At 40.3% G+C, this 576,716-nt stretch overlaps 9 protein-coding genes, 2 long non-coding RNA genes, 2 other non-coding genes and 1 pseudogene across 32 annotated transcripts; 5 read left to right on the top strand and 9 right to left on the bottom strand.

The window, feature by feature from the left end:
• Positions 1–34,372: 34,372 nt before the first annotated feature.
• On the bottom strand, positions 34,373–36,631 carry LOC130456915 (endogenous retrovirus group K member 6 Gag polyprotein-like). Its single transcript, XM_056814668.1, has one exon. It carries the CDS (start codon positions 36,629–36,631, stop codon positions 34,373–34,375), a length of 2,259 nt encoding a protein of 752 aa, XP_056670646.1.
• Positions 36,632–48,912: 12,281 nt separating this feature from the next.
• On the bottom strand, positions 48,913–155,685 carry PLXDC1 (plexin domain containing 1). The gene is made up of 14 exons (XM_056816796.1): positions 155,081–155,685; positions 138,690–138,877; positions 126,294–126,437; positions 124,869–124,938; positions 122,160–122,282; positions 121,379–121,497; positions 112,709–112,808; positions 92,992–93,087; positions 87,490–87,571; positions 70,802–70,862; positions 68,116–68,251; positions 64,223–64,258; positions 58,111–58,268; positions 48,913–55,514 (listed from the first exon to the last, which is right to left on the bottom strand). The coding sequence occupies exons 1-14, from the start codon at positions 155,154–155,156 to the stop codon at positions 55,395–55,397; spliced, it is 1,509 nt and encodes a 502-aa protein (XP_056672774.1). The 5' UTR covers positions 155,157–155,685; the 3' UTR covers positions 48,913–55,394.
• On the top strand, positions 94,505–94,627 carry LOC130457634 (U4 spliceosomal RNA; annotated as a pseudogene).
• Positions 155,686–158,523: 2,838 nt separating the features above from the next.
• TRNAC-GCA (transfer RNA cysteine (anticodon GCA)) lies at positions 158,524–158,595 on the bottom strand. Its single transcript has one exon. It is a non-coding gene; the product is annotated as a tRNA-Cys (tRNA).
• Positions 158,596–159,371: 776 nt separating this feature from the next.
• TRNAC-GCA (transfer RNA cysteine (anticodon GCA)) lies at positions 159,372–159,443 on the bottom strand. The gene has a single exon. It is a non-coding gene; the product is annotated as a tRNA-Cys (tRNA).
• Positions 159,444–186,188: 26,745 nt separating this feature from the next.
• Positions 186,189–210,639, bottom strand: CACNB1 (calcium voltage-gated channel auxiliary subunit beta 1). Of its 6 annotated transcripts, none has more exons than XM_056816793.1 (15): positions 210,446–210,586; positions 210,285–210,320; positions 206,334–206,423; positions 202,163–202,282; positions 201,835–201,957; positions 201,219–201,355; positions 198,836–198,912; positions 197,253–197,272; positions 196,890–196,970; positions 195,064–195,122; positions 194,590–194,699; positions 193,784–193,935; positions 192,393–192,488; positions 191,507–191,692; positions 186,189–188,655 (listed from the first exon to the last, which is right to left on the bottom strand). In XM_056816793.1, exons 2-15 carry the CDS (start codon positions 210,309–210,311, stop codon positions 188,191–188,193), a joined length of 1,743 nt encoding a protein of 580 aa, XP_056672771.1. In that variant the 5' UTR covers positions 210,312–210,320; positions 210,446–210,586; the 3' UTR covers positions 186,189–188,190. The 6 variants fall into 6 exon arrangements, with proteins under 6 accessions (XP_056672771.1, XP_007482386.3, XP_016285982.2 ...); XM_007482324.3 differs by lacking the exon at positions 197,253–197,272 and adding an exon at positions 198,124–198,278 and having other exon boundaries at positions 210,446–210,540; XM_016430496.2 differs by having other exon boundaries at positions 210,285–210,639.
• Positions 210,640–213,042: 2,403 nt separating this feature from the next.
• Positions 213,043–217,933, bottom strand: LOC103093594 (uncharacterized). Its single transcript, XR_462096.2, has 3 exons — positions 217,448–217,933; positions 215,970–216,056; positions 213,043–213,273 (listed from the first exon to the last, which is right to left on the bottom strand). It is a non-coding gene; the product is annotated as an uncharacterized LOC103093594 (long non-coding RNA).
• Positions 217,934–218,019: 86 nt separating this feature from the next.
• RPL19 (ribosomal protein L19) lies at positions 218,020–223,100 on the top strand. 2 transcript variants are annotated; one of them, XM_001371233.4, is made up of 6 exons: positions 218,020–218,383; positions 219,663–219,769; positions 221,341–221,463; positions 221,905–222,025; positions 222,339–222,449; positions 222,899–223,100. In XM_001371233.4, the coding sequence occupies exons 1-6, from the start codon at positions 218,379–218,381 to the stop codon at positions 223,020–223,022; spliced, it is 591 nt and encodes a 196-aa protein (XP_001371270.1). In that variant the 5' UTR covers positions 218,020–218,378; the 3' UTR covers positions 223,023–223,100. The 2 variants fall into 2 exon arrangements, with proteins under 2 accessions (XP_001371270.1, XP_056672773.1); XM_056816795.1 differs by having other exon boundaries at positions 218,118–218,186.
• A 23,488-nt stretch (positions 223,101–246,588) lies between these two features.
• On the bottom strand, positions 246,589–260,347 carry STAC2 (SH3 and cysteine rich domain 2). 2 transcript variants are annotated; one of them, XM_001366502.4, is made up of 11 exons: positions 258,655–260,347; positions 252,477–252,783; positions 252,033–252,130; positions 251,575–251,659; positions 251,203–251,315; positions 250,774–250,846; positions 250,618–250,682; positions 250,007–250,104; positions 249,736–249,787; positions 248,929–249,066; positions 246,589–248,253 (listed from the first exon to the last, which is right to left on the bottom strand). In XM_001366502.4, the coding sequence occupies exons 1-11, from the start codon at positions 258,742–258,744 to the stop codon at positions 248,149–248,151; spliced, it is 1,224 nt and encodes a 407-aa protein (XP_001366539.1). In that variant the 5' UTR covers positions 258,745–260,347; the 3' UTR covers positions 246,589–248,148. The 2 variants fall into 2 exon arrangements, with proteins under 2 accessions (XP_001366539.1, XP_007482384.1); XM_007482322.3 differs by lacking the exon at positions 258,655–260,347 and adding an exon at positions 258,097–258,260.
• A 59,494-nt stretch (positions 260,348–319,841) lies between these two features.
• Positions 319,842–343,094, top strand: LOC100017736 (transcription factor CP2-like protein 1). 8 transcript variants are annotated; one of them, XR_008916374.1, is made up of 18 exons: positions 319,851–321,164; positions 321,633–321,784; positions 322,685–322,758; positions 323,412–323,517; positions 323,662–323,768; positions 324,566–324,718; positions 324,911–325,021; positions 326,628–326,725; positions 327,005–327,059; positions 327,501–327,594; positions 328,958–329,048; positions 329,536–329,618; positions 330,331–330,476; positions 330,712–330,763; positions 331,669–331,887; positions 334,386–334,465; positions 335,639–340,667; positions 342,643–343,094. XR_008916374.1 is itself a non-coding variant. In XM_016430491.2 (15 exons), exons 1-15 carry the CDS (start codon positions 321,082–321,084, stop codon positions 331,710–331,712), a joined length of 1,449 nt encoding a protein of 482 aa, XP_016285977.1. In that variant the 5' UTR covers positions 319,851–321,081; the 3' UTR covers positions 331,713–332,831. The 8 variants fall into 8 exon arrangements, 2 of the variants coding, with proteins under 2 accessions (XP_016285977.1, XP_016285978.1); XR_008916373.1 differs by having other exon boundaries at positions 332,868–334,465; XR_008916372.1 differs by having other exon boundaries at positions 334,386–340,667.
• Positions 333,529–428,615, bottom strand: FBXL20 (F-box and leucine rich repeat protein 20). Of its 2 annotated transcripts, none has more exons than XM_007482320.3 (15): positions 428,175–428,615; positions 381,967–382,028; positions 364,610–364,664; positions 360,406–360,480; positions 358,876–358,970; positions 358,398–358,466; positions 356,125–356,220; positions 353,664–353,790; positions 352,283–352,357; positions 350,734–350,864; positions 348,876–348,936; positions 345,126–345,170; positions 342,989–343,045; positions 341,910–342,122; positions 333,529–340,700 (listed from the first exon to the last, which is right to left on the bottom strand). In XM_007482320.3, exons 1-15 carry the CDS (start codon positions 428,373–428,375, stop codon positions 340,593–340,595), a joined length of 1,470 nt encoding a protein of 489 aa, XP_007482382.2. In that variant the 5' UTR covers positions 428,376–428,615; the 3' UTR covers positions 333,529–340,592. The 2 variants fall into 2 exon arrangements, with proteins under 2 accessions (XP_007482382.2, XP_007482381.1); XM_007482319.3 differs by lacking the exon at positions 428,175–428,615 and adding an exon at positions 427,274–427,906.
• Positions 428,616–431,503: 2,888 nt separating this feature from the next.
• MED1 (mediator complex subunit 1) lies at positions 431,504–470,865 on the bottom strand. Its single transcript, XM_001366443.4, has 17 exons — positions 470,565–470,865; positions 461,576–461,682; positions 459,909–459,987; positions 458,561–458,615; positions 458,112–458,244; positions 457,377–457,405; positions 454,649–454,720; positions 451,944–452,018; positions 451,409–451,482; positions 450,942–451,031; positions 444,844–444,958; positions 443,739–443,863; positions 443,426–443,544; positions 442,514–442,715; positions 439,308–439,403; positions 439,087–439,192; positions 431,504–438,028 (listed from the first exon to the last, which is right to left on the bottom strand). The coding sequence occupies exons 1-17, from the start codon at positions 470,587–470,589 to the stop codon at positions 434,782–434,784; spliced, it is 4,749 nt and encodes a 1,582-aa protein (XP_001366480.1). The 5' UTR covers positions 470,590–470,865; the 3' UTR covers positions 431,504–434,781.
• A 7-nt stretch (positions 470,866–470,872) lies between these two features.
• LOC103106494 (uncharacterized) lies at positions 470,873–481,075 on the top strand. Its single transcript, XR_462092.3, has 3 exons — positions 470,873–471,221; positions 471,982–472,175; positions 472,680–481,075. It is a non-coding gene; the product is annotated as an uncharacterized LOC103106494 (long non-coding RNA).
• A 6,093-nt stretch (positions 481,076–487,168) lies between these two features.
• CDK12 (cyclin dependent kinase 12) lies at positions 487,169–558,601 on the top strand. 5 transcript variants are annotated; one of them, XR_001628065.2, is made up of 16 exons: positions 487,171–488,885; positions 493,367–494,254; positions 504,583–504,759; positions 507,193–507,332; positions 508,104–508,274; positions 509,826–510,015; positions 515,677–515,733; positions 516,146–516,247; positions 519,663–519,740; positions 521,225–521,341; positions 521,915–522,046; positions 523,940–524,151; positions 524,960–525,412; positions 544,122–544,246; positions 545,593–545,792; positions 558,351–558,601. XR_001628065.2 is itself a non-coding variant. In XM_007482314.3 (14 exons), exons 1-14 carry the CDS (start codon positions 487,816–487,818, stop codon positions 529,969–529,971), a joined length of 4,500 nt encoding a protein of 1,499 aa, XP_007482376.1. In that variant the 5' UTR covers positions 487,169–487,815; the 3' UTR covers positions 529,972–533,220. The 5 variants fall into 5 exon arrangements, 2 of the variants coding, with proteins under 2 accessions (XP_007482376.1, XP_007482377.1); XR_001628062.2 differs by having other exon boundaries at positions 547,149–558,601; XR_008916370.1 differs by having other exon boundaries at positions 487,173–488,885; positions 545,593–558,601.
• The last annotated feature ends 18,115 nt before the right edge of the window (positions 558,602–576,716 follow it).

The following is a 576,716-nucleotide window of genomic DNA, read 5'->3' as shown; positions in this document are numbered from 1 at the left end:
CATAGCCCCTAGGAGATGTCAACTCTCTATAAAACCTCTCTCTCAAACTAACATTACATAATCTGAGACATTGGGTATCTGTGTACTGTGAAGATGAAAATTAACTCTCCCCTGATTATGAAGATTAAAATTGTAACCCCTGCCTATTTTTAGATTTAATCGCCAAAAGTGTAAACACCCTACTTAAAAAGTTGAGTATGGAGATCTGCCCATTTTTAGATCTAGTCACCAAAAGTATAAACATTCCACTTAATCATTAAGTGGGAGATCTGTGACCCATATGTGCAATAGTGGGTGACGAATCAGAGTTAAACTAACTTCCCCTGGGCAGTCTTAAAGCAAAGCTTCAACTGTGATTGGTAGATGTAAAATTAGGGGAAGACACAGGAAGTGATGCAAAAGAACCGTCTTTAAAAGGAGCTATCACTTCCTGTGAGAAACAGTTCTTCATCCTTTGGAAGTAGAGACTAGAGAGAGTTTTTCATTCTTTGGAAGTGAAGACTAGAGACAATTCTTCATTCTTTGGAATGGAGGCTGGACCCAAGACCCTGTTCCTGGTGAGGCTATTCTAAAATCTCTTCCTTTGAACTGACATGTGGTGAGTGAAAAGCTAATTCTTTTTTTTTTTTTTTAATATATTTTATTTGATCATTTCCAAGCATTATTCGTTAAAGACATAGATCATTTTCTTTTCCTCCCCCCCACCCCCCATAGCCGACGCGTAAGTCCACTGGGCATTAGATGTTTTCTTGATTTGAACCCATTGCTTTGTTGATAGTATTTGCATTAGAGTGTTCATTTAAAGTCTATCCTCTGTCATGTCCCCTCAACCTCTGTATTCAGGCAGTTGCTTTTTCTCGGTGTTTCCACTCCCATAGTTTATCCTTTGCTTATGAATGGTGTTTTTTTTCTCCTGGATCCCTGAAAGTTGTTCAGGGACATTACACCGCCCCTAATGGAGAAGTCCATTACGTTCGATTATACCACAGTGTATTAGTCTCTGTGTACAATGTTCTCCTGGTTCTGCTCCTCTCGCTCTGCATCACTTCCTGGAGGTTGTTCCAGTCTCCATGGAACTTCTCCACTTTATTATTCCTTTGAGCACAATAGTATTCCATCACCAACATATACCACAGTTTGTTCAGCCATTCCCCAATTGATGGGCATCCCCTCGTTTTCCAGTTCTGGGCCACCACAAAGAGCGCAGCTATGAATATTTTTGTACAAGTCTTTGTGTCCATTATCTCTTTGGGGTACAGACCCAGCAGTGCTATGGCTGGGTCAAAGGGTAGATATTCTTTTGTCGCCCTTTGGGCATAGTTCCAAATTGCCCTCCAGAATGGTTGGATCAGTTCACAACTCCACCAGCAATGAATCAATGTCCCTACTTTGCCACATCCCCTCCAGCATTCACCACTTTCCCCTGCTGTTATGTTAGCCAATCTGCTAGGTGTGAGGTGACACCCCAGAGTTGTTCTGATTTGCATCTCTCTGATTATAAGAGATGTAGAACACTTCCTCATGTGCTCGTTAATAGCTTTGATTTCTTTATCTGAGAACTGCCTATCCATTTCCCTTGCCCATTTATCAATTGGAGAATGGCTTGATTTTTTGTACAATTGACCCAGCTCATTATAAATATGAGTAATTAAACCTTTGTCAGAGGTTTCTATGAAGATTTTTTTCCCAATTTGTTGTTTCCCTTCTGATTTTAGTTATATTGGTTTTGTTTGTACAAAAGCTTTTTAGTTTGATGTAGTCAAAATTATTTATTTTACATTTTGTGATTCTTTCTATATCTTGCTTGGTTTTAAAGCCTTTCCCCTCCCAAAGGTCTGACATGTATACTATTCTGTGTTTACCCAATTTACTTATGGTTTCCTTCTTTATGTTTAAGTCACTCACCCATTTTGAATTTATCTTGGTGTAGGGTGTGAGGTGTTGATCTATTCCTAGTCTCTCCCACACTGTCTTCCAATTTTCCCAGCAGTTTTTATCGAATAGTGGATTTTTGTCCCAAAAGCTGGGATCTTTGGGTTTATCGTATACTGTCTTGCTGAGGTCGTTTTCCCCCAGTCTATTCCACTGATCTTCCTTTCTGTTTCTTAGCCAGTACCAAATTGTTTTGATGACTGCTGCTTTGTAATATAGTTTGAGGTCTGGGACTGCAAGGCCCCCATCATATGTGTTTTTTTTCATTATTTCCCTGGATATCCTTGATCTTTTGTTCTTCCAAATGAACTTTGTTATGGTTTTTTCTAAATCAGTGAAGAAGTATTTTGGTAGTTCAATGGGTATGGCACTAAATAGATAAATAAGTTTGGGTAGGATGGTCATTTTTATTATATTGGCTCGTCCTATCCATGAGCAGTTAATGTTTTTCCAATTGTTCAAGTCTAGTTTTAGTTGTGTGGCGAGTGTTTTGTAGTTGTGTTCATATAGTTCCTGTGTTTGTCTTGGGAGATAGATTCCTAGGTATTTTATTTTGTCTAAGGTGATTTTGAATGGGATTTCTCTTTCTAGTTCTTGCTGCTGAGCTGTGTTGGAGATATATAGAAAAGCTGATGATTTATGTGGGTTTATTTTGTATCCTGCAACTTTGCTAAAGTTGTTGATTATTTCAATTCGCTTTTTGGTTGAATCTCTAGGATTCTTTAAGTAGACCATCATGTCATCCGCAAAGAGTGATAACTTGGTCTCCTCCTTGCCTATTCTGATGCCTTCAATTTCTTTATCTTCTCTAATTGCTACTGCTAGTGTTTCTAGTACAATGTCAAATAGTAGAGGTGATAATGGGCATCCTTGTTTCACTCCTGATCTTATTGGGAATGCATCTAGTTTATCCCCATTGCAGATGATATTAGCTGTTGGTTTTAGATATATACTGTTTATTATTTTTAGGAATGACCCTTCTATTCCTATGCTTTCTAGTGTTTTTAATAGGAATGGGTGTTGTATTTTATCAAAGGCTTTTTCTGCATCTATTGAGATAATCATGTGGTTCTTGCTAGTTTGCTTGTTGATGTGGTCAATTATGTGGATGGTTTTCCTAATGTTGAACCAGCCCTGCATCCCTGGTATGAATCCTACTTGATCATGGTGAATGATCCTTCTGATCACTTGCTGGAGTCTTTTTGCTAGTATCCTATTTAAAATTTTTGCATCTATATTCATTAGGGAGATTGGTCTATAGTTTTCTTTCTCTGTTTTTGACCTGCCTGGTTTTGGAATCAGTACTATGTTTGTGTCGTAAAAGGAGTTTGGTAGAACTCCCTCTTTGCTTATTATGTCAAATAGTTTGTATAGTATTGGGGTTAACTGTTCTCTGAATGTTTGATAGAATTCACAGGTGAATCCATCAGGCCCTGGGGATTTTTTCTTAGGAAGTTCTTTGATGGCTTGATGGATTTCAATTTCTGATATGGGATTATTTAAGAATTCTATTTCCTCTTCTGTTAGTCTAGGCAGTTTGTATTTTTGTATATATTCATCCATTTCTCCTAAATTGGTGTATTTATTGCCATATAATTGGGCAAAGTAATTTCTAATGATTGCCTTAATTTCCTCCTCATTGGAGGTGCTGTCCCCCTTTTCATCTTTAATGCTGTGAATTTGCTTTTCTTCCTTCCTTTTTTTAATTAGATTGACCAGTACTTTGTCTATTTTGTTTGTTTTTTCAAAGTACCAGCTTCTTGTCTTATTTATTAAATCAATAGTTCTATCACTTTCGATTTTATTAATTTCTCCCTTAATTTTTAGGATTTCTAATTTGGTTTTCTGCTGGGGGTTTTTAATTTGATCGCTTTCGAGTTTTTTCAATTGCATTTCCAATTGATTGATCTCTGTTCTCCCTTGTTTGTTAATATGAGCTTTCAGGGATATGAATTTGCCTCTGATTACCGCTTTGGCTGCATCCCAAAAGGTTTGAAAGGATGTTTCGCCATTGTCATTTTCCTTGATGAAATTATTAATTGTTTCTATGATTTCTTCTTTAGCTAAACGGTTTTGGAGTATCATATTGTTTAATTTCCAATTGGTTTTAGATTTGGTTTTCCTTGTACCATTACTAATCATTATTTTTATTGCCTTGTGATCTGAGAAGGCTGCATTCATTATTTCTGCTTTTTTGCATTTGTGTGCTATGTTTCTGTGACCTAATGTATGGTCAATTTTTGTGAATGTGCCATGTGGTGCTGAGAAGAAGGTGTATTCCTTTTTATCCCTATTTATTTTTCTCCATATGTCTATTAATTCTAATTTTTCTAAGATTTCATTCACTTCTTTTACCTCTTTCTTATTTATTTTTTGATTTGATTTATCTAAATTTGATAATGGTTGGTTTAAGTCTCCCACTAGTATGGTTTTATTGTCTATTTCTTCCTTCAATTCTCCTAGTTTCTCCATTAGAAATTTGGGTGCTATATTATTTGGTGCATACATGTTGATTAATGTTATTTCCTCATTGTCTAGAGTCCCTTTTAACAAAATATAATTACCTTCCCTATCCCTTTTGATCAGGTCTATTTTTGCATTGGCTTTATCAGATATCATGATTACCACTCCTGCCTTCTTTCTATCAGTTGAGGCCCAGAAGGTCTTACTCCATCCTTTAATTCTGACCTTGTGGGTGTCAACCCGCCTCATGTGTGTTTCTTGAAGACAACATATGGTAGGGTTTTGGATTCTAATCCATTCAGCTATTCGTCTACGTTTTATGGGTGAGTTCATCCCATTCACGTTCAAAGTTATGATTGTCATTTGTGGACTCCCTGGCATTTTGATTGCCTTCCCTAATTCTAACCTTTTCTTCTTCGGCTCTACCTTTTAGTCCAGTGATTTACTTTGAATCAGTCCCCCTTGTCCCCTCCCTTGATGTTTCCCTTTTTAGTCCCTCCCTTTTTGTTCCCTCCCCCTCCCCCCTCTCTTTCCCTCCCTTTTTGTTCTCCCTCTCCCCCTCCCCCCCTTGGTTTTCCCTTCTCCTTACCCTTGTTGGGTAAGATAGAATTCAAGATCCCAATGGATCTGGATGTTTTTCCCTCTCAGAGTTGATTTCCCTGAGATTGAGGTTTAAGTAAACCCCCCCCCCTCTCTTCCTCTCCTTCTTATAGGAGTTTTCTTCCCCTCCCCTTCCCCTGTGAATCTTTGTGTGAGAACCATTATTCTATTTGGTCTTTCTTTACCCCCTATTTATACATTACATTTTCCCCACATATTAGTATACATAGGTTGATATAAATGTAGTCCTTATAGAAGAGAGTTTGAGTAAAAGAAGATAACATTTTTCCCCTTTCCTTAATATTTACCTTTTCAGGTATTCCTTGCTCTTTGATTTTCGGTATCAAACTTTCCACAGAGCTCTGGTCTTTTCTTTGCAAAAAGTTGGAAGTCTTCTATTTTGTTGAATGCCCATACTTTCCCTTGGAAGTATATAGTCAGTTTTGCTGGGTAGCTGATTCTTGGTTGGAGACCCAGCTCTCTTGCCTTTCTGAAGATCATGTTCCATGCCTTACGATCATTCAGCGTAGAACTTGCAAGGTCTTGGGTGACCCTGATTGGCATTCCTTTATATCTAAATTGTCTTTTTCTGGCTTCCTGTAGGATTTTTTCTTTTGTTTGATAGCTTTGGAATTTGGCAATTACATTCCTGGGAGTTGTCTTTTGGGGGTTTAGTGTAGAAGGTGTTCTGTGAGCTCTCTCAGTGGCTGTATTGCCCCCTTGTTCTAGAATCTCTGGGCAATTTTCTTTGATTATATCTTGTATCACCGTGTCCAGTTTGGTGTTTATTTCTGGCTTTTCTGGGAGTCCAATTATTCTTAAATTTTCTCTTCTCCCCCTGTTTTCCAGATCTATCACCTTGTCGGTGAGATATTTTATGTTCTCTTCTAATTTCTTGGTGTTTTGGCTTTGCTTTATTAGTTCTTGCTTTAAAGCCTGGTTTTCTTTTACAGTTTGGTCAAACTGGTTTTGTAGATGCGTGAATTTCTTTTGCATCATTTCCCACTTTTCCTCCCAGAGGGCTTCCATCTTTTTGGTCCTTTCTGATTCAAATTCTTCATGGGTTTGTGGAGAGTTTCTGTTTCCTTTGGAAGATTTTGGAGAATTTTCTTGTATATCTTCTTCTATCTGCTCTGTATTTTGTATTTTGGCTCCATAGAATGTGTCCAGAGTCGCCCCTTTCTTCTTATTTTTCTTGGTATTTTGGGGCTTCTGTGCTTCTGTGGAGTTTGTCATCTCTGAACGTGGAGGATTGGCTTTTCTTGTCTTTGTCTGGTGATCAGAGGCTTTAGTCCTGGGCAGATGTTGGTTCTATGAGCGTTCCCTGGGTTAAACTGAATATGCCTCACTGGAACTGGAATGGAAGGGTCGGACCACGAGGCCACACTCTCCCCCTGGCTCGATTTCCGGAAGTTGCCTTCAGAATCCCTGGCCGTGAGGCTGTTTCGTCGGCCTGCGGAGGGATGGGCTGCCGCTTCCCCAAGCTCCGAGAGCACAGACTTTCACTGAGACTTGGATAGCAGGATCCAGCCCGTGAGGCTGTCTTGCCCGCCCTGAGGGTTGCTGTTGTTTTGACCAGCTCTCTGCAGCGGAGGCCCCAGGCAGTAACTTTCACCCGGACTGGGACTTGGGTAGAAGACCCTGAGGGTTGTTGTTCCTCAGACCCTGCTCTCTGAGCCCGGCGCGGCTGCCGCTTCCGGGAGCCTTGGACTCTGCGCTCCTACCCCTGAGGTCCGAGGGATCTCGGGTTCTGGCTTTTAAGGGGAGCCGTACCTTTTGAACCGGGTCCAGGTCCAGGAGGAGGGTTCCCAGGGTCTGTGCTGTTGATCGTTTTGAATTTCGGCGCCTTAGGAGCTTCTAGTTTGAGATTGGTCGGGAAGGGTTTTCCGGAGATCTGAACTTCAGCTTTCTCTAAGCCGCCATCTTAACCGGAAGTCGAAAAGCTAATTCTTAACTGCTGGATTTTCTGAAAAAAAAAAAAACTAACCTCAGGAGGGACTTACTTTATTTTCTCTCTGATTTTCTTATTTCACTCTTTCCACATTTTGCAAATAAATTGTAAATAAATATCTTTGGAATAAATTAAATTCCTGGCCACCAGTCCATCCAGTCCAAACCTTTTAAAATTAACCCCTTTAACCCCTTATAGTACCATGTGCTAAGATACTGTTATGTATCCACATTAGAGGTAAAAACCTTAATTTATAGAAAATACCAGGTCGTAGAAAAGTACGTAGAAAAGGTAGGTACTCCAAAGTTGTTTTTTTGTTTGTTTGTTTTTTAAACCCTTACCTTCTGTCTTGGAATCAATATTGTGTATTTGATCCAAGGCAGAAGAGTGGTAAGGGCTAGGCAATGGGGATTAAGTGACTTGCCTAGGGTCACACAGCTGGGAAGTGTCTGAGGTCAGATTTGAACCTAGGACCTCCCATCTCTAGGCCTGGCTCTCAATCCACTGAGCTACCCAGCTGCCCCCATCCAAAGTTGTTTTTAAAATGTTTTATTTATGCTTTTAAAAATCTATTATCACTTCCTAGTCTCTAACCTCCCTGCCATCACCATAGACTTCTCCCTTCTAACAAAGTGTTAAGTTGTGCTCAACTCTTCATAACCCTATTTGGGTCTGAGGCCAGTTTTGAATCAGGAAGGTGTCTTCCTGACTTCAGGCCTAGAATTCTACCTAATGTGCCATCTAGCTGCCCCATTTAAAAAAGTATGGGTGAGGGGGCAGTTGGGTAGCTCAGTGGATTGAGAGCCAGGCCTAGAGATGGGAGGTGCTGGGTTCAAATCCAGCCTCAGATGCTTCCCAGCTATGTGACCCTGGGCAAGTCACTTGACCCCCATTGCCTAGCCCTTACCACTCTTCTACCTTAGAACCAATACACAGAATTGATTCTAAGATGGAAGGGAAGAGCTTAAAAAAATAAATAAATTAAAAAGTATAGGTGAGCAAACAGGCCTACATATTGTCCATGTAAGGCAAAGTATGCATTCTATACCAATGGTCCATCATTTTTCTGTAAAGAGACAGGGGCCATGTTCTCCAGAGTCAAGACCTCTCACTGCACTGATCAGACCTTAGATAACTCCAAAGCCATCTCAGATTTCTGCAAATGGTTCCAGTTATAAAAGTTGTTTATGCCGAATGGCTTAGAAGGCACATTTGTTTAAACTATTGGTTTGTAAGAGACCTCTAGTGGCCAATCTGGTTTTTTGGTTTTGCTTTTTGATTTGGTTTGGTTTTTGCTGTACAAGTTCCATTGTCCTTTAACAAGGGAATAAATTTAAACTTTGGGGTTCTAAATGAAAACTTGCCCCAAAACCCTAATCCTTTGTCACTTGCAAAATGAGCATAATTCCAGTGGAAAGTTCTCTGCTTCATACAGAGGCCATTTGGGTGGTATCTTTACCTGTGTTCTTTAATTAGAGCTAAAGAATACTCTATTTAGTCTTGTTCTTGAGTAACACACTGAAGGAAGTTGCACAACTTCCTCTGGCAATGTGTTCTCTTTCATAGACTTGACAGTTTGGGATTTGTTTCCCCCAACTATTTAGCTTAATTTGTTCAGAATGTAGCTAAGACTGAATACTAGTCACATTCAAATTAGAAACCATTTATTATACTCCAGGTCATAATTAGCTATTCTGGAGCCTGAGACGAGCACCAAGAAAATGTACTAAAGGAAGCAGCAAACAGGACACACTCAGTTCAATTTTTAAAAATAAATTTAGAAAGGAAATTTGTTTTTTTTTGCTATTGTCTGCCCCAATATGCATGCCCAGGTCCTGCCCTAGGTCTAACTAGCCCTGCCTTCACATCCCTCCTAACTTCACATCCCTCCTAACTCCTATTCTAGTGGATGCTGTTGCAGCTTAGTAGGTCAGAGAGCCCAGTGGAATCTGGATGAGACCAAAAGTTCCATCTAGAACCTCTAACAGGAGACCCTGGAAAAGTCCCCTAAGGACTGCCTTCAGCCCACAGCTTCACATTCACCAGAGGGGCAGGCTTAAAGAGAGATGAGTAGTTGACTCCTTTGATTATCAGAGTCCTCTCTGCTGGAGAGCAGGGACGAAAAAACAGGTCATCTCAGGCTTGGAGCAGAGCCTGCTGAATACATGTGTGGGAGAGAAGTGAAGGACAATCTTCCTCCCTTAGCCTATGATTCTCTCTCCCCTGGCCCCCTCAGCCCACCCCTTCTATCTCAGGGGATGCAGGATTGCAGTTTGAGGTAGAATCGTGTTCATATAAGTCAGCTACTGGCAAAAAGCTGGTGAAAATTATCTTAAGGCCCTAGGCATGGTACCAGCCCTGAGGGGTCTCCTTAGTTACTAATGGTACAGCAAAGCTAAAACTCCCTCTTTCTAATAGCAAGCTCAGAGAAAAGAAAGAAAGAAAGAAAGAAAGAAAGAAAGAAAGAAAGAAAGAAAGGAAGAAAGGAAGAAAGAAAGAAAGAAAGAAAGAAAGAAAGAAAGAAAGAAAGAAAGAAAGAAAGAAAGAAAGAAAGAAAGAAAGAAAGAAAGAAAGAAAGAAAGAAAGAAAGAAAGAAAGAAAGAAAGAAAGAAAGAAAGAAAGAAAAGAAGAAAGGAAGGAAGGAAGGAAGGAAGGAAGGAAGGAAGGAAGGAAGGAAGGAAGGAAGGAAGGAAGGAAGGAAGGAAGGAAGGAAGGAAAAAAACAAAAAGAAAGAAAAAAGAAAGAAAGAAAGATTCTTTTATTGTTTAGCAAAAGACTGTGAATTAGCTCTCAGCCCTCAACACCCAAATAGATGACTCAGATGCCTCTAAATTGCAAGGAAAGAACACACAATGAAGTGGAAGCCAAGAGCCAGGGAACAGAGCTTTTAAAAAAGAAAGCTCTGAAGTCCGTTCTTCAGATTGTTTTTTATAACCGGGATTCCTCAGTTTGAGCATAACTCAATATTATTAAACAGGAATGTAAATGCAAACTGAAGAGTATGACCAGTGGGGGCAAAAATGTAATTAAGTATTAAAAAAAAGTTCAAAGAGTTTTTCTTTTCCTTTGTTAAGAAAGACTCTTTGAGTCTTCTTTTTAAACCTCTGCAAAACTGTGGAGTAAATTATAAGGCCTTCTCAAAAAACAAGATTTTCTTCCAATTCTACCATTGGTAGTCTTACTTTATAAAGTGTAACACTCCCTCTGAGCTATTTTATCCAGGGGACAGCTCCTACTTCTTTATTCTCAGAAATACTTTGGGTATGTACTCCCAAAATTGAAGCCCTCATTAGTGAACTTGCACTGGTAAATACAATTAGCTGAAGGCAACAGCCTTTACTAAATGTCAAAATAAAAGTAATAGCTACGAAACCTTCCCCCTATAAATCTGTAAATTATTTTCCCATAAGTTCATTGTGTTGGTGGGAAAACTGGTCACAAGCTTAGAGAATAATGGTAGGAAGACAAATATATAGGGAATGTTTATGGCCAAGAAAAATCTGTCTTCTCTCTTCTTGTGGAGTTCTCAGTATAGCTCAATTTTCAACCACCAGAACTATTTCTCCCTGAAAATGAAAACGTAGTGACTTTTTTTTTTTAACCCTTGCCTTCTGTCCTAGAATTAATACTCTGTATTGGATCCAGGGCAGAAGAGCGATAAGTGCTAAGCAATGGGTTTTAAGTGATTTGCTCCAGGTCACACAGCTAAGAAATATATGAGGCTTGATTTGAACCCAGGACCTCCCCTCTCTAGGTCTGGTTCTCTAGTCACTAAGCCACCTAAATGCCCCCAAGACTTTCTAATGGAGAACATTAAAAAAAATAAAAATAAAGGAGAACATTTAGAGGTGGTAGATATCCTCATCTACTCTTTTTGAGAGTCTGCAGACACCTAGCAAAAATTTACCAAGCACCTACTCTGTGTTCAGCATTGTATTAGATTGTTGTAGTTTGTCCTTCAGAGAGGGCCAATAACATCACAGGGTCATGTCTTGATTTGCACATGAATCGGATTTAAATAAGGCAGAGTTGCCCAAAGTCCTCAACTTCATCCTCTCTTCCAGACTCATTGGAGTCCAGTGGCAAGACAAAAGTCCAGTTAACTAGCAATAGCCTGGGATACAGGGGATGACCTTTGCCTCCTTGATGTCTGACCAAGCTCTAAACATTCCATAAGACCTGCTTCAGCTACCTTCAGGGTCTTTGGAACAAAATGTTCTCATCTGCCCTTTCCACCAGAAGAAGTTGTCACACCCCTAACTTACTGACGGGTCTGAGAGCTATCAATTACCCTACTAAGATGGTTTTATCAAGGTGTGGCCACTGCAAATGCTACATCTTCTTTGAGCTACAGGTGAGAGTTGGGAGCCAGGTGGACACCAAAGGTTGGATAACCAACTCTGAAAAGGGCTTGGCAAGCCCTCCAAGCAGAGGCACTAGACTTCCTTGGGCAGCTGTGTGGTACCATAGTGACCAGAATAGCCCTCACATCAGAGATGCTGGTCCTCTCTGATTGTACACCTGATGGTACCCCATTGTCCCTGATATTATAGCATGTTATTTTTAGGATTTATTTAGCTTTCATTGGGGACAGGTTTCAGATCAGAGGAAAGGTTTGTCAACTTTTACACTGTCCCCTTTAAGAAAAGAGACAGAAAAAGGTTACTGTGGGCTCTTTAAGAAACTAGGATAAAGAGAGTGACAGTTGGGAATTCTGGGCATGTCTCTTGGACTTGCTCTTGAGAGCAGGTGTCTGGATTTTTACTTTGAGAGAAAAAGAAGATTTGTTTGTTATTTTGAGAGAGTTTGATTTGAGATTTGAGATAAATACTGAACTGAGAAAAAGAATGAGTGTCCTGAGAGCTTTTCCCCTCTGAGCCACAGGGGGAGCTGAAGAGCAATCCTGTTTGACCAGTGGAGCTAAGACAAGAAGAAACTGAGAAGGCCTGCTTCTTCTCAGATTTCTGAAGAGAGAAAAACTGATTCAACTTCTTTCTCAAGATTTCACAATTACTATAAGTTGCTTTAGATTTGTTATATATTCGATTAAAATTCATCAATTTAGTGTAGCTTAATAAGATAAAAGTTAATATTTTAGACAGAGAGTATAGTTAGTTGTCAGGTCTGTTTTCAGACAAGAAGAAACTGTGAGGAGTAGTTGGTTTTAGGAGGATTAATTTAGAAATATTGGCATAGGGTTTAAACTTCAGACATAATATAATATTAATATATGCTCTCCTAGTTTTGAGTCTTATTCCTGCCTCCTGGTTTCCTTTTTATACTTCTCCTCTATAATAAATTTAGGTTGGATCAAACTGCTTCCTGAGGTCCATCAACCACCAGGAATTAGTTTACCTGTAACAGAATTCTGATCAATGAGATGACTAACCATGATTCCAGAAAAGTGATGATGAAGTATATCCTAACCATTTCCTGCCAGAAGCATGATAGACACAAGATGCAAAAAGAGACACACATATTTGAAATCAGCCAGTCTGGATTTGTTTTGCTTGACTTTGTGTATTTGTTATAAATTATTCTTTCCTTCTTTCCTCCTTTTTAATTTCCTGCTTTCATCCCTTCTCTCTTTTCTCTCAATTTTTTTCTTTTCTTTTCTTTTTTTTTTTAATTTGAGCATTTCCAAACATTATTCACTGGAGACAAAGATCATTTTCTTTTCCTCCCCCCCCCCCCCCAGCTGACAGGCGATTCCACTGGGTATCACATGTGTTCTTGATTCGAACCCATTTCCATGTTGTTTGTATTTGCATTAGAGTGTTCATTTAGAGTCTCTCCTCAGACATGTCCCCTCAACCCCTATAGTCAAACAGTTGCTTTTCCTCGGTGTTTTTCCCACAGTTTGTCCTCTGCTTGTGGATACTGTTTTTTTCCTAGAGCCCTGCAGATTGTTCAGGCACATTGCATTGCCACTAATGGAGAAGTCCATTACAATTGATTGTACCACAGTATATCAGTCTCTGTGTACAATGTTTTCCTGGTTCTGCTCCTCTTGCTCTGCATCACTTCCTAGAGGTTGTTCCAGTCTCCATGGAATTCCTCCACTTTATTATTCCTTTGAGCACAATAGTATTCCATCACCAACATATACCACAATTTGTTCAGCCATTCCCCAATTGATGGGCATCCCCTCATTTTCCAATTTTTGGCCACCACAAAGAGTGCAGCTTTGAATATTCTTGTACAAGTCTTTTTTCCTTATTATCTCTTTCGGGTACAAACCCAGCAGTGCTATGGCTGGATCAAAGGACAGACAGTCTTTTAGCGCCCTTTGGGCATAGTTCCAAATTGCCCTCCACAATGATTGGATCAATTCACAACTCCACCAGCAATGAATTAATGTCCCTACTTTGCCACATCCCCTCCAGCATTCACTACTTTCCTTTGCTGTCCTGTTAGCCAATCTGCTAGGTGTGAGGTGAAGCCTCAGAGTTGTTTTGATTTGCATCTCTCTGATCATAAGAGATTTAGAACACTTTTTCATGTGCTTATTAATAGTTTTGATTTCTTTATCTGAAAACTGCCTATTCATGTCCCTTGCCCATTTATCAATTGGAGAATGGCTTGATTTTTTGTATAATTGATTTAACTCTTTGTAAATTTGAGTAATTAAACCTTTGTCAGAGGTTTTTATGAAGATTGTTTCCCAATTTGTTGCTTCCCTTCTGATTTTAGTTACATTGGTTTTGTTGTACAAAACCTTTTTAATTTGATGTAATCAAAATTATTTATTTTACATTTTGTGACTCTTTCTATGTCTTGCTTGGTTTTAAAGTCTTTCCCTTCTTCCCTTCCCAAAGGTCTGACATGTATACTATTCTGTGTTTGCCTAATTTACTTATAGTTTCCTTCTTTATGTTCAAGTTATTCCCCCATTTTGAATTTATCTTGGTGTAGGATGTGAGGTGTTGATCCAAACCTAATCTCTCCCACACTGTCTTCCAATTTTCCCAGCAGTTTTTATCGAATAGTGGGTTTTTGTCCCAAAAGCTGGGATCTTTGGGTTTATCATATACTGTCTTGCTGAGGTCACTTGCCCCAAGTCTATTCTACTGACCCTCCTTTCTGTCTCTTAGCCAGTACCAAATTGTTTTGATGACTGCTGCTTTGTAATATAGTTTGAGATCTGGGACTGCAAGGCCCCCATCATTTGTGGGTTTTTTTCATTATTTCCCTGGATATCCTTGATCTTTTGTTATTCCAAATGAGCTTTGTTATGGTTTTTTCTAAATCAGTAAAGAAATTTTTTTGGGAGTTCAATGGGTATGGCACTAAATAGATAAATAAGTTTGGGTAGGATGGTCATTTTTATTATATTGGCTCGTCCTATTCATGAGCAGTTAATGTTTTTTCAATTGCTCAAGTCTAGTTTTAGTTGTGTGGAGAGTATTTTGTAGTTGTGTTCATATAGTTCCTGTGTTTGTCTCTGGAGATAGATTCCTAGGTATTTTATTTTGTCTAAGGTGATTTTGAATGGGATTTCTCTTTCTAGTTTTTGCTGCTGAGCTGTGTTGGAGATATATAGAAAAGCTGATGATTTATGTGGGTTTATTTTGTATCCTGCAACATTGCTAAAGTTGTTGATTATTTCAATTAGCTTTTTGGTTGAATCTCTAGGATTCTTTAAGTAGACCATCATGTCATACGCAAAGAGCGATAACTTGGTCTCCTCCTTGCCTATTTGATGCCTTCAATTCCTTTATCTTCTCTAATTGCTACTACTAGTGTTTCTAGTACAATGTCAAATAATAGAGGTGATAATGGGCATCCTTGTTTCACTCCTGATCTTATTGGGAATGCGTCTAGTTTATCCCCATTGCAGATGATATTAGCTGATGGTTTTAGATATATACTGTTTATTATTTTTAGGAATGACCCTTCTATTCCTTTGCTTTCTAGTGTTTTTAATAGGAATGGGTGTTGTATTTTATCAAAGGCTTTTTCTGCATCTATTGAAATAATCATGTGATTTTTGTTGGTTTGCTTGTTGATATGGTCAATTATGTGGATGGTTTTCCTAATATTGAACTCGCCTTGTATCCCTGGTATAAATCCTACTTGATCATGGTGGATGACCCTTCTGATCACTTGCTGGAGTCTTTTTGCTAGTATCCTATTTAAGATTTTTGCATCTATATTCATTAGGGAGATTGGTCTATAATTTTCTTTCTCTGTTTTTGGCCTGCCTGGTTTTGGAATCAGTACCATGTTTGTGTCATAAAAGGAGTTTGGTAGAACTCCCTCTTTGCTTATTATGTCAAATAATTTGTATAGTATTGGGATTAACTGTTCTTTGAATGTTTGATAGAATTCACTTGTGAATCCATCTGGCCCTGGGGATTTTTTCTTAGGGAGTTCTTTGATGGCCTGTTGGATTTCATTTTCTGATATGGGATTATTTAAGAATTCTATTTCTTCTTCTGTTAGTCTAGGCAGTTTGCATTTTTGTATATATTCGTCCATATCCCCTAGATTGGTATATTTATTTCCATATAATTGGGCAAAGTAATTTTTAATTATTGCCTTAATTTCCTCCTCTTTGGAGGTGAAGTCCCCCTTTTCATCTTTGATGCTGTTAATTTACTTTTTTTCTTTCCTTTTTTTAATTAGATTGACCAGTACTTTGTCTATTTTGTTTGTTTTTTCAAAGTACCAGCTTCTAGTCTTATTTATTAAATCAATAGTTCTATCACTTTTGATTTTATTAATTTCTCCCTTAATTTTTAGGATCTCTAGTTTGGTTTTCTTCTGGGGGGTTTTAATTTGTTCGCTTTCAAGTTTTTTTATTTGCATTTCCAATTCATTGATCTCTGCCCTCCCTAGTTTGTTCATATATGCACTCAGGGATGTGAATTTACCTCTGATTACTGCTTTGGCTGAATCCCAAAAGGTTTGAAAGGATGTCTCACCATTGTCATTTTCCTCGATGAAATTATTGTTTCTATGATTTCTTCTCTAACTAACCGATTTTGGAGTATCATATTATTTAATTTCCAATTTGGTTTTCCATATACCCTTACTGATCGTTATTTTTATTGCCTTGTGATCTGAAAAGGCTGCATTTATTATTTCTGCTTTTCTGCATTTGTATGCCATGTTTCTGTGACCTAGTGTATGGTCAATCTTTGTGAATGTGCCATGTGGTGCTGAGAAGAAAGTGTATTCTTTTTTGTCCCTATTTATTTTTCTCCATATGTCTATTAACTCTAAGTTTTCTAAGATTTCATTTACTTCTTTTACCTCTTTCTTATTTATTTTTTTATTTGATTTATCTAAATTTGATAGTGGTTGGCTCAGATCTCCCACTAATATGGTTTTACTGTCTATTTCTTCCTTCAATTCTCCTAGTTTCTCCATTAGAAATTTGGGTGCTATACTATTTGGTGCATACATGTTGATTAGTGATATTTCCTTGTTATCTAAAGTCCCTTTTAACAAAATATATTTACCTTCCCTATCCTTTTTAATCATGTCTATTTTTGCTTTGGCTTTGTCAGATATCATGATTGCAACTCCTGCCTTCTTTCTATTAGTTGAGGCCCAGAAGGTCTTACTCCATCCTTTAATTCTGACCTTGTGGGAGTCTACCCGCCTCATGTGTGTTTCTTGAAGACAACATATGGTAGGGTTTGGGATTCTAATCCACTCTGCTATTCGTTTATGTTTTATGGGTGAATTCATCCCATTCACGTTCAAAGTTATGATTGTCACTTGTGGACACCCTGGCATTTTGATATCCTCCCCTAATTCTGAACTTTCTTCTTTAGCTTTAACCTTTTAAGCCAGTGATTTACTTTAAATCAGTCCCCCTAGACCCCTCCCTTGATATGTTTCCCTTTCTAGCCCCTCCCTTTTTGTTCCCTCCCCCTCCTCCCTCTCCTTCCCTCCCTTTTTATGTTCCCTCCCCTGCTATTTTTGTGTTCCCTCCCCCCATCTCTCAATTTTTAATGGGGAGGGTACAGATGGAAGGGTCAGGTTAGTACAAGTCAGTATCTCAGTAATAAATTTCAGACAAGCACACCTTCTTTACCATCATTCATAACTTCCACAAAAACACAAAAACAAATGAATGAAACATTACAAGGGAAATTAATTCAGATAATTAGACCAGCATCATTTACAACAGAGCTTTGTAATGTTATTAGGTCTTTGATTAAAACATATTAAGGCAGGGGCAATGAGGTAGTATAGTGGATAGAGAACAAGGCCTGGAGTTTGGAGGAGACTGGGTTCAAATTTGATCTCATAAACTTCCTACCTTGCCTAGTTCTTGCTAGAATTGACACTAAGACAGAAGGTAAGGTTTTGTTTTTTTTTTTTAATAAAATCAAATGTATTAAGGCATGAGCAGAACTAGGAAAACATTTTTTATAAGGAAAACATTATAAAGAAAAACAACTTTGAAAAACTTAAGAATTCTGATCAGTCCAATGACTAACCATGATTCCAGAAAAGTAATGATGAAGTATATGCTAAGTATTTCCTGCCAGAAAAGTGATAGATACAGAAAGAGACATACATATTTGAATATAGTCATTCTGGATTTGTTTTGCTTCACTATGTGTATTTATTGTAAAATATTCCTTCCTTCCTTCCTTCCTTCCTTCCTTCCTTCCTTCCTTCCTTCCTTCCTTCCTTCCTTCCTTCCTTCCTTCCTTCCTTCCTTCCTTCCTTCCTTCCTTCCTTCCTTCCTTCCTTCCTTCCTTCCTTCCTTCCTTCCTTCCTTCCCTCCTTCCTTCCCTCCTTCCTTCCTTCCTTCCTTCCTTCCTTCCTTCCTTCCTTCCTTCCTTCCTTCCTTCCTTCCTTCCTTCCTTCCTTCCTTCCTTCCTTCCTTCCTTCCTTCCTTCCTTCCTTTCTTTCATTTTTAATGGGGAGAGTACAGATGGAAGGAGCAGGATTAGCAACAGAAATTCTGGAAAAGAAAAAGAGAACCATTAAAACATTGTTTTAAATGCACACAGAAGGAAGCCCAAACAAGCAGTACAGTGCTGAAATTAGTATGTAGAATTTATTATATACTTCTTTTAAAAAAATCAAACTGTATAAAATGGAGATTCACAGTTTCATATACAATCTTCCTTTTGTGTTCTGTTTAGTAAATGAAATATTCTTTTTTGGGTATTTAAATTCAGAATTTTTTTAGATAAGCATATTTATTATAATTTATTACATATTTTAATATATGTATTATGTATCACATGTTATGTCATATATAAAATTTTAAAATATTCTATTTAAAAATAAAATAAAATTATAAATTAAAGTTTTAAAAATAATAAAATGCATTAAGGCAATAAAATATAGTAGAAAGAGAGCTGACTTTGGATTCACAGGACCTGGATTTGAATGCCTGTGTGGCAATTCCCTTGCTCTCCCTGGGCCTTGGTTGACTCATTTCTAAAAAGAGATAGGTGACCAGATGAAGACCTTACCAACTCTAAATCTTAGGATCATCAGTAATTGCAGCCAAATTTTTGTATGAAGTCAGTCACCTTATATAATGTCTGAGCACTTTACAGAAGAGCCATAGATTTAGAGCTAAAATTTTTTTTGGAGATAATCAATGTTTATTTTCGACATGCAGAAACTTGAAGAACAGAGAGATGAAATGACTCATTGAACCAGGATTTGAAAGTGTCCTCTGATTCCTTATGCTGCACACTTCCCACCGACCTACTTTGTGGTGTGTAGCAGTAGTCTCTAAACTCTTTTAATTGTTCAGTCCATCAGTAAAAAAAAATTTGAGGACACAATTCAATAGTTGTACATTTATATATTATATATTCATATATATCTTTATTGTGTCCATTTGGCAAAACTAGATGAGCTAGGATGAGCTGTTATGATTAAAATTCTCTGGAGACCATATTTTAATATAAATTATTTATTAAATAATAAAAAGTGGACCTGAGAAAGTGATGACACCAGCCACATGTGACTGGCAGCTCCCTTAGCCACCATCTGGGAAGACACCTCCCATGAGCACGACAGCACACCTACTCAATCTGGGATTCTAAGGAAGGATCCCCAACTTCCTCCCTGTAATCCAATTTATGGTCTTCATGCTATTCCTTTCCTAAGCCTTTGATTAGAGCATTCTGACATCACTCTGGACAAGAGGTGGGTCTTCCCAAAACCAAGAGTCATGAGAGGAGATGTTTAGAATGGACAAACAGTACAGGTGTCCATTTTTCTCTGTCTCTCTTTGCCTAGCTTGTTTAGTTGTTACACAACCTGAAGAGGCTTCTTTACAGATAAACAAAAAATTTGTCACCACCCTTATGAATAAAAAGGGAGAAAAAGAACCCTGTAGCTTCCATCTTAAGCTTAATCTTTCCCCCTTTAAAATACTGTTATCTTGGGATGCCAAACAAAGGGGAGTATATATGTGGGCTAGTGTTAAATTTCCACAGAATTAAACATGAAATAATATTTGATCCTCGCAACAATAGGAAATCAATGGAGTTTATTGAATAGAAAAGTGATATTGTCAAAGCTAAACTTTAGGGAAATCACTTGGCAGCTATGTAGAAGATAGATGTTTGGTAAGGAGAGAGACTTGAGGCAGAGAGAGCAGTTAGAAGGCTATTATAGTCATCCAGGTGAAAAGTGATGAGGGCATGAAGTCAGGTGGTGGCTACATGATTAGAGAAGGGATGGGATGCAACCCATGCTGTGGATGGAGAAATGAGTGGTTGGATGTGGGGAGTAAGGGAGACAGTGAGAAGGCAAAGGTTAGCTGGAGACTATGAGCCTGAGTAAATGGAAGAATGGTACAAGGCTGGCCAGAAACAAGGAGTTCTGGAAGAGGGATGGGTTTGGGGAAGAAAAGGACATTAGGAGATCTGTATCAGTCCAGGTCTTTTCATCCTGTGCAACTCACTTTGTCTCACTCAAAATGAAAAGGAGGAAGGCAAGGCTTTTTCATATAGGTCACTTCCCTGGAAACAGAACCCATCTTCTGAAAGCCTTAGCTCTAAGGCAAGCTTGTGGGTGAGCAGTGGAAATGGTGAGAAGGGTAGAATATTTACAAGGACCTCAGAATAGCTAATACCATGGACTTGAGGTATTGATATTCAATTCACCACCCTTTTGGAGTCTTCTTGGCAAAGATACTGCAGTGGTTTGCCACTTCCTTCTCCAGCTCATTTGATAGGTGAGGAAACTGAGGCAAACAGGATTTAAAAACCTGCCCAAGCTCACACATCCAGTAAGTGTCCGAAGCCAGCTTTGAACTCAAGAAGATGAGTCTTTTTGATTCCAGCACTTAATTCTCTGTGCCATCTAGCTGCCCTATTTACCCTGGCTTGGGATAGAGGTTAAGTTATAACTGGCCTGATGGACAAAGATCTGTCCCAGAAGGGGTAAGTTTTATAGCTAGCACGGGAAAGGGAAGAGCAGAGCTGGAGGGGGATCTGGAAAGCTGCAGTGGTATTTGAGGCAAACCTTGCAATTGCCCATTGAGCAGAGAGTATAATCTGACTCATCTTCTAATTCTCTGACTGGCTGATCACACACTCTTTGGCCCCATTTTGGAGACCACTGGTTTAGAGGAGCAGAGTCTGTGAGTCTTGCAGGAGTTAGGGGCATGAGAAGGCAAAGCTTGAGCTAGGCCTTTGGAGAATGGGTAGGGTTTGGTAAGATGGAGAGAGAAGAGTATTCTAGGGGAGGGGGACAGCTTCATCCTTTTTCTGGGGGAAAGGAAGACTTTGATAAATTTCATGTCTAATTTGAAGGACATAAACTGGCAATCCCCAAACTGAACAGAGCTCCCAGGTCTAGCAAAGCCCAGAATCTTGTTTTCAAGAGGCTTAGGGCTGGATTGATTTCTTCTGTTCACGTACTGAGCCAGGTGAGTCTTGCATGCCTAGTGTGAGCTGACTAGATTACAAGTTTTTGCTGATGCAACTGCAGGAAAGTGCCTAAATTCCCATTCATCAAGAAGCCTCCTACCGTTTGAAAGGATAATTATCTCCTAGCTGCTCTGACAGGTTCCCATCTGTTTAAGGCTGAACACTGTCTTTAAAAGCCCCAGAAAAGGAAACTCACTAGTGATGCTTTGATGGGCTCACTCAGTTACAGAGGAGGGGGTGGAGATAAAAACAGATAGAGATGGGGACAGGAGAAAAGCAACAGACAGAGGGAGATATGGGAAAGGGAGACAGAAAAGAGGTGGAGAAATTGGGAGAGGGGAGAGAAACAAAGGGAGGGGAACAGATTGGTAAAAAGAAAGAAAAGGAGGGAAGAAGAGGGGAATAGAAAGGGAGAGTAAAGAGAGAAGGGGAAGGAAAGGAAAGAGGAGAAGAATGGAGAGAGAAAAGGAGAGAGATAGAGGGAGGAGAAGGAAAAAGGGGAGAGGAAGGCATGAAGCAGAAAGGAAAGAAAAAAGAAAAGGAGGGAGAAAGAGGAAGAAGAATTTGAAATGTTAATAAATTCTTTGTTATCTCACTCTTTTCCATTACAGCACATATTTCTCTGTGAAGTTGGTAGGTGTTACTTGCCAGCTAGGGGATGAAAATATGCCCAGGTATGGTACCCCTTGTCCTGGAACGTGCTACAAAATGCTATTGGTAAAAGGCTAGGGAAAGATAGGGGGAAAGTTCCTACTTGTACAAAAATATTTAGAGCAGCTCTTTTTGTAGTGGTAAAGAATTAAAAACTGAGGGGGTGTCCATCACTTGGGGAATGGCTGAAGAAATTGTGGTATATGGTTGTAATGGAATACTATTATTTCATAAGAAAAATGGCAAACAGGATGAGTTCAGAAAAATTTGGAAAGAATTATATGAACTGATGCAAAGTGAAGTGAGCAGAAATAGGAAAACACTATGTACAATAACGGAAATATACAATGATCAACTATGAAGGACTAAACTATTATCAGCAAAACAAGTTTCCAAGATAACCCCAAGGGACTCATGTCAAAAATGTTATTCCCAGTCAAAGAAAGAACTGTTGGAGTCTAATTGCAGATCAAAGCATACTGTTTTTTTCACTTTATTTCCATCATGAGGTTTTTTTCTGTATATGTGATATGTGTGATATGGGTCTTCATTCACAACATGAGGAATATGGAACTATTGCATGACAGCCTTAGTATAACATATATCAAACTTTTTACTGCCTTGGGGAAAGGAAGGGGAGAGAGGAAAGGAGAGAATCTGAATCATAAAATGTCAGATAACAGTTGTTAACAAATTGTTTCTAGGGACAGTGAGATGGCTCAATGGATAGAGAGCCAAGTCTGGAGAAGAGAACCTGGATTCAAATCTGGCCTCAGACACTTTCTAGCATTGTAACTCTGGGAAAGTCACTTAACCCCCATTCCCCAACCCTTACCACTCTTCTGCCTTGAAACAAATAGTTGGTATTGATTCTAAGACAGAAGGTAAGGATTTTTAAAAATTGTTTTTATATATAATTGAAAAAAATAGGTGGAATTATTAGAGAGGATGGTGAGAGAAGAGAATTGAAGAAATACACACCTCCTTTATTGTTTACATCAGTTGCTCAGCTCTGGGTCTGTCCCCTTCTGTCAGCCCAAAATGCAATGACAAAAGAACCTGGAACACAAAAATTTTGTCTGCTGACAAAGGTCCAAAAACAGCCCTTTTTAATCCTCTGCTTTCCACTCTTCCTTCTATCCCTACCTATTTTGCCATACTTTTTAAACCAAAGTGAAATATCCTTCAAAAATCCAAATAAATGCCTGTTGAAAGAAAAAAAATGAATGAATGAATGAAGTATTTGATAGTTATAGTTTGGAGCTCTAATTCAATTTCAACTATTGACATGCTTGCCAATACTATTAAATTATTTGATTCTCATGCCAGTTGTCTACCACCATGGTGTCTTAAGATCTTTTACAACGCTCTGAACTCTCTTTTGTACTTATTCTAACTTTGAATTACATGATAGAGAATCATAAAAGCATGCATTTAGAGCTGGAAGGGATCTTAGAGCCCAGTGTTTACATCCTTGTCTTATCTCCTCCACTGAGAGATCATAAGCTCATCCAGCATAGGGACCTTGTGAAAAGAATAATGGGTTTGGAGTCAGAAGACCTGGATTTCTACATCTTCACTATTTATTAGCTATGTAACCCTGGGCAACTAGATGGTGAAGTCGGTAGAGTGCTGGGCCTGAAATCAGAATGATTCATCTTCCTGAGTTCAAATCTGGCCTCAGAAACTTACCAGCTATGTGACCCTGAACAAAATCACTGAACCCTATTATCTCAGTTTCCTCGTCTGTCAAGTGAGCTAGAGAAAGAAATAAAACCACTTCAGTATCTTATAACTCAAAATGGGGTCACCAAGAGTCATATAACTGGGGGGGGGGGCAGATGGATGGCAGCTGGGTGGTTCAATGGTGGATCAAAAGCCAGACTCAGAGACTGGAGGTCCTGGGTCCAAATATGGCCTCAGACACTTCCTAGCTGTGTGACCTGGGCAAGTCACTTAACACCCATTGCCTAGCCCTGACTGCTCTTCTGCCTTGGAACCAATACAGAATATTGATTCTAAGACAGAAAATAAGGGTTTTTTAAAAAGTCAGATGACTGAAAACAATTAAACAACAAAAGAAAAGACTTCAAGGAGTTGGCCTTAAATTCATGCTTGGTCTTGATAGAAAGGAACGTTTTTAAGAGATAGAAATAAGAGGAAATTTATTCCAGGTGTGGAGATAAATATGAGCCAGGGCATGGAGGAAGAAGAGGGAAGTATAAAATCAAAATACTGAACAACGTAGTTGGGTTCAGATAGAAAATAGGTCATGCAAAGAGTCATAGAGACACTATATGATGAAGAGAGTCCTGGACTCATCTTCAAGAAAGACGTGGGTCCAAATCCCAGCTTGGTCTAGCAATGTGATCCCTGACCAAGTCACTTAATGTCTCGGGGCCTCAGCTTCCTTATCTGTAAAATGCAAAAAAATTTAAAAAAGGATTTTATGACCTCTAAAGTCTTTTCAAATGCTCAGTCTAGGGCTCTATGAGTAGAGTAAGATAAGATGGGAGAATAACGTTGAAGATGGAGGCTTTTGAATGCTCCAACTAGTGGCTTGAACTTAGACCAATCAGCAACAGTTAACTGTCATGTCCTACTCTTGGTGACTCCATCTGAGGTTTTCTTGGCCAAGGTACTGGAGCATTTTGTCATTTTCTCCTCCAAATCATGAGGAAACTGAGACAAACAGTGACTTGCCCACGATCACATAGGTAGGAAGTGTCTGAGGCCAGATTTCAACTCAGGACTTCATGACTCAAGGTCCAGCACTCTGTCCACTATACTACCCAGCAAAAATAGCAATTGTTATTTAGTCATTTTTTTCAGACACATCCAACTCTTCCTAACTCTTTTTGAGATTTTCTTACAAAAAGAAAACTCCAAGCCTGGGATTCTATATACTATATCCCCTAGCTTCCCCATGGGAACTGTTGAAGGTAATTCAACATATAATAGAAATCAATCAGCCTGCTTTGAGGCAATGATCCACCTTTCTAGGTTATCCATGCTAACAGCTAACAGCTCATGTAGGAAACCCAGGGAAAATGGCCTTGTCCTAATCATATGGATAGTCTCATCAGAGCCAGGAGACCACACCCTACCCTGTGTTTTTACTCGCTGCCATGGAAACCTACAACTTAGTTTTTGCAGTTTAGTTTCCATTCTACTGAGAAGCCCATTCTGTACTAAGGGCATAATGAGGAGGGACTATTTTCCAGGGTGTAGCACTCTGGCAGGCCTTTCTCCACTGGAAAGACTTCAAATCTGGATCAGTATGTTTACTGTCTTAGGACAAGCCTAGCTAATTTGAAGAGACCTATCACCAGACTGGCCACAGCATGGTAAATTTTTCAGTCACAGCAACTCCCTCCAAAAAATCATTGAAGGGCTATGAATGGAAATAGCCTCTACACTGAATAAATCACAAGATGTTGTTTACTTGTTTCCAACTCCTTGTGACCCTATTTTGAAGTTTTTGTGGCAAAGCTACTGCAGTGGTTTGCCATTTCCTTCCCCAGTTCATTTCACTGATGAGGAAACTGAGGCAAACAGGGTAAAGTGACTCGCCCAGGTTCACATAGCTAGAAAATATCAGAGGCCAGATTTGAACTCAAATCTTCTTGACTCCAGATCCCCTGCTTAACCACCTAGGGGCCCACAGAGCTTTGAAATATTAACTTTCATTACATCTCAAAATTTGAACTTCACGAACGACATCTCTCTTCTACTTCCCCTTCTCTCCATTAAAATCACCTTAGTGTGGGCTCTTGTTTCCTCTCTCCTGGACTATGACAGTAGATATCTGGTTCAAGTCTTTTCCCCACTCCAATTCATCCTTCAGGCAATGGCTAAAGTGATTTTCCTACACAAAAGATCTGAATAAAACATGTTTATTCTACTCAGTAAACTCCATTGGCTCCCTATTGCCTCCATGATCAAATATAAAATGTCTTGTTTGTCAAGCCAGGCTCCTTCCAATCTCTTTTCACTTTGGCACCTTCCATACACTCTGTGATGCAGTCATTGGCCTTCTTGCTATTGGTTAGGCACCATACTATATCTCCTGTTTTTCCACTGACTATTCCCCATCCCATGGCCAAAATACTTTCTTCTTGCCTCTGGCTCCTGGCTTCGCTAGTCTCCTTCAGGACACTGAAGACCATCACCAGTCTTCTTGACTTTTGTCTGGACTTGATGACTCTAGAAAAAAGAGTGAGCCTGATAGCTTTGTGCAACTCTGCTTCACTTAAATCCAATTCATGTTTAAGTCAAGGCATTGCCCCATGATGTCATTGATCCTCTTTGAAAATGGAGGAAAAATAAGACCTAGCTCAAATCTCACCTTCTGCAAGAAGTCTTTCTCAGACTTCTCCCCAAACCACACACACACACACACACACACACACACACACACACACAACTAGTGCCTTCTCTCTAAAATTGCCTTCCAGTAACACTATATCTATAGTTATTTGCATATTGTCCTCTCATTTAACTCTTAAAATCAAGAGACTGTATTTTGGGGGGCAGCTGGGTTGCTCAGTAGATTGAGAGTCATGCCTAGAGACGGGAAGTCCTGGGTTCAAATGTGGCCTCAGACACTTCCCAGCTGTGTGACCCTGGGCAAGTCACTTGACCCCCATTGCCTAGCCCTTACCACTCTTCTGCCTTGGAGCCAATACACAGTATTGACTCCGAGACGGAAGGTAAGGGTTTAAAAAAAAAAAAAGAGACCTTTTTTTTGGCCTATATTTGTCTACCCAGAACTTACTACAGTGTCTCATACACAAGAAAGGGATTAATATATGCTTTGTCAAATGACTGATTCTTACTATAAAGTGTACCACTGCCCAAAGCTTCAGGTTTAATCTTGTTCAGTTTTGAAAATATACGAATAAAAAAAATATGTATGTATATATGTATAATGTGACAGAGTATTATTGGAAGGCAATTCAAAGAGAAGGCACTAGTAGTGTGTGGGGTGGGGTTGAGGGGGTGTTTGTAGAGGGTTGGGTAGGAGACTTTCCCAGTCTTGGCTTCTTGTAGAAGGTGGAATTTGAACTGGATCTTGAAGAAAGCCAGAGAAACCAGGACCTTCAATCTTGTAGCCTAATCACATCTCTTTGCCTCCACCCAGAATTTCCTCTAGGAACCTCAAAATATAGAGTAGATCTCCACAGATGTGGGTAAAAGGGTCCCTGGTTTCTATGCAAACTTTCAAAATAACAACAGACATCAGATACAGGCCAGCCTTTATTTGATCACAAAGGAGATGGAAAGTAACAGAAAGGACCCACAGTAGCCCATAAACAGTTGATAGAATTCTCTTTTTCTTTCTGTTGAATCTCATTTTTCACCCCAGTGACCCAAATAGACCTTCAGCTTTATAACATTACCATAAGCAATTGGGCTCCCTCTGTAGGATTTGTTACTTGTTACAAGTTGATACTTGGAGTTGCTAGAGAGATGTCACCTCCAAAATCCAAATGAGCTCCATCTCCGGGCTAGGGACATCTACAAAAGAACTAAAGTATCAATCAAACAATCAATCACCATGCCTCATTGTAGTGTGAAGGCAATCTTAGGTTCTCAAAGATTGTATGCATTGAATCATAAGCTTTGAAAGATCCTAACTAGTCAGAAATGCTTTGAGTAAAGGCCTGGTGTTGGAATAAGAGTCTCTATTCTCCAAGGACTAGATGCCAGAGTGTAGAAACTTCACCCCAGAAGGTCAGTGGCTGGGTGATGGATGACTCATAAAAACCCATCTACTGGGGGCAGCTGGGTAGCTCAGTGGATTGAGAGCCAGGCTTAGAGACAGGAGGTCCTAGGTTCAAATCTGGCCTCCGACACTTCCCAGCTATGTGACCCTGGGCAAGTCACTTCACCCCCATTGCCTAGCCCTTACCACTCTTCTGCCTTGGAACCAATACACAGTATTGACTCCAAGACGGAAGGTAAGGTTTTAAAAACAAAAACAAAAAAAACAAAAAACCCATCTACTGAGGAATAGAGTTAGCAAGGTAGGTGAACACTATGGGAATTCTAGATCCTTGAAATAGCATTCAATCCAAAAACATTTGCTGAGGGTCTAGGTTGTGTGAGGCACTATGGCAGAAGCATTTAAGAAAGACAAAGAAGTATAAGACTCGTATTTGCCCTTTAGCATTTGATAGTTCTTCCTCTGTAAAATGAGACTAATATCATTTTACACCTACTTCCAGAAATCATTGCAAGGATCAAATGAGACGATATTTATAAAGTGCATTGTAAACCTTGAAGCAACAAATAAATGCTAGCTATAATAATTATTTAGCACACCTAGTTTTGAAATAAAATAAACACATTTAGACACCTGATTCTCCACCTTGAATTTCATTAAACACCATGATTTTCTTTGAATGTAATAGTTTATGTTGACTGGTTGTTGTCCTTCGTACTCGAAGAAGACTAAAATGACAGTACTATGTTAGAGTCAATGTACAGTATGTCTGATTCTGGTTGTTCAGACTGTGAAAGGAGATTTTGGGAAGGCAACATGATTACAAGCAGAATGTCATAGAATGCTGTGAAGCAAGACAGATAGGGGTTAACCCTGTTAGAATTTTGAGGAGAGGGATACCAATATCTTCCTTCCTTCCTTCCTTCCTTCCTTCCTTCCTTCCTTCCTTCCTTCCTTCCTTCCTTCCTTCCTTCCTTCCTTCCTTCCTTCCTTCCTTCCTTCCTTCCTTCCTTCCTTCCTTTCATCTGTGCTAGGGGAAAATCCTCTTGGGTTCACTGCTAGGGTGTGGGCCAGAGGATATGTCTATCTTTTTCTTTTCCTCAAGAAGGGAAGGCAGGATGGGAAATTCTGAATCTGGGTCATTTTATAATACCATAGGCAGCTAGGATTAGAAGTCTCTTGTCAGCTTTTCATGGTGTGACTGAAGTTACTTTCCATTGCCAAATGGGAGAAAGGAGCCAAGATATCTGCAGCCTTTCAGAATGCAGCAAGTCAGCATTAAAGTTTTGGTTTTCTTTGCATTCCATGCCTTTGGAAGGATATCAGTCAACCAACAGGCATTTAGTAAGTACTTAACTATGTGCCAAGTACTGTATTAAGCACTGGGGATACAAAGCCAAGAGTGAAACAATCTCTATCCTCAAGGTGCTTACATTCTAATGGGGGCAAGATCATAAACAGATTGTTCCAAAAGCTTAAAGCAGTCATAGGCTTCAGTAGCTTAAATTTATCAAGCTTACATAACTTAAAATGGAACTAGGACTTTTGGAATATTCTGTATATAAGTGTAGGGCAGCTAGGTAGTGCAGTGGGCCCTGGACAGGAAGATTCTTCTTCAAGAGTTCAAATCTAACTTCAGTTTCTTCCTAGCTGTGTGACTCTGGGCAAGACACTGAATCCTGTTTGCCTCAGTTCCTCATCTGTCAAATGAGCTAGAAAAAGAAATGGCAAACCATTCCAGTGTTTTTGCCAGGAAAATCTGAAATGGCATCATGAAGAAAGAGTCAGTTTAATGTTGTTAATGAACAACAACTCTATATAAGTATATTCACAACATATACAAAATAGCTTTGGCAAAGGGGTCAGAGACCAGGAAAAGCTTCATGAATAAGACAACTTTTCAGCTGAATCTTTCACAATTCAATCAAGGAAACCAGGGAGTCTAAGAGGCAGATGTGAGAAGGGTACTCATTATAGGAATAGGATATATGTGCAAAGGTACAAAGATGGAAGAAAGTACTATGTGGGGTACAATGAATAGGACAGCATGTCTGGATTTCTTTTTTCAAAGTAGGACATCAGGGGTGCACTGGTAAATGTTTAACAACTAGCTTTGTGGTAAAGGGAAGAGATGCACCTACAATATGCTTTTTTAAATTTAAATTTATTTATTTAATTAATTAATTTAGAATATTTTTACGTGGTTACATGATTCATGTTCTTTCTCTCACCTCCTCCCCTTACAAAATACTTTTTTTAAAAAACCATTTAACTTCTCTACTAGTAGCAATGCAATGATCCAGAACAATTTGGAGGGACTTATGAGAAAGAACGCTATCCACATTCAGAGAAAGAACTGTGGGAGTAGAAACATAGAAGAAAAACAACTGCTTGATCACATGGTTCGATGGGGATATGATTGGAGATGTAGACGCTAAATGATCACCCAAATGCAAATATCAATAATATGGAAATAGATCTTGATCAATGACACATGTAAAACCTAGTGGAATCACTCATTGGCTATGGGGGGAGGGAGTAGAGGGAAAGAACACAAATCTTATAACGATGGAAAAATATTCTAAGTTAACTAATTAAATAAAAATTAAAAAAACATTTACTTTTTGTCTTAGAATCAATATTAAGTATTGATTTAATCTTAAGTATTGATTCTAATATAGAAGGGTGGTAAGGATTAGGCAATTGGGGTTAAGTGACATGCCTACGGTCACACATTTAGACAATGTTTGAGGCCAGAATTGAACCCAGGTCATTCCTACTCCAGGCCTGGTACTCTATCCATTGTGCTACCTAGCTGCTCCCCTATAATACACTTTTACATTTAATCTGTATTAACATTTTCTCCATCACTTTCTTAAGTCTGGACAAGCAACAAAGCAATAAATCAAATCCTTATTTATAGCATTTGCTGATTTACAAGGTTTAATTGCTCACATTGAAAATTTAACAATCAGCTCTATATAGAGTTTGTTCAAACTGGCTCTGGCACACCTTTATGCAATGTGTAAGAAGACTGGGAAAGTAAGAAGGAACAGGCTATGAAGAAATTAAAATGTGAAATGAAGGAGTTTATATTTGATTGTAGAGACTAGTGGGAGCCCTTGGAGTTTATTGGAAGAGGGCGCCATGATCAAACCTATGCCAAAGTTGAATCACTTTGATGGCTATATGGAGTATGGTTTGGAGTGGAGAGACACAAGTTAGGAAGAACGACTAGGAGACTCAATAACTGAGGCAAGAGATGATTAGGGCTTGAACTAGAGGGTAGTTGTGGGAGCAAAGAGAAGGGTACCTGGATAGGAGAAAGATGAGGTGAGAGGGAGGAGTTGAGGATGTCACTAAGGTGACAAACTTGAGTAACTAGAAGATTGTTGGTCTTTTCTACAGGAATAAAGAATTTCAGGAAAGGGACGGACTTTGGGGAGAAGATAAGGAGCTTTTCACCCCTTTTTGGTATGTGCATAGTCTTTCATAAAAGCATCATTGAGATGAGTTTTTCAAGGCTTCCTTTGCTCTGATTTTCACAGACACCAAACCACCTGCTTTTTGTTATCCTTTGACATACTGTTTTACAAACAGCAAGAACAACAATTAATGTAATTTAGCTTAAGGAAAAGAGGAAAAAACCAGTGTCTGGTCTGACCTACTTATGAGACAATCAACATGTGATATTGAAACCCTCCTCTTTCAAAATGAGTCACTTTAGGAAATTCTCCACTGTTTGATCTCTGGAGAAGAAATTCTAAAAAATCTTTGCCTTGTTCCCTAAGTTCTGAGAAAGATAAGAATGTGTGTGTGTGTGTGTTTAAACAGATGAATTCAGAATGATAAAAGTGAATAAGGAGCTATTTTTAGTGTTCCTCTCCTGCAGAACAGTGAACTACAGCCCAGAATTTATAGCAAGGGCCCTGAATTTGAAGATAGAAAGCTCAGGATTTGAAGTTATGGGCAGTCAAGGTGGTACAATGAACAGAGTATTAACTTGCAGTCCTGAGTTCAAATTTGACCTCAGACTTATTGCCTGTGTGACCCTGGACAAGTCACTTAACCTCTGCTTCAATTTCCTCATCAGTAAAATGAAGAACATAGCACCATCTACCTCTCGGGGTTGTTGTGAGGATAAAATGAGATAATATTGGTAAATAAATGCTAGCTAGTATTATCAAAGCCTGAGTTTGAATACTGTTTCTACTGCTTGCTGGAGTAATTGTGTGGCTTTGGGTAGGTCTCTTCTCTTTGGGCTTAGTTTCCCCTATGGCACTATGGTAAAACTATTCTAGAGTAAAATTTCTAGCTCTGAAATCTATCTCCTAGGTATAGCCAGGTGCTTTCTGGAGTTCCCTTTGCTCCCATTTGACAGTCAGCCACCAAGCATTTATCAAGCATCTTCTAGGCTAAGAGCTGAGATACAAAGAAAGGCATGACAGTCCCTGCTCTCAGGAGAGGCAACATGCCAGCAATTATGAACAAAAAGGATATAGAGAGGGTCATTTGGAGATAATCTCAGAGGGAAGGCTCTATCATTCATGGAGAACAGGAAACATTTCATGTAGAAGGTGAGATTTTAGCTGAGACTTGAAGGAAGACAGGAGGCAGAGAGAGTTCCAGGTCTGGATGACAGCCAGGGTAATTAGGTTATGGTGCGCTTTAAAAGGAACTCGAGGATTGTCGGGGACCAGCCCCTTACGACCCCTGAGAGGGGAGGGGGAGAGAGAGAAGGAAAGGGGAAGAGACAAGTAAGGAACGGACAGCTCTCACATGGTATGCAAAGAGGAGTCGTTTATTGAGGTAAAGGCATGTTATTATATACTTGTGGCTAGGGGGAGAAAGTAAATATTAGGGGAGGGGTCTTGCATTCCTTACGGACATCTGGAGCTAGTTTGGGGAGGCATCCTGTGATAAGGGAGGAAGTGGGGAGGGGGCATGTCAGGTTTGCACTAATTTATATCTGTTGGAAAACATCTTGTGATAAGGGAGGAAGTGAGGCTTGTTAGGTTTGCACTATTTCTTGTCTGTTGTCAGGTTCTGTACAATTCCTCCCTTTTCTTTTCAAAAAGAGGGGGAGAGGTTTTGAGAGAAAATGGATTTGCAGAACTATCACAGCATGGTCTTAAGCCCGTCTTGAAGAGCCCTTTCGGAGGCGGCTCCTGTCTTAGGCTATGCGGGGTGTTTCCCTAATAGCCTCCACGCAAGGGCAAGGGACCCGCAATATTCCCGTCGTTGGATTACCGTCCCGAGAAATGGAGCTGGTTGTATTGCTCAGTGGAGGGGGAGGTGTGGCCAACCATCTCTAGGCGGTGGTACTGTACCATAGGGAAGGCCTTTATTGATGATTCAACGGAGCGAGTGACCAGCCGTGTGATAGTTTTGAAAATCCAAGGGCCAAAAGTCAAAGCAAGGATAAAAACTATGAGGGGGGTAAGGAGGGTAGAGAGGATTGCAGAGAACCATGGAGAACTAGGCAGAAACTGTGCATACCAAGGGCCGTTTGTTTCCCTATCTTTGCGCCTCTGTTCAAGCTCTTTCCTGAGTTGGGCTAGGGAGTCCCTAATGACGCCAGAGTGGTTAGCATAGAAGCAACATTCTTCTCCGAGGGCGGCACAGAGTCCCCCTAGAAGTTTTTGAAAATCGTTAAGTGTTTTTAGGGTGGAACGATTAAGCGTGACTTTGTGTGTAAAGAGATGATCAGTCTCGAGACGGAATCCGAGAAAAGAAAAGGGATATTGGACCTGTACCTTATCGGGGGCAATTTTAAAGCCTCTGTCCTGTAGGGCTGAAGTAATGGTTTGAGCGATGGTCTGGGTCAGTTGAGGGGAGGGAGCTGCTATGAGAAGATCATCCATATAATGGATAATATATGCGGAAGGGAATCAAAGCCTGATGGGATCTATCGTCTGAGCAACATACTTTTGACATAGGGTAGGAGAATTGGCCATTCCTTGAGGCAGGACTAACCATTGAAAACGGGGATTGGGGCCAATTTGATTGACTATGGGGATAGAGAAGGCGAATCGAGGGCAATCCTGAGGGTGAAGGGGAATGGAGAAAAAACAGTCCTTTATATCTATAACTATTTTGTGAAATCCCTTAGGGATAGCTGTAGGTGATGGGAGTCCGGGTTGTAAGGCGCCCATGGGAATCATGGTTTTATTAACTTCCCGTAGATCTTGTAGTAGTCTCCACCCTCCAGCCTTCTTTTTGATAACAAAAATAGGTGTGTTCCATGGTGAGGTGGAGGGCTCGAGGTGGCCCAAAGAGATTTGCTCCTGCACCAGCATGATGGCGGCCTGGACCTTTTCAGAGGTGAGGGGCCACTGGTCGACCCAGACAGGGGAATCAGACTTCCAAGTTATCTTATCTGCCTGGGGTGCAGGAGGACCAGTGGCCTTTATGAAAAATTTTGTGACCCAAAGCCTGCTTTATCTCTATTGGGTGTAAGGGAGATAGGTTGAGGATTGCCCTGTTCATTTTTGCCAAGCCCTTTTCCTGGGAGGAAGCCAAATTTAAGCATCATTTGTGTGACAGGGTCGCTGGGGCTCACCATGAGGAGTCGCATTTGAGCGAGAATATCTCTGCCCCAGAGGTTAACAGGGAGCCCTTTGACTACATAGGGTCGAGTCGTGCCGGTGTTACCCTCAGCATCTCTCCAAGTAAGGAACTTTGAACTCTGAAGTGTGTGATTGACTTGCCCTATGCCGGACAAATGAGTGGTAGAGGGCTGAAGGGGCCAGGCACAAGGCCAGTGTTTATGGGAAATGACCGTGGAATCAGCCCCGGTGTCAAGTAGTCCGATAAATTTTTTCCCGTCAAGAGACAACTGGAGGGTGGGACGGGACTCAGTGATTTGTTGTACCCAATAGATGTTTGACGATCCTGGGGACGAAGGGCCCCTTGTCTGTTCAATGGTAGGGAAGTCACCCACCATGGGAAGGGGGAGGGCTTGGGCTAGTCGGTGGCCAGCAGGGATAGTAACCGGGCCATGGGGAGACTCAACAATGAGCTTTATTTCTCCTGTATAGTCATTGTCCACTAATGTGGGGTGGACCACAACTCCCTGTAGAGTAGTGAGTGCCCTTCCGATGATTAAGAAGAACATACCAGGGGGTGGTGGACCAGTGACACCGGTGGAAATGACCTCAGGGCCATCCTCAGGGGTTAATATTCTGGTGGAGGAGGAACAGAGGTCCAAGCCTGCGCTGCCTGTTGTGGCTCGAGCAAGGGTGAGGGGAAGGGGCTCCCGAGGGAGCCCCGCATCCCGTTTCCCTGGACAGGTGGAATATTTTGTCCATTTGAGGTAGTTTTGGAGCGGCAGTCGCTGGCCCAGTGACGCCCTTTCCTACATTTCGGACAGACACTTGGGGGCAGTCTCGAAGGCACACCCGAGGGGCTGAAAGGTAAACTAGGGGCAGCCTGATTGGAGGGACATTCACGAGCAGTCTGATTGGAGGGACATTCACGAGCAGTCTGATTGGAGGGACATTCACGAGCAATCTGATTGGAGGGACATTCACGAGCAAAATGTCCGGGCATGCCGCACTTAAAGCAATTACGGGGAGCGTTCTGTCGGGTGGCTTGAATGGCCGCTCCAATAGCTAAGGAGATAGATTTGTTAATTCTGTGGTCATAAGAGTCAATATCATTACATAAGCGGATCATGCCGTTCAGATCAAGCTCTCTAGATTTTGCTCTAAGGGCGGCCTTACAGGCAGGGTTGGCGTTTTCAATGGCCAGGTGTCTAACCACTGGGTTATCGGTACCGTCCTGTCCCAAGACCCTTTCTGTTGTCTCTAAGAGTCTGGCTACAAATTGAGCATAGGGCTCGTTTGGTCCCTGGAGGATTTTAGAGATCGGGGCGGTGATGGCCCCGGAGGCAGGGACAGCGCGCCATGCAGTTAAGGCTGCGTGGGCAGTTTGCATGAGGAGGCCAGGAGGCAATCTCAATTGCACGGTGTCAGGGGCATAACGACCTCGACCGATGAGTTTGTCTACTGTCCAATTGGCTGTTTGGGGGTTTGTGAGATTTGATTTTGCTTGATTTTCTGCCCTTTCCTGAAACTCTGCCTTCCAGGTTAAAAACTGGCCTCTAGACAAGACAGATTGTGTAACCTTAGTCCATTCTGAGGGGAGTAAGTGCCCATCTCCCCCGAGACTTTCCAAGATAGAAAGGGTAAAGGGAGCATTAAGGCCATAGTTTTTTACTGCTGAATGGAGGTCCTTAATCTGTTTGAATTTAAGTCTTTTAAATGGGTGGGCATGGGGCCGGATTGTATCGGTGGTATGGACCCCTTGATTCGCTTCTTCATCCCCCTCCTCTCTGTCAGATTCAGAGGAAACGGGGGATGAATTTTGGTAGGGTTGGGACAGTTCGTCAGGGATCTCCTCTATGTCTACATCCTCCGGGGTGGTACCGGTGGTAGTCCTACGCCTGGTAACTACCGGGAGGGCCAGGAGGGGCTTTTGTAGTTTGGAGGGGTTGTTTTTAGGTTTTTTTGAATGTGAGATTGGTTTCAGGGTGGCGACCTGAAGGTCATGTAATTGGCTTGTTAAGTGGCCGATCTCATGTTGTAAGTCTATAAATTGTTTGAGATCAGTGATTTGCTTAGTTAATTGAGCAGTGGCTATCTTTAGGTCATTTGTATTGGGAAGAGTTGGTAAAATCGGGGAAGGGTAAAGCGGATTATAGGGAGGGGGCTTGTTTTTAAGGAAGTCTGGGGGGTAGTATCCGGCTGCCGCCTCATCCAGTTCAGTCTGGTATGCTGGATTGAGGGTCTCTGGTGTATTGCTATCGTAAAGGACAGGGTAGAGAGCGGGTCTGCGGGAGGGAGGGAGAAGAGCGGAGCCTCGGGAGGGGAGTGTTCCTAGGGGCGGGGACTGCTTCTCCTGAAGAGCGGAGGGGAGTGTGGGGGTGGGAGGAGGGAGTGGTTCTGGTAAGTGTGAGGGGATGTTAATACGTTCGTCTAAAAGAGACGGGGTTTTGTAATTTTTGCCCATGCTGTCTAATTCAGGGGTTTCTTGAGACGGGGTTTTGTAATTTTTGTCTATGTTGCCTAATTCAGGGGTTTCTTCAGTCTGTTTTTTACTTTCTTCAATAGCGTCCTCAGCAAGGCTGAGGAGGTGGGAGACCTGTGTACTGGAATCAGCCTCTTTAAGGATGTCCCGAATCAGGCCATAAAAAGTAAAGAAATCCTCAGGGATGGGCTGACCTGAGCGTGCAAAATCATTAAGGTCTCGGCCAACCTTATCCCAAGTTAGGGGGTGAATGCCAGGGCCATGGAGAATGAGCCACGGGCAGCGTTGTTCAATAAAGGAGAAGAAGCGCAACAGATCTCTTTTCTTAACTTCTACATTGCGCTCTTTAATTCTTTCTTTTAATTCTTTTATAAACAGAGCTTCCTTAGATAGTGTTTTCCCCATTTTCAGTCACACACAAGATTCACTTCCCCGGTTTCCTGGCCGCCCTGCTCGCGCAAGAACGGAACCGCAGTAATTCCAGGTCCACACTCAGAAACAGGTCAACGGCAGTCGAACCGCGAGATCAACTCTCCACGAATTGGCCTCTCCCCTTTGGTCAAAGAGGGGTCCCTTATATTTGAGCGTAGGCGTGCCGTATAAGCCCCGGCCAGGTTCCCCAAAGGGGCGCCCTATTACTCGTATATATAAGGGGACTGTTATTCCGTTGCCATCAAAATACACATACATTCAACCATTCACACAATGGGGTTTGAGAGGGGGATATGAATGGGACAACTTACCATTCCTCGGGATCGTCCGATCCTTACCCGTTACTGTAGCCTCGGTTTCGGCGCCGAACTTTTCCTCAGTTGTCCGGTGGTCGCTCGGGCCCCACGTTGGAGCGCCAGATCTGTCGGGGACCAGCCCCTTACGACCCCTGAGAGGGGAGGGGGAGAGAGAGAAGGAAAGGGGAAGAGACAAGTAAGGAACGGACAGCTCTCACATGGTATGCAAAGAGGAGTCGTTTATTGAGGTAAAGGCATGTTATTATATACTTGTGGCTAGGGGGAGAAAGTAAATATTAGGGGAGGGGTCTTGCATTCCTTACGGACATCTGGAGCTAGTTTGGGGAGGCATCCTGTGATAAGGGAGGAAGTGGGGAGGGGGCATGTCAGGTTTGCACTAATTTATATCTGTTGGAAAACATCTTGTGATAAGGGAGGAAGTGAGGCTTGTTAGGTTTGCACTATTTCTTGTCTGTTGTCAGGTTCTGTACAGAGGATTATATATTTGATTATGGAATTGACTGGGGATGGGTCAGTGTGACATGGTCAGACAGGTCTTTCTTGCCACAGACTCGATTAGAAAAGTATAAAAAGATTGTCATGCTGCAGAGAAGGCTCAGTTACCATTATAAAACACAAAACTGGAGAGGAACCAGTCAGCATAGTTTCATATTAATACTAATCTCTATTCCACTGATCTGAGCAGAGACAGCATGAGTGGGGCAGTGGTTAGAGTGTGGGGATCATAGAGCCCAGTTGGAGAAGACCTCAGCAATTTCCTGAGAGTCTGATATCTCTATTTTACAGATGAGAAAACTGAGGACCATGGAGGTTACATCAGTTGTCCAGGGTCACAGAGGCCATAAACATGAGAGGTTAGAGCTGAACTCAAGTCTTTTCACTACAGAGTCATTGAACTCTACCATGTTGGCTTGTAGGGTTAGAATCAGGAAACTATGGGTTGCAATCTCAACTTTGACACTAGCCTTGGGCATATCAATTCACCTTCTATGCTCCAAAGGCAGATAATTCCACAAGACTTATCCTTTAAGTCATAAATGAATGGTAATCTTTAGGTGAAAGGATCTCTGTCACTGGGAATTACTCATTCTGAGGAAAGTACAAATCCTTTGGGTATTGACCTATCAATCGTCTTATGGGACTTGCCTAGAGAAATTGATGTCAACTCTTTCATTCTGTCATACTCTTTAAAAATTACTATAAAAATAACACATTCCTTGTCTATGATTATACACACATGTGTATTATGACTAAAAGTATGCATATAAAAGAACTGTACTTTACTGTATATTATGTATATATGCTCCTTGAGGGCAGGACCTTTTTAATTTTATATCTTTTTGTCTCCATTACTTAGCATGGTCCCTGGCACACTGTAGAAACTTTAAAAATGTTTATTGAAATATTTGGCATGAAGGAATATAGCACACAAAGAGAGATTGGAAAGAGGAATAGAAGGGTTAATGGATGAGTTACTAATGTTGTAAGTTTGTTCCTGATATAAATCCCACCCCAGTCATAATGTATGATCTTTGTGATATATTGTTATAATCTCCTTGTTAGTATTTTATTTAAATGTTTTCACATCACAATTCATTAGGGAAATTGATTGATAATTTTCTTTCTCTGTTTTTGGTCTTTCTGATTTAAGTATCAGCACTATATTTGTATCACAAAAGGAATTTGGTAGGACTCTTCCTTTGCTTATTTTTCAAAAGAGTTGATATTGTATTGGCATTAATTGTTCTTTAAATGTTTGGTAGAATCCACTTATGAATCTATCTGGTCCTAGAGATTTTTTCTTAGGGAGCTCAGTGATGGCTTATTCAATTTATTTTTTTTAAAATAGGGTTACTGAAGTGCTGGGAGCCATCAAACCCATGCTGTCTGACATGGTCACAGTTGGAAACTGAGACTGCAAGGCGGTGCCCAGAAAAGATGAGACACCCACTCAAGCCCCCTCTATGTGACTTCTTCCACTAACTTCCCCTACTATAGGGTAGGATTGTTGTTCTCTCCCTAGATCCAGGAAAATAATATAAGAGCAAATACTTACAGGGTTAACACATATATATCCCACTTTTATCCCCCTAGAATAATACCCCAAAGATTACATTCACAGAATTGAAACCCAAAGATCATTACTCACTACCCCTCCCTTCTCTCTCAGCAGAGTTACATTCAGGTGCCCCACACCCGTTGCAAGCCAAACACACAGGCGCATCAATCACTCTTCTAAGCACGAGCTGCTGACACACTTCACTAAATGCATTTGTGTACAATAACCAGGCAACATTTCTAGTTACTTTAATGAAACACAAGAAAAATGCACATGAAAATCTGAGGGAATTCCTAATTCTGGTTTTTCTCAAATTCACCCCTTAACCCTGCACCCAGAAACAAATATTTTTGTTACCTATCTCCTAAGTAATTCTGATTGATTATGAAAGCTGATTATCTTAGCTGGTCATCCCACAGGTCAGGGGGAACTGACCCCTGATTACCCTGCCTGCTTCATTCATCTCCATCACTATCCCTTTGTTGTAGCAATGTGGTATGCAAGATGATTATAAAATGCTTATTAAACAATCTGTTAGAAATTGATGTGTGACACATCCAATTACCTGCTAGAAATCATGTATGTTGAAAAATGATTGTGTGCCATGAAGCATGTAACCACTGAAGCTATATAATAAACACAAACTCTCTACCTGGTGGAACAGCTTTGTGATGCCTAAGCATCAGGTTCTGAGCACTGGGTTGCCTCCCACTCCTCATTATTCACCTAAGCCATCACACCTAGGCAGAAAACAACCCTCGGCTTTGAGAGACTGCTGGCCGACTTTCAAAATTGAAGTATTCTATTTCCTCTTCTGTTAATCTGGGCAATTTATATATTTTTGTAAATAGTCATCCATTTCACTGAGATTGTTTGATTTATTAGCACATGATTGTGCAAAATAGCTCCTAATAATTACTTTAATTTTCTCTTCATTGGTGGTGTATTCACTCTTTTCATTTGTGATACTAGTAATTTAGTTTTCTTCTTTTTTTAAAATTCATATTAACCAATGATTTATCTATTTTATTGTTTCTCCCCTATAAAATCAACTCTTAGTTGTTTTTTTTTTTTATTACTTCAATGGTTTTCTTACTTTCAGTCTTATTAATCTCTACTTTGATTTTCAGGATTTCCCATTTAATATTTAATTGAGGATTTTTAATTTATTCTTTTTCTAGTTCTTTTTTTAAATTGCACACCCAATTTATTCATTGCTCAGAGCCATCAAAGACCACGCTGTTTGACACAGTCCACATGGAAACCGGGGACTGCAAAGCAGCCCCCAGGAAGGATGGAAACACCCACTGAGTGACTTTCATTATTAACATCCCCTTATTATTGGACTTGCCATGATTATTATTCTTACTTAGCCCTGGGAAAAATAGATGAGAGCAACATGCTTGCAGGGTTAATGTAGATGTCCTACTCTGTCCCCCCAGGATATTACCAGGAGAGCCCACTTACAAAATTAAACCTAACGATTCTTAAATACCCATTTAGACAGACCCTCTTTTCCAGGCATAAAAACTTCTGGCAAATCTCTGCTCTGAATTCCCTAACCTATATCTGGGTCATGTTGATTCTACCCACTAATCCTGCCCTTAGCAACAATGTTTCATTGACTATCTCTGTAGGCTTCCTGTCTGTTGTTAGGTTCCATGGAAACATGTATGTTGAGAATGAAACTGTGTGCCAAGTAGATGTGTGATCATGAGGGTATAAAATAAAGCTGCTCCTATGGCAGATTCAAACTTCCCCAAGCTGATTTGCTGGGAAGCAGCCTGTGTTGCCCTATGCTCTACTATCACCCCAGTGAGGGAAACATTTCCTGCCTACCTTCTAAAATGCCTTTGGAGAGAATTTGTTTTACCCCATCCTTTTGTTGGTTCTGCTAATCTAGAAATGGCCTCAAAGTGTTATTTTTATATTGTTTGGAGGGGAATTTGGGAGAGCTATGGCAAAAGTCCCTGCTTTAGTCCACCAATCTGGCTCTGCCCATGAAGAATTAGTTGATTTATTAAAGTACATTTTTAAAAATTATGAATAGTTTTGAATATATGTTTATATTGGATTTTTGTTATGCTAGTCTATTCTTCCCTATCCTCCTGACTCTAGGCCTGGAGTTCTAAGCATTGTACTACCTAGCTGCCTCTTGACTAAATGTATATTAATGTCTATTAATGTATATAATGTTAATACAAAAGAAATAATCACTCTCTCTATGGAATCACTTTGGATAATACCAATTGGGAATCAGCATAGAGGTAAAACCATTGATTTAAGGTGGTCAGAGGTCTATTCAAATAGGATAAGAGTCAATTAATTTCTCATACTTTACAAATGTAAACTCTTTTGATCCTAACAATGACCCTGAGAGGTAGGTACTGTTATTCTTATTTTATAGTTGAAGAAACTGAGGCAGATGGAGGTTAAGTGACATGCTTAGGGTCAAACACCTAGTAAGTATCTGTGTCCAAATTTGAACTCAGGTCTTCTTGATTCCTAGCTTAGTTCTCTATCCACTGTATCCCCAGCAACTTGTACTGACAAAGCAAACATCCCTCCCCCTGCTTTGTTATACATATTTATTAATTAAATGCTTATATATTTAGATATTGTCTCTCTTGATGGAATATAAGGTTCTTAAGAGTAAAGGTTTTACATTCTTGATATTTGTATCCTAGCTCCTTGCACTGTGCCTAGTAAATAGTAGGTACTTAATAAATACTTATTATTGATTATTTGCTAAGTTTATTTTTTAAAAGAAGATCTATTTTAAGCCAAAAAAAAAAGCCGAATAGTATTTCTCCTGGTAGTGAAAGCAACTGGCAGGGGTATGTTAAAGTCACTTGGACTTGCTCTTAAGAATTGATTATTAAGTTTTCAGGGTGAGCATTTACACTTTGGAAATTAGAGATTGGCAAACACTACAAATCAGGACTTGATTTATTGTTTCATTGATTGTCTAGACTTAAGGAAGTGTTGGAGAAAATAGAAATTATGCAGATTAAACTTGAAAACGTCTCCTGCATACATTAAAAAAAAAACACCTTACTTTCTGTCTTAGAATCAATTCTAAGTATTGGTTTCAGGGCAGAAATGTAGTAAAAGCTAGATAATTGGGGTTACGTGACTTGCTCTGGGTCACAAAATGCATCTTTTTTTTTTCAGAGCTATTTGTTAAATATTTACTAGCATATCACTAGAACTGCCTATGATTTAGATGTTGTATAGTCGTATTCAGTTCTTTACAACTCCATTTGGGGTTTTCTTGGCTAAGATACTGGAGTGGTTTACCATTTTTTCCTCTAAATCTTTTTTCAGATGAAGAAACTGAGGCAAACAGAGTTAAGTGACTTGCCTAGGATCACCTAGCTAGGAAGTCTCAGACCAGATTTGTCCAAGGCCAGATTTGAACTGATGATGATAAGTCTTCTTGACTACAGGCACAGACCTCCATCCACTACACCAAATAGTTGCCCAATGATTTAGATAGCATGAGAATTTTGAAAAAGCCTTGGCTGGATTAGTTGAGAGCCTGTAATGTGGCTGGGACAGAGAAGCTTTGAACTAGCAGGAGGGAGAAGTGCTAACCTCTCTGCCATGATTTGGTGTGACTTTAGGTAAATTACTTTGATTCTCTGAGCCTCAGGATATTCCTCTATGAGGGGACTCTAAAATCTACAAAATTATATCCAAGATCCCTTCTAGCTCTAAAGGCAGTGTGATTCAATGGGAGGGGTATGAGAGAATGTGACATATAGAGACATGAGCAAAAGTTTATTTATAGGAAAAGAAATTTCTCTAGTTGATTAAATTAAATTGGGTACCAACATCTGGAGAAGAAGGAGCTGGGTTCAAGTAACCTAATAAGCTTCCTGTGAAGTTTATTCAATGTGTGAACCTGAGGCAATTATAACTTCCCAATGTGTGAACCTGAGGCAATTATAACTTCCCCTGGCCTCAATTTCCCTATAAAATAGGGAAGTGGGACCAGACGGCCTCTGAGGTCATTTCCAACTCTAGATCTTTGCTCCTATGTAAGCTCTTAAGACCCTTTATAGGATCCGTAATTTCTTAGAATGGGAACTTTCCATTACATATAAGAGTATGAAATTTAGTGGGGGGAGGGGAAGGAAGGGAAAGTATATGATTCTTGTAACCAAAGAATAATGTTCTAAATTGACTAAAAAAAATAATAATAAAATAAAATATTAAAAAAGAGTATGAAATTTAATGGATAAGTCTTAAAGAGTTGCCTGTGCCTAGACCAGAGAAGTGGTACAGTGGATAGAGCTCAAATCTGGAGTCAGGAAGACTCCTCTTCCTCAGTTAAAATCTGACCTCACTTTCTAGCTGTGTGACCTGGGCAAGTCACTTAACTTGTTGGCCTCTGTTCCCTCATCTGTCTAATGAGCTAGAGAAGGAAATGGTAAACCACTCCAATATCTTTGCCAAGAAAACCCCAAATGGGGTCATGAAAAGTTGGAAATGACTGAACAACAAAGAATTTCCTAAATTTCAGAGAGGGCAAAGTGACCAGGGTCACCCAGCTAAGAAGTGTCTAAGGTCATATTTGAACCCAGGACCTCCTGACTGTAGATCTGGTTCTCTACCTACTTAACCACCCAGCTACCCTGAAATTGATCATCTTGCATTGGTAAGGGAAGTTCCATAAATCAATTAAATCACAAATCCAGTCTCTATCAACTTTATAGTTAACTTTTGTCAAATGCAGAATGCATTTATGAAAGGATCTGAGGAAAAAACAGGTATCTTCCTAGGTAATCCCAAAAGGTTATGATAAGACACACCAAAGAAACAAAAAAGTTGGGAAATGTGAGAAAAGATGCTCGAAGATTGCCTCTCTTCAATTCACATACTCTACAGTGTCCTTATTCTAGATCTCATTAGTAAATTCATACATAATAAAAAAAAGTGTTGAGGCACAGAATGCCAGGCTTAGAGTTGGCCAGACCTGGGTTCAGATCTGAACTCAGACACTTCCTATCTGTGTGATCTTGGGCAAATCACTTAATCTCATTTGCGTAAACCTGTATTAGAACTTATAAGACAGAAAATAAGTGTTAAAAAAAAAAAGAGGGCCAATCTCTTTTTTGCATATTAAAGCCTTAGATAAGTCATTTACTCAGACTGCATAGTTAAACCCAGGTCTTCCTGAAAGTCAACTCTTTTATCCACCATAATCCTTCTCCTTTTCCTTCTTCCTTCTCAAACCAGGTTAAGTGACATGCCCAGGGTCATATAGTTAGAAAGTATCTGAGGCCACATTTGAACCCAGTCCTCTTGATCCCAGGCCTGATGCTCTAACCACTGTGCTACCTAGTTGCTCTACATGCCAATTCCTAATAATGAAGTAAGAGGAATGCATAAAAATAAAGACTCTAGGAAGATGGGTCCATCACCAAGGCATTAGGATTCTAAGATGGAAACTCAAAATGGTCTGTTTCTCTAATGTGTTTCTGTCTCTTCAGTGCATTTAATTTTTTACCAAAATATAGAAATAAATCTGTTATTTCTTTGGACAAAATATAAAAATGTCTTATGAATACCAGTAAAACTGTCATACAGATACTTTGGGGGGGCTCTACCAGGTCAAATCTAGCTCCATATTTAGGATCCAACCATAGAAATTAAAGGTTGTCCCTTCCATCCTGACATCTTTGTGAATGAAGTCATTGTCTTTCATTCAAGAGGAATAATACACTGACATAATTTTTTTTTGTTCTATTTTGTGACTTTATAGAGAACATTTCTTAGTTTTTCTATGATGGCTGGGATGGAGAAATGAGATGATAAAGAGATGGTTGTTGGTACTAATAATAATCAAAGTTTCTTGCCCTTGAGTTAGAGATCAGAATTATACCTAGGGTGTGGTGACTTTGACTTTTCCCCAGGGCACTTGTATTTGGCATGAGGCATATTTTCTCCAGATGGCAGTCCCAAGACTGCCATTCTCATGCCCATGGCTCTCCACCAGCCTACATCAAGCAACAAGGCTACTGGTATCACTCATAGGATCTTATTGCTAAGTTGTTTCTCTCCCAAAGACCTCTTTCTCCCCGAGTCCCCTCAGGGGAACAAAAGAGACCATGAAATCTGGGGCAAACCCAGCATTACTCCATTTACACTTTGAATGTCATATGTTTTTGTCACTTCCCAACCCCCATTCATCCTTCTTTTCTGTCCAACTGTCATCTGCCTAACTATTGCTTTCTCTCCTACTATTGTTTTGTGCTATGAGGGGGGGGGGGGGGGGAATCTAGTTACAGCTCTCGTGGAGCTTTGTAGTAAGCTTAGAGTATGATTTAGCCAAGAGTGAGTGTCCTCAAAGGTTATATATATACACTATTTTGAGTGCCTCTGAGCTTAAGGGTCTCTTGATGGTAATCTCTAAGCCATTTCAATATTTAGTACAATTAATTATAGTTGTGTCTCTGCTACTATGCCTGAGGATGACACTCATTTTTTTTTAAACCCTCACCTTCCATCTTAGATTGAATAGTGTGTTGGTTCCAAGGCAGAAGAGCAGGACAGGCTAAGCAATGGGAATTAAGTAACTTGCCCAAGATCTAGGTCAGTGATGGTGAACCTTTTAGAGACCAAGTATCCAAACTACAACCCTCACACCACATGGGAGCCAGCCTCTTACCCCAGACAGAGGAGGGAGGAAGTGTTCCCATTCGACTGCTTGGCAGAGGGACAAGTGAAGTAAGAAATGTACTCAGGTGCACATGGAAGGGGGAGGGGATCAGTTCCCTCCAGTATGGTCCAGCATGTGTGCCAAAGGTTTGCCAGCACAAGTCTAAGAAATGTCTGAGTCCAAATTTGAACCCAAGACTTCCTGTCTCTAGTTCTGGCTCTCAGTCTTCCAAGATACTAACTGACTCTGATTGACATTTAATTCTTCAGTAAATTCCCATTTCTTTTTGTGGCAGGCAGCATATACATTTACAGAAGTTTCCAAGGTGGAAATTTGGCAACAGATAATTCTGGCTCTAGAGAGCTGAAACTTTTCTCTTTTTTTGGTTTGTTTAACTAGATTTTCTCGAACAAAGAAGAAGATTAACCCAAACACTGTTTTGTTGTGCCAGCCTATCTTTCCAGGCTGATTACACATTATTCTCTTACATAAACTCTAGGAACTCCATGTTCCAGCCAAATTGGCCCACTGAAAATCATTTATTTATTTATTTAAAATCTTTACTGTCTGTCTTGGAATAGATACTAAGTATCCATTCCAAGGTAGAAGAGCATTAAGAGATAGGTAAGTAGGGCTGGGTGACTTGTCCAGGGTCATACAACTAGATGTGTCTGAGGCCAGATTTGACCTATGATCTCCCATCTCCAGTCCTAGAGATTTGATATTCCCCATACACATTATACTATCTCCTGATTCCATGCTGTTGGCTCCATTGCCTGAGACTCTAGGGCTTAGCTCCAAGCCTGCTTCCTACAAGAGCCTTTTCTTGATTGCCCCAGTTGTTAATGAAACCTCACTCAAGATTGTTGTTCATTCATTTTTTTTTCAGTCATGACTTCATGACATCATTTGGGATTTTCTTGGCAAAGATGCTAGAGTGGTTTACTATTTCCTTCTCCAACTCATTTTACAGATGAGGAAACTGAGGTAAACAGGGTTAAGTGACTTGCCCAGGGTCATACAGATAGTAAATATCTGAGGTCAGATTTTAATTTGGGAAGATGAGTCTTCCTGACTCCAGGCCAGGCACTCTATCCATGGTGCAATACAAGATTACAGTGTATTTGTTTTGTATTCGCTATCAGTGGACAGGACGGCTTCCCCCAGTAGACAGTAAGCTCCTTGAGGGTGGGTAGGATATTTTTATCATCTTTGTATTTTCAATAGTTAGCCTAATGCCTAGTACCCAATCAATGCTTATTGAACTATTTCTCACTTTTCTTGCCAAAAGCCTTCCATCTTTTTGATAAGCTCCAATTTAAATTCTTCAAGAGCTTGTGGCCAATTTTCATTTTTTTGAAGGTTTGGGTGCATTTATTTGTATGTCCTCTTCTGCTATTTCCTCTGTAGTTTGGATTTTTCCTCCATAAAAATTATCCAGGGTCAATGCCTTCTTGTTTTTCTTGGTGTTGGGAAGTTATTTTTCCTGGGTGTTGTTTGTCATCACTATGGTGGGTTTTCCTTCCCTTTCCAATCAGAAGTCTGAGTGAGGAGGGCAGGCTCTCTGTGTATGGAGCTAAGGAGTGTGGTTTTTGCCTGAGGCCACCTCTCTAGTCTCTGCAGCTTCTACTGTTTACTGCCCTTCTCTGTGCTATCTCCCCACAGGTGCCCAAGGTCTGTGCTCTTCAGCCTGCTGGGGTCTCAGGGGTAGGTCTTTGGTAGTCTTAGTCAGCTGCCAAGGACCTAGAGGTGCCCCTTATTCACTCACTGATTCTAGTGCTCTAGTTCTGACTCTTGCTCTGTAGGTGGGGTGGGGGAGGGTTGATCAGCTCATGTTTTGGTGGGAACTATTTCACCCCCTTATAGTATGAAAATGCCCAAATTCCATGTACCTTCAATGCTGCACCCTACTGTAGTCCCTTTGTTATTATAAATTTGGTTTTTTTGCCTTTTGAGGTAGTCTATATTGGTAGGTTGTGAGGAGAGGAAGAGTCCTGGGTCTATACTACCGCCATGTTTACCCAGAAGTCCCCTTTTTCTCTTTTAAATTGTAAAACTTTAATTGAAAGAAAACAGGAGCTCCAGCAGCCTGAAACTCAATCAATGCTTATTGAACTAAACAGAAGTGAATTGTTTTTAAAATATAAATGTAGTGGGGTCAGTTGGCTTGGTGCACTTCCCATGGCTTAGGTTTAAGCTCAAGTTCCTTCTGGTGAGTTATGTGCTCTAGGCCCTTGCTAAGGGTTGAGAGAAGCCCCTGGATGATCTTTTGGTTCCCATGATGGAGAAAGGAATGGAAATCTTGCTGACTGACCCTGGAAGAACAGAGAAGGTTTCTCCCCTTTCCTACTTCCAGGATCAATGATGACTACATACACATGGCAGGAAGAACATATACTTGCCTAGGCCATCCTGGAACTGGACCTCAAGTCCTTGGCATGTTCTTCTATCATGAGTTTTTCTTTCCCTGAACCCAGGTCAGTGAATAGCAATCCTGAGAACTGGATATTTCTAGACCCAGCCCTCCAGGTTCACAAACTGACCTTGTGAGTTTAAGAGATTGGAAGATGGCTGCCCAATAGGTATTTATTGCAAGTATACCCTTTTCAGGAGAGATGACCACCATCTGGATGAGGCTATAGCTTAAAAGCATGCAGATATATCCAATATGTATAGCTAGATGCTTCTAGTGAGCTGACTGGATGAGATTAGATCAGTTTTGTGAGTTGCTTGAATAGTCTAGATCCATGATAAATGTGAAATATTTGTTCAGTGGTTCTACCAGTCTACCTTGGGGGAGAGTATAATAGAGGTGATGGTAATTATTTCTGGTTTTCAATATTTGTTAGTATCCATCTTTTGAGTCCTTTGTCTAATAATCCTTTCTTTTGTGATGGAGGAAAACATAGCTGTCCTATTCCTGATATGTACTGCTTTGTACAGGGAGTGCCTTTCCACAAGTTGCTTTGTTAAACTTATTTGGGGGAGATCCTGGATATGAGCCATTCTTAACCTTGTTTTAAGAGATGACCTCTAAGATTCTGGGATTGGAGCATAATGAGCCAGAGAGTCACAGAGAACAGCTTGACTTCTCTCTTTGGAGTTAGTCTTTCCTAGAACTTAACAGTTCATGTTAAGTTCAGAAGAGTAGTGCACCTTTTTTGAGAGGGGATCCCTTAGACTGAAGGTAACAGAAAACTGAAAAAAAAAGTAACAGCACAGACTTAATCAGATTTATTTTATCTCTTGATAATAGTGTAGGATCCATAAATTACTTCTAGGGATTTATAAGCCCCTACCCCCACCCCAAGTATATTGCTGCAATACATTTCCAGGCTGCTGACCTGGGAGGTTAGCATAAGCCATATGTAATCAATAGCCAGAAGATGATTTATATCTTTCCCAAAGCCTGATACTTAGTAATAGAAGGATATAAGAGACTAGAAATAATGACTAAGAGGACTGTACACAGAGTGAGTAGCAGAATGCCACCATAATCATTTACACTTTTTATTTATAAAGAAAAGAAGGCAGTCCAAGGGCAATGGTTTCTTTTAGTACTAACACTGGATTCTATCCACAAGGAATCCAGTACACATCATGTCAAAGGGACCTTCCATCCTCAGATCCCTCCAGTTCTGGGAGTTCAAGTATGTGGAAATTTGCCTCCATTAGGAAAAGAGTGAGCTGTTTTGTTTTGCTTTAAATCCTGAATTTTGACAAAGGTTCCCAAGCCTTGAACCACAGGCAGGCAGGCAGGCACTGGAGACATTGACACACTATTCTAAGACCATTTTTCCCATCCCCACCCCCAGCAACAACTCCATCAATAGTACCCTAAAAGTGGTGGAGACCTAGTCCTTACTGATGATTGGAGATGTCTCCATTGTCTTGATTTAAAGAAGCTGGTAATGCAAGGATCTGAGCACAGCAAACAGCCCTGGTCAGTTCCATGCTTGGAATTCTACAATATATACATGTATATTACATAGTCCCTATAAAACAAGACTTAGAAAAACACAAACAAGGCCAACTTTGGAAGATGTCTCCAAATGACCCTGGGAAAACACTCAACCTAAATTTCTAGATCAGGCTTTGAAGATAGCGGAACCAAGGACATCACAGCTGGCCCTCATGGAGAGGTAAGGAAATGTTAGTTGTGGTACAAATACTACAGTCACTCAATTCTACTAAGATTTGACCTCAGAAATTCAGGGTGTTTCTGACTATATCCTCTAGGTAAAGTGATTGATGATTGATTTTTAGGTAAAATGATTAAGTACTAAATTGTAGGAAAGTTTATTAATAGTTTGAATCTAGCCATGCATGGCTAGAAACCAGAACACGTATTGCTTAGAGAACAGACTAGTTTAATGCTTAACTTAGATCTCTGGGTCATACCAAACCCATAAAATTTCAGGGGACCCAAAGATTGATGTTTGGCAGTTTCAGTTAATTTCTGGTTTCCTGAGAAGAACGTTGTAATTAATCTATGTGAAGTTTGATTAATCTATCATGCCTTTGGGGGAAAACTTATTATGTATTAACTAATTAGCTACTGTTTTTTGCTCCTTTGTTAGAATCCTATATAATATGCCACTTTTAGAAACTGGGTGGTGGGGTGGTGGGAAGGAGTAGGCCACTTCTTTTGGCTCTCCTCTATGCTGAACAATTTAATAAACTCCCTAAATTACTTTTGTTCTCAGCTCTCAATTCACAATGGGAGGGCAAGCCTTCTGAATGGATTTCTTCTTTCCCTTTAAAAGGAGACTAGTATTGCTTATAGTCTGATTTTTGTCTCTATAATGACCTTCTTTTTCTAAGAGTTTCTGAGCATGGAGGGCCTTTTTCTTACGAGTTCAGTTTCTTTTAGAGGTTCCTCTGAGACTGCTTGGCCATAGTGGAGCAGATTATTGAATAATAGAGAGAAGTCTCAGACTTACGGCTTTGTTTCCTGTGATTGATCCTTATGTGTACTCCCTAGTCTGGGACCAGTATTAGAATACCCATCTGACAGCCTTCGGGAAAGTAACTCAACCAATATTCTTTTCTTTTTGGCTTTTACTTTTTGTCTTAGAATCAATATAAATATCAGTTCCAAAGCAGGAGTGGGAAGAACTAGGCAATTGGGGTTAAGTAACTTGCCCATGGTCACACGGCTAGTATCTGAGGCCACTTTTGAACTTCAGATTCCAAGTCTGGCTCTTTAACCACTGAACCACCTACCTGCCCCACAATAATCTTTAAAAACAAAAGAAACAAAACCAAACCTCTAACCTTCTGTTTGCAAATGACTTGCCCAGGGCCACACAGCTAGGAAGTATTTGAGGTGAGATTTGAACCCAAGTTCTCTTGATGCCAAGTCTGCTGCTCTCTATCCACTGAGCAGCCTAGCTGCCCCAAAATTCTTTATAAAGAGGAGAGTAAGTTCATTTGACTTCAGATAAAGAAGCTTCTACCCTTCTCTGACCAACTCTATTTAAATTCAACTATTCTCTGAAATTCTTGTCTTTCAGTTCAATTGTGGCTGTGCCAAATCTGATGGCCTTTTCTCCATTCTTATCCCTTTTAACTTCCACAACAAACACTCTTGATTCTCTTGATCACGCTCATCTCCTGGATTCTACTCTACTATTTCCTATCCATGCTTTCTTGAGCAAAGACTGTCTTTCTTTTTGTTTGTATTTTTATCTCTAGTACTTGTCCTCAGAGGGCACTTCCAATCTCCCCACCCCTCACCCCCACTTTACAGATGAGGGAACCAAGGCCTAAGAAAGATTAATAATTTGCCCAAGGTCACCTAGATAGTGTCAGAGGCAGGATTTGAATCTGGGTCCTCTGACTAGAACCAGAGTTCCATCCACTGTACAGTTGGCTTTCTATAGGTTGCTTTCCTCAGTGTGCTTTGCATTTCTGGCCAATTCTGATTCCCATGGATCAGAATTACAAGGTTAAGGATAAAGCCTATATTTCTCCCTTGTCGGTGGTTCTGAACCTGAATTATTCCCTGTACCTCCTGATTCATTTGGCTCACTATAAGCCAAAGTCTGAGAAGTGGTGGTTTGGAAAATGGAGAATGTTTAATCCTGTTAAAGATGCCACAGTTGTTGGGGTAAACATGCAGTTCACACAATTTCCTCCTGTGTGTGTAGCATATAGTTGACGGTTTCCATGAATGAATACGTCCTCTATCCTCTCTGTAATGAACACAGATGGGTAGGGCTGGCATGCTGCCTGATATCTCAACTTTCTCTGACCATAGACATAGCAGATGCTTTGCTTAACCTGGAGTGGATGACTTCAAGCACCTCCTCACTCACATTTGGCAGAGTGCCTCTAAGTCATTCATCCAAATCATGGGGCTCTTCCCTGTCCAGAATACGGGATAGTAGGGCTCAGATTGGGAAGAAGCATACTGAAGGATGGGTGGACCAAATGGTGGAACTCCTTGTACAGGGTCTCCCGCAGAAATTACACACCACTGTTCTGTCCCCTTGTCCGATCTCCACACTTCCCATAGTGGCCACAAATGTCTTGCTAATATGATATTAGGGGGAAAAATCAGGCAATAGTTAGAAAGTCTTGCCTTCCTACTAAATCACTTGAAATGCCTGTTGTTCCTTTCATAATGACATTAGAAATTTTTTTTTCTGTAGAAAATGTAGACATTTTTGAATTTCTTTAGAAGTTTGAAAATCATCCAGCTTTCTCTGTTGCCTTTGTTTTTCCTTTTTCGTTTTAGTAAGCCAGTTCTGCCCTCCCCACTGTTCTGTCTGTCTCATTAAGCAGTAGTACCAGAAGTCTGCTACATTTCCTCTTTAATTGTCATTAGCTTCCTCACTGAGGATAAACCATGTAGCTACTGGAAAAAATATCAATAAGGTTTTTGTTAGGGATGATTGTTTGGGTTTGTCTCCACCTCCCATGCATCTTAGAAGACTCTACAAATGGATAATGAGTTAGGATCAGAAATGAGAAGCAGGAGGAGACTGGGCAGGGTTGCCATTTGGAAACTGCAAAATTCTTTTGGTGACTTCAAACCTCACCCTAAAAAAGTGGTGGTTCATCTTCTTTTAAGCACCCATTTTCTTCCAATGAGATTCTATGGCTACTGGTCAAGGAGTACCACAGTCTCAGAAGAACTAAATTTGAGGGTTACCCAAAGGGCAGCAAACAGGCTTATGGTAGGTGGGAGACAGCTGCAGCACATCACAGATCAGGTATTAAGAGAAATTAAAAAAACAGATGTTCTTGCAGAAACATATAACTGAAAAAAGATGATGGCCAGTCGTGTTGAGAGGGAAACAGACCCAATAGTTAGCCTACAGGCTCCATAATATCATCCCAACCTCAACAAAGAATGAGGAAGACTGAAAGGACATTGGATATAGCCCCAGTGATGAATTAATGGGCAGATTCTAGGAAGAATCTAAAACAATGGGTAGACATGAATGGGAGTAGGTCTTCATTAGAGAGAATGGCTACATTGTTAAGATCACATATTCTTAGCTTAATGGAATTGTTTCTTTTGTGACAAAGCCATGGAATAAGACATAAGTACACTGAGACTGTGATATTATTTGGCACTAATTTTTCTTGTCTTAGAAAGGGTGAATGGTAAGTTTTTAATTCTATATTTTTCCAAGGAGGATATTACTACCTCGATTAGGCATATCTCTCAGATTTTTATTGGAGACTAAATTCTTGCTCCTAACAATCTTCTGTCAAAGTTAATTTACCTGGGGAAAGTCAAACCACTTTTTTAGGCCAAGTTATTTTTGAAAAAGTTCCTTAAAGAAACTTGGAGAGATTCAGATGAATTGATGCAGAACCAAATAAACATAAACAAGAGTGCAATGTACCAAAAGGTAAAGGAAAACAATACTGGGTCTAATAAAAAAGAATGACCAATCATTATTGCAGAGGACTGATGGTGAGACAGTATCCTTGCCTCTTAGCAGAGAGGTGGTAGAACACAGGTGTAGAATGAGGTATACATAAGTTGCCAGTCATGCCCAATATGTTTGTTTGTTTAAAGATCTTCATTACAAAGAGAATGCTAGGGTGGGGTTTCAGGGAGTATATAATCACTGGAAAATAAAAAGCATCCATAAAACATTCATAGAAAAGGTGGGGGAAGTCCTCATAAGTGAGACAGCAATTTAGCCTCTGATTGCCCATGAGGAGATTATGACCAAGCTACGATGCCGTTTTATCTCAACATAGCTTATTCTGCCTCCTTGGTCCCAGCTACTTTGGCATCCTGGTTTTTGAATAGAATTCAGCAGAGGTTCCCTGGTGAGTTTATTTCAAGAAGCAAGCAATAGGAGGGAAATAGGGCTAGGACTGACCATCTAGCCGCTCTATTTATGTCTAATGGCTCCATGAATCCAGCCTAGAAGAAGGAAAATATCAATTAGGCCCTGCCTTTGGACAGAATCACTGGCAATGATAGCCAAACAAGTCAGTGGATAAGATCTGGGCCAAAGGTGGCCTTGGCAGGAAAATATGGCCATGAGTTCCTACCTCTTAGCATGCCTCTTAGCATCCCTAACTTCTTCAAACTTGAGCTCATGTTCCACCTCCTATAGATCACTCGCTTCTTATTGCCCTCTCCCTTCTCCGATTGTCATGTATATCCTTATTTGCTGTATCAGAAGATCAGAGCTAGCAGAGACTATAGAGGTCATTGAGTCCATTCTTCATTTTACAATGAGGAAACTGAGTCCCAGAAAGTTTTTCCCAGGTTCACAAAACAAGTAAGGAGTTGAGGTGGTATTTGAAACCAGTACTGATGGGCTTCATTTCCAATCTTCTCTATCCACCACATCACACTCTCAAATGGAGTGGACTTTTCAGGGATTGTAAGAACAATGTTTCCTACCAGGTCATGGCATTATATTTGGGGTGGCATATTTCCCTTCCAATTTTTGTAAACTTATTTTCTGGAAAGGATAATTTAGTGGGCAGGTTGGGGATTCTACAAGAAGTCTTGTTCCTCCCTCCTCATTTTACCATAGTTTGATGGCATCCCACTGCATTTCCAGTGGTCTGGCAAGAGCTTTGAAGTACCGCAATGCTTGGGTTTAGCAGTTGGAGAGCATGTCAGTTTCTGGCAGGCTGATCCAAAGAAGCTGACCATGTGCTGGATCCATAGCTGTGAGGACCGGCTCTCAAGTCTATGGATTGTAGAGACCCAGCATCCTTTAGTCCTAGTAGTATTGTGACAAATGCATGGGCTAGGTGAGGTTCTGCAGGGTCTCCAAACCCTCTCCATCCCTATGCAGGAAGGGGCTGAAGGAATAGATGCACTGACATATCACAAGACTCAGATGGGGGAACAGCTATACATCATGGATGCCAAGGAAAAAATGAGGGCAGGCTATCACTATTTCCCACAAGATCCACTGGAGTGCATCGTTTCCTGCTTTAGCCTCTGCAACTTGGCTGTCATGCTGTAGTTTGGCAAATCCTTCATCACTCTGTCTCCATGCCCCAGGATATATTAAGAGGAGTTCAATAAAAGAGGAACAACATTGGCCTTGACTTTGGGGTCTCATTGGGTCTTCCTTCCCACCCTCAAGAGAATGGAGCTCATCATAAAAGAGAAAAGAATCCATAATCAAGGCCAATGGTTTGGGGGCTTGGTTTTTGGTAAGGAAGAAGAGGGAAGAAATGGAAGAAACCCTGCTTTCAGCATTGTTCCGCCTCCATAAAGCCCTCTTTCTCTTGTCCTGAAGGCTCAACTTCTGTGTAGGTCCCATGACTGGTGCGGTTTCGGAATTTCATAGCTGGCCAGTGATGAGGTCTCCGCTGCAGAGTCAAGCACACACACACATACACATATTCAAAGTCAGAGCAAAGATTCTGGAGATCCAATTGTAGTTGAAAAGGCAATGGACTACTCAGAGAAATGAGACAAGAATTGGAAGTATTTGGAAATACCAAGAGAATTACCCAGAGTTCTTAATCCCCAAGGCAGTCTCATGAAGTTTATGGAACCCTTTTCCAAATAATGTTTTTATTTATTTTTAATTCTTAGATATTTTGTTTTCCCAATTTCATGTCAAACAATATTCTTACATGCATAAAACATAGGTTTCCTCTATGTTGAAATATAGTTATCAAAACACATGTATAACCCAGTGGAATTGCTTGTCAGCTCCCAGAGGGGGGAGGGAAGAGGGGAGGGAGAGAAAATGAACATGTAACCATGGAAAAATATCTTTAAAGATTAAAAAAATACAGTTATCAAAAATATTAAAATGAAGAGTTCATAGAATCAGATTAAGCAACTCGTAAAGAACATGAGAAAATTTAACTCACATTTGACCCAGTGTTTAAAGGTTTGCAAAGCACTTTACATACTTTCTCCTATTTGGTCCTCATATAACTCTATTGGGAAAATGCTATTATTATTCCCAGGGGCAGCCAGGTGGCACAGTGAATAGAGCACTGTGCCTGCAGTTAGGAAGACTCTTTTTCTTGAGTTCAAATCTGGCCTCAGACACTTACTAGCTGTGTGACCCTGGGCAGGTTCTTTAACCCTGTTGACCTCAGTTTCCTCATCTGTCAAATGAACCAGAGAAGGAAATGGCAAACCGCTCCAATATCTTTACCAAGAAAACCCAAAATGGGGTAATAAAGAGTCAGACAAGACTGTTGTTCAGTCATCATTATTCTCACTTAACCAAAGAGGAAACTGAGGAAAGAGATTTTAAATGACTTGCCCATAGTCATACAGGAAAGATTTTAACTCAAATGTTACTGAATCCAGGTCTAGAACTCAATCCATTCTGTAATGCTTCTTCAAGATCTGAAATGCCAACTTACAAGAACTGGAAAGAGGTTCAAATGAAGGTGAGGGAAATAACCAGGTATTTATATAATGGGAAGAATTAGTTGATGACTCTTGTTTTGGGGTTTGTGGAGGGTTAAGACTGTCTACACATTTGCTGTTTGGGGCAAGAAGAAAATCTAGGTTGGATAAAGAAAGTTAAAGGGAGGGCAAGATAAAGAAAAAAGAATTTAGTTATGTAGCTCGAAATGAGGGAGAATGGAACATTACTTTTTAGAGCGATAATCAATACGAAACATGCCTTCTCATAGAAATTATAAAAGAGTAAAAATTTTTAGTATTAATATTGTTAATGCTATTAATTATTGTTATTATTATTTTACCTGTTTTAATGGATTAGTGTTGGGCTTGAAGGAAGGAAGATCTGGGTTCAAATCCCAGAGCAAATTAAGTCTTACTAGCTATGTAAGTAGCTACATTTTTTTTTTTGCTTTGAGCAGCCCCCTAGGATGTAAATACTAGTAGGCAGCTAGGGGGCATAGGGGATAGAGCACTGGGCCTGTAATAAGGAAAACAACAACCAGGGGGAAGGAAATACTATTATTAGCCCCATATTACAGATGAAGGAACTCAAGCTGAGATGCTAAGTGATTTGTCCAGGGTTCACACAGCTGGTAAGTGGCTCATTTAAGTGACATCTTCCTGACTCCACTCTGACACTCTCTCCAGCTGCTTACCCAACTGATGCCACCAAAATCAACCCAAACTTGTTTTTTAGTAAATGTGTACTTTAAGGGAGAGACAATTTCCTTCTTTCTACTTTCCCACTTCCTTCTGCTTCCTTCTTTTAGTTCCTAACCAGACAGCAAGAATTCATCAAGTTAATGATGTGGTATTTTTAGATGAACACTTAAGTGGCCCAACAGGCAGCTAGGTGGTGTCATTGGGCAGCTTAGTGGCACGGTGGATAGAGTGCTGGGCCTGAAGTCAGGAAGACTCCTCTTTCTGAGCTCAAATCTAGTCTTAAACATTAAACGTGTGACCCTGGGAAAATCACTTCAACTTGTTTGCCTCAGTCTCCTCATCTGTCAAATGAGCTGGAGAAGGAAATGGCAAACTACTCCAGAATCTCTGCCAAGAAAAAACCCAAATGGAGTCACAAAGAGCCAGATATGACTGAAATGACTAAAGAACATTATTTTTAGATGATAAACCCCAAGAGTATAAAAGATTATGTATTTGGGGCAGCTAAGAGGCTCAGTGAATTGACAGCCAGACCTAGAGATTCAAATCTGGCCTCAGACACTTCCTAGCTGTGTGACCCTGGGCAAGTCACTTCACCCCCATTGCCTAGCCCTTACTGCTCTTCTCTCTTGGAGTATTGATTCTAAGATGAACGGTAAGGGTTTAAAAAAGGGACAATATATTTTCAATTTGCTCAGTTAGGCAACAGAGCCAGCACTATGACAGATTTAATAAGGGTTTCTTGTTTTTATTTCAGCAGGAATAGGATGCTCTGGGTCTAGAAATCAGGAGAAGTGCAATGAAGAGGATTAAATGCTCTGGTCCCTATATGGAATATAGACACCTGCTGTTACATCCTCAACTTACCTCAATGAAGAATAAGGCAGCATTAGAAGTGGGATGAGTGTTGATGTAAATCCCAGCCAGGATGATGATTGCAACTAGGAGGACGGCCAGCACGATGCCCGCAATGGCCCCTGCATGCACCGGAGGACCCTTTATCTTGGGAGGTTTGTTCTGTAGATCTGCAAAGAAGGCAGAAGACAGAAGGCTTATGACATGGGGACATAGCAGGATCCTCCAATTCTTACCACATTTCTGAGGGAGGAGGGAGAAAGGGAGGGATCTGGATCTGTGAGATTTCACTCATATAAGGGATTCCGGTGTGAACTCTCTCTTTTTCATTTGGATCTATCTGCTAAACTACAACTCTTTTATAATGTAAGATCCTGAGGCTTACTTGGGGCACTTGGAATTTAAGTGCCTCGTCCAGGGTCATACAGGTAGCGTTTGCCAAATATGAGACCTAAATTCACATCTTCCTGATTCTGAGGTCAATCCAATGCCCACTCTACCTCATGGTTTCTCTCTGACATGACTAGAATAACTCCTTTGGGGCTACCTAAGAGATAAAGATGCTGGAGATGGAAGTCTTCTGGTCAGAGTGGAAACCTTTTACTGTAACCCTCCTTGGTGCTCAGGGGGTTAGTTTTTTTAATTAAATTAAATTAAAAAAATTTAAACCCTTACCTTCTGCTTTAGAACCAATACTATGTTCTAAGGCAGAAGAGTGATAAGGACTAAGCAATGGAGATTAAGTGACTTGCCCAGGGTCATACAGCTAGGAAGTATCTGAGGTTAGATTTGAACCCAGGACCTCCTGTCTCTAGGTCTGGCCCTCAGTCCACTGAGCTACCCAGTTGCCCCCAATTTAATTTTATTTTAAATTTTTTTCCATGGTTACATGATCAGGAGGTTAGCCGTGAATCTTTACTTACTTGGCCTGACTTTGATAAGTTTCCCCCTTTTATCAGAAGGGAGAAGTTACCTAAAGCTATGTGAAAAGAGGAGAATGATTAACCAGAGATAATAACATTATGGAAAAAAACAACAACTTTGGGAGACTTTAAAGCTCTGATCCATGCAATGACAAACCATAGGTACAAAAGGAAGAAAAGATGAAATCCGCCACTCCCCTCTAGACAGAGAGGTGATGAACTTAAAACCCAGGAATGTACGTTTTTGGATATGACTAACATGAGGGTTTGTTTTGTTGGACCACGTAGGTTTGTACTGAGAGATTTTTTTTAAATTGCTCAACTGGGAGGTAGTGGGAAGGACAGATTAATTTTTTTTTACCTTGAGTTACCATTTGTTTTTATTTTTTTATATATAACAATATAATGTGTAATGTAACACTAACATAATACTTGACTTATTATAAATATGCAATAAATTAGAATATACTTATCAAAGAGAAACAAATTCTTACATTAGCTATGTCCCGAAACACCTCATTCTTCCCCCCCCTTCCCAAAACTGAAAAGGACTAAAAATAAAAAACTGAAAAAGAAGAGGCTTCTAGGTAGTGCAATGGATAGAGTGCTGGGCCTGGAGTCAGGAAGACTCATTTTCCTGAGTTCAAATCTGGCCTCAGACACTTATTAGCTCTATGATGCTGAGCAAGTCACTTAACCCTGTTTGCTTCAGTTTTTTCATCTGTCAAATGAACTGGTGAAGGAAATGGTGCATCACTCCAATATCTTTGCCAAGAAGACCCTAAATGGAGTCATGAAGAGTAGGCAAGACTGAAAATGCCTGAACAATAGCAAAGAAGAAGAGAGCACCAGGGATCGTACAGACTCGTTTGAGAACATGGGCTATTACCATTGCTGCCAGCTGCACCTGGAACCAGGAGGAGCACCCCAGGGAATCATGAAAGGAGATCACCAGTCATGAAATGCTGCAGCACAGGAGCCATGCACCAGAAACATAGAACAGATCCTGGATCCACTGAAACTGTTCAGACTGCTGAGGTAAAGACTAGTGACTAGCTGTATGACCTTGGGGAAAGCATTTCACCTCCCTCAGCCTCAGTTTCCTTATTTGACAATAATAATAGCACCTACCCACTCTTATAGGATTGTTATGAGGATCAAATGAGATAACATGTACAATGCTTTGCAGACTTTAAAGTGCTATATAAATGCTAGCTGCTGCTACAACTCTCATTTTAACTCCTTCTCTTACCTTTGCCTTCCTTGGAAGAGAGAGACAGACAGAGATAGAGAGAGAAAGAGACAGAGGCAGAGAGACAGAGATAGCAACAGAAACTGAGAGACAGACAGACAGACACAGAGAGGGACAGAGGGACATAGACACAAACAGAAACAGAGAGAGAGAGAGAGAGAATATGAGAGAGACAGAGAAAGAGAGAGAAAGGGACAGAGGCAGAGAGACAGAGATGGCAACAGAACAGAAACTATGAGACAGACAGACACAGAGAGACAGAAATTGAGATTGAGAGAGATTGAGAGAGACAGAGAAAGAGAGACAGAGATAGAAACAGAAACTGAGAGACAGACACAGAGGGACAGAGACACAGACAAAAAGAGAGAGACAGACAGACAGAGACAGAGAGAGATAGAGACAGAGACAGAGACAGAGAGACAGACAGAGACTGAGATAGAGAAAGAGAGAAATTGAGACAGAAAGAGAAAGGGACAAAAGCAGAAAGAGAGATTGAGATAGAGAAAGGGAGAGATTGAGAGAGACAGCGAAAGAAACAGAAACTGAGAGACAGAAAGACAGAGAGACTGAGAGAGAAAAAGATGTTCTTGTCTGAGGGCTTGGACTATTGCTGTTGTTCGGTTGTTTTGACTCTTCTCTCATAGCTATACACAAGCTATTGATTCCATTTTACAACTCCCTAGAGCAAAGAGAGAAAACTTAGACCCAGGTGATTTTAGGTCAAATGAGCCAACATACTGATAATCTGGGGTCATGAAAGGTGGCCCCTGGGCTTTTCCCCCTTGTCTTCTACCACTGGTTTAAAGGAAAACTATCCCTCCAGAAGAATAGAGCTGAGGGAAGAGCGACCATTAAAACTACTTCTAAGAGGAGACAGTGGTTGGGAAGGAGTAGACTAGCACTAGCCTCCCCACACAAGAAGGTCAGGAAAAAAGGAGACCTTCCGTCTCCCCAGCCCACCTGCAGTAGGAACTTGGGCAGGCTAATTGCAGCTGTTATGACCAATGTTGGGTATTTTCTGTCCCGTGGCTCAGCAGTACCTTGTGCTCTACAAACCTGATAATTTGAATTGTTAAAAGTATTGGAAGTGGGACAAAGAAGTATTCTTCAGGGGCAGCCAGGTGGTTCAATGGTTAGAAAGCCAGACCTGGAGATGGGAGGTCCTGGGTTCAAATATGGCCTCAGACACTTCCTAGCTGTGTGACCCTGGGGAAGTCACTCTACCCCAATGGTCTTGCCTGAAACCCATTTCTGCCTTGGAATTGAAACTTAGTATCTATTCTAAGGCAGAAGATAAAGGTTTAAAGAAATATTCTCTAGGGCTCCTACTGCCTGTAGAATTCTTCTTTCAATTCCTGATTATGGAAAGGTTATATTTTATATTCTTTTCATGCTTGTATTACATGTTTTTAAATTTCAATTTTTAAAGTCATTTTAATTGGATTTTTGTGGTTTGCAAGTATATCCTGCATTTTAAACAAGAGAAAAAGCCTTGAATCAGAGACATTAGGCCAGATGTAGGCTTAGTGTACAATACCAACATCTACTTCTACCACCTGCATGCTAAGCAAGGATCGAAAAGATTAGAGCTTCTGGAATGATCCCTCAGGGGTTCCATATACCAAACAGAAGGGGAGATACTTACCCAGAGTACATACATACATAGCCCTAGGCTAGGGATTGAAATACATATATAGGAAGTGATATGGTTCCTACTTCCCAGAAAACGGTTTTTAAAAATTATTTTTGAGTCCTGAATCCCTTGTGTAGTTTGGTGAAACCTATGGGCCTCTTTGCAGAACACTGTTTTTAAATTTCTAGAATAAAATGCTTAGGATTTCAAATGAAATCAAAGGTTAGTGAAAGTAAAGATCTCAATTTTTTTTTTTCCATCCAGGTACATGAATTCCCCTGAAATCTATACACAGCTCCCAGGTTAGAAGCCTCTGTCCTAGAAGGACAGCAAATAATAGGGAAGTCAAGGTGAATTAAGGTATGATAAACCAACATACTTGATCTCCTCTCTAGAGATATTTAATGGGATGACAAAAGCCAAAAGCAACAGTTATATCAATGCTCGCTATTATTTTTATTAATTAGTGTATAATCTATTTTTATTAAATATATCACTTATTTTTATAAAATATATTATGTATTAAATATGTAATGTGTTGTTTATTAAACACACTTACTTATTAAATATATTATTAACTATATCATTTATTGTTTATGAAATATATTATTATTATTACCATATTGACAGGTAAAGATGAATTGTCCTCTTTAAAGAACAAAGGATCATAGATTTAGAGCTGGGAAGGAATTTAAAAACCATCTAGTCCAAACTCTTTATTTTACATTGAGCCCAAAGAGGCTAAATGACTTTTCCAAAATCACAAAGGCAATAGATTACAGTGAGATTCAGACTCAGCCTGTCTAATTTCAAATCTAGTATTCTTCTCTGATCCATGACTGCCTCCCTAATGACTCCTATCTGTGGGTCTCCTATCTGCTGCCAGGTATACCGAAAATGATGAGGAAACTCCATTACCCAGCTCTGCTCTGGTCCCCATGGTCTACACTTCCCAGCCCTCTAAAACTAGTTTCTGATTAGCAAGTGACAGGGATTATTGAGTCAAATCTCCTCACCGCTTTCCCTTGACTTGGCAGGAAATTGGACGCTGTCCACAGTGATTCGAATGATGTGTTCCAGCATCTGATGGCCACATCCTAACCAGAGTAACTGACTGAGGACAGGATCTTTGTCTTAATTGTCTTTGCTTTCCATTTGTTACATTGCTGGAGACCTGGTTAGATGGTGTCGCATTAACAGCTCCCTTCTCTATTTTGAGATTCCCAGATAGCCATCCATTTCTGGGGCTTGACTGGCTGTCTGTCAATCAGGCTCTTTGTTCACTGAGAGACGCCATTGGAGAATGGCAGACACCATTGGAGAATGGCAGACACCTGGGCTCTAGTCCTGTCACGCTCCGTGAGGCATGTCCCGCAGAGCATCTCTTATCTTCAAGATGTTGACTTTCCACATCACTCTTGGTGGATGTGTGAGGAGTGGTGGGGAGAGGGATGAGGGGTCTTTGGGTTCTGGACACTCACCCTTCAAGAACCCTTGCAGGCTGCAAGGTTTGGGGGTTTCCTGCCAACACAGATTGGGAGCCGAGGGAAGTCTCGCCTCCTCTAGAGAGCTAAATCTATATCCTTCATTGATTGGGATGTTGGTGCTGATGAAAACCCATTAGCCATCTGTGAGAGCTGCCACGAGGCAATCTCATCCCATCTTATTCAAGCTGCCTTCTTTTCATTCTGGAGCTATACATATTTAATCACACAGAGGGTCAAGAAAGAAGAATGATGAGTGAAATTTAGAGTAGAGAAATGAAACATGGCCCCAGTGGAACAATCTCCTCAAAGTCCCTGGGGCACAGCCTCAGATTGACAGCAAATATCTAAACGATTTGGTGTTTCCAAGACTTTGGGGAGGTGGCTCAGTGGATTAAGAGCAAGGCCTGGAGATGGGAGGTCCTGGGTTCAAATGTGGCCTCAGATACTTCCTACCTGTGTGACCCTGGGCAAGTCACTTAACCCCCATTGCCTAGCCCTTACCACTCTTCTGCCTTAGAACCAACATTGGTTCTAAGACAGAAGGTAAGGGTTTAAAAAAAAACTTGGGGGAAAAAGCAAAAGGTTAGGGTTACCCTGTCTCAAGGCCTTAGGCACAGGTCCCATTGTCCAAGTGTTAGCAGAATCAGGAAGAATCAACTAGTCCAACAATAAACATTAATTAAATGCCTATACAGTGTTAGATTCTGGGGATATAAAAACAAAACATTTTTAAATTTCAGATTTTACAGGGTTGACTTCAATTAAGAGAAAAAAATATGCACATGCTACAAAATGTATTTAAATTAAAAACAAACCAATCAACACTTACCATCTCTTCCCCCATATGGATTCAACTTCGTATCATCTTAAAGAAGGGAACAAGAAGAAATGATGAAACGATTATGTTCTATTCTATTGATCAAAACAAATTTTAATAAGTCAAATTATTGCTTCCCCCTCCCATAGAGATCAATTTTTAAAAATCATGTTGGATTTCGGTCTTGTTTTTTTCAGGAATGTAAGAGATTCACATAAGTGCATTTCCTAGATAACTGAAGTTTATTCCTCTAAATACAAAATTTTTAAAAAATGGACATTTTTAAAATGAATTCTCTCCTATATATGAGTGAGCATATTTACCTATATACATATAGATCTATAGATATTGCTATATATATGTGTGTGTGTATGTATATCTACAGACATATATATGTATAGATAGATATGTATCTGCCTCTTCCCTCTTCATTCTAGGATATAAGGCTGCAGGAAAAATACCTTGGGCATAGCCTCACAGGTGAGGGCTAGGCTAGAGATTGAAATAGATTAAATAGTAGAAAGCATGTCATCCTATTTCAACTAATTGTTCTGGCTAACAAAGTGCTAAACTCAGTTTGTTTTATAAAGATGGAGCAAGAAAACTGTGACATCCTCTAAATTTTGGTGGCCTGGGACAATTCCCCAGTCGCCTGCCCTAGTTCTGGTTCTGCCTGGATGTCTCTTCTGGGATGAGATGGTCAAGGAAGAGGGAAGATCTGCTTCTATCTATGCATAGAGAGAGAGAGAGAGAGAGAGAGAGAGAGAGAGAGATACACACAGAGAAATGTCTCCCTCTTGTTTTTAAAATAGAGAATAATGTGATGTTAATTAAATTGGAATGAATCTATTTTTTTCTGAAGGAGTCACCATCATGAACATTGTCATATAGAGCTGCACTATAATATGGTGATATCCTCGGGTTGTTCCCATAAGCAGGAGGGACTGGGCAGCTGAGTTGTGGGGCTGGAAGGCAGCAGCTGCTCTCCATAGTCTTATGAGGACAGCAGTTTCTCTTCCATTCAGAGTTTGCCTGTGGGCACAAGAGCAGAGAAGCCCAAACTTCTGGGATAGGCTTTTAGCTGGCCCATTAAATTGCAGCTGCAAGGCCTGGTTGAAAGAGAAGAGAACAAACGAGCCACCAGACAAGACCTTTGCAGGCCATGTGCATAGGCAGGCATATTTATATATGCATTTTTTACACATTTATAGATTTATCTATGCACATATACATGTTTGCATAGACATGCACCCATAGAGTTATGTCTAAATGTATATGCATACATTTATATATCAATGTATCTATGTATGCACATATTTTTATGCATCTCTCTCAATATATGGTAAAACAAACTAACAAAAAAAAGGAATCGATTATACACGAAACCGGGAATCTCTATTTTGCACTGGTGGTTCCTAGAAGCTTAGGTTTTTGAGCTGGAAGGAAACAGGTTAGCTTGTCTCTCATTTTACTTTTTTTTCTATTTTGTCCATTTTACAGTAGAGCAAACTGAGGCACAAAAAGAAGTGACTTGCTCAAGGTTATACAACTCATTGGTGGTAGAGCTAGAGAAAAGAACCCAGGCCCCTTTATTCTCAGGCCATACACTCTAAAGTTGGAGTCAGAGATTAAGGATTTCTCTCCATCTTCCCCTGCTACCTATTGAAATCCTACCCATCCTTCAGAGCTCAGCTCCTGTCCATGTCCTTCAAGAGTCAATATCTGAGGATATTGACTTCTTCTCTTCCCTCACTGAACTGCCACTGGGCCCATGGTCAATAGCACCCAAGTTGGCAAAGATTTGTATTCTGGTTGGCTCGGGTCTGTTCTTTGGGTCTCTAGCTAGTTTGTAAGCTATTTAAAGGGAATGAGCTGTGTCCTATACATTTTTTGCATCCCCTATAGTGCCTAGTACAGGGTTCTAGCCCTCCCCCCCAATAATTATCTGTTGCTTGACTGAATTCTTCACACAAGTGAAAACTCATCAACTATTTTGTTAGTTCTCTCAGGGTAAGGATTATTTCCAAAGAAAATAACCAGAAATTCTGGTGCCTGGGACAAATTGGGGGGGGGGGGGGAGAAAAAAAAGGTGAGAACAAGCTGCACAAAAGGCCCTCAAAACTTTTAAAGCCAATTTCAGTTGGGATAAGCTGTGAAAAAGCCTTGGATCTTAGGTTCTTCTCTTAGGGTGAGAGACCCCAAGACATAGTTATTGTTGGTTGAAGAGGACATCACTAGGGATCAGGGCTGGGCCAGGCCAAACAGGGCTTTCATGGGCTGCTGCTGCTGCTGCTTTGGGTAGAGGAGGAATCTAGCTAATTAGCTGCTAAATTGAGCTATTTCTATATACTATATTATATATAGATATGTTTATATCTGTGAAAGCAGAATATAAAAGTTGACATCTTTTTATATTTATCTTTGTATTCTATATTTTTATAACATAACATATATAATATACATTCTAATATTTAATATAATACTATAACATTTTGTTATAAATAATAAATAGTATTATATTTATAATCTAATAAAAATAGAAACATATAGAATAGAAATAGTTTCTATTCTATGTGTTTCTTTTTAAAGGAGTAAGTACTGTTCATGCTCTCTAATTTTCACTGGGATGAGAAGTCATGTTTACCCTGACCTAGTTATCCTTTGATATTTTCTTTTTCTTGCACATATCTCCATAGCACTTAGTACAATTTAAAATTTTATATTATTAATTATTATTGTTATTAATAATTATATTATTAATTAATATATGCTTGTTAAGCTCCCAGTTATTTCTGGGGAACTTTATCTCTTATACCTCCCCCTCCTCTCTCCTATTCTTTGGTTACTATTTTCCTCCACCTAAAAATCAATATTTTTCCTTATTTATTTTAAATATCAGTTATTCTAATTGATTGGTCATGAAAGAGTCCTTCAGATAGAGATTTTGTGTTTTATTTTTATTTATTTTATTGTTTAACATAATTTTATTTTTAAAATACTTTTCCATGGTTACATGATCCGTATTCTCTTCCCTCCCTTCCTCCCTCCCAGAGTGATGGTGGCTTGGTGGTTCCAGGAGGTGGGAAGGAGGAGGGGAGGGAAGAGAACACAGATCATGTAACCATGGAAAAGTATTCTAAATTAATTAATTAAATTTAAAATTACCATATTATTTCCATATTATTCATTTTTGTAATAGAGTAGAGATTTTGTTTTTTAAACCCTCATCTTCCAACTTTGAATCAATATTGTATATTAGTTCTAAGACAGAAGAATGGTAAGAGGTTGGCAGTTGAGGTTAAGTGACTTGCCCAGGGTCTTAGAGGTGGCAAGTGTTTGAGGCCAAATTTGAATCCAAGACCTCCCATCTCTAGACCTGGCTCTCAATCCACTGAGCTGCCTTGCTATCCCTTGGGACAGAGTTTGGAAGGAAAGTTTCTTGAGTATCTATTGCCCTGCTGTTTCTCAGACTCCAATGATGATTCAGATGTCAACTCCATGATTCTCTCCTGCTCTTGTCTTTTACAATTTTGGATTCAGGTGAATTTTGCTACCCAAGGGAAATTTTATAAAACTGTGCTTTGGGCCTTAAAAAAAAGAGCTCTCAAAACCACTTTCAGAGACAAATTAAGTTGGGGAGAGTGTTGGTAAAGGTTCTAGGATACAAGACCACATGGGGAGAGAGATCTTGGGCATGGACTCATAGGAGAGGGCTGGGGCTGGGAACTGAATTAGATTAAGGAGGAGAAAGCATTGTCATCTGGCAGCCTCCTGTTTCAGCTAACGAGGTGCTAAACTGATTTTTTACCAAAACAGAGTATGAAAATTGTGACATCCTCTACATTTTGGGGGCCTTGGACAACTCCCCAATCATCTGCTCTAGTTCTGGCTCTGCCTGGATGTACCTTCTGTGGTGAGATGGTCAATGAAGAGGGAAGAGGCAGAAGTGGTGAATTCTCCATCAAAGGGTGTGAAGAAAGTCTCTGGGGATGAGGCATAATGTTCTTCTTCCTGGAAATCCTCACATGTCCTGCCCTCTGCCTGAAAAAGAGAACCAGTCTGTGGTTTCTCCTTGACACAGTGGTCTCAGTTCTGTTTAGTATTGTCAGATTTTAGAGCTAGAAGGGACCTCAGAGATTGCAGGATCAGAGATCATAGAAAAGGCTCCAGAAGTCATCTGGCTTGACACCCTCATCTAGTTTTAAACAATCGAGAAGCCTATGGGGCAGCTAGGTGGTACAGTGAATAGAGTGCCAGGCCAGGAATCAGGAAGATTCGTCTTCCTGAGTTACTCTTTGACTTCAGATATTTTCTAGCTGTGTGATCTTGGGCAAGTCACTTAACTCTGTTTGTCTCAGTTTCCTTGTCTGTTAAATGAGCTGGAGAAGGAAATTGCAAACCACTCCAGTATCTTAGCCAAGAAGACCTCAAAGAGGGTGTGAAGAATCAGATATGACTGAAAAAAATTAATAACAACAAAGAATCTAATGCTTAGAAGGGAAAATTACTTGCCTGAGGTCACATAGGTAGTGAGTGACAGAGGCTGGGATTGAACCTTGTTTGAACACTCAACCAGTATGCTTTCTGATGTTAGGAAATGAACCCATGAAGCATGCACCTAGATAGCACAATGGATAGGGTACCAGGACTGGAGTCAGAAGGACCTGGGTTCAAATTTGATCTCAGATATTTACTAGCTCCAGTAACTCCAGGCAAGTTACTTAACTCCATTTGCTTAGCCCTTGCCCTTTTGTCTTAGAGAAGAAAGAAAGAGAGAGAGAAAGAGGGAGAGAGGAAGGAAGGAAGGAAGGAAGGAAGGAAGGAAGGAAGGAAGGAAGGAAGGAAGGAAGGAAGGAAGGAAGGAAGGAAGGAAGGAAGGAAGGAAGGAAAGAAAGAGAGAGAGAGAGAGAGAGGGAGGGAGAGAAGGCGAGAGGGAGGGAGGGAGGGAAGGAGGGAGGGAAAAAGAAGAAGAAAAAAAGAATGTATAACAGTATGTTTCTTTTTGTTTGGTCTGAGCTGTCAGAAAATCTAAAGACAAATGTAATGCCCAAGCGCTTGAATCTTGTGCTTGAAAGCATTGCTTCTTCCCCATTTCCTCAGGTACATTCTATAGTGTTTCATTTGGTACAATTTTAATCTGTTTCAAATCCTTTTAGAAATCGGTAAGGGTCAAAGTAATAGAACAAACATGAAATACTAACAGCTATAGTCTCTATTAGAAATCTCCTTGACCAGATGCCATAAGAACTGATATTTATATAGTACTTCACAATAACCCTATGAGGTAGATGACATAGGCATTATTATTCTCGTTTTACAGATAAGGAAACTGAGGCTCAGAAGTTAAGTGACTTGTCCTTGGTCACAAAGCTAGTAAGCAGCAGAATCAGAATTTGAACCCAAGCCATCATAGGATCATAGACATGGAAAGGACCTAATGGGACATCTAGTTCAGTCCCCATATTTCTGAGGTTCAGAAAGGTCACGTGATTTGTCCTTGGGGTCACACAGCTAGTTATTAATCCATCAATAAGCATTTATTAAGTACCTCCTGTGTGCTACTTCCTGTGACAGGCACTGGGGACACAAATACAGACAAAGAACTAATCCCTGCTCTCAAGAAATTTAATAAGTTAGAAATCAAAATTTGAACCCAGGTCTTCCTGATTCCAAGTTCAGAATGCTGTCCACTATTGCTACAATGTCTTTCAGTATATTCTAGTAGAAGAGAGAGGGTGAGATAGAGGAAGGTAAGGCCAAGCTCTGGACCTGGAGTAAGGAAGATCTGAATTCCAATTTTACTTCACATCCTTTTTTCCTTTGTGAACTTGGGCAAGTTACTTAACTATTCTGTCTCAGTTTCCTTATCTATAAAATGAGGGAGTTAGACTTGGTATATTCCAAGGTCCTTTCCAGCTCTAAGCTGATGATCCCATGATAACAGAGCCAGAGGACATTCCTAATTTGAGATGAGGACATGTGTTTTTAATCCTATAATACAAAACCAATGTGGATGGTTCTGCCCAACCCATGCCCAATAAATACTTGAATGATTGACTGTCTTTGATATGGCTGACTGAATCAGGAGTCCAACATGCATTCAATATGCATTCCCATTTTTTTTTCTCCTCTAAATCTGAGTGGCTCATATTGAAATTGAACCCATGACCTTTGACACCTGACTTTGGTTACCTTCTAACCAGCTGAATCTCCAGGCTACCAGAACACCAAGTCAATTTGACTCCAGGTCTAGCTCAGTCATGGTCTCTACCCAGCTCTGCTAAATATGATTCAGAGTTGTTATTTTCTCTCCTCCCAAGCTCTGAGTAAATTTCTAATATTGGAATGTGTCATTGAGTACTGACAATGGAACAATGGAATCATAGGCATTTCGGTCTCCAGATCTCTCTAGACCTAATCTGATTAGCTCCAGGACAGCGGGAGAAGCAAGTCACAGGTTGAGATGTTAACTTTGACAGCAGCCAAATGTTTGTTCTACTACAATGTGGCTAAGCCACCTGCCTATGGACCTCTGCCTTTCTTGTATTCCAATCCCGATGGCCAGAAGCAAATAATTTTTGTCTCTCTTACCTCTTGGGCACAGCCATATGCCAACCACTCCTCCCGATAGCGGTCAAAGCCACTGGAACACCTGCAGAGGAGAAGATGCCAGGGAGAGATTGTTGCTTATCTGATCATACAGTAAATGAATTCCTCATTCATTTCACTTGAGGCAGACATAGGTCAACCCTAGTGAATCATGTTTTCGACAGACTGAAGCTAGTGTGGGTTGACCTTCCCAAAGGAAGCTGGGACACATTCTTATGATGCCAGGCTACTGGCCATGTGCAGAGATTCAGGCCACTGATACATCCTTGACTTCTCTCCCCCAAGAAAAAGGGCAAAAAGGAGAAGTTATTATATCCCTTGCCCCTCTCCTTGTGAATTTCAAAACTACTCCACCCGATTCAGACCATTCTTTAGAAGATCAGATTTTGCTATTTCCTGATCAATAACAATAGAGATATTTGGAATAATAGAATCAGGTCTTGGAAACTACAATCTCCACCCTACTCAGAGTAACAAGATTAGGAAGGGCTGCAGCAAAACTCAAGATTTAATTATTTTGAGAATATGGCCTTCAACAGACATGTGCAAAAAAGGACAGACCTCTGGGCAGTCCTAGGTCAAGCTAGAGTCACCATTGGCACATGTGAGATGCAGGAATTGAGGTAGAGAACAGCCTTTGGAGCTCTTGTGACTTCCTGTGAGGAGAGCGAGAGGAATTTGGAGGCTGGTGCTTGGAGTTGGAGGAGCTCCTGGACTGTTTTTCTCCAGTTTGGTCACATGAGTGATAAGGACTGATCTCTTTCCTTGCCTTGGTTATCCAGGGTCTTAAGCCTGCTTTGGCTCAGCCTGAGCAGAGTGGGTATTTAAACCCTCTTTCCTTCTATTCCCTTTCCTTCTCTCTCTCTCTCTCTCTCTCTCTCTCTCTCTCTCTCTCTCTCTCTCTCTCTCTCTCTCTCTCTCTCTCTCTCTCTCTCTCTCTCTCTCTCTCTCCCCCCCCTCTCCCTCTAATACTTTCTTCCTCCTGTTTGTAATTAAAATACCATAAAAAAAAGTTGGCAGCTGACTTGAGTGTTTCATTTAGGAATTACATAGCTGAATTCCTTGGCTACCTTAAATTAATATATATCAGTCTTTTAAAGTGATTTCAATATCACAGCTCCCACCTAGAGAATTGTCTGTGAATTTCAATTCTCCATTTGCTAACTATGACTCTGGTTTCATATATACAAAAAAATTTTGTAGTAGCACTTTTGTGGCAAAAAAAAAAAGGACTGGAAACAAAGAAGTTGTGGGTGCTCCTACTTTGTGAAAGGGCTAAATAATTTGTGGTATATTTGGAACTCCTAGGTACAGAAATTCTCTCTGTATATGTTATGCTATTTATATTGTTGTGTCAGTCATGTCCAACTCTTTGTGACCCTATCTGGGGTTTTCTCAACAAAGATACTAGAGTGGTTTGTCTTTTCCTTCTTCAGCTCATCTGACAGATAAGGAAACTGAGGCAAACAGGGTGAAGTTACTTGCCCAGGATCCCAAAGGTAGTAAGTGTCTGAGGCCACATTTTTTTAAACCCTTACCTTCAGTCTTTGGATCAATGTGTATTGGTTCCAAGGCTGAAGAGTGGCAAGGTCTAGGCAATGGGGGTTAAGTGACTTGCCCAGGGTCACCCAGCTGGGAAGTGTCTGAGGCCAGATTTGAACCTGGGACCTCCCATCTCTAGGCCTGGCTCTCACTCCACTGAGCTACCCAGCTGCCTCATCTGAGGCCATATTTGAACTCACGAAGAAGAGTCTTCCTGACTCCAGGTCAAGCACTCTATCCCCTACATCTAAGGACATTGAAGTAATCACCAGACTGGGGCCTCAAGCTTATTTGAAGTTCATTGCCATAAGTATATGAGGGGTCTGAGCTGGATCCTTAGATAGGCAGGAGCAGGGTTCCTTGAGAGGCAGCATGATAATAAATTTCTCTGACAAAGGTCTCATTTATGAAACATATAGAGAACTAAGTCAAATTTGTAAGAATATAAGGCATTCCCCAATTGATAAATGGTCAAAGGAGATGAGCAAAGTTTTCAAATGAAGATATCAAAACTATCAATAATCATATGAAAAATGTTCTAAACCCCTCTTTATTAGAGAAATGAAAATTAAAACAACTCTGGAGAAAGAAGAAAAGCAAATTAACAGCATCAAAGATGAAAAGGGGGACTTCACCTCCAATGAAGAGGAAATTAAGGCAATCATTAAAAATTACTTTGCCCAATTATATGGCAATAAATGGCAATATACCAATCTAGGCGATATGGACGAATATATACAAAAATATAAACTACCTATACAACAGAAGAAGAAATAGAATTCTTAAATAATCCCATATCAGAAAATGAAATCCAACAGGCCATCAAAGAACTCCCTAAGAAAAAATCCCCAGGGCCAGATGGATTCACAAGTGAATTCTATCAAACATTCAAAGAACAGTTAATCCCAATACTATACAAACTATTTGACATAATAAGCAAAGAGGGAGTTCTACCAAACTCCTTTTATGACAAAAACATGGTACTGATTCCAAAACCAGGCAGGTCAAAAACAGAGAAAGAAAATTATAGACCAATCTCCCTAATGAATATAGATGCAAAAATCTTAAATAGGATACTAGCAAAAAGACTCCAGCAAGTGATCAGAAGGGTCATCCACCATGATCAAGTAGGATTTATACCAGGGATACAAGGCTAGTTCAATATTAGGAAAACCATCCACATAATTGACCATATCAACAAGGAAACCAACAAAAATCACATGATTATTTCAATAGACGCAGAAAAAGTCTTTGATAAAATAAAACACCCATTCCTATTAAAAACACTAGAAAGCATAGGAATAGAAGGGTCATTCCTAAAACTAATAAACAGTATATATCTAAAACCATCAGCTAATATCATCTGCAATGGGGATAAACTAGATGCATTCCCAATAAGATCAGGAGTGAAACAAGGATGCCCATTATCACCTCTATTATTTGACATTGTACTAGAAACACTAGTAGTAGCAATTAGAGAAGATAAAGGAATTGAAGGCATCAAATAGGCAAGGAGGAGGCCAAGTTATCGCTCTTTGCGTATGACATGATGGTCTACTTAAAGAATCCTAGAGATTCAACCAAAAAGCTAATCGAAATAATCAACAACTTTAGCAAAGTTGCAGGATACAAAATAAACCCGCATAAGTCATCAGCATTTCTATATATTTCCAACACAGCTCAGCAGCAAAAACTAGAAAGAGAAATCCCATTCAAAATCACCTTAGACAAAATAAAATACCTAGGAATCTATCTCCAGAGACAAACACAGGAACTATATGAACACAACTACAAAACACTCTCCACACAACTAAAACTAGACTTGAGCAATTGGAAAAACATTAACTGCTCATGGATAGGACGAGCCAATATAATAAAAATGACCATCCTACCCAAACTTATTTATCTATTTAGTGCCATACCCATTGAACTTCCAAAAACTCTCTTTACTGATTTAGAAAAAACCATAACAAAGTTCATCTGGAAGAAGAAAGGATCAAGGATATCCAGGGAAATAATGAAAAAAAAAATGCAAAGGAAGGGGGCCTTGCAGTCCCAGATCTCAAACTATATTACAAAGCAGCAGTCATCGAAACTTGGTACTGGCTAAGAGACAGAAAGGAGGATCAGTAGAATAGACTTGGGGCAAGTGACCTCAGCAAGACAGTATATGATAAACCCAAAGATCCCAACTTTTGGGACAAAAATTCACTATTTGATAAAAACTGCTGGGAAAATTGGAAGACAGTGTGGGAAAGATTAGGCTTAGATCAACACCTCACACCCTACACCAAGATAAATTCAAAATGGGTGAATGACTTGAACATAAAGAAAGAAACTATAAGTAAATTAGGCAAACACAGAATAGTATACATGTCAGACCTTTGGGAAGGGAAAGACTTTAAAACCAAGCAAGACATAGAAAGAGTCACAAAATGTAAAATAAATAATTTTGATTACATCAAATTAAAAAGTTTTTGTACAAACAAAACCAATGTAATTAAAATCAGAAGGGAAGCAACAAATTGGGAAACAATCTTCATAAAAACCTCTGGCAAAGGTTTAATTACTCAAATTTATAATGAGCTAAATCAATTGTACAAAAAATCAAGCCATTCTCCTCCAATTGGTAAATGGGCAAGGGACATGAATAGGCAGTTTTCAGATAAAGAAATCAAAACTATTAATAAGCACATGAAAAAGTGTTCTAAATCTCTTATGATCAGAGAGATGCAAATCAAAACAACTCCGAGGCATCACCTCACACCTAGCAGATTGGCTAACATGACAGCAAAGGAAAGTAGTGAATGCTGGAGGAGATGTGGAAAAGTAGGGACATTAATTCATTGCTGGTGGGGTTGTGAATTGATCCAATCATTGTGGAGGGCAATTTGGAACTATGCCCAAAGGGCGATAAAAGACTGTCTGCCCTTTGATCCAGCCATAACACTGCTGGGTTTGTACCCCAAAGAGATAATAAGGAAAAAGACACATACAAGAATATTCATAGCTGCGCTCTTTGTGGTGGCCAAAAATTGGAAAATGAGGGGATGCCCATCAATTGGGGAATGGCTGAACAAATTGTGGTATATGTTGGTGATGGAATACTACTGTGCTAAAAGGAATAATAAAGTGGAGGAATTCCATGGAGACTGGAACAACCTCCAGGAAGTGATGCAGAGCGAGAGGAGCAGAACCAGGAAAACATTGTACACAGAGACTGACACACTGTGATATAATCAAACGTAATGGACTTCTCCATTGGTGTCAATGCAATGTCCCTGAACAATCTGCAGGGATCTAAAAAACACTATCCACAAGCAGAGGATAAACTGTGGGAGTAAAAACACCAATGAAAAGCAACTGCTTGACTACAGGGGTTGAGGGAATATGACTGAGGAGAGACTCTAAATGAACACTCTAATGCAGATACCAACAACATGGAAATGGGTTCGAATCAAGAACACATGTGATACCCAGTGGAATTGCGCATCGGCTATGGGAGAGGTTGGGGGGGGGAAGAAAAGAAAATGATCTTTGTCTCCAATGAATAATGTTTTGAAATGACCAAATAAAATATTTTTTAAAAAAAAGAAAGAAAGAAAAATCAGCAAAACAGAACATATTGAAAAAAGGCGGAAAATATGTATGAATCAATGAATAAACATTTATTAAGTGCAAAAAAAAAAACCCAGCTCTGGAGTATCACCTCACACTTAGCAGACAGGACAATATGACAGTAAAGGAGAGTGTTGGAGGGGATGGGGCAAAATTCAGACACTAATGAATTACTGGTGGAGTTATGAACTAATCAACCATTCTGGAGGACAATTTAGAACTATGACCAAAGGACTACAGAACTCTGCATACCCTTTAATCCAGGAATACTACTACTTGGTCTGTGTCCCTGAGAGATTAAAAAGGGGAGTGGGAGGACCTATTTGTACAAAAATATTCATAACAGCTCTTTTTGTGATGGCAAAGAATTGGAAAATGAGGGGATGCCCTTCAATTGGGGAATGGCTGAACAAACTGTGGTATCTGATGATGATGGAATCCTATTGTGCTATAAGGAATGGTGAACAGAAAGAGCTGGAAAGACCTACACAAACTGACGCAGAGTGAAATAAGCAGAACCAGGAAAATATTGTATACAGTTACAGCAATACTGTGGGATGATCAACTGGGAAACATTTAACTACTCAGCAATTCAATGATCTAAGACAATTTTGAAGGACTTATGACAAAGAATGCTATCCATCACCAGAGAAAGAACTGCTGGAGCTGTAATGCAGTTCAAAGGATCCTATTTTTCATTTTAGTTTTAGTTTAGTTTAGTTTAGTTTTGGGTATTCTTTTATAACAATGACCAATATGGAAATATATTTTGTATGATAATACATGTATAACCCAGATCAAATTGCTTAGCATCTCTGGGAAGGAGGAGGGATGGGAGGAAGGGAGACAACTTAGATCTTATAACTTTGGAAAATTTATGTAGAAGATCGTTATTACATGTAATCAGTAAAATAACATATCTTTACTAAAAAAAAAAGGCAGCATGCTCTAATGGAGAGACTATTAAACTTGAAGTCAGGAACATTAAGTTCAAATCTCATATCAGATGTAAAAAATAGACTCGAATACAGGACTACAATCCCCATGAGCCTTTGCTCCACTTCCCCAAAATGCCTTGTAATCTCACCTGGGCTGAGATCGAGAAGGTATTTAAGCTGATTCAAAGGCTTTTGAGGGGGCTCTCTCTCTCTCTTGGACTTCCGTTTTGGGGCAGGCGTGGCTTTTTTCATAATGTAGGTGAGGTTGTGTCTAGGCCACTCTATGGCCTGGACACCTGTTTCTTATCCTGTATTTTCTTTAATCCTTAATCTTCAATAAACCTCTAAAAAATATAATACTCCTTGCAGAGAGAAACTAATTTCTACCTGCCTCAGTCTCCTCGTCTCCCCTAAATTTTAATCTTTACACAGATGAGACCTGTATGACACTAGGGAAGACACTTAATCTCTTTGATCCTCAGTTTCCTCATCTATAAAAGGAGGAGTTTGAATTTGATCCCTCCCAGCTTTACAACTCTGATCCTGAAATTCAGAATGAATGGTCTCTCCCTGCTCTGACTAACTGAAGCACCTAGTAGTTAAGTACAAAATATGAGATTGCTTCTATGAGGATATCTGTTACAATTTCCATTAAGAGCAGCTATTTATGGATAAATAATTCCAGAGCTGTAACTAGGCAGTTTTGCACTTAGGATAAGTATGACAAGCCATGGTCAGGGCAAACTGCATGAAGTGTGTATACTCAGGTACACAAGGGGGTGGGAGAGGGGAGGCAGCAGATGGGAGGGGAGATTTCAACCCAGGCAGATATCTGATAGCTTTCCATTTTAATTACTTGTTTTATTGTTAACAAAGTTGTTAAATTTGTTATATATTTTTGTGAAGTAGGCTCTACATTCAGCTGTTTCTTCACTACTAAAGTATCACATGTGCTGTCAATTCAGTACCCTGGGACAAAGTCCCAGTTGACCTGTCCTAGTTATAGTTCTGGGTAATTCAAGTTCACAAATGTGTCTCATGATCACAAATCTGAAGGAACAACCAGAAAATGAAATCACTGAAAGCTTATAAAAACAGCCACACACTTTGCTTTTCTTTGGGGGCAGAATCCCAAGAACATTGCAGGAACTTGGTGAGTTCTTCAAACCTTCCCCATATTAAGAACAATCTTGCCAAAAAAGAAATGTGCCATCCCTCATTAGCAACTCAGGGGGATTAGCTCACACTTCTCCCCAATTCTTTGACATTAATGACCAGAAATAAAAGTCCCACTGAGAAGGATGAAAAAGCTAGAAGTCAGAGGTCCCCACAGAGGCCATTCCTCAGCCCAGCTGTGTTGGAAGGCACCAAAGATTCCTGTGGGGAAGATGGAAACGGAAAGGATGAAGAGGAAGATGGGGCAAAATGAACAAAAACTCATTCTCAAAATCATGATGTTGAAATTTCCGCTCTTTAGTCTTTGATTCCTGAGAAATCCACAAAGTCTGTATATGGATCCAACAATATCTTTGCAGGAAAAAATAACATAAAAAAAGAGAACTAAGAAGTGATTATCAGCAAGAAAGCTCCATCCACATCCTGTGGTACAGAACTCCAAGATGTTCTTTCTCACGAGGTACATTCTGACATTGCTATCTAATGATGACTCAAGATGATTGTGACATTTGTTCTAAGTTGCTTTTTTCAGGATTATCAGTGGCTCTTGAGTCGTCCATAAGTCTGAAGTCTTAGAACTTCATCTATACTGTGTATCAGTTTCAAGGGAGAAGAGTTGTAAAGCTTAGGCAATTGGAGTTAATTGACTTGCCCAGGGTCACACAGCTAGGAAGTGTCTGATGTCATATTTGAACCCATGACCTCCCATATCCAGGCCTGGCTCTGTATCCATTTAGAACTATTTCTATCACAGCTGGAATGACCTTTAGAGATATTATCTAGTCTTTTCATTTGAAAGCAGAGCTGAAGTCACTTAACCCAAGGTCACATAGATAGAACTAAGGTTACAACCCAAGACCCCTGACCAGAGCTGAACTTGGGGAGCAGGACCTGCAGTTGAAGGAGATGGGGAAGAAAGTTCCCCCCAGCCCACCATCTTGGGTTTTCTCATTTTGACCAGTTATTCTAGTTGCTAAGCTATGTTGTTTCTATGGTGTTGAAGGACTGCAAACATTGCTTTCTAAATTTTCAGCCATGGGCCAAAGCCCTGGTCATCTTTCCCTAGTTCTGACTATACTCCTGATTCCTTGTCCAGTGTTCTCTCTACTGCAGATTTGGTCCCTCTTATGACTAATGATGCACATTCTTGAGACTATTAGTTGATTTTGGCCATTGTCAGTGTTTGAAGAGCTGGGATTTTCCCTCTGTGTAAGGCTATCTGCATTTGGCAAGGATCTAACATGCCAATTTGACCTCATTATAGAATAGAGCAGTTAAGTAGCACAGAGGATAGAAGGCTAGACCTGGAAGTCAAGAAGACTCCTCTCCTTGAATTCAACTCTGGCCTCAGACTCTTTTTGGTTTTGTGCCTGTGGAAAAGTCAATTAACCCTGTTTTTCTCAGTTTCCTCATCTGTAAAATGAGCTGGAGAAGAAAATGGTCAACCATGCCAGTATCTTTGCCAAGAAAAAACATCAAGTAGGGTCATAAAGAGTTTGATGTACCCAAAAAATGATTGAACAACAATAAAGCATTATAACACATTGACCCAAACTGGAAGAAGCACATCTCAATGAGGGGATGAAAGGAAGACAACTCACAAGTTGACTAACTTAGACTCTACCTCTGTTTGTCCCCACAATGTAGGAGAAAAAGTACTGCTTTTGGAGTCAAAGGTGCTGGGTTTGAATTTTACTTCTGTCACTTGGGAAAGACCAGCTCATTTTCCCCATCTGTAAAATGGAGAGGTTGCCAAAAAGATCAAAGATAAGGGGAAAGGGCCTGCCTGTACTAAAATATTTTTAGCAGTTCTTTTTGTAATGGAAAAGATTTGGAAAATGAAAGGTTGTCCCCTCAAGTGGGGAATAGATGAACAAGTTATGGCATATGGTTATAATGGAATACTATTGTGTCATAAAAAATTATGAATAGGATGAGTTTATAAAAACCTGGAAACACATGTGAAGTGAGTGGAACCAGGAAATCACTTATATAGTAACAGAAATATATCATGATCAATTGTGAAGGACTAAATTTATATCAGCAAAGCAAGGTTCCAAGATATTCCCAAGGGACTCATGATGAAAAATGTTATTTCCAGCCAAAGAAAGAACTGTTGGAGTCTAATTGCAGATCAAAGCATGCCATTTTTCATTTTATTTCTCGAAGCTACCTACAAGAGGATTCTGGAGCCAAGATAGTAGAGTAGAAGCAGGAAGCTCAAAACCAACATGAGAGTCCTCTCCAACCAATCTTAAAATAATGCCATGAAACAAATTCAGGAGTGAAAGAACCAACAAGGAAAAAGAGTGAAGCAACATTCAAGAAGAGAACAATCTGAAAGATAGGCAGGAAATATCTGTGGAACTAGAGTGAGAGGGGAGCACAGTCAGCAGGAGATTACAGCAAGGAGTAAGGAACAAGCCACCCCCCACCATCCCACGTCTACTGTGCTAGGTTTTGAACCTGGGTCCAAGGTGACATATGGACCCTGAGACCCTGCCTGGGCCAACAGTGGTTCAACCCAACACATACCCCCTTAAAGTTCCATGCAAACCTGCAGTGAGGTCAGGAATTCTATTCCAGGGTAGTCTGTGTGGGCCCAGAGCAAGGCCAGGAGTTCTAACCCAGGTTTATGGTGAGGACAGAGGTCCAAGTTTAAGACAGTCAGTAGACCTGGAGCGGGGGGGGGGGGGGGGGGCCTGATCCCTGGCAGGGGCAGTTCCCAGGGTACTGACTTGGTACTGGCTGATCCTTGCCAAAATCTCAAGGTGGAACCCTAGGGCAGGGCAGTCTGCTATGTGCTGTGTGCCTGACCTGATCAAGCCCAGAGTGAGACCAAAAACCTGAGGCTAGAATCTGAGCAATCAGCAGTAAGTAACTGAATCAGCAGTGGGAGGTGGCTCTCAGAGCAACCAGCCCATTGGCCAGCCATATTGGAAGAACTAAAATCCAGAAATTAGACTAAGGGTAGGATCAAGGAAAGACTGAAGTTTAAGAGGGTGCCCTATCCTCCTGAATAACAAAGCCTATCTTTAAAAAGGGTGGAGAAATGAGCAAACATTAAAAAAACAACAACAACACCCCCACCTAACTATAGGGAATTTTTATGATGACAAAGAGCAAGGCATAGACATAGAAAGGGACAGTGAAAGGAAATCAAACACATGTAAAGTCCAAAAGAAAAATATGAATTGGACTTAGATTCTGGAAGAGTTCAAAAAAGATTTCAAAAGTCAATTTATAGAGGCAAAAGAAAAATGGAAAAGAGAAATGAAAGCAATGAAAGAAGAAATGGGCCAAATGAAAAAGGAGGCTTATATATATAAAATTATAATTGGGCAACTAGAAGCTAATGACTCCCTGAGACATCAAAAAACAAACAAAAGAATGAACAAAATCAAAAGAATGAAAAAAAAAACAGAAGAAAACCATGAACTATCTCATTGAAAAAATGTAGAAAATAGATTTAGGAGAGAGAATTTAAGAATTATTGGACTACCTGAAAGGCATGACAAAAAAAAAAAGAAGAAGAAGAAGAAGAAGAAGAAGCCTGGACACCATAATACAAGAAATTGTCAAAGAAAACTGCCCAAATATTCTTGAACAAGAGAATAAGACAGAAATTGAAAGAATCCACAGATCACCTCCAGAAAGAAATCCTCAAAAGACAACTTCCAGGAATATAATAGCTAAATTCAAGAGTTCCCAAGTCAAGGAGAAAATACTGCAAGCAGACAGAAAGAAACAATTCAAATGCCATGGAGCTACAATCAGGGTCACATAGGACTTAGCATCTTCCACATTAAAGGATCAGAAGGCATGGAATATAATATTCCAGAAGGTAAAAGATCTAAGTTTACAATCCAGAGTCACCTATCCAACAAAACTGAGTATATTCTTTCAAGGGGAAAAATGGTCATTCAATAAAATAGAAGACTTCCAAATATTCATTCCTCAGGAAAAGATCAGACCTAAATAGAAAATTCCAAATGCAAGACCCAAGAGAAGCCTAAAAAGGTAAATAAGAAAGAGAAAATTTAAGGGACTCAATAAGGTCAAACAATATGAATTCCTACATGGAAAGAGGATATTTGTAATCCTTTAAAATTCTTAGTAGTAGTAGAGCAGGTAGAAGGAGTATAGTTAGTTAGAGATGGGGAAGTAAGCTGCTTATGATATGATATACAAAAAAAAATCAAGGGGTGAAAAAGAGGATTGCACTGAGAGAAGAAGGAAGGGAAAGATGGAATGGGGTAAATTATCTAGCCTAAAGAGGTGTGAAAAACTATTACAGTGGAGGGGAGGATGACGGTGATGATGGGCAATGCTTGAACTTTACTTCCTTGTAACTGGCTCAGAGAGGGAATAACAACCATATTCATTGGGGTATATAATCCTATCTTACCCTATAGAGAAGTAGGAGAGGAATAAGACAAGGGAAGGGGGAATGGTAATAGGAGGGAGGAAGTGAGGTATGTGTGATAAAAAGCAAAGTACTAGTGAAGAGGAAGTGAGTGAAAGGGAAAAGAACAGGATCATAACTATGAATGTGAATGGGATTAACTTTCCCATAAAATGGAAGCAGATAGCAGAATGGATTAAAAACCAAAATCCTACTATATATTGTTTACAAGAAACACATTTGAGACAGGTTGACACACATAGAGTAAAGGTAAGAGGCTGGAGCAGAACTTATTATGCATCATCTAAAGCAAAAAACCCCACAAAAAACAGGAGTAGCAATCATGATCTTAGACAAAGCTAAAGTAGAAATAATCCGATTAAAAGAGAAAAGGAAGGAAGTTACATCTTTCTAAAAGGTATTATAAACCATGAAGTAATATCAATACTAAACATATATGCACTAAATGGTATAACCTCTAAATTTTTAAAAAAGAAATCAAATGAACTTCAGGAAAAAATAGTAAAACTATATTAGTGGGGGATCTAAACTTCCCCCTTTCAGATCTAGATAAATCAAATAAAAAAAAACAAGAAGTAAAGGAAGTGAATGAAATCTTAGAAAAGTTAAAAGTAATAAATCTCTGAAAAGAATTGAATGGCAATAGAAAGAAATCCCTTGTAGTTCTCTTGACTCACCTTTTTTTAGCATTAGATTATTTAGTTTACAATTAATTTTTATGTATTTTTCCATGGAGCTTTATTGATTATAATTTTTATTGTGTTATGATCTGAAAAGGATATCTTTAGTATTTCTGCTTTTCTGCATTTGGTTGTGAAGTTTTTATGCCCTAATACATGGTCAATTTTTATGTAGGAGCCATTTTTCTTTTGCCTCTATAAATTGATTTTTGAAATCTTTTTTGAATTCTTCCAGAATCTAAGTCCAATTCATATTTTTCTTTTGGACTTTACATGTGTTTGATTTCCTTTCACTGTCCCTTTCTATGTCTATGCCTTGCTCTTTGTCATCATAAAAATTCCCTATAGTTAGGTGGGGGTGTTGTTGTTGTTTTTTTAATGTTTGCTCATTTCTCCACCCTTTTTAAAGATAGGCTTTGTTATTCAGAAGGATAGGGCACCCTCTTAAACTTCAGTCTTTCCTTGATCCTACCCTTAGTCTAATTTCTGGATTTTAGTTCTTCCAATATGGCTGGCCAATGGGCTGGTTGCTCTGAGAGCCACCTCCCACTGCTGATTCAATTACTTACTGCTGATTGCTCAGATTCTAGCCTCAGGTTTTTGGTCTCACTCTGGGCTTGATCAGGTCAGGCACACAGCACATAGCAGACTGCCCTGCCCTAGGGTTCCACCTTGAGATTTTGGCAAGGATCAGCCAGTACCAAGTCAGTACCCTGGGAACTGCCCCTGCCAGGGATCAGGCCCCCCGCTCCAGGTCTACTGACTGTCTTAAACTTGGACCTCTGTCCTCACTTCCTAGTTGTGTGATCCTGGGCAAGTCATTTAACCCCCACTTAGCCCTTAACACTCTTCTGCTTTGAAACCAATACACAATATTGATTCTAGGATGGAAGATAAGGTTGTTTGTTGTTGTTGTTTTCAGGGGAAAGGGGAGAAAGATCACAAAGGGATCTGTTCAATATATTTATGTCATTGAGGCAGCTATGTGGCTTAATGGTTTGAGAGCTAGAACTAGAGAATAGAGGTCCTATGTTCATAGCTCTGAAACCCTCTGTGACCTTTAATCCCCATTACCTAGCCACTACCGCACATCTGCCTTGGAACCAATACACAAAAGGTAAGGGTTATAAAACTAACTAAATTAATTAATTAAATATATTTATGGTACCATTATCTGTAATTAAAAAAAAAAAGCAAAACACTCTAAACTAGAAACAATTGTCTAAAAGTAGGAAGTGCCTTAACATGCCACTGTATGTCAATGGAATGGAATGTTATACTGCAATAAGGAAAAACAAATGTGGATATAAAAAAATACGGAAAAAACTCATATGAAATAATTTGAGGTGAAGAAAATAGATCCAGAAGACTAACTACTGTCACATAGAAGGAATATACAAAAAAATAAATGCTGAGGTAAATACTGATGGGGGAGCCATATCCTGCCTCCTGTTGTAGTGATCATTCCCACACTTGGACACATTTCCTCATCACCTTTCCACCTTCACCTCGGAGAATCACCAGCCCCTTTTATTGGGGGTGGGGGGAGATAGGGAGGAGACTAGATCCCCTTCCCACCAAATCTCATCCAGGCTGAAAGTATAATAGCCATGCCCTAATTCCAAGAGTGCTCAGCCCTGAAGCTCGAATATTTTTCTGACCAAGTCAGTTAGTTTGTCCTTCCCTCCACAGTCCTGCAGCCCTCTATTCCAGGGACCTTACCAGATTGGTGCCAGACTTGGTTTGGATACTTAATTGACTTTAGCCCCTCTGAGACTCAAAACTCCTGAACTCTAGAGATCCCCCAAGCTCAGGCTCCACAGAAGCAGGGAGATCAGGTAATTCTAGTCTCTTTCAAAGCACAGATCAGGTGTCACCTCCTTTGCCATGTCTTTTTCAATCCCTGTAGTTATTAATATACTCTCTTAAAATTACTTTGTATTATTTTGTATATATTTCCTATTTACTTTGTTGACATGCTATATTCCCCCAGGAAAATTTAAGGGTTGTTTTCTTTTTTGCTTTTGCATTCCAAGGTCTTAGCAGATTGCCTGCCCTAGTAAGTATTAATAAACAATAACAATAATGTTGATGGTAATGATAGCTACTGTTCAGTTATTTCAGTTATACTCTACTCTTTGTTATCCCATTTGGAGTTTTCTTGGCAAAGAACTGGAGTGATTTGCTATTCCTTCTCCAGCTCATTTTACAGATGAGAAAACAGAGGCAAACAAGATTAAGTGACTTGCCCAAGGTCACACAGTTAGTAGGTGCCTGAGGTCAAATTGGAACTCATGTCTTCCTGACTCCAGGCCTGGTGCTCTATCTACTGGGCCCCTAAGCTGTTGCTATTAATAATAGCTGGCATTTATAGAAAGTTGGCTAAGAGTTTTACAAATGTCTCATCTTATCTTCACAACATTCCTCAGAGGTAGGTGCTATTATCATCCCCATTTTACAGATAAGAAAATCAAGGCTGAGAGAAATTAAGTGACTTGTTCAAAGTTACAGTTAGTAATTGTCTGAGGCAGAATTTAAACTCAACTCTTCCAGATTCAAAGTCCTGTGCTCTATATACTGTGCTGCCTAATTATTATTACTGAATGAAATGGAAATGGACAGTGGACAGAAACACAGGAGTAATTGACAAGTTACTTTTTTTTTTTAAGTTGAAAGTATCATGGATGTAAGTTCAATTGGGTTTCTCACTTTTAAATATGCAAATGTCAAGTAGATTTACTTGGATACTTGGTTGGATTTGTGATCTCATCTGTGTGGGTGCTCCTTGTGGTTGCAGATAATAACCCATCCATGTTTTTTCCACATGTGGTACCATTCATTTATTTTTTTTTAAGTTACTGTAATCCTCTCCTCAAGCCACATAATCCCAGCCCATTTGGCAGGCAGGCAAACTGAGGTCTACCGAGGAAGAGTGAAAGCACTGGGAAAAGAAGATAGGAATCCTAACTTTTCACTCTTTCACTAAGAACAGTTAGTGTGCAAAGATGGCTGATTGCATGGAAGTCCATTTCTATTTTTGCACCAAGATTTTGGAAAGTAGCAAAGGAAATAGTGACTTAAGATATCACGGCTTCATGGGAACTCTGTGACACTGTAATTTTCAAGATTGCCTAAAGGATTTCTAAAAGTTTCTATTGTTTAAAAAAAAAAAACCAAACCCTAAACCAAAATAAAACAAAAAGTTCCTATTGTTTTCTAGGCATGCAAGAGTGAGTTATATTCGAAAATGATATTTTCTCCTGTTCCTTAATTATCAAAGTAAATTCCTGGTCAGAAGACCAGAATTTGGATTTTCCATCTGCTCCATGAAGAACTGGGCTCTGAATGGGAAAAAGTTTGAATTAAAGGTTTTTCATTCCCAAACTTGAATGTAATCCAGAACTTCCTGTGTTTTCCAAAACCAACCCACCAAACTTTCTGCACTTTTTCATTAACTCTTAGATGGCTAGTTAAATCATTCAATTGAACAGAAAAAGAAATAAAACAAACATTAGAAATATTCTCAGTAATGTACACCCCTCCCTTCTTTGCAAAAGTGGGAATTATGGAGGTGGAACACGGCATATATTGTTTGACTCAGTTGATGAATTGGTTAGTGCTGCTGAACTGCCTTTTCCTCCCTCTTTTTTATTTTATTGTAATGGGTAGCTCTCTGGATGAGGAAGAGGAAGAGAACAGAATGGGAAATAAAGGCAAGGTGAAAACAAAAGATATTGATAAAAAGGAAAAAAAAGAAACCTACTCAGTGACCATTACCCAAATACATGCATTCCTTGCTCTCTTCTTTCTTATTCTAGACCGGAAAAAAAAAGATCCATTCTGGGTTCTTCTCTGTAAACTGTTTCCTTTCCACTCATATTCTCTACTCCCTCCCCCACTCCCACCCCCATCCCCATACCCTAAGGATGCTGTTCCTTTTTTATCCTTTTCCTAGGGAAGAAATAGCAATGGCTAGAGTTCTTAGATCTTCTATCCAGTCACTTGTCAACTTATCCATCATCAGTTCTGCAGATCAGGTCTCTTGCCCTGTGAGGTCTCGAGGCTAATCTTTATAAACTCTGGAAATCTGATCATCTGGATTAGGATAATTCCTACTCCACCATACCCAGATGGCCATGTCCTCTTGATGTCTACATAAAGCTACAGGACCAGAGGAATGGGTATAGGAGTGCTAAGGTCATGGAGGAGGTGGTGGGCATACCATTATCCTCTCCCCTTACCCCTACTGCCTGCATAAGGAAGACATCAGGGTCAACCTGTCCACGCTACCTCTGGAGGACGTGACACCAGCTACAGTTGAAAGTCAAGTCTGAAGAGACACAAACTTCACAGCTCTGGTGTTGCAGACAAGCTGAAAGAGAGAAAGCAGAGGCATCAGTCTCTTTGGCATCAGGATTGCCTGGAGATATGAAGTCAGCAAATATTGGGGCTATTGATAAAAACATGACATTAACAATGAAGACTTTGTTTTTACTTTCAAAACTGTCTTATAAGTCTGTTCTTTCTTCTAACTGGCCTCCTATACTCCTCTATTCATTCTTGTTTAATATGTCTTTTTTTAAAAACCTTTACCTTCGGACTTAGAATCAATACTAATTTTAGGTTCCAAGTCAGAAGAGTGGTAAAGACTGGGCAATTGGGGTTAGGTGACTGGCTGAGGGTCACATAGCTAGAAAGTATCTGAGGTCAACTTTGAACCCAGGACTACTAGTCTCCAGGCCTGGCTCTCTATCCACTCAGCCACCTAGCTATTCTTCCTCTATACACTCATGTTTAACATATTTCTATAACAAACTCTGTGTGTATCTGTTCAACTCTCCTTTGTCTGATTCAGATATGAGTGAGGTTCATAAGATGCCCATTCTCCCCATACCTTTCTCCATATACATATACATTAATTATGTGAAATAGTAAGTTCTTCCCCCTTTCCCCCTATTTATTTCCTCCTGTATTCCAATTCCCTCTCTCTTTTCTTTCCTCTTTTAACAATGAAACAGAACAAAACAAACATCTTTTAGTTTCAGTGTTTATATGCAGCTTTACTCCTTCTTGACTCCTGAAGGGACCCTTACCTCCTCTACCCCTTTTATAAGCTAAGAATTTTCATCCTCATTTAATCCTTCTGATTGTTCAAATGTATTTATCTTTCCAGTTTTCTCTTTTCTATTAAAAGTACATTTGAAAATAAAATAAAAGATAAAATATCTTTTAAAAAGGTACATTTGCCCACTCCTATAGGATAATACTCAGTTTTGTAGGGTGAACTCTTTCTTTGTGACTGTTTTCAGTATTATTTTCTTTGGTTTGGAAACTCTGGATTTTGACTATGGTGTTACTGAGTGTTTTCAGTTTGGGGTTTCTTTCAGTGGATTCTCTCTATTTTTCACTTTGCCATCTTGTTCAAATAAATATGGGCAGTTATAAAAACAAGTTCTTGAGATATATTAGATTTTTAAAACTGATTTACAGAGTGGCTGATGATTCTTAAATTATTTTTTCTGAACCTATTTTCTAGGACAATTGTTTTTGATTATAAGTACCTTTCACTTTCTTCATTTTTTCCCAGTCTTTTGAATTTGTCTTCTTATTTTTTATTGTCTCATGGAGTCATTGAATTCTGAATGCTCCATTCCATTTTTCAGGGAGTCTGACATTTGGATACATTTCTGTATCATTTATTTACATTTTAAATTTCTTCATTTTTCTAGCTATTTCATAGTCTTTATGGTTGCCATTTTTTCCTCTGAAATTCTGCTTGTAATTGTAGAATCACTCTCCTCATCTATGATTGTCTCCTGCACTTCTCTTAACCCATTGTCTTAATTTTTTCCCTTTCATTTACTCTTAGAGGACATACGCAGATTTCCCTGATGCAACCTAGAAAGGTTATGCAGCCTCCACAGACTGCTGGTCACTTTTATGCCATTGTAGACCGAATTAGGAAGTTTTCTTTGTTCCTCTTTTATTTTTCTTATAATTGTTCTATTTGGAGTCCCTTTTGAATGTTTTCTGGGGTATGTGAGGGAGATCTTGGCTCCTCTAAAACCTTTCATACTGCTATCTTAACTGAAAGTGTGAAATAAATTGTATTGTTCACAGGGTGCATATTGTATTTCAGGACAAAGGCCAAAAGCTCTGGACCTTGATTATCTGCTGGTTCCTCTGAACTGAATGAGGGTGAGCCAAATGACATGTAGGATGAGGTTGCTGTTGTTGCTTGTCTTTTGTTTTCTAAGAGGACTAATGACATCACAAGAGGGATGTCTTGACTTGTGTGTGAATTGGATCTAAGTGAGGCAGAGTTGCACAAAGTCATCAGCCTCCCTTTCTCTTCCAAAGTCGTGTCAAAACAAAAGTCAGTATATCTGGCGATGGCCCAGGATACAATGGATGACCTTGGTGTCATTGATGTCTGACCAAACATGATACCTGCTTCAGCCATCTGCATGCCTGTTGAAACAAGTTGTTCTCAACTGCCCATTCTAACGTTTGCATTAAACAGTTCTTTTGCCAACGTCCTCTTCCTATTACAAAGGGAAGTCTTCACATGCTTGGGGGAAAGGTAAGCATCCTCCTAACTCATTAAAGGGTTTGAGCCTTGTGGGTTACCCTCAACCTGGGTTTATCTCATCTGTTGAAATAGTTTAATCTGGGGGTGGCCATGGCATATGGCACAGCTTCTTGGAGCCACAGGTGAGAGGTGGGTGGCAGGTGGACCCCAAAGGTAAATGAGCAGCCTTGAAGAGGGTTCAGCAACCCCTCACTTCAGAGATGTTAGTCCTTCCTGAACACCCCATTCATCCTATGTGTTGGGGCAAAACAGAACAGAAGGAGGGTCCTCTGGGCCTGGATCATCCTGTGGGATGGGTCAGGGACAGATAATGCCCCAGGAATCCTGGACTTTTGGTCAACCCCACCACTGGTTTCTTGCAGACTAAGGAGCAGAAGAGAACATCAGATCTTGGTTAGTTAATGCTGATACTTGCTCCTCTTAGCAAAGTGGAGGATAAGGAGCAGAAGAGAATGTTGGTCAGTTCTGCTCTTGACTCCTCCAGCCTGGATAGAAGGGTAGAGAGTGGAAGAAGGTGACACCAACATTAGATGCTGGTCCCAACTCTATGGCTAAATCCTATATAAGACAAAATAATACATAATGCTTTAAGGTTTGCAAAGTGCTTTGTATGTCATTAAAAAGATCACTGGATTTGGAGTCAGAGGACCAAGGTTCACATTCTTGATTCTGCTACTTACTCTCTGTTTGACCTTGGGCCAGCCCAGTCACCCCTATGGGCCTCAGTTTCCACATCAGTAAAATTAGGTGAGTTGGATTTTCTGACTTCTAAAGTCCCTTCCAGCTCTAAATTTATATTCCTATAATAATAAAAGCATCACATGGTTTCAATAAAATCAACTAAACTTTATTTCTGCTATGGATTTCAGGTACCTTGTTTGCTGTTTAAGGCTCACTTAATTCACTGGGGAAAAGGATGATTTAAATGTACAGGGAGAGTGTCCCAGAAATATATTCTCGGGAGATCTTGATTTATTTCTTAGAATTTATATATGGAAATTAGCCTTGCATATATATATGCCCTTGCTACCAAGAGCTGATTTTTTTTCTTTGAAAAAAAAATAGGGCTTATCACACACACAAAAAAAAAAATCTGAGGCAAAGGCTTTGTAGGAAGATGGCTCATTCCCTAGTTTTCCTTTCTACCTATGAACTCCAAAACTATATTTCCCCAAAGTAAAGGCATTCTATGTATTGATTCCCTTCCTGCATTCCCACTCCTGGGAGCTCAGGCTTATGTTTTCCAATGGTAGCATCTTCCCTGGGATCCTACGTTAGCACTAGGATGGGTCCCCTCCTCTTTTTTTGTGTTTTGATAATTTCTTAACATTTCCCTGGCTCTGAAATGCTTTTGGAGATCCTTTTGGACAGAAGCCTGAGGAAATCAGCACTTTCAGCCTGCAGGAATTTAAAGATAATGCAGCCTGATGGTGTTTCGAATCCTCCTAACTTTGCAAGAGAGAAGAATCCTCACAGGCTGGAGGGCACGTGTGCCTTGAGTCTGCTAGACTGCAACATATGCTTTCTGGAGGGTTTGGGATGGGAACCAGAGGGAAGCTCAAATCATTCTCTCTTCCTCTTCCTCCTCCTCCTCCTTTCTCCTTCTTCTCCTTCCCTAATCCCATCAACCCAGGCAGAGCCTAGTGCTTGGAATAAATGGCATGACAAGCACCCTCAAATGCAATTTAAAAGATAAACGCAGTTAGTGTATTGGAGAGACAGAGCTCCTGGGACTTAGTGAGACAGTGACACTGTGGGGAAAGGAGAGGAGATTACTTTGGGTGCAACATCCAGGGGGAGTAAGCAAGCTTACTCACCAGCTGGCAGATTCTTATATTAACTAATTATTCATTCTAGCTAAACTCTGCTGTTTCTATGCTACTGGAGTGATATAAGGGCTATTAGTGTTCTTTAAATTTTGGCACCTTGAGGCAAAGTCCTGATCACTTTATCTTAATTAGAACTCTCTTCCCCAGTTTTGTTCCCCTCCTGGAGAAGAGAGTAAGAGAAAAGGAGGGGGGAAAGTAGAAAAGGAAGAAGATAAATAAGAGAAGAGGCAAAACACCAAACAGACAAATAAAAATGAGGCAAGGCGGGAATAAAAATGATTAGGAGAAACCACTGTGGGGGTTCTCAAGTGGTTTCCACTCTGTCAGGAGGAGGATGAAATTAAAAACCATATCCAAATAGGAATGCTGCTTTTCCTTCCTTGCTCCAGCTTCCAGGCCTGACTTTGCCATGGACATTCATCAGTGATCAGAAGCTTGGTCTTATTTGAGATGGGGTCAGGCTACCATGGTTTGTAAATGTTCATGGCAGTATCATTTACTAGAAGTTCAAAGAAAACTGGGAAAGGAGGGTGGGGAGGAGAGAAATCTATATTTTGTAACCAAAGCTCAGTTTTTCTTTCTCACTCATGAACTCCCAAACCATATCTCCCAAAAGTTAAGGAATGCTATGCTCGATACCCATCCCTGGGTGCTCTGTCTCACGTTTTTTATTTTTATTTTTTATTAATAACCGTTAACCTTTGTCTTAGCATCAATTCTAAGACAGAAGAGCGGCAAGGGGCAGCTAGCTGGCTCAGTGGATAGACAGACAGTTCTGGAGTCAGGAGGTTCTGGATTCAAATCTGATCTCAGATACTTCCTAACTGTGTGACCCTAGGCAATTCACTTTATCCTAATTTCCTGGCCTTTACAGCTCTCCTGCAATTGGAACTAATTTTTTTTTTTTAAACCTTTACCTACCATCTTGGAATCAATACTGTGTATTGGTTCCAAGGCAGAAGAGTGGTAAGGGCTAGGCAATGGGGGTCAAGTGACTTGCCCAGGGTCACACAGCTGGGAAGTGTCTGAGGTCAGATTTGAACCCATTCAATCCACTGAGCCACCTAGCTGCCCCTGGAACCAATTCTTATAATGCATTGTAAAAGAGAAAGTAAGGGTTTAAAAAATAAAAAGAGAGAATTAAGGGATTGATTGGGGTTAAGTGACTTGTGCAACTAGGAAGTATCTGAGGGCACATTTGAGCCTAGGTTCTCCTAACTCCAGGCCTGGCTTCTATCCATTATGCTACCTAGCTGCCCCAGCCCCAGTTTGCTTTAAAAAATACCCTTAGGATTCCATATCACTCCAATGGGAGTGTTCTATGGTAGCTAACTCCAGGAAGGCACAACCCCTGGCAAAATTCCTACTCACTTGGCAACGGAGTAAACTCAACAGCTGATGTACTGGTGACCTTGCTGGTGTCCAACTCAACTCGATGATACTCATAAATTGTCCTTCGGCGAGATTCTGAAACGAACAGAAGGTTGAGCAATGAAGGATCAATCTAGAGAGAAAACCTTCCTAACAGTGTGCAAACTCACTTAATTCTAGGGCCTCCCCTCTTCCCAGGCACATTTCTGCCACTTACATGATTATAGGGCTTCTGGTACTTTATTTTTTGTGTCCTGGATTTCTTTGGCAATCTGGTAAAGTCTTCAACCCAGTGACTCTGACCTCCTTGACCATGAGCAAGACACCCTATCCCTTTGCCACAGAAATTTTCTCTAGTTGTTCCCTATGCCCAGAAAGCTTTACTTCCTTTTGCCTCCTCATTTCCCTGGTTCACTTTAAATGTCACTTAAAGTCTCATTTTCTTCAGCATGTCTTTTTCCAACTCCTTTTAATTCTAATGCCTACTGCCAAAGGTCTGTATAGTCAAAGCTTTGGTTTTATCAGTAATAATATATGGCTGTGAGAGTTGGACTATTAGGAAAGCTGAGTGCTGTAGAATCGATACTTTTGAAGGTCCCTTGGACAGCAAAGAGATCAAATTAGTTAATATTTAGAGAAATTAATCCAAGCTACTCACTGGAAGGTCAAATACTGAAGCTGAAGCTTCAATACTTTGGTCGTATAATGAGAAAACAGGATTCTTTTATAAAACTCTGATACTGGGAAAGATTGAAGGTAAAAGATAAAAGAGGTTGAGATAGATGGAGAGTGTCATGAAAACAACAGACATAAACTTGGACAGATTTAGAGAGAAAGTAGAGGATAGAAAGGCCTAGAACAATGATGGTGAACCTTTTAGAGACCAAGTGCCAAATTGCAACCCTCATGCAGCATGTGAGCTTCCCCCTTACCCCAGAGAGGGGAGGGAGGAAGTGCTCCCATTGGACTGCTGGACAGAGGGGCAGGTCATGTGAGGAATGTCCTCAGATGCAGGTGGAGAGGGGGGAGGGGAGTAGCTCCCTCCAGCATATGTGCCATAGGTTCGCCAATATGGGCCTAGAGTGTCAATGGCCCATGAGGTCACAAAGAGTTGGAAACTACTGAACAACAATTTCTCTTTTAATTATTTCCTATTATTCCTATTTATTGTTTGTGCATATTTGTTTGTTTGTCTCCTCCTTTAAATTGTGAGCTTCTTGAGGGCAGGGACTGTCTTTTACCTCTTTTTAAATATCCAGAACTTAGCACAATGCCTGGCACATAGTAGGCATTTAATAAGTGTTTATTGACTGAACTAAATGGATAGGCCTCTCATAAGACTATTTTAAAATTCATAAAACAAAATATATAAAATCACAAAAGAAAACAATTAGCCTGAAATATAGTTTTCAAAATATTTTTTCATGGACCCCTGGTTAAGAACCCTTGGTCTAGTAGAAGGATAAGATTGATACAGATAAATCCAATAAAACGTATTCCAAAAGTCAATACAAGCTTTAAGCAGTGGCAGTATCATAGCCAAAGAGGTTTAACTAAGGCACGATTATTGCTAATTACAAACCAAAAGTCAATGTAGTTTTACAACACTAAGGCTTTTGGGACCCTCTGTATGTGGTACAGACAGTAAAGAACTAGTTAGAACAGTTAGGTAGCACAATGGACAGAGAGCCAGATCTGGAGTAGGGAGGACCTATGTTAAAATCTGACCTCGAATACTTCCTAGCTGTGTGACGCTGGGCAAGTCAATTGCCTAGCCCTTGCCAACCTAGTATCACTACTTAGTACTGATTTCAGGACAGAAGTTAAAGGTTTAAAAAAAAAGAAAAAGAGGTACCTATTTATAGAACTCATATTCTAGGTCTGTGTTGGTGAATGCATGACTACTCCCCTCCCCCTTTCCACATATGCCCGAGGACATTCCTCACATGACCGGCCCCTCTTCCCAGCAGCCCAATGGAAGCACATACTCCCCTCCCCCTCTCCATTCTGCCTGAGGACATTCCTCACATGACCGGCCCCTCTTCCCAGCAGCCCAATGGGAGTGTTTCTTCTTTCCCTTATCTAGGGTAAACGGGTGGCTCACATGTGGTGTGAGGGTTGCCATTTGGGCACTCTGTCTCTAAAAGATTCACCATCACTATTCTGGGTGATAGACCATGGAGCTAACATGATGGTGTTAGTTATTCCTAGACTTTCACACTAAAATTAAATAGGAAGTATATGCACACAAACATTCACACCTATAAACATGCCTGCATTCTTACAAACATATCATCAGTAAGATACTGTTTTCATTTTCCCATCACAGGGTTAGATGTGTGATAATTATTGCAGCCAGCTTTGGGGACACTCCAACTTTGTGTACACCCTTCTCTGACTTCTTGAACTCTGCTAAAGATCTATGGCAGGAAATTATAGCCAGAAGAATATAGGATTAGTCAAGGACCATCAAGATATGGAAATCTTTCCATATGTAAAGGAATAAGAAGTACTCATCTGCCTGGGACAAATGAGCTAAGGAACACCTAGAATCAAGGGAATGGACAAGAGCATGCGGTAAGGATTTGTGGATTTTTCTTTTCTTTTTAAACCCTTACTTTCTATCTTAATAGCAATTCTTTTTAAAATTTAAAACCCTTACCTTTTTTCTGAGCATCGATTCTAAGTATTGGGTTCTAAGGCAGAAGAGCAATAAGAGCTAGGCAATGGGGATTAAGTGACTTGCCCAGGGTCACACAGCTGGGAAGTGTCTGAGGTCAGATTTGAACCCAGGACCTTTCATCTCTAGACTTGACCCTCTCTTCCCTGTGCTACCTAGATGCCCCACGATTTTTCTTGATACACAGGCTGGACAGTTGTACCAGCCATGATTGTACTTCAGCTCAGATGAGGAAGCTAAGGTTGTGGTATGATATCTTGTCCAAGCTCTGCCTTCCTGGCATTTCTGCGCTAAAAGGCAAAGTTGCTACGCTTAAGTCCTGTCCCAAACTCTTCATGTGTGTATATCACAGAACTCCAGATTTGAAAGAGATTTCAGAGGACATCCAGTCTAACTCCTACTTAATCTTCTCTAAGATTTCCCCCAACAAGGAATTATCTTGCCACCACTTGCTTCTATGAAAGAGGCACCTACCACTTTCCAAGGCAGCCTACAGTTCTAATTGTGAGAACAGAGCTGAAGTTGGTTCCTCCTTTGCCCTTGGTTCTACCCTCTTGGACCAAGAGGAATAAGTAGAAAACACACTGAATTTGGAGTCAGAAGTCTTGGCTACAAATCCTATCTCTACTGCTTACAATCTATGTGATCGTAGTCAATTAACTTCTCTAGAGTCCAGTTTCCATAGCTGTAAAACAAAGGGACTGAACTGACTTCTAAGATCCCTTCCAGTTCCATGTCTATGATTTGTGATAAGTCAAATGCCTTTTCCATAGGACAGTCCTTCAGACACCAACTGTCCCAAAACTCTTAGTGCAACTGAAATCTCCAATAGCTTGATGCAATCAGTCAATAAGCATTTATTAAATGCCTACTGTGTGCTTAGCACTATGCTAAAAGTCCCAGAGGAAGACAAAGGGGCAGCTGGAGGAATTGGGTTCAAATTTGACCTCAGACACTTCCTAGCTATGTGACCCTGGGCAAGTCACTTAACCCTCATTGCCTAGTCCTTACCACTCTTCTGCCTTGGAGCCAATACACAGTACTGATTCTAAAATGAAAAGTAAGTATTAAAAAAAAAAGTTAAGGATTTAAGAAGAAAAAAGAAACTACAGTTATGGGTTATAATCCAGCTGATAAACCAATTGCCCACTTACTGCAGCAGTATTTAATACAACAGAATGAAATTGGGACCATCCCATGGAGTATGTGTTAATGGGACTATTCTGATTCAATTGACCTACATCTAATGTGAGCACAAGGGAATGCTTTTATAATACTGGAAACCTATTATGAAACTGACCCATGGTATTAAGGCTAGTCATGTCAGACCAGCTTTGGTGCCCCAAGGAGACACATGAATTTCCATCTGACACGTCAAATCCCTGTCATTGTAAGGTAAGTTCAAATGAGGATCTACCAGGTTCCATAGTCAGTCAATGACTTTTATTAAGGGTCAGCCAGGTAGCACAGTGGATAGAGAGCCAGGTCTGGAGTCAGAAGTATCTGGATTCAAATCTATCCTCAGACACATCCTAGTTGTATGACCCTGGGCAAGTCACTTAGCCCCAATTGCCTAGCCCTTGTTGCTCTTCTGTCTTAGAATTAATACTAAGAGAAGGGAAGGTTGTTTTTTTTTTTATAAAAATGCATTAAGCATCCATGTGCTAAGTTCTAGTCCATTCATATCTTAGGTTATTGTTTCTCTTATATTTCAAACTAAGCCATTGATCCATTATGTGACCGTAAGCAAAGTTATTTTCCCCCTCTACGCCTCTATAAGGACTGACTTGTGATCCCTATGTATATTTTACCTGTGGGTAATAACCTGAGAAGGAGAAGGGAGACTGAAGGAAATAGGTGAATAATAAAGACAGAGACAAAACGTTAAAACACATGGGGAGAGGTGCGATCTCTGTTAATATTTCCCATGGACAAGTAATTAATGGGAAATATGAGGAACAAGAAAAGAGGTGGGGAGTCAGAACTCCTTAATGCCTCCTATGGACAAGAGTGCCAGAGGATTAATAGGAAGCATGGGGGCGACAGAGCAGTCAGAAGATCCAGGAAAGTAAGAGAGAGATTCGAGCTTGTTCCCCAGTATTTATTGGGGGTTTTAGGAATGTTGATTGGGAGGTGATCAATGAATACGTAACATGGCATAGGTCTTAACATTGGTTGAATTGACAATGGCAAGATCAAAGAGGTGGAGATTAACCTGACATGCACCTTTCAAAGGAATGTGGTCTGACAAGGTGTGAGCTAGGCTTCTGTGGTGGCTCAGGAATTCTCTTGCCCTTTGGACTGTAACTTCTATACAATGATCATTAACTGATCAGACCATGTATCTGGTAAATGAATATATATGATACAATATCAATACATCAACCACACTTCCCAGATGCTAACAAGCCTGGTATGCTACAGCCTCTTTGTAATAAATATTTTGTATTTTATTTATATATTTACAAATCTTACAAATTTATATACAATATTAAAATTTGTAAATAAAATACTTATAAAAATAATAATTTTATTTATTTTAAAATAAAATAATAATAAAATGTACTTTAATTTATTAAAAAATCTTTTCTATTCTATGAAATGGTGAGTTTGGACTGGATGACCTCTAAGGCCCATATCAACCCTGGTACTCTATGGATCCAAAATATCTTTGTCTGTCAAGATTTTTTTTTAAGCCTTAAATTCCACCTTAGAATCAATACTATGTATTAGTTCTAAGGCAGAAGAGCAATAAGGGCTAGGCAATGGGAGTCAAGTGACTTGCCCAGAGTCACCCAGCTAGGAAGTGTCTAAAGCTAGATTTGAACCCAGAATATCCTGTCTCTAGACCTGGTCCTCTATCCATTTAGCTACCTATGTGTCCCCAACTATCAAGATTTTTGAAGTCATTTATTATACACCTACTATGTGCCGAACACTGTGCTACGTGTTGTAGATATGAAGAAAAGCAAAACCTGTCCCTGTTCTCAAGAAATGTACAATCGAAGGAAGGCTACCACATGCAACAAGATACAGATTGGATACAGACTGGATAAATTGGGGTGATGATTTCAGAGGGAAGGCACTGACACTGAACAAGCTTGGGAAAGGCTTGCTTGCAGAAGATGTGATTTTAGCTACGTTTTGAAGGAAGTCAAGAGAAGTGAAGAGTGAAAATACATAAGGTCAATTAGCCACGGCATGTTTGGGGTGGGCCAATTAGAGTAAGTGATTGAATGAATGAGTGAGTGAATGACTACAGGCTTGATGCCTAAAGTGATGATGCAGTTTTCATGCTTCTCAAATGTCACTAGGGCAGAAAGAAGTACGAATCATTTCAGAAACAAAGGACAGATAGAAGGGTGGAGCTTTTTGGTTTTGTTTTAAGTTACTGCTGGAACAAGAATGAAGAAAAAATTTCTGAACCTTAAACAGAATCAGGGGAGTCCTAGTCGGATCCTAGGAATATATTCTACGTTAGAGCAAGTTGAAAAGGGACCGATAACAGTTAATATTAGTATTGGTTCTAAGGCAGAAGGTAAGGGTTTTAAAAATAATAATGAAAATAAATTAAAAATTAAATTAAAAGAAATTAAAAATAAAATAAAGGGAGCAGCTGTGTAGCTCCGTAGATTGAGAGCCAGGCCTAGAGATAGGAGATCCTGGGTTCGAATTTGGCCTCAGACCTCTGGCCCAGCTGTGTGACCCTGGGCAAGTCACTTAACCCCCATTGCCTAGTCCTTACTACTCTTCTGCCTTGGAACCAATACACAGTATTGATTCCAAGACAGAAGGTAAGGGCTTAAAAAAATAAAAATAAAATAAATAATATTAAAACAAATTTAAAATAAAAACTTATCTTTTGGCTTAGAATTGATACTAAGTCTTGTTTCTGAGGCAGAAGAGCCTTAAGGGCTAGGCAATGGGGATTAAGTGTCTTGTCTGAAGTCAAATTTGAGCCTAGGACCTCCTGTCTCCAGCCTGGCTCTCAATCCACCAAGCCACCCAGCTGCCCCAAGGGTTTTTGTTTGTTTGTTTGTTTGCTTGCTTTTAAATAAAGCAATATTAAAGGAGGTAAATAAGTGACTAAGTGGATTGAAAGTCAAGCTTAGAGACTAGAGGTCCTGTGTTCAAATCTGATCTCAGATACTTCGTAGCTACGTGATCTTGGACAAGTCACAACCACCATTACCTAGTTCTTATCAGTCTTCTGCCTTGGTACCAATACACAGTATGAATTATAAGATCAAAAGTAAGGTTTTTGGGGTTTTTTTTAAAGCAGTTTTAAAGAATAATATATTTATGGGGAAAATTGCCAATCAAGTGACAAGGAGAGGGCTTTTCCCTCTCCAATTCCAAATATCTTTGGAAAATATATTTGCAACTAAAAGATGAAGTTGGCCAGTGGAATTGCTCTGGGAGGGGGAAGGGAAGAGGGAAGGGAAAGAAAATAAATTATGTAAGCATTGAAAAATATTTTAAAATAAATAAAATCTAAAATTTTTTAAAATAAGATAAAATAAAAAATGAGGTTGGAAGATACATTGCAGTGAGGTTAGATACACTCTGCTATTCCTAGAGTATATTAACTCACTGATCCTCGGCTAGCTTTACAAGCATCACTATCTACCTGATGGCACCCATCCAACTCATTGTCAACAGGCAACTAACCAGGCTCTAGAAAATGTTCCTTTCAAAGGCAACTCTATTCAGTGAAGCAAACAAGCATCCTGATGCTCCAGGTGATGCTTCATGTGCAATAAGTGTGCCAGAAACCAGCTTTTCAGCACTGTGGATTTTAGCCTAACTGTTCGGATAACTTGAATCAGATCCTGAAACTTCTTTCTCAAAGCACAAGGCTTTGACTCCTACCAAACCTACTTTCCAAATGGTCATTCAATCAATAAGCATTTATTAAGTGCCTACAGTGTGCTGGGGATACAAAAACAAATAACCAAAAGAGAGTCCTTGCCCCAAAGGAGCTCGAAGTCTAATGGGGGAGACTATACAAGCAACTACTTATAAACAGACAGCATCAATTGGAGATATTCAACAGAGGGAAGGCACTAGTAGTAAAGGAGGTCAAGAAAGGCGTCTGGTAGAAGGTGGGACTTGAATGAAGCCAGGGGAAGCTGGGAGGCAGAGAAGAGGGAGAGCCTTCTAGGTACCAGAAACAATGAAGGAAAACTAAAATGGAATTGGGAGGCAACCACCTACCTCCCACCTTGGGGCCACGCTGGGTGAGAGCTCATCATCAGTACCTGATTGAAGCCACTCTACACCAGGTAGCCCACAAGTCCTGTTCTCATTTCCACTTCATCAGTGCTTCTGGAAAATGTACGTCATTTAATTAACCCACTTAGCACTGGGGCAGCTAGGTGGTGGTGCAGTGGATAGAGTGCTAGACCTGGAATCAGGAAGACTCATCTACCTGAGTTCAAATGCGACTTTAAGCAATTCCCTGGAGAAATCACTTAACCCTGTTTGCCTCAGTTTCCTCATCGATCAAATGAGTTGGAAAAGGAAATGGCAAACCACTCCAAGTATTCTTTGCCAAGAAAACTCCAAATAGGGTCACGAAGAGTGGGACACACCTGAAAACAATAAAACTAGGTGCCATCCCTGGTTGTCTCCCCTTATTAGACTGTAAGTTCTTGGATATCAGAGATGATCTTATTTTTATATTTATATCCATATATATATAGTCTGGCACAGTATAGGTGCTTAAAAATACTTTTCTCTCCCATTCGTTCATATACTCATAACATTGTTTTAAATAATATTATTGATTTTTAAAATTTTTACATTTATTTACTATATTTTGTAATGTGTCACTTTTCTCTTCTCCTCCCAGGGAGCCATCCCTTATAACAAAGAATAAAAAGATGGGGAAAAAATCAATTTGGAAAAACTAACCAACATATCAAAAGAATCTGCCATAATATGTAGTGTTCTATACCCATAATCCCTTACTTCTGTAAAGAAGCTAAGGAAGGTATCTCTTCTTTGAGATCAACTTTGGACATTAAAATTTCCCAATATTCAGTTTTGTTTGTTTTGTTGTTATCTAACATCTCTGAGCTTGCTTTTCAATCTGCAAAATGGGAGTTGTGAGACTGACATTATAGGGTTGTTGTGAGGAAAATCCCTTTGGACATCTCAGAGCCTGGTGTCTAGCCACTGAACCTGCCCTGATTATGGCTAGTTTTGTTGAACTACTTTTTCAAATCCTTGAAAATGCATTGTTAGGAGGGATGGCTCACTGAGTAGAGTAAGGAAAAGGAATATATTTGGAGACAAAGGTAAAAATGAAAACAAGAGAAAACATCATGATGGCAAATGCATTAAAAAAGTGATGGTTCATCCATTACTGTTTGTGCATCAGAGGTGAGCATATGATATTTTGGAGGAAAGCACAAAGACAAACATGGGGCAGCTAGATGGCTCAGTGGATAGAGAGTCAGGCCTGGAGATAGGAAGTCCTGGGTTCAAATTTGACCTCAGACACTTCTTAGCTATGTGACCTTGGGCAAGTCATTTAACCCCAATTACATAGCCTTTACAGCTCTTCTACCTTGAAACCAATACATAGTATCAACTCTAAAACAGAAGGTAAAGGTTTTAAAAAACCACAGGATATTTTGAAAACAAGTATAGAATATTTCAGAAGCAAGCATGTCAGATTGATCTCTCCTAACAACTCAAACTCTGCCCTGTCAAATGTGAATGCCAGGTCCAGAGATATATTTCTTCTTACTGAACCACTAAGTGGGTCTCTTAGTGGTCTTCCTAACTCCTGAGGGAGCTGTGGAAATGAAGAGAGACCCTTCACCAGAATCATTTGAACAGCCTTCAGCTGTGCTGGTTAATTGGCTTCCCTCTTTCCCTGTCATTCACAGGCTTAGCTTCTGGGGCTCCATGTCTCCACCTTAGGGGTTAGTATTCTAGTTCCTACTTCTCTATGGATCTCTAGGGTTTGTTTTTTTATTCATTTTCCCTTTCCCTGGCTCCTTTCTGGCTTTGGTGATTTCCTTCCTATGGAATAAGATTGCACACTTATGATTTTACCTCTGAGTGTAAATATTTCCCTGTAAAAGTTAAGTGGCCTATTAATGTCTAGATAGAACTGGGGTGCAGGGGATCCCCTATCATTGAGAGAACATCATTGGTGGGGGTTGGAGCCATTTGAAGAGAACCTAAACATCCTAACTCTCTTAAAGATACCAGATAATGCTAGGGAAGGAGTGAAATGTAAGGAACATGGACTTTCAGGCAGCAAGGCTATGGTAGCCAATGCCACAATAGAAAGATGGGGGTAGGACAGCTAGGTGGCTCAATGGATAGAGAGCCAGGCCTGGAGGCAGGAGGTCCTGGGTTCAAATGTGGTTTCAGACACTCCCCAGCTGTGTGACCCTGGGCAAGTCACCTAATCCTAATTGCCTCACCCTGACTACTCTTTTACCTTGGAACCAATATTTAGTGCTGATTCTAAGGCAGAAGGTAAAGGCTTTAAATTTTTTAAATTTGATTTTCCCCCCAATCACATGTAAAAACAGTTTCCAACATTTAAAAAAATTTTGAGACTTGAATTCTCTCCCTCCTTCTCCCTGTCTCTGTTGAGCTGGTAAACTATCTCATATAGATTTTACATGTGTAATCATGTAAAATATTTTCCATATCAATCCTTTTCATGGAAGGAAACTAATTTTAAAAAATTAAGAAAGTAAAAAAAATTGCTTTGGTCTGAATTCAGAATCAATCAATACTTTCTTTGGAAGTAAATGGCATTTTTTTTTCATAAGTTCTTTGGGATTATTTTGGATCATTGTATTGCTGAGAATAGCTAAGTCATGGGGGCCAGCTGGCTAGCTCAGTGGATAGAGAGCTAGACCTAAAGACTGGAGATCCTAGTTGAACCTAGGTTTGAACATCTGGCCTCAGCCACTTCCTAGCTGTGTGACCCTGGGCAAGTCACTTGACCCCCATTGCCTTGCCCTTACCACTCTTCTGCCTTGGAGCCAATACACAGTATCGACTCCAAGAAGGAAGGTAAGGGTTTTTCAAAAAACAAACAAATAAATAAATAATTAGAAGGCAAGGATTTAAAACAAACAAACAAAAAATAGCCAAGTCATTCACAGTTATTCATTGTACAGCATTTGGTCACCATGTACAGTGTTCTCTTGTTTCTGTTCATTTCACTACTTCAAATCATATAAGGTTTTTCTGAGCTCCTTCTGCTTGTCATTTCTTATAGCACAATGGTATTCTGTCACAATCATATATTATAATTTATTCAGCCATTCCCCAATTGATGGGTATCCCCTCACTTTCTAATTCTTTGCCTCCACAAAAAGAGCTGCTTTAAATATTTTTGAACATATAGTAAATACCTTCTTCTTTTTTCTTTTTTATCTCTTGGGGGCACAAACTTAGTAATGATATTACTGAGTCAAAAGGTATGTACTATTTCATAGTCTTTTGGGCATAGGTCCAAATTGCTCTTCAGAATGGTTAAATCAGTTCACAATTCCCCCAACAGTGCATTAGTGCCTCAATTTTCCCACATCCCCTTCATGTTTTGTCATTTTCCTTTTCTGTCATAATAGTCAATCTGGTAGGTGTGGGGTGGCACTTCTGAGTTATTTTAACTTTCATTTCTCTAATTAATAGATTTAGAGAACTTTTTTTTGCATGAATAAAGAGATTTTCATTACTTTGTCCAAGAACTTCCTATCTGTACCCTTTGACCATTTATCAATTGGGAAATCACTTGTATTTTTATAAATTCAACTCATTTCTCCATATATTTAAGAAATGAGGCATTTATTTATCAGAGAGGCTTGTAGAATTTTGCACCATTATCCTATTTCCCCCTGTTTTAGTTTCTGGCCACTACCTTCCCCAATTTGCCCTCTTTTCTACCAGCCCCATCCACCTGCTCTTATGGGCAAGGGCTTTTGAAAGAAAAAAAGAAAGGAAAGGAGAAAGAAAGGAAGGGAGGGAGGGAGAAAAGGAAGGAAGGAAGACCCAAAATGTAGAGTGTTGCTTGACATGCAACTATTGCACGCCAAATGTGATTGTTGCAGCCCATGTTTTTTTTACAACTTTTTTTTTGTTTCAAGAGAGGGTTCAAAGGGAGATGAGGTGTATCAGGAAATGATTGTACTGTTTTAAAAAAACCAATACAATTTTGAAGTTAATTTTAAAAAATTATTAGGATTAGAGAATATCTATATTCACTTTTTGTACATTTTCTCATTTGTATCTCACAACAACCTTATGGATTAGGTAATGAGGATAAGAACTGCACCTATAATTTTATTGCTACGGAAAACTCCCTGGTGAGGAATCTCCCTCTCCCCATACAGACTGTCATTCTCTTTGCAACTTATAGTGTTGCGCAATGATTTCTGGTGTTGTTTAGTCATTTTTGAGTCCTGGCTCCAGAAATTGTTGAGAGAGCCAGGCTTTGGACAGGAAAGAATGAGCACTTGAGATTGAGTCATAACTAGGAAGAAGACATATAATAGGTCTCTTTTAAGGATCTGATATTATTGACTCTTCTGGACACTTCTCTGTGGCATTTTATAATACTGCTCTCTTTTCTCTTTATACTTTCTCACTTAGCGATCCCTATCAGCTCCCATGAGTCCAATGACTGACTCTATGTAGATGATTCCCAGCTCTCTATATATCCAGCTCCTGAATTTCTCCTGAGCTCATCCCATGTCATCAACTTCCCATTAGATGCTGACACTTGGATATCCAAACTCAACATGTCCAGAATTAAATTTATTATCTTTTCCCCTAAACCTGCCATAAATGCAAATTTCCTATTACTGTTGAGATCACTACCATCCTTCTGATCATCCAGGTTGACTATCTGGGTGTCATTCTCATTTTCTATATCCCACCCATGCAACATATTCAATTGGTTGCCAAATCTGGTCATTTCTAGTTTTACAACAGCTCTTGTATCCTTCTTCTTGTCTCTACTTACTGAGTCACCATTGTAGTTCACGCTGTCCTCTCCTTTCCCCTGTACCATTACAAGAGCCTATTTGGTCTCCCTCATCAAGTCAAATCCATCCTTCATACAGCTGCCAAAGTGATATCTCTCCTTTCCTTCCTGTCTATTTTAGAAACAACTCTAAGACCAAAGGGAAGAGCTAAGCAACTGGGGTAAGTGACTTGCCCAAGGGCACAGAGCTAGGAAGTGTCTGAGATCACATTTTAACCCAGGTTCTCTGAACTCAAGGTCTTGCACTCTATACGTTGGGCTACTAACTACCCCCAAAGTGATTTTCTTAAAGCATAAATAGATCTAGCCATATTACTGCCCCCCTTACCCCCTTTAATAAACCTGGGTGGCTCCTATTGCCTCTGGGATCAGATAAAAACTTTTGCTTTGCACTTACAGTTCTTCACAACCTAACTCCTACTTATCTTTCTAGTCTCCTTACATGTATATTCTTTGTTTCAAAGAAGAGTAACAACATTATGGGGTGATGTCTTGATTTGCACATGAGGTAAAGTTGCACAAATTCATCATCCTCACTCTCTTTTCTAGAATTATCAAACTCCAGTGGCAAGACAGAATTCAAGGTAACTGGTGATGGCCCAGGATGCAGTGGATGACCTTGGCATCTTAGATGTCTGACCAAGCTCTAAGTGCTCCATAGTGACTATTTCAACCTCCTTTCATGGCCTTTGGAACAAATTGTTCTCATGTACCCGTTCCATCAGGGTAGGTCTTCACCTGCTCCAGATAACACCCCTTTATCTCACCAATGGTGACTGGTCTACTTTGAGTGTTCACAGAAGACATTCCATCTCCCATTTCAGTTTATTTGTGCTGACTGTCTCCCATGCCTGGAATACTTCCCTCCTTTACCTCACCTGCTGCAATCCCTGGTTTCTTTTGAGAAACTAAGCTCAAATGCCTTCTTTTGTGGGATGCCTTTCCTGATCACCCTAGTTGCTGCTGTCTCTTTTTCCCAGATTATCTGGTCATTGCTTTGAATGCTTCTTGTATGTATCTATATATGTACCATGTTGTCTCCCCTCTACACTCCCATTAGAATGTAAGCTCTATGAGGAAAGGGACTGCTTCACTTTTGTCTTTCCATCTCCAGAGTCTGGCATGGTGATTGGCACTTGTAGTGGTTGTTAAGTCATTTTTCAGTCATGTCTGACTCTTTGGGACCTTATCTGGGGTTTTCTTGGTAAAGATACTAGAGTGATTTGCCATTTCTTTTTCCAGCTCATTTTATAGATGAAGAAACTAAGGTAAAAAGGGATAAGTGATTGGCCCAGAGCTGCGAAACTAGTAAGTGTCTGATGACAGATGTGAACCGAAGAAGATAAGTCTTCCTGACTCCAGGCTTGGCACTCTATCTGCTTGGTGGCTACTAAATAAATATTTGTTGATTGTTTTCTAAATGGCTAATGGCAATCCCTTATCTGAGACAATCAGATGGCAAAGAGAAGTAATGGCTAAAGAAAACCAGTTCTAGATTAGTTGAACTCATATTTTGTCCTAGAGTGTGGCTTTAAGGCAACTCTGTCCCTGCTTTTAAGAACAACATCTGGGGAAGAAGGCAGTCCACTATTCATTCACTTTTGTCTTTGTTTTCCCCCTGATTATCCACCTGAGTTTTGGTCTAACTTTCTTAGTATTCTTATTCCAGGTGACTTGACTCATGTTGCTTTTCTACTCCTATCTGTTCCATTCAATTTGACATTTCAGCTTCTTTCCCTGGAGTCCCACTTGCTCAACTTGATTTTTCCTTTTGATTATTCCATCAGTGTCTTCCACAAACACTAGCTTCTCACAGGAACTTCTGTTATGTCTGTGGCTTAGATCACTATCTATTATTAACCCTTCACATTTCACTGGGACTCTGGGGAGTCAACCCATGACAGCTGAATATCCTATAGGATCAGATGGCCATTTACATTATTAATTATTATGAGATCTTTCATAATATTATGGGCATATAGTATATAGTATAATTGATTATTATGAGACCATAACACACTTTCACAATATTATAGGAGTATATCATAGAGTATAATTAATTTTTGTGAGAATGTAGTATCCTTTCATAATACTATGGGATTATAGTATGTAATATAATTAATTATTATGAGAGCTTTTCATCATATTATAGAAGTATAGTATATAATATAATTATTATGAGAGCATAGTATACTTTCAAATATTGTGGGAGTATCTGCAGCATTGGCAAAGTATTGGCAAGAGTGCTGGGCTAGCACAGGGGGAGCTGCTCTATTTCCCCTCTTTCCAGTGCCCAAGGACATTTTTGCATGCCCTACCCCTCTGTCCAAATGCCCAACTGTGAGCACTTCCTCCCTCTACTCTCTGGGGTAATTGGGGGGGGGGACAGCTCACAGGCAGCTTGAAGTTGCAGTTTGGGCATGAAAACTTGAAAATATTTGCCAACACTGGTTCATAGTATGGCTGGTACAGCCAATAAGCTATTATTGTATAGCAAGTAAGTTCTAGAAGTGAGTTTTTAATCCAGGTCTCTCCTGACTCCATACTGTGCTCTTTCCATAATAACATATGACCTCTCATAATAATTAGAAATTTAAAAGAATAATCATTACACAAACATAAAGAGAATTTATGATTTCCACAGTAGGGGAAATTCCTGATATAGGAACTCCCTTCACCTAAGTAGGTCCAAATTGCAACCCATTCCTGACTTAGATCTGAGTCCTAGAGAGTGGATGGCACAGTCAGTAACCTGGAGGTGAGATTTGAACTCAAGACTTCCTGGCTTTAAGTCCAGCACATTGTTACCCTATGATCCTTTTTGAGAAATCACTAATACTAGCTCTCATTTCTTAATACAAATACATTAATAATCATTATTAATACCTCACATTTCTATTGTACTTTCACATTTACAAAGCATTTCCCTCATGACAACCTCACATGATGGGAAAAGCAGATATGATTATCCCCATTTTACACATGTGAAAAGTCTCAGAAATGTTGACTGACTTACCCATTCATGATCCAGCAGCTGGTAAGTATCAAAGATGGGCACCATCTAATCCACTGGCTTTATTTTTAAGTGAAGGCTATGAAGTCCAGGGACCTCCCAGCTGGTATTGTCCTCCTCTTGCCCCCAACCACCAATTGTTTTATATATAGGTATAATTACTATATTTTATTGTTGTTCTTGTTTGGTCGTTCAGTCACAACCGACTCTGGGTGATTCCATGGACCATAGTATGCCATGCCCTTCTGTCCTCCATATCTCTCAAAGTTTGCCTAAGCTCATGTTTGCTGATTCCATGACACTATCTCTCTCTCTCTCATCCTTTGCTTTCTGCCATCTCCTTTTTCCTTCAACCTTTACCAGCCTCTGGGCTTTTCCCTATGAGTCCTGTCTTCTCATCACGTGGCCAGAGTATTTAAGCTTCAGCTTCAGTATTTGACCTTCCAGTGAAGTCTGAATTAATGTCTATAAATATTGATTGACTTGATCTCCTCGATGTCCAGGGAATCATCAAAAGTCTTTTCCAGCACCCCAGTTCAAAAGTATTGATTCTGCAGTGCTCAGCTTTCCTTATAGTCCAACTCTCACAGCCTTACAATGCTACTGGGAAAACCATCGTTTCCATTGTACAGACTTTGCCAACAAGGTGTTATCTTTGGGTTTTTTTTAGACTTGTCATACATTGTACAGAGTATCTCAAAAGTCTTAGTGCCATTTTATGCTTTAAACATTTATGGGGGGGGGGGGAGGCAGCTGGGTGGCTCAGTGGATTGAGAGTCAGGCCAAGAGATAGAAGGTTCTGAGGTTCAAATCTGGCCTCAGACGCTTCCTAGCTGTGTGACTCTGGGTAAGTCATTTAATACCTATTGCTTAGATAGTATAGATTCTAAGGCAGAAGGTAAGGTTTATTTAAAAAAAAATTATGTACTTTGTATTTATTTATCTAAATCTTTCCTGATCTTCCCAACTGCTAGTATCCTTCCTCTAAAACTTGTTGTTTATTGTTTATTCATTCTTCAGTTGTATCTGACTTTAAATAAAGCAAACAAACCCTTACTTTCTGTCTTAAAATCAATACTGTGTATTGGTTCCAAGGCAATGGGGGTCAAGTGACTTGCCAAGGATCACACAGCTAAAAAGTATCTGAGGCTAAATTTGAACTCAGGACCTCTTATCTCCAGGCCTAGCTCACTATCTGCTGAGCCACCTAGCTGCTGCTGTGTCTAATTCTTTGTGACCTCTTTTAGGAATTTTTGTGGCAAAGATACTAGAGTGGTTTGCCATTTCCTTCTCTAGCTCATTTTACAATGAGAAAACAGAGGCAAATGAGGGTAAGTGATTTGCCCAGGATCATACAGCTGGTAAGTGTCTGAGGCTGAATTTGAACTCAGAAAGTTGAGTCTTCCTGAGTCCAGGCCCAGGACTCCATCCATACTGCCTCCCAAACTACCTTGGGCTTAATTACTTTGTATATAAATGTAATATACATAAGTATATATTTATGCTTCAGATATTTATAAATATATAGCTGGGTTTCAATTAGTAGTAGATATGATAATTCCATAAAGTGGTTTTCACATTTTCACTATATATTTCCATTGGGCTGGAACCAATGACCATATTTTATATAATTATAATTTTAATATAAAATTATATAATTTTAACTATAACTATATTAACTAGAATAAAATATACACATCATGTTTATGCCTAATAAAATAAATAGGTGAAATATAAATTATAGAAAATATAAATAATAAATTTTATTATTGATGAATATATAATTCTTTAGAAAATACATAATACGTTTAAATAAGTATATAATACTTTATAAGTATGGGATACATTATTCACCCTAATCAGGACCTAGATCTACCTTGTTCTCTCCTCTCTTTAGAGGGTAAACTCCTGGAGACTAGAGATTGTTTCATTCTTTGTAAATGTGCCTGGCACACAGTAGGTGCTTAATGGACTTTTATCAACTGATTGCTCTTTGTGCATGTTTTGATATAGTTTATCTCTACTTATCTGTGTATACAAATAAGAAAAATAGTAAGTCTTTGGGGGCAAAAGCTGTTTTAGTTTTTGTCTTTGTTCTCCCACCACCTAGCACAGCATTTACTACATGGTAGATGCTTATCCAATACTTGTTGAATTTACCTGCCCAGGGAAGCCAGGTAGCCCAATGGATAAAGAGGCAGAGCTGGAGGGGGAAAGTCCTGGGTTCAAATTTCTTCCTAGCTTGGTGACCCTGGCAAGTCACTTAACTCCAATTGCCTAGCCCTTACCACTCTTCTACCTTGAAAATAATACTTGGCATGGATCCTAAGAAAGAAGTTAAGGGTTTAAAAAAAATTGTGTGCAAACAAATTTGACATACCTGAACTACATTTACCCAGCATCCTTTTAAGTTATGTGCTCACTTTATATCGGGATGTTTGGGAGATACATTTTGCTGAAACCCATGCAGCAAGGCTTTTGGGCTTTGGCTCTGTGCTCTGCTTACTTGGCTGAATTAGCCCCTTTCTCTCTCACTTTTTTATTATTAAAAATCTATAAATGTAAATACTTGGAGTATTAATTCATTTTTACTCTTACATTGTAAAAAAAAAAAAGAATTGACCAGCCCCAAGATCACAGGATAGTGGAAAAACTGGAACCAACTTCCAGTGAAGTCCTGTTGCCTTCCCCCTATTTCCTATCTTTCCAGTCTGATTGCGTATGCCTTGTCCTCACACTGTTAGACAAAATACTATCTTGCCATTTCCCTATCTCTCACCTCCATGCCTTTGCACAGGTTTGTCCCATGCTAGAAAGTTCTCACTCTTCACTTCTGCCCCTAGAAATCCCATGCTCCCTTCAAGGACCAAATCAAATGCCATTTTCCTCGAGAAGCTCTTTCCAATATTGCAAACTGTTATCATTGCCTTCTTATCACTTTGTACTTGTTTTGTATAAATTTTATATTTTATTTTCCTTGAATACATTGTATCTCTCTTGTTCTTTCCTCACTAGAATATAAACTCTTCTATTTATTTTTAAACCTTTATCTTATGTCCTAGAATCGATACTGAGTATCAGTTCCAAAGCAGAACAGTATTAGGCAATGCAGGTTAAGTAACTTGCCCAGGGTCATACAGCTAGGAAGTGTCTGAGTCCAAATTTGAACCCAGGACCTCCTATCTCTATTCACCTAGGTCCTCTAGAATATAAACTCCTTAAGGGCAAGGTATCTTTTCCACTTTATTCTCTGAGCCTATCATGGTATTGTTCAGTTATTTCAGTTGTCTGACTCTCTGTGACCCTTTTGGGGTTTTCTTCTCAAACTTCTCCAGCTCATTTAACATATGAGGAAACTGAGGCAAACAGGGTAAAGTGACTTGCCCAGGATCGCAGAGCTAGTAAGTATCTGAGGCTGAATTTGAATTCAGTTCTTCCTGACTCCAGACTTGGTACTATATCCACTTTGCTACCTATCTGCTCCATAACTGGCACATAATAAATGCTTAGTAAATATTTGATATAGATTGATTACACACACTGTATCTCATTAAAACCCTCCCCTATCCACAGAACCAGGAGTCTCTATTTTATATTATCTTAACATACTATGTTCTAACACAATAAAATAAGTTGGTATTTATTATACTTAAATTAAATTATTATACTCATTATATATTAGTATAATACTTATGTTCATCCAGAAAACTGAAGACTGTAAGGAACTCAAGTGGCCTAAGAAAGAGCTATCCATGGATCACTGAGGGAATGCAGTAGTTAAATTATCCTATCATCTTCTTTGGGAAACAGAAAACAATCTAATCATTGGATGTGACCATGGGGATCCCTATACCCAGGAAACATGGCGGGGTAGCCCCCAGTCCCATCCAGTCCTCACCACTTGAGTCAAGTGATTATCTACCCACCCTGGAAGTTAAGGGGACCAAACCAAGGCCAAGTCCATACTGGTTATACTTTTCTTTGGGCCCTGAAGACTCACCTGGCATGTCAGGGGCTGGACTGAGAATCATGAAGGCATCAGACAGGCCTGCTTTGACAGGGTGCTGGGTAGAATTGATGTCCAGGACAGACATTGGGATCTGAAAGGGGGAGAAGATCCTGAAGAGACCTGGTCTGGTTGGGCACATCATTTTGGGGGAGACAGTGACAGGGCAGAATGACCATGACCTCTACATTCCAGAAGGAATCCCTCACCCTCTGAAGAGCTAGTCTCCCCTCCATACACACAACTCCACTTAGGTGATTTTCTCTGGCCCTACAACCCATGAAGAGAAGGTTTCAGGCTCAGCCCCTAAGATGACCCCTTAGTACCCAATGGATCAAATCTAAACTCCTCAACTTGACCTTCAAGACCCCTGTAGTAAAGGCTCATTCTCTCAACCCTCATTTCATAATTCTTTTTCTTAAATCTGTTCACCATCCTCTTTATTGGACCAACCACTCTACCAGCCTTTGTTAAATTCATGAGTATGGATAATTGGGAGTTATGTATATCTTCTCCTCTATTTCCTACCCACCTTCACCTACCTATCCATACCTCAATTTGGTTGCTTCATTGCTGATATGAATGATAATAATAATTAAAGGGGACATTTTCATATAATACTTTGCCTACAAAGTCCTTTACTACATATACTAACCCTACCCAAATTCTAATTACTTTGTGCCTAATAACAACCCTATGAGGTAGGTGCTTCAGGAGATCTGTGATCTCATCCATGTTGGCATCTTCCATCCATCAATGCGGATCACTGCTTTTTCTGACCCTTCTCATCCTGTGTGACTCTAATTCAAGGGCTTCTGACTGTCTTTGTCTTTGTATTATTTGTTCTTGATTTCCTCAGGCAAATTCCATGAATATGTCCAAGACTCTTAACCTTGTGAATTCAAAAGGGTCACTAGAAACCTTGAAGGTGGCAACAGGTATGGTATTCCTGAGGTGGCAGTGAGAAAACAAATATGGTGACTTCACTGTCCTTGATGGTAAAAAGAACTTTTAATAAACATCTTTCCTAATATCCTGTATAAGAGAAATTAGCAGCAGGAAAGAGTCTGGTTCTGTGGTTGAACAGTGCCCAACCTAAATGAAATGCAAAATGGCCAATTAGCAGTTCTGTACACCGTTTTATGTCCTAAGAGGTTTAAATATTATCTTAGCAGACTATTGTTATCATGGTTATAGGTTAAGTTACTGAATGTGACTGAATGTGTAGGAATAAATTACCTGTTTTATACTTGATTGATATTGTTCTTTGAGTGCTTCTTTTACTTTCCACCTTTGGGGAATCCCTTAGATTTTCCAGCTATAACTTTTACTATACTTATCATTGTCCCCAAATGAGAAGTTTGGGGTTTGTTAATGGAAAAAAAATGAGTTCTAGAATAGAAAACCTAATCCCTCTAATTAGAATCAGGCTTCCCCACTACTGAACTCAGTCCAGGAAACAAATGTCTGGATATAGAATAGGTAAAGAATTGCAGACTTTGTGGTATCCTCAGTTGTGGTTCCTCAGTACTGGATAAGAATATATAAAATCAATGCAAAGTAATTTGGTAGGGAGGCACTAGCAGATAGAGGAGTTCAGGAAAAGCCTCATAATAGGAGGTGATATTTGAGATGAACTTTGAGGAAACCTAGGGCTTCTGAAAGGTAAAGGTGAAGAGGGAGGAAATTCCAGGCTTGAGGGGATACCTTGTTCAAAGTCAGGGTGGCAGAAGACAGAAGGCCCTAAATAAGTAGTATAGTATACAACTTTCATACACAAAAATAATAGAAATTTAAAAAGAATGAGAAAAATATAAAAACAAAACTTGATCCTAGTATTAACAGGGAGCCACTGAAGTTTATTGAATCATTTGGGAACTGAGCTTTAGGAATAGCAAAAAGGCTGGCCCACAGAGCATGTGAAGGGGAGTCAGTTTTTGTTTAAATTTTATGTACTTTTTTCCAATTATACTTCTCTTGGAAAGGCAGGTCAAAAATATGTTGGGAAAGTTTCAAAAGCCAAACAGAGGAATTGATTGTAGATTATGTATCACTAGAGTTTATCAAGTAGAGGATTAAGAGTTTGTCAACCAGTCATACCACTGCTGGGTTTGTACCCCAAAGAGATAATGAGAAAAAAAAGACATGTACAAAAATATTCATAGCTTTGCTATTTTTGGTGGCAAAAAATTGGAAAATGAGGGGATGCCCTTCAATTGGAGAATGGCTGAACAAATTGTGGTATCTGTTGGTGATGGAATACTATTGTGCTCAAAGGAATAATGAACTGGAGGAATTCCATGGGAACTGGAATGACCTCTAGGAAGTGATGGAGAGTGAAAGGAGCAGAACTAGGAGAACATTGTACAGAGAGGGATACACTGTGGTACAATAGAATGTAATGGACTTCTCTACTAGCTGCAATGCAATGATCTAGGACAGCTCTGAGGGATAAGAAAGAATGCTATCCACATCCAAAGAAAGAACAGCGGGAGTAGAAACACAGAAGAAAAACATTTATTTGATCACATGGTTCGATGGGGATATGATTGAGGATGTAGAATCTAAACAATCACTCTATTGCAAATATGAATAATATAGAAATAGGTTTTGAACAATGATACATGTAAAACCCAGTGGAATTGCTCGATAGCTCCGGGAGGGGAAAGGAAGGAGGGAATGGAAAGAACATGAATCATGTAACCATGGAAAAATATTCTTAATTAATTAAATAAAAAAATTTAAGAGTTTATCAAGTAGGGAATTAAATGATCAGCCCTGTGCCTTAGAAATATCACTCTGGCAGTTGTGTGGAGATGAAATAGCCTTTTACCATAAGAAATGATGAATAGTATGAGTTCAGAAAGACCTGGAAAGACTTATATGAACTGATGCAAAGTGAAGAGAGAAGAACCAGGGCAACAGTGTATACAGTAATAGAAATATTTAAAATGGTCAGCTATGAATGACAAAACTATTATCAGCAAAGCAAGTTCCAAGACAAACCTAAGAAACTCCTGATGAAAATATTCTCCATGGCCAAGGAAGGAAAAGTTGGAGTCTGGTTGCAGATCAAAGCAGATTATCTTCTACTATATTTTCTTCATGAGTTTTTCATTGATATGTATAATATATGTCTTCTTTCAGGACATGAATAATATGGAAATATGAATTGCATGATAGCACTGGTATAACCTATATAAGATTATTTGTAATCTGGTGGGGGGAAGAATCTAAATCACGAAATGTCATATAACAATTGTCAAAAATTGTTTCTAAATGTAATTGAAGAAAAATTTTAAAAGTTAAAAAATGAAAGTAACTTCCCTTTTTCCAAATGCCATGAGAATATGAGAATTCATCCTTTGGTGCTATCAAAATTGTGTCATCTCCAACACAAACTTCTTCTTTGTAGAATGAATAAATGAGTGAAGAGCATTCATTAAGCACTTATTATGAGCCAAGCACTCTACTAAATTCTGAGGTTACAAAAGAGATATTCCCTGCCTTCAAGGAACTTACATTCTAATAGATGGAAGTAATACATACAGAGAAATGTTTGGCAGGGAGGGATATTTCATTTGGGAGAAGTCTAAACTGTTCTTATCTTTCTTTCTTTCAATGCCATTTTCATTTCCTGTAGTTACATAATCAGAACCATGATGTGACAAAAGAAATGGGCTGGCTTCACTGTGCTTAAGGATAAAAAGAATTTGTTATAAAATCTTTACTGATCTTTTCCAGTTTTTGTAAGGCAAAGAGAGAGGCAGGCAATCATTGAGGAGATGGGGCAGACTTGAATGTGAGCTAATAGTAGAGCATGAAGAGTATGACTAGGTCTTCTTGCAACATGAATGTTCCAGCTAAGGATTCATCAGTCATTGAATCAAGGTAGAGTCATCTTATAGCATTAGGCAGCTGGTGTGTTGGGAGAACAGCCTGGAAGGTGAGCAATGTGTAGGCGGAGTATATCTGAAGCTAAGCACAAATAGTTCTTCTCTTTCTCTTTTTGTTGATTGCCCCTGGGCTTCTAGCTCTTGGCTCAGCTCTAGATGACCTTGTTCCTTCCTCTCTGCTTTCAGACTATTAGAAGTCTCTGTATGGTTCTGAAATTGCTTCCTCTTTTTATACAAATTTCTCAAGAATTTGTTACACACCTTACACATGAATTTGTTACAAATGTGTTACACAATACCTTTAATTTTTAAAGTTATACAGGCCCTGTTTCACACTAAGTTCTTACTGGCTCCATCAGGAATGGTTCTTACTTAACAAAGGTAATTACTTTTTTTTTTAATTCACTTTTTAAAAAAACTTTATTTAATTAATTTTGAATATTTTCCCATAGTTACATGATTCATGTTCTTTCCCTGCCCTCTTCCCAATCCCTCCTCCTGTAACCTACAAGCAATTCCACTGGGTTTTACATGTGTAAAAGACCTATCAAGACCTATTTCCCATATTATTAATGTTTGTAATAGGGTGATCATTTAGAGTCTCTGTCTCCAATCATATCCCCACAAACCATGTGACCAAGCAAATATTTTTCTTCTGTGTTTCTGCTCCTACAGTTCTTCCTCTGAATGTGGATAGTGTTCTTTCTCATAAGTTCCTCTGGATTGTCTTGGCTCATTGCATTGCTGCTAGTAGAGAAGTCCATTACATTTGGTTGTGCCACAGTGTATCAGTCTCTGTGTACAATGTTCTCCTGGTTCTGCTCCTCTCACTCTCCATCACTTCCTGGAGGTTGTTCCAGTCCCAATGGAATTCCTCCAGTTCATTATTCCTTTTAGCACAATAGTATTCCATCACCAACAGATATCACAATTTGTTCAGCCATTTCCCCAACTGATGGGCACCTAGTTTTTTGCCACCCCAAAGAGTGCAGCTATAAATATTTTTGTACAGATCTTTTCCTTATTATCTCTTTGGGATACAATGCTATGGCTGGTTCAAAGGGCAGATAATCTTTTAAAGCCATTTGGGCATAATTCCAAATTGCTCTCCACAATGGTTGAATCAATTCACAACTCCACCAGCAATATATTAGAGTCCTGATTTTGCCACATCCCCTCTGACATTTATTACTTTCCTTTGCTGTCATGTTAGCCAACTGCTAAGTGTGAGGTGGTACCTCAGAGTTGTTCTGATTTGCATTTCTCTAATTATGAGAGATTTAGAGCACTTTTTATGTGCTTATTGATAGTTTTGATTTTTTTTATCTGAAAATTGCCTACTTGTGTCCCTTGTCCATTTATCAATTGGGGAATGGCTTGATTTTTTGTACAATTGATTTAGTTCTTTATAAATTTGAGTAATTAGACCTTTGTCAGAGGTAAAGGTAATTACTTTTTAAGTGGAGTAGGATGACCAATGGAGTCCCATCGTTACATGTTTCAGATATTAAAAATAACACAACAATAAAAACAACAAAAACTGACACCTGGATCTAGAGGAAAGACACCAGACTTTCTGGTTTTTAGAGTCTAACGCATAATTAAGGGAGCAGAGACAATTGTAGATAGAGATACAGAAAAGCAGTTCTTCAAGGAAAGAAGCAACTTCAGGAATGGGACCTCTAGAGACAAAAAAGAGAACTCAAGAGAGTCCACCCTGACCACCAAGAATTGAACTATGAAAAGAATTAGACCCTAGAATCCCAGATGACTGCATAAGAACTTTATGCAAAAAAAAAGATTCCAGAGTTATGAGTTACCTTGATAACTTGTGTTCCCTACATGTATACTTACTATCATTATGCTGTAAGTTTGTGCCCACTAAAATAGTTGACATATATAGTTGTGGGAGAGTGAATCCTAGGTAAATTAGGGAGGGGAACATTATGTTACTATTTTTTTACTATGCTATTTTGGTAAATGCCTTATTTAAGAGTCAATTATATCTACAGGCTGATTTGTTCATGGGAAGTATACCTGTGGGGGCTCCTGGGCTATACTTTTAGAAGCAAACACCCACAAGGCACTCTTAGAACCTGGGTACCCAAGCTGCAAGTACATATTGGGAAAGTAGCCTAGAGGGGGTGCTGTGCAATATTATTCAACCTACTCCTTTTCCCTAGATTGTTTTTATTTTGTTGTGTTCTAAATAATGAATATTATTCCAGAGTCATATTCCAGAAATGGATCTCATCCCACCAGGTCTCAATGATACTTAGAAGATCAAATCTGTCACCTTATTTTATGTTCCCCAGGATCAACTTTTACTTTCTTTTCTAGGAGGGAGATCGGCTTTCACTTTGAGCATAAATAGCAGTTAATTGCCTATAGCAGAACTGGAATATCACACACTCTGTATGAGATTCTCTCTGCTATCCATACTTGCTGGAAGTGGGATCTTGTTTGCAACTCCCATATCAATCCTAGATACATAATATATATAGATGGACCTGCATCTAACCTATGTTTGGTCTATGGTATGTAGCTCTTACATATGATAGTATGTATTATGTGCTTGCCTCTATAATCTCTCTGTTTGGTCTATTTTTGTTCTTGAGACATTTTCAGTCATGTCTAACTGTGATTCCATTTGGGGTTCTCTTGGCAAAGATACTGGAGTAGTTTGCCATTTCCTTCTCCAGTTCATTTGATAAATGAGGAACCAAGGCAAACAGGGTTAAATGACTTGCCCAAGGTCACACAGTTAGTATCTGAGGGTAGTCTTGCACTTGTGGAGATGAGTCTTCCTATCTCCAGCCTCAATATTCTATCTACTGTGCCACCTAGGTGCCCCATTTAATCTATAATATGTAGTTTTTAGATGGATATCATTTCATGTCATGTCATGGAACTAGAGCCTGTATTCAGTATAATTTGCAGGAACTTCATTTTTTAAAGTAGGAAGAGGATATAATAGATATAACATATAATTATATAATATAATATATTAATAATAATATATTCCTCAGAATGCCTGGGCTCAGAGCACAATCACTCAATGAGAAATTTCCAGGATTTCATTTCTCATGAGACAATGTGTCAATGACACAGTTAGGAATCAGGGCAACAATGATAAAAACTATTTTTATGAAAAGATAGGATTTTTAAAAAATATAGTGAAATTGGAAAATGAGGGGATGTCCATCGATTGGGGAATGGCTGAACAAATTGTGGTCTATGTTGGTGATGGAATACTATTATGCTCAAAGGAATAATGAACTGGAGGAATTCCATGTGAGCTGGAACAACCTCCAGGAAGTGATGCAGAGCGAGAGGAGCAGAACCAGGAGAACATTGTACACAGAGACTGATACACTGTGGCACAACCAAATGTAATGGACTTCATAGTAACAGCAATGCGATGATCCAGGACAATCCAGAGGAACTTATGAGAAAGAATGCTATCCACATTCAGAGGAAGAACTGTGGGAACAGAAATCAGAAATGCAGAAGAAATACATGACTTATCACTGGTTTATATGGGTACATGATTTGGGGTTTTGGTTTCAAAAGATTGCTCTACTGCAAAAATGAATAACATGGAAATGGGTATCAAGTGATAGATAACATTTGTACAACCTAATGGAATTGCTTGTTGGCTGTCCAGTATGGGGGGCAGGGAAAAAAATGTATCATATAAACATGGAAAAATATTAAAACAATTAAAAATATAGTAAAATTTAAAATATTGATTGTCAATTAGCAAGAATTCACCTTCTATCCTTTTCCAAATGAGAAAGAAAACACACACACATATACATACACCAAAAAAAGCACTTCTGTTACAAGTATTTGTAGTCAAGCAGATCAAATTCTGCATTGAAGTCTCATTCAGCACTCTGCATCCTTCACCTCTGTGTCAGGAAGTATGCTTCATTCTTAATTCTCTGGAACCATAATTGGTCATTATTCCAATTAGAATTCCTGAGCCTTTGGCAAAGTTGTTTTGATACCACTGTTGTCTTTGGACAATTTTTTCTCCGGGTTCTGCTCGCTTCACTCTGCATCAGCTCCCAGGATTCTCTGAAACTATTCTTTACATAACTCCCTACAGCACAATCGCATTCCATTACATTTATGTACCATAATTGGTCTAGTCATTCCCCAACTGATGGGTATCTCCCTAGTTTCCAACTCTTTGCCACTGACAAAAAGAGCTGCTATAAATATTTCTGTACATCCGAGTTTATTTTGCTCAAAACTAACCTCTTAATTTACTCTCCCTCTAATTTCCCCTTCTCCCTTTTCCTCTTTCTCTTTTATTTCCCTGCTGAGTAAAATATATTTCTGTCTGCAGCTGTGCCTGCGTGTTTATTCTTTCCTGCTTTGACCACCTGAAATGAGAGTTAGGTTCAAGAATCAACCAGTCTTTCTGCCCTTTCCTCTTTTTTCACCTAGATTTCCACTTGTCCACCCTGATTATGTGAGAGAATTTTCCCTTGACTGAAGAGGATAGGATTTTTTTTAAACTATTACTTTCTTAGTAACAACTCTAAAACAGAAGGGCAAGAGCTAGGCAAATGGGATTTTAAGTGACTTTGCCCAGGATCACCAAGCTAGGGAGAATCTGAGGTTAGATTTGAACCCAGGACCTCCAGACCCCAGGCCTGGTGCTTTATCCAGTGAGCCATCCAGCTGCCCAGCAATGCTCTTTCCATTACACCATATTTCTTCTCAGATTGGGCAGCCCTGCCCTGCCTTTACTTACCTCCTTGTAACCAAAGACGATTCTGCCATCGATATGCAAAGCTGCTTGGAAGGTGAAGCTCCCTGTACTCTCATGGCCCTGGAGGTAGACATGGTCCCATTGGACCACAAAGACTGTCCCTGAGGGAGAGGAGCAGACATCCCAGCTGAAAAGGGAAGGAAACATGGGGGTGGGGAGGCTGAGAAAGGGATCCTGCTGAGGATTATAGATTTTTGAGCCAGAGGGAACCCTAAAAGTTCACCAGGTCTGGGGTCAGGAAGATCTGACTTCAAATCTGGTCTAAGATATTAAATTTTGTGATCCAGGGCAAGTCACTTAACCCCAATTGCCCAGCCCTTGATACTAGTTAGAATTACTACTTAGATATCACTTAGAAGTGATACTAGGACAGAAGGTAAGGGTTTAACAAAAAGGCATTTTACAAAAAGTTTGGGTTTTTTTAAAGGGTTTTTTAAAAATTCAAACATAAAATTGGTTGTTATTTACCAGCACATCCTGCCATAATTTTTTTTCAGACCTAGTCTCACCCACTGGCATGAAAAGAAAGAAAACTGTGATTCTCCTTGGAAAGACTCCCAGGAGATATTCTGGGGACAGAGAATACTCTGTGCTTGTGTGAATAGAGGCAGGGGAATGGATAAGATGGCTTCAAAAGGAGTAGGGAATAGGGATGGCTCCCACAGTGCTCTCCACCCTGAAATTCTTTCCAGTTTTGGGGGGAAATCTAGGAGGAGCATGTGGGGAGGTGGTGTGGGGGGAGTGGGGAGTTTGCATGTCTCACCATTGTCAAAGTATGTGACTGTGGAGTTTGGGGAGTATCCGGGGTTGAAGTTGGCCATCAGAGGTGCCACATACTGGGTGGCTGTGAGCATCCGATGGATGACATCCCCCATGAAGATGAAGCCTATGAAAGGGAGGACAGAGAGAGGCATCAGAAATAGATCAACCAGAGCCATCTAACATGAAGAATATAATTAGTTATTTATTTTGTAACTTTGGAATAACCCCCTAATTTGGGTTTTATTATAGAGTTAATCAAAAATTATTTGTTATCTCTATTATGGAGAATACACAGTGTACTTTTCAGACAATAAACATTTAATGAGCCTCTACCATGTGCTAAGCACTGGGAATACAAAGATTAATAGACAGACTCTGTCCTCAAGGACCTCACTGAATCGACAACGTGTAAACAAGCAACTATGTACAAACAAGCTATAATATAGGATAAATAAGAAATAATCATTAGAGGGAAGGCATTCAAATTAAGAGCCTGAGGGGGCAGATAGGTAGCACAGTAGATAGTCCCAGGCCTGGAGTTGGGAGTACCTGGGTTCAAATCTGACCTCAGATACTTCTTAGCTGTGTGCCCCTGGACAAGTCACTTAACTCTGCTCACCTAGCCCCTGCCCTTCTGTCTTAGAGTTGTTACAAAGACAAAAAGTAAAGGTTTTGTGTTTTTTTTAATTAAGAGATTTTTTTTTTTACATTCAATTTTTTTTAAAACCCTTACCTTCCGTCTTGGAATCAATACTGTGTATTGGTTTCAAGGCAGAAGAGTGGTCAGGGTTAGGCAATGGGGGTCAAGTGACTTGCCCAGGGTCATACAGCTGGGAAGTGTCTGAGGCCAGATTTGAACCTAGGACCTCCCCTCTGTAGGCCTGGCTCTCAATCTACTGAGCTACCCAGCTGTCCCCTTTACATTTACTTTTAAACATTATTTTTAAATTTCTTTCATGGTTACATGATTCTTGTCTCCCTTGCTTCTTCTCCCCCCCTCCCAGAGCTGACAAGCAATTCCACTGAGTTATACATGCATTACCACTCAAAACCTATTTCCATATTATTCATTTTTGTAATAGAGTAATCTTTTAAAACCAAAATCCCAAATCGAATACCCACATAAACAAATGATACATTATATGTTTTTGTCTGGATAATTAAGAAATTGAGAAAGGTTTCCTATAGAATATGGGGTTAAAACTGGGTCTTGAAGCCAAGAGACAGACGGCTCACTGCAATCCACCTGACCTTTTAGTGAGTACAACCCCCATTTTATTTTTCTTTATGTAATTACTCATTTGAGTTATAATAATTAGCTCTTCCCTCCTCCTAGATATGTGAGTCATATCATTAGTCTCATCTCTGTTGGTCCACAGCTTGGAATTGGATGGAGGGGGGCTTCTAGCATTGTCCTGCCTATAAAATAGAGTTGGAAAAATGGTCACTAGGTGGCCCCCTGCCCTGCCCCAAATCTGGATCTTACAGAAAAAGGGTATAGACTGAGACACTATTTTCTGGACATCGTCATTGTAGGAATTTGTTTTGTTTTGTATACGCTGTTGTTTCATGGGTTTTCTTTTTCTTTTTCAGTAGGAAGGAGGTAGGGAGGAAAGAAGGTGGATTTTCATACATTAAAAAAAAAGATTTACAAAAAAGAAAGAGAGATGGAGGGAGGAAGAGAGGGGAGGAAGGAAGGAAGGAAGGAAGGAAGGAAGGAAGGAAGGAAGGAAGGAAGGAAGGAAGGAAGGAAGGAAGGAAGGAAGGAAGGAAGGAAGGAAGGAAGGAAGGAAGGAAGGAAGGAAGGAAGGAAGGGAGGGAGGGAGGGAGGAAGGAAGGAAAGGAGGGAGGGGGGAGGGAGGAAGGAAGGAAGGAAGGAAGGAAAGGAGGGAGGGAGGAAGGAAGGAAGGAAGGAAAGAAGGAAGGGAGGGAGGGAGGGAGGGAGGGAGGGAGGGAGGAAGGAAGGAAGGAAGGAAAGGAGGGAGGGGGGAGGGAGGAAGGAAGGAAGGAAGGAAGGAAAGGAGGGAGGAAGGGAGGAAGGGAGGAAGGGAGGAAGGGAGGGAGGGAGGAATATCTCTAAGAGTCAACCTCTGAAGAGATCCCAACTTTGTCTACCTGCCACATCTGAAATGGAGCATGGGGCACAGGAAAGATTCTACTAGATTCTTAACCCTTCTATTCAAATGATGTATGGAAAAGCCTGGGGAAACAGGCTAAAATCAAATGTGCATTTCTCCCTCTTTCACCCCTCTCCAACACAATAGGAGGCAGAAGCTCAAGGATCAAAGTCCAAGGGAAATAGGCTGCTCTAAAGGTTATATATCCTCCCTCTCTCTCCCCTCCTTCCCGTCTTTCACCACTTCCCATCATATGCACTACCACAGATATAGGTTTGCCTAAATAGAGATACATTAACACTAAAATGCAAACCCCAGAAACATGCAAAAAGCAACTATTTCTCAGAACTCTGAGTACCAATCAGAATGCTGCCCTGAGAATCCACCTCCATCCCTCCATCCATCCAACCCTCTCTCCCTTTCTTCCTTCTTCTCTCCCTCATTCTCTGTGGAGAATCGGGGCACAGAGTAACCAAGCCTCCCCTCCCTTGCATACCTATTACAGTATCTCCCCAGGGGAAGTCCCTAGAGGCTGAGGACCCCTAGCCCCAACAACTTGCCTACCTCTTGGCTGCTCCCAGTCACAGTCTTACCTCCGGTTGCTATGGTGATTTGCCGCAGATGATGGCCATAGAATGGGAAATCAAAGGACAGGACCACTCTCTGTGGGGGATGGGAGAGAGAGAAAGAGATAGACAGAGAGTCAGCATGGATACTAGGGGTGAAGAAAAAGACCATGGCCCTCACCTGCCCCAAAACCCACATACATACCTGCAGAGGCATGGAGGGCAGCCTCTCTACAGTTGGCTAGGAACACCACTGTGATGCCATGCTACTGGGGGAGAGGGGAAGAATATTCGAACCACCATTGTGCCCTTATCTGGGTGAAAGAACAGGGTTTATCCTGGCCCCCTGGTTACACAACAGAATATGCTGATGAACCACTTTTCTCTGCACTACCCAGTGGCAGAGAGATTTACTTTAAAACAAGAATTATGTGAGGTGTCATGTGTAATCTTTTTTGTTTTTTGTCTGCTTGAATGTTTGTTTGTTGGTGCTAATATAAAGATGAAAATGGGAAGGAAAGAAAGAAGGAGGAGAGGGAAGAAGAGAGAAAGGAAGGAAGAAGAGGGAAGAAGGAATTGAAGAAAGGAAGAAAGAGAGGGAGGGAGGGATGAAGGAAGGAAGGAAAGGAGGAAAAAAGGAAGATAGGGAAGAAGGAAGGAAGGGAAGGAGGAAAAAAGGAAGATAGGGAAGAAGAAAGGAAGAAAAGAAAGGAGGGAGGGGAAAAAAGGTTTTGCTACTTTGCCCTCTCAGTGGAAGAACTTCACCCCTTTAGAGCCCTCAGAGATAAGGAAGGGAGGGTGTTGGGAATCAGCTGAGAACAAATCTAATTTTCTCCCCTGTGACAAGAAAAAAAAAGGTAGAAGAAAGGAAGGGAAGTCAGATGAATGAAGGACTCGGTCTATGGTTGTTATTGTTCAGTCATTTCAGTCATGTCTGGCTTTTCATGACCCCATCTGGGGTTTTCTTGGCAAAGATACTGGTATGGTTTGCCATTTCCTTCTCCAGTATATTTGACAGATGAGGAAACTGAGGCAAACAGAGTTAAGCAATTTACCCAAACCCACACAGGTAGTAAGTATTTGAGGACAGATTTGAACTCAAGAAGTCTTACTGACTTCAGGCCTAACAATTCAATGTACCCCTAGTTACCCCTAACTGTCCTTAGGTCTATTATACTGGGAGTCAAAAGAACTGATCTCAACCCCTGATTATGTCTCTAACTAATTATGTGGCCTTGGGCAAGTTATTCCTTTCCTTAGGTCTCTGCTGTAAAATGAGGGCGTTGGACTAGGTTGTCTCTAAGAACTCTTCCAATTCAACTCTCCTATGTTCTGTGGTTCTAAGCCCTGCGGCCTTGGAAGAATGGGAGGTGGGGGACAGGGTGAGCTATTCTAATATACCCTTAGTGAAAAGACAGAAATCAAGAGAAGAAACACTTCAGGGTTACTCACTGCAGCTTGCCGGTGGGTATTAGAAAGGATTCCATGGACTTTGACTTGACTTCTGTTGGCTTCTGCCACATCTACCCACAGCTCTCTGGTCCGGGTTTCACTAGGGCCATACATTCGAGACATGTAGTAGCTGTGGTTGTCTTCCTGTCAACAGTCCAAGAAATAGAAGGACAAAAGCATTCTGGATGTACTGTCAAAGAACCAAGGTTCCACTACTGGTTTTGCCACTTATCACCTGTGTGACCATAAGCAAGTCACTTAATGAACCCTTTTGAGCTTCATATGCTTTGGTTTCCTCATATGTAAACTGAGGAATTTGGAATAGATGACTAAGGTCCCTTCTGGCTCAAAATCTATGATTCTATGATCTTAAATGAAGGAACAGGAAGTGTAGCAGAAGTGTAGGTGTGGGTGAGGACAAATAACAGAGATGATTCTCAAGCAAGAGGGTAAAAGACAGGTTCCATTCAGGAACATATTTCTGAGATAGAGGTGAGACTGGATCCTTTAGTGGCTCCTTCTTAAATCTTTCTTTTTCTCCCTCTTCCCCTCCTTCTTCCCTCCCTCCTGCCCACCCACCCTCTCTCCTTTCCACCCTCTCTCATTCTCTCCCCCCTCTTTTCCACCCTCTCCATCTTTCCCTCCCTCCCTTCCTTCCTTTCTTCTTTCCTTCCCCATCTCTTTAATTTCTTCCTCCCTCTCTCCTTCCTTCCTCTTTCCCCTTCCCTTTTTCCTCTCTCCTTTCTCCTTCCTAGAATGTAGCATCCAAAATTAAACACAATACTCAAGAGAGGTCTCTGCAGGACAGAATATAAAGGGAGTCTTTTCTTAATAGACTCTTTATTCAACCAATCAAAAAGAATTTATCAAGTACCCACTGTATGTCAGGTACTACACTAAGGATATAAAGACAAAAGTAAAACAGACTGAACCCCCAAAAGTCTTAGAGAACATACCCAGACACAAGTTGTCCCAAAGTCTTAGGGCAGTTTTAAGCCTTCCCTAAAGCTTTTGGGACACTCTGAATAACCTAGTTCTTCAAATACAAGGTAATGAGGCTGTAGGGGTGGGGTTAGCTTCTGGGGGAAGGGGGAATCAGGAAAGACATCATGAAATAAGCATTTAATCTGAGCTTTGATAGAAACTAGGAATTCTAATGGAAGAGCTAAGGAGTTAAACAGCATCACTGAGACCAGAAGTCCATTGGAGAAGTTTGAGAGAGGCAGTTAGGTAGAGAGAGCACCAGGTCTGAGGGGGGAGGGCCTGGGTTCAAATTTGACCTCAGTTCTTTTCTAGCTGTGTGACCCTGGGCAAGTCACTTAACTGGATTGCCTAGCCATTATCATTCTTCTACAGAAGATAAGGGATAAAAAAATAAATTAAAAAAAAAAGAATACCTGGAACAGTTCTTGGCTTGACAATACTTAACAAATGAGGTGAAAATTCTAACTTCCCTCCACGGATCATTCCCTAAGGGCAGGGGGAACTTGCACTATGTCTAAGTTTTTCCTGGCCTCAGCACAGCTCTGCCATTCAGTGTTAGGTAAAAGGAAGTGTGGAAAGACTTTTGTAAAGACCCCTGAACTAGGATACAGGAGATCTGGGTTATTGCGTCAGTTCTGCTGCTAATTCACTATATGACCTTTTTTCAGAGACAGATTGGATCAGCTGATCACTAAATTTCTTTCTAGTTCTGGCATTTTAGGAAAGTACAGTTTAATACTTAAAAAAACAAAAACCTCTTACCTTCCATCTTGGAATCAATGCTGTGTTTTGGTTCTAAGGCAATAGAGCAATAAGGGACTTGCCCAGGGTCACACAGCTGGGAAGTGTCTGAGGCCAGATTTGAATTTAGGACCTCCCATCTGTAGGCCTGGCTTTCAATCCACTGAGCTATCCAGCTGCCCCCCAGACAAGAACTTCTTATCTATCCATCCCCCCCACTCCACTCCCATACTCTATCCTAAGTACCTTTTGAGGGAGCTAGAATTCCAAAGGAAGCAACATAATCATTGACTTCTGTGTTTTCTTGGTATAATGAGGGAGCTCATCAGTCTGACAGAGGAGATATAGCCACTCATCTAAGGGAACCCCCAACCCCAGTCTCTAAGAAAGACTCAGTATTTGTTTGCCTTCAGAGAGCTCCTTTTCTTTCTTTTTTTTTTAAACCCTTACCTTCCATCTTAGAATCAATACTGGATATTGATTCTAAGGCAGGAGAGTGGTAAGGGCTAGGTAATGGGGGTTAAGTGACTTGCCCAGGGTCACACAGCTCTGGTCTCTGGATCTGGCTCTCAATCTACTGAGCCACCCAGCTGCCCCCAGGGAGCTCCTTTTTTGAAGAAGAGATTGGACACATTCTTTGTCCAAAGATAAAATCATTTTGACAAAGGAACATTGAGTACAGATGGCAGGCACTAATGCCAAGGAATGAAGAGGACAAGAATAAGCAAAAAAGATTGGGGTTAATCCAAGAATTCTTCTGGGAAGAGTGGAATCTCAAACCCATATTTGAAGGTGAGTAGAAAATTGGACTGGAAGAAAGGAGTGGAGTCTACAGAGAGGGGGGGTATGAGGGGATTAGGATGGGCAATGACATGAGCTGCATTCAAAGGAGTGGGGATCAGATTCACATGAATCCAGGAAAAGAGAGTGGCCCCACGGATGCTGAAGGTGCTGGTGTGGGACAAGCTTTCCAAAATGGACCATTAATCAGGCTGCCATGAGGTGGCTACAGGGCCAGGATGGCAAGAGAGTCGAGACAGGGCAAGCTTTTCCCCAGAGAGACAATATTCTTACTGCCAGCCTTCCCCAGTGTGAACCCAACTTTGTCTAGAACCCTGTTGGAGGCTGGGCCTTCTCAAGCCAGGGTAGCAAGAATCAGCTCCTGGAAAAAGGAGAATTCCTTCTCAGCTCCTATACATCAGTCAGGAAGGGGCCAGGCCCTTGCTCTGGGGAAAGAAAGAAAGAGACAGAGACAGAAGGAGGTGGGGAGAGGGGGGATGAAGAGAAGGAGGGAAAGGAGGAAGGGAGGGAGGGAATGAAGGAGGGAGGGAGGGAAGGAAGGAAGGAAGGAAGGAAGGAAGGAAGGAAGGAAGGAAGGAAGGAAGGAAGGAAGGAAGGAAGGAAGGAAGGAAGAAGAAGGAAGGAAAGAAAGAAAGAAAGAAAGAAAGAAAGAAAGAAAGAAAGAAAGAAAGAAAGAAAGAAAGAAAGAAAGAAAGAAAGAAAGAAAGAAAGAAAGAAAGAAAGAAAGAAAGAAAGAAAGAAAGAAAGAAAGAAAGAAAGAAAGGCAGGAAGGAAGGAAGGAAGAAAGGCAGGAAGGAAGGAAGGAAGGAAGGAAGGAAGGAAGGAAGGAAGGAAGGAAGGAAGGAAGGAAGGAAGGAAGGAAGGAAAGAGAAGTCTTTATTAAACACTTACTATGTAGTAGGCAGGGAGACACTTTATCCTTTTTCTGGGGAGGGAACTAACAGTATTTACTCTCTTCTAAGGCAGGGAGAAACAATAGTGGTCTGAGCCCCAGGATACTCCTAAAAGCAATATTGGATCTAAACTTTCTTCCCTAAAAAATACTCTGATCTTTTTCTTGGTGTTTCTCAGAATCTTCAAATAGGATTCAAAATCAAGTCTTACTGATTCAATGTCCAGGATTCTATCTATTATACCAGGCTGCTGTCTGCTGCCTCTAACCCTAAACATTGCTCTCTGACTCTCCTACTAGGAATGGACTTCCTCTAGCTAATCAGTATTCATGGCCAGTCATAATAAGAGGAAGATGATTGGGGCTTTGTCCCAAGAAACCAAAATGTAGAAGGCACTAATGATACTTCTGCAGTATAGAAAGAAATGAGTTTAGGATCTAGTAAGGAAAAATAAGTAGTTCATTGGAGAAGCCATCAGATGGCTGTGAGTTCTTCTTCAACCTGCTCTCCTCTCCCCCTCCCAGTGGCCTCCCCAGCAGGACATTTGAGATCGTTGGAGTTTTATGCTCCCTTCTCTGGCCTAAAAATTGCTAGTCAGCTCTGCTTTGCTTTTTTACAAGCTTTCTGCTCCCTCCTTTGTCAATCCATGCCTCTCCTTCTTTCCCAAACTTAGCTCATAATTCCCCCTATTTTCTGCAGGAAGTCTTCCTAGAGTAATCTTATCTACTCTGATCACCACATTACTTCACTGTCTATTCACTGTCTCTTCCCTAGCTAAGCTACACTCTTTCTCTAGGTAATTTCACAAGATCCCACAGTTTCCATTTTCTCAAAGCAGATGGCTGCAAGGTCTCTGTATCCTAATCTTTCCGGAATTCCAGACCTACATCACCAACTGCCTATCCAACTGAGAGTCCTATAGATATACCAAACTCAGTACTTCCAAAACAGAACTCACGTTCTTTCCCCCAAAATCCATATCTCTTCCTCACTTTGCTATGTCTGTTGTAGACACTACTGAATAGTCATTCTAGACATCCAGAATCACAACCATGGAGTCACCTTCAACTGTTCCCTCTCTCTCATCCACATTTCCAGTCAGTAGCCAAATTCTTTGTGGTTGAATCTTTTCAGATGCTTCATGTCTCCATTTGGAGTTTTCTTGACAAAGATAATGGAGTGGTTTTCCATTTCCTTCTCTAATTCTTTGGTAGAGGAAACTGAGGCAAACAGGGTTATGACTTGCCCAGGGTCATACAGCTAGTAAGTGTCTGAGGCTGGATTTGAACTTGGGTCTTCCTGACTCCAGGCCAAGCACTCTATCTTCTGGGTCACCTAAATGCCTTTGGTGACCCTACCTCCACAACATATCCTGCCTCTCTTTCGTTCTCTCCTCTCATGCCCATCTTCCTTAGTCATAATAACCTCTTGCCTGGACTATTAGAATAATCTTGTAACGAGTCTCTCTGCCTTAAGTCTCCACTTTCTCCAATTCATCCTCAACACAGTTGCCAAATTGATATTCCTAAAGGACAAGTTTAACCATATCAACTCCTCTGTTCAAGAAACTTCCATGGTTCCATCTTGCCTCTAGGTAAAACTCAAATTCCTCATGCAACATTCAAAGCTTTTTGCAGTCTGGTCCAATCCACCATTCCAGACTCATTATATATTATTGCTTTTCTGATAGTCTCTGGTTCAGTCAAACTGGCCTTCTTCAAACTTCTATGTTTGTGCCTTTATACTAGCTGGCCCCCAATGGTATAATCCAGTGCCTTCATTTTATAGAGGAAGGTAAAATGAGTAGCCATGAGAAGAGGAGAAGGTGGGGGATAAGAGAGAAAGGGAGGGAGGGTAGGTGAGAGAGAGGAAGAAGGGAGAGAAGATGGATGGAAAAGAGAGGGAGAAAGAGAAAGAGAGAGAGAAGAGGGGGAGAAAGAGAGAGGGGGTGACAGGGGAAGTGGCAGAGGGAGAGGGATGGCAGAATCAAGATTCAAACCTAAGTCCCTAGTTCTGTCCTGAACTACAAATCCAAATTGTATTGAATTTGTCACAAAAATCACTCTGGACAGAAAAGCCTTGTGATTCTCAATTCTTTCTCCTTCTTCCTTCTACCCTTGCAAAGAGAGGCCACAGCCTATTTCAGGATCTCTCATCCCTTCCTGTCTGCAAAATGTTTCCTTAAATTTTTGTTTCTGTGTCTCCGGCACTCAACATAATGCTTTCTACATAATAAATGCTTAATAGGTCTTTTGAAAAGAAGTGATCTGGCATAAAGGCGACTCTCTTGGTAAGACACACACATACACTGTGTCTCTCAAGTCATCAGGATTAGTTTCAGCTGAAAAAAAGCTTGGAAAGCATGAGTCAAAGCAGGAGTTTCTGGTTTCCACCAGGGATGTTGTGGGGGGTAGGTGGGTGGGCAGGAGAAAACAAAATCCTGGGAAACAGACTCTATTCTGGGAATGACTCAAAACTGGTGGTTAATCATTAGGAAAGAAGGAACTGAGAATGTTGGGACTGGATGGGGTTCTCGGGGGTGGGGGAGAGTAGTATATAGGACACAAGGAGGCTTGAGGAAAAGAAGTAACCAGAGAGAGGAGGAGGAGGAGGGAGAAGGAAAGGGAAAGGGTGACCACTAGGTATCAAAATCCATTCACCCTCCCCACCAGACAGATTTGGAAGTCAGATGACAGAAGTTCAAATCCTAGATCTGGTACCTTCTCCCTGGGTGATCTTAGACAAGTCACCTAACTTCTTGGCCTTACTTTTCTGTAAAGTAAATAAATAAATGTAAATATTTAAAATATATATAAATTAATAAATGTAAAAATAAAATACTTTTCTGTAAAATAAATGTCTAGAAATAGATCAACTAAGGTCCCTTTTAACATAAAAATCTGTGTTGCTGTGTTAAAAAGATGACATATCATAGAAGGGAATTCTAAAAGTATTCTGCCTTTAGACAAGGGAGAGATTCTAATATCACAGGGAGTAGAATACAGAGTAGCTTCTCCCTGGAGGAGTGGGGAACAAGCTTGTCCCCTTCCCTACCCCTAGCAGAAATATCATGGCTCACCTACGTGAGTTTGAGGCTGGCTATCAATGCTCTAGTCGCTCCTTCTGCTTTGTATGTTTTCCCTGAGAATAAGCAACTAAGCAGTGATCTTGAGATGGACATTTCTAGCATCAGAGGCTAGTTTGAGAGCTCCTCACATCCTTGGTCAGTGATCTTCAATGGGACCCTGGACAACTATGGCTGTACTTTTAGAGAGGATAACAACAAGTAGGAAGAAGAATTCAGCACTTGGCCTGACTCACCAGAAGACCAGGACCTAAAGGAAATTATCAGCACGAAGCCTTTCTCAAAATGTTTCCTGTTTGCTTTTTTTTTTTTTAAACACTTACCTTCTGTCTTGGAATCAGCTGGTTCCAAAGCAGAAGAGTGGTAAGGGCTAGGCAATGGGGGTCAAGTGACTTGCCCAGGGTCACACAGCTAGGAAGTGGCTGAGGCCAGATCTGAACCTAAGACCTGCCATGTCTTAGCCTGGCTCTCAGTCCACTGAGCTACCCAGTTGCCCCCTGTTTGCTTCTTTTAAACCCTTACTCTCCATCTTAGAATCAATACCAGGTATTGGTTCCAAGGTAGAAGAATGGTAAAGGCTAGGCAATGAGGTTAAGTGACTTGTCCAGGGTCACACAACTAGGAAGTATCTGAGGCCAGATTGAACTGAAGACTTCCCATTTCTAGGTCTGGCTCTCAATCCACTGAGCCACCCAGCTGCCCCTTGTCAATGTATTCTTGTGAATCTTTTTTGTTTGGCACTTCTTTTGCATAGAGGAAATAAGTAGCTCTCCTATACTAGATTTACCTTGTATCTTTTTACTTTCTCCCTTTTGGGGAATACCATAGACCCAAGTCAAACCTAAAGTTTAAATGATTCTCTCTGAGACTCCAAGGAGTAGGGGCAGAGCGTAAAGAGCCAATAAGTTCAAACAAAAGAGTCTAACTCCCCCCAGACTGAATCTAGTCTACATGCTTAGGTCCAATGGTGAGAGAGGACCCTTGGTGGAAAGAAGAGCCTCTTGGGCTCAAAGGAAGTCCTGTGCATAGTTTACATCTATATCTACCCCTGAGTCTTTCTTATTGAATTTGTGAACTGAAGGCAGTACACTTCATATCTGGAACATGGTCTGTCCCTCTGCCTTTCCTTTTTCCCCTCCTCTCCCTCTGTCAAAGGAGCTACTGGGGGGAGCCGGTGTATACATATGGGGAGCAGGAAAGACAGAGCATTGGCTGGGGAAATGATTGATGTCTTGTCTGCATTTGTCCAGACAGGTCATCATCAGGACGGCCAGTCTTCAGGCAAAGTGCCTGGGTGTTCTAGCTCCTCCTGGCGGAAACTGGTGTAGAATTGGGTTATTTATTCACTGGGATACTAGGAAACTCTCCCAATAACCCTTCCCTCATCCCATGTAGTTGATCTCTTATATTCCATGGATCCCAGTTCTAGCCCTGCCCTCACAAACACAGCCCATGCTATTGTCCAGATTGGGTATTACAGGTCAAAAGAGATGCTAGATGGGAAATCTGACACTCACTGAGGGGCAGAGGGAGAGGGGGGAGAAAGACAAGGGGAAGAATCAGGGAGAGGAGAAGGCAAAAGCAGGGCTTGCAAGAGGTGTCTGGCAGTTCTGAAGGAATTATGACACTCTCCACCTCCAGAGAGAGAGAGCTGTTGGAGCTGGAATGCAGATCAAAGCATGTGATTTTTCGCTTTACTTTATTTGTGTTTTTTATTTGGGGGTTTAGGTATTGCGTGAGTATTCTTTTACAACAATGACTAATATGGAAGTATGTTCTCCATAATAATACACATATAACCCAGTAAAAAAAAGCAAACACAGAAGTGTCTGACCCAGATAAGGAGAGAGCTAGCAGAGTGAGCTGGTAAATGTTTAACAACCAACTCTGCAGGAAGGAGTGATAGAGGGAAGGACATTTCTTTTAAGTCTTATTTGCATTATTAGCATTTTCCCTATCACTTTCTAAAGTCTAGACAATCAACAAAACCATGAATCAAATCCTCATTTGTAGCATCAGCTGATTTCTAAGGTATAAATTCTCATGCTAAATCTTTCCTTTTCTCTTTTTCTTCCTCCCTTCCTCCTTCCTTCCTTCCTTCCTTCCTTCCTTCCTTCCTTCCTTCCTTCCTTTCTTTCTTTCTTTCTTTCTTTCTTTCTTTCTTTCTTTCTTTCTTTCTTTCTTTCTTTCTTTCTTTCTTTCTTTCTTTCTTTCTTTCTTTCTTTCTTTCTTTCTTTCTTTCTTTCTTTCTTTCTCTCCTACCTTCTGTCTTAGAATCCATACTAAGTATTGGTTCCAATACAGAAGAATGGTAAGTAAAAGAACAATAATAACTAGGCAACCCAGTTAAGTGACTTGCCCAGGGTCACACATCTAAGAAATGTCCGAGGCCAGATTTCAACTCCATATCCTCCCAACTCCAGACCTGGTGCTCTCTCCACTGTACTACCTAGTTACCTCATACTGAAAATTTAAAAACTGGTCTCTCCCCATTGGAGCCCAGCATAACCCTGGGTCACTTTGAGTGATTGAGAAACAGGAAGATTGGTGCCACAGAAAAGATTTCTGAAATCAGAGGACCTAGATTCAGATCCTACCACTGATGTTTGTTATCTGGGTGTCCTTAAGTAAGTCAATTAACTTTTCTAGGTCAGAGTTTCATCATCTGTAAAAATAATGGTCCCTTCCAACTCTAAATCTGTGATCCCAAGATCTGGTGTGAGAAGACCTGGGATGAAATCCCAGCTTCACTCTTTGCTAATCACGTGACCTTGGGTAAATAATTGAATCCTTCTGAATCTCAGCTTCCCTGGAATGAAGGAGTGAGATTAGGTGATTTTCAAGGTCCCTTTAGGCTCTAAAGCCTATGTAGGGTCTAGGATTTACTTGTACATGTGTGAGAATAGAGGAGGTGTAAGACACGGACTTTGCCTTCAAAATGCTTTCAGAAAATCTCTGTAAAGAAGCTTCTGTGAGCTGCTGGGAATTCAAAGCTGGATCTCCCATGAGAATCCTGTCAGGAAACCAACAAAACAGACAATATTCTTGCACATGCAAATATGAGCCAAGTGCACTCATGTGCCACAGGCTTGAATCATGGGTCTTAACGCAGATGTATTTGAGGAGAGTTTAAGAATTCAGAGCACTTGCCCACTTTGCTCACCACCATGAAATCCTACACACACACACACACACACACACACACACACACAGAAAAACCCAGACTTGGACACACACAGCTCTGTGCACTCACACACACACACATCACTCCATCAGCTACCCAACAGGAAGGCTGGCACAGGTGAGCAGGGCTAGAATTATCCTGCTGGTGAGGCAGCATGCCAGGACTGAGCCTGTGGCTGAGCTCAGCTGTACTGACTTCACTCCCTGCCTCTCTAATCCCCTCCAATCCTTCTACCCCCCATCCTCCCGCTCCAGAGCAGCACCTCAGAGGACTGGGCTTTTTTTCCTGCACATCAGAACTAATTAGGTTCTTTTCTTATCGAACATCCAACCTGCCTCTGAGTCTGTGTCCCCTATGGCCAAGGCAGCCTCTCTCTTTCCTCTCCTGCCAAGAGGCTGCTAGTTAAGTATATGGGAAAGACTGGCATCCTAGCCTTGTCTGGAGGATACCAGGTGCCCCCTGCTGCCCCACTACTATGGCAATGAGGAGAGAAAGACAGGGCTTTGAGGAGGCAGAGAATCAGAACTGGGAGAGAAACCTGGATAAGAGGGGACCTGTTCCTGCCTCTCAAAAAAGAGATCTCAGAGAGAGGGCTACCTATCCTCAAGGGCAGCCCCCCAAACCCTATCTACAATGGATATTTCCACTCTGGTCAGTATTCCAGTACTATCCCATGGAAATCCCCAGAGTTCTCTTCCTCTCCTTCCTCTCCTTCACACACACACACAAAGGCTCACCAATGTTCTCTAGCCCCTCCAAGTAAAAGAAGGGAGCTCTTTGTAAAGGGCATGATCCCAAGATCTTGGGAATAGAACAACCTCTTCAGAATTCCCAGAGACAGAACGTGCTCTTGTACTTGTTAAAGTAAGTCAGAGACTGGAAAAAAAGGAAATACACCAATTTTCTTTCTAGACCTGAAATGCCTTCAAAGGTTTAAAAGAAAAAAAAAAGTCTTGAGGCAATGAAATTACATGGCCTGAGACCTGGAATGTTGCCTGCTGTCTCCCTGGAACTGGGTGGATCAATCTCAATCCTGCTGACTACTAGGGACCCAGAACCACCGATTCAGGCAATCCTGAGCCAACAGGGAAGGACTCAGAAGGCACTGTCAAAGCCAGAGTTACCATGTCTCTTATGAAACAAAGTCACTTCTGTTGAGACAGTCCTGAGATCTCAGGCATTCTGCAGCATGGTCCAACACTTACCCTAGGAATACACACAACACAAAGTAATACAAAGCCAAATATCTGTCCTTCCTCCCCATCTTTACTTTAAATTGAAATACCACCTCCTCTGTGAAGCCTTCCTTAGTCCCCCTCTATTCATAACTTCCCTTTGTGGGGACACTTCTGAATTTGACATTCTGTTTTCATGCTCTTGTAGAATGTGAAATTAGAGTTACCTGTATTTGTATCTCATCCTCTGCTAAATTGGAAGTTTCATGACGAAAGGTTCAATGTCTTAGCTCAATTTGATATGTCTCTACAATACTCGAGGTACATTAAAATTTGTGAGACCTAGCTCAAAAAACATACAACTCAAGGACTCAAGTATAGACAATTAGCCTAACATCAAGCCAGAGGTTCAGGCTTGCCCTACTTTTATCTATTATAAAAAAGCATAAAGGAGTAAAGAGGGGACTGACTGCTAAGTAGCTTAGTAGATTAAGAGCAAGACCTAAAGATGGAAGGTGGTGGGTTCAAATCTGACCTTAGACTTTCCTGGCTATCCCCGCCTCCCATTGCCTAGCCATCATCACTCTTCTGTCTTAGAACCAAAACATGGTATTGATTCTACAATGGAAAGTAAGGGTGGGGTTTTTTAATGATAAAAAAAGTAAAAGAGTAAGTGAGAGTTATAGACTTTGCTACTAACAACAATATAGTGATCCAGGACAATTCTGAGGGATTTATGAAAAGGATGCTATCCACCTTCAGAGAAAGAACTGTGGGAGTAGACAGGCAGATGAAAACCTACAATTTGTCACTTGTTTATTTGGGGGTTTAGTTTTAAAAGATTATTACAAAAATGAATGATACAGAAATGGGTTTTGAGTGATAATATATGTAAAACCCAATGAAATTGCTCATCAACTCTGGGAGAGGGGAGGGAAGAGGGGAGGGAGAGAGCATCAATCATGTAACCTTGGAAAACTTACATGTAGAATTGTTACTGGAATAAAATAAAGAAAATTTAAAAATTAAATTAAATTTTAAAAAGAATGAGAAAATGTTGGTGCCTTCATTAGGAGTCTTCCTTCCCCAAAGTCGGACTGATCTGCCTTCCTGATTGTGCTAATGCTAGGTCACTAGGGTTAAAGCAAAGGAAAGATACCAACAAGCTTTGGGGCAGGATTTTTGTCTCCTTTGCCCACTGTGCACAGCTGAGCACTTTGCAAAGTAAGCAATAGGGGAGATACAAAGTTTAACTAAGCATGACATGGACCGTACCCTTATGGAATTTCCACAGGTGAAGGAGACAGAAATGCAGATAACTATATAACCTAGGTAGGGCATTCCATAAATGCCTTAGGCAAAAGGTTGGGAAGGACAGATCTGTAGCTTGTGTCTGCCAAATAACCCCAAGGTCTATGTATTTGTTTCTTCTTTTCTCGCACCCACATCTGTCAAGCAGCCTTGATGGTCTGAAAAGGGACCGATCCTCTTCTGGGAAGATCCTTCTGAAGCTTCATGATCCCACTCACTTACCACAATCTTCGTCTCATTCTCTGGGAATGTATTGATGGCCAGGGTGCCCCCACCCTGCTCTTGGCTCAGTTGTTTCCTTTCTGGTGAAGGTGCCCGGCCAGTGCTCTCTCGGGCCCTTCTCTTCCAGCCCAGCATCTTCCTCTCTGTATTCCCTGCATCCCATCCTGGACCTCTGCCTGGTCCCTCTCCTACAAACGAGGGGAGAAAACAGAATCCTATCAGTTCCTCTCTGTCCCCAGATCAGAGCTTGAACAAGAAGAGGGCTTTTTAAAAGGATACACTGGCACCATCTTGCTCCTTTATTGCAGCTATAACTAAAATAAACCAACCCACTTCTTCATCTCATTGTGGCACAGTGGAAAGAGCCTTGAAGCCCATGGGTATCAAAGGACTTGAACTCTAGTCACTGCCACTAATTAGCTGTGACAAGAAGAAGCAGATCACTTCTCTCTAGATATCCTTTTGTTCCTATAAAATGAAGATGGCTGGAGTAAACTATCATCCCACTAGACTGTCAGGGTCCCATATTATCTGACACAGAAATATCCAAGAGTGCAGGGAAAGGTTTAAAAATTGTTGCTGGAGTTGGAGGGCACAATAGGTGACTCAGTGGATTGAGACCCAAGCTTGGAGATGGGTAGTCCTGGGTTCAAATCTGGATTCAGACACTTCTTAGCTGACCCTGGATAAGTCACTTAACCTCAATTGCCTAGCCCTTACTGTTCCCCTGCCTTGGAACTGATGCTCAGTTTTGATTCTAAGACAGAAGGTAAGGATTTAAAGAAAAAAGTATAGTCAGGAACACAGCTATCTTTGTGACTATCATCATGGCCAAATATTTCTGTGTCCTTTGCGCCCAAAACCTCAGATGGTTTGCAGCTTAGCCTGATAAATAAGAATCAACAAGAACTCCCACAGTCAATAAAGACCTATGTGGGGGGCAGCTGGGTGGCACAGTGGATTGAGAGCCAGGTCTAGAGATGGAAGGTCCTGGGTTCAAATATGACCTCAGACACTTCCTAGCTGTGCAAGTCACTTAACTCGCATTGCCAAGCCTGTACTGCTCTTCTATCTTGGAATCAATACATAATATTGATTGTAAGACAGAAAAAGGAGAACCTATGTGACAGGAACAGCTAAGTACCAGAGTAGATAGAGTGCCAGGCTTGGAGTTGGGAGGACCTGGGTTCAAATCTGATCTCAGACACTTCCTAGCTATATGACCTGTGCAAGTCAATTGCCTAGCCTTTGATCTTCTTCTGTCTTTGAATAGATACTAAGCACTTCCCAGTTGTGTGACTCTGGACAAGTCACTTAGCCTTCATTATCTAGCCTTTACTGCTCTTCTGATTTGGAACCAACACATAGTATTCATTTTAAGATGGAAGGTAAGGGTTTACTAAATTAATTTACTTATTCAATGACATACCAATTGAACTACCAAAAAATTATTTTATAGAACTAGAAAAAATTTCATCTGGAAGAACAAAAGATCAAGAATATCAAGGGAATTAACAAAAAAAAAAGTGAAGGATGGTAGCCTAACAGTATCAGATCTCAACCTGTACTATAAAGCAGTGATCATCAAAATAATCTGGTCCTGGCTAAGAAATAGAATGGTGGGTCAATGGAATAGATTAGGGATAAATCACCTCAGCAATTTAGTGTTTGATTAACCCAAAGACTCCAGCTTTTGGGATAAGAACTCACTATTTAATAAAAATTGCTGGGAAACTGGAAAACAATATGGCAGAAACAGGTATAAACCAATATTTCATACCCTATACCAAGGTCAGGTCAAAATGGGTATATGATTTAGACATAAAGGTTGATTCCATAAGTAAATTAGGGGAACATAGTTTACCTGTCAGATCTTCGGAGAAGGGAAGAATTTATGATCAAATAAGAGATAGAGAATGCTACAAGTTATAAAATGGATAATTTTTACTACAATAAATTAAAAAGGGTTTGTTTATGGTCTCATTTCTCAAATATATAGAGAACAAAGTCAAATTTATGAGTATAAGTCATTTCCCCATTAATAAATGATCAAAGGATATGAACAAGCAATTTTCAGATGAAGAAATCAAAGCCATCAATAATCATATGAAAAAATGTTCTAAATCCCTCTTGATTAGAGAAATACAAATTAAAACAACTCTGAGATACCACCTCATACCTATTATATTGACCAATATGACAGTAAAGGAAAGTGATAAATGTTGGAGGGGATGTGGCTAAATTAGGATACTATTGTGTTGTTGGTGTACTTGGGAACTGATCCAATCATTCTGGAGGGCAATTTTGGACTGTGCCCCAAAGGCCATAATACACTTTGATCAAGTCATATTGCTACTAGGTCTATATCCTAAAGGGATTTTTTAAAAAGAGGAGGGTACCTACTAATACAAAAATATTTATAGCTGCTCTTTTTGTGATGGCAAAGAATTGGAAATTGAGGGGATGTCCATCAATTGGGAAATGACTTATTAAATGATGGTATATGATGGTGATGGAATACTATTGAGTTATAAGAAATGATGAACTGGATGATTTTGGAAAGACTTCCATGAACTGATGCAGTGTGAAATAAGCAGAACCAGAAGAACATTGTACACAGTAACAACAATATTGTGGGATGATCAACTGTGAAAGACTTGGTTATGCTCAACAATCCTGAAGGACTATGACAAGGAATGCTCTCCATCTCCAGAGAAAGAACTGTTGGGGTCAGAATGCAAATCAAAGCATACTGTTACTTTAGTTTATTTGTGTTTTTATTTGGGGTTTTGCTTTTATGTGAATATTCTCCTACAAAAATGAACAATATAGAAATATGTTTTGCAAGGTAATACATGTATAACCCAGATTAAATTCCTTAAACATCTCCAGGAGTGGGGAGAAAATGGTGAGAGAAAGACAATTTGGATCTTATAACTTCAGAAAATATATGTGGGAAATTGTTATTACATGTAATTGGGAAAATAAAATATCTTTAAAAAGAATTGCTATTAAGACCGAAGGTAAGGTTTTAAAAGAAAACAACAACAAAAAAACTATATACAATATAGGGGGATGTATATAGGGGCACATAGGAAAAGCCACTGAGGATACATCAGAATTTCTAAAACCATAATTGCCCTGTGATCATAAAGCTTCACCTGGTTTTCTTGCTTAGCCTTCTGGCAACATCATCAACTCTGCAGTCACAATATGAGAGACAGAGAGACAGGGAAGAGAGGGAGGGAAGAGAGGAAAAGACAAAGACAGGCAGAGACAGAGACAGAGAAGAGGGAGGAGAGAGACAGAGGGATTGAGAGAGAGAAGAGGAAAGGGAGAGGGAAGAAGGGAGGGAGAGAGGGAGAGGGGAAGAGAGAGAGAGAGAAAGAGAGAGAGAGAGAAAGAGAGAGAGAGAGAGAGAGAGAGAGAGAGAGAGAGAGAGAGAGAGAGAGAGAGAGAGAGAGAGAGAGAGAGAGGGAGAGTAGTGTCCAAGGCTTTTGGTTTGAGTTTTTGCCATCCTGTTCCCAGATAGCATTACCATCATTGCTCTTTAAGTTTCACACTATGGACTCATGACGACAGTCACAAGAAGAGCTGTGTTCTTACTAACACTTTTTAAAGTTATTTTTTAAAGTTTATTTATTTAATTAATTCCCAACACTTTTAAAGCCTTTCCCTTTTTGTTGTTGTTCAGTTGTTTCAGCAGTGCCTGACTCTTCCTGACCCCATTTGGGATTTTCTTGGCAAAGATACTGGAATGGTTTACCATTTCCTTTTCCGATTCATTTTACAGAAGAAGAAACTGAGGCAAACTGAGCTAAGTGATTTGCCTAGGATCACACATCAAGTAAATTTTGGAAGCCAGATATGAAACAGGGTTAAGTAACTTGCCCAAGATCACATAGCTAATAAGTATCTGAAGTCATATTTGAACTCACAAAAACGGGTCTTTCAGACTCTCTCCTCCTGAGTCACCTAGATGCCATTTCCCTACCCTCTTGGATATTTCTGTGTCAGATAACCCAAGACCCTGAAAATCTAGTGAGATGACAAGTAATACCAGCCACCTTAATTTGTTATGAATAAAGTGATGCTCAAAGATAAGCAATTTGTTGCTTCTTCTCACAGCTAATTAGTGGCCATTCTGAGTTCTATGCTCTTATGGTCCTTTCCAGGTCCAATATTTTATTTTAAATGATAGATAAACTGGGCATGGCGGTGAGTGCCTATAATCTCTGAAATGAGAAAGACTAAGAATATGGATTGGGAGTTCTGAATTCAGTGGATAGAGAGTCAGCCCTGGAGTCTAGAGGACCTGGGTTCAAATCTAATCTTGGGACACTTCCTACTTGTGTGACCCTGGATAAGTCCTTTAATCCCAGTTGCCTAGCCCTTGCCACTCTTCTGTCTTAGAATTGATATTTATTATAGAATTGATATATTATTATAAGATAAGGCTTTATAAATAAAATAAAATGGCTACAGCTCATGAAGGCACCAATCCTGACCAATAAGGTAAGCCCCCAAAAGTGAGGAGAACCCAGGATGTCTGAGGGGACTAGCTCCAATTGGAAATGAAGCAGGACAAAATTTCCTTGCCTGGCAGTCGTGGGATTGGGCCCATGAGTAGCTGTAGGGAGACCCAGTCTCAAAAATAAACAAATGAATGAATAAATTAATTTGAAGTAAACCATCCCACCTCGTTATCTCTTCAATTAAAACAAGGTTGCCATGCTACTTCCTCCCTTGGCACATTTCAGCACCGCAGATGTGCCTCTCAATGACACTTTGATGGATCTGTCTTTTGCAGATAGACCTAAGGAACAGATGGGTGGATCAGAACCCTGATAACAAGTGTTCAGGTGCCTCTAATTAGTCCAAGAACCTTTGCCTTGACACTGAGCAATCCTGGGCTGCTTTGGGAGCCCTGTGTGGCCATCATGTGATTTCTTTTCTGCTTCCCCACTGTAGATAGAGAAGAACGGAGCCTGGAGACCACAAGGGCTAGGGGGTATTTCTCTTCAGAGGATGAGGATGGGGAGCCAGGAGTCAGGGATGAGGGGAGGGATGGGGACAGAGCCTGGTAGGGAGGCTATAGTGCTCCCCAGTGTGGGGAACATGGTTCGTCATTAGATATTTTATTCAATTAAGTCATTCTTGGCGGCTGGTGGCTGCTGGGCCCCTGCCTGCTGGTTCTCACTTCTCTGCCTGTAATCGGAACCAGATGCTCTCTGAGAAAGGACAAGACCACTCTGGGGGAAGGGGATAGGAAAGGGGGAAGAGAAGAGAGAGGGGGTCTGGGATCTCTCTCCCCTGAGATGCCCAGGGGCTACCCATAGGCCAACTAGGGGATCAACCATGGAAAGGGTGATGCCTTGCCCTTTTCCAGTTTCCCCAAGACCCTCTTCAAAGGTGCTCCCAGGCATTAGAAGGACTCTGGCTCAGTGCCTTCCCTCCGGGGTGGGGTTGGGCCATGGAACTGCCTCCTAAGCTTGGGGTCAGCCCTGCCCCTTTGCTCTTCCCAACCAGGACTGTTTGTGCTGAGGAGCTGGCTGGCCTCCCTCACTTAGTAATGGGATTTAGCTCTAAAACTTGGGGGTTAGCCAGAGCAGAAGGGGAACATGTGCAGAGCACCACGGGAAAGCCTATCCCTCAGGCTGGAGGAAGGTAAGATGGGGAGGGGGCTCTGAAGCTACCCTTAGACAAACCCAAACATGAAGCACAGGTAGGGCTGTGCTGAGGAGGACATGGCCAGTGTGGTCAGAAATGGAGGCTAAGAGGTGAAGGGATGGAAGAGGAGGGAAGTATTAAGTACCGAATGAAAGGTATAGATGTTCACCCTAGGCAAAAGGCTTTCTTAAAAAAAAAAAAAAACAGTGAGATGGGTTGATTTGTCCCCATTTTACAGATGAGGAAACTTTAGGCTTAAAACACTAGCCTAAGACAGTTGTTCAGTCATGACAGACTCTTCTCGACCCCATGGACCATAACTATTCATGGGGTTTTCATGATAAGGATACTGGAGTGGTTTGCCATTTCCCTCTCCAGTAGATCCCTTTTGTCAGGCAATCCAGAAGTTGAGTGACTTGCCCAGGGTCACACAGCTAGGAAATGTCTGAGGTCAGATCTGAACTCACATCAACCTGAATCCAGACCCACTGCTCTTAATCATAGAGTCACAACCACCTTGCCCAAGATAATGCAACTAAAAAATGGCCAAACCAAGACTTAATCCTGGACCATAGAATTACCCTGGGATTAGGAGAGACTTTAGGAATCCTCTAGGTAGGAAATCCAGAAAAAGAATGAGTAGGACAGTATTGGTACTCCCATGGCACATTTAATATACTTTAAAATGTATGCTTTAAATATTTTAACATATTAAATTAAATGTTTTAATGTGTTTCTTCAAAAAACAATACTGCCATGATGAACATGGAAATATGTACTTCATGATAGTGTATGTATAACCTATATCACATTACCTGACATTCTGGGAAAGGAGAAGGTAAGGACGAGAGAGAGAACATGGCTTGCAAAATGCCAGAAAATGATTATTAAAACATTGAATCGACACATGACAAAAATAAAAATAAAGGGGAAAACCCCTCTACCGCATGTAATAGATATTCATCATTTCATATATAATCCTCTTTTTATGTTCTTTTCTTGCATATTGAAACATTTATGGTTGTTGATGTTTGTATAACAGGGAACTGACCCATGAGGGCTCACTTCTGGGAGCATGCCTGGGGGACCCATGTGGATGTTTGGAGAGTCTGCTAACACTCCCAGGGTAGGCCCTCATTGGCCAATACTCTATTATATGTGTTAAGAATGTAATAAAAATTTTAAAAAAGAAATCATCTAGGTCAACTCTCTTTTTATAGATAAAGTAACTGAGACCCAGAAACATGAAAGGACTGCCCAAAATTTCACTTGAGTGAGAGGGCTAAAACTCAAACCTCAGTGCCAAGGGACATCTGTAGGCATGTACATATGCCTGGCATGTGTACATAGACCCACCCAGGCTTTTCAGACCATAAACACATGCACACAACCTGTGGTCTCTCTTCTCTCCCTAATGCACCACTCACTCCGCATACGTCATTCCTCCTGATTCCCAGCCCTATTGGCCTTATATTCTCATCCTTTATACTCCCACCGGAATGTGGATGCAGTCAAAGGGGCTGAGACTCAGTTGTGGGAGGCATCAAACACAATGTCTTTCACCACCAGCCACAAGCATGTTTCCCCTGGACTGAGATTCCGGAGGTGTACCTGCCCCAAAACACATTGGGCTATTTCATAGGTGAGGGCTGCCTCATTTGTCCCTCTCCAAGGAAGAGCAGAAGCTTGAGTAAGGGGTCATGTCACCATGCCCAGGGGTCTGGCATCCTAACAGTATGTCCAACTAGCTCTGGGGGATGATGTCTCCACTCTGATGACAGTACCACCCATCCATCCCAGCAGTCCCCTGCCCCTGGGACACAAGAGAAATTTGGCAATAGGCTCAGGCCCTGTCATCTAAAGCCTAAAACCTGTCAACAGCTCTTTTCCCTACCCTCAGCACAATTCTCCACTCAGCTCTGCATTCACATATTGCCCCAGTTGGACCCAGAATAGATCAGAAGTTAAAGAAGGGTTTTCCTTCGGGGATGCCTTTTGGTCCAAGTTCTCTGAACTAAGAATTAGGGAGTCTGGGTTCTAGAACTAGCACTGCCACTAACTTGGGTAAGACACTCACTCTGTGGTCTCAGGTTCCCCCTCTATAAATCAAGGAGATGGAGTTATTTGACCCCAAAGGTTTCTTAAAGATCTAACTCCTATGATCCTTCCAGTCCTGACATCCTGCTCTTCCCTTCTCTACTGTGTCCAGGGCAAAGGTCAGCCTTGGCAGTGGGTCCCCTTACTTCTTGACTTCTAATTTGGTCAACATTGTGGTGCAGCTGCTCCCCACTGCTGAAGGGTCTGCCTTGTTCTTGGGTGAGTTTCCATCACTGTTATTTAACTCCCATCTATAGACTAGTCCAGGTGAGTCTTTCTGACCTCTTCCCTTTAACTCTTCTGCTCTCTACCCAGGAGAAGGCTGGAGGCCAGAGCTAAGAAAGCTATGGACAACAAGAAGCTACCCAGTGTGGAGAACAGAAGGGAAGTCTAGAATTGTGTCCAAGAAGTTTCCTAGAGACCTGGGATGGGAGGTGCTGGCTCTTCTTTCTCTCACAGAGGGTTTTTAGAATGTCTCTGTTTCTTTAGGTGATTAAGGCTGGGTCAGGACTGGGAATGCATGAATTTTTGATACTTGGTCTATCCCATATGGTAAAGTCTAGAGTCAGGAAGACCTGAATTCAAATCTGGCCTCAGACACTAGCTGTGTGACTCTGGACAAATCACATATGCCTGTTTGCCTCAGTTTCTGTGAAAATTAAATTTAACTCTCCCCTGATTATAGCAATGAAATTAATTAACTCTCCCCAGATTGTGAAGATTAAATTGTAACCCTTGCCCATTTTTTAGATTTAATCATCAAAGGTGTAAACACCCCATTTCACACATTAAGTGGGAGGTCTGTGACCCATGTGTGAAATAGTGGGTGATGAATCAAAATCAACTGACTGCCCCTGGGCAGTCCTAAAAGCAAAAAGCATCAACTGTGATTGGTAGATATAAAAATTAGGGGAAGTGACACAAAAGTAAGTGCCTTTAAAAGGGAGTGACAACTGCCTGAGTGCAGTTCAACTTGGAACTCTCACTGGAGTAGAACCTCCTGTGAGAGAGTTCTACTGGGAGCTCTACTGGGAGTTTGACTTGGAGTGGAGGCTAATAAAGAATCTGCTGACTGGACTGACACGTGGTGAGTGAAAAGCTAACTCTTAATTGCTGATTTTTTTCTGAAGAGACTGGCCTCAGAAAAGATCTATCCTCTTGAGAGACTTCCCCTGGTCCTTGGCTTTGCAGAGGCCAGCTGAAACTAACTCCCTTCCCAGGTGTGTGTGTGGCAGGGGGGGAGTGGGGGTCGAGAGCAAATTACTTAGTGCTTAGGCTATATATCTTACCCTATCCTCTCTCTGATTTCATTCTTCATTCTTCTCTATATTTTGTAAATAAATTATAAAATAAATCTCTTTGGAATTAAATTCCTGGTGACCACTCTTAAATAATCAAGTCCAACCCTTAAAAAAAAAAACCTCCCCCCCCCCCACTTACAGTTCCCAATCTATAAAATGATCTGCAAAAGGAAATGGCTAAACTCTCCAATATCTTTGCCAAGAAAACCTCAGTCATGACAAAGAACAACAACTTTCCCATATCTGATCCCGAATCCCCCTCATTTCCTAACACTGAGTTCCATTCTAGATACTGAAATGCCAGTTCCTAACATTGGATTTTCATCTCTGATATTGAGCCTACCATTTAATCCCAGACATTGTCCCCCCTATATTAGATCCTAGTCCCCAGTTCCTGACACTGGGCCCTCATCTTCAGAGATTATCAGAATCTGTCTTCCAGAGAGACACTGAGGGATCAACCAAAGCCTTCCCTCCCATTTAAGAAGGGTTCTAGACCATCCTCCCATGATGCCCTCACTTATCTCTTGGGAATACATCCCTCAGCATAGACTTGGGTGAAAATACTGAACATCAGAACAAAGGAGGGGAAAAGTATTGGGTTGGGAGGAGGGGTCAAGATGTTGGGGGAACCAAAAGAAGATTAAAGAAAAAGAGAAAAGATCAGAAATACATGGAGAGATCATACATACAGGAAAACTTGACAAAGCAAGATTGATAAGTAAAAGGAGTCAGGGCAAGAAGACAGGTTTGACAGTTTTAAAGTCTTTCCCACCAGAAAAGCCTAGAATCTGTGGTCCAATCTCAGATAACTTAAGGTAAAAAGCTTGAAAAGCAATGGAAGGAAGGGGAGAGACACCAGACCTTCCTGCTGTGACATAAAGCCCCCATTTATTAATCTTCTCACCTTTTTCTCCTACCTCTGTCTATCCTCACCCAATCAAGCTTCTGAATACATCCATCACCCTGTCTCTACCTATCTCCCTCATATCTTTTACTTCTCCATCTCTTTATGTTTCCACTTTAAAGTATTATAAAATTTTCAAAATTGAAGGGATCAAAATCTTATAGTCCAATTGACTTGTGGTAAGTGACCTCAGCAAGACAATCTATGACAAGCCCAAAGATCCCAGGTGTGGGGACAAAAACTCACTATTTGATAAAAACTACTGGGAAAATTGGAAATCAGTGTGAGAGAGATTAGGTTTGGATCAACACCTCACACCCTACACCAAGATAAACTCATAATGGGTGAATGACTTGAACATAAAGAAGGATAAATTATGTGAACACAGAATAGTATACATGTCAGAACTTTGGGAAAGGAAAGATTTTAAAACCAAGCAAGAGTTAGAAAAAGTCACAAAATGTAAAATAAATAATTTTGATTACATCAAATTAAAAACTTTTTGTACAAACAAAACCAATGTAACCAAAATTAGAAGGGAAGTAACAAATTGGGGGAAAAAATCTTCATAACAAAAACCTCTGACAAAGGTCTAATTACTCAAATTTACAAAAGAGCTAAATCAATTGTACAAAAAATCAAGCCATTCCCCAATTGATAAATGGGCAAGAGACATGAATAGGCGATTTTCAGATAAAGAAATCAAAACTATTAATAAGCACATGAAAAAGTGTTCTAAACCTCTTATAATCAGAGAGATGCAACTCAAAACAACTCTGAGGTATCACCTCACACCTAGCAGATTGGCTAACATGACAGCAAAGGAAAGTAATGAATGCTGGAGGGGATGTGGCAAAGTTGGGACATTAATTAATTGCTGGTGGAGTTGTGAATTGATCCAACCATTGTGGAGGGCAATTTGGAACTATGCCCAAAGGGCGATAAAAGACTGTCTGCCCTTTGATCCAGCCATAGCACTGCTGGGTTTGTACCCCAAAGAGATAATAAGGAAAAAGACTTGTACAAGAATATTCCTAGCCATGCAGTTTGTGGTGGCAAAAAATTGGAAAATGAGGGGATGCCCATCAATTGGGGAATGGCTGAACAAATTGTGGTATATGTTGGTGATGGAATACTATTGTGCTCAAAGGAATACTGAACTGGAGGAATTCCATGTGAAGTGGAACGACCTCCAGGAAGTGATGCAGAGTGAGAGGAGCAGAACCAGGAGAACAGTATACACAGAGACTGATACACTGTGGCACAATTGAATGTAATGGACTTCTCCATTAGTGATAATGCAGTGATCCTGAACAACCCAGAGGGATCTATGAGAAAGAACACTATCCGCATTCAGAGGAAAAACTGTGGGAGTAGAAACACCAAAGAAAAACAACTGCTTGAATACATGGATCGAAGGGATATGATTGGGGATGGAGAATCTAAATGAACATCCTGGTGAAAACATCAATAGCATGGAAATAGGTTCTGATCAAGGACACATGTAATACCCAGTGGAATTGCTGGTGAGCTATAGGAAACGTGGGGGGAGGGGAGGGAGGAATAGAATATGATTTTTGTTACCAAGGAATAATGTTTGAAATTGACCAAATAAATTTTTTTTTTAATCTTCTAGTCCAAACCCTTCATCTTATGGATGGAGAAACTGAGGCTTATTATAGTTAAAAGAGTATTGCCTTGGGGGCAGCTGGGTAGCTCAGTGGATTGAGAACCAGGCCTAGAGATGGGAGGTCCTAGGTTCAAATCCGGCCTCAGCCACTTCCTAGCTGTGTGACCCTGGGCAAGTCACTTGACCCCCATTGCCTAACCCTTACCACTCTTCTGCCTTGTTTATTGGCTCCGAGACAGAAGGTAAGGGATTTATTTTAAAATAAAATAAAATAAGCTATATATATATACTCCTTAATGAAGCAATACAATTACCAGACATATACTCCAAGGAAGTCAGAGACAGAGCCCCATTTGTAGAGGCAAGGAACTGAAAACATTGTAGCTGGCCATTATCTAGGAAATGTCTGAACAAACTGTGGCATTTGAGCATAAGAAGAGAAAATTACACCCTAAGAAATGACAATAAAGAATTTAGGAAGACTGATGCACAGTGATATAAGCTGAGCCAGGAGAACAGTCAGCCAATCAATAAACAATTGTTATTGTGGTTGTTGTTGTTGTTGTTGTGTCATTTTTCAGGTATGTCTGACTCTTTATGACTCCATTTGGGCTTTTCTTGGCAAAGATACTGGAGTGGTTTGTCATTTCCTTCTCCGGCTCATTTAACAAGAAGAAGAAATTGAGGCAAACAGGGATAAGTGACTTGCTCAGAGTCACATAGCTAGTAAGGGTCCGAGGCCAGATTTGAAATGGGGAAGATGCATTCTATCTACTACACTACCTAACTGCCCATTTATTAAGCACCTACTATAAATCAGCCATTGTGTTAAGTCCTAGGAACACTCAAAAAGGTAAAAGATTGTCAATTGTTGCTCTCCGCCAATTTACAAGATAACTACAATAACATATAAAAAAAACATTAAAAATAACATTAAAAAAACCCCAATGACCCTATGTTTTCTCAGACTGCTGGAGAAGCAGATCTCTCACATCTTGACAGGGAGATGGCAGACTAGAACTTAAGAATGAAACATGCATTTTCTCACATGGCCAAAGGGTTGATTTATTTTGCCTGACTATACAGGGTGTCACAAAGACTTCTGAGATAGCCTGTACTTATTTAAAAAGGAAGGTTTTTAAACCTAAAAGGGATGCAATGGGAAGGGAAATGAGAGGAGTAATTGGAAAATAATATAAGAAAAAAAGAAGGGCAGCAAGATAGCTCAGTAGTTTGAGAGCCAAGCCTCAATGGGAAGTCCTGATTTCAAATTTGACCTCAGATACTTCCTAACTGTGTGGCCCTGGGTAAGTCACTTAACCCCCATTACTCAGCCCTTACTGCTCTTGTGACTGGGAAGGTAAAGGTTTGCCCCCCAAAAAATGTATGAAGGTAGGAAATGTATTGGGTATCTAAGTGGTACTGTGGATAGAGCACCAAACATGGAGTCAACTTCCTGAGCTCAAATCTGTGTGACACTTAATATTGTTTGCTTCAGTTTCCTCCTCTGTAAAATGAGCTGGAGAAGGAAATGTCAGCATACTCCAGTATCTTTGCTCAGAAGACCCCAAAGGGTCAGACACAACTAAACAACTGAGAGATGTAGGTCAACTTCAGCAAATAGCTGGTAATCTAAACTGGCTTAGACTATCTGAATGGAAGAAATTGCAAGAGGACTGGAAAGGCAATTTGAAGCAAAACTGTGGAAAGCCTTGAACACCAAGATAAAGAGCTTATATTTATCTTAGACACAATAGAGAGAGAGTCAGTGAATATTTCTGAGCAGAAGAGTGACATGTTGCATTTTAGGAAAATTAGGTTGGCAGCTATGTTTAGGTTGGAGATAGGAGAGACTGGAGACAAGGGGACTAATTAAAAGGCTTTTTGTAGGAATCCAGGCAAGGGGTGATAAGGTTCTATACAGAATTATGTGAAGAACAAGAAGATACGCTTGGTTTCTTCCCAGACAGAAGCAGTCCCCTCAATCTCCTGACTTCCCACTCACCTTCCTAATTGCAGCTCTAACTGAAGTGATTTTGTGCCTTTATAAAAATTCAAGAATGGAACTGAGAACAGAACTCAGCTCTCTAGGTCTAACCCCTTCTAGCTCACACATATCCCACCCCCCTCAAGGATTCCTTGTGCCAGAAATCTGGGAGAAGGAACCCTGCAAACCAGGTCTTTCCAAGACTAAGGGAGTGGTGATGGGGAGGATAGAAGAGACTAAAATCTAGGATCATAGAAAATTTGCCATTCTGGAACTAGTTCAGTTTCAGAGCAGCCCAGATTCTAAGGGTATAATAGGTCCCAAAGGAGGTTTGAGAAATTGGCTGGCATGCCGGAACTTTGATTTAGGAGACCTAGCTTTGAATCTTGCCTCTATTGCTGGCTCTGTGCTTGAAATTCTGGTCTATAGCTATACAATAATATTAATAGCTTTGCTCTTTGTGGTGGCAAAAAAATTGGAAAATGAGGGGATGCCCTTCAATTGGGGAATGGCTGAACAAATTGTGGTATATGTTGGTGATAGAATACTATTGTACTCAAAGGAATAATAAAGTAGAAGAATTCCATGGGAACTGGAAAGACTTCCAAGAATTACAGAGTGAAAGGAGCAGAACCAGGAGAACATTGTACACAGAGACCAATACACTGTGGTACAATCGAAGGTAATAGACCTCTCTACTAGCAGCAATGCAATGATCCAGGACAATTCTGAGGGACTTATGAGAAAGGACACTATCCACATTCAGAGAAAGAACTGTGGGAGCAGAAACACAGAAGAAAAACAACTGCTTGATTACATGGGTCGATGGGGATATGATTGGGAATGTAGACTCTGGATGAACATCCTAATGCAAACATCAACAACATGGAAATAGGTTTTGATCAAGGACACACGTAATATCCAGTGGAATTGCTGGTGGACTACAGGAAGGGGTGAGGGGAGGGGAGGGAGGGAAAGAATATGATTTTTGTAACCAAGGAATAATGTTCTAAATTGACTAAATAAAAATTTCAAACAAAAACAAACAAACAAAAAAGAAATTCTGCTCTATATCTCCTAGTCTGTACAATGGAAGGAATGACCTATCTCTTTAGGTGGTCCTAAGAAAGTGTTTTGAAAACCTTAAAGCAGGGGCAGCTAGGTAGCACAATGAATAGGTTTGGAGTCTGGAGGAACTGGGTTCAAATTTGACCCCAGATACTTTCTAGCTGTGTGACTCTGGGCAAGTTACTTAACTCAGAGGGGGGGAAATCAGTTATTGAACTGTGATTTATGGCTTTTTAGTCCAGAGTCTGCAGAAGGTGAAAAGGATAAGAGAGAAGAGAACCCAATTAAGGTTGGAAAAACATTTAGAGAAATGGAATAAAGACAGGGAACACACCTGCCTCACTGGAGTAGGGTAGCAGAGAACATTAAGTGTGACCCTCTAAGATGGTTGAGGATGTTATTGTGTATAGCAGCAGCAAAGTCAGAAAGATCCTCGGACACTTCTTAGCTATGTGACTGAGGGCAAGTCACTTCATCCTGTTTGTCTCAGTTTCCTAGGATCTGTCAAATGAGCTGGAGAAGGAAATGGCAAACCATCCCAATATCTTTCCCAAGAAAATCCCAAACCAGAGTCATGAAGAATTCACACGACTGAACAGTCTTGCTCCCCATCCGAACCACAGGAGAATCTGTTCTTTGAGACCTTCCTGTCCCCCACCACACACTATCACCACAAGGAGATCCCAATCCTAACTCAGTCCTTTCCAAATCCTGCTTAGCTGTAACCTAATTTGAGAGAAAGGATAAAATGTCTTGAAGGTTCTTGTGGGGGAGCCTGGCCTAAGGTTCCCAACATTCTCCCGAGAAGTCATGGGTCACACTTGGGGCTACACTGGAAGGGGGAGGGAATGGTGGCAGCAGAAACAGTGCAAAGAGGACTATGTCTGCTTGAAGCAAGGGGAGGCTCCTTAGCTGGCCATTCACTAGGTGTCCCGAGCCCTTACATATTCCCCAAATTTGTACCTCAAAGGGGTATGAGGTCTCCCATTCACTTCCCTTGTCCCCCTAACCACACTAAAATAGAAGTGGGAGGGCAAAATACTGCTCTGAGAGAGAAAGACACCCTGCCCCAAATCAGCGCTGGGTTTCTGGTCTTAACCCCAGTCTCCTGTCCTATGGAGTGTGGAACACCTCAGCTTCCGCTCCCCGGACTGGTGCTCACCCCCCACCCCACCACCCCACCCCCGCAATCTCCGTTTATTTGCTTCCCCATCAGTCTCTTCCCTCTACTCTGGAGAGTTGGGGACTCGTTCGGTCTCCCAACACGCCCACCCGCCCACATTCACACGTACTCAGATTTCTCTGGAGGACTTCAGGTGTAGGTACAGGACTGGCTTATTGCTGCTAATGCCTGAGTGCCTGTGCCCGTGTGCTCCCTTATCAACTCACAGAGTCACAGAACCAGGACGTGTCTGGACTAAAAAGAACCCCAACAAATCTAGTCGCACCCCCTCTTTGGAGAAACCTAGAGCCGCGGGTGGCGGAAAAACCTTACGTTCTCACTCCCCCCCCCCACATACCCTTACGCTCCCTCCAGAGCCAGGATGCTCCTAAATGCATTCATCTGCCAGCATGTTTGCACATGCATGTAGCCAACCAGAAGCGCATACACACACACACTCACACACACCTGCGTGCCCTCTTGCACGCCCCAAACAGCTCTTAGCCCTCCTTCCAGGGACCCCCTCCCCACCTGCCCCCGGCCATGCCAACTTTATCCCCTGCTCCTACCTGCTCCTGGATCTGGGCTCAGTCCGCCCGCTGCCTCCCTCAGCACCGCAAGCAGGAGCCACAGATCCCCCCTCATGGTGGAGTTTGGGGGCCTGGGGCCCCAGGACCTTGGCCCCCCAGCCCCTGGGACCCGGCCGGGACAAGGGAGGAAGGGAAGGAGGGGATGGACGGGCAGAAGGTAGAGGAAGGGGCGCCTGCTGCGATGTCCCCTTCCCGGGCGAGGAGCAAGAGGACGGACGGACTGAGAGAGGGCCGGCCGGCCAGGAGCCTGCCTGCTGTGAGCTGGGAGCGAGGGAGCAAAGCGGCAAGGGAGCCCAGGAGGGAGGGAGAGCCGCGGCAGCTGGGAACCAGGGGGGAGGGGGGCGGAAAGCGGGGCGGGGGAGGGGGGCGGAGGAGGAGCTCCGGCCTGCCCACCCTCCCGTCTGCAGGGAGTCGGACTGCTGCTGGCAAAGGGGCCAAGAACCCGCGTGTGGCGTGCCCTCTCGTGGCCTCCCCGGAGACGCCTCCGACAGCCGCGGGCTGGGTCGGGGCCAAACGGCCCACTCCCACCGTGTTAATGGGAGCAGCACCTACCCTCTCCTGTTTCTATTGCTCTTAAATGAGTTAAGAACTAAAGATGTCGGAGGTATGCTCATACCCATTTTACAGATGAGAAAACTGAAACTCCTAGAGCAGCACTTTAGTGCAGAAGATGCGGGCCTGGATTCGAATGCTGTCTACATCTTACAAGCGGTGTGACCTTGAGGAAATCGCATCTCTGGCTATTAGTTTCATCAGTAAAATGAAGGGAATTCTCCATCTATAGTCCTTTCCTAGTGCTTGCCTATAGTCATAGAATTAATGGCACCAGCATCAGCTCTTCCCGAACTGTAGGGGTAACTGTAGGTTTTCTCTAGTCCCAAGTTTAAAATGTTGTAGCTAATACATCCCCTTTGGTCAGCATGGCTTAGTGCCTTCTCTCAAAAATTATCTCCCAGCTATAGAATAAATATCTTACTTATATATGTGTAAATACATTTATGCATATAGGTAGTTGCTAGCATGTTCTCTTCCAATTTTTATAACGTAAACTCCTTGAGAGCAAGGACTTTTTACCTTTTTTCTCCAATCTCCAGGGCTTAGCTGAGTGCCTGAACCATATGAGGCACTTAAAAAATGCTTGCTGAGTTATTTTTTCAATGTTGTCATCGTTAGATTATATTATCTATTTTTACTTAATTTTCCTTTTTCAATTAACAAGCATTTATTTTCTCTCCCTTCCTCCACTGAAGGACAACAAAAAAGATTTAAAAATCAAACTATCCTAACAAATATTTGTAGTCTTGGAGAAGCAAATTCCCTCCTTGGCCATGTCCAAAAATGTATGTCATTCTATATTTTGGGGCCATTGCCTCTCAGGAGTCAAGTAGCTGTGTCACCCACATCCCACATCTTCCATCCTCGGGACTCCTGGTTTGCTGAATGACTTTGTAACCATTCACACACACACTTCTCTGAGGGGAAACTGAGGCAGGAGGAGAGAGGAGCCCTGAATGCTCCTATTTTACCCTTCCTTTTAGCCCTAGATAATCTCTAAATTAAGAGGTAGTTCCCTGTAATTCTCTCCTTGCCTTTGAGGTCTTCCTATGCTACCCCGTCTCTCTAGCCAAAACAGACTTCTGGTCTGGTTCTGTTCCCTTTGAAATATCATTCAGGGTGTCTGCTACCCAGGGTCCTCTCTTGGGCCACCTGACTAGCAGGCCAATAGGAGACAGAACAATATGAGTAAGGGGGAATGGTGGTGATGAGAAAACCGTGATTACAAATAATCCGGGAAAGCTCCCTCCCCCAGAAAGTCACAACTAGTCAAAATGCTGACTTCCCTTGCCTGAACTCTGGGAAGTTGGGGTCAGCAAAGTCTATTTTAAGTTCTGACCCAATATCCGAGGCAGAAACCAGAGAGAGAGAGAGAAGGTGATCTTTCTATATTCCTTCTTTCCCTGATCTCCCCTCCCCTCCCCACCTGTCACTACCTTATAATAATCTCTAGCGATAAATCATCTTTTTTTATTTTTTCCCCTTTCAGGACAAGAGTAAAAATATCCACAATTTAGGAGACTTAATAGACAGCAGGGAATCAGGTCAGGACACTTAGGTGCCTCTTTCTTTCCCCCGGCCTACTTAAAAGTCAGGAAGAAGGAAGTGGGGGTGGCATTGGGTGCTAAATACCATCCTCACTCAGGACAGGAGGAAGTTGTATGGGGAGACAGTGTGGAGAAGGAGGGAGAAGGTACAAGGGGCAAAGGAGTATGGGAAGAGAGAGACTGGGTATGTATGGAGAGGCAGAGAGGCTTAATTTGCATTAACGAATCTGGGAGGCACTGAGAAAAGGAGGGGCTTGGTTGGAGAGTTACCTAGTAGGGATCGAGATTTCCTCGGGAATTTAAAAAGCAGATGTCAATTAACCTCTGCTTCCTGAGCTTCCTCCCAGACCCTATATCGTCTCTTTCCTTTGCTCCAACCCAATTCTCTGTTTCTAGCACTCACGGTACTGTAGTCTAACTCTTCCAAAAAGCCTTTCCTGACTCCCCTAGTTATTGTATCATCCTGAGCACTATGGTTGTTGCAGATATGCTTGTTAACTTGTATGTATCCCATTAGTAGATTGTAAACTCCCTGCGGACAGGGACTCACATTTTCCTTGTCTCCAGTTCCTAACGCAGTGCCTTTGCGCATACTAGACATTTATCAAATAAATGCTGACTGATCGATTGATTCCAGCTCCAGAGTCCTCGTGTGCTTCTTGCCCTGGCACAAGCATGTTCCCATAGTCTCCCACTGGCCTGGCAGGGGCTGTAATTGCCATCTCCCAAATAAATCCCCTCTCTGAGGGGTGGCGCTGGGGATCCGCCTGGAGCACCTTTGCAACACGGCCTCCTGCTGCCCCCTAGTGACTACCCGGGAGGAAGCCCCAGCGCCTCCAGGAGAGCTAGTTCTTGATTTGCCCTGTTTGGCCCGGAGGTCACTTTCTGGGACCTGACGCAGACCCTGCGCCCGGCAGTCAATCATTCTTCAGCCCGAGGCCCCTTTTCGCTTTCCCCAACGAGAGGAGGGGGCTTGAGGTGGAATCTCCGAGGACGGAATCTAAGCTTTGGCCCCGTGGGTCCTAGTAGGTTACACCTCAGCTGCTTGGCGGGAAGGGGTAATCTGGCCCGGAAAGCCTCGGTGGATCCTGCATCCAGGAACAAGAGGGAATCATGTGCAAATTTTAAGACCCCCTCCAACGTCCCTCCTCCTTTCTCTCCACCTCCTCGAGCTTCTAAGTGAAAAGGAGGCGGAAGTCAATCTTAAAACACTTAACAGAAAGAGGAGAGTAGGTGGTCAAACTTTCGTTGTAGAGAATCTCGTCTCTCACGACCGCTAAACTTAGGGAGCTAAATTTTAAAAGGATGTTAAATTAAAGAAGGGGGCACCCGGATTTGAACCGGGGACCTCTTGATCTGCAGTCAAATGCTCTACCACTGAGCTATACCCCCTCTGCCGGAAGAAAGTGGCGTAAAGAGAACTCTTAGAGTCTATTCCCGCGCAGGCGCCATAGGTATTTTTGCTTAGAAATGGCGTTGTGTTGATATGTATCTTTACAAAGTAAGAAAATACCGTGCGATAGTTACGAACTGCGGATACGGGCAGAAGAGTGAGAATCACAACCCTCAAGAAACTTACATTTTACTAGTAGAATACAATAAATTCATGTAAATATAAGATATGGGGGAAAAGTTGTTTGCAGAACCTGAGAGCTCAGAATTTCTATTGCTGATTTTGGAAAAATGCCTATTGAGAAGGAGCCCCCTTCCTTCAGAATCTAAAAGCAAGAGGCTTGCTACTCTTAGGCCCTTTTGCGGGGAACACGTCCTGGGGAACCCTGGGGAGTGGGGTTGGGGTGGGGGGCTCCTTACAAGAAAAAGACACCCGCCCACACCAAGTGTTCTTCCTCTCACATTCCAAGGGTGGCTCGTGTTCTCCAAGGCTCTTTCCTAGTCTTGCCCCCATTTCCCCATTGGTGCTCGTGCTTCTCTGTCCCTGAGGCCCCCAGGAACAAAGCCCTTCCCTCAGCTTAGGGATGGTTACCCCAACGCCACGAGAACACCATTGAACTCTGCAAGAGAGGCCTTTTATCAGAAAGGTTCTGGTTCTTAGAACTAAGGTTCAGTCCAATACAAACAAGAGCCAATTCCTAACCTCAAACCTCCTTCTCTACAAGGGTTGGGGAGATGGAAGCGACTTTTTAAAATCAAGACTAAAACAACCTCCCAGGGGGCACCCGGATTTGAACCGGGGACCTCTTGATCTGCAGTCAAATGCTCTACCACTGAGCTATACCCCCACGCTCAAGTTTCCTCTCCTTAGGTATTTACCTTTGTAACTCCCCCCTCCCCTGGGCATTGTCATTTACAAAGGGCGTAGTCACTAACAACTACAACTGGTTAGTAAGGGTTAGGAGAAACTGATTCTATCCAACCACGCTGCGGGGGTGGGTGGGTAAAAAAGGATAGATGGAGAAAAACAGAATTAAGAGCAACCAATTGAGATACCAAAAACTCACCTAGTAGTTATTTACTATCACTAGTGGTTTAGTAAGGTTTAGGAGGAACCAATTCTCCCAACCACACTTGGTAGGGAAAAAAAGGTAGATGGAGAAAAACAGAAATTTAATATAAGAGAGACCAATTTAGATACCAAAACTCATTCACAAATTCACTGCAGAACCACCTACCTGGGACGGGGGGGGGGGGTGGGGGGGGTGGTGGAGTGGATTGCATACCAAGAAAAGGCTTGATAGGGAACCCCAGGTCAGCCCTATCTCAGTTCTCTGACATTAATACTTCCCTTTGTGGAATGGGGACTGAGAACCCCTCACCCTCAGAGGTTCTTTGGGTGCCAATGCCACTTAGGGACAGTCCCTGCCCCTGTCTTACTTCCTATTCTGTCTAGACCTGTGGGTGTTTTCTGTCTGAGTCCAAACACCAGAGACCCCTCATCCTTCAGGGATGAGACAAGCTCAAACCAAACTAGCTTCCTCCTACCTCTTCCCAATGCCCCCCAGCTTGTCTCCTAGGGTAGACTCTGAGCCCAAACTTCCAAGCAGCATCCCCTCAGCTGCCAAGCCTTGCCAAGCTGGCACAAACTTGGAGAATCACTACAATAAGCCTAATAATAAGTACTGTTTATTTTTCTCTATCCCTTTAAAGTTTACACATCTAGGCAGACATCCAAGCCCTTTGTTACAGATAACTATCTAACTTAAAGTTAGATACTCCCAAGCTTCTCTCTGACATTACTATAAATGAATTGGAGCCAGCAAAAAAAAAAAAGCAAACCAATGAGTCAAAGTTATTGTTCTCTACCTACCTAGCTACATTCCTGTCTTTATTGTATCTAGTTGGCAGCAGCTGAATTTTTTCAGGCCAGAATTTTACACAGTGAACTTCACAAAATCCCTGGGAAGATTGTCTCTTTTTGTATCCTCAGAATTTAGCACAATGTCTGGCATGTCCTAAAGGCTTAATAAATGCTTATTGACTGACATTGGTAGGGCAGGTGTTATAATCCTATTTTACAGATAAAAACACTGAAATTCAATGAGTGACTTGCCCAAGGTCAAAGTCAGGCCCCAAATTCAGTTCTGCTAATATTACACTAAACTGAGAAGAGCCAGTGACCAGCCTAAATAAAGATTGGCAAGCAATCCTAGTCTATCCTGCCCCTTTTGTTATCTAAAGCTTGTCTCTTCAGGCCCAAAATGTAGAATCTACAGGCATCTCAGGCTGGAATGACTCTATTTCTCTCTTTTTTTTAATTCTTATTTTCTATCTTAGTAACATGTCTAAAACAGAATGACTAGGGGCAGGTAAACTGGGTTAAGTGACTTGCCCAGGGTCACACAGCTAGGAAGTATCTGAGGCCAGATTTGAATTTTAGGTTCTCCCAATTCTAGGCCTGGTTTTCTATCTACTGTGCCACCTAGCTACCTCCCTGGAATGCATCTTGTTCAAAAAATCTAGGAAAAAGCAGGGGTATGATTTGAGGAAGCAGATACATTATCCTCAGATATTTTTTTCCCTTGTGTTTTTTTAACAGCTTAGGTCTATCTGGATGTAAAGGCAAACATTCATTTGACAGAAATACTGGTGAATATTTATAAAGACCCAGTTGCTCCTCTGGAGATTGTATGTTCAAGAATGATTAATCTGTGTAATAAACTGATTAACACAGTCCAAATATATATATACATATGATGTATATGTATATATATTAATATTTATGTATTCATATTTGTACATGTTTGCATAAGTTTATGTTTAATTCTCAACACAATTTTTAAAAATTATTATAAAAAGATGGACATATTAGACACTGAAAAGGCTTAGGTGGGAATGGGAATCGAGTGAGATGAAAGGAGACAGAAAATAAAAGGTTGAGATTGGAAGGAGAATGGTAGACATGGAAGGAAGGGATTAGAATATAAAGAACACACCTTTTACCAAGACTGCCCTGACCTATCTTCCTGACTGACTGAAATCTCCCATAGACTGGACAAAAGATGAATAAACAAAAGAAACCCAAGAAAAGTCTTTATTATATGCTTCCTATATTCAAAACACTGTGCCAAGTGCTAGTGGTAAAAGATGAAGGTAGGGAGAATCCAGAAGGTAAGGAAGAGGTCCAGTAGAACCTTTGCCTGCCCCTTTAACCTCATCCTTTTCTTCTTTTCTTCCTAAAAGTGCATTATAGAGATTTTGGGGGTGGGGGGGTACTTAATTCTCATTCTCCACTTCCTTGCCTCTAGCACCTCTACCCTTGGCTTGCCCAGTGCCTCTGAGAAAGACACCTATTTCCCTTGGGGACAGAGATGTGGCTTCTTCTTCCTCTCTCCCAATGTCTCAGGATGGTCAGCCAAGCAATCGGACTGACAGCTGGCTGCAGGTCTACTGTCCAAAAGTCAGACTCTACTATCTGCCCCCAACACCTTCTTTGAAAAATGTAGAAAAATAAGTAATTTTGCTGTTTGTCTTCCACACTGTCCTTAGAAAAATGGAATGTTCAAACCTCTCTGTTTAACCCAAGGGCTCAAAGAAAGAGGGAAGCTGCTAACTAGACATCACTGGCAGTAACTTGAAATTTCATCCACTCTAGCCCTGCCAGGAACCTATAAGAACAATCAAAGGAGAGTGGTTAAATGCTGCCTCCCACCCCAATGATGGTGGTGATCTCAAAATGTCACATTAGCACTTGAGTTGGGCTAGGCTTCATCCACTAGGCCTGCTCCTCTCCCTGACACCAGCCTTGTTCTGGTTTGGGGCAGCCTGTCCCCCTGGCCATGTTCTTCTCCAACAGTACCAGAGAATCATCAGTGGGAGAGGGCTGGTGAGCATGTTAACATTACCCTCCCTCTCCCAGGGCTTTCCTAGCCCAATTTGTTGTTGTTCGGTCATTTTAGTCATGTCTGGCTCTTTGTGACACCATTTGAGGTTTTCTTGGCAAAGACACGGGAGTGACTTGCCATTTCTTTCAGTGGCTCATTTTACAGATGAGGAAATCAAGGTAGACAGGGTGAAATAACTTGCTCAGGGTCACACAGCTAGTAAGTGTCTGAGACCAGACTGAAATTCAGGAAGATGAATCTTCCTGATTCCAAGCCTGGCATTCAATCCACTGTACCACCTAACTGTCCTCTACACTCCAATAGGGAGGGCAATTTTCAAGCCAATGAAGCATATCAGGGTGCCTATATGGATTCCCTCCTGCCCAGGGGTGGGAGAGAAATGGTACAACCAGAAACGGGCTTGCCTCTTAACTGGCTTTCCTTTCTTTCCAACTTCTCCACTCTAAGTGTTTGTAACCCTACAGGTCTCATTTGAGAGTGGAGAGAAGAGGGAAGAGATTGTTCTAAGCAACAAGGTTGGGGTTCCCAGGTTCTTGGGGTTGCCCTCTTCTCCATCTTAGCTCACTGATCCCCTGTGAGGGGACAACAGATGTGTATGTGCCATGGATGGTCTTTGATAGAACTGAAGGTGAAGGAGTGGGAGATTTCTGAGGTAGTCGTTGAATCCTTCACATCCTGTTTGCTGACAAAGATGAGCATTGATGTATCCCAAAGATCCTAGCAGAGAAGCCCCTTTCTAAAAAGAGATCATTAATCCCCACCTACCTCCATTACCAATCATTTCCAACCCAGAGCCACCATTCATTTCCCATTCTCCCCTCCATATCCAAATTAGTCCAGGCTTCTCAAAATGTCCAAACTAGGAGACTGGAATATCCAAATGCCACTAAGATGAGCACTAAGAATGAAGCTGGGTGTGAGACTGGTGGCCTTATTGGCATCATTAGAAACAAAATGATGGCAACAGGCACCATTGCCACTTGGCTGAGATCAAGCAATACTTTTCAGGGATGACTGTTCTAGTAGGCAATGAACCCTGGGCCTAGGTCTACAGGGTCCCTGAGAGGAGGATAATGGCCTGGGCAAGGGGGTAGACCTCTCACTTCCCAAGAAAGCTCTTGGGCCAATTGGGCACTGTCATGTTCAATCTCAGCCACCCCTCTGCCTCACCCCTCATGAGCCAGTATTTTGTACAGCTTGTCCTGAGTCAATGGCAAACGTTCCCTGCTGTACTATCAAACTCTAGAATGATGAACTGGGGAGAAAAAAGGAGTTGTGGCTATATTGGGCTTTTCCTTGACCTACTTTTCCCCTGGGTCTCAACTTTGGTGATGCCTGGTGAGCCACTAGAGATGGAGAGAACATTGCCCTTGTGCCAGTCACTCAAAATATTCTAATCCCCATCGTTACAATTAAAATTATCCTGAGAGATTGATTTTGGGGTAAGAATATAAGTTTATTGATTATGTCAGGCTTATTGGTTAGGCTGATACCATAATGGATGAAGTGATAAAGGTCTCCATGACTTTCTTGGGATCGAGGACTACCTGGTCTGGGACAGATTGCTTAATAAATAGATTTTTGAGAGCTCATTATTCAGCCCCTCCCTTGACCATCCCAAGACATCTTTAATTGGTGATTAAATTAATTAAGAGGTGGTCTATCAACCTATCCACTCCTCCCATCCCCACAGGTAGACAGTCATGTAGACCAGAAAAGGACCCTTTTATCCATCTATTAATCAAATTCTGTTAAAAAGGAAGACATTCCTTGGGATTCCCAAGGACAAAGAAAATGCAAAAAGACTAGATGGCATTTCTGACCCAGATCCCATTCACAGAAATACATAGTAATTATCCCTAATATAGTATATGAAAAATAAATTTTTATACATACCATATTTATTTCCAACTTTTAAAATTGTCTTCTATAAATCAGGGGTGGGTATAGGTATGGTCTCTACCCAAGGGATACATTGGATAGTAGCATCTCAAAACCTTGTTCAAAGAAAACAGGAAAGCAGAGCTCCCAGAAATGAGGGGAAGATCCTACTTTGGACATCTGTCAAATGACTGGCAGAAAAAAGTGGGCAAAACAGCACCATAAGACTCCATGAATTGCCTCTCAGACTGCCCTCAAGTTGGATGTGATAGAGACAACTGAGCCAGCTATAGCACTCTTAGACCGGGGCCACTGAGGTCAGGACACAACATCAAAATATATTTTCATTTCATAAGTACGAGATGGGTGAGTTGTCATTAGGCAACAACTATAAAAAAGATATTAGTTTCTTAGTGGTTTATATCTCAGTATGAGTAAGCAATTCTATGCAGCAGTCAATTAAAAGCTAATTCAATATTAGCCTGCATTAAAAAGTCCAGGAGATGGGGACAGCTGGGTGTCTCAATGGATTGAGAGCCAGGCCTAGAGACAGGGGGTCCTAGGTTCAAAACTGGCCCCAGACTCTTCCCAGCTCGGTGACCCTGGACAAGTCCCCCATTGCCTAGTCGGTGCCACTCTTCTGCCTTGAAACCAATAGAAGGTAAGGGTTTAAAAAGAAAAAAAAAGACAGGGGAGAGGCACTTAGGTAGCTTAAATGGATAGAATGCTAGGCCTGGAGTCAGAAGGACCTGGGTTCAAATCTGCCCTCAGATACTTCCTAGCTGAATGATCCATGGCAAGTTACTTAATTACAATTGCCTAGCCATTACCCCTCTTTTGCCTTGGAACTGATAATAGTATTGATAGAAAAGAAAGGGAGGGAAAGAGAGGGAGGATAGCTAGATGGTACAGTAGATAGAATGCCTTGACCTGGATTCAGAAAGATTCATCTTCCTAAGTTCAAACCCATCTCAGATACTTACTAGCTGTGTGACCCCTAAGCAAGTCACTTAACCCTCTTTACTTCAGTGTCCTCACTTGGAAAGTGAGCTAGAAAAGGAAATAGCAAACTATTCCAGTTATCTTTTCTAAGAAAACTTCAGTCACTAAGAGTTGGACTCAACTGTGAAAAACAACTGAACAAGAAGGCAGTCTCTAAAATGAGAGAGGCTCCCTGAATAGTCGAGTCTGTTCCTTCTACCACATTTGAGGAACTCTCACTCTCAGGGTCAGGATTAACTGCATAGGTTCTCCAGGAAGAAAAGGGACTGAGGGGGGAATAGAGAAGGATTTTAAAATGTCTGAAGAACTCATGAAAGAGGGATTAAATTTCCTTTGCTTGGATCCAAATGACAGAAATAGTAATGATGGGTAGAACCTGCAATGAGGCAAATTCAGGCTTAATTTAAAGCAGCCCTCCCCCATCCTAACCATTAGGCATATCCAAAATATAGGCTCTCTTTGTCACATTAATCCGAAGTATAAGAAGCTGCCGCTGCCCCCTTAGAGTTGTTTTTCAGTCTTGTCCAACTCCTTGTGTTTTCCAGATAAGAAAACTGAGGCAAACAGGGTTCAGTAGCTTACCCAAGATCATACAGCTAGTAAGTGTCTGAGGTCAGATTTAAATCAGAAATGGTGTCTTCCTCCTTCAGATCAGGTATTTTATCTACTTTGCCAATTTAGCTGCCCCTATTCCTTAATGGTGTCTTCCTCCTTCAGATCAGGTATTTTATCTACTTTGCCAATTTAGCTGCCCCTATTCCTTAATGGTGTCTTCCTCCTTCAGATCAGGTATTTTATCTACTTTGCCAATTTAGCTGCCCCTATTCCTTGCTAGCTCTCTTCAACTTAAATCTAGATGTGTCAGGACAGTTATATAAAGGATTACTGGTCGGATAGAGGCTAGACCACATGACTTCTAGGGCTCTTTCCTCCTCTCTGATTCTGATGGGTACCCTCTTTGCTCCCAGAATGGGCAGAATGTCCTAGGGCTTGGGTACTTTGCTCCTTCCCCTGGGAAAGGAACAAAAAGGCAGATCTTTCCCTTTCCCATTCCTAACTTAGTCGTTTCCTGGGAGTGAAAAATACTCCTTTTGATGTCCCAGGGCCACCTCACCTCTGTGATGGAACAGTAGATTTTTCAGGCAGAACAGAGGCTCCTGGCCTCCAATGTCCCTCATCAAGAAATGAGTCTTGTGTAGCATGACCTTCTCCACACTGCTACACACAGTGGATGTATATACCACCTCATTCATCAGATTGGAGAGAAAAGAGGCCACGTTCCCTAACTGGCACCTGGATGCTCCCAAGACCCCTTTCTCCCTGCCTTGGTCATCTCTCTGGAGCCCCGGAAGCCTCTGTCCCTTTCCCACCCAACTTCCCACTGGATGCCATCCCTGGGGGTCCAGACTTAAGAGATGAAGGACAGCTGGTTAGGACAGACAATGTTGAGTTGCAGGGCAGAAGGTTCAAGAGGGCACTGGAGGTTTGCCAAAATGCCCCAAGCTTCTTCTCTTGCCCTCTAGGAAAGGCCACTCAACTGGTAGATAATGGTTGTTTTTCCTTCTTTGTTCATTCCTATAATGATCACTTCCTTCGCTGGGGGCAGAAGGGGAAGAATAAGATCAGGGCTGGGAGTCTGAAGATCTTGGGAACTGGGAAAATCCCTTCAATCCCCTCTAGAGTGGGCTCAACTTCCTCTGTCATCCAAAGACAAACTGGGTACCTCCATCCCCAAGAAACGTACCCCTCTACCCCCCAGCAGTCCTTTAGCAGTCCTTTAGTCCATAGCAGCAAGATCTTTTCTCTTCTACTTGCGCTTAGGAACTGAGACTCCTACGTTCCAACACGGTTATTATCCCTTTTCCATCTCCTGACCTTAAGCTTAGCTCTTGGGCCTCAGGGGAAGAAGGCTTTGGGTTCTGGGGAGCGAGAAGCCTTTAAAAGGGGGTGGGGTTTGGAAGTGTTCAGGGAAAGCTAAAATCACAAACGGAGGAAATCAGCCAGCAAGAACCCCACCTAAGCTCTCCCCGCCATCTGGGAAGGAAAGAGTTTGTTAATCTCGTTACCACCAGCCTGCAGTGGGGGGAGGGTGGGCCACACCAGGGCTAATGGGGAGAGCTAGGGTAGGAAGAAGGACTCGCATCCCGGACTGGAGCTGTGGATATAATGGATGCTGAGGCTTCGCGGCCCGAGACAAGGTATCAGAGGCCACGCCCCAAGAACCTAGCCTACGGCTGCCTCAGGGCTCGTTTAAGGCTAGAGGGGTGCCCCGCGGCTAGGGTGGGGAGGTGCTGCGGACCTGGCCTCGGATACCTTGTTTCGGTTACCTGCGTCAAGCAGTGGGAGGGGAAGAACCTGGAGGCACTGAGCTATCCATGCTTGCTGCAGGAGAGCTAAATCAGGAGTTGGTATTCCCCAGACGCTCCTTCCCACGTGTCCCGATCCGCGCTATGACCTCATAGAGACGTCTGTCCCTTGTCCTGATGTACGTCTGGGTTACGTGGTAACTCCTAGCTTGTGTCCGGCTGCGCTTAACACCCATTCTCTCCCCTCCCACGCTCACAAAACTATCTGAACATATCAGGGAGACCCTTCTTTTAAAGCCCTCGAACTGATTTCACGGACGGGTTTTGCCGAATTACGGTCATTACCGTAATTCCCATTTATGTGGACTTCGATGCGATTGCGTCTCACTCCCTCCGCTAATACTGATGCGAACCTATCTGCACCTTCTCATCTTTGCGTATAAACCTTCTGTAGGGGCAAACCAAAAGGGCTGGGTCATTTTGTAATGAATTATTTTTTTCCTCAGTTAGCAAGCACTTCCTTTTCCCCCCCATCTTCTACCCTATATAAAACCAAATTGGCATAGTTAAGAAAAACAAATTATCACACTAGTCGTGTAATCTCTAGGGAAGGTAATTGGATGGTTCAGTGGATCGAGAGCCTGACCTGTCCTGGATTCAAATTTGGACTTCGACACTCCCCAGCTGTGTGACCCTGGACAAGTCACTTAACCCCCATTGACTAGCCATAACTACTCTTCTGTCTTAGAATGGATAAACAAGTGGATAAGATGGAAGGTAAGGGCTGGGGGTTTTTTAAGTGTATGTCTCCTTCTGCACATTTTGTCCATCAGTTCTGTGTGTGAGGAAGTGGGAAGCATTCTTTATCACTAGTCCTCTAGAATTCTGCCCTTGTTTTGCACTAATTGTGTCTACTGAATGAGTTTTGATGTTTTAGGAATACTTTGAACACACTGTAGAATCTAAGTTCCTCGAGAGCAGGCATTGTATTATTTAGATGTTTGTATCTCCTCAACCTAGGCAATCAGGATTAAGTAATTTAGGGTCACAGCTAGGAAGTGTCTAAAACCAAATTTGAACCCCAGACCTCCTCTCTCTAAGCCTGGCTCTCAATCCATTGAGCGATCTAGCTGCCCCGCCCCCCCCCCAATGTTCTTAATGATTTTTACCCCACATCTTATAACTCTACTGAATGGGAAAGTTCCTCCTAATTCCGTGGCCAATTGTCTTTAAAGCGCTCCATTTACAAGGATCAAAGGACAAATCAGGAGTTTCTGGGTCACATCTCCTATAGAAAATTCTCACAGAAGATTCCATCAGTTGGGGACTGGGGTCTGGCGGAACAAATTGTGGTATATAAGGGTGATGGAATACTATTGTGCTATAAGAAACAATGAGCAGGATTATTTCTGGAAAAAACTGGAAAGATCCACATGAACTAATGCAGAATGAATCAAGGAAATCAAGGAGAACATTGTGCACAGTAACAGCAACATTGTGGCCTACTCAACTGTTAGAGACTTTGCTACTCTCAGCAATAGAATGATCCAGGACAATTCTGAGGGACTTGTGACAAAGAATATATTCACCTCCAGAGAAAGAACTGTTGGAGTCAGAATGCAGATTGAAGCACATAATTTTTCTATTCCAAAGCTATTTTATTTTCCCAATTATGTATAATAATAATTTTCAATATATGTTTTCCAAAATTGTAAGGTCCAAACTGTTGACCTCTTTCCCTTCCCTTCCCTCACTCAGAGACTGGTAAACAATATGATCTGGGCCATATTTGTATTATCATGCAAAACACACTTCCACATTGGTCATTGTTGTAAGAGCATACTCATACAAAAGCAAAACCCCAAGAGATAGTACAAAGCATACTATTTTCACATTAGTTTATTTATGTTTTTATTGGTGGGGACATTTATATGAGTATTCTTTCACCACAGTGACCAATGTGGAATTATATTTTGCATGATAATATATGCATAGTCCAGATCTAATTACTTATCATCTCTGAAAGGGAGGAGGCAAGGGAGGGAGGGAGGGAGGGAGGGAGGAAGGGAGATGATTCAGACCTTAAAATTTCAGAAAATGTATATTACCTGTAATTGGTAAAATGAAACATCTTTTAACAAAAAAAAAAAGAAAATAGTATATTGAATTGATCAAACTTTTAAAAATAAAAGAGCAGTACAAAATAGATTTTTTCAATTTTACATATAATACTCTAACTTTTCTACTGTGAATATAGGACTATTGTTTAATTGCTATCTGTTAAGTTTATAATAAAATGATAATAAAAATTAATGAAGAAAAAAGTTCTCATAGAAAGGGGTCAAACAAATATCTAACTTCATGGGAAGTGCCCCAGAACAGCAATACTTCCACAATACATTCATTCGTTAAATATATTTTGAGCATGCAGTACAGGAAAAGCACTTTATGAGACACTGGTAGAGACATAGTGATAAGAAGAGAATTATGGGTCACATGAGAAACAAGATGGAAGACTAGACACATTTTCTCTGATCCCTATAAATTCTCAAATCTTTCCAAAACAGAAATTATATACCAAAGATAAAGCAACTTTAGCTGAATCCAAGGTCTAAAATATCCAGAATCCAAGATAATGTTCAAACCAACCAACCCTGTGAGCCAACCTTGAACATCATGACTAAACATCCCTAAATTACTTCCTATACTACTAGCAACAAGGCTATACTATTAGCAGACCCAACAACCAAACCTATGGGTTTGTTTACAACAAAACCCAACCCTACATCCTTGTCCCCTCTCCCTCTTTTCCAGAGCCCATGGAGACCCTGGTTCCAGGCTGTAGAATTCTGTCTCGGCAGTAGCAGACAATCACAAGCCCATAGAACCAGAACTGCAAAGCTCTGAACTGTAGGTGCCAGTGCTAGATGGTCAAGCTCATAGCACCAGTAGGATAGCTCCCTGTGCTGCTGGTGTCTGACTAGAGAAAGAAAAATAGAGGGAGTGAGACAGAGCAGGACAGGACATAGGCTACTGAATCACAAATTGCCCAACATGTGAGGAAGCTGAGACAGTTTGAGATCCAGTCCCAAAGGAAACACCATTATCAGGAGAATTCAGAGAGTAATGAAAAGACTAAAGTTACCAAAGATCTCAGGAAGAAGAAAACTCTAAGACCTTGAACAAAACCAAATAAATCAATAGGGAAATCAAAAGGAATTATGGCCTTCAGATCTAGAAATGTTTTGGCATCTATGAATAAATAATGCAAAACAAAAGGAAAAAAAATCCTAACACTAGAGGAAACAAAGCATACTGTTCCTGAGTGGTTCAAAAGAGAAATGACAATTTTAAAAATTAACAAACAGAACTAGTTGAGGAAGGAGAGGGGAAAAAGGGAGAGGTGAAAAACTATATTACAAGATAAAAGCATGTGAGAAAAAGGAACTAATAAGTAAAATCCCAAAGAGAAAAATATAACAAGTGAGAAGATGGAATCAGGAGTGAGAAGAAGAAAGCCAGGGGGAATATGGCCAATTTAGAAATGACTAAGGGAAGTAAAAGAAGGTACATGGTACTATGTTGGTAGCAGAGGAAGGGGAAAATTCATAACTTGGAGAAAAAAAGCAAAATTAATGACAAAGTGAGAAAAATATAAACCTTACTCTCATAAGTTAAATAATAAATGGACTAAACAACCCAATAAAATGAAAAAGAGTGTCAGATTGGATAAAAAAATAACTGGCAAGATGTTGCTAACATGAAATACATTTTAAAAACAAAAACATAGAAATTAAAACAGGGTACAGAGTGAAAGGAGCAGAATCAGGAGAATATTATACACAGAGACTGGTACTCTGTGGTACAATTGAATGTAATGGACTCTACTAGCAATAATGCAATGCTCCAGGACAATTCTAAGGGACTTATGAGAAAGAACACTATTCACATGCAGAGAAAGAACTGTGGAAGTAGAAACACAGAAGAAAAACAATTGTTTGATCACATGGGTTGATGGGAATATGACTGGGGATGTAGTCTCTAAGTGATCACCCTAATGCAAATGTTAATAATATGGAAATCGGTCTTGATCAATGACACAAGTAAAGCCCAGTGAAATTGCCCATCTGCTACAGGGGTTAGGGGAAGGAAGAAAGGGAGAAAGAACATGAATCATGTAACCATGGAAAAATATTCTAAATTAATCAATTAAATAAAAAATTTCAATTAAAAAAAACTGAGGGGATAGAATTCATTTTTACTACGTATCAGGTGAATCCAAAAAGACAGGAGTTGTAATTATTACATGATTAAAAATAAGGTAAAAAATCAAATTTGCAAAATAGCAAGTGATCAAGAAGAAATTATAACAAAACCAGAAGAAATAAAAAAGAATAAAAGAACAAATAGGGATAAACAAGGAAACTACATTATGCTGAAATAAATAATAGATAATAAACTAAATAATATATTATTAAATAATAAATAAATCTATAAGCTCTACATGCCTTAGCTTCAAAATTCATAAAGGAAACATTATCTGAGCTATAGGAAGATATAGAGACTACTAACACAACAGTGACAGAAAACTTCACTATCCCTTCAATATCTCAATTTGGGATAAATCTAACAATAAGTGAGGGAAAATATAGAACAAAACAAATTGCTGGAGAAATTAAAGTTAAAAGATATATAGGGGGAAGCTGATTGAGAGCAAGGCTTAGAGACAGGAAATCCTAGGTTCAAATGTGGCCTCAGACACTTTCCAGCTGTGTGACCCTGGGCAAGTCACTTGACCCCCATTGCCTAGTCCTTACTACTTTTCTGCCTGGGAACCAATACACAGTATTGAAGGTAAAAGTTAAAAAAAAAAAAAGATATATAATATTTGCTAAGAGGGACTACAAAAGAAAATATATATTTCTTAGTACCAAATGGAACTTTTACACAAATTGACAATGTACTAAGGCAAAAAAAGATATTGCAAACAAATGTGAAAAGGCAGGAATAGTTAATATACTCTTTACTGACTATAATACAATAAAAATAGTCATTGGTTCAAAGACCCCAAATAAAAGATACAGACCCACATGGAGACTTAATAATGAAATCATAAATAATGAATGGGTCAAAGAAAAAATCATGGAAATAATAACTATGAAAATGATCATGTTGAAACTAAATACCAAAATTTTTGAGATGCTAAAGCAGCCCTCAGGGAAAAATGAGATCCCCCACAAACAATGATACAACTGAAAAAGAGGGAATTAATGAAGTAAATATACATGTTAAAAAATTAAAGTCAACAAGTAAACAAACAAAACTAAAATAATCACTAAAGAAGATATGTTAAAAATTAGAGGATGAATAGATAAATTGGAAATAAAATCCCCCATAGAAATGATAAAAAAACTAAAAATTGGCTCTTTGAAAAGACTAATGAAATTTATAAAGCTCTAGCTAATATGATTTTTAAAAAAAAAGGTGGTAAAAAATCAAATTGACAAAATAGCAAGTGATTAAGGAGAAATTTTAACAAAACCAGAAGAAATAAAAAGAATAATAGAACATGTTATCCCCAGTTATATGCTAACAGCACTGAGGACACAAAAGAAATAGAGAAATATCTGCAAAAATACAAAATACGCAAGCTATTAGAAAACCAGAGAGATTATAAATAAATCAACGACAGGAAAGGAAATAGACGTAACTGTAAAGGAACTAATAAAAAAAATAACCTCTGGTCTTGATTTATTCACAGGATAATTCTATCAAGCTTTTAAAGAACAATTACCCATACCTCACAAATTATTCTCAAAAATTGAGGAAGAAATCACTATACAGGAATCATTTTATAAGGCAAATATAATCCTAATGCTCAGACCAAGGAAAAAACAGAGAAAGAAAACTATAGGCCAAAATTTTACACAAAAACCTGTCACACAGACTATAACATTTTATCCAAGAAATCATTGATTATGACCAAGTGCGATTTATGCCAGAGGTTCAAGGATGATTCAACATTAGGAAAACAATAATCAATCATATTAAAAAACCAAAATATCCAAAACCACAGTATCATTACAACAAATATAGAAAAAGACCGCCCCAAAGTACAACACTCTTTTATGCTAAAAATTTAATAGTATAGATGTAGAGGGACCTTTAAAAAATGTCATCTAAATAAGCACCCTAATGCAAATACCAACAACAAGGAAATGGGTTCAGAGCAAGGACACATGTGATACCCAGACAAATCACGCTTCAGCTATGGGAGGGGTGGGGGAAAGGGGGGAGGGGGAGGAAAAGAAAATGATCTGTTTCCAATGAATAATGTATGAAAATGACCAAATAAAATAATGTTTCAAAAACTAAATAAATAAAATTTAAAAATAAAAATAAAAATGTCATAAAAACTCTTTATCTAAACCAAAAGCAAGCATCATATGTAATAGGAATATAGTAGAACCTTTTCCAATAAAGATGTAAGACTCTTCGTGGTCACCATAAACTGTTATATTTAAAATAGTTAAAGCCATAAACTGTGGCAGTTAAAAGAGTTGGGGTCATAAACTGTAAGAATTAAAGTAGTGGAAGACTATAAATTGTGATAGATATAAGAGTGGGTGAGTAAATTTGTGACCACAGAAAATATGTTTCACTACAGTGTCTTGGTTTTAAATCAAATATAAGGTGGTCACCAGGGAATATTCCCAATTATGAATATACCCAAGTCAACTGAGTTTTATAGAGAATTTAATTAATAATACAATGAGGAATTAAAGAAAAGAGAGAAAGAGAGAAAAAGGAAATAAGTATGAAGGGCTTTAAGCCAACATGGCCTAGACCTGAGTCTTAAGAGAGAGAGATCAGTCAGTTGAGTCTCCTCAGAGAGAGTTCCAGCCAGAGTCCTCCTCAAAGAGCCTTCCAGCCAGAGACTGTTTCAAAGGGCCTCTCTCAAGAGCCTCCAGAGGGACAGAGTCCCCTCAGAGGAGCTCCAGTGAGACCTCCTTAGAGATTGTCCTCCAAGAGCTTCCCTTCTCCAGAGCCTCTCCTCAAGTGATCCTCCAAAAGGATTTTTTTCAAGCGATCTGCTTTTTCTTATATAGGGGGTTTTCTCCTATGTCACCTCCCCTAAGTTCTTCCATCTACCAATCACAGTAGACATTTTCCAAGGGACAGCCCATTCTGAATTCACTGCTGGGTCGACTAATCCCTTTAGTAAGTTTGAACCAAAAAAACTTCAGAATAAGTTTTCACCTCTTTGCTCCTGGCAAGTTTACAAGTTGCCTGACCTTTAATAGGTACTTAGCACCCCATTGTATTAATTCTAAAAATAGGCATGGCTTAAAGAACTTTTTGCCTCATTATAAGTATGGGTTAAAGTACTTTCATTGTTTAGCAAGGAGTTCTCTCCCCCAAAGCAGTCCCAAGTATGGGTGGAGCAGAGGTCCTCCCATTTCTGATCCAAGTAGAGTTCTCACTGTCAAAATGTGGAATGTTCCCAGTAGGGAATTGTTCCAATTGAGAATTCCCCAATGTGGAAATTTTTAACATTCACAAGTCTGAGAAATTTCAAGATTCACAATCCCCCCTGATGATCATTGGAAGACTAGTCTCCCCATTGATCTTTTAACGTAATCATTTTGTAATCCTAAATGCACTTCTAACTATAGATATACACAATATTCAATTTTCTAAGAAAAATTAGAATAGCGAGGGAGGAAATAGAAAAGAAAAGAAAGCTAGGCGCATTGACAGAAAGCCAAATTAGGGGCAGTCCATTTTGGCATAAATGTGTACATTTACAATAAATGTTCAATCAAAGTTCAGTTCAATCAATAATATCCAAAGTTCATTCTTGATCTTCTTGATGAAGTATAGGTTTTCTGCATCTTTCTGCAACAATCCATTCTCTGGATTTAGGAGTTTCAAGCTTCTTTCTTGAAGATATTTTCTCGAACAAAATTCAAAGTCTTGGATATTTATAACAATACAATCTCAAACAAAAAAATTCAAAAATTCTTAGATTTTAAATTAAAATACAATCCCCCCTGAAGTAGGTGCTAAAAAACATCCAGTTCAACTCAGAATGTAATGTTGAGTTATGGGGGTGTATGAGTCAATTATCAAAAGAAGAGAAAAAATAATCAAAAACATAAGAAAAAAAATTTCAAAATAGGCCCTTGTATAGGTCCAATTTAAAGTAATTTCTATCCCACAAGTCTGTAGGACAGAATGCAGTAGTATTTCACTTAGCCATTCGTACCCAAGACTACAGGAAGTTGCCATAATATAAGAAGGAAAAATCTAGAATTCTATTTTGATAGGGAAGCGTCATTCCTTCATCTGACTTTTTTGTCATTCTCAGGGATATAGGGTGCCAGCATGATAGTCAAACTTTGTACTTGTATGAGTACTTCACAGAGAGTTTAGATACAAGGAAGTCCTACGACTTAACGTATGTCAAGCGTCGCAACCTCGAGTCTCACATTAGTATTTCCTGTGTGCTCTTTTTGGCACTTTTCAGGTTAAGTCTGTGCTCCTTGTTTTTTATCCCTTTTTTCTGGAGTCATATACAAACATTAATCACAGTCCTATAATATTTTATCAATAAATGGCAGGTTCCCATAGTTTAAAGCTTTTGCATTGACATTATAGCAAGAATATATATATATATATATATATTAAACTTGTATTACTGCAGAAAAAAATATTAATTATGTGTACCTTTAGTACAAACAATGAGAAAAAATCAATTATTCTAATCAAAATAAAGAAAAGCAATAATAAAAATAAGGAAAAAATCAGTAATTCAATGTGTCTTTGAAAAACAGCATCCATTTGTCAATGGATTATTATCTCCAATTCATATGATAGGGTACAGTCAATCAGTCTCAGCAGAAGATGCTTTCTTCACATGTGAGCAGTGAATCCAAGAGTCTTTTTCTCCAATCTTTATAGATGTTGGAGTAGTTAACAATATTTGGAATGGTCCTTCCCATGAAGGTTGAGTTGCTCCAGTTCGCTTGAAATTCTTAATATAAACTTTATCTCCTGGATTCAGGTCATGCAGAGAAAAGTCTAGTGGTCCAGCTTGTACTGCAGCTCCGGATTCATGAAGTTCACATAGTTTGTGCTGTAACTCCTGTATATAGGAAGCAATAGTAGTATCTCCCCCTAATAGTGAGGTATATGCAGGGGAAAAAGGTTTAGCCTGTATGGGTGGATGTCCAAAAAGCATCTCAAATGGTGAGATGTATAGGTCTCCTCTAGGCCTGCTTCTAAGATAAAATAGGGCCAGAGGGAGAATTTTAGGCCATTTTAAATGTCTCGGTGCATAATTTTCCAATCATAGTTTTAAGTTATTTGTTCATTCTTTCCTACTATTTGGAGGGGAGAAAAAAACTGAAAAAGGTTAATTAACATAAACAAAATCAATACAATCTAAGAAGAATCATCTTCATTATATTGGGAAGTTCCTTGGGCACCCTCCTGAAGGGCACCTCTCTGAGGTTCATTAGCACCTCGAGTATGTTTTGGACAAGCTCCATTTCTCATATTTTGTTGTTGGTCGTTATCATTATAGTTTTCTTCATTTGGAGCATTGTCATTATTTTCCCAGTTCCTATTTCTATAATTCTGGTTTCTAAAGTTCTTATTTCTATATTCATTATAGTTATTTCCATAGTCGTTATTATAATTTCTAGAGTTTCTAAAATTCTGGTTTCTATGACCATTATCATCTCTATAGTTGTTCTGGTTTCTATGACCATTATCATCATTTCTATAGTTATTATTTCTAAAGCTATTATTAAACTGCGTATTCCTTCCAATCATCTTAAGAAAGGTTCTACATTCCATCATTTTGTGGCCCTTCTTTTCACAGAAGTGGAAAGTTACTGATTTATTTGTGAATTCCTGCAAAGGGGCTATAGTCTCTCCCTTATTTTTCAATTGTCTCTTTAACATTTCAATTTCTTTCTTTAAATCTTCCATTGATGTATCGTCTTCCTCAGGTCTTTTTACACGACCTTTATAAACATAGGTTGCTACTCTCCTCAATTCTTCAAGGTCCATAGAGTCCCAATTAGGAGAGCTAGTTCTAAAGTAGTCTTTTATCACTGAACAACAATTCTTAACAAATTGCCTACGTATTTGTCTAATGTCTCTTTCTCTGGATAAATCAAGGTCCATATATGTATTCCCTACGTCAATAAGTCTGTCCATAAACTGGGAGGGTATTTCATCAATATCTTGTCCGGTTCTTTCAAATTTTGACCATTTTTCAGGTCTATCAGAGCAAGCTCTCATGGCTGTCAACAATGCTTCTCTGGCCTGGTTTAGTTTTGTGTAATCTAGTTCAACATTGGGGTTCCAATGTGGATCTTCAGTTGGCCAATAATGTCCTCTTTTATCTCATTTTTAAAGTGGATTGTGTAGGGTGAGAAGGAGGAGCCAAGGAAGAAGTGTGAAAGGATACAGAGGTGTTTGGATTGGAGGAATAAGTAAGGTGTGAAGTAGAGGGATTAAGATCAGAAGTATGGGTAGGGTATGAATTTAGAGTTGATTGTGTTGAGTTGGAAGTGTGGGTGGGGTGTGTACTCAGTGTGGGTTGATTAGAATTAGAGTTTTCCGAGGCCAAGGGGGCAGGGGGAGGGGGAGGTTGATTAGGAGGGTTATTGTCCAGAGCAGGGTGGGACAGAGATTCTGATAATGTTCTTAACTCTCTGTTAATGCTTCTTGTAAAAGCTATAGTCTCTCCCTGACTTTCCTCTATAAGCTCCTGTCAAGTATTTAGTTCTTCAATTTGTTGAATATTAGAGGGAGCAATTGGTTGGTTTGACTGAGAAGTGAGTTCTTTAAGGAAATACAATATTAAAATTACAACAATCAAAAACTCAGGGGAAAGTAGTATGTCGATTAGATTTTGCCATAAGTTCCATGGGATGAGCCCTTTCAGAGAGACAAGGAATTCTGTATTGGTCATGGGGCTGATAAGCCAGCTGTTAAGTAAGTTGTAGACCAATGCTTGTACTAAGAAAAGAACAAAGTATTTACTGAAACGCCAGTTGTTAACTAAGTTCTGAACTGTCTGTGTCTGAACTGTCTGTGACTTCCATAAGTAAACACGTGGGAAGCAAGACAAAGCCAAAAGCCTCCCCAGGTTTTTCTAGTCCTAATTTAGGCAGTTGCTAGCCAAGACCTTAGGGCCCTGTTGCTAAGATCTAAAACAGCTTAATTTAAGGAGAATCAAAAAGGTTTTTTACTCACCCATTCTTGCAGCTGTATTTTTGAAGCCAAGTTAAAAAAGAAAACAAAACTGACTGATAGAGCAAGTAATAAAGAGAGAATGGAAAGAGATTTCAACAAAAACACTGACTCTTCCCACTATTATATGGCATAGGTTTGGAAAAGCTAGCAACTATAATGATAAGGGAAAGAAATTAAAGGCAAAAAGTTAGAGAGGAAATAAAACTATCTCTGTTTTCAGATGATATGATGGTATACTTGGGAAATCCTTGGGAATCAGCAAAGATTATAAATGAGATAATTCCAGCAAAATTTCAAGTGCCAAAAAAAAACCCTCAAAAATCAGTAGTATTTCTATATAATAATAACAAACCCCTGGGGGCAGCTGGGTAGCTCAGTGGATTGAGAGCTAGCCCTAGAGACCGGAGGTCCTAGGTTCAAATCTGGCCTCAGACACTTCCTAGCTGTGTGACCCTGGGCAAGTCACTTGACCCCCATTGTCTAGCCCTTACCACTCTTCTGCCTTGGAGCCAATACACAGTATTGATTCCAAGATGGAAGTTAAGGGTTTAAAAAATAATAATAATAATAACAAACCCCAAGAAGCAAAAATAGAAAGGAAAATCCCATTCAAAGTAAGTACAAAATGCATTAAGTATCTGGGATCATCCTACCAAAGACACAAAAAAAGTTGTATAGAGTCAATTACAAAGTTCTCTTTAAAGACATAAAGAACCTTAATAGTAAAAATCATACTTTAAAAAAACTCAGAAGAAAAACAGATCAAACACTCTCCCAGCTATGGGGAAGAGATGTGTATCCTTAACCAAAAGAGATAGAAATAATTACAAAAAATAAAATAAATCATTTTGATTGCCTAAAACTGAAAAGCTTCTACAAATACAAAATTAACACACCTAGGATAAGAAGGAAAGTTGTCAAATGGGAAAAAAAAGTTTATATCAAATTTCTCTGAAGAAAGTTTGGTATTCAAAATATTTCTGTTGTTCAATCACATTCAACTCTTTATGACTCATTATGGAGTTTTCTTGTTGGTTTGCCATTTCCTTCTCCAGCTGATTAAGGCAAACAAGGGTTGAATGACTTGCCCAGGAGTCACACAGCTATCTGCTCCCCAGCTGTCTCTTTTTATGAGAGAGAGTGGGGAGTAAACATTGCTCTTTCTCTGTCAGTTAGGAGACCTGAGCATGGGACAGAAGTTACCCAATTATGTAAATCCTGGACAAAATCAATTCATATCCTTGAGCCTCAGTTTCCTCACCTGTAAAATGTAGATAATAATTTGTGTACCATCTACTTCACAGGGCTACAATGAGAAAAATTTCAAAAGCCCTAAGGAAATGTGGGCTGATCTTTGAGCTAAAAGGGACCTGAGAGGGCAAACATCCAAACTGTACCGAAAGCAAAGAAACCTCTTCTGCAATATCCTCAGACAAGAGGTCATCATCCATATGGACTATTATTAGGAACAGGAAATGTCTGAGGTCAGATTTCAAATTCAGATCTTCCTACCTCAGAGCCCAGCACTCTAGGCACTGAGCCACCTAGCTTCCTTCCAAGAGATAAAAATTTTTCTAATTGCAATATTTTATTTTTCCCAATTACATGTAAGAGCAATTTTTAACTTTCGTTTTCCAAAACTCAGGGTTCTGAAATCCCTCCCTGCCTCCCTCCCCTTTTCCAATTCCTCCTCACTCCAAAATGGCAAGTAATTTGATCTAGGTTATACCTGTGTGGTCATGCAAAACATATTTCCACATTGGTCATACTATAGAAAAAGACATAAACCTCCTGACTGTGGGCCTGAAGCTCTCTCCACTGTGCCACCTAGCTGCCTCAAATACATATTAGCTGCATGCCTCTGAGCAAGTCATTTACCTGTGTTTGCCTCAGTTTCCTTATCTATAAAATGGGGATAATAATAGTACCCTCCTCACAAGGTAATTATTGTGAGGGTCAGATGGGGTAGTAATGATAAAATGCTTAGCATAGTGCCTGGCACTTAACAAATATTTTTCTTCTTCAATACTAGATCTAGAGTATGTTTTATTATCTCTCTCTGCTCATAGGCATTTTTTACGTTTATGGAATCCTATACTTGCCTAATGATAGAATTTCCACTTGCCTCCATTGGGTTTGGGACTTCAAAATAGAGTCCTTGGCTGCCCTTTCTCTCCTGGACTCCCAGCAGGGGAGAGGATCTTTTTGTAGCCATAGGACACATACCTCTCCCCAAATCTTGAGCCATGCCAGCATGAATCACACCAGCCCGGGATTTAGTGGCAGCCAGATTTTCTTTTATAGAACATTGAACAATGCAGAGAACAGTTCCTTCAAAGAGGAAGAAGATGGGGGCCCGAGAATCCAGCCTAGAGTTGGCCTCTCCTTTTAAGCTCCTGAAGGGAGACAACGTCAACTTAATGGAGAGTGAAACTTACAGCCAATCCCTTTTTTAACAGATAAATGAGAGGAGAAGCTGAATTCCTGCTGTTGGGTTTTTTTTTACAGTCATCCGGCTCTGCTCACTCCTCCAGTTTTTCTCAGCTTTTGGTTGTCAAGGCAAAGGGGACAGAGGAGCCAACGATCAGAGATTAGGCCCACCTTCCTCCAGTGAGGTGGGGAACAAAAAGCTGCTTGCTCAGGCCTCTGGCTCCTTTCTCCTAAAAGCCTCCAAAGGCACAACCGCAGAAATCCAAGTTCAAAGACATCATCACCTGGGGAACTCTGGGATACATCTTCTTGCTTACATCTTCATTTCCATAGCAATGCTTTCCAGGCAGAGGGCTGGGAAATCAGGCTTGCAAATGTAAAATGTTTCAGTCTGGCTTGGGAGACTTTATCAGAAGTCTTGACTGCTGTAGCCCCCACCTACATCCCTAACTTTCCTGTATTTTGAGTGATTAGCCCTGGAAGCTGATGCCAACACCCCCTTATTCCTGTTATTCAGAGTTGAATCTGCTGAATAAGACTGAGGAGGAGTGAGACAGAGGAAGGGATAGATGGATAGGAGGTTATAATAGCCTCCCCCATCCTCTTCGAGCACTCTCATCCTTACCCACCTCAGTCTTACCTTCCCCTGATCCATCTCTGTCCTCATATTCCATGTGAACTCGGAACCTTCTTCCCTCCCTCACTATTGTTAAACTTCGGTTGGTCCTAAATCTTTTCCTGCCTCCTTTTTCTATCTTGTAGTGCTAATAGAAACTTGGCTCTTCCTGGAAGACATCGCATTCTTGCCCATCCTTCCTTGGCCAATAATCTGGGACTAGATGCTCCTGCTTTCATGTCTCCTGATACATTGGATCAGAAGGAAGGAGTAAAGGCCTGAGCCTAGCATTGAAAGGCCCTTATATAATCTGGGTCCCATCATTGCACACCATTTTCTCTCCTTCCTGGAAGTTCATGCCATCTTTCTCCACTATCCAATCAGAACCTTGTCAAAAATCATCTCCTGTCCCCAAGATCATTGCCCCTCCTTTCTCAGTGAGTTCAGTGACTGGCTCATAGACCTCCTCTCTAGCTTAACCCCAGCCTTCCTACTGAGAGATATCAGTACAGATTCTCATGTACCCTCAAATAGCCTGCTTTCCCAATTTATCAGCTTCCTTGACTCCCACGATCTACGACTTCATTCCATCTTGGCCATGTGTTTAGCGAGTTCTCTCCCTGGAGGGATATGGTCACGTCTATCGAGATGGATCTCATTATCATTTATCATTGTGCTAACTCCATGATCTGTAACTCTAAGATTCCTCTCTGTGGTAGGAGAAATATCTGCTCTTCTCATAAAGACTAGGCCAGTTTGTCCTTCAAACAGATTGAAATTGTCCTTGAAAAACTGTCTTCAAAGGCAGCTGTTGATGGACTTGGAGTTAGGAAGCCCTGGGTTCTAATCTGGCCTCAGACTCTTATGAGTTATTTTGATCTTTGTCTATTTCAGTTTTTTCAACTATAAAGTAGGGAGAATGATAACCCTGTCTCCAGGCCTGGCCCTCTATCCACTGAGTCACCTAGCTGTCCCTGTAACCAATATATAAGGCTTAGATTTAGAACATTTTAGGAAACTGTGCAGGCAATTCCTAGTGATTATGCCATTTGAAGGAGATAAAAAAGTTGTATGAAGAATGATTTCAACCTAGGCAGGAGATATTTTTCCTAACATGGGGTATCTCTGTTACATGGTTGGTTGGGTTGGGGACTTTCCAGAGGATATTGATTAACTCTATATTTTCTGTCACCCTGGACTCTGGAAGACCCCTGGAAGATGGCATAATTATGGACCAATCACAGTCTTACTTTAGTTGTCACTAACAGATGTTATGAAATGGACTTATATAACTAAACTGTACAAAAGGATGTTCTGACTCCAAGGTATATCTCTGGTTACTGAGGAGCCATTGATCTCTATTATAGGTCATTGCTAGCCTTGTCAATAAATAAATGATGCTCAGATTTTTATGCCTTAGTTTCTCTTACCACAGATTTTTATTACAACTAATCACATGAAATATTACTTGCAAATGCATTTAGCACAGTGCCTGGCACAGAATCTCCATATCTGGCTTTCTATCCACTGAGCCACCTAGCTGCCCCTCTTAATTGACTTTCTGACTCTCTCCACTGGCTACCCTAAATTTTCTTCTCTCTATAAGGTTCCTATACCTCATCCCTTCCCCCTCAGAAGAGTACTTCACCTCCTTTATTGAGAAAATAGAGACCAGTGATGTGAGCTGCTTCTTCTTGTTCCACACTTCAAAATTTCATGCTTTGTTTCCTCTCCTTTGCTCTAGTCTGCAAGAAAGGGGAGGCTTATTGTCTAGATTAACCCTTCTAATTGTGCTCTTGATCCCAAACTGTCCTCTTTTTCCATTTCTCTTCCTCCAATGGCTCCTTTTCTGCTGTCTACAAATACACCCAGGTCTCCTCTATCCTTCAAAAATTCTTTTTGATTCAATCATTCCCTCAAGATATCATCATTCTACATCTCTTGTCCATCTCCCAGCTAAACTTCTAGAAAAGGCTGCCTACCCTTCCATTTCTTCTCCCACCACCCCCTTTTGTTTTCTATCTCTTGCAGTCTAGCTTCTGACTTTACTCAACCAAAACTGTTCTCTCCGAAGTTATCAGTGCTCTCTAAATTGCTATATCCAATGGGGTTTTCTCCATCTTCATCTCTTTGACCTTTCTGTAGCTTTTGACACCAATTCCTGAGGGATAGTCTTTTCTCTTGTTTTCCATGACATGTTCTCTTTTGTCTTCTCTTACTTATCTGACCACTCATCCTCAGTCTTCTTTGTAGGATTAGAATTCATTTCTTATTCACTAAACTTGTGTCCTCCAAGGTTCCATCTCTTCCCTCACTTTATACTTCCCATTTGATGGTCTCATCTACATTTTTTTTAAAGTAACCCTTACCTTCTGTCCTAGTATCAATTCTAAGACACTAGAGTGGCAAGGCCAGGCAATTAAGGTTAAGTGACTTGCCTAGGGTCATATAGTTGGGAAGTATCTGAGACCAGATTTGAAATCAGGTCCTCCATAGATTCCAGACCTGGCACTCTATCCATTGTGCTTCCTAGCTGCTTTGATCTCCTCTACTTTTATGGATTCAATTATTTTCTCTATATAGATGACTTCTAAATTGAGATTATATAGCCCCAAACTCTCATGACTGCTCTCCTAGTTCAGGTCCTCATTTTCCCCCTAAAATTTTTTACATGTGTAATATAATCTTAATCTTGTTTCTGGTTCCTTCCCTTTGTTGTTAAACAACAAACATTTGCTAAGGCCCTACTATATGGCACATGCCCTGTCATCTTTCAGATGGTTGTCAAACCAGTATTACTAAAGCATATCTCTGTCATTCTTCAGCTCAAAAATCTTCACTGGCTCCCTAATTTTTCTTGGATGAAATGCAAATTAATCAACTGGCATTTAAAAGCCTTCAAAGTCTAGCTCCCACATACCTTTCCATTCATATCACATTATTCCCCTATACAGACTTCTCCAGTTCAAATGGCCTACTAATTATCTCTCAAAACATTCCATCTCCTGATTCTGTGCCACTTTATAGCTTTTCCTCTATATGGGAGATAGACTTCTGGCTTACCTCTTAGAATCCCGTTTCCTTCAAATCAGCTCAGGTACCAGATCCTACATATAGGATGTTTTTTTGTTGTTTTTTTTTTCATGCTATTAGCTATTAGCAGCCTCACTCTTCTGAAATTACCTTAGATTTACTTTTTTAACCCTTACCTTTTGTCTTAAAGACAAAAGAGGAGCAAGGGCCAGGCAATCAGGGTTAAGTAATTTGCCCAGAGTCACACAACTAGGAAGTGTTTGACTCTATTTCTATCTAATTTGCTTTCTATCTACTATGCTACCTAGCTGCCCCTAGATTTACTTATCTATGTACATAGTTTCCCTTGCTCTCTCTCCAGTAGAATGTAGACACCCCACCCCACCCCCCACTCAACAGAGAAAAACCCCCGCCAGAAGAATATACGTATAGTTTCCTAGACATCCAACCCTATAGAACTTGGGAGTAGAAAGGAGAATGCACATGTTGGGGATGGAGAGAAATGAGGGCAAGAGAAAGGATGGGGAAGGCTCTGTGGTAACTGGCATCAAAAGCTTCTACCTTCTGTATATCCTGTTAGCTGTAAGAAGTTTGGAAAGGATTGACTGGGCACCTCAGATCTCTGGCACCTGTTAGGTCTCTCATGGGATGAGGTGTCTCCATGATATCTCTAAACATTAGGAAGCCTGACTAAGCACCCAGTTGTGCTTTCTAGAACCTCTCATAGCCAGATCTGAGTTCTCTTCCACCATACCAGGCAGGGGTGGTGATGGTGATAAGACAGTAAGGGGTAGAGTTGAACTGAGCTGAGCTGGTCTGTGAGGGATATCAGTGGTCAAGGCATTAGATGTAGGGCAGGCAACTCCTCAGAGGGAGCAGCCAAGATCCTGTGTTTCCAGTGGGGGGAAAAAATTGAGTGCCATTTCAGAAAGCTGTGCAAAAACTGTGTGATTATCCTGCCCCACTCACCTTCCCCCTTTCCTCCCCATTGTTTTTCCTCTTTCTGTGCCCACAGACTTGGGAGGAGAGTAGGGAGCAGAGGCAAAGGGAGCCCACTGGGGCTAAGCCATTTCTGTGCTTTTGAATGAGATAAGCCTTGGGGAAATGAGTTGCACAACAGTATGGAAATGAAGTGACTTTCTCTTTGAATCAACAGCTCTGGCACTTTTTATTCATAGCTCCCACCCCTCCCCCTGCCAACTATTGGTCCCACGCACCCCCTCCCTCTCCCATGCATGTCAGCTCACAAGTATGTCCATGCACGCACCTGCTCCCACATGCATGGTGGTGAAAAAGGACCAGGCTTGGGGATAGGACAGGGGTTGGGGAGGGGGTTGTTTGTTTGTTTGAAATATATATCTGGCAAAATACTCAACCAAGAGATGGGAGGGAAAAATGTCCTGAAGGAGGAGGGACAGAAAGAAGGGGGAGAGGCCGGGCAGTGGTGTCTTCCAACAGGTGAGTAGAAGCTATGTCCCTACCTACCCCCCAAGAGAGTGAGGGGTTGGGGACAAAGTTGGCACAGGAGGTGGTGAGACAGGCATGATGGTGCCCATCCCTGAGGCAGGCAGGGCCCAGACCTCATTGGCACAAATGGTTCTCTTCCCTGGAGAGAGCTGGGGGGTAATACAAATACCAAGTCAAGATGACAACCCTAAGTGGGATGGGAGACGGTGATGGTCTCAAGGAGGCCTGGAGCCTCTCCTCAGAGCATTGAGGACTTGGAGATGGAGTTAATAACACAAGAGGCAGACACAGAGCAGCAGCGAGCAGGGGGCTCCAAAGGGAGAAGCTGAGGTCAGTATGGGGCAATGCCCATAGGGTGAGGGCACTACCCCAATGCCAGCCAAGGTCTTGGCCTCTCTTCTTGCTAAGCCTGGGCCAGGGAAATAGAACTGGTCTCCAGGGCAAGAATAGGGAAAACAGTTTTTTGGTTTCCAGAAGAGGCAGGGAACAGCCTACCATGGGTACCATACCACAGTGGCATGGAGTTAAGGGTATGGAGAGAGGAGAGAGACTCCTCTCCTTTAGGCTTGGCAAGAGTAAAGTGTACTGGCAATAGGAAGCAAAGGTCATGGGATAGGGGACAGAGGCTGAAGCATGGAGGTGGACAGATGAGCCCCAAGAAAGGGGGAGGTTCCCATCTTCCTCCTCCCTCAGTGTTTGAGGCACTGGGCCCAAACCCCAACCTCCCCCCACCTTGGGATCTGTGATCCCGTGATCGTGAATTTGAATTTGATGCTGGTTACGCACTCACACCCAAGACCCCTCCCCACCATAATGAACAGGACCCAGCTCAGAGCTCAGTCCTTTTAACCCCGAACTCCTAACAAAGCTGCCAAGAAACCGGAGGATGAGGAAGGCGCTGGGTGTAGGGCTCAAGGGAGGAGATAGGTCTCATGGAAAGGTTGTTCTGTGCATTTCTCAATCCAGGAAGTACCCTTCTTCCCCATCCATCCCAGCTCTCCTAGGGTAGGCAGGAAGTGGAAGAGCCAACCCTATTGGGACTTTCTATTATGACCTGGGGCTGAAAGGGTTAATGAATTTCCCCTTCCTTTGGGGGAGAAAACGCCCTAATGGGAAAAAGGGAAGGGCATTTAGCTCATTCCCTCAGGTGACCCACCTCTCCTTAGGGGAATGGGTGCTAACCGCCCTGCCCTCCCCTCCTTTCCCCCTACTTCCCCCGAGGATGGGACGCTCACAAGAGTGAGCAAAAGGCATACCAGAAGGGCAGGGTTATCCCCCAAGAAGTGAGACTCTCCCCAAGGGTCATCCCCACCCCTCACCCCACCCCCGGCCTTTGGGAAGTGAGGTCACACCCCACAGAGTAGTTGGAGAATACTCGATACCTATATACTCTTCTAAAGAAAGAGTAAAGGCATCCCAGGGGGTGAGAGATCCCCCAAGAAGGGCGAGGAGTGGCTTCAAGATAACCTCTTCAGGGGTGAGGATAGTTCCACCCCAGCCAGCCCTCCAGGCCAGATACCCTCCCACCCAGAGGGAAAGCAATCTCTCCTCCGTAGGGTGCCGTGATGCCCCCAGGCGATGAGCCACCCCGCGTTTCTCCTAGCTCCCCAGGTTAGTCAGTGTTTGCCCTCTTTCCTTACCTAGAAACCTATCTCCTCCCCAACCCTGCCCCCCAACCTCAGCGGTTGTAAACTCCTCGCCCCCAGCCCTCCAGCTCGTTCTTGTTCCGGCCCAGCATGGTCCCGCCCCCTTCTGGACAATACTGAGGTTTGGCAGGGCCCCGGGGCGTGGCCCGATTTCGGTTGTCCGGAAGCTCCTCTTCTTCGTCTTCCTCCTCCCAGGATCCCTGTCTGGCTGGGGGAGAGCTGCCCCCCGCGGGGTCTCCGGGCCCCGGGCCCTCAGAGGGGTCAGTCTCCATGTCAACACAAGAGTCCCCCAGCTCAATGTAGGCAGAGTTACGGTTGCCTGAGGCATCAGCATCAAAAGTGTCCTGGCGGGACAGTGACCGAAGAGTGCCCGCCCGGCCCGGAGGGTGGCTGCTGCCGGTGTGGTGGCCCTGGGGCTCACCCTGGTACTCATGTAAGCTGGCACGCTCTCCCACTGCCCGCTCAGGTGCTTGGTCCCCAGGCACGCGGTATGCTCCCTGGTTAGCAGTAAGGTGGCACACACCATGCAGAACAGGCAAGAAGTGAGAAAAACACAAAAGCAAGGGAAAGTTAGTGGCACACCGGAGCACCCCGACCGGCAGAGGGGCTCCCCCGCCAACTCTCCCACCAGCTGGGACTGAGTGGTGACTGGGTTGAAGGAGGCAAGTTTTCCTTAAGGGACTCTCCAGGAAAGGCTGGGCACATAGGCTTGGCACTGGCTTGCCCTTTGGCAATAGGTTGGATTAAGGAGGCCATCCTGTTCTCCTTAAGACTGGCTAGGCAAACCCCCAAGATTCTAGCCCTTGGGAAGTGTCTAGACTCTTCCTAGGGATTCGCCCCATTTGCCAGCTAAGAAGGTGGTTGGGAAATGCCCAACCTGGGTTTCTATCATCCACGAAGTGCTTATAATTGTTCATTAAGGTCAGGTATAAACTAGGTGAAATCATGGGCATAAATAATAGCCAGTGAGCTAGTGGCACCAAGCTTGGTTACCATGAATAAGCATTAATGCTCTCTTGGTGCTACCCAGCACTAATGTCCCATTTGTGTTCATAATCACTAAAAAACAAATCTCATTAGAATCCCACTCATTAATACTTCGTTCAGGTTAATAATTGCTCCAGTTAGGGTGACTAATTGCTCCACTACAGTCTAAGGAGCTATTTAGTTAGAAATAGTTATTCCCCTTTAAGGAGCCAAAGAATGATCCAGGCTCCTTCATCCCACACACACACCCTCATCAGCCCCCCCCTCTACAAGGCCCCATATCACATCCCCCACAAATTCTCCCCCTCCTACCCCCCATCACCAAGTCCCCATGCAATTCACATCCATTCACATGCTGGAATTAAGGATTAATACTAAAGCAAACCCCACCCCAAAGCATGAGGTTGGAAAAATTCTGAACCTTTATCCCCAACTGGAAAGGAATGAAAATCAACCACCCAGGCATCCAGAATTCTGTTGATATGGAAGTACTGTGCTGTCTCTGAGAAGGGATATAGCCCTGACATAGAAGGATTCCATAGAGGGACAGCTTTTGTACTTGAGGAACTGGGTGTGAATTCTCAGGAAAGCTCTGAAGCTGGAGGTGAGGGGTGCAATTCAAGGGAGAAAGGGATGGCATAGTATCAGTTCATGGAATTCATCAATTCAGAGAGCCCAGGGTCCCTCTGTTGCGAGGGTTCTTAATTTTTTTGTCATGACCTTGGGCAGTCTATTGAAGTCCGTGGACCATTGGTGTTTGTTTTTTAAACCCTTACCTTCCATCTTGGAATCAATACTATGTATTGGTTCCAAGGCAGAAGAGCAGTAAGGGCTAGGCAATGGGGGTTAAGTGACTTGCCCAGGGTCACACAGCTGGGAAGTGTCTGAGGCCAAATTTGAACCTAGGACCTCCCATCTGTAGGCCTGGCTCTCAATCCACTGAGCTGCCCAGCTGCCCCCCCCCCCCCCCAGTGTTTTTTTAATAATTGAAGAAAATGTTAAAATTAATTTAGGGGTTAGTGGAAATAAAGATGTATTTTTTTTCCTTTCCAAGTTGAAATGAATCAATCCATGGACCCCTAAGGGGTCTATAGACCCCAGTTTAGAATCCCTGCTCCAGAGTATCTCTAAGGAGCCTATTGTGTGGTCTCTCCGGGTCCTGGGGACCCCCTGTGGAAGATTTTCTATTTTTATTTAATGTCTCTCAGAAGTGTTTTTCCAATGAGATTCTTGCCTGACTGCTTCTCTTACTTGGTAATGGTGCCAATGGGTAGAATGGGGCATCCAAATCAAGTTACATTCCCTCTCTAAGGCTCAATGTGGTACAGAGTAGAGAACACTGGATTTGAAATCAGAGCCAAGATTTGGATTTCAGCTCTAATACTCATTTCCTGGGGTAAGACACACTGGACCTTGATTTCCCTCATTGGTAAAATGAGAAGGTTGGATAAAGTGATCTCTAAAGTCTTTTCCAACTCCATGATGAATTCCGTGGTACTTTTCATCTCTGACTTTCTCTCTCTCTCTCTCTCTCTCTCTCTCTCTCTCTCTCTCTCTCTCTCTCTCTCTCTCTCTCTCTCTCTCTCTCTTTCTTTCTTCTTTCTCTCTCTCTCTCTCTCTCTCTCTCTCCCCCACCACCACCTTAGAATCAACACTATCAATTCTTTTTTTTTTTTAAATAAAACCCTTACCTTCCGTCTTGGAGTCAATACTGTGTATTGGCTCCAAGGCAGAAGAGTGGTAAGGGCTAGGCAATGGGGGTCAAGTGACTTGCCCAGGGTCACCCAGCTGGGAAGTATCTGAGGTCAGATTTGAACCTAGGACCTCCCATCTCTAGGCCTAGCTCTCAACACACTGAGCTACCCAGCTGCCCCCCAACACTATCAATTCTAAGGCAAAAGAAAGGTAAGGACTAGGCACTTGGGGTTAAGTAATTTGCCCAGGATCACACAGCTAGAAAGTATCTGATGCCAAACTTGAACCCAGGACCTCTTATCTCCAGGCCTGGCTTTCTAATCACTGAGCCATCTAGCTGCCTTGAAGCTCTGACATGATTCCATGTTCCAAAGTAGCCTATAGTTGGGTACCAAGGTCAGGATTATAGCCCAGAAATTCACTTACTTGGTGGGCCATAATTAAACAAAGACCACAGAGACAATAGCAGCTGCTTACCACTTTTTTACAAAACAAAATTCTCCCTGCCCCCATGTCTTCTGCTGCTGCTGGAATGGATGGGTAGCTGGGAAATGATGCCCACTAAAGAGCATGCTCTTGTAGTGGGGATGTACCAGTGCTTGGCTGGGAGGCTTCCTGCCCACCCCAGAAGTTCAGATTGCGCTTGAGGGAGGTGAGCACCTGTACCTGGAGGTTGGAGACAGGGGCAGGGCTGGCAGCCAGAGCTGCTGTGGCCATGGTACGGTTGAGCAGTGGGTTGGGTGGTGTGCTACTAGGTGGGTGGGTAGCTTTCCAATAGGCCTCCAGGTATTCTGCCAGATGCTCACAGGCATCCTCCAGTTGGTTCTCATCCAGGATGATGTCAAACATTTCCTATAGGGGAGAAGGGGAGTTGGCTAGGATCAGCTGGGAGTGGAGCCAAGGAGAAGAGAGCTTAGAAATTGGGCTAGTCCAAACCTATCCCTTTACAGGTGAGGAAACTGAGGCTCCAAGAGGTCAAATGACTTTCCTGAGGTCACACTGATAGTAAATAGCACAGCTTGGATTGGAGTCCAAGACCTCATCCAAAGTTAATGATCTGTCCACCATGCCATGTTGGTGTGACCAAAGGACTGGGAATGGTGGGGAAGGGTTAGGGAGGGGTGTAGAATAAGGGAGAAGGACAAAGATGAGGGGCCAAGGTGAGCCCAGAGGGAGAAACCCACATGAGCATCTCCTAACTATTCTGAGCTGGAGGAATCATCCTGTGTCCATAAAGAAGTCAAGGCAATAAGCATTTATTCAGTCCTATATGCCGGGGACTAGTCCCTGCCTTCAGGGAGCAATCTACTACAAAAGACAACATGCAAGCCACTATGTACAAACAAGGTAGACAGATGAGTTGGAGATCATCTCAGAGGAAAGGTATGAGTATTAAAAAGAACCAGGAAAGGCTTCTTCTATCCATGGATAGTCCAAGTGATACCCATCATCAAAGAATATCAAACTACTTGGCATATCTGTTCTACTGTGACAGAGAACTCTGCCTCCTATCTAGTTCCTCCACTGGAGGGGAGAGAGAAATAATACTCACAGGCGGGCATTGTGCCAATTTTTCTGACGCTGCTATCTGAACATTAAGGTGTTTGGACTGAGATTTTCCTCGGGACTTAATGAGCCGCTGGAGTACCTGTGTTTTGAGACATGGGAAGGAAGCAGGGAGAGAGAAACAAGAGGTGAGGTGGGCCATAGGGGAGAAGTTCCCTGTTGTAAGGGAATACCAGGTACTTGGGAGAAGGGCCAGGAGGACAAAAAGAAGGGAGGGAAAGGGATAAAGCATTTATATCACACCCACTATGTGCTTATAAATAGAAGGCTACAGGGGGCAGCTGGGTAACTTAGTGGATTGAGAGCCAGGCCTAGAGATAGAAGGTCCTGGGTTCAAATCTGGCTTCAGACACTTCCCAGCTGTGTGACCCTGGGCAAGTCACTTAATCCCCATTGCCTAGCCCTTACCACTTTTCTGCCTTGGAGTCAATACATAGTATTGATGGAAGGTAAGGGTTTATTAAATAAATAAATAGGAGGCTACATCAAAAACAAAGAAGATGCTCTTATGCCTGAGACAAACCTAAAGAGATTATTTTTCCAATACCCCCTTCCACTCCCAGCCTCTACCTGTAGCTGGATAGGATTCTTTGAGAAGTCACAGGATCTTTTGGCCTACTGATCTCAGGTCTCACACCAGTCCTTGTCAGGAAACCTTTTGCTTGGGATTAACAAGTTACTCCTACCATGGCTGTAACCTCCTCTCTGTGGCAGTGAGAACAGCAAGGCCCTCATCTTTCCATGAAGATGACAACTTTGAAGGCCTTGCAGGATATAATTAAGCTGCCTTCTCACTTTATCTTTTTTAGGCTGAAGCACCCACTTCTTCTAACACTAATTTATAGGTTTTGCGCTCCATCTCTCTTCTTCTTCCTAGGTCAGCCATTTTGACCTCAATTCTATAATTATTAATCATTTACTGTGTGCAAAACACTGTGCTAGTCTCTGGGGGAGATATAAAAATCAAATAACACATTATTCCTATTCCCATGGGGGCTTACAGTTTTACAGGAGACACACAAAAACCTACTACTATGTCAAAATTTCTCTAAGACTAACATGGATGGTATGTTTGAGGATGGCAAAGGAGTGGAGATCTGATGGAGAACTAAGTCAGATTTCTTTCTCCTTTCCCTATTTACTAAAGGCCAAACAAAAGAGAACTACATCAAGAGTGGGATGAAAAGTGGATGACAGAAAGGACTTTCCCAGTGTTAGTTGGGTGGAAGACACTGGGATGGGGAAGGGGTGGAAGGCCAAGATGTCCCTAGAATCTCTCATCTGACTGAACGATGGGTAGGGACTTCCTGCTTGGCAGAACAGGTCTAGGAATGACAGGGAGACCCTAAAATGGCACTGGGATGGTAGGCAACACACCTTGGGGGAGGTAATCTTGATGTAAACGATGATAGGGGCCAGTGATGTCTTGGCCAGCTGAGCAGGATGGTTGATGGTATCAGCATCCAGGGCAACCAGTTGTAGGGTCCGGGCCAACTCAAAGATCCTTTCAATTTCACTCTGTACCTCAGCTGAGAGATCAAAGAGACCATAAAAGGAAAGTTAAAGGGCATGCACTTTGTGAAGAGACATGAATACTGGAGAAGGGAGAGATAGGCTTTGATAGGGAACAGTCTCACCCTGTGAGAGGAAGTGTCATTATTATGATTAACCCCATTTTATAGATGAGAAGACTAAGGATCAAAGAAGTTAAATGAGTTGCTCACAGTATAGAAGCCTTGACATGAATCCTTAAATTCAGTCCTTCTGACTCCAAGCCCTGGGCTTTTTCTAGTATGCCCTGCTCTGGGAAGGGTACACAAAAAATCACAGAAGGGAGCACAAAGCAGTGGGGGAATGACATAGAATCTGGGGGTATGGATGTGGAGAATGAGGGAGGGAATAGAAAGCGAGGACTGGAGGAAGGGGCCCATTGATTATGTCGTGAGAGCTCAGTGAAGCCTGATGTCAGATGGAAGGGTCTGGACATCGGATAGGGAAGGCAGTTGTGACACAGATGGAGAGACAAGACAGGCTGGGTAGCAAAGCTGGTATCTAGTGTCTTAGAAGCAGGTATGCTGGAAGAACAGAGAAGGAAACAAGATCTACTCCCGACCCTGGCTGCTCTAACTGAATCCCTCTGGACCCTGCTGGCCATATCAGACAGATGACTCCCTTCACCTTACCCAGACTGGAGCGAGTGTTAGAACGCTCAACAATGATGTGTTTGCTGGGGTTGTTGAGGACAGAACGCTTGGCAAGAGAGATGTCTGCTGTTACCCGAGTGATGGAGATCCTGGGGGCAGGAAAGGAGGAGATGGTTAGTGGTTTACCCTCTTTTCTGCAGCTTCCTCCCCTCTCCCAAACTCTACACCCTTCCTCATTTAAATTTTTAAATTATTTTTCCCATTTGCATGTAACAACAATTTTTAATATACATTTTCCAAAATTTTGAGATCCAAATTGTCTCCCTTCCTCCCATCTCCCTAAACAATTTGATCTGGGTTGAACATGCAAACATGGGTCCTTCCATCAAACTTCTCTGCCCATAGTTCATCTTCCATTCCTGGACTGGGTTACTTGGACGTTCTAACTTTCCCCAGAGTGAGTCAAAGGCCCGGTGGTCTTTAAGGATAGGGAAAGAACCCCCATAGTCTCACCTGCCATCGAATCGATGCTTTAAGAAATCAAATAAAGCTTTCTGCATCATATCTGTGACCTGAGGAAGGAGAGAAATCAGAACAATGGCATCTAAAGAGAGGATTTTAGCTGCTGCTCTGGATAATTTCTCCAGCCTGGCTCCTGACAGTTCTTAGGAAGGACTGATACCAGGGTACAGCTAGGTGGCTCAGTGGATAGAGTCAGGCCTAGAGATGGGAGGTCCTGGGGTTCAAATCTGGCCTCAGACACTTTCTAGTTGTGTGACCCTGGGCAAATCACTTAACCCCTATTGCCCAACCCTTACCTTGCTTCTCTCTTGGAACCAATATATAGTATTGATTCTAAGGTGGAAAGTAAGGGTTTGTTTTTTTAATAAAAAAATTATTTTTAAGAAGGACTGACACCCATTTGAAAAAATGCTCCAAATCACAAATAATTTAAAAAATGAAAATAAAGCCACTTCACAAGTTCCACATCAGATTGGCAAAGATGTAAAAAGACAAAATGGGAGGGACTGCAGGGAAAAGAGGCATATTAATATAGTGTTGAGACTATGAATTGATCTATTCTGGAAAGTAATTTAAAACAATGCCCCCAAATTCACTAAATTGTGCATACCTTTGACCTAGTCATACTATTTACTGGCTTATAGTCTGCAGGGATCATAGGAAAAGGAAAAAAGCTCATTGGGGCAAAAATATTTGTAGCAGCTCTTTTAGTAAGGGCAAAGAACTGGAAATTAAGGGGGTGCCCATCAATTGGGGAATGATTCATATTCTATTATTACATAGTAATAACATACAGTAAACACAGAATACTATTATATTCATAAAAAAACAATGAAAAGAATGGTTTCAGAGACGCTTTTTTGTTGTCCAGTTGTTTCCAGTCTTGTCTGATTCTTTGGGACCCCATGGGGGTAGTAGTTCTTTTCTTTTTTTAACCTTACCTTCTGTCCTAGAATCAATATTATGTATTGGTTGTAAGGCAGAAGAGCAGTAAGGCCCAGACAGTGGGGGGTTAAGTAGCTTGCCCAAGGTCACATAATTAGGATGTGTCTGAGGCCAGATTTGAACCCAAGACATCCTGGCTCTGGGCTTGGTATTCACTGAACCACCTAACTGCCCCCTGAGGGTTTTCTTGGCAAAGATACTGGAGTGCTTTGCTGTTGCCATCTCTAACTCATTTTGCAGATGAGGAAACTGAGGCAAACAGGGTTAAGTGATTTGTCCAGGGCCCAAAACTAGGACGTGTCTAAGGTCAGATTTGAAAATGAATCAACTGACTTCAGGCCTGGCACTCTATCCACTGTGCCACCTAGCTGCCTTCAGAGAAGCTTGGGAAGACTTCTATAAACCGATTTAAAGTGAACAGGCCAGGAGAACAATTTATATAATAAGAACACAGTTAAGACAAATCACTTTAAAGACTTAAGAACTCCGACCAATGCAATGACCAGCCACAATTCTAGAGGCCTGAAGATGAAGCTTGCTACCTTTACCCATCTCTGACAGAGAGATGATGGACTCAAGATGTTGACTCAAGATAGAATCAGACACATATTTCTGGTCAAGGCCAATGCAGACATTTGTTTTGCTTAACTCTGAATATTTATTACAAGGATTTGGCTTTTCTTTTTTCAATTAGGGAGACAGAAATGAAAGAAAATAAAGGCTTGTTACTTAAATTAAAAAAAAAAATATTGGAACTCCCTGCATCCAAGTGGTGTTGGGTGGTAAGGGGATCCTCTGTGGGCTTTCCTGAGGTCCCATCTGTGGGGAAGTCCCATTTTCTGATCTGAAGTCAGGACAGAGGGGACACTCACCTCGTAACCCTTGAGTGATGGTCCCACCAGGATAATGGGCCTCATGGAAGGTACCACATCATAAGGGGGGACATGTTCCGCCTAAGGAAAAGGAAAGGCCCTATGGTAGGGGACAGCATTAGCCCCTTCTCCACCATTCAGGGGGCAAGGGAGGCCCTCAGTGATCCTTCCCTTTCCTACTCCCATCCCTTGGTCCCAGGGTCCATATACAGCAAAGGGAGAAGAAGGGGAGGAGGGCCCATCCACTGGCACAGGCTGGGACAGAGCAGAACAGAACTGGGAAGGTAGTTATCAGGAGCCCCACACCCTCCTTGCTGTGTCCCACTGGGGGTGCGAGGAGACCCACAAAGCTGTCTTACTTACCGATTTCTGCTTCTGTTTGGCTGGATCCAGTGATTGCCAGCATTGGGTGGGGGTAGGGAGAGGAAAAGGGGGGGGGGTACCCAGGCACAAGGGGCAAAGGACAAGGAACCAAGGGAAACAGGAGGGTTGTAGAGAGCAGGGGGATGAGAAGAAATAACAAGGCATGCGTGTTAGTGACAAGCAGCTGAGGGAAAGGGGCAGGGACCCCACATGAAGGCAAGGTTTGTCTCTTGGGGGCCCTGCCTGCCACTGGCCCCCGATGGAAACCCAGTGAGTGGTAGAAGGGTTCACTGTCCCCTACCACCAGTTCCATTCCTTTTCCCCCAACCTGAGGCTATGAGATGAAGATGATGAGGAAGGAAATGCCCCTATCCTTTTGGCCTCTTACTGGTTAGTGACCAGGCAAAGTCAACCCATGTTCTCTGAAATGAGTCCCTGGGAAAATCTGGAACGTTTTATCTTTTCTATAGGGGGTTAGAAATGAGATTGGAAGGTCCCATTGCCACACAAAGGGATATAGACAGTATCATCATGGTGCCATCCTCTGAAAGGTAGAAGGGTGTTTGGGAGAATTCCATGAACAGAAATAGAGGGCCATGCCATTGTTGGAATGACTCCGTGGAGATGGTGGGTGTCGATGAGGATTTGAACTTGTTAAACCCCCCTTTAGAGGCACCCCTTTCATATGCCCCTTTCTCCTTACCTCAGACTTTCAAAGGATCACGTTAGCAGTGTCTGGGCAGGGGCCCACAGGAGTCAAATGTGTCTCTTCCTCAACCCCCAGACCTATATTTCCTATGTCCTCCCCACCTCTGTCACTCTCCACCAAAGGACACAGGAGTGAACACAAATGTATGAACCATAGGATTACCTTCTTAAAGAAGGGGATTCGCTTGCCATGAGGAGACGGGGTGGTGATACTGCTAACACTAGGCTTAGGGGAGCCAGTGTGGTCGTAGAGCTCGGCTTCCTCCTCCTCTAATTCTAGGGGATCTAACTCAAAAGCTAAGTTAGTCATATCATTACCTGGGTCAGAGAAGGAGAGAGGGAGATAGACAGATAGACAGAAGGAGAATGCAGGAGAAAGAAACACCAACACACGCACACACGCACGCACACAGATAGACACGAAAGGTCATGGGTAGAACAGAATAGAAAAAGGGATGGGGAAATGGGGAAAAAAGAGAAAGAAGAAGAGGTGAATGAAAGGTGCTAAGGAGAATGAACATGGGGTTGGGTGAGGGTGAGAGAAATGGAGCCACCAAAGAAATGGGAGGAGAGACATGAAGGGGGAAGGTGGGTGGCAGGCATGGGGGTGGTGCTAATGTGCCCAGCCTGTTTGAATCTCTTACCCTTTAATGGAAAGGGGAGAACCTGAAGGGGATGAGGTGGATGTTGGGGGCGGGACCAAAGAGTAGAGGGGGGCTGGTTGGCCTTAGCATTGTCTAGATGCCAGAGGTCCGAACAGGGATGAGGAAGGGAGCTGTGATTATAGAGCTCCAGACTAAGAGTCATCTCTCCAGGAAAGCCCCCTCCCTGTCACTCCCTGGTCCCCTGAGGAAAGGGAAGGCGCTCACTCTTACCGCTGGCTGGCGGCGTGGGTCTTCGGGTGCCAGTCACGACATCTCCCAGACTGGAACTTGAGTTGTCGCCTGATTTGCTGAAAAGGAAGAAAGATGAAGGGAGCTAAGTCATAAGCAAAGAATCCAGGGAACCATCTGTTCATAATAAAATATTACAGGGATAGAGAACGAACTTGTGATTTCAATCATATAGGAGACTCTAAAGATGCAGATTGGCAACTTCTGGGCAAATCAAGAGTTTTACAGAGTTGTCCAAAACACTGAAGGGCTAAAGGATTTGAGCCCAAGGCCATGCAACAGCATGTGCCAGTGGAGGGGTCTAAACCTATGTCTTCCTGATTTTAAGACCAGCTCTCTATGTACTTACACCATGATTCTGCTTTTAAATTACAATAATAAGACACTGAAAAGAAAGAAATATCAGGCTATCAACTTGTCCTGGGATTGTTTCTATCTGAACCCATCAAAAAGATTAGATCACATAATAATGATAATAGATGAGATTCTACGATAAGAAAAATGGGAATAATAATTATAATTATGATGAGAATGAGGAGTATAGCGGACTTTGGAGTAGTCTGGAATTATGAGTTCACTGATTTCATTAGTGTGGACTCTGAATTCCAGGAGGGTCTCTGAGACCCTTTCACAGGGTTTGCCAGGTTGAAACTATTTTGGTCAAAACTATAATAATATGGGGGCAGTTAGAGAGCTCAGAAGGTTGAAAGCCAGGCCTAGAGAGGGGAAGGCCCAGGTTCAAATTTGACCTCAGATACTTCCTAGCTGTGTGACCCTAGGCAAGTCACTTAACCACATTGCCTAGTCCTTACCCTTCTCTGCCTTGGAACCAATACACAATACTAAGATGGAAGGTAAGATTTAAAAAAAAATGTCTAATAATACTATATATCTGTGTGATTCTGAATTTTCTTCCTAGACTTCAACTAAAACAATGAGAGTCTAGTCTAGCTGTCTCCTAGTAAATTAGTAATGAAAGAAATATGTAAAAATATGTAAAATTGTCATTCTCACAAATTTTTTTGTTTTGGAAAAGAATCAATTTTCATATTAGGTAATTTCATATTCAATAACATTCAAAAATGTTACTTGTTTTCATTTGTAATGGGTTTCTTATTATTTTCAATGAATTAATAAATACATATTTTTAATGTGTCACTTTTAATTTCTAGTATGGTATATATTAGTAAAGAAAATCCACATGAAGAGAAGCTCTTTGGAGTCCTCAATAATTTTTAGGCATGTAAAAGGGGGAAGTGTAGGGGCTTAGTGGACAAAGAGCCAGGCCTTAAGTCCAGAAGACCTGGCTTCCAATCTAGCCTCAAGACACTTCTAGCCATGTGACCGTGGGCAAATCATTTAAACCCAATTGCCTAACACTTACTGCTCTTCTCCCTTGGAACTAATACTTAGCATGGATTCCAAGACAGAAGGTAAGGAAAAAAAGAAAATAAAAAAGAGAGTTAAATGGGGTCTTCAGACCAAAAAATTTGAGGATCACTGGTGTAGGGAACTCAGTTTGAAAACTACCTCCAGGGGCATTGAAGTGGCTCAATGGATTAAGAGCCAGGTCTACAGGAGCTCTTGGGTTCCAATCTGGTCTCAAAACACTTCCTAGTTGTGTGAGTCAGTTAATTCTCATTGCCTAGCCCTTACTGCTCTTCTGTCTTGGAACCAATACTTAGTGATGGAAGGTAAGGGTTTGGGAAAGAAGATAAGAGGAGAGGGGAGGGGAGGAGAGGAAAGAAAATGACCTCCACTGGTAGAGATCAGAAATTCATCTGTAGCTTGTAGACTTGGAGAGCTGCCTTGAGCCCAGAGGTTAAGTGATTTATGCACAATCACATGACAAGTGTGTATCAGAGATTTCTGATGCCCAAGCCAGCCCTCTGCCAAGTAAGTCCTGTTGCCCCTCAATAGCTGACTTATAGCACTTTAAAGGCTACAAACTGATTTATATACATTATCTCATTGACTCTAAACAGCCTTCTTAGGTAAACAATACTAGTTTATAGATGAGGAAGCTGAGACTTTGGAACCAGAGGTGAAGTGACTTGTCCATGCACATTATCAGAGGGGGCCTTTGTCTAGCCAGGCCTAGCTCTTTAGCCCCATGACACCATGCTGTTCTCTCCCAGTCCCAGCACCATCATGGGCCACTCCATATCCTGCTCCATATTTTGCATCTATCTGGTTATTGAACCAGTGGTTAGTGCCAGATATTCCGTCCCTCAAAGCCAATGCCCTGAGTACTGGGCTAAAGTCCAAGATTAGAATAGGAATCATCGAGATTATTACATTTGGACCCGCCTAATAGGCATGACCACAGCCATACACACCTACTCTCCCCACCCTGGACAGATACCTGGAACTGAGACGATTCTGACGCATCTTCTGTTCCTGAACCATCCGTAGGCTGTCCAGTTTGACGGGGCTGGGGATGAAGCCTACCTCGCAGCCTTCCTTTACCAGCCGGCCTATCCACCAGTCATTATTGTATTTCTGTGAGGAGAGAGAAGAAAGAGAGACTGAGTCATGTATTGGAGGTAGAGATTGACCCACAGTGGGAGGACACAACAGCCCTGCTCCCAGATATGGAGCTTCTCTCCATCAGGCAGTCCCTGCCACTACTCCTCTATCTCACAAGAAATCCCTTTGCTTCCCCAGAAGTACCTTTACCAATACCTTTAGCTTCAGTAGCTTTGCCCACCTCAGACCAATAGGAGTTGCCTCTCCAAATGTATATTCCAGTTCATTTCCATTTTGAATACCTACCAAGAGCCAATCTCTTCTCTAAAGCCTACTTGACTGTCTGAACACCTACGGATGCTGCCTAGGGCTTCTGCCTCTCTTTATGCACCAATGCCCCCTCATATCCCAATGTTTATCCCTCTGGAGAGCCTCCACCTGTGACTACCCAGCCCTGGCATCATTTTGTCTCACCCCTTCCCCACGTGTGCTCCACTTTCCCTACCCCTTACCTCCTTGATGTGCAGGAAGTCCTTGGGTTCAAAGGTGATGGCCATGCCCTGAACAGGTGCCTCATCCCCTCGTGATGGATTATAGCCCACATTTGTCCGCACAGCAAATGCCACTGGCTTGGTCTGGGCAAGAGTAGGAGAAATATAACAAGCAAAGAGTTAACTCCTTCTTTCCCTGTCCAGAGCCCACCACTATATTAATTGATCTTTAGAGAGATGGCTGGGTTGAAATTGAGGGTTGAACAAGGAGAAGGTTTAACCCTTGGTGGGAATGGAAGTGTAACACCAAAGCCAACAACCAAAATCAATCTCCCATGCATGAACCTACCTTAGCTTTCTCAAGCTGTGCCAATGCCTGACGCTCTGCCTCCTTCCTTAAGGCTTCCCTGTCCTCCTCCAGAGATACATCTGAGTCTGAGGGCCGACTGGTATAGGACTCTGCAGAGCCCTGGAAGTGGAGAGCAAGGACATCCATGCAGTCTTTCCTCCTCCCCCCAACACCATGAGCCCCATCACACCCCAGTTTCAGAATTGCAGTAAAATTGGTTAAGGGGACCAAGGACAACTCAAACTGGAGATTTTCAAGAACAAGTCAATTCCATGTAACACAATAGAGGTTGGGACAGCATAGGAGATGGCTAGGATCTGGGTGCATATGGAAAGAATTGGGGATGGGGCAGGGAACAGACTTATGAAAACTAACAGAACTCTGGGATGAAAGTGAAAGAGTCAGGGAGGCCAAGAAGAAAGGAGCTAAAAAATCCTTGGACAGAACTAGGGAGATACTGGGAAAAAATGGCCAGGGTTTGGGTCGAATACCTAAGAGGAGAAAGACAGAGGCAGAAGAAACATTGGACAGGATTAAGAAGATACTAGGGAAGAGTGGTCAGTTTTAGAATTGACTTCACAAAAGGAGGTCAGAGGTTGGGGTGACATGAGGCCACAAGGCAGTCACTAGGGAAGCAATTGTGTAAACACTAGGGAGAAGGAACAAGGACTGGGGTAAAGGATGGGGAGAAAGGGTTGGAGGGGGTCAGGGTCACTGAAGGAAAGGGGTGGCATTTGCCTGAACAAGATTAAGGTGAGGAACAGCTGTTCTGGGGGCCAAGGGAGGGGAAGGGAACTTGATAGGGACATAAGCTCAGGGGAGTAATGCCAACATGAGTGTCACTGCAGCCTCCTAGCCCTTCCTACTTCTCTGCATCCCCTTCTTCAGTTGAGTCTAACTCATGTCACCCATGGCATCCCTGCTAACCAAATACAGTTTGCCTAGACCTGGAATTGGGATCACTGCACTGCTGGAAGTGGGTACCCCAACATAGAAAGGGGAATCTGGTTGCAACAGATGCCAAAAAGCAAAGTTGTACTGTTTCCTGTTTATTCAAGGAACAGAATCCGAACTCTTCCCTGCCCCTCTCCAACTCACCACTACTGCTACCATAATCAGGCCTTCCTACCCGCTGAAGTCATTTTTCTGGTTGGCATTGTCAGGTACCATCCCATAGGCCTGAGCTCCTTTTCTAAAGACAATCATCTCACAGACCGGGTCTTCAGTCATAACTCCCTTACCCTTATGCAGCACCACAAGGACACACGAGAGTGCCCACTGAAGAAGCAAGCCTGGAGCAGATGTTAGTGGCAGCCTCCCACCTATGGAAGTATTCCTTGCCTTCTGCCCTGGAGCCCAAGAGGGAACAAGCATTGAACACTCCCAAGGATATAGAGATGAGGCCACAAGGATGTTCAAGCTAAGGTGTACCTACTGGCTATTGGTAATGAGGATACTCAGCAAAAATAAGCATGTTTTTCTGCAGGTACCCATGATTATTAGACTTTGCACATATGCGATTGAATAAATGTTTCTATATGTGTGTGTGAGAGAGAAAGAGCACAACTATGTATTATCAAAGAAAGTAAGAGAGATTGATTTAGAGAAAGAGGAAATGGATGGAGAGAGAGACAGAGACAAAGGAGAAAGAGTTCTGCAGATGCTTGCAGCTTGCATGTGCCTGTGACAGTGTGTGCCTGATTGTGTTATTGCCTGTGGGTGTGCAAGTGAGGGGAGCAGTGAGGGCTGGTTTTGTGCCGTCTGTGAGGGGGTGTTTGAACAGGGTTGGAGTATGTCATTGTGAGGGTGGTCAGAGCTGGAAGAAACCTTTCCTCATAAAACAAAAAGAGGTTCTACCTACCGCTGATGGCTCTTTGGCTCTTTCTGGGGAGGAATAGGTCTGGGAAGTTGCGGGGGAGATAGTGGGAATGAAAGGACCAGGAGGAAATAGCTAAGCTGGTCCAAAAGGAGAATGGGTGCAGGCAGTGAAGTGACTTTAAAAAACCTTTACCTTTTGTCTTAGAATCAATACTGCATATTGGTTCCAAGGCAGAAGAGTGGTAAGGGTTAGGCATTGGGGTCAAGTGACTTGTCCAGGGTCACACAGCTAGGAAAGATCTGAGTTTAGATTTTAATCCAAGACATGCAGTCTCTAGGTCTGGCTCTCAATCCCCACTGGAGGGATTTAAGAGATGAACAAAAAAAAGGAGAACAGAGTAAAAGGAACAAAAAGAGCCCCTTCCTCATACTCAGTCAATAAACTAATTATTTAATCAATCAACCCCTTCCACACAGACAGCAAAAATGGAGGGAACTGGGTGCAGGGGGAAGACTTAAGTATAGAAGACTGAGGAAGGGAAATGCCAGCCAAGAAGACGGGAGAGTAATTCCAAATATCCACTTTCACCTTCCCCATTCCTGAGCACCTCTCCTCCAGACTGGGCCCACTCAGAGAAAGAATGGGAGAAAGGCAGGGAGAAAAATACAAGAGAAACAGAGATGAGGACAGAGACACAGGAAAATACATTTAGAAACAGACAGATGGGAGAAAATGAGAAAGCTAGAGGGAAAGGAGAGGGCTCAAAGGAGACAGGTTCTCCACACCAACCCATCTCCTTCTAAGACCCTCTGAGGGGCTGCATGCACCCACACCCCAATGCTCACCAACACAGCCTGTCTGGTCCGGCCGGGTGTCTCCATGCTGGCGCCCTCTCTGCCCATCCCCAAGGGGTGGGCAGGGGCTGCCCTAGCTGCCCGCTCCCCCCAGGGGGCTCAGGTTACAGGCAGAGTTGCTACATTTGCAAACTGCTGGGGTATATTTAGCCCAGAGACACAACAGGAACTGGGCACCCTCTCCTACTATTAGTGGGGTCAGGGAATGGGGAGGAGCTGGAGAACTGGGGATATGGTGTGTGTGGAGAGACAACCCTAACTCCCCTGGCTTAGCAAATTCTGTAAGACCAGAGAGTTGTTTTTCTACCAAAGAAAGGCACAGCCTTGGGCATGGCTTTATCTTATATTCCAGCACTGGCTTAGCTTCCAAGTAGAGACATAGATCAACCAAAGGACTTCCCCCTGTTGAGGGGATAGGAGACCCTGGAATAAAGGTTTAACTCCCAACCTATTCTCTCTGGTTGGTTCTGGGTCCATGATAGGGCAAGTAGTCAAAAAGGCAGGAAACAGACAAGAAGACTTTGCCTTGAACTAGGTTGAACCTCACTAGGCTTAATCCTTTCCTGGACTCAGGAGAGAGTGACCTCTGGAAGTATATCCTGTTCCTTCTCATCTGTTCCTTCCGGCCACTCACCCCCTCTCCTTTCTCCAGCAGTGCCCTGCACCACCCCCCACCCCCAGCACCAGGAACTCTGCCATTGGAGCACCATCTATTCTGGGTACCAGGTCCTTGTCAAGATGCATGGTTGCCATGACAACTGCATCGCCTTTCTTACTGCTTCTCACTGAGGCCTGGGTTTGGTTGGTTAGGGTTGGGGGGTGGAACGAAGTGGCGTGTGAGGAAGGGGAGTAGAGTGAAAAGGAGACCCATAAACTAGTTTTCCCAATATTACTCATCACACCATAGTCAGTATTTCTGGTTTAAAGCCTTCTGCCTCTGATTTCACTCTTTCTTCCTTCTGAACACTGCCTTCCACCCCCAATCTATATCTCCTCAAAGAATTGGTGTGGATAGATTTTCTCTAGCTATTTTTAGATCAGAATTTTCTAGGGGGCCTCAGTGTTCTAGGGATGGAGCCACCCATATCCCTCTTGGACCTAGGGAGCCCTAATGATCTCTCCCTCTATTCCTGCCCTCAGCCTGAAGTGGCTACTAGTGAGGTGGGAGCAGGAGGACAATGGGTAGAGGTAAAAGCCTCTGAAGTGTCTCTGAATCTAGGTGACTAAGGTGTCTTGGGGTAGATGTCAGGAGAAGTGATTACAGGATGGGGATTATAAACCAATGCCATGAATTTGATGCCAAGAATCTGGGCTTAATCAACAGCATACCTTAAGTAAAGACAGAAAAAGTGTCAGGGTGGAGAGAGGCTCCCAGACTAGCAAGGAATGGACACTCTGGGGATGAAGGCCTGGGAAGCAGCCTTACTTCCTGCTTCCAACCCAAAATTCTCCTCCCAAGACTCCCAGACCACTCCCATCCCTGACCTCTCCCACTTACCTGTCGCACAAAGCTGTTTGATGTGGTATCAGAGGAGGTGCTGCCATCAGAGCGTTTAAAGCGTCCCTTCCTTTTGCTGTATTTGCCCTGCTGTGGGGGGCAATAAGGGCAAAGTCAGAGGGGGTCTCCTCACCTATCCCCCAGACCTGACCAACATTTGCAGCCAAAAATTCCCTCCCTTCCTAATAACCTTCTCCTCCATTCCCCACCCTACATCTTCTTTGCCAGGTGGTATGGTCTGAGAGGATCCCCCTTCTTCCCCAAGGCATGGACCAGGCCACAGCCATTTGCTGGGGTATGGAGGTGGGGCTGGGGGATGCTAATGAAATACATAACATATTCAGGCAGGGGAGATGAGGAGGAAGGAGCAGAGGAGCCGCCCCAACTCCCCAGAGCTGGAGCCAGTGTCTAGTTAGCTGGGAAAAGCTAATTAAGATGCTGGGCAGACTATAGCAGCCTTTGAGAAGAAGAGAGCTCTGACCTGTGGTTTTGGGGAAGTAGAGGGAGAGACAGAGGAGAGATATCTCCTCCATAACCTCCCTAGAGAGAATATTCTGTGCTAGTGGCCCCTAGGAAAGAGAAATTGAAAACCTGGGGTATAGACTCCCCGCTGGGTTCTTGGAAAAAATCCTTTTGGATTTTCCTCACCTCCCTAACTCTTTACCAGAATAGTGTCCCTTTCTCTCAATTCCTCCTGGGGACCAGGGGATGAGGTTCAGATAGGAAGACTTTGGGAAAGAGGGAATCAGACCTAGAGTATTCCTTAGAGATGCAATCAGGAATTTGAGGGGGAAGGGATACAGGAGAACTAGGGATCTAGACTGAGAAGAAAATAGGAAATGGGGGATATGGAAAATCCTAACCACTAATGAACAACAAATATCCCCTTAGCACACCCCCACAGGAAAAGGAGGTAAGGGATCAGTTAGAAAATAAATAAGCCAACTGGGGCACCACCTCCATTGGTAGCATATCTCCCCTCTGATCCTTAATTACCAGGCCCTCCATCCACTGGTATCGACAACCCTCACTACAATCCCACCCCCACCACACATCCTGGACTTGCCTCTCTCCATGAGAAACAAAATTTCCCAACCTGCACCTCATGCTACCTTTAATACAACTAACTTTCCAAATTATTTTTCATTTCACCTTTCATGTTGCCCAGCTTGTTACCATCTCTCATATTATTCAAAATGTCTCCTCTCCTCTTGGTCCACTATCTAGATCTGGACCAGTCTCTAGAACATATCCCATCAATACTAGTATGAGGTGCAGCTAGGGAGCACAGTGGATATAAGTGTCAGGTCTGGAGTTGGGAGGTCCTGGGTTCAAATCAGACCCCAGACACTTCCCAGCTGTGTGATCCTGGGCAAGTCACTTAATCCTGACTGCCCAGCCCTTGCTGTTCGAATGTTTTAGAATTGATACTAAGACAGAAGGTAAAGGTTTTAAAAGACACACAAAACCCCACTACTATGGAGGGGGCATGAGATGGCTCATTTAGGGCTAAGAGTTCCTCATGGTCACAAACTTGGTGGGAAACATGACTACTTTGGGGAGTAAGAGGGTTTTTTTCTCCCCTTCCCAAACTGGGACTAATCTAAAACCCTACTCTTGACCTACCTTCAATAAATCCAAATCCTTCCCCCGCTTTGCAGGGGGCAAGTTAACAATGCTCTGGCCTTATGCTGCCCCAAAGAGGAGATAGTACTATCTACCTCTGGACAAGCCATAAGGTTATACAGGCCTAGCTGGAGTCAGGAAAACCTAGATTTGAATCCTACCTCAGACACTAACCAGATATGTGACTCTGGGCAAGTCAATTAACCTTTCTGGGCCTCTGTTTCTTCACATGTAAAATGAAGAATTTGGAATCATTGACCTCTTTTTTTAACTACCTTCTGTCTTAGTATCATTTCTAAGACAGAAAAGCAACAAGGGCTAAGTATTTGGGGTTAAGTAACTTGCTCATGGTCTCAAAGCTAGGAAGTGTCTGGGGGCAGATTTGAACCTAAATCCTCCAGACCTAACACTCTATCCCTGTACCACTTACGTGCCTCATTAAAAAAAATTTTTTTTTCTCTTTCATTGACCTCTAAGGTTCCTGAAATTTAAAGTCTGATTCTATAACTTTAACCGCTGAATTTAAAGGCGAAGGGGACTAACTTGTTGAGATAGTAAGTCCCAAGGAGGAGGGGGTGGTATTTAGGGGGAAGGAGCATCTAAAAATTCCCTAAAGAAGTTCTGGGACTCAAAGTACTCCACCCCCAACTACCAGCACCACTCCAAAGAGACCTCAATCCAGGGATAAGCCTAGAGAGGGAGGGAGGTGGAAGGAATTATACCCAGAATTTCTGAGCTAGAAGGAACCTAAAAGAACATCTAATCTAGTTTTCTCATATTACAGATGAGGGAAATGAGGCTCAGAGAGGAAAACTGACTTGCCCAAGGTCACACAGTGAGTTAATAGGAGGGACTCCTCTCCTACTCCCTGACTTATCCCCCACCCCCACCAAAGGCTAGGAAAGTAGGGAGTGGCATGGAGGAAAGACAGGGGACAGCTGAGGAGAAGGCCCAAGCCAGCTGCCTCCTGGCTCCAAGGGGCCTGGGGTGGGAGGTGGGGGATATTTTTAGGTCTCACACCCATTGAGCCACATTCCCACAAAGTACTTCCTGGAGGCTGACAGCAAAGGAGAGGTTAATGTTACCACCACCCCTACCTCCTATGTTTTAGAGGCCTGGGGAGCAAGGTGGGAAGAGGCAATGATCACTGGGTTCAGGGCTGAAATAGGGAAATTCCTAGTCCTGGTAGCTGCTCAGCTTGGTATTGCCACCTCCTGCCCCACTGTCCAGATCGGGTCTCCATCACAACAGGGAATGTCTCACTTCTGGGGGGCAACTTGATAGCAAAACTCAGATAAATGCACAGGCATGGGTGCAAGGTAGGAGCATGTGAGAAGTACTCCCTCTCAGGTGGTATTGTTCTTCCTATCCCCATATGGGTTGGCATTCACCCAACTTTTCAAACTTTGGGGTGCCTTTTATGGCTCTAGGAAATTGCAAACCTGTATTGGGGTAATCTATATCTAGGGGCAGGGTCTGGAGTGAAGGTGGTGGGGGATGCTCTTGTCTAGAGTTAGCCAGTAGGAAAAGCAGAATAATCCCTAGTCAAGCTCTGAAATGGCCTGGTAATGCTGATTCCTGTCCCATTCCCCAGGTTTGGGGCCTCCACATCACTGCGAGTGCCCATCCCTTGGCAGCAATTTACTCACTAGCCTGCCCCTACCCTACCTTCAGCCACCCAGGGGTTTGGTGCTCAGGGTGAGGTGTCCAGTTGACACTGTCCTCAGCCCTTCCACCGATGCCTCACCCATGGCTTCTGCTGCCTCTAGAGCATCCTCTTCATCCCCATGCCTGGTTCCCCCAGAAATCGACCTCCCTCCACAGCAACTTCCTCTCCAGCCTCCCTTCCTATTCCTTCTCCACCCCAAGCCAATCCCATAGGTTTAAAAATCAGCCACCTATAGAAATATCACCCCCACCCCCAACACACACACACACACACACACACACACACACACACACACACACACACACACGGCCAGTAGTCAGAATGGTCAGGGCACCAGGAGGAAAGAAGGTGAACAGCAGGGACCCTGGATATCAACCCCCTGTCTTGTCTCCCCACCTCTGCATCTATCTGCCTCAGTGCCAATCAGCCATCAATCATTAACCCATCAGACATGGTGGAGGCATGAACAGCACCCCCCCCCAGCTCCTTAGGGCTTAACTCCTTCTTCCCTGGCATCCTCGCTCCGGTTGGCCAGAGCTCCTGAGGTCTTTCAAAGAAGAGGTCCCTTTGAACCTCTCCCGGCTCCCTGCTTGCCTTCTTTCCCCACCAGCCTCCCCCATCTCTGCCAGCCGGCCATCTCCCAGCCCATCGCTTACCTGTAAACTGGGGTCGAAGACCTCCATCGGGATATCCTGGGTGGGTGGATAAGAGGCCCGAGACATACTGGTCTTTTGTACCATGGAGAGGCCCCCCCACCCCGCCCCAGCCCCAGCTTCAGCCTAGCCCAGCCCAGCCCAGCCCAAACCGGCTCACTCACAGCTCATGGGAAAATCCAGTGGAGAGAAGAGACACCCAGCTTCCAGATGCCCCTTTCCCTCCCTCCCTTCCAACGCCTCCTACTTCTCCTCCGCCCTGGGAGCCTCAGCATCTCCCCCGCCCCAACCCAGCTTGCTCCTCCTTCCCAGCCCCTCCCCTTGATTCCCCTCTTCTCCCCCCCTCCAGCTCCTCTCCTAGACAATGAGCAGGCAGCCCGAGGCAGACACGCCCCTCTTGGCGCTAGTGGGGCCGAGCTAGAGATGAGGGCCCTTGGCCATTCTCTCCCCCCCATCTTGGCTGGGAGGCTGGGGAGGGGGCAGGTGGAAAGCAACTGAAGGTTCGGTCTAGCCTCTGTGTGCGTGCACCTTCTCCTTTGGGGTCAGGGGGAGCAGAGCCTCTCATCTGAGAATGATTAAAAAGGAATTTCAGATTTATTCTACTCTCCAGCTCTACCTCCTAGCCTACTGCTTTTCCCCAGTTCCCCTTCTTAAGTCCCCAACTTTCTCATCCAGTCTTTATATCTTAGTCCCTTGCTGAGTTGGTGGGGAGGCACAACCCTAAGTCTCTCAAGAGCATCAGATTTGGAATCCAAAGATGTGAGTTCAAATTATCTTTCTGTTCCTAACTGACAAGTCCTTCGATCTCTTTGGACCTCAGTTGGCACAAATAAAAAATGACCAGTTGGGGCAGCTGGTTGGCACAGTGGATAGAGCATCAGGACTGGAACTGGAAAGACCTGGGTTCAAATCTAGCTTTAGATACTTCCTAGTTGTGTGACCCTGAACATGTCACTTAACCCCCATTGCCTAGCCTTTACCACTCTTCTGCCTGGGAACTGATATCTATGATTTTAAGATGGAAGGTAAGGGTTTAAAAAAAAGAGGTAGAGGGCATGAGAAGAGGGAATAAAGATTAAAGAAAGTGGCAGGACAGAGGCAGGTTCACTAACTTTTTTTTTTAACTTTATATTCTATCTTAGAATCGATACTAGGTATTGGTTTCAAGGCAGAAGAACAGTAAGGGCTAGACAATGGGGGTCAAGTGACTTGCCTAGGGTTAGACTGGTAGGAATTGCATGAGATCCACATTTGAACCCAGGACCTGTCTCCAGTCCTGGTTCTCAAGCCACCAGGTCACCTAGCTGCCCCAAGACTCACTAATTTTAAGATAACATCTAACCTTTCTATACTTTGGTTTCATCTTCTGTAAAATGAGGACTAGACTATATAATTTCTAAGATCTCTTCTAGCTCTTTATCTTATGTTCTAATGATCTTTGATTTGGGGCACAGATTTGGGCAGGGCAGCAGTGAGCCCCTAACCACCACTCCACTTAGGAAGAAGCAGGGTAGGATGGGAAGTATGTGGTTTGACTGCCTCATAGGAAAGAATTTTATAAATTAATTTAGAAAATTAACATATTGTGTTTCTAATTTAACCTATACACTTATAAATTAATAAAATAATTATAGATAATTATACATTTATAAATGATGTAGGTAATAGTAATAAGTGTTACTATAGTAATAATTATTATATTATAGTAATATTATATTATTATAATATAACATATAATAATAATATAATATAAAATATTATAGTAATAATTGTTACTATAGGGCAAGGGGCCAGAAGACCAGAGGTTGAGATAGACAGGTGGTGGATGGAAAGGATTCTTCAGGGTCTTTGCCATAAGCAAGGTTCAGTCAATTTGGGTTGGAAGGATGGGGAGTTGGATAATATTTATTCTATATAGTTCTTGCCATTTCGGAAGATAGGCAGATGTTTCTTTTTTGTTTTTGTTTTTGTTTTCTATTTTGTATCTCTCCCCAATGCCTAGCATCACTTGGCACTTAAAAGTATTTGTTGACTTGGACCAAATTTGGCTTATTCAGCAATCAATTTGCCATTATCTGAGGTCTTGATTAGCTAGTAATTGGATTATACAGGCACTACTCTTGGTGACCCTTCCCTTACTGGGGATAGGTAGGCATAATAGGAATAAAAAAAAAAACTTCAATCACATCCTACTTGGTATCACACTCATTTTTGTATACAAAAATTGGTTTGGTGTCTTAGAAAGGGCCCCCTGATTTGAAGTCAAAGGTCCAAGTTCTCAAACCCTGGGTTTCATTTTGTTCTGGTTTTGTGATCTTGAATGACTAACTTCTTTGACTTTCAGTTTGCTTATCTTTAAAATGGAGATGGTAATATTTGGACTATCCTCCTGGCAGTGTTCTGGCAGTGTTGTTTAGAGGATAGAAAGAGGGCTTTCAAAGCTATATATGTATCTATAGTATAAGTTATAATTTTATCTTAATAAATGACTGCCATTTGTGGAAAACCGTAAAGTTTATTAAGTTGGTATAGCTATAGCTTCCTAACAACTGCCAGATTAGTGCTGTAGGTATTATCTTCATTTTACAGATGATGAGACCAAGACTCAGAAAGGTTATGCAACTTATTTATGGTACAGTAAGAATCAAAGGAAGGATATAAATCCAGGGCTCCCTGACTTCTGACTCAAGGCCCATCACTCCTATTATAGCATAGTGCTTCCCATTCCTGGTTTTCATTGCCTCTTCTATCCTCTAATCCCCTACAGAAATTCTGTTTAGATGAAGGTGTCTAATCCCAGGCATGTGAAGACTTTGCCTGGCAGAAGGGGTGGATGAGAAGAATTTGTTCCAAAGTCCATGAAGACAGCTGAAACAGGCATTATGGAATGATTAGAGCTTGGTTAGCCTTTGAAAAAACCAAGGTCTTCCACTGCATCCCAAGCTATCATTGGTTGTTTGGACTTTTATCTTGTTCCTGGACTTCGATGACTCTGGAAGAGACAGTGAGGCCAACTAATTTGTGTAACTCTGCCTCACTTAAATCCAATTTATACACAAATCAGAAGATATCATCGATAAAATTTTGGTCTACCTCTAGTATGAAGGACAACAACCATTCAGAGGCCTCAAAGACTCTGCCTCATAGGACAGGCTCTGAGAAATAATGCTAAGCTGGAAAGACTTGAAACCTGGCCCCTATCAGGAACTGCATATCTGATGTCCAAGGATCACCAAGCTAGGTCTGAGCTCGGTGTCCAACCTAGATAAGTATGCCAAAGGTTCATTACCAGATTGGTGTCAGTGAAAAAAAAATTTTTTTTGGCCAAGGAAACTATTCAAGGTTGTCTACTAATTTATAGATGTTGAAGTCTGAATCTATACTATTAGACTATAGTCTACTGGAAGACAGGGATTTTATTTGCCATCTTTGAATCCTCAGAGCCTAGCACATTATCTCATGTAAATGAAAGGGTCTTAATAAAAATTGATTAATTTAATTAGTAAATATGTAATAACTGAATCATAGTCACAGAATTTTTTTTTTTTGGTGGGGGAGAAAACCAATCCATACATGAAAGGAATATCCAGTGGAAATATCCAAAGGAAAATCCGATGAGTGACCATCTCCAGCCTCTACTTGAAGATCTTCAATGTGGGAGAACCCACCCATATTTGAAGCAGCCAATTCCCCATTTTTTTCTTTAAATATTTAACTTTCCCAATTACATGTAATATCAATTTTCAACATACTTTTTCTGAACTTATATAATAAGTTCCAAATAAATCTAAAAAGACATTGTCTCCCTCCTTTCTTTTCCTTCCCTCTCCTAGAGATGGTAAGCAATTTAATCTGGGTAGTATATGTATTATCATGTAAAACATATTTTCATATTGGTCATTGTTATAATATAATACTCATATAAAACCAAAATCCAAAAACAAAACCACAAATGTGTTCCACATTTGGAAATCTTTAATTATCTGGAAGTTTTCTCTGAAATCAAACCTAAATTTGCCTCTTTGAAAATTCCACCCTTTGATCTTGGTTCAACTCTTTGGAGCCAAACAAAACATGTCTAATCCCTCTTCTAGCACTGTGATTGGCACATAAGAAATACTGAATAAATGCTTTTTAATTCATTCTTTTACATAACAACCTTTTAAGATCTTGATTTTATTGGGGCCTACTCTCACTACTGGGGGCTATAACCATCCTATCTGTATTCCTTTGCACTGTCTCCAACTTGTTAATATTCTTCAAAAACCATGGCACTAGAGCAGCTAGATGGCTTAGTAGATAAAAAGATGGAGAGACAGGAGGTCCTGGGGTCAAATTTGACCTCGGATACTTCCCAGCTATGTGACTCTGGGCAAGGCACTTAACCCCAATTGCCTAGCTTTTACCACTCTTCTGCCTTGGAACTGATAGCTAGTATTGATACTAAAACAGAAGGTAAGGGCTTTAAAAAACAAAAACATGACACCCAAAACAGAACACAATATAACCAGTCCAGGGCAGAAAAAATGGAAACTATTACCTCTTTATTCCTGAAAGCTCTGCCTCTTTATCTAGCCCAAAATCATGTTAACATTTTTTAGTTTTCACATCTTGATGCTGACTCTTATTGAACTTGTAATCAATTAAAGCCCCTAGATATTTTCCAAACAGCTGGCTAGATATGCTTTTGATAACTTCTTTTATTGTGAAATTGATTCTTTGATCCCAAGTGAGAGACTTTACATTTATCTCTAGTGAATTTCATCTTACCAGACTCAGCCTAGTGCTGTGGCCTTGTCAAGATCTCTTTGGACTTTTATTTTATTACTCAGGGTGCCATTTATCTCTTCCCAAATCATATCATATACAAATCCAGATGAAATATATTACCTACTTCTTGACAGAAACCTATTGGAGGGAAGATGGAAAGGACATAGTGAATGTGGGAATTTGCTAGACTATATGTGTTTGTAAAAAGGGTTTTGCTTTTTTTGATTTCTCAGTTGGTAGAGGTATGGATTGGGGAAGAGATTATGGATCTGAAAATAAAATTTAATTAAAAAAACAAATTGAATCTTTGGATTCTTCTGAGAGGAACCCTCTTATCAAAGATCAGCTGAGGAAGCTAATACTTCAAGAAAGAAAGCAACTTAATTTAGGTTACACAGGGAAGGTTTGGGATTGGAACCCAAATTTTGAGATCCCAGCTCTGCTCAGTTTTCTACTACACCATTACATTACTGGTATATTGTTTGTTTTGGGTCCTCTTGTATCTCAAAGCACTTTAACAATGATTCTTTGGAGTTATCTTCACAGCAGTCCCAAAAGCAAACTCAGACAGGGATTCTTTTTGCCCATTTACTTTCATACATAAGGAATCAGATTTATTGCTCTCTTAAAGTAGGGACTATCTTCTTTTCTCTTTTCAGAGTACTGTTATCATTATCACATCTGACTCATCATGACCCTATTTGGGGTTTTTGGCAAAGAAAACTCGAATGGTTTGTTATTTCCTTCTCTATCTCATTTTACAGATGAGGAAACAGAGGCAAACAGTTAAGTGACTTGCCTAGGGTCACACAGCTAATAAATATCTGAAGCCAGATTTGAAATTAGGAAAAGGAATCTTCCTAACTCCAAGCCTGGTGTTCTATCCACTGAGCAACCTGATTAACCATAAGTACTTACCATGTACAGAAGACATGATGGAAGATACAATGACCATTTATTTGGATAGTAGATGTTGGTTCTCAAGGAGCAAGTAGTCTATGTCTGCTACAAGGATAAGGATAAATACAGAAAACCTTTTCTATAACAATAAGTGTATTAAAGCGATATAAAACATATAAGGTCTGAAGAAAAGTGTTATTAAAGTTATATATCATTTTAACCTAATTTAAAGTAGCATGTAATTCATAAACAGTATCCAGTAGCAGGCAAAGGGAATCTGCCTGGAATCTAATGAGAAACAAGGCCTGCATCCCTTCTCTAAGCCTTAGGCTAGGTATTCAACCTTCTGGCGCCCCAGGTAACTCTCTAGGCCTATAGATGAATTGTCTATCTATATAAAGAGAGGGAAGTTCCATATTGAGAATTCCCTTAAGCTGATAGAAGCACAAGAGGGAGTGTATCATTGTTCATCTTTGTATAACCAGTACTTCTAAGTGTGCCTTGTACATAATAAATATTTGTTGAATCTAATGAAATCCCCAAAATGTTTCTTCCCTGTGGATTCCCTGCTAGACTCTTCAGACAAAAGGATTAAAAAATAAAACAAAACAAAAAATCAATGAAGTCCCCATTTTCAAGGAAGGATATAAACTAGATGTCTCATTTTGTCAATGTGGGGGAATTCCATGTATGGAACCTCCTTCTGCTAATGTAGATCATCATCTTCTCTTCAGCTTATAGCCTTAGAGGGTTGTTGCCCTAGAATATTTGTGGCTAAGTGACTTGCTCAAAGTCACCTTCATAGTATGAATCAGAGGCAGATCTTGGCCATCTCTGTCTACTAAATTATGTCTTTCTATCCTTGCTGAGCATAGAATCGATCGGAGAGTATTTCAAGGATCTATAATTTTGTAGATTCCTTTGAGAGATATGGATCATTGTTCTCTCATTCCATACTAGTTATCATCAAGAAACTAACACTTTCCTGTACTCCCTTCCCTTCTAGGGAAGACAATCTATTCAACACTGGTAAGTAAGGGAGGACCATTAATTAAGCCCGTACTTTGTGCTAAATGATTTACAAATATTATCTCATTTGATCTGTCTCATCTTTCTATAATCAGACTGGCCCCAGAACTCTACCAACCATTCATTTGCCTTGACTGTCAGGCAGAATCAGAGAGTGCACATGTTCTATGTTCTATGTCCTTTTTCTCAGAGACTGAAGGTCCAGAAGTCAATTTTTGGTTCTTGGACATAGAACACCATACAGTAGTAATATTATACTGATGGATTGATTATCTTTGTCTCCCCTGTCTCCTGAATTAAGGCTCTACAGTATGAACCCATGCTTCACCTTTCCAGAAAACCCAGTAGCTATAAATTTCAACATTATATAAAAAAGGATTTATATAACTACAATGCAACCAATTCCTCAAGTGTCAAACTAACCCGAATACAGAAAAAAATCACAACTTATTTTTTAAAAACTTTACCTTTGCTGTGAAGAGCAAGAGAAATCTACTACCCTATGTCTCCACTCAACATCTCTGTGCTTCTAGTCTTAAGTGGGCCAGATGGATGCTTCCTTCCTTGCTCTCTCATAATTATCCTAACCTTCCTCTGAATCAGACGTTTCCATTGAACCCTCGGAAGCATTGTTTCCTATTAATGGAATATAATTTGCTTGAGGGAAGGGTTTGCTTATTTTATTTTTCAGTTGCAAGAACCTAGTATAGTGTCTGATTGAAGTTAGATGCTTAATAAATGCTTGTTTTCTCCCCAAGACTCTCATTGCTGTTCTCAAATGGGGGGAGGGGGTGAACGCTGCAAAAGATAAAAGTCTCTTTTAAAAATCTCAGATTTGGCGCTGGAAAAAGCCTTAGATGTCATCCAAGGTATCCCAAGAGTCTTAGTGCAATTTTATTTAAGAATATCCAGCGTTTCCTTCCGCCGAACCCTGGAAGACTTCAAGGAGTAGGACAGCCCATTTGCGTAACATCCCTCTTCCCAATCTCGCTGGCCCACTCCGCTACGCCTGCGCAGTTCACTAGGCCTAATTTCCGCTAACAGCGGCCTCTCTCGCCACTTCCGTGCCACTCATATACATACCCAACACCCACAGGCTTGGCCCTCTTTATGAGCAAGCGCATTACGCACCATATTTGGACTGTACCACTTTCCTAAGAGGGGAGGGGTAATTTTTCAGTCGCTCTCGGATCAGAACGAGACAAGGTATCTAGCTTGGCCCCAGTTTCCGATTAGATACGAAAGGGAAATGGGGTTTGGGTTGGTAGAAAGGCAAAAGATGGGCGGTGCTGGCAGCCTGGGAGGGGCTTCGAATGGGCTCTCCCCTACGCTGATAATGGGAGGGGCCAAGCTTGCGTCGTTCTCTCTCCTTTCCTTTTCCGCGCTGCGGCTGCAGCCATGAGGTGAGCTCTACAGCCTACTCCGTTCCCGGACTCTTACCCCTTACTCTTAACTAACCCAGCCTGCCCAGCCTAAAGCATTGTTGGGGGTCTCTGCATCGAGAGGAGGGTGGCCGCGGGGGGAGCTGCGGGGCGTGCGGGACCGGGGTTTGGCAGCGCCTTAGACTAGGCCTTGGCCTAGGCCTCAGACCAGGCCTCAGACTTAGACCAGGTCTCGGCTTTTCGTGTAGGGAAAAGGGAGGAAGTCTCAGGGTTGAAACGGGATAAACCCGGACCCGGGTGGCGCAACGTGGTGCCGGTTTATTTTGCACTGATCTTTCTGAGCCTGGGCTCTTTCTCTGTAATAAGAGGAGAAAGATAGCTGTTTTTTCTATCCCACGCGGTAGTGTTGAGGACAGCCCTTCGTAAATTATAATGGCTACAGAAAATCAAACTATTATTAATTGGCTCGAGGTAGCTTGGGGTAGTAATAAGAGTACAGCACTAGGTTTTAAAGTCGGGAGTTTTAACATTATTTAGGGTTAATTTCTTCTCATAAGCTTGCTATTTACCTCATCTGTTAAGAATGGGCAGGACTAGATCATTAGGTCAAAGATGTAAACTATCTAACACGTTTGGAAATTAAGGTCCAGTTTTTAAGCCTCTTTATTGCCGGTGGTATAGCTAAAAACTCAGGTCCTCTGATTCTAAACCCAGTGTTATTTATACCATTATACCAAGATGTTATTGTGAATTCTAGTCAACTTGTTGAAGTCGTATGACCCTAAGTAAGTGGGTTCAATGCAGACCTTAGTTTCCTTCTATAAAATGGTACTTCTACTATTTACTAAATAATTTGTAGGGAGATTCTGGAATATCTTTATATTGGCAATGCAGTATGTGTTGGGTTTTTTTAAAAAAGTATAATAGGCTTTTTTCACTGTATACTCCTGAATTATTCTGAGGTTCTATCAGCCCTTCCCCAGTCCCATAACCAGACTGGGTTTCCCTGAAATTGAGATAACAACATAGTATAACTGAAATTCTTGAGCCCCAGGGTAGGCAGCTTGTATACTTCCTCAACATCTGCTCTTTCTAGGTAGTGCTTGCACTATTCATGTTTTGTCATATTTTCCTCCATTTGAGGAAATGTGTGTGTAGTGTATAATAAATGATAAACTTACTAGCCAAAGACTTCCAGCTGTCAGTTTGCCTTTGTGAGAAAGGCATTTGGCATGAAAAATAGGATTGTCTATTCCTTTCTGACTTTATGCTCCTTCTCCCATCCCCTCTCAATTTGTAGTATGCTAAGGCTTCAAAAGAGGCTTGCCTCTAGTGTCCTTCGATGTGGAAAGAAGAAGGTATGGCTTGACCCCAACGAGACCAATGAAATTGCCAATGCCAATTCTCGTGAGTATTTCTCCCTGACTGTGGGCCCTGCTAGAGTTTCTTTTTGGGGGGGGGGGGTTGCATTACTTTTATATTCTTTTAAGTATCTTCAAACCTAGACATTTTTTAGGACTCATCTGCTGGGTTGGAGTTCCATTTTAATTGGGGAAGAGTTGAACAGAAATAACTAAGAATCCTTAGAGTCTCTCCTTTCCCATTCATTCTAATACATATGTTTTCTTGTCTGTTCTTGAATTCAGGCAGAAATCTGAATTTTATTGTGAATGTTGAAGAGGGGTTACATTCAGGGTATTAATGTCATCACCTCTTGTAAAAATAGTATTCCTATCTCAAATCCACTCCCATTCTCTATTTAGCTGCCATAATACAATTTCTTTCTTTTTATAAAACCCATACCTTCCATTTTGGAATCAATACTGTGTACTGCTTCCAAGGCAGAAGAGTGGTAAGGGCTAGGCAATGGGGGGGGGTGGGTTAAGTGACTTGCACAGGGCTACACAGCATGGAAGTGTGTGGGGCCAGATTTGAACCTAGGACCTTCCATCCCTAGGCCTGGCTCTCAATCCATTGAGCTACCCAGCTGCCCCCCTCCCACCCCCCCATCTATTTCTAAAGCTTGGGCACAGCTGTTCAATACATTTCAATGGCTCCATATTCCTCTGAGTCAAATACAAATGCCCTTGCTTAACATTTTAAATCCTTTACAGCCTGGTTCCAATGTTTCTGGGCTAAAATTTTCCCTTTCTTGCACTCAGGCTTCTAACCAAATTTACTTTGCTATTAGAATACAATGGGCATTCTGTCTCCCCTTTTTTTATATCTTTGTAGAAATTATTGGCCATACCCGAACACACACAGTTTATTTCTCCTCCAAATTAACTTGTATATACTTACTATGTGTGCATCTCTTAGAGAAGGTAGCTACCTTGTTTTGAGGGCAGTTTTTTTTTCTTTTTTCTCCAGTGCTTGTCACATAGTTTTTTGTATAATAAATGCTTGTTGATCCAATAAGCCAGATAATTTAAAAAAAGATCTGTTCTCTGGTGCTGAAATTGAGTTCAGGTGAAAAGTTAAGTGGTTTGTAGCAATTAAGTTACTTAGGAAAGAAAGTTTGGACCTTTGATATTTGCTTATTGGAATACAGCTCTATATCAAGGAGATTAAATAATTGAATTAAACTGCAAAGCCGCCTCTAAGACTAGAGAAGCAAAAAGTTGCAAGTAGATGTCTGCCTTCATAGCTGTAGTGAACAATTAAACAAATTCTTTGACTTTGGGTCAAGGTAATCAGAAAGGCAAGTAGAATAAGAATAATGCAGAATTGGGAATTAATACTTATGTTTTATTACTACTTATTACTACTTATAAAGTTGATAGTCGTGTAGTCTTCCTTGATCTTATTTGCTATTTCACTGAGAACTTTTAATATCTAGTTGAATTTGTGGTGGCAGTATGCTTAGAAAACCCCTGAATCTTGATGTAGTATTGGTATTCTGAAGAGGTAGATTTGTTAAAACATTATAGCCCCATTCCATTTCACTCTTCCTAATTCTATTAGGTTTGTGTTCTTAGGTCAGCAAATACGGAAGTTGATTAAAGATGGGCTTATCATCCGGAAGCCTGTTACTGTTCACTCCCGAGCCCGATGCCGAAAAAATACTCTGGCTCGACGGAAGGGGAGGCACATGGGCATTGGTAAGTACTTGTATGTCAAAGGTGGATCTTGAACTCAGGGTCATTCTAATTCATGGGGTTGTTTGTTTATGACAGAAAGAACTTGAGGCCATTAAGCTCAATATTTTATTATATGGGGAAACTGAGGCACATTCACAAACGCGACCTGACCAAGATTATACAGCTAAAAAGTATTCATAAATAGGGTCCAAACCTAGATCATTTTGACTAAAAGACTAGCCGCCTATGACACCATACTGTTTTCTGAACAAAGAAATCTCTTTCCTGAGAAATTAAGAGTAATTGGGCAGAAGCATTCATATACATCTTTTTGCTCTAGACATTTACTTGATTGGTGTGGCTTTTATAAGCAGCTGGTCTTGATTGTGAGTCAGGAGAATATCACTATAGATCCAAGAACATTGTTACACCCTCTGATTGATGCTGCAAATTTGCTCACAGGTAAGAGAAAGGGTACTGCTAATGCCCGTATGCCTGAGAAGGTGACCTGGATGAGAAGAATGAGGATTCTGCGCAGGCTACTCCGAAGATACCGTGAATCCAAAAAGATTGACCGACATATGTAAGCATACAGATGCCTTAGTGGCTGGCCCCACTTTTGTTCTAAGTAGGTGAAACTGGATCTACATCCAGTTTGCTTTTGATTAATACTCAACATCTTCTATTGTAGTGTAGCTCTTGGACTAGCAAGAATTGGGCACAGGATGTGTATGAAGGGAAATGAAGGAACTCCAATCTGCCTTTGTCCGGCAAGTCAGGCCAAGATAGATTTCCTTTTCATCTTTGCAGCACAGTGCCTGGCACAGGGTAGCAGCTTCTTTCATAAATGCTTACAGATGGATGGCCTTAATGAATCTGTCTCCTTTTACTTGTAGGTACCACAGCCTGTATTTGAAGGTGAAGGGAAACGTGTTCAAGAACAAGCGGATCCTCATGGAGCACATTCATAAACTGAAGGCAGACAAGGCCCGGAAGAAGCTCTTGGCGTAAGTTTCTTCCAGATTTGATTTCCTGGACCCTGCTCAGTTAACACTTGAGGATTTTGAAATAGCGAAATAAGTTAACTTCTAAATCTTACTGGCAGAATCTAAGCAGTTAATATAGGGAATGAACCTTGGATGCTTTTTTTTAATTCACTCCAGGCTTCCCTTAATGAGCTCCCATAGGACACTTAAAATGGGCTAAAAATTTTGTCTTAACCCAATAGATGTTTTGAAAAATTGCTTAATTATGAAATATCTATGCTTTAGACACTAAGGTAGGATTAGTTCTATCAAGATCAAAGCTGTATAGAGTAGAGCTTAGAAGGTAAGGTGCTTTTCCTGTGTTTTGTCCATCTATGGAGCTTTCGTGGCCCTACCACAGTGTCCCAGGGTTTGCAAAAAGGGGAAAACAAACTTCCACTGACCCCATGTTTCTTGCCTTACCTATTCAGTGACCAGGCTGAAGCTCGCCGATCCAAGACTAAGGAAGCACGAAAACGCCGGGAAGAGCGTCTACAGGCTAAGAAAGAGGAGATCATCAAGACTTTGTCCAAGGAGGAGGAGACCAAGAAATGATTCTCCCCTATCTCCTCTGTATATAGTACCCTTCTATTTGGCTCATACAATAAAAATTGGTCAGTCTATCAGTCTTAATATGGTCCTATCTCTTTGTCTCAGCCAAGATGTTTGGCACCATCCTCTGGTCTTTACAAGTAGGATGATATACTTGATCTTAACCAAAAGGCAAAGATGTGATAGGGCAAAGAAGATCGCTTTCAGCTCTGTAGATCAGGAAAGGACTCCATGGAAAAAGCTGAATTTTATCAGCTTAATAGAACTTTTTATCATAAAATATTCCCAATATGAGGACCTTTTAGATTAATCCTCTAGTGCTTTAGGCACCAGTCAGATAGGATTTCTGGTTCTGGTGACAAAGCTCTTGGAAAGGAAAAGGTGGCTGTAAACATTCATAATGAAGTTTTTAAAGAACTCTTTATAATCTTTTTAAGTTAATACAGATTTTCCTCCCAAGGTCAAATAGTTGCCAGACTTAGATGTCTTAATAGAACCTGACTTAGTCCTCTTAAGGGAATGGGATGCTTCAAGAAAACAGTGCTCCTCCAACACACATATTTGACTAAGCTTATTCCACCCCACCCCCCTTAAAAAAAATTTTTAACCCTTACCTTCCGACTTGGAGTCAATACTGTGTATTGGCTCTAAGGCAGAAGAGTGGTAAGGGCTAGGTAATGGGGGTCAAGTGACTTGCCCAGGGTCACCCAGCTGGGAAGTGTCTGAGGCCTGATTTGAACCCAGGACCTCCCATCTCTAGGCCTGGCTATCAATCTACTGAAATACCCAGCTGCCCCCTAAATTTTTTTTTAAGCCAATTACATGTAATATACTAAGCTTATTCCCTCCCGTTTCCTTTACAGGGCAGAGAGTCTTACAAAGAAGTGCTGGGTCTATAAGTACAAAAAAGTTAAATTTCCCTACTCAAAATGGAGACAACATATAGTGCATTAAGATAAAAGTCAAAGTCCAATCTATAGTTTGCAAAGAAGGAGGGAGGTCAGGAAGACTGCAGAAGATGCTTCCTGACTTTGTATCTTAAAGGAAGAGAAAGGTAGAAGTGCATTTCAGATATATGGGATGGCCAGTGCAGGATGGGGCAGCTAGCTCCCTGGGTGCATAGAGTTGGGGCATTTCCTAGTTGTGTGACTCAAGGCTAGTTACTTAACTCCAGTTACCTAGCTAGCCCTTACTGCTCAGATATTTAGGTTCTTTTTTTTTTTTTTTAATTTTTCCCCAATGACATTAAGACAGATTCCAACATTTTCAAAAGAATTTTAATTCTGCCTCCCCACAAGTTAACTGCAATCATAAAACAAGGTAAGGCTTTTCGGTTTGTTTTTTTAATGCAGTATAAGTAACGTTCAATGAGGCTGGAAGGAGATTGGGACAAGCAAGAGAGGCTTTAAACATTAAACAGGAATTTATATTTTAGCATAAAGGACATAGGTAGCTACTGGAGTTGATTTGAGTAGAGAAGTCATTTTGTCCATCCAAAGGGAAATTATTTTGTTAGCAGGGTGGAGTTCTGAGACAACACAGGGAAGAGGTGATGGTGATGGGGGTTTGTACTGGTTATGGAAAGGAAAGGTTAGACTTGAGATGTTCTATAGGTTAAAATCTCCCAAGACCTGGCAAATGACTGGATTTGTAGGGCAAGTAGACTTAGTGACTATAGTGTTGTGATGTTTTTAACAAGAAGGGGGAAGAGTTTTGGGGGAAAGGGAATGAGTTCAGTTTTGAACATGATTAGTTTGAGACATCCAGTTTGAAATGCCTTAATAGGCGATTGATTAGTACTAAAGCTCACTGAATCAGTCAATACAGATCTGTGAATTATCTTAATGGGGGTAGATGATAGTTAAGCCAGTGGCAATTGACCAGGTTTCTTTTTTTAACATTATTTGGTCATTTCCAAACATTATTCATTGGAGACAAAGATCATCCCCCCTCCCATAGCTGAAGCTTTCGTGAAGCTTTTTTCCACTGGTATCTCGTGTTCTTGATTCAATCCCATTTCCATGTTGTTGGTATTTGTATTAGGGTAATTGACCAGGTTTCTTAAGAGGTGTAGTGGGAGAAGAGAAGGGGCCAAGGTTGTACAATATTTGGAGTACTCCCCAAACTAAGGGAAGTTATATGGATAATTAACCAGCAAAGGAGATAGAGGACAGGTATGTGGCTCTGGATAAGGAGGCCAAGCCCTAAGACAGGAGATCCTGGGGTCAAATTTAGCCTCAGACGCTTCCTAGCTGTATGACCCTGGGCAAGTTACTTCCCCACCCCCCACTGCCTAGAAATTAGGCATTGGGGTCAAGTGGCAGAGAAGGCAAGAAGGATAAAGATAGAAAAGATCAGATTTGGCAAGTAAGAGATAATTAACTTTGGAGAAAACTTTAGTGATAAAGGCAGAAGCCAACTTACAAGAGTTGTGGGAAGAGAAGGCAGTGAGGGAAATTTTCCAGGAGATTGGCTCAGAAAGGGAAAGGAGGTAGGAACTAATAAAAAGTTTTACGGATTAGGAAGGTTTACTTATTGAAAGCCATATGGAAGGAACCAGTAGAGGCAAACTTCTGGAGACATGAAAAGGGATGGGCTTAAATACACAGAAATTGGCCTTGGAAACCTCTGTCAGAGACTTGGGAAGAGGAGAGTAGGAGATTTCAAAGCCTTTTGAGGTGACAATGGAAGAACTTTTCAGTTAAGTAAATGGTAAAAGGAGAGATGGGGAGATTTGTGACTTGAAGATGGAAGCCTTGGAATAGCTTCTGTGGGGGCTAAGAAGAGGGGTCCATCAGGGAGTTAAGAAGGGACTTACCTTGCTGCACTGAGGCCCCATTTGAGATTGGATAACATGAATATAGCTGGTCAAAACTATTAAAAAGCTTCCTCCACTGAGTTCAGTTCGGCAACATGAGCAGAGGAGGTGGATGGTGGAAATAACCCAGGGCTGAGGTTTGGCAAGGAGAGCAGAGGACTGGAGAATTGAAATGGTTAATTAGCTGTATGGGTGATTTGGGAGAGGGAAGGAAAATGGAGCTACAAGGGCTGAGAAAGTACAGATGGAGTGGAACAATTGGGGGTCTTGGGAGCAAAAAAGGGTTTAGCAAGGGTGAGGCCTAGGGAGAAGGGGAATGTTAGGAGATTATGGCCTGATGGAGGAATGTCAAGAGTTTCTAATTAGGGAAATGGAATGCTTGTGGGTAATGGTGACATAATGTGTGACTGAGGTAGAGTGAAAGCCTTTAGTCATGGCTTGTTTTTTAACCCTTACTTCTGGAATCCATACTAAATTACAAGGTAGAAGAATGGTAAAGGCTAGACAATGGGGATTAAATGACTTGCCCAGGGTCACACAACTAGGAGGTAAATGAGGTCTTATTTGAATCCAGAACTTCAGAAACTTAGCCTTGGTTCTTTAGCTACTGTACCTACCTATCCCTGGACATTTTTTTTGTTGTAAAGATATTTTATTTTATCAATTACATTTAATACTTTTTCAAATGATTTTTTTGAAGTTATATGATCCAGATTGTCTCCCTCCCTTCCTGGAGACAGTAAACAATTTAACCTGGGTTATATTTATATTATCAAATCATGTATGTTCTAAAGGAGGCTGAGGAATGGAGAGATCAGAGGAGTGGAGAATGTATCTCTAAACATCAAAGGCCCTTAGTATAAGGGCAGGAGTTGGGGTGGTGAGGAAGATGGTCTTCTAGGTGATGAACTGGAGAAAGGAGGGAGGAAAAGCTAGGGAAGTGGCGTGGAAAGTATACATGCACTCCCTACACCACAATTTAGAATAGGTGAAAAATTTGAACGAGTGGACAGGTGAAAGAAGAGTTCAAATCCCTTCAGTGTTATTTACTGTCTTTTTAAGCACTCTGGGTCTGCTTCTACATTTGGAAAATGAAGGAGTAATCTACCTCGACTTTAAGGTCCCTTCCCGCTGTGATCTCTCCTTGCACTTTATCCCTCAGCTCCCACCCATATTTCTGTGTTTTCATCAGAGATGAGAAAATGAAGTTCATTGTTGGAAGGCAGCTCAGGGTAGTGGTAGAATGTTGTCAGGAAGGCCTGGGTTTGAATTCTGACCAGCACAGTAGCTGTATGATCCTAGGGAACATGAGGAACAGGTAGTTTATTTGGACCTGTTTCCTCATCCCTGAGGCAGTGGATAAAGTACTGGACCTGGAGTCAGGAAGCCTCTTTTTCCTGAATTCAAATTTGGCCTTAGATACTAGTTATTTGACCCTGGGCAAGTCACTTAACCCTGTTTGCTCAGTTCCCTTGACTATAAAATGAGCTGGAGAAGGACACCATTCCAGCATCTCTACCAAGAAAATCCCAAACAGGTTCATAATGAATTGGACACAACTGAAAATGACTGAACAACAATTTCTCATCTATCAAATGAAGGCCTAGGACTTGACCTTTAAGGTTCCTTCTAAATCTCAATCTGTGATCCTTTGAGGCCCCTGGGAAGTAGTTTGTGCCAGATTACAGAGTGACTGTAAGGGCTGGCCCTCATGCTCCCAAGGTGAAGATGGGATTAACTCTCCCCTGCCCATTTTTAGATTTAATCACCAGATTAAATTGAGTGGAGGAGGTCTGTGACTCACCTGTTCAAAAGTGGGTGATAATCAGAAACCACTGACTTCCCCCTGGGCAGTCCTTTATTTTAATTAGATGGTTTAGAATAATTTTCCATGGTTACAAGACTCATGTTCCTTCCCCCCACCTCCCATATATGATGCACAGCTCCACTGGGTTTAACATGTGCCATCAATCAAGATCCACTTCCCTATTATTAGTATTTGCACTAGGGTGATCATTTAGAGTCCACTTTCCCAGTCATAGCCCCACCAACCCATGTGATCAAGTGGTTGTTTTTCTTCTGTGTTTGTTTTCCCACAGTTCTTCCCCTGAATGTGGATAGCTTCTTTCTCATAAGTTCCTCCAAATAGTTCTGGATCATTGCATTGCTGCTAGTAGAGAAATCCATTACATTAGATTGTGCCACAGTGTATTAGTCTCTGTGTACAATGTTCTCCTGGTTCTGCTCCTTTCGCTCTGCATCACTTCCAGGTTGTTCAACCTCCAACTTGAGGTTGTTCCAGTCTCCATGGAATTCCTCCACTTTATTATTCCTTTGAGCACAATAGTATTCCATCACCAACAGATACCACAAGTTGTTCAGCCATCCCCCAATTGAAGGACATCCCCTCATGTTCCAGTTTTTTGCCACCACAAAGAGCGCAGCTATGAATATTCTTGTGCAAGTCTTTTTCCTTATTATCTCTTTGGGGTATAAACCCAGCAGTGCTATGGCTGGATCAAAGGGCAGACATTCTTTTGTCGCCCTTTGGGCATAGTTCCAGATTGCCCTCCAGAATGGTTGGATCAGTTCACAACTCTACCAGCAATGCATTAATGTCTCCCAGGGCAGTCCTAAGCAAAACTATAGACTATAATTTGTCCACATAAAAGGTAGAGGAAGGCATAGGAAGTGACACAAAGAAGCGTCTTTAAAAGGAGTTACACCGTCCTGTTAGGAGTTATTTTTCTTCAGAGTTCTGAGTTCAAGTTGGAGGCTGATGAAGAATCTGCTTACTGGACCTTGGACTTGGTGAGACTGTTCTTAAATCTCTCCCTTTGAACTACCATGTGGGTGAGTGAAAAAGGCTGATTCCTTTCCTGGATTTTCTGAAGGGACTAGCCTCAGGAGAGGCCTCCCCTCTTGAGAGAAGCTTTGTGACTGAAGCTCTTGCTTTATTCATCCCTGGCCTTCTGCCCAAGGCTGAGGCCCCTCTGGCTGAGGACTAATTAGCCCTAGCCTGAGCAAAATACTTAGTGTGCTAGGTTAGATATCTTGCCCTATCCTCTCTCTGATTTTCTTACTTTCACTGTCTATATTTTATAAATAAATTGCTAAAAAATCATTTGGAATTGATTAAATTCCTGGCGACCATACTCTTAAATAATCTAGTCCAACCCCTTACATTCTGGCCCTTACACCATCAATAGCTATATACCTATCTGTAAATTTTTTCTCTTTCCTCCACTTTCCTGGAGGAGAGAGAGCCCTTGGTCCAAGTAAGAGTAGGCATTGGTAGGGCATTTGCCCTTTGGAAAGTCACATATATTCAACTAATTATCCTTCTCTATCCTTTCCCCTACCCTCCACCAAAGAGGCACCAATGGGAAGAAATTCATTAACTACAACATGGGCAAGATATAGGTACAAGGGAGCACTTTGGCCGAAATGGTGAGATCTGGGGAGGGAAGCCTGTATCCCTTAATGTTCAAGGGCCGGGGATGTGGCAGGAAATAAATAACCCAATTCTTTGGAAGTGGGTAAGAAGACCTTTGAGTCTTGAGTTCTATCTGAAAGAAGCTGAATAGTCCCAATGTACTTACTCTATTTGTTTCCCCAAGTTATCCTCAAATCTACGTACCAAGATCAGCCTGGTCCCCTCCTCTCTGTAAGTCTCCCTTCTGTGGGGGTTTAGGCTTTCAGAATTCTCATTGGAAAAGTCTCTCAGTAATTATTTTAGGAATTACACTAAAAATAATTTTTTAGTAATACTAGCTATCATTTACGTATCCCTTTAAGGTGTGAAAAGCAGTGGTTTACATGTATTATCTCCTTCGGTCCTCACAGCGCTATAGAATAGGTCTTATTATTATCTTGGCTTTACTGCTGACACTGGGAAATTGGTCGTCTGGTTCCAGATCATAAAGCTAGTCATTGTCTGAAGGAGAATCAAAACTCACCCTTAAGTCTAGGGCTGCATCTACCATACTAGAAGTATCAAACTTCCTCATGGGCCTGGCAACACTCCTTAGTGTGTCCTGACCAGACCCAGATGAAAATATAATTGGAAAACATTCAACAAAATAAATAAAGAATACAATAAAACATAGATAATGTTAATAGGTGGGTTTCTAAACCCAGTGGAATTGGCTATGGGACAGGAGTGGGAGGAGGGGAGGGAAAGAACATGATTCATGTAACTATGGGAAAATATTCTAAATTATTTAATTAAACTTTAAAAAATAAATAAAAAATGTTAAAAAGCTGAATATTGGATTTGTAAACACTCCGAATAAGAGAAATGAGAGATAAATAATTATAAATAAAAGATCAAATCAGTTATCTAAAATAAAAAAATTAGGTGGTTTTCTAAGTCTTTGTGTGCCTGTAGGGATCCTTATATAGAAACTCAAATAGAAATATATAGAGACCCTATTTCCATGGCCTGGCAGCATAGTGTGTGAGGTAAAGGGAGTCAGTAGGAAGAGAATGAAAGGAAGGAAAAAATAAGATAATGTCCATTATTCTCCCTGCGACAGGCTAAATAGAGGCATCTTCTTGCCTCTCCCTACAACTAGGATGGGACTGCAGGAGTTAGGAAGGGTCAGGTTAGGAAAAGAATTCTAGTCATCTTTTCCCCAGCCCAGGGGAAGTGAGTAACCAGACTATGCACAGATCATCCTTAAGAAAAGAAATCTGAGTACATCAGAGTCAGCCCAGGCCTGGCCTTTGGCCTTTTCTGAGTGCTTCAGGGCGGGTGGCATTGGGCCAGGGTAGAACTCTCCTGTTGCACCTTCTTTGCCCTCCTTCCCCTCTCTCCCTTCCTTCTCTCTCTCTGTAGGTACTCTTATCTCCATTTCACAGCATGGAGAGGCTTAACCTATTATCTCGCTTTTCATTTTGCTTTGACATTTCTTGATGCCTCACGTGCTGGGCTGTTCCCTGACATTTGCCACCACTGCCAGTCAAAGGGCACTTCAAAAAAGACATTCTCTGCTCAGGTGTGGGGCTGGCACGTGAGCATCTCTATTCCTGAAATCTCTCCTTTGCATCTCTCTTCCCAGGCCCAGAGGGCCTGTGCCTCCAGCCTGGATGTCCAGCTCTTTCCTCTCTCTGGACTCTAGACCCAAGGGTGTGGGCTGACTTCCCAGGGCTGGGTGAGCTGGCCCTTGGCAGCCTGAGCTTGTTCACTCTCCAAAGCTTTAGGGATGTTTAGGTTTGTAAGATGAGAGGATGGATGGATGAACTCACTCTCTCTTTCTCATTTCTCTGTCTTCTATCTTATTCCCCCCAAACCCTTACCTTCTGTCTTGGAATCAATACTGTATATTGGTTCCAAGGCAGAAGAGTAGTAAGGGCTAGGCAGTAGGGGGGGTTAAGTGACTTGCCCAGGGTCACACAGCTAGGAAGTGTCTGAGATCAAATTTGAACCCAGCACCTCCCATCTTGAGGCCTGGCTCTCCATCCACTGAGCCATCCAGCTGCCTCTATCTTATTCCTTCTAAGACCTCTCAGGCTGGATCAACTCCTTTGCTGTTACCACAACTGTCAGCAGCATGGATAAGAGTAGAGGCAGAAGGCAGAGGCCTTGAGCCACCTGGCCCAGGGCTGCCCCTTGGCTGTGCCTGTGGTTAGCATATCTCAGGGAATGGGCAGCCTTCAATGCTAGCTTCCATCTGGAAAGTCACATCTATTCTCCCTGCTTGGGATCAGAACCACGACATTGTGGGGTGCTTGCCTGGGCCTGGGCTTAGACCTTTGCCATACAGATGAGTCTCCTCACAGTGAGGTTCTCAACCATAGCCTTCAGATTGTTGAAAAAAGGGAAGCTAGGTGACCGATTCAGTGGATTGAGAGCCAGCTCTAGAACCTGGAGGTCCTGGGTTCAAATCTAGCCTCAGATACTTCCTAGACAGTTAACCCTCTTTGCCTAGCCCTTACTGCTTTTCTGCCTTGGAACCAATAACAGTATTGATTCCAAGACAGAAGGAAAGGGTATAAAAAAGAAAATATTATGTATTCTGACTTCTTCACCAACCATCTGCCCCTGTCTTTCTCCCTCTGCTTAGGCCTCCCTATTCCCTAAGATGCAACAATATTGAATTAGGTTAATTAATAACCCTATAATGGCCTCTAAATATTGAAACAAAAGGAAGAGTCAATCAGTGAGAGAGACTTTGTTTTTCTCCTATTTTAAGAACTGATCCCAGCCTTCAGCAGCCACCAACATGGCGGCAAGACCCTCCACCAGCAAAAAGATGAGGGCTTGCTAAAGGTCCAGAAGGTGGTTTGCATTTTTAGCAATTAAGTATTTTTTCATTAAGACATACACATTGTTTTTTAGATACACAGTAATACTACTGCACACTTAATAGACTCCAGTATAGTATAAACATAACTTATATGCACAGGGAAACCCCCAAATTCATGGGACTTGCTTTATGGTGATATTTGCTTTATTGTGGGCATGTGGAACCAAATCTGCAATATTTCTGCAGTATGCTTATATAAATATGAATGTATGTGTGTGTATCATATGTACTATCTGAGGCAGGCAATCATGGTATCTGTAATATGTCAGTCAACAAACATTTATTAAATACCTACTATTTGCCAGGCACTGTGCTAAGCCCTGGAGCTACAAGAAAGGCAAAAAATAGTCCCTGCTCTCAAGGAGATCCCAGTCTAGGGAGGTAGACAACAAGCAAACAACTACTTACAAAGAAGAAGTTTTCAGGACAAATTGGAGATAATCAATAGAAGGAAGGTTCTTACATTAATCAGGTTTGAGAAAGGCTTCTTGTAGAAGGTGGTGTTTTATCTGGGACTTAAGGAGAAAAGGAAGAAGAGAATTCCAGGCATAAGGGTCAGCCGGTGAAGGTGCCCAGAGTAGGAAGATGGTGTGTAAAGGGAACCCCTTCCTTCCAGGGTCATGAACTTTTTTCTCCTTTGACTCATCCCATTAGTATGGCTGGAATGCTCCAAACAGAGGTTAGAGGTTAAGAGCCCTAGGAACATGACCCAGAACTAAGGGTTATGAGTCTAGGTCAGGGGGACTTGGAGTGGTTCCTGAGATGTGATAGACCAGCTCATGGGGAGACAGGAAGGAATGTGAAGGAAAAGGCTATAAAAGATGAGATGGTAGAGGAAAGAGAAGTCCTTGGCATGAGTTTTCTGGGATTGATTCATCTACTCCATTTGGCATTGGTGGCTCTGGTGGAGGACACCTTCGTGGACTGGTAAGACTCTTGTTCTGAAGAGACTATTGGACTTCCACGTGGAGATCAGAACCTTGTTGAGGAACAAGTTGAAATTCTACAGACCAGACTTGAGAGTGGTAGACTAGGAAATAAATTTTCTCCTTCCTTCCTTCCTTCCTTCCTTCCTTCCTTTCTTCCTTCCTTCCTTCCTTCCTTCCTTCCTTCCTTCCTTCCTTCCTTCCTTCCTTCCTTCCTTCCTTCCTTCTTTCTTTCTTATACTATATTTATATTAAATTAAATTGTTAAAAGTTACTATCATCCTTGTGACTTAAGATTTAATTTTATAAACGGTAACCACAATAATTTTTTTTACTAATATTATTTAACAAAACCAATTTCTAAATATTACATGTAGCATTTTAATTATTACATTTATTTCCATTATTACATCAGAGTGTTATGTGCAAAGAACACTCCAGTACCACTAGAATGAAGCGTATGTGGTGAAGGGCAGTTGGATGGCACAGGGAGCCAGATCTCAGTTTCCTCATCTATAAAAATGGGGATAATAATAGCACCCATTTCCAAGGGTTGTTGTGAGAATCAAGATTTGTTTTTTTTTTTTAATTTATTACAAATTACATGTGATATTAAGAATCAATATTTGTAAAAAGAATTTAGCGCAAGGAAAATGCTCTCTAAATTCTTATTCCTTCTTTTCTTATAAGCTATGGAGTGAGCCTCTAAAATTTTGAAGTAATTTCCTGACCTGTGACAGGGTGAAAGGGAAGTATCTGAGAGATGCAGGGTGTGCTTCCTTAGGCCTAATGGGATTTGGGTTCTAGAAGCATCTGGAAAGGGGTACAATGATAGAAAAACCTACCCCCCCCCCCTCCATGTACAAAGGCAATCAGGGCTCACTGCTTCATTCCCTACTCCTTGCATCCTGGGCAAGAAGGTGCAGAAATGGGTTTCCCACTGGTGCCAGGAGATGGCAGTGCTCTCCCATTGGCCCATGCTAGTGACCATTTCTGCCCTTTTCCTCTTCCTCCTAATAACCAGCTAGCATTTATATGTCAGTTTATGGTTTGCAAAACAATGTATTTTCTCATCCTGTTCTCACAAAGCTCCATGAGGTGTAGGTGCTATGATTCTTCCCATTTTCAGATGAGGAAACTGAGGCTGGGAGTGGATAAGTGTCTTTCTCAGGGTCATATAGCTAATAAGGGTATGAGACAGAATTCAAACTCAGGGTTTTCATGACTTTTAAATCTAGGAATCCATTCAATATTCCACTTGCCTTGTCCTCCTTTTTTTTTCCTCCCTTAAATCCTTACCATCTGTCTTGGAACTAATTCTAAGTATCAGTTCCAGGGCAGAAGAGTGGTAAGGACTAGGCAATTGTGCGTGTGTGTGTGTGTGAAGTGATTTGTCCAGGGTCACACAGGTAGGAAGAGCCCAAGGCCACATTTGAACCCAGGACCTCCTGTCTCTAGACCTGACTCTCTATCCACTGAACCACCTACCTTCCCGCTCTTAGTATCAGTTCTAAGACAGAAAAACATCAAGGACTAGGTAGTTGGGGTTAAGTGACTTGCCCAGGATCACACAGTTAAGTGTCTGAGGTCACATTTGAACCCAAGATTTTCTGTCTCCAGGCTTGTCTCTCTGTCCAGTAAATCATCTACCACCTACATAGCTACCCTCCTATTTCCCTCTTCTACTTTCTGTTCTTTTCCACCCCCATTTTAAAATTTCAATTTAATTTAATTATTTTTAAAATGTATTTAATTGATTAAGAAAATTTTTCCATGGTTACATGATTCATGTTCTTTCCTTCCCCTCCTCCCACCTCACTCCAACAAGGAATTCCACTGGGCTTTATATGTATTGTTGTTCAAGACCTATTTCCATATTATTGATATCTGCACTAGGGTACTACCCCCATTTTTAGTCCTGGGTACTCAAAGGGGACCAACATGACATCATTATATCGAGGTCAGCATCCAGGCTATCCAACTGGCTGATCAAACCAGTAGGAACTCGGAAGGCACTACCAGAGGTCAGGCACAAATAGCCCATGTGAACATTCAGGATAGAGATGTCTCTCAATTTGTGAATCTCATGGTTCTTTGGAGCTCTTGCAAGTATGCTTTGCTAATCAAGCGCCATGATGTGGGTGCGCCATGTTGGATTGGGCCCTGTGCAAGTCTCAGAATGGATATCCATGTTCTTCAGAGAGACCTCAAGGATGTCCTTGTGTTGCTTCTTCTGACCTTTGGGTGAGTTCTCTGTAAAACAGTCAGTCACTGGACTTCATAGGACTTAGAATTAGGAAGACGACCTTGAAGGCCATCTAATACAAACAATTCATTTTACAGATGAGGAAGCCAGCAGCAGAGAAATTAAACAACTTTCCATAGTCACCCTGGCAGTAAGTAGAATAGTTAGAATTTAGACTAAAATTCAGATCCTCTAACTCTAAATCCAATATTCTTCCTACTATGCCATTAAATTTCTATTTTTAAAAATTATATGTAGAAATCACTTTTGCAAATTTTTCTGGCATTTTACAATTTGGATCTTCTCCCTCTCACCCTACCTCCTCACCAAGGTGGTAAATAGTCAGATAGAAATGATATTAAAGCTTTTATGCAATATTTTGTTCATGCAGTGACAGAAGACACATATCACATATACAATTAAAAAAAACAAAGTCATGAAGAGGGGCAACTAAGTGGCTTAATAGATAGAGAGCCAGGCTTAGAAATGAGAGGTCCTGGATTCAAATATGGTTTCAGACACTTCCTAGCTACAGACCCTGGGTAAGTCACTTAATCCCAATTGCCTAGCCCTTATTGCTCTACTGCCTTGGAACCAATACAATAAGAGGGAAGGTAAGGGTCAGATTCCAACTGTTCCCTCTTTGGCAAAAAAATGGAGAACATTTTTCATCATGAGTCCTTTCTGGATATCTTGGAGACATGCTTTGCTGACAATAGTTTAGTCTTTCCCAGTTGATCATCATAGAATCTTTCCATGACTGTATATAGTGTTTTCTTGGCTTGGTTCACTTCACTTTGCATCAGTTCATTTTTACACCATTAACTTTCCACTTCTGTATCTTCACCCACCTACCTCTGTCTTCACCCCACCTGGCAGTGTGTTAAATCAAGTTAATAGTCTTCAGTGTCTGTGAGAAGGAGGCTTAGTTTCCAGACCCTCACCTTATAACTGTTTTCAACATCTGGAGGGCCTGGTCTCATGGGAGGTCCTTCCTCTAAGGGACAGAATGGAAACTCATTGTCTCCCTTCATCCAGTTCCCTTTCAAAACCATCCAGGAGGAGATAGGAGTCAAGATGGCAGTGTAGAGGCAGCGAAAGTTCAGACCTCTGAAAACCCTTTCTCACCGATTAAAAACCAAATGCTCCTAGGGGACTTGAAAACCAAATCTAACAATAGGACAGAGCTAAGGAACCTTCCTGCTGGACTCAACATAAAAGGTACACCCCCCAAAAGCCTGAATTCGAGAATCCTTGGGTTTAAGGGAAAGGAAGAAGGAAGGTCCCAGGACCCATACCCTATCCACAGTACTGAGTTTCCAGCAGTGGCTGGAATCTCTGGGTGGGTAAGGGCACTCATCTGGAGGGAGCACCTTGTGGGCAAAGCAGTGCCAGGCTTAGGGCTCCGAACACAGGCGTCTGGGAGGTAGCTTGAGGAGAAACACAGAGGAGGCAGCCTAGTTGCAGTAGCAGAGACACTCCATATTCCCCACCCCCCACCCCCCTTCCTGAGGAAAATATGAAACATCTCATTCACAAAACAGAAGTTTTAGAAAATTGTTCCAGGAGAGACAACTTAAGAATCATTTGTCTACCAGAAGACCATGACAAAAGAAAAATCCTGGACATCATCCTACAGGAAATTATCCAAGAAAACTGCCCCAACATTCTAGAACAAGAGGGAAAAGTGGAGATTGAAAGAATCCACAAATCACCGCCTGTACTTAATCCCCAACTGACAATACCTAGGAATGTCATAGCCAAATTCAAGAACTATCAGATCAAGGAAAAAATATTACAAGCTGCTAAGAAGTCATTCAGATACCATGGAACTACAGATAGGATAACACAGGATCTGACTGCATCTACACTGAAGGACCAAAAGGCATGGAATATGATATTCCAGAAAGCAAGTGAACTAGGTCTACAACCAAGAATCAACTACCCAGCAAAACTGACTGTATTCTTACAGGGGAAAGTATGATAATTTAATAAAATAGGATAATTCCAAGCATTTGTAAAGAAAAGACCAGCTCTGAAAAGAAAATTTGATGCCCAAACACAGAACTCAAGAGAATCATCAAAAGGTAATTAAGAAAGGGGGGAAAAACAAAAACAAAACAAAACAAAAAAACAAACAAACTTTTCTTAAGGGACCCAATAAGTTAAAATGATATGTATCCCTACAAAAAAAAGAGGATATCTGTAACTCTTAAAAATTGTTATTATCTTCATAGCTGTGCTCTTTGTGGTGGCCAAAAACTGGAAAACGAGGGGATGCCCATCAATTGGGGAATGGCTGAGCAAATTGTGGTATCTGTTGGTGATGGAATACTATTGTGCTCAAAGGAATACTGAACTGGAGGAATTCCATGTGAAGTGGAACGACCTCCAGGAAGTGATGCAGAGTGAGAGGAGCAGAACCAGGAGAACATTGTACACAGAGACTAATACACTGTGGTATAATCGAACATAATGGGCTTCTCCATTAGTGGCGGTGTAATGTCCCTGAACAATTTGCAGGGATCTAGGAGAAAAAAACACTATTCATCAGCAAAGGATAAACTATGGGAGTAGAAACACCGAGGAAAAGCAACTGCCTGAATACAGCGGTTGAGGGGACATGACAGAGGAGAGACTCTAAATGAACACTCTAATGCAAATATTATCAACATAGCAATGGGTTCAAATCAAGAAAACATGTAATGCCCAATGGATTTACGTGTCGGCTATGGGAGGTGGGGGGGAGGAAAAGAAAATGATCTATGTCTTTAATGAATAATGCTTGGAAATGATCAAATAAAATATTTTTTAAAATTGTTATTATCATCTGGATAGCTAGAAAAATTATACTTAGAAGGAACAGTGACAAACTGTATAGGATGAAACACCAAGACATAAATATGTATATAGATATATGTATGCATAAATATATATATGTACATATGTATTCAACTAGAGTTTAAAAAGAAGTTAATATTAAGAGAAATGGGAAAAGAAACAAAATGGGGTAAATTTATAAGTCACAAAGAAGCACATGGTTGGAGGCGGGGAGAACATCAAAGCACTGAAAGGATAAAGAGGTTGGAGATAGGAAATACTCAATTCTTACGTGCATTGAAATTGATTCAAAGAGGGAAGAACCATCAAATACATTGGGGCAGAGAATTGATTTGCGCCCTATAGGGATTTGCTTCCCTATAGGGAAGTAGAGGGTAACAAACGGACTGGTGGGTAGGGAAGCAATACAAGGGAGAGAGAAGGTGAGGGGCAGTTTAAAAAGACTGTAAAGAAAATAAGAGGGGAATAAGAAGGGAGGGGGCATAGAAAGGGAAGTAAAATTAGGGTGGGAATTAGGGGGACTGATTAAAGACAAAACACTGGTGTAGAAGGAAATAATGAAAGAAGAAAGGGCAGGACTAGGAGTGGAAATCAAAATGCTGGGAAATACACAGCTGGTAATCATAACTGTGAATGTGAATGGAATGAGCTCACTCATAAAACACAAGCAAATAGCAGAGTGGATTAGAAACCAAAACCCTACCATATGCTGTGTACAAGAAACACACATGAAGAAGGTAGATACACATAGGATAAAAGTAAGAGGATGGAGCCAATTCTATTGGACATCAACTGATAAAAAGAAGGCAGGAGTCGCAGTCATGATATCTGACAAAGCCAAAGTAAAAATAGATCTAGTCAAAAGAGATAGGGAAGGTAATTATATCCTGATAAAAGGCAGTATAGACAATGAGGAAATATCAGCACTCAATATGTATACACCAAATGGCATATCATCCAAATTTCTGAAGGAGAAATTAGTGGAGCTCAAGGATGAAATAGATAGAAAAACTATACTAGTGGGAGACCAGAACTTTCCTCTATCAGAACTAGATAAATCAAACCAAAAAATAAATAAGAAAGAGGTAAGAGAAGTGAATGAAATCTTAGAAAAATTAGAGTTAGTAGATATGTGGAGATAAATAGAGACAAAAAAGGAATACACCTTTTCAACAGCACATGGTATATTCACAAAGATTGATCATGTACTGGGGCATAAAAACATTACAAACAAGTGCAAAAGAGCAGAAATAATGAATGCAACCTTATCAGACCACAATGCAATGAAAATAATAATTAGTAAGGGTACATGGAGAAGCAAATCAAAAATTAATTGGAAATTAAATAATATGATTCTCCAAAATTGGTTAGTTAAAGAACAAACCAGAGAAACAATTAACAATTTCATTGAAGAAAATGCCAATGATGAGACATCCTTTCAAAATCTATGGGAGGAAACCAAAGCAGTACTCAGGGGCAGATTTATATCCTTGAGTTCATATATCAACAAATTAGGGAGGGTAGAGGTCAATGAATTGGGCATGCAAATTAAAAAACTAGAAAGTGAACAAATTAAAAACCGTCAGATGAAGACTAAATTAGAGATCCTAAAAATCAAAGGAGAAATTAATAAAATTGAAAGTCAAAGAACTATTGATTTAATAAATAAGACTAGAAGCTGGTACTTTGAAAAAACAAATAAAATAGACAAAGTATTGGTCAATCTAATTAAAAAAAGGAAAGAAGGAAAACAAATTGATAGTATCCAAGATGAAAAGGGAGACCTCACCTCTAATGAAGAGGAAATTAAGGCAATCATTAAAAATTATTGTGCCCAGTTATATGGCAATAAATATGGCAATCTAGGTGATATGGATGAATATTTACAAAAATATAAATTGCCTAGACTAACAGAGGAAGAAATAGACTACGTAAACAACCCCATATCATAAAAAGAAATTGAACAAGCCATCAAAGAACTCCCTAAGAAAAAATCCCCAAGACCAGATGTATTCACAAATGAATTCTATCAAACATTCAAAGAACAACCAATCCCAATATTATACAAACTATTTGACAGAATAAGCAAAGGAGGAGTTCTACCAAATTCCTTTTATGACACAAATATGGTACTGATTCCAAAGCCAGGCAGGTCAAAAACAGAGACAGAAAACTACAGACCAATCTCCTTAATGAACATAGATGCAAAAATCTTAAATAAGATACTAGCAAAAATACTTCAGCAAGTTATCACGAGGGTTATTCATTATAACCAGGTAGGATTTATACCAGGAATGCAAGGATGGTTCAATATTAGGAAAACCATCCACATAATTGACCATATTAACAAGAAAACCGACAAAAATCACATGATTATCTCAATAGATACAGAAAAAGCCTTTGACAAAATACAAGTCATTCCTATTGAGAATACTAGAAAGCATAGGAATAGAAGGACCTTTCCTAAAAATAATAAATAATATATATCTAAAACCATCAGCAAACATCATCTGCAATGGGCATAAACTAGAATCCTTCCCAATAGGATTCCCATGATCACCTCTATTATTTAACATTTTACTAGAAACACTAGTTGTAGCAATTAGAGAAGAAGAAGAAATTGAAGGTATTAAAATAGGCAATGAGGAGACCAAGTTATCACTCTTTGTGGATGACATGATGGTTTACTTAAAGAATTCTAGAGAATCAACAAAAAAGCTAGTCGAAATAATCAACAACTTTAGCAAAGTTGCAGGATACAAAATAAACCCACACAAGTCATCAGCATTACTATATATTTCCAACATATCTCATCTGCAAGAATTAGAAAGAGAAATTCCATATAAAATCACCCTAGACAATATAAAATACTTAGGAATCTATCTGCCGAGACAAACACAGAAACTAACTATATGAACACAACTACAAAGCACCCTCCACACAATTAAAACTAGATCTAAACAATTGGGGAAAACATCAATTGCTCATGGGTAGGATGAGCTGACATAATAAAAATGACAATCCTACCCAAATAAATTTACTTATTTAGTGCCATACCCATTGAACTACAAAAACATTTTTTTACTGAATTAGAAAAAACCATAACAAAGTTCATTTGGAAGAACAAAAGATCAAGGATATCCAGAGAAATAATGGGGAAAAAAATGCAAAGGAAGGGGGCCTTGCAGTTCCAGATCTCAAACTATACTATAAAGCAGTGGTTATCAAAACAATTTGGTACTGGCTAAGAGACAGAAAGGAGGATCAGTGGAATAGACTTGGGGTAAATGACCTCAGCAAGACAGCCTATGATAAGCCCAAAGATTCCAGTTTTTGGGACCAAAATCCACTATTTGATAAAAACTGCTGGAAAAATTGGAAGACAGTATGGGAGAGATTATATTTGGATCAACATCTCACACCCTACACCAAGATAAACTCAGAATGGGTGAATGACTTGAACATAAAGAAGGAAACTGTAAGTAAATTATGTGAACACAGAATAGTATACATGTCAGATCTTTGGGAAAGGAAAGATTTTAAAACCAAGCAAGAGTTAGAAAAAGGCACAAAATGTAAAATAAATAATTTTGATTACATCAAATTAAAAAGTTTTTGTACAAACAAAACCAATGTAAACAAAATTAGAAGGGAAGCAACAAATTGGGAAAAAATCTTCATAACAAAAACCTCTGACAAAGGTCTAATTACTCAAATTTATAAAAAGCTAAATCAATTGTACAAAAAATCAAGCCATTCTCCAATTGATAAATGGGCAAGGGACATGAATAGGCAAATTTCAGTTAAAGAAATCAAAACCATTAATAAGTACATGAAAAAGTGTTCTAAATCGCTTATAATCAGAAAGATGAAAATCAAAACAACTCTGAGGTATCACCTCACACCTAACAGATTGATTAACAGGACAGCAAAGGAAAGTAATGAATGCTGGAGGGGATGTGGCAAAGTTGGGACATTAATGCATTTCTGGTAGAGTTGTGAACTGATCCAACCATTCTGGAGGGCAATTTGGAACTATGCCCAAAGGGTGCTAAAAGACTGTCTACTCTTTGATCCAGCCATAGCACTGCTGGGTTTGTACCCCAAAGAGATAATAAGGAAAAAGACTTGTACAAGAACATTCATACCTGCACTCTTTGTGGTGGCAAAAAAATTGGAAAATGAGGGGATGTCCTTCAATTGGAGAATGGCTGAACAAATTGTGGTATATGTTGGTGATGGAATACTATTGTGCTCAAAGGAATAATGAACTGGAGGAATTCCATGTGAACTGGAACGACCTCCAGTAATTGATGCAGAGTGAAAGGGGCAGAACCAGGAGAACATTATACACAGAGACTGATACACTGTGGCACAATCAAATGTAATAGACTTCTCCATTAGTGGCAATGCAGTGATCCTGAACAACTTGGAGGGATCTATGAGAAAGAATACTATCCACATCCAGAGGAAAAACTGTGGCAGTAGAAACACAGAAGAAAAACAACTGCTTGATTACACGAGTCGAGGGGATATGATTGAAGATATAGACTCTAAATGAACATCCTAGTGCAAACATCAACAACATGGAAATAGGTTCTGATCAAGGACACATGTAATACCCAGTGGAATTGCACATCAGCTACCGAAGGGTGGGGGAGGGGAGGGAGGTTTCTTGTAACCAAGGTATAATGTTCTAAATTGATTAAATAAATAAGTTAAAAATAAAACAAAAAAATAAATATAAATAAATATCTTAATAGCTGTGGGACCCTGGCCAAGTCACTTCACCCTTTTTTATCTTAGTTTCCTCATCTATAAAATGAGCTGGAGAAGGAAATGGTAAACCACTCCAGTATCTTTGTCATGAAGTCAGACATGGTTGAACAACAAAACATTTCTATATCACTTACTATGCTCCGGGCTCTGTGTTAAGCACTTTATAAATATTATTTCATTTTATTTTCATAACAAAACTGGGAGATAGATACTATTATTATCTTCATTTTACAATTGAGGAAACTGAATCAAACAGAGGTTAAGTGACTTGCCCAGGGTCACTCAGCCAGGAAGTATTTGAAGCTAAATTTTAACCCAGGACCTCCCATCTCTAGGCCAGGCTCTCCATCCACTGAGCCACCTAGCTGTCCTCATCTTAATTCCCTCTCTGACCTCTGTTTCAGATCTCTCTACACTGGCATCTCCTTCTATCTTTCTGTCTCTGATTCTGTCTCTCATCTTCTTCTCTGTCTCTTCCCTTCTCTGCTTCTCTTTTTTCCCTGCTCCCCCTTTGCACTCCCAGGTCTCTGCCTCTCTTTCCAGCCTTCCATGTTGATTCATCTCCCTTCTTTCTTCGTCTCTCCCCTGTCTGGCTCACATCTCTCTCCCATTCTTTCTCCCTCTGCTGCCCCAAGTCATTGTCTGTCTCTCTTCGGGCCCCTGGGTCTCCTTTCTCTCCCTCCTTCCCCTTTCTCTTCTTTTTGACATCTCACACGTTTCCTCCCTCTTCCCCAGTCCCTGGGCCTGCCTATGTGTCCTCTCCAGGGGCAGGTTTTTTTGGGAGCCTCTCCTGGCCTTTCCTGGGCATGGATGGAGGAGGCACCGAGGGGGAGGTCCTCCCTCCTCCCCATCACTGAGCCTGGCTGAGAGGGTGTCTCTCGCCCCGTGTCTGGTTTCCTTTGTGTCTTTCAGTCTGTTTCTCTGTGTGCTCCCTGTTGTTGGGGGCCCCCTCCCTGCGGGGTGAAGCAGGGCAGAGAGAACCAGAAGCAGCTGAGGAGTCACGCCACACGGGTCTCTTTGGCTCCCACGACACCAGACGTGCGGCTCAGCCCCTTCTCCGCGCCTGGGGGGCCCGAGCAAGAGCGGGCACCGTGGTGGGAGGGGAGGTTGGATGAGCTGACATAGGGCCAGCCGTTGTCTTCCCCCTCTTCCCCTTGGCGTCCTCACCTCCCTACTTCCCACCAGCTGCAAAAGCAAAGTCAGCGGCTCAGCCTCTTGGAAAAACTGCTGTGTTTAGTGGGGTGGATGCTGGGGGGAGAGGGGGAAGGGACACAGGGAGAGGCTCCTCGTCCAGCTGGCCCTTCCCTTCCCCTGCCTTCCAGGGGCTGAACCTAAGCTAAGCTGGATCAAGGCCATATGGTGGAAGGCATGGAGGGAAAAACTAAAGTCCCAGAAGGCCCCCAAACTGCTCTGATGGCTGGCTGGCTGGGTCAGTTTGTCTGTCCAGGCCTGCCTCTGTGTCTGTCTGTCTGCCCTGGTCTAGCTTTAAGTCTGTGCTGATCTCTGACTGCCTCTGTCCAGGCCTATCTATCTCTGTGTGTCTGTCTGTCTGTCCAGGTCTATCTCTGTTTGTGTCTGTTTGTCTGTCTGTATCCATCTGTCTCTTTCCAGGTGTGTCTGAGTCTGTGCTGATCTCTGATTCTGTCCAAATCTATCTCTGAATCGGTATGTCCATCTGTGCCAATCTGTCTGTCCATCCAGGTCTATGTCTGTGTACTGATCTCTGATTCTGCCCAGGCCTATCTCTGTGTGTCTGTCTGTCTGTCCAGGTCTATCTCTGTGTCTGTGTGTCTGTCTGTGCCCATCTGTCTCTCTCTCCAGGTGTATCTCTGTGTTTGTGCTGATCTCTGATCCTTTCTAGGCCTATCTCTGTATTTATGTGTCTGTTGTGATCTGTCTGTCTGCTAAGGTCTGTCTGTGTATCTCTCTGTGCCGATCAGTCTCTGAGTCCATCTTTCTGACCGGATCTATCTCTGGGTCTGTGTGTCTGTGTCTGTCTGTCTGTCTTTGTCCCTGTGGACCTGTTGGTCTGCCTGTCCAAGTGTCTCTCTTTTGTCCATTTGCTCTTTTGTTGTTGATCTGTCCCTTTTGACTTGTATGTCTGCCTGCTGTCTGTCTATCTTTCTGCATCTTCTGTGTTTAAAGTCCTTTCCTCTCTGGTAAAATCCTTTCTCCAGGCAGAGCCCTGCGGAGAAGTGAGCCCAGAGCCCCAGAGGGCAAGACCTTCCCCTCAACACACACCCCAGCCAGGAAGCCATCCTGTAGTGATGGCACAAAGTGGCAGGAGGAGGGAAGGAGGGGGGTGGGAGAAGGGGTCCTGAGGGGCCCTGGTGCTGGGCCAAGCACCCGGCCTCCCTGGGGAGCAGGAGCCCCAGCGTGCAGGCTGGAGTAAACCTCCCTGTCCATCCCCAGCCCCATCCTGGGAGCCCTGCCTGGTCTCCAGAACCCAGGGTCAGACTGGCATTGGGGCCAAAAGGCTATGTCTGTGGGAGGGCTAGGGATGGTGAGGAGGAAGGAAGAGTTCTTCTGCCAGGACCCTTGCCAGCTCTAACCCTGGCAGCTCAGGCATTGGCACCCCAACACAGGCAGCTTGCCCTTCCCCCTCCCCACAACTCCAGCCTATAAATAGCTCTCTGCACTTGCCTAAGTGATGACGCGGCCAGGGAAGGCGGAGGGGAGTCAACTTTGCGGAGCCAGTGGGCGGGCTGGGGCTGGGGGAGGGGAGCGCCCCTTCCCTGTGCTGTGCCATGGGCTGAATGACGGGCACGATTGAGTCATCTCTCTGGGCCCAGCTGCCCCACGTCACCGTCAGCTCCTCCAGGCACTCTTCATCCTCACGATTCATGGGCTAGCGTTTGAGTGGCAGGATTGGCACAGAGCCGTGGTGGGGAGAAGAGAGCAAAAGGAGGTGAGAGAGGGAATGATAGAGACCCAGAGAGCAAGAATCAGTTCTGGGGGGCAGCTGTGGATACAGAGTCAAGTCTGGAGATAAGAGGTCCTGGCTTCAAATCTGGCCTCAGAACTTCCTAGCTGGGTGACCCTGGACAAGTCACTTAACCCCAGGTGACTAGTCCTTACCACTCGTCTGTCTTGGAACCAATATTGGTTCTAAGACAGAAGCTAAAGGGTTTAGAAAAATAAAAAATAAAAAAGAATCAGCTCTGAGCTGGGCATCCTAGGAGACTTGTCTCTTGACTTCTCAAGGAGCCAGACGTGGCGTGGGCCCTGGGCATCGTACTTTGCCCTGTCTGATGAGCTCACAGGTGCCCTTGATAATTGGGCTTAAATCATACTGAAGCATCCAGACTAGCCAACAGAAGACTCACATTTTCTACATCCCCCCTCCCCCTCCCTACCTCCTGGTCCTCCAACCCTAGGCCCAGCCACTGCAAGTCTGAAGAAACTGAGGTCCAGTCGACATCACCCCTGACGTGCACACTATTATTCCCCTCTTTGAGGCTGGGGTCCCTCCAGAGACCACCTAGGAAGCAGCGAAGGGAGGGTCCCTGCCAGCGTCCCCTAGACGTGCGATGGCGATGCCCTCCCCTCCCCCACCCCTTTCCCCTTCTTCCCATCTTTCTAGCCCCTGCTGCCTTCCTCCCCCCCCCCCATTCCTAAGCCGGCCAATCAAACGCGGAGAAGGCACATCTGGGTCACAGGTACATTTAATCGAGTGGGTCTGGGAGCCAGCAGCGCCCGAGTCAGACCTGTCATGCAGCCTCTATGTACAGTGGGCATCGTGCCTGCCCCGGGGGGTATTGCTGGGGCAGCCTCGTGGCAGCAAACAGGGCAGTGTGGCGGTGTCAGCCTCTCCCCACCCCAAATCTGGGAACAGCAGACGGGAGGGGAGGCGAGGATCTCAGGCTAAGTGTCTGTGCCCAGAGGAGGGGAGGCATTGGCCAGCGTGGTGAAGGAGGCCGGGGACTTGGGGCTGAAGAAGAGCCGTCTTAACGGGTGAGACCCCTCAGGATGTCCCTCCCCTGTGGGATACCCACACTTCCTGCCAGTGCCATTCCTACCCCAGGGGTCTGCGAAGGGTGCTGGGGGGACGATCAGAAGGCTGAACCCCCTGAAACATTCGGCCCTGCTTTGACCCGGGCTCACCCTGTTGGGAGGACTTTCCCAAGGGTCCCGTTCCAGCTCTCAGAGGGTTGTCCTGATCACAGAAGAGAGGGGAGGCCAGAGAAGAAAGGGAAGCAGGAAAGTAAAACTGCCTGTCATCAGTTTTCTGATCCGAGCAATGGGTCTGACTCTCAATCCTGGAAGTCTGTCCCTGGCTTGTCAGGCCCAGGACAACAGGGTTTGGGTTGTTTTTTAGCATTCTGTAGCTATTCCCAACCACAAAGCCAGCGTGTTATCGCGATGTCCGGGTGGCCTTTCAGTGGCGAGGCTGTGGTTGGGGATGCTCTGGCCTTGGGGGGAATTCAGACCACGGCTGGGCTAGGGGTGAGTAGGGGCAGGATCCGGACAGGCCCCATCGTGGTTGTTCCAGCTCCGGCCCCCTCCTCCTCTCAAACAAGAGAACACCCCCTGTTCTTTCTCCTCCATCCCTCCCCTCCTCTGCCAGCCCAGGTTTCAAGTTATGGGAGAGACCAGTGAAACTTTCCTGAGAATTGAGTGAGTGAGAGATGGTGCTATTAGGGAGGCAGCCGTCGGGAACAGAGAAGCGGAGAAGGCCTTCCCGTATCTCCCAGCCCCTTCGAACCCTGAGGAGGGGAGCAGGCCTTGAGGAGGGAGAGGGACATTTTCCCTCCCCCATGCCCGAATGGACGGAGACAGAGAGACACACACAGACATACATACAGGCTGGACTGAGGGGGAAGGTGGCACAAGGCATGCAACGAATGGAAGGGTAGAATTCCGGGGAGAGCCACAGAGAGCCCTGAAGGACAGCTCTCCCCGGGGCTTGACTCATTGTGGAGCAGGGCACTGGTGGGCGCAGGAATTGGCACCTTGGCACGAGGGCAAACCTGCTTAGGGTAGCAGCTGATCCCTGCCCTTAACTTCCTCTCCAACCTGCCCTCCAGAGCGCCTGTGTCTATTTAGAGTGGTGCCCAGCAGCGTGGCAGCAAGTGAGCAGGGAAGCAGGTAAGGAGACCCTGCTCCATTCCCTGGAACCAGAAGCCGGGAACAAGGGGGCAGAGTTGGTGTCTGGGTCATCTCCTAGGGGTGGGGCACTATCTTCTTCTGTGCCTGCCATGCCTGGACTTCAGATCTCCGTCAGAGCATCCGCGGGTACCAGGCCTCTCTTCTTGCCGCTACTAACTCGGATGAAGCCATCAGCATCCTTGCTTCTGCCCACACCTACGCAGATCTGAACAGGAAAGAGGGAGGGCCGAGTGCTCAGCACCAACCAGGCAGGGTGGCACTGCCCACTGCATTGGCAACATCATGGTGGGTCCAGAGCCCAAATAACTTATAGACCCCCGCCATTTTCCTTTTTAAAGAAAAAAAAATATTTGCTTTCTGTATTAGTAACAACTCTAAGACAGATGGGCAAGGGCTAGGCAAACAAGGTTAAGTGACTCGCCCAAAGCCACACAGCTAAGAAATGTCTGAGGCCAGATTTGAACCTAGAACCTCCCATTTCCAAACCAATGTGCTACCTCGATGCCCCCACTTGCCCAGCCATTGAGTCTAGAATTCTGTCCTAGGCTTGAGAGGAGAGGGACAAGTAGGAGGGAGAGCACCCACTCTGAGAATACCTGTGCTTGACTGGTTCTGGCTTTCTCCATTTCTACCCTGACTCCCTCAGGCTATGCTTGGAGAGGGGCACAATAATTTCCCCCCCAAATTTCCCCTTCATGCTGCCAACCAGCTAAATCAGATAGGATGTTCTTTCTTCTGTCTGCCTTTCTTCCCACTACAAGGCTGATGGAATTCTCTTCCAGGCACTATCTGAGAGCTTTCTCCTGCCTTCCATCTGACTGTCTGCTTTCTCCCAATCTCTTTCACCCTTTGGATGGCAGAGAACCCCTCGATCACTCACCTGACTCTCCTTGAGGCTCATGTAGCCCTGTTCCTTATTCCCAGAAAATGGCTGGCAGCACCGCCATACACTTTCTCCTGGCCTCACCCGCTGCACAAAATTGGCTGGGAAGAAGCCGACACGGTCGCCGATCTTGCCCTGTTTGACAAATTCGGTGAGGATGGTAGGGGCAAACCTCCTCCCTGACCTCATCTTCAACTCAATGAGCTCACTTCCAATTCTCATTTGGTTTCCTGGACCTCAAGCCCCAAGGCACCTTGCCACCAGTCCAGTTGAGTTTAATGTTTCCCTTGTTTTCTTTTCTTTTTTTCTTTTTTTTCAAAAGCTATGAATAGTTTTTATTTTTTAAATTAATTAATTTATTGAGTCAATTTAGAACATTATTCCTCGGTTACAAGAATCATATTATTTCCCTCCCTTCCCTCCCCCCACCCTTCCCACAGCTGACAGTAATTTTACTGGGTATTACCTTTCCTTTGTTTTCTAAAGAAATTTTGATTCTGCCTTGGTGGTTGGGGATAGGAGTGGGCAGGAAGAACCTCCAAGAAGGGAAAAGTGGCAGCTTAGACACTTGGGATGGTGGAGCTGGTGGGGGCCTGGGGTTTTGAACCTAGTTGGCCACGGCTTCCATGGGGGCAGTGCCCAGAGGGCGATTTAGCAGGCAGCAGTATCTGTTACAGTGGGGTTTGCTTATGCTTCTGGCTTTCTCCATTTCTACCCTGACTCCCTCGGGCTATGCTCAGAGAGGGGCACAATAATTCCCCCCCCCCCAAATTTCCCCTTCATGCTGCCAACCAGCTAAATCACCTTCCACCAGTCCTCGTTAGAATCGTCCACAAGCATGATCCGATCTCCAGGCCTGGGGAAAGAGCAGACTCAGGGCAGTCTCTGGAGATAAGAGGACTCCCACCCATCCCCACCCTGACCCAAGCTGTGGCAGCCAACTGGAGGAGCTTATTCAGTATCCTTGTGGTGACATTGGGTGCCAACAGCTGCAAGCCCATGCCCAATCAGGGAAAGTGACAGCCTTGGGGGAAAGGGAAGGAGCAAGGGTCTGGAGCTCTGGGGAGACACTTACTGCAGAGCCAGGTCATTATGCTCTTGGGGCAAAAACTTGTAGAGGGCGACATAGGAATACATGGGGCCCACGTCCTTCCGAATGGTGCCCTTGGAAGCCTGGGGTGTCATGGTGGAGAGATGAGCATTGACATCAAATCTGGCATCCCACCGTAAGCACTCATCCAGTTAGAACTTTAGAACATTAGAGCTAGAAGGGACCCTGGAGACCAGCTCATTTAACGCTAACTTTTTCCCAAGAAGGGAAAGTACTTGCTTAAAATTGTACAGTGAATTGGTGATGAGAGTTCTAAAATTTTAGAGCTAAAAAGGAACATTTTTAAATATTTTCTGTCTTAGTAACATCTCTAATACAGGAAGGCAAGGACTGTAGGGCTAAGTGACTTGCACAGGGTCACCTCACTTTGAAATGTCTGAGGCCAGATTTGAACCTAGATCCTTTCTACTCCAGGTCTGGAACTTTATCCACTGTGCCACCTAGCCACTTGGCTAAAAAAAGAATATTAGATGTCATCTAGTCCAACTACCTCATTCAAATAAGCCTAACCTGTTATTGCTCTCCCCATCCCAACCCTCAGCCCCCATCTATACCCAAATAGCACAGGGCCTTACCTGCTGTTGTCCAGGACTTTTCTCCTCAGGTCCTGTCACTTCATTCTCAGTTGGTGGAGTAAAGACTATAACAGTGGGATGGGGGGGGGAGTGTAAAGATTTAGGCATTGAGGGGGCCCCCATCCCTTAGCACTAGAGTGCCTTCCTCATACTTACCACTGTCACTGGCACCCTCCTCTGAGCTACGGATGCTACCCTCCCCATCCTCTGCCAATTCATCCCGCTCACTCTGGGAAAGATAAGAAAAGGGAAAGGAAGAAAGGAAGACTGAGGGAGAATCCTCAACCCTCAACCATCTCCCCTAATGTGCCCTGTCCTAGCTCTTTCCCTCAGGAACCTCCAGCCCTCATCTCCCTTTCCTTAGAGTCTCCCAGCCCCAATCCCTTCTCCAGTGTCTCCCATTCCCCAGCCCCACTTCTCTTTTCTTTATATCCTCCAGCCCCCATACATCTTCCCTCAGGGACTTCAGAGCCTCATCTCTCTATCCTAGTATATCCCATCCCCAAAGCTTTTCCCCACACTGGATCTCCGCCCTGGTCTCTCCTCCCCCTCATGCCTTTCCCCCATGCTTGGACCAAAGTGTACCAGGCTTCGGGTGGGAGACTCTGAAGTGCTGCTGAAGCTTGAGCGGTTCATTAATGCCAAGGAGGTACCATAGCGCAGGGTCTCATAAATGGGATCCACTTTCCCACTGGCACCTATGAAAGTTGTACCTTCAGAAACCTGGCAGCTTACCTCTTCCCAAGAATCTTCTTAAACTCTCTAAATTCTTGACCCCTGGGCATTGCATCTGGACACCTTAAAAGCTGGTACAATGCCCTGGGTGGCTAGTGCCAGTGTCCACTCTTCCTGAAAAAGTAGTGCCTACCACAAGAAAACTTGACTCCCCAGTCCAGGAGACCGAGGCACCTTATCTCACTATAGTCTAGGAGGAATGGGAATTAAATATGTCCTTACCCGCTGGGGGAGACTCTCGGGTACAGGCTGAGGGTGGCTCATGCACCAGGAGAGGGGAGCTGAAGTTCCTACGGAAAGAGGTGGACTAGGGGAAGAAAGAATAGAGAGATATCAGTGCCAACATACGGGGCAGAAGGCTTGATCTTCCTTGCTGTTTCCCACTGTGTGAAATGAGTTGTTGTTTTTTAACCCTGGCCTTCCATCTTAGAATTAATGCTAACTATGGGTTCCAAGGCAGAAGGAGAGTGGTCAGGCAATTGGGATGAAGTGACTTGCCTAGAGTCACACAGCTAGGAAGTGTCTGAGGCCAGACTGGCACCCAGGATCTCCCATCCACTAAGCCACCTAGATGCCCCAGAATGAGTTCTTTGTAATGAGGAAGGAAGATGAAGTACCCTCCAAGGCACATTGAGCACTGAGTGGTCAACTAGAAAGTGACTAGATAGACCCTTCCTCACCGTTTTGCCTGGGCACTGCTGGTGGGAGATTTCCTCAGAGCACCAGAGGTGGACGCTGGCTTTGCACGTCTTACATCGTAAGCCCTGCTTGGAGTTGCCTGGAGGGTAGTTTAGAGTTTAAAGGACAAAGAGAGAGGTCTCTTCTCTACTTTTCCCCTTCCTCCCTCTTCCCTTTCTCCCCCCCCCCCCCCCACACATTGGTTAGTGGTCCAAGGAAGTTTCTGTTCATATCTGTCTTCCCAGAGAGACAGGACAAATATGTTGATATTATAGAGGATAGCTGTGTGAGGTAGGAAAAGAACTCCCCACCTGATGTCCCATAAAAGCAATGTCAGCATTGGAGGGCCAGGGAGCAAGGGGAAATAGGCAGATCCATGCTGTGTATCTTTCCCCCATGCCACCTTGGCGCTCGCACCTATGCCCACTCAATGGCCAGGCACTTACCCACGATAACCTGGTGGCAGAGTTCACAGGGGCTGGCACGTTTGAAGACATGCTCTTGGAAGCTGTGGGTCCTCAGGGGCTTGAGAGGTGCCAAAGGACGCTGGACTGGACAAGGGGATCGGGCAGAGTTGGGAAGGCCTGGATCAGTGGATACAGGTGGGGGTGAGGGAGGTGGCAATGGGGTTGGGGGGGTCAGCAGCACTTCCGTTGGGCACTTGAGCTCAGTGCCTGAGCGAAGGAAAAAATTCTCCACACTCTTGCTTCGAAGGATGGTCTTGAGGGATAGGGAACGCTTGAAACGTTGAAGCTGAAAGAGAGGAGGCCATGTTCATAGAGGGGACCAGAGTCCATAGGAGGGGAGGTTCTGATTACATCCAGTAGCACCCCAATAACCAGAAGCCCAAACTGGTAATCCCAATCAATGTCAGAGGAGAGCTAAGTGGTGCCATGGGTACAGTGCCTGGCCTAGAGTCAGGAATACTTGAGTTTAAAACTTGTCTCAAAGATTTACTAGCTGTGTGATCCTGGGCACATCATTTAACCTTATTTGCTTCAGTTTCCTCATCTCTAAAATGAGCTGGAGAAAGAAATGGCAAACCACACCAGGATCTTGGCTAAGAAGACCCCAAATGGGCTCGTGAAGAGTTGAATGCAATTGAAATGACAACAAATCAAGTGTTGGGGCTCAGAACTGGACTTGGAATTCTAGAGCTGATGAAGTTGTAAGGAAGAGGAAGCAGGCAGGTTCTAGATTAGGCCCTGATGTTCTAAATTCAGTCAATTTTCCATGTTCACAAATCCACACACTCCTCACTACCAGCATCAATCCCAGAAACTTGTCTTGTACTTTCCTTTCTACTCATAGAGTGAAACCCAGGACCCTCACTGTCTCATATCTATCTCATGGTCCCATTCTTGGCAATTCTCTGCCTGACTCAACCTGCCCAGATAGACCATGGGGAGGGAGGCAGAAGCCTGAAGATATGGATACAAATTCTGTGTCACTGCTGACCAAGGCTCCCAGATGATGAGCTGGACAGCATAAGGCACCACAGCTGCCAACCTCCTAGCCTTGCCAGGGGAGGAGTGGATGCAGCTGCTGGTTCAGAGAACACAGACACAACTTCTGCCACCCTATCCTCTGGGAGGACAATGTGGGGGCCTGGGGGATGTACTCAACAGCATCAGGTCTGCCAACCATGAAGTCTGAGCTTTACAGGATGTCTGGCTTTCCCAGAAGTTGGCATCACTGAACCATTTCCCAAATCCTGGCTTCCTGGATAGCATTGTTAGTCTCTGCCTTTGAAGGTTCCAGACAGGGCAGATAATAAAGTCTGGTGCCCCGAGGTCCCTGGGGGAGATGGGATAGGGTAGTGACAGTATGTAGAGTCATCTCCAGAGAATGTGAACAATGTCATTTGGGATGACCAGAATAATTATTTCTTAAACCCTAGGACAATCTCTGATGGGACATCCAGGGATGTTTAAAGAGTCCCTCTTCTTCATGCTCTGGAATTTTTTGGAGGGAGTGATGTATCCCATCTCTGTGACCAGAATTGTTCTGACCTATCTTGGAGCTATGCCATATATCCTTGTCAGACCAAGACCTAGGGGCAAAGAGGAAGAAAGTGGCTTGTCACTCATCCTGGCATGGCCAATGCCAACTTACTGGTGCCCCTAGGACAACCCTGCCAGAAATTACTTCCTCCTGGTCCCTGGAGGGAAGTATTCTGAACAAAATTTTCCCCTAGAGCTTGTGTGAAGGGGCTGTCCCAATTCTGGATCATTGGCATTCACTCCCAGGAGGGCAAGAAGGGGAACCATTGAGATGAGGAGGCAACTTGTGTCTTGTGTCCCTTAGGAGAAAAGCTAGTGGCAATCCAATGCAGGATGGAGGTGCTAGAGGGCAGGCAGCAGCTTCTCTGCCAGCTGGAGTAGTGCCTGATTGCTCCAGAAATGGCTGGTTCCACTGCCCACAACAGGCACTTTTCTGGGTTCCAAACCAAGACCTGTCTTCTCAGTCCAGCTTGGATGGAAATGACATGCCTAGATGTGACTCACCACATCCCTATTGCCATAGAAGTACTTTTCTCCTCTTTTTTCCTTTCACTGTGGAGGAAAGAGAGTGGAAGGTTTGAGTAGGGGGTAGCCAAAAGGAAGAAAGAAGGTCAAAGCTCTCTTATGTCCTCCTTTGCCCCTTGGAACTGTTCCCTGGCATGGGGGAGATGCTACTTTGAAGTAGCTGGCAGACTATTGGGCATCTTGGAACCTTTTAGGTATTTCTTTGGCTCCTTCTAGTCAATTGACCAGACTAGTTGACTTGTTTCTTCTGCCCACCCACTTCACCCTTCCAGGTCATGAACAGTATAAATTGTCAGGGCTGGAACTGACCTTAGGACATAAACTGTGAGGGCTTTGCCTAAAATGTAAGATTTGGCAGGAGCAAAAGCCTTCAGACTGATGGAACCATGGTTACCATGTAGTCCAAATCCTTTTTACACATGAGGTAACTGAGGCCCAGAGGGATTAATTGAATTGGGCAAGGTCATAGAAGCTCTTCCTACTATCCTACACTGCCTTTTTTTTAACCCTTACCTTTCATTCTAGAATCAATACTAAGTGTCCATTCTAATGCAGAAGAGAGGTAAGGGTCAGGCAACTGGGATTAAGTGACTTGCCCAGAGTCACATAGGTAGGAAATATCTAAGGTTAGATTTGAACCCAGGACCTTCAATCTCCAGGCCTGGCTCTTTATCCCAGAACCGCCTAGCTGCCCCTAGGCTTCCTTCTAGGAACCATAGAAATCATCTAGGCTAATGCTCTTGTTTTCCAGAGGAGGAAACTGGAGCCCATTATGGGAAAGTGGATCAATGGCATAATCGATATAATAACAAACCTTTGAGTGCTACATTTATTATTGTTTTTGTTGTTATTTTTATTATTACCCCAAATCACCCAACTTGTTAGTGGCAGGGCTCCAGTTAAAACCTAGGCCTGCTGACTCTCAGTACAGGACTTTTTCTACCTCTCTCCCTTATCATATCTCCCTGTCCATCTCTTCCTTTCCCCATCTGAGGCGCTCCTCCCTTTCCCCCAGTTCCTGAAAGGGCATGCAGCAGCTGCTGGGTAGGCGGCAGTGGGCACCAGTGCCAGCTGACTCAGATGGTGGTGCTGGCATAGAAAGGTCCCCTTTCCCTAGGGAGGATGGAGTCGAAGGCTGGTGGGCTGAGGGGGTGGGGATGTCCCATGTTGGAGGCAAGTTCCTTTTTCAGCTGCTTGGATCTGGGAATGGGGACAAGAATAGGTGTCATATCGGTAACTCACTACCTAGGGCCGAGTGGACAGGCCGGCAGTGCAGATGGAGTGGGAGAGAAGTCATCCTGGGTTAGGTCTATCCAGTGGGTGTACAGGGGAGAAGGGCAGAGAGAAGATGCCACAGTTGGTACTTTCTGCCTATGTGGGCCATGAACTGATGAAAAATAGGATCTGAAATCCTGGCATCAGTGTCTGCCAGTTGCTCAGCCCCCTCTGTTGTACCTGGCCAGCTCCAAGTAGCAGACATGAAGGAAGAGTATTGTGGGCAGCAACCAGACCCTCTTATCCTAGGAGGATGAAGGAATCTCCCACTCTCCCAATGCTAGGTCAGGGCATATACACTCCATTTTCTCCATCTTCATTGCCCACGTCCACTAAAGAGGAAGGGGCATTCATCTTGGGCAGTCGAAGAGAGGGAAAGGAGGGGTGATGCTCCTCCGTGATCTCCCCATGGCTATTTGCTATTGCATGATTGCCTTGTTTATAGGGTCTTTCACAAGGGTCTAGTTGATCAGGTAGCCTCCCAAGGCAGGACTGGGAAAGGGGACACTGCCCAGGCCAGATCTCCAGCCCTTCTCCCCATCTCCTCAGAAGGGGTCCTCAGGATGGGGGGAAGGGGGGAAAAACAGCAGTTTGAATCGGCCGACTGCTCTCCCTCCCCTCCCCCTAAGCTGAGCTTGCAGGATGGCCAACTTGCTGAGATGGCATTGATACCGCAGGAGCAACCCTGCCCACCCCAGCCCTAGGGCTGCTGAGAGAAAGGAGAGGAGTGGGGAGACAGGTTCTAGAGGGGGGAAGATGGCTGGGACTGGATGAGTTCCACTGCTAAGTACTTTGAGGTCTGGGGAGAGGTTTCTTCCCAGGTGATAAGGGAGGAGGGTAAGGGAGATGGGGAGGGGGTTGGTACCTTGGTTTACTATCTCCAACTGGAGTTATGGCCCCATCTCCTCCCCAGTTTTATTCCCCCTAGTTCTAAGAGGCTCTCGAATAGACCCCAATTTCACAATTGGACCCCTCCCCAGCACTCCTTAGCTATGAGACACTTATCTCTTCCCAAACTGAGTTAATCCTTCATGGGAGTTACCAATCCCCTCCCACAGTTCTGGGTAATCGGGTCAAAGGGAATCAAGGGCCCTAAGAGCCAGAAGGTCTGGACATGTGAGTTCCCACAAGCTCCATCTTCTAGGATGGCCCTGGTCCCCGGGCATGCATGGTCTTTATTCTCAGATGACTGACATTGCCTGCCTTCCTTGGATGCACTTAGCACGGGTTGACTTTGACCTTGAATTAACCTCTTGTGACTGGGGAAAGGTGTATATGTTGGGGTAAGGGTGGGAGGCAAGATATCCACGGAAGGATTTAGGCCACCAGATCCTAGAGGTGAACTTCAGGACCAGAGTGGAGACCAGAAGTATGAGGCACGCTTCCCCCACCGCAGGCCCTTTCCGCTAATTCCTCCCCCCTCCTCCCCCCCCTCCCCCCCGTAAATATTCCCAATAGACACGAATAGAGAAGCTGGAGGAACCAAAGATGGGAGGTCAGATTTTTACACCAGATTTAAGAGAATGGAGGCTTATTGGCCGGAGGGGAGTGGTCTCTTAACCCGAGCGTACCCATTTCTCTTAACCAGTCAGGGGTTTCTATCCAAATGCTAGCAGGGAATTCCTGCGGCTAAATTTTCGCGCGATCTGGGCCAGAGCTCATCTACATGAAGCTCCTTCCCTGTGCTCAGGTCTAATGCTTCCGAGGACCCCGCCCTCCTTCACTGGGGGATAAGTCATTCATTGTTCAATTGACTGGTTATTCCCGGGAGTAACAATCATGAATAATTAGGGTTAATTATGACATTAATTATGATGGCTTTTCTGTCTCAATCCTCCTTCCCCCCTCCCCCCATACTTGGTGGGAAAGGGGAGATGGGAGGGAGTGACAGCGAGTGGCACTACTCCACTTCTTTCCTCCTGCCCTCTCTCCCCCCAGAGGAGAGAAGCCTTCAACCGGGAGGACCCGACCCTAGGACCTCCTCCCCCACCCCACCCCTCTGCAGCCCTCCTCTCCGGGGCGCGCGGCTCCCCCGAGACTGCAGCTGGACAGAGACCCAGAGATCGAGAGACACCACAGAGAGACATAGAGAGGAAAGGCATAGCCAACGAGACAGCGACCTCAGAGCCCCCACACTCTCAAAACGAGCCAGTGCTACACACCAAGACTCACATCCCCAGGAAACACACACCTGCGTAAAACACACACAGACAGGCGCGCGCGACACACACACACACACACACGCACACTCACACACTCACACCTCACTGCTCCTCCTCCAGCTCCGCATTGATTCCCTCCAACAAAGGGGAGTTACAACCTTCCCCCAGGCGAGTCGGGATAGAGCTGACCAGCTGCCAGGGTCTCCGTCTCTGTGTGTGTTTGTGCATAGCGCGCGCACATGTGGTATGTGGTGTGGTGTGGTGTGAGTGCGTGTGTGTGTGTGTGTGTGTGTGTGTGTGTGTGTGTGTGTGTGTGTGTGTGCTTGCGCGTGAGCGTGTGGTCAGTTACTCCCTCCTTTCCTAGCCTGGTCCTATCTGGAGGCTGAGAGGTTCTCAGATAATGCTGGACAGCGCCCGCGCTGTGGTGCTGGGGCTGGTGGTTGATGGTGGTAGGAGAGGGGGCGAGTTATCGCGACCCCCTCTTGACCCTGGCCGCAGTGTATCTGCTATGTCGCGACAGTGCGGGGACAAAACAAGCCCGGGTCAAGGAGAGGGTAGGACAGAAAGCGGCAGCCGCGGGCCGAGGAGGGGAGAGCTGCAGGGCGGGAAAGAAGGAACGGGAAGAGAAGGGAGGAAATCACGACCCCTCCCCAAATTACCTTGGTTTCCTGGAGGTTGGAAACAGTCCCAGGGGAGGGGAGAGTGGCAGCGTCCTCAGGTTCGTTCTCCTTCTCGCTCATTTCGGTCATGGTCGTGGTCCCGCAGCTGGGGCGCTGCGTGAAGGGGATAGCGGGGGTGGTGGGGCAAAAGCTAGGCAGGAGGGCCGGCTTAGTTGCGAGCGAGGCCAGGCGGAGAGATTCTCACTGGGGTCCTCTACTCCCTTCTTCCCAAGCTCTCGAACCTGATCCCCCGCCTCAAAAGCAATCCAAGAAGAACCCTCCTTCCCCCTCCCCCCTAAAAATGCCAAGCAAATACCCGAATTTGCTCTGCAGGATGAGAAAGTTCTGGGGCTGCCCCGCAAGGAGGAAGACAATTAAATGAATGAGTAATTAAAGGCAGATTTGGGAGAGAAGACCCCCAGGCACTGAGGGTTTGCAGAGGATGCTGTGCAGAAGAGAGAGGGAAGGAGGAATGGAGGGATGGAGGGATGGAAGGAGAGAGCTTAGGGCTGTGTCCGGTCGGGCCCCACAGTCCTCTGAGCCCGCCCCCCACCCCCCTCCCCCCAGCCCTTGCCTGGGCACTTGGCATCCCCTTTGCCCAGTCCTCGCCTCCCAACTTTGATTTAAGAGGTCGCTTGGCCCCACCCCCTCCTTTTCCCTGCTCCCCCGCTCCGCTATGCAAATCAGATAAATAGCCATTGGCTGCTGTTCTGACGGGGGTAGGGGGGGACTAGAGTAGGTGGGGCCAGAAAGGATCAGAAAAAAGTGGGAGGGGATTTGGGGGGGACCCTCTAGGAAAGAAAGCGAAGGGTTGGGGAGAGAGTAGGGGCTTCCAAGCTAATCTTCTCATCTGCTCCGATCTGAGACCGAGGATGGATAGGAGGTAAAAACGAGTTGGAGATGCAGCAGGAGAGATGAGGGTTAGACTGAGGGAAAGACTTCCCTATAGTAAGGGGAAGGAGTTGTTGAAAGGTAGGGAATAGTGCCTGAGGATGGGGCTGTCTCATCTCAAAATCAAGAGAGACCCCACCTCACCCTTACCTACTCCTGGACTAGACAAGAAGTTTAGTCAAAGCTTTCCTCTAGAAAAGGCAAGAGACAAGTAGACTTGGTCAGCAAGAAGCCATGCCAGTCTAATGTCAGGTGAATCTGGGTTTCTATCCAGATTGTCATTTTGTGATATTGGGACTCATGATGCCCCTTTGGGCCTCAGCAGTCGAATGAGACATTCCCCCTGTTCTCAGGGTCCCCAAATCCATCTAAATAACCTCATCGAACCAAAGACCTTCTTGGAGTTGTTTTAATTAAGGATAGGGGAAGGCTAGGCTGGGAGGGAGAAGCTCAGCAGCAATGAAAACATTTCACTCTCCTGGCATTCCTCTTATGGAGTCTGCTGACGTCTCCACATCCCCTGTGACTGTCACTTGTCTAGAGGCTAGTTTCCTCAAATCCTCCCCTCACATTTTCCCCTTCCATTGTTATCTTCATAAGGAGGAATCTCTAGGGGCATCTTTCTCTGTTGCTTTGTTTCTTGTCCAGGTGTTTCTCTGGGTGGGGTGTAAGGAGGATCTCCTCCCTCCTTTGGGTGAGCAGAGGCAGGATTATTTCATTGCTCTCACCATGGCTCCCCTGTTGTCTGATGTGATGCACTGGATTAGGTGGGGGAGAAGGGGGGCTTTATTTATCCTCACATGGCATCTGGGGAGAATGCAGTAATGAGATTATTGGAGGCTCGATTTCCCCTCCCATTATCAGTCTTTCTTTGCCATCCCCCTACCTCTCCTGTCTAACCCATGATGATATCATTGCTTCTCCTACCAGCCCACTCAGGTTATGAAGTCCCAGGGCAGGAGATTTATTTGCAAGCCGTGGAAGTAGAACAAGGGCAAACAAGATTGACTTTAGGAGGCTCTGGACCACCCACCCCTCCCTATCCAGAAGCTTCTACCCTCCTTCTCTGGTCCTCAGAGAGATTTTCTGCCGAGTGGGTAACAGAACCTGTCCTGATCCCAGCCCTCAAGACAGTTGTCCTCAAAAAGCATTCCATTTTCCCACATCTCCAGATTGTTTTGTCCTGTCTAGATCAGTCTTCCCCTCTGCAGTCCCAGAATTACCCAGAGCATTCCTAGGAAGGGTCATTTGTGTTTCCCTCCTGCTTGGGGCAAGACCCTGATCCAGTCACAGGGGAAATGATTGGGGGGGGGGGAATTGTGGTCCTGTGTTTGGTGTTCAGCTGGGAAGATATTATAGCCTTCTTGATAGGGACTACTTAATTGCTCTATTAACTCATTTTTTTCCTTCTAAAGAATTTCTTACTTCTCCCTCCTATTTCTCTGGGGTAGAGATAAGGATCCCACAATCTCTTAGACTACCAGTGGGGACAGTGACTAAGAAAGAAGGAGAAATTGAGGTTATCAGGTACCCAGAGATTCTAGTTAGATTTTATGCTGAACTTAAAAAAAAATTGTGCTGAACTCAGATGGAAATAAATGATAGGGCAGATGGTCAAGGGGGAGGCTGGGAAATTTCTAGCTCTGTAGACTTCTAGAAACAAGTCCCACTTGGACCCCAGGTATCCTTCTTAGCTGAGGCAGGGGGTTGGAGGGTATGACCTCTGGAGGTCCTTTGGGAATTGGATGACTTCCTGAAGCATCCCTGTTCCTGACCAGAATAGTCTTTCTTTAATAGTGTCTGAGTCATGGCCCGTGCTGCTACTGCCTAATGACAGGCCACTCCCCAATCTTGTGTCTGACCCTGTTAATAATGATAACAGCTCACATTTTCTGAGGAGTGCTTTCAGGTCAACAGGAGGCTTTCCCCAAAACATCCCTATCAGGTAGGGGCATGAAATACCTCCATTTTGCAGATGAGAAACCAGCCAAAAAAGGGATTACCCAAGGTCTTAAATCTAAGAAGTATTGGGACCAGGCTATGAACTTGTGTCTCTTGCTTCCATGTCCTGTGGATTTTGAATGCTTCCAGACCCCAGACAAGAAAGGGAATGGACTTAGGGTGTCTACTCCTGGAGAAGGCTGAGGAAGGCACCATGGGAAAATCAGAGCCCAGATTCAGATAAGGTTGGACCTTCCATTCTCACTGAGAACTGAAATGATTTGTAGGAGGAGATAGAGTTCATTTAGGGAGGAAGAGAGGGGAAGGGTGAGAGCTAGCACAGCAGTAAGATGGATAACAGTCAAACTGCAAGATGGATTGCTCCCTTGACCACCACCAGGGGACTAGAAACAAACCAGAATTATATCAGATGTTTCCTTTTGGGGGAAAACTAAGGGAGGAGAAGCTGAGGTTGATTTGGACAGGATAGGAGGATGGATGAAATAACCTTCAATCTGGGTCTCTTCATCCCTCAGCAAAACCCCATGTATTTTAGGTTCAACTAAGAAGACTTTGAGTCCCTTCACCTCCTCCCTGGTGTGCCTGACCCTTTCTGAACAGGCTTAAAATGCCTAGGCTGGAATAACTGACTCACTTCGATGTCCCCAGCCATGAAATTTGGAGATCCTGTCAGAGGGGGGTTGAGTAGTCCATTTTCCCTAATTTTCTTGGACTCTGTGCTGGGAAGGAGGGCAGTGGTAGTCAGCAATTCTACTTTAATGGGGTCACAAAGTGGGGGCAGTGCCTATGGGTGGAAGACAGTGGGGTTGACCAAAAAACCAGTCCATGTCTCAGCCTCTCCTCCAACAAGGGCAGGACTTGTGCCCCTGGGCCCCTGGAGGCAGACACCAATCTAATGAGCTATATGCCATAGCAGCCATCGGTAATTATGACTTTATGGAAATATGAAGGGAGCTTACGCAAGTCCCTGACACACTTCCCAGCTCCCAGCATCTGGGGCAGCCAAGTCCCCAGGGGCTGGTAGAAGGGACAAGGAGCCAAGCCATGGGCCCCTGCCTCACCACCAGCTCCCCAGAGCCTGAAGTAACTGGCACAGAGATGGATACTGGGCTCTGTTTCCTAAGGCTGCCTGTCTCCACATGTGTCTGTTTGCCTTCAGGTGAACTATTCTCTTTTTCTTTGGTGCCCTCCAAGAGGAAGGATGCTTCCTGGCTCCCTTGACCCTCATCTAGGACTTTTAGCCCCTCTGGGCAAAGAAGGGTTCATATGAAAGGAACTATGGAATAGGGGATACCCTCATGTTTCCCAGTTTCCAAAAAACTTTCAATTGTCCAGGAGAATACCCTCTGCTCCTTTCTCCATTGTAGGCAGACCAGACACAAGCCTGAGGACTGTAGATGTTAGGAAAACAGAAATTTGGATAAGAGACTTGAGGCATAAAGGAGATGGAAGGGCCCTATGAGAGTGGCAGCCTAACTACCCCCCCCCCCGTCCTGATCTGTCCCTAAAGTCTTCTGTCTCCTTTCATCCCCCCACCCTTTGCTTAACCCACCCACCAGCACCTGCTACTGTGGTAACAGCCTTGAGATTCTTTTTGGGGGGGGGTGGGGAAGAAAGAACCCATTGGATCTAGGGGTGTAGTGAGGAGAGAATGTTGGGATGACAGTCTATCTCCTATTTTTTTGGTTTTGTTTTTTGGAAAGGGGGGGGCTCTGGAGGCTGGACAGAGAATAGGAGGAGATGCTGTGAGCTAAGGCGGATAAAGCTAGATCAGGAGGGCTACTTTCTCTCGACTACTGACCCTTCCTATCTCCTCTGCTTGGAGGGAAAAAGGCCTTAATTCATTATTCAAGAGATTCAAGCTTACATGGTACCCTGGGGAGACTGAGGAGTGGTAAGGGCTAGATTGAGGCCTAAATTCAGACCTGATAGCCACAGACTGTGTGTGTGTGTGTGAAGAGGATTACTGTGCTAAGGAAATAGTAGGGGAGATAGGGAGAGCTGGGTGGCACAGTGAGTAGAGTGCCTGACCTGGAGACAGGAAGACCTGAATTCAAATCCAACTTCAGACACCCACTAGCTGTGTGACTCTGGATGAGTCCCTTAACCCTGTTTGCCTCAGTTTCCTCATCTGTTCAATGAGCTGGAGAAGGAAATGGCAAATCACTTTAGGATCTGCCAAGAAAACACCAAATGGAGTCACAAAGAGCTGGACTGAAATCGACAACAATCAAAAAGAGGAGCAGCTAGGTGGCACCATGGAGAGAGAGCCAAGTCTGGAGTTCAGAGAATCTAGTTCAAATCTGGCCTCAGACTCTTCCTAGCTGTGTGACCTTGGACAAGTCACTTAACCTCATTTGCTTAGCTCTTGCCTTCCTGACTTAAAGTTGTTACTAATACATCAAGTAAAGGTTTAAAAAAACAGGGGAAAGGAACAAAGGGACAATGAAAACAGGGCAAACTGAGCCTCCTGGTCTCATTCCAAATGTACTTTTGGTACAGCTTTGAAGTTAATAACCCTCCATGGTAAATATTGTAGGATTTGGAGTTAGAAGACATCTTAAAAGTTATTAGTCTGAGGCAACCTGATAGAGAACCCACCTCTGAGTCCAGAAGACCTGAATTCAAAGGTCTCAGCAAGACTTTTAACCTCTCAGTGTCCCTCAGGTTCATAGATTTAGAACTAAAAAACTAAAAGTCCAATTCCCTCATTATACAAAAAACTGAGAGACAGAGAGGCAAAATAACTTGTCTAAGGTCACACAACTAGTGTCTGAAGCAAGATTAGAATTCAGAGCTTCCTGATACCAAGTCTGGTGCTTCAGCAAGTATTTTTCTCTAGTGCCCTGAGATTTGCAAAACACTTTACATGTATTTACCCAGTTGTTCTTCACAACAAGCCTGTGAGTGTATGTACTATTTTATCCCTGTTTGACAGATAAGGAAACTGAGGCTGAAGGAAATTAAATGATTTGTTATGGGGCTCATGGCAAGGAAGTGTTTAAGGCAGAATTCAAACACAGGTCTTCCTTGACTCTGAGTCCATCTTTCTACCCAGAGTGCCACCTAGTAACCCAGACTAGCCCTGTCTAGGACCATAAGTTGCCAAGCAAGTGTCAAAATGCTCATCTATATTGGTAGAGGAGGTTTTCTCAATCAGAGTTTCCTATTCCAGCATGTAAGATTTAAAATTTGGTTTGACTAAATGTGAGAGTTATAAAAGTAAGATTATGGTTGCCATTTATAAAATATTAACCCTTAAACCAGAAAAAATATTAGCAGTTTTTATTTACAACAAGTAAGAGATATTAAAGTGGTAAATATAGGAAGGAGGTAGAGAATTGTCTGGTCTACCAGCCTAAGTGCTGATCTGGTGAAGTCCAGCTCAGCCTCCAGCGAGGGTTCCTTCAAGTCCCAATCTCCCTGTAAAACTCCCCATGGCGTCTTCAGCCAGAAATCCACCAACACAAGCCTCTTCCTTCAGCCGCAGACACTCACCCAGCAAGCCTCTCCAGTGCAGAATGCTCCAGCTTCCATGAGTCTCCCTTCAGCCAGGCTCACCAACCCAAAATGAATGAATGAATGAATGAATGAATGAATGAATGAATGAATGAATGAATGAATTCCCAGGCTGGCCTTTTTAAAGCAGTTTTCTAGAGGTCGCTTCCTGTCGATCTCCCACATCATAGGAACCAATCACAGCCTCCCAATTTGCCTAGCATTGCAGGGGGGGAGGGAGTGGAGGGGTAGAGGGGGATGGAAGAGGGCCAGTGACCTTTGGAGGTGTGTGCTTTCTCTAGTAAGTGACTTGTGAATGCTCTTATTTAATGGTTAGCTAAGTGCTAAGTAGGGGTACTTTAAGTTCTAGATTTGATTAAATTAAAGGTTGCTGATTGATTATATTAAAGATAAACTAAGTGAAATCTTGAGTCTGATACAAAAAAGTAATTCATTTAGGGGCAGCTTAGTGACTCAGTAGATAAGTCACTTATTCTTTCTAGTTACCTCATTTTCCTCATCTGTAACATGTAAGATCCTTTTCATATAATGGAGATAATAATAGCACCCATGGTTCAATTTCATCTTAGATTTAGCCCATCATTGTGCCTCCTGGCATATTTTTAGATTCGGATTGTTGCCCAGTCTTGTAGCTTTCCCTCCTAATTCTGTGGCATCTGCAAATCTGATAAGCATGCATCTGCCCCTTTTATCTAAGTCATAAGTAAACATGCTGAGTAGCACACAACAAAGGAACAAGAGGCACAAAATTAAGGAGATGATCCTGGGTAGACACCATTCATGATCACTCTTTTGGTCCAGTCTTTCCACTAGCTTTGAACTTATTTAGCTATATTAGCATATAGCCCAGGGCTCATATCTGTTAACAAAGACAGCACTTTGTCAAATGCTTTGCTGAACTCTGTTACTGATGCATTACATCATCCTTCATTTGTTCATCCCTTTTTTTTTTAAACCCTTACCTTCCATCTTAGAATCAATATTGTAGATTAAGTTCCAAGACAGAAGGACAGTAAGGGTAAGGGCTAGGTGGCTTAGAGCCAGGCCTAGAGACAGACGGTCCTGGGTTCAAATCTAGTCTCAGACACTTCCTAGCTGTGTGACCCTGGGCAAGTCACTTCATTTCCATAGCCTAGCCCTTACCACTCTTCTGCCTTGGAACCAATACTCACTATTGATTCTAAGACAGAAAGTGAGGGTTATAAAACAATAACATAATGATTAATGGTTAGAAGGCATGTACATATGGAAATCCACCCCCTCTTGTCTTCCATGGCAAAGGTAAAGAGGGACAACTTATGCCTCTGATGTTGTAGGATCCTGATATCCTCTCCTCCAGATAAGGTAGGACTTGTAGTCTCTGTTGGACGCCAGTTTACTTCTTGCCTGGGGCCATCACTGCCTCTATTGTTGTCTTTATCCAAGGGACTGTCTGCCTTTTTGTTGGGGGGATCCAGAGCTCTTACCCTACAATCAGCAGGACCCTACCCAGATCTTCTTTGGAGTCTTGGTTCTGAGGTCAGCTAGCTTCTCAGGCTCTCTCAACTTGGCCCAGTTGTTGCACTGCCCGACTCTCTACCAGGGGTCCCCAAACTGCAGCCAGTGGGCCACATGGGGCCCCCTGAGGCCATTTATCCGGCCCCCACTGCACTTCCAAAAGGGGCACCTCTTTCATTGGTGGTCAGTGAGAGCAGCACTGTATGTGGCTGCACCACAAAGCACAGCGTTGCTCACGTACAGTACTACTTCCGGTGACATGATCCCTTGTGTGGCTGCCTTGTTCTGAGAGCAACTGAACGAGAACGAGGTGCCCCGCAAAGGATTATGTGGCTGCACAGTGGAACACTGAGAGGTGATCTGGGGGAGGGGATTCCGCACTGTGTACACTGCTGCCCAGTATAGTGGTGGCAGTGATGGGTCTGTGCAAGGTGTGACAGGCCCATCCCAGCCAGCGCTGCAGCCTCCACTATCCCAGACAGCCATATACAGATTTGTTCAGAGTTTTTTTTAATAGTCTGGCCCTCCAATGGTCTGAGGGACAGTGAACTGGCCCCTGTGTAAAAAGTTTGGGGACCCCTGAACTAGGTGCTGCTTTGTGCTTCTACTGCAAAACACTACTGCTAATGGGGGAAAGAGGAAGGAGAAGGAAATCTATTCTCTTTGCCTTGCTGCATTCTCCCAGAGGGTGAGGTAATTGATTATTAAAGAACCAGGTATATCTTCCGTAGGGAATTCTCTTCTTGATGGTTTCAGAGTGGGCAAGCTTGTCTAGATTATTAGGCCATGAGGGACAAGGTTCAATTGCCTTCCTCTAGTGTCAACGCCTCATCGTTGCTCTTTAGTCATATCTGACTCTTTATGACCCCACTGGGGGTTTTCTTGGCAAAGATATTGGAGTGGTTTGCCATTTTCTTCTCAGATCATTTTCCAGATGAGAAAACTGAGGTAAACAGGGTTAAATGACCTGCCCAGGATCATGCAGCTAGCTAAGCATCTACAGCTGGATTTAATTTATTTTTATTTTTAAATTTTTTCCATTTTTCCATGATTCATGTTTTCTCCCTCCCCCCCTCCTGGAGTTGACAAGCAATTCCATTGGGTTATACACACACACATACACACATGAATATGTATATGTATGTATGTATATATATATATATATATGCATAATCACTTGAACTCATTTCCATATTATTCATTTTTGTATCCTTTAAAACCAAAACCCCAGATCATATATCCATATGACCTAGTGATAAATCACATGTTTTCTTCTGCATTTCCGCTCCCACAGTTCTTTCTCTAGATGTGGATAGCACATTCTTTCTCATAAGTCCCTCAGAATTGTCTTGGATCATTGCATTGCTATTAGTAGCAAAGTCAATTACATTGGATCATCCCACAATGTTTCAGTGACTGTGTACAATGTTCTCCTGATTCTGCTCATTTTACTCGGCATCAGTTCATGGAAGTCTTTCCAATTCAAATAGAAATCAAGCAGTTCATCATTCCTTAGAGCACAATAGTGTTCCATCACCATCATATACCACAATTTGTTCCTAGGGCTGGATTTAAAATCAGGTCTTCTTGACTCTAAACCTGGCCTTCTATTCACTGTGACACCGAATGACCTATTTCTATTACTAAGTGCAAACCACTGGGAAATCTAACTCCCTCAAAAGGTACAAATGGGCCACTCAGAATCTGAAAAAGACATCCTTACATTCATTGACACATTCCTCTATTTCATCTCATAGAACAGATGAAAGACCCTGAGCTACACTCACAAAACTCTCCCTTTTTATCCCTTCCATCTTAGAATCAATGATAAGTATCAATTCCAAGACAGAAAAGCAGTAAGGACTAGTCAATGGGATTAAGTGACTTGCCCAGGGTCACACAGTTAGGAGGTGTCTGAGCCCAAATTTGAACCCTGGACCTCCTGTCTCTAGTCCTGGCTCTCAATCCACTGAGCTATGTAGTTGCCCCTACACACTCTCCCTTTAATATGTAAGGGACTAAGGGCAGCTAGGTGGCTCAGTGGCTGGAGTCAAGAGATCCTGGGTTCAAATTTGGCCCAAGACACTTCCTAGCTGTGTGGCCTTGGGCAAGACACTTAACCCTCATTGCCTAGCTCTTGTCCTTCTTTATTAAAGTCACTACTAAGACAAAAAATAAGAGTTAATTTTAAGAAAAATATTTAAATACTAGAAACACTAGCAGTAGCAATTAGAGAAGAAAAAGAAATTGAAGGTATTAAAATTGGCAATGAGGAGACCAAGCTATCACTCTTTGCAGACGATAGAATGGTTTACTTAAGGAATCCTAGAGAATCAACCAAAAAGTTACTCGAAATAATCAACAACTTTAGCAAAGTTGCAGGATACAAAATAAACCTGCATAAGTCATCAGCATTTTTATATATCTCTAACCCACTTCAGCAGCAAGAATTAGAAAGCGAAATACCATTTAAAATCACCCTAGACAATATAAAATACTTAGGAATCTATCTGCCGAGACAAACACAGGAACTATATGAACACAACTACAAAACACAAAACACTTTCCAGACAGCTAAAACTAGATCTAAACAATTGGAAAAACATTGATTGCTCATGGGTGGGACGAGCTAACATAATAAAAATGACAATCCTACCCAAATTAATTTACTTATTTAGTGCCATACCCATTGAACTACCAAAAAAACTTCTTTATTGAATTAGAAAAAACCATAACTAAGTTCATTTGGAAGAACAAAAGATCAAGGATATCCAGGGAAATCATGAAAAAAAAAATGCAAAGGAAGGAGGACTTGCAGTCCCAGATCTCAAACTATACTATAAAGCAGTGGTTATCAAAACAATTTGGTACTGGTTAAGAGACAGAAAGAAGGATCAGTGGAATAGACTTGGGATAAATGATCTCAGCAAGACAGTTTATGACAAACCCAAAGACCCCAGCTTTTGGGACAAAAATCCATTATTTGACAAAAACTGCTGAGAAAATTGGAAGACAGTGTGGGAGAGATTAGGTTTGGATCAACACCTCACACCCTACACCAAGATAAATTCAGAATGGGTGAATGACTTGAACATAAAGAAGGAAACTATAAGTAAATTAGGTGAACACAGAATAGTATACATGTCAGACCTTTGGGAAGGGAAAGATTTTAAAACCAAGCAAGACTTAGAAAGAGTCACAAAATGTAAAATAAATTATTTTGACTACATCAAATTAAAAAGTTTTTGTACAAACAAAACCAATGTAACTAAAATCAGAAGGGAAGCAACAAATTGGGAAGCAATCTTCATAAAAACCTCTGACAAAGGTTTAATTACTCAAATTTACAAAGAGCTAAATCAATTGTACAAAAAATCAAGCCATTCTCCTCCAATTGATAAATGGGCAAGGGACACGAACAGGCAGTTCTCAGCCAAAGAAAGAAAACTATTAATAAGCACATGAAGAAGTGTTCTAAATCTCTTATAATCAGAGAGATACAAATCAAAACAACTCTGAGGTATCACCTCACACCTAGCAGATTGGCTAACATGACAGCTATGGAAAGTAATGAATGCTGGAGGGGATGTGGCAAAGTACGGACATTAATTTATTGCTGGTGGAATTGTGAATTGATCCAGCCATTCTGGAGGGCAATTTGGAACTATGCCCAAAGGGTGATAAAAGACTGTCTGCCCTTTGATCCAGCCATAGCACTGCTGGGCTTGTACCCCAAAGAGATAATAAGGAAAAAGACTTGTACAAGAATATTCATAGCTGCACTCTTTGTGGTGGCCAAAAATTGGAAAATGAGGGGATGCCCTTCAATTGGGGAATGGCTGAACAAATTGTGGTATATGTTGGTGATGGAATTCTATTGTGCTCAAAGGAATAATAAAGTAGAGGAATTCCATGGAGACTGGAACAACCTCCAAGAAGTGATGCAGAGCAAAAGGAGCAGAACCAGGAAAACATTGTACACAGAGACTGATACACTGTGGTACAATCGAAGGTGATGGACTTCTCCATTAGTGGCAATGCAGTGTCCCTGAACAATCTGCAGGGATCTAAGAAACACTATCCACAAGCAGAAGATAAACTGTGGGAGTAAAAACACTGATGAAAAGCAACTGCTTGACTACAGGGGTTGAGGGGAAATGACTGAGGAGAGACTCTAAATGCAAATACCAACAACATGGAAATGGGTTCAAATCAAGAACACATGTGATACACAGTGGAATTGTGCGTGGGAGAGGTTGTGGGGGGGAGGGAAGAAAAGAAAATTATCTTTGTTTCCAATGAATAATGTTTGGAAATGACCAAATAAAAATAAAAAAAAATATATTTAAAGAACTAAGGTCTGGAGAGCTGTAGATTCCCCTTCCTAGGCTTCAAGTCAGAGAAGGTCATGTCCCAGAGGGCCATTTATGACCGACTTAGCACAGGGCCATCTCTCTGGTTGAGGAAGGGTTTAAAAGAGTCTGAAATGAGTTGGAAGAGAAAGATTATGGGCACTGCATCAAGTTTCTTCTGGGACTATTTTGGGAGGTAGAAGGAACGTCAATGCCTGGATGTTGGGTTCCCTTGCAAAAATCTTTCCCTTCAGCTGCAGGATAGACAATACTGGTGAACTCCATCCCTTACTGAAGGAGTGACATCTATTGACATCTGCTGAAGAGAATATAAAAGTGTTTCCTATCCAGAGAATAAACACTGCTGGCTTTATTGCTGAGGTTTCCTGCGCACCGCAAGAGCAAAAGCAAGATTTCCTACTGCTTCTTGTGAGTGACTGAGCTATTTTCCCTTTCCAAGTGTTGGGGAGGCAGAAGGACTTTTGGAGGAAAAGCTCGAACTGTAAGCCAAGGTAACCAGGGAAAAGCTGGGAGTGTGTAACCTTTTCAGATCATTCTTTGTGGTGTGAACCAATAGAGTGATCAATCCACAAGTACTTTTAAGCCCCTACTGGGTGCCATGCATTGGGAATATAAATGCAAATAATGAAGCAATTCCCAATTCCCAAGGAGTTTCCATTCTGATGGGAAAGACAAGTGCATATATTAAATATTTATGTAGATTTATAGATGTATATAGATATAAACAGCATAAATGTAAGGTGGATAAATATAAACATATAGAGAATAGTTAAATATTAGATAATGTGGGATGGAGGGCAATAGCAATTGGAAGAAAGTTCTCATGAAGATTGCACCTGAACTGCATCTTGAAGGAAGACATTTATCAGAGGTGAGGAGAAAATCCATTCCAAGCATGTTCAAAGGCATGTAGATGAAAGATGGAATCCTGTGGGTGAGGAATAGAAAAAAGGCCAATTAAGCTGGATCACAGAGTAAGGAGGGGGAATCATCCAATGAGGCTGAAAAGATAGATTGGGACCAGACCATATAGTAAAGATTATATGTTATCCTAGTGACAATAGGAAGCCACTGGAGTCGACCAAGTAGGAAAGTCATGGTCAGATTCACACTTATGGAAAATTATTTAGGAGGCAGTGTGTAGGATGGATGGGAGTTTGTAGAGACTTGAGTCAGGAAGACCAATTAGAAGGCTGATGCAATCATCTAGGTGACAGATGATGAGTCAATGGGAGAGGACAGGGATTATTAGACTCTCCACAGGGAAGTGGGTGGGTAATTTACTGTGGGAATTTGTAGGAAAGGATTTTCTGTTGTATGTGGGGAGAATTTTCCTGATTCTGTCTTGTTGAGCTAGTCAATTAAATGTCTTTTGCTTTGGACTGTGTCTTCTGTTTTGACTAGTAAAAGAAATATCAGTGGGGGCCCGCAACAGCATTTATATGATGCTTTAAGGTTGGCAAAGCACTTTGCATATATTATCTTCTTATTTTCACAATGACCTTGAGAGGTAGGTGCTATTATTATCATGAGATCTTCAGGGTAGACTAGTCCCTCTAGTGTGAGGGCTTGTGGAGTCCTTTTCAGGGCTGCCCATCCTCCTTTGGTATCTACCTGCCACCCAGCTCTCACCTGTGACTTCGAGAAACTATAGCATGTGCAGAAGCAATAGTATAAACCATATTGGCACAGATGGACCGAACCAGGTTAAGGATATTCAACAAGCTTCAAACTGGTCAGTGAGTTATTGCATGTCTACCCCAGCCATGTGAAGATATTCCCCTGGCAGAAGGGTTGAATGAGGACAATTTGTTCTAGATGGCCATGAAGGTGGCAAAAGAGGGTGCTCTGGAGCACTTAGAGCTTGGATAGACATTGAAGATGCCAAGGTCATCCATTGCATCCCCAGCCATCCCCATTCATCCTGACTTTTGTCCTGCCATGACTTTGATGATTCTGGAGGAGAGAGTAAGGCTGACTACTTTCTGTGACTCTGCTCATTTAAATGCAATTTTTGTGGGAGACAAAAAAGCATCACTTGTGATGTCATTTTAGTCCTCTTTGAGTATGAAGGAAAACAACTACTAGCCTATTTTACAGAGGAGTGAATTAAGGCAGAAAAAGGTTGAGTCTTTCCCAGAGTCATTCAGCAAGTGTCTGAGATTAGATTTGAACTCAGGTCTTCCTGAATCAAGATCAGTGCCCTATCTGCTATGCCTTTGATTTGACCCAAAGCATGCCTTGATGCCAGGATTGCTTTCAGAGAGTTCACTACTGAGAGGGACTGGGTTTATAAATAACATATTCAAGAATTTTTAGCAGGAATTAAGATGCTAGTCACTAGCATGTAGTTTGCAAAACTCACTCTCTTCCCTTTTTTTGAAAATCAGGACCACAATTGCCTGTGGCTCATCCTCTCTTGTACTGTACAGCAGCCTTTCAAAGATAATTGACAGTAGTTCAGTAATCACTTCTGCCAGCTCTTCCAAAGCCCTGCTTGAGGGACTTACTGAGCATCAGGCGTGGGATATGTGTGACTGAGCAAGAAACAAGGACAACGAGGAGAAGAGAGACCACTCTCAGTCTGGAAGGGGCTTGCAGTCATACACATACTCACATATATGTGGAGTGACACCAACATGCTGAGTGTCACAGATCCAGGAGCAGTATAACAATGGTTTTTGTTTTAAATGAAAATCTTCACCTTCTGTTTTAGAATTGATACTAGATATTGGTTTCAAGGCAGAAGAGTGGTAAGTGCTAGGCAATTGGGGTTAAATGACTTGCCCAGGGTCATACAACTGAAGTCAAATTTGAACCCAGGTACTCCTTACCCTGGTGCTACCTAGTTACCCCCATAATCTCGTTTGATCCTCACAAAACCCTAAGTCTTTCCCAGTTGATCATTGTTACAATATTTACCTTACATGTATACAATGTTTTTCCTGGCTCTGCTCATCTCACTCTGCATCAGTTCATATAAGTCTTCCTGGGTTTTTCTGAAATCATCCCCCTTCATCATTTCTTTTAGTACAATAGTCTCCTTCACATTCATACAAAACAACTTGTTCAAACATTCTCTAGAAGATTTGCATGAATTGATGAAGAATCAGAACAATTTGTACAATAAAAACAATACTGTAAAGACAAGTGACTTTGATCTGATGCAAAGACCAACTTTAATTCCAGAGAAGTGATGATGAGACATGCCACCCGCCTCCTGAGAAAAAGGTGGCAGATTCAGGATGCATAACGAAACATTTATTTTGAATATCTATACATACAGTATTTGTTAAAAGGGTTATTTTTTTTTCTTTTCTGAAGGGTTGGAAGGAAGAGGGAAGTAGAGAAAATATTTTTGTCCATTTAAAAATATAACATTTAATTTTTTTAAAGTTGGAAGTAGGAACAGGGAAAGAAAAAGATTATGGTGGTGGCACCTGAGTGGCTTAGTAGATTGAAAGTCAGGCCTAGAGATGGGAGATCCTAGTTCACATCTGTTCTCAGACATTTCCTAGCTGTGTGATCTTGGGCAAGTCACTTAACCCAAATGCCTAGCCCTTATCATTCTTCTGCCTTGGAACCAATATACAATATTGATTCTAAGACAAAAAGTAAGGGTTTAAAAAAAAAAGACTATGGCCCACCTAGGAGAGAAGAATTTACCTTCTCTAGCTTTCTCTCTTCCATGGAACCTTTTTGATATGAACTTTGGTTTCTTCTTTGGGTCTGTCTAGATTTTAGAGAAATTAAAATAAAAAATATTTTAGAAAAATGACAATAATGTAAAAAAAAATTAATACGACTTTTAAAAAGAAAAAAAAGGAAATAGGTGAACTGATATTTAGATGAGTAGAGACAGTGAAGTATGTTCATGTGTGTCAGCAATAGAATGGTGATGGTTAAAGTCTCTTCTTGTGGCCAGGGGGAATAGCATAGCAGGAGGCACTCAGCTTTTCCCAGATGCCCACTCAATCTCCACCTGGCTCTATGGCCGTGATAATCAGCTGTGACTCAAGAAGTAACTGATACAGAGATCTTCCAACTCTCCTCCTAGTATGGAAAATGGAAGGGACAGGAGACACCAAAATCCTGCCTCAGACACTCACATAGCTGTGTGGCCCTTGGCAAGTTACTTAACCTTTCTAAGACTACTTTTCGTCATCAGTAAAATGGGGAGAATAATAGTACCTACCTCACAGAATTGTTTAGAGTAATGATATCAAACTTAAATAGAAACAGGATCCACTAGTATATAAGGATCCCTGAAGGCTTCATATTGACTTAGAAAACTATGTATTAATATTATTTAAGTTTTATTGTATTTTCATTTTATTAAACTTTAAATTTAACATTAAAAATTAAAGTATTTCTACTTAGATTCAGTATAATTATTTTAAATTAAATTAATTTATTAAATTCATTCATTAAAGTTAAATATTTAATTTAGTATTAAGAGAAGATTATTTCTAACTCAAATTAAGTTTAATTAACTATTTTAATTAAACTAAATTTATTTCATTAATTTATTAAGTTAAATATTTTTATTTAACATCAAAAATTAAATTACAATTTTTAATCAGGTTTGGGCTGTACTTAGGAGTTAAAACTGCATGCTTCCCTCTGGCTGCATGTTTGACGCTTCTGATCTAGAGACTCAAATGAGATCATATATGTGAAGGGTTTTGCAAACATTAAAGAGCTCTAAAAATGCTAGCTAATATTATATTGTTGAGAGGCAGCAAGGGGGCACAGTGGATAGAGTACCAGACCTGGAGTCAAGCAGATTTGACTTCATGAGTTCAAATTTGACCTCAGGCCTTCCTAGCTTCCAACCTAGGCAAGTCACTGCATTACTATTACTAGTCCTATAGTAAATTTGTGACTTTCAAAGTTCTACTTGTCTATGATTATTTCTAGCTTCCATTCTTTTCCAAGAACTTAACAACGGCCACCAAATTAAAATGCCACGAATCCCTGAGAACCCTATCTAAAAGATCCGTGTCCCAAAAGTTAATTCAGTTTTAAAGCTTAGATAACTTTAAACTACACTAAAACTTTGGGGAACACTATATAATACCTAAAAAACATATTCATCACACTTTAAAAACCCTTACCTTCTGCCTTAGGATCAATACCATTTATTGGTTCTAAGATAGAGGAGCAGTAAGGGCTAGGCCATTGGGGTTAAGGGACTTTTCCAGGGTCACCCAGCTAGGTAGTATTCACCTGGCTGTCCCATATTCATTACATATTAAAAAAAATCAGGGGGCAGCTGGCTCAGGGGATTGAGAGCCAGGCCCAGGGATAGGAAATCCTGGGTTCAAATCTGGCCCAAGGACACTTTCAAGCTGTGTGACCCTGGGCAAATCACTTAACCCCCATTGTCTAGTCCTTACCACTCTTCTGTCTTAAAATTAATGCACAGCACATTTTGGTTCCAAGACAGAAGGTAAGGGTTAAAAAAGGAAAAGAAAAGAAAAGAAAGCAAAAGAAAAGAAAAGCAGGTTGTATATAATACAGAGTTGTGGTTTAATGTCCAATCCTCTTTTTCTTTTATACTATGTAAATAGAAATGCTTGTTTTAAAAAAATGTTTAAGTTCAGAATAAACAAATTTTAATGGAAAAAAATTTTGAGCATTTAATAACAATAATAACACATCCAAGTCCCAGTAAGTGTGAATCATGAATCCCCTGGAAGCAGTCACATGTATTCAAATTCACACTATTTGAAGTTTTAATTTTGTAAAATGTGGTCATTGGTCCCAGCCCAGTGAAAATATGTAATTTAAATGATGATACTGTTACTTCTTCACAGAATCTATTGTCCACACTAATTGAGGACTTAGCTAGTTAGTATTCATAGGCATTGTCGTAATACTTGGGTGAAAAATAGGTTGAATAGTACCGGAGCGAGGACACAGCCTTGTTTCACGCCATTTGAGATGTTGAAGTGATCGGAAGTCTCTCCACCAGATAGGACTTCCCCTGTCATGTCAACATGAAAGAGCTGGATCAGTTTGACAAATTTTGCTGGGCAACCGAGCTTGCTAAGGATCACCCACAATGCGTCCCTGTTCACTGTGTCAAACGCCTTTGTCAGGTCTATGACGACAATGTAGGGACTCAGGTTCTGCTCAAGGCATTTTTCCTGCATTTGCCTCACCGTGAAGACCATGTCAATGGTGCTGCGATCTGGTCGGAAGCCACATTGTGATTCAGGCAGGTTCTGCTCTGAAACAGATGACAGGAGTCTGTTAAGTATAACACGGAAGAGGATCTTTCCAGCAGTAGAGAGTAGTGAGATGCCTCTGTAGTTGTCACAGGCTGCTCGTGAACCTTTGTTCTTGTATAGGGCTACAATGGAGGCATCTCTGAGTTCTGGGGGCATGTCTTCCTTTCCCGCACTATGTGGAATGCCTGGAGCGCCTTTCCATTTAAGGCCTTGTATGCCTAGGTTGGGATCCCGTCTTTACCGGGTGCCTTGCCTGCACTCATTTGTTGAATGGCTTTTTGAATGTTGAATTGTTGAATGACTTCCTCTATTGAAGGAGGGACATCAAGTTGTTCAATGGAGCGGTTTTGGGGGATCTGGTCAAGGGTGCTTTGGTCGACTGAAGAGGGTCGGTTGAGAAGCTGACTGAAGTGTTCTTTCCACCTGTTGCTGATGCCTTTTTTATCTTTTATGAGAGTGTCACCGTCAGAGGATAGCAAGGGAGTGGTGGTGGGTTTTGATGGCCCATAAACAGTCTTGAGGGCACTGAAAAATTGTTTTTCACCCAAGTATTAAGACATGCTGTGAGGGATCTAGACCTGGGCGTCTACATCAAATACCGACTGGATGGCTCACTATTCGACCTTCCCCGTCTGACTGCAGACAACAGAGAGACTCATCCTGGAAGCTCTCTTCGCAGATGACTGTGCTCTCATGGCCCACCAAGAAAATCATCTCCAAACCATTGTGGACAGGTTCTCCACCGCAACAAAACTATTTGACCTGACTATCAGCCTCAGCAAAACAGAGGTGCTGTTCCAACCTGCACCAGGGAGGCCAGCGAACCAGCCGTGCATTACAATCAACGGTACGCAGCTTTCTAACATCAACACTTTCAAGTACCTGGGCAGCACCATCGCCAACGGCAGGTCCCTAGACCACGAGATCAATGCCAGGATCCAAAAGGCCAGCCAGGCACTCGGGCGGCTGCGCTCCAAAGTCCTCCAACACAGCGGTGTAAGCACTGTGACGAAGCTCAAAGTGTATAACGCAGTGGTCCTCAGCTCGCTCCTGTACGGCTGTGAGACATGGACACTGTACCGGAAGCACATGAAACAGCTGGAGCAATTCCACCAACGCTCCCTCTGGTCAATCATGAGGATCCGATGGCAGGACCGAATCACCAATCAGGAAGTCCTCGACAGAGCCAACTCCACCAGCATCGAAGTGATGGTCCTCCAAACCCAGCTACAATGGTCTGGACACGTCATCCGCATGGACCCACAGCGAATACCAAGACAGGTATTCTATGGTGAACTGTCAGCTGGACTCAGGAAACAAGGCCGACCAAGGAAAAGATTCAAGGATCAGCTAAAGTCCAACTTGAAGTGGGCTGGCATGACACCAAAGCAACTAGAACTCGCTGCCTCGGACAGAAGCAGCTGGCGAACCCACATTAACCATGCCGCCACCACCTTTGAAGATGAGCGACGTCGACATCTTGCCACTGCTTGTGAACGCCGACACCAGGCCACAACCGCACCTCCCGTAACAACTGGCGTCCCATGCCCCATGTGCCACAAACTCTGCCCTCAGCCTTTGGACTCCAAAGCCACATGAGGGTACATCAATAGATGATAATGCACAAAGACAATAGTCATTCTCGGTCACTGAGAGACTACCACTACTACTATTCATAGGCATTCCTCACCACAATAAAGCAAGTATTACAATGAAGCAAGTCACATGGATTTGGGGCTTTCCCTGGGCATATACCAGTTATGTTTATACTATAGTCTATCAAGTGTGTGGTAGCTAAAAAACAATGTACATGCCTTAATGAAAAAATAATTAATTGCTAAAAATTGCAAACCATCACCTGAACCTTTAAGCAAGTGTTCCATCTTTTTGTTGGTGGATGGTCTTGCCGCCATGTTGGTAGTTGCCAAAGCTATTGTGGCCATTTCTTAAAATAAGACAACAATGAAGTTTGCTCCATCCATTGACTCTTCCTTTTGTTTGAACACTTTAGAAGCCATCAGAGGGTCATTAATTGGCCTAATTTCAATATTGCTGTGTCTCAGAGAATAGGGAAGCCTGAGGAGAGGGAGAGAGCCAGGGACAGATGATTGGTGGAGTGGTCTGAACACACACCTTTATTGATTAAGGTAACTCTTCGATGGTCATGGTTCATGGTGCCCCAAAACAATGACAAAAGATCACTGTTCACAGATGCTCATAGCAGGTACAATAATCATCAAGAAAAAGTTTGAAATATTGCAAAAATGACCAAATGTGACACAGAGATACAACATAGGCACATGCTGTTGGAGAAATGATGCTGAAAGACTTGCTCAATACAGGGTTGCCATAAACTTTCAGTTTGTGAAAACCACATATCTGGGAAGCACCATAAAATGAGGCAAGCCTAGATGTTGAGCTTCTTCTTCTTCTTCTTCTTCTTTTTTTGGCTAGAAAAGACTTTTTCTTAATGCATGTTTTATTATATATATATATATATATATACATATATTTTTAATTTTTTAATTTATTTAAAAAATTTTCCAGGGTTCCATGATTTATGTTGTCTCCCTCTTCCCTCCCCACTCCCAGAGTTGACAAGTAATTCCATTGGGTTATACATATGACTAAAATCAACAAATCCTATTTCCTTATTATTTATTTTTATAATAGAGTAACAGGATGTTGAGCTTTAAGGTCTGCAAAGCTCATTAGAAATTTCATCTCATCTTCATAGGAACCCTGGAGGGTAACATTATTCTACCTGGGAGGGCTATTGTTCTCCACATTTTACAGATGAGGAAACTGAGGCAGGCAGCAGTTAAGTGACTAGCAAGTAGATAGTGTTTCCTTTAGTGCTGGTGACTGGCTCATAGCAGCAACAAATACTTGTTTCACTGGTTGATTAGAGAGATCTGAGAAGAAATACAAGGAGACTCAATCTGGGCTGAGCCATGAGGAGTGGCCACAGGTCGGAGGATCATGGGAACTCGGTCCCTAGGCTCCTCTAAGGGCACTTGCTGTTGTGGATAATAATGCAAACAGGGAGCTGGAGTGACCCAGAGGTTGCTGAAAGCTGATTGAGCTTACTGAGTGAAATCAGACTAAGGGGAGAGGGAGGAGTGCTGGAGACCTTCTGCCTGCCAATCTTCTCAGCCCATTGATGGGAGCTTAACCTAAAGCCCCAGTTTCCCACTTAATTGTTCTATAATTTAATTCAGTTTTACTTCTGCTTGATGAGAGGGAAGAAAAGGGGAGAGACAAAGTAATTGTCAATTCTCAGCTGCTAGTCAGAATTACTGGCAACCAGGAGGTTAGATAGAATGCCAAGTCCTGGAGTTGGGAAACCTGAGTTCAAATCCAGCCTTAGACACGTATTAACTGTGCCACCCTGGCTAAGCCATTTAACCGTGTTTGCCTCAGTTTCCTCACCTGTAAAATGAACTGGAGAAGGAAATGGCAAACCACTCCGGTATCTTTGCCAAGAAAGCCCCAAAGGGGGTTACAAAGAGTCGGACAGGACTGAAAATGACTATCTATGCTTATGTTCCATCTCTGTTAAATTCTTTTTTCATTGCTATTCATTTCTCTGATGTAAAAATTGCTGGTCACCAAAATGCTTCCAGGCTAATGTTTTATTTTCCAGGGCAGGGCAACACTGGGAGAGAGCAGAGATTCTGCCTTAAAGGGAAAGGAAATAAATATGGTTCCCGTTCAGCAGAGGCGTGGGAAAGGGCTGCTGCTGAATCTCCACATGAGGGAGGAAGAGAGTCACCCCCAATGTACCACAGATGCTTTTCTATGCACATGTATTATCTACACTCTATATGCACTAGATGCATATCTTCTAGAGAAAACAGACACACACAGATCTTCTATATACACTATATACACACATAACACACGTATGTTACATATAAATAGATCCATGTATAGGCACACATCCTACATAAACCAGACACATGTGCACACATCTTATATACAGTACACAGGCACATGTACATATTTAATATATCTACCATATATTCGCACTTGTATGCATTACATACATGACACACGCACACATCATATACAACATACATGTGTACACACACCGCATAAAATATACATGCATGTCTTAAACATGACATTTACATATGTGCACTATAATATACACACCCACACATCACATATGCTATATGTGCACATGGATGCATCACACATATACACACATGCATATTATATGTATTATATATCACATATGGGTATACATCTTATATATACTATATATGCCTATATCTTACATCGACTACATATACACATGCACCTATTATATATACTATATATGCATGCATGTCTTATATATAAAATGTACATATATGCATGTCTTAAATATACAATCTACACACATGTGCATATATCTTCTATATACTATCTATGTGTATACACATACACATAACAACAAAAGCGAATAGAGTATAGGACTTGGAGTCAGGAAGCCAGGAGTTCGAATCCTGCCTCAGACACTCCCTACCCTCCTAAGTCTTTTCCAAGCCTGGGAGAGGGAAGCAGGATGGTAGATAATTCAAATTCTGCTTCAAACATTTTCTTAGCTGTGTGATCCTGGTCCAAGAATTGAACTTCTTTGGTTTCAGTTTCCCCTTAAGTAAAATGGAGATCTAATGGCATCTACTTTACAGGGTTGTTATGAGGATCAAGTGAAATAGCATATATAAGGTGTTTTTAAAACCCTCAAGTACACTAGGGGTATTAATCGTTATTATATAGATTTATTAGCCTCCCTTTCCCTCGATTTCTCCATCTGTAAAATGGAGATAATAGAATCTACCTCGCCTGGTCATTATGCCAGTAAAACAAGTTAACATATATAAAGTGCTTCACAAACCTTAACGCTCTATAGAAATGCTAGCTATTATTATTGTTCTGTTTTATTTTAAATCCTTATTTTCTATTGTAGAATTGATATCAATTCTCTGGCAGAAGAGCAGTAAGGGCTAGGCAATGGGAGTTAAGTGACTTGGCTAAGGTCACACAGTTAAGGAAGTGTCTGAGGTCACATTTGAACCCAGGACCTCCCATCTGTTATTTTTATATATGAGTGCTACTTTTTTTTATGTGTAAGGAATAGGAGGATTTTGTCCCCATCTCAGTTCAATGGATTAGTGACAATATATGATCACAGATAATAAGATGTTCATGTATTAATTGAGTGTTTTCTTGCTGCCCTATTATCTTTTCTGAAGTATGAACACCTCTCTCTGCCTGAATCCGAGTGGGGGAAATGCCCTTGAATGAACAGGTGCCCCCGGCAAACCTTAAAACACGTCGTCCCAGGCAGGCTTAGCAGTCGGGCAGAGCCCGCATCTCGGTCTTTTGGGTGGGAGAAGGGGATTTTCTTTCCTCACTCCCCATCAGTCAAGGCTTCTCCAGCAGGGGATTTACTCACCCAGGAGACACTGTGCAGTAGCTGCAGAGTCAGTTAGAGAGTTCTAGACTCGTAGAAAGAGCAGAGAGACACAAATGCCCAGAGACAGTCCCTGGGGCCAGAAGGAGCTTCAAAGAGTGGGAGTCTCAGCAACAGAAAAGGGAGTTCACTCTGGGCTCAAGAGAGGACTAGCCTTGACAATCCGAGAGTCTGGAACAGATCAGCCCCCCGGGAGTCTGCTCTGGGGAGGGGGAGCTTCACGAGGACTCCATGGAAAGACAGAGGACACAGAGGCCCTGCAGTTACCGAGCTGTGATTTATCTCTTCCACGGAGAGTCCCTACATGAGTTTGAGTCCACTTGTCCCACTGATGGCTTGTGTACTTTGGGACAGCTAAGTGGCACAGAAGATCATGTACTTGGCCTGGAGTCAGGAAGACTCCTTTTTCTGGATCCAAATCTGGCCTCAGACACTGATTAGCTATATGACCCTGGGAAAGTCACAAAAAAAAAATTTTTAATTTAAATTTAATTTAAAAAAAAAAATCCCTATTTGCCTCAGTTTCCCCATCTGTAAAATGAGCTGGAGAAGGAAATGGCGAACCACTCCAGTGTCTCTGCCAAGAAAACTCCAAATGGGGTGGCAAAGGGTTTACTGAACCACAAAAGACCATATTTGGACAGGTGAGGATGCTTTATAACTATTGTTCTCACACAGTCTCTTAGGAAATGCCTTTGCTAAGGGCTAAGCATGTCTACTGGCACACCGGTGGAGGCTTCAAAGTACCCACAGAACTCCTAGGACCTGAGAATAGCCATCTCCCTCTAGTGGGCTGAGTCTGCCAAGCCCAAGTGGAATTGGAGGGGAATAGCCATGTATTTGAGCATATTACAGTTCAGGACTAGTCCAAGTTTATTCTACAGATGGACGTCATCCTCTAAGTTCAAGAGGCTTCATAAAAGTGTGAGCTTTTACTTTCTTTATGAATGGGAACTCTGTATTGTTATTTGACATGTTCCGTGCTCATTGCAAGATTATTAGTGGAAACAAAATCTAGAGATCTGGGTTCGAATCTCTCTCAGGTATTTACTGGGGGGGCCACGAGAATAGTAGAATAGAAAGAGAATTAGATCTGGATTGAGGAGAAATCTGAGTCCAGATCCCAGATTTGTGTGATTGTGGGGAAATGACTTCATCTTTGTGCACCCCCTTTTTCTCATCTACAACACGGTGAAGAATAATACCTGTGGCATCTGTGTCATAGTGCTATTGGTGAGGATCAAATGAGAGAATGTAAATATTATGTGTTAGCTCTGATGGGGCAATAGAGAGGTGGATGGGTATTCCAGGAGAATTAGAGCCTCTGGTGCGAGGGCTTGCCAAGCCCTTTGCAGGGCTGCTCGGCCACCTTTGGTATCTCCCTGGCACTCGACTCTAATCTGTGGCTCCAAGAACCTATAGCATGTGCAGTGACCACAGAGTACCTGGGCAGATGGGCTAAACCATGTTGAGGGCAACTGATGGGTCACAAAGCCATTGGTGAGTTAAGGGGAATGTCTCTGCCAAGTCTGTGAAAACTTCCCCTCCAGTGGAATGGGCAGATGAGAACAATTTGTTCCAATAGCCATGAAGGCAGCTGAAGCAGGTATTATAGAGGGCTTAGAGCCTGGTCAGGCATCAAAGATGACAAAGTCATGCGCTGCATCCTGGACCACCATCCATCATCCTGACTTTTCTCTTGCCACTGGAAGAGTGAGACGGATGACTCTGTGCAACTCTGCCTTACTTAAATCCAATTCTTGCACGAGTCAAGATATCCCCGTGTGATGTCACTGGTTCTCTTCAAAAACAAAGGACAAGCAACAACAGGGAGGGAAGAAAAGAGGAATAAAGAATGGCTATTGTCCAGATTAGGGCATGTAGTTCAATGGACACCTGCAGAGCTCATGTGTATCAATACACCTCTCTTGGTGAATAATTGAGTTAAGCTCAAAATTAAACAGGAGGGGAAAAATTAAACCAGTGTTTAAAAAAAACATGCTGGATTGCATTTAGGAAACTGCTAAAATTTTAAATATCCCAATCTTTTCTCTGAAACCAAGACCTGTCTTTTTTTTCTTTTTAAAATTTTCTTTTTATTATCTTGCAAAACACATTTTCGCGTTGTTCGTTGTTCTAAGAGCACACGCCTACAAAACCAAGCCCCCAAATTAAAACATAAAAGTGTGAAAGAGGGTAGGCTTTGATCCACATCCATCCAACTCCAACAGTCCTTCCTCTGGAGGTGGATGGCATTCCCCTTCATAAGTCCCTCAGAATGGTCCTGGATCATTGCATTGCTGAGAGTAGCCAAGTTTTCCCAGCTGATCATCCCACAACATTGCTGTTCAGGTGTACAATGTTCTCCTGGTTCTGCTTATTTCGCTCCGCATCAGTTCATGGAGGTCTTTCCAATTTTTTCTGAAATCATCCTGGAACTATAACCAGCAGGTGTCACTATGGGGCCAGGTACCTTTGGACAGTGATTTCATTCCTTTTTTCCAACAGGAAAGAGGAGGAGATTCTTTTGCCTTCATCCTCCCACTGGATGAACCAGAGCGTGTGTGTGTGTGTGTGTGTGTGTGTGTGTGTGTGTGTGTGTGTGTGTGTGTGTGTGTGGTGGGGTGGGGGTGTCTGTCTGTCTGTCTGTCTGTCTGTCTGTCTATGCGTCTGTGGTTTTTCCTTAGTCCCTATTCCATCCTCCCATATTCAGAGACTGGAGATGTTGCCTAAAGTGCCAGCACTGGATAGCCACACTTGGCTCCTTATAAAAGTAAATAACCCTGTTTTAGGCTGGGGCAAAATATTCCCAGTTCACGTAGATCATCTCTCTGTTGTTGTTATTGAGACCTTTAGTCATGTCCAACTCTTTGTGGGCATTCTTTTTAAATGCATTTATTTAATTAATTAATTTAGAATATTTTTTGATGATTACACAATTTATGTTCTTTCCCTCCCCCCTCCTAGAGCCAATGAGCAATTCCATTGGATTTTACATGTATCATTGTCAAAACCTAATTCCATATTATTAGTATTTGCACTAGAGTGATCATTTGAAGTCCACATCCCCAAACATATCCCCATCGAACCATGTGATCAAGCAGTTGTTTTTCTTTTGTGGTTTCTACTCTGTGGGCTTTTCTTGGCAAAGATATTGGAGTGATTTTTCACTTCCTTTAATAGTTCCTTTTTACAAATGGGGAAACTGAGGCAAATTGGGGCAAGTGACTTCCCCAGGCTCACATAGCTAATGTTTGAGGACAGATTTGAACTCAGGAAGATTAAGTCTTCCCTACTCCAGTCCTAGCACTCTATCTACTTCACCACCTAGTTGTCTCCATCTCTATTAAAAGTTTATAAAAAATTATCAATTAAAAATCATCACCATAAGATCCTCCTCCATCCTATAACTTGTGGAATCTCCTGCTAGAGAGAAACCTTGAAGTTTTTGCTTTTCAAAAAGATTTAAACCTATGAGCTGGTTAAATTCTGTGTGGTTCCAGCTAGTCATTGGAATCCTCCATTTTGTTCTCTCTGGCATGGAAGTAACATGCAGGCACATATCTCAAAACAGTATCGAGTATAGATTTCTTTTTAATGTGCAAAACAAAACAAAACAGGAACCAGAAACAACTTAAAGAAATTAGGGAAAAAAGGGGCAGCTACGTAGCTGAGTAAATAGAGAGCCAGTCCCGGAGATGGGAGGTCCTGGGTTCAAATTTGACCTCAGACACTTCCTGGTTGTGTGATCCTGGGCAAGTCACTTAACAACCCCTACTGCCGAGTCCTTACTACTCGTCTGCCTTGGAACCAATATCCAATTTGATTTTTAAGAAGAAAAATTAGGGTTAAAAATAAATGGGGGAAAAAGAAAATAAATCTACATTAGGAATCTGCAAAAAATAAAATAAAATAGGAAACAATATGAGAGTGCCTGCTAGAAGTATTTGCATAAGGAAAGTTGGGAGATTGTTAAATCTTTTCAGTTTTTCTCGGTTCTTAAAGGGATAATTAAATCTGCCAGCCTCGGTCTGAATTCTTTGCCTCATAAAGTGGAGGCTTGGTCACTGAAGTCCCAGAATGCACCCTGCAGGACGCCTGAAAGAACCCTATCGCCCACTGGGGTAGGAGCAAAGCTTTCATCTCTCCCCTCCGAGGCAGGTGGGGCTCGTTTTTTTTTTCCTTAACAAGTCATTGAGACATTCCTTGAGCCCTGGTTGACTCGGGGCTCAGATTATCAATGTCCTCTTGGACTGAGAACAAAGCAGCCACGGAAACCCGGGGGAAGGGAGCAGAGAGGAGGGGAAGGGGGGGAGGGGGTCTCGGAGGCGGTGACACGTGGTGAATCCGGAAGGGGAGGGAAGTCCAAGGGACTTCACGCGGCTGAATCATCTCTAGACGTCCTCGATGCCTGTCCTTGTCGAGTATCTTTCTCCTGCTATGGCTAAGTCAATCTTTTTGTTCGCTGATGAATGAATGACCTAAACAAGTGTCTCATTTTGTTCCAATATTGAACCTAAATGACCAGGGACCGGCTTGAATCAGTCCCGGCGCTGAACGATTGTAGGCTTGGAATATAATTAGTTCCCTGAAGTGAGGGCTGGGCTGAGCCCAGATTGGCCTTCGTGCTTCTGCTGGTATTTTGGGTGATGCCTCTAAAAATAGTGATTCCTTATTAAGAGGTACACACCACTCCTGGAAGATTAGAGAGCAAATTGCCTGTGGCCATTCCACAGGAAGAGAACAACGTAAATGTGCTGTCCTTTAAGAACTATGTTGTAGTTATTCAGTTGTGTCCTGCTCTTCATGGTTCTATTTGGGGTTTGGGGGGGCAAAGATCCTGGTGTGGTTTGACATTTCCTTCTCCAGCTCATTTGACAGATGAGGAAACTGAGGTAAGGGGCGGCTAGGCAGCGGTTCAATAAATAGTGAGCCAGGCCTGGAGATGGGAGGTCCTGGGTTCAAATTTGACCTCTGTCACTTCCTAGCTGCATAACCCTGGGCAAGGCACTTAACCCCCATTGCCTAGCCCTTACTGCTCTTCTGTCTTGGAACCCATACTTAGTATTAATTCTGAGAGAAGGTAAGAGTTTAAAAAACAAACAAAAGAAACTAAGGTACTTGCTCAGGGTCACATAAGTGTCTGAAGCTGGATTTGAATTCAGGTCTTGTGCTATGTCCCTGTGTCACCAAGGTGCTCCTTAAAAATTACACCTTGTGGGAGGAATTAGGTGGCTCGGTGAACTGAAAGCCGGCCCTAGAAACAACTTTGGTTCAAATATCAGCCCCCAGAGAAAGAACTGATGGAGTTTAAATCCAGACCAAGACATACTACATTTCACTTTATTTCTTTGCTTTTCTAATACAGAAAGACATTTTATGCTATTCCTTATGTAAAAATCCATTATCAGGTTGCTTGCAGTCTCAGGGAGTGGGGAGGAGAGGGAGGGAGGGAGGAAGGAAGGGTCAGAATTTGACTCAAACTTAAAAATGAAGGTTAAAAATTGGGTTTTTTTGTGCAATTAAAAATATGAATATGATTCTAGTAAACTATGTTTTAGGACCTCTGTCTCTGTTGGGTCTTCCAGTATTTAAACTCCCTCCAAGTCCTATTAGGAAGTTTCTTCAGAACTCAGTTTACCATTACAACACCCTAGAGGGACTGAATTTTTTGGTCTGGTGATAGAAATGTTCACCTCATTTGAGTTCATCCCATTCACGTTCCAAGTTATGATTGTCACTTGTGGACTCCCTGGCATTTTGATATCCTCCCCTAATTCTGACCTTTCTTCCTTAGTTATAACCTTTTAAGCCAGTGATTTACTTTAAATCATTCACCTCATTTGAAAAGGACAATTAAAGCAGAACTAGTGCTAGCCTTTGCTGGGAATGGATGCCTTTGTGTTGCTAATCATTATCATCTACCTTCTTGGAGGGGAGCCTCCTTGAAATAAGACTTCTCCCAGCTTTAAGACAGTCATCATTTTTTCATGAACTTTTTGGTTCTGAATGATTTCTTGAAAATGACAATGTAGGAATCAGCAGTCTTTCATCTCCAGGCTGAACTTGTAATTCTCTGGATTTTCTCTACCTGGTCACAGAAACTTCTTCATCCTGGAAACTTACTTTATTCCTGGTCCTCTCACGATAGAAGAACCCTTCTTCCAGGTAGCATCCTTCTCCAATTAGCTAGTTCCTCCTAGAAGTGCCATTTAAAGAGGACTCCCAGGGCAGCCATGTGTTCATTCTTCTTTAGGTTGAATTCCTGACTCTGTGGACTTCCTCTGACATGTCATTATTAGAATGTAAACTCCATGAGGGTAAGGACTGTCCCTGTTTATATTTGTTATTCTTGTGCTCCACAAAATGCCTGACAAAAGAGTTTCTAATAAATGTTTGGCTTGAATATGATTGTCTATAGATATAGTCAGCCAAAGGAGGCACACGGGACCTCAAAAAGTGAAAGAATATGGGGCAGGTAGATGTCTCAGTGGATAGTGAACCAGACCTAGCCACATGAGGTCTTGGGTTCAAATCTAACTTCAGATACTTCCTAGTTGTGTGACTGGGCAAGTCTCTCAAGCCCTATTACCTAGCTCTTATAGCTCTTCTGCCTTAGAACTGATACTTAGTATCCATTCCAAGAGGGAAGGGAAGGGTTAAACTTTTGAAAAAGTGAAAGAATGCAAACCAAAGCAGATCCCAGGAAATTTAGGATTGTCTAACAACTGTGTTAAAGAAAAGATTTGAATTTTGTTTATTTTATTTTTTAAGATTTGGAATTTGAGAGAACACCACCAATTTTGCCACAAGGTTCTTCTTGTGATTCTTTGGTACAAGACATTGGGAAAGGCATTTAAAAAGATAATGCTGGGGCAGCTGGGTGGCTCAATGGATTGAGAGCTAGGCCTAGAGAAGGGAGGTCCTAGGTTCAAATTTGACCTCAAACACTTCCCAGCTGTGTGACCCTGGGCAAGTCACTTAACCCCCATGGCCTAGCCCTTACTACTACATACAGTATTGATTCCAAGATAGAAGGTATGGGTTTATTTAAAAAAAAAAGATAATGCTAAATTCTCCTCAGGCTCTGGAAGTATTTCTAGAATTGGAGATATAAACAAATAGGCCAATTTCATCTTCATTTAATCAACTGAGAATTAGGCAGAAGTGTTGTTGTGCTGGAAGATTGAATGACCCTCTCCACCCAAGTGCTTCTATATGATTTTTCCCCCCTCTTTATTATTATTTTTTTTTCAGATTCTTCTGGTACTGAATTCTAGTGTTGATTCTATGCTGGTGGGTCGGCCAGCCTCAAGTCTCCCCCATTTCACTCCATCCTCCATTCAGGCATCAAATTGATTTTCTGAAAGGGCAAGTCTGACCAACCATGTTACTACTTTACTCAGTAAACTTTAATTGATCTCTATGGCCTCCAAGATTGAATATAAAATAATACTCTGGCATTCAAAGCCTTTCATACCCTAGCCCCCTCCTACCTTCTTATACCTTACTCTCCAACGTGGACCCTGATCCAGGAAACAAGACACTCCATCTCTGGCCTTCAACCATTTTCTCTGGCTGTTCCTCATTCCTGGAATGCTCTCTGTCTCTGTCTCTGTCTCTGTCTCTGTCTCTGTCTCTGTCTGTCTCTGTCTCTGTGTCTATCTCTCCTCTCTCTCCCTTCTCTCTGTGGCTGTCTGTCTGTCTCTCCTCCACTGTTGCTACTGATCTCCCTAAGATTGTTCTAAGTCTATTAAAATCTCATCTTTTACTAGAAGCTCCCCCAACCCCTCTTAATTCTAATGCCCTCCACATGTTAATGATTTCCTATTTATCCTAGATTTCCAATTATATATAATATATTAATAGTGTTATTATATATGTTATAAATTTATGTTATATATTATTTATATACTATATTTTATATATATGTGTATATGTGTGTATATATATATATATACATATATATATATATACTGCTTGCATATTGTAAGCTAACCCAATAGATTATATAAATTATTTCCTTAAGGGAGAGACTTGCTTCTTTTTATATATCTAGATCTTAGGACAATGCCTAACAGAGGCTTAATAAAGGTTGAGAGTGATTTATTGATTATCCTTCCCTTTCCCCCCATTATTTTTTTAAACCCTCACTTTCCATCTTAGAATTAATACTGTGTATTGATTCCCAGGAAGAAGAGTGGTAAGGGCTAGGCAATGGGGGTTAAGGGACTTGCCCAGGGTCACACAGCTGGGAAGTGTCTGAGACCAAATTTGAACCCAGGACCTCCCATTTCAGGCCTGGATTTCTATTCACTGAGACACCTGGTTACCTCTCTCACTATTTCTTTCTTTCTTTTTTCTTTTTTTTGACACACACACACATATAAATATATACACATATGTGTATGTCTGTCTCTAGTCATATACTGTATATATGACTTGCATGTATGTATACATAAATCTGTTCTTTCTTTCTTTCTTTCTTTCTTTCTTTCTTTCTTTCTTTCTTTCTTTCTTTCTTTCTTTCTTTCTTTCTTTCTTTCTTTCTTTCTTTCTTTCTTTCTTTCTTTCTTTCTTTCTTTCTTTCTTTCTTTCTTTCTTTCTTTCTTTCTTTCTTTCTTTCTTTCTTTCTTTCTTTCTTTCTTTCTTTCTTTCTTTCTTTCTTTCTTTCTTTCTCTCCACTCCCCTCCTCACACCATAGAAGGCATCATTCAGCAAAACATATAGATAAAATCTTTCATGTTTCCATTTCTCAGTTCATTCTCTGGAAGTGAACATTCACAGGTTATTCTTGTGATAATAATTTCCATCATTCTTCCACACACACACACACCTTACTTAAACCCTTATCTTCCACCTTAGAATCAATACTATGTATTGGTTCCAAGGCAGAAGAACAGTAACAGCTAGGCAATAGGGGTCGAGTGACTTGACCAGGGTCACACAGTTGGGATGTGTCTGAGGTCAGATTTGAACCTAGGACCTCCCATCTCTAGGCCTGGCTCTCTAACCACTGAACAACCCAGCTGCCCCTGTTATATTTACTTTTGATTGTTTTTGGTATGTAGTTGTTCTTTCTGTTTACATTGTTCTAGTTTATATATGTATGTTTTTTCTTGATTCTGCTTCATTCTGTGTCAGTTCATATAGATCTTTCTCTGCTTTTCTGAAATCATTTCTTATAGCATGGTAATATTCCATCACATTCATGTACCATAATATGTTTAGCAGTTCCACAGATGGGCATCTAGTTTGTTTCCAATTCTCAGCTATCACAAATAAGTGCTGCTATAAATATTTTGAAGTATATGAGGACTTTTTTTTCTTATTGATGGCTTTCATGGATTATAAAACCGGTAATGGAGTCTCTGGCTCAAAGGGTATGGACATTTTATTTTTTTCTGGCAATATTATAAAGATATTATATTTATTTATATGTAATAATTTTCCACATAAGTTTTCTGAATTTGTATGATCCACATTGTCTCCCTTCCTCCTTTTCTTCCCTTTCTTAGAGCTGGAAAGCAATTTGATTTGGATTATCTGGATTATCATGGAAAACCTATTTCCATATTGTTCATTTTTATAAGAGAATACTCATATAAAACCAAAACCTCAAAAAATTCAAGTGAAAAATCATATCCTGGATCATTGTATTGCTGAGAGTAGTTAAGGCTTTCCCATATGATCATTCCACACTATTGGTGTTGTTGTGTACAATGTACCTGGTTCTGCTTAATTCACTCTGCATCAGTCCATGGAGATCTTTCCGATTCTTTCTGAAATCATCCTGCTCATCATTCCTTACAGCATGATCCTATTCTATCACCATCATATACCACAATCTCTTCAGCCATTCCTCAATGGATGGACATCCCCTCAATTTCCAATTCTTTGCCACCACAAAAAGAGCTACAGATATTTTTGTACAAATAGGTCCTGTCTCCTTTTTAAAAATTTCTTTGGGCCCCAGACCTAACAGTAATATTACTGGATCAAAGAGTATGCATTCTTTTGTAGCCTTTTGGGCATAGTTCCAAGTTGCCCTCCAGAATGGATCAGTTCACAACTCCACTAGTAATGCATTAGTACATATTGACATTTTAGGCACTTTATTTGCACAATTCCAAGTACCTTTCCAGAAAGGCTACACAAGACTAGCAGCTTCCATGTTAAAGAAATGATGGGCTTGGGATACATTCTGAAATGCAAAGGAGCTAGATCCAAGAATCACTTACTCAGAAAAACTGAGTGTAATTCTTCAGGAAAAATGATATTTAATAACTAGAGGACTTTCAAGCATTCCTGCTGAAAAAAACCCAGAGATGATTAGAAAATTTGATATTCAAAGAAGACTCAGGAGAAGCATAAAAAGGTAAACATGAAAGAATAATCATAAGGTACTCAATAAAATTAAATTGTTTATATTACTATTATTATAAATAAAGATGAATCTTGGAGACTTTATTCTAAATTTATAAGTATTTATTAGTAAAGAGAAAGAGAGAAATAAGGTTTCCAGTTTAACTCAAAGTCCCCAGGTGAGTTTTCTGCATCATCAGGTCCTAGATTCCCCATGGGCCCAGCTAACCATGTGATTGGGCCAGACAAATTAAGTCCAGCCAAGGAGTGAGCTTGAGTTCAGGAAGGGACTGAAGCCCAAGAGACCAAATTCCCAGATTCCCAGTCTGGTGTGGTCACTGCCTGGTGGATGCCACTTGTCAGAGATGGCTTACATAGATAATCACCAGAACAGCTCCTTTCACAAGCCCAGAAAAATGACAGAGAGAGGACTCCCACTTTACATGCTGGCTTTTTAAAGCTCATTTTAAATCTTTCCCTAAGATTTTCTAATTGGCCAGGGTTTCACTTCAGTCCCTACACATTATATCCTTTGACTTTCAACGGTCAGGAATCTTGTCTGCCTTGTTGGCAAATTAAGACACATGACTCTGTGACCCCTATTATGTAAGACTTCTGGGATCTAGTGGTCTCCTAGATATTTGATTCACACAATGTGGGAAGATGATACATAGTACTCCTAAGAACTTTTTTATTATTAGAGCAGATAAAAAGAGTTTTCAGAGACAAAGAGTATGTGTCAATTATGTTGGAATGATTTCCAAAAAAAAGTGAGATGCACTAGGAGAAAGGGGAAGGGTGAGGTAGAATGGGGAACATTTTATCACATAAAAGAGGTATGAAATAACTTTTATAATGAACTGGGAAATGGTAGGGAGTGGTCACAGGCAATACTTGAACCTTGCTCTTATTAGAATTGATTCAAAGAAGGAAGAATATATAAACACATTCAGTTGTTTATAGAAATGTAACTTACCTAATAGGGAAATGGGGAGGGGCCTAAGAGGATAAAAAAGTGGGAATGGTGAAAAAGAGGGGGGGTAGTGGAGGGGATAAGGAAGGAGAAGGGGAGGGGGAGAGAGAGAGAGGAGAGAGAGAATTGGATGAAGGGAAATACACAGACTGTGAATGTGAATGGTGTTATGGGTAAAATTAGGGTTGTTGACTGAATATATTATTTTAGTGGTCACCAGGGATTAAAATTCAATCCCAGTGAAATACTCAAGTCAGTTTGGGATTTTTATGGTGGTTTAATTACAATAGTAGGAAGAAATTAAGAAGAAGAGAGAGAGAAAAGGGAATTGGACTGCTCTGGCAAGCCAGATAGAAGTTGGAGGTCAAGGAAAGGAGGAATCAGTCACCTCACCACCAATCCACAAATGGCCAAACCCACCAAGATGCCAAGAACACCGCCACAAGCTCCCAATGTGGAAAAAACCCCAGCATCTCCAAGAGAGAGCCTAGAAAGAGAAAGTTATGCTAAATATATAGGCAGTTCTTTATATCACTTCCTGTGTCTCACATGTACAAATGCTTAAGCTTGGCTTAGGACAGCCCAGGAGGTCTGTCAGTTGTTTCTTATTTGTCACTTGCTAGCACATGTTGGTCATAAGCCATCCTCCTCAACACTTAATCCTTAAGTAGGGGTGTATACATTCTTGATTGCTAGAATTCTAAGACTAAGCAAAATGGAGAAAATCTAAAATTCACAATGGGATGGACTAGCTCACCCATAAAAATGGAAGCTGATAGCAGGATGGTCTAGAAATCAGAATCCAACAATATTTTGTTTATAGGAAATACACCTGAAACAGAAAGACACAAAAAGAGTTAAAATAAAGGGTTGGAACAGAATCTAATAAAGTTCCATTGAAGCAAAAAAAAAGGCAGGGGTAGCAATCATGATCCTTGATAAAGCAAAAGTTAAAACAGACTTAATTAAAAGAGATGATAATCAGGGAAACTACACTTTGCTAAGTGGTACCATAGTCAACAAAGTAATAAAAAACATTTAAGGGTTAGTTTCTCTTCTAAAGACCTTATATCTCAAATATGTACTGAGAATAGAACTGAGTCAAATTTATAAAAATAAGAGTCATTCCCCAATTGATAAATGGTCAAAGGATATGAACAGGTGGTTTTGATAAGAGGAAATCAAAAGTTATCTATAGTCTTATAAAATGCTATAAACCATTATTGATTAGAGCAATGCAAATTATTAATTTTTTTTAAGTTTTGGAAATTTTTATTTAATTAATTAATTTAGAATATTTTTCCATGGTTACAAGATTCTTTTTCTTTCCCTCCCCTACCATAGCTGACACACAATTCCACTGTGTTTTACATGTGTCATTGATCAAGAACTATTTATATATTATTGATATTTGCACTAGGGTGATCATTTAGAATCTACATCCCTAATCATCATGTGCTCAAGCAGTTGTTTTTCTTTTGGGTTTCTATTCCCATGGTTCTTTCTCTAGATGTGGATGGCGTTCTTTCTCATAAATCCCTCAGAATTGTTCTGGATCATTACATTGCTGCTAGTAGAGAAGTCCATTACATTCAATTGTACCACAGTGTATCAGTCTTGTGTACAATGTTCTCCTGATTCTGTTCTTTTCACTCTGCACCAATTCCTGGAGGTCAGTCCAGTTTGCATGGAATTCTTCTAGGTTATTATTTCTTTGAGCACAATAGTATTCCATTACCACCATGTACCACAATTTGTTCAGCCATTACCCAATTGAAGGGCATCCCTTCCCTCATTTTTCAATTTTTCTGCCACCACAAAGAGCTCAGTAGAGCAATGCAAATTAAAACAACTCTAAGGTACCATCTCATATCTATCATAAATGACAGATGCTTGGAAGGAACAAGGGGAAAATATGTATGCTAATGAATTGTTGGTGGAGTTATGAACTGGTTCAATCATTCTGGAAAACAATTTGGAGCTATTCCCAAAGAGATATAAAATTATGTATATCCTTTGACCCAGCAATATCAGTTCTAAGTCTATAGCCCAAAGAGATCAAAGAAAAAGAAAAAGGATCTACCTGAGCAAAAATGTTTATAGGAGCTTTTTGTTATTGTGGCAAAGAATTTTAAATCTAGGGGATATTAATCAATCAGGGAATGACTGAACACATTGTGGCATGTGATTGTGATGGAGTACTATTGTGCAATAAAAATGACAAGGGGATGGTTTCAGAAAAACATGGCAAAACCTATATGAACTGATGCATAGTGAAATGAGAAGAACCATTGTGCACAGTAACAGCATTGCATGTAATAAAGGTCCACTGTGAGAGGCTTGGCTTGTTTGATCAATGCAATGATCCAAGATAGTTCCAAAGGAATCATGATGGAAAAATACTATCCACCTCCAAAGAGAGCTGATAAGCTCTGAGAGCAAATTCAAGCATTTTTAAAACTTGACTTTTCTTGCTTTTTTGGGGGGAAGTATGGCTTTTTGTATTTTGTATGATTTCACATGTATAATTGATATATTGTTTGCCTTCTCAGTGGATGAAGGAAGACATGGGAGGGAGGAGGAGAATTTTGAACTCAAAATTCATAAAGAAAAGAATGTTTAAAAAAAAAAGAACAATCCTGACTCCAAAGAAACTGAAATTACAAATCACCCAAAGGTCTAATGGAAAGGCATATATTACAAATAAGGAATTATGAAGTGTAATGTTTAAAATCACCCCCATCCTACTTACTCATGAAACATTTATCAGATTAGAACACTTCTTGATATTCTACAAGTTATGAACAATGCCTGGACATCTCCCTAGGTATGATAGAAAATCTGTCATATTGGTCAAGGGTCTGTCAAAAACCAGAGAGCTAATTGCAATTAGAAATTCTCTTAAGCAGTAAAGCTATATAATAGGGAGTTCTAATCAATTCCTCGAGGAGAAACACCTCACTATTTCTCTTGGGGGGAAAAATAGCTAAGCCTTAAATGTAATTTCTCCTCTACCCTTCAGTTGTGGGAGGACCTTGGGAGGTTCAAAGGATCTGAAAGATTTGGGACTTCCCATTGTCTCATCAGCATTCCAGAGAATGATACCAGCAGAGTCAAACTAAGGTCTGTGTCTGCATCTGGAGCCCAGGACCAATTGGGTATAGATTCAGGGTTTTACAAGGCTATGTAACCTGGGGGCAAATCACTTGATTTGCTAGGAAATCAGTAGATCTAAACCATCATCCTATGCCATGTGCCACAATAGGTTTCAAAGGATCCCCCAAAATCAAAGAACATATAACTTTTTTTTTAAGCCCTTACTTTCTGTCTTATAATTGATATTATCAGTTCCAAAGCAGAAGAGCAGAAAGGGTAAGGCAACTGGGATTAAGTGACTTGCCCAGGGTCACATAGCTAAGGAAGTGTCTGAGGCCAGATTTGAACTCTCATCTCCAGGGAGGGTTCTCTATCTCCTGAGTCACCTAGCTGTCCCCACATCATGTTTTGAAAATGAGGGAAATAGAGAAATGTTTCACAACTGTGGCCAGGGGAAGAATTTTTGTTTTGTTTCTGAAACTCTTTCTTATCTTATCCAGGCTGGAAATGTAGCACTCATGGTCCTAATCCCAATACTGTTTGGCATTGAAGCATTGACCTCCTTCTCTTTTCTGACCTCAGCTGGTTTATTCTTCTTTGGGCATCCCGGTGGCCCTCCCCTCCTGGGGGTTCTCATAATGGTGCCAGACTTCGCCCAGACACCTGATCTTTCTAAGTGATTCACCAACTTCACACTCTCAAGAAACAGGAATTTCTGGCCTTTGTGCCACCATGTGGAATGATTTTTAACTGGATTAGGGCTATAGTCAATTGTAAAAGAAAAATATACATAATTTTGATTATATGATCACATATTATAATTATATGATAATATAATATAATAAATATGATATATAGGAAATTGAAAAGCTTAAAACATTTTGCAACCCTTATCTTCTGTCTTGGAATCAATACTGTAGATTGATTCCAAGACAGAAGAGTGGTAAGGACCTGTGCAATGGGAATTTAATAACTTGCCCAGAGTCACAGTTAGGAAGTATTTGAGGTAGATTTGAACTCAGGACCTCCTGTCTAGACCTGGCTCTCTATCCACTGAGTTACTTAGCTGCCCCTGTAAACCTTAAAATTTCTTAGACTTGCGAATGTTGGAAATTTCACCATTGGAAGGTTTCATGCTTGTAGGGAATTTCCTACTGATAGTGGGAACTCTATTGGAATGTGAACCCCCCCTTGGCATGGGAGGGTCCTTCTCCCTTCTTAAGATTATTTTAGGACAGAAACCTTTTGCTGAACAATGGAAAGGGCTTTGACCTATGCTTAAGCATAGAACAGGAAGTTCTTTGAGTCATGATTGATTTTAGAATTGATACAATAGAGATACTTGGAATGACAGAACCAGGTCTTGGAACTTCCAATCTCCACCCTACTCACGGTAACAGGATTTAGGAAGGGCTGCAGCAAAGGATCAAGATTTAATTATTTGAGAATATGACCTTCAACAGACATGTGCAAAGCCACAGACCTCTGGGCGGTCCTGGGTTAAGCTAGAGCCACCATTGGCACAGGGAAGACATGGACAGTGATTGGTAGATGTGAGAACTGAGGGGAGGGAACTTGGATGGTTTCCTTAAAGATAGCAGGGTCTGAGGACTGAGAGGTGGTTGGAGAGGTTTTTCTCTGAGAGGTTGTGCTTTGAGGAGCTTGCTCTGAAGGAAGCTGGAGGTGGAGGCCCCTGAGACTGTTTCTCCATTTTGGTCACATGAGTGATAGGGACTGATCTCTTTTCTTTGCCTCAGCTATCTAAGGGCTTGGGCCTTTTGGCCCAGCCTAAACAGAGGGGGTATTTAAGCCCTATTCCCTTCTCTCTCTCTCTCTCTCTCTCTCTCTCTCTCTCTCTCTCTAATACCTTTCTTCCTCCTGTTTGTAATTAAACTCCATAAAAGGTTGACTGCTGACTTGAGTTTTCATTAAGGAATTACATAGCTGAATTCCTTGGTGATCTTAAATTAATATATATCAGTCTTTTAAAGTGATTTCCTTGTCACATTGTGGCTGACCACACGGGAGTCTAAAGAATTCTCTCAATAAACTTCTGAAATTCCTTGCCTTATTACTCTACGGTCTTACCACTTAGTCCCTTTTAACAGCTAACTCGGCTTAAAGACACAGCTGCTAGAACACGTGAGTATAAAAAACTTTTTCTCTCTTCTCTTTTCTCCTTAAGTTAAATTGGAATCAGCAGTTTTTCTTTTTCTTCCCTTTAATCTTAAGGGACAGCCAGGTAGCTCAGTGGATTGAGAGCCAGGCCTAGAGACAGAAGGTCCTGGGTTCAAATCGGACCTCGGATACTTCCCAGCTGTGTGACTCTGATAGTTAGATAGAAAACAGCTGTTTTAAATCTCAGCAACAGGACCCTAAAGTCCTGGCTGGAAGAGCTGTTTCTAAATATCCTTTCCCTTAAGGAACAATTTCCTAGATAAAAAAAAAACAAAAACCCTGCGGAAAGTTTGTTGCTTTTCCCTGCTCCCCTTGTGTTTTGTGAAGACTGCTAGAGAAATAATTACAAAATATATATATATAAATGAGTACTACATTCTTTGACATTTATGTGGCAGCTGAAGAATTAGGGGCATTGAGGAATGCAGGATACCTCCAAATTTTTATATTAATAGGTACTGTCATTTTTGTACTCCTCAATACTATATTTAGAGATGCTAAAATAAAAAATATTGAGGATAAAATAGAAAAAATTGAGGATAAAATGCAAGCCCAATTAGAAGATCTAAAATGTTTCTTACATTTTAGATCAATGGGCAAACACCCACTCTACCAGAAACAGACCTGTTTCTGAACCTTTGAATGAGGAAATTTCCTTCCCTGAAATAGAGATGGAAAACACCTTCCCTATAGCCCAGTTAACAGATTGCTTCTCTCGGTGCAAATCTTGACTGAATTTAATCCCCAAAACCCTTCCCCTGCAATCCCAGTTTCTTATGTTCCCTCTCCTACAGAAAACCAAATTCCAACACAAAGGAGATCTTGTCCTCCTAGAGAAACCTGTCCTTGTCAAACTGACCCACAGGTACAAAATTCAACTAGAGGCCTGTTTCCTCTAAGAGAAGTACTTGAAATAGGACGGAATGGGGATGTGGTGACTTTAAGACATAGGATACCGTTTACTCCCCAAGAAATAAATGAATTTACACGAAATATCCCCACATATGAACAAGATCCTTTTCTAGTAACAAAAAAGATGGGAGACATATTTTTTCAGCATAATCCGTCTTACAAGGATATTGAGAACTTACTACAGGCTTTTTTAAGTGAATGTGAAAAAAATAAAATAATTGCTCATGTCAACAAAACCTGGGGGCGTAATGCAGCACATTGGCCATCTCAGGATCCCGAATGGGACTATAACAATCCTGAGGATTATCTACAACTATACCATTGTAGAGAGGCCATCCTCACGGCAATGAAGGAATGTGCAGACAGTATAGATAAGTGGATGGAACTTGAAAAAATTAAGCAAAAGGAAGAAGAAACACCCTCCAGATTTATGGATAGAATAATCGAGTTTGGGGACAGATACTTAGATTGGGACCTAACTAAAGAGAGTAGTTTAAGACAAGTTAGAAGGATTTTTGTAAATAACTCTTGCAAAGCAATTAAGAATTATTTTAGAACACAATGCCCAAGATGGTCAGATATGGACCTTGAAGAATTGCGAAAAACAGCTATATATGTTTTAAAGGGAAACAAAGAAAAGGAGGAAGAAAATAATGATGACATGGAGGAAATGAAGAAAAAAATAAGATATTTAATAGATAGGATAACTAAATTAGAAAGTGGGCATGATAATGAACCAACGACAATTGCCCCTCTCCAGAAATCCAATTATCAATCCATTACTTGTCACTTCTGTGAGAAGAAAGGCCACAAAATGATGGAATGTAGAACCTTTCTTAAGATGATTGGAAGGAATACACAGTTTAATAATAGCTTTAGAAATAATAACTATAGAAATGATGATAATGGTTATAGAAACCAGAATTCTAGAAATTATAATAATGACTATGGAAATAACTATAATGAATATAGAAATAAGAACTTTAGAAACCAGAATTATAGAAATAGGAATTGGGAAAATAATGACAATGCTCTAAATGAAGAAAATTATAATGATAATGAACAACAACAATATATGAGAAATGGCGCTCGTCCAAAAAATACTCGAGGTACTAATGACCCTCAGAGAGGTGCCCTTCAGGGGGGTGCCCAAGGAATATCCCAAACACAATGATGGTGTCCGGGGGGGGGGGCACAGGAATCAGAGGATACAACCTTTGATTTCCCAGACCCTGATGTCCTACTACCCGTTGTCCCTATCCACTGCCCCCCCATACTAATAAACCCCATGTTACCTTAAAGGTGGGTAACACCTGTTATGATTGTCTATTAGACACCGGAGCTTCCTGATCTGTATTAAAGAGAACACCTGATTTACAATGTTATTCTGTTGGCTCAGAGAATGTAATGGGAGTATCAGGAATAACCCAAAGAGTTAATGGTGTCTGTAGGACCCCTAGAGGTACAACACTCCTTCCTTTTGATGCCTGACTCCCCTTTAAATTTGCTGGGGAGGGACCTTCTATGCAAACTCAGAGCCACAATAACCTGCTCCCCAGATGGCTCATTATCATTAGAAGTACCAGAGGAATCTTTAAATTTACTCCCTGTAATTCTCGCAGAGAGTCAGGAGAAAAAAGAGCATCCCATCTTTGCAATACCTAAAGATATACTGGAGTCTCTTTGGGCCACATCTTCTTCCGATGTAGGTTTACTTAAGTCGGCTGTTCCTGTGCAGATAAAAATTAAATCTAGCCCACCTCCTTCTATCCCTCAGTATCCCCTCTCAAAGGAGGCAATTGAGGGTATTACACCAGTTATTAACTCATTAATAGAACAGGGAATAATAATCCCTTACAAATCTGAATACAACACGCCCATCCTGCCAATTAAAAAACCAAAAAGAGGGCCCGATGGCAAGCACCTCTATAGATTCGTACAGGAGCTAAGGGCAGTGAATAATCACGTTATAAAGAGACACTCTGTAGTTTCTAATATACATACTATTATTTCATCCATTCCTAGCACAGCTACATACTTTATAGTAGTAGACTTGTGTTCAGCTTTCTTCTCCATACCTATACATGAGAACTCCAGGCATATTTTTGCTTTCACCTGGAAGGGCTCACAATATACCTGGTGTAGGCTGCCACAGGGTTATGTCGAAAGTCCGAGCTTATTTGAGCAAATTTTGAGCCAAGACACAGACAATATAACATTTAAAAATAGCAAATTAATCAAATATGTAGATGATCTACTCTTGGCTTCAACAGATGCAAAAACATGTCAAGAAGATAGCAAACACCTTCTTTTGGAATTTCACAAAAGAGGACATAAAATCTCTAAGGATAAAGTTCAGTGGTGTCTCCAAAAAGTAGAATATTTGGGATTCATCTTGACTGTGGGTGCTCGTTATATTTCTCCAAAACAAATTGAGAATATTCAAAAATTGAGTGCTCCTACCACTAAGAAACAGCTGAGAGCAATTTTAGGAGCAACAGGGTTTTGTAGACAATGGATTCCTTGCTATGGGGAAATTACTAAACCCCTTATAGCATTAACAAAGGATTCAGTTCCTGAACCCCTCAAATTAGAGCCTGAACACTTGTCAGCTCTATCAGATCTAAAAAAGGCTATCATGTCTGCCCCTGCTCTAGGCATCCCAGATTACAACAAGCCATTTACTTTATATGTGCATGAGCAAAGAGGAGTAGCCTCTGGAGTGTTAACTCAGACTTTGGGACCTTCTCAGCGCCCAATTGCTTATTATTCTACTAATATATCAAATATCTCTGATAGTGTCTTTTTTTTAAAAAACCTTTACCTTCCATCTTAGAATCAATACTGTGTATTGGTTCTAAGGCAGAAGAGTGGTAAGGGCTAGGCAATGGGGGTCGAGTGACTTGCCCAGGGTCACATAGCTAGGAAGTGTCTGAGGCCAGATTTGAACCCAGGACCTCCCATTTCCAGGCCTGGTAGTCTATCCACTGAGCCACTTACCTGCCCCAGTAATTTTTTTTAAAGAAAAAACCTCACAACTTGGGAGTCAGGCCACCTGAATTCTAGTCCTAAATTTATTACTCACTGGCTACTGTTAGATTTAAAATAGTTTTGAGTGTTAAATAGTTGTAGATAAGAGAGTGGGAGCCATAAACTGTGATAATTAAAATGTTGGGGAGCAAGGGAAATATATATATATATATATATATATCAATTATGAGAGCTGAAATATGTTTTCTACTGTGTCTTGGTTTATATAAATATAAGATGGTCACCAGGGAATATATTCCCAATTTATGAATATGCCCAAGCCAACTGGGTTTTATAGAGAAATTTAATTTATAATACACTGATTAATCAATAGAAAAAGAGAGAAAGTAAGAAAGGAATAAGAATAAATAAATCAGTCAGTTGGTTTTATCACTCACCCAAGATCTCTCTAGGTAAGGCTTCTCATGCCAACCTCAGGCTCCACCTTCAAGAGAGCCTCCTTTCAAGAAATGTTTCCAGAGAATTCTCCTCCTTCAGAGCCAGCCTTCTCTCTTGGTCCTCCCACAGAGCAACCTCCTCAGTCCTCCTTTAGAGCCACCTCGATCAGAGCAAAACCTCCTCCAAGCAAAACCTCTCAGAGCAAAAAACTCTCCTCCCTCTGTCCTCAGACCCTGCTATCTTTAAGGAAACCATCTAAGTTCCCTCCTCTCAGTTCTCACATCTACCAATCACTGTCGATGTCTCCCCTGTGCCAATGGTGGCTCTAGTTTAACCCAGGACCGCCCAGAGGTCTGTGGCTTTGCACATGTCTGTTGAAGGTCATATTCTCAAATAATTAAATCTTGATCCTTTGCTGCAGCCCTTCCTAAATCCTGTTACTCTAAGTAGGGTGGAGATTGTATTTTCCAAGACCTGGTTCTGACATTCCAAGTATCTCTATTGTATCAATTCTAAAATCAAACATGACTCAAAGAACTTCCTGTTCTATGCTTAAGCATAGGTCAAAGCCCTTTCCATTGTTTAGCAAAAGGTTTCTGTCCTAAAGTAGTCTTAAGTAGGGAGGAGAAGGATCCTCCCATGCCAAGGGGTTTCACATTCCAATAGAGTTCTTACTATCAGTAGGAAATTTTTTCCAAGTATGAAATTTCCCAATGGTGAAATTTCCAACATTCATAAGTCTAAGAAATTTTAAGGTTTACACTACCTGTTCCTAAGCAAGTTACTTCCCTTTCCTAGGCCTCACTTTCCTCTTCTGTATAATGGGAGCTAGATAAAAGATAGATAGCTGTATAAGTGGTCTAGATAGTTTTTGATGAGTTCTTTTCAGCTTCATAATCTTATAAGAAACATTTATTTTAGCATCCTTTACAGTTCTAAAGTGACTTTGCTAGGTTAGGAACATAAAATGTATTATGTATAACTTGCTTTGCTCATAAAATTATCATGCTTGATATATTTAGAGATGTGAAAGCCTGGGGGAATAAAGCCAAAAAGAAAAAAAATCCAGGGGAAAAATATTTTGAAAAAGAAAAGGGCTATTAGGAAGGGGGGAAAAAAAGATTTTTTTCCCTGAAATTTCCAGTCATGCCTTTTGTTTTGACATAATAGACACTTCCCAATGAACATATAATCAATCCCCCCTTCAAAGTAGATAAACCAGAAAGCAATTAGGCAATAATGTTCCACAGAATGCCTCATATTTACTGATACAAGTGATTGTCTGTGAAATATATGATGTGTCCAAACTGCGTGATAGGCCACAGTTTTAACTAGAGTTTTAGATCTGTTTTATTCTGACATCAACTGAATTCTATCAGTGCAGATGCTGATTCAATTTTGCCACCTTACATTGCTGTTTAGTCATTTTTCAGACCTGTCCGATTCTTCTTGACCCCATTTGAGGTTTTCTTGGCAAAGACAACTGGAGTGGTTTTCCTTTTCTGGCTCACTTTATAAATTAGGAAACTGAGGCAAAAAAGCCAAGTGGCTTGCCCAGGCTCATATAGCTAGTAAGTGTCTGATGCCATATTTGAACTTGAAAAGAGGAATTTTATGATGCCAGGCCAGGTGCTCTATCTACTATAATTTCCAATAAAGAATAAGAATAAACCATCTGTTTTGAACATTTATCTTGGTGGGATATTATCAGCATTAGATTCACAAAATAAGGCCTTCCCTAATATCAGTTTGAACAACATTTCATAAGTGTGTAATCTCATAAGCATCTTTAATTATTCCTATTGCTTCATCCAGTTGCCATTTGCAATAGGAAACTTTTAACTTTTCAGTTAGTTGATGATAAAAGCGTTTAGGCATGTGGGCAATTCTTCTCCCATTGTATTGTCTGCCGGTGGGAGCATTTGGAACTCCTTTGCATATGTCTTGCCAAGCATTCTTTTGACCAAAGCAACTGCAGACAGCTCCAGTGTTTCTCCTGTCAAATAAGGTTTTTACACTTAGCAATTCAGTAAGCTACCTTATATAATGCAAGAAATCCTTTTGATGTCACAGTTATGGTTTTTGGAAAGGTTTGTTGCTGCTTATTAAAGTATCTAAATTTTCTCTACAAAAATTCCCTTGCCTTGCCAGTGAATTCTTTATAGACACTTTCAAGATCCCATTTTAATTTATTAGGTTTCATGCTGTCTGCAACTGAAACATTTGTACAAAGCAAACACAGTAGTCTTTCTTCTGCATTAACAGCATTTAGAAGTCCCATTGATAAGGAGGATGGATTACATTTTCTGGATTTGAGCTTTTCACTTTATATTTCTATAGTTCCACTGTTCTATTATCTATGTGTTTACTAGTGTCAGGCTCTCTAATGGATTTTCTCCTCAAATCAGTTATGGATTTATTAAACACAAAGGGGTATTATTTCACTTAAAATGAAGACAATAAAATAAGTGAACACTAAATATGGTGATTGGAATTTCCCAGTGATTATCTGTAAGCAAAATTGATTTTTTTATTTGAAAACTTTTTCATGTTTTTTAGGAACAAATTTATTATATTGTTCTTTCTTCATGAGTGATACTGACAAATATAAGAGCTGTTATGGTATTTTAAATAAACAAACAAATATTATTTAACTTTGAGTTTACATATTCCACATTCAAATGTAGCAATCAGTGAAACAAACCATTTATCTATATAATGAGCCTACTCCAATAGCTGTTGACACTGGTAGGTGAACCTTTGGGCAAGTTTGACCTTATTTGTATACATTTTATTAAATAATCTCTGTAACCCACTTAAACAGTTGACATGAATTTGCCATATTAATCTTGGATTTATTTTCTTTGATTAGAACTTTGCTTATATTGGAAAAAATACATGTATGGCTGCTAGAGTTGTTTTTAAAAATATAACTATAATACAGCATTTCTCCAATTACATGTGTGAAGATAGAATATCTCTCTTTGTTATTTCTAATGTAATCAATCAGCAACCTTTAGTTTAATCAATCAAAAACTGAAAACACGCCTACTTAACACTTAACGAGTCACTAGGAGGAAGAGTTCACAAGTCAAAAACTCTCACCTCCAAAGGGGACTACCCAGCCCTGGGTAGGGCTAAGCAGTTTGGGAGTTGTGATTGGTTCCTGTGAAGAGAGGAAGAGATAGGAAGTGACATGGAAAAAGGACTATAGAAAGGTCATGGCTTCCTGGATTTGGGACTTCTTCTTTCTTTGGATCTTCTAGCTTGGAGTCATTCCTGCCTTGGTGCTTGAAGAGACTTTCCCTTGGATCCTGTGATGGTAAGTGGAGTGATGCCTTCCAGACCCTCTCTGTTCATTGGTACTTTGGTGGGACACTCCCTTCAGCATGAATTCTGGTGATATTCTTGGCGGTCTTAGCCTCGTGTGCAGATTCTTCAGTGTCTCCTGGTTCTTTGGATTTTGGCTTCCTAATTAGGATTTTGGATTCTGGTGAGATTTGCATTTGTGATCTGGAGATATTAGGATTAAATTTAGAGTATTTGTAGCCAGGTAGTACTTTCTTTCTCTATATCTACATTTTTCCACTTTCACTTTTTCCACCTCTTTGTAAATAAAGCTGCTAAAAGTCATTTTGATTGTAATATTTTTAAATCAGTGACCACAATATTACTTTAGAACTTTCATTTTAGCATAAAACCTAAATTTCAATTCTTACACATGTAAAAATTTTTTTAATAATTATTTTCTAAAATTTTGTGTTACAATATTTTTCCCTCCCTCCTTTCCTTCTTCCCTGATAGATTATGCAATTTGATCTAGTTTATACGTGTGGAATTATGCAAAACACATTTCCACATCATTCATATTGTGGAAGAAGACTCTTAAAAAAAGAAAACTACAAAGAAAATAAAGTGGAAAATAGTATGCTTCAATCTGCATTCAGACTCTATCAGTTCTTTCTCTGGATGTGGATAGCATTTTTCATCATGAATCCTTTGGAATTGTCTTGTGTCATTGTATTGCTGAGAATAGCCAAGTCAGTCATAGCTGACCATCTTACCATATTGCTGTTACTGTGTACATGATTCTGGTTCTTCTCACTTCACTTTATATCAGTTTATCTAAATCTTCCCAGTTTTTTTCTGTAATCATCCTGCTCATCATTTCTTATATGGCTGCTAGAGTTATATACAAAATTAGCTAATAATCATACCATCATGTCATGTTCTTCTTGAGAAGTTTTTACTCCTTGTTTTTGTACACCATAATTTGGGAAACTGCCTAAAGGCAAACCATTTATTTTTTCTGGGGCTACAGTGTCCTTTGAACAACAAAGAGAGACAGTTTCAAAGATTTCTTCTAGCTCTAATATTCTGTTGTTTTATGATCCTCTCCCCACTCAAAGTAAAATTTATATTTGTTGGTCAAAAAAACTTCTCCTTGTTGGATGGATGTGGATCAAAGCATATGATCTTTCACATAAGTGCATTTATGGTTTTATTTTGGGATTTCGGGTTACTTGTCAGTGTATCCTTACAACAATGACCAATATGGAAGTATGTTTTGCATGATAATAAAAAAGAAAATTAAAAAACCCATCTCCTTAAAGTAGAGTAGTGATTAAAGCCATTATGAGCTTAAGGTATTCAAATCAGGGGCAAAGAATTGGGACTAAATTTCTCACCTTTCTGCAGCAATATTGACAACCACTATGCCTGAGTGGTCCCAGAGGTTTTCTTAGGCACCCATCTGCTTCTAGTTGTAGCTGGTTGTGGCAATTCAACAGCCAGTGACCAAGTTCAGATCACTGAGGATGATAGCACTGAAGATGTCTCTATGGAGCCATGTATCTTTTCTTTATGCATTTTGTTTAGTAATTTTAGTCATGTCTGACTCTTCCTGACTCCATTTGGGGTTTTCTTGGCAAAGACACTAGAGAAGTTTACCATTTAATTTTCCAAATCATTTTATAATTGAAGAAACTGAGGCAAATGGGTGAAGTGACTTATCTTGGGTCACACAGCTAGTAAGTGTCTAAGGCTGGATTTGAACTAAGGTCTTCCTGTCTCCAGGGCAGGTGCTTTATTCATTGTACTACCTAGCTGCCCTGTGTGGTTACTAACCATTAATCCTACATTCTCATTTCTATAAACTCCTTATGAGAATAATTTGCATATAAAATATGTTGATGAGGAATGCCTACTGTCCAAATTGTGATAGACAGGAGTTGGTCTAGTGTTAAATGCATAGCAAGAACAGGTGCCCCATGCATAAGAAGGGGTAGAGTTCTACCTAAAGAGATGATGACCCTTTGGTGGATGGGTGGGTGGAAGAGAACTTTAGCTTATATTTAGAATTATCCTGTAGGTTTAGGCAGAGGGTTGGCCCACTGGTCCTAAGGTCTTGTAATGATCAGTGCCAGAGAGGAAGTTGGAACTTTGCATGAGGGGCTTTAGTGGCAGAGACCTCAGCTGGAGAGCAAAGCATCGTGGGGGAGGAGAACAGACCTGGAAAATATCCATATGGAATTCTTGGCTTTTGGAGCTGAGACCTTGACCAAGCAGGACATGTTTTATAATAGCTTGGATAATTTAGTTGGGGATTGGGTTGGAGAAACCCAGGCTGGCTAAAAAAAAAAAAAGCTACCTGGGCCAAGGACCGTGTTAGGAAATAATTAGGGTTACCGAGTCCCACTTTCCATCTCCCAACTTGCCTTTGGTTTCATCATTAAACATCCAAACCACAATCAGATTTTGTCAAGCACCTTGATGTGAACTTGAAAAGGTATCTGAATCAAGATTGAACAGAGAGCAATCAAGACCCTCCCCTGCTGAGGCAAAGCCTCAACTGAGGATGGTCTCCAGATCCTCTCTGTGCCAGAGAATCTAAGGTTACCCCTGAGTTTATTTTATAGGGGAGACCTTTCTTCAACTCTTCATCACCCTTTCTTATGTGAACCTTAAAAATTCTCAGACCCTACTTCATAAGGTTGGATTGTGAACCTTAAAAATTCTCAGACTAAGGTTGGGTTAAGACCATTCCCCATTTAAAACAATGAAGGAACTTAGATTAGGAATGTGAAGACCTCGACTCCACCCCTACTTAAGCCTCTTTAGGGGAAGAAACTCTTTGCTGAACAATGAAAAGTACTTAAACCCATACTTATAATAAGGCAAAAAGTTCTTAAGCTGTGCCTATTTTTAGAACTAATACAAAAGGGTACTAAGTACCTATAAAGGTCAGGCAACTTGTGAACTTGCAAAAGGCAAAGAGGTGAGAACTTACTCAGGTGTGAATTACTCAAAAGTTTAGACTTCTTAGGTGTGAACTAAGAATGGTCTGTCCTTTGAAAAACGTCTACTGTGATTGGTAGATATAAGAACTTAGGGGAGGTGGCATAGGAGAAAATTCCCTTTAAATAGGAGCTCAGATACATTGACATTGAGATTCAGGATTGAGCTGGTGGAGTCAGCTGAGATGAAGCTGGCCTGGTGTCACTAGAATCCTTGCTTGGACAGATCTTGTGGTGAGTGATTAAGGACTAACTGATCTTTCTTTTAGGGCTTAGGCCTGGGTTGGCCAGGGCTGCCCTGGGCCGGCCTATCCTTTTTCTCATTATTCCCCTTTTCTCTCTTTCTCTCCTTTTCTTTAATTCCATGTTTGTATTAATTAAATTCTCTATAAAACCCAGCTGACTTGGGTATATTTAATAATTGGGAATTCTTCCCTGGCGACCACCTTATATTTGATTTAAACAAGACACTGTCTTGAAAAACATATTTTCTGCTGTCACAATTCTACTCATCCACTCTTTTATCTACTACAATTTATGTCTTCCACTATTTTAATCACTACAGTTTATGGCAACAACTAATTTTAATTATTACACTTATCAGGTAACCGCAATTTAGCTGTGCAGCAGCTATTATCTGCCTCACTCAGGGGAGGTGAAAGGAGAGTAGGAGCCAACCCATCTACACTCTTACTCTTCTTCACACTCAGTACCTTCTCTATAAAGTCCTTGTGAATTCCACTAAAATACTATCAAAGATAGTAGAAAGGGACTTTATTATAATCCTTAAAAATCACCATTTTTACAGTCTAGAAGACCTGAGTTCAGATCTGGTCATAGACACTTACTAGCTGTGTAATCCTGGGCAAGTCATTTAATTTCTGCTCACTTCACTTTCCCCATCTGTAAAATAATAATATAATAATAGCATAATAGGGATAATCATAGCACCTCCCTTGCAGAGTTGTTTTGAAGATCAAATGAGAAAATAATTGTAAAGTACTTCATACAGTGCCAGGTACACATTAAGCACCATATAAATGTTAGCTATTATTATTATTATAGCATGAACATCTCACAGAAGGCTGATCCTGGCCAAGCTTGAGTTTGCCTCAAAGGTTTTATCTCAGTTGTAGATATTGTTAAATTTATGTTTGGACTGAATAATATTTTAGTTGGTCACCAGGGATTTAATTACTAAATCCCAAATGAATTCCTAAAGTCAGAATGGAATTTATGATAGTTTATTTTACAATAAAGAGGAAAGATATTAATGAAGAGAGAAAGAGAAGAAAAAAAAGAGAGAGAAAGACAGAGACAGAGACAGAGACAGAGAGCTGCTCTGGCCCCCTCTGAGCCAGGCAGAAGTTCAGAGGCTCTAGCCAAGGGAAAAGAATCTCAATATAATGGACCTCTCCAGAGGCTGGTGCCTCCAGAAAGACCAAGGGAAAGGGAATCATCCTTTACACTCACCACGTGTCAGTTCAAAGGAACAGGGTCACCAGGAAAAACAGGTCCAGGCAACATTCATCTGAATGAAGAATGATTCTCCACTCCAGTGCCAGTAGAACTCCAACAGAAGTGGAAGTCCAAGTTGAACTTCTAAAAGAACTGCCTTCAAGCCCTTGTCACTCTTTTAGAGACCTTTTTTCTTGTGTCTATTCCCTTAATCTTTATGTCTACCAATCATTGCCGATGCTCCTCTCTAGGACCGCCAGAAGGCAGTCTGTCAATTCTGATTCATCACCCACTCTTTCACATGTGAGTCACCTACTCAGTGTGTGAGATGGGTGTTCCTACCTTTTTGGATTAAATCCAAAATGGGCAGATCTCTATACTCAACTTTAAGTACTGTGCTTATGCTTTTGGGGATTAAAATCAACAAATAGGGGGATTACAATTTAATCTTCACAGTCAAAGAAGAGCTAAGTACCTTCATTGTTACAATCAGGGGAGAGCCAAATCCAATCTTCACAATATTTATAACTAACATTTTATATAATACCTTAAGGTTTATTTGCAAAGCACCATATAGATATTGTCTCATTTGATCCTTATAACAGTCCTAGGAGGCAGGTGTCATTATCATCTAAGGTATTTGTGTATGTGTTTGTGTGCTGTCCATGTAGGTTATGTGTATTCACATAGGTTTGTCTTGACCCAACCTGCAGGCAGACATATATCTAGTCTCCTTTGCTTACTCTTCTCCAAAGGGAGACTTTGAATCTTGCCAGGAGGGGAGCAAGAAGTTGGAGTCATGATGCTGGCCCCTGCTTTCCTCAGACAGGGGGTACTAGATTAGAATTATAATCTATCTGCTCCCCCCATCTAAATATTTGCTCATTGAAGGGGATAATTTTTAGGATCAAGTCACTCCTGGACATTGTTCCTTCAACAGAGGAGCTATGTATCTATAGCTATCTATCCTAAGACATATAGCCAAACATTTGCCTCTCTTCCCACCCAAATGCCAACTACACAAAGATGATCACATATAGTGAATGACAAATAAGCCCATTAATACAAACCAACAGCAAATGGAAATCAAAGTAATACTCAATACTCACAGTAACAGCTTTTCTCAAGGAAAGCAAGATCTCTACATTCAACCATTAGAGAAAGATCTCACCCAAGGGAAGTTCCTAAAGTCTTTAGCATGGGAAACTCATCAAAGTGCTGCTGGATCCTTTACATGTTGGCTTCTGCCCCAGAGTCTTTCTCCCTCCAGGGACCTGTCTCTGAAGAGAACCGGGAATCCAGTGTGGCCTGTATTGAAGTTGGAAGCCAGAAGAATCAGGCTCTGTCCTTCCCTAAGCACTCACCAGTTCTTAGTCTCACACAGACGTGGAGCACTGAGTTTACCAACGAGGGGAGTTTTAGACAGACAAGCTTGACCTGTGGGTGACAACCACAACAATCCTACAAAGTAGGTGCAATCATTGTCTCCATTTTACCAGGGAGGAACTTTAGGCTGAGAGGAGATGAATGACTTTCCAAGCTCACAAAGCTTGTAAGTGTCTAAAACAATAATTGAACTCATATCTTCCTGACTCTAACTCCAACAAATTATCTGCAATACTAGTAGGAAACAGGCTGAGGTTTGTATCAGGGTCCCATCCATTCTGATTCCTACAGCCCAGCAATAAGTAGGCCACAGGCATGATGACCCCATCCATAGTGACTCAGGCCAGCAGGAGAGAGGACAACTTCATCCTCGGAGCTTCTCTCTTGTACAAGTCCCAGAAAGTCCAGGTTAAAAAGATGCTATTCCTATTAATGGAAGATGGCTATTTTTTATGACAAATGTCTTCATTTCAGTTTTGTATGTTTAACTTATATTAAATAAGATTTTTTTTAAAGCTCTCAAAAAATCTCAGAGACCATGTCTTCAGCCATTTGGAGAGTCTGGCATCTTTAATGGCTTCCTTACTAATTACTTCTGTACTAAATGAAGATTCCCTTGATTCATGAATAGATGACTACCATAAGTATTTGGGGTGGCTAAGGAACTTAGACGAATGATGTTCTAATTCCTCAATGATGCTTTCTTGTTTACTCTCTTTTGGTATTAGTAACATCTGAGAGTTTTGCTCTACACTTTTGGTATGTTCCCCTTTTTTAGTTACCTTGTATCAATACCCCTATAACTGTGTCATGTCGAGCAGGGATTCCCACTTAGTTTAATCCATTTTCTCTGTCCATCTTTCTTTAGCATTATTTCTGCCTCCCCTATAAACACATCTGAGACTGATTTTAGGGACCAAGTGTGGCGATATACCATGTCTTTGATATCTTCATTATAATAAATCTTGTGACTTTCCCACCTTTGTTTGTTGGTAAAGAGGTTCCTGCCTCACCTGTTGTCCTGTTTTCATCCTTTAATGCCCTTGGGATGACTTTGATTAGTTGGAAATCTTGCAAAACTTTCTTTAAACTGGTTTTACCTTCTAGTGCTTCTCTCCAAATTAAGACAATACTGTCCATAATCATCCATCAATCATCCTTCTGCTTTAAAAAAGCTTTATCTTTAGGCTTAGAATCAATATTGATTTCGAGGCAGAAGAGGGGTAAGGGCTAGGCAACTGGGGTCAAGTGACTTGCCCAGGGTCACAAAGCTAAGAAGTGTCTGAGGTCATATTTGTTTGTTTGTTTGTTTTAATTTAATCTTTATTTTATTCCAATAACAAATTTCCCTGGAAGTTTTCCAAAGTTACATGATTCATGTTGCCTCCCTCCCCTTTTCCCTCCCCCCTCCCAGAATTGACAAGCAATTCCATTGGGTTCTTCGTGGATTATCACTCAAAAGCTATTTCTTTATTATTCACTTTGTAAGAAAACAATCTTTAAAAACCAAAACCCCCAAATCCTATACCCAAATAAGCAAGTGATAAAGCACATGGTTTCATCTGTATTCTTACTCCAACAGTTCTTTCTCTAGAGGTGGATAGCATTCTTTCTCAAAAGTCCTCTGAGGTCATATTTGAACCCTGGATCTCCTGTCTCCGGGCTTATCTCTCTGTCCATTGAGCCACCTACCTGCTCTTCCTCATCATTTTAAAGATTTTACAAATGATTTTACATTCCAACCTGATGTTGCCTTTAGCATCACTTGGCAAGTAAGTCAGATTTTTTTGTTAATGAATGAATGTTCTGGTCACTTTTTGTCTTTGTGATTTGGTAAATAATACGCATTGATTAAGGGGGCAGCTGGGTGGCTCACTGAATTGAGAGCCAGTCTTAGAGATGGGAGATCCTGGGTTCAAATTTGACCTCAGACTTCCTAGCTGTGCAACTGTGGATAAATCATTTAACCCCCATTGCCTGGCCCTTACCACTCTTTTGTCTTGGTACTAATACACAGTATTGATTCTAAGATGGAAGGTTGTTTTTTAATGCACTGAATGATCCAGAACAATTCTGAGGGACTTATGACAGAATGCTATTCACCTCAGAGGTCTGGCTAGCTATATTTCCCCTTCAGATTTCTAGGATCATCCCTGAAGGTAGTGGGTTATTCTAATACTATAGATTGGCTCAAGCCCCTATTCCAGAATGTTTTCCCCAGGGACAATCACCCTATGCCAATTTCTCTTTAATCTATCAATGACTAAACCAGTGTTTAGCACTTCAATATCCTTTAAAAAAAAAACTGGGGGGCAGCTAGGTGACTCAGTGGATTGAAAGCCAGGTCCAGAGACAGGGAGGTCCTGGGTTCAAATCTGGCCTCAGATACTTCCTAGCTGTGTGACCCTGGGCAAGTCACTTAACTCCCATTGCCTAGTCCTTACCACTCTTTTGCCTTGGAATCAATACTGGGGCAATGGGGGTTACTGATTTGCTCAGGGTCACAAACTACCAAGTATCTGAGGCCAGATTTGAACCCAAGATCTCTCATTTCTAGGCCTGGATCTCCCTCTACTGAGCCACCTAGCTGCCCTGACCCCAATATCCTTTGACCAATAAATATCAATTAGCTTGTACCAAGGAGTATTTAGGGAGAAGATATAACAAGGACATAAATACAAACATATCTCCTGAAGCCAGGGACACACTTCCTACTACATTGTTGCGGCCAGCAGGAGCAAACTTTTTTGTTGTTGTTCAGTCATTTCTGTTGGGCCTGATTCTTTGTGATCCCACTTGAGGTTTTCTGGGCAAAGACACTGGAGTGTTTTGCCACCTTCTTCTCCAGTTTATTTTACAGATAAGAAAATTGAGGTAAACAGGGTTAAGTGACTTGCCCAGGGTCACACAGCTAAGAAGTATATGAGACTGGATTTGAACTTGGGAAGATGAGTCTTCCTGACTCCAAAGCCAGTATTCTTTCCACTCCACCACTTAGCTGTCCCTGAGAATCCTTATTTACTTTAAAACTGTTCAAATTTCTACATAAATACTTTTCTGATTCTTCTCCCTTAGTGTCATCCCCATATGCAGAATTTATCCTGAATTTATTTTGTATATGGTTTTGCATTGTCTTTCCTGATAGACTATAAGCTCCTTGAGGCAGGTGCTTTCCTCTTTTTTCTTTGTATCTTCCATGCCTGGTATACAATAGATGCTTAATAAATAGATTGAGAGACTTGAGAAAGGAAAATATTTGTAATAACTGTGAAGAGTGAAATTGAAAGTCAGCCATAGGGGCAGCTAGGTAGCTCAGTGGAGAGACCCAGGCTCAGAGACAGGAGTCCTCAGACACATCCTAGCTATGTGACCCTGGGTAAGTCACGTCACCCCAATTGCCTAGAACCAATCACCTTACCTCTGACTCAGACTTAATGCTAAGTATCAGTTCCAAGACAGAAGAGCAATAAGGACTAGACACCTGGGGTTAAGTGACCTGTCCAGGGTCACACAGCTAGAAAGATCCCAGGTCAAATTTGAACCTAGGACCTCCCATCTCCAGATCTGGTGCTCTATACAATGAGCCACCTGGCTGTCCTATTTAGTATCAATTCTAAGACAGAAGGTAAGGGTTTAAAAAGAAGAAAGTCAATCAGAGAAAGGATGAATATGCAGTAATAATGTCCAGCTGAGCAGTAGAAACGATACAGCCAAGAGGTTTATGCCCAGAAAAGGATGTAAGCTGGTGAATGAAATTAATAGATAGCCTTATGGTCTATGTAAGTCATAAGGAAGGCTCCAAGTCCCTCCCACTAAGTTTTATTGGATGAACGGAAGAGGGAGGGAATTAGTCATCATTTCTATAGCACCTACTATGTGTTAGGGGCAGGGCTAAGCACTTTACAAAGATTATTTCATTTGGTCTTCACAAAAAAAACCTGTTGGCTGAGAAGCTCAAATTATCCCCATTTTTACAGCTGAGAAGCCTGTCAAATAGAGGCTGTGATTGGCCCAAGGACACACAGTTAATAAGTGTCTCTTAGGCTATCACTGAACTCGGGTCTTCCCAAGCCCATACCTAGCCCTCTATCCATTGAACCACCTTGCTGCCTCTGCGAGAAAGATGCAAAGGCAGGGATGGGTTGTGTGTAACCTGAGCTCCTGGAGGGACCACCCACATGGATGACATCACCCATTCATGGACCATCGAAGTCTATCTTTTCTGGGATTGGTTTTGCAGCAAACAAAGAAAAAGAAGCACCAACCAAAGAGCAGAAAGGAATAGGACATGATCAGAGTCTTGATGCCTTGGCTATGGGTGTGGGGAAGAGAGGCAGAGAAGGAAAAGAAGGGAAGGAAAAATGAATCAAGGCTTATGAGCTGCAGGATCTCAAGGATGGAGGGGCAGAGAGAGAGAAAGGTTAGAGGAGCAGAAGAGACAAAGAGATACAGGGAGACAGAAATATAAAGAGAGAGAAAAAGAAATAGAATGTATTAAATATTAATCATAACAAATAATACATTATCATATAATAGGTATATATTATATATGTTATAATATATAATATAGAATGGTAAACATAGTTTATTAAATAGTAATTATAATAAACAATACATTATGATCTAGTAGGTTTATATTACATTATAATAATACATTTAGTATATAACATTTATTTTCATATATTATAAAAATAATAAAAATAAAAAATAAATATTAAATGTATTTATATTATTACTAAATAGAATTATTCAAAGGAATTTAAAGACATGGAGAAAAAAAGAGAGAGAATTGCCTCATAATTCTAATCTCCTGGGGCTTTGGCCAATTCTGAATGTGGGGAGGATTACTTCAGTTTTATGGATCTCATAAATGGGATTCATTAGTATAAAATTCCTACCCCTAGACCTTGCATATGAAGAAATAAGCTGAGAGCTAAATGGTGAGAGGAGGAAAAAAAAAAGCTAAGGGTCAGGGTCCAGAGGGCCCCTTTTGGGATCGAGAGGATTAGAGTTCAAAACTGTCTCAGTAGAAGCTCTTTCCAGGGTTGTTGGGAGAATGTAAAAGTGCTCTGCCCTTCTGGGTCCCCTCCTCAGAATCTCTCTGCAACCAGGAAGACCTCAGGCCCCAAAGCTCTGTGCTATCCAAGTAGATCCCAGCCTCTGCCCCAAACAGAGTGGATTATAAATAGAGAATTGTCCACCACTTCGAGGACTCCCCTTTCTTTTTGTTGTTGTTCAGTCGTAGGACTCTTTGGGACCCCCTTTGGGGGTTTCTTGGCAAAGATACTGGAGTGGTTGGCCAATTCCTTCTCCAGCTCATTTGACAGATGACGAATTGTCCAAGGACACACAGCTAGTGAATTTCTAAGGCCAGGAAATGAACTCGGTTATTCCCGATTCTAGACCCAGCGCACTATCCATTGCCCCACCTAGCTCCCCTCTTACTTTCCTAGTGGGGCAGGAGAACAACGCTAAGAGCGAAGAAGGGGAGAGAGGAAGGAATAAGGCTGTTGCCCTGTTATTTCATCACCAAATGTTGGTGGAGGGCCTTTTCTTACCAAAGTACTGGACTGGGCAGTTCTAGGGGTCCGAGGGATATTCAAAGAGAGACCCTTCCCTGAGCTTGCAGTTATAGAATATGAGATTCAGGTCTGGAGGGGAATCAGACCTCAGAGAGGCTGAGACTTTCCCAGGACAGAGTTGCGGAGACAGACCAAAGTGTTCATAAAGGAGAGGGTTTGGGTGGCGACAGTCCAGATCCATCCGCGGATGGAGAGCCCTGCTCAGAGGTGGGCAGAGGCGTTGGGGCAATAGGCTTGGCGTCAGGACGAATGCTTTGAGGTGAGGTATGCTCAAAACTCCCTTCATTTCGCGTGTGTGGAGGGCATATTTCATATCCTGCGGGGGAAGGGGTGGCTCTCAGCTGAGGTTTTACTTTCACCCAATCCTGCTGCTCCCTCTCAGCTCTGCCCCCTACCTCCCCCCCCCTCCTGTTTAAGCCCAAACAGCCAGGTTCTGGGTAGAGATAAGAATTCTGTTTAATATCAACAGAGGGAAAGGGGGTCCCCCTTCCAGGATAGCCAGTGTTTGCCCACAAATACCCCCTCCGCTGACTCGCAAGATAGACAAGGGGGTGAGGAGCCCATGAGTGTCCAGATCTTCAATAAAAGAAACTGACTGCTTCCCCAAGCGTCTCAACTCCCTCCCTGAGGGGGAGAGCCTGATCCAGGTCTGAGAACTCTATGTCTAGGGTTACCCAACCCTCATCCCTCGGAGAGAGGGTCGCTAGCCAGCCCCCAGCTCCTCCCCCGTCTGTTTTTCCCCCAGGCTCCTCCAGTCTGTTTCCACAACAAGGCAGGCTGTGTGCCCTGTAAACTTGGTCCCTCCCCATCCCCACTCCTGCGCTGGGGACACTGTGACCTGAGTTGGGGTGGGAGTTCCCTGGCTCCAACTCCTTGCCAGGCTATCATTTTAAGAATGAGAGACGGGTGCTTCCCCTTCTCGCATCCCTCCAAACCAGTTCCCCCTCCCCCTTAATGAAGAACCCTAATACTGCTATATTTTCTCAGGGGTAACTAAACTATGACCTCACTTCCAGAGTCAGTCCAGTGTCTGGAGGTGAGTGTGTACATGTGAGGGAGGGCTTGAGGATTCAAGATTGTGTGTGTATAGACATATATCCCCTCGCAGCCCGACTTCCCATCCATGTATTGTGGGACAACAGAAGAAATTAAATGGGAACTTTGGGGGAATTTTGCCAAAGCTGCAGTCAACACAGAAAAAGCTCAGAAACTTAGAAATGCAGAAAAAGTATATGCTGTATAGTCTGGTATTACATCAACATACTTTATCTTTTAGTACCATAAATATACACACTTTATTTTACTGTAAACACCCTGTAAATGAAAAAAATCAGACTTCTTCTCCAGTGGGGTGGGGGCACCGAGGGTGCAGGGCCCCTAACCCACTGCACGTGGAAGGGATGCCTGTATGTATGTATATAGTACATGTAGATATCTTTTTTACATAGGTATATATGTGTATGGTGTATGTGTGGTGTGCGCACACAAGGCTGTGTGTACTGCTTGTAATGTGCATGATAAATGTCTAGTTTCAAAGAAAGGATCCTCAGGGCCTGGGGTCAAGTTCCATCTTTAATATATCCTGGTTGTTATAAGACTGAGGCAACAGTCCATTAACAACCATTTGTTAAGCATGGTCAAAGAAAGCTGAATTTAACAGCAGAAGTTCTGGGATCAAATTCAGCTTCTTCTCCCTACACACTTTGGATACTTTACTTTCCCTCTCAAATTCTGCCTCAGTCCCTAGCTCTGTGACCCTGGGCTTAGTCACAAACCCAGGGGATACAAAGACAGAAACAAAACCAGAGCTGTCATCCAGGAGCTATCTATCTAACCCTCAGAGACAGCATGAATATTTAGACAGACATAGATGGACAGACAAACAGATAGGTAGATAGATAGATCAATAGACAGGCAGACAGGAAGGAAGGAAGGAGGGAGGGAGGAAGGAAGGAAAGAAAGAAGGAAGAAAGGGAGGAAGGAAAGAAGAAAGGAAAGAGGGAGGAAGGAAGGAAAGAAGGAAGGAAGAAAGGAAAGAGGGAGGAAGGAAGAAAGGAAGGGAGGGAAGGAAAGAAAGAAGGAAGAATAGATATTCAATAGCCAGATAGATTCAGTAGACAGATCTACAAAATAGAATAGGTACAAGATGATTTGGGGAGAGGGAAGGCAAGGAGCACCTGCTGGAATCAGAAACTGCCTTGTGTGGCATTTGAGCTGATCTTTGAATGAAATTAAGTGCAAACATGGAGTGCTATGTATGAAGAATAGAAAGAAGGCCATTTTGGTTGGACAGAACTGTGCAAGGAGGTGAGTAATGTGAAACAAACTAGAAAGAAAAATTGAGGCCACATGGAAGAGTTTATATTTGATCCTGCAGGTAACTGGGAGCCATAGAGTAGGTGGAGTGACACAGATTTGCATTTCAAGAAAATCAGTTGGAGGGGCAGCTAGGTGACACAGCATAGGAAGAGTCCTTGTAACCTTGTTTTCCTCATCTCAAGATCCAGCCTTCCCTATGGGTTAATAATTATTGGGGATAGGGGCTCCCAGCCTCTCCCTAGCCTCAGCTGCCTCTCGCCTGTCTTGGCTCCTGCTTGGCAGGCAAACTGAGCCCTTCAGCTTGGCCCCACCCCATCTGTTATTTTCCCAGGAACTATAAAGCAAGAGACCTCAAGTGGGGCTCCTCCCAGTGGAAGCCAACTCTCCTCCACCTCCTGGGTGTTCTGGCGCCTCTGTAGCAGTTACTCCTCTCCGGCTCCCTTTGCCATCATCGCTGCCTTCCTCCATTCACTGTCCTCCCCTTGCCCACAATGTTACTCTGGCACAACCAACCAGAACATCTGTGGCCCAGCCCAGGGGAGCTGTACCCCTGTCCCACTAGCAGTCTGCTCAGGTAGGTGCTTCTGCCTCTTCGAATGCCCCCAAGGTCTCTTGTCCCTCATGCTCCAGCTGTGGCAGAGGGTAGAGGCATTTGCTCGGGCACCCACCTGGATCCCCCAAGGCCAGTCCCAGTGTCGTTCCGTTTCCTCCCTGCCTTCTCTGGGTGCCCCATTGGCCCGAAAGTCCCTCATCTGCAGAACAGGACGGGGAGTTTTAGAGGGGAGGGAGGCACGTCCTCTGGGGGGCCCAAAGGTGGGCAGAAATAACCCTCTTGGGTTTCAAGTTCACTTGGAGGTGGTGGAGCTTCTGAGGTTTCATCAGATTTCTGGGGATCTCCAGGCGTTTCCTAAAGATTTCCTCTCCTTTCATACCTCCTCAGGCAAGACCTGATCTTATCCTGAGAAAGAAGATGGCCAAGGCCAGGAGGGGTTGGGGACAGGAGCTGGTCGAGCCACTGAGAATGTCCATCTTGCCCCAACAGAGAGTCTCTGGCACTGCCTTACCTGAAGCAGGAGGACCCGTCCAGCATTTCTACCTCAGACATGCACTGTCCCGTCTTCCAGTATGTCCTCTGTGCTGTCACCTCTCCTGCTGTCAAGCAACATGAGGAGACCCTCACCTACCTGAACCAGGGTACAACTGATGCAGGGACGTGGGCGTTGGAAGCTACACTGCCAGGGGGCAGGGTAGTCCTGTGACGTTAGATATGGGAACTGGAAGACGTGGGCTTGGATCCCACCTCTACCACTTACTGGTGACCCTGGGTGTCAGGAGTCTTAGTTTTCCCATCTGTAAAATGGGACTAATAACAGCATCTTTTTTGTTTTTCCTAGTAAGGTCATAGAAAGTGTTAAAGCACATGATGTGTACAAAGTGCTACATAAATGTCAGTTATTTTGTCTTTGTACTTCTAACACCTAGTGTGGTACCTGGCACTCTGACGTAAGGCAGCTACTTATGTTTTTGAATTATCATCATTAAAATCCCTTATTTTCTGTGTTTCCAAGGCAGGAGAGTGCTAAGGGCTAGGCAATGGGGGTCAAGTGACCTGTCCAGGGTCACCCAGTTAATGAGTGTCAGAGATCAAATTTGAACCCAGGACTTCCTGTCTCTGGGTTTGCCTCTCTACCTAGCTACCCAGCTGCTTTGGAATTATTATTATTAAGACATTAATATAGGGGATATAGAGAGAGTCAGTCTTGGAGTTAGAAAATCAGACTGAAAAATCAGATTTTATCGTTTGGTAAATACTGCCTCTGACCCTGGGCAGGTCATTTAATCTCTCAGTGATCCAGACCCCTAAGAATAAACTGCAGAGTAGTGCTCCCCACGGGGACCTTTCAAACACTGGGATGAGTTGGGTTGGGGCTGGGGAGTCGATGAGTCCAGAGAGTGGCTTTGAGCTCCAGGGAGGTGACAGACTTGGGTCCACCTCCGATGCCCAGGCATGGACTGAAAGGGCAAGGGAAGTGGAGGGGATCCTCTCTGATCTTCAGACGGCTCCCCCTGCTTCAAGCGTGACTCCTCTTCCAGGGCAATCCTACGAGGTCCGCATGCTCTGTAACCCCAAACTGGGCGATGTTTCCCAGTGGCCTCGCCTGCTGAAGGTGAGCATCTCTTCTTCTCACCACTGGATCTCCATTTATTTTTTTATTTGAAAATTTTAATTTATTTAATTAATTTAGAATATTTTCCCATGGTTCCACGATTCATGCTCTTTCCCTCCCCTCCATCTCCCCTCTGCCAACGAGCAGTTCCACTGGGTTTTTACACCATTTACATATGTCATGTAAATGTCCATTTAAATCAAGTACCAGCTAGACAGGAAATGACCTTTCCCAGTGTTCCTCCCTCACTCCGCCGCCATCTTGGGCACTGGACGCCATACTTCAGAGGCCGCATACGCAGGCTAGTGGAGGGAATATTGGGTGCAGGAGGAGGAAGCCTAGGATTCAAACCACTCACTAGTGATGTAACCAGGGAGTCGCTTACCGCTGCCCAGGCTCAGTTTCCTTATCTGTAAAACAAAGCCGGTCCCGTAGAGCGCTCCTTCTGACTCAGAGGCACAACTATGACCTCTACATCTGCAAACAAACACGTTGGCTCCCCGGCAAATGAGGAAGGAGACGTTCTATCCCTGGAGGCCTGTCCTGGGGGTGGGAGAGGAGTCATTTGAGTCCGAGGGAGAGAACAGAAGGTTCCAGAAGGTTGGGCTCTGGAATGCTCGCGCTTTAATGAGCTGGGGGTCTGGGGTCCACAGAGTGTGGTACGTGTGGTTTTCCACGACCGCCGCCTGCAGTACACCGAACAACAGCAGCTAGAGGGCTGGCGGTGGAGTCGTCCGGGGGACAGGATACTGGATATCGGTGAGGGGAAGGAAGGCGGGAAGACTTGACGGGCTCCTTTGGATACTGTCCTACTGGGGAGGGCGGGGGCTTTCGGGACGCTGCTGCTTCCCGCTGCTCTTGTATCCAGGTTTAATTTTGGTGCTTGTCTACCCTGTCCTACAGACGTGCCCCTATCGGTGGGGGTGGTGGAGCCCCAGGTACTGCCCTCCTTCCTTAACACGGTGGAGTTTCTGTGGGACCCTGCCAAGAGGACATCTCTCTTTTTGCAGGTCAGGGTTAGGGGATAGCCCTCTAGTTGCTGCCTGGCTGGGTGGTGGGATGGGCTACAGTGAGATGCTAACAGCCTAAAAACAATGCCAGAAAGTATGTGAAACTTGGCAGAAGAATGGTGCTGGAGGAGCTCAGAGGCACTTGGTGGCTCCAGGTAGGCCTAGAACTGGGGTGGCATGCTGGGAAAGGATGCCCTTTCCCCAGGGAAAGGGTACTGAGTAGTAGATGGTTATGCCAATGGGGTTTCGAGAAGGAAGGTGAAATGGTGTGAAAGACAAATTGGGTTCTAGGGTTGCTGACTAGCAAATAGCCTGGGGAAATAACAGTATGGCAAGGCAGAAAAATCATTAATGCCATAAACAGAGGTTCTGGGTTCAAATCCTATCTCTGACACTTATATCAGTGGGACCTTGGGCAAGTAACAACCCCCTAAGCCCCAGTTTCTTTCTGTAAAATGATTGGACCATTATCCCATTTGATCCTCACAACACTAGAGACAAAATCCTGAGATAGATACAAGAGCAGGGAGAGTATCCCAAGAGGGAGAAGAGGAGAGGTCATTCTTAACCATTTGTGTGTATGTGTGAAGAGGAAGGACTCTCCAAAATCATACATTCAACTGTCTAAAAACAAAATGGACTATGAAGGAAACCATTACTTAGAAACGTTTATCAGATTAAGTTTATTTTTTTTAACTTCACAGATTCCAGGAGATGACTATTCTCTGGCTCTCCCGGGTGGAGGAATTCTAAGCCCTGAAATTTTGTTCTCTCATGCCCTTCCTCTTCCACCTCAGGTTAATTGCATCAGTACAGAGTTCACTCCTCGGAAGAATGGTGGGGAGAAGGGGGTCCCATTCCGCATCCAGATCGACACCTTCAAACCAGGTGACAAGGGAATGACCACAGAGCATCTGCACTCAGCCAGCTGCCTTGTAAAAGTCTTCAAGGTATCTATTTGGGTCTGACACTGCCCCCTCTTCCTCAGACCCTAGCTCAGTCTCTGGCTCCCTATGCCTCCTTGTCCCACTAGACCTCTGGAAGAAGTGGCCTTCCCTTTTGTGGACTGGTTATTCTAGAGCAGGGTGGGGAGGAGGAGTAACAGATGGGACTCTGAGGCTTTCCCCTGGGCTCCTCTGCAGCCTAAAGGGGCTGATCGGAAGCAGAAAACAGACAGAGAGAAGATTGAGAAGCAGCCACCACAAGAGAGAGAGAAGTACCAGCCAGCTTATGAGACCACTGTCTTTACAGAGGTGTGTACAGCTGTGTACCTTCCCTTCCCTTCCCCGGGCTGCAAATTTTAAGTTAACACCTCCGTGGCTTCCTTTGGCTTGATGAAAAAGCAGTAGGGAAAACAAGGCCCACATTGAATCCTTTTAAAAATAATACATATGGGGGCAGCTGGGTGGCTCAGGATAGAGAGCCAGGCCCAGACACAGGAAGTCCTGGGTTCAAATCTGGCCTCAGACACTTCCTAGCCAGATGACTCTGATCAAGTCACTATACCCTCATTGCCAAGCCCTTACTACACTTCTGCCTTAGAACCAATACACAGTATTGATTCTAAGATGGAAGGTAAGGGTTAAAAAAAAACAAAACCCAATACATACAAGAAAAAGGCAGAAAATTTGGAAGGAAGCAAAGATGAGGAAGATAAGTTTTGCAAGCAACATATAGAATTTATTTAAAAAGAAAAGCAACTGGTATGGGAAATGGATATTCCTGATTGCCTGTGAAATCTTCTTTTGGAGTTCTGCTGTGTACATAGAAATGTTCTTTGGAGAAATTTAAATTTGGAATTAAAAAAAGCGAAAATGGGTCTAGAGTCAATGGAGCAGCTAGGTGGTGAAGTGGATGGAGTCCCAAGGCTGGAGTCAGAAAGACTCTTCCTGAATTCAAATCTGTCTCAGATTAGCTTGGATTGGCCTGAGCACTTGACCCCATTTGCCTTGGTTTCCTCATTGGTCAACTGAGCTGGAGAAGGAAATGGCAAATCATCCTAGGATCTTTGCCAAGAAAACCCCAAACAGGGTCATGAAAAGTCAGACAAAACATAATAATTACTGGAGAGCATCAGTTATTTTTCCCAGGTTACATAGTATGTCAGAGAAAACCCTAATCTAAACTAAGCATAGGGCTCTAGTCAACTGAGGGGTGAGGTGGGATGGGGGTTGGAAGCATGGGGCAAGGAGATACTTGGGGGGAAGATATTTTCCTTTCAAAAGCTTTCCTCATTGGACCTCAATTCATGCAGTTTGAAGTCCACGCAGCAAAGGAGACAAGTGCAATTATTCATTTGTTTCTTGAGGAGAAAAAAAATGGGGAGAGGACAGGTGGAAGGAGGTAGGAAAGCCCGTTTCCCTGGGACAGAGGGGTCTAGAAGAAATGAGACACTGTGCCTGGAGACATTAATGTTTGTGTTTGGTTTTTTTTAAACCCACCTTCTGTCCCAGAATCAATACTGTGTATTGGTTCCAAGGCAGAGGAGTGGTAAGGGTTAGGCAATGGGGGTTAAGTGACTTGTCCAGGGTCACACAGCTAGGAAATGTCTAGGGCCAGATTTGAATCCAAGATCTCCTATCTCTAGGCCTGGCTCTCCATCCCCTGAGCTACCCAGCTGCCCCCCATATTAATCTTTGAACTTGAAGAGTGTTTCTGCAGCTTCCAAAGGCTTAAATCTAGACTGGGTTCTCCAAGTGGTCACTCCTGCCCCAACCCCTCATGGTATGAAACTGGGCTCAACATGGACACCTGGTCCATGAGGGAAGCAGGGTGGGGCCAAGAGATAAAGAGGGGTTCTTCTCCTTTCCAAAACCCCAATTCAAAGGTCCTCTAAATTTCTCTAATCCTTTCCCGCAGTGTTCACCATGGCCTGAGACCTCCACTTGTCTTCATGGTTCTCCCAGCCCTCCTGGCCTGACTTCTCCCCATTCTTTCAAGTTCCTGACCCCAGAGAGGTGTGTGAACAGGGTAGTGAGCAACTATTTCTTTGTCATCCCCTGCTCTAGTCCCTCAGAGGTGGGAGGTCAAGGGTGATGGCAGCGGGGAGGCAAATGACATTCATTCATTCCTTCATCCCCCACCCCCAATTGACTGAGCACATTTTGCTGGACCTGGGCCCTACCCTCCTAGTGCTTCCAGGCTGCCAAGATCAGTAACCTCTTCCTACCCAAGGGCACGGAGGCGAAGTGCCACAGAAGGCCGGCCCTCCAAGTCTTGTCTGCTCTCTCCTCCAGGATCTGTTCCTCCTCACCCTTCTCCCTGGACAGCTCAGTGGACAGCCCCGCCGAGGTAAATGTTCTCTCATCCCCTCTCTCGGCGGTGTTGCCTGCCCTCTGGCGGCCACGCCTGGCACCGACCCGAAATCTTGGGCAGAAGTACTAATACCTCACATAATTTTCTACAGCACTTTAAAAAGATTTGCCAAGCCACAGCAGCCTGGGAGGTAGGCAGTGTAAGCAGATGGTCCCCATTTAGTTACAGAGGGGGCATGGGGAGAGGATGGAGGGAGACGGAGAGACAGACAGACGGGACCAACCCACAGCCTACAAAACCAAACCTGAAGTCCTTTCCCAACTGGCCCTCCCAGCTTTGCTGGTCACTCCAACCCTCTTTGCCTTGCCATGCTCCAATCAAGAGCCAGGTGCAAGGATCTGCCCATGGGTAGCTTTCCTCAGCATCTTCATTACTGTTCACTAAAAGACATGCTTTCCCTCCTTCCCCCCTTCTCAGGCTCTCAGCCCTGGGGCTTCTATCTCAGAGACACAGCAGTGGTTACACCGTCATCGCTTCTCTGGCTACTGTAGGATGTTGGTCAACTTCAATGGTGAGGTTGTCTCCCGGCCTCCATGATTTGCAAGAGAGGAACAGAAACTCTCCTTTTTCTTCCTGGCTTAGTATATGAATAGTCACTGCTTAGCAGCTATAGAACTTGAAGGTTGGCAGACCACTTTCCATGTTCGATTGCCCAACCACTCTGAATATAGGTGCTGTTATTATTCCCATTTTATAAATAAGGAAATTAAAGCTGAGAAGCTGTGACTGTGCAGGGTCCTACAGGTATAAATGCCTGACCCAGGATTTACATTCAAGTCATCCCGATTCCAAGTCTAGCACCCTAACCCAGAGTTGACAAACCTTTTGGAGATCGTGGGCACCTTCAAGCTGCCTTGAGAGAGGACCCCAGAGAATGAAGGGAGGAAGAGCATGTGGAAAATGTATGTAGGCATTGTAGGGAAGGGGAACAGAGCAGCCTCCTTGGCGCCCCGATAGCACTCCTGCTATGCCTTTGCCAACTCCATCATCTTTGCATCCACTCCATCATCTCAAATACCTTAGATCCTTACTAAACCTTTCAGTCCTGCCAACCAAAAGAATCTTGTCTCCTTCCCATCCACTTCTGGGGGCAGAAAGGTGCAGGAGGGCCAGAGAAATGAAGCTTCCTCTGTGGGTTTGAGTTGCCTTGAAATGAATTCCCTGGGACTTCCTTAGTGTCAGAGACCAGGCTTGAGTGCAGGTCTAAAGTTTTATAAACCCCAGGCCACCTGGCTGCCTACACTAATAACTAAGCAGAATTCTCTTTTCAAAGCATAATATTAATTGGAGACTTCCTCAGTCTTTAATTCAGTGACCAATTTTACAGGAAATATACCCTATTATACTGTTCTGGAGGTCATGCTCTAAAGAAACCACTTTGCAGACATATATTAGGTGGTGATTACTGTTTGTAGTTGGGTTGAATTCAGTCAGGTAGGCTCATTAGACCGAGCTGCTTGAGGACAGGAACTACTTTTTGCCTCCACAGTACTTTGCCCTGTGCCTAGCACAGAATAGCACTTAATGCTTATCAAGTTTGAGTCCTGTGTGTGGGCCAAGATAATTCACCTACATGCTCAGTATTCTAAGTAACTTTCTAAGACTGAGCAGACCTACATGGGTAGGAGTTCCCTACAGTTATATTAAGCAACTCCGAAGTGCCAAGCATTGTGGATACAAAGACAAAAAAGGGCCTGCCATCAAGAAGATAACATTCAACATTAAGAATGAATCTTTAATATTGGAAATTGAGAGTCTATGCCAGGGCATCCAACAAAGCCAAGTATTTCTGACATCCAGGGGCTTCCCTGTCAGCTTCTCCCACCTCCTCAAAGATGCCCATGTTTCCTATCCCTCCTTCCTCCTCTTCATAGGTGCAGATCTGCTCAAACTCTCTCGTCAGGACCTCATCCAGATCTGTGGAGCAGCTGATGGGATCCGTCTCTCCAACATCCTGAAGGCCAGGTATTAAACCTTGTACTGCCCACTTCTTGCATTCCTCAAAGCTTGCTGGGCTTCTCCCTCACCATACCCTCCTCCCTTCAAATCTCAGCTAGTCTCATCCTCTGCAGAAAGCCCCTTAATGTTAGTGCCCTCCCTCTGTTGATTATCTCTAATTTTGTAACATAACACAGTTTGCATGTGGCCTCCATTAGACTGGTGAGTTCCTTCAGAATAGGGACCCAAATTTAGTACAGTGCTTGGCCCACAATAGACACGTTGACTGATGAAAGGCATCAATTAGCAATTACTGAGTCCTGAGGTAGGGGTGGGAAGTTGAACTCCCTTATCTTTCACTGTTACCTACTAGGTTGGTTATTGCTGGTCCTAGCTTGAAACCTGTAGAGTCACTTCAGGAGCCATAAAGATGATCATTTACGGTTTCTACTTGAAGAGGGTTGGAGATGACTGTAGGGAAGGGAGAGATTAATAGGTCCTTTCTCTGGCTCAGGCCCATTCGTCCTCGGCTTACCTTGTATGTATCTTCAGAGGCCCTGAAGCCGGGAAATGAGACCCCACGGAATCCAGATTCAGGTACAAATGCCATTTCCATTGCTTTTTTCTCCCAACCTGGTGGAACTTCTGGCATGGAATCCCTTCCTTTTGCTTATAGGATGGGAATGGGGCTGGGGTTTGAACAATACCTTTTGTCCTCACTGTGATCCAATATTAGTTTACCAGCAGCGTCGTCAAGAACCTCAGGTGTCTTTATTTCTTAAAAAGAAGTCAAGTTCTGGGCAGCACAGTGAATAGTACCAGGCTTGGGTTCAAATCTGACCTCATATTTCCTAGCTGTGGCCCTGGACAAGTTATTCAATACCATTTGTCTAGCCCTTTCCCTTGTTGCTCCCTCTCTGCCAGCCCAGCAAGTGTGCCAATACTTTGCCATTGCTGCTCTAGGCAGTTCTTCCTGATCCACCAGTTTGATTCTAATGTTATATATCCAATATATAGTTCTTTTAATATCCTACTATGCAATGTTAAAACTCTCATTTGTAGTTTGGGAACATACTGTACTCCTACTAGAATGGAAGTTCCTTGAGGGTAGGGACTGGGTCTTACAAGTTAGAACTCAGGCCATTTCTTTTCTGATAACTACATGAAGCCAATTGGTGGGGATCAGCGCCTAGGTTTCCTTCTCGAGCCTCCTCAAGCTGTTTCTGCTTTTCTTGACCCAATCTCAGATTACTGCCCAACCCCCTGGTTGGGCCTTGGGTCACTTATGTCCTCATTCCCCTGCCTCTAGGGTCTTACCAACAGGTGTATCTGGAGGAGCTCAGCACTGTTGAACTGACTGGAAAACTGGCTGAACTCCTGTCTCTCCCAGCCAATCAAATCTACCGTCTCTTTCGAGAAGGCCCTACTGGCATCCATGTACTCATCAGTGACCTGGTAGGGGGTTCATTGCTTCATTTCTTCTATCGCCATACCTTTCCTCAGGAGTATGAGTACCTGCCTTTTTTAGATGTTAAGGTACCCTCATACTCCTATTCTAAGGTTTGGGCATTTCCCCTCTAATCCAAATGCTCTTATGCTGAAGTTTGTTTTGATTTGTCCTGACTTGGGGATAAGGTAAAGGCGACAATGCAAACCAATTTTTCCTTTTTTTACTGGACACCCTCTGCAGGTCGTCCAGAATCTGGTAGATGAATCCTATTTTGTGGCTGTGGTGAAGAAAGGTAAGAGCACTGAGGGGACAGGCTGGCTAAAAGTTTGAGAATTAAAGTGGAAATGGTTGTACTCTGGATATATCCTAAACATTTAAATAAATGCTTGTGGTATTTGAGGTATGAAGCAGAGGGAAACAGAAACATAAGATAGGGTGGTGGTGGGGTAGACAGAGCTGATGGTAGAATCAGGAAGAGTGGGATCAGAATTCCCCTGTCACAGCATGAGAATCTAGGGCAAGTTCACCTCAACTACTAGCATGCCAGGCAACTTTCTAAGACACCATTGGTAGAGCGAATTCCTCACTGGTATTTCTTACACAAGCCCAGATGCATCACTCCCCACTCCCACATTGCTGCTCTCTAGACTATGATCTGGGGAAGAGTACTAACAACATAAAACAATTATAGGAGTGCCAAAGGACTCACTGCAGAACATGATCTAGAATGGGAATTCTTAATTTAAAAACATTACTCTGAAAAGGGTCCACAGGATTTACCAGATTTCCCAAGGTATGTCAAGGACAAAAAAAGATTAAACTTTTTTTTTTAGCTCAGAGGAAGGGGAGAACACTGTAGATTAGGAGAACAGTGATCCTGTGAGCTAGGTAGTGCAAGAACTATATCTGTTTTATGGACAAGGAAACTAAGGGTCTGGGAGGTTCATAATTCAGCCATTAAGTAAATTAGGACCTAAATTACTGTGTGCTTTATGTGTTAAAGGACAGCTTCCTGGAGGTGGGATTTTATCAATGGAATCAGGAAGGAGAAAGATCAATGAAAGTGGTATTGGGTTAATTTTTATAGTCTCATGTCCAGGGATACTATTTGGTCTATGAGGTCAAGCAATGGACTGATTGTGAGGATAAGGATACTGATTTAAAAGTTGCCCCTTTTACTTTTTATTTTCAGTACAGAATCCAGATGGCTACCACTTGTTTCTGAGTTAGGCTCTCAATAGACTTTCCAGTCAAGACCAGAAGAAACAAAGCATTGGGGACACAGCTACATCAGGCCCTAATTGTGACCAGAGAATTGGTTAAAAAACCCCAATACTTGAGACTGGTGCATGTGTCAAACAGCTGTCACAATGGCTTCTGCTCCTCTTTTCCTGGAGAACAGGGCAAACTTGGAAGGTAGGCAGAGTCCTATGCTCAAAGGTTTGGCATTACCCAGGTTGTAGCAGGTACAGGATTACCCTGTGAATTAGCCTTCTGATGGTCTATCTCAAATCCTCATGTAAAGGAGACAGCCCATCAACATCACTGTACATACTCAATAACTGGCCTTCTGTGCCCTACCCTTTTTTTCTTCTAAGTCCATTAAAAAACCAAAGACAACCAAAAGAAAACCTTTATTTATTGTGCTGGCTGTGTGGCAGTGACTTAGGTTTGAGTGATTCAGTCATCTGCCTCTGGGGCTAGTACTTCAACATGCTATCACACTATAGAACCAGGCAAAGGAGAGCCAAATTCCCAATCCCTTAGTTCTGAGAAGAAAGCATCCTTAACAATTATTTGTTTTTTGGCATGTGCAAGTAAAACTAACTTTCATTCCTCACTGGCTGGCAACATTCAAATGACTGAATTTTAAAACTTTGGATTCTAAAAGAATTTGGGTAATTCTTTACAGAGACACTAAAGAATTTGCTTCAGTCTAAAGTAATACTCGGGAAAGGCATGACATAGGGAACGAAGACACTGATTGTAGTCTGTAAGTCCTAGTCTCAGCCTTGCCATTAACCAATTGCTTTGTAGAATGAGGCAGTTGGCCAGATCTATGATTCTATAACCTCTGATCAGACTTCCTTGAGGTCAGTCTAGGCCCCTATCAGATGGCTGGCTGCTTGCTTTGGGTTGGAAGCCATTCAAGCAAATGTGGCCACTGATAGGGGAAAGAAAGTGGAAATCAGCTAGTTTTTTTTTTGTTGTTGTTGTTATAGATTCAGTGTTGAAAGGGACCCCTAGGCAATCTAGCTCAAAGGTGGTAAACTTGCCTCCCACCAGGCAATGTTGCCTGAACCAGATTAAAGTGTAATTGGGAAATGTTTAAAATAAATAAAAATACAACATATCTAGTACCGATTTGTGGTTTTCTAAATCACTGTGGCCCACAGGGATTCATTTCTATTTGAATTCGACACCGCTGCTAGATCTGGTCCAACACTAATTGATGAGGAAACAGAGAAAGGTAAAGTTAATTATCCAAAGGTCATGAATGTCAAAACTGGGACCTGAATTTGTCTCGACTCAAAAGTCAAGTCCTGCCTCCTCCATCCCGCTACCTCTGAAGGTCAGAAATCTTCCCCATTCTATGGGAGAACACTGAAATGGATGAGGAAAACTAAGATAGGAAGGGAAGGCTTGGACTGGATTTGTAGGCCAAACTTTCTCCTCCCCTTTTGTAACAGCCAGACAAGGATAAATACGTTTCTCACCTAAGGGCAATGGTTTTACAGGGGACAGTGTGGAGGGAGGGAGGCTTTGCTATTGCTGCTGACTGCCCAATATGCTCCTAATTTTCACCACCCATAAACCCTTTGGGAGAAGACTGGGGAAAAGGGCCCTTTTATTTTCTGGTGTAGTTTTTATTAGGATAAGAATTATTGGATTATCCATTCCCTGAGAATAAATCCATGAAAGTCAGTCTCAGAACTTAAATAAAATGTACTTGAGCCAGTCACTCAGCCTCCTCTACATTCCTATTTCTAAAGCCCCTGAAAGTCAGGAACCACTCACTACTCAATTCAGGTCATTTCCGCAGCAAAATGAAAAGTCTTCACAGCTTATTTCCTTTAATTACATCATAAAACAAAATTAGAACATACATGAAACAATAATAGTTACATAACAATTTACTTTATATATATATTTATATATAAAAAAACCTTTTTTTTCCTTTTTTGAAATCCAAAGATTTCATCAGATGAAAGCAAAAGAAATACTCTATTGCAAACCCTGGATTTTCTTTTCTTTTTTTTTTTTTAAATAGCCCTCCCCCCAACCCTAGACCTTGAAATAATTGGGAGGAAAGAAACACAGCCATGTGCACAGCTAAAGGAATCTTGTATTAAGTAAAAGTTATCATTTTGGGAACCATGGCAGCCTCAAACAACTGGTTAAGAAAGCTTTGTGAATGTACCTGGAGGAGAAATATTAATTCAACAGCAACTCTCAGCACATGAAAAAACACTCTGGGTAAAGGATTCTGTGAAATTTCAGGTGGCAGGAATGTTTGGAATCTGTTTCTTTCCAATGGGGGAATGAGGGGTATGTTTGTGGGGGTGGTAGTGGTGGAAGGAGGTACTGAAACATATCCTGGTTTGGTGAAGATGAACTACCTCCCAACAGCACCATTTGTCTGCCTTTTGCCCCCAGAGGCTCTCCCCCAGCAGAATTTCATAGGCCCTGCACAAGAAAGGCCTCTCAGTCTATGGCTCTTGGGGGACACTGTAAAATGGGCAAAGGTGAACAGACTAGTTGGCTAGTGCAGAGTTGCCAGGCTTTTTAGGAACAACCTCCAGGAAGAGAGAAAATAAAGCCATAGCTGTCTTTGGGAAGTTAAACGTGGTATGGTGATAGATAGGCTGACACCACTGACATCCTCCTCTCTCACTTGCTATTATCTCTTCTAGAGCTCATTAAAAAAGGAGGAAGTAGGGGCTAGCTTGGACATGTTTTCCTCAGGGCAGGAGACTTCAAGAAGCTGCTTTAGGTAGGTCTTGTAAACATGCCAGTTGGCTCGAAAAGGATAAGAGGTTAGTGTTTCATTGAAAAAACATCAGAGTTCAGGCTTACCTCTCCTCATCAAGCCCCCTGGTCACTCAGAAAGTAACAGCCAAGTGACATATAAAAGAACTTATTTGAGGTGGGGGTGGGGGGAGTATTGGCTATGGGTATGGGGAGAAGGGTTTGGGACAGAGGAATAACATCCTAATACACAAACCCAGGAAAATAGCAGCAAAAGTTTTGCTCATTACAGTGTTATATAGCACAAAGGAAGAAAACAACTCAAATATTAATTTTAAAAAGTATAACTGGTCAAATCATGCCAGTTAGCTCTTGAAAGTAGGGCTTAAGACTTTATTTTCTCATCCTCCAGTGCCTTACAAAGAGTAACAAGCATTATTTCAGGGGCCAAGAAATCAGGGCCAAGATAAGAAACACATACGTGTGTACAGACACACCTATATGTACATGAGCAGCAGTTGTGTGGGTTTGAGAACAGTGTCGGTAGGCAAGAGAAGCTGCTGTGGGAGAAATGTTTGGGGCAGTTTTCTTCTGGGACACTACATCTCTTTTAAAGACTTCTTAGGGCCCTTAGAGGAAAGCATGGACATGGCTTTAAAAAAAATCTTTCAGAAGGTAGCATACTGTGAGGATTAGCCAACCTACATTCTTCCAGATCCCAAAGTAGGAAGCTCCCAACTGCCACCTATTTCAATTGTACCAATTTTGACACAGCTAGGACTTATAGGGAAATATCACTTGATTAGCAATCCCTTCTAACCTCCAACATATAGACTGGAGAGCCAAACAAACAAACAAAAAAAAGAAATCAAGGAGGAGAGGGAATGAAATTATTATTATTCATTAATAACTTTAGTATGAAACGGACAAATGGGTTGGTGGGGTAGGAAAAAGGAAATAATCACAAAGTAGGAAAATTATCTACAATTTGATGATATTGGGTGTTTCCAGGCCAGGAACTGACCCAAAGAGTAGATTCTTCTACCCTAAGGCAAGACACCCTAACAGTCATTTGCTCCTTTCCTTAACTTAATGCTTCCCCAACCAAAACAAAAATAAACAAAAAGCACAAACCCAATGCAAAAGACTCTAGAAGATAGTCATACTACAAATGACCATATGGCAATTTTTTTTACAGAATCTGAAGACTCACATGGGTTTATCAATCCTGGTGGCCCCTACAATGATGCAGCCAAGAAGACACTGTGGTTTAGTTATAGTTTGAAATGTGACTATACATCATATACATACATAAAGAAGCCAGAAATGAAAGTAACATAACTTTTTAATACCACATCTATGTGCAATTATAATGAAGCCGCTTGCTGCTGAAATTTAAATGGGACTCCATTGGGACACAATGTATAGATTTGGGATTAGTTCCTGAAATTCTCTAGCACAAAGTCCCAAAGTTGAGATGACAGTTATAAAGAGCAGAAATGAGGAAATAATACTGAGAAATGAGGAACTCTGAAAAGAATACCATGCTAAGAACTCATTGTGTCCCAATGGAGACCTTTGGAGTTATCAGACCTCACTGGGCAGTTCTGCTTCAAGATCTACATCTCAGACACTTTATTTTTGCCCAAAGGTTCTATAATCAACAGATTTGAGGGACACAAGGCAGAACAGCTAAGTAGTTGATGGAGGAGACAATCTTTCTGAAAAGCTTCAGAAGCTCCTACAGATCATCTGTTAGCAGAGGGACACAATGAAAATTGATATCCTCATCACCCATATTCTCATTCTACCCTTCAATAATGGTTGCACAACATTTATTTTTTCCAATCTATCCCTATGGTGGAGTAATTAATGATAGAGGTCTATGGGGTAGCAGCAGCGATTTAGATAGTGGCCAGGGCTCAATCATAATGCATTAATAACTTTCCCTCCTTACAACCCCCTCCAACCCCTCTCCCCAACAACAAAAAGAAATCTTCCAAAAGTTTATTAAATTTCTTGACACACTGTTGATAGGGATAAAAAAAGCAAATAAGGACACACAGATGTTCCCCATTACAGCTTATAATACCCAAAATGCTGCTGTTTCCCCATCATTCAACTTCAAGGTACTTTTTTAAAAATCTTACCTTTAAACCCCCTCCCTGTCCTACAATTGGTGCATTTTCTATATTTTAAATTCTGGTTAATTTGGTATCACTATAGTTATACTTTAATGTTCAGCGGGGGACACAATCGGGATGAAGATTGCATAAAAATATTTCAGAGGAATCTTTCTGGAATATATGATTAAAAGAACATGTAACAAGTTTCTGACTTTGTATCTGATAAAATAAGTCTAATGGATGTGGAGATTATTGGAAATGTACAAAGATTATTTAAAAATCTCTTTAACATAGCAGTATCCCAAAATATCATGTTAGAGATGAAATTAGAATAGAAGGAAATAACATATAGAGAAATAAGAGTACAATGTACTTTCATATTCATCATAGTTCTAATATTGCAAAGAAAAACAAGACTGAAGCCAGAAACCCTTTCTCCTAGGATAAATCCAATGAAAGGCTTGCTTTCAAGCTTATTCTAACTCAACAAGCAAACCTGAGACCTAATGAAAAATGGTCTAACTCACCAGAGAATGGCAGAGTCCAAATTTGGTCAGTTTTTTTTTTTATTTTTTTGCGAAGAATAAATTGGAGGGAAAGGCATTAGAGACAACTGACATGACTTTAGTACTGTTGGGATGTGGCAGAAATTTTATTTAGAGTGGAAAAGGGGCAATGGCTTAAAAAAAAAAGTCTTGAGAAGAAGTATAGAAATAAAATCAGGAAGAGGGCCTTACTTGGTTAAAGTTTGGAGGGATGGTGATAGGTAGAAAAGAACAATCAGAAAATTCATGACTGACATTCATGAATTCACTTCAGTTGGAATAGCACCAATGTCTCCTGGCTTATGATAACTTAGTTGGGTAGGGTTTCTTTTTGCCCTGAAACCAATTCTGTAAGGAGAAGAACTCTTGAGTTATTCAAGATCCTGTGTTCTCTACTACAAGTGGTAACTAAGAGGGCCAGCAAAAACAGGCGAATGGCCTGCCACATGTTTAAGAGGAAGAAGGATTTGGCCTAAGACCTTTTAAGATCATAGTCATTGATAGGATTTTACGTTATGGGTGAATGAGAAAAATGATCAATTCACACTTCTTTCCAATCAAGGTAAGATCATTACATCTTATGTTTTTAAAAGTTATGATAGCCTTCTCCAAGTCTTTAGGGTTTAGTTGAATGAAGGCAAAGGGATTCTCTTTATAATCATTCTGAAGCATTCTAATGAGAATTCTTTCCAAGCTTGAAAGGATCACAGTTGTCACCAAAAATAAGTAAAGTCTAAATCCTAATGCTTAAAGCATTAAATTAAATTGGCCAGTGCAACCCATTATAGACTTAAAACAATATACCAGAAGCTTCATTCAAGATCTCTTCCCCATGATTCCTAAGAGACTGGCACTCTCCTTTCTACAGCAAGGCATACCAGATCAAGACAAATCAGTCCTAATCTGCACCTGAGACAGATTTCCATAGTTAGAACTTACTGAATTAGGAGAAGTTATGCCCCTGAAAAGGAATAATTTTGATTTGGGGGTAAGTGTTTCAAATTGACATCTGTTCAGAATGTGCCTTGGATGGCCTAATAAGGTCCACTGCTACCACCCACTTCCACATTCTTCCTTCTCTCCTCCCCCAGTGGACTGGTAAGGAATTTTATGGTCCTAAACAATGAACCGGAACAGACCTGAACAATAAGCATTTTTTCTGAAAAAGGGCCTTGAATATGATGTTACTATTAGTTTTCAGCATCCCTTTCCCCATTACACTTTAAAAAATTTAATACAAAGATGTCATCAGCTATGGTAATGAAACTACCAAATCTGCTGAATCAGTCACTTTACAAACTTGGTTAAGTTTTGTTAATTTTTTTTAGGTATTCCCAAAATGAGGAACTGGGAAGAGAGAAAGTTCTTTGAGGTTCTGAGCAAAATAAGATCAAAATCAAAATTAAACACAATAAAAATGGTGGGTAATGTCATAGGCTCCTTCCTAGCACTCTCATCTACGGATGCCTTTCTAATCAATGAAGAAAAAAGACCCAGTTTAGTTCAACATATGCTGGTGGTCTTACAAGAGAGCCATCACCTGAAATGGGAAAAATTACCCTTGGAGCTGCTTAGATCAGTTAGAAGATGACAAAAGTCTATCTTGACTGAAAAAGCAAACTCCTGTAAACCAACAATAAAAAGCTCCAAATCTGAAGGTCTAGAAATCTGTTACTTGTGCTTTAGAAAATTAACTCCTTTTCCCAACCTCCCCCAATTTTTCTGCACAAGAGTACAGTATTATTCCCATCAGATACTAGATGTGGAGGGTCATGCTCTGTTGTTAATTCTTTTAATCATGAGCACTGAACATCTTTCTCTCTCATTCTCAAGCACAATGTGTAAGTAGGGCCAAAGACCACCCCCATCTGTACTAATTATCTTAGGCCTTGTGGAGGCTATTCCCAGAATTCTCAAGAGTCCAACCCCACATGACTCTCTGGAGAGTATATCAACAAAAGACTGTGGGTGACCTCTTTGAAAAGGATCTGCTGGTCCTTTGAACTACCAACATCAGACCTAAAATTGGTGACCCTAAATTCAAATAGCCACACACGACTATCATAGGGCTCAAGTTGGTGAAGGTGTTGGGGGTGGAGAAAGTGGGAGGAGAAGAAGAGACAGATAAGAAGAATTGGCAGCACAAACAGCAATGTTTCATCTACCAGTATTCTGAGACAAAACACTTGGCCATCATGAAAATTTGCAATGTTGTTAAACTTATGTAAATCTCAGTTCACAGCATGACATTCAAAGAGGGGCCAGGGGTTTTTAGGCTAAGGGTTGGCATTTTCCCCAATCAATTCTGCTCTAAAAACACCACTCTCTTTCATGCCTTATGCAAGACACTCAAGTGATTAATGGGATTCAGCTCAAGAAAACATAGGGAGCATGACGTTATTGCACATAGCCACCTATGTCTCATAGGTCACAAAACTATGTTCTCTTAAGGAGGAACTCACAAGGCAAAAACCTGAGTTGTTCCCATAAAGAAGGGGCAAGAGCTTAGATTCAGCTCATTTCCCCTCATCTGCTCTTTAGAGCTTCTCAGACAGCCTCAGGCAGTCTTTCTAATGATAAAAAAGTGGAATTTTAAAACATTTTTACCAATAAATAACTTTTCTTTAAAAAGTATCCAGTAGCCTCAACCTAAGTCACCCCAAATGGAAAACTTTAAATTGGAAGACAGCAGGTGAGCAGGCAAGAGACAGTATGGAAAGAATGCTTTAGCAAACAACACAAAGAAAAAATTTAGACATGGACGCAGACCAACACACAGAAAACAGCTAGGGAGAACCACACAATGAATAAGTGAACAAAAGAAACAACTTTGGATATCAGAGATTTCAAGTTAAATCACTGTGACCATCTAGGAAATCTCTGAACTGAATATTCTAACTGATGAGCCTTCGATATGAGCATGCTCAGCATGTTGGTATGCAAACAAGGAAGTAGAGAAGCATTGTAATACAGTCTCTTGATGGATGGCTGCCATCTTCATTCTCTCATGGGAGGAAGGATTTTTCTTTCTGGTCCCTGGATGCAACATTTACTGTATTTGTCCATACTCTCCTTCTCTTTGGAGAGCTCTCATTAGTGTTCTCACATCCCCAAAAGAAACCCCAAACCAAAAGAACAAACAAATCCCAGCAGCAGTGAACCTGGGTTTGCTGGAACGCCCCCCACCTTGGACTGTGATTCTCTTCTGAGCATGCCCAGTAGGAATGGTTTTAAGTTACACCAATCTACCTGTCAGAAAAAAGCCAACACAGATTCAAAGTCCCACTGTCACAGAGTACATCAGCTGGAGTGGACGGTGTGGGTGTTTATGCATGTGTATGTGTGGCTTGGGGGATCCGGACACAGCCCTCTATTCTGGCCCTTGCTCAGAACACTGGGGTCGATTCCGCTGGAGAGACTCCGTGGTAACTCTAGAAGTGTCATTAAATACTTAGTTCGCCAAGGCTGACCACCTCCAATGTCATAGAATGATGCAGCATCTGCAGAAGCGTTGTCTGCTGCCCCCTACTGATGGAGGCGGAGTGACAGGTGCAAAGTAGGCATGAACTTTTATATTGGGTAAATGGGTCTGAAACAAGACGGAAACATTACTGAGAGGACTAGAAAGATAGAACAATGAAACTTTTTAGAAAGACAACCAAAGGTTGAATAGACATGAAGGCAGCACAAAGAAAAGGGAACTATAGAGCTGGAAGCTCTTAGTTCTAGTTTAGGCTCTGAAATAATCTGCAACCAGGATCAAGTTCACTTAATTTCATAAAGCCTTAGTGTCTAGATCAATAAAATAAGGAGATCTGGCTAAATATTTATGCCCACCCTAAAGGAAGTGGCTAGAGTATAAACAAGCAATTTAGAAGAAATTAAACTTGGAAAATTAACAATAATTATTATAAATATGCTAAAACTCTACACAAATATTATAGGCAAGATTTCCCCCCCCCTAAAGCTATAACTGCCTTTTTTGAAGTGCTTGCATTAAGTATGTGGGCAGTAAATATTTTGGTTGGCCAGTGGCCTTCCTTTTCTCTTGGTTGAAAAGGTAACATGCAATTTCAATTGTACTTCTCAAATGGAAATTACCTGAATAAGTGCATGTTCTTAGTCCATCAAGCCTGAGAAGAGAGATGGGCAGGTCAAGCACTCTTTGAAGGAGGATGTTCTACTCTTAATGGAGTTTTAGGCTACTGTTTTACTAGATGAGTGCTAATAAATCAATCGGGAATGGATCGAGGTTTCCAAACCTTTCTTCTCTTCTCAGTCCCTCCCACCTCCATCCAATACTTACAATAGATTAGTTTTACATATGAATGATTCCTAATACTTTTACATCACAAAATTGGATTTTTAAACTCTTACCCATCCTTTAAGTCCTGGTTTAATTGCTCCTTCCTCTCTGAAGTCTCCCCTAATCTAATCTACTTGTTAAGAGTTTATTTCACCCACAGAATAAGAAGTACAAAATGTTAGTTTGGATTACAATTATTTTAACATATGTTAATATTTATACTATCTCCATTTATTAGATAATACCTCCAAAGGCACATTGTATAGTGCTTTGCACACAGTGCTTAACATATATTTGTTATTTATGTAAGAGAGTGATACTAAATTCTCAAATCCAATACAGAGTATTTTTATGATCAGTTTGTTTGGGCTGCACTCTCGTAATGGTCTCTCCTCTAGCTGATCTATGTTAAAATATAAATACAAATCTGGAGAACAATTAGTACAGTAATAAGTATACAAGAATTTTGAGGATGATACTGCTGCTTCTTACCCTGAGTCTTTTGATTCCAGCCCGTGTGATTTGCTGACAATCATACAGTTCTATCCTCTCAAGGCTGTGGCAGCTCTTCAGGTGCTCCAGGGATGCATCTGTGATTAGTGGACAGTTGTCCAGCTCAATCACCTCTAGCTGGTCATGGGCACAGGCCCCATTCCCCAGGTGACGGATTCCATCATCAGTAATCAGCTCACAATGAGACAGACTCTAGAACCAAATAGAACAAGGAGATGGCTGAAATAATTCATTACTAGATGGAAATCAGAATCTTTTTAGAGTACTGTGTAATACACAACAGAGCCAGTCCATGAATTAGGAATACGAATTCCATAAAAAGGTCTTCTGTTTTCTAGAACAAATTAAGCCAGTGGGTCACTTCTTAAGAATTAGTACTAAAATTTGGGTACCTGGTAAAGAATCACATATATAGTAAGTATCAACTGATGACAATTTTTATACCTGAGGTCTCTGTGGGGGCATTTTTTAAATATATGAGACTAATTTTTAAGACTCCTTTCTGCTTTATCAGTAACAAGCCTTTTGTCCTACCTTACATAGCCTCTCAACCCTTCCCTCTACCTCCCTGTCCTAAATCCCTGGTTCTTTCTCCTAAATCCTTGGTTCTTTCTCTCCCTCAAATACTTCTATATGAAATTCAGAATCCTACAGATTTTCTTATGGGAAACATATAAAAAATGAGCACTATTTCCTTTGTTCTTTCTTTCAGGTACCTCTGACCTGGAGGTGAGAAGCCATTCAAGCTATGTTCAAGCCATCTCATCCCCAGGTTGCTGAATATTTAACATTCACAGTAGAGTACAATTCGCAGAGGACATCTCAGCTTCTGCATGTCAGTTATCTCAGTCTCCAAGCTGGCGCAGGATATGTTTAACATTTCCAACTCCTCCCTTATCTTCCCCTTCATTTAGGTCTTCCCTTGGCACTCTATAAGTAGGCAATTTGGAGGGGGAAAAAAAACCTCTTTCCAAAAACGCAGCTAATTTATGCATCGTTCTCATGAAAGCAAATTCATGGTACTGGTCCTGAAGAAGAGACACGCAGATCAAACTCACCAACACCTGAAGTCTTGGACAGTGTATAGAGAGTTGAATTAATGTGCTATCTGTTATCTGAAAGAAACATAGGAATAAATCTTTCTTAGATTTCTTTCTTTTTTAATTCACTGAGCACTAATCTTTCACTGGGTTCATGTTTTATACTAGGTGTGAGGGAGGCACAGATGAACAATATAAAGACAAAATGGAAAAGCCCTTGCCTTCAAAGAACTTATATTCTATTGGTGAGGAATGTGTCCATATGAAATTAAATAGAAAACACATACAAATTAATTTTGGAGGTAGGGGGTCACACCACAAGTCTAATATGAACAGTTTAACAAATGAGGGGTTCCAGAGGGACTTCTTCAGGGACAGCCAGGAAGGAGAGAGCTGACATTAATGAGCATAGGGGAACAAAGAAGGGAAGGCAGTCTGTGTGATCCCTCAAAGGATTGTCAGTAGAGGATGTTAGGCTATCATACAGCAGCCATGATAATACTAATTTAAATATCAAACCTTGATAAATATGTCAGAATCAGGGGAGGGGATGGCAGACAAATTCCTGGCTCTGTTTGGTAGAGTAGAGAGGCATACTTGCAGGACTCACCCTACAGGTTAGGTTCTTTCCAAGCAGAACAATAAGCCTTGTTGACATTTCATTTCTGACTACATAGCTTAAAAAGGGGATGTGTCCTTATGATTAAAAAATAGTTACTAAAACACGCATAGATCTTGAACTATTTGACGAAAAAGCATTAGGGGTGTATGCAGAAACCCAGGATTTAAAATTTCAAAGCTTGAATAGTTATTACTCTCTAAATGGCTGAGATGTAATATTAGCAATTAATCATATCAAGGTGCCGTTCTAGAGAAAGGTGAGGCAAAATGGGGACCTGACATTGTTAATTCTGAAACAGAATGATTTAAAGTATTACAAATTTAGAATCAGAAAGGATTTATATGGTCAATAATTTTTCCTAATGGATGAGATGATTCTTTAGAATTCTTTTGCCACATAGGTAAATCCACGAAAGTTTAAAAATGTCCATATATAAGCTCAACTCTTACTTTTTAAAAGAAAAAAAAAATCAAGTTTTCTCTTCCTGACGTACCATTCTGATCACATCACTCTTCTCTTTATGAAAGACCACTCATGGTTTCCTAATACAGTACTTAGTGAATAAAGCATAAATTCTTGATTCTGGTATTCAAGGACCTTTACAACATGGCTCCAGTCACAGTTCTTAGATTATCTTACTTCTTTTCCCTTTCACACAAAGCAAACTTCATTACCTATTCTCTCATATCTCCCAACTCAATCTTCAATGTGTAGATGTTTAATTTCCTGCAAGGCCTAATTCAAATGTTAATAAATCATGAAGCCTTTTCTTACTGACATTCCCATATTGCCCTAAACTTCTCATGTCATTGGTTCCTTTCTGCCACCTGTCCTCCACACTTGTCACAATGACTTTCCTATCACAGTTATGTCTGTAGTTCTAGATGGTAAGAACCCTTGTACATATTCATTCCATGTTTCCCAAATGTTTCCTTAATAAAACAGTTTTTCAAATACCAGCATTTATCCTCACTGCAGATTGTGCTCTTTCCATTTTCATTCCTTTTCTTCCTTAGTCTTCCTGAAAAATTCAATCACTATGGGGGTCTATAGCAGTGATTTCATCAGTGGGGTGAATTCCCAGTATGAGAATTCCCTCTAGTGATTCAGATCAGCAACTGTTTATAAAGTTAAGTGACTTGTTACAAGTTACTTAATGCCAATGTGGTCCAACTCAAATTGTGAATCCAGATTCTTCTGGATCATTGATAGGACCATACTCGCTCTGCTCCATCTATTAATGGCCACAAGAATCTTGAATTAAATAGTTTCTATCAGTGTCTGTAAAAAACTGTCATAGAAAGTCAAGGAAATTCCACCTCTGGAGCAGCACTCTGTGCAGCCTCAGATGTTTAGGGCTTGGGATTTCCTGAAGCCTGGAAAAGTCAGAACACACAATATGATTGTTTCTTCAATATCACCTTCAAACAAGTTTAGGCATTTTAAAAAATGTGGTTTTTGGACCTTGTAGTTTTTGCAAAACTACAGCATTCTGGGTAATGGTCCAAAGTGCTGGAGATCCAGTCTACTTACCTGGACACATTCTTCAAGGTCCATTTTTTCAAGCTCATGGCAGTTCTGCAAAGTGTAAATAGAATATCAGAACATGAAAAGGATTAAAATAACTCATAGAACCCAAGGGAATATCAGAGATGACATCATTCTAAATGTCATCCTTAAGAGTTCAATTCTTGTGATTTTGCATTTTGGAGGACATTCATGAAACTAGGATTCCTCAAATGTCTCAAATCTGAAGCACTGAATCATTTACCAGTTCTAGGTCAGTTAGTCAGTCAGCAAGCATTTATTATTTATCCTGTGCCAAGCAAAGTGCTGGAGATACAAAGAAAGGCAAAAGCACAGTTCCTAAGCTCAGAAACTCATATTCTAATGGAGAAGCCAATGTGTAAACAATATGTACATAATAGATATACAGAGTGGATGGAAGGGGATTTTCAGAGGGAAAGTACTAATAGTGGGGGACTGTGGAGTGACTGGGAAAGAAAGGCCTCTTGCAGAATAAGAGAGGATCTGAGTCCTAAAGGGAGCCAGGAGGCAGAAAACTCTGGGTATTTGGAGGCATGGAGAAGAAGCAGTAGAAAGTTAAGAGTTAGGAGACAAAATACTGGGTATGAGGAATATCTGCAAGAAGGCCAATGTCACTGGATAAAAAAAGGAAACTATAAGAACAGGTCAGGTTATAAAGGACTGTAAAAGTTGAGAGGATTTTATATTTTATTCTGGAGGTTAAAAGGGAGCTACTAAAGTTTACTGAGTAGAAGAGTGGCATGGTCAGTCAGACTTGCACTTTAGAGAGATCACTTTGGTAGCTGAGTAGAGGATGGAGGCTAACTAAGAAGGCTCCTATAATAGTCAAGATAATAGTTTAGCCCTGTACAAGGGTAGCAGCTGAATAGAGAGGAGACATGAGAGATATTCTGAAGAAAAATGATATAACTTGGCAAGACTGGCTATGTGAAGTGAACGTGAATGACTCAGGGATAAACTGAGGTTGTGAATCTGAGTAACTAGTAGAATGGTGGTACCCTTGATAGTAACAAGAAAGTTCAGAAGAAGGGAAGGTTTTAGGGGTAAGATAATTAGTTCATTTTTGGAAATGATGAGTTTGAGAAGTATGAATAGGCAGCTGATGATTCAAAGATGTCAGGAGAGAGACCTGATAAAGATCTTCATAGAGATGAAAACTGAAGGTAGCTAGCTAGAGTAGTTTAGAGGGAGAAGACAGTCTAGGATAGAACCCTGAGTACATACTACAGTTTGGGGACCATAGTAGAGGAAGATCTAACAAAAGAGTCTGAAAAAGAGCAATTAGACAGAGAAGGAGAATAGAAGGAAGACCTACAAGAGAAGGTAATGGAGTGTCAAAGGCTACAGAGTGTTCAAGAAGACTGAAGATGGAGAAAATGCCAATGGATATGGCAATTAAGAGATCACTGATAACTTTAGAAAGCACAGTTATTTGTGGAATGATGAGTATGGAAGTCAAACTGCAGAAGAGGAGAGTAAGAAGGGAGGAAGTGGAAACATGGATTAAGATGATTTATTCAAGGAGTTTCATGAAAGGTAGGAGAGGGATATTGGAAGAAGCTAGCAAGGATAGTTATATAAAGTGAGAATTTTTTAAAGACTAGGGGTTAGGGGGAACAGGAACAACAGGGAAGCAGTTAGCAGATAAGGAGAGATTGAAGATTTACTGAAAGAGTAGGGATGATAAAGAAGACAATCTGGTAGAGAATGTAGGATAGATTACAGCACAAAACTGTTGAGCACTGAAAACTTTACTATTAAGGAAATCCTTTCAAGAATGAAGAATTTTGTAAAAATTCTTTCCTTGGATGTGGGTATATGTTATTTTTAGTGATTTCCATTAATTTATAGATGTCAAGTTCAAGTCATACTCCATCATTGTTCCTAAAAGTCAATGTTCCTTAACACATGCCATTATACTAGTTAAAGGCATTCTAGTTTTAAAGAATTGCCATACAAAGCATTCCAAAATGGTAAAGTACAAAAAATCTAAAAAGTCTTCCTATTTTAAAGCCTAGTATTTCTTTTTAGCACTCAATTTACATTACAAACACTAAGACAACCAAATTAGGTTTCCAATTATCTTACTTCAAGAATCTGTGATTTCATTGGTGTGCTTACTTCCTCCACCTATGAAGATTGCAACCCCTTTATATTATAGTACAGTGATCTCCAAAGTGGGGCTGTGGCACACCTAAAGGGGTAACCAATCAGAGGGTTCAAAGATGGTCCAATTCCACCCTCTCCCCAAGAGCCAATCATGGGGTTTGTCTCCAATAAAATTAACCATTCCCCCCACCCATAAATAGCAAACAATGCTCTCCTATTCCATCCCTCCCACATCTGGCTTTAGATCGCTGCAAAAATTTCCAGCTTGTCCCCTTATATAATAACCATTTAGACTAATTATAACCTATGACCAGCACCCTACATAAAAACTGCAAAGACTAAATAAAAACACCACACCTCCCCTGCCTCCCTCACCAGTATATTCACATCTAGCTCCCTTATCACTTCATCGTCATGGCAGGTACCCCAAGGAGTGGGCTTTGTGAGCTGGGGCAATGGCTGTTAAGAACAAGCTCCCTACCTGTAGTTTTGTTTTCAGTATGGATGCAGAATGAATACACAGATTAAGGATTACAATGGACATCATAAGCTTCCTGTCTCCTACCTTTTCAACTTCCTCATTATCCTTACGCTGTAAGAACATTCCCTATTAAAATCCTCATAACTTCACATTTAGATATATTTCATTTTCCAACCTGCTAAAAACATCTTCCAAATGAAAAGTAACCCATTTGTTAAAAATATAAGAATAGGGGGCAGTTGGGTAGCTCAGTGGATTGAAAGCCAGGCCTAGAAATGGGAGGTATGAGGTTAAAATCTGGCCTCAAACACTTTCCAGCTGTGTGACCCTGGGCAAGTCACTTGACCCCCACTGCCTAGCCCTTACCACTCTTCTGCCTTGGAACCAAGATACAATATTGATTCCAAAACAGAAAGTATGAGTTTAAGAAAAAAAATGTATGTGTATGTATGTATACATATATATATATATATATATAAAAACAAAAATAAATATAAAGAATACCACCTTTCAGTTCCTTGGAAGAAATATTATTATTAACATTCTGATAAGAGCAAAAGTTTTTTGTACCATTAACAAAAAAATTCAAAACATTTTATCCTTACATTGTAGTACATATAAATGATTTATAAATAATAAATATTCACATATTAGAAAGTAAAACTCAAAGGTTTTTTATACTGCTTCAGGAAACAGGTCTTCATAAACTGCTGTGCCTGAAAAAAACTTATCCCTAGGTAACAAATCTCTTGGTGATTAGCCTTTTTGAACATAAACAGAATCTCAGACAACAGGAAGACCAGGGAGGGCTGGCACTCATCCCTTAGCAAAGATCATGCACTTATGTTTCACTTCCACACCATTGTGAGCTATTTTTCTTGTAAAATACAGAAAGGTCCTTGCAAATACAGTTAAACTTCTGAAATTATGGAGAATGGGTTTGCTGAGTCAGATCACGGATAAGCTCTTTATAAAGGTTACACCCTACATTTCTGAAAGTTGGAGAAGTGGTGAGACAAGTGAATTGAAACAGCAAGTTATATAGCTAGAACTTGGCTTCAACCCAAATGGGTAAGATTCTTCCTCTCCCCCTGAAATTAATATGCACAATAAATCTCAAAACAGAGATCAATAATAGTACTCACCCTAGCCAGAGTAGTGAAGCCTACATCTGTTAGCTGAGAACACCTTGCCACTTCTAATATTCTGTCCAAAAGGAAAAACAAAAAAGAATTAAAAAAAAACAGAAGAAAGGGGAAAAAAATTAAGGCATTTCACTACTGAAAGCTGTTACTTATAAAATTCCCCTATCCATGCAGAAAACAACCTCCTTCACCTTAAGGGTGATTTAACATAAAATGATTTTTATAACCAAGCATTTCTATGTACAGATAATCCCATCTATTTTCATGGTATCATCATAAGGTGGAGTCCTGTAACAAATGCCATACTTAATGGTGACACAATGAAAGAACCCAAAAGCATACCTGTTGGACAACTATAGTTAGTGAACTTAATTCTGAGTTATATATTGAGTAATATATTGAATGCCATCTTCAACAAGATACATCCAGTAAAAGCTAGTTGTTTGAATTAGTCACTTCTCATTCCCAATCCCCAATCATGTCACATTTTAAGCTTAATATTCTGTGAAAAGCAGGTCTCCATAGATGCAGATTTCCTCAAACACAGAGCCTCAGAAGAAATAAGAGAGCAGCCCAATGCTATATGCTAAACTGACCTTACAGTCTTCATCCCTTATTGCAACCTCTCCTTTCCCATGGAACTCAAGCACTGTCAGCCACCTCTGAGCCCCACAATCCTAAAGCAGTTTAAAAGCAATTCTCCCTCCTTAGACAAAGACAGGGGATCTCTATATTTCAGACAGATCTGATTGAGATGGCTACTACTGTAGTCTATTTAATTATTTGTTTAAATAGGCCAGAAAACTTAAATATCAAGTATAAGAAAGTTACTGTCAATGAAGAAAACCAGAAATGAAAAGTGTCTCTGAAATTGCAATATGAACATATAGGAAGAAAACCAGATTTAATTTAAACCTAATTTTCTACAACCACCTGTATATTAAACTCCTTTAACATGCATAAATTACTCTGGCAGGTTACATTAAAATGAAAAAAAAAATGTTACAGACTAGGATTTAGAATTCAATTTTTAAAATTAAGAAATAACACTGAATGTCAATGTCAAAGTTCTTCAACAACTTCTCTGATTACTCTAATTTCAGAAAAGCACAACAATCAACATTTATTAAGCCCCTACCATGTGCCAGGCACTGGCCTTGAAAGAATACAGATAAAATAAATGAAACCATTTCAAGGCTTCTGTTTCTATTAATTCTAATACAAAAATTTCTTAAACAAAAATTCTGAAGATTCCATTTATTTTTTTTATTTAGCACCATTGCTGTATATTATTAAGAGCTATTTGTTTTTCTCCCTATATTTACCAAGTCTCATCACAAAACACACAAAAGGCTGATCAATGAACTGTTTCAAATCTAACATTTTTGAGCTTTCCTAGAAAAACACTTCAGTGTGCTTAATGAAGCAGTCTTTAATATATGAGGAAAATAAAGTTAACTGCAAGCAACTTGAGAATATAAATTAAAAAAAAATACTACTCCCAGCATACTAGTATCTGACTTGAGGCCTTATCTGAATGACTATTACATATGCTTATATGTACAATGGGGGAAGGGAGGAGGAGTGAAAGGAAAAACTAGAACTCAGTGTATTAATATTTTAGTGCAATAAGAATTTTGTTCCTTTACTTCTTTCTTATGGAAAGGAAGAAGATGAGGAAAATATGGAGCAAATTCTCCTCTTTTAACTGGTTCCAAGCCAAATGTGATATAGACTAGGTAGCTAGGTATAGAAGGTACTCAGCTTCAAAACTTGGATTTTAGAATGCTAGGATGGTGAAACAAAGAAATAAGACTAAATATGGTTTCTGTTATTTGGCAAAAGATGGGATACTTACCTAAGCCGAGGACAGTTTTGACCAAGGGCATTCAGGATCGCATCTGTGATGTTGGAGCAGCCAGAGGCACAGAGAGACTGCAACTTGTGGCAGCCTCTGCATATTGTAATGAGACCATCATCTGTGATTTGCTAAGATGAAAAGTAAAATTCTAGATATTAGTCAATGTGGAGAAAAGCCATTAAAAAAAAAAAGCAGGTATTGGGGATAAAAGAATTCAGGTCAAGCATAATGGAAAATAGGCAATGGGAGTAAAATATTTAACATACTGTCTAGTCTTTTCAGTGGAAAAACTTGAGAAGGAAATTGTTGCTCAATGTTGTGTTCTCAAGGCAGGCAACACAGGATAGGAGAAGTCATGATTTAAAAAGCCAGGAGAATAATGTTCTCCAATTAAACAGTGTAACACTATCTGGCTTCAATTAACCTTTTTTGTAAAAAGAATCTCTACTCTGCCTACTTCACACAAAGAATTTGCTATGAGAAGGGGAAATGACAAAAATCAGGTGAACATTAAATAGTAGTATACAAATACAAAGCATTATTAGATTTGGATGGTTAGTAAAGGGGGAAAATGTGTCTAGGGGGCAGTGTACAGTCAGCTGGCCAAATAGAATTTGTTATATGATTTTGAAAATGAACAGCTGACTCTAAGAGCTAAAGATGAAACCCCTCCCCTCCAACTTAAACTGAGAGCTGAGGTTCTATGGCTACTGAATATTTTAAAACACACTTCTAAGTTTGATTAAAACACACTTCTAAGGTTCTACATAAAAATGTTATCTTCAATTTCACTTCCCAGTCCTGCCTGCTAAGCAAAATTAATAACCACCACCCTGGGAGTTGTTCAACTCAACAATAATAATTCCAAAGATCAGAAGGTTGAATTGCTTATTCTATCCTCTAGCTTAAGATTAATATGCAAATAAATAAAATGCACATGGATGAGAGCAACAGGTTGGAAATGTAGCATACCAAAAGTTCTCACAAATTTGTTTTGTTGAGGTCTGAGGCTCTGGTCTTCCTAGGGTCATTCATTCTATATTCAATTTTTAGGAATATATCATACTATCAACATTCTGGGCCCCTGATAAGATTTTCCCAGCAACTTTCCTGAGTAATTTGAAGGGATTTTTAGACAGGTACAACTGTACATATGGTTTGCACACAAACTGAATTTAAAAGGGGACATTATTAGTTCACACATACAAAATAGTGACACAGTGGCTCACATTTAAATGGAATTCTAAAGATGACAAAGTGCTTTCCTCACAACACCTCTGTTACATAGGTAGCATAAATATCTATCTTTCTGTGTCAAAAGTGAGACTCAGAAAGGTAAAGTGATTTGACCAACCTCACAACGAATAAGTGGCTGGTCTTGGCTTTGCACAAAGGTCTTTTGATTGTTATTAGAGAAGTATTTTTTCCATTAAACATTACAGTTCCAGTTCAGATGACTTAAAGGGTCCCAGAAGGAATACTTCAGAAATATCTCGGGAAAATAACCATCACACTAACTCAAAGGGTCACAGAGAAAGCTACTTACTAAGCAGGTCTGTAGATTTAAAGTCACCAATTCAGGACAGTGTGTGCCAATGTATTTGAGAGCTTCATCCTCAAGCTAGAAAGACAATAAAAAGAAAAGGCCAGTTACTAACATTTCAAAGGAGACAGATTAAAAACCCAACATATTCTTCAATAAAATTCCCACAAGAGTCAACCATATCTCTAAAGCAACATACAACACACCAAAAATGTAAAAGAATGGGTTTTTTTCATACTTCCAAGCCCGGCTTAAATCACATTGTTCTGTATTATCCTCATTTCACATACTTTTTGATCCAAATCTATATTACCACCTTCAAAAGGAAAGTGAAATGAACATCACTTTGCCTAAGAATGATGCTTCTAATATAATGGATGTGCTTTTCAGAGTTCTACAAATGGTTTGTGAAGCCAGTCAGTTTTCCTATCTCCACATCTTCCAGAAAGCTCTCCAAAACTAAACTTTTGGAAGCAGAAGCTGAAAAAGGAAATCAGAGTGGATATTTTTGGGGAGATGTTTGTAAGTCTATTTTGCCAGTGAAAGATCACTGCTATGCTTATAGTGCTAAGAACAGATGGCATATAATTGATTACAAAATGTATTCTAATCAATATTGTTCAGGATTCCATAAGTAAGCAGAAGCTCAAGCTGTTGTTTTGAGGTAGTCAAAATTCTGACATACTGCTTAGAACACATCAGGGCCCCACCCATCCTGGCAAAAGAATGGAAAGAGCGATCCTGTAGTCTAGATATAATACTACTGTCTGAGATCTGAGGTCAATTTTGTTCTAAAATCTACAACCACAACTGAGTCATTATCCCAAATCCATTCCTTTTTCTAAAGAGAGTGTGTAAAATTACCTTTATCAGAGATGAATTTCACCTCTTTTAAATGATTTTGTCTTTTACAAATTTTTTTGGCTTGTTACAATGGGGGTAATTAAAAAAGGGAAACGTGTACCAAAATGATAGGTAACGTATAGTAGTCAAAGAATGTGACACATTTAAGATTTCTTAGTAGCTAAACATTTGGTTAGAAATGCCAAGACTGCATAAAAATACCAACTCAACATTCTCAAACAAAACAATGATGATGTGACCAGTTTTCTTCATGTGTTAAAGAATACAGAGTAAAACTGTTTTCCCCTATGTATCCATTCAGAGTGACCTTTCAAAGAAAAGCAATCCTACTATTGGATTTATCATTTGCCAGATGTTAACACTTCTTATATATTTTTTTCTGAAGCAAAACATGTTCTTAGAGAACACGTCATTGATAAGCAAGTGGCAGGGGAAAAAAATATCCTTCTCAATCTCCAATTCACTCTCCCAACTCCACTATCTTAATCTCATACTCTATGAGTACTATATTGAGTATTACCTGCGTGCAGCCTTTAAGAAATAAGGCTTTGAGCCCTCCACAGCCTCTCACTAGAGCCTGGATACCATCCTTGGTCACTTGGTCACACCACGAAATGTTCAGTTGTTCCAGCAGTGGACATCCCTCGCTTAAAAAACCCCAAAACCAGAAAAAAATTATCACAACTAAATACCACTCCAAGACTTGGGGCCCCAAAGTCCATTTTATTGGATTTTCAGTCAAGAGAAGAAATGATTAATCTCTTCTTATTAATATTAACATACATTTCCATAACCAGATAGTAGACTATACAAGCTTCCATGCCAAAGAACTAACAAACAAAAATGCTTACCTTTTGTCTAAGAATCAATATTAAGTATTGGTTCCAAATTTCTTGCCCAAGGTCATACAGCTAGGAAGTGTTTGAGGCTAGATTTGAACGAAGGTCCTCTGAACTCCAGGCCTGGCTCTCTACTACTGAATCATCTAGCTACCTCAAGAAATAAGTCTTTTGAAGTCACTGAGGTATACCTAAAGTTATGTTAATACTGGCAACTGCAAACCTAACTAATTAAATTGTTTTTCAATAGATATTTTTCCAGTATGGGACTAGCAATGAGAACCAACTTCATTATACTTCAGAGGCTAGTTTGCCATTACACTGGCTACAGGAAGGTTAATTTTTTGGCTACAGGAACTTCAGAAACACACTTACTAATTGATAGAGAAACTATCATTTTTATTGCTAAAGGAAATGAAGGGGGGGGAGGTGAGGGAGCACACGCACAACCATTACTGTTTGGACCCTGTAAGTGAAGAGACAGGCACAGGAGGCTTTAAGTGTTTTGTTCCTGATCACAATGGAGACAGTTGGAATTAAAACCTGATTTATACTTATATTATGCTATTTACTAGGGGAGTAACAAAAATTTAATTTAAAAATAGCCTCTGTAAGAATACAAAACATATTAACCTAAACAAATATATAACTTTTAATCATAATTAATCTAATAACCTAAGTATCTTTGTGAGTTCAAATCCAGCCTCAATACTTATTAGCTGTGTGACCCAGGGCAAATCACTTACACTTTTGCCTTAATTCCTTATCTGTAAAATAAACTTGAATGGCAAGCCACTCTATGGTTACAAAGAGCTAGACATGACTGAACAACAACTGAACTTAGGTGTTAAGGTATTTTTTCTATATATTTTATAAATCCAAGGACTCTACACCTCATTCTTATTTACTTTTTCTACTCAGAACGCTTCCCTTATTTCTAGTTTCAGCAACCTGGACTTGGAGACTTTTAAACATAAACTAAAAGTTCCAGCTAATATTAAATTATGGAACATATCTGGCATCTCTTTGGCTCCATCTTGGAAACATCTGTTCTAAAGGAATTAAAAAAAAACACAACAGAAAAAAACTAAGAATTGGGAAAAGATCTATTTACTAAAAGAATCACCAGGCCAAGTTGGCAAATTGATTAATTTCAGTCAATAAGTGTTATTAAAGTGCCTTCTATAAATCAGGTACTGAAGGTACAAATACTAAAATGAGACCAAGGAGTTTATATGTTCATAAGTAAGTAAAAAAAGTTGTATGCAAAACAAACACAAACTGATTGAGGGAAAAGTTTCTAACAAATAGAATCAGGAAAGGTTTCGTAAAAGAGGTAATTGAGCTAAGCTTTGAAGGGACTTAGGAACACTAAGCAATGTTACCTGGAGGCAAGAGACAAAATGTTACAAGAATCAGAAAGCAGAACAATTTGGGCTGAAACATAAGAGGTATGAAGGAGCCTAGAAAGAGGACCTGAAGACAAATTTTAAAAGTCTTTTAAACACCAAGTAGAGGCATTATATATTGCAGGTGCATAAAGAAGCTACTGAAGCTTCTTGTGCAGGAGTGAAATGGTCACATCTAAACATTAGAAATCTATTTAGTTGTTGCAAAACATGAATCAGACAGGGAAGAGACTGTATCTGAGGAAACCAGTTAGCAGTCTAAAGAATTACCTCAAATGAGAGATAATGAAGACCTGAATTAGGGTGGATGGATTTGAGAGATATTATGAAAATATCAGGTTTTAGAACTGATTAGACATTGATAATCTATAGTTTTCATTAAATGCAAATGTTTCCAGTAATATGGTAATAAGCTATCACTAAGGCTTGTTTAGATGGTAAAGGGTTCAAGAGAATTAACATTAGTCCTTTTTTCACATCCTCCTAGTACACAATATTCCAACAGTCATTGCTTCATCTTCCTTCCATTCCTTTGGGAAGGAAAAAAATCTATCAGATAACTTTCGTATTCATGTATTATGTTTCTTTACCCTCTGAGGATCAAAGGTCCTAGTCAAGTTTTGCCACCATACTTGTAGTAACCCTGAGACATCAGACTATGATAGTATGAAAGATATAATTTGAACTAGTTAATGTACTTATGGTTAACACTGTAATATATCCAATCACTTACCTTAGTGCTTTTAGAGACATGTTGGTTATCGATGTACAGGAAGCCAAGTCAAGGTGCCTGAGTTTGGAACAAAACTTGCTAAGGCTGGTACATGTGCTGAAAACAATTTAAAAAAATTAACCACATTTTTAGACACCAATGAAACAAGACAGACACATAGCCATGCTATAGAACAATTCACCCTCATTTAATCATGCACACATAGGTAATAGCTGAAATTTCCATACCCCAAATAAAGCATTGGGAATTATCTGTATTTGTTAAAGTTAAGAAATTGGGCAGGAGACATTCACTTATAAGAAATGTGAAGATATGCATGAGGGGGAAGGTGGTGTTTGGTTCAGATTTGGAAATGTTAAAAGATGTCAGTGCAGCCTGACTATACTTGTTCTAAAAGGTTTATTTGTTCTTTAGAAAAACAAGATAATTATAAATGTATTTGGCCCCCAGTGGGTTCAAAAATGAAGAAAGATTATGTCCTTTATTCTCAAATTTCTGCTGAATACAATCCTTTAATAGACAGAAATGTTACTGAAGTAAATAGCTGAGGGTAGAGAGAAATGCCACATTTGCATGGGAAGCAAAGAATGGACATGGGGTAGGGTCAAATTGGGCCCATTTAGGGGTATCATTATACACTATAATTAACTCCTAAATTTCTATTATGCCATTTCTTTGAAGAACTCAAAATTTTCAAATACTAAAAGACTAAAATTCATCTGACAATAAAAATGTTTTCTTACTTTAAGTTAAATATGAATCACAGGCACAAACTACTCATTGTAGGGGAAAGCCAATTGCCTCATGTTGAAAGGTTTCAGATAATTTATAATTTTGCTTATTAGGAGACTCACCTAATAACTATAAAATAAAGTCTGTAAACTATATTATGAAATTAATAAATGACACAGAACAAACTACAAACAGTGACTGGAAAGCAGCCCCGCCCCCCCTTTTGTCCACTGGATAATACATTAACATTGTATACAACATTAAGATTTTATTAAAATTTTATAAAGAACCAATGGCTTCCCTTTTAATTTTATGTTCATTATTGCTTCTTTTAGGCTACAAACTCTCCCATGGTGAAGTCCATTCATTATTTCAATAAACTTATAAATACAGGCACTGAAGCTACAAACGAATTTAAAAAAAATAACAAGCCCCTGCTCCTAAGGAGTTTAAATTCTTCAAAAAGGATACAACACGTAAATAAATATAATAAAATGTTGGGAGTGATGAGGGTGAAGGGAGAGAATGAGGCAAACTGCTACAGAAAAATCTGAAGAAGGATAGATTGGGTCAGTTGGGTCAGGTAAGATGTATGGAGAAGGTAGCATCTGAACTGAGCCTCAAAGGACAATAAAGGTCCTAAAAGGTAGAAATGAAGAATATATTTGGCATTAGGGAGAGAATGCAAAAAAGTGTGAGATGACATGCCAAGTATGGAGAACAGACAACTGTCTGACTGAAATGCAATTTAAGAAGGCTTATTTCAATGAAATGAGGTTAAAAGGTAGTCTGGAGTCAGATTCTTAATAGTTATTGAATGTTTCTGAGTAGGAGAGTGATGCTGTTAGTTCTTTGCAGAAAGAATATAAGAACCCATTGGAAGGCTATTAGAATAGAAGAGGTCATGGCCTTTGGCTGGATGAGTGAGGACAGAGGTACCATATCTATTTAATTGTTACTGGCAATGATGTCACATAGTGATTAACAAATGCTTTCACACTTACGGGTTAACATTTGATTTAAAATTCTACCCTTTTTGGAGAATGACTTGAAAACCTAGGCTTTCACATGATGGCCAATAGTGCAAAATTTGAAAAGCAAGTAATTCTTGTATTCTATACTCTGTCTCTGACTTATTTTTTAATGTTTCCATCCTTACGCTATGAATACAAAAGGCATTACAGAGGTAAGGGATGGTGTCAAATTGAGCCCCTTGTGGGGTGGAGTTCTATCCTAATTATCTGCTATATTTCTACTATGCCATTCTTTTGAAGAATTTAAATTCTCAAACTTTATAAGACTTAAGAATTCATGTAAAGCACACAAAAAAACTCTCTAAACAATTCCTCTAAATAATATGGCTTGGGAAACTGAACTTCAAATAAACCAATTAAATATTGCCAAAAGGAAACTTATATGGATTATCACCAGAATCAGAGGAAAGCGTTGTCTTTTGTGGAACAATTTCTTGATGCATGAGCAAAGGGTGGAAAGAAAGGGACCAGGAACTTTACTCTGATCCTAAATCATGTGGTACTTACGCATCTGTGGTCTTTGTACATCCATTTAGATTCAGTACTTCAATATTCCTACAGTTTTGTGCAAAGGTCCTTGGTGAGAATAGAAAGAAAAGCTTTCAAATGAAATAGTGGAATTCAACATATTTTAAAGATGATAATGTGGTACCATAATGGTTTACAACTTTACTAAAACTTTCATTAATCACCTCTCAAACTTTGATCTCTGTGGTATCCCCATATCCCTGAGTGAAAATGAGATTCAGAGCCCTCTAGGTCCCTGGAAGAACCAGTCCTAATAGGTAGTTTCTGATCTCCTTGACTCTGGTTCTTTTGCATTCTCCAATAGATTATAAAGTTTCCTCACTAGACAATTTTCAGGGTTAAAATAGTCTCTCTGAGTGCAAAAATGGAGAAATTAAATTTGCATTTTCTGTGTAAAGAATCTTCTTTGCTTAGTCAAAAATGGGCATTTAACAACTAAAATAAGCTATGACATTACCTTAATGCATTGTCTCCTACTCCAAGACACCCACGTAGACTTAACTTTCGTAAGAAACCACCACATCTTTTAGAAATATTTTCTACTACTCGGCCCTATGGAAACAAAGAAAGACAAATAAACCACTCCTCTTAAAAGCATTTAGTTGTGGTTTCAACATGTCTAAAGGAATCTGAAAGCCTTCAATTAATTCTTTTTTCCCCCTTCCACTTGTTTTAAAATACCTAGCCAACTTGGGAACCAAATCTTAAATATATTTGATTCTACAAAGCCTTCCCTGATTAAACACCTAGCTCTATCCATTCCTAAACTACTTATTTTATAGAATGAATAGGATATTCTGAACTTAAGGAAATGTTGCTTTCTACTCTTTAAATGAATGACAAAATTGTTTTTATATGTAATTATATGAAATATTTATGAAATAAAAATGTATTGGGGAAGATTCAATATTATCTACAATTAGTTTCGGGTGTTCCCTTTCACCTTGGTAGTACCTATTCTGGTGCTCTCTTTAGGGCAGCTGATGTAGGCTGACTAAATTGAGTGTGCACTATCACAGGCTTGAGGTATACATAGGGGTTAGATAATATGAAAGAGAAAAAAGGCCAGCTTAAGATGAATAGAGACAGCGGTAGAACCAATTTTAAAAAATCCTCACCTTCTATCTTAAAATTGATACTAATGGTCCCAAGGCAGAAGAATAGTAGAGTTATGCAATTGGGGTTAAGTGACTTTCCCAGAGTCACACAGCTAGGACAGAACTGAACCAAGGACCACCCAATTCAGGTCCTGGTTTCTCTAACCACTGAGGCACTTAGCCACTCTAACCAATTTGAATTCAAAGCAATCTCTTTTCCATTATAGTGTGAAGTAGACAATATCATGGCTGCAAAGTTTTATCTGATAAGCATGTGTCTTTTCACAAATCTGACCGGGTGTATGAGGGAAAAATATTTATACTAGAGATATTCTTAACAATGAGAGAAACTTTTCTAGAAAGTCAGGAATATTAATTATGAGTTTTTCTTTAGCTTTAAATTTTTATCTTTTCATCACATGAAGGGCTGAAATTACAAAAATGGAAGTTTGCAACAAATTTGTCAGTTTCCTTTTCTTTACCAAATGTATACACTTGCAGCTTCTTCAAGATCCAAAATTTTTAATTTTATGAGCAATGTTCAAAACCACTCCTTAAAAGACACATGTGCTTATTCTTAATGAATAAGATAAAAATTATTCTTTAAGATGAGAAATCATGTGTTAATGACTCTTTAAAATGAGAAAACATATATAAATAATTCCACTGTGAACTCTCTTTTAGTCCATGTCCAAAGAAATAGTTCTGCCCATCCTTGAAAGTTAAACTGAGCTTTTGGGATTTGAGGTTTCCCTGAAGTTCAAATGCATTCAAATTAATGGTTTCTCTCTCTCTAGGGAAAAGAAGAGTTATGCTAATGGCATTAACCTGGTCTATATGGTAATTACAGTTTAACAAGAGAAATGAGATCACATATCACATAATTATACCTCAATATCCCTCTGGAAATCAAACAGGTCAATTCGTTGCCAGTTGCTGCCATCTAGAGCTAGAACATTCCAAGCCTAGATTGGAAGGGGGGAAAAGTCCATAGAGTTAATAATAAAAAATAAATAAAAAAAAAAATGTGACCTAATTCAATATTTATGAATATTTAAATTTAAAACAATAGAACTCCTTCAAAAAGCTCAAGTACTATATTCATACTACAGAATGACTTAAGGAACATTAACCCTAGTCCTTACTACAATTAGACCCTTATATACAAAGGGGGTATTGAACCTCTGAGAGTTGTCTAAAGTGCTCAATGTAAGCAGTCAGAGCAAAATAGGCTCTGAGATAAGGACTCAAGCCAAAGCTCTTTTGTAACTGGAATATTTATTGGCTATAGAAGGAATTCACCAGTCCAGATGAGCCTGAATTGGGAAAAAGTAAAAAGAATACGAAGACAAAATAGATAAGGATCATAGGAATCAGGGATAAAAGGCCTTAGGGATTATCTAGTCCAACAAAATTTCACTTTACAAATAAGAAAACCTAGGCATAGAATGGGAAAGTATCTTGCCCCATGCCACCCAGCTAAATGACAGGATTAAAATTAGTCTCCTGCTTCTACATTCAAAGCTTTTCATGCCACCAAGTGAGATAATAGGTGCTCAAAACTTAATAATTAGCTTTTCATAGTATTACTTTAAAATGTTGAATGTACCTAACCTGAAGAGAACACTATTCCTAAGCCTGTAGAATTACTTATGTCCTTATACTACTTCAAATAGGAAATAACAAACATGATACTCATTACTATAAGAGGTGGTATGGTTGAAAATGTGACCAGGTTTTGTAATAGGTTCTGCTGGGTAATAGCATAGTTGGTGTCAGATATTTCAAAAAACAACTCAATCCTATATTGACATTAGCAGAGGGTCATTCAATAACTTGCTCATATCAAGTAACCTACATACAAGTGACAGAGTTAAGGACTAGACTGGTAATTTCAGTGGCATGGGGAACTCCTAACACAATACTGACAATGATGATGATAATAATAATATTATTAACAACAGCTAAATTAACATTTATATACAATTTGTTTTTTTTGCTCGAACATTGTGTTATTTCATTTAATCCTCACAAAAATTGTGAGAAGTAGGCATAATTATTAGCCTTACTTCTATAAATTAGGAAACCGAGGCACAGAATGGTTAAAAGTCTTGCTAAGGAGAGATGGTGGGGGCAGCTAGGTGACTCATTGGGCAGAGATCCAGACCTGGAGATTGTAGGTTCTATGTTCCAATTTGGCCTCAGACATTTCCTAGCTGTGTGACCCTGTGCAAATCACTTTAACCTCGATTGCCTAGTCTTTACCACTCTCTTTTGCCAGTATTGATTCTAAAACAGAAAAGAAGTGTTTAAAGAAACAAAAAGTTTTTGCTGCTCATTGTTACACAGCCAGTGGTGTCTGAGGTCAAATTTGAACTTGGGTCTTTCTGACTTCAGGCCTGGCATTCTATCCAGTTAAGGAAAAACTCTACTGATGAAACTCAGAACTTTTTCTGCAACTTAAGAATCTGAGAGTTGCCCAGGGGATTGAGCCCAAATAAAGAGTTGGCCTTAGAGTTTAGGAAAGAGGCCAAGTTTGGCCTCTAATAGAGGCCAAACTTGGCCTCTTTCCTAAACTCTAAGGCCAACTCTTTATCTGCTATGCCATTGCTGTTCTCCTATATACAAATTATATTAATGTAAGTAAGGCAAGAAACATTTAAAATTATATCATGGCAATGTATACTGTATACAGCTATATTGTAAGATAGAGATATCAAAGACATTGTCCACAAAACTGAGTGCAACCAGAACCAGATAAAAATGTAACTGGGAAATATTTAACAAAATAAAAATATAATAAAATGTGATTTCCTAAGCCAATATGCAGCTTATAGGGATCCTTATATATGATTTAGATCCTCCCATTTCTACTTGAGTTTGATATCTTTGTTCTAGGATACCAAGGATATAAAGGTAGAAATGGATGGATAGGCATGCTAATTCAGTCATATCTACTTTGCTCTATTACCAAATAGAAATGGCACAACCCAATATTATATTTTGTGAGAATTATACAATTAGGCCATTTCATTACCACCCTTCAGGAATTGATAAACTCTTATACTCATCTACTAAAAAACTATGATTCACCTGGATTCCATGAATTAAAAAGTAATTGGAACCTAGGTCTTCAAATATCTTCATTATTATGAGATGAGGCCAAAGATTTCAGGATTAAAGGTGTACTTCTAAAGGGAAACGAAAGAACTGACTTACAAAATACCTTAAAGGTGATATTTGTATTTAGGCTTTATTTTCCTTTCAATTTTCAGGTCTGAGGACTGAAGTCCCTTTGGTTCAAGATAAAAATCCAGGCAAGAGCTAGGAACTCTAGCTCATTGGACCTTGAGATAAAGAACTACTATTCCTTGCTTAGTGTAAGAACAAGACATATATAAGGAGAGAATCATAGGATTCCAGTTCAAGAGTTAGAAGGGACCTCAGAGGTCATCTAGCACAATGACTTCATTTTTACATATGAGGAAACTGAGAACCAGAGTGGTTAAGTGACTTAATCAAACTCACATACAGGAATAAATGGCAAAGCTAAAACCAGCATTCTATTCTATTCTATACTATTCTAATGTCTCCTTTCATTTGATTCAGTAAAAAGCTGCTATGCTATGTTAATTAATTTAACCCTATGACAAAAAAAAAACCACAACACAAAAAACCTCAAGGAAGTTTGGATTCTATATGTCATTTATGTCCAAAATAACTATTAAAATGGTTATACACACACATATACACATATAAAACTTTTAATACTGGTGAAGAAATCCAAGTACAATGAAATAAAAACTTAATCTAGAAACTCAGTGAAATCTAGAAAATCAGTGGCAGAATTGTAACTACAAAAACCCATTCCTCAACCATCTGCTCAAACAACAGGCACTCTAGCTGAAAGGGACGCTTATATTTGTGCATTCAGAAAGAGCTGAACCTACTGTATGAGAAAAAGAAAATCACCAGAGGGGCAGCTAGGTAGCATAATAGATAACAGAGCTAAGGTTGAAGCTGGAAGGACCTAGATTCAAATTTGACCTCGGGTACCTCATGGCTCTGTCACCCTGGGCAAGTCACTCAATCCCAATGGTCTAACTTTTATCATTTTTGTCTCATAGAATCGATTCTGAGACAGAAAGTAAGGGTTTAAAAAAGAAAAAAAGATCACCATAGTTGAAATGTTTGTTTCAAATATACATAGAATATCAATCTATAAACCTTTATTCTGCTTTACCCTTAAAAAATGTCCCATGCCTTACTGGGGGAAAATGTAATTTGTTTTACTGGGATTGTATTTCTTCTATATTCTGAAAAGTCCTTATAGAACCTATTATCACGCTATACATGTAAGAGGTTTTTCACTAAAAAAATGAAACATTCATCTTTCATAAAACTAAATAAATTGCACCTAGATATCTTTAAATTTTTCTGATATCTTTACCACTGAACATTTTTATTCAACTTAACCATCCCAAGATTAAGAAATTGGGTTGGAGAACAGGTATGTGGTAGAGCAGATGGTGTTGGCCTGGAATAGGGAAGACAAATCTAGACTCAGACATTTACTAGTTGTCTGACCCAAGGCACGTCACTTAACCACTGTCTGCCTCAGTTTCTTCAACTGTAAAATAGGGATAATAATAGGACCTGTCTATTACAGTTGTTGTGAGGGTCAAATGAGATAATATTTGCAACATCCCGAAGACAGTGACAAGCACTTAAATGCTTGTTCCCTTACCTGCTTCAACTTCCCTTTAGAAAATATATACAACATATATAACATAATCCTATAATAACAAAAATCAATTTAATTATACCAAGGGTCAAACGGTCTCTCCCCCAAAATAATTACATACTGTTAACAAGGTTAGATGAGAAGTGACAACATTTGTACAACCCAATGGAATTGCTTGCCAACTCTGGGAGTGGGGAGGGAAAGCAAATTAATCATGTAAGCATGGAAAAAATATCTCTTAATTAATTGATTGGAAAAAAAAGGTTAGCTGAGTAAATGTTATTAGTTTTGTCCCCCCCACAACACCAGTATCATGAAGGTTCCATTATAATTATGTCAGCTATTCTTACCCTGGAGACTTGAGCACAGCGACACAATGTAACAACATCCAAAAAAGAGAAAATCCTAAAAGAAAGAAGATACATCTTGTTACAAAATAAACTAAGTTTCTTTTGATTTTGGATACACATATAACCAAACAGAACATTTTGCCTCTCCTACCTAAAACAGTGAAACATTTAATCTTTCACCTTCACAATCTTACTGACCACATGTAACCACAAGGATTATTTATCAATACAGTTGGCAGCTGTACCTGGGTTATTTACTGGTAGAAAGGTAGGGTGGTGGAAGAATCCCTCTCTACTAAAAGGTAATATAACTTATATTCAGGTCCAAATAATTAGCTCTTATGTAGTTTTTGATCATCTTCAGTTTTACTGATGTTTTATTTTTATGTTATATATTTCCATAAGAGGTTATTGTAACAATAACATTTAAGTAAATCTAACAATAGTGATTTCATCTGAAACACTTCATATCTGTAGAACCTCTCCATCTTCAATTTAAAAAAACAAACCCATTTTCCCTCCCTTTTACCTCATCCCTTTTCTATGGGGGGTGGGATGAAAAAACAAACAAATTTCTTCTAAAAACTTATGCAGAGATGCAAAACAAATTCACTCAATTGCTGTATTCTCTATCTACCTATCTCTCTCTGTACCCTAAAACTTATCAGATTTCTGTGATAACATGTTTTCCACATTTGTTCTCCAGAATCAAGAACATTTAATGTTCTTACAGCTTTCAAAAGGCTTTTATTGGGTTATAACTGTATAAACTGTTCTCCTAGTTCTGCTAATTTCATTTTTAAAACCAGTTCATCTTCAAATTAATCATTTTTATATTTATATCACAATATTATTTTTCCAATTCTGCTCACTTAACTCTGCACCAGTTCATATAGGTCTTTTCATATCTTGTTAAAATCAATTCTCTAATTTCTTTTGAGCACAATAGTACACAGTCACAGTCATATTTCACAACTTATTCAGGTATTTCTCAAATGTTGAATATCTTAAGTTTCCAGTTTCTTTTGCCACCGCAAAAAAAAACAAAAACAAAAAAACCTATTATAAAAATGCCTGTACATCATTTTCTCTTTTGTAAGCTGGGTCAAAGGGTACATATTGCTTAGAAACTTCTTGTGTATAATTCCAAATTGCTTTTCAGAATGGCTATGTGCAATTATAACCCAAAGAGTGTATCTGTGATAAATATCTGACTTATTGACAATTATTATTGACTGATTTATTGATCCATGGTCCATCCACAATTTAGTATGATCTATCCCTGGTTTATTTCCAATCTATATAACTCAGTTTAGTGTGATTACCACAAGTGATTATTCAATATTCCTGTACTCAAATGCAATCAGTCAAGTTTAATCATGTTGATATTGATCCATATGATATACTCACATCAAGTTAAAGGGATTCTTTCTTATATGATATTTTTTTATAGATTATAAAAAGGTTTAGAACACCACTTATGTGGCCTGATGATTAAATGCCAACTTAAGGAAGGGGATGATCTGGGCCTCTGGGCCTTTGCTGGCATTTTCCAAATTTGGGGAGATAATTACCACTGCCCATCTTATGAATCTTTAATCATAATGGGGGCACATCCTGCCCAGTTTATCAGCAGAGATGACCCTTATTTTGATCTTATGACCACTCATGGAAAGTCTAAGTTATTTTAGAAGCCCTACAACCTTTTATCATTTTCCTTTGATTGTTCAACATTGGGTGAGATCTGCACACCCGCTGCCTTAGAATCTGTCTATAAAATCACTAATGAAAATTTGTATTTTGTGCTTCACCACTTCCTGAACTGTCTGGGACCTGAGGGTTATAAAACCTGTACTAGGAAGAAAAGGAGGAAAACTGAGGTCACATTCATTGAAGGGGCAAGGTTCCTTTAATAGTTATTGGCTCAGAGTTCTGCTTCAATTGTTTTACTGCAGATTAAATTGACTTTTTTTCTGGTGACAGTGGATTGCTGAGGCATGGACTCCCCAAACCCTTTAGGGCCCACTCAATTCCTATAAGAGATCCAGATGAATTTTATCCATTGTCTCCCACACCAGCTTTGTTCTGCATCCAAATTGCTAAGTTTCTGGTAAATCTGCCTTAAAATTGTTCCTTCCTTCAAATTCTTTCCTAAAAGGACACCCCCAATTGGACTTAAAGAACCTGGATTTATAACCAAATTATGTGAATTAAAAGCTCTAGGTCATTTATATCAAGTTTTTAAAATTGCATGGACTTTATTTTTCAACTTTTAAGTTAAAGGTTAATTTCCCTCCACTTTTCATCAAAGCTAGGAAAGTACAACAAAATTGCCCCCCTTTCAGCCACCAGGTAGAAAAAGTCACTAGTCACTGACAACTTCCTTTTGATCCAGCCAGCAGAAAATTTCATGATATTTATAAACAAGGTTTTTTTTTGTCTTAAGTTGGTGGTGGTCAAGGCTAAACTCAAAATTGGTGTAATAAATCATTTTTGAAGCTGGGCATAAATTGTGTTGATTTTAAAATTACTCTACCCCTTTAAAAGAGGATCTTAGAAATTCTATTGACCAATCCTAAGGCGGTATAAGGTTTACTTAGGAAATTTACTAAAACCAATACCTGAATCTAAGAATTTTAATGATAGTCTAGGTCAGTGATGGCAAACATTTTAGAGACCAAGTGCCCAAACTGCAAACTGTGTGGAGGGGGTGGGGAGGGAGCAGCCTGGCCCTGTAACCCTCTGACTTTTGACTCTGGCAAACTCCGTGTGGGGATGACAGTGTGTGTGCCCACAGAGAGGGCTCAGAGTGCCTTCCCTCTGGTACATGTGCTACAGGCTCACCAATACAGGCCTAGAGTTTTATAGTGGATGTCCCCAGAAAGGGTACCCAACTAGTTTTAACTCATTGTCACTCACTAGAGGGAACTTCTTATTAGTGTTGTTAGAAATGTAAGGCTAGGCAATGAGAGTTAAATGACTTGCCCAGGGTCACACAACTAGGAAGTGTCTGAGGCCAGAATTGAATTAAGGACCTCTTGCTACTATTAGGCCCGGCTCTCTATCCACTGAGCCATTTAGCTGCCACCCCTCATTCTACCACCAAAAGATTCAACACCAAGGGTCATTCCTTCCTTCTTAGAAATCTAAAGCAGGACTTCCGGGTAATCATGGCTGCTATCTAGACGCCACAGGCTTCCTCTCCCCGGCACCGAACGAAATAGACTACATCAAAGGAGCATAAAAATCACCTTTGGAGGAACAGAAGGACTCCCCAGTACCCCACAGAGGCGAAGGTACATGGGGTTTGAACATTTCCACACTATAATAATAAGGAGGAAAAGCTTTGCACAGAAACGTGAACTAAGCCGCCCTTCCCCCCCCCCCCACCTCCCCCACCAAACCAGAGTGAGCTACCGGAGCGCTCACTGGGACAGCGAGTGAGTGGGGAATGTGGGGGGGGGGGGCACTCCAGGGTCCTTGGGATCTGGGGACTGCCAGGAAAAAACGTCTCAGGGAGGTTTCACGGGAGAATCTGGCGCTGATCACAGGGGGCCCAGGGAGCCGTACTCAGGGCGGTTGCGCTGCGCATCTGGGCGGAGCTAAACACCAGGGGGGGACCATGCACTGATTATCTGGGCGGAGCTGAACACCTGGGCAGTTTGGCTGTGATCAGGGGCCCAGGGCTCTAAGAAACCTCGGAGGCTGGGAAGAACTAGTTGGAGGTAACCTAAATTCACAGAAAACCCGCCCATATCACACAGACCCCAGACCAAAAAGGAAAGGGCAATAAAACCACCAAAGGGATGGCTCACATGGCCCAAAATCAAGCCTCCAGGAAGAAAGGGAAAAAAGTGACTATTGAAAACTGTTATGGTGGAAGTACCCAAGGAAAAGAAGAGAATGAGGATGAAATCCAAAAAAAATCAGAACATGCCTCCCAAAATGGAAACTATCAACAAGCTCTGGAAGATCTCAAACTCGAAGTTACCCAAAAGATGGAGACCTGGAAAGAAAAATGGGAGAAAGAGATAAGCAGTCTGACAGATAAGACTGCTCAATTGGAAAAAGAGCTGGAAGCATCCAATAGAAGGGCAGACAAAGCTGAAAAGCAAAACCAGTCCCTAACGACCAGAATTAAGCAACTCGAAGAAAGTGAGATCATAAAACAGCAAGAATCAATAAAGCAAAGCCAAAAAATTAATGAATTAAATAGAAGCATAAAATATCTCACTGAAAAGGTCACAGACTTGGAAAACAGAAGAAGAGACAACCTCCAAATTATCAGTCTCCCAGAAAAACCAGAGATAAACAATAAACTCAATGTTATTCTACAGGAGATTATAAAAGAAAATTGCCCACACGTTCTGGAGCAAGGTGGCAAAATAGAAATAGAAAGGGTTCATAGAACACCCTCTATACTAAATCCCCAAAAGACAACCCCTAGGAATGTAATTGCCAAATTCAAGAGCTTCCAAGAAAAGGAGAAAATCCTACAAGAAGCCAAGAAGAGGAGCTTCAGATATAGGGGGGCCCCCATAAGGATCACACATGACTTAGCAGCTAACACACTAGGAGACCGCAAAGCATGGAACACGATATTCAGAAAGGCAAGAGAGCTGGGTCTCCAACCAAGAATCAACTACCCAGCAAAACTGACTATATACTTCCAGGGGAAAGTATGGGCATTCAACAAAATAGAAGATTTCCAAGCATTTGCTAAGAAAAGACCAGAACTTAGTGGAAAATTTGATATCCAAGCACAGAAAGCAAGAGAAACATGAAAAGGTAAATATGAAAGAAAGGGAAAAGGAGATAAATCTTATCTTTTTCTTTAAGTCAAACTCTCTTCTATAAGGACTACATTTACATCAAATTATATTTATTAATATGTGGGGAAAATGTTTTGTGTAACTCTCAAAAATTGTATGCATCATAAGAGTAGTTAGAAGAAACGTGCATAGGGAAATATTGGGGCATTAAGAAGATTTGGGGAAAGTGGGGGCAAAGAAAGGAAAAGGGGGGGACTGTCAATAACACTAAGATTTACTTCAAGAAATAGGGGGGACTTAATAGAATAATCTTTCCCATATAAAGATACACATGGGAAGGGGAGGGGAAGAACTCTCATATGAGAAGGAGAGGAAGAGAGCGTGAAGTGGAAGTACTTAAACCTTACTCTCAGTGAAATCAAATCTGAGAGGGAAGAACATCTAGATCCAGTGAGATCCTGAATTCTATCTTATCCAACAGGACAAGAAAGAAAGGAAAATTAAGGAGGGGAAGGGGAGAGGGAGTATAAAAAGGGAGGGAAGGAGAGGGGGGAGGGGAAGGGAGCATAAAAAGGGAGGGGCTAGAAAGGGAAGCTTATCAAGGGAGGGGACTAGGGGGACTGACCTAAAGTAAATCACTGCTTCAAAAGGAGATAGCTAAAGAAGAAAGGTCAGAACTAGGGGAAGATATCAAAATGCCAGCGAATCCACAAGTGACAATCATAACTTTGAACGTGAATGGGATGAACTCACCCATAAAACGTAGACAAATAGCAGATTGGATTAGAACCCAAAACCCTACCATTTGTTGTCTTCAAGAAACACATATGAGGCGGGTTGACACTCACAAGGTTAGAATTAAAGGTTGGAGTAAGATCTTTTAGGCCTCAACTGATAGAAAGGCAGGAGTTGCAATCATGATATCTGACAAAGCCAAAGCAAAAATAGACCTGATCAAAAGGGATAGGGAAGGTAAATATATTCTGTTAAAAGGGAGTATAGACAATGAGGAAATATCACTAATCAACATGTATGCACCAAATGGTATAGCATCCAAATTTTTAATAGAGAAACTAGGAGAATTGAAGGAGGAAATAGACAGTAAAACCATATTAGTGGCAGACTTGAACCAACCACTATCAAATTTAGATAAATCAAACCAAAAAATAAACAAGAAAGAGGTAAAAGAGGTGAATGAAATCTTAGAAAAATTAGAGTTAATAGACATATGGAGAAAAATAAATAGGGACAAAAAGGAATACACCTTCTTTTCAGCACCACATGGCACATTCACAAAAATAGATCATATACTAGGTCACAGAAACATGGCACTCAAATGCAGAAAAGCAGAAATAATAAATGCAGCCTTTTCAGATCACAAGACAATAAAAATATTGATCGGTAAGGGTACATGGAGAGCCAAATCAAAAATTAATTGGAAATTAAATAATATGATACTCCAAAATCGGTTAGTTAGAGAAGAAATCATAGAAACAATAATTTCATTGAGGAAAATGACAACGGCGAGACATCCTTTCAAACCTTATGGGATGCAGCCAAGGCAGTACTTAGAGGAAAATTCATATCCCTGAGTGCATATATTAACAAATTAGGGAGGACAGAGATCAAGGAATTGGAAATGCAAATCAAAAAACTTGAGAAACGAACAAATTAAAACCCCCCAGAAGAAAACCAAACTAGAGATCCTAAAAATTAAGGGAGAAATTAATAAAATCAAAAGTGACAGAACTATTGAGCTAATAAATAAGACTAGAAGCTGGTACTTTGAAAAAACAGACAAAATAGACAAAGTACTGGTCAATCTAATTAAAAAAAGGAAAGAAGAAAGAAATCTAAAGCATAAATCTAAAGCATCACTAAATGCCAGACATGGTACTAAGCTCTTCTTGAAGCTTTCTTCTTTAGTCCTTTCCCTTTTTTATCCTCCCCATTCCTCTTTCTACTTCTGTTATATACTCTCTTATCTCCATTGCTAGTTTCTCTTCTTCCTAAAAAGACAAAGGACTATTTCTAAATCCTTCACTCTTTTTTTCTTCTCTCCTCCAGTAATATTTTACTGTATTTTCTCACCAATTACATGTAGAAACAATTTATAACATTTGTTTTCTAACATTTTGTGATCCAAATTCTCTTCCTCCCTCCCCAAGAAAGAAAGCAATTTGATTATGTTATGCAACATATTTGCACATTCTTCATGTTGTTTAACTCTTCCTTTTCCAAATTTTTCCCCAATGAATACAAGAATTCATCCATCCTTCCAACTTCAACAATTGTATCTACAGAGTAAACTAAATCACCCACAGTTGCTGTTTCCTGAGTAGTATTCTCCTGGTTCTGAACACTAAGCATAATCAGGAAAACAATTTATTATACAATGACAAAACTCATGACTCCATGGACCATAGCACACCAACCTTTTTATCTTTCACTATGTTCCAAAGTCAATCCAATCTCATATTCATTGATTCATCTATCAATCTCATCCTTTGCCCCTACCTTTTACTTTTTTATCTTCAATCTTTCCTAACACCACTGCCTTTTTCAATGCAACTTGTCTTCTCATTACATGGCTAAAACTTAAATGCTTTAGCTTCAGCATTTGACCTTCCAGTATTGCTGTTCAGGGGGCAGGCCTTTGCTAAAAGTGCTTGTTTAATCTAACAATCCAAAATTAGGATGTATCATAGTATCATAGATTTGGAATCTAATTAAAAAACCTTATTCTAGATGAGGAAGGCCTGGCCCCAAAACGTTATGGGATTTGCCCAAACTAGTGAGTGATAGAACTCAAATTTGAATTCAGCTCTTTTGACTCCAAATCCAAATATTTGGTCTTGGTATTTGAGTCCTCTATATACAATTTATTATTGAAGTCTTCTTGAAATAAGATAGATAAGGAAGTTGAATAGCTTCAGTTTACCTGTTTCTTGGTCATTCATGGCTATACTTTGGCCACTGAACCAATATTGACAGGTAGACAACTCCACCAGTAATCCCAACCATCCAAAAGTCTGAGTTTTCTTTACCCAAGCTCCTTACTCCACTCTCAGAACCATGGAATATCCTAGGATTAGTAGGACTGCTTTAAAAATAGCAACCCAAAATTCTCATCAAAATGTTTCATATAGGTTTAATTCTGCTGGAAAAGTAGTGAAATTATTATAATATTAAAGTCATAAGTAACATAGAAACAGAACACCAACCACCTGCCTTCATCCAACTCTACTTCAAAAAAGTACCTAAAGAAACTTTTTAGATGACTACCCAAGTTCATGACTAGAGGGTTCTATCCCATTTTACCTCATTCAGACTCCTATATCAACTCAATTTCTAACTAGCCTACTAGAACAAATACATATGAAATTCACTGAGCTACCTACCCAGCTGCCCCCCTATCTTAGATCTTTTGAGCCATGAAAGTTCGTGGTTTCTACTGGAGAATACCAGAACAAAAAAAGTAGTCTACTAAGAGCAAACCTTTAAAACGTTTCTCATCCTAATCATATAAAAAATCTTTTCTCATCTGAATATAATGAAGAATATTGTGGAAGAAAGAATTTCATTCTTTACCCAAAGTCAATGTATGAAAAAAGTAATGATGCCTGAATTTATTTTTTGCTAACTTTCTAATCCATGACCAAGTTTAATTTCAACTACTACTAGATTCACATTCATCTAAGAATGCTTTAAAAGATGAACATTTGCTTGTTTAAAAAGCAAAATCTATTCTAAAAAGAACAAATTATTTTAAAAGGATTTCTATAGTTAGTATTTCACTCTGTGGGACCCAAATTAATGCCTACAATTTCAGGCAAGCATAAAAATACTATTTTTGTTTTATATTTCAAAATGAAGATTTATTTTAGATTAGTCAAAGACATCTGCTGAAATATATTATGTTTTTAAAACTCCCCTTTATTCTTAAAAGAATTATGGAAGATCAAGAGCATGGTTTTTTAAGTTAATAATGTTGAATGTGCAGTTTAATTCTCCAAGAAATGGAGAAAGGAAGATTAGTAGAGATAATAGTAGTATTAGGTATCCAAAAGTGTTGAATCCTAAAATTAATGTCTCAAAAGAAGTTCCCAAACCCTCAGAAAGTAAATAGTAAATAATAAAGAAAACTACAAAAACAAAGATCTTATGCTTTTACATACCACTTTATTATTTTATAGTTTGTTTTGAAAAGATATAGTCAGACTTTCTTGAAACTTGTGATTCATTTTCCCCTATCTTAAAGCTAGCTCCAAACCTAGACTAATTGAAATCAGCTTAAATATCTTCAATCAATTAGCCTGTGGAGTTAAATTGAACTGAATGTATAATGGAAAAGATACCAAAGGAAGCACTAATAAGCAAGCTAGAAAAAAGAGCCTAATATATTTTTCTTTTGCTCACCTCTTTGCTGATGCTTTTCAAAATAAATCATTACCTGATTACCTCAAAGAGGTGATGGCAAACATATGGAATGCATGCCAGAGGGGGCACTGGAGTCCTCTCTGTGGGCATGCATGCCTTCATCCCAGCACAAAGTTCACCAAAGTTTATTATTAGAAAGCCAGAAGGTATTAGGGCCAGGTAACTCCCCATTCCCTCAATACTGTGCCTGAGGACATTTCTCAGATCACCGTCCCACTCTAAAAGGTTTGCCATCACTGCCTTAGACGCTTTATCTCTAAGAAAGAAAAGTTAAGAAAGCTGAACAATGAATCGGTTACACCTGACAGAGCATGCAATATTTAACTAACCTGTTTAACTAACCTGTTTTGGAGAATCGTATTTCCAATTAATTTTTGACTTACCTCTCCATGTACCCTTACTAATGATTATTTTCATTGCATTATGATCTGAGAAGGTTATATTTATTATTTCTGCCCTTTTGAACTTGTTTGCAATGTTTTTATGCCCTAATACAAGGTCAATTTTTGTGAATGTACCATGTGCTGCTGAAAAGAAGGTATATTCCTTTTTGTCCTTATTTATTTTTCTCCACATGAGTACTAACTCTAATTTTTCTAAGCTTTCATTCATTCCTCTTACCTCTTATTTACTTTTTGGTTTGGTTACTGGTTAAAGAACAAATCGTAGAAACAAATAACTTCATTGAAGAAGAGAGTAATTCATTATCTTTGCCTTTAAACATAATGTAGTTTAACTTATGTCTTTTAAAATTAAGTCTACTGTCTTATCTGAGATCATGACCACTACTACTGTTTTTCCAAGTTCATCTAAAGCATATTAGATATTGTCCTGGTCTCTCATTCTAACTCTATGAAAATGTTTTTGTTTCAAATGTTTTTTGTAAACAGCATACTCTTATATTTTATTTTCAAATCCATTCTGCTACCCTCCTACGCTCACAGTTATGACTCTTAATTGCTATTAACAATGTTCCTCTAACCTAGCTTCTAGTATTTTTTACCTTTTCCCACCCACAAGACCCCCTTTGCACACAAAATGGAGGATGATGAGAAAGAAGTGTACTCAATACTAGTTACCTGGACATTTAATTAAATCTATTTTCATCCTTCACCTTGCCTATTCCTTATCCCAGGTTCTTTACTCTTTCTTTCCTTTTTATTCTACTTCTGAAACTGGAAGTTTGTTTTTCTTATGACTAAATCCTCCTTGAATCTACCCTCCCTTTTTTAATCCCCAACTCCCATATTCCAGTTTCTGCCCAATTCCCTTTGAATTTTGTGTGTGGGTGTATGTGTTCAACCATTTGTTCAATTAAGATGAAAGCGAGGTTCATATATAGGATGTTCTTCCCAACCCTTTTCTACCATGATAGTACACACTTGAAATACTAATTTAAATTCCCTTTCCTCTTTTATTTTTTTCCTTCTCTTTTGACTATTTTTATAATTTTATTTCTCACTCCTTGCTATCACTCTTTCAATCGATCAGCATACCTCTAATAGCAAATAGATTCCCTTTCTTTTTCATTGTTTCTAATCTCCTGTAGAATGGAAAAATCAAGTTTTATGGGAACCACATTTAAAGGGGAGATCTTTATCAACCCAGCTCCAAATCATACAACAAAATTATGCTTCTAACTATTATCTACTCTACTGTTTAAGTATTTTCTCTCCTACTTATCTATACTCAAATCAATATAGCTATTGATTCTGTAAAATTTGTTAAGTGATCCCATATAGTTCCATTCACCATTTCGATGACTTTCCATTCCAAAAACCTCTTTGGTCATGATTATCCAATATATGTTTTATGAACCTAATAGAACAAAAGCTCCTTGAGGACAAGGACTTTCCAACTTAGGTATTTATACCTATACCACTCCTGGTATTTGAGAAGAGCTTAATAAATGCTTTTCATTCATATGATCTGAGCAAGAATCAGAGAGGTGCTCCTCAACAATTCATGCTGAAGAATGTTATTAACTAGTGTTCAATGAAATAATTTTGTGATTTCAATTTGGAAAACTCAGATGATGTCTTTTTTTTTTTATCTTGCTTCATAACTGTGTCCTATATTGCTGAGGATTCTAACCAGAAAAAAATCTAGATAATCAAATTATTAATGTACAATCATTTGATGCCTAAGAATTTGTAAGCATTTTAATTTTTAACCAAATCAGGCCATTTCTTGGATCTATTGCCAAAAGTTAGGATGCGGTCAAATAATTAAAGTGAGAAGTGACACTGGAACAGCTGTCTACTATAGAAAAGGGAAATTTAGTAAAACTCAACAGTACTCTATATTTATCAGATCATTTAAGACCTATTATTCTAGATTTGTGATTTTATTACAGTAAGGCAGTAGTGTCAAACTCAAATAGAAACAGATCCCTTCAGACCTCATACTAATTTAGAAAACCACAAATCAACAGTTCAACACCTCTAGTGTAAGGAACTTCTGAGAAGGAACCCTTTCTACTACTGTGTGATACAGTTTAGTATCTTATATTCAAAGAACTGCCTCGAACACTGTGTATCAGAAAAAGTAGGACTAGAACCTAAAATTTCCTGACTGATTATACCCTCCCTTACTACAAAAGCACACAAGCAACCCATCTACATTTTCTTCCTAATATCAAAAAAAATGGTGGCTCCTACCCACCCCCACTATGTTTACCATAATACTAATGCCAAAAGAACCCTAGTTTAATTGTAGAGAAAAAGAAAACATACAAAAAAGGCACTGTCAGTTTCTTATGAAAAATAATTCCCCTCATGGACAATATTCTTTCATTCTGAAAACATGACAACTCCCACAACTAAGGACTATGCATGGAATCAATTGCATATCTTGACTTTTCTGTAGTTATCAATACCATCCTCAGAAGACCAGCATTAGAAATAATGCAAATATACATTGGTACTAGCCAAGGACATAAGACTCTTTGTCTTCTAAACACTGATGTTCATTTCCAGAAGCCATCCCTAGATAAATGCTTGGAGTTATTTTCAAAGGGCACAGTGTCAATCTGTGCTAATTTCATTCTATGGAAACAGTGAATTCCAGCTCTCAAAATCATCTCTTATTTACTTTGTTTCAAAAAGGACGGACAAAGTATTAGGAGAATAACTTGAAGGTAAACCAAAAGCAGAACATTTGCTTAATTCACTGGTAATGCTTAATCTTTACCATGTAACAAACAACAGAGTAGCATACTTTCAAAAGCATGATTTTTCTGACTGTATATTATGGTATAATGTATATATGTATATGTATATATGGTGTCAAATAATTGGACACAGTGCCAAAAAGTGTAGTCTGTCAATTGCTGTCATATAATTTAAACTATACTTAAGGGAAACTATACTTGGGGGGGACTTGTAACAAAAAGTCCAAATATCTTAAAACCTTTAATAATAATATGCCTGCTGAAATTTCATAGGAAAAACTCATTTTTTCTTTGAATAATTTAAAGGCCTAGTCTCTAATTATTTTAGCAGAATTCAAAATTGGCTATTATATTTCAGGCTATGAATACTTGTTTTTTGTCCCAAAAATATCAGTAAAAGGCAGCATTTTATTTTTAAACCATTCACAATTGAATTTTTCCTATAGAAACAATATTATACATAGTTGTTAGTTTTCTAGGGCAATCCACAAAACCCTGCTTAGCCTGTAGTATACTTTTAGTATATACTAGTAATATTGTACAAAATCACAAGATAGTTTCTCTGGAGAAATGAATTCATAGTTTCAATTTGGCAGATTAAAAAACTGAAGAGAGGGTTCTGAAATAAGATATGAAGACACATGGCAGAGGTAGGGCAAAGAAAGAAGAAAGAGAGGGTAGCTACCAATATTAGATAGGAATGACTCTCCCTCACTTTGTATTCTTCCATATGGGACATAATTTATCCTCTTTTCCCTTGATTTATCATCCTTTCCCTTCTTTTATTGAAAACTGAAGCTGGGGCAAATTAAGAGTGAGGAAAACAAATGAGGTGAGAAACAACAGTAGCAAAATATTCTTTTCCTCACTTTATCTCTTGGGAGATTTGCACTGGGTTTGGAAAGAGGGAATAGGAAAATGATAAAATATAATTTCCCCCACCTCCTCCTCCTGCCAACAACCATTTGTTTTATGGTGATGTGTAAGCATAAGAGCAAGAAGAAATTTTCCACCATCTCCCCAAACAATTACAGTTCCTATTGCCTATAAATATCTGCAATGAGATAAAAGTCCTATAAATATCATCCCTAATAGCAAGAAAGAAGCAAAAGGAGGTAAGAGTGAAATCTCAACTGTAAAGATGGAATTAACTCTCCCATTCTTACTTGTAAATTTAATCAACAAAAAGCAAAGACATCCATTACATATGGGAAATCCACAAACTGCTTACAAAAGTGGTTTATACCTGCAGAAGAGCCTGACTGCCCAAGTGCTATGCAAATATAAAGACTGCAACTAGTCCCAGAAAGTGGAGGAAGGGACAGGAAGTGGTCTTAAGAAAGGTCTTTAAAAGAGGTCAAAACTTCCTGTCAGGTCTTCTGGGCTGAATCTGGAGCATGGAGGACCAGATTGCTCTTGGATCTTCTCCTCTTATAGCCACTGCTTGAGTAAAAAGCTGACTCCTTTCCTGGCTTCCGGAGAGATTAGTTTCCTGAGAGGCCTCCCCGTCTTGGAGGAGGCCATGTGGGTATTCACCATCAGGCCCTCTGGTTCAGATTCCTCTGGCTGAAGGCTAATTAGCCCTGCCTGGTTTGAGCCAGGGAGTGGGGCAAATATATAGTGTTTTAGGTTAGATATTTTACACTAACTTTTTTCACATTTCTCTACTTTCACTCTTCCTCTCTTTTTGTAAATAAAGCTGCATTAAGAGTCATTTTGACTTGAGCTGCATTTTTTAAAATCGATGACCACATTTTCTTATATTTAATACAACCAAAAATTTAATCCCTATACTAGTAAAAATAAATCCCTATACTAGTAAAAATAAAAGGGTACCCATTTTTAAGGAATTTAAATTGTTATGGGTAGGTTAGGTAGCAATAACCTAAATATGCCTATAATATAACCTATAATATGTCTTATATGTGTAAACAAGTATACTATGTGGAGCCTAAAGGAATCTTCAGAAATACCTATGTGATGTCTTAGATGTGTTTAATCTAATTTTTAAGGATATTTACTAATTTACTAATCCACTTCTCATAGAATTATGAACTGCTCCAAACATTCTGGAGAACAATTTGGAATTCTGTCCAAAGGGATATGAAACTGTGCATACCATTTGACCCAGCAATACCACTATTAAGTCTCTATCTGAAAGTGACAAAAGAAAAAGGGAAAAAAGATCCAGACACATAGTTGTTTTTTTGGTGGCAAAAACTGGAAACTGAGGGAATACGCATCACATAGGGAATGACTGAACTAAATTGCAGTATATGATTGTGATGGAATATTATTATTCTATAAGAAAGAATGAAGATTAGGGCATAAAAACATTGCAAACAAGTGCAAAAGAGCAGAAATAATAAATGCAACTTTCTCGGATCACAATGCAATGAAAATAATAATTAGTAAGGGAACATGGAGAGGTAAATTGAAAATTAATTGGAAATTAAACGATCCGATTCTCCAAAACCAGTTAAAGAACAAATTGTGGAAACAATTAATAACTTCATTGAAGAAAATGACAATGATGAGACATCCTTTCAAAACCTAAGGGATGCAGCCAAAGAAGTACTCAGGGGGCAAATTTATATCCTTGAGATCATATATTAACAAATTAAGAAGGGCAGAGGTCAATGAATTGGGCATGCAAATTAAAAAACTAGAAAGTGAACAAATTAAAAATCCTCAGATGAAGACTAAATTAGAGATCCTAAAATCAAAGTCAAAGAACTATTGATTTAATAAATAAGACCAGAAGCTAGTACTTTGAAAAAACAAATAAAATGGACAAAGTACTATTCAGTCTAATTAAAAAAAGGAAAGAAATAAACCAAATTGACAATATCCAAGATGAAAAGGGAGACCTCACCTCTAATGAAGAAGAAATTAAGGCAATCATTAAAAACTACTATGCTCAATTATATGGCAACAAATATGGCAATCTAGGTGATATGGATGAATATTTACAAAAATATAAATTGCCTAGACTAACAGAGGAAGAAATAAATTACCTAAACAACCCCATATCAGAAAAAGAAATTGAACAAGCCATCAAAGAACTCCCTAAGAAAAAATTCCCAGGTCCAGATGGATTCACAAATGAATTCTATCAAACATTCAAACAACAACTAATCCCAATATTATACAAACTATTTGACAGAATAAGCCAAGAAGGAGTTCTACCAAATTCATTTTACGACACAAACATGGTACTGATCCCAAAGCCAGGCAGGTCAAAAACAGAGAAAGAAAACTATAGACCAATCTCCCTAATGAATATAGATGCAAAAATCTTAAATAAGATACTAGCAAAAAGACTCCAGCAAGCCATCACAAGGGTCATCCACTATGACCAGGCAGGATTCATACCAGGAATGCAAGGATGGTTCAATATTAGGAAAATTATCCGCATAATTGACCATGTTAACAAGGAAACTGACAAAAACCACATGATTATCTCAATAGACACAGAAAAAGACTTTGACAAAATACAACACCCATTCCTATTGAAAACACTAGAAGTATAGGAATAGAAGGGCCTTTCCTAAAAATAATTAACCGTATTTATCTAAAACCATCAGCAAACATCCTCTGCAATGGGGATAATCTAGAAGCCTTCCCAATAAGATCAGGAGTGAAACAAGGATGCCCATTATCACCTCTATTATTTAACATTGTACTAGAAACACTAGTAGTAGCAATTAGAGAAGGAAAAGAAATTGAAGGTATTAAAATTGGCAATGAGGAGACCAAGCTATCACTCCTTGAGGATGATATGATGGTCTACTTAAAGAATCCTAGAGAATCAACCAAAAAGCTAGTTGAAACAATCAACAACTTTAGCAAAGTTGCAGGATACAAAATAAACCCACATAAGTCATCAGCATTTCTATATATCTCCAATCCATCTCAGCAGCAAGAAGTAGAAAGAGAAATTCCATTTAAAATCACCCTAGACAATATAAAATGCTTAGGAATCTATCTGCTGAGACAAACATAGGAACTATATGAACACAACTACAAAACACTCTCCACACAATTAAAACTAGATCTAAATAGTTGGAAAAACATTGATTGCTCATGGGTGGGATGAGCTAACATAATAAATATGACAATCCTACCCAAATTAATTTACTTATTTAGTGCCATACCCATTGAACTACCAAAAAACTTCTTTACACAGTTACACAGTTAAGTGTCTGTAAGGCCACATTCTGTCCACTATACATACTGCCTAGCTGTACTAGAACCAAATTAGTCCAAGAGAAAATATAGAAACCCGACCTGATAGTCTCTTTTTTACAAATGCACTCCTATAATGAAAAGCATTTTGTTTCTTGTGTTTATTATAAATTCATGTCTTACCCATACCTATGAAAGGTACCTGGATCTGGACCGTTTTTTAATTTTTTTATGTCTCTATTTTTAAACCAATATTTATATATCTCCTCATTTCTATCTCTACCCCTCCCAAACCTTACAAATTCCTTTATAATTCCAATACTCTAATTCTTCCAAATGAGTTTTATGTTATTCAATCTGGCCTTTAACGATAACGGATACAATACTAAATGTATAAATTTTGGCAGTATTGTTATTTTTTAATATCCTGACACATCCTAGTCAAGAGCAATGAAGAGCTCAATCTATACCATATTATCTGCCATCTTGGGGAAAGGGGAGAGGTGGGAGAGAAGAGAGAATATGGATCACAAAATATCAGCAAATGATTTTTAAAATTATGCCAATATGTAATCTAGAGGGAAAAAACCTTTTAAAAATATATAAAATACATGGGGGAGGGCCAATACTTTCTGACTTAGTCAGAATTAATTCAATTTACAATGTAAATCTGCTATTGACAAAACAAAAGCAGCAACAGTAACAAGCAACAAGACTTCAAACAGCAACAATTCTCTATAATAGGCAAAACAGAAATTTTAAAAATTCAAATTTCACAGACTTACCTCAACAGTAGTTCTTTGGGAAGCTTTTTATTGATGACAGCTTCATCATTGTTTGAGAACATCTATGGGGCAAAAAGAATGTAAAGTTCAACAACTTTTAGAAACTCTGCTCTGTTAACATAGTAGGAATTATTTTAAGAATGAGGGCAAAAAAAGTGTTTTTATAACCATCTATCCCTCCTCCAAACTTAGATCTGTTGAAATCATTACCATCCTTTCAGTCACCTAATTCTCAATCTTGGAGTCATCCCTGTGTCTCTCCTTTATTCCCCATTTCTTATCAGTTACTAAATCTTTGTTGATTCAATTTTTTGTATCTATCCACTGATCTCTACTCACCTCCCTCTTCCCTCCATCAGGGCCTCAATATCTTTCACCTGGACTATTACAACAAGACTCTCAAATGGTTTCCTGGTCTCCATTCTCTCTCCACTCTTAAATGAGTTGTTTCTACAGCTACTACATTGGTGTTCATAAAAAAAAATTTTTTTTAATCTGTATCACCATGCCACACCCTCCTTAAAAATCTTAAGTAGTTCCTGATTGCTCCTAGGTAAAATACAAAATGATCTAGTAATTACTAGATCACATAAGCTATTTCTATTGGGAATGAATAGCTTTAATCAGAATCAACACTGTTGCCACAGAGAAAGCCTATGGCCAAAGTTGGCAAACAAGTCAGAGACAACATATAACCAGATCCCCAAACACTGGAAAATCAGTAAAGGATGTTAATTGAAAAAGACTTGTTCTCATTACTAATGAAATAAGGACAGCAATTTTTCTTTTAATTTCTTCATTTTATCAAAATTCTTCTTATGACAATAAATTTGCTCATATTAACTAGCATGATGAGCCTTCACTAAGGAGTATAACACTTGAGTTGACTGGCAAGGAAAAACACCAAAACAATCAAGTAGCAATTACTACATAATTATGTGTCAGGCACCAAAGAATTTTAAGCAGCAGAGCAACATTATACAAACTGTTTTTTAGAAAGATTCATTGAGAAGCAGGGTGCTGTAGAATAGAAAAAGACTAGTTAAGCAAGAAACAATTTCAATAGCCTGTGGCTGAGTCTCAACAGTTTGGTGGCAAGAATAATGAATAAAAGAGAACAAAGAAGACATAGTGAAATAAAAATGACTTGGTAAATTGGTGACTGAGTAGAAATAGTTAGAAAGTCCGGAAAGAATCAAAGATAACACCAAAATTTCAACATTAAGTTAGAGAAATAGTTCCTGAATAGGTAAGAAGAGATGATTTGGGGGTTTTGTGGGGGGTTGGGAGGGAAGGAACAAGTGATGATGAGAGTAGAAGACTTTGTAACTTTGGAAAAGTCACAGATAAGAGGTCTGAAAAGAATTGCCTGGGATTGGAGGGGTGGGGTGGGGAGAAATGGCATTCTGCATAGACATGATAGTTGAAAACATAATAAATCCAACAAGGGAATATTGGAGAAAAAGAGACTTTGAGGAAGATGAATCTTCCTGACTCCAGGACCAGCTGCCCAACACATATCCACCTTTTAAAGAGCATAAGAAACAAAGAGAGAAGGATCTGTCAGAATTAGAGGGAAAATTAGGAGATATGAAGTGGTAGGTCAGATTGTAGAGGATAGAAGAATAGTCATGAGTGAGGAAGAGATTGTAGAAAACTTTTTCTAAAAATTTGGTAATGAAGGAGAAAAGAGATACAAGACAAGAATTTGAACTCCCTGGAAAAGAGGAACTAAAAATGAGGGGGAAAAAAGCTAGATAAGTGGGCCAATCCTAGAACACCTAGCTGGTAAGATTTCATCTGGTGTTCATATTAAATTCAATACCAATTCAATACAGTGAAAGTGCCTGGAACTGCCAGGGACTGCCAGGTTGCCTAAGGAAGAATATTGGTCCTGGTTGAAAAACGAAGCAGACCAGAGTTTCCATGGAGAACTGCTGAGGAATGGGGCCTGCTACACTTTCTGCTTGGGGAAAACAGGAAGACTCAGTCTCCAAAAAAAAATAATTAAAATTAAACCAAAATTAATTTTAAATGCAAAAAGTCTTAATAACATCCTATCTACTCAACTATATCCAGCTCCTAAATCTACAAAAGATCAAGTCAAGAAGTCCATATCTATTCAAGAAAAGGTAAGCCAATGACAAAAAAAGTAATGCGATGCCTATATAACATGAGTTGAGAGGAAAAAGTCAGATGAGAATGGGGTGGAGGTGAACTTGACAGACTTAATAACTGATTGGATATATGAGATGAAGGAGAATTCGCTGTTAAGATGGCTCTAACGTTGTAAAAATGAGGTTGTGAACATGGTTGACTAGGATGATGGTGCCCACAACAGTAATATGGGAAGTATAGAATAAATGAGTGAATCTGGGGACAACAATTTGTATGCTGAAGAAAAGGAAAGGAGAGGAAAAGTGACCTGGAAGCCATTTAAGGTTATCTGAGGAGAAAAGATTTTTAAAGAAGAGTATGGAATATTAATAGTCCCAATGGTATCTATTTCCCCAGCCACTGTTATGAGGTTAGGTTATAATTGCCCTTAAGGGCCACTGTTCAGAAAGCGGGGAAAATGTCCACTTATACAGCAGAAAGGGGTAGAAGGTTTAATGTTGGGAAATAACCATAGATATGGTTGTGGAGGCAAGCCCCATGAATGACTATTCCTGGGACAATAAGACTTGACCATTACTTGATCTCTAATTAGTTATCATCACCTGCCTTTGGGGATCAAGTCCCATTCCTCACATGGTTTTACTGTTTCTGGGATCACATCAGTTGCTTTTGGACTTGTTTGTATTGCCATTTAAAAAAATAAATGCTTCTATAAAAACAATATTACACAAACATATTTGAAAGACTTAAGAGCTGTTATTAATTCAAGTACTAACCATGATTTTAGAGAACTAGTGATGGCCTAGTATAGATCTGCATCCTGTCAGAGGAGATAAGATTTTAAGATGCAGAATAAGACATGCATTTTTGGTCAGGGATAATGTGGGAATTTGTCTTGACTTATACAGATCTATTACAAAGGTTTTGCCTTTTTATTTTTATTTTTATTAGGGAGAGAATATAAACACTTGTTAATTTGGAAAATAAATGGAAAAAAATACTTCATGGTTAGATAGATAAAACTATTCCAACAAGGTAACATTCAAATAAAATTTGAAAAGGGGATAAGAATCAATTAAGACATGCCTGTGATCAAAGTCAATTCCTGGATAACTTCAAATACACTGAGAGAATGGGATTTCTAATTCTTATAGCTAAGACTTTTTAAATATAGACAGATTCTTGAATATAACATTTTTATTATTATAGTTTATTTAACAAACAGGAATTGTATGAAAGGCAGCTATGCATACAGAAAGTGCTGTGGGTATAAATGGGAGCTACCTTATCCTGTCATTCACATTTTTCTTCTCCAACTACTAGATTTGCCATCTAAAAAAGCAACCATTTCAACAACTTCTTTAATGAGTCTATATTTCTAAACACTTAGATTTTTAAAATCCCAGTGACTTTGTTATACATTGACATAGACTGTTGCTCTGTGTAAAAATCATAATAATTTCCTCCTAAATTAGCTGGCTGAGGAATAATATGACTTTCAAACCTCTTGTTCCAAAATGAAGTTGCCCAAGAGGGATTTTTAATATTATAAAGCAACTTTTTTATGTTGCATTTCTATAGACTAGTTTACAAACAACATAATAAACTTAAATACCAAGTAGAAAAATGAGAGCTGAGGGACCATGCCAGAAGGTTCTGTTTTCTTTATACAAATAAAATTTGAAGTCAGAATCTGACTGGAAATGTTGAGGTGGGTAGACCAGGCAAAGGTGAGAAATAAATATTCAATTGCTGAGCTGAGAGGCTCAGTGGCTTGAGAGTCAGGCCCAGAGATGGGAGGTCCTGAGTTAAAATCTGGTCTCAGACACTTCCTAGCTAGGTGACCCTGGGCAAGTCACTTAACTTCCATTGTCTAGCCCTTACCACTCTTCTGCCTTAGAACCAAGGCCCAGTATTGATTCTTTGAAGGAAGGTATGGGTTTTTTAAAAAAATGCAAGAAGCAGTAAAATTTAAATATCCTTAGCCTCTCTCCCTGCCCCATCCCTTTCCAATATCCTTAAAAAAAAGCAAACAACTTTTTGCCTTGGAATCAATAAGGCAGAAGAGTGGTAAGGGCTAGCCAATGGAGGTTAAGTGACTTGCCCAGGGATATACAGCTAGGAAATATTCGAGTCCAGATTTGAACGTAAGACCTTCTGTATCTAGGCCTAGCTCTCAATCCACTGAGCAACCCAGCTGCCCCCACCATCTATATTATTTCTGTTGCCTGTCCATTTCATCTCTGCTACATTTATCACATACACTCCCCATCTCTACCCCACACTCCAGTATAGGCCCTCATCACCTCACACTTGGACTAATGCAATGAACTACTTACTGGTGGGCTCACCTGCCTTAAGTCTCTCCCTACTCTAATACATTTTCCATTTAGCCCATAAAATTATTTCCTTAAAAGTGATTCCCCAACTGACAAAATGTCAAAGGATATGAACAAGCAATTTTCAGATGAAGAAATCAAAACCATCAATAATCATAAGGAAAAAACGTCCTAAATTGCTCTTGATTAGAGAATTTCAAATTAAAACAGCCCCATACACAGGCACACCTATCAAATTAACCAATATGACCGTAAAGGAAAGTGGAAGGGATGTGGCAAAATTAGGACACTAATGCATTGATCCAACCATTCTGGAGGGCAATTTGAAACTGCCCAAAAGGCTATAAAACGGTACATATCCTTAATCGTGTAATATCATTACTGAGTCTGTATCCCAAATGGCATGCTAAAAAAGAAAGGACCTAACTTGTACAATAATATTTACTGAAGCTCTGTTTTTTAGTGGCAAAGAATTAGAAATTGAGGGAATGTCCTTCAATTAGGGAATGGCTGAACAAATTGTGGTACAAGTTGGTGATGGAATACCATTGTGCTATAAGATATGATAAGCAAGATAATTTCAGAAAAAGCTGAAAATATCTGCAGGAACTGATGCAGAGCAAAACAAGCAGAACTGGGAGAACATTATATACAGTCAAAAAAATATTGGACAATTATCTGTGAAAACTTAGCTACTCTCAACAGTGCAATGATCTGGAACAATCCTGAAGGACCTATGATGGGGGAAAGCAATTCACCTCCAGAGAAAGAATTGTTGGAGTCATCTTTCAAATCAGTGTATTCATGGTTTTATTTTGGGGTTTTTGTTATGCACAAGCAGTTTGCTTTTATATCAATGATCAATGGAAGTGTGTTTTGCATGACAAAAATAAAATTTGAAGTGATTTTTCTAAAAACATAGGTCCATTTATGTTATTCTCCACATACACACTCAAAAAGCTCTAGTGGTACCCTATCACCTCCAGAACAAAAACTTTGTTTGGCATTCAAAGTCCTTCATAAAAAAAAAATGCTCTAAATCACTCTAGATTAGAAAAATGCAAATTAAATCTATTATGAGGTACTGCCTCACACATATTAGACTGGCTATGCCAAAAAAAGGGGATATGACAAATGTTGGAGGGGATTTGGAAAAACTGGGATATTAATACATTGTTGATGGAATTGTTATCTGACCCAATCATTCTGGAGAGCAATTTGGAACTATGGTCTACATAATTCTTTGATCAATACCATTATTGTCTGTATCCCAAAGAAAATTTTTAAAAAGTGAAAAGGAATTTTTATTCCCTTTGTCTATTTTAAGTTAATCAATCAAGAAATTAAAAGCATAACTACTTAACACTTAGTAAGTCACTAACAAAGAGAGTCGTGGGATTCTTTTTTCCGTCTTCCAATTGTTGTTTTCCCTTTTCCAATTTTGGCTTGCTGATATGGACTTTGGATTCTGATGAAGAAGGACCCCTTACTTGAATGAGACTCTTGCCTCCTTGGCATGAGAGACTACGCTTTGCAGTTCAGTCTCTTCAGCATCAGTTTTGGTTATTGGAACAATTGACTGGAAAGATTCGAATTCTCAGTCTGGAGGCACTAGGATTAGGACTTAGGGTATTTTTAGATAGATGATATTTTCTACCTTCTTCCTATATTTACCACTTTCACATCTCTACCTTGCTGTAAACGAAGCTATTAAACAGTCTACTGACTCATTGTTTAACTTTAATTTTCATAAACAGCAACCACAACAATTTTTTTACTATTATTTTTTGTAAAAACAATTTTAATGATCACAGACTCATCTGAACAAAAATATTTATTGCAGCTCTTTTTTTAGTAGAAAAGAATTGGAAATCAAGGGGCTATCCATCAATTAGGGAATGGTTGAATAAGTTGTAGCATATGATTGTGATGGGAATATTAATGTGCTATAAGAAATGACAAGCTGGATGATTTCTGAAAAATCTGGAAAAACTTACATGAACTGATGCAAAGCAAAATGAGCAGAACCAGAATAACACTGTACACAGTGACAGCAATATTTTTTGACAAACAACTATGAATGATCTGGTTATTCTCAACAATGCAGTGATCCAAGAGAATGACATAAAATAACAACTAGAGGGAAAATGTTTATATGATTACAGTGCAAAAACTATCAGATGCTTACCATCTCAAGGAGCGGGGAGGAATGGGAGGGAGACAGGGAGGAAAAGTGGGAGAAAATTTAGAACTCAAAACTTTAGAAAAAAACTTTTTTTACATGTAATTGAGGAAGGAATATATATGCATTTATATTTTTAAAGTCTTTATAACCTACTCCCCCCTCCTACCTTTCCAGTCTTCTTATATCAGACCTGAACTCTACAATCCAAAGGCATTGGCCTCCAGGCTATTTCAAAAAGAACATACTCCATATCTTCTGGCTCCAGGGATTTTCTCAGGCTATTTTCCCCATGCATGAACACTCTCCCTTCTCAACTCCAACTACATACCTCCCTGGCACTTTTTAAGTCCCAAAGAAAATCCTACCTTCTATGGGAAGCTTTTCCAACTCTTCTTGTGATAATTATTTTCCATTTATCCTGTACATATTGCTTTGTATATATTTATTTACATATTACCTCCTCTATAAGATTGTAAACTCCCTGAGGATAGGAGCTGGTCTTTTAAAATTCTTTTTGTATCCCCAACATTTAAGAAAGTGATTAGTATATATGATAGGTCCCAGTTAATTACTTATTGATTAAGTAATCCCAACATGGTTTAGGAGGTCTCCACAAGAGCTACATTTTATAGCTAATAAAGCAAAGGGCAAAGTAACTTGTGAGAATACAGAAATAAAATTTATTTTAAAAGGTTTTATGACAATCTTTCCATTCTGAGAGATTAATGGGGGTGAGGGCAAAGGGTTTTTAATAGGCAAAAGTGAAGCTAATATAAACAGAGTGGTTTTGTAGTTGAAGGATGGGGAAGAATTCCAATGTGTCATAAGTAACATGAGTAGGCAAACTCAAAGTGAATGAACTCTTTCTACCAATGCAATTCACCTGTAACTTCTAGTCTTTAGCAAGCATTCTTAATTTAATATTTATGAATAATCTTTTTTAAATCCTGATAACTATATTTCAACATAAATGGTTTATTTTGTAATCTTAAATTGAAAAAGGGTACATAGGCTTAAGACAAAAGTAACACTAAAATAACATAATAGAACAAAACATTTGCACTTCACTGTAATGGAACTGCACCTATCTTGTCCTCTTTTAAAAGTGAGACACCAAAAATAAGTGTCCAAGCCAAAAAGAAACACGTTTATTCAGGGCTGCTCTCAAGATAAAACCAGATTTCAGTTAGCAACTGACGACCTCAAAGCTTGAGAGCAGCCTCATTTTATAACACAATTTTACTGAAGTGAAGTCATAAGTATAATGGGAGTTGACAACTAACGACCATTATCACTCATTTGGCCCATGCCATAGGGTTTTTTTTTGACCCACAGTGGATATTCAAAATGTATATTCTTTCTTCATATTGTATTGGGTTTCACAGAAGGTTTCCTGGCACCTGCAGAGGTTTTTAGACCAGTAAGCAGATGTACTGGACCCAGTGGGCAATGAGGCCCAATATTGGCCCTGCAGATACAGTATTTTCTTGACCCAGTGTGGGTAAATAGGCACAGACTCAAAACAGAAAAAGATGTATAAAGATGTGTAGCTTAGTCAAAAATTCAAATCACTGGGGTGGGGTGAGTGTGCACGCACAATATCAGAACATAATAGCTATAAAATCTTTCAGAATTATAACAGAATAATAAAAGATAGGGGATTCACATTCACAGTGTGGCAAATAGCATGTTTCTTACTAAACTGCTTAAAAGTAACTTAAACCACATCAACACCTGAAAAGGCAATTTAGTATTTAGATTTAAAGCTTACAGAGGAATGTAGTGAGGCTCCAAGCTGCAAAGGTCAGGCACCCTAGCTAGATCTACATTTCAGTGGCCACTTCAAATCTATTGGTCATATTTGGGGGGGAAAAAAACAACTTTGAAGTAGTAGGTTTACAAACAAATTTACTCCCATAAGTACTTTTTTTTTTTTAAACCCTTACCTTCTGTCAAGGCAGAAGAGTGGTAAGGGCTAGGCAATGGGGGTCAAGTGACTTGCCCAGGGTCACACAATTGGGAAGTGTCTGAGGTCAAATTTGAACCTAGGATCTAGTCTCTAGGCCTGACTCTCAATCCACTGAGCTACCCAGCTGCCCCCTCCCATAAGTACTTTTAATTGACATTTATTATACTGCTCCTGCAAATCAGCCAACACCAACTGTTTTTCTAATTGGTTTATTATTTTCTTGCCAGAATCTAAGGAGAAAAACATATATTCCTATGGCCAGTTAAACCTAAAACAAAGTATACACCCCCTCCATGCAACTTCTTATTCCAAATAGAAATACAACAGGATTTTAGATCCAAACAACAGCCAGTTAATTATAATTCCATGACTCCTGGTTCCAAGAACCTTGAGATATAAAACAGTAAGGAAAGGGTATTTGGGGACTAGACAGCACTAAGTAGATCCAATTTCTCCAACTCTGGATACTTTCTGGTATCTGACTCAATTTCTTGGATATTTTTCAATTTATACTTCTTTTCTGATCACACATTTACAATCAGAATATTCTGTGGGGGAGGGGGGAAGACTATGACAATTCCTTTGGAGTTATAAGGTCAATGGGGAAAGTGAATAGATATTTGCATCTAACAGCAGGCATCTAATACACACTGAAAGGAAAGTAATTTTAAAAGGTCTGAGTAGGAGGAAGTGAATAATATATAAATTCAATCTAGTTTCAAAAATCCCTAAGAGTATGAATGGCTTAGAATTCCCATGTAAAAGTTCCAGTTCATGTGCCAGGATTTGAAAACTGGCAGAACTTTTGGAATTGTCCCAGGCATATGTCAGCTAGTGATTTCACAATATTACTCAATACACAAATTTCAGAGTTCTGAAAGTATTTCTAAAGTCATTCTGTATTAACATAGTATTTCCTTAGCTAATCCAGGAATATAATAATTTCAGAATCCCATAACCCTTTCCATTAAATACAGAATTGTAGAATCCCAGGGGCCATCTAGTTCAACAAGAACAAAAAGAAATGCCAACTATGATATACCTAACAAGTGGTCATCGAGCATTTTTTTAATTGAAAATTTTTATTTTATTTAGAATATTTTTCCATGGTTATATGATTCATATTCTTCCCCTCCCTACTCCACCTCCCCTCTGTAGCTGACTCAAAATCCCACTGGGTTTTTGTTAAAATTAAAATAGTTTCTCTGCTAAAAGTATTATATTTTATGAGGTTTATTAAAGATTATTAGAATTAAAAAAGGACAGAATAAGAAAAACACGTGCAACCTACTCACAACATCATGCCTGCTAGGTAGAGAGACATGTGTGCTAGAAGCAGAAGCAGAGAGAGAGGGCCAAAGTAGGCGGAGAGTCAGTTTAAATACCCATTTTGTTCTCGGCCCAAGTGAAGACCTCAGGTGAGATGTTAGGGAATTCTGGGAACTACCAAGGACTTCTGGGAATTGAAGTCTGGGGTTCAAATCTCCATTTTTACATTTCCCCATTTGATTGATTCTTTGGGAAAAGTTTTCCCAAAGGTATCATGAAAACATAATCATCTTAGAGGGAAAAAACAAAACAAAACCAATAATGCTAGAAGCATTGACAAAAAAACAGGGGGAAGTCCCCTTTGGCATGAAAGTATACATACAAATATATGTTCAATCAACTACATACACCCAAAGTTCATTCTTGATCTTCGTGTGCAGCTTGTGGTCTTGGAGGCTTCTTCATTGTGTCTTCTCCAAACAGTTCAGTTTCTGGATTCGGAGAGGTAGCATATTTCTTAACCTAAAATTCTTCTCAAAAGGAATTTAAACTTTTCAATTTAAAATAATAATATTTTTACATTCCCCGGTGAAGAGGGTGAGTGAAAAATACAGGATCACTTAGGGATGCATGGCTGAGTTATGAGGTATATGAATCAATTGGCAAGAGAAATTAAAAAGAAATCAGAAAAATCCAAATAAAAAAAGAAATTTTTCTGGATGAAAATATAGACTATCAAAGTCTTATGTGTAAAAAATTCTAAGTAAAGGAAAAATAAATCTATAACAGGTCCTTGAATCAGGGCCCAATTAAAATGATCTCAGCAAGTAAGCATTTACCCAGTCAGTAGCCAGGACTACAGAAAGTCTGTCAAAGGGACTAGATTATAGGAGCCAGGTTAGGAGCCAAGTTTGGGATACTCGTCTATAAGTAAAAGAGTGTGGATACACAGAAGGCCTAGGCATCACAACCTTGAGTCTTAGGTTTAAGTCCTTTGTATTGGCTTAGAAGTACATTAATCCTTCCTGGATTGGTTTCTTTGGCCCTATACAATGGCTCTTTTGTATATCGTGTCAAAGTCCCATGATTTTTTTTTTTAAACCCTTACCTTCTGTCTTGGAGTCAATACTATGTATTGGCTCCAAGGCAGAAGAGTGGTAAGGGCTAGGCAATGGGGGTCAAGTGACTTGCCCAGGGTCACACAGCTGGGAAGTGGCTGAGGCCAGATTTGAACCTAGGACCTCCCATCTGTAGGCCTGGCTCTCAATCCACTCAGCTGCCCAGATGCCCCCCTAGTGTTTTTTTAATAAACTGCCCCCATAATTTTTTTTTAAACAATTAGTGGCATCATTTTTATATTCTCAAGCATTTGGGGCATGCATTGACATTATAGCAAATGTATTTTAAACTTATATTACTGCAAAATCAAAAAGTTAAAGAAAATCTTAATACTGGTGACATGTCTCAAATATAAAAAGGAGAGAAAAATAAAAAAAAACTGAAATAGTATATTGCACATGCAAGAAAAACATAATAATAAAAGAGTTTTAAAAATAAAAATGTAGCTTATAATCATTGACACACTGTATCAGCTAAGGAAATATAGACTACAAGGCTTTCTCACCAAAAATGAAATCCATTTCCTCTTCATATCTGGCCATGATCCACTGTGAGTACAAGCAAATGAATTGAACAGTAGTACAAATATGTAGGTATCAATATCCCCAAAATTCTCAATAGCCCAGTTAATTACAATAGCAAACACACACACTATCATTTTCACAGGAGTTGCTATATGGCATTTTTAAAAGCCTATGAATTGATGGATATTTGTCACAACTGTTACAAATGTAGCAAATCTTTCAACCTTGGTAAACATATTTTGAAAACAAAGTAAAACTTATTTTGGGTTTTTGAACATCATCAAGAATTCTAGATATATCATTCTGGTGGAAGTAAAGTGAGCTGAAAAGTTATAAATGAGAGATGCTCCTTTTTGGGGAGCCTTCCAGGGATTCTAAATGCCCTGGGATTAACTTCCCAACTTCCATTCACATTTTTATAAATGTGGGAGGTGGAGGTTATAATTGTATTTCAGGGTTATAATTTCACTTCAGCTACTAAAATGGGCTTTAGCTCGTGTTAGGGGCAGGCAAAATGACCGGAGATTGTAAAGAAAAATTCTAAAAATCATGTCTAAAGAACCCTTAAAATCAATTGAGCTCGAGCTGGGAGGAGGCCCGCAGACAGCTTTCCTTCAGATTTGTCACATGAGTGATAAGTACTGACTCCTTTCTCTGCCTTGGCTCTCCAAGGCCTTGAGCTCCCACTCGGCTCAGCTTGAGCCACAGTGGTAGAACTAACGTCTTTTCTTCTCTCCCTTTCCCCATCCCCCTCTAATAATCTCTCCCTCCTGCTGTAATTAAATCACCATAAAACTCCATACTTGAGTGTTGAGTGTAGGATTTTATAAGTGAAATCCTTGGTGATCTATAATTAATATATTTAGTCTTTAATCATCCTAAATTTAAATCTAACAGTTTTATATGTATCATTGTTCAAGACCTATTTCCCTATTATTGATAATTGCACCAGGATGATTATTTAAGAGTCTACATCCCCAATCATATCCCCATCTAACCATGTGTTTCTATTCCCACAGTTCTTCCTCTGAATGTGGATAATGTTCTTTCTCATAAGTCCCTCAGAATTGTCCGGGATCACTGCAATTCTGCTAGTAGAGAAGTCCATTACATTAGATTGTGCCACAGTGTATCGGTCTCCGTGTACAATGTTCTCCTGGTTCTGCTCCTTTCACTCTGCATCAATTCCTGGAGGTCAGTCCAGTTCACATGGAATTCCTCCAGTTCATTGTTTCTTTGAGCACAATAGTATTCCATCACCAACACATACCACAATTTGTTTAGCCATTCCCCAATCAAAGGGGAATTTTCCAATTTTCCAATTTTTCCAGCATCTCTTCTTAAATAACCTCAAGAAAGGGGAATCCACCAAATCCCAAGGCAGCCCATGCCACTTTTGGATCTGATCATTAGGAAGTTTTTCCCAACACCAAACCTAAAGATATCTAAATTTGATATGACTGTAAGTATTTAGCAGGAGCCAAACTAAAAAGATCACTACAGTTGAACAGCAAGACTTCCTCTCTTTCCTTTATACAAACTAACACATAACCTACATTATGTAATAATATTTGACTGGGAAGGAAGAAATTAAAAGTAAATAATAGTGTGTAAATGCAATAAGAATGTGTATGCACATGTACATGCTATCAATATTCATCTTCATCTGGATATCTTGCTGGTACCTCAACCTCAATATACCCCAAATCAAACTAATCACCTCCACAAAACTTAAAACATCTTTGCCATATCCTAATTTATTTGATGGCATCACAGTATTTTGTTACTTGGGACTAAATGAACTCTGAGGTTTTTTCTGATTGAAAATTGAACCCATGAAATATTTTGCTAAAATCTAAGAATATACAGTTAAATCTGCCATGACTTGTTCATGACAAATCATTTCTTTATCTTCTCTTGAATTTTCAAAAAAAGTGAAGAGTTCACTGGCCTATAGATTACAGACTATGTTCTCATCTCCTTTTAAAAAACATCAGGATGTTTATGATTTAAGAGATAAATAGAATATTTATGAGATCTGATTTGAGGGATGATTAAATGTTGAATTGACTTGTTTCAAAATTATCAGGATAAGTTAAAACCAATAAGGTGATTATCAACAAAAATAATTTTTAAGTTTCCATAAACATTGGAAAAAAATTCAATTACATAAAAGTACTTGATGGTAAAGATCTGGCTTGACAGCAGTTCATGTGAAAAGAGCATGAGGATTTTGGTGGATCCAAGATCAATCATAAGCCAACATTGTGATGTGGCCACTAAAAAGCCTAATACAATTTTATGCTACATTAATTTAAGCTCATAAAGACATAAGCTTTTAAATTTAAGCTCATCCTGACATTGAGTTAATTCCAGCATTTTTAAAAGCTATCAGAACAGAGTACAAGTTCTGGCAGGTTCTATTATTAATACCAGAAAGACTTCAAGTACTGTACCAACAGAGTCCGCTGGTTTCTAAGGGGGACAAGGAAAAAGGGTGAAGTTAGGAAGAGGGGCAAAGAGCCATGCAGGCATAGATAATATCTATGGTTGAGGGAGCTTCCTCTCTGATCTCAAAAATGCAAATATTAACAGACACAGTATTTGGATCAGGAAAATATTCGTAATATAGTTAATGTGGCCAAGGTAGAATTCAATTGCACCATGATGATTGGCTAAACTTTCTATGCTCTAACTAAAACAAACTGAAGCACCAATTCTAGCCAAATAAGATGAAAGTGTGTAGATGGCTCTGCATCCACTACCACTACATGAAAAAAAGACAAATTAAAAGTACATTCTATTAAAGGTGGGTCAATTATATCACTTTAGGTACAGGTACACACTCAAGCAATCCCTAACAAAGAAGGCATGTAACACTCTATATAAACCCACTGCCCTGTTGCCCAAGAAATCTTTTTTTTCCTATCTTAATTTAATGTGTATTTAAATCTCCTGGAGAATGACTGTAGAATCTAGCAGCTGTTATGATGAGCTCTATTGTTAGCAGTGACATTGTTTTGTTGTTCTAAGCATGTGTCAGGAGAAACAAGAAATTTAAATGTAAAGTCAAATTAGCTGATACTTTTCCTTGCCCCTCATAGCTATATTTCCTTTAACCTCTTAACAAATTTTTTTATAAAGTATGGCAAAGATATCAGAGAAAAGTACAGAGTAAAGTATGTACTTTGAATGCTTAAATAGAACACAAATCGTTAAATGCTATAGTTTAAAATGTATTATCTTCCTTGAAAGTAATAAAGACAGGAGCAGCTGGGTAGCTCAGTGTATTGAGAGCCAGGCCTGGAGATGGGAGGTACTAGGTTCAACTCTGGCCTCAGACACTTCCCAGTTGTGTGACCCTGGGCAAGTCACTTAATCCCCATTGCCTAGCCCTAAAAACTCTTCTGCCTCAGAGCCAATACACAGTATAGGCTCCAAGACAGAAGGTAAGGATTAAAAAAAAAAAAGGAATAAAGACCTTACTGAAAGGCTAGGTCAAGCATATATGATACAAATTAGACTTGTATAGATTTTATTTAAACAGATATACACTTTTAACACATTTTCATTTTCTCTCTCACATGCACACACACATACTTAATCTCATATAGAACATAAAACCATTGGGTATTTCATTATTCATATCAAGCTGGATACCCTCACATTAGATTCACATTATCCTTACTGACCAACCCCCAGTCATACACAGCATTTTCTGTAGACTGTACAAGTGGTTTATATTGTGATTTAGATTAAAGCTGATATAAACAGATTAGAAAGACTACTGAATTTATAGTTAAATTTATAGTCTGACTGAATTGGCAACTAACTTCAATTCTCTGAGCCTCAGATTCCTCATCTATTAAAAGGGAGTAATACTTGTAGTATTATAGAACTTACATGCTTGTTGAAAGAATTAAATTATCTAACAATTAACAAATGTGAAAGCACTATGTCAGTTGCTTTATATAGAGGAATTAAGAGACTCAATAAAGATTTTTTTTTTAAAGCCTTGATTTGGTGATCTATTTTTCATAGTCATCAAGTTCCTTGGGTTTTATACTCTTTATATGAGATTAAAGGGTCTTTTTCCCAGAAGGAAGACAGGAGTGATAGTAGTATATATAGTGTAAAGATAATTTTTAGGGTTGTGACTTAAAATCTAGATTTAATTGGTTACCAAGGGAAATCTCAAATAAAATACAGTCTGGAAATTTGTGGTAATTTAATTAACATAGAGGGAAGGAATTTAAGGAGAAGGAGGGAGGAGGATATAGGATTTCTCCTGCCTGGCTTGTGCCAGGGGGAGTTTAAAATCCCCCCCTCTAGGTCTCTGAAGATTAGAGGCTTCTAAGAGGATAAAGTTGGAAAGTAAAGAAGGAAAACTCAGCCAGAAACTCACCACTGAACCAGACAACAGCTTGCAGCCACACTAAGAAGCAGAAAGGCCTAGCATGCTGCCACCAGTCAACTCTCCACAGCCAGAAGAAAAGGCGAGAGAGAAAGTGAGTCAAATATACCGGCCTTTCACTCTTGTATCTCCTCCTTTAAATGCCCATATATTTTAGAGTTCTTGTCTTCTTTGATTAGATTATATCTTTAGAGTTACTTAACACTTCTTTGTTAAGTTCACCTTTTGTGAGTTACTTAACCTTTCTGTGATTAATTTAATCTTTATAGTTACTTAACACCTTTGTGTTTTAAGATCTTAAAATAGACTTAACTTAAAGTTCTAGCTTCACTAATAGGTAAGAGTTAAGTACCTTCATTGTTCAACCAGGAGATTACAACTTTTTCTTCCACTAAAATCTGGTCTAAGTAGGGTGGAGTAATTTAATGTTCACAATGCACCCTGATTTTGTTAGACTAAGTATTTTCATTGTTAAAATCAGGAAATAGCTAAATCCAATCTTCACAATAGCAATGTCTCACTGTCACAGAAGGAGTTTGTATTTATATGTTTGAAAAATCTACACTATTCTACCTTGTATCATTAAATGGTATGGAAATTACTTGGGACAAGCAATAATTATGATGTAGTTTTATTTTGTGTCAGGAAAGGTCACAAACAGATGTTTCTACTAGCATCAGGCTGGCCCTGAAATTGGATTGAACCAGGTTTTTATAAAATTTTTTCCCAACTGTTCAAAAATCCATTTTCTCTCCCACAAGTCCTAGTGGAGAAGAACTCTTGGAACAAATATGCCATCAAGCAAAATAATTCCCATATCATCCCATACCCCAAAAAAACTCCCAAATAGATTTTTCCTTCTGCATCCTGAATTTGTCAACTTTTATCAGGATGGTAAGTATGCTCCATCACCAGTCTGAATGATGCCAGCTGATTATTATACTAATCAGAGCTTAAGCATTTCAAAGCCATCTGCTTCAGACAGTTACTAGCCAGGCGACTTTGAGTAAGTCACTTGACTTCTTTCAGTACTGAAGGATAAAACAAGATGGTTGTAAGGATCAAATGAGAAAGTATATGTAAAGTGCTTTGCTGTTTGTCTTTATAGTGTTACTGTGATTATATAAATTGCTCTCTTGATTTTGCTCACTTCACTGCACCAGTTCATACAAATCTCCAGTTTCTCTGAAGCTGTCCCTGTCATCATTTCTTATAACACAACAGTATTCCTTCATATTCATTGACCAAAATTTACTCAAGTATCTCCCAATTCATGGACACTCTCTTAGTTTCTAGTTCTCTATCACCACAAAAAGAGCAGCCACAAATATTTTGGTACAAATGGACTTTTTTTTTTAAAGGTATAAATCTAGTAATGCTATTATTGCTGGATTAAAGGATATATTGAATTCATTAACTTTTGGAGAATAGTTCCAAACTGCTTTCCAGAATGGCTGAATCAATTCACAGCTTTATCAATGGGGTCCATTAATGTGCTCCAAATAAAACAGGATTAGTCACATGAAGCAAAAGGTTAAGTACAGTCTTAAACAAAAAAGGAAGTGATGCAGAGCGAGAGGAGCAGAACCAGGAGAACATTGTACACAGAAACTAATACACTGTGGTATAATCGAACGTAATGAACTTCTCCATTAGTCCCTGAACAATGTCCCTGAACAATCTGCAGGGACCTAGGAGAAAAAACACTATACATAAGCTGAGGACAAACTGAGGGAGTAGAAACACCGAGGAAAAGCTACTGCCTGACTACAATGGCTGAGGGGACATGACAGAGAGACTATCCTCATGTGATACCCAGTGGAATCACGCGTCGGCTACGGGGGGTGGGAGGGAGGAAAAGAAAATGATCTTTGTCTTTAATGAATAATGCATGGAAATGATCAAATAAAATACTATTAAAAATAACAATAAAAAATGACAAGCTACCACTGTAAAAATGCTTAAGTGGTTTTCAGAAAATAAGAGAATACTTTCAGAGGGAAAAAAACGATATTGTTGTAATGAACACTTGTCATGGAAAAGACAATATAAGAACTATAGCACAACTAAGTTAAAAAAATGATGAAACTCACTTTTTTTTCCTTCAAGACTATACCAAATCCAGTGTCACAAGTGCAGACAACATAGTATCTGATCATCAAATTACAAAATATACACCCAAAAGAGTATTTAAAGGATAGTTTAATAGTGAAGCAAGTCTTATCCTTATAGAGAAAATAAAATTAACTCTGAGAAATAGTTTTATATTAATCTCTAAAATACTTGATATTATTAATCACTCTCTTTTTCTTAATAACCTTTTCTCTAGGTTGGGGGATGTAGGGAGACACTGTTCCCTCCTAGTTTTCCTCCTATAAATATGACTGTTACTTCTCTGACTCTTGTCAAGATCCTCATCCAGAGCACTCCCTCTAACTTTATTTATCCCCCTCAGGGTTCTGTCCTGGGTCCTCTTCTCTTTTTCCTATATACTACTTCACTTGGTGATCTCATCATATCACATGGATTTAATTACCATCTTTATGTTGATGATTTTACCTATCATTCCTCCTATCTCTCTGCTGACTCTCAGTCTTGCATCTTCAACCATCTTTGGTTGAACATTCTGATCTCAATGTCCAATAAACCTCTTAAATTCAGTATGCCCCAAATAAAAATCATATTTTTGAAGAGTAAATCAAACTTTCTTTGTCTATAATCAGTCAGCAATTTTAAAATTAATTAATCAAAACCTTAAAGATCTCTACTTAACATTAAGTAAGAGAGTTTGCAAGTCACTTACTAAAGTGGATGATACCTCCAGAGGCCACTGCCCTACCCACCCCTGGGCAGTGGTAGGCAAACTGAAAGACTGAAATTTCCATAAAGTGGAAGGGACAGGAAGTGAACATGACAAAAGGACTATAAAAAGTCCTGAACTTCCTGTTGAGGGACCTACGACCTTCAACCTTTGACTTGCCTCTTGGACAGCTTCTTAGAGGACTACTTCTGGATCTTCTCCTTTGGACTTCAGTGTTGGAGGACTTCACCTTGGGGGTCTTCTCCTTTGGGTGGGTAAGTAGCTGGCCTTCCTTTCCTGGTTTCTGGAGAGACTGATTCAGGAGATCCCTGCTGTGGCTTTGGAAAAGGCTGCATTGGTGGAACTCTAGCTGAAGACATCAGTGGAGTTGGGGAAGCCCATGGGGGGCTGAACCTCACTTCACCGGAGAAGGGCTAGTAGGCTTGTTAAAACCTGTCTCTTTAGGGGGCAGCTGGGTAGCTCAGTGGATTGAGAGCCAGGCCTAGGGACAGGAGGTCCTGGGTTCAAATCTGGACCTAGATACTTCCTAGATGTGTGACCTTGGACAAGTCACTTGACCCCCATTGCCTAGCCATTACCACTCTTCTGCCTTGGAGCCAATACATAGTATTGACTCCAAGATGGAAGGTAAGGGCTTAAAATAAATAAATAAATAAATGACCTGCCTCTTTAGTTACCTTTGCCATTTTCACTCTTTCTACCTCTTTGTAAATAAAGCTACTAAAAGTCATTTTTGACTTATGATATCTTTAAATTGGCAACTACAATATTACTTTAGAAATTTCATATTTAACATAAACCTAAATTTAATTTCTTACATATTTCCCCATATCCCCTCCCTCCCCCCAGCACACACCTCTACTTTCCCTATTACTAGAGAGCAATACCATCCTCCCTGCATCTTAAAAGTCATCCTGAATTTCTCACTATCTCACCTCCCATATCCAAGATATTGCCAAGGCCTGGTGATTTCACCTTTGCAACATCTCCCAAATACTAACTCCTCCTCACCTATGACATTCTCTCCTAGTACAGCCTCTCATCATCTTATGCCTAGAATTGGAAAATGGCCTGCTGGTGGGTCTGCTGAACTCAAGTGTCTGCATTCCTCCATTCTCCACCTCCATTCAACCACCAAAGTGATTTTCCTAAAACACAAATCTGATTATGTCACCATCCCTACCCCCATTCCCCAACTCAATAAACTCTAGTGACTTCTTATTGCTGCTACCTTACTCTCCAATTGATTTTGTTACACTAGCCTGGCTATTCCAAGAATGAGACAGACACTTCATCTTTTGGCTCCAAGAAATCTCTCTGGTTGTCCTTTATGCCTGGAATAGACCCCTTCCTCCACTATGACTACTGATCGCCCTCTCCCAGTTCATTTAAATCCCAACTAAAATTTCACTTTCTATAAGAAGTTTTCCATAATCCCTCATGATTCTAGTGTCTTCCCTCTGCTAATTACTTCCTATTTATTCTGTATATAGTTTACTTTGTATATTTGTTTGCCTGTTATTATAAATTCCTCAAGGGCAGAGACTGTCTTTTGCCTCTTTTTGTATCTCCAACACTTAGTATAGTGCCTGGCACATAGCAGGCACTTAGTGTTTTACAGTGAACTGAGAAGCAGAATTGTTCCAGAATTATACAAATTTCTAAATGGGGATGGAACATCCTGCATCAGGCCTCATATCACAGAAAGATTAAGAGACTGATAGAGTGATAAGAGATAAACATGAACTTGACTAATTAAAATCACATTGAAAACTCATTGGCTATAATCAAGCTAGACTTGGGAACATGGACTGTTCAAATCTATGCTCAACATTCAATGTGATAAATTTGGGGTTTCATGAAGATTTAGAGAATGTGTCAAAATCTTAACTCAATGCTAAATCAAACAAAAGAAAAAACACTGCATCTAAAATGTTTTTTAAAGACATAAAAACTTGTAAAAAGCTTATCATAAAAAGTCAATAAATGTAATTATTTTACTTTGTCCTCAGTTAATTATCATACCATAGTACTATCCTTATCCTATTACTTTTTATATTACAAGCTTCTGGAGGGCAGGAATACAAGGAAGCAAGTATCTAGATTTTCTATTTCATATTCTTTCTATGAGGTTACATTAAGGGTAACATTTCAATTCACAGGGTATCTTCACATCCACTTCAATAAATGTTAAATACCTAATATATGCAAAGAAGGCACTGGGGACAAAAGGCAAATAAATAAAATAAAATCCTTGTTCAAACCAAACCTAATAGGGCAAATGGACAAATAAATAAGTAATTACAATACCAGGCAGACAAATAAGATAAGGCAAAAAGGGAGGTAGAAACAAAGAAGGGAGAGATCAGGGAAAGCTTCAAGGAAGAGGTAGCATGTTAAGTTGAACATTGAAAGAAGCAAAGTACTTCAAATGGCAATGATCAGGGGAATGCAATCCAGGCAAAAGGGTACAGCCTATGCATGGAAATGAAAAAGAAGCACAAGACCAAAAAGAATATTTAATAATTTAGGTTTAGATCAACATAGTGAGTAAAGGGAAATAAAGGAAAATAAGGTGGGAAAGGCAGAGACAGATTATGAACAGTCTTAAATGTCAATATGTCTTAAAGACAGTGCAAAGTAGCTAGTTTTTTAAAGTGGTGAAATGTAACCATAATTATATTTGGGCAACAAAGGTTATTTTGACCTGTGTTTGAAATGAATAAGTTAGTAATGAAAGTTAACTTCAGGGCAGCTAGTTAGCAAAATGGGTTTAAGGCCAAGCCTGGAGTTGGAAGAACCTGGGTTCAAATACAGTCTCAGATATTCAGAGCCATGTGACCCTGGGCAAGTCATTTAACCTCTATTGCCTAGCCTATATTGTTCTTCCTTAGAATCAATACTTAATATCAATTCTAAGACGGAAGTAAAGGTTTACAAAAAAAAAAAAGTAAAGTTAATCTCACAAAGTATTTTTTTTAATCCACTTAGACAATTGGAAACCAATTTCTCTGTGTGAGATTTAAAATGGTTGAGGTCTTAAACTGTAGTGGTTAAAATATTGGAAGATATAAATTGTGATAGATATAAGAGAGGGTTGTAGCAGTCCAGCCCATAGGTATTATGGAGAGACAAGGATTGTGAGTGAGCACATGGCCATCCTGCGCATGGCAATGGGCTCTATTCCCAGCGTGGCTGAGGTTAGGCGCGAAACCTTGCTTCCTCCTGTCTCACTCACCTGAGGATAATAACCCCACCTTCACCTTGTCATAATTTGCAATTATCCAATGGCAATACACTAGGTAACTCATCCATATGTATTGATCATGTAACTGATCAATATGTATTGAGCTCATTTGTATATCAAAGAGAATAAAAGAAACAAGATGCAGCCAGCTCGGCCACTTGGAGGACGTCTACAGGTTTGCAAAGGAGCAACTTCTCCCCTTTCTCTCTCCTCTCTATCTTTCTCCCTGCTCTCTTTTCCAATGCTAATACCTAGCGTTATCTACCTCCTTTAGTTTCTAATCTCCTTTCCTACTGAGCTAGCATTATCCTCTGACCAGTGCAGTGTTAAATTGAGATCATTGGATGGAATAGCCTGAATAGTAACGTCCAGTGGTCGGAGCAGGCTGTGGCTCCCGAATATCAATAGTTGATTACTGACTCGTTTATTTACATCTCTAAAGCAGGCTCATTCACGCCCTTCGCAGGATCCAAAACTTCTATCCTGTTTCTATTTTCCTTCATTAAAACTTCTCGCTGGCCGGGAGGTTTTAAGGGTGAGTAAGTTTGACTGCAGAAATATGTTTCACTACAGTGTCTTAGGTTTAAAATCAAATAAGGTGGTCGCCAGGGAAATATTCCCAATTATTCAAATACCCAAGTCAATTGGATTTTATAGAGATTTTAATTAACAATACAATGAGTAATCAAAGAAAGAGAGAGAGAGTAAAAAAGGAATAAGTATGAAGGGCCTCAAAGCCAATATGGCCTAGACCTGAGTCTTAAAAGAGAAATCAGTCAGTTTTTTAATAACTCACCATAAGATCTGTCTAAGTAAGGATTTCTAATGACACCAGGCCAGCAGCATCTCAGCTGCTTTCACCAGCTCCCTCCTCCATCTGAATGTTTCAGAATCAGTCTCCTCAGAATGAGTCTCTCCAATCTGAATGTTTCAGAATGACTTCCCAGCTCTTCCCTGAGCTCTTATTTTTAAGGGCAAAATCTCCTCTGTCACCTCCCCTAAGTCCTTACATCTACCAATCACTGTAGATGTTTCTAAAGGACCGCCTATTTTGAATTCACAGCTGAGTAGTTTTAATCTCTTTAGTAAGTCAGGAAAAAATGCTGCTGTGTCGACAAATTTCATTAGAAAAAACCTCTTAATAAGTTATCACCCTTTTAGGTTTAAGTAGTTTACAAGTTGCCCCACCTTAAGAGGTACTTAGTATCCCATTGTATCAATTCTAAAACAGTCATGACTCAAAGGACTTCCTGTCCCTTCCATAAGCATGGATCAAAGTACTTTTCATTGTTCTCAAGGAGCTCTCTGTCCTAAAGCAGTCCTAAGTAGGGTGGAGTAGGGATATTCCCAAGGCAGGGAGCCCCCACACTCAAGTAGAGTTCTCACCATCTGCTAGGGAATTTTTTTAAGTAGAAGATTCCCCAATGGGGGAAACCCCTAACATTCATAAGTCTGAGAAATTTCGAGGTTTACATCTGGGATTAATAGCCCTCTAAAAATTAAACTATACTATACTACCAAAATTAATCTGCATAATCAGTGCCAGATCAAACTACCAAATAGTTATTTTATAGAAATTAAGACAAAATAATTTTTTAAATTCATCTAGAAGAACAAAAGTGAATTTTTTTTTAAAGGAGGGAAGCCAGCAGTACTAGATCTCAAACTATAATACGAACCCAGTAATCAATAAACAGATTACATATAAGTAATTTAACATGATAGCATAGTTTTCTATAGACTCAGGGATTAAGACCTCTCTGGTAAAATTGAAAAGCAGTTTGGCAGAATTTAGGCTCAGACCCAAAGCTTATACAAAAATAATCTCCAAACAGAAGTACAAGATCTAGACGTAAAAGGTTGTATCATAAATTGGAAGAGCAGGAAGGAAGAGATCCTTCACAACTAAGGGGGAGGGGTGGGGGATACTTGACCAAAGGATAGAAACAATCACAAGATATAAAATAAGAAATTTTAATTACATAAAACTAGAAAGACTTTGAATAAACAAAATAAATGCAGCTAGAATTAGAAAGCAAATGGTTAGCTGGAGAAAAAAACTATCTAATAAAATTCTGCTATCTAAGATATAAAAAATTGATACAAAGAAAAAAAAACCAATAATCAAAGGGTATTATTAACAGGTAGTTTTCAAAAAAAAGAAATGCAAGATAACATCCATAGGATTAAGTACACTAAATTACTAATAATTATTAGAGATATGGAAATTAAAACAACTCAGAGTCTACCATGCATCTATAAAATTGTTATGGATAGTAAAAAAAGAAAACTGTTGGAAGAACTGAGGAAAGAGAAGCACATTAAGGTCCTATTGGTAGAGCAATTAATTTTTTTAAACCCTAACCTTTTGTCTTAGAATTGATAACTAAGTAATGATTCCAAGGCATAAGAGTGATAAGAACCAGGCAATTGGGGTTAAGTGACTTGCTCAAGATCATATAGCTAAGAAGTGTCTAAGGGCAGATTTGAACCCAGGACCTCCTGTCTCTAGACTGGCACTCAATTCACTGAGCCACCTACCTACCCCTAGAGTTATGAACTGATCTAACTTTTCAGGACAGCAATTTGGAGCTTTGTTCCAAATTCAGGAAACTGAAAACCCTTTACTGTTTAACTACTACAGGGCATATACCTCAAAAGATACCAAAGACAAGAGGAAAAACACATATGTGTACATATATTTATAGCAGTATCTTTTATAGTAGAAAATATTTGGAAGCAAAGTGTAGGGCCAGAAATTCAGGAATAACAACAAATTATGGTATGTGCATGAAATGGAAAATTATTAAGCCATAAAAAATTACAAAGGAACAAAGGGTCACAAAAACCTAAACCTAGTTGGACTTCTATGAACTGACAAAGAGAAAAACAGAACCAGAACAACAAATTTTATTATGATTGCAAACTTTGTAATATGAAAACACTGAGAAACTTAAGAACTCTAATCAAGGAAATGGCAATTAAGGACTCTAGAATAATGCTAAGTTATGTTTCCCAATTTTTGGTAGAGAGATGGTAGACTAGAGGTGTAGAATGATGTAGAATATATATATATATTTTAGATATGACCAATTTGTGGAATTCTTTTTAATGGTTATAAGGAAGGCTTTTTTTATATGGGAGGAGGCATGCTAAGGGGAGATAGAGGAGCTAACAATAATATAAGAAAGCAGAAGGAAGTTTAAAAGATTAGCAGCAGGGTTAAGCAGTACTAAGTTCAATATAGCTGTCAAAAAATAAGTTGTATGTAATATCATGAAAAATAAGTTGTATAAGACGGATTCTCAGTTTCACACATATCTGATTTTTGTTATTCATATATATGTATACCTGAAATAAGCTCAGTTTCTCAGGAAAAATTTATTTTGTTAAGATTGGGTAGCCCAACAGATACATTACAGGCTGACACCACTAGTCTGTACTAGATAGGAAGATATGACCTAACTACAGGAGTAACTAGGAACCAAAATCTCGAGAGATACAATCTTAGCTCCAACAGTCTTTCATTGTATCTTGGGGCAGACCAACTAATCTCTCATAAATTCCATTTTAGAGATGGAAAAGACAATGTATGAATTTGTTTTTATTATATTTTTTAAAATGAAAGATTTGGCAGTGGGATGAGAGAATTTATGTACAGTGAGTAATAGTGATGCAAAAAGAAGAAAGAAGGGGGCAGCTGGATAGTTCAGTGAGTGGACTGAGAGCCAGGCCTAGAGAGGAGGAGGTCTTAGGTTCAAATCTGACCTCAGACACTCCCTAGCTGTGTGATCCTGGGCAAGTCACTTAACCCCTACTGCCTAGCCCTCATCAATCACTCTTCTGCCTTGGAACCATTTCACAGCTTTAAAATTTTATTTTAAAAACTACTCTGGCTATTCTTTAAAAATGGAGATATGTAAAGGGATATGTTAAGAGTCTTCATTTTGCTGCAAATGAAATCCTAACCAGAGAAATATATACAACATTTATTTACAATCCAAACATGTTAATTTTGACTTAAAAGGGTGAAATGAACTTTCCTATTAAAATTTGTTATAAAAAAAGACATCTTATCATTTTTATCTTGAGTTCCTATCTTAATCTGTTTTAGATTTTCAATACATGTAGCAAAAGTACAGTATTTAAATATATATATAAAAATCACTTGGCAACTACAGAAACCCAATATATTTTTACATTATCAAAAAGTAACCCCACCTTCACTAAAAGAAAGAATGTAACATTAAACTTAGTTGTCTGCCCTCTGTCAACAGAAACTGTAACTGGGGGTGAATCAGCTGTGGCAAATAATTTAACAGATGATACAGAGCATTGGGTGGAGAAAAAAAAATTGGGAAAATAATTTCATCATCTTTCTTTTGTCTGTTTTACTAATGCTCTTAGTTTTTATAATCAGGACTATTTGGGGGTATGCCCCAAGAAATTGAACCCTTTATTTGCTTAAAATAAGTTGTGCCAAAACTTTAGCCTCCAATTTAGCCTCCACAGAAAATAACTGCCTTCTTTTCAAAGTAGCATGCATAACCTTGCTTCTAAGTGCTAATTCCTAGAATGCCTTCATTTTCTACAAATTCTCTACAAAACAATGTGGAAAGAATTACCAGTTTGAGGAAACTTGTATTTTCCCAATAAAGAATTATTTTCTTTGCATAATTTATAGAATCCTGTTCTTCTCTGTAGCTAAACTAATCCCAAGATTTAGAAAATGACAGTTCCAAAAAATAAGCAAGATAACATTGCACTTTAACAGGGATCTTTGGCAAACTATAATCAACAATTATAGTTTCCACTTAATTATCCATCTGCAGGGAACTTAAATCCGTGCCCCAAGTGGCTCTTTACCAACATCTGCATTTCAGGAGCCAACAGGCTGGCAATATCATTCCCAGTCCAAAACTAGAAGCAAAAGATGACTTTAATGTTTGCACTAATCCAGAATGTCTATTTTCAGTTACTTAGCAATTTCATTCTGCAGTTGTCAGAGCAAACAAATACTAGTCACTATGGTTGACTTTTCATATCTTTATAGTCATTATCTTAAACTACAGGATATGAACAAAGCTAGTCATTGTGATTATAGTTATTTTTTTAATGAAATTTTAACTACTACTGTCTGATCAAAAAGTTGTACCAAATAATAGGGTCCATCAGGGGCAACCAACTACAAATGAACTATTAAAACTGAAGAAGGGATTATCAATAATATGGAAATAGGTCTTAATCAATAACACATGTAAAACTCAGTGGAATTGCACTGGGCTGGGGGGTGGGGAGGAAGGGAGGGAAAGAACATAAATCATGTAACCATGGAAAAATACTCTAAATTAATTAATTAAATTAAAATTTTCAATTAAAAAAACCAAGAAAGGGTCACTATGGCATTAGTTGCCCTACAACTCCAGGAGAAATGCCAGGAACAAAAGACTATTGATGTAAGGGCTTTGATACCATCAGTTATTGAGGGCTTATGAAAGATTTGCAAAATTTGGTTGTTCAAAGAAGTCTATTACCATTGTGTGAAAGCTCCATGCTTTCCTAGTCACTACTGGGGTGAAGAAGGGTTGTTTGCTTGCTCCTATGCTTTTTTTTAGCACAATGTTTTCAGTGATGTTGTCAGACTCTGACAGACATGTCAGACAATGAGGATGAAACTAGCATCATGGTCAGCTATCACACTGAAGGTAAATTATTTAACTTGGAAAAGTTACAGGCCAAGACTAAAATGGAAGCACAGTTAATGCATGACTTCCACAGATGGATGACTGTACACTCAATGTAGCCACCAAGCTAGAGATGCAACAAAGCACATACTGATTCTCAGCTTAGTATACTAATTTTATCCTGACAATCAACACAAAGAAAACAGAAGTTCTTCACCAGCCAGCACCAAATCATCCATGCCATTAGTTACAACAAATGGAGAAATGTCTAAACTCTTGGATTTTGCAGAACTATCCATGTGATTACCCTCTTCCTCCCATTTGCCAGAACCAGATTCCCTCTTTATACTTATAGCAAGAGATCAGCTCTGTGTCAGATTGTATAGGTGGATGCTTTCTTTTAATTAGAAATGTCTAAAAGTCCTTTAATTAAGGGTTCATTTTTTTCCTCTTTAGGATTAATTTAAGCTTTACAAGGCAAATTATTCTTAGTTGCAAGCCTATATCTTTGCTATTGGGAATATTTTATTCCAAGATATCTTATTTACAGTAGAAGCTACCAGGTTATATGATACTGACTATAGTTCTTTCATGATCCCAATTCCTTTTTTCTGGCTTCTTGACGTATTTTTTCTTTGATGTGTAAAGATATGGATTTTGGTGCTACCATTGCTTGGACTTGTCCTTATCAGTAGATTCTATTTCCATCTTGTCCTCTGCTTTTAATAGACTGGAAAGTTTTCATATATAATTTCATGAAATAATATATCCCAAAATTTCTTTTTATCAAAATCATGTTTTTCGAGGAGTTCAGTAAGTCTTAGATCTCTCCTTGACCTATTTTCCAGGTCATTTGTTTTTGGTAGACAAACAATACTACAAAATATTTACTATTTTAAAAATATTTTTATTTTGTTCTAATTTTCTTAATACTTCAGGCATTGGTTAATGTTTGGACTGTTCTAGTTTTCAAGAAATTCATGACTTGGCTAAGATTTCTCACCTTCTTTTCTAAACTTTTTAGCCTCCTCAAGATTCCTGCTGCTAGAGCTTTTATTTTACAATTTATCTCATTTTTTCCCCTTCAGTTCTCTCCTTGAAGTTTTTTTGGTGTTACCATTTCTAGTTCAGATTTTTGAGTATTTTTGACTCTTAAAATTTTTTTAGTGGTCACTGTCTTTTTTGGTTTACTTGTCTCTTTGCTCCTGTATTAGAGCTTTATATCAAAACTCCATCTTTTTTTATAGCAAACTCCATCTTCTGTTGCGCTTCTGGATGAGGTGATAAGCCCTAGTTGGTTTCCCCTTGGGTCCCACAAGTGAGCTCCACTTCCCAGGGTTAAGCTCCCTTGGATCTCTATGAATCTTCAGGGAATATGGCTTCTTGGATTAGAGTCTAGAGGCTCCTTCAGAGCCCCTAGATTTGTGACATACCAGTCTGAATGCTGCCCTGTTTGAGATTTTTGCTGGAGTGCTCTGCATTTTCCATAGTCCTGGCTGTAGCTTTCTGACTATCATACTTAAGGTATGATATGATATGAAGGAGACTCTCACTATAGGGTCTTGAAGGCTACAAATGTCTCTGAGCCTGTTGAGAGGCTGTCATTTTGTTTGCCTGCACTGGATTTTCTGGTAGGGCCCTTTTCCTAGTGCCAATGGGTTTCTAACGAACTTTCTGTGCCATTCTGGGTGGGTTGAAATAATGTAATGTGATTAATTTCTGATTGGTTTCTTGATCATTATTCAATCTGTTGTTGTATTTAGGTTTTGACTAGAGTAGGTATGGGCCACCTAGACTCTAAGGGCTTCAATTTAGTCCCTCTAATTCCAGTCTCTCCACACAGTCACCAAAATAATCTTCCTAAACAACAGGTTTGACTAAACAAACTTATACTCTCTGTCTCTAGAATAAACTACACATTTTGAAGCCTGTATTTTGTGCATTCCACAACTTTGTTCCCCCAAATGGCCTACTAGGCTCTCCCTAAATAAACATTATACCTCCATTTTTGTGCCTTTGCACAGGGTATCTCCAATGCCAAAAAAGTATCCCTTCTTACCTCCAACTCACAGAATCCATATATTCATTCGAGGTTCAATTTAAGTACCAATTTCCCATTGCCCTAGTTGTTAGGGATCTTTCCATTCTAAATAATTCTATTTTTACGTATCTGTGTATATGCTTGATTCTTTTTTTATTGTATTTTTATCCCCAGTGCTTTTATACTTTGTAGTTGCTTAATAAATACAAAAGCTTGGAACTAGAAAAGAGGAAACATACCTCCATGATGGACAGATGAATAAGAAGAGTAGAATAAATTACATCTATTGTCAAATGTAGTCACTGTGTCAATTTTTATATTTAACTTTTTTTTTTAAATAAGAGTAGATTCAACTGGGGAGAAGATGGAAAAGAGACTCTTTAGCTCTATGACCCTGGGACTTAACCTGTCTGCCTGCCTCAGTTTCCTCATCTGTAAAATAGGGATAAAAACATCATCTACTTGAAGAGTTTTTATGAAGATAAACATAAAGTGATATAATACTGTTAAAGGGGTTAGCATAGTGCCTGGCACTTAAGAGGTGCTTAACAAAATGTTTATTTTCTTCCTTTGATTTGAAAATTAAATTGATCACAAAACTAAAAGAATTCCCTTCAAAAACATGAAATGATCAAACCAACAAAAAAACAAATACAGACTGTAAATAATCTAATCTCATAAAAGGAAATAGAACTAGCTTTAAAAGAGATATAAAGGAAAAATAGATTTACAATTTACAATTGATTCTATTAATTTTTAAAGAACACATTGTGAAAACTGCCCTAGAAAGCTCATCATTCATTCTGGAAGATCTCATCAACCTTGGTATTCCATACCTACCACCACCTTTTGTCCCTCTGACTTGAGGGTGGAGCCAGGAGCTCTAAAACTTTCATTCAGAGAAGGAGCTCAGTTTAAAACCTCTCATTTCTGACCAGACTATTACTTCTTCACTATGCCCCAGGAAGCTAATTATCATGAAAACTTCATCATCCTGCAAAATTCTACCAGCTCTGGTACTCCTTCTTTTCAATACAATTTGTACCTTTCCAAAATCTCCATTGAAGGTGGAAGGCTCAGCTGCGTATCTCATTTTTCATGTGACTCTATTATTTTGGTACTTCTGACTCACTCCCCTAATTTCTATGCTCCTTTCCCTCTGTGCTTTTAGGGTTCCTCAAGAGCACAATCCTTCCCCATTAGATGGTGAGCTCCTTGAGGGCAGGGACTAGCCTCTATTTTCACATTTGTATCCCTTAACATGGTGACTGACATATAGCAGATGTTTAATTAATAGACTAAAAATTACAGTATAAAATGCAGATGGAATAATTCGACTTCACACTAAACCAAGTATGAACACCCTTCCTTCATATGTTCTCAAAATTTAAGAAAAAAGCACTTTATTAAATTCATTTTGAGATACAGTCCCACTACCCAAACCAGTAACGGACAAATCAAAGAACAGCAACTCTAGACCACCCTAATTAATGAATATCAATTCAAAATTTTTAAATCATATTTTGTCCACAATTTGACCTTATCTTAAAAAAAGAAAATTTATACCAGGGATGCAAACATAGTTTAACATACAGACACAAAGAGATATTTTTTAAAATAATATGAAAATATAAAAAACCCATTAGACACTTTTCCAATTAAAAAAAAAAAAGTAAAACAGTGAAGTAGTGATTTCCCTTTCTCCTGCAACTTTACTGTTTAGTTTCTTTACTAACCCCCTGCCCCCCAGAACTTTAGGGGGAGTTTAGTCTCCTCTTTGCCAGTCTTTCCCTGCTATTTATATAGTTTTTGAAATGCTAGCAGCAGCAACAAGGCAAAGAAGAGACCCATATATGTCTATTTACTGATGACATTATGGTTGGTTTAGAAAATCCTAACAAAATAGCAAGAAACTAAAGTGAGATGATAGCTTCAGTAAAGTTGCACACTACAAAATAAAGGAACTCCATAACTCTAAATAAGAGAAGTACAATGACACCTCTATCAACTTCTTTAAAGATAAAGGTCCTTGGATATGGAAAGATGCATAGAATTTTGGATTTGTTCAAAGTATATATTAGTTATACAGAATTTTTTATCTTTTTAAAAAATATTCTTTTGATTCTCTTAGGAGTGGTATAACAAGAAATTTGAGTGATATAACAAACAATTCAGTAGATAAAACACTGATAAAGAAAACCAAGGAGCAGCTAGGTGGTACAATGGATAGAACAATGAGTTCAGAATTGGAAAGACTTGAGTTCAAATCCAACCTTAGGTACTTCCTTTCTGTATGGCCTTGGACAAAGTCACTTAACCACTTTGCCAATGGAGATGGAAATGGCAAACCACTATACTATCTTTGCAAAAAAAAAAAAAAGATGAAGCCAAATAGAAACTAAGCTCCTATATAAGCCTGTGGAAGACAGGAGAGGTAATGTACCAGAGAAGCCAGACAGCATGAGATCAAGTAAACAATACTGAAATCAGATCATGGCCCAGGATGATCAGAAATGAAATGAGGGACAAAGCAAGAGACCATAGGTCCACTGCAAAGGGAGAGAGGCCTTGATTCCTCCATAGTGAACATGGAAGGAACATAGTAGAAGACAGAGTACATTTAGCTCCTGGGGAAAAAGAGTACAACCTTGGAGGAGGATAAAACTAATTCTTATTTGGGAACAATGTAAAGAAGCAGAAACAGATCAATGAATAAATATATTTAAGAACTTACTGTGTTACTTGTCACTGGTCATGGACAGCACATACACTAAACTACCAGGTGATGAAGAACAAAAGCCAGAAACTAAAGGAGAGGGAGGGTACTAGTGCTAGTCAACCCATCCCCACAATGTTAAAGTTAGCATTCAGCTCCCAGAAGGGACAGAAAGAAACAGAATCTAACAAAGCCTATCCAACCTATCCAAGAGAAGTGGAAGAAACAAAATCCAGCCCTGGCACAACATCTAATTCAAAAGCTATAGGTGTAAATATTAATAAACTGAAGAAGACAGAAAAAGAAGTACTATAGAGGTTATGAGAATTCAAAGAAATAATTGCATACAGAGAGATAATGTCAAGAACTATAAGAACATTTCAAGAGAAATAAATAACTTGGTCACAAGGATTATAAAACTGTCTAGAAGAACTAAAGCAAAGGCTAAAAAATGAAATTAGAATTGAACTAAGAATTCTAGAAGGGGAAAACTTAGAAGAGAATAAATAGCTTAGAACAAAGATAAAAATCTTACATTAATAGTGGACTCCTTGAAAAACAGAATGGAAAAACTGGAACAAAAGGACTCTATGAAATAAAAGATATTAGAAAATCAAAAAATTGTAAAAAATAAAAAATGTAAGAAATCTAACATAAAAACCAACTCCAGTGAAAATTGGTAGGAAAAAATTTTTTAAATCATAGATTCACTGAAAAGCATGATCAAACAAAAAACTAGACATCATATTTCGAGAAACCATGAAAGGAAATCACTCAGATATATTAGAACCAAGAGGGCAAAGTTTAAATTGTAAGGGTCCAATGTTCATCTCATGAAAGGAACCCTAAACGAAAAACATCCAGGATTATCATAATCAGTTTTCAAAGTTAAAGGGGAAACAAAAGCACTGCAAGGAACCAGAAAGTTTAAATATCAAGAAACCACCAGATCATATAAGATAATGCTGAAACTAATATGAAGAAGTCTAAAAACATGATATTCCAAAAGGCAAAAGATCTTAGAGCTGAGAACAACTTACCCTAATAAACTGAGTATAATCCTAGAAGAGAAAAATGTACATCTAATATATCTATTAATCAACAAACAATTATTAAGTACCTAATAGGTGCATAGAACAAGGCACTGTGATAATCACTAGGGATACAAAAAGACAAAAGATAGTCCCTTAGGGGGCAGCTGGGTGGTTCAGTGGATTGAGAGCCAGGCCTAGAGATGGAAGTCCTAGGTTCAAATCTGACCTCAGACACTTCCCAGGCCACTTCCCTGGGCAAGTCATTTGACCCCCATTGCCTAGCCCTTACCACTCTTCTGCCTTGGAGCCAATACACAGTACTGACTCCAAGATGGAAGGTAAGGGTTTAAAAAAAAGATAATCCCTTATCCTCAAGGAGGTTGCAATTTAATTAATGGAGGAGATAACATGCAAACAGATCTATACAAACAAGATCTCTATAATAGTAAATTAATTAACAGAGGAAAGGTACTAGAATCAAGAGAAGTAGGGAAAGACTGCCTGACTAAAATGGTACTCTACCTGGGACTTAAATAAAACCAGGAGGGGGCAGCTGGGTAGCTCAGTGGATTGAGTCAGGCCTAGAAAGTTCCTAGGTTCAAATCTGGCCTCAGACACTTCCCAGCTATGTGACCCTGGGCAAGTCACTTAACCCACATTGCCTAGCCCTTACCACTCTTTCATTCTAAGAGGGAAGGTAAGGGCATCAAAAAAATTTTTTTAATAAATAAATAAATGAAACCAGGCAAGTCAGGAGGCCAAGTTGAGGAGAAAGAACTCTCTAGGCATAGGAGATAGTCAGAGAAGTACAATCTAAAAAATGAGTGTATTGTTTGTGAAACAGACAAGAGGCCAGTGTCACTGAATCAAAACATAGTGGGGAGTAAGACATAAGAAAATTGGAAAGCTAGAAAGGAGCTAGGTTATTGGGGCCTTTGAATGTCAAGCACAGCCATTTTGTATTTGATCCTAGAGATAAGGGGTTACTGGAGTTTATGAACTTCATCTTTAGGATTGCACTAAAGAGGACAAAAATTATTCACAAAAGTTTGATGCAGAACTACATTAAAGTCGACATGGAAACAGACAGGTACCATACAGGAGAGGAAGTCTGAGGGAAAATAGAAAAGTAGAAGTGAACAGTCACCAACAAATCGAACTTCAAATTCAGCAATTAAAAAGAGAATAAGAAAGTATAGAAGAAAGGAAGGAAAGAGGAAGGAATTGACCACCTCAATAATAGATTAGTAACTTTTGGTCAAATTTCTCTTTTTCTCCTCCTTTGTGAAAGGGGGTGGGGGGAGTGACAGAGGAAGAAGAGTAAGAGGATAGTATTAAGGAAAATACACAATTAGCAAGCATAACTCTTAATGTAAATTAAATCAACCCACCTATAAGATGAAAGAGGGTAAGTGTAATGGGATTAAAAAGTAGAACCCCAAATATGTTATTTAAAAGAAATAATGAGGGTATGTAACATAATTTATTAGGTCTCAGACAAATTAAAAAAGACATGGTTAAAAGAGATAAGCAGGAGGGCTACATTAAGTTTAAGGTATCAATGACTTTAAAATATTAATATTTAATATACATGCACTGAATGTCACGTATCTAGTATTTAAAGGAAAAAATTAATTAATTACATAGAGAAATTGCAAAACTATAATAGTTTGGAAACTTCAATGTGTCCATTTCAGAACTGGATAAAATCTACTAGAAAGATAAAAAAGGAAGAAATTAAAAGCCTGTGTCAAAAAAGCTAGAAATGATACATCTCTGGAAATTATAAAAGGGGAATAAACACCATCACAAAAATGAAAAGTTCATTGTTAAAACCATGTGTGAGGGCATTTAAAATCTCCCAAATAAATGCAAAAATCTCCCCAAAATATAAATTATGCCTATTAAAGACAATAGAAATTGTAATCAATATCAGCCTCTGAAGAAAGGATTTAATTTTAAAGGAGGCTAACATAATTTAATTAAATCTCTGAATCAAAGAACAGATAAAAAAAAACAATCATTTCATCAAATAAAATGCCCACAATGAGATGATATCAAAAGTTCCAGGATGCAACAAAGGACAACAAAAGTAGTCTGTAAGTATTTTCATCATAAAAAGAAAGAACAAAATAATGAACTGGAAATGCAATTGAAAAGCAGCAAATCTTTAACATTATCTTTAATAATAATTCTGAAAATTAAAGACATGCAAAATTGAAAAAGAAAAATTCACCAAATTCATAAGTAAAATTAAAAGCTAAGTGTCCCTTTTATTAGCTTTTAACATTATCTAATTTAGTTTAAGAAATAGGAAAAGCAAATGACCAATATAAAAGTCCCTGACCCCCTGGGAAAATTTACAATAAATTAAAGTAAATAAAAGACAGAAACTTTCCCCCATAGTTATATGTGAAAATATTGATAATGGACAAAATATACAAAATAATCTAGATTAACAGAAGATAATTAAATAACCAAATATCAGAAAAAGAAATTTAATATGCCATAAATAAACTCTTGGGGCCCAAATGGATTTACAAGTGAGTTCTATGAAATATTCAAGGAATGAAATCTAATTTTATATAAATTATTTAGAAAAAATAAAGGAGTCCAACAAAACTCCTGCTTCAAGACAAATATAATATGAATACAGGAAAACATAAAACAGAGAAAGAAAACTATAGACTAAAATCTCTAAGAATAATGCCAAAAAAAAATCAACTAAATTATTACAAAGAGGCTACAAACATAATTAAAAGAATAATCTCTATGACCAAAATTTATAATGGAAATTCAAGAGACTAAGAAATATGTTAGGAAATCTAATAATGGGAAAATTGTAACAAAACAACGTTACAAGATTATACAAATAAATGTAGGAAAGTCTTTTGACAAAATGTAATATCTTTTTATGAGGCTTTTTTGCTTTGTAAAAAAAAGATTTTTTTCAAAACATTTTTAAAATTCTGAGTTCCAAATCTCTCTACCTACCAAATGTCCCCTCACACACCGAGAAAAGCAAAGAATATATCAATTAAATATGTGAAACCATGCAAAACATATTTGCATGTTAGCTATTTTTTTTAAAGCAAGAAAAATAAAGTGAGAAAACTATATTTCAATTTGTTCTCAAGAGTTCATCAGTTCTTTTTCTAGAGGTGGACAGCTTTTTTTCCATCATGAATCCTTTGGAATTGTCTTAGATCAATATATTTATCAAAGTACTACTCAAGTCTTTCACAGGTGATTATCATTACAATATTGCTATTACTGTGCAAAATGATCTCTTTATGTTAACACTAAAAAGCACAAGAATAAATGGACCAATCCTTCATATAAAAAAATAGTAATTAATATTTCATAAAACAGCTAGCATAAATTCTTTTCCAATAAACCTAGCAATATAAAAAGAATGTCCTTTGTAATCTGTATTATTTCATATAACAGAAATGCTAGTTATAACAATAACACCAGATAAAAATTTGGGAGAGATAAGCATATGGTTAGAAAAAGGAAATAAAAATGTATTAAATGCCCACATGTGCCAGGAGCTTTAGAAATATCTTATGGGTTTAAAAAATTATCATTTTTTATAGATAATGATAAGTTTACTAAAGAGAGCCACTATCAACTAAAAATAAATTGAAGTAATTACTAATAATATAACAATATAAAATAAATCCATAAAACCATCCTTTCAATACATTTTCAACAAAATCCAAAATCCAGCAAGAAGAGAAAGAAAAAAGAAATCCATTGGGGGCAGCTGAGTGGCTCAGTGGATTGAGAGTCAGGCCTAGGCAGATAGAAGGTCCTAGGTTCAAATCTGACCTGAGACACTTTTCTAGCTGTGAGTCACTTAATCCCCATTGCCTAGCCCATATCACTATTCTGCCTTGGAACCAATATATAGTATTGATTCTAAGGAGGAAGGCAAGGGCTTTAAAAAAAAATCCATTTGAAATAATATGAGAACATATGAAATATCTCAGAGATCATCTACCATGCCATGCCCAGGAATCATATGAAAATATTACAGGATACTATATAGGAATACCTTGGAAATATTTCAAATTCCGTTCCAGACCATCACAATACAGCAAATTTAACAATAATGCAAGTCACATGAATTTTCTGGTTTTCCAGTGCATATTAAAGTTATTTTTAATATACTATAGTCTATTAAGTGTACAATAGTATTATATCTAAAAAAGCAATGGACATACTTTAATTGAAAAATATTTTATTGCTAAAAATAATGCTAACCATCATCTGAGCCACCTTCTAATAATCTTTTTGCTGGTGGAAGTTCTCTAGATGTTAATCAGGGTGGTATTTGCTGAATTGCTGAATGGTAGCTGTGTCAATTTCTTAAAATAAGACTCTGAAGTGTACCCCATAAATTGACTTTTCCTTCTACTTGAACATTTAAAAGCTGTTATAGGGGTACTAAGTGGCCCAATTTCAATACTGTTGTCTCAAGGAATAGGAAGGTCATAAGAGGGAGAGACAGGAAAGGCCACAACATTTATTAACTAAGTTAGAAGTCAGTGGTGACCCCAAAACAGTACAAAAGTAACATCAAAGATCACTGATCACAGATTGCCATAATAGACATAATAATAAAGGAAAAAAGTTCAAAATATTTCGAGAATTGCCAAAAAGTAACAAGAGACAGGATGTGAGCACATGCTATTAGAAAAATGGTCAACACTCTTGCTTGACAGAGTTGCCATAAATCTTCAATTTCTAAAGAGTACAGTATCTGCAAAGCACAATGAAATGAGGTATGCCTATTAAGACAAATTTTACCTAACTGGACAGATATTAATTGTTCCCAGCTAGGCCATGCCAATATAATAAAAATGAAAGTTATAAGTTGTTATATAGATTACTAAAAAGGTTATTTTATAGACCAGAGCTCTAATCTGGTCTCAAGACATTTACTAGCTGTGTTATCCTGGGCAAGTCACTTAACCTTCTCTCTGCCTCAGTTTCCTCAACTTTAAAATGGGGATAATGACAGCACCTACCTCACACGGTTGTGTGGAGGATCAAATGAAATATTTGTAAAGTACTTAGAGCAGTACCTGGCACATAGTGGGTGTCTAATAAATACTTGTTTGCTTCCTTTCTTTCAGAACTAGAAAAAATAATAAAATTAATCTAGAGAAAGAAAAAGATCAAAATCCCAAGGGAAATAATGGGCAAAAAAGAGAAGGAAATCTATTTGTAATAGGTTCCCAATTATAATAGACAACAGTAATCATTAAAAATCATCAAAATTATTCAGTTGTGGCTAAAAAATACAAAAGATCAGTAGAATAGATCAAGCACACAACAGCAAGAAGCTATCTATTCCATACAGCATAGTACTCAATAAACACAAGGATATCTTAGTACTAGGACTAATTCAAACAAAATTGCTTAGAAAATCTCAAAGCAGTAGGGCAGAAATCAAGTTTAGTTCAACATATCCTACCTTATACCACAATAAGCTCCAGATATATAATCTGGATATAAAAAGTCCTATCACAAAGTAGAAGAGCAGGAAAGGAGATGTCATTCATAACTACGGATAAAGCAAAAGTTCTTAACCAAACAAAGAATGGAGAGAATTACAGTAGATAAAATGATCAGTTTTGATTACATAAAATTAAAATGGTTTCGCACAAGTAAAATATGTAGTTAGAAATAGGAGAAAAAGTCTTTTGCAACAAATTTCTCTGATAAAGAAAGTTCTGATGTCCAAAATATGTAGGGAATTGATAAATATAAGAACATGAGATATTCACTCTTCAATAAATAATTTATCCAAAGATATGAACAGACAATTCTGAAAAGGCAAACTATCAACAACCAAATGAATAAATAGCCTCACTCAGTAAAAAAATAAACGGAAATTTAAAAAACTCTAAGGTTCCACTTCACCTATTAGACTGACAAATATGGAAAATGACCATTGTTGAAGATCCTATGAGAAAACAGGCATACATTGCACTGTTAAGAGAGTTGCACTCTAAAGAGCAATTTGTAATTATATTTCATCACTAAAATGCATACCACTTGACCCAGCAATAAAACCACAGCTAGACCTATGTACCCAAAGAAATCAAACGCAGTGAGTGGGGAAAGGAGTTGGATACGCAAAAATATTTATAACAGCACTTTTTAAATGGGGGGAGGGGGACTTTTATAAACTCATGCAGTGTAAAGTAAGAACCAAGACAATAATTTATACAATGATTATATTATTGTAAGGGAAAACTGAACAATTTAAGAATTCTGATCAATGGATTAACTGACAACTATAGAAAACTAATCATGAATCATGGCAGGGAGGTGATGGACTAACTAAAAAATGAAGCATGTTTTTAGACATAGTCAAAGTGTGGATTTGTCTTGTTTGACTACACTTATTTGTTATAAGGGAAAGCTTTTGGGGATGGGGCAAAGGAGTTTTATGGGGCAATGTATTATACGTGGTAAAAAGGAAACACTAAAAAAAAATACCTTGAAAAGAGCAAAAGGAAGTTCAGAAAGGGACATGCAGAGTAGTAATGGCACTAGTATTAAATTGCATAGAAACCTTAAAATTAACAAACTGTATATAAGAGATTCTGTATCATATACAATTTTTTCCTGTTCCTGCAATAGGAAATTTTGGTATTTGAACTAGGCTTATAAAAAAAAGAAAAAAGTTTTCAAAAAAAATGAAGGGGGGAAATTGAGGACCTGAGTTCAGATGTGACCTCAGAGAAAGCTTCCGAACAAGTCACTTAAACCCCAACTGCCTAGCCCTTACCTTTCTTCTACCTTAGTATCTTGGTATCTTTTGCAACATTCTGAAGATTATAAGTCAGCAGGTAAGGGTTAAAAAAAATTCAAAGAAAATGAAGTGACTTGTCATCATTAAATGAACATCAATAAAATGATTTTTAAAAAGATAAATGCCTTTAACAAAGAGGCTAGATACCATCAGTCTCTACTTCTGGTTTAATCAGATTTAACTCATCAAATTACAATTAAAGAAAAGTGTTTCCTCCTTAATTTTCAAACCTTTTCATCTTAAAAACAAAATTCTTTAATCTTATCAGTTCTTTCCAAAAGCTCTTGTATTATTTTAAACAGAATGGAACAAGTAATTGACAAGTATGGAATGGAAAAGTCCAATTTCCACATGAATCAATTTGGAAAACATGCTTTTTACGTGGAACTTTTTGAAAATTTGGCATCATAGAATCTTAAAACTAGAAAGCACCTTTTACATGACCAAGTCCTATTCTTTCATCTTATATGGAAACAAAGTCACCTAAAGTTATGCTTCTCCAAGTTACACAGTAAAATTCAGGAACAGACTGGAATCCAGTTGTTCTGACTCCAAATCAATTTTCTTTCTTCTATATTACAACACAGAGGAAAAAACTAAAGAAGTGAAACTCTGAATGCTTTTTATATAAGGCATAAAAATCCAAGTGAAAATGTTTAGTTTATAAAATATACATGTATGTATTTTTTTAAATCCCCTGCCTTTGTTTCTTAGAATCAGTACTAAGGAAGGAGCTCATGGTTCCATGGCCAAAGAGCCAGGCCTAGAGACAAAAGGACCTGGTTTCAAATGTGGCTTCAGACACTTCCTAGTTGTGTGACCCTGGGCAAGGCAACCAAACTACAGTACTGAGTTTAAGATGAAAGGTAAGGGTTTAAAAAAAAAAAAGAATACTAAGTATTAGTTCCAAAGCAAAAGAGCAGTAAAGGATAGCCAATGAGGGTCAAGTGACTTACCCAGGGTCAAACAATCCAAAAGTGTCTGAAACCACATTTGAACCCAGAACCTCTCATGTCTGGGCCTGGTTCTCTATCCACTGAGCAATCTAGGGATCTTATTTATATTTTTTATACATCCAAATAAGTACTCTATTCTCCAAAGGTAAAACTTCATAAAAAAGATACCACGGCACCTGAGTGATATAAAATTAATAAACCTGTACCAAAGCAGTAAAATGGGAATAGAAGTTTTTCTTTCCCAATGATCCCAATAGAACTCTTGAGTACCAAGGCAATATTGAATACCAATCATAATCTATACAACACTGTTGTAACCAAATCATTTTGTAATTGCATAAAATGCATGATAACCATAACTTACCAATATAATATAAATTCCCTCAAGTGTCTATACTATTGTTCTTGCAAAACTGTATTCTAAAATAATATTCCACCTAAGAATTTTAGGTGGATTATACCTTGTCAACTCGGAATCTAGAAACCCTGAGTTTGTAGCAACTTGAGATCTTGAGACCCCCCCCAAGTTTGACTTTGTCACATGAGAGTTTCTCCCAGAGGGAGATCAGGCTCAAGAGTTTCAGACTAACAATGACCTTAAAGTACTTTAGGTGGGGTCAGTGGACTTGATAAGATGTTAAGTATCCTTTTTGTCCTGGTAGTTTCTCCCAGTATTAGTACTTTTCCCAGGTAGCCCAACCCAAGTCAGGATGTTTCCCTTTAGTATCCACTGTAAGTAGTCCACTCCCTTACACCCTAGTCTCAGGCTATTGTTCCTATCCCAAGCTAGTCAGTGTAGTCTGAACACTCCCATTTCTTTGTAACTATGGTAATTCAATCCATCATATTCTCCTTGCCCCCCAGTTCCCCAAAAGTTATATGAATTCAGAAAATTCTTGTGTTCCTTTGAGCTCATGTGGTGGTACTCCCAGGGAGAGTGCCAGAGTGCGAGGACTTTTGGCTCTTTGTGGTTTTGGGCCTATGACTGTGTGGAGGCCTAAATATTGAACACTAATCCTCTCCTGATTAAAAACATTTTTTCTATTTAATATTTCTCTGTTTTTTTCCAAGTAAACAACCTATCCTTGGGTCAAAAATAAGATAATAAAACTTTAGAAAAGATTTTTTCCCCATGTTTTAATTGCCTGGGAACCATTTCAATACTTTAAGACACCTGAATCATAACCCTCTTCAATTGTACAGATGTATATAGGCCTCTTCAACTTGGGATATATTTTCTATAACTTTCCATATATCTCTACCAGGAAGAATCCACCCAAAATGAGCAATGGTCTTCTAAATCCTTTGACAATGTATAAAAATGGAAGCTTTCCATTGTTCATCTCCACATATAATCTGCCTTTTCCAGTTATACATATACTTTCTTCAGAACAGTTTCTTCATTGGTAATATGTTTCAGCCATCCCTGCACCTTTATGTTGTTTATGAAACTGTCTGACAATATAACAAGTAAAAGCTTTAGAGGACATCCATGCCATAGTGTGTGGCACACTTATAAGTTTATCTGCTTGACTATCTTTAACTATTTCATTCTTTACAGATAATCTCACTGAGGCTGTTATATAGGAGAGAACTATACTAATTATCTCATCATTTGAGTATTGTGAAGGCAACTATGTATTTACTTTACAATATCCTACTTTTTTGGCTGGTCTATAACATTACCGGGACATTTAAAAGGAATTCATACTTAATGATAAAGTTTACAAAAACTTTCAGCATTTTCACTTCTAGGTAAGAGACAAAAAGAATTAGCTTCCCAATGCATATTATGTAAAGTTTTCTCACCAAAATGGATTCCATTAAATTTAACAAGTCCAAAATAGTAAACTATTTTCTCATTAGTTATGGATTTTCTTAAAATAGGTCTGCCCATGTTAAATATCTCCTTTTCTTTAATAAGAAAATATGAAACTTCTGTATAAGGATGCACACATATGGAAGACTGATTTGCTTAAAAAGGTGTTTTAACAAAGTTAGCAAGTGTTACTTTATAAAGATTAAAGAATTTACTAATACTTTTTTAGTGAAAGTAAAAAACTGCAAATATTTGTCTTAAAACTAATTTTAGCTGAAAAAATACACTAAAACGTGTCCTGATTTCTAAATCTTTCATTTGTCCCCAGTTCAGAATATTTTAAATAACCCTGTCAGTAACATTATAAAGTAATTTTTCAAAATTTCAAATTAATTTTCCTTCATCTTCTTCCTACTTCAAAGTAACTTTCAGAAAGTTTTCCTTTACCTACAAAGAGTTAAGTTGATTTTTTAAATAAGGACATTTCTTTCAAAGAGAAATCTAGTTGTTTTTTTAATGTATTACAGCTATATTTGAGTTATGAATATTTACAATAAAATGCAAAAGATTAATGATTTCAAAGCACTCTGAAGAACTAAGACTCACAATTAAAGTAAGTTTAATCAAGAAGCAAAAAAAACAGCAAAATGAAAATCCATTTAGATCTCTGTACATTAGGCCTTTTCTTTCAGGATTCCTGTGAGCTTCAAAGTTTCCATTCAATAACATTTTAATTACAATCTAGAATTGTATAATAGTACTTAATCTAAACCAAACATACTTCTTTTTATTTGGGAAACTGAGCTTCTAGAAAAGTAAAGTGCAAAAACCAACAGTAAGCTTACATTTCTGTAGCTTTCTGTTCAATTTAAGAACTACACAAAGGAGACTAGGAACTTTTCTCTTATTCCTTCTCTAGTGCTGTAACAATGTAATTACTACCAATTCAAACTGGCAAAAATCATAAAAGTTAAACCAAACATTTAAAATCTTTTGGTAAAATCTCCCCTACGGGGTCTGGAACTTCTACAACTCCTGTTTCACTAACTAGCTGTTCCAATGTCATCCTTCAAATAGAAATGAAGAAAAACACCTAGTTATGTACACTGAACTGCGTGTGATCCCAGGTCAACCGGAGTCTCTGCCAAAAAAGGCCATGCAACGTTTACTCGACTTCTTGGGGAAATCTTTGCCTTATCATCCTTGTCCTCTTCCTATATTTCTGTGCTACCCTAATTCACCTAGAGACAATTAAAACATACACTAATTTGCTTCCTAACTCGCACCATGACATCTACTTAGTTTTCAGGTTTCCTATTCCAGCCCTTAATTTTATATCATTATATTCAGTACGTATAACCTCGAAATAGGGAGGAAGTGGGTTGGAGGAAAGCGTTTGGAGGGGTGAATTTGGGGAGGGGGAGGGACACCGAGGGAGAGAATCATAGCTTCCAGTCAATAATCAGATTGGCGTGGATTTTCTAAACAAGTCTCTCAGATATCTCTTCCCCCACCCCCGCCCCAACAACAACAACAAAAATACCGTGAGGGTACCCCTCAGAACGACGGCCAACAAGCCAACAGCCAAAACAGCAGAGAAAAGGAAGTTTGAGAACACCCAAACCAAGCAACCAAAAATATTTTTTTTAAAAACCCCAACCCGAACAAGAAATCAGAACCCATAGTCCTTTCTGGGTTATCCCAGATTCCCATTCCGGCTTCTCCAGTTTAAGGCAGGACAGTCCGGCGAGAAGTCCCCTCCCCCCTGGACTGCCAACCCCCCACAGCCCAGATTTTTATCTCTAGTCCATTCAACGAGAAAGGGGTGGGCGAAAATTAAGAATTAGGGAGTAAGCGGCGGGAACCCCTCTGGACAGTAGGGGAGAGTTGTAAGGAGTTTGAACGCGGGGTGTGACAGGGGTCGGCACCAGAAATGAGGACGCCCCGGGGCACGGGCTAGATGGAGGGGGAAGGGCGCCTCCGAGGGCTCATTGTCTGCGGAGAAGGCCACGGCCCCGCCGGGCGGCAGCCACGGCCCGGGCGGCCGAGGAGAAGGGTGTGGGGAAGCTGGACTGCAGCGGGGCCGGGAAGGAATCCTGGCAGCCGTATGGTTGAACTGACGGACCGACCGGCGGGTATCGGCTAGGGTGGGGTGGGTGGGCAAAGGATATACTCCCTTCCCTCCCCTCTGTCTCCCAGCCCCCAGTCCCGAGCTCACACCTCAAACCTGCTCTTGGTCACTCCGTTCATGTCCCTCCTCATGGGGATGGCGGGCGCGGGCGCGGCCGCGACCCGGCGCTGCGGCGTGCAGACGGAAAGCCTGCCCGGGGCCCGCGGGGACAGCCGGAACGGCCCGGAGCAGAGAGGGCAAGGGAAGTGGGCACCAGCTCGGAGAGAGGAGGCCGCGGCAGCGGCGACTCCGGCAGGCCCTCCACCACCTCTCGCAGGAGAGGGCCACCGCAACTGGTCACTGGCTCTCTTCTCTTCTTTTCTCTTCTCTTCTCTTCTCTCTCGATCTCCTCTCCTTTCTCCCCCCCAGCCTCAACTTCAACCCAAAACAAAAACACTCCCCACCTGCCAGCAACGCCGCTGTTCATTGGGCAGCGCCGCCGGGGCCCCAGCAAGGGTGGGGGAAGGGAGGAACGAAGGGAGAAGGGGGAGGAAGGAGGAAAGGCGCGAGCACGGGCGCGAGCGCGAGGCGGCGGCGGCGGCGGCGGCGCGAGACCACCCCCTCCTCCCAGCGCGAACCCCTACCCCTGCCATCTCATCCCCAGTCCTTCCGGGCGGGGCAAGCCCCTCCAGGATCGGAGGAGCTAAAGGAAAGCGGAATGTTCTTGAGTGAGGGTAGATATGTGAGTGATTATATGTGTCTATTTGGGAGTCGGTGTTGGTAAAGGCAAGCGTTCGTGCGCGTGCACATTGAGAGGAAGAAGAGGAAGGTTCCTGAGCCTTGGACAGCCAACACCTCCGGCCCCAACGCCCCCCTTTCCTTGCGGAATCGACCCCCAAGACATCCCCTTCAAGGCTCACCCCGAGGTGGTGTTTGTGCTATCCTCCCATGTCGCATACCATTTCCCCCAGGGCCCCCGCCTCCTCTCCCTGACGCCCCTCTTTCACTCACAGTAGACTTGAGCCCGAAATGTAGCAGGCGATCCCGGCTTGGAGCCATTTTCTTTCTTTCTCTTTCTGAACCTCTCTCGCTTAGGGCCGTGTTGATGTTCGTGCTGCTGCTGCCGCCGCCGCCGCCTCCCCCGCCCCCGTGGATTGCTTTAAGGGGAGCGGCGGGGAGGCCCCGGAGGCTGCTGCGAGGGGTGTGTGTCATCTTGCATGGCCTGTCTGGGGAGGGGGCGCATGGCACCGAAAGGCTTGGAAGGGCCTCCCCTCCCCGCGCCAGAGGGGTGAGGGGGAAAAGAGAGAGCCCCGGGCTTGGGGAGTCAGGGAGTGCGGTGCACCGGCAAGACTTGTGTGGTTTGGGATGAGGAAGGGGCGCATGGGGGGATGGGGGAGGTGAGTTGGGGAGGAGCCGGGCTGCTCCGTACTAGCCCCGCCCCTTCAGCCTCCGTCCCTGCTTTCCTCGCCCAATGGCCTACTAGTTCTGTAAGTCCTCCAATAAAAATGCGGATTGATGGAACCCTGATCTTGACGACATTTTAGCGGGAGAAACAAGCGTGGACTGAACAGGAGATAGAATTTTTGAGCCCCACAGGATCCAAGATCTTCTCCCTTTTTGTTTGAAAGGTTTCGTTGAAGTAAAAGTCCTTAATTGTAATAATATTTGTCCCATTGCATCTACTATTTGGGAGGAGTTGGCTCCCACATAACCCCTTGAATATGAAATTAGGAAACCATCTGAATAAGTATTCTAAGTATTTGTGTGGCCCTTAACGCATTAACTTCAAAATAATCATGTAGGGTAGGCAGTACAAGTAATAGAAAATACAACTGTTTCCCATGTCTCGCCTCTCCATTCCATCCTCCACAGATCTGCAAAAGTAATCTAAACAAACCATAAACCTGAGGCTGTTACTGTTTTGCCTGAGCATACTCATCCAATTACTGTCACATTTGGGATAAAATTTAAACTTTCACTGCCTGGCCCCAGCTTGTGTTCCTAACTGGTTCCTGAACTCAGTATTCTATCTCTCACCCTATGCATTTGAATAGACTTTCTCCAAAAGGACAGCTGGGTAGACCACTGGGCTTCTGACATTTCCTAGCTGTGTGGCCCTGGGAAAGTCACTTAACACTGTTTGCCTCAGTTTCCTCTATAAAATCAACTGGAGAAGGAAATGACAAACTACTCCAGTATTTTCCCAAGAAAACGCCCTTGTCAGAAAGACTGAACAAGAATGGAATGAACTTCACTTTCTTAACTTCCAGTTTCCCAGTCTCAACTCAAGTACCACTTTCTCCCAGAAAATTTTCCTAATCTGTTCCCCCTTCTCAAATTATTTTGTTTTATCTGCTTAAATACAATAGAGGCAGCTCTGAAGAAACACAGTGAGGAAGACTTGTATTCAAGTCTCATCCTTTGACCTGTATGATCCTCAGCAAGTAGAGTTCTGCTCAGAAGAACCAAGATTAAATTGTATCAAAAATGCCTAATAGATTTCCTAAAAATTTAGTCATACAAGAATTCCCTATATCAATAAAAACACAGTCTAGTTACTAGCCTTGTTTTAAAAGTTGCACATCCCTGGTAGAATTATTCGGCTCTTTTGATCGGGCATCTTTTTTTTTTCCATTTGTCCTTAGCACCACTTAGGGACTTTTGTCAAATAAGATACAGATTACAGGTTACAGATAAGGAAACCTGGTCACAGGTCAAATAATGTAGTTATTGACCTGTTGCAGAAGTATTTGAAATAAAATAAGCTATTCCATGCTGAGTTCTTACCCCTCTCCTTTAATCTTTGCTTTAAAGTTAATACTCATGTATATGTGAGGAATATAGAAATACTGGCACAGCACTAGTATAACTATCATACTACTTACAGCCTGGGGATGGAGGAGGGAAGAAAGGGAAGGAATCTAAATAAAAAAATTTGGGTAATCATTGTCAACAATTGTTTTTTCATGTAATTGAAAAAAAAATGTTTAAGCTAAAAAAGTTAATATTCCATACTTCCAAAAGCACTTCTTTAAGACCCTCTCAAGTATTTGGTATATCATTATCTCCATTTTCCCAGTGAGCAAACTGTGATTCAGAAAATTAAAAATAACTTGCCCAGAGAAGCACAGCTAGACCATTAGAGCCAGGACTTAAGTCTGCAGTAGTACTGTCTACCTTGAATATGTGCTGAAGAAAGGTTAAAAGAATCAAAGACTAGTTTCTCACATCCTTTTAATAAATATTTGTAAATGAGTATGATGTTATTTATCAGTACATACATATTTGAGTAATGCAGAACATAAGGACAATTGTGGAATCATCTCTGGGTAACTTATCTTCACAACTAAAAATTTGTGAACAATTAGCATAGCCTTGTCTATGGTCATAGCTTTACACTTGATGCTAGGGTTCTATACCCATAACTTTAAGATAAAATATTATTCTATTAAACTGTATTATTAACTTTTCAGAAAACTTTTATTTACTTAAGTGTGGTACCCTCAAACACCAGTTATAGCCATTTTGATGAAACTAGTCTTAGAAGCCCTTGCCAATTGCCAAACCATTCACTTGTTATAAAAAAAATCTGTGTATTTTATTCCTCCATATTACTATAATATGATCAAGATGACAAGCTGATTTCAGAAATGGAAACCCCTTACACATCTCAAAGCTCTTAGCACATATTTTAGTTACTTGCTAACATCCACTGGTCTTATGTGGTTATCTCCTTATCTCTTTCAGTGTTTAGCCTCCACAGCAGAATTCCTGTTGAATTAAATGAACCATTAAAAAGGAATGTACCAGCACTGGCAAACCTCTTCAAGACTGAATGCCCAAACTGCAACTTCAAGCTACCTGTGAGCCCCACCCCCCATTACACCAGACAGTGGAGGAAGTCCTCACAGCAGGTGGCTGGGAAGAGGGGGTGGGGCATGCAAAAATGTCCTTGGGTTCTGTGGAGAGTGGGAATGGAGCAGCCCACTCTGTGCCATTGGGGCAAGGGTGCCACACCTTCACCAACACTGTACTATACTGGCTAAAAACACAGTATGATCAAATACAAAGGGCTATTCATTTCCCTTGAGCTAGTTTAAAATAAAAAATACTCTCTTCACATATTTTCCAGCTTATGCTGATTCACCCATGCCAATCCCACCACAGAATGAATAAAATTTATCTCTTCAGAAACAATCTTCCATGCCATTTTTTTAAAAAGATAAGCTACTTGGAATGAATAAAAAGGAATAGTTGGAGAAAATGTGAAGTTGCTCTGTAAATTTTATTTTGGGAGAAAATAAGATTTCAGGCACAAAGCTATCACACTTGGGACAAGATTGCTTCTTATCAAAGAAATTTATTTGCAAGTAAATAAACAGATTCTTTTGCAATGTTTGGGGGGAAAACCCACAAAACAGATTTTTGTCTACTTTCAAAAAAAGAAAGAAAGAAAAACCCCAAAGTATTTACAGAATTGCACAAACAAAAGTCAAATTTGAAAACATTCTTTATGATTTAGAAAAGACCCACCCCTGCTCTTGATGCACATTTCTGAACTTGAGAACTAAGTTTAGTTCCTACATTTTAGCATATTCCCATCCTGGCTTTTAAAGTTAACCCCCCCCCAAAAAAGTAAGAATCCAACCCCAGGGTAAAAATAAAGGCAAAAATAATACCCCCTTCCCAACCTAAAAGAATGCCCTTGCACTATTAACAAATATCTTCTTTACTGTGGCATCTGCAATAAGGATTCAATCATGGATACTGCATGACTCATGGGCTCCCTGAAAAGTTTGTTCTAACTGGAGTTCATGATATTGCTGTATTGCATTTTCTGACCTGGACCTTAGGAAAGAAAATCTTTTCAGTATAAAACCAACATCCTCAATCCTTGTTTTGGCAAGTAATACCCTGCTTCACATTTCCCTCTTGAATACTTTGCTTTTTTAAAACACATTGATTTTTTTGGATCATTTGAAATCCTCACATGCATTAGAGCAGCTTATTTACTTTTGACTAACCATTCCCAACAAGAAAACAACATAAAAGACAAAGTAAAATTAAACTGGACCAAAAGGAATGAAGACCATTGTCTTTGTTTTGTTCTTTTTGGGAGGGGAGAGGGGGAATATAGGTAATACGGTCAAACTAAAAATACACACAAGACACCAGCTGAAGATAAAAGTACAGTACATGTAGACTTAATTTCCTTGCAGTTTGAAAGAGGAGGGAGGAGTTCCAGGCTTGGTTTATTTCACCTCTTCTCCTCCACCCCGTGGAGAAATGTAGTGCTCCCTGGCAGTCCTGCAGGGTGCAGAAGGTTAGCCCCGGTCCCTGTTAAACAAGTTCAGATGCTGGGTCAATGTGTGGGACGTGCTCATCCAGAAAATGCTGGGGCTTATCCTTCATCTACATCCTAACTCGGGATTCTTTGATCTGGGTTGGAGAGAAAGAGAGAAAAAGCTTCCCAGTTTAATTGTTTTGGTATTGGTTACAACCATTTGGGAAAGTTTAACCCCTGGGATTCCAGTATTACCTAGTGTCCCCCCCCTTTAAGGTTTTTCTCAGGAAAAGAAAACTTAAATCTTATTTTGCTTGCAGAAGACAATGGAAGAGGATCAAAACCAGGTGACAACCCGTGAGAAGTTCCACCTGTCTGAGAGGCTGCCACTGTATTGGCATCTCAAGTTAAAACTCTCTGGTATCACCTTGCCCATGCCCTCTTTAGTGTCACCTAAGTCATTTGATTCTGATGTGGTAAGAGATAACTTTCCTTGCTCTACTTAGCAACATTTCCTACTTCCTATTACCTTGGGACACTAGGGTGGCAAAGTTGGTGAAAAGTCAGTCCTGACCTATGAAAGATCCAAGAAAGAGAGAACACTGGTAGAAGAACTCAAGACAGACCCAGAGAAGAAACCAAAGGTGACTTTCCAACCATATGCTAACTCGAACTGCATAAACAGAGCTGGAAAAAAATGTTTCCTGTTTGTCAAGGTCACTCAACTCTGACACTAAAAACAGTGCACAACCTGGCACATTTTTTTTTAAGTCCAGAAGAGTTGTGCTGGATACAAGGCTCCATCCTATTTTGCAGATCATGGATGACATCATCAAGGATGGCTACAGAGCAGGTGTCAGAATCAAAGTAAGGCCGCAATTTTTTTTTCAAGAGGACCCTCCAAATATGAGAGCTTGTGCTGCACCTGGACTGTTTCCTGGATTTCTTTCCTTCTATAGTGCCTATTATTGTAATCCCTAAATCAAGTGAAGACCTGTTTCTCCAAAAGGTCCAATTATGTAGCTACATAGTAGCTATGATATGTCTCCATGCCCACCTATTATTCCAGGCACCTCACTTCTTCAGTGAGCTTGAAACTGATTCAAGAGAAACTATGGCTGCTAATTCATAACTTCTCTCATTTAGGGAGCAAACAGTGGAGTGACCAGAGATTTGAGCTCCAAATCCTTCAGACAAAGGGAGATAGGGAATTCAGCTTTCAGGAAAGGCAATCACTTCTCCTGCAGGCAAAATATTGGAAGGAGGGCTTTTGGCACATTTTAAGAGAGAAGTGTTAGCCCTGATGTAATTTAAATGTTACTATACTAGGGAGCTCACATTAAACCACAATTTTGTCGTATCTAAAAACATGTTAACATCCTGAAAGCCATCCTAGGTTTTCTGGGGTTTTTTTTCCCCCCAAAGGATATTTATTTTTAATTAAAATCAACACTTACCCTCCCCACAAGGAGGAAAGTACCCCCTAACATTTTTAGGGTATCAATGAGCCCTATGAAAAGCATGAAATCAATTATTGTATAGAATTCAAAGCACTTTTTTTGTTTGTTAAACTGACTTCAAAAGATGGGCTTTTATCAGATCAATTAGAATGCTGCAGTGACAACTCTAGGTCCAAACTATTATATTAGGCCTTGCTCTTTTCAATTTCTTTAAACTCTACACCCCATAGAATTAGAAGAGAAACACTGCATAAAAAAACAAAGAATTAAAATATTGACAAATAAATACCTAAAATTACCGTTCCTTCCCCAAGACTACTCCTCATAAACAGACGCCCTGCATTATTTAGTGTCTAAAAACAACTAAGATCCTTCATTTGCGCCTGTTTCAAATGGATGTGTGAACAAGGGTGAACAGCCTTCATGCAAATGCATCAAGGAATGTATTGCTTTTTCATTTCCTGCCCAGTCTTTCCAACACATGCACTATGATAGTTTAAAACATGGCCTAAAAATGGATAAAGGGAGAAAAAAATATATATATGAAAATTTTCAGCATAACTATTTCCCACCCTTTCCCTGCCCACATCCCTTCCCCACCCCCCCCAAAAGCAAGTCTGCAATTTCTACTTTCTCTGGCAAAGAACACAGAATTCTTGGCTGCCCAGAATCAAACCCCATAGTCAAAGATGAATACTAGGGTTCTCTCTAGGTCTAATATTGCCAAACACAGTCAAAACCATGTCACCCAAAATTATTTGGGGCAAAGCAGACCCCTGTGGTTTATCCCTTAGGATGATTTTCTAAAATTCTCATTAGTTGGAGCTTTAAATTGGTGAGTTCTTTTTCCTTTTCCTTTTAGAAAACAAGGTTTTTAATTGCCAATGAGAGCCACATCCATGAGATCATCATCTTCCTCCCCAATCATGAAGTCAGGAGGGCTGAGCCTTGAGGGTCTATCTTGTAAGATGGTATTACTTGACATGGACATGGACTGGTCTGAAGAAATAGGTGATTTAGACCAGCTCTCTGGCTTAATACTATGAGATTTCTTCTTGTCTCGGTCTTTGTCCCGGTCTCTTTCCCTGTCCCGATCTTTATCTTTCACTTTCTTCTTTTCCTTTTTGTGCTTCTTATGTTTCTCTGTGCTATATTCTGGAAGTGGACGGATGCCATCATCTGAGCTGGGGCTGTTCTGGTAGGACTTTTCTGCTATTGAGGAACCTGACTCACTCTCACTATCCAGGTTCTGGGGGGTATATGCTGGTGACTTACTGTGGCTAGGAGAACCACGTTCATGCTTTGGAGTGGAGCCACTGATGAGAGGAGAACCATAGTTTTTGGAAGAGGCCATCTGAGGCCTGAGCCCTTCCCCACTGCCTTCACCTGGTTTCTGCAAAGTCACTTTGGCTTTAATGCTGGGAGATCCCCCATCATGCTTGCTGATGATAATCTTGGCCACACCTGTGCTCCCCACATTTTTGGATTCTGAAGTTTTCTTAGAAGAATCCACTGAACCCCCAGAGACAGAGACCTTTGATTTTTCTTTATCACTCTTTTCTCTCTTTCCTTGGAATTCCCCTCCCGACATACTGTGTTTGGAGGACATAGGATGGCTAGAATTGGCACTCACTCCCATTTGACCCTCCATTGGGTCTTCACCTCCAGGGCCACTAGTGACAACCCCATGTTTCAGTTTATCAATGACAGCTGTCAAAGATGGCTTCTTATTTCTACTGGGAGATTTCCCTTTGGAGCTCCCATGCTGGTTCTGAGATGAAGACATAGAGGAGCCACTAGAAAAGGAAGAGGAAGAAGCTGTGCAAGAATTGGATGATGGGGGTGTTTTTTGAGACAATGAGCCTGAAGAGCTCAAGCCTGAAGACTTTATGCCAGAGCTTGAACTAGTCCCAGACATATGAGAGCCACTAGAACCTGAACTGATAGGCGACTTGGCTTTGGAGGATGGGGGGGTTCCAGGTACAGGTTTCATTGGAGAAGCAAGTTTGTCAGAGCTTCCAGATGGCCTTGAATGGGATGGGGAGATGTTTGGTTTACTCAAAGAGGGGTTCATGAGTGATGATGGCTTTCCTTGGGGTTTCACCTTGTTGCTCCCAGAGCTACTACTGAGCCCATGTTTAGTAATGGGAGAAGAACCTGGTTTCCCTACAGACTGGGATGAACTTTTGGACTGGCTAGACCCAGAACACCCTTGGCTAGAATACATACTGCTACTCATCTTGGAACCTGAAGATCCTTCTGATTTACTGCTTTTCATTTTTCCTGAAGCAGAAGTGGAAGAGGAAGATGAGGAAGAAGAATGGCCATGGTGGCTCTTACTTCCTGAGGAAGACCCAGATCCACTGCTGGTGTACTGACTGTGTGAGGATGGCTTGGCCACCATTACAGTCCCCTTAGGAATCTGAATGGTGATTTTAGGTATGGGTGGTGTGGCAACACCTGGAGGAGTTTGAGATCTTCCTGAACTTCCAGGTGACTTGGATCCACCTGTGCTGGCAGGTGGAGTAAAAGGCCTGTTAGAAGAACTATGAGATGGAGATTTCCCATCTGTGTCTGCCTTTTTCCTCTTTGGAGGCTTATCTTTGCTTTTGCCATCACTAGAAGGGGTTCGGCTACGTTTTCCTGGTTTACTGTCTAATGCTGGCCCTGAAAGACTGCTACTCCCAGTGCCATTGCCATCCTTTACCCGTTTTTGAGACTTATCCTTCCCCAAGTCCCCTGTACTCAATAAAGGGCTCTGGCTTCCACTGTGGTGCTCCATTATATCAGCAGGCCCCAGTGCCTTACTGGCCACTGCAATAATACTGAAGTCTACTGTGTCAGCTTGGCTGTTGCCTTTAAACTTATTCTCTCCACTATCACCTGTAAGGACTGGCACTCCCAAAGTATTTAGTGCCTGGGAAGCAAATCCTTTGAAATCATCATTATCACCACTCTGGCTGCTTTCATCAAAATACTCTTCCCCAAAACCACTTTGGCTCTGGGGATTCAGCAATTCAGGATTGAAATCTACTCCATCAGGAAAAAAATGATTGGTAGGAGAGTCACTGTTGGGGCTTCCAGTAGCATCGGCAATCAGGTCAGCAGGGTCAGTGTATGGGTTCTCATTGCTATTGTTTTGGAAAACATCAGGATCAAAGAGGGCACTCTGGGAATGTGCAGAGCTTGAAGAGTCTCTAACAGGAGTATCAATGGGTGGACAGTCATCACTGGTACTAGGGAGTTTGGAGGCCTCTTCTGCAATGTCTGAGAGAATGTCAGTCACATCAGCACCAATGCTGTCTGAACTAGATAGTCGGACCATTCTCTGAATACTGGGCTGGGGGTGAGGTATCGGTTGTGGGTAAGTTGCAGGAGGAGTGCTACACTGGCTAGGTGCTGGAGTGATGTGTGGAGTGTCCAGCGTGTCAGCAGTCATGTTAACATCAAAGATTGGGTTCTGTGAGTCAACATCCATCGAAAACAGCTCTCTCTGAAAGTCATCTTCAGTCTGGTGTTTGGGCTTTTCAGGCAGTATTCTTGACGACTTCTTCTTCTTCGTCTTATTGGCCCCTGAACCCATTTCCATTCGAGGTGAGCCAGAAGAAGAGTTCTGCCTCTCTAATGGACTGCTTCCATAAAGGGTTGAGAAATCCTGGGCAGGATTATCTTTAAGAAGGTTCATGAGCATCGGGTGGTTCTTGGTGTTGCTGGCTGGCGAGGAGACAGGCGGCGGCGTGTGATGAGGAGGGGTCGGACTCGAGCCAATGGTAGACCCCACGTTCCCTGTGATTTGCAACAAACTGGTAAGAATTGGGTTCTGAGACACCTTGCTGAAGTCCTCCCCATGGCCCACCGACTCATGCCGCTCTTTCATGTTCATGCTCATATTAAACAAGGTGGTAATGGGACCCCCCGGAAAGGTGTTGGTTGGTGTAGTGGTACCACTCATTGGGTTGCTGCCTGTGGTCATGCCATACCCTGGGCTGCTAGCCGGGGGCAGGTTCTTTTTCACCATGTCTTCAACTGTTTCTGCAATGAGGGACAGGGCAGGTGTGTCGGCCTGAATGGTTTCAGCTTTCCTCCGAATAGCCCTCATCGTCACAGGAATGGACATACATCTGTAAGACAGCACAAAGAAAAGTTAATATTGCAATGGCCACTGCCTGGGATGAATGCTACATTTTCATTCAAGAAAACAAATTTTAAAGTGTGATATTTAGACATCCCATTTAAGATTTTCTGCTTTTGGTTTTCATACATAATAAACAGGTTGAAAAAGAGAAGTAGCTCTATCAAAGGCCAAAGCTTTGAATAAGTTACTCATGCCAATGATAGCTAACCCTGAAGACACTTACAAATTTGTGTAACACATACAAATAGCAACAAAAAAACCTAACAGAGTCCCAAATATATTTCATATTGAAATGGAAAAAAAAGACAAGAACTAATTGAAAGCTATGGCAAAATTTTTCCATTGAAAAGTGCCACATGGAAGCTAAATTTAAGAAATGACTAATTTTACTAATAAAATTGGAGCAAAACCATCGAGGACATGAAGTTCTAAAACCTGTGGCTTATACCTATATAATGCTACATCAAAGCATTTAAAATATACTACTGCTAGCATCAAATTTTGCTCATTTTAAAATAACCACAAAAAAACTTAGGGGGATTTTTTTTTAAAACTTAAAACACTTATGTTGGAAAATAGTTTACATTAGAAAGACTAATAAACTACAAACCAAAGCTTCTGATTTAGGCAAAGGCAGCTCAGCTAAAATACACTCTACCAAGCTGCTACTTGCCAGTTATACTTATTTCACAGAACAGTAATGCTTTAAGAAATCTTTTCCACTGGATATAGACAATAAGGTACACCTACATGGAGGCCAGCATATTTCTTTTAGCATAGGTTATTTTAAGAAGAAACATCCTGCTCCCTCCGCAAAATGCACTAAACTTACCTAATTCCAAATCAGATCTCTACCTTTGTTAACACTAACAAATTTAAACTGTCACTTTTCAAAGAGAAAGCACAAATAGATGAATTCAAAACAGGAAATGATTGCTTTCCTCACACATTTCACATAAGTTCCAATACATATTTAAAGCTTCAATAAGGCCAACAAGATTACAACAATTTCCAGAACCAGTTTTGCAAAGAGGACAACTTTACCTCTGAACAACTTTGGCAATGAAGTCATCTGTGCAGATGAGAGCATCAGACAGTCCTTTGTAGAGTTTACAACTCACATGGGTTGAATCCTGCACATCCATTACCACTGAAAAATAAAAGAAAATACATTTGGAAAAGATTTTACTTTTGACATTAGTAAAATATGTTTCTTCAATCTCTATAAACACTTCCCCCGATATTGGACACACAACACAACTCACCACACACCAAGGAGTCATTCACAGGATGCTGAAAGGACACGCTGAAACAAGTATCAGAAAGAGGACAAACCTCAAACTGAAGGATCCCAGGAGAATCTGAAAGGAGAGAAGCCCATTAAGCAGTCTGAAAAAAACACAAGGCTTAACACAAACTGTAGACAATGAATTCAGAGGGAAAGATTTTCCTTCTCAATGGAGACCCAATCTTTGAGTTTTACATACAGAGCTTGTCATATAATAACTGAAGTTATTAGCACACAGAAAAGAAACAGACCTCAGGCTAGCTGCAATTAGATCTGGTCTATTTCCCAAAAAAATATAGATCAAAATGTACATCTTTCCAATATAAAAACACAGTCCTCTTAAGACTGAAAAATGTTAGCAGTTGTAAATAATCTGGGCTAGAAGTGAGCAATGAAAACAAAAGCTGCTGAAGAAGTTTTTCATTCCATTTGGTGGGAGTTTAGATCCAGATTTGTTGCCCAGAAACACTGCATTTCTAAAAGAGTATGCAACTGTCAGCAGGCCAGCCCATGACTTAGTAAGCGAGAATGTTAAGCCAAAAGGGGTATAGCCTTGACTGTTTGCCTCTGAACCTTACAATACATACACATACATTCCACTTGATATAACCCCAACCAAGCTTTTCAGAGTTAGAAAGCATCTTGGATGAAGAACACATTTCTTTACAAAATTAGCTCTGTAATGATCCTCGGTATATATGATTATCAAGTGGAATCAGGGATCTCTTGGATTTCCCAAAAAGCTACATTCAAGAACATTAAACAGGCCAGTCAAATCTATATAGGAGATTCTCTAGAACAACTTTACTCAGGAACAGCTTTGTGGACAATAGAAAGAACCAAGAAAGCCTTGGCTTGAATTCTCCTTCTAAAATATAGACTAAATTCACAAATTCTAATTGAGTTATTGAAGCTCTCTAAGCTCCCATTTCCCAGTCAACAAAATGGAAATTTTATTTGTACCAACTACCCGAAGGAAGTGTTGGAAAGTACCTGATAAACCTTAACACTCTAAAACTGAATGAGCTATGTATGCACTTGAATTTAATTCTTGTTCCTCTGAATGCAAGCCTTAAAATTTTTATCCCCTCCACTCTTCTGTACCTCCGCTCACTGAATCAAACCTCCCTCAGACATAGAAAGTAGAAGAGACATACAGAAAGGGGAGAGAAGGCAAAGGCATGGAAAAACCAGCCAGAAATCATGCTATGTCCTCTACTGGCCCCTCATCCACTTCCTGTAAAAGATCTGTCCAGAAAAAGACTTATACAAAAATATTCATAGCTGCGCTCTTTGTGGTGGCCAAAAACTGGAAAACGAGGGGATGCCCATCAATTGGGGAATGACTGAGCAAATTGTGGTATATGTTGGTGATGGAATACTATTGTGCTCAAAGGAATAATAAAGTGGAGGAGTTCCATGGAGACTGGAACAACCTCCAGGAAGTGATGCAGAGCGAAAGGAATAGAACCAAGAAAACATTGTACACAGAGACTAATACACTGTGGTATAATCAAACGTAATGGACTTCTCCATTAGTGGCGGTGTAATGTCCCTGAACAATTTGCAGGGATCTAGGAGAAAAAAACACTATTCATAAGCAAAGGATAAACTATGGGAATGGAAACACCGAGGAAAAGCAACTGCCTGAATACAGCGGTTGAGGGGACATGGCAGAGGAGAGACTCTAAATGAACACTCTAATGCAAATATTATCAACATAGCAATGGGTTCAAATCAAGAAAACATGTAATGCCCAGTGGATTTATGTGTCAGCTATGGGGGGTGGGGGTGGGGGGGAGGAAAAGAAAATGATCTATGTCTTTAATGAATAATGCTTGGAAATGATCAAATAAAATATATTTTAAAAAAAAAAGATCTGTCCAGGGGAGAGGGAAGAGAAGGAAGAGGAAAATGTGGATCACAACATGTCAAAAAATGATAATTTAAAAATTATTTTAAAATGTAATCTAGAAAAAAAGGAAAAAGAAAACAGTTGTCCAACCCCAAACTCAACAACAACAAAAAATGTACTGGACTCAGCCAAGTGCTCAGCCCTTATCTAGGGGCTATAAAATCATGTTAACGAGGCCACATCTAGAAGGCAGGTTTAGGATCAATGGATGGGAGGCATAGTTCTAAGTAGCACCTCCTGAGTTAAAGGTATAATAACCAACAGGATAGGAGTCTGGAGCTGGAAAAGTCTATTTTACATATGAGGAATTGAGGCTCAGAGAAATTAAGTGACTTGCCCAAGTTCCCACAGATAGTATCTGTCTCACTTGGGATCTACTAGGTCTTGTTGACTCCAAATCTAATACTCAAAATGATATGACCAACATCCGATGGAACAGAATAAAATCAGTACATACTTTGTCCCCCATGATTTTGATCATTATTCATCCTGCCTGTTACAGTGCCAGGAGTTCTGGCACATCACCAATTCTACCATTCTCATCACAGAGAGCAGCAGCACACATACTATATGCTGGAGTGAAAGAAAAAGCATTTACCAAGGGCTTACTAATGCCAGGCATAAGGCAAACTGCTAGGCACACAAACATCAAAGAGACACAATTCTAAAGAGGCTTATGTTCTAACACATAGTAAACAAGTATAGTGGAGGGGAAAAAGATAAGGGATATGTTGGAGAAGGTGACAGAAGTGGCAGAGATGGTGCCTGGATCCAGGAGACAATGCACTGACAAGCCCCTTTCCTGAAGCAATTGTCATGTTCACTCCAGGACCGTTTCCAAAATGGGGCAAGGAGAGCATGGAAAGAAAGATAAGTTGGGGTAAAGCACAGTCAGGGATCCAGATCCTAGGGATTAACTGGATTCTAGCCAATCAGGGAAGCATGACCTCAGCAGAGAAAGTGTTAACCTTGAAGTCAGACATTTCCACTTCTTACAACACTTACTAATTGCGTGACCCTGGGCAAAGTCATCCCAGTCATCTGAGCCCTTCAGTTATCTCATCTATAAAATTGAGATAATGATCTCAAGAGTACCATCTCACTCCCTCACAGGATCACTGTAAGGCTCAGAGAAGGGAATCTATGTAAAGTACACTGCAAACCTTGAAGCCTTACAGAAATGTCACCTATGCTGTTAAAGCAGAAACTCCTTCATAAAAAGTCTTCCAGACCCTGCCAGTAAACACATGAGAAGAAAGAGACAACACCTTCTTTCAGAATTGTTCTCTTGACACAGCTTCCGATAAGGGTGTTGTAGGCCACTTGGTGTCTGATTAAGTTGAGGATAAGAGGGACACGACCAGGATGCTGAAAAGTGACTTTATCGATGAGGGTTCCCTGGAGACTTCGACCGTCTGGGAGAGGGGCATCCTTGTTGAGGAAATAGCAGTGCTGCTGGCCTGGAAGGGCCTAGGCAACAAAACCAAAACAATCAAATGCAGTGAGCAAGTACCATGAAAGAGTATTCCCAAAATCTGGTCAATAAAAGCAACAACTGAATTTAAGAATTATAAATCTCCACAAGTTCACTAACTAGTTAAGATGACAAATTCCAATTTTGCTAAATGGACCAAGAAAAGTCTTCCTTGTCTTCAGGAAAGAATGAAATTAAACAAAGATATACAAATGAGAGTTCATATTAATTTACGAGGGAAGCAAAAAGAAATTCTCTTTCACTGGTAATTCACTCAGTATCTAAACCTCTAAATCTCAAAATACAAATTTCACTTTATGCTTTACCCTCTTTTAATCATATGACAATTTGTGTTACTCAAGGACCTTTCCAAGTTCCCTGCTAACTTGAAATGATAAAAAAAAAAGAACTCAACATCCACTTGTAAGATCAAAAAAATAAAAATACCATAAGAAGTTTTCATCTGAGGACATTTAAACAATGGCATTCATGTAAGCTTTTGAAAATATCAATAGTGATTTCATTCCATGGCTTAACAAATTATTTCCAATAGTTTAACCCAATGTTTTGGGGTCAATCACTATAAAAAGAGATTTGGTTCAATAGTCCCAAAGAATATTGTATCTATTCTCAATAATGTTGTCATAGAGATGAAAACGATATATGACCCTGGCCCTAGATAATTCTCCCTGAAACAGTTACTTACTGCATAAAAGCGCATATTGTGGTTCAAAGGTACTGGATCTGGATCCTTTGATAGTTCAAACTGAGTGATCAATTCATATAGAGGCACATAATGTGGTTGGGTATCAAACAATGGAATTCCTGGGCAAAGAAAAAAATAAAATAATAACCAGTCTGTGCAATAAAATTCTCTCTCCTCAAGATTCTCATTCATTTATTCAACAACTATTTTACATGCTGTTAGCGCTAAACATCTCATACAATACAGATTTGGATTTGAAGAATTTTCCCTTTCATTTTATGGAGAATATAGGACCCCCATACTTAAAACACACCTGTACAACTCTGCAGTTTCTGGACAAATGCTCTTGATACTGGGATTGGCCGGGGAAACTTTAAGAAGAAACAGGCGGGTAGGTCAACACTGTTGGCACTAGTGATAGAGGAGAAGGAAGGAGTCCTAAAAAAAAGATAAGTTCTAAGTTGACTTCAAAAACTTAAAAGCAAGATCAAAATATGTACACAAATCTACACTTAAACAAAATGTCTTTCAGGTTCATTGTTGCAATTACATTACTCCAATCCTCATGTTACATATAAGAAAACTAAAGCAGACTTCTTCAGAGTTTGTCAAAGGTTAATGAATGGTAGAACCATGATCAGTACCTAAGGTTGCCTGACTCCCAGTCCTGTTCTTATTTCCTCTTTAATACACTTTGAAACATTGGTTGGAAATCTTTTGAGTATATAGTTGTTACTCCAACATGCTCCCAAATCAGGATCACAGAGTAAGGCTTAAGTAAGTCACTTAAGCTCCCTGGGTATCAATCTTCCCATCTATAGAATGAGGGATTAGACAGCCTCTAAGGTTTCTGTCATATCTAAGATCTATAATTGTAATACTCAGGAGGTTAATATGAAGTATATACTGTGTGTCCAAGGAAGAGCAATAACAATTGTTAAGACAAGGAGAAAAGGCACAATTATCTATACCCAACTTATTCTTTAAAAAGTTCCACAATTGTGGGAAGCTAATTAGCACAGTGGATAGAGCACCACCAGGCTTGGAATTGGGAGGACCTATGTTCAAATGTGGCCTCAGATACTTCCTAGCTATGTCACCCTCGGTAAATAACTTAATTCCAAATGCCTAGCCCTTGCTGTTCTTCTGTCTTAGAAATGATACTAAGACAAAAGATAAGGGTTTTTAAAAAAAGAATTAGAAGGAATTCCACAGTTTAATTTCAGAGATAAATATCTATATCATGGATAAAAGGGAATGAATGGAAATACTATATGGCTATTTAAAGACTAAACTCCATCAATTTAAAGATAGTAAACTAGAGAACTGGCAAAAATAACATCTTTCTTAACATTTGTTTCCCACTTGCTAGAAGTTGGATCAACTGCCTTGCTAATTCAGAAATGACTTTTCCTTACCATTTATTGTCAATAGGATGTGATCCCATAATTAATGGTGCAATTGGGAGCTTGTACATAGCAGATGGAGTTCCCTCAATTGTGACTGATGCATTCATACCCAAAGTCCGAGGAACTAAAAAGTAGAAGGAGAAAATACAAGATCTCACATCCTTAGAATTCCATATAGATAAAAGAGATGATAAACCAAGACAAGTTAGTATACACAACTGCCAACTTTATTTTCCTTATGCATAGTTTTGGTTATGTCATTTATCTGCTCAAAATCTCTCAATGGTTTCCTACTGCCTATCATATAAAATTCAACAATCAAGGCCATTCACAGTTCAAAGATAGCCTCCTCTTAATATTCTCTTTGTCTTCTACCTGTCAGCCAAACTGGACTACCTACCTCTGCTGCCCTTCAGCCACCTCATTAAGACTTACACCCTGAGTCACAGAACTGCCTAGGTAGAAAGAGTTCTGATACAAAGAATTTTTCAGGTTAATGAGAATTACAGATCTTCTATAGACTCACATATTTCTAAATTTTAAATCTGTATCTCCCCAAACACTTATAGGTGCCAGAATTTAATTAATATTATATGGGAGTTAATTTTTTTAATAAAGAGTATTATTCTATATAACTTGTTTTATCTGCTTCATAGGCTTGCTACAAAGAAAGTAATTTATGAAAGTAACTTCCAATTATTGTCCTGTCTATTATTAATATCATCTACAGAACTTGGCCATTAGTAGTAACTTTTTCAGCTGACATACCAAAAGCCATTTTTCTAATCAACTACAACCTTCAGTGAGAAAAACCAGATAGGAAATAATGCAATCCAAGGAAAAAATATCTATCTAAAATTTATGTAAGCCATAACATTCAAGATTTAATATAAAATCTAAGGAAATAATAATTACAGATAGCTATAGATTCTTATTTTCAAGAATTCCTGTCTAAGAACGGATTTACTGTAGCAGTAAATCTAGCAGCAAAGAAAACAATACAGTCACTCCTTGCTATACTGTGGTTCACTTATCATAGCTTCACTATATCACAGGTTTTTAAAAAATATATATCTGGGGGGGAGCTGGGTGGCTCACTGGATTGAGAGTCAGACCCAGAGATGGGAGGTCCTGGGTTCAAATCTGACCTCAGACACATCTGGCCTCAGACACTGCCTAGCTGGGTGAACCTGGGCAAGTCACTTAATCCCCATTGCCTAGTCCTTACCACTCTTCTGCCTTGAAACCAATACCCAGTATTGATTCTAAGTAAGGGATTTAAAAAAAAAATATATATATATATATATATATATGTATATTTACTTATTTATTTATATTATATATATAAAATTCTGTATCACAGAGTTACACTTATTGTGGTACACTACTGGCTGATGGAATGAAAGGCAACCACCACAGTGCTGTATCCTGGCTGCTGATTGGCTTAGTGACTGTAAGTTAATAAGAGTGTGGAAAAGGTTTATAGGAGAGTGGGAAGGGTTTACAAAGGGTTTACATACAAAGCCTTACAACATAAATAATAAAATAAATATAACACCACTATTTAGTGGATTTTCACCTATTGTGAGGGTCTCCGGAATGAGAGGGATTACTGTATTCCAACATGACTTGAAAATATTTTTTGGAAATCTGTAGAAAACTTTTACTCTAAAAGTTGTTATTAGAAATAATAAAAGGGAATCTGGGGAGTCTATAATAAATTTATACAGGAGAAAGTGAGAACTAGGAGAATAATTTATACAATGACAACTACTCTTTGACTTGCTATGACTCCACAAGACTGATAATAAATAATACTTCCCGCATTTCTTAGGAGAGGTGATGGACTAGAGGGGCAGAATGAGACATATTTTTAGATAATAAATGTGAGGATCTTTTTGCTTAACTATTCTATAATTCTGATGGTTTGGTTTTAGGGGGAGGGGGAGTTGAGATTGAGGAGTTATATGGGAGAAGAAATAATGACAGTGATAACAAAACAAATCAATATCAACAAAACATTTTAAAAATAAATAAGAGGCTTCCAGGTCACATAATCAAAAAGATGGACTAGACATTTTCTCTAATTCTCACTTCTTAAATATCTCTAAAATAGGAACTATATGCAAAAAAGCAATTTCATTTGTCTCCATAATCTGAGACACCAAGAATCCTAATGAGGTAACAATTTAATGAACCAAAAGCAGAGAAGGTTAATTGCCTCAGTACTTCCTCCTCTTCCATTCATCATACAACAGCAGGATTGCTCAAGGACTTTTGACAGAACTCAGCTCTAGCTCATCTCCCTTGTACCAGGTATAGAAAACCTAAAGGCAGAAGATTAGTCAGGCTAGGCCAGCAGTAAGGCAGCACTGTTCTGAGACAGAGCAAGACTCCAACAGATGTTTCCAGCTGGTATCAGCTATGTCCACATAGAAATCACTTGACACAGAAAATGAGGCCTGTGAAATATGAATTATTAAGTATGAAAGGAGGCTAAAATGGCTTTGGGAATCTAGTCTCTAAGGAAACCATCATCAAAGGTGATGGAGACAGACAGTGAACAATAAGAAAATATAAGATAGAAAAAAAGGCTGAAATTGCTAAAAATCTTAAGAGGAGAATCCTGTACTGGCTAAAAAATAGAAGGGTAGAACAATGGAATAAAGATGAGGTAAATGACCACAGCAATCTGTTTGATAAACCCAGAGATCCCAGTTTTGGGGATAAGAATTCACTATTTGACAAAAACTGCTGGGAAAATTAGGAAACGATTTGGGAAAACTTATGTATAGATCAGTATCTCACACCCTATACCAAAAAAGGTCAAAATGGATATATAATTTCTATATAAAGGATGATATTATAAATAAATTAGAACATAGAATAGTTTTACCTGTCAGATTTGTGGAGAAGGGAAGAATTTATGACCAAACAAGAAAAAGAACATTACAAGATATAAAATGAATAATTTTATTATATTAAATTTAAGTCTTTGTACAAGGGAGAGCCAGGTGGCTCTCAGTGTACTGAGCCTAGAGATGGGAGGACCTGGGTTCAAATTTGAATTCAGATACTACCTAGCTGCATGGGCAAGTCACTTAACCCCCATTACCTAGCCCTTACCACTCTTCTGCCTTGAAACGAATACTCAGTATTAATTGTAAAACTTAAAAAGTTTTTGAACAAATAAAACCAATGAAACCAAGATTACAAGGCAAATAACAAACCGGGGGAAAGAATTATAACAAATTTCTATGATAAAGGCCTGATTTCTCAAATATATAAAGAACTAAATCAAATTTCTAAGAATACAAGTCATTCCCCAATTGACAAATGATCAAAAGATACAAATAAGCAGTTTTAAGATGAAGAAATAAAAGCCGTCAATAATCATATAAAAAATGTTCTAAATCCATCTTGATTAGAGAAATGCAAATTAAAACAACTCTGAGGTACCACCTCACACTTATCAGTCTGGACAAAATGACAGAATAGGAAAATGACAAATGCTGGAGGGGATGTGGCAAAATGGGGATACTAATGCGTTGCTGGTAGAGTTGTAAACTGATCCAACTATTCTGGAGGGCAATTTGAAATTATGTCCAAAGGGCTACAAAATAATGCATACTTTTTGATCTAGTAATATGGAGATCAAAATTAAGGGAAAGGGACCTACTTATATAAAAATATTTAAAGCTGATCTTTTTGTGGTGGCAAAAAATTAGAAATTAAGGGGATGTCTATCAATTGGGGAATGGCTGAACAAATCGTGGCATATGATGGTGATGGAATACTATGATGTAAGGAATGATGAACAAGATGATTATAGAAAGAGCTGGAAAGACCTACATGAACTGATGCAGAGTTAAATGAGCAGAACCAGGAAAACACCATATACAATAACAGCAATATTGTGGAATGATCAACTGTGATAGACAGCTATTTATCAGCAATACAAAGATCCTGGAGAATTCTGAGGGACTTATGACAAAGAATGCTATCTACCTACAGAGAAAGAATTGTTGGAGTCAAAATGTAGATGAAAGTAGATGACTTTTCAATTGTTTATTTGGATTTATGTTTGGGAATTTGGGTTTTGTGATGTTATTCACTTATAAAAATGAACAATATGAAAAGGTTTTGTATGATAATACATGTATAATGCTGACTGAATCACCTGCCAGCACCAAGGAGGGGGAAGGGAAGGGACGGCAATCAGTTCAATCATATAACTTAGGAAAACTTGTGAGGAAATTTGTTATAACATGTAATTGGTAAAAAAAAATTAAAAATAAAAATAAATAAAATAAAATAAAAATCTTAGGAGGAAAATAGTTCAATTAAAGACCTGGTATTCTTAATTAGTGGTTTTTAGTCCTGACTCTTCATGACCCCTTTTGGGGTTTTCTTGGCAAAGATCCTAGAGTGGTTTGCCATTACCGTCTCCAGTTCTTCTGACAGATTAGGAATCTGAGGCAAACAGGGTTTAAGGGTCACATAGCTGCTAAATGTCTGAGGCCACATTTGAACTCAGGTCTTACCGATTTCAGGCCCAGAACTCTATCCACTGAATCACCTAGATGCCAAAAAACCTTGAGCATAAGAAAATTAAAGTAACAGATAAAATAAGGGAATATGGCCTTCATATCAACTAAAAACTATAGACTTCCATGAAAAAATCTTGTAAGGCAATGGAAAATGAATCAAGAATCTGCTGATTCAGCAGAAGACCCAGTGGATTTGTCCAAGATAGTATGCAACCAGTGCAGGATTTTCCTTACTGGATTAAAAGAGAAGTGAAAGCAGAGTTTATGTCCTACTCAGCATAAATAACTGACATAACTGAAGAACTTGACTCTACTATGTCAAGTCTCACCAAATAATAACTAATGGTTAACATTTATATAGTACTTACTATGTAACAGGCACTGTGCTAAATGCTTTGCAATTATTATCCCAATTTTCACAACTCTGGAAAATAAGTACTATTACTATACTTATTTTACACATGAGAAAACAAATAAGACTAAAATAAGTGGCTTGCCCATGGGCACTGGCTGAATTTGAACTCATCTTCCTGACCAAAGGCCCAGCATTCTATCCACTCTATCCTAGCTGTTCCAAAAGGAAATAAGAGAATAACTGATTGGGAATGCAAATAAACCAAAGTAAAAGAAAAATGGAAGAAGCAAAAAGGAAAATTCTTATAAGAAAACATGATTTCCACACAAGCAAAACATATTAATCTCAAAGGCAGGATGCATAAAGACAACTTGGGAGACCATCTCCCAAGAGAATATGTCAAAAATACAAGAAATAATACAAAGAAAAGTACTCAGAATTTCTGAGCACAGAAAACAAAGAGCCATTTACAAGAATCCACAAACAACCGGAAAAATTGTGGTATTGTGAACTCTACAAAGTAAATGAGAGGGGCAGCAGAAGGCTCAGTGGGATAGAAAGCCAGGACTGGAGATAGAGGAGTTACTGGGCTCAAATATGGCCTTGGGCACTTCCTAGCTGTGTGAACATGAACAAGTCAATTAACCCCAATTGTCCACCCTTTGTCACTCTTCTCAGGTAGAACTGCTTATAACAGAGAAGGTAAGGGTTTTTTAAAATAAAATAGACAAGAACAAAAAAAGTCAGAAAGGGTCACAGACAGAAAGCATGGTGTAACTGAGTTAATTTTAATATGAATTAACTGACAAGCTGTAGGTAAGAGATTTAAGATTCCATATACAGTATTTGTCTATTTTTAGTGTATGTAAGTAATCACATTTGCTGATGTTGACTACCATACGTGCATAATAAAAATTAAAAGCAAATAAAAACCACACATCACTTCTATAGCTTTTCAACTGAATAACATACAAAAATCTCAATTCCTTATTCCTACATAAGTGCTTTAAGAGGAAACATAATATATCTGATGGAGTATTGGCCTTGGAATAAAGAAAATTTGAATTTAAAACCTGTTGCTGACACCAAGGTATATGAACATGTGAAAATCACGTCTACAAGACTTACTTTCCTGATTTATAAAAGGAAGTTGTAAATCTATGGTAACTTTTATCTATAAATCTTATAAAAGCAAGACTTACCATTATTTTCATGCAAAAGGATTGGGGTTGCTGTCTTATCTTCCAATAGATCATAGGGAGATGCATAGTACTTCAAATTCATTAAGTGACCTATGGAAATTAAATTAGTCTAAATGTAAGCAGAGTTGCAATTCAAGTATATCATTTATAAAATGATTAAATCATTCATATCCCTGCAAAAAAAATCCAAGAAAAAATAGTTTAACATACAAAAAATTCACTCTCCAAAGTAATTAATAATATTTTATGAATTGTTTTATGAATATCTCTATATGTCATGCTTTCCTTAATGCTACAAAAGAAACCACTCTTGGGTTTCTAGTCAAGACCAGAAAGTCAAGATAAATGGACACTGAATCAAAAATCAGGAACTTTCTCCTACTGCATATTTTGATAACAAACTTGAGATAGTGACTAGTCACTTAAAGATATCCATTTTTCAAAATAAGCAAAATATAATGACATACCTCCACTTCTTGGGGTTAGATATCCAACACTGCCATGAAGTATCTTGTCCAGGGGACTAGCATTGGTAGCTTTCCTGTAAGATGAAAAAGTCTAGGATTTACTGTAAATGAATATTGGTTTCCCTTATCCAAATTGTACTTTAAGGGTACCCTCCCTTCAATATTCAATCTGTCCTGAACCCAATTCACTACCTAGTCAAGGTCATTATTTATTTTAACATACAATGTTAATAAGAATCTACATGTGGTCAATATAAGAATTAGAGCCTATAGTAGTATTTCTCTAAATGAAGGAGGCTATCTTTGGCAGGGCAAGATACCAAAGCGACTGAGAGCTATGGAATACTAAATGACTAGTAGGTGAGTGAAATACCTAAGAAATATAAATGCAAGAAAAGCTAGGTGTGTGAAATGTGGTGGTACTATGTGATACAGAGTGCTCACTTTGGTAGTATAAATACCGGGTAGCCTGGTGATAAGAGGATAATAAAATTTGAGAACTACTGCCTCACATATAAAACGTGATTTTGCTTACCAGTACATAAGTGCCATTTTGGATAGATCTTGTTCTAGGGATTGGAGGGCCAAGTACATTTTAGTCTTTAGTTTGCTAGAGAGAATTGGAAAAAAAAAACGTCAAAATAATAGTTGGCATGAAATTGTGACCATCAATTTGAAATAATTCAAAGTCTGTCCTCTCTGACTCAGAGCACCCACTACTAGGCATCTATCTACCCAGGAAAGTCAATAAGAAAAAGACATGTAATAAATAATTTTGAATACATCAAAAAGTTTTTGTACAAACAAAACCAATATAACTGAAAGCAGAAGGGAAGCAACAATTTGGGAAACAATCTTCATAAAAAACTCTGATAAAGGTCTAAGTACTCAAATTGACAATGAGCTAAATCAATTGTACATAAAATCAAGCCATTCTCCAATTGATAAATGGGCAAGGGACATGAACAGGCAATTTTCAGCCAAAGAAATCAAAACTATTAATAAGCACATGAAAAAGTGCTCTACACCTCTTATAATCAGAGAGATGCAAATCAAAACAACTCTGAGGTATCACCTCACACCTAGCAGATTGGCTAACATGACAGCTATGGAAAGTAATGAATGCTGGAGGGGGATGTGGCAAAGTAGGGACATTAATTAATTGCTGGTGGAGTTGTGAATTGATCCAACCATTCTGGAGGGCAATCTGGAACTATGCCCAAAGGGCGATAAAAGACTGTCTGCCCTTTGATCCAGCCATAGCACTGCTGGGTTTGTACCCCAAAGAGATAATAAGGAAAAAGACTTGTATAAGAATATTCATAGCTGCGCTCTTTGTGGTGGCAAAAAATTGGAAAATGAGGGGATGCCTTTCAATTGGGGAATGGCTGAACAAATTGTGGTATCTGTTGGTGATGGATTACTATTGTGCTAAAAGGAATAATAAAGTAGAGGAATTCCATGGAGACTGGAACGACCTCCAAGAAGTGATACAGAGCGAAAGGAGCAGAACCAGGAAAACATTATACACAGAGACTGATACACTGTGGTACAATCGAAGGTGATGGACTTCTCCACTAGTGTCAATACAATGTCCCTGAACAATCTGCAGGGATCTAAAAAACACTATCCACAAGCAGAGGATAAACTGTGGGAGTAAAAACACCAAGGAAAAGCAACTGCTTGACTACAGGGGTTGAGGGGAGATGACAGAGGAGAGACTCTAAATGAACACTCTAATGCAAATACCAACAACATGGAAATGGATTCGAATCAAGAACACATCTGACACCCAGTGGAATCGTGCATCGCTATGGGAGGGGGAGGGGGGAGAGGAAAAGAAAATGATCTTTGTTTCCAATGAACAATGTTTGGAAATGACCAAATAAAATAATGTTTAATAAAAAATAAAAAAAATTTTAAAAAGACAGGTACCATACAGAGGAAAATATTTATAGTAGTACTTCATAAGTAGCAAAGAAATGAAAATAAAGTCAATATCTATCAATTAGGGAAAAACAAACTGTGGCACATGAATAAAATGGGTGTGAAAGGGAATTTTTTATTCCCTTTGTCTATTTTAAGTTAATCAATCAAGAACTTAAAATAGCCCCATTCCCTTGGCAGTGCTAGGCAAAAAAGCTATGATTGATTCTTTCCTTTCACATGGGTTATTAAAACTATAAATTGATGAATATGATGAACACAAAGAAATATAAGAAGACATCTTAAACTGACACAAGAAAAATAAAGAAGACTGAGGAAACAGGACAACAAGTAAATGAAAAGAATAATAAAAATAAAACAGAAATGGTCAGAAGGTATATTAGAATGCATCTTCCCTGCTTTCTGGAAATGAGACACCATTTGTTTCTGTTCATTAACTTTTTCTCCTTTTTTTCCTTTATTAATAAGTGATTAGTCTGGGAACAGTTGATTGAGAGCCAGGTCTAGAGACAGGGGGTCCTAAATTCAAATCTGGCCTAAAATACTTCCTAACTTTGTGACCTCAGGCAAGTCACTTAACATCCCCCCTTTCAACCCTGCCACTGCCTAGCCCTTACTGCTCTTCTGCCTTGGAAACAATACACAGTATTGATGCTAAGACAGAAGCTAAGGGTTTAAAAAATAAGTAAATAAAAATAAGTGATTAGCCTTTTGGAGGGGAAAAAAAGAAGGGACACGTTGGAAATACAAATGATATAAAAAAGATCTCAATAAAAATATTTTTAAAATAAATTATTTGTATCACTTCAAAAATACATACAGTCAGAAAGTTAAGAAAGGATAATGCATAGATTATAAGCAAATATTTCTTAAACATTTGAAAGCTATTTCAGTTGATTCACTAAAGTTGATTTTGCAAGTCCAGATTATGCCAAAGTAACAAGTTTCTCTGGTAAAACCTCAGATGGGGTAACTATTAATGAAACTGTCATACTATTTCCACAATACCTATACTCTGTTCAATATGCTAAAATGCTAATGCAACAACAAGCTAACAAACACTCTCCCCTCAGCTCTTATAATCAGCTTTACAGGCATTATGTAAGCATTAGGAGATTTTCATTAGCTCTATTTTCAAGATCTCAATATGAATAAAAATAATAAAATGGATTGATTCACAGACAATCTTGGCAAATTTCTCAGCAAAATGATGGAAAAAAGCAAATATCCATCCATTGATTGTAATGAAACTTAATATTTCTAACCAAAAAGAAAAAAAAAAATTTAACTTACTTGTCCCCTGGAAGTTTATACAGATTAACAAGGCCTTTAAGATGCTTGGAGAATTCATCAAAATTTTTCTCTCTATGAAACAGAAATGTTCAATGAAGACATAGATAAAAATTAAATTTAACTTAATTATTCATTGTAAAGAAGCTGAATCTGAAACTTTCATTTCAGTCATTTTCTTCAATCTCTTTCTCCACCAAAGTCTTGTACTATATACCTGCTGAATAACAAAGCTCAACAATTTTATACTTTTTGTCTTCCTGGCCCTGCCTCATTGTTATAGTAAAGAAACTAATAAGCAGTTAAAAAAGACAAATCAAGAGACCTTGATTAATTCACATTGTGCAGATGACACATTGGTCTGAATATAGGCCACAAGCTCCACCCCGCCCTTTACACCTTAATTTGGCTTCTATAAAACCAAACTGTACCCTTTAGTTGCACTGTGTATACCACCATAAAAACTATATTTTTTCCCTTATATAACTGTGAGACATTTGTGCCTGAATAATATACAATACTGACAGATCACTCTTTTTATGAATAAATTTTAAGCATTAAAGGAATAATGATTGAAATAACTAGATGGTATAGTGAATATAGAACACTGGACCTGCAGTCAGGAAGATATGAGTTCAAATACTGACTCAGTATTATACCTAGCTCTGTGGTAATTAATTTAACCTTTGCCTCAGTTTTTTAATCTATAAAATGGAACAGTATCTACCTACTAAAGCTGTTCTGAGGATTAAAGGAGATAAAGTACTTTGCAAATATTAAAAAGTCATATGAGTATTATTAGTTGTTGTAGTATTATTAGGATGTTAAAACTAATTCTACTAGAGCTAGAAAATACATCCATTGTCTTTCAAGTAACAAGGCAATAACACAGCTTTCAGAGTACTAAAGTTTCAAATAATAATTAAAGTTTAAAAATTATTTCACATCAAAATTTTGCCTTAATTTTAAATTTTACTGATGTCAAAATTCTTTGTTCTGAGGGATGGCTCTATAGCAGGAAGGAAGGGATGGAATCCAAAGAGTAATCTATGGCTCTGGGGATAAAGTGCCAGGCCTGGAATCAGGAAGATCTGAATTTAAATTTTGCTTCAGACTCTTACTAGTGTGACCCAGGCAAATCATTTAACCTCTGTTTTCCTTTGGAACAGGAAATGGCAAGCCATCTCAGTATCCCTGCTAAGAAAAGCCCATGGGCAGTATTGGCATGCTTTAGCATTGTCCAAGGGATCATTAAGAGGGGAATACAACTGAATACCAACAACTAAAATATAGCAATAACATCTTAGTTTTAAAGATCTTATTAATGACTTTTATTTTTCAATACCTAAATTTCCAGATATATCCCCTCCTGTTTCCCCTTCCCAGTGAGATTTTTAAACATTCAAAAAGCATTTATCAAACTCCTAGTTTGTGCTAGAGACCAAATCTAGTCCCTGCTCTTAAGAAGCTTTCATTCAAATGGGGCAGACAACACAAATGTTAAGTTTAAATATAATGTATACAAAATAATTACAAGGTAGCATTTCCTTGTAACAACAGAAAAAAACAAATAAAATCAGCCAAAACAAAATGCATATGCTAACACTATACTAAGATTCATAAAAGTAAAAATTATATAAATTTCCACTTCAGTTTCCTATTGGTATTGGAATTGTAGAAGTAGAAGTCAATAGTATGCTCCCTTTTCATAAAGGGAAAGTACTCTGGGTATAGAACAGATTATATACTCCAAGATTCATTTAATGGTGTGCTAAATTTCACTCAATTGCCTTTCTGTCTCTCTCTTTAAAATTCTTTAATACAAGAGGTGGTTCACTGGGTAGAGAAAGAAAGAAGGATATCTGAAAATAAAGGTGATATAAAAACAAAAGATTTCATCGAAAAGTTTTTTAAATCTAGAACACAGAAATAAAAAAGATTCTACCATTTCATTCATGTTAATGTCAAAGTAAGTATATTCTGATTATATTTCTACCAAGGTCTTTAAGACTCCCAGATTAAGACTTAAAATTTAATTCACTGTGTTTTAATTCATATTCCAAGATACCTTCATATAGGATTCTGAAAGTTCAAATTTTGATGTTAAATATAAAAAATTTTTAATGCATACTTCCTCTTAGAACCTCTGATGAAGCAAACCTAAGTTTGCTTTAATAGCAATGAAATGTTCATCTAAATTCCTGTAACAAAGTTGTCTTTGGTAAGTATAATGATCCAATATAAAAACATTTATTCTCCTTATAACTTGTTCTTGAGCAGTTCTGATTGCAGAAGGAGGGAAAAGTGCCATGTCTAGGATGCACTTAGACAAGCAGCTTTGCCAAAGGAGAAAAAGCTCTTGCCCTAGGCCGTATATACAGAGGTAGTAGATAAATGAACAATGGCAAAGACCAACCAAAAAAAAAAGTCTTTCAAAAAATGAAAACCTCAGAAGATTTTCCTATTGCTTGGATTTCTCTAAATGTACATCATTTAGTTACTATGCTGCAGGTATTTTTGTCTCTCTGCAGAGTTAACAAGGCTAAATTAAGCCAAGATATATAGAAAAGAAAACAACTTTGAAAGCTGATATTTTTTATCATTTTTATCATATATTTTATGAAAGCTGATAAATTTTAAGCTAAGACCCTGAAAATCTACCAAAAGTTTGATTTCCTTCAAAGACAAGAAAAACATTGTCAATCAAGAAATTTAAATATCACTTTCTCACCTCAGTTGTTGCACCAGCTCAGGACAACTCTGAAAACAGAAAGATTGTTGTTATTTTAAAACACAAATGCAACATTTTTGAACACTAAATTTCTTCCTTTTCCAAGAAAGTCTTATAATGAAAACATCCCTTTCTAATTGAAAATCTAACGGGGTTTTTTAATACAAGAAAATATATTAATTAGCTTTAAATATTAATAGTTCAGTAAATATTCTAGAATCTCTCTTTTTTCTCTTATCTCACTGGGAGTCTATACTATAGAATTATGTTATTAACAGGTTTTTTTTATCATATTTCCAATTATTCACTTTGAATGAAATTCATATTAGAATTGAATCATACTGAATTTCATGGCATAACAAGTTATACAATAGAATTAAACTATGAATACCTTCACAATACTATAGCCAAGTCAATTATTTAGTCCAGGGGTTCCCAACATAGGGTTCAAATCTTTAAATACACACAGAACATATGAGAAGCCTGTCAAAAGCCTAATTTTTCCTTATGAAAAATTAATTTTTATTTATATAAGCATGGTAGGCCCAAGTATTAATTTCACATTTCATAAGAGTAAGAGAAAAGGAGTATGGACCTAAAAAGGGTTGGAAACTCTTAATTTAGACCGTGGCTCATTAAATATCTAAGCCTAAGAATGATCGAGTTCACTTATAGTTTGTCTTTCTGTATAAGTCCAACAGTTTCAAAAACAAAACAAAACTCGGGAGCACATACCACAGGATTCTCTCCATGATGAGCTACTTTGACATCAGAAAGATGTCCTGTAGGATCTAACTGCACTTCCACATAGAACATATCTGATGTGATGTAACATTCGGTACCATTGGCACTAAGATGAGAGCCCAGTCTGATGGGAACAAAAAAAAAACAAAAAAAAATAATTATTAAAAGATAAATGAAGAACTCCTCCCCCACACCCAATAAGTCAACAATGACTTAAAATGCTTCTCTGGGGGACAGCTGGGTAGCTCAGTGGATTGAGAGCCTTACTAGAGATGGGAGGTCCTAGGTTCAACTCTGGCCTCAGACACTTCCCAGCTGTGTGACCCTGGGCAAGTCACTTGACCCCCCATTGCCTAGCCCTTACCACTCTTCTGCCTTGGAGCCAATAAGAGTTTAAAAAAAAATAAAATGCTTCTGTATATGGTTTAAAAATTACTTACGCATTCTGTCTTGCTATAGACTCCAACCGGTCAGTCATTGCTGGTAAAGATGTCACTGAAAAAGGGAGAAAAAAAATCTATCACTTTTTATCAGAGATGGAGACAACAGGTGTGGAATAGTTCATGTACTCGAAGACTCACTTGATATGTTGGCAAATTTACCAAATTTATTTTGTGTCTCTATATTTTTAATTTTTTATTCAAAAAAGTGGCTCAAAGGAAGGTTTAAAGTCAAAGCTAGTTAGCAGATCATTATGTACCTTTTGGCAGCATTATCTAGATGAGCCTTTGAAACATATATCTGTATGCCTATGTGGTTGGTAAAACTGTTTCTGAATTTCACAGTCATAGAATTAGTTACAAGATCTGCAAGAAGACTAGAATCTAACCAGGATTAAAATAAGCCCCATCTGTTGGAAGAGCTAAAGACTGAACTTCCCCATCTCAACTTTGAGTATTCTAGGATGGCAGAACAAGAGAACCTAGAGATGAACTGGTGGTATTGGACAAATTGTGTTTTAACTAAAACAAGCCAAACATTCTTTTTGGATAGTGTTAAAACAATTAGAAACAACATCAAACACACACACAGAAAGAATAACTAGTTCAGCTAAGGTAGTCTAATTGGTGGTAAGTCACAACAAAAACTGCAATTATCAGAAAGTAAACATGGTGTAATAGCTACCAAATTGAATACCTCAATTTATTTTAAATCTTTTTATCTTTTTCCAGAAAACATTCTCCATTAATAATGCTAAAATATTTTCAATTAAATTGTTCATTTTCTTACTACTAAAGTAACAAATTACTCATTATGAAGAGAGCACAAAGGTTTAATCCAAGTACCCACATTTAACTGTCAAAACTGGCCTTTTTAGATTTGTTATTAAAAATAAGGACTAAAAGGAAAGGCTTACAAAGTTCAAGAAGTTTTTCACATGATAAGTATCACTAGGTTTAGTAACAATTGAAGTAAATGCCTAGAATCAAAAATCATGTCCGTAATTTCTGCCTAAATATAATAAGCCAACCTTGATAGATGCTTTAAGATTTACAAATGCCTTACCAATGTTATTTCATTGGACCTCACAGTAAGATAGATGAGGTCAATCCAAGAATAAAAGCATTATCCCTGATTGACAAATGAGGCTAAGAGAGGTGAAAGTAACTCCTCCTAGGTCAAGACAAGCCAAAAAGTATCAGAGATAGGATTCAGACAGAAGTTTTTCCTAACTCCAAAGGGTAAAGTTCTTTTCATTAAACCACATGGTCTCTTCTAAATCATATAATATCTGAGATGGAAGGAAAAATCTAAAGAAGGCTATATGTTTCAAGGGTGCAGACATACCTTTGAGTGCCTTCTGCAAGGTCTCCAAACAGCTGACCAAATACTGGTGCCCACTGGTACTCATCACAACTCGTTTTTCCTATATAGGGGGAAAGAGAATACTGAAACAATCTTACTGGGAACCACTGAATTACAGTAGAACCTTACTATTGTGAATTTTAAAACTACTCCACCCTACTCAGACCATACTTTAGAAGATTTGATTTAGCTATTTCCTGATTGTAACAATGAAGACACTCTCTTTAACAGAATCAGGAACGTCTTGTTGTACTTCACATTACTCCACCCTACTTAGACATACTTTAGGGGAAGATAAAGTACTTATTTTTCACCTTATAGTGAAGCTAGGTGGTTGCTAAGTCTATTTTTAGACCTTAATACAAAAAGATGTTAAGTACCTATAAAGGTTAAATTAATCACAAAATGGTCAAGTAACTAACAAAAGGAGAACTTAACAAAGAAGTATAGAGTAACTAAAAAATCTAATCAAAGAAGGTGAAAATTAGAAGTATGGGAAATCCTGGAGAAAGCCTTTGATGTGACTGGTAGATGTGACTGGTAGATGTGAAAATTTATAGGAGGAGCCACGTGGGTGAAAAGGTCTATATGAGCAGCCTGGGGTTCAGTTCAGGTGTGGAACTCAGCCTGGAGGAGCTCCCTCAGACAGCTTCCTTGAGAAGAACTTCCTTTCCCTTGGGCTCAGGGAGGCCACTTTGGCCAAGGCCTTTAACTCCTGCCTGGCTCAGCCTGAGCTGGAGCAGTTTAAATTAACTCTTTTCTCTCCCTCTCTCTTCTCCTTAATTCCTTCTCTCTATATTAATTAAAACCACCATAATTTCCAGCTGACTTGGGTATTTTATTATTTGAGATTTTCCCTTGTAAACCTTAAAATTTCTTAGACTTATGAATGTTGGTGCATATAATTATTTGCAGGTTTCCTCCATTTGTTCTCTCTCTCTCTCTCTCTCTCTCTCTCTCTCTCTCTCTCTCTCTCTCTCTCTCTCTCTCTCTCTCTCTCTCTCTCTCTCTCTGTAAAAAGACTTTCCCAATGTGATAGTATCAGGAGGATTATTAGACCTCATGTCCCCAATCAAGGTATCTTTCCTCAGTACTACCCAGCCTTTTCCTTATCCCTAAATCTGTTAAAGACCTTCTCTCTGCTTAGTACCTTTCATGATCACTGCCTACTGAAAAAGTTTAAACTCTTTAGTCTTGCAATCCATACTCCAGTACCGTTTCAGCTTTCTTCCTTTCATAACACTGTCTTCTATATACTTTTATGATCCAACCAAACTGGATTCCTCATCATTCCTTATACAGATTCTCTGCTTTTCTACTTTCATACCTATACTTACTTTGTCCCATATTCCCTATAATTCCCTAATTCATTCCTCCTGTTGAATTCTTGATCATTTTTGGTAGCCCCATTCAAATGTTCTATTCTCAGAAAAGCCTTGCTGATTCTCCTAATCAGTAATGACCATTTTCTTCCTTAGAGATCACCTACTTAGATATATTTTACATATCCCTGTTTTATTTTAAATGTATATTCCTTTAGAGAAGACAGCATGACATAACAGATTAAAAGCAGGCATCAAAGCCAGGAAGCCTTAGGTAGATTCCAGTAGCATCTAAAACACTTTGCCTCAGATCTTCATCATTCTTACCGTAACTTGACGAATGAGCTTAAAGGTTTCACTCCAAGGTCTGTTTTGGTTAAATTTTGCATGGAGTCTTTCCAAAAGGGAACTCATCTTAGTCAGCTTCTCAGCCTCTGTAATATAAACAAAGAAATATCATTAGGAAATTTTATTTACAATATAACCACTTATACTTTGTTTTCTTATAAAATAATGGGAATATTTATAGTCATGTTCAAGTATTAGTGCCTCAACCAATTAAACCAATGCTAGATCATAAGCAAACCCAACTAAAATGCCCTTTGGCCAATTGCCTAACATGAAGATTAGATAGCTAAACTGCAGAACAGAACCTATAACATTTCACCTAACATCTTATTTTTATGGGACCCAATAAAATTAGTAGGTTAGGACATGACATGTTATAGGAACCTCAGTGAGATTATTTATTAAAAGTAAAATATATTTAATGATACAAAGATATACAAACTGATCAGAACTAAGGAAGCTATAGTTGAACTACACTGCTGTTCAACCAAGAGAGACTAAATAGAAGGTCATTTCTATTTCGTACTATCAAGATTTGTAAACAGTTTAGTGACTGGACATCTCCATCTTTTTTGGAACTTCTTATAACAAACTATCATATCATGAATTTGAAAATGGCCTTCATTTAGTTAGTTGGCATGTGGGCAATATGAAAAAATCATTTACAATATGCCTACTAAATGTAGAGCACTGAAAAGAGATAAGTTTAGATCAAAATACTTCCTGCCTCACAAAATGTATAATCTAGAAAAGAAAATAGAAAAACATATAATCATAAAATTATACAAATACATTCAAGAACCACAAATGTACCAGTGTGCTATATGAGAGACAAAAGGAATGATTGTTCCCAATCAGATAGAGGAATTTTAAGATATTAGGACTTGGAACCAGGAGAAGAATTTCTATAATAACCACAACATTATAAAGACTTAATAACTCTTATTTACATAATGACCAATCAAAATTCAAGAAGACTCATGATGAAACACTCTGTTTATCTCCTGATAAAGGTGATAAATTCAATATAAACTGAAACCAACCAAACATATTTTGGACCTATGGCCATTGCAAGAATTTGTTTTGTTTAACAACATGTTTGTATTGGAGAAATTTGTTTTTGTTTCATTTTTTAATTTCCCAATGGGGTTATGGGGGCAGAGCTAATGGAGGTAAGCAGGCAGAGCTAAAGTTGATGGGAGGAATAGAAAGCAGATTTTCTTTTGAAAATAAAATAAAATTTAATCTTTTAAAAAAGGATATCAGAAGAAAAGGCTTCATAGAAGAAGTGGCCTGCATGGGAGTTTAAAAGCTACTCAAGAGAACTAGAGAAGATGCCATGAACAGGAAACAGCATTAGCAAATGAGAAAATACAAGGAATGTTCAAGGGACAGTTTGACTGGAGCAAAGAATATGTGAAGAGGATGACAATAAAAAAAATGTTTGGGGGTGCCAGCTAGGTGGATCAGTGAATTAAGAACCAAGACAAGAGATAGAAGGTCCTGGCTTCCAATCTGACCTAAGATACTTCCTAGCTGTGTAACCCCTGGGGCAAGTCGCTTAACCCCCATTGCCTAGTCTTTACCATACTTTTGCCTTGGAACCAATAAACAGTATTGATTCTAATATTCTAAGGTTTTAATTCTAAGGGTTTAAAAAATAAAATAGTTTTTAAAAAATAATTTAAAAAAGAAAAAGTTTAAAAAATAGAGTGGCCACTGAGGGTTTCTGGATAGATGAACAACAGAGAATAAGAAAAAGTCAAGGAACCAGAGGTCAAGATCTAAGAGAATAAGTAGATGTGTTATCTACCTTTAGAAAGGCATCAGTGTGGTATAGTGTTAAGATAAGGGCAGCTACCAGCTACACGCTTCAGCAGATAAGAGTTCCAAGCCCTGGAGAAGGCAAGACCTGAGTTCAAATCCCACTTCAGATTGTTTGCTTCAGTTTCTTCTTCTGGAAAATGATCCAGAGAAGTAAATGGAGAACCACTCCAATATCTTTGCCAAGAAAACCCCAAATGGGGTCATAGAGTTAGACACAACTAAACGACAATAGGTCAACTGAACTCTCAGGGGTCCAAATCTTTCTGATCACAGCACAGCTTATAGACATGTGAGGCCAGTAGCAGCTCCTGGTGTGCTAAGACTAGGTCTTCTCAGAGACAAGTAGCTTGAGAATACATCCTAAAATTGGTGACAAACTCCATCTAAGACTAAATACCTGCATGAGACTGATAGTAAACAAGTAACATAAGGGAAAGTTGAAAAGATCTTTGAAGTGAGTTCAAAAGGACTTTGGTTACTGAGAATATTAAAAATATAGGGCTCAGAGCAAGAAGAAAACTAGATTTGTATCTTGAGTTCCAACACCTACTAGTTACATTTAACCCCTTACAGCCTCATTTTCCTCATCTGAAAAATGAAGATAACTACTTTAAATAGCAAATAAGAGTGGTACAATTGGGGGGGGGGGGGGGCACGGGACACTAGCTCTAGATTCAAATTCCATCTCTGATGTTTATGACCTGTGTGACTTTAGTAAAGTCACTTAACTCACTAAGCCTCAGTTTACTCAGCTGTAAACAGAGAAGGCTTTCGACATTCCTTCCAGCTCTAAATTTATGATCCTCTGGACACATCCCAAAGCACTATTGTAAATAAAATGTTCTACCAACTTCAAAGCCTTATATAAATGCAAGATTTTATTATTCAACAAATATTTATCATGTACTTACTAGGTACAAGATACTGAGGTTACAAAAACAAAATAATCACTGACTTTTATGGGTAGAGGGTAGGTGGATACAATATATAAAAAGATAAGTAAATAAAAAATGATTAAAGGAGGAAGAAAGCACTAACAACTGCGTAGATCAGACAAGAAGACTTCAAGTTAAAAGTGAGCCCTTCGTTGAGTATTGTACATTCCTATCTTGGGGGGCAGTCTGTGCAATGGCACATGGATGGAATATGGATTCTTGGGAATAGCCAGATGGCCAGGTAGATTAGAACCCAGAGAATGTGAAAGGAAGTAAAATGGAATGGTAGGTAGGAGCCAAATTGTGGTAAGCTTTAAATGCCAGGGTAACAAGTTTATATTTTATCTTAGAGGTATAGGGAACCTCTGAAGCCTTTTAAACAGAGGAATTGCATATTCAAACATGTGGCTTGGAAAGATTATCTTGGCAACTATCTAGAACAATGATTAAAGAGAGAAAAGAGCAGAAGCAGGTGGAACTTTTACAATATTTTGGGATGTTATTACAATAATCCAAATGAAAGGTAGGTGAGTCTGAATGAGAGTGGCAGAATTTTAAATGGAGATAATAGAGCAGATGTGCTGTTATATTGATAAAGCTATGTCTTGGTAACTGATTAGCTTTAGAGGCAGTACAGGAGAGGGATAGGAAAATCAAGAATGTCTATGTGGTTGTGAAACTGAGTAATGGGACAAATTTTATGCTCTCAATAGAAATGGGAATTTTTGAAAGCAGGGTGCAGGATATGGGGAGGAAGAAGGGAAGATGAGTTCTGTTTTAAACATACTAAATTTGAAATCCCCATGTTACATTCTGGTAAATATATCTAACATGTTGTTGGTAATGCAGGACTCAATTCAAAAGAGACAAACAAATACTATCTATACTTTCCTTTAAGGTATTATACAAAACAATTTTATTTTTGACATAAAAGTCTTAAGCTGAAAAGCTTCAGCTAGGGAGAAGCATTCATTTATTCCACTTTAAATCAGTCTTTTAAGTTCTCTTATGATTGTGTCAATAAACAATAATTAAACCTTTATTAAGCAGTTACTATATGCAAGATACTGTCTTAGCTCTGGAGATAAAAAAAAGGAAAGGCAACACAATCCTTATTCTTATGGAATTCACAATCTAATGAGGAAACAACATGGAAACAATTATGTACAAGTAAGATATATAAAAAATTAATTAGGAACAGACTCAGAGGAAAGGTACTAAAATTAAGGAAAACCATTAAGAGGGCTTCTTGGTTGTTTCCTGCTAAGTCTTAGTACACAGTGCTTTTTTTTAGCCAAGGAAACAACATGGCAAGACCTGTGTCTTAGGAACAGTTGTTTGGCAGTTCTGCGCAATATGGATTGGTGAGAGGAGAAACTAAAAGCAGGAAGAATGAAGAAAGCTCCTTGTTTCTTAAAATCAATTGCAAACTAAAGATAACTTGATGGCAGAGATAATCAGGAGTTCATTTCAGTTAAGATGAAAGGCCAAAGAAGGATCAGAAGTGAAAAAGAAATTGTTACCAAATACTCTCCTATAGAGAACCTTCATTCATCTTATTCCCTACTTTCTAAACCATCTAGGCTCTACTCTAGCCAAGCAGTATTCCAGATTTATTTCATCTTTCCATTTTGAAATATACTTTACTGATACCTATACCCTCTCACCAGAAAAAGCCTGCTTCTTCCTTTCTACCTAAAATACTTCTTCCTTGCCTTTTCTGCTGAAATACCCAGTATTATATTGTGTTTTCCTATAGATGGAGACCTGAAATTCATGCCAAAAGCTGAAAAGTTTCCTGAATATGATAAAAATTTTCAATCACCTGTATACCTGGGTTAATCACATCCACAGTTATCTCCAACTCCAACTTTCCTCCTCATATTGCCCACTCCCAGCTCTAGTTCCACCTGGCTATAGTTACTTTGATCTGTACATATCATCAAATTTAACATATGCAAAATTGAACTGATCATGTCTCTCCTCTCTCCAAAACTCCAACTCTAACTTCTCTATTTCTATTAATGGCATCACCTTTTTCTCCTAGGTTACCAGATTTTTCCTTTTCCCTCTCCCCTATATATCCAATTAGCTGCCAGGTCCTGTCATTTCTATCTTCACAATCTCCCTCATCAGAGATACTTTTCTCTTCCCCTCACTATGGCCACCCAAGTTCAGGCCCTAATCTCTTTTCACATAAATGATCAAAACAAGATCCTAACTTCTTGTTTTTAATGTAATAAAATTTAATGTAATATAATATCTAATCTAGGCTCCACACTGATACCTGAGGAACACAACTAAAGCCTTCAGTGGCCTTCCAAATAAAATGTGAACTACAATAATATAAGCAAATGACACTAAAAAGGTGAATAACATGTATTGATATTTTTTTCAGAGTCTCTAAGTAGATTACTTTCCAGAGTTAAAACAAAGAACACAAAAGACAGATAATGAGTGAATTAACTATTAATTCATCTCTTGCCTCTTAACCAGTCACTAACTTCCACTGACAAAGGACTATCAAACTAAAGAGCCAGAAGGCCCTTTCCAGCCACCCCAGCTTCGGTGACCTCAATTTAACCCCCCTTTTCAAAAACTTATTCAATCACCCCCTTTTTCTGTAGTTCAGTGGAAGTCTCCATACTACAGTTCCGTAAAGCTTTCCAGATTATAATCTATCTGACTCAATTAAAGACCCATCAGTATTACTACTTTGGTAGTTGTATTTTTTCAAATTGACTGTTACCTGTGATGATCAATTTTGTCTCCAGATAAGAGACAAAGATCTATATCTCCTCCCTTTTATTAGGAATAATGGTACTAAATGCTGTATATGCAACTGGATTTGGTGTGTGTTTTGATTGGTTTTGCTTAACTATTCTTCTTTGTTACATGGGTAGACTCATTAGGTGGTAGAAAGAGAATATATATATTGCAATAATATATTACAAATATATAACCAAAAAATGGCACTAAACAATTTTAAAACTAAAAATAAATCCTGACCTTGATATTCAAGAACTTTCACAACCTAGCATTGCTTACTTGTCCATTACATAAGGATGTAAGGATCATTTAAGGTTATCCTGCTACCTATCCTAGACCAAACAAATGACAAGACCCTGATCTCTCTTGTTCTTCAAAATCCTCAATTCTTCATTCTCAATTGACCACCCAGATACTCAAAATGTTTAGGAAGTATTTAGGAAAATAACTGTGCCACCTACTTCACAAAGTTATTGAGAGAAAAGTGCTTTCGTAGGTAGTAAGGCATTTCAGAAATGTCAGAGGATATTGTCCATATTTAATCTTTCACAAATTCTATATTCCAGTCAAACTAAACTACTTTGTATCTTCCATTCTGTGTGTACCACCTTACACTGTCTGTTTTCATGCTTCAGCCCATGCCATCCCCTATACTAGGAATGAATTTGCGACCCTATTACATGCCTCAGCATCAGCATTAAGGATCCAACTCAGTGGCTAACTCTCACATGGAACTTTCTCTGCTATACTTCTCAGTGAAAGTGAACACTTTTCAGATTTCTTATCACACTTTGCCTTATCATACTGAGTCTCACCTTTGCTTTTATTATAAACATATCCAAAATAGAGCTCACTGTCTTCTCCCCTGACAAGTCTATCCCCCGCTTCTCTCAGTTTCCTTATTTCTGTAAAGAACATCATAACCCTTTTATAATACTCAATTTCCCAAACTTGGAATCATCATTGATTTTGTTGTCTAAACCCTATATCAAGTCAGCTGCCACATCTCATCAAATTTACCTCAATTTTCCCCATTTGTCCTTTTCTCTCCATTTATTCTAAATCAGCTTATTGAGCTTCAATTTTGTCTACAAATCCCCAGTGCCTGATACATAGTAGGTACTTAATAAATGTCTGCTGATTGAAAGATTTAGGCTTTCACTATCTCAAATCTGGACTACTGCAATAGTCTTAACTATTCTTCCTGTTTTCAACCTCTTCTCTCTCCAATCCATCACACATCTACCAAATCAATAGTCCAAAAACACCAGTTTGACTATGTCATATCTATAGTCTCTAGGACATTTAATGCACTTCAGTCTGGTGTCAAAATATTTTACCAGAATGATATTACAATATTCTTCTTCACACACTGTGCAGTATGTTGGCACTCCTCCCTATGTCTGCAATTCTCTCCTTTTTTAATGTTGCTTCAAAGTTCAGTTCTTGAAATACCATTTGAAGTATCCTTTCCCTACATGAGGAAAGTCTGAACTTCTTGCTCCTTTCCCTGCCAAAAGCCATAATTTTTTATGTATTTTGCATTTATTTGTGTGCATATGTTTGCATATATGTATATATATATGTAATATCCTCCAGTAGAATTTTTGTATTTATATACAAAGTATCTAACACATTGATTTAGCATTATGACAAATACTTGTGGAGGAGTTATGTGGCTCAATGTGGCCAGGTCTGGAGATGAAAGGTTCCAATCTGACCTTATATTTCCTGATTGTGTGACCCTGAGCAAGTCACTTTATTGCCTTGCCCTTACTGCTCTTCTGCCTTAGAATCCATTGATCTAAGACAGAAGGTAAGGGTTAAAAAATACAAGCCATGATGTGGTAGATGACATGCTGGGTTTCAGAAAGATCTGGGCTCAAATCCTGCCTCAGATGGCAGCAATGTGAAGGCAACCAAGTTACTTAACCTACTTGATAGGGACTGAACTAATGATGTCACTGGTAGTAGGAAATCCCAGATGGGAAAATTTCTTCTACCAATTCAAGTTAGTAAACTTTCTCTGCAATTTGTGGTCACCAAAGCACCAAGATGTGGCATGACTTGCCCAGGGGTCACAAAGTAAATATGCTTAAGAGATGGGACTTGAACCCAGGTCTTTCTGGGCCTGAGGCCAGCTTTTTATCCTTTAAGCCATATGTTTCTTTAAAAGATAGACAATAAAAACCACCTACATTACATGGTTTGGAAGGATATGCTATTATAGATGGGTTTGTTTTGAAAGAATGTACCTTGTAATATTAATACAATAGATATTTATCATAGTATAAGATACTTAAGAAGACCAAAGAAAACAAGAAAAAATAGAAACAATCCCAATTCCCAAAGAGCTTGACTGCTACTGTAGGGAAACAATATAAGTAAATATAAAACAATACAAAGTAATGGGGGAGGGAGCAGCTAGGTGGTACAGTGGGATAGAGTGCCAAATCTAGAGCTGGGAAGTCTTGGGCTCAAATCTGGCCTCAGACACTTCTGAGCTGTGTAACCCTTGGCAATCACTTAACACAGTTTGCCTAGCCCTTACTTCTCTTCTGCCTAAGACAAAAAGTGAAGAGTTTTGTTAAAAAGGGGGGAGGGGTGCCAAGAACTGACAACCAAGAGATAACAGCACCTATCTCACAGAATTCTTGTGATGATAAAACGAGAAACTTATATATCACTGCAACATCAAAACACTATATAAATGCTAGCTCTGAAGCATCTAAGATGGTGCAGTGGATAAAGCACTGTACCTAATAACAGGAAGATCTAAGTTCAAATCCAGTCTGATACTTTTCCGTGACCCTAGGCAAATCATTTAAAGTATCTGCCTCAGTTTCCTCATCTGAAAACTGAGAATAATAACCACCTACCTCCCAAGATTGCTGAGAGGACAAAACGAGACAAAGTTTGTAAAATGCTTTGCAAACTCTAAAGCATGTATACATGCTATTTATTAATAAGTTTCTTCAAAAAGAAGCAATGAGTCCTACACACGACCGGATGAGTGCTCTTGCTTCAAACTATCCCCTTTCTTTGCACACCTGGTTCTACTTCTGTAGTTGTTTATGGGTTTCTGGAAAGCCTCGGTTGTTTCCTGTACATCCACGAAGCCCTTCCGCTTCCCCTTTAGAATGAATTTACCCAAGCTTCTTAGATGGGGGGAAGCCACCGAAAAGGCTAGCTCCCAGGTCTGTGACGCCAGACCAGGGCAGGAGAGTTCCTGAGGCCACTGATGCCCAGCCACTCCCCTCCGGACCCCCGACTGGGCATCAAATGAGACGTGGCCAGCATCTTATTCTGTATCCTCTTCCCCAAGTATAGCAGGGGTTCTGCCAGCCTGCAAAGGGCCCACCTTCTTCCCTCCAGATTCCTAGCCAGGGCCCCCACGTCCGTCAGGGCTCGTCCTCCCCTGGGTCCCGAGCACTCACCTTCTGCCTCCCCCTGAGCCTTCATCCCGGAGGCGGGGAGGGAGGCCCTGCACCCACCACACAACGGGAGACACCCTTCCCCACCCACCAGCGGGGGGCCGAGCCGCCTCAGGCTTCCCGGGGCGCTGGGCTCCGGGATCGCCCGCTCTGCCCCCCGCCCCCGGGAGGCTCAGTCCGAAGCGCCCGGCGGCAAAAGTTGAAGGGTGCCCGCGGCCGCCGCCATCTTCCCCAACGGACCCTTCCCAAGGCTCGCGAGAGCAGCAGGGAGCCGGCCTACGGGTGTGCGTGCTTACCTACGTGCGTATGGCGCAAGAACCATGCGAGACTAGAGAAAAATGTCTCGCGAGACTTCGCTTAGTTCTTTTTCTTCTTCCTTGGGATTTGTGGGTTGTCTTTGCCCTTTAGCTTTCGTGCTTGTGCCTGTGTTCGAGGGTTGACAGTACTATGAGTTTGGAGAAGTCAGCGCTTGCAGAAATGGTGTTTCCGATTTGGGCCGACATAAAGTTTGCCAACATAGTCCTTCTGTTCCTAGCCAAGGAAGGGTCAGGGAAAGCCTCACTCCCCTCTCATCACTATCATTCTAGGTCCTAGTTCTATAGGGCTTGGAAGTTGCAAAGAATTCTTCGTACTTTAAGAGATGTACTGCAACCTTGTGAGGTAGGTAGTTTGGTGATCTCCACTTTACAGGTAAGCTAACTTAGTTTTAGAGAAATTAACTTATTTTAGAGGATAGGTTTTTAGGGTCCAGAGGGACTTTTGAGACAATTTAGCTTAATGCCCTGGCGTTAGAGAAAACTGAGGTCTAAAGAGGAGTAACTTAGGGCAATTAGCCAGCAATATTAAGTCCATATGGCAAGGCAGTTGTGCTAGGGACTGAAGGCTGCAGATAAAAGAGTTGACATAGCCTATTCCCTCGAGGAACTTAAATTCTAATAATGTTTGACTTGCCTGAGGTCATACAAGTAGTAAATTGAAAAATTGAGATTTGAAACCAGGCTCTAACCCCAGACAACTGTTTTTTGGCTTTCCACCGTACAAAGCTGTGTCCAAAGGTCATGAAAGTCTAATGAGTGGTAGAACCAGCTTGAATGTAAGCCTTATGACTAGTCCAGTGCAGTTTTTATTATATTATTATTATTATATTACCACTTTTCCATGGTCCCCTAAAAGCCTAATACTTGTTCTTTCTCCAGCTTCACATTTCTGATGTGAAAATTAACATAATAAGCAAGCTATCTCCATTAAGAAAACATAAATTAGTCCATGCATCAATACCCTGTGTACCAGTTCATTTAAGCACTGTTGGAGTCCAGAAGAAATTTGAGAAAGTGACTGGGCCATTCGGCAGGCAGTTGGGATGGTAATAATGGATATCAAAGAACTCAATTCTTACTCTGATTCTGTTTTTCTTCCCAAGGAAAGCAATCGTTTGACAGTGAAGGTTCATGATTTTCCATAGGAAAAGAAATTTAGCAATCTGGAGATAATTTTCCGTGGTAGGAAAAAAAAGAAGCAAAACAAGAGTTGACTAATATTTATGAAAGCCATTATCATCAAAGTTGGAAATATTAAGCAATGGCAGTTGAAATGAAGCAAATCTCAAGTGAGAAGGTAAGAAAGGAGCTTACTGGCTTCAATGAATAAACAATAAACTACTTCTCAGTCTACTGAAAGAATTTTAGGAATATGATTGCTGAGCTATGCTGGCAATGATACTTGAAAAATCATGGGGCAAATGAAAGTTGCCAAAGAACTTCTGCTGCACAAAGTTCCTGGTTTTAAGACAGAGAAGAAAAAAATTAGATTCTTTAAACTATGGGACATTGAGCTTAACTTCCATTCCTGACAAATTTTTAAAACAATATATAAAGGGATAGTTCTGAACACTTAGGAAGGGAAGCAGTGATCAACATAGATTCATATGTGTTACCATATCCTATCAGACTGGGTTGATTTGTTGGTTAGTTTTTCTTTGCTGCTTTTTTTTCCTCTCTCTATTCTCTGTTATAAGGGTTAAACTTTGCTACTATTATGTGGCTTGTTGGAGAGGGGATATCAGTAAAAGTTTTAAGAAAAAGAACAAGTTATACTAAACTAACCTTATTTCCTTTATAGATCCAAAAAATGCCATAGATATAGCACATACGGATTTCATCAAGACATTTGACAAGAGTCTTTTATGATAACCTTGTGGACAAGATGGAGAAACATGAGCTAATGAAAGTACAATTAGGACAGCTTCAGAAACTGGTTAAACACCTTCAAATAGTAATTAATAGAATGCTGTCAGCCTGAAGGGATTCTAGTTACAGCCACTAGGCTTTCTCCCTGGAGCTTTTACTACTCAACATTTTTATCAACTTACATAATAGATAAATGCATACAGTAGGGGCCCATATCCTCATGGGGATATGTTCCAAGATCTACTGCAAATGGCTGAAACACAGGATATAAATTAACACCTGCTGGCCTCAAATATTTTCCCTATAATTGTCTCCCTCTCTCTCACTCATCTTGCTCCTCAGCAATCTCCTACAGACCTCCCATCCTACCCCCAGTCCTCCCCAAAAAGGAAAGAAAGAAAATGAAAACAGAAGAGACAGCTGCAAGGAACAGACTTCTGCTGCTGGACCTCCTGAGCTCTATGGATGACCTTCAGGGGTTCACAGTTGTCACTGGATAACTGAAACCACAGAAAACAAAACCACAAATGATGGGGCCCTACTGTACTTGTAAATTTGAAAATACCATAAAACTGGAAAAGAAGGCTAATATGCTAAGTGACAGAATTGAGATCCCAGAAGATTTTGACAGGGCAGAGCAATAGACAGACTCTAGGAAGAGAAAAACAGTCTTTCTGACATAGGATAACAACTGGATATGCCATTTTATTGGTATAGGGAGCCCTGATGAGAAACCTCCTCTGCTGGTATGTCTGGGCTCTTTTGTAGAAAGTTTAAAAAAATAGTGAGAGGTTAGGTGACTTGCCCTGAGTCAAGATTAAATTTAATGTGAAAAAGTCCTTTACTCAGATCCAAAAAAATCGACTCTTCCATTACAATTTGGGAAAAGCATGACTAAACCTAGTACTTTTAGTCTCAAGACAAGTCCAATTTTGACATGGCTAAAAAAACAAACATGGTATATTACATAAAAGAAGTATAATGTCCAAATTCAGCTAGACTATGCCAATCAGGCCACATCTGTAATGTTGCAACTGGTTCTGTGCAACACGTTTTTGAAGGACACAGATAAGGAATACATACATATATGGTGCTGAGGATACTAAGAAAATAGGATGCAATGTCATCTGGAAATGTTTAGCCTAGAAAAGAGAAGACTTTGTAGGAGGTAGGAAGGACAAAATAAATAATTTGAAAGGTTCTCACTTGGAAGGAGGATTATGCTTGTTTTGTTTGGCCTCTGAACAAAGAAATAAGAGACTTGTATTTGTTATTGCAACTTCTACCCATTGTTCATGCTGTGGGGAGAGGAGAGTGAGGCAGAAGATAGTAGAATAGAATAAGCAATCTTTTTACATGACAACCCTTCATATTAGTTAAGATAGCTATTCAATCCTCACATATCTCCTCCACCTCATTCTCCTTTATTTTATGCTAACCATTCCCATTTCCTTTAACCCATCTTCATTTGTAATAGAATCAAGACCCTTCCCATTTTTGTTATTATCCTCTGGGAGCTTTTCAGTTTATCAATATCTTTTTAAAATCATGGTACCCAGAACTGAGCACAGTGCTTAAGATGAGGTCTGATAAAGGCAGGATATTTGTGATATCCCCTCCCTATTCCAGCAAGCTATAAATCAATGGCTGAATACATAGTAAAACTATCGATAAATGTTTTATATATTTCTGCTCCTCTTAATGCAGCCTTTAAAAAAAATTTCCCAATTATATGTAAAAACAATTTTTAACATTTGTTTTTCAAAATCTTGAGTTCCAAACTCTCCCTCAGTTCCTCCCCTTTCCCTTCTCCAAGAAGGCAAGCAACCTTACACAGGTCATATGTGTGTAAGCCATGTAAAATATTTCCACATCAGTCCTGTTATGAAGGAAAAACACAAAAATCAAGAAAAAAAATTTTTTAAGACTTCATTCAGACTCCGTCAGTTCCCTTTCATAGGATCTAGAAAATGGCTTAGAACATTGTGTTAAGAATATCTAACTCATTCACACTGATCATCATACAATAAATAGTGTTCTTATTGTATATAATGTTCTCCTAGTTCTGCTCATTTCACTGCATCATTTTTTGTCTTTCCAGGTTTTTTTTTGCCATCATTTCTCAGAGTAGTATTCCATTGTAATCATATACTACAACTTATTCAGCCATTCTCCAAATGATGAACATCCCCTCCTCCATTTCCAACTCTCTACCACCACAAAAAGAACTGCTATAAATATTTTTATACTTACAGGTCCCTTTCCTTTTTGTTTGGTTTTTTGTCTCTTTGGGCCACAGACTTAGTGGAGATATTCCTGGGTCAAAGGGTATACACAGTTTTAAAGCCCTTTGGCCATAATTCAAAATTGCTCTCCAAAATGTTTGAAAGAGTTCACAACTTCACCAGCAGTGCATCCCCTCCAACATTTGTCATTTTCCTTTTTGGTCACATTAACCAATCCAAGAGGTTGGGGGTATAGTTGTTTTAATGTATATTTCTCTAATCAGTAGTTATTTAGAGCATTTTTTTCTTGACTATAGATAGCTGTCATTTCTTCTGAAAACTGCCCGTTCATATCCTTTGACCATTTATCAGTCAGGGAATATCTTGTATACTTGTAAATTTGACACAGTTCAGGGGCAGCTAGGTGGTAGTGGATAGAGAGGTAGGCCTGAAGATGGAAGGTCTTGGGTTCAAAAGTGACCCAAGATACTTCCTAGCTATGTGACCCCAGGAAAGTCATAACCTCAGTTCCCTAGCTCTTACTTCTCTTCTGCCTCAGAATCCATAATTGGCATTGACTCTAAAACAGAAAGTAAGGGTTTTGTTTTGTTTTTTTTTTAAGTTGATTCAATTCTCTATATTTGAGAAATGAAGACTTTTCCAGAAAAACCTGCTGTTAAAAAAAATTTTTTTTTAGAATCGGGATTACTATTTCTCTTCATCCTATTTCCCCCATTTATTTTACTCTTTTTCTCCTTTCCATCCTGTCCATCCTCAAAAGTGTTTTGTTTCTGATTTCCACCTCCCCTAATCCTTCCTCCCTTTTATCAATTTCTTCCACCCTTTCTTGTGTCACCTTCCCTTCCTGTAGGGTAAGAAAGGTTTCTAAACCCAACTGTGTATGCATGTTATTCCCTCTTTGAGCCAATTCCAATGAGTAAGGTTCAAGTGCTACTTCCTACTTCAGTCTTCCCTTCCATTATAAAATTCCTTTGAATCTCTTTTATGTGAGATAATTTACCTTTGTTCTACCTCTTCCTCCTCCCAATGTATTCCTCTTTCTCCTTAATTTTTTTCTACATATTATTCCAGATAGAAATATAAACAGTCTAATCTTATTGAGTCCCCTTTGATTTCTCTTTCCTTGTTATCTTTTTATGCTTCTTTTGAATCTTGTATTTGAAAGTCAGATTTTCTATTTAGTTCTTTTCATCTTGAATTCCTGGAAGTCCTCTGTTTCACTGGATGTCTGTTTTCTTCTAGAAGGATTCTACTCAGTTTTGCTGGCCTACCCAGCCAAAGAGATTATTGGTTATAATCCTAGCTCCTTTGCCCTCTGAATTCTAAACCCTACACTCCTTTAATATAAAAGAAGCTGCTAAATCTTGTGTTATCCTGGCTATGGCTGCATAATATTTGAATTGTTTCTTTCTGACTTCTTGAAATATTTTTTCCTTGACTTGGGAGCTCTAGAATTATTTTGGCTATAACATCCTTGAATGTTGTAGCCAAATGTCAACCTTGAAAAACATAGAACCATTAAAGTAGTTAGAAAGAACAAGTCTTTATTCAGGCAAGAGAGACAAAGCTCAAGAAGATTTGGCTTCCACATAGAGTCAAGCGCTAAATACCACACAGAGCCAAAGCTCTGGGACTCTGGGAACAATGTCTCTGGGAAAACACACTGCCAAAGGTGATTTACCAAAGAGCTGAAGAACTTAGGGTCCTCTATCCTTTTTGGAGAATATAGGACAGGAAGGATCAATTGATTGGCTTTACAATGGACACAAGTGAAGGAAGAGTCCAGGGCTAGACTACCTGGGAGAGGTTTCTGATATGGTGGGAGAAACATCTACTAATTCTACCTAAGCTGAGGTCATTAGGTTCTTTTAGGTTTATTGTTCAGTCTGAGACAAGATCAGTCTGAGACTTCCCTCAAAGCAAGTTCCCAAGGGATGGGCAAATTTGGGGGTTCCATAAACACAGTTGATAATCCCTAGGAGTTTTCTTATTGGGATCTCTCTAAAGAAACTTCAGTAAGTTCTTTCTGTTTTAACCTCTGGTTCCAGAATTCCTTGATAATTTCTCAAAGGATAATGTCTAGGCTCTTTCTATTTTCCAGGTCAATTATTTTTCCAATGAGATATATCACATTTCTTCTGATTTTTATTTATTGTTTCTCAGTGTTTCATGGAGTATTAACCTCCACTTGCCCAATTCTAATTTTTAAGGAATTTTCTTCAGTGAGATTTTGTACCTCTTTTTTCATTTGACCAATTCTATTTTTTATTATTTTTTTAAGCCCTTACCTTCTATCTTGAAATTGATACTGAGTATTCCAAGGCAAAAGAGCAGTAAGGTCTAGGCATTTGGGTTAAGTGATTTGTCCAGGATCACACAACTAGTCCAAATTTGAACCCAGAACCTCCCATCACCAGGCCTGACTTTCTTTTTCCTGAGCCACCTACCAGTCCCCAATTCTTTTTTTTTTTTAATCCTTACCTTCCATCTTGGAGTGTATTGGCTCCAAGGCAGAAGAGTGGTAAGGGCTAGGCAATGGAGGTCAACTGACTTGCCCAGGGTCACACAGCTGGGAAGTGTCTGAGGCTAGATTTGAACCTAGGACCTCCCATTTCTAGGCTTGGCTCTCATTCCACTGAGCTACCCAACTCCCCCCCCCCCCCATTCTACTTTTTAAGGAATACTTTTTTTAAACTTCTTTTAATATTTTATTTCCCCAATTACACGTAATAACAATTTTTAACATGTATTTTCCAAAATTGTAAGATCCAAATTGTTTCCCTCCCAGTCCTGGAAATGGTTAGCAGCTTTGTCTGGGTTATACATGTATTATCATGCAAAACTTCCATATTGTTCATTGTTGTAAGAGAATACACATAAAAACTAAAACACAAAATAACAACAAAAAGTGAAAAATAATGTGCTTTGATCTGCAAAGGAATTCTTTTCGGTTATTTTTTTGTAGATCTTTTTTCCATGTGGCAAATTCTGCTTTTTAAGGAGTTTTCTTCAGTGAATTTTTGCATAAGTTTTGTATATATTTAAAGTAATGTGTAAATTGTTTGGGACAAGCAATTTGATATGGTTTCATTTTGTGAAAACCTTGGTTATGCATATATTCTACTGACACTGGTGTTACAATATCTGATCTAAACCAGATGAAAGTGGTGTCTTCATCTTTAGTAAGTTTTCTATCAGGGGAATATTGAGTTTTAATTCTGTGATTTTAAAGAGTGCATATTGCTCCAAGAAAACATCCCAATCTCTAAAGTGCCCACATCAGTGACTCTTAGAGATAATGCAGGATCTATTAGTTTGGAGAAATTAATTAAGCATTTCAAGAATCATTCAAGTCAGTGGTGGAAAAGGATCTGTCTCACTGAAACCTCTGGAAAGGTTTTTTTTTTTAAATGCCAACAACTATGATACAATCCTCAGAAAACAAGCAGAACTTAAGAGGAACCTTTGGAAGCTTCTTAAATTTAGAAGAACATTGAGATGACCAGTAAAAGAATAGCTTCTAACCATTGCTTAGAAGAAAAAAATTCTTGTTATGGTCTGAATAGTACAAAAACTGGAGAACTGACAATTAGGAAAAGGTATTTTTTTAAGATAGCTAAAACGTTTATTAAACCCTAGGTGCATTCTAAGTATTGTGTTAAATGTTGGTGCTAATTAAAAGAAAGACTATCACCCTGCCCTTATAGAACTTACATACTAATAAAGGAAGACTATCCATAAAATGCATCTGAAAAGGAGAGAGAGAAAAGGAAGTTACTGGCCTGGGGACAAAGTAGAAAAGTAATCCAGAGAGTTAGGGACTAATCCTTACCTGCAGATAATAAATACATCCTCAAGTGGAAATTCCTAGGAGGAATTTACCAATGAGGCAGGGAGACCCTGGAGATGGAGGTTTCGGGGCTTGAAAAGTTGGGAAGTAGTCCAGATTCCTGAGCTGAAGAAGGTGTAAAGGGAGGAAAATCAGTTTTTAAAGTTCAGTGCTATACCAAAACCATTGTCAGAAGAAACCCAGATGAGCCTGTAAAATCTGAATATTGTCATCCAAAGGTAAAATATACACCCTCCCCTAAAAAATATATTTAGGGTTGTTTGTCTTTCCTGGAATTACTAGGGCTAGATGGGCTGGAGGCCTTGTACCATTGAGGAAATGATGACCTTGATGAGAAGCAGAATTATTTCCAAATTATAGAAATTCCCAAAAAGAGATAGAATGAATACTGTAGTCCAGACCTTGCACTATGCCATAAATCCCAGAAAGCTAAAAAAATGTGTCCAAGAAGTGGAGAGAAACATGATTCATTGGAAACAAAGCCATTAGTTTGTGAGATCCTTGAAGACAGAGACTGACTTTTTTGCCTTTTAGTGTCTCCAACAATTTAGTACCTCCATGGCACATAATAGATGCTTAATAAGTGTTTACTGATTGGTTCATTGATTTAAACTCCATTGAAAATCTATGGGCTAGACTTGGAAAAAATAGACTATTACATTTCCTACCCAAGGTAATAAAAATGTGATTGCACAAATCACTCAGCAAAAATTTATTAAATGCTTTCTATGTACTAAGTTCAGAGCAGAATAAAAATGCAAAAGTGTCTTCTCAGGAACTTATTTTAGTGGGAAGATGACTTCTAACATGTGTATTAAATGGTTTTTAAAGATGTCAAATGTTACAAGGTTTATTATATATATATATATATATATATATTTATAAATATATATATATAATTTAGTCATTTTATTCTGTCCAAGTTTGCTCATTACTGTATAGATTTACATTTTTGTTTTTCCCTCTTAGAATGTAATTTCCTTGAGAGCCAAGGCTTTCATGTTTTCCATAGTTCCCTAGGACTTAGCACAGTGCTTGACACTTCGTATAGGACTTTGATTGGTTGAAATCATGTTAGCCTCATGACCACACCTCATATAGGTAACTTGTAAAACTGTTAAAAATGAGTTATCAGATGGTCCTGGGTACCAAAGAGTTCCCTATCCTGATGAAGTTATACATCTGGATCAATAATAAAAATAAATAAATACTAAACGAAGGGGAATAATCAACCCAATGTATTTTAGACTGGAAGTACAATTTTTAATCTGGAAAAAACTTCCCAGAATGGGTAAAACTACAACCAAACTTTGAGATGGGATCCTGAGGGATCTCTTCACTTTGAAACCTTTATTAAACTTTTGTTAAATATTTGAGTGCTGCCCAAAAAAAAAAGTAGCTCAGAAACACCAGATTTGTGGTGAAAGCATTGACTTATCTGACTCATCTCCTTGGAGTACAAAAAATAAAGGCCACACAAATAAAGCAAATTATTCAGTCCTCGAATTTCTGTGTTCAAAATATTTTTCTAGAGTAAGGCTTCCTAAAAAGGAGCTACCCAGAGCAGTAAAAATATCAACACTCCCTTCTCCAGGACTCCAGAGATTGGTAATATTAATATTTTCTACAGTAGATATTTATTTTCCACAGAGCAAGTTATTCTTTAATCTTGGTACCCTTGCTTTTATGTCCAAATCTGCCCAACCATTCTTTCTTCAGTCATAGAAAAAGAATTGAAATCATGGTTTCCTACTTTTTTCACTATATGACTCTAAGCAAGCCACCTCTTAAGTAACAAGAACATGTGATATGATAGAAAGGTGCATGTACATGTAAATTTGGGGGAGGTGGACTGTGAATAAAGATACTCTCACTAATCATCTTATCTCAGGCAAGTAATGCAAACTTAAAAAATTTTTTTTGAACTTCATAAAATAACAACATAAGCATTCACTTATATACCAAGTAGAAAAACAAGACTATATGAAATCAAGACTATTCTGTACATTTCTTTTTAAGTACACCTTAAATTTAATCTCAGTATCAACATGGCCCTGCTTGCCACTTTCTAAACTTTATATTTCCTTCTTTGGATTTTGATTGATTGATGATTTTTCTCTTTTTCATCCCTATTACTACTATCCTCACCTCCCTGTAAAAATCTCCCTGCCAAAAAATAAAATGTAAACCCTTTTGTAATAAATATAGACAGTAAAGAAAACTGTAATTTGATCATATCTGAAAATGTTTGTTTTGCATACCTCTCACTGTCATTTTTTTAGTCAGGATTGGTCATTGCATTGAAAAGAATTCTTAAGCCTTTGCAGTGGTTTTCTTCTATAATATATAAATTGTCCTGGTTCTGTTAACTTTATAATGTATCCATTCATAGATACTTTGTGTAATCATATTTTGTTATTTATTATGGCTTGATAATATTCTATTATATTCATATAGCATAGTTTGTTCATCCCTACTCAAACAAATGGGCAAGCATTTATTTGAGTTTGTTACAATAAAAGGTGCTACCATAAACATTTTTTGTACACATTAAGAATATATTTAGTATTGCTAGGTCAAAAGGTTTACATCAAAAATGAATAATATGGAAATAGGTATCAAGTGATATTTGTACAACCCAGTGGAATTACTTGTTGGCTCTTAGAGGGAGGAGGGAAGAGGGGAGGGAAAGAAAATAAATCATGGAAACATGGAAAAATATTTTAAAATAAAAGGTTTGCATTGTTTAGTAACTCTGAGGTATACAGTAGTTCCAAATTGTTTTCCAGAATAGTTAGATGAATTTACATTTCTAACAACAATGCACTAGTGTTCCCTTACTTTCTCATCTCCTCCAATAATTGATATTTTCCTTTTTTGTTACCTTTGGCAATCCATTATATATGAAATAGAATCTTAGAGTTGTTTTAATTTCCATTACTCTTCTTATTAGTAATTTGAAACTTTTTTTCCCCAAATAGTTGTTGATAACCTTTAGGAACTCTTCATCTCCTTTGAGCATTTTTATCTACTGAGAAATGATCCTTTATTCTTATATAACAGTTATAACCCATTACTGGGCTAGAGGGACAAGGGACTCCTTTTATTGAATGAGTTTATTCCTTTGTAGACAAGCTTAATGAGAGGGGTTATGCATCTTTTCTCATATCTTTTTGTTCTTTATTCATCTATCCTAGAGCTCTGGGAGAAAGTACTTAAAGGTTTAATTTTTCTCTTGTTTCTGGCCTCTCCAAAAAGGGGAAGGAGAAAAGGGCAATTTGAATCAGGTTTAGGATTGCTGTCTATTTCTTCCACACAAAAGAAGTGCTAAATACAAAGATTCACAAGCATTGACAGTGACTCAAAATTCATTTTCAAAGAGAATCAATGGCATCAGAGAGGTGATGTCTTGACTTGCATGTGAATTAGATTTTAGTAAGGCAGAGTTGAACAAAATCTTCAGCCTTGTTCTCTCTTCTAGCATCATTGAAGTCTGGTGGCAGGACAAAAGTTAGGATGACTGGTGATGGTCCAGGTCCAGGTGCAGTGAATGACCTTGGTGTCTTCATTATCTGACCAAGCTCTAAAGAGCTGCACAGTTCTTGCTTCTACTGCCTTCATGGCTATTGGAACAAATTGTTCTCATGTGCCCATTCCACTGAGAGAGTTTTCACATGCTTGGAGTAGACATCACCTTACAAAATAGGGTACATTAACTTATAATTACTGCTATACTCTCCTAACAGATTATGACAAAATCACTGAGGCATTAAAAAAGTTTTGAGACTGCTAAGTTTACATTTCACATTTCACTTTGGTTCTCCATTGGCTAAATGATTCTCATATTTTGACAATCGAGGACAAAGATTAATGTTTCCAACTTGGTGGTCATTCATTGTCTCTAATACAGAAACTCCTCTTGATGCTAGCCAGTCACAACCAGGAGACCCAGATCAGCTTTCCAGGGTCAGCAGCCAATTAGGGTTCTGTCTCATGGCAAACCCTATGCTATAAGTCACCAAAAGGAGGCTGCCAAAGCTCCTACAAAATCCACCCTAACCAAGGAGAGAATAGCTGTTTAGGCTCTGTGCAAAACACTGAAAGGTCAGATCCAAGTGAACTATACCTCCTATACACAAAGAAGTACAAAGATATTACATCTGCCCCTGACTATTACCCCTATGGCTAAAAACTCCTGCCATCTCATGTAATGAATAGAGCATTGGATCTGAAGTCAGGAAGATTGGAGTTCAAATTCTACCTCAGACACTTACCAGCTGTGAATCTGAGCTGGTTATTTAACTTCTGCTTCCCTCAGTTTCCTCATCTATGAGCTGGGGATAATAACAATCCCTATTTCCCAGGGTTGTTGTGAAAATCAAATGAGATATTTGTAAAGTGCCTTGTAAAACAAAGCATTAAGCTATCTAGCTACCCCCATAGTAAGCTCTTGATAAAAGCTTGTTGACTTGACTTAGGCCTGATTTTCAAAAAGTATTCTAACCTGATCTAAATACCAGAGCCAAATAAAGGTGGTTTCAAGCCCACCTTTACAGCTATGCCCCCCCTTTTTACATAAGAAGCAAAATCCCCTTATCCTGGACTTCCTTCTCTTATATTCCTTTCAGCCATTGTCACCAACACTTTTTTTTACAACTTTTCCTCCTTTGAAGATTATAGTATCAAAAATTTCCACATTATTCAAAATATAGTGACTGTCATTTACCAGTCCTAGGTAATTCTCCTGCCTTTCTCAAGGATTTCAGCACCTGTCTTCTCCTTTCCAACTTTCTGCTCTTATTCTAGGAGACTTCAGCATGCAAATTAATGCCCCTACCACCTTCCTAACCTCCTCATTTTTCAATCTCTTTAAGTCTCATGACATCCTTTATTCTACCTTAGGGGCACACACAGGGGTAATCACACTCTGGATCTCACCCTTACTCACTAGTAGTCCACTTCTTTCAAAATTAAACTTATTTTTCCAACTCTCTCTAAATCTCACTGTCATCAGAACTTCTTAATTCTTCCATCTCTCAGTTTTCCCCCATACTCTGTCTTTACTTTCCTTCCTTCTCATCCCTGACCCTAATGTTAACCAATTCAACTTCTCACTGTTATCATCTCTTAAATCCCTCATTTCCTTGTCCTATCAAAATTCATAACTTGCCAAACCCCATTCCTGAATTAATTCTGTCTTCCTTCTCTGCTCTTTTAAATAAATATATATATATATATATAATTTTCATTTAACAAGTCTATTCTCTCCCAGTCTACTTAAAAAAGAGAAAAAAAAAACAAAATCTTTGTGACAAATATACATTCTCAAGCTAAATAAATTACTGCATTGGTCATGTCCAAAAATGTCTCTCATTCTTCATAATGAATTCATTTCTTCTCTGGATGGGTGGTATAATTAAGAAGTATCTGAGGCCACATTTGAATCCAGGTCCTCCCCATTCCAGGCCTGACACTTTATCAACTGTGCTACCTAGCTACCTCACCAGTGAGCTCTTATTTGACAAATCTTATGATTTGTTTGTTTTTTAAGTTCTCATCTTATTTAATTTCTCTGCTGCATGTGACTCAACTACCTTTTCTCCTCCCACATACTTTCTTTAGTTAGTTTTTTTTTAAACCCTTACCTTCCATCTTAGAATCACTACTGTATATTGGTTCCAAGGCAGAAGAGCAGTAAGGGCTAGGCAATGGGGGTTAAGTAATTTGTTCACCCAGCTAGGAAGTGTCTGAGGCCAGATTTGGACTTGGGATGTCCCATCTCTAGGACTGGCTCTCGATCCACTGAGTCACCTAGCTGTCCCCTAGTTTGGCTTTTCATGACACTATTTTCTCTTGGTTTTCATTCTACTTGTCTGATCACCTCCTTCCCAGTCTCTTTTTGCTGAATCATCATTCATGTCATATACCCTAGCTCCATGGTGGCAAAGGTATGGCATGAATGCTGGGAGGGGTTACTCCCCTCCCCCTCTTCATCTGAGCCTGAGGACATTTTTCATATCACCTGCCCCTCTGCCCAGCAGCCTAGGAGCATTTCCTCCCTTTCCTATCTAGGTTAAGGTGGGGGCTCACATGTAGTGTGAGGGTTGCAGGTTGGACACTCCATTTGATATCACTGTTGGCTTTCATCAAATTTTGGTTGTGAATCCTGTTCTTTTCCCATATTCTGTTTTGGTCAATTCAACTCCCAGACTTACTATCTCTTTTCAGGTAACACAGTTCTTTCTAGTCAGCAATAAAAGAACATTAATTAAGGACCTATTGTATGCCAAGCACTGAGTAAGGTGTTGAAGATAAAAAGAATGAGACAATCCTTATTCCCAAGCAGCTGACATTCTAACCAGAAAGAGGAGGCACATAGTCATATGTAGAATGAATATAAAGAAAATAAATGCAAGGTATTTAGAGAAAGGAAACAGTAACATTATGGAAGATTAAGAAAGTTTTCATATAGAAGATGGTATTTGAACTGGCTTCATAAAAAAAAAAAAGATTAGGTGAGTTGGAAGTGAGAGTTTGGTGGAAAGCCAGTTTGATTGGAGTATAGAGTGTAGGATGAGGATTAATGTACAATGTAAGCTAGGAAAATCGTTTAGGACAAATTTGTGAAAGGCTTTAAAAGCTAAATAGAAAGAGTTTTTATTTTATTCTGTAAGCAATAGGAAGAAACTAAAATTCATTGAATAGGGGAGTGAAACAGATCTGTGCTTAATGAAAATTACATTGGCAGCTTTGTGACAGAGGATAAACCAGAAAAGGGCAAAACTTCAGGTGGGAAGACTAGGATGTTACTGCAATAATAAAGACAAGAGGTGATGAAGTTCTGAACTGGTAGTGGCTAATTTGTCAAGTCTCTCCCCTCATCTTCATATCTGAATCACCAGCTGCCTCTTAGAGATTTCAAAGCCCACTATGATTCATCTGCCTTCTCTCTTCACCCCTGCTGCTCCTTTCATTTGTTGAGTTCCCAATGGAACCTCCATATGAGGAAATAACAAGTCATCCTTCATTCTCCAGATTTCATAGCACTTTTCTCCTCTCTTAGCTTTTTAACTCTCTTTTATATGTTGTGTTATCTCGTTTGAATATAATATTTTGAAGGTAGAGACTTTCTTTTTGCTTTCATTTGTAACCCCCGTACTAAAGTGCTTAATAAATTATTGTTGACTTGATATCTGGAAACATCTCAAACATGTCCAAAAAAGAATTTATCTTTTCTCCCAAACCCACCCCTCTCCCAAACTTTGTAATCTGTCAAAGTCACCATCATTCTTTCACTTTTTCAACTTTGGCATTAACTCTGTTCTTTACTCTTTCTCACCTCACATATTTCCAACCTCTACATTTTGCTCTCAGTCATATACCCATACTGTTTGAAATTTCTAATAAATAGTGGGTGGTGTGGGACTGAAGCACATAGAAGAAACTGTTGATTGACACATAACTGATGCATAATAACTCCTAACCTTATTGATTCATAACATCAACCACTTGTACATACAAAATAGTTTGAAAATTGTGTGGTCTAGGAAAGTCTTTACAGAAGAGCTAACTCCTGAGCTGAGCCTTTTAACAAGGACACCAAAAACAAGTCTTTGCCCTCAAGAAGATTACATTTATCTACAGAGTAATAGGTAAAAAGTTAATTATGTACATATATGTAATATATTCAAAGTAAATAACATGGGGCAAATCATATAAATAATATTAAATAAATTATATTGCTGAGAACATCAAGATTAAGAACCTAGGTGACTGGTCTGAATAAACGGATGCAAAGATGGATGGATTAAGCCTTTACTAGGTGCAAAACTCTGGGGATACAAATAGAAAAGTAAGATGGACTTCTCTCAAGGAGAAAATTTCAGCCTTAGGGGAAGGAGAGTGCAACCCTGGAGAGTAACAAGAAAAATTTGGAGATGGGAAGATGTATTGAGGGATTATCTATTACCTAAGGGATAATAGAAATATTTTTAGGTTCCTACGAGAGCAAGAGGTTTTCGGTATGCCCTACAAGTGTTTCTCTCAGGCAGCTGAAAACATAATAGAAAAGTTGGAGGCAAACACACAGTAAGGTTACTAAGGAAGCTACTAGTTAAAATAAACTTCCGATAAAGGCTTGTTTAAAAAAAAAACAGGATGTAGCCTATCAATAAAGATTTGTTTTAGTTAAAAAAAAAAGGCCATCCATATTCTCGCGAGAGGTCGATGACTTGTTCGTCACTAGTCTAATCCGTTCTCGCGTAGTTTGGTAGCGCCTGGAAAGGAGAGAGTAAGGAAATAGAGAAGGGAAAAGTGGCCGGAGGCCGGTGCCTCTCTCGCGAGAATAGCGTTAATCTCGCGAGATTTGTGCTGCGTCTCCCACCCCCCACCCCCAGCCTCAGCTAAGTGCCGTTTCGGTTTAACCTAGTGTGTGTGAGTGTGAGAGCGTGTGTGAGAGTGAGTGTGTGAGAGGGAGGTCTGAAGCGAGGGGAGCGGGTAGTGACTTCCCCAGGAACGAGGGACAAAGGGAGCGGGGGGGAAGGCGCCCAGACCTCGGGCCCCAGCGTCAGGAGGCCGCGGGGCGAGCCGGGCTGCCGGCTGGGGGAGGGCCCGCGCAGCCCTCACAGACAGGCCCGCTCGGAGCCCGAGGCGGCTCCACTGCTCCTGGGGGCCGGGCCGGCTTCCCCCACCCCTTGCCCCGAGGCCCAGCGGACGGGGCGGGAGCCTCCGCTGCTGCAACCTTTGAGGAGCTTTTTTTCTGCCTCCCCCTCCCCGACCGCTCTTTCCTCCACCTCATGTAGGAAGGAGCTGAAGTGTAGGGAGGGAGGGGGGGCCAGGGCAGGCGCCTTTCCCCCCCCACCCCTCTTCAGGAGGGGACTCTTTGCTGGGCCTGAGTTGTGGGGGGGAGGGTGGGGATTGACTTTGGGGATTCTGGGGGATTCCTCTCCCCTTTTGAAGTTAGGGGAAGGGGAATGCCCAATCCAGAGAGACATGGGGGCAAGAAGGATGGGGGTGGAGGGAGTTCTGGGGCCATGCAGCCATCATCCCTGGGTGGTGGTGGCAGCTCCAACAGCAGAGAGCGGCATAGACTGGTGTCCAAACACAAGAGGCACAAGTCCAAGCACTCCAAAGACATAGGCTCTCTGGCTCCTGAAGCAGCCCCATTGAGCACCATGATCAAGCCCCTGGTGGAATACGACGACATCAGCTCTGATTCAGACACCTTCTCTGATGACATGGCCTTCAAGCTAGAGAGAAGAGATAATGATGATCGTCGGGGTACTGATAGGAGTGATCGGCTCCACAAACATCGCCATCACCAGCACAGGAGAATCAGAGAGCTATTGAAAACTAAGCAGATAGAGAAGGAAAAGAAAGTAGAAAAAAACCAAGAAGTCTCCAGTAAGTCAATGTCCACGAAAGACCGAGTATCTGGGACTTCAAAACGACTGAACGAAGAGAATGACGAATATGGAAAGGCACTGGTATCCAAGAGTAGCAGTAACAAGGAATCCAGGTCAGCCAAATTCCATAAGGAGAAAACTCGAAAAGAACGAGAGTTAAAGTCTGGGCACAAAGACCGTTCTAAAAGTCATCGGAAAAGAGACCCACCCAAAAGCTACAAATCCATAGATAGCCCAAAAAGGAGATCCAGGAGCCCTCACAGGAAGTGGTCTGACAGCCCTAAGCAGGATGATAGCCCTTCAGGAGCATCATACAGCCAGGAATATGATGTTAGTCCTCCAAGGTCTCATACCTCCAGCAACTATGACTCCTACAAGAAGAGCCCAGGTGGGTCTTCTCGAAGACAGTCAATTAGCCCACCTTACAGAGAGCCATCGGCCTACCAGTCTAGCACCCGTTCACCTAGTCCATACAGTAGGCGGCAGAGATCAGTGAGTCCATACAATAGGAGGCGGTCATCCAGCTATGAGAGGGGAAGTGGTTCATACAGTGGGCGATCGCCTAGTCCCTACAGCCGAAGACGCTCTAGCAGCCCATTTGTGACCAAGCGCTCTGTGAGTCGGAGTCCTCTTCCCAGGTATGTGAACTTTCTTTTCAGTTTTTCTACTTTGGGAGAAGATAAGTTATGGGGGAGGAGGACTGGAATGCATTGAAGGGCCACCAGTGACCAAGAATTTTGTTGTTGGCTATCAGTGAAGCCCTCTAGTTTCTAGCAGATCCAGTAACTCAAAAGTAGAAAGTTTACACAGCAAAAACTACTATCATGGTTGGTCTCTGGCAGCCTATGGTGAGGCCTTAATTCCAAGGTGGGCTCACCAAAAAAAAAAAAAAAGAGGCTCTGAGGGGAAAATTGTAATCCTTACCTGTTAAGTTTATAATTGGGGGTCCAGATATCCTGAGCTTGTCAACATATTATTAGTTTTTTTAAAATTCTCATTTCTGTTAGCTTGAGGATATTTAGGCATGTTAATTTACAAATTGACTAGTTTTTTTTTTAATTAAAAAAATTTAAAAATACTTTCCCTTCTTTTGGACAGCATGGTAAGGCAAAAAAAAAAAGTGATCAAGAGAAATAGGCTTCTTTTTGGCTCTATCATCAACTTCCTTTGTGACCATGGAACAGTCACTTCCTTTCAGTAGATTGAATTAATGCTTAACTTGATGATGTCCTTAGTAAAAAAGACTTTTTTTTTCCTAGTTTGAGACTCACAGCTGGAGTAAACTACTTATGTAAAGTTTTTCTTCCTCTGGATTTTTATTTTCAAGGAATAGGAAATAGCACTCTTTTTTTTTCCCAAACATACTTCTACATATTGCCAGTATATTTAGCTATTTCATTTTTGAAAAATTATTTAGTGGAGACATTAAACTACCTTTCTGTCTGTATGCCAATGCCAAACCTAGGAATGGAGCGTGGAAGAATCTAGTACCATTCTTAAGAGAATTTTTGCTAAATCTATAAGGAGTTAGACTTGTGATTTATAATATCCCTTCCACTATATCCTTATCCTATAATATCCCTTAACATTCTGTTAAGCAGTTGGACTGTAGATTGTAGTGGCTTTTTTTTTTTTAGGGATATAATTTTAAAAGAACTAATTGTTTTGTTTCACAGAGTATTGACAATTTGCTCATAAGGGTAAATTTTATTAAAGATTTTCTAATAGTTTTAAAACAGTTCTTTGAAAATATCATCATCCTGTAGTAGCTAGGTAGCTCAGTACATAAAGAACCAGGCCTGGAAATAGGAGGTCCTGGATTCAAATGTGGCCTCAGACACTTCCTAGCTATGTGACCTTGGGCAAGGTGCAACCCCACTTGCCTAGTCCATAGTACTCTTCTTCTGCCTATTGATTCCAAGATGGAAGGTGAGAGTTTTAAAAAAGAAAGGAAAATATCAATAGTCCATTGGGTTTGGAGCTACAGAAGTTCATTATTAATCTGTAAAATTAGGGAGCTGTATAGATAGTCTCTAAGGTCCATTACAACTTCATTCTGTGATTTTCTTGAAATCCTAATGTTCAGAGCACAAGAACTACTGTTAAGAGTTCCACTTCACCCTCCTGGAATTAATGTACTTATCTCTATACATTTTGCTCTTCCCTCTTTCCCCTCCCCGAAATGGAATGCTTCTAATGAGGCCTGGAACTGTTTTCATTTTTTATTTTTCTCTTCCACACCTGATATAGTACCTAGCATGTAGTAGGTGCTTAATAAATGCTTGTTGAATGGAATTGAAAAAGTGCCAGCAATAACTGCTTTTTTAAATAGATGTTATAGATGAGGGAAAAAGCTTTCATATTATTGTTTCTTTCCTCAACTTTATTAAAACTTGTTTTATGTGAAATTAAAAAATAAAAGGACAGATTTAAAATTTGATGCATATTTAATTCCTGGAATCACTGTACTTTCTGTAGTTTTTTGTTTATTTTCCTTAAAGGAGTTTTGCCTTTACATGAAACCATCAGTGTTTGGTACTGTCATGTGTATGCATTCCTCTTCCATTTCATTGGCAATCCAAATGGTGCCAAAAGTTCAACACAAACTTGTTAGAGTGGATAGAGTATGAACATGTGGTGCCTTTTTGTGTCTTTTTCATTTAGACAGTGACAAAAGGAAGCAGGAAAAGTAGACATTCAGAAATTTTTAAAATTTTAATTTAGACTGGCAATTAAAGAAGACAGAAATTCTGCATTAACTATGTTGAAACCAAAATAATGATAATTCAAGTTCTAGTGGAATTGTACAAGTTTAATTCAGTTCATAAATTTAAATCTGGAGGGAGCCACTGAGGCCATTTAATTAAACCCCCTTATTTTGGATTTCAGACAACAGACCTGGTTAGGTTAGGTGATTTTTTCCAGGGTCATACAGGTAGTAAAGCATTAGAGGCAGAATATGAACCCAGGGTTGCTTGACTCCAGAGCCATTCTATCCATTATACCATGTTTCCTTCCCAAGACAAAGGTTTCCTGAAGAGAGAAAATAAGAGACTAAGATGCCTCACTTAAATCTCCAACAGACCTTTCTTTTCTTGAGGAGAGAAAGCGGACTCATATCTGATATGATTATGGTGCTGGGAATTCTGTGTTATTTATTTTCAATATATGGTTATCCAACCATTATGATATAATGTAGCATAGGACTAAGAGTAAGAAGCCCTAGGTTTTAATCTAGTCTCTCTCACTATGTTTCTTTGGTCAAGTCATTTAACCTCTGGGCCTTGATTTCTTCTAGCAACTGGGAATTATAATAACTATTCTCTGTATCTACCATAAGTATTTATGAAATTCAATTCAGCAAACATTTTAAGCATTTATATACAAGGCATCGTGGAAGATATGGCAAAGTTCCTGTTCTTGAGGAGTTTACAACCTAGTAATTGAATGAAACATATAAGAACAATTAGAATTACTTTAAAAAGATATGATGGTGGTAGAATTAGTACTAATAATACTGTAGCATTTTCTTAGAGAATTTGGTTTAATTCTGTTGATGAAAGTCCAAAGAGAAATGGCTATAGTAATCAACCTTCATCAAAAGTTGAACTTCTGGAAAATATGTTAGATGTTTTCCTTGGAAAAAAGGGAATTTCATTTTACCCCTGTTATGACCCCTTTTTTTCAGTCAGGTGTTTAAAAGAAGAACATAGTGTTCTTAAGGACATCTACATTTAATAAACCCACCTGACATTTTTGCCTCCATAAATATACATATAATTTATTTATGTAGTTGTGTTGAACATTACTGCATATGATGGTGAAATTAGATTTTTACTACTGACTTTCTGGAGCAAACTTGCTAAATTACTGTAGATGATGCCAGTGATCAAGAATGGGGAACTATTTTTTTCTAGACGTAATTGGGAGGATTTGTGATTTGACCAACCTGATTTTTAGCAGGGATACATCTTCCCATATTTCTAGGACTTCATTGACATTTCAGTCAAATGGAATAAATAGCAATTCAGATTGATTTATATTTCTCTTTTATGTAGGTTAAGTTTTATTTCTCAATTTCATCATAGTTTCCTTCAAAGAAGCAAAGGTGTTTGGAAGTAAAGAAATACCCTGCCTTTAAATTATCTGAATTCTGGAAAAGTAGAGTGTAAATCAGAACATTTTAAAAGGGACAGGGATAAGGACTCTTTAAATAAATTCTAAGTTTAATCTTTTGTAAAACAACTCTAAAATTTTATGTATTTTTAAAAATTTAGACTTCTCTGTTTACATTTGGATAAAATGAGAAATACCTGCAGTATTTAAACCAACTAAAAATACAGTAGATTGTTTTAGACCTAAAGAATTTGACTGAGTTTTAAAAGATATACACCTTCCTAGTCAGAACATTTGGGTATCTGAGGCACTCAAATTATTTTCATCTCCTTCAGAACATCATAGTTTCAGGAATTATTTTTCTCTTTTGCATTTTCACAACTTATAAAAATGCTTGAAACTAAAAATCTAAAATCTTTGGGGTTTTTTGTGTTATTGTCATTGCCCCTTCTAAAATACAAAAGAAGAATATACCCTTTAAAAGATTCCTAAATATTCCTAAATAATTATTAATAAATAATACTTAAAATGTTTTGAAAAGAATATTTCTTTAACCTAGCAAATAGAGAAAGACCTACTTAAGTGAAATGAGGAAAATCTAGACAACAAGCTCTTTGAAAACTGGAGTGTTACACAAGTATAACCTAATATTAGATACAGATATGCTTGTGTCCTGTAGGAATTAGTTGCTATCAACTTATTTTTGAGGTAGATCATACAATCACTGATCAAAAACTCAAAGCCATCTTAGAGGCCATCTTTCTTTAAAAAAAAAAATAAGGAAATTAAGGTCAAAATAATTTGCCAAAGTCACACAAGTAGTAAAACAGCAGGCAGAGTTTGAGCCCAGCTCTGAATTTAGAGCCAGTCTGCTATACCACGCTATACATTAATTTGAGTAATGTTTGTTCCTACCTGTCAAAGCTTACTTTATTAATTCTATTTTCCTTAACATATGATTGTGAAAAATTCATTTTTTACCACTATTTTCTTCTTCCCACAGGAAATCAGTGAAGTCTAGAAGCAGAAGTCCTGTATATTCTAGACATTCATCTTCCCACAGCAAAAAGAAGCGATCAGGTTCACGAAGTCGACATTCTAGTATTTCACCTACCAGACTCCCATTAAACTCCAGCTTGGGAGCTGAACTCAGCAGGAAGAAAAAGGAAAGGGCAGCTGCAGCAGCTGCTGCAAAAGTGGATGGAAAGGAGGTGAAGGGGTCACCTGTAATTTTGCCTAAAAAAGAAAACATCTCAGGGGAGACCAAAGAGTCAAGCCTTGAGTCTAAAAAATTATCTAGAGTTTTAAAATCTGAAAAATCTGCTTCAGATACTGAACTGGTAAACTTAGCACATCTGAATACAGAGATGAAAACTTCTTTAGATCCAGGAAAAGTAAAATTGGATGAGAACTCTGAGAAGAAGCATCTTGTTCCTACTAAAGACTTGAAATCACAGGGATCAAAGGACTCTAAACCCATAGCATTGAAAGAGGAGATTGTGGCCCCAAAGGAATCAGAGACAATGGAAAAGGAGGTTCCTCCACCTCTCCCCACAATTACTTCTCCACCCCCTCTACCAACCACCACCCCTCCACCTCAGACGCCCCCTTTGCCACCTTTACCTCCGTTACCAGCTGTTCCACATCAACCACCTCTGCCACCTCTCCAACCAACTTTTAGTCAGGTCACTACTTCTGTCACCCCAACTTTATCATCTTCTACTCACCCGAGGACATCTGCTCTATCTTCTCAGGCAAACTCTCAGCCCCTTGTACAGGTTTCTTTGAAGACCCAGGTGTCATTGACAGCTGCTATTCCACACCTGAAAACTTCAACTTTGCCTCCCCTGCCACTTCCACCCTTATTACTTGGGGAGGATGACTTGGATAGGTAAGTCTACTAGATTCTTTTTCAAAAGTTAACCCTGTTGCTCTGCATGTTATTCTGTATGTCTAATACTTTCTACATCACTTTTATGAATAGGGTACTTTTTGGGTGTTTGGCTTTTATTGGAAAAGAACAAATCCAAGGCTTCCATTAGTTAATTTGGGGTGGTAAATGAGGTATGTTAACCACATTGCTCATTTTATTTTTCAGTAAGACTGGTTTTGATTCAAATCAAAGATTGTTATAGCCACTTTGAAGGTAAGGCAGCATGAGACAATGAACTTCAAGTGGAGTTCAAGTCAGTAAGACAGATTTGCATTTCACACTGCCTTTGTGACTGTAAAGAAATCACTTATCCTCAGTTTCTTCATATTATAAAAATGAAGATAATATCTGTAAAACCTACCTCACAAGGCTGTTGTGGGATGCAAGTGAAAGAACATTTGTAAAATGCTTTAGAAACCTTTATAAATCTTAAGCTATTATATACCAATTTCTCTCCAAAATGTAAAGAATAAGTAATAATTCCAGAATCCTCACTAATGAGAATCACATTAATGTTATTAGGAGAGTGCCATCAAAGTATATATTTGATTTTGTAGTGGACACCAACTCTAAGCACTACCAAGCAAACATAACTTTAACAATTACACATGTCATGGCAACTCCGTTTGTTACTGTTTCTTGCAACTAGTTCTTTTATTCCCTTGAACTTGGGTTACTTTTATTGTAACATTCTTTCTCTGGATGCTGAAAAACAAGTACTGCTAAATTTGTCACCTTCCAGTTCAGTCCTTAAACTTCAAGTTTCCTAAGTGATATTGGTAGCCTTACTAATACCTTTCAACTCTTCAGGCTTGTTTTCATTCATCCTCAAACCAATTCAGATATTACTTTTTAAGAAAGTAAAAGGGCATTTCTAGTAGACTTGATCCCTTTCTGTTTGTATCAGCCCACAGTCTTTTTTTTCATTATTTATCACGTTTTCTCTATAGTAGCTAGTAATTAGATTACAGGATCCTAGCTTTACATCCAGAAAAGGGACATTGGAGACCTAAGTGGTCCAACTCTCTTTTTCCAGATGAAGGGTCACACAGCTAATAAATTGTTAGTAGCAAGATTCAGTCCTGGTCTTCCTATTTTTAAGTTAAGTCTTCACTCCACTACACCATAGTGCCTTCTTATTTCATATACCAAGAATTTAATAGTAACAGCAGTAAGAAATACTAGGCCTGAAATCTTTATAGAAACTTTTGTTGAAAACACTCAAAGGCCTTCTCATAGATTAAATATTTATTTTTTTAAAAAATGTGTTCTTACTGGGAAGAGAAAGGAATATTTTCTACTATCATCTAAAGGGATTTATTTCCTGAAGGCCCTGTTTCAGATGTTAGTTTTCCTCTATCAGTATAGCTAAGAATCTTGTTTTTTGAAAGCAGGATATCAACTTTTCAAGTCAAATCAAAATTATGTTAAATGTATATATATTTTAAAACCCTTATTTTCTGTCTTAAAGTGTATTCTAAGTATCAGTTCCAAGCCAGAAAAGTGGTTAGGACTAGGCATTTGGGGTTAAGTGACTTGCCTAGGGTTTACCTAGGAAGTGTCTGAAGCTAAATTTGAACCTAGGACCTCTCATCTCTAGGCCTGATGTCTCTAGGCTCTATCCACTGAACTACCTAGCTTCCCTCTGTTAAATATTTTTCAGTCACATGGTAATGTATCTAGCACTTGATTTTGCCTCCAGTTTGGATTGTTCTTATTAAAGGCACAGCTTGTTTTTTTTAAGTGTGGGATGAAGAGGAAAGGAGAATGAAATTCTCGTGTGCTTATACACAGAAAAAGTTGAGTATGGGACAGGTTTTGGAAGTAGAACAATAAGAACTTTAAAGGTCCTTCTCAAGGACAGCTAGGTGGCTTGGTGGATAGAGTGCCTAGGCATTGCAGCTTTTTTGCTGTCTTACAGTTAATACTAAGATAATAGGTAAGGGTTTTAATAAATAAATTAATTAAAGCCCTTTATAGAATTTTTCATAAGCCTTCTCTCCCCCTCCCCAAATCTTCATTAGCATTATGTACTAATTTTGACTTTGACTTTTTGAAACACCACGTTTCCTGGCATAATTTTTAATTTTTTAAATGTGTTTTAAATATTGGGTACTTAAAAGATAAGCAAGTTGGTAAATTGAATATTCAGGTAATTAAATTCAAAAGTTTGCTTTTTTTTTAAACCCTCACATTTCCTCTTAGAATCAATACAAAATATTGGTTCCAAGGCAGTATAGTAGGAATAACTAGGCAATTGGGGTTAAGTGACTTGCCCAGGGTTACCCAACTAAGATGTTCCTGAGGCTAGGTTTGAACCCAAGTCTTTCCAACTTCAGGCTTATCTTTACTGAACCACCTAATCGCCCCTGTTTTTACTTTTAAAAGATGAAATTGGAGTTGTCCTCCTATATACCAGCCCTTCTCGTTTATATGGAAAATTTTAGGAAACTGATTGTATTATTATGTTTTCTTTTTTGAAGAGAAACTGAAATTTTTCTTTCAATTAAATTTGCATTTATTTTGGGCAAAAACTTGCTAACCAAGGAGTCAGTCTAGGAATAATCTGATTTTCTGTTTCAATTTAATTAGTTCTATGACATGTAACAAAACTGAAAATCAGTGCATAAGAAATATTGCTGATTCATGGTTTCAGAAAGCAGAGAATACAGGCACATAACTCATAGGAATTAATCTTTTGTTAGCACTTTGTCACAACACATTAATTGAAGGTTTCCCTTGGCAGGTACAGTATTTTTGGAAATGGTGAATCCTTCTATTGAGAGATCCTTTTGTCTACTCATTTAACCATATAAATCTTTCATTCCCTTCCTGTGCCCCATTATACTTTCAGCTGTATCCTGTCTTTTGTTGACAACCTGGTTCATATTGGAGTTAATCTTTGTTATATGTTAGCCAAAAGGACTGACTTCCCCAAAATAATATGTAGTTTGGTTTTTGTTAGTTTTTTAACCTTTACCTTCTATCTTAGAACCAATATTGGTTCCAAGGTAGAAGAGTGGCAAAGACTGGGCAAGGAGTGTTAAATGATTTTTCTAGGATCACATACCTAGGAAGTGTCTAAGGCTAGATTTGAACTCAGATCTGCCCATCTCTTGGCCTGACTCTTAATCCATCTAGCTACCCCCATAATGAGTATCTTGTGAGAAAGAGAGGAGAGAGCTGTACTAGAGATTAGATTTTGGTTCTTGTAATGGCACATATTTCCTGTTGATACACTGGTTGAAGAGTTTACTTATGCATGTCATAGTTTTTGTTGCTCTTTTAAAGGCTTCAAAATTCGACAGTGGCTCATTTTTTCTTCAGCTTGTTTGCAGTGGTAAGGAAAGGGTAGGTGTTTGTGTTTTTATTTTTTTTTAACCCTTACTTTCCATCTTGGAGTCAATACTGTGTATTGGCTCCAAGGCCGAAGAGTGGTAAGGGCTAGGCAATGGGGGTCAAGTGACTTGCCCAGGGTCACACAGCTGGGAAGTGTCTGAGGCCAAATTTGAACCTAGGACCTCCTGTCTAGGCCTGGCTCTCAATCCACTAAACTACCCAGCTGCCCCCATGTTTGTGTTTTTAAAAGCTATACTATTAAGATTCGAAAAATATTTGCAGTTTCATTAAATAGACATAGTTAATTACCATTTTGGTTAAACTGTAGATCCTAGGTATTTTTAAGCTGATGGTTTTAAGTTGAAAAAGGCTTTTATTGCTGGTTGACAGATAAGAAGGCCAAAGCCCTGAAGGGTTAATGTGACTTAAAGTGACTTTTCAATTAGTAGTGTCTTGAAGCAGTATTCAAATTAAGGTCCTTTTAACTGGAGGATGGATGGATTTATCTAGTAACTATCCACTAGACTAAGGGGCCTCTGACTAGATAAAGATTCAGTGGAGAAGGATGGCTTTTAGGTAAAATACTAATATGAATTCTGAGGAGATCCTCTGATTAGCTGACCTGTTCAGTACTCTTAACACACTATTATTATATGAACATAGTTTGAAAAGGAGAGGCCAAAGTTTTTCAAGAGATATTAATAAATACTTGTTGAATTGAATTAACATCAGCATTTCTTGGGTCTATATTAGCAGAGAAAGGCTTTTCCTGACTATACCAGTACTCTTGTGGTCAGATCCCTAATTAGACTATACTCTCCCAGTACCTGCCATACTTCCAACAATCAGGTTGGGGAGTGTCAAGATTTTGTTAGACACAAAATGAAATTTGTTGTAATAGTAATGTGCCTATATTGGTTTTCTTTATGTGCCCTGATATGTTCACACATAAATTAACGAATATCCATACTTAATGTAATGTAGAGTTGATAAACTTCAATTGGTTTAATAAACCAATATACTAATAAACATACTAGAGTATATCTCATGGGATAAGAGAATTTTTCATTGTCTTCAATACAAAATGATTTTTTAAATCCTGTCTCCATCCTGTCTCCAAGCCTGGCTCTCTATCCCCTGAGACACCTACCTGCCCCTGATATTCGCTTTTGATTGTGGTTATTCTTTTTACTTACATTGGGATTTTTTTCCTTTGCTTCACTCTACATCAGCTCATGTAAGTCTTTCTATGCTTTTCTGTTTTTGTTATATTTGTTATTTCTTATAGCATTGTACATTGTAATACTCTAGTGCATTCATTCGTTATTCTCCAGTCAATGGATATCTACTTTGTTTCTAGTTCTTTGCTACTACCAAAAGTGCATAACCTATTTTACTCTCATACTAGGATCAATAGAAAATAGAGATGACAAAGCATAAATATAAAATTTGGAGTAATAGTGAAATGATAAAGGCAAGACAGTTCATCCACTGGAGAAGTAATTCATATCTACTGGAGCGTCATGGTGGGGAGGAAGGAAAGAAAATAGGCTTTAATGGTTAGGAGACACAAAATTGATAGTGGGGCAGGTCATCTCTTTCTCTGAAATTCTTAAAGGGAATAAAAAGAATAGTTTCTTGTCCTTTCTATCCTTTTGATTTTCAGCTTCAGACATTTTAGTTTTTTATAGTAACATTGAACATAATTTCCGGATAGACTGACAATTTTTCCAGAGAAGTGTTCAAACTGTCTAGACACATTTAGCTGTACTATGCTGGATGTGATGATAACACATCACCATAATGCAGCTGGATTGTAATGTTTTAGACTCATCTGTCTTTTCTTTCTAGGGGAAAGATACTTTTCACAAGCTTAATAACTTTGTTCATTGCTTGGCTCTTACATATTGAATTAAAAAACCCTTTATTTCTCATTGGTGTCTTTGGAGGACAATTAGGATTCTCTGTGCAAAAAGTAAAGTGCTTTTAAAAGTACAGGTGTCCTTTCCACATCTCTGGGGTTAAAAGTGAGAGCTGGACTATCTGTAAAAAGTTTTGGCCAACCCTTTGTACTAGAGAAGAAATCCAAATTTTTCTTTTTCTTTTATGGTGTGTTTACAGTACCTTATTGTAACTTTTGGGAAATTGTGTATTTTTATGGTATTTTAAGATAAAATAGGTTTATTATATAATGCTATACATATATTTTATGCATTTCTGAGTTTTTAAACTTTTTCTATGTTGTTTGCTAGCCTTCAGATGTCATTTGTGGCTTCCACAAAACTCCCCCCCAAATTCCCATTTAATTTCTTATGTTCAATATATTGAAACAGCAATGAGGAAAAGTTGCAATATAGAAAGGCATTGAGAGGTTTAGACCCAAGATAGTGAAGTAGTAAGAAGAAATATATAACAAGCCATCTCCCATTCTCCCCACATACACACACACACACACACCACTTCTCCAAATAGATCTTAAAAAAATAGATCTTTGATCAGACCAACTTCTGGTGGGAAAATCCACTAAAAAGGCAGCAGAAGACAGAAAGAGAAGACTTCAGTCCTTGAAAACAGGGTCTGGTCAGGGGCCTTACCTTTAGAACATTCCCGTGTTCTGGGACTAAAAGAGAACTGAAAATGAGCCTAAAGGCAAAGTGTGACATTTATAAGTCTAAGAAATTTTGAGGTTTACAAAAGAAAGGTCCCACATCTCTACCAGTACTGATCACAGCCTAGTGCAGGGAGTGGGTATCAATTGACAGCTTGATCATTTATTATTGAGATACAAATCCTGGGAATCGGACCTGGTGGCCAAGAGTAATATTCTAAAAGAAGGAATGGTCAAAGGCCCTGGATGCATAGAAGAGAGGAACAAGTTCAAAAGCAAGCAGCAGTGGGTATGGCTCAGATTATAGGAGGAAATGAAGATTGTGTTTCCAACTTCTAGCTTTATCTGGTCTGCTGAGAAATAACCTTGGTAGAAATCCCAGACTCAGTTTTACTACTATGAACTAGCAGAGCTTTCAGTTTGCTGATAACGATAGACTCAACAGTATTATGCTGAAACTCCAAAGGAGGTTAAGCCCATAGGCCAGTTGCTCAGACTCAAAACCAATTGAGGAACTTGCAGAGCTCTCACCCAGAGCAGATAGTGTTTAGATTTGCCCTGAATCTACCAACTTTGGGAGTACTGAAAGATTGCCACTTGACTTTTCTTTGAGATTGTGGAATAATACAACACTTATTCCTGAAAGAAAACAGTAGCAGGACTAGCCCAGACATTCCCTTCAGAAGTGCCCAGAGCCTAGCCCTAACATCAAGTCCAAAGATGGGAAGATAGAAGAATGAGCAAACAAAAAAATATCCTATCATGAAAAACTGTAATGGTGGTGGGGACTTTAAACATAGCTAGAGGAAGAGAATGACTTCAATGTAAAAGTAAAGCCTTAGAATAAAACATAGTTTGGGTTCAGATTCAACCAAGATTTTTTAATTGAATGAAGTAAGATTTTTTTTTTAGTTTTTTATAATTGGAAAATAGGAATCAGAACAATAAACAAGAAAAGAAATGAGAGCTATGGAAGAAAAAATTGGAAAAGGAATGAACACAAGCAACAAACATTGCACAAGCAACAAACTCCCTGAAAATAAGAATGGACCATAATAGTAATAATACGCTAAGAAGTAATGCCTTCATAAGTCAAGAAATGTTAAGAATAAAGTCAAAAGACATAAACAAATAGAAGAAAATTTAAGACTTATGATAGCAAAAACAAACTCAAAAAACAGATTAAGGAGAAAAAATTTAAGGATCTTTAAATTACTTGATATCCATAAGCAAAAGAAAGAGCCTATATATCATCATAGTTCAAAAAAGATCATAAAAGAAAACTGTCCAGACCTCTTAGAACCAGAACACAAAGTAGTAGAAGAATCCTTGTACTTTTTGAAAGAAATTCCAAAATGAAACTTCCAGGAGCTTAATAGCCAAAATTCAGGACTTCGGGTCAAAGAAAAAAATTACACACAGCCAGAAAGAATTAAAGTACTGAGGAACTAGAGCCAGGATCACACATGATTTAGCAGCTACAAATATAATGTATTAGAGAAAATGGAATATAATATTCTAGAAGGCAAAGGATATGAACTTACAGTTAATAATAATTTACCCATCAAAACTGGAGTATAATTCTATAATGGGGGAAATGGATCTTTAATGAAATTGAGGACTTCCAAGCATTCCTGAATGAAAAGACCAGAGATTCATAGAAACTTTGAAGTGTAAATACAGAAATCAATAGGAACATTAAAAAAGTTAAAAGATGAGCAATCTTCAGGGCCTAAACAAGGATAAACTACTTATGTTCTAATATGGGGAAATAATATGTGTCCCCTCTATTATAATTAGGGTCATAAGAATCTAATTAACAGAAAGTCTGGGTAGAATTCTGTTATGTGCTTTTAAAATTAAATTTTATTTTTAGATCCATATTCTCTTCCACCTGCACCCTCTCCTGGCTTGAGAAAGAAGAAAAAGTAAATCATTGTTACAAACATGTATAGACAAGCAAAACAAATTCCCACATTGACTGTGTCCAAAAAAAGCATGGGTTCAATTATATCTCAATCTTAAAAGAAGGATGGAAAGGAGCTGGAGAATGGGGCAGGGAATAAGAAAGAGGAATGTTATGCAAAGTTATCTTGCATAATCAGTCCCCAAGTAGAAGTCTGTTCAAATAAAGAATTAAGACTGTGACTGACACATGAATATGACTCTTCTCTGAACTACTCAAAGGAGGGAAGAAAACATTGTCATTCACAAAGTTGGGTACAAAAAATACATTATACTCTAATGGGAAATAAGGAAAAAGAGACGAGATATTAGAGAGGAAATAGATTAAGGGAGGGATTGGTCTTAAACTCTTAAAGATGTAAAAAATATAGCCCTTTTTTGTTGTGACAAAGAATTGGAATCTGGGGGGGTTGCCCATCATTTGGAGAATGGTTAAATAAGTTATGGTATATAAAAGGTTCATACTTTTGTGCTATAAGAAATGATGAAGGAGTTGGTTTCAGACAAACCTGGGAAGACTTGTATGGTTTGATGCAGAATGAAGCGAACAGAACCAAAAGAACAGTTTATACAAACTATAAAACCAACGATATTATAAAGTCGGACAGCTTGGAAAGACTTAAGAATTTTGATCAGTACAATGACCAGTTGGAAACATGCTGCCTATCTTCTGATAGATAAAAGACTCAATGTATAAAATCAAGGTTTAAAAAAAAAAACAACAACGTACCCTATGTGGACATTTCTTTTCCTTGACTATACTTGTTTATAACAGATGTTTTGATTTCTTTTTCTTTTGGGAGTGGGAGGGGGAAGGAGGAAAAGTGGGTGTTGCTCCTTAAAAACAAGAAACTAAAAAATTTAGAAATGGAGTAAATTGGGATTTTTGTATATATGGATCCTGATTTCTTTCACATGTGTGTTCTAACATATTGCTTATCTTGTAATATGTTAAAGTAGATTAAATGTATAGAAAGTCAAATTAATTTCCCAGTCTATTTCAGTTAATGCTATCATTGCCTCAGTAGCCCTTGTTGAATTCTTTGATTCTAGTATAAAATATTTCTTTCTACTTGTTGCCCTAAAATAAACCTGAGGAAATTGCTTAGATACTTTTTCTTTTGGATAAAGTTGGATAAAACAATTATTCTGATTACTACCATAACAAATATTTTTATTTGCCTTATATTTGCCAGGCACTGTGCTTATTAGTTCATTAAGCCACTGCAATATCAATTTATAATTTTTCTTGTTTTATCTGCCAGTTTTATGATTTTTCTCCTTTCCAAAATATCATTAAGTACACAGTTTCCACTTGAAGTTCTTTCTACATCTTTGGTAATATACAAGGCTTAAACTCTTATTCAATATGCAGATATCACCAGGGTCATGTTATATTTCTTAAGAATTAATCAAAATATAGCAAGAGATGATAAGCTTTTATATGTTTGTAGTTATATCTATAAATTGAAGGATTCTACTTGGTTATATAGCCGAGTGTGTGTGTGTGTGTGTGTGTACGTACATGTGTACTTGGCCCATTTCAGTGAACAGTTAGAAAGGTACATAATGGAATGGGAGACAGACAATATGATGTGTGGAAAGAATACTGCTCTGAAAAACAGGAGTCCTGAATTTGAGTTAGGACCCCTTCTGACTTATCTTTCCAGCCTTTTTAGGTGGTACTCTCCCTCTTGCTTTCTAAAGTTTAGCCAAAGAGACATTTTCTCTGTTCCTCACACACCAGACATTTTTTTCCCATCTTCTTGCCTTTGCACTGACTTTCCCCTCATACCTGGAATGTATTTCCTCCCTAGGTCTACCTCAGAGAGTCTGTCTCATCCCTTAAAATGCAATTCAGGGATCAATCATCATCTTTATGAAAATTTTTCCGATTTTCTCCAATCACTAGTGTCCTCCCTCCCAAACTACTTTCTGTTTATAACAACATATATGTGTATTTATTAAATTTGTATACATACTTCATTATTTGCAGAATTACTTATTGTCTGCCTCATTAGAAAGTAAGCTTATTTCCAGTAAAGATTGATTTATTTTTGGTATTTGTATCTCTAGTATAGTGTTTGACACATAGTAGGTCATTAATAAATATATGTTGATTAATTGTTATGTAAATGTGAGCTATTACTGTTATCTAAGAGTGTGAATAAAAGTAGAATTTTATAAAGGAATCATAAGTAATACCTCATCCATAGAACCTTTATAACTGTATAAATTTGTGTTAATTACATATAAAAGAACAATAACTTGTAATACTATCTCTTATTTTGCCTCATTGACAAGCTTCATATTCTTTGAAAACTATTGTTTGTATATCCCTTTAAATAATTGTCATCTCTTCCCTTTGATTTAGTCCAAAGGAGAGTCTTCCTCCAAAACCTATGAAGAAGGAAAAGGAACAAAGAACTCGGCATTTGCTCATGGACCTCCCTCTTCCTCCAGAGCTCCCCGGTGGTGATCCCTCTCCCCCAGACTCTCCAGAACCAAAGGCTGCCACCCCACCTCAACAACCATATAAAAAGAGACCAAAGTAAGTTTTTTCATGAATCTCTGTTTTTATCTTAGATATAACCATGTTACTGAATCAACTTCTTTGGAATCTTGTTGCTGGTAGAGTTGAATATAAACTCCTTTGTTTAGCTTTTAAAGCTTCTTACAACCTTGTCCCATACTGTCTTCCATGTCTCATTGTATACATGAGGCTGGAAATTCTTCAGTAACATTCTTCAAGACCATATTGGCCTCTGTTACTCCTAATTTCATTTCTTTCTCTATGTCTTTGTGTTGCCTATCCTCCATGCTTGGAGTACACTCTCACTTTTTCTCTGCCTCATAGTAAACCTCTTTTCCTTCAAGGAAAAAACCTAAGCATTGCCTTCAGTGTGAAGATCCTTATCCCCTCAAATATCAGTGCTTTCTTTCTTTCTCAAGCTAACTTGTATTTAACTAGTTTATATTTTCTTTCTATTCTTTATATATTTGATATATAAATGCTTAGGTATGACCTTGTTGTCTTTCTGGTTATAGGTACCTTGTTAGAGGTTGTTTTATTTATTGTAGTTGTGTCTCCAGACCTAACACAATGTTAGGCATGTAGAAGTTTAATAAATGTTTGTTAATTGATTCTTGTCCTATGCACTTAACCTAAGTCAGTAGAATTACAGATGATAGCCTAAGCCTAAATTCAATTCATCAGATGTTTCTTAAGTACTTGTATATATAACAATGGCTTAAGACTGGTGAAGCTAGAGAGTAAAGAGAATGAATCTCTACTGACTAGTTTTAAGCCATTTCTGAAATATTTACAGTAGACCTGGCAAAATATGCTCACTACTTTTGTTCTTTACTATGTGTGTCACATAGTTTTTGGAAGTAAAGGAAAATCTATCAATTCTCAGGTTTATAGCCAACTCATTCTTCCTGGTGTGTTTGTTAAATTGGTAATACTTTCAGTGTTGAGTTAAAACAAGTCTTTTTGATCAGGGTGACCAGTAAAACAGATAGCCTAATGGAAGAATAAACAAGAGCATTGGCCTCTGAAGTTAAAAATTTTTTTTCCTTTTTATAATTATGAACATTTCTCAATGTTCAATACAACGAGCAGAAAAGAATATTAAATATGAAACTGAATGTTCTATATATTTTATCTTTTAAGTATATTTCAAGTTTAATTTGGTAATTCCCACTCTCGAGTTTTTTCCTTTGCCCTTCTGAATTTTCTTCTGGTCTGTTGTGTTTTTAAATATTTCATTGACATTCTTTTTTTTGCTATCAATATCCACCTTTCCTGTTCCTCATAACTATCTTTGCCCCCCCCCCCATAAAAGCCCCCTTTTATAACATGGGAACTTTATTACAACTGAAAGCTTTTATTATGATGAGGAGTAATAATAGTGATGCAAAAAAAGAAAAAATGAAAGAAAACATCTTTGAAACATTTAAAAATACAAAGAAGAGAGCAGAAGAAAGTTCAGTAGGGTACACAGACAAGGCAGAGCAGTATTGGTATTATATGTTTAGTATCTATTTTGAAATAATAATATAATTTTAATAAGAAAAAAGTATAGTCTAGTAAAACATATCCATACATTATCTGTATTTGAAAATGTGTATCTATTCCAGCACATCTTAACTTTTTGTGAGTGGGCAGTCTGGTGAAAAAAGAAGATCATGTTTAAATTCATTAAGTAAAATATAGAGAAAATATAGAGGATTATAAAAGAAACCAATTATATTGAAGTAAAGTTATTAAAATAATAATAGAACAAGTTCAGTGACCCCAAGTTGAGAACTCTTTCTCTACTCAAGAGATCTACTTTCTGCCAAGAGGTAGAAAGCATAATTCATCATTACTTGTGGTTATGATTGATCATTGCACTGAGCAGCAGTCTTAAGTTTTCTGTGGTTGTTTTCCTTCACAGGGTTGTGGTCATTGTAAAAATTGTTCTCTTTCTGAGAATTTCACTCTGTATCACAAAGATCCCAAGTTTTTCTCTGAATCAGACCTTTTTATCATTTCTTATGGACAATAATATTACATTTATATATCCTAATTTGTTCAGCCATTCTTAATGAACAGTCACTTTGTTTCTAGTTTTTATGCTACAACAAAAAGTCTCAGCAATTTCTTTTAAGGTATGATTGAGTAAATTAGAATATATCATTAAAACCCTATCACTTGTCACTTTTACATTAATTAGATAAAACATTTCTATAATTTTAAGAACGATCTTGCATAAAGGAAGGCCAGATAATTCTTTTCACTTGAGGAAAACAAGCCTATTTAAATTCCTTTTATCAACCTAGTAAATCCAAGTTTCTTTCTGAAAGTACAGTACTCTACTATTTAGATTTTCCATAAAAATTTCACAAGAGGAACAATCAGATTAAATTGATTATCATAAAAGCATTTCTTTTTTTTTTCAGTGAGCATTTTATTTTTAAAATGTTTTCTTGCTTATAGAATCTGTTGCCCACGTTATGGGGAAAGGAGACAAACAGAAAGTGATTGGGGGAAGCGCTGTGTGGACAAGTTTGACATAATTGGAATTATTGGGGAGGGAACATATGGACAAGTATACAAAGCCAAGGACAAAGACACAGGTAAAACACCATTATCCCAATCTTTTTTTTTTTTGACCTTTACCTCCCATCTTGGATTCAATATTTTGTATTGGCTCCAAGGCAGAATAGTGGTAAGGCTAGGCAATGTGGCCTGCCCAGGGTCACACAGCTGGGAAGTGTCTGAGGCCAAATTTGAACCTTAGGACCTCCCATCTTTAGACCTGGTTCTCAATCCACTGAGCTACTCAGCTGCCCCCTATCCCAACTCTTTGGTTTATGTTGGAGCATCTTTATTAGTAACCAGGGGACTTTTAAGAGTTGATTAAAACTTAGACATTTCAGTTTTTTAAAAAATTGCTATAGTGATGCTGTCTTAAATGATCAACTCTTAGACTTAGTAAAGTTAATAATTGCACCGTTAGTTTTGCTTTTACTATCAGTACCGAGGTAGTAAATGAAGAGGGACTTGATGTTTCCAAAAGCAGAAAATTCATTTTCATTTATTCAAGGGCTGAAAATGATCATTTAGGAATTATCTAATCTCTTTATTATTTTGCTGTTGAAATGAAATTTTTGAATTACTGATGCATTTTATTCTTTTATATTTTTCCTAGACTTAGAAATAATTATATGCAAGGTTAAGTATATAAACAAGAATATTTTCATTTGAGATATAAATATACAAATGAGAGCAGGCATTACATTCTTCATTCTTAAATCATATGAAATGCCTGGTATGTTACTTTGCTTATGTTGATACTCAGTCTGATACTTCATAATGACCTGATAGAATGGATTTTGTTTTCCCAGGAGAGCTAGTAGCCCTAAAGAAGGTTCGACTAGACAACGAGAAAGAAGGCTTCCCAATCACAGCCATTCGTGAGATCAAAATTCTTCGACAGCTGATCCACAGGAGTGTTGTTAATATGAAGGAAATTGTCACAGATAAACAAGATGCACTGGATTTCAAAAAGGACAAAGGTAGTTAACATACATATGGAGATAAGCTTTTATACATTAAAAACAATCAAATAAGGCCAGTCGGTTAAAAGGAAACAATACAGTATTAGGTGATTTGATTTCTAAGTGGATGAATGATTAGGCCAAGCATAAGTTTATAATGGGTACTTTCAAAATACAATACTTCTATGCCATACCAGAAAAGGATCAGGAATTATGGCTTTTGTTACTTTTTTGTGGATTGAATTTTTATCCTATTGGCCCCTATTTTTTTTTAAATGGCATGAAGTGTTAAGTGATTTGCCCAGGGTCATACAGCTAGTAAGTGTCTTAGTCTAGATTTAGACGCAGAAAGATGACTCTCCCTGCCTTTAGGCCCAGCGCCCAATCCACTATGCCACCTAGCTACCCCCTCCCTATTTTAAAAATATACTTCTGCATAACTTTTCTCATTATTTCAAAGCTGACTTGGAATAGGTTCAGAGGACATCTAAAATGATGAAATAGATTTAGGGGAGGGAGAGTGGAATAGAAAGACAGAGAATCTGCCATTGATCTATTCCTTTATTAATAGATCACCTGCCTTTATTAATAAATGATATGCTGGGAGGGGAGGGACAGAGAACCAAAGGTGTCTTATATGTTAAGATAGATTGAAAAAGAAAGTGGGTTGGATTCATCTGGAGAGATGAAAGTTGAGGTGGACCATGAATGGAATCTGATATCTTGAAGGGATTGGTAAGGTAAACAATTAATATGTCAAGAAAATCTTGGAGTTTTAAAATCAAGGAGGCATCCCACCATATTCAGAGGTGTTTTAAAGCAAATACAAAATCAAGTAGTAAAAATATAGGATTTAGTTAATTTAATGAAGTATGAATCAAATGCGATTAAGCAAAGCAAGCTATATTTAGAGGAGTATCTCATACCTTTTGACATCATGAAGGACAACTGTGCCCACAAAATATCCTACTGGGTGCCACTCTCAGAATCTGGGTCTAAATAGGCATCTGATCTGACCCACAAGGACTTTTTATATCTTAAATTCTGTGTTCTATAGGTATACTTCTCTGCTGGATGATACAGATTTCTCATTTTTCATGAATACTATCTGTATTATTTTCCTCTCAGATTTATGTGCATTTATAAAATTGTGGTGTTAGACTAGATAATCCAGTTCTCTTGAGCTCACGAATTTCATCTTATTAATAACATACATAGGTTCTGCTAAATATTGTATAAACCTTTAATTTATCTGCCTTACTTCTAGTATTAAAGGTTGAACTGTTTCTGTCTTAGCATATTTGTTTTATTAAAGTATGATTGTGGAAAAAGCACTAGATTATGAACCAGAAAATCTGGGCTCTTAATTTCAGTTTTGTTGCCAAAGAGGTGTTTGAATTTTTTGCAAGTTATCTGACTTTAGTTGGTCTCAGTTTCTTCTATAAAATAAAGGGGTTGGATTAGGTAAGGTTGCTACCAGCTGTGTGATTCTGTTCTAACTAGAAGTGGGAGCCTATGGACAGTTTTTCCTTCTCTTTAAAATAAAAAAATCATATATTTCTTTCCTAGGTGCCTTTTACCTTGTATTTGAATACATGGACCATGACTTAATGGGGCTGCTAGAGTCTGGATTAGTACATTTTTCTGAGGACCACATCAAATCTTTCATGAAACAGCTAATGGAAGGCTTGGATTACTGCCACAAAAAGAACTTCCTACATCGGGATATTAAATGTTCCAACATTTTACTGAACAACAGGTAAAGATAGTAACTGGATTAAGATGAATTTTTTCCCCCCTCTCTTTCCTTTCCCCCTTTAATTTCAAACTAAATAATATGTTATATGTAGTGCTAGTCTCTGGATTCATTGGACGAACGATAGTATAGTGGACAAAACACAGACTTAGAGTTAGGAGACATTGCTTCTAGTTCTGACTTGACCATTTAGAAGTTATATGCTATTGGACTAGACATTTAGTATCTCTTGAGCCTCCATATCCTCATTTATATGATACTTGTTTTAGGAATTTCAAAGGTTTTGGTGAGAATCAAATTAAATACTATATAGAAAAGCACTTTTATAAACTATATAAAATTATATACTACTGTATTACAAATAATATCAGCAAATGGTATTAATCATCCTTGAGAGTGATTTATTCTGACTAGCAAAGGTCCTAAATTTAAACTCTTTAAGGCCCTAGCAGTTAAGATCATGAAGGTAATTTTAGTTAAAAACATTCCAGAAGGTAACATGCTTAATCTTGGTATATATTGTATTAGTTATTGTTATTATTATTATTGTTGTTGTTTTGAAACCCTTACGTTATGTCTTGGAACTGATATTATGTATTGGTTCCAAGGCAGAAGAGTGTTACGGACTAGGCAGTAGGGATTAAGTGACTTGCCCAGGGTCACACAGCTAGGAAGTATCTGAGGACACATTTAAACCTCCCCTCTTGAGACCTGAGTCTCTATCCACTGAACCATCTAGCTTCCCTCTGATATATATTTCTGAAGGGAATTCTGTTCAAGTATAGGTTAGATTAGACAGTCTATGGTCCCTTCCAGTTCTTAAAATTCTGCGATTCAATATCAGATTGCCCAAAAGTATTCCCTGTAAAGCCACTGCAGCAGTTACAAAATAATAATATAATGGCCCTGATAGACTCAGCAAATTTATTTTTCTTCACAATATTATGGGGTTTCTTGTTTCTGAACCCCTAGGCAAGTTTCCCTATTGCTCAGAAGAAAGAAATCTGCCCAGCATTTCCTTAAACCACTTGGGGATCATGTTTGGGATCTTCCAGAGAATCTAGGACTAAGGTGGATGTTGTAATTCTTGGATATTATATGCACAGCTTGACACAGGAATCTGGTGATTAGAGAGTTGTTAGCTTCCCATAGTCTTTGTTTTTGTCTGGCTTCTCATAGAGTTTACATTATTGATCTCAGTTCACAAACATTTTTTCAGTGGTAGCAATTCTACCATCTGAAGAACAAAATATCTCTTCTGATACTTGGGTCTGAGGTCTTTATAATAGATAAAAACTGTTGTCACCAATCAATAATAATAGTTTAACACTGTGAATATTCTAGTCATATACTAGTTTTACAAGTCTCTTTCTAATTAAGCTAAATGATTGTTCCAGTGTTCCATTTTGTAGCATAATCTTCTGAGGATTTGCTGCTCTGCCCAGATTATCTACAAAGGGAAACATGAGACTATTGACATTTTTTTTAAATTTTATTTTATTTTTTTTTAAACCCTCACCTTCCGTCTTGGAGTCAATACTGTGTATTGGCTCCAAGGCAGAAGATTGGTAAGGGCTAGGCAATGGGGGTCAAGTGACTTGCCCAGGGTCACACAGCTAGGAAGTGGCTGAGGCCAGATTTGAACCTAGGACCTCCCATCTCTAGGCCTGGCTCTCAATCCACTGCCCCCACTATTGGCATTTTTAAAGGATCACAACTAAGACATTCAATTTGACCTTCATTGATGACTTTCCACCATTTCACCAAAATGTTTTACCGGCATTATATTGCTCATATAATGGTTCGTGAGGAAGAAGCAATGATCTCAATCATAATCATAGCTGAAATTTATATAGCACTTTAGGGTTTGCAAAATACTTTACAGATGCCTCATTTTGTCCTCAACAATAACCCTAGGAGGTAAGTGCTCTTATTATCCCCATTTTTATCGTTAAGAAAACTGGGACAGGGTTAAGTGACTTGCCCAGGGTCATACAACTATTAAATATCTTGGGCCAAATTTGAACTTGAATCTTCCTGACCAAAGGGTTTTAGCTACTACACCACCAGCTGCCCATCTTAACCATAGTACCAGTGCTATCGATGGTATTCTAGGTTTATTTAATTTCTACCATTAATTTTTGTCTTTTGGACCCAACCTTATTGTCAGAGGCCCTAAGTATATAACCTCATTTTAGGTCTTCTGGGCCTTTAATAGACTATCCAAAGACAAGATTAGTTAAATGAATAAATCAATGAAAAGCATTAAGTGTCTATTATGTACAAAACGCAATACTAAGTGATGGAAATTAAAAGGGGGAGGGGACTTCCTAGTTCTAGGCTGAGCTCAAAACACATTTATAGCTATGTTTGTTTGTTTTTAGGACATTATTAACTTTAAATTTAAGGAAAGAGGGTAGTATAGAGGAAAGAATGCTAAGTTTGTAATCTAAGATCTGGATCCAGATCTTCTTAACCCTCTCTAAGCATCAGTTTACTCATATGTAAAATGAAGGGGCTGAACTAAATAACAGATTCTTAACCTGACATCTCTAAACTTCTTTTATAAAATATTTTAGGTACCACTGGGATTAGTACTTATTAAGCCACATGACCTGGGCAAGTCACTTAACTGATGTCTCAGTTTCCTCATCTGTAAAATGGAAGTAGTAAGAGCACTTGCCTCACAGGGTGGTTGTGAGGATCAAATAAGATAATCATTGTAAATCGCTTAGCACAATAATTGGCACATAGTGTTATACCAAATGTTAGCTATCATTATTATTATTATTATTATTATTTTTAAACCCTTACCTTCTGTCTTAAAATCAATACTGGGTATTAGTTCTAAGTTAGAAGAGTGGTAAGGGCTAGGCAATGGGGGTTAAGTGACTTGCCTAGGGTCACACAGCTGGGAAGTGTCTGAGGCTAGATTTGAACCTAGGACCTCCCATCTCTAGGCCTGGCTCTCAATACTATTATTATTTAGATAGTTGTATTTTAATATAATTGGTTTCCTTTATAATCTCATGTTTTACATATTTAAAAACATTCTGGGAAGTCCATAGACTTCACCAGACTACCAAAGGCGATGCAAAAAAAGTTTAGAACCACTGGACTAGATGATACCTGTGGTCCTTTCTAACCTTAAAAATCCCATGTTCCTAAAAAATATGTTGAATGTTTGGGATCATCATATATGACATGAATGAAAAAACATTTGTAAATTACTTACTATGCATGCTGAGCATTAGGGATCCCCCAAACAAAAACACAATAGCTACTCTCTGCTCCCAAGGAACTCACATTCTGATTGGAGATATTATATCTGAGAGGGATCAGCTTCAAGGTAGATAAGAAGGTCCAGTGATCCTTGGGATATATGGCAGAGCAGGTGACCAGGCTTAGATTTGTCATGGGGTAGCAATGGGGTAGGTGGCAGTGCTTAGCAGTTCTAAGGGCACAGCAGAAGGACAGATCCTTAGACCCAACGGTATCCCACCTTGCCAGAAGGATGTAGTTGATACTGTTCTACTCATTTATCCCCCTGGCAATATTGACTAAAATTTCCAAGTGTGGGTGCCCAAACTGACTCTTCAAGCTGCCTGTGAGCCCTGCCCCCTCCCCTTCCCTAGCATTACCCCAGAGAATGAAAGAGGAAGTGCCTACTTTGGGTGTCTGGACAGAGGGGCAGGACATGCAAAAAAATGTCCTTGTGCTCTGGGAAGAGGGGGGGATGGAGCAGCACCCCCACCCTGGCAGACATACCAATATGTCCTATGAGCATCTGTGCCTGATCAAGGGTACTTAAGATTATTTTCTGTCTCTGCCTAATTAATTTTGTGACCAGTGGTTTCTTGAAATGCTCTTACTTGTCTTTAAGATCTTCCTTTTGTAATCATTTTTTTCAAATGTTACTTGTGATAGCCTCCTTTCTCTTTCAGTATACCTATAAGATCTAACCTTTGTTAAAGACTGGTCATTGAAGAAGCACTAGTCTCAGAGGGGAACTAGAAAAGATGAGTTGTTGGTTCTTCCCTTGAAAATGATAAAAGATTAAACAAATAAATGACTACCAAAAAGGTAGTAAATATAAATTATACAGATATATTGATAATTGACCCATGTTGTTAAATATTTTGGAGCTGATATCAGGGAGGACAGCTGTTTTTTCCTACGGAAGCTCTCTGATACTATCGATCAGATTTCTTAGGTTTTTATTATAGTGAGGGTCATTTCCTTGGACCATGCAGGTTGCAACCTAACTAAATCCCAGAGTTTCTTAGTATTGAGAAGTTAAAGATCACTCAGCCAATACGTATGTCAAGTATTGAACCTAAGCCATCTTAACTTTGAAGCCTATTCTCTTGCAAACTACACCACACTAACTCTTAATACGTAATAATAAATTTCTATTATCTCAATAGGTAATACTAAATTTCTGTTAAAGCCATAGCCTAGAAAGACTCTCATCAATAATTAAGTAGGGGTTTTAAAACCTAGAGCTGGAAGGAAACTAGGGTGCAAAAGAAACCAGACATCATCTCTGTTCTCAAAGAACATAATGACTAGTTAAGAGAGATAAAGCTAACACCAACAAAACAGAGAAAAATTAATTGTTATGGCTTATTAAAAAATAACTGCTCTGGGGCAGCTAGGTGGCTTGATGAATAAAGAACCAGGAGTGGAGTTGGGAGGTCCAGGGTTCAAATTTGGCCTCGGACACTTTCTAGCTGTGTGACCCTGGGCAAGTCATTTAACTCCAGTTGCCTAGCCCTTATTTACTCTGCTGCCATAGTATCAATTCTAAGACAGAAGGTTAAGACTCCAAAAACCAATCAAATAAATAATTACCTAAAGTTATATATCCTAGGCAGGTCAGTAATAAAAAGAAAGGCCTCCCATATCAAAATACTGATAATAGCATTTCTTGTGATGGCAGTAGACTATAAATAGTTAGATACCTATCAACTGGGGAATGACTTAAGTTGTGGTACATGATTTTAATGGACTAATACTGCTCTGTAACAAACTGAATTAAGATGAAGAAAAAAGCATTGGAAGACTTATGGAATGATGAAATGTAAATTAAGCAGAACTAAGAAAATGATATACACAATGACCACAATTATTGTAATTGGAAAGAACAGCCACAAAAACATTGAACCTGGATATTGTAAAGTTATAATGACCAAGCATATCCCATAAGAAGACATCTTCCCCCTTTGTACAAGTTGGGGATCATGGATGTGGAACAGTGTTTGTGTTTTTTTTTTAATGTGTTAGTTTTTCTGAACTTTAACTTTTTTATTATAAGGAAAGATATAGAAAAATATAGGTGATATAAAAACAAGATATCAATAAATTTAAAAAAAAATAACCCCAAAGGAGGGAGCAAGATCAGTGTGGGCTGTAGTAGTTAAAACAGCTTTAGTCCGGGAAAATTATTCTAAGGGGCTGAGAATTGTAGAGACAGGTGATCTTTATCATTGTTCTTTCCTTCCTTGCCAGTCCCTTATGATGTTAGGATTAAGGGCATGTCTTCTACAACAAACCCAGCTGCATTGCAGACTGTCTGTCTTTCAGAAGTGGTATTATTTCAGATATGATATGAGGGCCTTTGCTGTCACTCATTGAAAAGGATAATAATTGTTTATTTTGCAGTGGACAGATCAAGCTGGCAGATTTTGGACTTGCTCGACTCTATAGCTCTGAAGAGAGGTGAGGTGCCAATCTAGTAAAATTATACTGGATTATGAATTACTTCATTTCTTGATTTTTTCCCCCCTATTTGCTTCAGAAACTGTCAGAGTACTTTTATTAGCCAAACTGTTACAGTTGTCTTAGGCAGATTTAAACACTATGAAATGATCTGAGTTAATCAACCCTTTTCTTTGTTTAAACAACTCAACCAGATATCGAGTTGGAATAGAAATCCTTATTTTCCTGGCTACCTTCTATCTTTCCTTATATTTATTACTTTTTATTCATCCATTGTTATGCTTTAAAGGAACTACTTTAAAATCTCAAATGCAGTAGAAAAATAGAGTGGTTACTGCCATTTTATTTGCTCAACAGGTCAAGTTTGGTACTAATATAAGAATATATATCATTGTTGCTTTTTATATTTCAGTCGTCCTTATACAAATAAAGTCATTACATTATGGTATCGACCACCAGAACTGCTGTTAGGAGAGGAGCGCTACACACCAGCCATAGATGTTTGGAGTTGTGGGTAAGGACTAATTCTGATGCTGAAGAGTCAAATAATCTCAATTATTCTCTCTCATCACCCTAAATTTAAGGTGGCCATCCTGTTCTGGTTATAGCTCATTTATTGTTGGTATTAGTTCCTTATTCTCTGTTTGTTAGCTTCCTGCATCTCATTTCAGGATAAGGAGAAATGAATAGAAAACCTTTGGCAAAATCCCAGAAAATTCTGCTGATCATGGAGTGATTTTCCTAAGGCCTAAAACAACAAACAGGCCATATTATTCCTGTACTATTTCAAAAGGCTTACTAAATAATGTAGGACTTCAGTATATTCTCTTATTACCCACCATATTCTCTCTGCTCCCATACATAGTTTCTATTATAGTGTAACAGCTTGCCCTATTTCACCTCAGTGAAAATGCCACTCTCTTAAAAAGATGCACTGCAGGATTTGTTCTCCAGATTCACAAGGGGTGATGAAAGAAAGGCACAGCAACTGTTGTAGCCTACCAAAATCAAATGTAGCTTTAGTTAAATTTTAGTGACTCAAGCTGGGTGTGTTTATGTTCTGGACTATTTGCTTTAATAGTATTAGCATTTAAATTGTCACAACTAGGCTCTAAAGTTAACGCCCCATTAAGATGCATAGGGGAAGTTCATAGCTCTTCTGGTACTGTTATTTCAGTCTGTGCAATGTGCTATGGCAGGGTGTTGATTACATAACGAAGATGACTTCCCTACCAAGGGGCTAGAAACAACATTTAAAAAATATAACACAAATACCTAGCTAGACACCATAGAAAACTAGGGTCTCTGAAGCAATGGACTTAAATTTTACCAGACTTTCATCAGTTTGGGTATATTTTTTCATACTGAAAATTTCTTACTGATCCATGGTAGTCTCCATGAAGTGGACATCTTTGGAGGACTTCTCTTCAGAGATTTGTGAACCAGAATTGCTCAGTTTGCAATTCAAAGGAGAAATTAGAATGGCTGGCACAGCAAAATCCACCTGGAATCTGAAAATCCAGCTGTGTTCTTTCTCCTTCTTATGTCACCATCATTACAATACTACAGTTTGAAACTTAGTTGATGATTTGATAGTTAATGCAAGATTTAGAATTAAATTCAGCTTTGGTGTCCTTTAGCATGATAAGATTTTTGTGGCTACTGGGAATAAAAATTTGTTCATTTGAAATCAGCAGATATACTTCAGAAAACCCACTAAGTACTGTGCTAAACCAGAAGGTTTATTTAAGCAGTGAGATTTTCTTCTTGAATTCAGTGATCCCAAAGAAATGCATAATTTAAAGGTAGAACATTTTAAGTTTTGATTTTGCATTAATACTTTCATATGTTTGCCAAAATATAGATAGAACAGAAACTTTCTCTGTACTGGCAAATGGCAATTTTTATAGGCACACTTCACTTAAATCACTTACAGCTGATGAAAATTAAGTATTTTTATTTGTAAATATAGTGCGAAGATAGTTGCAGTGCAATGTACTTTCTATAGATCAATTGAACAAAAAGAGCTACATTAACCTTTCATTTAAAAATGTTTTTATTTGGACTTTTTGAGGCACCACAGTTCTCAATGTGTCCCACTCATTAATAGAACCATCTTTTATAACAAAGAAAAAAGCAGTTAGTCAAAACCAAATAATACAGTGACATCTGACAATATTCCATTCCTGTGATCTATTTCTTTTTTCATCAGCTAACAATATGGTTTTTAGTGTCTAGTTATTTTCTTGATTGACTATAGATGAATAGGGGAAATACTTTCTTTTATATCACCTTTCTTGAGTTATTTTAAATTGTTTTCCTGGTTCCTTGCTTCTGGCCCTAGCTCATTTTTTATCCAAAGAACTGATACATCACTATCCACTTGAGTCTGAGCCCTTTGCAATCTGGCTTCCATCTCTGTTACAGTATTTTAAAAACTCTACAATCGATCAGAGATTGACTTTCTAAACCACAAATTCAGAGACCTTTTCTCAGTTTTCTTGACCTTCCTGTAACTTTTGAACTATTTAGTCCCTACTTGATACTTTTGCTTCCTTTGTTTGCAAGTACTTTGTGATTTCCTTTCTATTTTGGCTGTTGATTTTCTGTCCCTAGATTTTTTTCCATGTAGGTGTGCTTCAAGACTGTCATCAACTGTTTTTCTTCTATATTCTATTCCTTATGGTCACTTCCATGTAGGCTACAGCCAAATCAGTATCCCTAATCCTTCACTTCTTTCCTGAGTGCCAGATTCCAATTTCCAGCTGTATCAATGTTCTACCGGTATCTCCAAATTAATTCCCCAAACTGATTCCTCTGCTACTCTTACCCACCTTGAACTTTTTGCTACTCCCAGACCTGCTCTTCACTCCAGCTTCCCCATTTCTATTTATAGCATCAATGTGTTCCCTTGGCATAATTTTTACTGTCTCTCTTTTACTAAATCCTACTGATTCTACCTCTTGAATTCATTACCTCCTTTTCATTCCCTCTGCCAGTACTTTGGTTCAATCAACAAGGCCATTTTTTTTTTTAAACCCTTACCTTCCATCTTGGAGTCAATACTGTGTATTGGCTCCAAGGCAGAAGAGTGGTAAGGGCTAGGCAATGGGGGTCAAGTGACTTGCCCAGGGTCACACAGCTGGGAAGTAGCTGAGGCCAGATTTGAACCTAGGACCTCCCGTCTCTAGGACTGGCTCTCAATCCAATGAGCTACCCAGCTGCCCCCAACAAGGCCATTTTTTAAAAGCACTTACTATGTGCCAGAAATTGGGGATAACAAATACAAAGGATGAAACAACCTGTACTCTCAAGGGATTTACATAAAAGTCTTCATTATGTGGACTACTAACTTCCTAATTTGTTTCCCTGTCATTATTCATCCACCAAGCCAGTTCATCTTGTGCTTTTCTCCTGGATTAATCTTTTTGATCACATCATAAATTCTTTAGTGGGGGTCTCGTGAATAAAGTTCAAAACTCAGCCAAGTAATAAAGGCTTTTTTCTTACTCATTTTTAACACATTCTGCTTTATATTATAAATACTTGGGTACTTCTCAGCTCTTCTACTAAATTGTAAACTATATCCTAGCATAGGGGCCATGTCTTATTCATTTATATAATAATACTTTGCTTAGCATGTGCTAGCCTTCCACATAGTAGGTACTTACTAAGTGTTTGAATAAAATATGCCAACAGTAGCTAATTCATTTAAGCTATGCCAGGCACCAGGAAGCATAGTGCTAAACTGAATTTGATACATTGGTTAATTTGTATATAGTCTTGATCATGGTTCTGGCTGCCTGAAATATGTTTTTCCTTTAGGAAACCCAGGCTGTCCCTCAGTACTATGAAACAAAGTTTACTTAGACACTATTTAAGTTGATTTCAGTACTTACTCTCCTGACCTCTCACTTTTATTCTTCTAGTTGCATCCTTGGGGAACTGTTTACAAAGAAGCCTATTTTTCAAGCTAATCTGGAACTGGCTCAGCTTGAACTAATCAGGTAAAACAAGAGTGGTGGGAGGGAAGGAGGGTTTATGTGTACATACAGACACAGTCTTTGGTGTGAGAGTTAATTTGTTCTTCTAAAATTCATTTGTATCACCTTGTTAAATTATCAGTTATTTTAACATCATTAAAACTACATCCTGCCTTATGTCAAAGTCTTTAGGACATTATACACAAAGTGTGTTTCTCATTCCCCTAATTCGTTTTGTAAAGTACATTGTTCTGGTGGTATTAGGAAATATAAGCTTACTAAACTTTGAGGTTTAGGAAATGTATTGTACATAGATGATGCCTTAAGCAGATGATGGGGTGCTAATTTCATGGATAGGAGAGAAATTCTAAAGGGGCTAAATTTTTAGTTTAAGACAGCATTGCTATGATGAAGGAGCTAAGTTTTGATCTCTAATCAAAAGCTGAGACTTCATTCATTATAGATGTAAAAAGATAGTTCTACTTTTTGCTTATTTGTGATAGTCAACTATCTCAACTGATTGACATTAGTTGTAATCTGTAGTTGAGCCAACAACAGTTGTCTGACCCTTTGTGACCTCGTTTGAGGTTTCATTGGCAAAGATACTGGAGTAATTTGCCATATTTTTCTCCAACTCATTTTAAAGATGAGGAAGCTGAGTTAAACATCGTTTTTAAGTGACTTGCCCAAATCATTTGAGGTCAGATTTGAACTTGGGAAGTGAGTCTTCCTAACTTCAGGCCTGGCACTCTATCCACTGCTGCCACCTAGCTGGCCCTTGGTTGTAGTTTAGGAAATGTACATTAATGTTAATATCTAAACGTAACAGAAAGAAGGTAAATCTGTTGAGAGCAAGGCAAAAGAATGTAATTACAAGGGGGAATATATTTCATGTTGTTAACAAGATAATTAAGATCTGCTATGAAAATCAAGACATCCACAAATGAAGTAGATGTTGTTATCACCATACTATGAAAGTTAAAGCGTATGTGTTTTGTTTTGTTTTTTCTATTAACCATCAATAAACTACAAAATTGGAAAGGCTATTGCCAACCTCAGCCACAGTATTTATACTGGTACATTTTTCTCCTCTACCTTTTTTTTTAAATCCTTACCTTCTGTCTTAGAATCAGTACTAATTATCATTCCCAGGCAGAAGAATGGTAAGGGCTAAGCAATTGGAGTTAAATGACTTATGCAGGATCATATTGCCAGAAAGTGTCCGAGGTCAGATTTGAACCCAGGATCTCCAGGTTCTAGGGTTGGCCTTCTATCCATTGAGTCATGTAGTAGCTACCCCTCTCCCCTACACTCTTAAATACTTTAGAGAAGGGAGGGTGGGTTTCTCTTGGAAAGTGAAGATCTCCAGATTTCATCTTTTCAACTTGCCCTTGAACTTAATTTTATCAAGATGCCCAGAACCCCAGGAGGTGGTAGTTCTGTGTCTAGATTTTTCAGAAAGCATATGGCTAACTCGCTCCTTTGCGTGTTTTTTGTTTTGCTTCTAGTCGGCTCTGTGGCAGCCCCTGTCCAGCTGTGTGGCCCGATGTTATTAAGCTACCTTACTTCAACACAATGAAACCGAAAAAGCAATATCGGAGACGTTTGCGTGAGGAATTCTCTTTGTGAGTTTTACAGAAGTAGGCAACTTGTCCCTGACAGTGGTAGCATAACCTTTTCTACTCTTATTGTGTAATATGATATAGTTTCCTATTTTCTTAAATATATAGCTACCCACCTCCTCAGTGACTTCACACTATCCTATATCATACAAAATTTTTTGAACCATATAGCCTTTTTATAACTTCAAGGGATTCAATTAGTAATGTGTATTTTCACAAACATTTAATGGACATATTACTATACTAGCATTACTGTCATATTATTTCTACAACCCAAAACTTTTTGTTTGCGAAAGAAACACTATTTTGAAAATTTTCCTAAATTTACCTTAGTTCTTTACATATATCCATATATCTTTTTGAATTACAAGGTTTTTTAATTCTTTACAGACATGTTTCTATATGAGTTACCCAAACTATTCTTAACTATTCCTTGGTCCCTCTAAGACTATTAGTATTACTGTTTTCTTCTAACTTTATCTGGAACTAGTAATTCAAAGACTTTCAGATAGAAGGCTACAGTTTTGAAAACACTCTGGTCACTTGAGACTGACCCATTTTTGTCTCCTTTGACAGTATTCCTCTGGCTGCTCTAGACTTGCTTGACCACATGCTGACACTGGATCCTAACAAGCGCTGCACCGCTGAGCAGGCCCTGCAGAGTGACTTTCTTAGAGATGTTGAGCTCAGCAAAATGGCTCCTCCAGAGTAAGTGCCCAGGATCCTTTTCCAAGACCCCAGACAATGTGGGACTGAGAATTGCTTTTATAAAGCCTTGAACATACCAACAGTGTTCTTGGAGTCAAGTAGCTAAAAATGTCCCAACAGGAAAGATAACTGAATTCAAGAGTTACAGAGATATGAGGGTAAAAATGTTTGTTTTAGCTAAATTTGACTCATTTCCTTTTCTTGTTGAGTCTCCAACATATTTTCCAACTTCTTTCTCTTCTGATCATCCACTTTTTATTTTTTATTTTTAATTACTATCCCACTCCCTAGCTCTGCCCTGTAGAATAAAGGGTTTGGAGTCAGGAATCAGCAAATTCCCACCTCTCCTTGGGATTTTACTAATCTTGTGATTGGGAAAATGTCATATAACCTCTTTGAGCATCAAGCAACTTTCTAGGACTTTATCTCCTGCCTTATAGAAGGACAACAATTAACATTGGTGTGCCACTAAAAAAAAATCAAGTCCTTGATGTATTGATGTAACTCTTTCCCCACCTTAATTTGTAATGTCTCTCTCCCTTCTCTAGTATCTTCTGAGAACCTCGACATTGATTGGCTCTGGAGTCAGAGGACCTGGGTTCAAATCCCTCCTCTAACAATACCTGTGTGACCTTGGGCAAGTCACGTAACCTTCCTAGGCCTCATGGTTCCCTAATCTGTAAAATGAATGAGTTGGATAGATGGCCCCTGATCTTTCTTCTTGCTCTAAATATATAATACCTTGAATTATAGAAAAACTTCAGGGGCTCTCCTATTTTCTAAGGAGTGGTAATAGGTACTGTCTGTTAACCAGTAACAGTAAAGCTGACAGACAGATAGCTAGTCTTTTGACTTATCACAAATCTTTTTTTTTTCTTTTTCAAAATTTTTAGTAGTTTCCTGCCTTGGGCGAGGTGAAGATATATGTATAGTCAGTAATTAATATCTCATATCCTTTGTACTATGAGCTCTGAGAGACTCTAAATTCTTTTCTTGTATTAGGATATTGTAGCATTGAATATTATTTGAAATAAGTGGGTTGTGCACTGAGATTTGCCCATTTCTTTGTTTTACAAAGATTTTTTATGTAATTATGTGTCATAATGAGACTCGACGAGCTATTTTCAATGTTGCATGAAAGGAAACTGAAAATACCAAAAAATTATAAAATATTGAATCTCATGATTGAAGAAATAAATGTTTTTTTGAGGGGATAGGATACCCTTTAAAAGGGTAAAATGCCTTTTTTTCCCCCCTCTCAGACCATCAATTAAAAGTGATTCCAAAGTAATATTCTATTGTTTTTTTCCTATCCTTTGCAATAGGTCAGTCTTCTCTGATTATACTGAAATTGAGCAGATGTTTTTTTATAATGGTAAAAGTCCTTAGCCAGGTCAAGGGAGTCATGTGTTTTAGAACTGTGAATGGAATCTCTGAGTTGAAATACAGTTTTGGTCTTTAATACTAGGATACCTTCCTTGGTTTTAGGAAGTTCTTCCTCACTTTTATGTTCTCATCAGCTAAGGCTTATCTGGAGTCCCAGTCATTTTAATGGGAGGCAGCCTGGATAGTGCAGGGTTGTATTTGGAGTGAATCCTGTAATCAAATCCTGGCTCTTTACTCTCTTTGCAACTTTGAACAGATTACTTTGCTTCTCTGGACCTCTTTATCTTTAGAATGAGGGGGTTCAAATAGGTGATCTCTAAGGTCCCTTTCAGCCCTAAATCTTACATTACTAGCTTGTTTATGCAGTCTGTAGTCTAGATTTCTTCCATCCATTTTCCTGGTCAATATTTTTGTGTTTTCCTTCTTGCTTTGTACTTTCTTTCCCCCAATGTCTTTCCCTCATCCTCTGTCACACTCCCACACATATTTCCTCTTGCTTTTTCACAGCCTCCCCCATTGGCAGGATTGCCATGAACTGTGGAGCAAGAAACGGCGACGGCAGAGGCAGAGTGGCATTGTGGTAGAGGAACCACCTTTGTCCAAAACTTCTCGAAAAGAAACTACCTCAGGAGCAAATGTGGAGCCTGTGAAGAACAACAGCCCAGCACCACCCCAGCCTGCTCCTGTCAAGGTGGAACCTGGGGCTGGGGATGCAATAGGTCAGTGTGGGGAGTAGAGGCTTTTGTGTTTCTTACAAGCACTATTCCAATGAGATCTGCTATTAAAGATCACACAAAAAAATCTTTGTTCTTGACTTTTAAACCTCTTTTAATAAAGCATTAGTAAAAAGATTTATATTTAGCTTAGGGAAAGAAGAGACATTAATATATACCCTTGTGCATTTAGATTAGGGAGAACTAAAGCATCATTTTCCTTTTAAAAAAACTGAGTGGACTGTATTTTATTAGCTAAATACTTGATAATTTATATTTCATAAATCAGATTAGGTAAATCAAATTTGGCCTATTCCTAGCATCAACCTCTATGACTTTTTAACATACCCTACTGGATACTGTGAAATCCTTGATGTCAAATTAATAGATCTTATGAAAACTAACTGGTTTTTGCCATAATATAGCAGAAAATCAGAGCTATCCTCTGATTTGAGTATATCCAAATATGTATGAGTTGTTAAGACAAGTTTTTGACAAATAATCTTTTCTCAGCCTTCTTAACCAATCTTTCTACCTGGAGGCATACCGTTTATAAAGTAAATGAAATCGTTTTAAATTATTCATTTGGCATAAAATAATAACCCATAGCAAGCGGATTTTTAAAAATTACTTCAATGTGTTTGGATGCTTTCAAGTACATCGAATAACAGTTACCATAGGCAGTGGGGATATAGCATGAGACTTTCAAATCAGAGTCTGCTAGAATAGAAGAAACTTGATTTTGATATTTCAGGAGGGTTAAGCCCTCTTTTCTGCCTCCTCCTTCTGTGATGGCTCCACTGTCTCTCCACAGGCCTTGGTGACATCACACAGCAGCTGAATCAAAGTGAATTGGCAGTGTTACTGAACCTGCTGCAGAGCCAGACTGACCTGAGCATCCCTCAGATGGCACAGCTGCTCAATGTCCATTCCAACCCAGAGATGCAACAGCAGCTGGAGGCCCTGAACCAATCCATCAATGCCCTCAATGAAGCCACTTCCCAGCATCAGGACTCTGAGCATGTGGCCCTGGAGGAGACTGTGAAGGAGCCCCCCCCTGCCATGGTAGTCCAACCCTCAACAGAGCAGACAACCCCGGAAGCATCTGGCACACCAGGTGACATGCAGAATGTGCTGGCAGTCCTCCTGAGTCAGCTGATGAAAACCCAGGAACCAACAGGCAGCCTGGAGGAAAGCAATGGAGAAAAGAGCAGTGGGCCACAGGGGCCCCGAAGAACTCCCACAATACCACAGGAGGAGGCAGCAGGTAAAACAGACCAGTCATGAATCTCATTGAGCTCAGGTGCTGTTGCCCTCTTAAAAAAAAATCTCTTACCATTTTCTTTTTCACATCAATGGCTTTGGGTTTATTTTTTCTGTAACTGTCTACAGAGGAGTCTAGCACCAATGGCATTCTGCTTCCCCATCTCCTTTCATCCCAAACTTACAAAGCCTTTCAAAAATCACTTTGTACATACTTTTTCAAACCCCCAGGAAGTAGGTAAGTAGGGTCTTTAAGATTTGTTTAAGCAAAGAAACTGCAGCTGTGGCTGATGATTCATCTTGTACCACCATATGTGTCTGGCCAAACCAGACCTAGCACATGAAAATTCTGAATTCCAAACTTTGGGTCCACTCTCATATTTTATTTCTTTGCCTGTAATGTATTGGACTTTTAAGATGCTTGCTACCACAGTGTGTACCTGTAAGATAAAAGAATAAGGAAAATCAGCCATTTTGGAATGTTTCCTAATTAGACAATTCATACTATACATTTCCTTTACCAAAAATAATAGCATATATAAACCTCATTGTTTTAAGCTTTGGCCTTTGCAATGGATAATCAAAGGGCCCCTAGAAGGATGTAAGCCTTGTTTCAAAATAAAAGAAAAGCAACCTAGCACTCTTCCACTCACTCAGATAACTCCAGAGTGTGACGTGGGGTGATGGAGGAGGATATTTGAATTTGATTTGTAAAAATGCAGACGTATCTGATGTTTTCAATTGCAATTATCCATTTAGACTCCAGCATTTAAGAAAAACACAAGGATTCACTACAAATATTCAGTACAAGTATTCTGTTTTAGGCTCCTTATTTCAAATTTCATGTGGTGTGATTTAAGATGCATATACCTGATTTCCCCAAGCAGATATATATATACACACACACATACTCACACACACACACACACACACACACACACTCTCTCTCTCTCTCTCTCACACACACACACTCTCTCTCTCACACACACACACTCACACACACACACTCTCTCTCACACACACACACACACTCACACACACACTCACACACACACACACACACACACACACACACACAAAAGCACCAGCACGAGCCATTTAAAAATTTTGGACTTAGTAGAAAGAGACCTTAGTGTTAAGAGTGTCCCCCTTATTTTATAGTGAAGAAAACAGACCCAGGATGATTTGCCCAAGATCACACAGCTAGTTGGTAGAGGAGAACCAAAACAAGAACCAGTGCTTTTAATGTTACTTTAATTAAAAAGAAAAGAAAATTAAGAGGACTCCACTCCTCTCCATGGGATAGTAAAAGAAATCTAATACAGTACCTGCCCTCAACTCTAATTAAAATTGTTGAAAGAGGAAGTGTATTCCATTTTAAATAACACAGAAAAGGAATCCTCCCTGATAATTAAGCCAACAAGCAACCCAACAAAAGGTGAAATTGTGAGTTAAAATTAAGTTCTGGTTTATAACCATAACTTGATGGATTTGCTTTCAGAGATGATTATAAATGCCATCTTGCTGTACCCACCACTGGATTATCCAGTTATCTTAACCATGTCTCTCCCTGCTTGTCTCCCTCCTGCTGCCTTTCATTTGAGTTGTTTTGCTATTTGTTAGCATTTCCAGCAGAGGGCAAGCTGGGGATGTTAGAGATGGTGAAAGCGTGTCAACTTAGCTACTGTTCAGTTGCTCTGTAATTGTGGAGTAAAATTTTTAAGTCATCTGTGTATTTTGTTAATGCACAGATCTCTTAGAAATTGACAGTGCTTTCAACCCTTCAAATTAATTTAGCCCAGTAGTAGTATACTGTGTGTTTCCTTTTTATAATTCTTTCAAGGAGTCTTATTAAAATTTCACTAATGATTATTTACAATGCAGCCACATTGTAGCAACTTCCCAATAGTGTTTTCTTCCTGTAATAGAAATGAAAAACAGAAAAAGGAGTTTGATCTCAAGAAATAGTATTATTCTAAGTGAGATAACTGGGTCATTTGCATGAAAGATAAAATTTAATTGTGAAAGGAGCTACAACTTAAAGTATAAGTTTAGTTTTGCCTTCCTTTATAGTTATGATCTTTCACAGTAGTTTACCCCTTGGATTAAAATATCTGGTTTTTAATATATATGGTCCAAAAAATGTTTATAATTGGCATTGTGGACTTAGATAGATAGATAGATAGATAGATAGATAGATAGAATAGAATAGAATAGAATAGAAGGTTGATGGGAAAGCCTCTGAAATTTATGTATAGATGTTGTATTATCAGCCCTTAGTTATCTGGGTGTATACTTTTTAATCTGTGGCTTTTCCATGGCTAGATGTGGTTTTTGGAGTTTGGGTTTTTTTGTTGTTGGTTTGTTGTTTTTATTTTGTTTTTGTTTTTTCCCCAGTCCTTGCCACCTTGCTCTCAGTCAACTAGCAAATCATCAAGTATTAAGTGCCTACTCTGTGCTTGGCACCTAAGCACCATGCTAATTCTTCTCTTTCCATTTGCCCAACCCAACCTCGCATATGTATAGCTAGCATTTTTTAAACTTTTTAAAGTGCTTTCACATTTGCGCTCAGGGAATTCAGATTTATATTAGTATTAGCCTTGCCAAATATAAGTAAAACCCATGATGTACTCAAAAGCCAAATAAAAATTATTTTTGGTTTATCTGTGCAACTGCTGTCCTCTAGTAGCTCAGATAATCAAGAGTTGACTGTATAAGAATCCATATATATACTTTCAATGATAACAGACAGAAATAGTTAGGCATTTATTTGAAAGCTACTCCATTACAAAGTATTAAACCATTCTCTTCAGCATGGTAGCCCCCTTAACACATAGTACTTTTGGTGTCCACCAACTAAAGATGTTTTACATCACCCTACACTGAGTCCAAAAAAATTCATTATCAGATACTAGTTACTGTGGTCAAGAAAACTGGGCTAACATTTTTTGGGGGGGTGAGGGGGAATATGGGGACTAATCTGAGAAAGACAATGATAACTTACATTTGATAAGGTACAGGGCCACAGTTTTAACTCATCTCTTCTCTAAACATTTAGCATTCCTCATTGCCATAAATAAATTTTTTTCAAGAGCCCAATGGGTGCATGACACTGTACACAGCACTATCAGATTGTGCTTACAATGGAAAAAATGATGCAGATAGGAAAACAAAAGCTGATTCTTTGTAACTTGCCATTAAAAATGGGCATTTCTTTTTATCACAAAATGGGATCCTGAATGGGAATGTGACAATAAATTTTTAGAATTTCCCATTCCTTTGAAACATGAAAATGACGTAAGTTGGGGAGACAGGTGTGGACTTCCTGAATTACAGAAATAAAAGATTTGCCAGTTCAATACATCTATCCTGTGCACTCTTAAGATCTATTTCAGGTTAATATTGTATCATCAGACTTCCTGTGCTAAAAATTTCTTCCCCAGATATGAAAATCAAATGTATTTTCTCTCCCCACTTTTCCTATTCTTGCTTTTTAAAAAATTAACATTTGATCCAACAGCTTAAATTGGGCTACCAAGGACCTACAAGGTAGAAGAATGGTCCTTCCAAAAAAGGGGGGGAGGGGTCTTTTCCCAAAAAATAACCAGAAAAAAGCTTTGAAGTTTAATCATTTATGCCAGTCTGTACATGTAGCATGCAACTGTTTTACTTATCGTTTTAATTATTTTTTCATACAAGTTTCATTTTTCTAATCCCAAGAGTTGATTTTTTTTCCACTTCTGGGTTGCTTGTATAGCTGTGTGCGTGTATATGTGTGTATGCGTGCACGAATGTGTGTATAATCACATGATTTTAAAGATGGTGTTTAAAAGAAGTAACCCTTCCACAGCATGTCCTCCTCACATTCTTCCACCAGAGAAGAGACCCCCTGAACCCCCTGGACCTCCACCGCCGCCACCTCCACCCCCTCTGGTTGAAGGCGATCTTTCCAGCGCCCCCCAAGAGTTGAACCCAGCTATGACGGCCGCTCTGCTGCAGCTTTTGTCCCAGCCTGAAACGGAACCTTCTGGCCATCTGCCACATGAGCACCAGGCATTGAGACCTATGGAATATTCTACCAGACCCCATTCAAGCAGGACTTATGGAAGCACTGAGGGGCCTGAAACAGGGTTCAGTGCTACTGACACTGATGAGCGCAATTCCGGCCCAACCTTGTCAGAACCTTTGGCCCAGACCCTGGCGAAGAGCAGGACTTTCTCAGGCTCTGTGAGCCATCTTGGGGAGTCAAGCAGTTACCAGGGCACAGGGTCAGTGCAGTTCCCAGGGGACCAGGACCTCCGATTTGCCAGGGTCCCCTTAGCATTACATTCAGTGGTCGGGCAGCCATTCTTGAAAGCCGAGGGAAGCAACAATACAGTGGTCCACACAGAGGCCAAATTGCAAAACTATGGGGAACTTGGGCCAGGGGCCACTGGGGCCAGTGGTTCAGGAGCCAGCCTTAACTGGGGAGCCCAAGCACAGGCTACTGCTTATGGAAAGCTCTATCGGGGGTCTGGGAGAGTCCCACCAAGAGGGGGAAGAGGGAGAGGAGTTCCTTATTAACCAAGAGACTGGTTTCCTGAAAGACTCCTTCCCTTTCCATCCCTTCTTTCTCTCCTCTGAACCTTTTAATGAAATCGTTTGCCAGATTGAGGTAATCGTCTGCATTTGGCTACTACAAAGCTGTTTGTCTTATTTCTTGTTCAAGTTGCTGCTAGCGGGAGTTCTACATAGTACTGATGTGGGTATTTTGCTAGCAAGACCCCTTTCATTGGGCTGGGGCCAGAGCATGAACAACTTTATCCCTAGCTGGCAGTTGCTGGTGAAAGGGTTTGGGGAGGGTCATTAAATTGGAAACTAAATGTTTTAGCAGCTCAGAACCTGCCCTCCTTGGACAGGAAAGAGAAAAAATAGTTCTAGCTCTGAGGCAAAAATCAGAGAGGAGGCTCTTTTGTTTTTGTTCCCTCCACCCTTCTACCTCTTAAGTGACCCCCCCCCCCAAGTCTTCTATTTTGTAATTTTAAAAAATAAAGTTCAGAAAATTCAGCCTTTTGCATTAAGCAAAACCAAGAATGCATTGGCTGGTTTAAGAAAATGCACCCTCCCATCTGCTACCCCGACTTTTTGCTTTTAAGTGAATCTTTTTTCTGTTAAGCTGCTAGACACATCTCTTTTTCTGATAAATTTCCTGTCCCTTGTTTGTTCCACATACACCTTCTCTCCCTGCATCTGAAGCAGGTTGCAGAATGTAATTGTCTTGGGCAAACAGGTGGACTTTTTCCTCCCTTCCTTTTTTGCCCCATTTTGGAAGGGCTTTTTTTTTTTAAACCTTTCAAGACGTGTGAGGGAATTGAACCTTTTAGAAGCTCAAGAGCCCAGGATGATTCTTTAACTTTTTTGAAATAAAGGAAAGGAAATTGAAACCCCAACATTGTTCTCTGTAACTCTTCAATTCCAAAAAAAAAAAGGTTTAAAAATTGTTCATAAAACCCTACTCAAGTGGGGAAGGTGCTACATACCGGAGTTTTTGGTTTGTAAATGGGGACAGCCCTGGATATTGCTGCTGGACTGGGGTTACAGACAGTGCCTCTGTACTTAGCTAAAGATATAGCAGTTAGTGTACTGTTTACACATATATATTTTTGATGTCAGAAAGTATTTAAAGATCTTTCTGGTTCCCACAGAGCATTGAAATATTATCAGAGGAAAAAAAGGGAGGGGGGAATGGACAAGTAAAAGGACATGTAAATTTAGTATAGAATGGGTGTTTTTCCTGGAGATGTATCAATACCTGGTACTTTATTATTGTTATTAAGTTTAAAATTAAGGAACTGGGGGGGAAAGAATCATATTTGCTATGTACACATACCTATGCCCTGCCAATCCTTTTTGAAGGTTCCCCCAGAGAAATTTCATGTTTATTTTCATTTTGATAAAGCAGGTTGTATTGTGATTGCCGGGCTAGAACCTTGCCTTATCACAAAAATTCAAAAAGGGAAACATTCTGAAGCAGGGGAGGGAGAAGGATACATATGAAGGTATATACCTGTATGCGCTTCATATTGAAGGACAGATATGAGTACCAGCATACATAGTGTTTCAGAGAGGTACATACATTCACAGTTTTTATCTGCATAGATTATATATGATTTCTAAAAAGTTAGACCCCTTTTATGAATAAAGGCAAACATTGGCTGTTGGTTTTAGCAGTCTGGAGGAGGATTTGCAGAATTCAAATGAAATATGAAAGCAGTACCATAAGAGAAAAAAATACAGATTTTTTTTAAAGAAAGAAGAAACCTCCAAAGACATATTACGCTTATTATTTTTCCCTTTATTGCAAATGGCAGAGTTCTGGTGTATGTGAGTTTATTTTATTTTATTTTGGTTTTTGGTCTGGTTTTTGCCAGTGGTGACACAACACTGATTGGAAAGAGAATCTTCTGTACTATTCTGGCCCTGACATATTTTAGTACCATTATGTCCAGCTGAATTAGCCTCATCAGCACAGTGTTGGTGACCTGCATTAAAAGTCACTTGAGCTTCTTAGAAGTCTCTTGACTTTGGAGACCTCATATCAGTGGGCCTTTATTTTTGGGATTATTATCTGAATTGAAGCACTTGGCTTCCATCTGCTCTGCCTTTGATAAAGAACTTGAGTTTGGTATACTTTCTCAAGTACCTGAAATGAAATAGAATCGGTTGCCCCACCCAGTCTGAATAAAATTCTCTCTACATTTTCATTGTATTTTGGTTGTCAACTGTCATCTATCACAGTTTTTTGGTGTGTATTTTTTCTCACCCCCACCATTGCCATTTAAAAAATTATGCCAAATATCCTAAGCAATGTGCTTATTTCCTGTTGTGACCTGTACCCCTTCTGAGGTAAGGGGACAGGTGTGTTAGCATGTGTGTATGTATGTGTGATTCCCCTCCACTCCTCCATTCATTGTCTGAACTTTAAAAAGAAAACTAGGCATTGGGGATTTTTAAATTTCTCAAGGGGGGAAAATTCCCTGGATTCAGTGGAGGAAAAAGTAACTATGAATTGTTCAGCTATATTTAAACGTGGTGGAAACAAAAGTTTGACAGAATTTCATTTTTGCTGTTAAAAGAAAAATTGCAAAACATAGCCTAACCCCATTAAAAATGGGGAATGGAGTTTGGTTGTTGTTGTTGTTGTTGTTTTTTTTTAATTGTACCATGAAGAAGAGAAACATTAAACATTTTGAGCAGATGAGAAATTTTATTCCATTTCACAAATAAGGGATGGGAGGTAAAACTGTTGACCAGAATATTTTTTGTCATTTTAGGAAAATTTGACCCAGTTTTCTTAAGTTGCTCTGTCCATAGGGAAATGATGATTTTTTTTAAATGAGGGAAATTATATGTTCTTAAAACAGGACAGTTAGCACTAAGATGAGTAGGTCTCATTAGCTGCTTCCACCTTAAACATCCCTTCCATATATATATATATACATATATATATATAAAATATGTGTGTATGCATATATATGTGGGTATATATATGTAATATACATATAAAGTTACAGTGCTGAAATGGTTAACAGGTTTTGACAGATTGCTATAGCAGAAAAGTGTCAGTGACCACTTTATTCTTCTTTGAGTTGGGTTTCTGACACTATATCCCCCTCTTTTCTCATTTTTTTGTTCCTTCCCTCTCCTCTACCTGCCCCCTGGGTGTACCTTTGTCTATGTACAGATATTTTGTAATATATTAAATTTTTTTCCTTTCAGTTTATAAAAATGGAAAGTGGAGATTGGAAAATTAAATATTTCCTTGTTACTGTACCACTTTTGCTCCATTGCATTTCCTTCTTCTGTAGCCTCTAATCAGGTGTGATGATATGTAAAGGTCATTTTCTTATTTGAAATTAGATATTCTAAATCTAGTGCACTGTAGGCTTGAAACTACAGAATTGGGTATTTTCCACTTAAGGGGTAAAGCAGAAACAAATGGTGGTTGAGAATTTGGGAGTGAAAAAAGGGAGATGGGGAAACTTGGAATTGAGATGTAATTTTAAAGAAAACTGAAGTTGAAGTCTGAAGAACACAGTTGAAACATAACTCACGCAAGGTTATGCAAATAAATGATTATGCAAATTGTAGCACTGCCAAACCACACAAAAAGTTGAGCTTCATGTACCCTGACTCCTCCATGCAGGAGAGGTAAGTGGGTTTGAGCTCAGCTGTAGCTAAAGGAAAATAAAGTCAAAAACAATTTAAAGTGAAGGAATAGCATAGGTCTCAAGCCAAACACCTCCAGTTCCTGTGATGTCTCCATCAGAGAGATTAGGTATGAACAGTTGCTGTATTGTTCATATCTTCTTGTTGGCAAGTCCAGGAAGCAGGTTAAAGACTTTCACTGTGTGAAAGCTGTTAGCCTCAGATTCTTCCTTTATGTAACCACCTGAAAAAACTATCCCCATAGCAAAGAAGGCCAAGGGTTAAATTCTTCTAATAAGTTCAGCTGGCCTGTGAATCTGATGACAAAGATAAGTTTCACATGAAAGGGAAGACATAGGCGTCAGAAAGTTTAGGGAACTTAGAATGAGGGGGAAATTTTCTTTTGGGCCAAGTGGAAGATTGGTAGGTAGATATAGGAAATCAGAGAAGTGAAGACTGAAGTGCTTAAGAACAGAAAATTTGTTTCCTGGGGCTTGTACAAAGTTGCCTTTTAACTTGCAAGTCTTAAAGACCAGATGCTTGCTTTGCCCATAAGCCCAGTTTTCCCCTAATGCAGAAATGTTTGTAGCAGGAGAACAAGATACTTTCTAGATAATTCTTGGGATTTATTTGTGAATACTATCCTGCCTTATTCTGATGGCCAAGCCTCAGAGAAAAGGAGTTCTAGCCCATCTATTTTCTTTTTCTTTATTTTTATCATATACCTAGTAATAGACAATCTATTTTCAAACTGGGGCAAGAATGAGATACTTCTGACCACAGTAGTGAGCATTGATCCCTTTAGCAGTAAGAAAATTCTGGTCTTTTAACACTTAAGTACTCAAACCCAATATTTAACCAACTCCACATCAGTAAACTGCTCAGCCTCAGTTTCATCATCTGTAAAAAGAGATTCTACCACATGGACCTCTAAGGTCCCTTCCAGATCTATAATCCTTTCTCTAGTACTTCCACTCTTAAAACCATTCCTTATTTTTCTATATAATATAACCTTACAACTCAATTCCACAAGTTCCCTTCCACTTTGACATTTATTTTCCACATTAGGCTTTTCCTGTATTGTAGGGATTTGTCTCTGGTGGGGTCAGAGGAATTTCTCAGCCTAAAGTATCAGAGATGAAATGGGATTTCCTTTGTTATTAAAAAAAAAAAATTCCAGCATAGGGCCTTAACCTCCTTTTGGTTCTGCTCAATTTCTTTGTTCCAATCTCATTGTTTTTCTAAAGAGCCTAGGTTAGGTTGGAGAATGAGGAAATGCTTTGGCCTTCATCTCCCAGGAGAAGCCGAGCCCCCTATGTTCAGATTTCTTTCATGGAGATGAGCAGGGTGACAGTGGGACTTCGATCAACAGATCTGGGTGCTGGTTCCAGCTGTAGGATTTTCCTCTCTTCTGTTGCCAATATCCTTGGGAATATTCTTCCAATGAGTTTACTCCAAATCAGGGAATGCACTTGGTACAGAAAATAGAAAAGAACAAAGGTTTTGGAGTTAGTTAACCTGGGTGTGAATCTACTAGGTATCTGTATGACCTCAAGTCTTCTCTGGACCTCAGTTTCCTCATCTATGAGGAAATTGGATTAGATGATTTCTAACATACTTTTCAATCCTTAAATTCTATATTTCTAAGGAGAGGCGGCCTTCGGGTTATATGTGCCACTAAGAGACAGTTGTCGATACTGTATCACACAATATATACACATCTGTATCTACCTCTCCCCTTCCAGCTTATGCCATAGGCCTGCCAGAGCATTCATTTTCCCTGCTGGGTACCCAAGGCTAACAAGATTGCTACTGGTGCTCTGAGGGAGCAGTGGCCACAAGACAATATCCAGGTTTTCAGCCATTTGGAATGGGATGGTTTGTAGGATAGAGAAAAGGAAACTAAATGAGACCATGATATTTTAGAAGGACTTTGGTTTTGCTGGTGTGCATAGGAAGTTTTATTAATTTTGTGAAGAGGTAGAATGGAAGAAAAGAGAAATTGGTTTGCCGAGTGCCCTCCATCTGGGGAAGAATGGGGTGGGGGTTGTCTTCCTGTACCACCCCCATCCAGCTCTGAGGCTGTTACTTCTACCATTGACATTTCAAAGCTCAAATGCAGATGGTGTCTGTTGGATGCAAGACTTAGTGTGGTAGAAGGGGAGGGACAGAAGGGTGGCCTGTTGTTCATAGAAGGGCATGTGGAGGCTACTCTGCTGTCCTAGTGATTGATCCCTGGGGCATCTATGCCTGGCCACTTGATTTCTCTTGTATGCCCATCTCAGAGATAATGGTCTTAGAGCTAAAAAAAAGAGAAAGATAGAAGCCAGTTGGGGGTTATTAGCCAATATGTATTACTCTCTGAGCATGGTTCAGTTGGAGGAGATTGTCTCTAATGAGGCTTTCCTCACTTTCCCTGTCTGTCAGTCCCAGAGTTATGTGGTAGTACATTCTTGTAGGAAAAGAATAGGTGTGACTCACAATGGGAAAGTTATGTTAAAACACGCACACACACAAAAAAAACTTTCCCATAGTTAAGACAGTGAAATAAGGGAATGCCTCTCCTTAGAAATCTTGCTCTGGATTGGTTTAAGAGGACCTTGGTTTGAAGGCAAGAAGATGATGATTAAAGTGATTTCTTAAGGGCTCTTTCCTATCAAGTAGTTAAGGAAAAAAACAGAGACTTTCTATCCAATAGCATTTCCTAGGGAGTCAGGAAGGATTTTCCAATTTCTCTATCTCTGTAAGACTAAAAAAGGATTAGAATGAGGCAATTTTTTTTTTCTAAACCCTTCTGTCTTAGAATCAATACTGTTTATTGGTTCCAAGGCAGAAGAGAGGTACAGGCTAGGCAAAGGGGTTAAGTGATTTACCCAGGGTCACACAGTTGGGAAGTGTCTGAGGCTAGATTTGAACCTAGGAGCTCCATCTCTGGGCCTGGCTCTCAATCCACTGAGCCACCAGCTGCCCCCAAGACTTAATTTAAAGATGAGGGTGGAGTGGATTCTTGTACTCCCATTCCATGTGAGATACTCTGACAGGCCAATTATAAACCATACTGATGTGTGTGTGTGTAGCCTTTGACAAAAATCAGTAGCTCATTAACAGCAGAAGAGGCTTAATGCTGTGGATGCTTAAAATGGGAGTAAGAATTTTTCTCTCAGCTTTCAGTTGCTTTAGAGAAAGCAATTATTAACATCTTTGTTAACTGAGGAAGGGGGAACTCAAAAGTCCAGACCTTTCCCAACTTCAGGGGCACCTGAATTTAACTCTATACTAGAATCATTAATTCCTACTGGTGACAGGCAGAAGGCCTAAAGAAGGATCAAGGGTAAAGAAGTTGAAAAGAGGAAGCAATATGGAATAAAGGAAAGAATTTGGGATATGATATCTAAGAATCTCTATAGTGGAAGAGAATATCTAGCTGATAAACCTTCAAAACAGAGGTTCTTGGCCTTTATGTCATAAAGCCTATGGACCCTTGCTTAAAATACTGTTTTTCAATTCATAAGATAAACATATAGAATTACAAAGGAACCCTTATGATAATGAAATAGTTACCAAAAGATTTTTCTTAAAAGGTCACAGACCACAGGTTAATTTCCTACTTTCTGGGGACCCCATTGCATTTTAGTAACTTAATAGTTATCTCCCTGAGGTTAGAAGTATAGAACTGGCATCCCAGAGCTAGGTGTCAAGTTGAAGGGATTCCTGATAGAGAAGGCCAGGCTTAATCAGGTACCTGATTCATATGACATTAAACCTGAGGAAGACCTTAATGGTAGTAAACATTGAAAGAGAAAGCTCATAAGGGCTTATGAGATCTCAATCTCTGGAGACCTTTAAAAGGAGGCAGAGGTTTATGTGACATTCAGAAAATGAAGAGCCATAACCTTTTGGCTTTAGGACTATGATTCTGATTCTAGGAACTCGGGCCATGGATTGTGAATGCAAGCGTTGATCATGGGCACAAGAAATGGAATTCTAGCACTTCCCCAACCAAGTGGGGAGGCTGAACTCATTAAATACATACTTTCACATACCTTTGGGTTTAAGTGAAAGTTGAGGTGTGTGGTTTATAGGTAGGTAGCATTTTTTTTTCCCTTTTTGTAGCTTACTTCAAAGTCAGGCAACTCAGTGTGGTTATGAAGACCACATCGAATGCCAGGAAAAGTCCGATAGATGACACTGAGCATAGATATCACACACATATGTGCCTGGTTGTTTTGAGGAAAAATGAATATTCACACATCCACATACAAACTGAATACACATTAACTTCTGTACCTCTTTCTTCCTTCTTTTCCATCTATTAGTCCTTCTTAAAAGGGTGCTTAGGGCCTCAAGAGCCCCTAAGCTGGTGATTTCAGATGCAAGAAATCAGTTTCCCCGGGAAAAAGGCAACATGATATGGTAGAAAGGGCATCAGACTAGAAATTTGTCCAGACTCTTAGTTCTTGTCCTTTCCTTCCTTATGGAACTTCAAATGGGGAGCAGTAATTCAACAATACTAAGTGCCTGTTGCATATAGATTTGAATAGAGTCCTGGAGGGAAATCAAAGATGATCCCAGCTTTTGTTTTTTAGCTTTATCTTCTGTCTTACAATGGGTACAAAGTATCCACTCTAAGGCAAAAGAGTGTTAAGGGTTAAGCAAAAGTTAAGTGACTTCCACAGGGTCACAGAGCTAGAGAAGGTAAGAGGCTAGATTTGAATTCAGGTCTTCTTAACTCCAGGCCTGGTACTCATCCACTGTGCTTCCTTGTTGCTTCAGTTGTCCCAGCTTTTAAGGAACCCCTGAATCCTGTTGTGAGAGGGGGAAGGTAGAAACAATAACAACAACAACAACAACATTCAAGAATACTCGAATATATTTTTGCTTTTGGTTTCAGTGGGTGGGGGAGCTCCCAGTATGGAAACTCCTGCCACTGAGCTAGATTAATAACTATTGTAACTTATGGTTTTAGACAGTTTCCTGAGACTCTGAAAGGTTGCCCCATTTTCATAGCCAGCAGGAGTCAAAGGCAGGACTTAAACTAACCCTGGTCTTTCTGACACCAAGATGTGACTGACATGATGATGCCTTTCAACAAACATATTAGTGAGTACAAATTAAATTAGTGTAGGGAATCGAGAATAGGGTAGACAGGCTTCTTGAGGTAAGCATGTTTTGAGGCATTTGGAAGAAGGGGAATTACATGGGGTGGCTGAGAGGAAGTTGAGCCTTCTAGAGACTTGGACTGGCACAAAGCAAAAGGCATGTGAATGAGCATGAGCCTGCCATGTGGAAATGAGACTAACATAATTGGAACAAGATACTAAGGAATAAGGTTGGTGAGTTGGTGGAGCAGCCTTGAAGGTCAGCCTTATGAATTCAAATTTAGTTTGATTGACAATATAGGAAGTGTCTATATTTTGAGCAGAGGAATGACAATGAAAATGGCATTTGAGGAAGATTATTCTAGCAATTATTCATAGGATGAGTTAGAACAGAGAGAGATCAGTGATTAAATAACTTGTGTCTAAGTCAGGAAGTAGGAAATGAAGGACTAAAGTAAAGACTGGTGGGACTAAAAGGCAGGAGTGGAGCTTATCGATTAGAGGAAAACCTAAAAAGACTTAATTATACTTTTGATGGGAAAAATGAAGGAGACGACGCCAATGTTACGAATCTCAGAAATTGATTATGTGGTGATGGTGATGTGAGATTTGGGAAGTGTTATGTTTTGGTTTTTGGGGGGAAAGGGCAATACCATATAAAGCTACATATGAGCCAGGATCATTTTCTTTTCTTTATTTTTTTTAACCCTTACTTTCTATCTTAGAATGGAGTATGCATTCTAAGGCAGAAGGGTGTTAAAGATTAGGCAGTTGAGGGTAAGTGACTTGCTCCATGTCACCCAGGTAGGAAATGTCTGAGGCCAAATTAGAATCCAGGACCTCTCAAAGTCAGGCCTGGCCCTCTCTCCACTGAGCCACCTAGCTGCCCATAGGACCATTTTCCATGTTGGGGGACGTATAGTGTGAGGTGAAAGAAGGTAAGCACAGTGTAGTGCCTAGAGCCTTGGATAAACAAAAGAAGTAGATCCTGGTCTTGGTCTGTTATTACCTGTGTAACTTTGGGGCAGATCATTTCCTCATTCTGGACTTCATTTCCCCTCATATGTAAAATGAAGCAGTTGGACTAAAAAGATTCCTTCCAACTTCAAATCCTTTTATCCTTGGCCCCCCCCCCTCCTTTTTTAAACCCTTACCTTCCACCTTAGAATCAATACTATGTACTGGTTCCAAGGCAGAAGCATGGTAAGGGCTAGGTAATGGGGGTTAGGTGACTTGCCCAGGGTCACACAGCTAGGAAGTGTCTGAGGCCAGATTTGAACCTAGGACTTCCCATCTGTAGGCCTGGCTCTCAATCCACTGAGATACCCAGCTGCCTCCTATCCTTGCTTTAAAAAAAAAAATTTTTTTTTTGCCTGTCTTCCCACTGAAGACAATAGGACTCACTTGAAAAACTGAAGGGTGAATTTAGCTGTACTCTAAGATGGGGAAAGTGAGAAAAATGAGGAATCAGTAGTAGCCTTTGGATCCTCATCCCAATGGCCTAGCTTATTGGAAGTGTGCCTGGCAGGTTTTGGTCAATTTGTCCTGGGTGTAGGAAAGAAAAATGTGAAGTTTTGCCAATTCTTTCTTTCCCCCTTAGAGCTTTGAAAGTAGGGTGTATCCAGCCTGTGGCAGCATCTGTCTATGGATACAGCACATTCTTACTCAATGCTTGGAAGGCCTCTCTCAGTCCCTCCCTTGGGGTCGTTTGTATCTCCATCTTTTTTGCTCCCACAGCTATAAAGGGGGGGTTCTGTTTATTAATTGGGTTGGGAATGGGGAGGGGGCCAGCAGGGGACTCTTTAGTGTATCGGGCGGGGGTCTTGCTGAACGAGCCCATTAGCCAACCCCACCGGCAGCTGAAACGGGGCCGCAGCCAAGTCCTCTCTGTTTCAGAAACTCTCCTTTGCCCGCAGCAGATCAGAACAAGGCCTGCGGGAGCCCTTAGCTCCTGATTGCAGCTGTGAGGAAGGACAGAACAATTTATAGGAAGCCAAGTGGCTCCTGTCTTTCTCTCCTCTGACTTTGGAGAGGGTAGAGGCTCGGTCATTGTAGACTCATTTCTCCCCACACACACCTCTGAAGAGTCTCCTTAAAGGATGTGAAGAAGGCCAAAAAAATGTGCCTGTGTATAGTATGTTTGTGCTATGGCTATGATTACATGCTCTTTTTTGCCTACTCAGTCACATTATAGGAAGGGTCACTGCCTACGGACAAAGGCCAGGAGGACCTAATAATATTTAAGGTAGAGGAGGGTGTTGAAATTAACTTTCCCCTTCTTGTCCTCATCCAAGGGACCTCAATCTGAATTCTTCTTCAGTGGAGTTGGAGTTGGAGGAATGGGTGTAAAATGGGTGGACTTTCTTCGTTTCTCTCTCTGGACAGGAAAAGAGGCTCTAGTAAGGCTTTTAATACAGGACCTCATTAGGAAAAGCTCACTTGTGTGTCCCCTTTGGCTGGACCCAACCGAATGATGAAATAGTGGATCTATCACCTTTTTTTTTTAAACCCTTACCTCCTGCCTTACTATCAATTCTAAGACAGAAGAGTGAAAAACGGCTAGGCAATCACAGTTAAATGACTTGCCCAGACACAGCCAGGGAATGTCTGCAGCCAGATTTGAACCCAGGTCTTCCCCTACCTCAGGCCTGACTCTATTTTCTGTGCTACCTAGCTGCCCCTGGGTGGGTCTATCACTTTTAAGTGGTTTCGATGCTCACTGCCGTGTGTTCTCCTAATGGAGTATACTAAATTATAGAATCAAGGAATATTAGAATATAAAGGAACTTTATCTATCACAGCCCCCTAAATTATATAGAAAAGAGAAGAATTCCTCTTAGCCAGTCGTGGAAGGAATGATTTATTAGAAGAGCTAGGATCAGAAGTCAGGACAGAACTTAGGCCAGTGCTTTTTCCACTTTTATGTGTGTGTGTGTGTGTGTGTGTGTGTATACATATATATAAATGGAGAGGGAAAGGAGGGAGATGGGGGGAGGAATAAGACACTCAGATGTGTGGGGGTGGTAGGGAGTTATTAGGGAAAAGGAGCTGAGAAGCTTTCTATGCATTTTGTCACTAAATGAACAATATGCAAATGGCATACAAATGGAGCACATGGCATTTTTAGAGTCAGGCTCCTGCTCACTTGAGAACATGTCTCTAGCTATGGTCATGACCGAGAGTTCTGATACTACCCATCCTTGTTCCTGAAGTCTATAAGCAGTGGCCGTCTTGGGGCACCCATCACCCTACCATGGGGGAGGGGGATGACCAAAAAAACCCTCGATGATCATTAATGGCAGCAGAGATTTCATGCAAAGTTTGAACTCTTTGAGTCATATGACAAGACACATTGAAATGCAAAGGAGGGAGAAGAGGAAGAAGAGAATAGACTCACTTATCAAAATAGTCTCTGAAACAGCAAAGGATCACTAGGCCCTAGGCAGGATGGGGCTCCCTTTGAGAATCTACCTGTGCCTCTACTTGGGGGGGGGCAGCCTCCATCAGGTGGTAGGGAAGAGAAGGCATTATACAGAGCTGTTCAGAACTAAGATTGTGGGCCAATACTTTGCTTTGGGTGCATAATAAAATAGAAGAACCAAGATGATAAGAAAAATGGGAGGTTCCTTATTTCCAGCTCTTCTCAAGATAGAACAAAGGCATGAAAGGAAAAAAAAGAGGAAGAGCCAATTAAAGAGTTTAGATATCAAAGTTACTCATCAAGGGTAGGGGTACAGGGAGACACAGAGCCATAAAGGAGGGGTCCTGTTGTTGCCCATCACATTTCCTTGCATTTATCATCTAGTCCTTCCTGTCAAGCTCAGGGCTGATGGGAGTAAGACAAGAGGCTAGACCTGAGGGCCTCTATGCGGATTGGTCCCTACCTTGAAAGCAGAGGATAGATCTCTTGTTTACCTGAATTATTCCTAGTAAACTGTCTCAGAGTCAGATTCTATTCCTGGCCTTTAAACTACCTTTTGGAGAAGTTAGGGCACACTTTTAGGAAGGACAGCGACTCTCAGATCCACAGAACACCCATTCTCTAAGCTGGCCAACCCAATGTATGACCCACCTTTCCCACAAAATTTGTTTATAATTTTGTGATTCATTGCTCTATTGTGATTATTGCTCTATTATTTCATTGATTCCTGTCTTCGCTTTCCTATCAGACTAGCTGCTTTCAAAAACAAAAAGGCAAAGAAGGTCTATGTTTTTGCCGTCAAGAGTTGGGAGTAATAACACCTTGCATTTGTGTAACATTTTACATTTGCAAAGTACTTTCACATACATCAAGGCTCAATTGAGCCTTACCTAATCTCTGTGAGGCAGGATGTGAAGAGGCTATGACTTATCCACTGTCATGCAGCAAGATAATAATAGAATCAGGACCAGACTCCAAATCCTCAGACTCTTGAGTTCGGCGTTCTTTCCCCTTCTATACCACAGTGCCTCTAGGGGATGGTGTCTGTTTTTTACTCAGTACTCCAAGATATGAATGAATGAATGATTTATTAAGGGTTTACTTTGTGTAAAGCACTGTGCTAAGTGTTAGGGGGACAAAAAAGAAAAACAAGTCCTCCTCTCCAGGAACTCATATACTAATGGGAGAGACAACACATGAAGGAAGTTTTACTGTAAGATGAAAAGGTCCCCATGGTCCTTAGAGTATGGGGGCAAAGGAGATATCATTGCCTCTTTTTTACATCGTTTCCACTGACATCATCCTACCTGTTTCTGATGTTGAACCATCTTGTGCCAAAGACTTTGACAAGAATTTTCTTTTCTATAACACCTGCAGCAGTTGCCAGGCTGCATCTGAACAGGGGTTGCTTCCCAGGATGATGGTTGAAGGCACTGAGCTGGAGGCATTGCCAGTTCTAAGAGTCTTGGGTTTGAAATCTTGGGTTATTTCTACCAATATGAAAGGAGATTAAGGGCAGTGGGGTGGCTCACTGGATGGAGAGCCAGGCCCAGAGACAGGAGGTCCTGGATTCAAATGTGACCTCAAGACACTTCCTAGTTATATGACCCTGAACAAGTCACTTAACTCCCATTGCCTACCTCTTACTGTTTTTCTGCTTTGGAACTAATACACAGTATTGATTCTAAGATTCTAAGACAGAAAGTAAGGGTTTATATATATATATATGGAGATTATAGTACTGGTGGCCTACCTGCCCAACACATACTACTTCCTGCACTCCATTCTCTGATATAAAACTATTTACCCAGGAATTCAATAAAGACTTGCTTTCTTGTTTCAGTCTCTCCAAGTGTTAGGAATTAGGGTTTTTAGGAAGATCATCATCATTTGTAATGTTGGCACATATCAGTTAAGCATTCCCCACTGGGAGTAGCCTTCTCCAACCTGGGGTTACCTGTTTTATGGTTCTAATACTGACCTTCCTGTCTTTTCTTTCTTCCTAGAACAAGTTAATAGCAGGAAGGAAGATTCCTGAGGAATGGGCACCATGCCTACCAATAATCTGACACTTAGAGCCCTGGCAAACCTCTTGGCATCCTTCTAGAGGTTTCTGGGATTCTGAAATCAGGTAAGAAAGAGTCTTTCAACTTGGCGAGATACTCCTCAGTATCTTATCTTAGTCTTAGGGGAACCAGGCCAAACTTAAAAAAATTTTTTTAACTTTCCTCTAGATGTGTGGAGAAAGAGATGATACTGTCCTAGTTTGGTCATTAATCCTAGTGCCACAGTTACCTCCTAGTTATACAGTGTTATAACTATTTCAATGTAGTGATACTTTTCCTTTTCATTTTCTGTTCCCATCCATCAGTGAACAGTTTGCTGTCTTCTGGACACCTATCAGAGGTTAGCAACCCAGAAGGGATTAACTTTTAGTTTCCTCTTTTCCGGGCTGGATTTCCATCCTTTACATACCTACCACCCTTAAGCCTCTGCTCTTTTTTTCTCCTCTCCTTTCTTGGGGGTGTAGGGGGTGAAGAGTGAGAGAGTGAATGGGTCTGGAATTTCATTGAGATATGAAAATCCCAGTGTGGAAACTTCCTTCATTGTTTCAGATTATCCACGTATTGTCTTCTGGAGTTGCTCAGGATGCTGAGAAATTTAAGTGAACTTCTCGTGATCACAGTTAGATAATATCTGAACTAGCATCTTACTGCTTTCAAGGCTGACCTCCTCTCTCTATCCACTATACCAGATTACCCTTTTCCTTCCCTTTAGTCAGGGGTTCTTCGTCTGGGGGTTAAGATTTCAAGGGATCTTTGAACTAAAATAGGAAAACAATTACATCTTCATTCTTACTAAACTTTGGCTTCTTTTATGAGCTTGTGTATTTTATGCATTGAATAACCTTTTTTTCTGAGAAAGGATTCTTAGGCTTCACTAGATTGTCAGGAGAGGTCTGTGATACAAAAAGGAGGAAAAACCACTGCCTTAGGGATATTGAACTGGAAATGCCCCTCAGCTCTTAGGTCTTAGTCTCTCTAAGGTCACAGTTTGGTTTCTATTATAGTGTGTCTTTGCCATTTAAACACCACACACACCTCTCCCCCTTCCCCCCAGAGGCATCACAGATAGTACAGGAGGAAGGACACTGGGGTAGGTGTCTAAAGGCTTGGAGGCTTGTCCCCATTCCTTCACTTAACCTCTGGAACTACCATTTCCATTGGGTACTCCCATGATGTTTAAAGGGATATTTTGAATGACAGCATCCCAGAATCTGACCATATCGTCTGTGTGAGGGAGCACCATGTAGAGACCTCACAGAAGGAGGAAGGAGTGGAGATGCTTCTTTCTGAATGTCCCTAAGGGAATGAGAAAGACATTCTGATATAGTGGACAGAGGTTATTCTATTCCAGGGCAGGGAAGAGTTCTCCCCATCTTCCTAACTTTAATTGACATGTCTGCTTCCCTTCCAGATCTTGTTGAAGGCCCAGCACATCCTGGGTGGTGAGTTCAAATCCTGTTCCAGACTTTTTACAGACTTGCCAGCTGTCTTCTCTCACTTCTAAATCCTGGCCCAGGCAAGTCACAGTGAAATAACCCTACAAAAATCATCTTGATGCCCTGCCTGCCTCCAAACAGGACTGCCTGTCAACTAGCTCAGAATAGTGTGATGGTAAAACTGTCTTTCTCTTCTTCCTTCAATATTGCCAAAGAGAAGAAAGTCCTTATTCTCTTTGCTACACTCTGCCCTGGTGGCTTCCAAGTCCTTGCCACTGAGAAAACCCTCCTGCTACAACTTTATGTCCCACAAACGGAAGAGCCACTTCTTTCCTTTAAGGGGTATGGGGAGAAGGGACCAGTAAAACTAGAAAATGGCTGGGAAGAAAAGGTTAGTCTGGGGGTCATCCTGCCCCAATGGCCCTTTTCCATCAGCAGCCTGAAGTCCTGGGGCTTTGCCCTCCTCCACTGGCCTGAAGGCCTGAGGGAATGTCCAGCCTGCTTGGAGAAGGGAGTTTGGCCGTGCCCTCAAGGAGAAAGATTCCACTAATTCCCAGAACGTCCCTAGAGACTGGGGAATATGTTGGCCATAAGGACGAAGCAGCCACCAGATGTCACCCTCTGTCAGCCTGGGCCCAATGCCTGTGGAGAGCTGGCCGGAAGGGAGCAGGGCTTTCCCCCCATCTCCAAGTGCACTGGAGAGCAATCCCTCCCTCCAGCCAGTCCCTACAATCTCGGCATCCTCTCTGAGTTTGTAGCGAGGGTGGTCTAAGGGCTTCTCACGGAGCATCCCTACCTTGAACTTGCCAGGCCTGATGGAGGGATAAGGCAGGTGCCAGAGGGTCAGGAGACTTTTTAGGAGCTCGAAGAGCAGCCAGTGTGTACAGAGTGCCAAGGGGCAAAGGGGGCAAAGAATTCATTTTTCTGCCCACCTCTGGCACCACCTGTCAGCCCAAGCAATCTGACCAGCTGTCACCTCTGAGCTGCTGCCCTGGGTGGTAAGGACAAGGGAAAGAAGTATCAGCAGTGGGGGTGGGTGCGCTCTTGATTTCAGCCACACGAGGGCACTGCCTACCAATTTAAAAGCCTGCCCCATGGGCACCACTTAGAGGGCAGAACCTGGGTAAGGGTGCATCTCTTCTAGACTTCAATCAGGTCTCCTCCATGGAGAAACAGAACGTTTATTTGGAGACCAAAGGAACAACCTTCACTATTTGTCCTTATAACGGAGAAACAGTTTTAGTAGTTGGAGCCCCTGGGTACGTCCTGGCAGCTTGGCAGCAAACCCTCCTCCTCCTCTGGCCTCTGATTCTAGGAACTAGGGGCTTTGACCCTCCGGGAAGACAAGGAGGAGTGATCAGACTTGTAGGTTCAGATTAGTTTTCCTGGAGTCCAACTTGGCCTTTCAAAGAGCTCCCCACTTATCTCTTGCCTCTGAGCAGAGCAGACCGCTACCATCCCTGGCAGGTGGCGGGGGGGAATCTTTAATTCTGTAAGAAATAACCTTCCTCCCATGGTTTCTCCCTTACAGCTGACTGTGGGCAAGCTGATGTCATCTCCAAAATGGGGCTAATGATATGGATGTGTGTGTGTTTTATATATACACTGGAGCATTTACTAGAGTAAGAGAATACGGATAATGAGGTAGGCAGTGCCCATCAACTTGAAATGCCTTCCCTAGACCTACCTGTCCAGGTATGTTCCCACAATCCATAGTGTCTAGAAACTCAGGACAATGTTGTGTGTGTATATATATGTGTGTGTGTGTAATGTATATATACACACACAGCGTATATATTTAGTGATTTATAACTTCAAGACATTGGCATTCCTTAGTAAAAGAGTCTGGCAGAGAGGAAAAGGGCAAGGTTTTACGCTTAGTAGATGTGCAATAAATGTTTGATGAATGACAGAACATTGGAAGGATGGGCCTCTTTCATCATAGCCTGTCTCAGCTCAAGACTGCTGTTGTCCTAGGACAGGAAGACATGGATGCAAATCTTGCTTCTTACACTTAACAAGCTGTGAGACTCCGGACGAGTCACTTTCCTCATCTATAAAATAAGGGTGTTAGACTCAAGTATCGTTGAGCCAGCATCCTAGAGACCAAGCCACAAAGATTACACTGGGAAAATGAGACCAACCACTTTTTCCTCTGTGCCACAAAGCACCAGAAAGAGGGGACCCAGGCATGACTCCAGATAGTTACTTTTGCTGTGATTTGGGCAAGAGATGGAACCTTTATTGAGGAAGCACCCTGTATTTGACCCCAACAGCCCATGGAACTGTGCCAGGCTGCAGGAGGTAAAGAGGACAGAGGTTCCACCCACCCTCCCCATCCCTATCCCCATTCCCAGGCCTATGGCCCCCCTCCCCAGGTGGACAGCTTGATTAAACAGTCGGTGCTGCTGGAATTACTGCACAGCTGGCGCTTCCCCCCCCAACTCCCCCACCCCCAGCACCCCGAGCAGAGCAGCAGCACAGATTAAAATCTCCAATTAGCGTTTAAGTGAAGAGGCACTGAGGCTGCCAAGGAAGCTGGGTGGGGGACCCTAGGCTGTCTGGGTTCCCCCTTTTCTCCAACTCATCTCCTGATCTAAAAGCTTCAGGCTTTTACCACAGATTCAAGCATCAGGAGCCCCAATCCTAAATCTGAATACCTTCGTCGCTCGGCTTCTTTCCCCACCAGAGTCTCTCTAAAGCCCCTACCAGCGGTCCTGGGGGACCTGTCAGTTTTTTCAGTGCCCAGAGGGTGACAGGCTTCCTTAGATCTCCCCCTCCCCACCCATGTGGCCATCTAAACTGGCGTCTAAGGGCTGGCAGGACTCAAGAGGTGGAACCAGAACATTCAATAGGGGAAGAGAATAAGGATAATGAGGTAGGCAGTGTCTATCAACATGAGATTCCTTCCCCAGACCAATCCAGCTATGTTCCCATGTTGCCAGGCCACTCTCTGTAACGTTTAGAAACTCAGGACACTGTTGCTTCCTTCTCCCTGGGGAAAGGGCAAATAAAATGGGCAAATTCCCCAATCAGCACAAAGCCCATGACAGCAAAGCCGTGTTCTGTCCACGTATCTAGCCACTTTGCCTGCCCTATCCATCTGCTTTCTGTTTCTGTCTGGCTTTTGCTCCTATCGGTCAATGCCTGACACATTTCTCTGGGCCCCCCCATTCCTTGCCCATATTTTCAGAGGGCAGGGGGCAGACACAGCTGGACCTGGGAGCAGCACCATACTCTGCCACCTGGGTCTCCAGGCGGCTCCTCGTTATCTCCTTCCCAGATTGGGGGGTGGGGTGAGGAGTGAAGGGGGACATGCCAAAGACAGGATGCTTGATTCTTCAGCTCCCCCAAAGCCCCTGCACTATCTGCATCTCCCCTAGCTGGTCATGCTCAAGTTAAAGGAAACTGAGTTTCAGTGCCCCCCTGCCCCTTTAAGAGATGAAGGGGTAGGTGCCCAGCTGATGAGACCTCCTCACACCCACAGAAATTAGACACCAGGGCATGATGCCACCCTCCCAGGCTGGCACATGCTACCCTGGCAGAGGTTCAAACACCCCCCCATCTCTCTCACACACACACACACACACATACACACACACTTTCCTCTTCTCTATTTCTGTATTTTTTTTCTCGCTCAAAGCACAGCTGAGCCTTAAAGAGTGGGGGGGGGGTTGGGGGGGGCAGACAGGAGAAGGGGGGAAGCCTAGGCTGGATGTTGGGGGGGGTGAAGAGCTCCAATAGCACGTTTTCACCTGCCATTTAATTGGATGTATTTTTAATTAATGGGACCTCAGGGACCAACATGAGACAATCTGATCTCTGAATAGGGACAGGGGAGGGATTGGAGAAGGGAGGAGGATTGGGCCACTGGGTGCGGTTACCGGGAACTCAGGCCCATCAATCACCGGCCACTTTGCGCTCTGGCACCAAAAGCAAAGAGGTGGAGGAGGTGCCAGGATTCCTACCACCCTCTTTCCAGTCAGGATGGGGTAGCATCAGCTTGCTCAGGCTGGGAAGAATTTCACGTACCAAGTTGGAAAGTGATAAAGAGTAAAGTTGTTGAAGGTTCAAGTGTCTGGATGGAGCCCAGCCAGTTTTGTCAGGTTCGACCAGTCCAGTCAGATCCCAAGGAAGGAATTTTGAGGAGCAGAGGAGAGGGGCAGAGGTCCAGCCATGTGAGGGTAAGGAATAGGGGCATTTGGAGGGAGAAGAGTTCTAGGGGGAGAGGGATGATGCCTGGGGACATTTCTATGCATTTTGACATGAAATGAGTACCATGGAGATTAAATGCAAAGCACTATGCAAATGAGGCCAACCCAATTCATTTTTACTCTACAACATGGGCATTTTTGGTGCAAATCCTGTCCCTGGGGCCTGCTTTGAGTCCCTGCTGCTGGCATTTTTAGAAAGACAAGGGGAAGCTTGCGCTTTAAAGTCTTCCTCCAAAGCCTTACTGGGCATGAAGGTGAACCCATGCCTCTGGAAGCTTGTGCCTGCTGAGGGCAAGTCCTGGCAGGTCCTACCAATCTGGAAAGGCTATAAGCCCTTACCTAGCAATGCTCTATCATTGGCAGGCCTGGGCAGCCAAGTTCAGATAGGCTGACCACCAGGTAATGAGTTTTTTTTGGCCACAACAACTCATTAAGCCTTTCTCAAAAGGTGTGGAAGTAGTTGTCCTATGTATTATTCAAATGAGCATGTGCTTGGAGCAGGTATTGAAGAAGGAATAGGGAAGAGGTGATTTCCCTCCATGTAGTACTACCTCTTTCCTTTTCTGGACAAAACGAAAATGTTCCACCAAGCATTTTAAGTTTCCGCTGTGTACCAGGCACTGTTCCTGAAGACAATAAGGAAACAGTCTCTTCCCTCAAGGAACATCCTATCCGTTTAAACAACAAAGTCATGCAAAAGAAAATGCATCCTATAGACTATGGTAATCTCGGAAAGGTGAAACACAGCAGCTAACAGGCTCATGAGATCCCTCCCTACACAAGAGGTAGGAGGTTAGCTGAATTTTGATGGAAGCTTATTTTCTGTCACTTTGGGTCATTTTGGACTCTTCATTACCCCATTTGGAGGGAGAATCACTCAGATTGAATGACTGGTTGGATTGGGGGGTGGGCAGCTCATAGGATCATAGATTTAGAACAGGAAGGGCACAATCTTATCATTTGGCCAAGATACGGAAATGTTTTACCATTTCCTTCTCCAGCTGATTTGGCAGATGAGGAAACTCGGGCAAACAGGCTGAGATATTTGCCCAGGGTCACACAGCTAATGAGTGTCTAAGGTAGAATTTGAACTCAAGGAGATGAGTCTTCATGACTCTGGGTTGGCTCTCTTTGCACTATGGCACCCTCTAGTTCCCCTTGATAGAGGTTACAGATTCCTTATCCATAAAATGAGGGAGTTGGACTAGATAACCTTTGCAGTCCCTTCCAGACCTAGTTCTATGATCCTATGAACCTAAGAGATAGAAGTGAGGAGGAAATATGCTCCAGATGTTGAGGACAACTTGTACAAAAGCATGAGAGTGGGTAAATAAGCCAGTTCTAGAAGATAGAGAGCCTGAAGAGTAATATACAACAAGTTGAAAAAGGCAAGTTTAGATAGTAAAGAGCTTTAAATGCTACATAGGAATTTTATTTCATCCTAGAAACCATAGGGAGCCACAGGAACTTTTTCAGCAAGAGTGACATGGTCAGACCTGTGCTTTAAGTATATTACTTTGGCAGCTAGAGAAGTGAGAGACTGGAGGCTGGGAGACTGTTATAATCATCCAGGCAAGAGATGATAAAGGCCTGAACTAAAGCTGTAGCCAAGTGAATAGAAAGACTGGGACAGATGGGAAAGGAGTTGTGGAGGGAGAATCACTCAGATTGAATGACTGGTTGGATTGAGGGGGGGTGCAGCTCATAGGATCATAGATTTACAACAGGAAGGGCACAATCCTATCATTTTACAGATGAAATGAGACCAAGGGAAATTAAGTGATACATTCAAGTAGAATTTGAACCCAGATCTTTCTGACTCCCAGGTCTATTCCTCTACATATTATACAATACAATGCTGCCTTTTGAAGGGGAGTGAGTATTCAAGGATGATTCAAATCATGAACTTGTATAACTAGAAGAATTGGTGGTGCCCTTAAAAGAAATTGGGAAATATAAGAAGACTGCATTTGGGGGAAAGATAGAGTTCCATTTGGGAGGTAGTTAGGTAGGGCTCAGTGAATAGAGTACCAGGCCTGGAGTTGACACAACTTGGGTTCAAATGTGGCCTCAAACACTTCCTAGCTGTATGACCCTTAACAAATCACTTAACCTCATTTGCCTAGCCCTTGCCCTTCTGTCTTAGAATTGTTAGTAAGACAGGAAGTAAGGGTTTTTTGTTGTTTTTTTAAAGGGAGTTCATTTTGGACATGTTGCATTTCAGATGTCAGTAGAACATCAATTTGGAAATGTTTAAAAAGCATTATGGGTGAGGAAGTAGGGATGGGAAAGAGATGCCGTTAGTGTTCCTTTGTGAGAATTGATACTAAATATCAGTTCCAAGGCAGAAGAGCAATAAAGGCTAGGTAATTGAGATTAAGTGACTTGCCCAGGGACACAGCTTGGAAATGTCTGAAGTCTGATTTGAACCTAGGACCTTGGGTCTCTAGGCTTTACTCTCTGTTCTCTGGGCTACCTAGCTGCCCCGATACAGCTTTTCTAGATTGCTAAGGATATGGGCATTTCTCTCATCTGCCAATTTCCAGATGTCATTCCATCCCTCCTACTCTCACCAACATTTAGACCAGGGCTTCTAAAACTGAGATCCATGGACAAATTTCAAGGGGGTCTCTGATCTTGGATGAGGGAAAAAATTACCTATTTTCACTAAAATGCTAACTTTTTTCATTTCCTTCTGAGGAGTCTATAGGTTCTACTAGACTACCAAAGGGAGAGGGAGTCTAACCTATTAAAAAGGGTTAAGGATCCTGAATCTAGACTCAAGAGGGATTATACTATAAAAGTATAACATGATGGCAGAGTGGAAAGCCTGCTAGGCTTGTGCTAGCAGAGATCTAAGTTCAAATCTTGCCTTTGATACCGGCTGTGTGACCATAGATAAGTCACTTCCTGTCCACCCTGCCAGTTATTCACTCATGCCTCATGGCCTTATCAGTGAAGAAGTCCTTAGGATGTTCTGCCAAGCTCTCCTGCTATAACACAGACATCTGGGGAAACCAGGGAAACCAAGGGTTAAAGAGTAGTATATGGCTGTGTCTTATACCCCGGCCCACCCAGCCCTCCCTGAGTCCAATCCAAGTCACTTAAGCTTTGCCCTCAGTCAGTGCCTTTGTTCCTCCCACCTGAAAATAAAAACCCTTGCCCTGACCCCACTGGTCCCCTGTGTTTGTCTTTAACGGGCACTGTCAAGGAAGATTTTTGCAAAGTATAGAATGTTGCCCATCCTCTACCTCTTTTAACAGCTGGGCAGAAAGGGGCTTGCCCACCAGGTTCTGGCAACAGTTTGCTAGGGCACTTTGGAGGCCAGCCATCAATGCCAGAAAACTGAGGAAGGCATTTCCTGACATCATCCCACTTCCTCATACATGATCAGCATTCTCCATTCTTTGCTTCATTAGGTCATGTTGGTGCCAGGGTAATAGGGTAGACAGGCAGCAGAGTGGGGAGGCAGGGGTTACTTAGACAGACGTCCCATCTAAGTGCTTCTGACCTGTCTCCTAACACCCTCCTTCCCCCACATCCTCATCCAGCTTCATCTCCTGGCCGACATTCACATCTCGCCAAGGACCACTCTGTGGTCTCCCCAGCTACCATGCATGACTCTGTCAAGGTGTCGTGGTCTGATGGCTCCCAGCAGTCTCCCAAGTGGCCTTTCTGCTCCAGGGTTCTGGCTCTCCCACCAGAGTCCATACCAGTACCTGTCTGTAAGACTGCCTGCTAAAGCTTTTTTTACCCCTGACCATATAGAATCAGCCTTCCAGGAATGCCTACTGAAACTCAAGACTGACCATGCTCTTTCCTTCCCTCAGAGTGCCCTCTCATTCACTTCTAGCCTGTTGACAGTGGCCAGTATGAAAAATCTTGCCAGGAGTTATGGGCAGGGGGAATGCTGTCATCTGGGGGAACCAGGATGGGATTGGAGGAATGAAAGCTGCTCCCTCCAGTAGGGCTGAGAGCTGTGTAGCCCGAGGCCCCCATCAGGGGCTGGCCATTCAATGTAGGGCAAAGCATTAATATTTAGTGTTGGTTGGGGAATTTATTTGTCAGTTGATTGTTTACAGAGATGATTCCTGCTCTGGAATGGAGGAGAGCACTTAGTGGGAGGGACGTGTTGGGGCTGGGGGAAAGGGCAGCTTTTCCACAAACCCATCCCCCTCCTTCACTCTCCCTCTTCATACCCAGTCCCTCACCTGGGCATTTGAAATGAGCAGAAAGGCTCCCTAAACCCCCAGATTACTTGCTCCAAATTAGAATTCCTCACATTCCTTTAAGGAACATCAAGCTTGTTTCTTTCCCCACCCTGACTGAGTTTCCTGGTTGGGCAAAAGATGTGTAGGCAGAGGTTGCCACTAACATATGGGGGCTGTCACCAGCTGGGGCTGAGAGCCTAGTGTCTGCAGCATTGAGACCTAGCCTTGGGGGTAAGCAAGAGACCAAGGTAGGGACTGAAACCCAGGGGTCAGCTTTGTGCCAGAATGCCCTCTTGCTTAAGAGAAGAGAAGAGAATCATATTTCAGAATTACTGGGAACCTCATTGACAGTCTAGTCCAAGCTATGCCTGAAGATTTCTCACAACAGTATAGGTAAGTGTTCACCCAACCTTGAAGACCTCTAATAAGCAAGACCCTTTACCTCTTTAGGCAGCCAGTTGCAGTTTTTTTTTCAGTTGCATTAAACAAAACTAATTATCAGGAATTTATTCCCTGACATTAAGCCTGAATCTACCTCTTTCTAATTTTCCCAAGTGGCACAGTTCTTTTTTTTTTTATTATTTTTTTAAAACCTTTACCTTCCGTCTTGGAGTCAATACTGTGTATTGGTTCCAAGATAGAAGAGTGGTAAGGGCTAGACAATGGGGGTCAAGTGACTTGCCCAGGGTCACACGGCTGGGGAGTATCTGGCACTTAGTTCTTAACTCTGGGCCCAAACAGAAGAAATTTTAATCCCCTTTTCATGCCCTGCAAATTCTAGAAGACAAGTTTATCATATTTCAAGTCTTTTTCCTCCAGGCTAAACAGTCTCCAGTTTCTTCTCTATGAGACATATATAAACTTGAGGCCCATCACCATCTGGGGGCCTCTCCTTTCGACACTCTCTGGCTTATCAATGTACTTCCAGAACTGGAGTGTCCAGAACTAGGCAATACCCTTAATGTGGTCTGACCAGAGCAGAGTGCTATGGTACAATGAATGATTTCAGTGGTGCAATTTCCTTGGAAACTACACCTCTCTTAATTAAGTACAGAGTCAAATTAGTTGCTTTGGTTTTGCCTGCCATATTACTGTCAATTCATAGTTGAATTTACAGTCCCACCAAAAAATCACATATGTTTTTTTAAAGCAAATAGTTTTATTCTTTCATTGTTTTCAGTTCCAAATTCTCTCCTTCCACCACCCTAATGAGAAAGCAAGAAAAACAAAACCTATTAGAAATATGTATAGACATGCTAAACACATTTCTGCACTAACCATGGCCTCCCAAATAAATCAAGAAAGAAAAAAAAAATGTCTCCATCTGTACTCCCTCAGTTCTCTTTCTGGAAATGGATAGTATGTGTCTTCATGAGTCCTTTGGAATTGTGGTTCATTGCATTGATCAGAGTTATTAAGTTTCTGAGTTGATTATCTTTACAATATTATTGTTACCATTTACAATGTTCTCCTTAGTTCTGCTTACTTCATTTTGTATCTGTTTTTATACAAGTTTTTCCAGATTTTTCTGAAACTATTCCCTTCATTTCTTACTGCACAATCATATTCTATCATATTTATATACCACAATTTGTCTGTTCAGTCATTCTCCAGTCAATGGGCATCTCCCTACTTTCCAATTCTTTGCCACCACAAAAAGAGCTGCTATAAATATTTTTGTACATATGGGTCCTTTTCCTCTTTTTTAAAAAATTTCCTTGGGGTATAGCCTTAATAGCAGTATTGCTGGGTCAAATATGCACAGTTTAATAGCCTTTTGGGCATAGTTCCAAATTGCTTTCCAGAATGTTTGGACTACCCAGACTTTTTTTCCTTCAGTTTGTTGTCTAACTATTGACCTTAAATTTCATTAATAGTCTAAGGCCCTCATTTTACATATAGGGAACCTGATGGCCAGAGGAGAGAAGCAACTTGCTGAGGGCCAGGCTGCTCAGAATTAGCTAAGGAAACTATTGTCCTACTAATTTGGGTGACCCCCTCGGGTTAGCCTTTACTGGGGCTATATGACCCCCTTCTTATCTCAGTTCATCTCTATTCCAAGATCCTAGTGAAATTTTGAAGGTTCTTAATGTTGAAACATTACCCTTGCCCCAGTTCCCCATCCCAGCTGGCTCCTAGAATTAAGGAAAGGGAAGGAAGGCAGGGAAGGGAGGCCTGAGAAAAGAAGGATAGGGATGGCAAAGCCACTCTACTCACTAGCACCTAGGGAGAAAGACTAAGACAGAGGGAGAAACAACCACCAGAAAGAGCCAGACGGATATGCCTGCTCCTGGAGCAGCCTCCACCCTCTCATCCCTGTTCTTCTCTCATGCCAACAAAGCTGTGTGCCCTCCTGTGCCAGCTTTCCTGGCGATCCCTCTCAACAGCACAGGCAAGCCGGGTTTTGCTTTGCTCCAGCACAGAGCACATGCTGGAGTGTCTCTCTCATTCTCACAATCTCTTAACTTGTTCATTCTCTTTTAGTGGTTCTGCACTACATATTCCTGGGAATGGGGAAGTGGACTGGGGTCAGACTTTTCAAAGGCTGGGCTTCTCTGGTTATATACCTGACTGATCATTGGGGTAGGATGAGGCAATACTGTAGGGTGCTGGCAAACAATTCCATGGAATTGAAGGGTTTAGTGACTAAGAGAGGCAGAAACAGCTCATGAACACAAAATGCCAAAAAATGAGGCTTGATCCTGGGCCCCAACTCCTTGTTGTTGGAGAAGTTCGGTATGAAATGGGATGACGAGATGTCATAAAGAAAAATCCCTGCACGAAGTGAGAAGACAACATACAGGATGAAAAGAGGTGATAACTGGCTCTGCCCTCCTATTTTTTATTCCATTGCAGAGGCCACCAGGCATTGCCTAACCCTAGTGATCTCATATGGCTCCAGTGTGCCTTCCAAAAGAGAGGTTACCCTGGCAGTTTCAGTTGCTCCTCTCTGCCTACACATCCTGAATTGTGGAAGGATGAGGTGGCTTCCTAAAAAGAAGACAGCATTTGAAGGATTTACCAGCAGGGTTTGCCAGTTTATTCCCTGGAAATAAACACATGGGGAAGCAGAATTGGGACTGAAAAAGTAGTTCTCATTTTGATATGTAGACAAGGTGTTGAGGATATATATGACAAGGAGGGTTAACACAAGACATACAAAGTGGAGGGAGGAAGCAGGAGGAAGAGATGAAAGGGAGAAAAAAGAGGGTGAAGGATGAATGGCAATTGCTGTCCAAATTGGAGGGGTTGCAGTGTCTAGGGAAAAGAAGGAAGAAAAAAAGAGTTTGCAAGAGTCAGCAGGGTGGGAGGAAAAGGAGAAAATGAAGTTGACTCTACCTGTCCATTTCCCACCTGGCTCCTCCGGGCACAGCCTATGAAGGTCAGTTGTTCAGCATTTATTTAGGCACTGTGCTAAGTATGGAAATGTGCCTTTTCTTTTTTTCACTTCAGAAACACCACCCCATTAATGATGATGATGATGAAAGCTAGCCTTTAAGATGATAATCCTTTGAGATTTGTAAAGCCCCTTTACATGTTGTCTCACTTGATTCTCACAACATCAACACCATGAGGTAGTTTCTTATTATACCTATTTTATAAATGAGAGAAGTTAAATGATTCACCCAGGGTCACACAGCTGCTAAGTATCTAAAGTGAGATTTGAACTCGGGTCTCCTTGAACCCAGATCTATGCCACTTAGCTTCTTTATTATAGGATGAGGGAACATTGGTGCTGAAGGTGGCTAAAATAGCTAAGAAATTAGGGCTTTGTTCTACTTGTCCAACTCTTCGTGACCCCATTTAGAATTTTCTTGGCAAAGATTTGTTTGCCATTTCCTCTTCCAACTCATTTTATAGATGAGGAAACCAAGGTAAACAGACTTGCTAGTATCACACAGCAAGTAGGTGAGTCCAGATTTGAACTCAGGTCTTCTTGACTCCTGGCCTAGAGCCTTATCCACTGTGCCATCTAGCTGCCCAAAGGCCCATAGGGCCTTGGCTACTTGCCTAATCAAAGGAAAAACAAATTGACTGCCTATCCATGATGCATCCTAGTCTCCATATTTTTCTCCTTGAACTACTGGCTTTTTTGATGGAGTTAATGCAGAGAGATACAGTCCAGTGAGTTTTCTCCCTTAGATTTGCAGTAGTCAGGAGCACACCCTGGTCCATGAGAATTTCTACTCCTTGTGAACCAGAAAGAGGGGAGAGTTAAGAGAATGGAAGGGTATATGGCTGATGTTCAAAGTCAGATGATGATCCATTACTTCATTTGTTTCTCCTTGTTCTTTTCTGTATCAGCAGCTCTGCTTTCCAGTTGAGGTATGGGGCATGTCTGCCCGTGGCCATTCCTAGAAATCCAGAAGTGACTTCAGGGTGGAGAGAAGACCAGATCAAGCCACTTCATATTTGTGCACAAAAACAGAACTGGTCCTCACCCACCTCCCCACCATCCCATCTCTCTTCCTAGAAGCAGACAGGCTTGGCCTGCCAAGATCACAAACTCTGGATGGGTCTTTTGAAAGGTTTCAGAATAAAGTTCAGTCTCAAACCAACACCAAGCATGACTTTAGATATCAAGAGAGTGCTGCTGAGAAATAAGGTGGGATCAGGATGGGGGTTAGGAGACTTTGCTGCAGGAGAGCACCAAAACCACACACACACACATTCCTGAACTGGCATCTTTTAGGGCTCCTTCCCTTCGCCCTCTCTGATTCTCTTGACCCTTGTACCACTGTCCCTACTCAGTGCCTTAATTCTCTTTGACCCTTTTTTCCTACTTCCCCATGTCACTCGAAACACTTCCTGGGATACAAATAAGCTGTCATCCATTCCTGTTTTTTCCTTTTTCCCTCAAATATATGCCCCTAATATCTCCACCCAGAACCTCCATCTCCCTTTTCTCATCTAAGGGAACTCCAGCTATCATTCCCCAAATGATGCCTAGGACAATGAGTAGTCTGGCTGCTGGCATGCCTTGAACTGGGACCCCAAAGAGAGAGAACTGGGGCAGAGGGCAGGCCCCTAGTATGGAAGCGGGAGGGCTAGTGTCACTGCTGGGTTGAACACTGACTATCTGAGTGTCTGCCTGTGCGTTGGGGTGCACTGGTTTATTAGTGTTATTTCAGCATTGTGATGCAGAGAGGGTAAGTGTAACAGCTGCTCCTAGCTCGCAGTGTTTATTGTTACCTAGAGACAACCTCCTGGCTTTTTCCCAGTTCCCCCCCCACACCCCCAGCCCAACAACCCCCCCATAAGTCCTGCTCTCCCCACACTCTGATGAGAAATTTATAGCTTGCCCATACCATACCTTTAACCCTCTCTTGCCTGTAAAGAAAGGCTAAGGTGAGCAGTAGGAACACTTGGACCTGGGTAGAATGGGATGGAATGCATTAAGGACACCCTCTTATCCTTCCTTCCTCATGCTGTTTCCAGGATATAGAACCCAAGTGCTCTCCATTCTCTTAGGTTTTTATAATGGTGAAACAGGAGTTTTTCCAGTAACCTCCTTAGCTCTTTTGGAAACTAGATGGGCAAAGGACCTGGGTGTCCTCCCCACAAGGTTACAATTGTACAAGATCACAAGGAGATCAACCTGAATTTGGCTGTCTGGGTTTAACACTGGGCTCAAGATGGGAGTCTGAGCAGGGTCAGTCAGAACTAGAGGAATGAACAATTACTGGTATATTCAGCTAGAAGCATCTAAAGAATAGAAAAGACTATGATTGAAATTTGGTTAAAGCCAACAAAAAGATGGTTTCAGAGATATCATTTTAATACAAACCAGAGAATCCTGTGTCCAAGGGTTAGGGCTAGTTAGGCTCATGAGGTGCCAGCTAGACACACAGCTATTCAAATGGGTGATGCCCACCCACTGCCAAGCATGACTGACAAGACATCCTTTTTCTCCTCATGTTCCTTCCAAATCTAGTGTCAGGGTTAGGGGTGGCCAAACAGAAACAGTGACGAGAGAGATGATCTAAGCTATTGCCCAACTATGTTTTTTAGGTCAGAGGAAGGGGTGTGTCTCTCCTGCTGTCCTTCTTGGCCCATCATCTCCTAGGGACCTCTCATCTCTGATCTGTCATTTCTAACAAATTTTGTGGGTTTTTAAATTTTTTTCTCTGCAAACCAGATGGCCCAGTAACCTTGGAGATGGCTTCCTCAGAAAGGAGAAAGGAGAGGTCATTCTTCCTTACCCTGAGTTCTAGAATCATGACCTGCTAAATGTCCCTACCTCCATTAAGATTAACGAGAAAATACAGCAAAATAGAGAGATGTGTGGATAGCTAGCTGGCATTTATATAGCACTTTAAATTCTACAAAAATATTTTTATGAGTATTATCTGACTTTATCATCACAACAAACTTGGGAAGTAGGTGCTCATTTACCCCATTTTACAAAGTGAGAGACTAAACTAGAAGTTAAGTGACTTTTACAAGGTCACACAATTAGGCAATATCTGAGGTTGGATTTGAATTTAGGTCTTCATGGCTCTAGGTCAGTGATGGGCAACCTTTTGAGCTTGGTGTGTCAAAATTGGTCAAAAAACTGAGCATAACTTGGGTTGTGTGTCACTTTGAGGGAAAAAAAAACTGTTCTCAGCATGTGGCCCCATACTTCTCTGTATATGACTGCATGTGGCCGCATGTCATCGAAAATGTCTACGCGTGCCAGTGCTGACACTCATGTCATAGGTTCACCATCATGGCTCTAGGTCCATTGCTTTATCTGTTGTGCCACTTAGTTTCCTCTAATTTCCTTAAGCAGTGATGAGACATTGAAATGGAGGACTGAAGGAATTCTGTGGCTCCCCTTTTCCCTAGATGGGTCTGTGATTTTATTAGCTTAGAAGGATCCTACCCCCCCACCACCCAAAGTTACATTCTCCCTACTAAGAAGAGCAGCATTGGACACTATTTATTTAAAAGATAACCTCATCTTTTTCCATACCTCTAGGTAAGGCTGTCTTATAATGGATGTGAGATGAGGCAGAAGGCAATCAATTCTCCTATTGACATGGGTGAGAGGGAGATGACTGTGTAGGCACAAGCAAAAGAGGAGGATAGAATACCTTTGGGCCCTGGGTCTCCATGCAAAAATAGGTTTGTTTTAGAGACAGAAGACAATTAGACACAACTAGAAATGGGGAAGAAAGCCCCTTTACCCTTTTCTAGGGAAGGAGAAAGAGAGAGGAAGTGGTCCTTTAAACTCATCATGACCGGGAAGTGGGTCCTGAACATAGGAGCTCTTTACTATGAAGAAAGGAAAGAGAGATAGCCTAAAGTTGAGGATTCTTGTTCATTTCTACATGACAGGTAAAGCAGTTTCCATTCCTAGAGATAGGAGACCATCCAGAACAATGTCTGGCCCATTTACCCTATGATTTCCCCCAGTCTCCATGATAAATGGTGCCATAGGTAAGCTAAAGACAAACTTCAAGGGATTGGGAAAACTACCATGCCCATCCTCATGCCTCCAAGCGTAACTTGAGGCTGACAGGTGAAAATCTAGAATTGACTCTGGTGTGTTAGGGAATGTCATATTCAGGTTATCCCCTGGTCTCTAGCTGGTCAGATGTCATCATTTCCCATACCCCCATAGAGTTAATTCCTAAGTGGGATAGCTTCATTATTCCTTTTTAAATTAAAAAACAAAAACAAAACCTTCCATCTTAGAATTGATACTAAGTATTGGTTCCAAGGCAGAAGAGTGGTAAAGGTTAGGCAATTGGGGTTAAGTGACTTGCCCAGGGTCACACATAAGTGTCTGATATCATATTTGAACCCAAGTCCTAGCTGTCCCTTCATTGTTCCTTTTGACCACTCCTGTGTCAGTGAGATACCTCTTCTTACCTCTATCCTGAGTTTTTCTTTCCTAAAAAGGGATTACCTTAATCTCAAAGGAAGCAAAATATTCTAATCTTGCCAAAACTACTTGCAGCTGTGAAGCCAGGCCTTAAGCACCATTACATCATTTCCCCACCAGTCATTGGCATCATTCTTGGACACTGTAACTGATATGGTCATTAGAGGGATAGTTTGGTACAAATATGATTCTTCTTTAACCTGCTCCCTCCTAATTCTTGTCCTAGAAACTGGGGGTGGGGGGTGGGGTGGCAGTGTGGACAGAGGACATTGCTGAGCTCTCTAAAGTCCTTGGGGAGGACACAATTTCATTTTTAATAACTAGAGATCTCTAGGCTGAACTTCTTTGACTGAACATTCATTCATAAGGGAAGACCCCTTCTCAGTGCACCTTGAGCTTTTTCCCAGCCCCCCCAAAGAGGATTTCTTGATCTTGAAGAATGCCAGAATAACCATTCCATTCCCTTGGAAAACGCTTCAAAGACTCCAGACAGTAGTGGCCAGCTTTCCTTAAGACAAGCCTCACTCCCTTCTCCACTTTCACCTCCCCCCCCCATTCCTTGACATCTCCGCTTCCTGGTTCCCTCCTTTCATGTCACTACCCCCTTTTTTTTAAAAATTCCCCCTTTATCTTCTCCCTTTCTCCCTCTCTCTCAGCAAGTTTTTTATGTGATTACAGGCACTGCATGGTAATTAGTGCTAAACTCATTTGCACAACTACAGTTAATTGGCTACAACAATTAATTAATGTGTTGGAAATTTGGCACTGGAAAAAAAAAGTTTGTCATCAAAAAAAAAAAGCAAAAAAAATTGTAGAATGAAGTGCCCATAAAAATCTAGGACAGGCTTCAAAGGCCCAGCTGGGCCTCAGACTTGGGGCTGGCCTTCTCTGCCACCTTCCCACGCTTAACTCCAACAGCACTGGGCCTTTCCCATTTTTTTCCTCCTTTCTTTCTCTCTCTCTCTTTTTTTTTTAACAACTTAAGCAAACTCATTTCCCTGATAAAATATAGCATGACTAATGGCTAGAGCATGTAAAAATCATTGGGAAAATGTCCTTGGAAGACGAATGCATTTTCAGCAGAATAATTAACTTAATTAACAAATTCACATGCATATTCATCAGGCTATTAATGTCTTCTCGGCTCAGCTTGATGAACATTGCGGTAATAACCATCTCATTTACATACTGCATTCTACTGCGATCCAAAACAGAGACAACATACAGGCGTACACACGCATGCACACACACACACAAGTACAGGCACACACACAACATGTGTGATTCAGTCTAGACTCCAGGGTGATTGGGAATGTGGGAGGGTGTGCAGGCACCTGGCAAGGGATTGGATGGGACCCTGAGAGAGTTTGATCTATGGAGAGTCATTGTTGAGGGAGCCTGGGGTTGGGGGGCGGGGAGGGGTTCGCATGGGTTTGTGTGTGTGAGAGAAATCAAGAAAGAACTTTCATCATTTCTCTGTCTGTCTCTCTGGGTCTCTGTCTCTGTCTCTGTGTCTCTGTCTCTGTCTCTTTCTCTCTCTCCCTCCCCCCTCCCTTTTCTCTCCCTCTCCCCGCCCCCCCTCCATCTCTCTCTAGGGAAAAACTTGGTATCTGTGCCAACTTTCTTCCCCCTTCCCTCCCTCCTTCTCTCCTACTCTTTCCCCCTCCCAACTGCTGCCAGCCGGCGTCAGCGCCGAATTGCCATCTCCCTCAGCTCTCTGTGGAGCAATCTTGAGGAGCAGTAAGGTGTGACGCTGGGCTCTGCCGGCTTCGCAGCACCGCCTGCGGAAAGAGCGCAGGATGGAGGAGGAAGATTAAGAGAAATCTCGAGCAGGGCTCTGCTGCCATTGGTGTGTGCAAACGCCGAGGAGGAAGGGAGAGTGAGTGAGTGAGTGAGTGAGAGAGAGAGAGAGAGAGAGAGAGAGAGAGAGAGAGAGAGAGAGAGAGAGAGAGAGAGAGAGAGAGCAAGAGAGAGAGCGAGAGAGAAAGGGAAAAAAAAAAACCCACAGCAGCTGTCGGCCTAATTCTTCTAACACTCTGCTTGTGGTCATATTAGAAAAACAGATTATGCCCCTCGGTGCCACTCACTTATATTTGACATACGTTAATGTTCTATATCTTCATTCTCTGGTCTCCACAATGCTGGACTTTGGGTTCAGGGGACTGAGGCTGGGTGGCCCAGAGAGGCACAGAAGAAGCTGCCCAGTGCCCTCTCCTTCCTCTCTGCCTCCTAAAACACCACCCTAGGAAGAAAAAGCACCAGCTCTGCCTTTACATCTGATGCTACCATTTGGTTCTGCTTTACTCTTCTCTCCATCCCACCTCTACGGTGGTGTCACTGTAAAGAACAGCTTCACACCCCTTCCAACAAAGCATCCTCCCTCCTCCCTAAAGGACTGGTCCCCTTAGAACCAGTCAAACCCACTTGAATTCTAGGTCTCCCTTTTTACCTTGGCTCTTCCCTTTTCAATTTAAGAGGAGTAGGGATGGGAAGGAAGGGTAATATAAGAGAACATACACTAGAGTTTGGTAAGAAAGACATCTAAGGACCCTACAGGCCAATCCACCAGTGCATCTGAGTAGCTATGGAAACCAGGTATGGCAATCCACCACCACCAATCTTGAAGGACAGCAGGGGTGGAGCCTATTGGATCCTTTCTTCCTATTGCCCAAGCTGGGAAAAGGACTGGACTTGAGAGGGAACTGGCCATGTACATAGAGAGTGTACATATGACTGCCCCTTCTAGGCCCCAGTGGGTACCCTTTCCCCTTTCCCACTTTTCCAATGTTCATTTGGTGGTGCCTTGTTCCACACTGTGTGCCTTGTCCTCTTTGGAGACCTGTTGCTTAGCAACCACCAGTGCCTTCTCCCTAATAACTCACAGGGACTATGAGATATATCTCTTTATCCACACTCCCTCCATCCTGTATTTATTTTTAATAATCAAAGCCCCCTACTCCAGGTTCACAGGCACTGTTTTCCCAGAAGGTATTGACAGACATTATTGGCTTGTGTACTCCAAAAGGAAGAGAGGTGAGTTAAGGAATGAGTTTAGAACTAAGAACTTTCCAGAAGGGTAAGATGAGAAACACTGAAGAATGAGATAAGGGGAAGATCTTGATTCTTTTTCTTAGGGTGTTCCTTAAATGGACTATAGTTCCTACAAGTCTTCACAAATTCTCCTTTTGTCTAAACCTGTGATTTTCATTGATAAAGGAAATTCCCAGAGAATGGCCTCTACCAATACTGGTGGTCAGGACTTTACTTGACTACAACAAGGACACTCAGGTCCTCCTGAGATTGCTCTCAAATGCCTGACTCTTCCTAGTCCTTCTAAGTACAAAAAGACTGATTCTATCTCTGGCAGCTGGGGTTTCAAACAAATGGAATTCTTCAGTCAAGGTGGGAGAGAAATATCAGACTGTAAGGTTCAGATGAAGATGACTTGAAAAGCACTCATCAGGGAGACCAGTTCTAGGCATCAGTTATAGTCCTTCCTAATCTGTCTTTTCTTTCACTTTTTCCATTCTACCTTTTCTCCATCTAATCTACCACATGGTCTTTGATCTGTTGCTATAGAAACCACCTCTTCCCCACTGGCCTAAGGATCCTAAGAGAAGTCAAGACTTCAGGAAACAGGGAACATAGCTATTCTTGAAGAATCAAATGGTCATTGGGTAAGTAACTACAGGTGAAAGATAGGATAAAATTATATCTAGATTCTTAAATCCTGATAGTGCCTTAGGGGTCATTCAGTCCAACCATTTGAAAAATGAAGAAACTAAAGCTCAGAAAGGGGAGTTGATGTGCCTAAAATCTGAAGAGGTCACACAGTTAATCTGGGTCTAAAATCCAGGTTTTCTGACTCTGAGTCTAGTGTCGATGTTGAAAAAAATTGATGGATGTCCTCATTTTTTATAACAGCCATATTACTTTTCAATTTCTGTTGCTCTTCCACTATTAAAGAACCAAAGACATAATTAAGCAAAACAAAATTAAGACATTGTCTATGCTGAATGTGTGCCTCATTCTGTATTTATAGGCCACCACCTTTATGCAGAGAAGAGAAACAAATGCTTCATTTTTCAGGCCTCTGAAGTCACGGATGGGTCATGGCAGTGATCAGTCTATATAACTTTCAACATTGTTTTCCTTGACATCATTGTGGGTAGATCGCTACTCCTACTTCAATCAGTTCATCTTCACAAATTTCCCAGAATTCTTCATATTTGTAGTTGTCTCTTTTTGTCTGAACTTGTGATTTTCATTGGTAGGAGGAATTCCCAGGGAGGAAACTCCCTCTGCTAATGAAGGTAGACAAATCTCCTGTAGTTTCTGGTCTTAACAGTTGCCCAGGGCCCTGGGCCTGAGTGCCTTAGAGTAACCAAGTTATCCCACTTCTAAGGCCAGTCCTCTAACAACTTCCCCACACTGCTGCCATTCTACACTGTTTCTTAAGGCACAGTATTACATCACATTCATATACCACAATTTGTTTGACAATTCCCTAGTTGTTGGGCATTCATTTTATTGTGTTATGTGGTATCATAAAAGGTGCTGCTGGGACAGGTAGGTAGCATAGTGTTTAGGGTACCTGGTCTGGAGATGGGAGGACCTGGGTTCAAATCTGGCCTTAGACACTTTCTAACTCTGTGACCTTGGTCAAGTCACCTAACCTCATTTGCCTAGCCTTTGCCCTTCTATCTTAGAGTTGATACTAAGACAGAAAATAAGAGTTAAAAATGTTACAAAGAAAACCAATTATATTGAAATAAAGATGTAATTTTTTCCCATCCAAGTTCATGTGCTCTGAAATCTATTCATGAACCCTTTGGGGCTGGGTTAAGAACCCCTTCCCTAGGGGCCGGCTTGGAGGAGGTGACTAAAATTGATGAACAAGGACAGAATCTTAGGGGAGATAGAGTCACAATAATCTGGCCCTGACCTGAGCTCAGTCATTCTTAGAACCTTCCTTTGATACCTGCCAAATGTATATTGGAATTGCTGGCAGAAAGGAAGGGATTGTATAGGAGTTGAAGGGTTCAAATAGAAACAAAAATCAAGCACACTGTTGCTCAGTAAGAGCAGGGTCCCAGTAATGCCCTCTATTGCTTCTTCCTCCACTTTTAACTTTTTTTTTAAACCCTTGCAATCAATATTAAATATTGGCTCCAAAGCAGAACAGTAAGGACTAGGAAAACAGGGTTAAGTGGCTTGCCTAGAGTCACACAGCTAGGACATATCCAAGGCCATAGGACATATCCAGGACCTCCTATCTCCAGCTCTCCTAGCTCTCCATCCATTGAACCACCTGACTTTTAATTTTTACAAAATATAATTCATTTTTTCAATGAACAAAAATCTATTTTATCTCTCGACCACCTCCCTCTTCCAATGGAAAAAATGAGAAGAAAACAAAACCCTTATAATGAGCATGGATAGTCAAACCATAGCCCCAAAATATGTCTCATTCTGCACCCATTCTGCCTCTCTCTGAGATAACATGCTTCATCATTGGTCTTCTGAAATCCTGGTTGTTAGCCTTTGATTTCTAACTTTGGCTGAGATATGTGGCCCCTCACCTTTACCTGAAACAAACAGACATCCCATTCCCCACCAAGTTCTTCTCTTCTCCCAGCGACATTACTATTATATTCACTCAAAGGCGATAGAGCTGTGTATACCTCCCCATGCCCCTCCTCTGTCTGACCCCCTCCCCCAATCTGGGCCTTCTGTGGGAGACAGATGGGGTGTCTGTGATGGAACAAGCTCTGGGCTCCTTGCCGCCTGGGGTGGGGAAGGCTCCCCTCCATCTTCCTGCTTCTCCCTCTCCCCACCCAAGGTACTAAAATCCGCATGGGACCTACTACCTAGAAGCAGCTTTCAAATCCAGCTCTCCACACTAGCCAGCAGCCAGAGACGGGGAGGACCGACCTTCCATTGGTGAGGGCCTGGACTGGACTAGGCCCCAGTTGGAGACAGTGCCACACTCAGGCAGGGACGGGAGCTCCTGCAGGGCCAGGAACTAGGTTAGGAGACAGTGGTGCCCAATGCCTCGTGACTAATGCAGAGAGGCAGCAAGAGGCAAGAGCTTCACCTCACCTCCTGCAGGGCCCCCACGCTGGGGACCTAAACCTGGGGTCTGAGGGTGGAGAAGAGTTCAGAGCAGTGACTATACCTTTTCTGTCCTATCTTTCCCTGATTTTGGAGGATAATCGATTTCAGGAACAGTCCTGCAATGTGAAGGCAAGAGATGTTTTTCTGACCTAAACCCCACCAACACTCTCCTGCCCCTCAGGGCATGTCTGACCTAAAACAGGCTGGGCATAGACCTTTGATGCTAGGCCACCAGGGTAGGATATGGAGAGTCTGTCATTTTCCTAGGAAAAAACAAGATAAATTTCTTCCAAAGGCCCCTGGGCAGAAGTTCCATTGCCCACTGGGGGAAATCTGGTTCTCATTCTTTCTCTCTCTGTCTCTCTCTCTCTCTGTCTGTCTTGCCTCTCCTCTCCTCTCCTCTCTCTCTCTCTCTCTCTCTCTCTCTCTCTCTCTCTCTCTCTCTCTCTCTCTCTCTCTCTCTGTTTCTCTCTCTGTGTCTCTCTTTGTCTCTCTGTTTCTCTCTCTCTCTCTCTGTCTCTGTCTCTCCTCTCCCTCTGTCTCTCTCTGTTTCTCTCTCTGTCTCCTCTCCTCTCTCTCTTTTTTCTCTCTCCTCTCATTTCTCTTTTTCTCTCTCTCTCCTCTCCTCTCCTCTCTTCTCCTCTTCTCTGTCTGTCTGTCTGTCTCTCTTCCTTACACCCTAAATACACTGAGAACACATTCTGAGACCCACCAACCTCAGTTACCTCAGTCTGGATACAGTCTTTAATGTTAACTAATCAATTCCCCTCCCTCAGCACTCAAATAATTTAATTTCTTATGGATGGAGCAAGTACTCTTTTGGGGCAACCCTGGAATCCCTCCATGATCTTCACCTCAAACCCCACCTTTTAAGTTGTCTCTGTTGCCTTGGATATGTCTGGGGAGATGAGAACTGAATGGCAATCTGGGTGGCAGGAGTGGCAGAAGGAAAGCCAAAAGGAATATGAAGAATCAATAAAGAGGCAAGTACAAGAGTTTGATAGCTAGCCTTGCCAAGGCCTTTCCTGCTCCTGTAGTCTGAGCTCTGTCCACCCATGTACCCAGAAACCCTTCAATTAAGATTGGTCTATCTGTATGAGGAGGAAGAAGAGAAGAAAGGAAAAGCAGGGGGTGCCATTAGGTGGATGGGGATGGGATGGATTAGACTCTTTCCTTGTCTTCTCAATGATCCTTTTTTCCTCTCTCCAGCCAACCTCACTACTTCTCCCTGTTCTTTGCCTCTCTCAGCCTTCTGAATCCTAGCTGTAGCGCACAAAATCTGCCCCCATCAGTCGGGTTCAGGGGGCCAAGGGAGGATGGACGCTGCTGGGTAAGGAGGCTGGTTGGTGAAGGTTTTGCCACTCCCCTCCAGTCACCACCACCACCCTCCCCTCGAGTCCCTTCCATACTGGAGCTATGTGTTTGGAAGCTGCTGCGGTGGGCAGGGGGAGGGGGGATGGACAGAGTGTTGCTCTCCCTGTGACCCCACCTGTTCCCGGGTCCCTAATGAAGTGGGGCAGCTTAGGACATTAGCCAAGTCTCCATGTCCTCATCAAAAGCAGCATCTGTCCCCTCCAAGAAGGAAGATCACCCCCTGAGGGGGGAGGGGAGAAACCAAGGGGAAGGGGCCCCACGCCAACCGGTGCCCTCACCCCACATTCCACTGCAGGCCTAGATTAGATGGTGAGCAAACAGGAGTCAAGCAGAGGCAGAGACAGAAGCCCTCCCTGCACATATGTGTCATATATGTGTCAGCACATATTAGTGCCCCCCCCTTAGCTCACCAAGCTACCTGGGCCTTAGTCACTGCCAATCGAGCCTTCTTTTATTCATTCGTTGTTTTATTGCTGGCAAACACCACCGCCTGCCACTGTTGGAGGCGTTCCTGCCAAATCCATCCCAACATCTTGGCCTGGCATCCGGGCGGCATGCTAATGCAGAAATTTAAAGAGCCGCTTGCTTGCTCGGCTTTAAATCGGAATTTCAAATGAGCAGCCATGCTCCAGCGGGACTTGGGCAAAAGCTGAACAATATCTGACCCTGCCCTTCCCACCCCCAGCAACCCTACACCCCTCAAGCCTCTTCTCCTTTCAGCTCCCTCCTTTCATGTCTCCTGTGGGCAGGGAGGACCCTAGCAGGAATTTGAGGCTCTGGAAGAATTAAGAGGGCAATGAGGGAGGAAGGACCCATTAAGGGAGAGAGGGAATCTGTTATGGGGGGAAAGGGTTGGAGGACAGGCAGAGATGTAGTCTACTGGTCTAGTACAACATCTAGGATCCCATCCTCCCAGCGAAGGGGAGAAGGGGTCTATTGGGGGTAAGGGATCCACTGTTATAATATCCAACCCTAAAGAGGGACCTGGAGGCTGGTGGTCCAACTGCCAAAGGTCTTTGCTGCCAAATCCACTAGTGGCCTCCTTCCTCCCTCCTCTCCCTGCCTTCCTCCTATATACACACACCCTTTCTGTCTTCCCGGAGGAAGAAGAGAATCTCCTAAAGAAGGCAGGAGAGATGGTTTAGAAGCTAAGACACAAATGTAGGCACACATGAGCACATGAATCCCTATGCATGGGCAGAATCGGTATTCTCCTCACTTAGAAACATGAGTTTGATCCCTACTATGTGTGGGGCATTGTGCTACCCACCCTGAACCCTATCCCTCTCTCCCTCTGAGGCAGAGGTTTCTAAGACCCTTCATTGGTGACCTCTTTACCTTATGGGCTGCCATGCCAGGAAATGCCCCTCTGACCTCCCTCCCACCTTGCCCCTCCCTCAAAGAATAAGCCAGTTCCTCTGGGGGTTGGCGTGGCTGCCAGCCAAGAGGCTTGGGGCAGGCCTGGGGCGTGCAGCTGGCACTTGCTGGCCAGATCCCCCAGACACCCCTCATTCTCCTCCCCCTCCAACGACTCCCACTCAGATGATTCTTAGTGGTAGGAGGATAGAGCAGAAAGAATAGCCCCTCTCCATGCCTAGCTGGAACCTGGAGCTGGTCAAGTCCAAAAGGTTACCTCCTTCCCACACTAATATTGCCTTCCAGAACTGCTGGCAGAATTCTTTAATCCCAAGATAGGACAAACACCAGGAGTTACACTAGTTGCAAGTTTGCTCAGGGAATCACAGTAATCTCAGGTCTGATGCTTATAATTGTAAAACACTTAGCGTTTAGTGCCAGGCACGTAGTAAGTACTACAGAAATATTAGCTATTATTATAATAATAATACAACTAGGAGCTTAGGTGCTACCCTACCGTGTCAGGTGCCAGAGTAGATCCTGATGTGCCCTGCCTTTCCTAGAGAGGGGACTGGGCAGCTGATGGACCCTGGGGAACAGGCCATGTGGAAGCCCACCTGAAAAAGACCTGGCTAGGGCACAAAGGTGTGTCAACTATCTAGATGCAAGCCAGGGTGGTGGGCAACATGGACTCACCTAGGAGCATTTCTTCATTTTTTTGATTACATGTATGTATAATGGTTTGAGAATGTTTGTGCACGAATACTTGACTCTGGCCATGTGTACACGTCTACGTACACATGTGCCCAAACTCATGTGGGCATGTGTATCTTCCTATAATTCTAGACCAAAGGAGCAAGCCATGTATGGCCGCAAAACCCATTGGAAAAAAGGCTTCATTGGGCACAGTAGGGACTAGGGGGCACTAGAGAGAAGGGAAAAGGAGGTGAGAGGATTATTGAAAGGAGAGAAGCTAAACCTAAGGGAATACCCAGGAAAGAGAGGCAGGGCCAAGCAGACCCTAGGGAGATGGGATAGGCACTTGGGACAGAGGTGCATGGGCTTGAGGAAACACTGAGAGATGGAGGGGGAAGATCTGGGGGAACAGCGGCCTTTCACATTTAATTAACAATTTGCAAACAGTATGCAAATCAGCTTTTCTTTAGGTGGAGTCAATAGTGTTGGCACTTTTTTGAATGAGGCTGTGAGCCAGGCTTTCTGAAATACTGGACACATATACTGGGGAGAAGCCAGAGAAGTCAGTATCTCCCAGAACCAGGCTCCCAAGCTAGTTTCCTTAGGGAATTTTTTTTAAACCCTTACCTTCTGTCTTAGAATCAATACTATGTATTGGTTCCAAAGCAGAAGAGCAGTTTAGGGCTAGGTGATGGGGGTTAAGTGACTTGCCCAGGGTCACACAGCTGGGAAGTGTCTGAGGTCAGATTGAAACCAGGACCTCCCGTCTCGGACTGGCTCTCAGTCTACTGAGTCACCTAGCTGCCTTCCTCTTAGGAATTTCTTTCTTTATTTTTTTCCTTTTTTTTGTTTAGAATATTTTTCCATGGTTACATGATTCACGATTCCCCCTTCCCTCTTTCCCCCCTCCTGGGGCTGACATGCAATTCCACTGGATTATATATGAATCATTGTTCAAAACCTATTTCCATGTTATTCATATCTGCAGTAGAGAGATCCTTTAACATCAAAACCCTAATCATGTCCCCATCAAACTACATGATCAATCATATGTTTTTCTTCTGTGTTTCTCCTCCCACAGTTTTTCCCCTGAATGTGGATAGTGTTCTTTCTCCTAGATCCCTCCAAGTTGTTCAGGGACATTACACCGCCACTAATGGAGAAGTCCATTACATTCGATTGTACCACAGTGTATCAGTCTCTGTGTACAATGTTCTCCTGGTTCTGCTCCTTTCTCTCTGCATCACTTCCTGGAGGTTGTTCCAGTTCACATGGAATTCCTCTAGTTCATTATTCCTTTGAGCACAATAGTACTCTGTCACCAACATATACCACAATTTTTTCAGCCATTCCCCAATCAATGGACACCCCCTCATTTTCCAATTTTTTTGCTACCACAAAGAGCACAGCTATGAATATTTTTGTACAGGTCTTTTCCCTTATCTCTTTGGGGTACAAATCCAACAGTGGTTTGGCTGGGTCAAAGGGTCAGCATTCTTTTAAAGCTCTTAGGGAATTTCTAAAGAACTTAACTGCTAGTTCATGGAGAAACCTGGAGGAAAGGGGGTACAAAGATAACTATCACAGTGAGGTGATGCTAGAAGTGGGAGAAACAAAACAAAACAGCTTCTTTCCCTCCTTCTTTCCCTAAATCGGTAGATCCATAACACCACTTGACAGCATTGCCTCCTTCTACCCCCACTCTTCTATCCTTGAAGTCTGGAAGATACCTAAATAACACATCCTCTTATTAACTATTGAAGCCTGGAAAGTACAGTGCCATGTTGGGACCCTGGATGAGGAATATCAAGGCACAAAGCTGCAGGAGACCTCCAGAAGTCCTCTTATCCATCCCTTCTGTATACCATAGAGCAGAAGTCCAATAACTATGACCCCTGGTCTTAATTTGACCTGCCACCTATTTTTGTACAAGTATTTAAAAATGTAAAAGTCATTCTTAACCAAAAGCTTTGGCATAGTTTGCTAACCCCTGGCATTAAGGAAAGCGTACTGTATTTAAAGTTAGGACGCCTGGATTGTGTTTTTTCCCCCTTTTAAAAGAATTTTTACCTTCTGTTTTAGTATCAAAATTTTAAACCCATAACTTCTGTCTTAGAATCAATACTAAGTATTGGTTCCAAGGCAGAAGAGTGGAAATGATAGCTAGGCAAAGGGAGTTAAATGACTTGCCCAGGGCCATGCAGCTAGGAAGTGACTGAGATCAGATTTAAACCCAGACTGGTTCTCAATCCACTAGCTACCTTGCTGCTCTGCTTAATATAATTTTTAAGACAGAAAAGCAGCAAGGGCTAGGCAGTAAGGGTTATGTGACTTGCCCAGGGCCATAGAGCTAGGAAAAGTTTGAGGCCAGATTTGAAGGCAGGTCCTCCTGACTCCAGTCCTGGTACTCCATCCACTGTGCTACCTAGCTGCCCCAAAGGCCTGGGTTGGAATCTAGATTCTGTGGCTAGCTTCCTGATTCTGGGCAAGTGAACTATCCTCTCCAGACCTTGATTCTTTCATCTCTAAAACACTGTGATGATGTTTACATTTCCTGCCTCACATGGTTTTGGTTGTATGATTTGTAAACTTTGTTCGTTTTTTTCAGTCGTGTCTGACTTTTGTGGCCCCATTGGAGTTTTCTTGGAAGAGATACTGGGCTGCTTTGCCATTTCCTTCTTCTGTTCATTTTACAGACTAGGAACCAAGGCAAACTGGGTTAAGTGACTTGCCCAAGGTCACCCCAGCTAATTTGTATCAGTGGCCAGATTTGAGCTTGGGAAGATAAGTCTTTCTGACTTCAAAACCGGCACTTTATCCTTCACCACCTAATCACTAGAGATCTATTTACAGGGGAGCCAAGTGACTTGCTCAAGACCACACAGCTAATTCAGTGGCAGACACATTAAACAATAAGAGTTATTACTCCTACATCACAGTCCTGCCAAAGATGACGTTGGTTGAGGAGGTTGGAGAAGTCAGATCTCACTTTGGTCCAGGGGCTGCTTCTGCCTCCCCGGAACCCTTTCCTACCCATCCGAATCATCTGGAGCCGAAGGTCCCTTCTTAAGTCTGAGGCCCCAAGTCTCTTGTTGCTTCTCCTCGGGTCTGATGAGGCGATAGAGCCCAGCTCGTCACACCCCTCAGATGCGCCTGAGACTCTTGACCCCGTGTATGAACTGAAATACGGGCTGGCGGCCAGTTAGCCTCACCCAGCCCCGTGCCGGGCCACTGGGCTGAACTCCAGGAGGCAAACAGCAGGCTTATCTGTGCTCCCACGAGGTCCGTGCCCCACCGCCCTCGGCACCAGCGTCCCTTTCCGCTGTGGGTGGTGGTAGTGGGAGGTGGGGGCGGGGGTAGGAAAAGCAAAGAAAGCACGTCCTGCAGCTTTAAGATCATCTCCTTTGGAGCCTCAGTGTTGTCAAGGTGCAGTTGCTAGGGGGCCCATCAAGGTATTCACAATCAGCATCGCCGCCACCAGCGAGTGCCGGCTTGGCTTCCGCTGCTGCTGCCGCCGTTACTGCTGCTACTGCTGCTGCTGCTGCTGCTGCTGCTGCTGCTGCTGCCGCCGCCGCCGCCGCCGCCGGAGCCCGAGCCCGGGCCAGCTCTTCCAAACCGTCTGGCAGAGTTGGCACCGTCCCCGGCTCCTCGGTGCCCCCGCGGTGCATGGCAGGCTGTGGCTTCATTACCCTGATTGATTCCTCCTGCTCCTCGCCCGCCATGGGGGCTATGGTCTGGTGGGGGTGGGGGTGGGAGGGAGGTTGGGGGTGGCGACGGAGGAAAAGGAGGCGGCATCTGTGTGCTCCTCCCCTCTTCTCCTCCCCCAGGCCTGGCTTTTCTCAGGCTCCCCCTCTACCTAAGCCCAGGGTAGACGGGGCATGGCTGGCTGGGATGAACGGAGAAAGAGAGGTGCCTTCCTTCTCTGCCCACTACCCTAGCTTCTGGACCCGAAACAACTCTTCTTTCTTCAAATGGGAAATTCTGCCTTTGTTTTAGTTACAGGAAGTGCTAAAACAATAGCTTCTGCCTGAAGAACAGGGGTGGCTAAAAGGGTGACCACTGATTCTGCCCACCTGCGTTCAAATCTTGACTTGGCCATTTAACTAGCCATTTGACTTTGTGGGGCAGTAGTTTGTCCATCTGTAAAGTGGGTACTGTTACTACTTGGATCACTAATCTGTTGTGAGAAAAGCAGGGTGCAAGCTATAAATTGATTCAGAAATGTGAATAAGCATCAAAAGAAGGAGTCAGGGCCCAAGGGCAGGGGGAAGAACACACAGATGGTGAGGGGAATTGACAGGGTCATTTGGTGATAGAGAACCATGGTGGCTGGCAGATAGTGAACTGGTAAAGTTTAAATGGATCTGGAGATGGGATGTGTGGAAAGGTGCCCTAGACTTTGAAATTTACTCTGCATTATTAGCATTTTCTCCATCACTTTCTGGAGCCTAGACAATCAACAGAACAATAAATGGAGCCTTAACATGTAGCATTTTCCTCTTTCCAATGTGTAAATCCTCACACCAAAGATTTAACCACCAGCTGGCTAGCTCCAACACATTCCTGTGTGGTGGTGTCAATAGGACCTGCAAAATTTTTTTAAAAATGGAGAATCCTAATAAAGGATCATAGATTTGGAAGTGAAAGAGACCTCAGAGGTCATTACTCCAATGAAAATTAAAGCCTCAAGAAATACCAATTGCCCCGGATCACCTCTGGATAGCAGCAGAACCAGGATTCTGGTATATCCAACTCCAGGCACTTTGCTCTTTCATGGATCCCCTTGCCTCTCTAACTGGGAGAAAATTCACTATTTTGCTACATTCTGTGTCATGAGCCTGGGATAGCTTGGTGCAGTGTGTCTCCTGGTGCAGTATTTCTAATCCTGGGGAGAGGTAATCAATGGAGTATTCCCATTCCCTCTACCACAGCTTCATTCTATTTTCCAAGATAATTTGTAAGAAGACCTCAGAATGAATTAGGAGAAGGGAGTTTACAGAGCCACCAGTTGGTACAAGGAGTGATTCCTCCCTGGACCTTATAGATGAGGCAACTGGAATTGGGTTGTAGAAAAGAAATTAAACACAGAATGAGAGCTCATCTTGATTTTATGCCCCTACTTCAAAGGATGACCACATAATGGTGGGGGCAGCTAGGTTGCCCAATGGATAGAGCACCAGGGTTGGAATCAGGAGGACCTGGGTTCTCAGACACTGCCTAGCTGTATGACCTTTGGCAAGTTATTTAACTCTGACTGC

Source organism: Monodelphis domestica, chromosome 2 (genome assembly GCF_027887165.1).
Source record: "Monodelphis domestica isolate mMonDom1 chromosome 2, mMonDom1.pri, whole genome shotgun sequence".
Taxonomy (NCBI): domain Eukaryota; kingdom Metazoa; phylum Chordata; class Mammalia; order Didelphimorphia; family Didelphidae; genus Monodelphis; species Monodelphis domestica.
The sequence above is the reverse complement of the archived record's forward strand: the minus strand, read 5'-3'. Positions and strand labels throughout refer to the sequence as shown.

Bases quoted from the DNA above. Each gene is read 5' to 3' on its own strand.
- FBXL20 (XM_007482320.3), bottom strand. From the start codon at position 428,375: ATGACACACACCCCTCGCAGCAGCCTCCGGGGCCTCCCCGCCGCTCCC. The intron at 358,971-360,405 runs GTATAATTATGT...TTGTTTCCATAG, and splicing joins ATTTCCAGAGGGATATTGAG to GGCCGAGTAGTAGAAAATAT. The intron at 342,123-342,988 runs GTGAGTTTGATC...ATTTGGTTCTAG, and splicing joins GTCCAAGACTTCAGGTGTTG to AGTCTGTCTCATTGTGAGCT.
- PLXDC1 (XM_056816796.1), bottom strand. From the start codon at position 155,156: ATGAGGGGGGATCTGTGGCTCCTGCTTGCGGTGCTGAGGGAGGCAGCG. The intron at 112,809-121,378 runs GTAAGTAAAGGC...TCCCCCTTTCAG, and splicing joins TCGTCTTTGGTTACAAGGAG to ATCCCAATGTCTGTCCTGGA. The intron at 68,252-70,801 runs GTAAGAGAGACA...TCTCTTTTTCAG, and splicing joins CATATGGCTGTGCCCAAGAG to GCAGAGGGCAGGACATGTGA.
- LOC100017736 (XM_016430491.2), top strand. From the start codon at position 321,082: ATGTTACTCTGGCACAACCAACCAGAACATCTGTGGCCCAGCCCAGGG. The intron at 322,759-323,411 runs GTGAGCATCTCT...TGGGGTCCACAG, and splicing joins AGTGGCCTCGCCTGCTGAAG to AGTGTGGTACGTGTGGTTTT. The intron at 325,022-326,627 runs GTGTGTACAGCT...CCTTTCCCGCAG, and splicing joins AGACCACTGTCTTTACAGAG to TGTTCACCATGGCCTGAGAC.
- CDK12 (XM_007482314.3), top strand. From the start codon at position 487,816: ATGCCCAATCCAGAGAGACATGGGGGCAAGAAGGATGGGGGTGGAGGG. The intron at 488,886-493,366 runs GTATGTGAACTT...TTCTTCCCACAG, and splicing joins AGTCGGAGTCCTCTTCCCAG to GAAATCAGTGAAGTCTAGAA. The intron at 522,047-523,939 runs GTAAGTGCCCAG...GCTTTTTCACAG, and splicing joins AGCAAAATGGCTCCTCCAGA to CCTCCCCCATTGGCAGGATT.
- CACNB1 (XM_016430495.2), bottom strand. From the start codon at position 210,368: ATGGTACAAAAGACCAGTATGTCTCGGGCCTCTTATCCACCCACCCAG. The intron at 201,356-201,834 runs GTAAGGGGTAGG...CTCTCCTCACAG, and splicing joins ACTTCCTGCACATCAAGGAG to AAATACAATAATGACTGGTG. The intron at 191,693-192,392 runs GTGAGTATTATT...TCTCCCCTATAG, and splicing joins AATTGGCACAATGCCCGCCT to GAAATGTTTGACATCATCCT.
- STAC2 (XM_001366502.4), bottom strand. From the start codon at position 258,744: ATGACCGAAATGAGCGAGAAGGAGAACGAACCTGAGGACGCTGCCACT. The intron at 252,784-258,654 runs GTAATTTGGGGA...CCTCTCTTTCAG, and splicing joins CCAACCTCCAGGAAACCAAG to CTTCAACGTTTCAAGCGTTC. The intron at 251,316-251,574 runs GTAAGGACATAT...CAACTTTCATAG, and splicing joins CCGAGAGTCTCCCCCAGCGG to GTGCCAGTGGGAAAGTGGAT.
- LOC130456915 (XM_056814668.1), bottom strand. From the start codon at position 36,631: ATGGGGAAAACACTATCTAAGGAAGCTCTGTTTATAAAAGAATTAAAA.
- RPL19 (XM_001371233.4), top strand. The intron at 219,770-221,340 runs GTGAGTATTTCT...TTGTGTTCTTAG, and splicing joins AATTGCCAATGCCAATTCTC to GTCAGCAAATACGGAAGTTG. The intron at 222,026-222,338 runs GTAAGCATACAG...TTTTACTTGTAG, and splicing joins AAAAAGATTGACCGACATAT to GTACCACAGCCTGTATTTGA.
- MED1 (XM_001366443.4), bottom strand. From the start codon at position 470,589: ATGAAGGCTCAGGGGGAGGCAGAAG. The intron at 443,545-443,738 runs GTGTGTTTTAAG...TTCTTTGCCCAG, and splicing joins GAAACTGCAGAGTTGTACAG to GAATTCCATTGTTTGATACC. The intron at 438,029-439,086 runs GTAAAGTTGTCC...GCTGTCTTACAG, and splicing joins ATTGCCAAAGTTGTTCAGAG to ATGTATGTCCATTCCTGTGA.